The sequence below is a fragment of the Plecotus auritus genome (genome assembly GCF_963455305.1).
Source record: "Plecotus auritus genome assembly, chromosome: 1".
Lineage (NCBI taxonomy): Eukaryota > Metazoa > Chordata > Mammalia > Chiroptera > Vespertilionidae > Plecotus > Plecotus auritus.
This window is the reverse complement of record NC_137770.1, coordinates 55,632,381-56,149,739: the sequence shown is the minus strand read 5'-3', so window position 1 is coordinate 56,149,739 and position 517,359 is coordinate 55,632,381. Positions and strand designations below refer to the sequence as shown.

At 43.0% G+C, this 517,359-nt stretch overlaps 6 protein-coding genes and 1 pseudogene across 19 annotated transcripts; 3 read left to right on the top strand and 4 right to left on the bottom strand.

The window, feature by feature from the left end:
• Window positions 1-19,317: 19,317 nt before the first annotated feature.
• LOC308243382 (cytochrome b-c1 complex subunit 8) lies at window positions 19,318-20,007 on the bottom strand. The gene has a single exon (XM_080658747.1). The coding sequence runs from the start codon at window positions 19,944-19,946 to the stop codon at window positions 19,698-19,700; it is 249 nt and encodes an 82-aa protein (XP_080514873.1). The 5' UTR covers window positions 19,947-20,007; the 3' UTR covers window positions 19,318-19,697.
• Window positions 20,008-22,590: 2,583 nt separating this feature from the next.
• On the top strand, window positions 22,591-137,712 carry RNF111 (ring finger protein 111). Of its 9 annotated transcripts, XM_080686561.1 has the most exons (15): window positions 22,625-23,012; window positions 25,938-26,078; window positions 82,483-83,375; window positions 91,598-91,724; window positions 96,604-96,767; window positions 99,448-99,642; window positions 110,915-111,234; window positions 115,268-115,526; window positions 119,951-120,299; window positions 122,203-122,355; window positions 123,250-123,376; window positions 128,227-128,319; window positions 132,084-132,179; window positions 133,233-133,360; window positions 135,154-137,712. In XM_080686561.1, the coding sequence occupies exons 3-15, from the start codon at window positions 82,502-82,504 to the stop codon at window positions 135,269-135,271; spliced, it is 3,003 nt and encodes a 1,000-aa protein (XP_080542687.1). In that variant the 5' UTR covers window positions 22,625-23,012; window positions 25,938-26,078; window positions 82,483-82,501; the 3' UTR covers window positions 135,272-137,712. The 9 variants fall into 9 exon arrangements, with proteins under 9 accessions (XP_080542694.1, XP_080542693.1, XP_080542689.1 ...); XM_080686568.1 differs by lacking the exon at window positions 25,938-26,078 and having other exon boundaries at window positions 22,591-22,725; window positions 115,271-115,526; window positions 122,230-122,355; window positions 133,257-133,360; XM_080686567.1 differs by lacking the exon at window positions 25,938-26,078 and having other exon boundaries at window positions 22,602-23,012; window positions 115,271-115,526; window positions 122,230-122,355; window positions 133,257-133,360.
• On the bottom strand, window positions 42,460-42,987 carry LOC308253854 (ferritin light chain-like; the record flags this gene model as incomplete). The annotated part of the gene is made up of 1 exon (XM_080679626.1): window positions 42,460-42,987. The coding sequence occupies one exon, from the start codon at window positions 42,985-42,987 to the stop codon at window positions 42,460-42,462; it is 528 nt and encodes a 175-aa protein (XP_080535752.1).
• On the bottom strand, window positions 93,736-93,973 carry LOC308247988 (small ribosomal subunit protein eS27-like; annotated as a pseudogene). Its single transcript has one exon. The product of its transcript is annotated as a small ribosomal subunit protein eS27-like (transcript).
• A 10,116-nt stretch (window positions 137,713-147,828) lies between the features above and the next one.
• CCNB2 (cyclin B2) lies at window positions 147,829-170,238 on the top strand. Its single transcript, XM_080686657.1, has 9 exons — window positions 147,829-148,048; window positions 152,092-152,220; window positions 152,302-152,415; window positions 159,617-159,787; window positions 159,888-160,046; window positions 161,997-162,233; window positions 162,523-162,663; window positions 168,584-168,694; window positions 169,966-170,238. The coding sequence occupies exons 1-9, from the start codon at window positions 148,025-148,027 to the stop codon at window positions 170,074-170,076; spliced, it is 1,197 nt and encodes a 398-aa protein (XP_080542783.1). The 5' UTR covers window positions 147,829-148,024; the 3' UTR covers window positions 170,077-170,238.
• A 3,476-nt stretch (window positions 170,239-173,714) lies between these two features.
• Window positions 173,715-374,552, bottom strand: MYO1E (myosin IE). 2 transcript variants are annotated; one of them, XM_080645678.1, is made up of 28 exons: window positions 374,177-374,552; window positions 294,615-294,758; window positions 285,880-285,969; window positions 282,727-282,821; window positions 264,591-264,678; window positions 261,873-261,962; window positions 258,082-258,213; window positions 252,320-252,454; window positions 250,403-250,535; window positions 244,391-244,587; window positions 240,796-240,876; window positions 240,403-240,489; window positions 238,078-238,164; window positions 236,736-236,903; window positions 235,651-235,736; window positions 233,579-233,660; window positions 228,016-228,122; window positions 220,330-220,428; window positions 213,358-213,502; window positions 209,579-209,693; window positions 209,203-209,372; window positions 207,034-207,179; window positions 199,128-199,274; window positions 197,437-197,594; window positions 195,283-195,375; window positions 191,812-192,013; window positions 180,191-180,360; window positions 173,715-174,784 (listed from the first exon to the last, which is right to left on the bottom strand). In XM_080645678.1, exons 1-28 carry the CDS (start codon window positions 374,177-374,179, stop codon window positions 174,708-174,710), a joined length of 3,327 nt encoding a protein of 1,108 aa, XP_080501804.1. In that variant the 5' UTR covers window positions 374,180-374,552; the 3' UTR covers window positions 173,715-174,707. The 2 variants fall into 2 exon arrangements, 1 of the variants encoding a protein (XP_080501804.1); XR_013959252.1 differs by lacking the exons at window positions 173,715-174,784; window positions 180,191-180,360 and having other exon boundaries at window positions 191,881-192,013; window positions 197,471-197,594.
• Window positions 374,553-427,502: 52,950 nt separating this feature from the next.
• FAM81A (family with sequence similarity 81 member A) lies at window positions 427,503-496,506 on the top strand. 4 transcript variants are annotated; one of them, XM_080671444.1, is made up of 9 exons: window positions 427,503-427,635; window positions 442,829-442,927; window positions 444,151-444,421; window positions 467,951-468,069; window positions 478,175-478,304; window positions 479,785-479,891; window positions 486,151-486,286; window positions 487,913-488,108; window positions 493,738-496,506. In XM_080671444.1, the coding sequence occupies exons 2-9, from the start codon at window positions 442,908-442,910 to the stop codon at window positions 493,860-493,862; spliced, it is 1,104 nt and encodes a 367-aa protein (XP_080527570.1). In that variant the 5' UTR covers window positions 427,503-427,635; window positions 442,829-442,907; the 3' UTR covers window positions 493,863-496,506. The 4 variants fall into 4 exon arrangements, with proteins under 4 accessions (XP_080527570.1, XP_080527568.1, XP_080527567.1 ...); XM_080671442.1 differs by having other exon boundaries at window positions 427,505-427,635; window positions 442,829-442,898; XM_080671441.1 differs by having other exon boundaries at window positions 427,505-427,635; window positions 442,829-442,898; window positions 479,773-479,891.
• Window positions 496,507-517,359: the final 20,853 nt, after the last annotated feature.

The following is a 517,359-nucleotide window of genomic DNA, read 5'->3' as shown; positions in this document are numbered from 1 at the left end:
AAGAGATAAAAACATCAATGATGAGAATCATTGATTGGCTTCCTCCTACACACCTTCTACTGGGATTGATGCACAACCTGGGCACGTGCCTGACCAGGAATCAAACCGGGAACCTCTTGGTCCATGGGTGGAGGCTCACCCACTGAACCACTCCAGCTGGGCAAGGGTTTTTTAATCTATGTTTATAGGGTATTAATTTTTCTTTTTTTTTTAATGTATTTTTATTGATTTCAGAGAGGAAGGGAGAGAGAGAGAGATAGAAACATCATGCCCCCTACTGGGGATCAAGCCTGAAACCCAGGCATGTGCCCTTGATGGGAATCGAACCTGGCACCCTTCAGTCTGCAGGCCATCGCTCTATCCACTGAGCCAAATGGGCTAGGGCTAATTTTTCTTTGCTTGTAATATTTTTATCTGATTTTGGTGTCAGAGTAATGCTGCCCCTATAAAAGGATTTGGGAAGTGTTCCTTTCGCTTCTGTTTTTGTTAATATATATAGAATATCATTTTTTTCCTTGTATGATAGGCAGAGTTCATCATTGAAGCCTTCAAAATTTAGAATATTCGTTGTGGGAAGTTTTTGAGTCAAATCAATTTCTTCACTGAATGTATGGCTCCTTAGGTAGCTTATTTCTAATTGAATGAGCTTTGGTAATTTGTTTTTCAAGGAATTTGTCCCTTTCATCTAAGTTATCAAAAATATTGGCATAAGGTTGTTCCAGGTAGAAATAAATTTTTTGTTCTTCTAAAAGACAAATTAACAGTTATAATGAAGTGCCTTTTTCCCCCCTTAACATTTTAGGTTGGCATGAAGCTAAAAGTTTGTTCACTTGCATTTCCAAAAGTGTGTTGTCAATATATCCTCATACATTGCTGATTGGAGTATAAACTAACCACTATAGAGATCAATTTGAAAATATGTAACAAAATTACAATGCACAGACCCTTTGGCCCAGAAATTCTACTCATAAGTAATAACATACTAGTATTCTTGTAGGTAATAATATACTTATGGGAAATAGCATATGTACCAAGATATTTATTGCAACATTAACCCCAAAATTCATCAACGGTACAGTAACATAGCAGAATGTTCTGCACATATTAATAAGACTGATGATCAATATATATACTGCTATAGAAAGTTCTATAAGATCTATTTAAAAAATGAAACAGAGCTAGACACCAGAGGATTGTGTGAATGGCATGCTGTTATTTGCAAGGGAAAAATAATATGTGTGATTGCATATCTAAATATATAAACACTAGAGGCCCGGTGCACAAAATTCGTGCATGGGAGGGGGGTCGTCCCTCAGCCCAGCCTACACCCTCTCACAATCCGGTACCCCTCAGGGGATGTCCAACTGCTGTTTTAGGCCTGATCCCTGCAGAATAGGGCCTAAACCGGCAGTCAGACATCCCTCTTGCAATCTGGGACCGCTGGCTCTTAACCTCTCACCTGCCTGCCTGCCTGATCGCCCCTAACCACTTTGCCTGCCTGCCTGATAGCCCTAATCCCTTGCCTGCTTGCCTGATTGCCCCTAACTGCCTGATCGCCCCTAACCACTTTGCCTGCCTGCCTGATTGCCCCTAACCGCCTCTGCCTTGACCCACGCTGCCATGGCTTCATCCAGAAGGTTATCCAGAAGGATGTCTGGAATGATGTCCGGAAGGTCATTTGGCTGTCTGGTCTAATTAGCATATTACGCTTTTATTATTATAGATATCTGGAAGAATGCACAAAAACTTAATACTGGTTGTTTCATTGAGATATAATTTAGTCTTAGTCTGTTCAGGCTGCTATAACAAAACACCATATACTAAGTGTTTTATAGACAACAAAACTTTTGCTCACAGTTTTGGAGACTCAGAAGTCCAAGATCAGGGCACCAGCAGATTCGGTGTTTTTTGAGAGTGGAAGGAACTGGGAGCTCTCTGGAGCCTCTTTTATAATGGCATCAATCCCATTCTTTTTTTTTTTTTTTTTTTTTTTTTTTTAAATATATTTTATTGATATTTTTTACAGAGAGGAAGGGAGAGGGACAGAGAGTTAGAAACATCGATGAGAGAGAAACATCGATCAGCTGCCTCCTGCACAACCCCCACTGGGGATTTGCCTGCAACCCAGGTACATGCCCTTGACCGGAACCGAACCTGGGACCTTCCAGTCCGCAGGCCGACGCTCTATCCACTGAGCCAAACCGGTTTCGGCATCAATCCCATTCTTGAGGGCTCTGCCCTCATGAGCTAATCACTTCTCAAAGGCCATGTCTCCAAATACCTAGGGCAGTGGTCAGCAAACCATGGCTCATGAGCCACATGCGGCTCTTTGGCCCCTTAAGTGTGGCTCTTCCACAAAATACCATGGCCTGGGTAAGTCTATTTTGAAGAAGTGGCGTTAGAAGAAGTTTAAGTTTAAAAAATTTGGCTCTCAAAAGAAATTTCAGTCATTGTACTGTTGATATTTGGCTCTGTTGACTAATGAGTTTGCCGACCACTAACCTAGGGTTAGGTTTCAACATATGAATTTTGGGGGACATAAACATTCAATCTATGGCAAATTTACATAACATTTTAAATAAATTACCAAGTTTGTGGAACCATCCTCACACTCCAGTTTTAGAATATTTCTATCACACCAAAATGATTCCTTGTGCCCATTTAAATTAGCCCTTGTTCCCCACCTCCAACCCTTATTATCTCTAATAATTTTGTTTCTATAGATTTGCCTTTTCTGGATATCCTATATAATAAAAGGCTAATATGCAAATAGACCAAACAGCAGAACAACTGGTTGCTATGACATGCACTGACCACCAGCAGGCAGACAATCAACGCAGGAGCTGCCCCCAGCCCACAGGTCCCAGGCCGGTCAAGGCGCATACCAGCGGGGCCCCTCAATCATCCCACCAGTCGCCCCACAGATCGGCCCTGATCACTGGCCAGGCCTAGGGACCCTACCCATATACAAATTTCATGCATTGGGCCTCTAATCTATATATATAAAAGGTTAATATGCTAAGTGTCCCTCCTACTGTCCAAACGGTTGCTATGATGTGCACTAACGACCAGGGAGCAGGTGCTCAACGCAGGAGCTGCCGAGCTGCAGTGACTTGGCAGTGGCGGGTCTCGGGTGTTGCACCCCAAAACCAGAGAGGAGGGAGCCTGATTCCTCACTTCGGCCATGGGTTGTGTTGTTGCTGGGGCACTGTTGGCCCCGAATCTGATTTACTGCACTCTTGTGTTTGCTCTTCCACACCCTGTACAATAGCAACTTTGCAGAGTGCCCTCTCACACTCCGGGACCCCATTGGGGATGTCAGAGAGCTGGTTTCAGCCCGATCCCCACAGGCCAGGCCGAGGGTCCCCACCTGCCAGATGGGCCCCGCTCACTCTGCAGAAGCTGGGAAAGGACTGTGGGAGGTTGTTTCCAGGGGATGTCCAGCCCATCTTGCCCAGTCCCACCCCGCCAGCCACCTTCTAATTAATTTCCTTTCATTGTGCACGAATCCATGCACCGGGTCACTAGTTTTATATAAATGGAATTATACAATATGTGTTATACATCTGGCTTCTTTGAGGTTTATTTACTTTGTTGCCTGTATCAGTTGTTTCTTTATATGGCTGACAGTATTCCATTATATAGATACACCACATTGTGTTTGTCCCTTCACTAGTTGATAGACCTTTGGATTATTTCTTTCTAGCTATTATAAACAATACAGGTCTTTTGTGTGGCCATATGTTTTCATGTTCTTGGATAGATTGTATATTTATGTTTAACTTTTTTAGAGAAGTTCATCATTTTTATACTCAATGAATAATGAATTAACAGGGGTGGATTCAGACTAGCCAGGCCCAGCGACAACACACAGGGAAATGGGTGAGAGAGCGGGGAGGTGGGTGTGTGTGGGGGGGTGGTTAATAAAATTGAACTTGGGTGGGGTGGAAAAATGATGATCCTTAGGGCTTGGGATGAGGATCAGCAGGAAGAAAGCTGTCTGAGGGGGGCCTGGGTGGGCCCAAAGGGGCGGGCTGCTACCCCTGGGGCTCAAAGTTGAGAGGGAAGAAAAATGAGGCCCTTCCCCTGAGGACAAAGCACTTGGCTCAGTCTCCTCTTGCCCCACCCATCCATGGAAGAGATAGGGCACTCATCCCCTCGCTCCTCTCACTGGCCAGAGGCTGTTGCAGGTTGAGCCTCATTTATGCATTCATTCATTGATTCTCCTATGTGCCCTGACTGGAGATCAAACCCACAACCTTGGGGTATTGGACAGCTCTAACCAACTGAGCTACCAGCCAGTGAAGTGGGTTTTATTATAGTTTTAATTTTTATTTCTCTAATGACAAATAATGTTTATCTTCCCATGTGCTTATTCCAGCCATTCATATATCTTCTTTTGTAAAATATCTATTCAAATTTTTGCCCATTTATAAATGTATTGTTTTGGGGTTCCTTTTAAATTTCTATTACAGCTTTTCTATTTCTGGAATTTCTAATTGGTACATTTTATATCATCTACTTTTGTTTATTTCTGTCTGTTTTATAATTTCTAGTTATTTTTTGTATATGTATGTTACTTCATTGATCTCATTGAGGATCTTCAACACAATTATATATTTTTTAGTTTTTTTTTTTATTATAAAAAATTGCAGCAGCCAAAACCGGTTTGGCTCAGTGGATGGAGCGTTGGCCTGCGGACTGAAGGGTCCCGGGTTCGATTCCGGTCAAGGGCATGTACCTTGGTTGCGGGCACATCTCCAGTGGGAGGTGTGCAGGAGGCAGCTGATCGATGTTTCTCTCTCATCGATGTTTCTAGCTCTCTATCCCTCTCCCTTCCTCTCTGTAAAATATCAATAAAATATATTTTAAAAAAAAATAAATAAAAAAAAAATAAAAAATTGCAGCAGAGAATACTATGCAGCAGTAAAAAAAAAAAAAAAAAAAAAAAGGACCTCTTACACTTTGAGACAGCATGGAGGGACCGGGAGAGCATTATGCTAAGAGAAATAAGCCAGTCAGAGAAATACAAGTATTACATGATCTCATTCATATGTGGAATTTAATGAACAAAATAAACTGTTGAACAAAATAGATCCAGAGACATAGAAGCATGAACAGACTACCAAATCTCAGAGGGAAGGTGTGGGGTTGGAGGGGTGCAGGATCAACCACAGAACTTGTATGCATACATGAATAACCCAAGGACAAAAACAATAGGGTTGTGGAGGCCTAGGGTTGAGGGGCGGAGGCGGGCTATACGGGGTAAATGGGAGGAAAAAGGAGGACATATGTAATACATTCAACAATAAAGATGTAAAAAAAAGAAAAAGAAAATTGCACACATAGACAAAAGTGGTAAAAAGAGTATAGTGGCCGAGACCGGTTTGGCTCAGTGGATAGAGCGTTGGCCTGCGGACTGAAGGGTCCCAGGTTCGATTCCGGTCAGGGGCACGTGCCTTGGTTGCGGGCACATCCCCAGTGGGGAGTGTGCAGGAGGCAGCTGATCGATGTTTCTCTCTCATCGATGTTTGTAACTATCCCTCTCCCTTCCTGTCTGTAAAAAATCAATAAAATATATTTTAAAAAAAAAGATTAATGCTCTTGCCCTAGCTGGTTTGACTCAGTGGATAGAGTGTAGGCCTGAGGACTAGAGGGTCCCAGGTTTGATTCTGGTCAAGGGCACATGCTGGTGTTGTGGGCTTGATCCCCAGTAGGGGGTGTGTGGGAGGCAGCCAATCAATGATTCTCTCTCATCATTGATGTCTCTTTCTTTCTCTCTCTCTCTCTCTTTTCTCTCTCTCTTCCTCTCTGAAATAAACAAATAAATAAATATATGCTAGAGGCCTGGTGCACAAAATTCATGCATGTGGGGGTCCCCCTCAGCCCAGCCTGCACCCTCTCCAATCCAGGACCCCTTGGGGGACATCCCTCTCACAATCCTGGACTGCTGGCTCCTAATTGCATACCTGCCTGCCTGCCTGGTCGCCCCTAACTGCCCTGCCCTGCCAACCTGATCGCCCCTCACTGCCCCCCCGTCAGCCTGGTTGCCCCTAGCTGCCTCCCGCTGCCAGCCAGGTCGCTCCCAACTGCCCACCCTGCCAACCTGGTCACCCCTCACGGCTGGCCTGGTTGTCTCACGCAACTTGCTGTCCAGTCATTTGGTCGTCCCTCACTAACTCCCCTGCCAGCCTGATTGTAGGCAGTCATCTTGTGAGGGCATGAGGATTAATTTGCATATTACCTCTTTATTATATAGGATATTTTTATTTTTTTTAAATATATTTTATTGATTTTTTACAGAGAGGAAGGAAGAGGGATAGAGAGTTAGAAACATCAATGAGAGAGAAACATCGATCAGCTGCCTCTTGCACACCTCCTACTGGGGATGTGCCCGCAACCAAGTTACGTGCCCTTGACCGGAATCGAACCTGGGACCTTTCAGTCCGCAGGCTGATGCTCTACCCACTGAGCCAAACCGGTTTTGGCTAGGATATTTTTAAAAAGATTGATGCTCTTAAAAACCTTGTCCTAGGCTACTCAAGACATATCTATTGAAATCATTTCCACATATAACAAGTTTTTCCTTGTAGATGGCAATGTTGAAATACTAGTGCTTGTGTATATCATGCAACAACTGTTCTCTTTATACTAGTAGTACTATGTTCTAAAATCTTTGTCTTACCTAGCTTTTGGACTTCAGATAAACTATACATAAGAGCAGGAGATGATATGCAGGATATTTTGCCTATAGAAGGATACTCTTATAAAATTCTTGTTTCATTTTGGTGAGAAAGCAGAGGGCCTTAAACTTCCTAGACAGTTTTTGTAGGAAGAGATTATGAGAGAGTTTATTATCAGACTCACACTTTGGCTTCTATATCAGCCTCCCCTCATACTTTTAATTGGGCTTACCTCCTTTTTTAAAAAAAAATATATTTTTTTTATTTATTTCAGAGAGGAAGGAAGAGTGGGAGAGAGAGAGAGAGAGAAACATCAATGATGAGAATCATTGATCAGCTGCCTCCTGCACACCCACTACTGGGGATCAAGCCTGCAACCCAGGAATGTGCCCTTGCCTGGAAAAGAACCTGGGACCTTTCAGTCTATCCACTGAGCCAAACCAGCTAGGGCCTTATCTCATTTCTTTTCTTTTTTTAAATATATTTTTTTTATTGATTTCAGAGAGGAAGGGAGAGGGATAGAGAGGTAGAAACATCAATGATGAGAGAGAATCATTGATTGGCTGCCTCTTGCACACCCCCCACTGGGGATTGAGCCCACAACCCGGGCATGCGCCCCTGGCCGGAATCGAACCTGGGACCCTTCAGTCTGCAGGCCGACACTCTATCCATTGAGCCAAACCGGCTAGGGCCTTACCTCATTTCTTAAAGAGTTACAGAAAGATCTCACTGTGGTACAGGTCTCATCAGCTTCCTCCCCTTCATGAAACTCACCATGATAATTATTGTAGGGATATTGTTAAGAATGCCATTTACTGTTACACATTATCTCTTTAATAATAATATTTCTTTTAGATCTCAGTGTAATGAAATTTCTGTGACATAGTTCCTTATTGAGACTTGTGAATCTGATTGCATTTCTCTGTTGGCTTTGGCTGAAAGGAATCTAAAGCTAAATTTGTGGCTAATGTCTAGAAATTGTCCAGGATTCCATGGTATGTATTTCTGTATCATAATTACCTCTAACTGAATTCTGCTATTCTCACTTATTTTCTATTGTTTTTGTAAGTCTTAATCCAGTTAGGTTGTGATCATGTAAGCTATCACAAATAGTATTAGAGGATAGGTTGGGTATGCTTGCACACTGTAAGTAAATATAATAAAAGACCGTCTTGGCTCAGTGGATAGAACACTGGCCTGTGGACTGAGGGGTTGTGGGCTTGATTCCGGTAAAGGGCATATGCCTGGGTTGCGGGCTCGATCCCCAGTAGGGGGTGTGCAGGAAGCAGCTGATCAATGATTCTCTCTCATCATTGATGTTTCTATCTCTCTCTCTCCCTCTCCCTTCCTCTCTGAAATCAATAAAAATATATTTTAAAAAATAAGTAAATTTAATAAAAGATGCTTCACTTAAAGTGGCACTTGTAGCAAGGAATTGGTGAATACTTCACATTTTAAAGTGTAGTCATAGTTTCAGTTTTTTAGATTGTATCTCTAAGCTCATTTTCTCAATGCTTTGCTTTACATAAACCAAAAGTGAAGCCATGGGAAATATTCTTTCTTTAACAACAAAAATATTTTTAATGTGAAACTTCTTCGTTTTTGTACTCCTTCTTTTAATACTTACTAAGACCATATGCAAATATATTGAAACTTTTTCAGCTATAATTTTCTTATTTACAATGTAAATAAAGCCTACTTCACGTAACGATCAGTTCAAGGAGACAGTACCTCTTAGATGAAAATACATGGTTGATTATTTCTACTAACTTGCTATGAGATATTGAACAAGTTACTTGATCTCTCTAGAGTTTACTTTCCTCTAGTGGAAAATAGGATGGCTGAACTACATTCTTGAGACACTATACAATGCTTAACTGAGTTATTCAATAAGTATTCGTACAAAGATGAGTAAAGCAAAGGACTTGTCCTTTAGAAAATCACTGTAGAGTAAGAAACAGAAGGTTAAGTGGATTAACTAAATAAAATATGATATGTGCTCCAATAGAGGTTATAAACATAATTTTATTGATACAGAAGAAAGAAATGGGCTCTAGTTGCAAACCCAGGGGAAGATTCAGAGGTGAAGAAATTAACTTTCTTTGTTTCTTGTTTTAGGGGAAAAGGCATTTGTCTTTCACTAACTACTGGGAGGGGGGCAGAGGGGTGAGGGAGCAGGGGCAGACTAGAAGGGATAAATGGGGAATTAAACAGGACATATGTAATACTCTCAATAATAAAGATTTTTAAAAAACAGTATGATGTTAGCTGTAGGTGTTTTATAGATGCTTTTTTTTAGATTGAGGAAGGTGGGTTTTTTTTCCTCCATTCTTAGTTTACTGTGAGTTATCATGAGTGGATGCTGAATTTTGTCAAATGATTTCTGAATCTATTGAGATAATCTTATAATTTTTCTTTTTTAATATAATAATATGGTGAATTACATTGACTACTTGTTTGTTTTTGTTGCTCCTCATCTGAGGATATTTTTCCATTGCTTTTCAGAGAGTGAAAGGGAAGGAGGGAGGGGAAGAGAGAGAGAGGAAGAAACTTTAATGTGAGAGAGACACATCGATTGGTTGCCTCCCGCACTGGGGTTGGGGAGTGGAGGTGGGGAGTGAACCTACAACCCAGGTATGTGCCCTTGACCAGGAATTGAATCCAAGAGCCTTTGGTGCATAGTCTGATGCTCCAATCACTGAGCCACACCAGCCAGGGCAACTACTTTTGATTATTAGCTCAACCATGTATTCCTGTGATAAAACACACCTGGTCATACATCTTTATATATACTATATTTGATTTACTAAAATTTTGTTAAAGGTAGTTGCATCTATGTTCATGAGGGATATTGGTCCATATTTTCTTTTAATTTATTTGGTTTTGGTTTTACTGAGAGAAAGAGAGAGATAGAAACATCAATGATGAGAATCAATGATTAGCTGCCTCTTGCACACCTCCTACAGGGGATGAAGCTCGAAACCCAGGCATGTGCCTTTACCGGGAATCAAACCTGGGACCTCCTGGTTCATACGTCGATGTTCAACCCCTGAGCCACACAGGGCAAGAATTCCTTCTTTTTTTATAGTCGCATAGTATTCCATTGTGTAAATGTACCATGGCTTTTATTTTTTAAATATATTTTATTGATTTTTTACAGAGAGGAAGGGAGAGGGATAGAGAGTTAGAAACATCAATGAGAGGGAAACATTGATCAGCTGCCTCCTGCAACACCCTCTTCTGGCGATGTGCTCTCAACCAAGGCACATGCCCTTGACCGGAATCAAACCTGGGACCCTTCAGTCCGCAGGCCAAAGCTCTATCCACTGAGCCAAACCGGTTAGGGCTGTACTATGGCTTTTTTATCCACTCATCTGCTGATGGGTACTTGGACTGTTTCCAAATCTTTACTATTATAAACAATGCTACTGTAAGCATAGGAATGCATATGTTCTTTCTGATTAGTGTTTCTGAATTCTTAGGATATATCCCAGAAGTGGGATTACTGGGTCAAAAAGCAGTTCCATTGTTAATTTCTTGAGGAGACTCCATACTTTTTTCCACAGTGGCTGCACCAGTCTGCATTCCCACCAACAGTGCACAAAAATAAATTTATTGACTTTTAGAGAGAAAGAGACAGAGACAGAGAGAAGCATCGATTTGTTGTTCTAATTATTCATGCATTCATTGGTTGCTAACTTTATGTGCTCTAATTGGGGATTGAAACCACAACCTTGACCTAATATAATGATGCTCTAACCAGCTGAGCTCACCGGCCAAAGCCAGGAACACAATTTTTTAAATTGAGGTATAATTGACAAATAACATTATATTCGTTTCGGGAGTACTTTTGTCCTAGGTATGTATGTCAAATCTTTTAGCATATATATGCTTTTATTGATTTCAGAGAAGAAGGGAGAGGGAGAGAGAGACAGAAACATCAATGATGAGAGAGAATCATTGATCAGCTGTCTCATGCACACCCTCCACTGGGGATTGAGCCTGCAACCAAGGCATGTGCCCTTGACCGGAATTGAACCCGGACCCTTCAGTCCACAGAACAGCGCTCTATCCATTGAGCCAAACCAGCTAGGGCAAATCATCATTTTAATTTATAAGTATTCCTTTTTGCTTTTTTCATGGGTTTAAAATATTTTTTGTTTGTTAAATTATCTCTTTATAGTCATTTTAAAAATGTTCATCTTGGTCTCTTTCACATTACAGGTTTTCCTCAAATATCTGGCATATCTTTGTAGTCAATAAATATTTTTCTTTTTAAACAGACTGGCTTTTTAAAAATTGATTTCAGAGAGGTAGACAGAGGAATAGAGAGATAGAAACATCAATGATGAGAGAGAATTATTGATTGGCTGCCTCCTGCACACCCCACACTGGGAATCAAGCCCATAACCTGGGCACGTGCCTGACCCGGAATTGAACCGTGACCTCCTGGTTCATAGGCCAATGCTCAAACACTGAGCCACACCAGCCGGGCTCAATAAATATTTTTAAATGATAGAGTATAAAACTAAATGTAAAGTCTGTGTAAAAGTGTTTAGGCAGGTGGAGCCTATAAGGATTCAAATATGAAATACTAGAGGCCCGGTGCATGAAATTCGTGCATGGGCAGGGGGGTTCCCTCAGCCCAGCCTGCACCCTCTCCAATCCTCGGGCCTAAACGGGCAGTCAGACATCCCTCTCACAATCCAGGACTGCTGGCTCCCAACTGTTCACCTGCCTGCCTTCCTGATTGTCCCTAATCGCTTCTGCCTGCCAGCCTGATCACCCCCTAACCACTCCCCTGCCAGCCTGATTGATGTCTAACTGCTCCCCTGCCAGCCTGTTTGCCCCCAACTTCCCTCCTCTGCCAGCCTGGTTGCCCCTAACTGCCCTCCCCTGCAGGCTTGATCACCCCCAACTGCCCTCCCTTGCAGGCCTGGTCCCTCCAAACTGCCCTCCCCTGCTGGCCATCTTGTGGTGGCCATGTTGTGTCCATATGGGGGCAGGATCTTTGACCACATGGGGGCAGCCACCTTGTGTGTTGGAGTGATGGTCAGTTTGCATATTATTCTTTTATTAGATAGGATAGAGGCCTGGTGCATGGGTGGGGGCCAGCTGGTTTGCCCTGAAGGGTGCCCGGAAGGGTGGGGGTTCCCTTGGGGTGTGGGGCACCCTGGGCGAGGGACCTGTGGTGGTTTGCAGGCTGGCCACGCCCCCCAACGACCCAAGTGGAGGCCCTGGTATCTGGGATTTATTTATCTTCTACAATTGAAACTTTGTAGCCTGGAGTGGAGCCAAGCTTTCTGTTCGCTCCGTGGCAGCAGCCATTTCTGTTGGGATTTATTTTTCTTCTATAATTGAAACTTTGTAGCCTTAAGCGGAGGCCAAGCAGGCCAGGGTGTGTGGAAAGCTTGGTTTCCTCCATCGCCGGGGTCAACCCTAGCCTCCTGCTCTCTCCATGGCCGCAGCCATCTTGGTTCGGTTAATTTGCATACTTGCTCCTGATTGGGTGGTGGGCGTGCCTTGTGGGCGTGGCTTGTGGGTGTATCAGATTGATGGTTAATTTGCATATTGCTCTTTTATTAGATAGGATTTAGTGTAGGTTGTCACACCAGCTGCTCTAGTCTGGAAAAGTAGTTCAATGTTTCTTTTCAGAACTCCCTGGCCTTGTTTGTAGCCTAGGACTTCAAAGCCTATATGTCATATATTCTTTATGTGCTAAAGACAGGTATGCAAAGGTTTGACCATGCCATATATAGATTTCCAGTTGCACGAATCTCTTCCTTTTTTATTTCTACACTAGTGGCCCAGTGCATGAAATTTGTGCATGGGGGGGTGTCCCCTCAGCCCAGCCTGCACCCTCTCCAATCCAGGACATCCCTCTCACAATCCTGGACCGCTGGCTCCTAATCGCTCACCTGCCTGCCTGCCTGGGCACCCCTAACTGCCCCCCCTGCCAGCCTGATTGCCCCTCACTGCCTCTGCGTGCTAATATGATCGCCCCCAACTGCCCCCCTCTGCCGGCCTCTTCACCCCTAACTGCCCCCCCCTGCCGGCCTGGTTGCCCCCAACTGCCCCCCCCACCAGCCTAGTCACCCCTCACTGCCCCCCCGCCAGCCTAATCACCCCCAACTGCCCCCCTGCCAGCCTGGTTGCCCCCAATGCACCCACCCCTGCCAGCCTGATCATCCCTAACTGCCCCCCTCTGCTGGCCTGGTTGTCCCTAACTGCCACCCACTGCCGGCCTGATTGCCCCCAACTGCTCCCCCACCAGCCTGGTTGCCCTCATGGCCCCCCCATTGGCCTGGTCGCCCCATGTAACCTGCTGTTCAGTCATTTGGTTGTCCCTCACTAACCCCCCTGCCAGCCTGGTTGTAGTCAGCCATCTTGTGAGGGCGTGATGGTCAATTTGCATATTACCTCTTTATTATATAGGATTTTTTTCTTGGTCTCCCTTGTCTTTGGTCCAAGTTCCTAGACTTTGGGGTGTATTCCATAAGGCCTATGGGCTCCTTCATTGGTGCAACCCTTTTGGTAGTATTTTATGGTGAGCTTTTTTTTTTTTTTTACTCTGCAACAACAATCACTAGTTCTCTATCTGATTTCTATCTTTCAGATATTTGGTGGAATAACTCTCTTGTTGATGACATCCCATTTTCTTGTTGTTTTGGGTTTGTAACTTTTTGATTCTTTTATCATTTGTTGGGGTGACTTTGGGGATGCTAAACACATATGACCAGACTGTTATCTTCTACCGGATGGGAACATTTAGTTGAATACTTTTTAAAGAATATTAAGTGTACATCTTTGAAAAAATAATGCTAGAACTTTAGATGTTCTGAAACACTAACCTAATGTTGAGAGGTTAAAGTAATTTTGATTCAGTAGGTGGCACTCTTTCCTAGTTTAACTCAAGTCATAAATTAGTGTTTAATCTGTTCACAGTAGAAATATTTTATTTAATCATATAATCCAAATAAATAAGGTTTCAGAGTTGGTCATCATCAGCTTTGACCTATTTATATTTTTAGTACTTAAAAATTTGCCCTGGTTGGTTAGAGCATCATCCCGAGACATCAAGTTGCGGGTTTGATCTCCAGTTAGGGCACATATGAAAAGCAACCAATTACTGCATCTACCAGTGGCACAACAAATCAATGTTTCCCTCTCTCTCTCTTCCTCTCTCTCTCTCTCATTCTCTTTGTCTCTCTCACTTCCTCTCTCTCTCAAATCAATAAATAGAAAATTAAAAAAAAATTTGAGCATATTTTAAAATAAAGATATTAAATTAAAATCTCTAAATAATCTCTACAAACTTCTGAAACAGTAATACAATAGTGACTTATGCTCTCTCAAAATTTAAAAATAATTAAAGTTTTACCAGAAGCCCTGAGTACAAAAAACATTCATAGTCGAGTTATTAAATATTTTTAAAATCTCCCTTTATCACATGGGCAATTTCATTACATTCCTTTCTTACATCTAAATATTCCCCAAATATATCAGTATTTTATTTATTAAAATATTTTTATTGATTTCAGAGAGAGGAAGGGAGAAGCGAGAGATAGAAACACCAATGATGAGAGAGAATCATTGATCAGCTGCCTCCTGCACGCCCCCTACTGGGGATCGAGCCCACAACCCAGGCATGTGCCCTTGACTGGAATCGAACCTGGAACCCTTCAGTCCACAGGCCAATGCTCTATCCATTGAGCCAAACCAGGTAGGGCTTAGTATTTTATTTATTTTTTTTTTTTAAATATATTTTATTGATTTTTTTACAGAGAGGAAGGGAGAGGGATAGAGAGTTAGAAACATCGATGAGAAAGAAACATCGATCAGCTGCCTTCTGCACACCCCCTACTGGGGATGTGCCCGCAACCAAGGTACATGCCCTTGACCGGAATCGAACCTGGGACCTTTCAGTCCACAGGCCGACGCTCTATCCACTGAGCCAAACCGGTTAGGGCTAGGGCTTAGTATTTGAAGTATACTTTAAAATCTATAAACTAAACAAAGCACAGTATCTGTTTGCAACTCTGTAACCCAAAATTATAATCAAGATACACTTTAGGCAATTAGAGAAATACTAATATAATTTAGAGAAATAATTAATGTTTTGGGAAACTTTACATGATTTATAAATAACAAACAAGTACATAAAAATCCCTCTACTGCCCTGACTGGTTTGGCTCAGTGGATAGAGCATCGGCCTGCGGACTGAAGGGTCCCAGGTTCGATTCCCATCAAGGGCATGTACCTTGGTTGCGGGCACATCCCAGTGGGAGTTGTGCAGGAGGCAGCTGATTGATGTTTCTCTCTCATCAATGTTTCTGACTCTCTATCCCTCTCCCTTCCTCTCTGTAAAAAATCAATAAAATATATTTTAAAAAAAGTTATAAAAATCCCTCTACTTCGTGTTATGAATTTGCAAATAATTTACCAATATGTAAATCACACTTAAAATGGTAATATTCACAAGGTTTGAGTATAAATCTTATTAGGTCTGAGGCAAACCATGAAATGTTAGAGATCTAAGGGACTTTGGAGATTATATAGCCCAACTTTTTAATGATCAGAAACTTGTGAATTTTTTATTGCTAACAGAAGTGAACCCTTTAGAAATCATGGATCTTAAAAACACCATTGCAAAAGCATTCCAAAAAGAGTCAAAATAACTTACTGTAAAAGTTCAGTGGTAAGCCTATGACCAACTTTGAGCAAGTGTATAAAAATACTGGTAATTAACAGATTAAACTATTTCTGAGAATATTTTTCAATCAATCCAGACACCTCAGTTGTGACACTAGACTTACATTAACATAATGGATGGTGGCTTTCTCTTTAATTTTTCTCCAGTTTTATTTTAAAAACTAGAAGCCCAGTGCATGAATTCATGCATGGGTGGGGTCCAGCCAGCCTGCCCCTATGGGGCCCTATCAGGGCCAGGGTGGCTGGGGGGAGGGGCCATGGGCAATTGGCTGGTGGGCCTCTCCCCTGATTGGGGTGGGGGGGCAATCAGGGGCGGGGCTGGCTGGGAGGAGGGACTTCAGGAAGTTAGCCAGATGGCTCCGCACACTATTGGGATGGGGGGTGATCAGGGGTGGGGCTGGGTGGGGGGAGGGGCTGCAGGAGGTTGCCCGGCCAGTCCTGTCCCCTATTGGGGTGGGGGGACAATCAGGGGTGGACTGGCCAGGGGTGGGGGCAGGGGGGTTGGCCTGCCATCCTGCCCTCGATCAGGGTGGGAGAGGCCAATCAGGTAGTTTGCTGGCCGCAGTGGGCGTCATAGCGACCAGTTGTTCTGGTCATTATGGCGTTCTAGTTGCTGGCTTTTTATATATATAGATAGATAGACTTTCACAAGACCAGATGGTCTCAAACATGCCCAGAATTTGGCCAGATAGTTAGAAATATTTCAGGATATTTCTGAATGCTTGTCTACAAAATTCAAAGCATTCTATGTCTCCTTGTTAGTCCATAATTTGTTACCTTAGTTTTTTCAGAAATTTGAGCTATACTGGTAGTATTAGTCCATGTGCCCTGACCAGGAATGGAACTGTGACTTCTTGGTTCCTGGTTTGATGGGCAACCACTGAACTACACCAGCTGGGCTATTGAAGGATTTTAAGCAATTTAGTGTCTCCATCAGTTTCCGCTATATTCTTCTTTTTTTATTTATTTTTTATTTTTTGTAATATATATATTATTGATTTTTTACAGAGAGGAAGAGAGAGGGATAGAGAGTTAGGAACATCGATGAGAGAGAAGCATGATGAGAGGGAAACATTGATCAGCTGCCTCCTACACACCCCAGACTGGGGCTGTGCCCGCAACCAAGGTACATGCCCTTGACCAGAATCGAACCTGGCACCCTTCAGTCCGCAGGCCGACGCTCTATCCACTGAGCCAAACCGGTTAGGGCTATTCTTCTTTTTTAAAAAAATGTATATTTTATTGATTTCAGAGAAGAAGGGAGAGGGGGAGAGAGTGAGAGAAATATCAACAATGAGAGAGAATCAATGAGCTGCCTCCTGCACGTCTCATACTGGGGATTGAGCCTGCAACCCAGGCATGTACCATGACCAGGAATTAAACCTTGACCTCTCAGTTCATAGGCACAACCGCTGAGCCACACCAGTCAGGCTTCTGCTATATTCTGATAGTGGTTTAAGGTTGGTTTGGGGGTGGTATGGTGATAGTGTTGGGAGCAGAAGCATAGAAATCAGGAAACTATTGTATGTAATTCAGGTGAAAGGCATCTCCCAGCTGAATAATCTATCGTTGTTCCCCTAAATGCAACCTTGTGGCACCTGTTCTCTCAGTCTCATGCCTTTTCTGCTCTGGGCTTCCTGCCTTTGATTTGTTGCCCATCTAGTATCCACCCTGCCATCATGTTAGTGACTGTTCCGATTTTTTTCAATCCCTCTCTTCTAATTACTCTCCAACCAGCCATGTCAAAAACCAATATCTTAGTCGATGGCCTTACCTCATGCTTCACAGAGAAATCAAGGTCATTGATTTAGCAAGGCCTCAATATTCCCTCTGAAGCTAATAAACTTAATTCATTTGTACAATCACTTCCAACTCAGTATCACCTGTTTCAGTGAAAGGACTATTCCTTCTAACCAAGGCTAATTCTTCCATCTGAGCGTTGAATCCCATTCCCTCTGCCTCCATTGAGCACCCCTTTATTTCCACTATCTTTCACCTCTTTCTTTTTCTGCTAGCTCTTTCCCCTCCAGCATAACTTGTTTGACTCCATAGCCTTCTAGATATGTGTCTATCTTTCTTTTTACATTTACTACCAGTTTCATGAAAAAAAAATACTTTTTTTTTAATCTAATTTCACTGTTCATTCCTTTCTAAACCAGATTCCTCAACTGGAATGTTATTGGCATTTTGGGCTTGACTATTCTTTCTTGTGGGGGCTGTTCTGTTCACTATAGGATGGTTAGCAGCATCTCTGGCCTTTATCCACTAGATGCCAGTAGCATCTTCCCAGTTGTAACAACACAAAATACCTCCAGACATTGTCAAATAACCCCTGTGGGTCAAAATCGACCCCAGATAAGAGCCTCTGTCCTAAAATATAGGGCAGTTGCTAACTGCTCTTACAGATCTTATTGCCAAACTAAGGGACATTTCATATTCTTGATTACCCACTTTGATACTGAAACTTTTTCTTACTAGTCCTGTTATCTACCTCTCTAGTTTCCTTTTCCCCTTTGCTCTGGCCCATCAGTATCTTTTTGGAACTTTGTTTCATTCTTCAACTCTTAAAATATCAGACATCTCCAGTTGTCTGTCTCTTCTCACTTATACTCTGGGTGAACTCATTCAAAATTTTTGTGTCAGCTATCACATATAAGTTAATGAGTCCAAATCTCTGCCTTCAGTCCAGACCTCTCTTCTGAGCTCCAGACCCATATATCCAACAGTTTACTGGAATCTCCACTTTGGGTAAATGCTAGACATCTCAAATGCAACCTGCCCAATAAAGAAGTAATCATTTCCTTTCTTTCAACTTCCTCCCTCATGCTGCCCTAACCAAAAGTCCCAAACCCAAACTATGTGGGTTTTGTAAACTACGTTTCTTTCTTGAATGGCACCAACACCCCCTATATCCAGTTAGTTATTCAATTTTCTTATCTCTGGATTCCATCCCTTCTCATTCTCATTTCTGCTCTTGCTCCTCTCCATTCCACCCTCCGTTTTGCTCATATAATGGGATCTCTAATAATCAAATCTGATTGTTAGTCCTCTGATTGGTTTCCTTTAATGGCTTCAGTATAAAATAGGCCAAATTCCTTATCCTAGCAAAAGCAACCTTACTTAATGATTTCTGTCTACTTTTCTTCCCTTGTGTCTTGATAATTTCCCTGCACGACACATTCAGTAGCTTCCAGTAGAGAGTTTGCTTCATGCTGTTTTAAGTACAGGATTCTGTACCTTAGCATGTGCTGATATTTCTGCCTGGAATGCCCTCTCCTTTTGCTTTATTTAACTGTGTTTGTTAATGTTGCTAAATTTAGTTTAAATATCACCTACTCTTGGCTTGACTACAGTGTTCCATCTTTGTGTTCTCAGCACACTAGTACACCATCCTATCCCTTCCACATTATAGAATAAATAATGAATCTGCTTTCTTCGTCTCGTAAAGCACTGCCAGTAAGGCAATGATTATGTTTTTAGTGCTCACAGTGCCCAACACAACATCTAGCCCATTGTAACTATTTGATAAGTGTTTGTTAAACAAATGAATACTAAAGGCACTTGAGATATTTGAGATTTTCAATATTTTAGATATTTCAGAGACTTATAGATTGATTAGAGGTAGGGAATGAGGAAGAGGGAGTAGTCAAAGATGACCTTTAGGTTTCTAGTTAGATAACTTGGTCCTATTGACTGAGGCTGGAAAGACTGAGATGAATTGGCTGTAAATACAATCCTTCCTTCCTGCTGGACATTATGGGTTAGAGATGCCTGGCGGGATTAAAGTGGAAGTGACATATCCAGTACAGTTGGCCAATAGGTCTGGATTAGTAAGTGGTCCAATAGATATATAATGTGAGCTACAGATGTAATTTCTAGTAGCCATATATAAGTATATATATATATATATTTTTGTAATTACAATATAGTTAGATTTTATTATTGTTATAGAATCAGAGGGAGGGGAACCAACACTCCGCACAGTCCATGCCACCCACAACAGGCCAGCCTGCAAGAGTAGCTGCAGCTACTTTCTTGTAGATTATACTGTAGAACAAGGGGTGAGCCCCACTCCTTCACCAAATTCCTAGACTAGCCAAAATTGTTCAGGGCTCATCTGGGGAAGGGAGTTCATTAACTTGAAGATTAGCAAGTCACACCAATGACTCTGCTCACAAAAATGCAAAATCACAACATTGCAGCCCATAAGAAGTTTATTGTGTCTTGAAGACACTATACAATGTAGACTCCTCTCCCAGACAAGGGTCTTTCAGAGATGGAACCATCCTCCAGATGAGTTGCTCATTGGTCGTTTTCATAGGTGGCTGGATTCTTCCTCCTGGATTTCTCAAACTCCTCAGTCCCCCAGGTGTAGACAAGATAAAATCCGACAAATGGCGGCACGACGCGCAGGATGGATGCCTGAATGCGGCGCAGCACGTTGGGGATGCCCTTGCTGAAGTAGTGCGGGAAGGCGCGCTGCTCGAAGGGCGACAAGCTGTAGGTGATCACATGCCGCACCCGGGTCAGCTTCCCAAACTGGCGGCCCATGGTGGCGGCAGCGCCTCGCCCTCCACAGTAGCGTGATCCACCGGCCTCCGTCCGCCACTTCCGGTAGGACCGGAAGCCGGTCTATATAAGTATATTTTTTATTTATTTACTTTTTTATTTTTGTTAATCCTCACATGAGGATTTTTTTTTCTATTGCTTTTCAGAGATAGTGGAAGGGAGGGAGGAGAGAGAGAAACATCATGTGAGAGAGACACATGTGGTTGCCTCCCTCACACACCCCGACTCAGGGGAGGGAGCAAACCTGAAACTTGGAATAGAACTGTGTGTGTGTGTGTGTGTGTGTGGGGGGGGGGGCACTAACCACTGAGATACTGGCTAAGGCTCTACTGGCCATATTTTATTTATTTATTTATTTATTTTATTTTTTAAAAAATACATTTTTATTTATTTTTTTACAGAGAGGAAGGGAGAGGGATAGAGAGTTAGAAACATCGATCAGCTGCCTCCTGCACACCCCCCACTGGGGATGTGCCTGCAACCAAGGTACATGCCCTTGAGCGGAATCGAACCTGGGACCCTTCAGTCCGCAGGCCGACGCTCTATCCACTGAGCCAAACCAGTCAGAGCTCTACTGGCCATATTTTAAAACGTAAAAGAAATAGTTGAAATTAATTTTAATAGTATATTTTATTTAACATTTAACCTCGAGCTTTCTCAACTGTATTATTAATATTTGGGGCTGGGCAATATTTTGTTGTGTTGTCGAGGGCTATCATGTGCATTGTAAGATGTTTAGCAACATCCTTGGCTTCTTTGTTAGTAAATGCCACACACACCCTGACCCAAATTGTGACAACCAAAATGTCTCTAGATATTGCTGAATGTCCTGAGGCAGGGAGATGGGGGAGCAAAATCATCCCTGCTTGAGAACCACTGATTTAACTCAATATAGCCAAGATATTATTTCCACATCTAATCAATATTCAAAATTATTGAGATTTTTGACAATTTTTTGTATTGTATCTTTGAAATTGAGTGTATATTTTTCACTTATAGTATTTTTGTTTTTCTTTTTTTTAAGAATTTTAAATTTATTTTTGAGAGAGAGCAGAAGGGAGTGTGAGAGAAACATCAATTGACTGTATCCTGCATGTCCCCCACTGGGGATGGAGCCTGCAACCAGGGCATGTGCTCTGACCAGAATCGAACTTGTTTCCTTTAGGTGCATGGGACAATGTTCAACCAACTGAGCCACAGTGGCCAGGGCTTCAGTTACAGTATTTTTCATTTTACTAGATACATTTCAAGCACTCAACAGCTACATGTAGCTAGTGCCTACCCAATTAAGGAGGACTGGTCAAGAGCTTTTGAAGAAAGGTTAGGTCTAGAAATATAGAAAATGTAAGTCTGGAAATACATGACTTAGAAAATTATGAGCAGATAACAGTTAAACCATGGCAGTAAATAAGACAGTCCAGGCAGAACTTTATATTCAGAGGGAGAAAGGAGAATTGAGGAAAAATCCTAGTCCAATGCTCTTCCTGTTTCCCCATATGATCTGATACTCATTTTATTATTTTTATTTATTTATTTTATAAAATATATCTTTATTGATTTCGGAGAGGAAGGGAGAGGGAGAGAGAGATAGAAACATCAATGATGAGACTCATTGATCAGCTGCCTCCTGCACGCCCCGTAATGGGGATCAAGCCTGTAATCTGGGCATGTGCCCTTGACTGGAATCCAACCTGGGACCCTTCAGTCCGCAGGCCAAAGGCCTCTCTACTGAGGCAAACTTCATCTTATTATTTTTAAATATTTTCTTTACTGAACAAAAAGGAGAGTATGAGTGAACAAAAGAAAGGGAATTGAGGAAAATTTGATGACAAAGGGAAGGAATTAATGTTTATTGAACACTTCATTGGTAAATAATGTCAAAGCATTATATAAACTGTCTTATTTAATCTCACAAGAACCTTTTGAGATAAATAATGTTATGTCTATTTATTGGGAAGGACACAAATTTTTTTTTGTTCTAGATATGCTTTTATTTTTATTTTAAAAACTGAGGTATAATCGACATTTTATTTATTTTAAACAGATTTATAAAAGTCTAATACATCAGACATCTAGTTGGCATCACTAGAAGTTTGATTCTGAAGCCTACATCCTAATATACATAGCGAAGCATTTGCTATCTACTGATTTTTAGAAAATAACTATAAAGGCGTTTGTGACTGTACAGCCAGCTCCCAGGATATCTATGACTACTTCTGATCTGATCTGGAAGCAAATTCGTCTTAATAGTGAGGTGCCACGATCTTTGTCATTAGCGAGTGTAACTTGGGTATCATTTGTTGTGAAAGACACTAAACCCTATTTTTTAATTGTGCCGTAAATATGGTCAATAATTCCGTGGTCAGTTGTAATTTTTAGTTACGAAAAATTAGCTAAGATGTAGTCAGTATTTTGCTTAAATATTGCACAAGCACCAAGGAAAATGAAATACTGTAAGGAGCTTCCTGACACTGTTCGGCTTTAGGGACAGACTGGTAAAGCGAGTACAAAGGGGAGGGCCGGGGAAGCAGGGGCGGGACAATGAGAACCAAGACTCTGAGCAAGCGCAGAAACAAACAGATGTTAATAGAGGCGTGAAGGCTACAGCGGTCTCACTTTCCGAACTGTCGTAAAGCCGCGGAGTGTCGTGCTCGTTGGGTAGAGGAGGGATTGGTAAGGCGGCGGCGGCGGCAGCGGCGGCAGCAGCGGCAGCAGCAGCAGCAGAACAGTAGCAGTGGCGGCGTCGGTGGCGAGGTGTTAGGTCGGTGCAGCATAGAAACGCCCACAGCTTGTGAGAAGGAGTTCCTGTGGGACCAAATTAGGCATTCTGAACCCAAACCGGGAGAGCTGGGCCGAACCAGGCGCTGCCGCTCGTACAGTTTTGGTGGCGGTGACAGACGCTGCTCCTGACTATAGGGGCCTATTAGGCCGAGATCTGAATCACAGATCACTGGCTCTCTACATAGCCTCTTCCACCCTTGTATCTCCTGTCTTCCTTCCTGGGCCGGCGATTCCAGGACCCTGGGAAGAGGGTGGCTAATGACTAAGGTGAGGGGGCCAGGGGGGAGGGGATCGACTGGAGGCCGCGCGTGCGCGCAACGGGGGAGGGGCCGGCCTGGAGGGGAGAAAGAGGAAGGGCTGCGGCCGCGGAAGGCTGGGGTCGGCGACCGGCCGGCTGTGGCTGGCTGCGTCGTGACTTAGGGTCTGGGTCTCCGTAGATTTGTGTTTGAGCGAAGCGTTCGTCTGCAGACACACCCACACCCCGCACAGTAAGGAAGTGTGGGTGAGGGGGTTTCTTTTTTGACTCTCCCTAGAGTCTTAGGATGGGGGCTTGAGGACCGAGGCGTGGGAGTGCGATTTGACAATGGAGTGATGAAGGTAACCCGCACCCGGGGTGTTGGAGGGCGCGGAGTCGGCCCTGACGGTTGGGGAGTTGCCTTCTTCTGGATCAAGGAAACGTCGTCCGCGGAACTGCAGAAATACAGACGCGTCCGATTTTGTATAGAGTTGGCTTGTTCATGAAAAAAGAAGCTTGATATTTTTGTTGTCCTTAGATAATTTGTCAGTGGCAGTGCCGTAGTGGAAATAGCTGTTCTCTGCTGCAGAAATGGAGGGTTTTCACAATAGTCGTTAAGTAGGTTACAGTAAATCTTTACGGATACTTTTTAACGCAAGTCTAAGTTTTAACGTTTAAAAAAATACCAGGAAATGTAGGGTATTCATTTAATGTGTTCATGTTCGTAGTGTGGAGTGACTTCATTGTATTTCATGCTTTCCTGTTTCTTGATTTATATGCAGTATGAATTTAGGACCCTGAAGGGGTAAGATGCCAGCTGACATAGACTTTATAGTTCCTATCCTTTATGAACCTGTCAATCCAAACTTTATTCCATTTGGTATTTTATGTTTAATTTTCTTGTGTTAGGGACCTCTGGAACCAAAAAGAACTGACTGGGGAAAATAGTTTCATTTCCTTTCCCATTTTTGTTTGTCATTGCTTTCAAATAATAGAAGGTAATGTCATTATTACATAGAAGTCCTATAATAATGGTTTTACTTAGCTTTATTAGGGTGAAGATCTACATTTTGGTAGTTTGTTACTTATTTTTTAGAAAAAATTTTCATATAATTATAAACCATGTTGTTTTTCATACTAAACAGTAGTCGTTGGTTGTTTTTGTTGGACAAAACAGATAGGATGAGAAAGGAGCCCTTTTACTCTAAAAATAATTTTAAATTGTTTTTTTTAAGCCTTGAATTATTTTACTTTAGTCTGTCTCTTGTCATTTAACCTTGGATAAATGACATCTCTCTACTGCTTGTTTTGTTTGTTGCCTAAGCTTTAATAGTTTTTAAAGAACTAGTGAGGGTACTTATGAATTGGTCTGATAAGTATTGTATGAAAAACTAGTAGAGTCTCTCCCTGTTCATCAGAGCTGCTATATCTTATGTGTGTGGATTCTCCTATCACTTTTTTCCTTTTGTTTGGTGTCTTTTGGTCACTTTCATATTAGCTCTTTCACTAGAGCTGGTTTTTAAAGAAAGATATAATCAAAATTCCATTTTGGTGAATAATACATTATAGTGGAGCTTACATCTTGACAGATTTCACTTCAGTACTTTATTTCCACGGGTAATTGAAAAATACCTATACAGGTGTTTAAAATAAGAGAACAGCAATTTTACATGTCTAAAACAAGGAATAGTCAATAAATATTCCTAAATAGTTATTTTTACTTTAAAGTGTGGAGTAAAAAATCATTGAATTAAACCAGTTGGATTTATTTATTTAATTTATTTTTTTATTTTTTTAAAAATATATTTTATTGCTTTTTTACAGAGAGGAAGGGAGAGGGATAGAGAGTTAGAAACATCGATCAGCTGCCTCCTGCACACCCCCTACTGGGGATGTGCCCACAATCAAGGTACATGCCCTTGCCCGGAATCGAACCTGGGACCTTTCAGTCCGCAGGCTGACGTTGTATCCACTGAGCCAAACCGGTTTCGGCTTTATTTTATTTAAAAAAATATATATTTTATTGATTTTTTTACAGAGAGGAAGGGAGAGAGATAGAGAGTTACAAACATCGATGAGAGAGAAACATCGATGAGCTGCCTCCTGCACACCCCTTACTTGGGATGTGCCCGCAACCAAGGTACATGCCCTTGACCGGAATCGAACCTGGGACCCTTCAGTCCGCAGGCTGACGCTCTATCCACTGAGCCAAACCGGTCAGGGCCCAGTTGGATTTTTTTAGATGTTCCTTTTGTTATTTTGCCAAAGAAGGGTTTCTGTAACATGCTTCACTTAGAAAATAATTGTATGTGCCCATGACATTTTCCCCCCTATAAGCCAGGACTTCAGTAGGGGGGGAAATGACAATACTAAAAATGATAGTAATTAAAGTATGTTATAACACAACATTAAGATTCTATGCGGGAACATTATCTTATGAAAGAATGCTGGGCTAAAGACAGGAGATCTGGATTTAAGATCTAACTTTGCTTGCTGTTCATTAGATCTGTGACTTTATTGATAACCACCCTGGACTTCAGATCTCTCAACTGTTAAAGGACTAGTGTGGGATAAATAACTCTAGTTTTGTCTAGGTCCCAAATTTAATGGTTTTTGGTATTCATTGTTATATTCATTATGATCCAGTCTCTAGAAAGAATGCTATACTGAGACTATGAATTCATTCATGATACATACTGGTACTGTATATTAGGAAAAAAACCGGTGATGAAGCCATGTTTATTTTTCTAGGTAATGCTTCTGTCACTTTGTAGCTATTTCTCATGATTTAATAGCTCTCATGTGATACTAAAAAATGAAACTTTGTTTTAAATCCTGGTAATGCTTTTGAAATCATCCTGAATAATTTTTCTTTCAGGAAACTGTGATCACAGTTCAGTAAAAGTCCAGTATTAAAATGGCATACACCTCTGTTCTTTCTTTCCTGTATGCCACAGATTCTTGGTAACAGCTGGCCCAGGTTTCTACAGATACTCAATTTAAACCATTACACGAGGAGTGAGCGACAAATGTTTAAAAACAAATACTACTGAGCTTACATTTTAAATAGAGGTACTGCCTTATTACTTAGTCATTTGGTAAGTATTTATTGAATGCCTCATGTTTTTGGCATTGTTCTTGGTCTTCAGTGAAGAAGGCACTTTGCTCTCATGGGGTTGACAATCTATGGGGGAAACATCTAATAAACAGAATAGTTTTAGGTAGTGGTGAGTGCCGTGAAAAAAATAAGACCATGTAATGGAGAATGAATGGAAGTGGAGCTCTACTATGGGTTGAGTGTTTAGAGAGGGCCTCTTTTTTTTTTTTAAATATATTTTATTGACATTTTACAGAGAGGAAGGGAGAGGGATAGAGAGCTAGAAACATCGATGAGAGAGAAACACTGATCAGCTGCCTCCTGCACACCTCCCACTGGGGATGTGCCCGCAACCAAGGTACATGCCCTTGACCGGAATCGAACCTGGGACCCTTCAGTCCGCAGGCCGACGCTCTATCCACTGAGCCAAACCGGTTTCGGCGAGAGGGCCTCTTTTTATTTGATTTGTGATCAATGACTGGAAAGAATCAGTCATAGTGACAATCTGGAGGAAGAGTACTGTAGAGAAAGGGAACAGCAAATGCATTAAATTGGGTTTGATTCTGGAGTATCTACAGTGAAAACTGGTTTGTCTGTTAGGCTTTTTCATAATTGCTGATAGACAATCTAAAAAAGGTTGGAAATATTTTATGTGTAGGCAACTAAATGTAATGTGTTGACCTTGTTTAAATCCTGGCTCAAATCAATAAAAGTATTTTTAAAACACTTTGAAAGAAACCTGAATGGGAATGAGTATTAGATGATATCAAGGAATTGTTAATTTTGTTAGGGATGATAATGGCATTATGTTTATGTAAGAATATGCCCATATTTTTCAGAGATGGAAACTGAAGAATGAGGAGGAGAAATAAGATGTCTGGTATTTGTTTAAAAATATTACCAAGCTCAACTGGCGTTGCTCAGTGGTTGAGCTTAGATATATGAACCAGGAGGTCAGGGTTCCATTCCCGGTCAGGGCACATGCCTGGGTTGTTGGCTTGATCCCCAGTAGGGGACATGCAGGAGGCAGCCCATCCATGATTCTCTCTCAACATTGATGTTTCTATCTCTCTCTTCCATTCCCTTCCTCTCTGAAATCAATAAAAATATATTTTAAAAAATACTTCCAAGCAGAAAAGGGGAGACAAGGGGAAGAGAAGAGCTAAATGAAGCAAGTGTAGTGTAATCTTGACAATTGTTGGGTTGGAGTGTGATAGGTATTTGGGTATTAATAGTATCCTCTGCTTTTGTGAGTTTTGAAAATGTCCATGTTTAGCAATGTATTTAAAATAATTTATACCAGCATTTATTCAACAAATATGACTGCTATATTTTAGACACTGTGTCAGTGCTTGAGTTAAAACAAAGAGCCAGGACCTTTAGGCCTGCCTATGAGGAGCTTCTGGTTTGCTGGAGGAAGGAAGAACCCCTCAGTGTGTACTGTGTTAGCATGAAATAGATTTTTGTGGAGGTATACAGGATCAGCATCTTAGTGTTTTGTTTTGTTTTTAAAAAAATATTTTATTGATTTTCTTACAAAGCGGAAGGGAGAGGGATAGAGAGTTTGAAACATCAATGAGAGAGAAACATTGATCAGCTGCTTCCTGCACACTCCCTCCTGGGGATGTGCCTGCAACCAAGGTACATGCCCTTGGCTGGAATCGAACCTGAGACCCTTGAGTCTGCAGGCCGATGCTCTATCCACTGAGCCAAACCAGTTAGGGCAGCATCTTAGTGTTTATGGGGTTCCTTGAAAAGTCTTTCTCTTTATTTAGAGAATTAAAAATTTAAGAAATTCTATATGGATCTAGCTATATGCCAGTCTGAGTCACTGTTGTAGTCATTTCCCTTATTCGTATGTACTATATAGGACATCAGAATAAATTACTTCCTTTCACCATCTCTTCATATCCCAATTTGCCTTTATTAAAATTTTTTATTTTGAAATAATTTCAAAAGTACACAAAAATATAAAATAGTACTGAAAACTCTTAAATACCCTATACTCAGATTTACCAGTTTTTAACACTTGTCACATTTGCTTTCTAATTCTCTTTTCTGCCCATTTATCTCTAAACTAGAGGCCCGGTGCATGAAAATTCATGCACTCGAAGGGGGGGTCCCTCAGCCTGGCCTGCCCCCTCTCACAGTCTGGGAGCCCTCAGGGGCAGGAGGCGACCCAGCAATCAGGGGAAGGTGATACCCCATCACACCTCTGCTGCTGCCACTGCCGGCTGCGCAAGCCTCGGCGGGCCCTGGTTACCTGAGCCTTGGGTGGCCCTGGGGGGCTGGGCAGCCGCCATCTGAGGCTTGCCTGCACCTTGGGCTGGCCCTGGGTGGCTGGGGGGCTTAGGAGATTGGGGGGCTCCGGAGGTAGGCCTTGCCACGCGTCTGCCACCTCGGCGGGGCTGAGGGGACTGGGCGTTGCCATCTTGTGGCTGTGGGCTCTGCCATCTTTGAGGGCGGGGCAGTCACTTAGCATATTCCCTCTTTATTAGATAGGACTAGTGGCCCAATGCACAAAATTAGTGCACTTGGGGGTTGGTTCCCTCAGCCCAGCCTGCGCCCTCTTGCAGTATGGGAGCCCTTGGGGGATGTTTGACTGACGGCTAGTGGGCCTAAGTCGTCAGTCAGACATCCTAGGTGCTGCCGCAGAAACGTGAGTTGCGCTCGCCTGCTGTGAGCCTGGCTTCTGGTGCACTGACCACCAGGGGGCAGTTCCTGTGGTGAGCATTGGCCCCCTGATGGTCAGTGCATGTCATAGCCACCAGTCATTCTATGGTTTGGTCGATTTGCATATTAGCCTTTTATTATATAGGAATAATCACTGTATGTTGCATCCTCTTGCATTATCACAGTACAGTTACTAAATTCAGGAAATTAACATTGATAATATAAAATCTTTATCTAATATATAGACCCTATTCCAGTTTTGTCAATTTGTCCCAATAATAGAATTTGTTTCTTTATAGCATTTTCCCCATAGGATCCAGTGTGGATCGCAAATTGCATTTAGTTGTTATAACTTAGGTGCCTTTAATCTGAAATAGTGCTTTAGCTTTTCTCTTTCATTACATTAACATTTTTGAAGAATATAGGCTATATATTTTATAGAATATTCTTCAATTTGGATTTGTCTGATGTTTCCTCATAATTAGATTCAGCTTAAACATCCTCAAGGGTTTTGTATCCTTTTCAGGTATGATACAGAAGCACATGTCATTGGTGTGCTGATATTAATTTTTATTTACCTGGTGATGATATCTCGTTTCTTTATAGTATAGTTATATTCATTCTTCTTGCACCTAATAAACAATCTGTGGGAATAACTTTGAGATAGTACAGGTTCCCTGCTTCTAATTAGACCTTCTATATCCTTACGAATTTGCCTCCTGGATTTAGCATATATTAATGATTATTGCCTGTACTTCTCTTTGATGGTTGCAAAATGGTTATTTTTCTAATCCCTCCATCTTCTCTACCTTATCAGTAGTCATGCTTTTGTAGGAAGAAGCATCCTTTTATCTATTATCAATATGGACATGTGGGTTACAGTCCATTATTGCCTTTATTTTTATTTTTTTATGCTCAAGTTGTCCCAGATCTGTACAGTGGGAACCTCTTTGTTCTGGTTCCTGTGTCTGTTTGACATAATCTCTTAATTTTTCTTTAGTATTTCCTTTCTTTTTGGCACATCAAAATGTTTGAAGCTTATCTTGATCCTTTCTGTCTCAATCCTGGAATCAGCCATTTTCCAAGGAGCCTGGGTGCCATTTTGTGGGGAATCCAACTTGCTTTTGAGTTACCTATTTATTCATAGTAATAATCTATTCTTTCCTGGATCAGGACATCCTCTGAGAAAAAATTAAAATTACATTTTGATAGTGGGTTTATATTTCTATAAAGATTTTGTTTATGAAGTAGTAATTACATAAGAGTTAGCAGTTTATTATATTTACCCCCCCAAAAACACCCCAACTTTTTTTTTAAACTTTTTAATTGAATTTGTTGGGTGACGTTGGTTAATAAAATTACATAGGTTTCAGGTATACAATTCTATAATACATCATCTGTATATTGTATTGTGTGTTCACCACCCCAAGTCAGGTCTCTTTCAGAAAGCAACTATTTTATCATTCTTTTTAAGTAAATGATTGATTTGATCTTAATTGTGATAAAATGAAATAGAAGGAATAAAATAAAAGGTTATCTTTACTTTGTGTATGTGTGTAGGTGTGTGTATAGGGGAGAGTTTAAACACTTAAAAAAAGACTTAAGATTTATATACTTAAAACTTTTTAAGTTATAAGACCTTATGGTCTGATGGCAATTGTTGCTTTTTAATGAAAATGTTTATTGTAATTCTATATAATAAAAGGCTAATATGCAAATTGTCCCCTCCACCGGGATTTTGACCAGGGGGCGGGGCCGGCTGGCCAACAGCTTGTGGCCCCTCCCCCAGCCGGCCCTTCCCCCTGTTGGTCCCCCACTCCAATTGGGAGTGGGGTCGGCCGGCCAACCACCTGCAGCCCCTCACCCCGGCCAGCCCTGCCCCCGATTGGCCCCCACCACCCTGATCCAGGGGTGGGCCAGCTGGCCAACCACCTGTGGCCCCTCCTGGCTGGCCCCACCTCTAATAGGCCCCCATACCCTGATTGGGGGTGGGGCCAGCCTGCCAAACACCTGCGGCCCCTCCCTCAGGCCTGCCTGGTCCAATTGGCCCCAATTGGGGCAGGCTGGTCAGACCCCACCTGTGCACGAATTAGTGCACTGGGCCTCTAGTATAGAATAATCCTATGTAATAAAAGCCTTATATGCTAAGTGTCCGGTCGTCCGTTCAACCAATCAAAGCGTAATATGCTAATGATACGCTAAGGCCACTCAACCGTTTTCTATGACGTACACTGACCACCAGGGGGCAGACGGTTGACTGGTCGCTATGACGTGCATTGACCACCACGGGGCAGACACTCAATGCAGGAGCTGCCCCCTGGTGGTCAGTGTGCTCAAAAAAGGGTGCGCCGCTCAGCCAGAAGCCGGGCTCACAGCTGGTGAGCACAGTGGCAGTGGCAGGAGTCTCTCCTGCCTCTGGCAGTGCTAAGGACCCCTCGGTGGATGTCTGACTGCTGGCTTAGACCCATGGGGAGCGGGCCTAAGCCGGCAGTCGGACATCCCCCGAGGGGTCCTGGAATGCAAGAGGGCACAGGCCAGGCTGAGGCACCCTCCCCTCCTCCTTCAGTGCACTAATGTCATGCACTGGGCCTTTAGTATTTCTATATTAGTGAAATCTCACAAGCACATTATTTCCTGCAGTTATTTTTACACTAGAGGCCCAGTGCAGGAATTTGTGCACAGGTGGGATCTGGCCGGCCTGCCCCGATTGGGGCCAATTGGGCCAGGCCAGCCTGGGGGAGGGGCCACAGGTGGTTGGGCAGCTGGCCCGCCCCTGGATCAGGGTGGTGGGGGTCAATTGGGGACAGGGCTGGCCAGGGTGAGGGGGTACAGGTGATTGACCAGCTGGCCCTGCCCCCCGGTCAAAATCCTGGTTGAGGGGACAATTTCCATATTAGCCTTTTATTATATAGGATTTTATCATATTTCACAGACATTCTCTCCTCTATGCATGAGTATGTCCTTGGTTTATTTATCTTTTAAACCTAACATGTATTTTTCCAGATAATATTTTGAATGATTTTTATTTTTGAACCAGTTAATCTGCACATGGTTTAAAAAGTTGATTCCAAAAGGCTTATACTGAAAAACAGCAGTCCTACTTCATTATCCCCTAGTTCCACTTCCTAAGCAGAAACATTCAGCTCTTAAAAATTTTTTTCTGGTATTTACTTCCATATTTCTGAGTAGTATGTTTATATGTCTATGTAGCCACTTTTGATGTTTTTGTTTTTTAAAAATTATTTACTTTTTTTAAAGACAAAAGTAATACGTGCAAATATTACCAAGTTCAGAAGGTATGAAGGGTGTACAAGGAAAAATAAGTAATCTTGCTATTCCTGTCTTCCTACTATCCAGTCCTTTTTCTTGGAGATATATCTTCTTTTACTATTTTATATGTACAGCAGTTTTCAGTGTGTTGTCTGGATTCTTTTTTTTTTTTTTAAATATATTTTATTGATATTTTACAGAGAGGAAGGGAGAGGGATAGAGAGCTAGAAACATCGATGAGAGAGAAACATCGATCAGCTGCCTCTTGCACACCTCCCACTGGGGATGTGCCCGCAACCAATGTACATGCCCTTGACTGGAATCGAACCCGGGACCCTTGAGTCCGCAGGCCGACGCTCTATCCACTGAGCCAAACCGGTTTCGGCATGTTGTCTGGATTCTTAAGGGGGTCTTCAAATGTTTCAGAAGGTCTGCTAGGTTGAAACTACTTAGTAATACAGTAATACTAAGTTCTTCTTTGCTACTTAACTATGTTGACATTTGCATTGATGGTGCAAATACAGTGGTGGGTAAAACTTCTGGTCTGCAGTGCATATCAGGACAGTGGTAAAATTGTACTAATAATCATTATATTCTTCACCTCCACACATTTACAGGGGGAAAAAAGGTTTCATTTAAGAATGACCTTTACGAAGCAGTAAAACTTGTTAATTTTGTTAATCTTGGCACTTTAATACATGTCTTTTTAATATTTCATGTGACAAAATAGGAAGAATGTTATAAAGTGCTACGGCTGCATACCAAAGTATGATGCTTGTCTCGAAGAAAAATACTTGTGTGATTGACTTGTGAGCTGGGCTAGCAAACTAGTTGGTTTTTCATGAAACACTATTTTTACTTGAAAGAATGATAACTATAGTTATTTAAACGTGTGTTTGTACATATTTTCTCAAAAACAAATGAAGTGAGCCTGTCACTTCAGGGAAAACAACTGACAATTTATTGCCAAGATAAAATTCAGGCTTTCAAGCAAAAATTAGAATTTTGGAAAACATATCTGCCACTACGAGCTTGGCAGCTTCTCGGGACCTTTCTGATGATAATGATGGTGATATTAACAAATGAGATTTTTCTTTTTTTGCTATTGTATAATGAAATGTGTCCGTGTTTGGAAAGATGTGTATAAGTTGATGGGCCCACTTTTTTCAAATGACCAATGTATGATATTACAAAATTATGCTGTGGGTGAAAGGAAGATCTACTTAAGTAAATAGATTTTTAATGAATGGTATGAAAAGTTTCATTGATATGGTTTCCGATTCCACATTTACAAAATTACATTTGTTAAGATTTGACATAGTGTCAAAGAAGAGTAATATCCACACTTATCTGAAAAGGTTATTAAAAATATTCCTTCCTTTTTCAACTACATATTTGTATGGAGCTGGGTTTCCTTATTAGATTGAATACAGAAGCAGATATAAGAATTCAGTTTTCTTTTTGCCGAAACCGGTTTGGCTCAGTGGATAGAGCGTCGGCCTGTGGACTGAAGGGTCCCGGGTTCGATTCTGGTCAAGGGCATGTACCTTGGTTGCGGGCACATCCCCAGTGGGAAGTGTGCAGGAGGCAGCTGATCGATGTTTCTCTCTCATCGATGTTTTTAGCTCTCTATCCCTCTCCCTTCCTCTCTGTAAAATATCAATAAAATATATTTAAAAAAAAAAAAGGAATCCAGTTTCCTTATAGTAAGCCAGACAATAAAGAGTAAAAATTTATAGCAGTGCCATGTTCTCATTTTTGGGGAAAATATATTCATAAATGTTACTTATATTAACATGTTTGGTTTACTGTTGCTGTTTTTAAATAATAAATTTTTAAACACTTATCAACTTTTTTCTAATATTGTATCCATAGCTATAACCTATATAATAAAAGCTGTTTAGGTTTCTCAATTAATCTCAATTTTAAAGCGTATAAAGAGGTTCACAAGTCAAAAAGTTTGAGACTGTATTATGTTTTGACTGCTTATGGAAAAGGAGATCACATTTCTCCCTTCACCCTTTCTCCCAGTATAGTTATATCACAATTTTAGAATATTTTAAGTAGTAATTCAGCATATATTTATTGAATGCCAACTATGTGTTCTAAGTTCTGGGACCACATAGTAGTGATTAAAACAAAGGCTTGGCTCTAGTGAGAAAACAAGTAAATTTTACAAATGGTGATTATGAACTAAGCTGGAAAAAAGTTACGGGATGTGATAGCTTTTTAATTATATGTAAGGTGGTCAGGAATGGTCTCATGAGCATTTGAGCATAGACCTAAAGGAAGTGAGTGTGTCTTATGGATATCTGGGAGACAAGCATTCTGGGCAGATTGAATAGTAATAGCATATTTTGCCTGCTCAAGGAATAGCCAACAACTAGCTGGAGTGGAGTGGATGAGTAGTCAGTTTAGTGGAGATTGTAAGGAAATTTGAGATAAGGGTATGTGTATAATTTACCATGTTTAAACAAGAGACGACTTTTGCTTTTGATAAATATAAGTTTTACCAGGAACAAGTTATGTTATTGATATGGAACTGGGCTCTCTTCCTAATTTTTAATGGTAAAATCATATTTAAATATGTACACTTATATATGCGGTGAATAGGTTCACTTTATAAATTCTAAGTTATATTAAGAAAATCACATGATACGACATTTTTAGTACAGAACATCTACACAATATGATTTATAATCATGGATTAGATTGTATTTTCTATGAAGTCACATTTCTTTAAAGAACTACATATAGTACTGGATAAAACTTGCCATTTTATTTTCATAACCCTTGTCCTGCCCGTCATTCCTCTGATAGGCCTTTATTCTTTTTTTTTTAAATTCTTTATTGTTGAAAGTTTTACATATGTCTCCTTTTTCTGCCCGCTCCTGCCCTTGCCCCCCAGCACATGCCCCCCAAACCCCTACTGTCTGTGTCCATTGGTCATGCTGATATGCCTTCATTCTTTTTTTCTTTTTGCCTTTATTCTTAATCTCACTTTAAAGAAAAAATATTTTATTGATTTTTTTTCCAGAGAGGAAGGGAGAGGGATAGAGAGTTAGAAACATTGATGAGAGAGAAACATCGATCAGCTGCCTCCTGCACACCCCACACTGGGGATATGCCCGCAACCAAGGTACATGCCCTTGACCGGAATCGAACCTGGGACCCTTTAGTCCGCAGGCCGACGCTCTATCCACTGAGCCAAACCAGTTAGGGTTTAATCTCACTTTTAAGCACTAAAAACTTCTGTGAGGTTTCTTCTCCATAATCAATAGTTCTTCTGTTTTCTCATAGTATTTGGTTCTTATATTGTTGTAGTTATTACATTTTATTAGAACTTGAGCATTCTCCCACTGTGGAGGTTAAGTTCTGAAAATTTCCATGGTAAATAGAATAAATTGTTTTTTGAATAATGTAGAAATTTTATGTAAAAATAAGATCATGGGAACTGAAGTCATGACTGAACAGATGAACAGTCTTTTCATTTAGTTTTAAAAAAAGAGAGATCAAAACCAACAATTTATATGGGAATGAAGATTTAGATGTTTGTGCCAGACCTTAGGCAAGGCACTAAACTTCTATAAACCTCAGTTTTGTGGAGATAATAGATTTGGTGAGGATAAAATGAAATATAAACATGGCACATAGGTCCTCCCTTACAGGCCTTGCCTGATCTGGCCCTTGACCACCTTTTCTCCCACTCTCCTTTTTCTGTTCTTTGCACATGTTAGGCCTATTCCTGTTACACGATCTTTCCTCACTGCTTCCTTTGCCAGAAATTCTCTTCCTCTTAGAACTGTGTGGCTTGGCTGACTGGTGACTGGTTCCTTCTTATGATTCAGGACTTTAGTTTCTTAGCAAGTAACTGTTGATGGTCAGCCTTTACCATTTGCTTTACTTCCTTGATAGCACATATTTCCCTCTAAAATTAACTTCATTGTTTGTCTGTGTATGCCTTGTTTGTCCTCATTTACATGTAATTTCCATGAGAGCAAGGACTTTCTGTTTCCTGTTCATGGCTGATCCCAGTGCCTACAACAGTGTCCAGCTTATCATAGGCTCACAGTAAATATTGAATGAAAATAATAAGCAAGTAATAAATGTTAGCTAATATATTATCAGTGATATTGTATTTTCTAAAATATTAATAAGCTGCCCTGGCTGGTGTGGCTTGGTTGGAGCATCGTCCTGTGCACCTTTTGGTTTGCAGGTTTGATTTTGGTCAGGGCACATATGTAGGTTGCGGGTTCAATCCCGAGTCGGGGTGCAATTCCGGGTTGGGGTGCATGCGGGAGGCAACTGATAGGTGTATTTCTCTCACTTCAATGTTTCTCTCTTGCTTCCTTTCCCCCTTCCTCCCTCTTTAAAATAAATAACAATAAATAACTAAAAATAAAATATTAATAAGCTACTATAAAATTAATTTCTGCTACCTGGGTGACATTTTCAGATTCTGGTCTGATTCCAGATGCTTGGGATAGAGGACGTTTGAATAACATAATTTGGCTTTATTCTGTTTGCCATAACTGAGTTGATCTTTCTCTTGGATTTACCCATTTTATTCTAGTGTGAATGAATGTTTTTCTTCATAGATAGCAGTTCTGAGTAGCAGTTCTAAGGCCTGGACTTATTTTTCACTAGTCTTCCTTGGTCTTGAACAAGCTTCAGTTTAAAATATTTTTTCTTTTTCTCTCATCATCTTTACTAACCCTGAGTTGCCTCTTTTTCTGATTATTCGGAAGAACTCACCGTTTATGTATACCAAAACCAAAATTCTGAAGATTGCCCAAAAAAGTATTTGAGTAAATGCATGTATCACATTATTAGGGTTGGGATTGCAGTCATTTTCTGGACTATGACATTTTTGGGGGCAGTATAGCATATTACCTACCTTGATTATCACCATGAGCAGTGACTGGTAGCAAAAAACAACACCACCACCCCAAAAAAAAGGTTTGAATAAAGTGATGACAGCATACAGGATAATAAATCCTTGACTTCCCCAAACCAGTATCCTAGAATTGTTTAATAACTTTGCTGTTTTTGTTTCTTGCCACAAAGATTTTAACTTTGCTGTCTGAATACACAGATCTACAGAAGATAAAAATATTATCATTTAGTCAGAATAATCTTGGAAGTCTCTAAAGTTGCCCATAAAATATAAAATATAGACATACTATCTCTCAAAGTCCAACACACTGTTGTTCCTTTAGTATTGTAAGAAATCACATTTTATTGTTAAACACCAGATGAAGTAGTAGTCTTATGTTTATGGCCCATGTTGTGGGAAAAATAAATGGCTCTAACCATTTGAATCTGACAGCACAGCAAGAGCTCATATCATGAGAGGCACATGGGAAGTGAGACCAACTACAGAACAGTAAAATTTTATCATTTTGTATTCATTCTGGGCATATAATCATTGAGCAGAATAGCAAGCATAATCTGTCTGGTTTAACTTTTTCTTTTTTTTCTTTTTTTTATTATTTTTTAAATTATTTTTTATTTTTTATTTTTTATTTTTTTTAAATAAATAAATCTTTATTCAGATTATTACAATTATTTCTCCTTTTTCCCCCCATAGCTCCCCTCCACCCATTTCCCACCCCACCTTCTGCCCTTACCTCCCCCCCACTGTCCTCATCCATAGGTGTATGATTTTTGTCCAGTCACTTCATGAACCCCCCATACCCCTTTCCCCCTGAGAATTATCAGTCCACTCCCTTTCTATGCCCCTGATTCTATTATATTCACCAGATTATTCTGTTCCTCAGGTTTTTAATTCACTTGATTTTTAGGTTCACTTGTTGATAGATATGTATTTGTTGTTCATAATTTTTCTCTTTACTTTTTTCTTCTTCCTCTTCTTTAAGAATAACTTTCAGCATTTCATATAATACTGGTTTGGTGGTGATGAACTCCTTTAGCTTTTTCTTATCTGTGAAGCTCTTTATCTTCCCTTAAATTCTGAATGATAGCTTTGCTGGGTAGAGTAATCTTGGTTGTAGGTTCTTGCTCTTCATCACATTGAAAATTTCTTGCCACTCCCGTCAGGCCTGCATAGTTTCTGTTGAGAAATCAGCTGACAATCGTATGGGTGCTCCCTTGTAGGTAATTAACTGTTTTTCTCTTGCTGCTTTTAATATTCTCTCTATGTCTTTTGCTCTTGGCATTTTAATTATAATGTGTCTTGGTGTGGTCCTCTTTGGATTCCTTTTGTTTGGGGTTCTGTGCGCTTCCTGGACTTGTAAGTCTATTTCTTTCACCAGGTGGGGGAAGTTTTCGGTCATTATTTCTTCAAATAGGTTTTCAGTATCTTGCTCTCTGTCTTCTTCTGGCACCCCCATAATTCTGATGTTGGTACGCTTGAAGTTGTCCCAGAGTCTTCTTACACTATCTTCAACTTTTTGGATTTTTTTTTTTGCTTTTTGCTTTTTCGGTTGAGTGTTTTTTGCTTCTTTGTGTTTCAATTCTTTGACTTGATTTTTGTGTTCCTCTTGTCTGTTTTTGGGTCTCTGTATAATATTTTTTATTTCAGTCAGTGTATGTTTAATTTCTAGTTGGTCCTTTTTCATATCTTCGAGGGTCTTGTTATATTTATCGGCCTTTTCTAGGATATTCTTAAAAAGCCTTATAACCGTGGTTTTGAATTCTATATCCAGTCGTTTGTTTTCCTCCATTTCTTTCGTTTGTGATCTGATTCTTTGACGCCGCATTTTCACTGCTTCCCTGAGTTGGTAAGGTAGATTTGTGTGCTAGGTTTCCAATATGGCCCAGTGGGCCTGCCTCCCCAGTTAACCTGAGGTGGACACTCTTGGTGCACCCCTTTGTGGACTGTGTGTATAGCCTTGTTGTAATTAAGTTTTGATTGTTGTTGGTATCACTGGGAAGAATTGACCTCCAGGCCAGTTGGCTGTAAGGATCAGCTGTGTCTATGCTGGGAGAAGTTCGGTGCTGGAGACAGCCTTATAGGATTAGACTTGCCAAATTGCAATAGTCTCTGTGCTCAGCTTGGATGGGGTGGAGTCTCAGTCTTGGCTTCCTGTCAGCCTTACCCTTGCTCACACGTGCGCGCCTTCAGACCTCCACCCTCCCTGGCTCCTGAGTCTCTGCCCGAGAGTCCAGACTCCCCCCACAAGAGCGTGGGTCCCCAGGGGCTCGCCTGGAACAAGGGTTCAGTGCAGTCAGGAACCTCCGACTCCCTTCCACTAGGGAAAGCCTGTGGCAACCTCCGCAGCCTTTTTGCGCACTGGCACGCGCGTGCGCGCTTTCAGTCCTCCGCCTTCCCCGGCTCCCGAGTCTCCACCCGAGAGTCCAGACTGCCCCCACAAGAGCGTGGGTCCCCAGGGGCTCGCCTGGAACCGGGGTTCAGTGCAGTCAGAACTGGGGCCCAGTGGAGTCAGGAACCTCCGACTCCCTTCCACTAGGGAAAGCCTGTGGCAACCTCCGCAGCCTTTGTGCGCACTGGCACGCGCGTGCGCGCTTTCAGTCCTCCGCCTTCCCCGGCTCCGGAGTCTCCGTCCGAGAGTCCAGATTCCCCCCACAAGAACGTGGGTCCCCAGGGTCTCGCCTGGAACTGGGGTTCAGTGCAGTCAGAACTGGGGCTCAGTGCATTTAGGAGCCTCTGACTCCCACTAGGGAAAGCCTGTGGCAACCTCCGCAGCCTTTGTGCGCACTGGCGCGTGCGCGCTTTCAGTCCTCCGCCTTCCCCGGCTCCCGAGTCTCCGCCCGAGAGTCCAGACTCCCCCCGTAAGAGCGTGGGTCCCCAGGGGCTCGCCTGGAACTGGGGTTCAGTGCAGTCAGAACTGGGGTTCATTGCGGTCGGGGGCTTCCTTCCCCCTTCCTCCAGAGAAAGTCAGCCAGGCTCTCAGCCGCCCTTCCTCTCTGCGCGCACAAAGACCCTTTGCCGTACCTCCAATTCTCTGTGAGCTTTTCTCTTCCCTTCTATTTGTAGAATTTCCACTCAGCCAGCTTTCCTGTGGTTCTGGATGGTGTCCGTTATGTCTTTTAGTTGTAGTTTTGAAATTGTTGTGCGAGGCAGCAGTTTAGGTGCTTACCTATGCCGCCATCTTGGTTTCTCCCCTAACTTTTTTTTTTTTTTTAAATATATTTTATTGATTTTTTTTTTTTTTTTTACAGAGAGGAAGGGAGAGGGATAGAGTTAGAAACATCGATGAGAGAGAAACATCGATTCATCTGCCTCCTGCACACTCCCTATTGGGGATGTGCCCGCAACCTAGGTACATGCCCTTGACCGGAATCGAACCTGGGACCCTTTAGTCCCCAGGCTGACTATCTATCCACTGAGCCAAATCGGTTAGGGCTGGTTTAACTTTTTTTCTTGTCTTCATATAGTTAAATTCACATTGTGGGTGTGCTCTCTATCCAGAAGTGTTTTATTTAATTCAGTTTTCAGTATGCCTTTGCCTTCAGTCTTTAAAATTTCAGTCAGTCTTCCTGGCTTTTCTCTTACGACTCTTATTCTCATTCTTTAGAACAGACTCTTTAGCTAATGCTCTTAGGTCACATATTTTGACCTAAATCACATAGGCTGAGCAAAAACAACTTTTGTCTAAAACTTGTTGGACTTCGTTCAAGGAGAAATTGTTTCCTTGGGCTCTTTGGCTCACCATATTAGATCCTCCATTCTCAGGGCAGCTGCCAGCTTTCCAAACTAGTTTTATGTTTCATTTTTATTTATTTTGTTACCTCAATCTTTGCTTTGGGTCTTTTACAATTCAGGGTCAAGAGGTTCACTCAAATAAGATAGACTAGCTTGAGGTGCATGTACCTAGAGAATTGAAGGCCTGTTTTAAAAAAAATAAATTCAAAGGAGAGCCAGTGGGCTTTTTTTTTTTTTTTTTTTGCCAGGATGATTTTTAAAAGCTAGTTGACACTTCAGTTTTTCTTTTTTTTAAAATATATATATTTTTATTGATGTTTTACAGAGAGTAAGGGAGAGGGATAGAGAGCTAGAAACATCGATGAGAGAGAAACATCGATCAGCTGCCTCCTGCACACCTCCCACTGGGGATGTGCCCCCAACCCAGGTACATGCCCTTAACCGGAATCGAACCCGGGACCCTTCAGTCTGCAGGCCGACGCTCTATCCACTGAGCCAAACCGGTTTCGGCGACACTTCAGTTTTAAAAATAATAAAAGCCAGAATGTACATACATTATTTTTGCTTAAAATATTTTACAACCCTTTGAGGTACTAAAGATTTTTCAGATGAGGATATTTAGGTACATAATGGTTAGTAACTTGCTAAAGACTCAGAGCAGTGATAGGGTCAAAGGGATTTACATTAGTAGGCTTTGAGTCACCTGAGAAAGGAAGTCCAAAATTCAGGGACTTAACCAGTATTTCTTCACTGCCTTTAAGAAAAAACTGTAAGGTGTAGTTTTTTTAAAAAATATATTTTTATTGATTTCAGTAAGGAAGAGAGAGAGATAGAAACATCAATGATGAGAATCATTGATCAGATCAACTGCCTCCTGCATGCCCCCTACTGGGGATTGAGCCTGCCATCTGGGCATGTGCACTCACCTGGAATTGAACTGTGACCTCCTGGTTCATAGGTCAGTGCTCAATCACTGAGCCACATGTGTTTATCTCCAGTAGGCATGGCCTTTGTCAAAAGAGTGGAAAGGATGGTGATGTTTTATTTGGATGGCGTGATTAGGGGGAGAGGGTTATAATTTCTCTGTGTATTCCAGATTTTCTATAGTGAACATATTTTAAAAAGCAATTTAATTGAGGTATAATTTATATACAATTGAAGCCACACATTTTACTGTACAGTTAAATGAGTTTGGGCAAAAGTATATATCCACGTAGCTAATACCCCAATCAGGACATGAAAATTCCACATCCTAGAAAGTTCTTTCTTGCTCCTTTGCTGCAAGTTGCCCCATCTCTTGCCTCAGGCAAACACTGATCTGATTTTTAACATTATGGATTAGTTTTGTTTGTTCTAGAACTTCATATAAATAGAATTATATAGCATCATTCTTTTGTGTACAGCTTCTTCTGGTCTGCAAATGTTTTCCCTCTAGCATTTTAATTTTTATTTAGTATTAAAGTATTGTTGGAAGCTGCCCATTGCCTTCACTAGCAGAAAGGGGTGGACAAGGAGTCCGAAAGGCTGGTCAATCTTGAGGCTCTGGCAAGGGTCAGAGTCATACACCCACTGTCGAGTTGAGACAAAGGTAGCTGAAGCAACTTCCACCTTTTAGTCTTTTTTTTTTCTTTTTGCTGCAAAAAGCTTTAGTGTTTCATTTGGTCCAATGCATGGGAGAGGGCTCTAGGGTGGTTAAAAGAATGGCTAGTAGTTTCGGGAAGAGGCTCAGGTAAAAGCCAGAGACACCAGGGGGATGCAGCTGGGGGGTGGGGCAGGGCGCCTCTGAAAGGTTTCTGGGCTCCAAAGGCTCCTAGTTGTGCTTGAGGGTGAGCCTTTTGTAGAGATACTCGCCCAGCCCAGCCTGGGGGCCGGCCAGCCTGCGGATGTTAGTCAGGTGGTTGCCCATCTTCTTGATCAGTTTCACCTCCTCATCCAGGAAGTGGTTCTCCAGGAAGTCGCAGACCTGAGGGTCTGCACGGGTAGAAGCCAGGGCATGCAGCTCCAGAAGGGCCTGTTTCAGGCTCTTCTCCAAGGCCAGGGTGGCTTCCATGGCGTCCTGAGTTTTGGCCCAGTCATCCTGGGAAGGTTTCTGCACATCCTGGAAGAGAATGCGGCCACCTCGCTTGTTTTGCAACTTTAAGAAATGCTCCACGCCCTTGTGCTTCTTCTCCGCCAACTCGCTGAAGAAGTGGCCCACACCCTCCAGAGCCACTTTGTGGAGATCGAAATAGTTGCCCAGAGAGAGGTAGGTGTAGGAGGCCCGCAGATGCAGGTTGGCCAGGCGGTTGACTGCAGCCTCCACCTCGGTGGAATAATTCTGACGAATTTGGGAGCTCATGGTTGTTCAGCAATGAGGAGTTAAGGTAGAAAAAAAAACACCGGTGTGTTGGCTGGTCCCAGAGGTGGTTCTGAAGGTGGTGACTGGATGAGATGCAGGAGAGTGGCCAGAGGCTGGAGGAATGGGTGTCCCTGGGTCTGTTCCATCCAAACACTGTTGAAGCAAGAGACAGATCCCGGACCTCCTTGAGTGCCGTGCGCTACTCCACCTTTTAGTCTTATGTAAATCCTTGCTGATAGGCTATCACCAAGCTATTACTGGAATTGCCTGCCTAAGGGCTATGGGTGTATTCCAAACCTGAATAAAAGGGATGGCAACTCCAGAGCAAAGCAGCGTCCTCCCTTGGGCTACCTCCTGGCCTCCAATTCCCAAATTAGCATTTCTCGTCCTGCCTCCTTCATTTGTGTGTGGCCTCCTCCAGACCCGAACCCTGAACCCTGAACCACGCGGGATCTGGGGACACTCGAAAAGTATAGTTGGCATACAATAGTATATTAGTTTCAGGTGTAAGACATAGTGATTCTAAATTTATATATCTTATGATGTGATCTCTAGCATTTTACTGTGAAAAAAATCTCAAACATATAAGTTAAAGGAATTGCACAGTGAACACCCATCTCCCTAGCACCTAGATTCTTCAATTAACAATTTGCTATTTTTGCTTGATCACATGTCTCTTCATATATTTGTCCCTTTAATGATCCATCAGTCAAGCTTATTGGTGTTTTTGTTTGCATTTTATTTATTTTTAATTATTTATTGTTTAAAGTATTACATATGTCTCCTTTCCCCCCATTGACCTCTCCCTGGCGACCCCACCCTCCAGCACATGCCATCACCCCCCTAGTGTCTTTGTCTTGGTTATGCTTATATGCACGCATACAGGTAATTTGGTTGATCTCTTATCCTCCCCCCACCTTCCCCTGTCTTCCCACTGAAGTTTGACAGTCTGTTTGATGCTTCTCTGTCTCTATATCTATTTTTGTTCATCAGTTTATGTTGTTCATTATATTCCACAAATGAGTGAGGTCATGTGATATTTATCTTTCTCAGACTGGCTTATTTCACCTAGCATAATGCTCTCCAGGTCCATCCATGCTGTTGTGAATGGTAAGAGTTCTTTCGTTTTTACAGCAGCGTAGTATTCCATTGTGTAGATGTACCACAGTTTTCTAATCCACTCATCTGCTATGGGCATTTAGGCTGTTTCCAAATCTTAGCTATTGTAAATTGTGCTGCTGTAAACATAGGGGTGCATATATCCTTTCTGATTGGTGTTTCCGGTTTCTTGGGATATAGTCCTAGAAGTGGGATTACTGGGTCAAATGAGAGTTCCATTTTTAGTTTTTTGAGGAAACTCCATACTGTTTTCCACAGTGGCTGCACCAGTCTGCATTCCCACCAGCAGTGCATGAGGATTCCTTTACTCCACATCCTCCTCAGCACTTGTTGTTTGTCGATTTGTTTTTTATTTTTTTTATTTTTTTATTTTTTTATTTTTTTATTTTTTATTAAGGTATTATATGTGTACATATCTTACCATTGTGTCGATTTGTTGATGATAGCAATTCTGACAAGTGTGAGAAGGTATCTCACTGTCGTTTTGATTTGCATCTCTCAGATGATTAGTGACTTTGAGCATGGTCTCTTGGCCTTCTGTACGTCCACTTTCGAAAACTGTAAGTCCTTTGCCCATTTTTTGATTGGATTTTTTATCTTTTTGTTAAGATGTATGAGTTCTTTATCCATTTTGACTTTATTTTATTTTATTTATTTTTTTTTTTAAAATATCTTTTATTGACCTTTTACAGAGAGGAAGGGAGAGGGAGAGAGAGTTAGAAACGTCGATGAGAGAGAAACACCAATCAGCTGCCTCCTGCACATCCCCTACTGGGGATGTGCCCGCAACCAAGGCACATGCCCTCGACTGGAATCGAACCCGGGACCCTTGAGCCCGTAGGCAGACGCTCTATCCACTGAGCCAAACCAGCCAGGGCGGTTTTATTTTATTTTTTAAAAATAAATCTTTATTGTTCAGATTATTACAGTTGCTCCTCTTTTTTTTTCCCATAGCTCCCCTCCACCCAGTTCCCACCCCCCCATGTCCTTATCCACCCCCATTGTCCTTGTCCATAGGTGTTCGATTTTTGTCCAGTCTCTTCCCGCACCCCCCACACCCCCTTACCCCGAGAATTGTCAGTCCACTCCCTTTCTATGCCCCTGATTCTGTTATATTCACCAGTTTATTCTGTTCATCAGAATTTTTATTCACTTATTGATAGATATGTATTTGTTGTTGCTTTGTTGTTCATAATTTTTATCTTTACCTTTTTCTTCTTCTTCCTCTTCTTAAAGAATACCCTTCAGCATTTCATATAATACTGGTTTGGCGGTGATGAACTCCTTTAGCTTTTTCTTATCTGTGAAGCTCTTTATCTGACCTTCCATTCTGAATGATAGCTTTGCTGGGTAGAGTAATCTTGGCTGTAGGTTCTTGCTATTCATCACTTTGAATATTTCTTGCCACTCCCGTCTGACCTACATAGTTTCTGTTGAGATATCAGCTGACAGTTGTATGGGTGCTCCCTTGTAGGTAACTAACTGTTTTTCTTTTGCTGCTTTTAATATTCTCTCTTTGTCTTTTGCTCTTGGCAATATAATTATGATGTGCCTTGGTGTGGTCCTCTTTGGATTCCTTTTGTTTGGGATTCTCTGCACTTCCTGAAATTGTAAGTCTATTTCTTTCACCAGGTAGGGGAAGTTTTCTGTCATTATTTCTTCAAATAGGTTTTCAGTATCTTGCTCTCTGTCTTCTTCTGGCACCCCCATAATTCTGATGTTGGTACGCTTGAAGTTGTCCCAGAGGCTCCTTACACAATCTTCATATTTTTGGATTCATTTTTCTTTTTGCTTTTCCGGTTGGTTGTTTTTTGCTTCTTTGTATTTCAAATCTTTGACTTGATTTTTGGGATCCTCTAGTCTGCTGTTGTATCTCTGTATATTATTCTTTATTGCAGTCAGTGTATGCTTAATTTCTAATTGGTCCTTTTTCATATGCTTGAAGGTCTCACTAAGTTCCTCAGAGGTTTCTAGAAGATTCTTGAGTAACCTTATAATCGTGGTTTTGAACTCTATCCAGTAGCTTGCTTTCTTCCATTTCTTTTGTTTGTGACCTGTTTCTTTGTTTCCGAATTTTGGCTGCTTCCCAGAGTTGATAGAGTGGCTTTGTGTGCTAGGTGTCCTATAGGGCCCAGTGGCTCAGCCTCCCTAATTACCTGAGGTGGACACTTTTCGTGCACCCCTTTGTGGGCTGTGTGCACAGTCTTGTTGTAGTTAAGCCTTGATTGCTGTTGGTATCAGTGGGAGGAATTGACCTCCAGACCGAATGGCTGTGAGGACCAATTGTGTCTACAATGGGAGAACCTCAGTGCTGGAAACACCCTTATAGGGCAGGACTTGCTTCAGTGGGGCTTTGGTGCTCACTGAGTCTGCCCCCTCAGTGTGTCTCTTATGGATCTGAAGAGTTGTAATCTGGATGGTCTCACTCTGACCACTGGGTACACTGGCTCTTGGATCTCCAAGGAGGTGCAAAGTCAACTACTGCCTGAGGCCACACAGCAGGAGCTATGGAGAGATCTGCAGATTCCTCTTCTTTGTTTGGGGTTTGGAGGTGCCCAGATGAGGCCCAGCTGTGAAGCAATGCAGGCTGCTTATGAGCCTTAGGCCTTCTTTTGGAAGCTCTGGGACTCTTTGACCCAGCTGCAGTTTGTTAGGTTTTAGATAGCAAAAGGCCAGGCCATTCATAGGCAAAAGCCTCTTGTAAATTGGGTGGGGCAGGGTCTCAGGGAATCACGGGGCGGAACAAACAGCAATGGTTGCCTGTCAGCCCTGCCCTGGAGAGGTCCCTGGGTCTCTGTGTCCCGTGGCCCCGTGCAGGAACAATGATTGCTGTGAGCAACTCTGAGAGAAGGCGCCCTGGTGTGTTGGCCCGATGCCAGACAGTCTAGTTTCTCCCCGTATGAGTCTGGATCCCCAGAGTCTTGCCTGGAATTGGAGTTCAGAGCAGTCAGGAGCTTGTATCTCCCTCCCAATTGGAAAAGACCACAGCATACCCAGTTGCCAGCCCATTTCGTGTGCCTCTGTACCTCCGCTCTTCCGCACCTCCTACCATTCTCAATGCGCTTTTCTCTTTCCCTTTTGTTGTCAAACTTTCACTCAGCCAGCCTTCCTGTGGTTCTGGATGATAGCCATTTTGTCTTTTAGTTGTAGTTTTGATGTGGTTGAGTGAGGCAGCAAGTTCAGGTGTTTACCTATGCCGTCATCTTGTTTCCTCCTCTTGAGTTTATTTTTGTGTATGGTGTAAGTTGGTGGTCTAGTTTCATATTTGTGCATGTATCTGTCCAATTTTCCCAACACCATTTATTGAAGAGACTGCCTTGACTCCATTGTATGCTTTTGCCTCCTTTGTCAAATATTAATTGAGTATTAATAAAGCTTGATATATGGTATTGTGATCCTTCCAACTTTGTTCTTCTTTCTTAAGATTGCTATTGTGGCTATTCGGGGTCTTTTTTTATTCCATGTGAATTTTTGGAGAGTTTGTTCTAGGTCTGTGTAATATGCCGTTGATATTTTAATGGGGATTGCATTAAATCTATAGATTGCTTTGGGTAGTATTGATATTTTAATGATGTTGATTTTACCGATCCATGAACACGGTATATTCTTCCATTTATATTTTCCTCTATCTCTTTTTTCAATGTTCTGTAGTTTTCCGAGTGTAGGTCTTTTACCTCCTTAGTTAAATTTATTTCTAGGTATCTTAATTTTTAAAAAAATATATTTTACTGATTTTTTACAGAGAGGAAAGGAGAGGGATAGAGAATTAGAAACTTGGATAAGAGAGAAACATTGATCAGTTGCCTCCTGCACACTCCCCACTGGGTATGTGCCTGCAACCAAGGTACATGCCCTTGACCAGAATCGAACCTCGACCCTTGAGTCTGCAGGCTGACGCTCTATCCACTGAGCCAATCCGGTTAGGGCGGTATCTTAATTTTTTTGGTGCAATGGTAAATGGGATATTTTTGTTTGTTTCTCTTTCTGTGAGTGTTTTTGCATTTTAAAGTAGTTTGCAAACATCAATGCATTTACCCCTAAACAAATTTAGATTCCACATCATTAAGTAGAGTTGAATATTAGCTAAGAGTTCTTAGATACTTTTTAAAAATATTCAGCCTATCATTCAAATAAAATTTTTAAAGTAGAATTTACATTATAATGAAATGCACAAATCTTATATCTGCTACGTAAGTTTTGCCAAACGTATGCATTTGTGCATCCAAATCCTTCTGAAGAAATAGAACATTACCATCAGCTCAGAAAGCTCCCACTGGTACCTCCTATTCAGTATTTTCTCCTATTCTTTGTACAACACAACTACTGTTTCTATTTTCTTTTTCACTTTAGGTTAGGTTTGCCTGTTCTAGAACTTCATATCAATGGAATCATAGATACTTTGTATTGAATTTCTTTCCTTTAGCAGGATGTTTTTGAGATTCATCCATAATGTTGCAGTACTTGTACAAGTAGTTCCTTCTTTGTTGTTGCTGTTTGGTGTGTTGTTATATTTTTGTATCATAATATCTGTTTGTTGGAGATTTTTCTCATATTTTGGTTATTATAAGTAAAGCTCTGAGTGTTCACATACAGATCTTTTTGTTTACCTATGTTTTCAAACCTAGGAATGGTTTGAAATTCCTAACATGGAATTACTGGATCATAGGTTATATGTATGTATGACTTTTTTAGAAACTGTTAAAGAGTTGTGTGTGGAGTTCGGCTACATCCTTATAACATTTGGTGTTTTGGTCTTTTAAGTTTTAGCTTTTGATTGGGTATGTAGTTGTATCTCATTGTGGTTTTAATTGGCATTTCCCCATGACTAAAGATATTGAGTATTTGACATGTACTTATTGGCCATTTATATATGTTTTGAGATCATTTGCTTATAATTTGAGTTCTATGTTTGTATTTATATAGACATATAAATTACGTACATATATAATTTTGTCTTTAGCTTGTTAGCTTACCTCTTTGTTTTCTTAGTGGTACTTCTGAAGAGCAGATTTTCATTTTGATAAAGACCAGCTCATCACATTTTTAAAAATGGTTAGTAATTTCTGTTTTACAAAATCTTTGCCCATGGTATGATCACATAAATTCTGTGCTACATTTAAAAAAATATTTTTTGATTTTTAGAGAGAGAGGAAAAGAAAGGGAGCAAGAGAAATATCAATGTGAGAGTTAAATGTCCATTGGCTGCTTCCTGCATGCCCCCCCACCAGGGATCGAGCCTACAACCTAGACATGTGCCATGACCTGGAATAGAACCAGCAACCCTTTGGTGCACAGGATGCCATCCACCTATGAAGCCACACTGGTCAGGGTTGTGCTACATTTCTCTTAGAAGTTTAATAGTTTTTAGGCTTAAGTCTGTGATGTTTTTAATTAATTAATATTATTGATTTTAGAGAGAGAGGAAGGACAAAGGGGAGAGGGAAGGAAGGGGGGAGGAGGGGAGAGAGAGAGAGAGAGAGAGAGGATGTGTGCGAGAAATATCAATCAGTTGCCTCCCATTTGGGATCAAACTCAAAACCTGGGTATGCCTTGACCGGTAACCAAACCAGTGACCTTTTGGTGCACAGGACGGTGCTTAACTAACTTAGTCACATGGGCCAGGGCTGTGATCCTTGAGTTAATTTTTGTGTCTGGTGGGAGACAGGTGTTGAGATTTTTCTTTTTTTTTTAAAATATATTTTATTGATATTTTACGGAGAGGAAGGGAGAGGGATAGAGAGTCAGAAACATCGATGAGAGAGAAACATCGATCAGCTGCCTCCTGCACACCCCCTACTGGCGATGTGCCCACAACCAAGGTACATGCCCTTGACTGGAATCGAACCTGGGACCCTTCAGTCGGCAGGCTGATGCACTATCCACTGAGCCAAATTGGTTAGGGCGATATGGTTGAGTTTTAATCTGTCACCTTGCTGTTTGCTTTCTATTTGTCCCATCTGTTCCATCTGTTCTGTTCCTTTTTTGTTTTGTTTTTTTTTTGTTTTCTTCTGCTCTCTTCAGGCTTGCTTTTGTTTTTTTATTTTTTTGGTGGGGAGGGGGTTGCATTGCATTTTATTTCTACTGTTGGCTTATTAACTATACTTACATGTTTTACTTATTATTTTTTGTGCTTATTCTAGGGTTTACAGTATGCAGCTTTAACTTTTCACAGTCTGCCTTCATGGAAATAATAAATTATACCTATTCATGTATAAAAAACTTAAAATAATCTACTTTTGATTGTTCCCCTCCTGTGCTTTGTGTCATTTTTTTTGTTATTTATTTATTTTTAGATTTTTATTTATATACTAGAAGCCCGATGCACGAAGAATCGTGCTAGAATGGGCTTTCCTTTCCCTGGCTGCCAGCACCACCTTTCCGCTCCGGCCCAGCCCCTTTCCACTCAGGCCCCGGAGCTGCCTCTTTCCACTCTGGCCCCACCTTTCCACGCTGCCCAGAGGCCCTGAGAGACCGGGGGTGGGGCAGAACGCCCCTGTCACTCGGTGCCTGTGTATGCAAATTAACCACCATATTTGTTGGGTTAATTTGCATATCACTCCTGATTGGCTGGTGGCGTAGTGGAGGTACGGTCAATTTACATGTTTGTCTATTATTAGGTAAGATTTATTTAAACATTTTTTATTGTTGATAGTATTACTGCTTTGTGTTATCATTGTCATACATGTTAGTTTTCATGTTACTAATTTGGGAGGGATTTCTTTGTTCAAATTTTAGGTTTATAGCTAGAGAATAATCCTTGTAAGGCTGAGATCTCTGTGAGGGAAGATGCTAGTAGAAAATTTATTCCATTCTACTTTTACCCAAGTGACCAGATAAGTGATGATTTATGAAAAAGTCTTTCAATTTTTATAAATTCAGACCAAAAAAAGAAAACTTTGATATTTGGATCTGAAAAAAAAAGATGGTTATATTTATTATATACTTTCTTATAGAATTAAATCAGAATTATAACTTGAAACATTTGTGAGTGAATGTTTATAAATATTTCCCAGATATGGACTTTAGGCAAATTATTTAATGAAAACCATTTTTAAAAATTCCTCCCCAATGTCTTTATCTGGATATAAGGTAAACTTAATTGTAGTGCTTTATATAAATCAAAGTTTTTATTTTTAAAAGATTTTGTTAATCATTCTAAGCTTTTATATTTAGGTCCTAATTTTGTTATTCAGTTTATATGTAATCCCTTTTCAGCTTTGGGTCATTTGAGAATGTGGTGAACATTCTGTATACACCTTCTAACAATTTCATATCTTTTACAAATTCTATAGCTCACCCTTTGTCCTACTTTTATTTAGCCTTACGTTTTGGATTTGGGAACCACTAGGGACCAAAGTTTTTAAATAACAAACTGAAACCTTTTTTTCCTGTTTCATTATTTTACTTTATAAGTTTCTCAAAAAGAAAATAAAGGATAAAAATAAATTAAACATTAAAGAGCTCTGGCCGGGTAGCTCAGTTGGTTGGAATGTCATCCTGATCAGGGTTGCGTGTTTGATCCCTGGTCAGGTCACATGCAAGTATTAACCAATAAATGCATAAAAAAATGGAACCCCAAATCCATCTCCTCTCTCTCCCCCTCCCTCCCTCCCTCTCTCTCTCCCTTCCTCTCTCTCTCTCAAATCAATTTAGAAAAACATAGATAAGATAGATCTCACCTATGTTTTCCTCCCCATCAGTTTGAAGAAGATCTTGGTAGATTAGGAACATCCTATCTAATAAAGTGGGAATATGCTAATTGACCATCACTCCATCACAAAGATGGCTGCACCCACAGCTGAGGCCAAGTTCCCATAAGGAGCCTTAACGAACAATCAGCAGGGACCTGAGGCTACGCCCTCCTCCGCCCCCGTGGGGCTTGACAGGGGACCTCAGGCCGTGTCCCCCACCCAGCAGGGCTTGACAGGGCACCTCAGGCCGGGCCCCCACCCAGCAGGACTTGACAGGGGACCTCAAGGTGCGCTTCCTGTCCTGGTGCTGGGCTAGGGGACCTCAGGCCGCGCCCCCCACCTGGTGGGGCATGACGGGGACCTCAGGGTGCGCTTCCCGTCCTGGTGCTGGCTTGGGGACCTCAGGCTGCTCCCCCCACCCCGCCAGGCCGGGGGACCTCAGGCCACGACCCCCACCAGGTGGGGCTTGACAGGGGACTTCAGCCCGCGCCCCCGACCCCAGCACCAGGCCGGAGGACCTCAGACCACACACCCCCCCACCTGGGTAGGGCTTGACGGGGACCTCAGGCCGAGACCCCCGCCCTGGCGCCAGGCCAGGGGACCTGAGGCCATGCCCCCTGCCCAGCGGGGCTTAATGGGGGATCTCAAGGTGCACTTCCCATCCTGGTGCTGGGCTAGGGGACCTCAGGCTGCTCCCCCCACCCAGCACCGGGCCAGGGGACCTGAGTCTGTGCCCCCCTGCCTGGCTGGGCTTGACAGGGCACCTCAGGCCGTGACCCCCCACCCAGCGGGCCTTGACAGGGGACCTCAAGGTGCACCCCCCAGTGCTGGGTTGGGGGAACTCAGGCTGCACTCCCGCCCATTGGGGCTTGACGGGGAACCTGAGGCTGTGCCCCCGTCCCTGCCAGTGGGGCTTGACGGGGGACCTGAGGCTGCCCCCCCCCCTTCCTGGTGGGGCTTGACAGGGATTCTCAGAGCATGCCCCCCCGCCCCTGGTCTGGGCTGGTGGACCTCAGGCCATGCCTCCCGTCCTGGCGCCAGGCCAGGGGACCTGAGGCTACGCCCACTGCCTGGCAGGGCTTGACAAGGATGGGACTGGCTGGGTCTAGATCTAGCCCAATGGGGGGGACCGGCCGGGTCTGGGTCTCACGCGATTTTGAGGTGCATGTGGGTGGGCGGGGGTTCTTGACTCTGGGTCCCGTGGTGAGCCCCAGACTCTGACAGGAGGAAGGTTTTCATATACATTTTAATAATTTTCTTTCATCTCTGACACTTCTATTATAGAGAAAGAGCAAATAACAATATTAAATTATTTCCTCTAATTAATCCCCTTTTAATGTGCACAAATTTTGTGCACCGGGTAACTAGTAGATTCATATTTTGCAAGATCTGTATAGTATTTTAAATTTTTTTCTTTTACAGTTCTTTAAGAATTTAAATTCAGTTTTCTTGTACTATTGAAATTTTTGTTTTGTACATTTTCAATGAAAACATAATATTGTTTGTCACAACTGGCATGTTACCATTTTAAGCTGGTAAGCAACTAAAAATTATTAACCATATGTTACATGCTTAAACATGCTATATTCATGTTTTTGTTGTGGTGGTTTTGTTTTGTTTTTTTCCTGAGAACAGTCTGTTTTCTGGATGTCTCAGAATTATGATTCTGAACATAAGCTTTAATTCTGTGCTATATTACAGTGTTGCCCTTAGAATCTGTTCATGTAAATTATGGTATTTAATCTAGATAAATTGTTGAATTTTTAGTTATTGGGACAAGTGCCTTAGTTCTTCTGTCTCTTAATTGTTAAATGCTGTCTGTTGTGCCTAGAATCCAGACAACTAAACTTACTAGAATTATATATAAAATAAAATAGCCTCTGAGTATTGAACTGCATGTGGCCTCTCTTTTTTAAAAAATATATTTTATTGATTTTCTACAGAGAGGAAGGGAGAGGGATAGAGAGCTAGAAACATCGATGAGGGAGAAACATCGATCAGCTGCCTCCTGCACACCTCCCACTGGGGATGTGCCCGCAACCAAGGTACATGCCCTTGACTGGAATTGAACCTGGGACCTTTCAGTCCGCAGGCCGAGGCTCTATCCACTGAGCCAAACCGGTTAGGGCTGCATGTGGCTTTTCTGACAATTATTTTGACCTTAAGAGAATCATTTTCCTTTAGGCTGTGTTCCCAAGAGTTGAAGTTGCTGGAAATCTGACTTCCAAATAAATGGAGTATTTATTACTGCCTTACAGAAAGAGAAAATGGGAGTTATTTGAACATGATAAGACCAAAGAGTACTTTATGCAAGGAAATTAGAAGTAACCGAATTATGAAAGATACCATATTTTAACATGAATATTTGCTTGGGTGGGAGTATTGATGTTTAAGTCCAAGGATGGTAACAGCAAAAAAAACAGCATTTGTTCCAAAATAACATAATTCTGTAATGTCCTGAAGTTTGTAGTTCTAGCTTACTTGTTGAGGGTTGCTCTGAAAAATGTTGAAGACTTCAAGGTCATATTTTGGTATTTTGGCTTGTTTGGTCAGTTCTAGGGATGCAGACCTTGATTTAGTAAATCAGCCTGCTTCCCCTCCCTCCTTCCCTCTCATGTTGGAAGACTATGAAATTTATGTCAATCTACTTAATAGCAGATTGTTGTTGGTTTTGGTTTGGCTGCTTTCACAGTTTAAAGTTGCCAGTTTGAGTTCTTTTTTGAGTAGAGGGATGCTTTTATCTAACATCTTATTCAGAGTGGCATATTTGATAAGGGTGAATCCTGGTATAAATTGAAAAGTTGCCGAAACCGGTTTGGCTCAGTGGATAGAGCGTTGGCCTGTGGACTGAAAGGTCCCGGGTTCGATTCCGGTCAAGGGCATGTACCTTGGTTGCGGGCACATCCCCAGTGGGAGGTGTGTAGGAGGCACTGATTGATGTTACTCTCTCATCGATGTTTCTGACTCTCTATCCCTCTTCCTTCCTCTCTGTAAAAAAAAAAAAAATCAAAATATATTTAAAAAAATCAATAAAATATATTTAAGAAAAAAGTTAGTGATTGGGTAAAGAGAAGGAAGATGTTGGGGTTTATTCTTGATAGCCTGTATTTTCTTTGACATAAGAGGCAGAGTTAGTCATTTACTTAAAATGAGGGGATGTAAAAAGATGTAGAGGGCTTGAAGAAATAAAAAAATATTTGGGTCCTGTACTATGAAGAATGGGCAAATAGATATAAGAAAGAATTGCCAGGTAGTTATTATTGGCCTAGTTGAGGTTAAAGAAAAAAATCTTTCAATAAGAAATATTTGGCACTGGTCAGATGATTTAAAGAGCATAGCAGTGGCCTAAAAGCAAAGGCAGGTGGTTTGATTGGTATAAAGTTATTTATTGTTTGAAAGAGTACAGAAGAAAGTGATGAGTAATTGAGAGCAGAACTGTTCAGCTAGTGTACCTTGATTGGGTTGCAGGTATGTGGAGATACTGTTCCCCTCATTACCGCAGGATCAAGGGAGAGTTCTGGGGTAGCTAGAGCAGCCCCAGGGCTATGCCATCTTATAGAGAGCCACTTTACCCTAAATGCACAACAAATATAATATTCTATGTGTATCATGATACCAAAATTGTTGGGAAGCACTTATTCATAGAGCTGGTAAGAGTAATACTGAAGGGTTTTACTGTTTAGTCAAACTGTGAAAAAAGGAGGGAGAATGGCTTCCAGGACTTTGCCTTCTCAGATTTTCTCCTCTCTCAGACTTCGTTACTGTTTCCTAGTGTTTTGTTTTTCCTATTTTTTCTTATTGTGTTACGTATGGTCAGTATCCTCCAATATGCTTTTAGCTATTTATTCTCTATATTCAGAACTTCACTTTGATGAAAGTAGATAATTTATTGACTCTAGTGATTTTATTTTCCTCTAAGTAGATAACACTAAAATCTATTGTTTAAAACCTGATATTAGAGGCATATTTCCATCTGTTTGTCTTCATATTATTTCAAAATCAAAATATCCAAAACTGAAAGTCTGCATTCTCTTTTTGATTAACCTTATTTCTGACAAGTGACTTCGTTTTTTTTCCAGATACCCAATCAACAGGCCTCAGAATAGTCATTGGCTTTTTTCTTCATTCCTGTTTTTGTCTTATTTCTTTCTCTTAAATGACTCACACATTTGCTTATCCTGCCTCATACTTTGCTCCACCCTTCATCCTTAAAACTGCCCTTTGCCTCCACCCCATCCCCCATCACTGCAAAGCTTTCTTGGTTTCTCTGACTGTCCCTCCAGTCTATTCCTGTCAACAGCTGCTCAGTTAAATCTTTCTAAACTGTGTTAAGCAGAAACATGTAACTCCTCACTTGTTTATTTGACTCCAGCTTATTTTCTTTCACTAAAAAAATAAAAACAAAAACTCCATACTCAAAACATAAGTCTGCCATTTCTTTTTTTTTCTCCTTTGAAAATATGTTTTTACTGAATTTTTTAGAGAGGGGAAGAGAGAGAGATAGAAACATCACCATTGTTTGGGTGCCTCCTGCATGCCCCCTGCTGGGGATTGAGCCTGAAACCTGTGCGTGTGCTCTGATTGGGAATCCATCTGGCGACCTCCTGGTGCCTGGGTCAGTGCTCAAACATGAACCACACCAGCTAAGCAAGTCTGCCATTTCTTGCTGTTTCGTCATTGAAGTGAAGGGTGGTTTTTTGCCTTCCATCATGTGCATCCTTCTTGATTTGACTTGAATGTTCACCTTCTCTATGAAGCCTTTACCAGAGACAACAATTGCTTTATCCTGTCATTATAATGATTAGCTTCTTGTAGAATAGGATCCTATATCTTATTTGTCTCTGCTCACAGATCCAGCATACAAATAGTTATTTTGTAATTATTTGAATAACTGGGCATATACCATATCAATCAAAATTTTTCATCTTGACTTTGCCCATCATAATTTGATTCCACTCTACTTATTTCAAATAGTATTTCCTGCTTTATATGCTCATTAAAGTGATTCTCTTCAACAAGTCTTGTGTAAGCCACAATATTTTTTATTTTTGTATTTTTTATTTTGATTTCTCCTTTAGCATCATTCAAATATCTTGAGTGCTTATTCAGAAGAAAAGGACCAAGTTATTTAAAATTATTGACAAAAATTAGTTCAAAATGTGAATTGTGCTGCTGTAAAGATTTAAGATGCTTTAATTAAGCTTGTGCAGATTATTAAATTTTGTTAACATAATGGACATGTTAAAGCAGATACCTTTCCCAATTTAAAAATATTAATCATGTTTAAGTTGGCTTCTATCACTTTAAAAAAAAAGAGAATTCATGGAGTTCCAATTTCCAAGGAAACCTGGAGATTTCTTGAAGCTCAGTTTTGGAAACTGGATGTTTAAACAACAATCTCTAAGACTAATTTGTAAACTTGAAGCCTTGAAATTTGGCAGATTAAGTGCTTGAAGGAGTATCAACAGTGAAAGATTGTGGAGGTTTGTTTACCTTGCACATTATTTTTTTGCTTATTGACACTTTTTAGTTAACCCAACAATACTTACTATACTTTTTAAAAATCATTAAAATTTTTTATTTATAGTTGTCATACATTATTAATTTCAGATGTACACCCCAGTGATTAGACATTACATAACTTACTAAGTGATCATCTCTATAAATCCCACACTCATTTGATATCATATAAAGTTACTCAGATATTATTGACTGTATTTCCAATGCTGTACTTTACATCCCATGACTATTCTATAAAATATTTGTACTACTTAATCCTGTCACCTTTTTCACCCATTCCTTAACCTCCCTTCCATCTGTGTCTGTTTCTGTTCTGCTTGTTAGTAACAAGTACACTCTCCTGTTGTAGTCGAGCCTTAATTGCTGTTGGCACATCAAAGGGAGGGATTTACCCCCAGGCTGATCAGCTGGGACCATGGACCTCCAGACCTCTGACAACTGTGGAGGATCAGCTGTGCAGGGGCCTATCGCACAGAGCAGGACTTACTTCAATGGGGCTCTGTTACCTGTTGAATCCACTCCTTGAATGTGTTGCCTGTGTAGTGGTGCTTCGACATGGTCTGACGCTGTCCACTGGTTGCGCTGGCTCTGGGGCCTCCCAGGAGGTTTAGGCAAAGTTCAGCCACTGCCTGCTGTTCCACCCAGCATGAACTACAAAGCAGTCTGCAGTGACTGCTACTTGTGCTGGGCTTGGAGGTGCCCAGGAGAGGCCAAGCTGCAAAGCAAGTCTGACTGCTGCTAGTGGGGGCCCTGGGACCACTTAGTGAGAGGTACAGGGCCTAGCAAAGGTCAGATGCTGCTTGTTTGAGAGATTTTAGGAAAATCTGAAGCATGAGCTAAGACAGGCCATTCGTATGGAAAAACCAGTGGAAATCACTTGGTTGGGCCCCAATGTTGGGTGGGGGTCGGGGGGGGGGGGGCCTCAGAATCACCAGGGTGGGGCAAACAGTGTAAACCTGGTTGATGGAATCTCAGATATGTGCCTGCTTGTCGGCTCTGTGGGGGAAGGGCTCATCTTTTATTAATTCTGTCTGGGGGAAAGCTGCTCCCTCTAGCTCTCTCCCTGATGTCAAGTAACTTAGTCCTTCCCATATGTCTCTGGTGCCTTTCAAACTGCTGCCCCAGTTCTGGAGAACAGAGCAAGTGAGCCCAAGTAAATTTGTGTGTGGGCCCTTTAAGATGAATACCTGGGACTCTAGCAGGCCTCCACCTCACTCAGCCACAATCCCTGCTGGTTTTTACAGCCAGAAATTAAGGGGACTTCTCTTCTTGGCACAGGAACCCTGGGCTTGTGTGGGGCTGGGACCATTCTTTCCTCAGGGGTGATGTCTGCAACAGAGATATCCCTCCCTATATTCATCTGCCACCGGTGGGTGTGGAATCAGCCCAAGGGTCTCCACACCTCCTACCAGCCTCCATGTGGCTTCTTTAATTCCCTAGTTGTAGGACTTCCATTCAGTCAGATTTTTGGATGATGGTTGTTCTATAGTTGTAATTGTGATGTCCAATTACTATACTTTAATGATGAAAGATTTTGTGAAATAGTTTGATGATAAATTATTACTTTTCAAGCATTACAATTTTTTCATAAAAGTTCAGAAACTACGTGCCTAGGTCTATAGACTAGAATCAATAACTAAAAAACATAATCAACTTTCACCTTTGACAACTCCATTCAAATTTGATAACAATCAGATGCCATTTTTCAGTTCTGTCCTATCATTAAGCTTTCCAGGATTGGTGGTCATTTCTGGTTACTAAGGAGGAACTTTATCCCTAGTCAAGATTCCCATAAAAATCATAGGCATATATTTGATTTTTTTTTTTGTTATTGTTAATTCTCACTGGATGACATTTTCTCCATTGATTTATTTATTTATTTATTTATTTATTTATTTTTTTTTTAGAGAGAATGGAAGGCAGGGAGGGAGGGAGGAAAGGAGAGAAGGGAAGGAGAGAGAGAAACACTGATGTGTCTAGAGACACATCATTTGGTTGCCTTCCGCATGGGTCTCAACCAGGGCCAGGAATCAAACCTGCAATTCAGGTACATGCCCTTGACTGGAAATTTAACCTATGACCCTTCAGTGTACGGGCCAGCACTCTTAACTACTGAGCCAGGGCCATGAATTTGCTTTTTATTGCAATCTGCTTTTAACAAAGTTATGTCCTCCTCCAGTGAAAAGAAAATATATTATCTTCTAATTATTTATTCCTTTAAAAATCCTTGTACTTTGATTTCAGAAGTGGTAAATAATTAGTTTATAAAATACTCAAACCATACAGAAATTTTTAATACAAAGAAAGCTGCTAATCCAGTGCTATAAATCTCCACACATATACTAGTGGCCCGGTGCACTAAATTTGTGCACAGTAAAAGGGAATTAATTAGAGGAAATATTTTAATCTTGCTATTTGCCGTTTCTCTGTTTTTAAATATTTTATTGATTTTTTTACAGAGAGGAAGGGAGAGGGATATAGAGTTAGAAACATTAATGAGAGAGAAACATCGATCAGCTGCCTCCTGCACACTCCCTACTGGGTATGTGCCTGCAACCGAGGTACATGCCCTTGACTGGAATCAAACCTGGGACCCTTGAGTCTGCAGGCCATCGCTCTATCCACTGAGCCAAACCAGTTAGGTCTGCCCTTTCTCTATAATAGAAGTGTCAGAGATAAAAGAAAATTAGTAAAATGTATATGAAAATCTTCTGTCAGAGTCTGGGTCGTGCTGTGGGACCTAGAGTCAAATCCCCAACCACCACCCACAGGAGCTTTGAAAACGCAGGAGACCCAGACCCGGCTGTCCCCACTCCCGTCAAGCCCCGCCGGGTAGGGGGTGCGGCCTGAGGTCTCCGTCAAGCCCTGCTGGGGTGGGGGGGGTGCGGGGGGGTGCGGTCTGAGGTCCCTCGCCCTGGCCAGGTGCCACGCAGCCTCAGGTCCCTGCTGTTTGGTTGTGATGTTATGGCGTCCTGGCTAATTTGCATATTCCTCTATTTTTTTATATATATTTTAAATTTTTTATTGATTTCAGAGAGGAAGGGAGAGGGGGGAGAGATAGAAACATCAATGATGAGAGAGAATCATTGATCGGCTACCTCCTGCACAGTCCCTACTGGGAATCGAGCCTGTAACCTGGGCATATGCCCTTGACTGGAATCGAACTCAGGACCATTCAGTCCTCAGGCTGATGCTCTATCCACTGAGCCAAACCGGCTAGGGCCTAAGTGTGTATTTTTCTGTATTTTCCCCATGCATATATAAACATGTTGTTTTAGACTGGCTGGCATGGCTCAGTGGTTGAGGGTCGACGTGCGAACCAAGTCACCATTCTATTCCCAGTTAGGGTGCATGCCCAGGGTTTGGGCTCAATCCCCAGTGGGAGCATCCCTGAGGCAGCCAATTGGTTTTCTCTCATCATTGATGTTTCTTTCTCTCTCTCTTTCTCTCCCTCTCTCCTTCCCTCCCTCCCTCCCCCGCTCTGACATCAATAAAAATATATTAAAAACAAAACATAAGTTGTTTTATAAAAAAGGATCATTATACAACCTTATTTGCAACCTACTTAGAAAAACAATTATCGAGCCCTGGCCGGTTTTCTCAGTGGGTAGAGTGTTGGCCCATTGACCAAAGGGTCTCGGGTTTGATTCTCCGTCAAGGGCATGTACCTCGGTTGCAGGTTCAATCCCCAGCTGGGCACTAGTGGGAGGCAACCAATCAGTGTGTCTCTGAGCACATCAATATTCTCTCTCTCTCTCTCTCTCTCTCTCTCTCTCGCTCTCTCTCTCTCTCTCTCCTTCTACCCCATCCCTTCCACTCCCTCTAAACACCAGTGGAAAAATTCTCTCTCTCTCTCTCTCTCTCTCTCTCTCTTTCTCTCTCTCTCCTCCTTCTACCCCATCCCTTCCACTCCCTCTAAACACCAGTGGAAAAATATCCTCACTCCTTGGGTAAGTTTAAAAACAAACAAAAAACAATTATCTGTACTTTATATATCAGTTTGTGCAGAGCCTACCTTATTTTAAAAGGCTGCTTAAAACTGTTTACTTTATGGATATACCCTAATTTTATCTTTGTTGTCAAAATTGAAGCTTGATGAAGAAATGGAATAAAAACACTTGAGTTCCATTTTAGTTATATATATAACTGTACAGTTGTTATTTTTTAATTAAATGTTCACTCTGAAAGTTCCAATGGACAAAATGATGAGAAACTAAGTGCAATCAATATGAATTTATTTTTAGGTTTATGTATTTTGACTATTAAAAATAAATACAATGTTTTTAAAGACCTAACATGTCCATGGTGGTGTTATTTATGTTTATATTTTTAAAAAGGATGGATTTCTTCTAATTTTTAATCAGAGCCAATTTGGAGTCTTTGCTCATTCAGAAATTAGGTGTCTTTCTCTCTCTCTTTTTAAAAATTTCTCACCTGAGGATATGTTTTCACTGATTTTAGAGGAAGGGAGAGAGAGACAGAGTTACATTGTCGGTTGCCTCTCATATGTGCCCCAACTGGGGATCAAACCCACCTGTGCTTTGACTGGGAATTGAATCCACCACCCTTTGGTGTATGGGTCGATGCTCCAATCAATTGAGCACTCGGCCAGGGCACAAATGAAGTGTCTTTTAATGTATGAGGATTGTACAGTTTTATAGTTTTTGCATGTGGGTCTTTTTTTGTTGATTCTTTTATATTTTCTTTTTTTTTTTAATTTTAAAGAAAAATGTTTAATCTTAAAAAAGTTTAAGCTTTTTAGGTGTATTTCTTTTTTTTTTTTTTAATAAATCTTTATTCAGATTATTACAATTGTTTCTCCTTTTCCCCCCCATAGCTCCCCTCCACCCGGTTCCCACCTCACCTTCTGCCCTTACCTCCCCCACACTGTCCTCATCCATAGGTGTATGATTTTTGTCCAGTCTCTTCCTGAACCCCCCATACCCCTTTCCCCCTGAGAATTATCAGTCCACTCCCTTTCTATGCCCCTGATTCTATTATATTCACCAGATTATTCTGTTCCTCAGGTTTTTAATTCACTTGATTTTTAGGTTCACTTGTTGATAGATATGTATTTGTTGTTCATAATTTTTCTCTTTACTTTTTTCTTCTTCCTCTTCTTTAAGAATAACTTTCAGCATTTCATATAATACTGGTTTGGTGGTGATGAACTCCTTTAGCTTTTTCTTATCTGTGAAGCTCTTTATCTGCCCTTCAATTCTGAATGATAGCTTTGCTGGGTAGAGTAATCTTGGTTGTAGGTTCTTGCTATTCATCACATTGAAAATTTCTTGCCACTCCTGTCTGGCCTGCATAGTTTCTGTTGAGAAATCAGCTGACAGTCGTATGGGTGCTCCCTTGTAGGTAATTAACTGTTTTTCTCTTGCTGCTTTTAATATTCTCTCTTTGTCTTTTGCTCTTGGCATTTTAATTATGATGTGTCTTGGTGTGGTCCTCTTTGGGTTCCTTTTGTTTGGGGTTCTGTGTGCTTCCTGGACTTGTAAGTCTATTTCTTTCACCAGGTGGGGGAAGTTTTCGGTCATTATTTCTTCAAATAGGTTTTCAGTATCTTGCTCTCTGTCTTCTTCTGGCACCCCCATAATTCTGATGTTGGTACACTTGAAGTTGTCCCAGAGTCTTCTTACACTATCTTCAACTTTTTGGATTTTTTTTTTTGCTTTTTGCTTTTTCGGTTGAGTGTTTTTTGCTTCTTTGTGTTTCAATTCTTTGACTTGATTTTTGTGTTCCTCTTGTCTGTTTTTGGGTCTCTGTATAATATTTTTTATTTCAGTCAGTGTATGTTTAATTTCTAGTTGGTCCTTTTTCATATCTTCGAGGGTCTTGTTATATTTATCGGCCTTTTCTAGGATATTCTTAAAAAGCCTTATAACCGTGGTTTTGAATTCTATATCCAGTCGTTTGTTTTCCTCCATTTCTTTCGTTTGTGATCTGATTCTTTGACGCCGCATTTTCACTGCTTCCCTGTGTTGGTAAGGTAGATTTGTGTGCTAGGTTTCCAATATGGCCCAGTGGGCCTGACTTCCCAGTTAACCTGAAGTGGACACTCTTGGTGCACCCCTTTGTGGACTGTGTGTACAGCATTGTTGTAATTAAGTCTTTATTGTTGTTGGTATCTCTGGGAAGAATTGACCTCCAGGCCAGTTGGCTGTAAGGATCAGCTGTGTCTATGCTGGGAGAAGTTCGGTGCTGGAGACAGCCTTATAGGATTAGACTTGCCAAATTGCAATAGCCTCTGTGCTCAGCTTGGATGGGGTGGAGTCTCAGTCTTGGCTTCCTGTCAGCCTTGCCCTTGCGCGCACATGCGCGCCTTCAGACCTCTGCCTTCCCCGGCTCCCGAGTCTCCGCCTGAGAGTCCAGATTCTCCCCATAAGAGCGTGGGTCCCCAGGGGTTCGCCTGGAACTGGGGTTCAGTGCAGTCAGAACTGGGGCTCAGTGCAGTCAGGAGCTTCCGACTCCCTTCCACTAGGGAAAGCCTGTGGCAACCTCCGCAGCCTTTGTGCGCACTGGCACGCGCGTGCCTTCAGACCTCTGCCTTCCCCGGCTCCCGAGTCTCCGCCCGAGAGTCCAGATTCCCCCCGTAAGAGCGTGGGTCCCCAGGGGCTCGCCTAGAACTGGGGTTCAGTGCAGTCAGAACTGGGGTTCAGTGCTGTCAGGGGCTTCCTTCCCCCTTCCGCCAGAGAAAGTCAGCCAGGCTCTCAGCCGCCCTTCCTCTCTGCGCGCACAAAGACCCTTTGCCGTACCTCCAATTCTCTGTGAGCTTTTCTCTTTCCTTCTAGTTGTAGAATTTTCACTCAGCAAGCTTTCCTGTGGTTCTGGATGGTGTCCGTTCTGTCTTTTAGTTGTAGTTTTGAAATTGTTGTGTGAGGCAGCAGTTTAGGTGCTTACCTATGCTGCCATCTTGGTTTCTCCTCCTTTTATATTTTCTTGATAGACTATATTTTATATGATTGATAATTAGCAATATCTTTATATCTCATATTTCACATTGTAGTATACATTTCAGAGTCCAGGTTTTCATACCAGAAATATTAGACATTTTTAGGACTGTCTTCCTAACTAGTTGAAACTGACTCCCAGTTACTCTTCAGGTTTGCCAGGATAGATACACCCTTCATTTTGCTACTGGCCCTGGTAATAACAAACATGGCCAGAGCAGTACACCGTGTAATAAATTGAACTCCACCCAGTTTGTACTGATAGGAGACCTAAATAGATGTTAGATATGCTTTTCTTTGATGACTAATACTTAGTAGGAACTTTAAAATACTTTAAACAAGATAATAATTAAGTTCATTGAGCAATAAAACCTGTTATTTGAGATATATTTATCTTTTTCCGAAAGTAGACTGTCTAGTATTAGAAATTAAGTAGCTGAAACATCTACCTCCTCAAACTTGAATCCTCCATAGTAGAAGAGAATCTGTAAGAATGATTTGCTTTCACGGGTTTTATGCCAAAGAAACTTAGCCCTTTATTTCTGTAATTTAAAGTTTGGTAGGAGCAGTGGATTTTATGCCCTTCTTTGACTATAAGGATTTCATTTATTACTAGCTATAAGGGAAGATCTTAAACATTGTATGTTTTACATATGTAACTGCTCCTCTAGAAAAGACATTAATAATAGCCATTTTGCTAGGTACTCTCATTTATCCCTTTAAGCAATTGTGCAAGGTAGATACTATTATTATCCCAATTTTATAGATGAGGAATAGTTATTAGAGACTTTAAGTACTCTGCCCAAGGTTATACAGCTAGTCAGGGGCAGAGTTAAAACTTGAACCCAGATCTTTTTAGTGTACGAATGAATGGCACTTATCTTTGCTTGACTATTTTTATTCCTTTTTGTCAGTGATCCTACTTGAACATGGAAAATCACCTTCCCTGTTTATGATGCAATATCCTTTGACTGTTTCATTTTCCATAATGTTTTCCCATAGTTCTTAGATTTGCTCTAGCCATTTTTGGTTCATTTCTTCTAGCTTCCTAGAATATTTTGAAATTATCTTAAAAGATTTCTTGGGCTTTAAATCTCCCTCTTGGTTTGGTTAATCAGCTAGTTTTCTACCCTGAGTCATTTGAGGTGAAATTTGTACGCAGCCCAGACAAAAATGCTTCATTTGCAGAGTACCAGGTATACCGGTTAATAATGTGGATTTTTTTCAATAGATCGAGTTACACATTTGTTGATATACATGCGATTTGATATGTATGCTATTTTGTTGTATTGACAGCAAGCTTCAAAACTTCATATGTCAAATTTGCTGAAGGTGTTACCATAGATTTTTTTTTACGCTTAAAAATGTCGAATTTCATGCCAAAAAAAGAGCATTTGCGGGAAGTTTTAATTCATTACTTTATTTTGAAGAAAAGTGCTGCTGAAAGTTATCGTTTACTTTGGGAAGCTTATGGTGAACATGTTCCATCTCCAGATACTTGTGAACGCTGGTTTAAATGCTTCAAAAGTGATTATTTTAATGTGAAAGACAAAGAACATCCAGGTCAACCGAAAAAGTTTGAAGACCAACAATTACAAGTATTATTGGATGAAGATGCATGTCAAACTCAAAAACAACTTGTAGAAAGATTAAACGTTGCTCAGCAAACAATTTCCAATTGTTTACAAGCAATTGGGAAATATTTTAAAGGAAGGAAAATGGGTGCCACATCAACTGAAAGAAAGACGAATGGAAAACCAAAAAGTCATCAGTAAAATGTTGCTTCAATGGCACGAAAGAAAGTCTTTTTTGCATCGAATTGTGACTGGCGTTGAAAAGTAGATTTATTTTGAGAATGCCAAATGCACAAAATCATGGGTTGATCCATGTCAACCATCAACATTGACTGCAAGGCCAAATCGATTTGGAAAGAAGACAATACTCTGCATTTGGTGGGATCAGGAAGGTGTGGTGTATTACGAGCGTCTAAAACCAGGTGAAACGGTTAATACTGATCACTACTGACAACAAATAATCAATTTGAACCACACTTTGATCGTAAAACGACCAGAATGTGACAGAAGACACGGCAAAGTAATTTTGCTTCATGATGATGTACCATCACACACTTTAAAACCAGTTAAAGACATGTTAAAAGATCTTGCCTCGGAAGTATTAACCCACCTGCAGTATTCATTCACCAGATCTTGCTCCTTCAGATTACCACTTGATTTTTGATCTGATCGATGGCACACGCACTTTCTGAGCAGCAATTCAAAATGTACGAAGTGAAAAATTGGGTCTCTGAATGGTTTGTCTGAAAACAAGGAAAGTTCTATTGGGATGTTATCCACAAATTATCTGAAAGATGGGGGAAATGTGTAGCTAGCGATGGACATTACTTTGAATAAAGCACTTTTGATGTTTCTCTTGAAATTACTGTGTTTTCTTTGATTACAAAATCTGCATTATTACCTGGTATACCTGGTAAGCCTTAGCTGAGGATAGTCAACCCATGTGAAAGTCTCAGAATGTAAACATGGTCCTCTCTATGCTCTTCAGTTCTCCTTTATCTTCTCAGAGAAGATAATGATCCTGGCCAGACCTCTGGTAAGGCAACTTTTAGAGTCTGATAGTTTTAAGCTCTATTGAACTATATACCATTATTCCTTTTAATACTATAAGCAGTAATATCCAGAGCAATGTGGAATAGAGGATGTCCCCCAAAATGTGGATATCTCATGTCTACTTGATCTCAAGTCATTGTCTTTTTGGATATCTGTTTAGGTTAAGGAGTAGAATGAACATCTTTGGGTTTAGGTCTCTTAATTTCTTTGCTCTCCATATAAATCATTCTTCATTCAGTAACTTTTATTTATTTATTTCAATATATATTTTTATTGTTGACAGTATTACAGATGTCCCCCATTTCTCATTCCCCTCCCCCAACCCTGCCTCCACCCAGCCCCTACTTTCACCTCCGTAACTTTTTTTTTTTTAGCATATGTGTTGCTAAAGCAAGCACACCACCTCAGTAACTTAAAGGCAACCATAAGACTGACCTCATGACTAGCAAATAATAGGATATTCACCATTATATCAGCATAGAGCCCTCCAGTGAGACTCCCTGTCCTTCCTCCTTTCTATGCAAAAGGGTATCAAGATTTTATCTTGGTTCTAAGAAAAGTAAAGGAAATTCTGAGCTATTTAATATAGAAAGAACTATAGTGTTCTGGAGGACTGTGGATGACAGAGAATCTTTGAAGGTGAAGAGAACTAGAATGCTAGTTTCTTATTTTATAATAGAAAAATTTTCTGGTATTTTGGGGTCCCATTAAATTTATCACTAATTTTTGCATAATTGAGATAATGTTTTTAAGTCTGTACATCTTGTTAAATTTGATATGCAATCGATGTTTCACTCTCACATCAATGCTTTACTTTTTCTTTCTCTCCCTGCCTCTCTCTCTCTAAAAATTAATCTTTTCACCGCTATTATGAGTGGTGTGTTTTTGTTATTCCGTAATATTTTCTAACTAGTTACTGTTTATTTAAAGGAAAATCATTGATTTTGGAGTATGATCGTGGTACACGTCTATATAACTGGCATGTTTTACTGTTTCCATTGGTTTTCTTGTTGATCTCATCTGCGAATAATAACAAAAATATTACCTTCTTTTTTTTTCTTTTAATAATTGTGATTTTCCAGATATTTTTGTTAATCATCGGAGGATATTTTTTCCATTGATTTTTAAAAAAATACTTTATTGATTTTTTTTACAGAGATGAAGGGAGAGGGATAGAGAGTCAGAAACAATGAGAGAGAAACATTGATCAGCTGCCTCCTGCACACCCCCTACTGGGGATGTGCCCGCAACCATGGTACATGCCCTTGACTGGAATCGAGCCTGGGACCCTTCGGTCCGCAGGCCGACACTCTATCCACCAAGCCAAACTGGTTAGGACTCCCATTGATTTTTAAAAAGAATGAAAGAAAGGAGGGACAGGAGAAGGAGGGAAGGCGAGAGAGAGAGACAGAGAAAGAGACAGACATTGATGTGAGAGAGATCCAGATGTGAGAGAGAGACACTGATTGGTTGCCTCCCGCATGCGTCTGGACTGGCGCTGGGGTCAAACCTGTAACCCAGGTATGTGCCCTTGACTGGTAATCGAACCTGTGACCCTTCGGTGCATGGACCGACGTTCTAACCATTGAGCACACTGGCCAGGGTGATATCATCTTCTTAATATTTATGTTTATCCTCTTGTTTGAATGACTCGACTAGTCTTCCCAAAACAACTTTATTAATTTTTGCATAATTGATATAATGTTGTTTATAAGTCTGTATATCTCATTAAATTTGATATGCAATCGATGTTTCACTCTCATATCAATGTTTTTCTTTTCCTCTTTCTCTCCCTCCCCTCTCTCTCTAAAAATTAATCTTTTCACCCCTATTGTGAGTGGCATGTTTTTTTTTTATTCTGTAATATTTTCTAACTAGGTATTGTTTTAATATTTGTGATTTTCCAGATATTTTTGTTAATCCTCATCCGAGAATATTTTTCCCATTATACGTTGATAAAATTTTTTGGTGTTGATTTTAATGAGGATGCCTAAAGTGTTTCACCATTAACCATCAGTTTTTTTTGAGGGGTAAGATTTTTGGTTGTTTTTTTCCCTGAATTGTTCAGTACAAACAAAATGTGTATATGAGCAAGAATCCAGTCAATGTTTTTTATTTGAAGATTTATTTTTAACCTTGGACCTTGATGTATTCAGAGACATGAAAAGTGGTCTCTGTAGATTTTCTATATAACAGCTATGTATCAAGAAGTGGCCTGTAGCCCTGGCTGGTGGGGGGCATGCAGGAGGCAGCCAGTTGATGTTTCACACTCACATTGATATTTTTTTCCTCTCTCCCTTTTCCTTCCTCTTTCTCTAAAAATTAATAAATGATGTAAGAAGAAATCAAGTGATTATTGGGGGAAAAGAAGAAGAAGAAAAAAAGTAGTCTGTAGATCAGGTTCCAGTTTTATAGAGGAGAAAATCTCTTGGTTTCCTGCTGTTCTCTTTTTGATTAGTTTTTCTATTTTAAGAGCTTGTTGAATCCCCAAATATAAGATACAAGTCTTCTGTGATTCTACAGCTCCTGCAATAGAAAATTGGGCCATGGTAAATGTTCAAGAAGTCTTAGACATTATTATTACACTAGAGGCCTGGTGCACGAAATTCTAGGCTTGGCCGGTGATCAAGGCTGATCTGGGCCTTTCAGCTGCTGGCCAAGGCCTCCCTTCCCCGGCTGCCGGCTGGGGCCTTCCTTCATTCCATGCCGCCCTCTGGTGGTCAGCGCACATCATAGCAAGTGATCAAACTCCCGGTCTCCCAGTTGAACTCCTAAGGGGACACTTTGCATATTAGCTTTTTATATATATAGACTAGAGGCCTGGTGCACAAAATTAGTGCACTGGAGTGTGTGGGGTGGGAGGAAGCGCTCAGCCCGGCCTGTGCCCTCTTGCAATCTGGGACCCCCCAGGGGATTGGGCCTAAGCCTGCAGTCAGACATCCTTCTCACAGTCCAGGGCTCTCACAGTCAGGGACCCCTCACTCCTTACCACCAGGCTGCAGCGGAGACGGGAGAGGCTCCTGCCATCGCTGCTGCACTTGCCAGCCATGAACTCGGCTTCTGGCTGCTCCTTAGTGCTGCCGAGGAGGGGCTTCTGGCTGCCGAGGAGGGGCTCTGTGGGAGCGCCAGGCTCACTGCTCCTTAGCGCTGCTGCAGAGGTGGGAGAGGCTCCCACCACCATCGCTGCGCTCGCCAGCTGTGAGCCCGGCTTCTGGCTGAGTGGAGCTCTCCCTGTGGGAGTGCACTGACCACCAGGGGGCAGCTCCTGCATTGAGTGTCTGCCCCCTGGTTGTCAGCACGCATTATAGAGACCAGTCGTTCTGCTGGTCGTTCCACCATTGGGTCGATTTGCATATTAGTATATTATATAGTATAATTTTGTTACAACTATTCTCATTCTTCATATTCTCCTCTTTCCTTTCTTAGTGATTGGTGTCACCATATTTTTAGTTACCTAAGCTAGAAATACAGCAGTCAGTTTTTACTTTTATCCATTCATTCTTTTACTGATTAATGCAATTAAAAATACTCATTCTGTGCCTACTCTGTGCCAACTAACTGTTTTAGTTGCTGGAGATGAGGCAGTGAATAAGGGAAACTGCTTTCTTGGAACTTGCATTCTAATGAGGGGAACTGTACAATATACAATATATAGGCTAACAAGATCATTATAGTTATTGGCAAATTAAGTACTTAAAAAAATCAAGTTGTAATATTGACTGATGGGGGAAAATGGTTGATTTTTTAAATGGAGTGTGTGTTAGTACATGTCCTTTGAGAAACAGATTAAATGTACAAAAATTTTGGGGTGGAGGTGGTAAAATATATACAACATATAAAATTTACTATTATAACCATGTTAAGTTTTCAATTTGGCATTAAATAACACATTGTTATGCAAACCATCTATGTCCAGAATTTTTTCATTTTTACTAACCGAAACTTAATACCCATTTAATACTATCTGCCATTTCCCTACTCCCCTCGCCTTTGGCAACCACCATTCTACTTTCTGTCTTTGAATTCAACAATTTTAGGTACCTTATATAAGTGGAATCATACAGTATTTGTTCTTTGTCACTGGCTTAGTTCACTTTGTCATCAAGGTTCATTCATGTAGTAGAATGTGTCAAAATTTCCTTCCTTTTTTTTCTCTTTTAAGACTTTTTTAGAGCAGTTTTAGGTTTACAACAAAATTGAGAGGAAGGGCCTTGGTCAGTGTGTTCAATGGTTAGAGCTTTGACCTGCATACTGAAGGGTTGTGGTTCGATTCCCAGTTAAGGGCACTTACCTGGGTTGCAGGTTTGATTCCAGCCCACATCTGGCCATGCAGGAGGCAACCAATCGATGGGTCTCTCTCACATTGATGTTACTCTCATTCTCTCCCCCTCCCTCCCTTTCTCTCTAAAAATCAATGGAAAAAAAATATCCTTGGGTGAGGATTAACAAAAAATAAATAAAACAAAATTGAGAGGAAGGTATAGAGACTTCTCATATGCTTTCTGCCCCCACACATGTATACCTTATAATTTTTAACATCAATCACCAGAATATTACATTATACCTACATTGACCCATCATAATCACTCAAAGGCCCATAGTTTACCTTAGGGGTTCACGCTTAGTGTTGCATATTCTATGGGTTTGGACAAATGTATAATGGTACATATCCATCACTATAACATCAAAAAGAGTATTTTCACTGCCCTAGAAATCTCTGTGCTCTACCTACTCATCATCCCTCCATCCCCTGAATTGCAACAGTTGATCTTTTTTTGTCTCCATAGTTTTGCCTTTTCTAGAATATCATATAGTTGGAATAATGCAGTATTGTAGCCTTTACAGATTGGCTTCTTTCACTTAATATGCATTGAAGGTTCCTTCACACCTTTTCATGGCTTGATAGCTCCTTTCTTTTTAGCACTGAATATTCCACTGTCTGGATGTACCAGTTTATTTAGCTTCTGAAGGACATCTTGGTTCTTTCCAAGTTTTGCCAATTGTTAGTAAAGCTCCTATAAAAACCTGTCTTAAGGTTTTAGTGTGGATTCTTTTTGTTTTAAGGTTGACTTTCATTTTATGTATATCACATTTTACCTATTCATCCATCGATGGAGTTGGAATGCTTTCACTAAAAAATATTTTATTGATTTCAGAGAGGAAGGGAGAGGGAGAGATAGAAACATCAATGATGAGAGAGAATCATTGATCAGCTGCCTCCTGCACGCTCCCTACTGGGGATTGAGCCAGCAACCCGAACACGTGCCCTTGACTGGAATGGAACCTGGGACCCTTCAGTCCACAGGCCAACGTTCTGTCCACCGAGCCAAACCAGCTAGGGCGCTTTCACCTTTTGACTGCTGTAAATAAGGCTGCTATGAACATATGTGTACAAATAATATGTTTGAGTCCCTGCTTTCTCTTATATATATACCAAGAAATAGAATTGCTGAATCATGTGGTACTTCTGTGTTAATATTTTGAGGAATTGCCATATCCTTTTCCACAGCTGCTGCACCATTTTATATTCCCATCAGCAGTTCACAAGGGTTCCAGTTTCTCAACATCCTTACCAATGCTTATCTTTTTTCTTTTTTTAAATTTTTATTTTTATTGATTTTTTAGAGAGAGAGGAAGGGAGAAGGAGAGAGAGGAACATCGATGTGAAAACAGAACATTGATTGGCTGCCCCCTACATACCCCTTTCCAGGGATAGAGCCTGCATTTGGGCCATGTGCCCTGACCAGGAATCCAGCTAGCATCCTTTTGGTGAAGGGATGATGCCCATCCAACTGAGCCACACCAGCTGGGCCATACCACTTATAATTGGCAATAAAGTATTTTTTAAATGAATTTATGTACAATGTTTTTTTAGACCTAATGTGCACAATTAATAGAATACAGTATAGTGTAAAATACCTTTTTTTAAAAAAAATATATTTTATTGATTTTTTTACAGAGAGGAAGGGAGAAGGATAGAGAGTTAGAATCATCAATGAAAGAGAAACATCGATCAGCTGCCTCCTGCACACCCCCTACTGGGGATGTGCCCGCAGCCAAAGTACATGCCCTTGACTGGAATCGAACCTGGGACCCTTCAGTCTGCAGGCTGACGCTCTATCCACTGAGCCAAACCAGCCAGGGCTAAAATACCTTTTTAAAAAATATATGTTTTTTGATTTCAGAGAGAGGGAGGGGGAGGGAAAGAGAGAAACATTGATCAGTTGTGCACCAGGACCAGGGATCGAATCCCACAATCTGGTTATGTGCCCTGACTATGAATCGAACCAGCGACCCCTCAGTGCATGGGACGACCCTCAACCAACTGAGCCACATGGGTTGGGGCTAAACATAACTTTTATATGCATTGAGAAACCAGAAAATTTGTGTGGCTTTTTTTATTGCAATGCTCTGTTTATTGTGGGGTCTGGAACCAAACCTGCAATATCTTCGAGGTTTGTCTGTATTGTCCTTGGATGCACAATGTGCAAAGATTTTATTAGGGGATGTGTCTGAGAGAAAGTGAGGGGGCTGTACAAAACAGAGTCATCAGACTGTGATTCAGATCTGACCCATAGAGAATGAGAGGAAAGAAAGTTTGGGTGAAGTCTGAGGAAGTTTCAAGGTTATCGGAGTCCTAGATCCAAAGTCAGTCATTGAAGGAGTCCTGTGTCTCCAAGTATAGGCCTAACTTAGTATCCTTGACATCCTCAGTCATTGGCTAGGTGCAGCCTGTGAGAAGTATGACTTTGAGCAAATGTAATGGATTTCAGAGCATAGCAGATAGGGCTCTTGATCAATTAAGCTCTCTGTATTTGGAAGTCTATAAGCCACATTCCCATGGCTGCCACAGAGCAGTCAGAGAAGATCTCTCCAGAGAGGTAGCATAAGACCTGAATGGTGAGCAGAGGTTAGTTAGCCTTTCAAAAATCTTTGAAAACTGCATTCTAGGCACGGGGAACACAAGTGCAAAGGCTCTGAGGCTGAGAAGTCTTGCCATGTTCAAGAATGGAATGAAGGCCAATTTGACTGCAATCTAGTGAATAAAGAGGTGAGGAGTTAAGAGACAGATGAGCATGAGACCATAAACAGTGTTACAAGCTATGGTAAAGAGTTTGGATTTTATTTTTGAGACATTTGGAGACTACTGGAAAATTTTTAGCAAGATTGTACTCTCTGGTTGTACTAGTCTTAGGGTATACCCAAGTTACTGAATAGCATTGAATTGTTGGTAAAAATAAGAAAATTAGGAACCTGTTCTAGTAGTACAAGTAAAAGATTATGGTAGTTTGGACTAGGATGGTAGCTGTAGGTATTTCCTATCCAAAGTTTAATACATACCTAGTAATTCTATCTTTAATTATCTCTGGATTTTGTGCTTTCCCTGTTCCAGTCACTAGTCTGTTATTGTCTATTCTTATATTTTCTTATCTTATATGGCAATAACATCTTAACTGGTCTTTGTTCTGCGTACTATTTTGGCCCACCTCAGTTCATTTTCACACAGTATTATCAGATGATCCAACTAAAGTGCAACTAGAATGATGCAACTTTCTAGCTTAAGAGTTTTTCAAGGTGTGATCATTGTTTGATATTTCAGAATGTCTTGCCTCTTTGTTTCATCTATCCCCCACCTGTACTGTTATCCTATTGTCTGACTCTTATTTATCCCACAAATTATGAATTCCTTCTTGAAACATCCCCCATTCACCATCCCTGATATTTAAGTGTCCTTGTAATATCTTTCCTTTGGCGCTTTGTAATATGTACTTGTCTCTTTCCTCAATCTATGAATTCTCTGAGGGTTAGCACTGTGAGGATCTTTTGTGATTTTGCTTTTAGAATGTTAGTGTGCTGATCCAATATCTTATGCAGTCCCTGATAATGCACCATAGACCTGTTGGAACTCTTGGTTCAGTAAGTATAGCTTTTAGTGTTCTGTGATTTTTATCCTGAAGTCTTATTTTCTCTGGTGCTCTGATAACATATCTATACTTTTCTCTTTTAGAACTTATAGTGAATTATCTGTAATTATTTATTTCATTTTGATTTCCTTGATCAACAAGAATTCAAATATATCTTTTGGTAATAGCTAATAGTCTATATCTTCTGAATTTTATTGTCTACTCAGGGTAGGTTGCCCTGACTGTTGGTCTTTTTTCACAGTTTTATTTTACATCTAGCCTCCTAAAAGAAGTTGAGTTTAAGTCTTGGCAGTTTCACAATAGTTATTCTAAGTATAACTTCCTCCTTTCTACCAGGTATCAGTCTGCAAATTAATTAATATCTGCTAATAAGTTTTATCAAATTATCTCCTTCCTTTTTATTAGAGTATGTGCTCCTATACCTATAGGAGAAAAATAAACTCTCTAACAAATTTAGTTTACTTTGGATACTTTACTAATATAGTTAGAGCCCAGAATAATGCTTTTTTTGGGGAAATATCTTTCTTGCTAATGAAATTTTGACTATTTGGAATATGTAATAAAGTATATTGTCCATTTGTCTACCTATAAGCAGTGGTGGTTATAAAGCCTTTAGGTAGCAGGAGAGAGTATTCTGTCAGGCACTTAAACTGGCACATAGTAAAATAAATACCAGTAAAAGGTAATTAAAATTTTAAAATGTGCCCTAAGTAAGATTCCTGTAGTACAAATACTATTATTTTCCACTTAATTATATAAAAAAACCAAAACAGTGGACATATGTTCAGTTCATTTTCTGATAATCTCAAACTTTTGTAGAAAAATGCAAAGCTAGCTTACGGATTTCTTTTAAAAGCTTTTTCCTTTAGAGTTCTATAAAAGTAATCATCAAATTTTTATTAAGTATTTATATTTATCATTGTTAGTGAAGGTTCAATAATGACTGTTTTAAACCAGTTTAGGAGTGAGTTTATCAAAGTTGTATTGGTAATCTTAGTGGGATTTTACCCAGCTAATGCTAACATAAATTTAATTTATAATGTAATTTGCCAAATCCTAACCCTAATTTTTAGTTCTGAAAGTTAGCATGTTTATTGTGCTTTTTTCATGCAAGGTTTACTAGTGGTTATCCTACACTAATATCAGGAGTAATTAGTATGCTGCCATCATACTAATAGCAAAAAACAATTGACTCAAACTAGTACCAAGAGGGACTAGTATTAGGGCTCCAGTATTGAACCAATGTATAATAGAAACTAGTCATACTATGGCCAAGGAGATACATATATCTAGTATACACTTGCCTCCTTTGTAAATTACATCAGCCAATAATTTTTTTAGAAATCAAAGACTAGATTATGATTTTATCAAATAGCCAATAGTTCAGAATGTTCTTTATTGATTCTTTATGTTAGTTTTGCTGCCTTTTTAGTTAAAAAATGTAGTAATGGTATTTTTCTTCTTTTTTTCTCTCATGAACATATTTTCTTTTTCTCAATTCAAAATAGAGCATGAAGTTGTACTCCCTTGGTGGGAACATCTCAAATAATATGGGATGTTAATTTTGCATTTAATGACTGTGTAACATAACTCAGAGAACAGTTACTGTTGTATAGACAAGCACACCACACCATACACCACCTATCTCCCTTACTCCTTCTCTAACCCTCCAAATGAGCAGGGTTGGGAAAAGAAACTCACCAAAAAGCAGAGCAGAGTTAACCATAAAGAGTTCATTATTTTGGCTTTGGGGCACAAACTGATGGAAAAGAAATTGAATTTAGTAAATTATGCTATGAATCACTTCTTTGTAAATTCACTTATGGATTCCTGTTCTCAGAATTTATCTGTCCTTTTGGCAAGATACTCTCAGAATCTCCATTACCAAGACCCAGAGGGTGACTTAGTAATTAATTAAGGATGAGGAGTCTAAAACAATTTTTTTTTTCTTCAGCATGTAAAGACTTTTCTCAAGAGATCCAACTCAACACAATTCCTGGGAGTGATGGACTTCTGGAAGAATCCCAGTTCTTTCAGAATGACATGACTCTTTTGATGCTGATCAAAAGAAGGGTTCATCATTATATGATGCCCAGAAGAACACTTGATATTTGCCCTCTTGATTTTTTGGCAACTGTTTTCTTGAGATATAATGCACATACCATACAATTCTCCCCTTTTCAGGGTACAATTCAGTGGTTTTTACAGTAACAGAGTTGAACAACCATCACCACAATCAATTTTATTTATTTATTTTTATTGATTTCAGAGAGGAAGGGAGAGGGAGAAAGAAAGGAACATCGATGATGAGAGATTGATGGGCTGCTTCCTTCACACCCCCTACTGGGGATCGAGCCCACAACCCAGGCATGTGCCCTTGACTAGATTCGAACCCGGGACTCCTCAGTCCCCAGGTTGACGTTCTGTCCACTAAGCCAAACTGGCTAGGGCACCACAATCAATTTTAAAACATTTTCAGGGAACCAAGATATTGGTGTAGGTAAACGCAGGTACTTGCCGCTTCCCACAACCACATTAAGATTACAATTAAAATACAGAACAACAGCCGAAGCCGGTTTGGCTCAGTGGATGGAGCATCGGCCTGCGGACTGAAGGGTCCCGGGTTTGATTCCGGTCAAGGGCATGTACCTTGGTTGCGGGCACATCCCCAGTGGGAGGTGTGCCTGAGGCAGCTGATCGATGTTTCTCTCTCATCGATGTTTCTAGCTCTCTATCCCTCTCCCTTCCTCTCTGTAAAATATCAATAAAATATATTTAAAAAAAAAATACAGAACAACAGAACCACCTGAAATCTGGCTGAATGGAAGTCCTACATTTAGAGAGTTAAAGAAGAAAGCACATTGATACTGGTAGGCGGGGTGGAGGCACAGAACAGGCTGGTCTAACACTTGATGTGTGGTGTTATTATTTATTTATTTTTTTAATTGTGAGGGATATTACTGCTGCCAAGGCCTCCTGTGAGAAGCAAGGGACCCAAGTCCCACACCAGACCCCCAGCCCGAGGGTCTCCATTAACTTTGGGCTGTAAAAGCCAGTGGGGATTGTGGCTGAGTGACGAGGCTGCTGGAGTCCCAGAGGCCTAGTGCACGAACTTACACGATCCCGCTCCCTCTTAGCTCCATTGGGGGAACCAGGGACATACGGGGAGGAACTGGATTATCTGGCATTGGGGCAAGAACTCGGGGGTAGCTTTCTCCCAGATGGGGGTGCTTGCAAGGATCATTGTTCCTGTGCTGGGACCTCCCCAGTCGCAGAGCTGACTGGCAGCCATATCTGAAGTTTCTATCAGCATGGTTCACACTGTTCGCTTCACTCTGGTGATTTCCTGAGACCCCGCCCCATCCAACTTGCAGCCTCACCCAAGCTGTTTGCAGTGGCTTCTCCATATAAATGGCTTGTCCTGGCTCAGGCTTAAGACTCCTAAAATCTCTAAAACAAGCAATTGGCCTCAGCGTGCCCCATACCTATAAGTAAGAGGTCCAAGACCTGGCATAGCACCAGCCTGCCTTGCTTCACAGCTTGGCCTCACCTGGGTACTTCCAAGCCAACACAAATAGAAGCCATCTGAAGATCACTGTAGCTCCTGCTGGGTGGCCCCAGGCAGTGGCTGACTTTGCACCTCCAGGGAGGCCCCAGAGCCAGTGCACCTGGTGAACAGCTTCAGACCATACCAGATTACAACTCTACACATCCACAAGTGACACACTCAAGGGGCAGACTAGGCACCAAAGCCCCACTGAAGCAAGTTCTGCTCCATAGGGGTATCTCTTGCACAGCAGCTCTTCCACTGTAGTCATAGCAGGTCCTCATTAACCAGTTGGACTAGTGGTCACTTCCTCCCAGTGACACCAACAGCGATCAAGGCTCAACTACAACAAGCCTGTGCACACAGCCCGCACACGGGTGCACCTAGAGTGCCCAGCTCAGGTGACTGGTAAGGCTGAGCTACTGGGCCCTACAGGACACCTACTATACAAGGCCACTCTACCAGTTCCAGGACACATAACAGCTCTACCTAATACATAGAAACAGACACAGGGAAGCAGCCAAAATACAGAGACAAAGAAACATGTCACAAATGAAAGAACTGAAGAAATCTCCAGAAAAAGAATTTAATGAAATCCTGGAAGCAAGCAAACTACTGGATATAGAGTTCAAAACAATGGTATAAAGTTACTCAAGGATCTTAATGAGAGCTTTAAGGGACTTCACTAAGTCTCATACTTTCAAGGTTCTTAGTGAGAATGTAAAAGACATGAAAAAGGACCAGTCAAAATTAAGCGTACATTAACTGAAATAAAGAATAATTTATGGGGAATCAACAGTAGAGTAGAGGATGCTGATAATCAAATCAGTGTTTTGGAATATGAGGAAGTAGAAAAACACCCAATCAGGAGAGCAAAAAGAAAAAAAAAAAAAGAATCCAAAAATATGAAGAGAGTGTAAGGAGCCTCTGGGACAACTTCTGGAGTACCAATATTTGCATTATGGGGGTGCCAGGAGGAGGAGAGAGAGAGAGCAAGAAATGGAAAACCTATTAGAAGAAATAATGACTGAAAACTTCCCTTACCTGGTGAAAGAAATAGACTTACAAGTCCAAGAAGTCCAGAGAGTTCCAAATAAGAGGAACCTAAAGAGGCTCACACCAAGATACATCATAATTAAAATGCCAATGGTTAAAGACAAAGAGACAATCTTAAAAGCAGCAAGAGAAAAACAGTTAGTTACTTACAAGGGAATACCCATGTGACTATCAGCTGATTTCTCAACAGAAACTATGCAGGCCAGAGGGAGTGGCAAGAAATATTCAAAGTGATGAAATAGCCAGGACCTGCAACGAAGATTACTCTACACAGCAAAGCTATTATTTAGAATTGAAGGTCAGATAAAGAAAAAGCTAAAGGAGTTCATCACCACCAAACCTGTATTAGATGAACTGTTGAAGGGTATTCTTAAGAAGAGGAAGGGGAAAAAAAGATAAAAAATATGAACAATAAAATGGCAGTAAGTACATATCTATCAACAATTGAATCTAAAAATAAAATTTAATGAATAAGGAAGCTAATGAACAACAACAACAAAAACACCTGATAAATAAAATAGAACCAGAGGCATGGAAACATGGAACAGACTGACGAATCCTAGAAGGAAGTGGGTGTTGGGAAGAGATTAACCAAAGATCTTAATAGGCATATATGCAGTACCTATGGATACAGACAATAGGGTGTTGAAGGCCTGGGGTGGGGCAGGAACTGGGTGGAGGGGACCATTGGGGGCAGGGATGATGTCATTTGTAATACTCACAAAGATTTAAAAAAACATTTTCAGTGTACCAAAAATGAATCTTATGCTCTTTGGCCTTCATACCTCATTCCTTCTAATATCCCTAACCCTAGGCAATCAATAATCTATTTTCTATCTTAATACAGTTGTATATTCTGGACATTTCTTATAAAAGGAATCTTACCTTATGCAGTCTTTTGTGACTGGTTTCTTTTACTTAGATTGGTGTTTTTGAGGTTCTGGTCATATTGCAGCATGCATCAGTACTTCATTTCTTTTGATTATCTATAATAATAAAAGTGTAATATGCAAATCAACCTAATAACTAAACAGCAGAACGACTGTCCAGATGATCTTCTAGACGACCACGCTATGACACGCACTGGCGCCAGGCCAGCCAAGGCAGGTGTGATGCGATTGGTCAGGGGGCCTGCCATTGCCCCATGATCATCCCACAGAGGGAGGCCCAGGCCACTGGCCAGTGGGGCAATCAATCGGGGGGCTCTGTGATCGCCCCAAAAAGGGAGGCCCAGGCCACCGTCTGCGGGGCAATGGATGGGGGGCTGTGTGGCGGTGGATGCGGGCAGTGCCAGGCCAAAGCGGGTGCAGGCGACGGGGGTGGGGGAGGGGGGCACCAGTAGGCAGCCGGGGCTGTGAGGGCCCCAACAGCTGGGGCTGTGAGGGCCCCAACAGCTGGGGCTGTGAGGGCCCCAACAGCTGGGGCTGTGAGGGCCCCAACAGCTGGGGCTGCGAGGCCAGCTGGGGCGGCGAAGGCCTATCCTTACACAAGTTTCGTGCATAGGGCCTCTAGTTGAGGAGTAATCCATTATATCCATCATTTGATGGATATTTGTATTGTTTACACTTTTTAGCTGTTATGACTAATGGTGCTATGAATATTTGTGTGTACATTTTTTTGTGGATGTATGTTTTCATTTCTCTTGGGTGTACACTTAGGAGTGGAATTGCTGGATTAGATGGTAACTCTGTTTAATCTTTTGAGGAACTTGCAAAGTGCTTTCCAAAGTGCCTATACCATTTTACATTCCTACCAGCCATGTATGAGGGTTCCTTGCCAATACTTGTTATCTGTATTTTTTGTTATAGCCATTCTAGTGGGCCCCTTGAATCGTAAATCACATATATTTGTGCCTTATCATTGCAACTTGTGTTTTCTTGCATTTAATTATGGTGATTCCTCTCTAACTGACTGCCTTTTCAATTTGTGCATTGCTATGCCCATATGTTCACATTAAAAAAAATACTTAATTTTATTGATTTCAGAGAGGAAAGGAGAGGGGAAGAGAGATAGAAACATTAACAATGAGATAAAAACCCCACACTGGGGATTGAGCCCACTACCCGGGCATATGTGCTGACTGGGAATTGAACTGTGACCTCCTGGTTCATAGGTTGATGCTCAACCACTGAGGCTCACCGAAAGGGCTAGTAAAGCTTTCTCTTTGCCACATTAACTACCTTACTAATGAATTTGTTCCATTTTGAGTCAGGATATTTACAGCTTTTACAGTATCACCATTCTTGTATATACATTGCATTAATGTAGATGTTTTAATTTCAAGTCACTTTGTTCAACAGCTCATCATTTCAATGATTAAATTATTTAGATACACTTAGATTAACTGTAGGAAGTTTGATTTTATGTTCTGCTCTGCTGCTTTAAATGAATAATCTTCAGCAACTCACTGTCTTGGCTTGAGTCTTCCTGTTAGTAAGTAAAACTTTCTCAAATGCAGTTGTACCTACTGTCTATTGGTAAGTTCAGACTGTCATTAGATAATAGACTAGTATGAAGGAAGAAAGACCCATGGGAAAGAAAATCTATATTCATACTGGTTCATTATTTATAGTAATCCATCTAACATAGCAACCACCTAGGTGTTCAGAAATATTTAATATCAGTATCACTTTAAAATGTGATACCAGGAGAAAAGCATTGCTGAGTAGTCAAAGTCTTTTGAATTCTAATTTTTTAAATCCATTTTTACTATATTAGGTTTTGAAAAAATTGTTTGATTTTAACAAAATGTGTTACGTTCCTAAAGGTAGGAAGAGATACAGTAAGATCAGTTTTTAGTTAACAGAAGTTTTCAAGTGGGCTTATGTTCTGTGATTTTTATTTCTAAAAATTGGGTATATGGGTAGAGGTAACAGAGGAAAATGTTTTATAAGAATAGTAAAATGACGTATTACAACTATTTTATATCTTGATGAGGAAAAGGCAATCCTGCCCTGTTACAGGGCTGTTTTCAGTAGAATCTGAGTACTCTTTAATTAAATAGTATAATATAACACGTTAACAATCTTTTTAATATCTGATTTTGTCTTCTAGGCCTTCCTTATAGTTTCCCATGTCTCAATGGACTCCTGAATATAGCAAGCTCTATACCTTAGAAGTGGATATGAAGAGTGAGATTCCTTCTGATGCACCAAAGACACAGGAGAGTCTGAAAGGGATCCTCTTGCATCCAGAGCCCATTGGGGCAGCCAAAAGTTTTCCTGCAGGAGTTGAGATGATTAATAGTAAAGTGGGGAATGAATTCTCTCATTTGTGTGATGATTCTCAAAAACAAGAGAAGGACATGAATGGTAACCAACAAGAGCAAGAAAAAAGTGTTGTGAGAAAAAAACGCAAAAGCCAGCAGGCTGGCCCTTCATACATGCAAAATTGTGTTAAAGAAAACCAGGGAGTATTAGGATTGAGGCAACACCTAGAAGCACCAAGTGATAAAGACAATGATTCCTCTTTTAGTGATTGTCTTTCTTCTCCTTCATCTAGTCTGCATTTTGGAGATTCTGATACTGTGACTTCAGATGAGGATAAAGGACTCTCTGTAAGACATTCCCAGTCAATTTTGAATGCTAAAAGTAGAACTCATAGCGCACGGTCCCAAAAGTGGCCTCCCACTGAGACAGAGTCTGTTTCAGGATTGTTAATGAAAAGACCCTGTTTTCATAGCAGTTCATTAAGGAGACTTCCATGCAGAAAGAGATTTGTAAAAAACAATTCCTCACAGAGGACACAGAAACAAAAAGAGAGGATATTGATGCAGAGGAAAAAACGAGAAGTGTTAGCCCGAAGAAAGTATGCATTGCTCCCCAGTTCTAGTAGTTCCAGTGAAAATGACCTCAGCAGTGAATCCTCTTCAAGCTCATCAACTGAAGGAGATGATTTGTTTGTTTCTACCAGTGAAAACCACCAAAACAATGCAGCTGTCCCCTCAGGTAAAAATGTTTCTTAAATTGAGTAAAACATGGAAGCTATTACATTGTATTTGTGCTTATTTTCTTCTACATTTTAGTGATTTCATTGTATTTAAATGTAGTATGAGGCTCTATTAACTTTTATTTTTAAGCCATATAAGTAAATTATCAACTATAGGATTAAACCATGACTCCAATTCTAAGTACAAAGTATGATTTTTTTAAAAATTGATTTTAGAGAGAAAGGTAGAGAAGGAGGGGGGGGGGGGGGAGAGAGAAGCATCAGTGTGAGAGTGAAACACCGATCAGTTGCTTCCCATACGCACCCTGACCAGAGATTGAACATGAGACCTGAGTATGTGCCCTGACCAGGAACTAAACCCTCGATTTTTCAGTGTACAGGTCCACTCTCCAACCAACTGAGGCACACTAGCCAGGGCTAGTATGTTTAACTTTTGTGAATACTTTTTCAGATAGCTGTGTGATGGATTCCTTTCACATTTAACCACAGTAAAAGCAATTCTAGTCACTAAAAAAGACAAGTTATTTTTCTTTTAAGTACTCTGTTCTTATTGGTTACTATTAACTTGTCATGTTCTTTATAACTGAAAAATAATTTCAGGTATTTGAGAGGTAACTTTTATTCTAATATTGGAACACAAACATTAATCCTGACATGCTCAGTAGAGCATATGACCAATCAGTTAAAATGGAATTTATAGAGGTTTAGCTCGAGTGTGCTCTCTCCCTCCCCTCAGTAATGTTATATTTAACTAGAATAAGTTTATGTACAGTCTCTGAAGTATGTGTTCCATGTATATCATTTTTACAGTTTGTTGTAATTTAAAAGAAGTTGATGAAAAGATCTTTAGGAGTAAAGTCTGAGCTGAGGGAAAAGGTTAATTTCTTGTGAACGTATAAGAAAATGGGGGGTAGGGAGAGCTTTTTAACGGGCTAAGATTATGGGTTTTGTTTGTTTGTATTTTTAAATTATAAGAGAAAGTTTATTTAGAAAGTTACAGAGCTAGTAGAAGTGAGCCGGCTGGGCTTGTGCAGCCTCAGGAAACAAGTTAAAGAGGCAGAAGAAGGGTCCTTGGAGCTCAGGAGAAAGGCAAAGGCATTGCACCTGGGGGGGAAGTAAAGGGAAATTCGACGTGTGCTCATAAGAGGGAGAGCACACCAGGTTATGGTTTTTAATACTGGCACAAAGTTTTCTCAGTCTTTGCCTGATGTCCTGCTTTTTAAAGGTAGAACCTGTTTTAATACTTTGCAAATATGCCATTACTCCCTCTTTTCTCTTTCATTGGTTCCTTCCTTTTCAAAGACTCCCTTTCCATACCCTGACCAGTAATTTTGTTTTTAATTTTACTCTTAGCCATGTTCAGTTCATTTTTTTTTAACCTACTCAAATACTTATTTTAAAAAGTTTATTGAGATCACACTACAGCTGGGAAAAGGTAACAGCAACCATTAAGAAAGAAAGAGGGAATTGAGAATGGGAATTGTCTTGCTTAATTGTCACATTTCAGATTTTTCTCATTTGGGTAGAATGTGAAGAGTGTGGGGAGAGGGAGCAGCAGAGCCCAGTTTCTACTTGAAATTAGTGAGGCAGGATGGTTGGTGATGTGATGTGAAGTTCCAAGGAGTTGATGTTTATAGGAGACATGAGAGTAGAGTAAATCTAGGTCAGTATCATTGTCTGTTTCTAGGGAGAAAGTAGTTCGTATATTCTCAGATATTCAAGATAAATAAAAACTCTGTTATTTATTTTTAAATCTTGTTTAATACTTATAGCATGTGGTGTTTTAATTACTTACTTGGAAGTATTACATTACTTAAATTACATTATTTTCAGACATTATCCTTAAATGCTTATCTCTGGAAATCCAAATCCAAAAGTTGAAACCAAGAACTCCTGATATTTTCTGGTTTCTAGATCAGTGTTTTGTATTAAAAAAAAAAATTATTTAATGACATTCAAATGGTGTAGAATTTTTAAAGTACCAAGAAATGATAAAATGAGAAAACTTTACCTCTTTTTCTTAGGTTCCAGTCTTATTACCCAGAAGTAAAGTTAGTTTCTTTTTGTTAATCCTCACCTGAGGATATTTTTCCATTTATTTTTAGAGAGAGTAGAAGGGAGAGAGAGAGAGAGAAACGTGGATGTGAGAGAGACACATTTAGTGGTTGCTTTGCACACACCCCGATCAGGGCCAGGGATTGAGCCTGCAACTGAGGTACATTTCTTGGCCAGAATCGAACCCAGGACCTTTCAGGCCGCAGGCTTGATGCTCTTTCCACTGAGCCAAACCGGAGAGGGCATACTAGCAGTTTATCTCCTGAAGTTATGCTTATAAATATCGGTATTAGAAAAACAGTGATTATTTAAGCAATAGAACAAAGAGTGTCTTAAGTGAGTTACTTATATAATCTTTAGTTACACAATCTCTCTGTTCATAAAAAATTATATAAATTGAGTTTTAATGCATTAGCTAGCTTTGTATCATTTATCATTGGAACTTCAAAACATTACATTTGTAGTTGACTTTGCTTAACTATATAAATGGTGTTTAATAATGTTAGGCTATTTTTTATAGGCTTTTAAAGAAACTTCATGTACACACATGCAGAAAAATCACTAATAGAGCTGATATATAAATGTAGATTTTTCTCCATTGTAGAATGGTAATGTCCTGTTGGTGAGTTAAAATAAGGGAAGTTTTTAAAAAAATTCATAGTGTTTTATTTATAAATATATGATTCCCTTTGTACTCCTTCCTTAAGCTGCATCGTGTACATGATTATGAAGCAAGAATTGAGAAGGTAATTTGGAGATTGAATCTAGAATATTATTTTAAATAGCCACTTGAGTGCTGCTATTTTGTTTTCTCTGCTTATAAGATATATTTATGCTGTTAAAAATATATCCTACCTCAGTACTAGTATGTTTCAGTATGTCTATGTGTGTAATCTTTAGAACTTTGAAACTACTTCAAAAATGTGCATATCTCATAATTGTTAAATCTTAATTATCCTATTTAATTGATAGTGATTTGCAAATATTTCAAAATATAAATATGATATTCTGAGATATTAAAAATTAACTTTCTCCAAATCAGAATATCTTCCATTACCTCTATGATTTATCATTGCCTGCTTTGTTCTTCTCTTTGGAGTACCAGAGAATATGTTGTAGAACCTTGTCATGCACTTGTACCTCCTCCAGGTACTGGCCAGCTTTTGTAGTAGTACAGATGTCTAATGATGTAGAGATGTATTAGAGATGAAATTCCAGGTTGCCAAGGAATAGTACCTTTGGTGAAGAAATGTAGACTGCATAAATTTCAGTGACAAGAGTATTGAACCATTTGTTGTCATTGTGGTAAGCAAGAGTCCAATGAGTTGAATAAAGAGGAATATAAAATATCAATGGATTACATACTAGTAGAAAATATAAAAAAGAGAGCTTGTTTACAAAAGCAGCAAGGAGAATAAAGTATATGAATAATCTTAATAGTATATTTGGCCTCTGAATAAAATTATTTAGCTTTATAAAGAGTTACCTTTATAATCAAACCAAACCCTACAGGTTTTCTAGAGATTTATAAAAGATGACTTTCGTAGATGACAAGAAATATTCTTGGATGAGAAAAATAAATATATATATTTTGTATATTTATATAGCATATATACATATATGTTTATATAAATGAATAAAGGAATGAATGTTAGACATGTCAGGACTTCATTATTGTTGCTTAATGCCACTCTAGTCCAAACCTCAGAATTTTTTCTATTCCCCTTGATTTTCTAATTGTGTATAATAATTAGGAAAACCTGAGTCTACCAGGTATCAAAGTAGAATTATTCTAGTCTTTTCAACTAATGGTGTTGGAACAATTGTACATTCATATGCAAGAAAGATGAATTTAGACCTTTTACAGTCATGTAAGACACAAAAGTTATGGATCATGGCCCACCGGTTTGGCTCAGTGGATAGAGCATTAGCCTTCTGACTGAAGGGTCCCAGGTTCAATTCCAGTCAAGGGCACATGCCCGGGGTTGTGGGCTCGATCCACAGTAGGGAGTGTGCAGGAGGCAGCCAATCCATGATTCTCTCTCGTCATTGATGTTTCTATCTCTCTCTCACTTTTTCTTCCACTCTCTTCCTCTCCCTATCTGAAACCAATAAAAATAGTTAAAATAATAAATAAATAAAAGAAACAGGAGTGACCTTCAGTTGGGTAGAAATTTTTTTAAATATGTTTTATTGATTTTTTACAGAGAGGAAGGGAGAGGGATACAGAGTTAGAAACATCGATGAGAGAGAAACATCAATCAGCTGCCTCCTGCACACCTCCCACCGGGGATGTGCCCGCAACCAAGGTACATGCCCTTGACCAGAATCAAACCTGGGACCTTTCAGTCTGCAGGCTGACGCTCCATCCACTGAGCCAAACCGGCTAGGGCTGGGTAGAAATTTTTTATTTTTATTTTTAAATATATTTCTGTATTGATTTCAGAGAGGAAGGGAGAGGTAGAGAGAGATAGAAACATCAATGATGAGAGAGAATCATTAATCAGCTGCCTCTTGCACGCCCCCTACTGGGGATTGAGCCTGCAACCCGGGCATGTGCCCTTGGCCAGAATCGAACCTGGGACCCATCAGTCCACAGGCTGATGCTTTATCCACTGAGCCAAACCCGCCAGGGCAGGGTAGAAATTTTTAAAATATGTCACCAAAAGCATGATTCATAAAAGGAATTGCTAATTCGGACTTCATCAAAATTAAAGACTGCTTTAACAATGCCATTAAGAAATAAAAAGACATGCTACTGATTGGGAAAAAATATAACTAGAATATCTGATAAAGGACTTGTATTTTTAATATATAAAGAACTCTAACAAATCAACAATAAAACCAAAGTCCAAATTAAACATAGGCAAAAGATTTGAATAGATATCATCAAAGTGGCTCTTAAGCACTTGAAGAAAAAATACTCAACATCATTAGTTATAGAAATCAAAGCCACAATGAGGTACCACTATATATTCACTAGAACAACTATAAATGTTGTGGAGAAACTTGGGCCCATATTTTCCTGGTGGCAATGTAAAATTGTATAGCCTCCTAGGAAAATAATTTGGCATTTCTTTAAAATGTTAAACATAAATTTACCATAGTATCTAGAAATTATATTTCTCAATAGTTACCCAAGAAAAATGAAAATACATGTATGTACTAAGATTTATAGACAAATGTTTACAGAAGCTTTTTTTGTAAAATAGCCAAAAGTGAAAGAAATCCAAGTGTCCAACAGAAGAATGGATAAATAAATTGTATATTCATGATAGAATAGTACTCTGTAATAAAAAAGAATGCACTATTGATACAACGTGAATAAATCTCAAAGTAAATAAACTGAGTATACATACAAAAGTGTATATAATGTGTGACTCCATTTCTATAGAACTCTTGAAGATACCAATCCATAATGACAGAAAATAGGTCAGTTATAGGGATATAGGGAGGGATGATGATTGATTGAAACAGGGCATGCAGGATTTTTTTAGCGTGTTGGAAATATTCTAAAACTGGAATGAGGTGGTTATGCTCTAAAAGTTTACTAAGATCAGTGAAATGTACACTTAAAATGTGTGTAGTTTTTAGCTTTCAATATTCATATAATGAGAAAATTCTTAATACAAACATGATTTGTAGTTTACAAGTTTACACTTTCTTAGTTGACCTTAACATTGACAGGTGATAGTAATGAATGAAGAGAGGAGAATCTCTAAATGAAGAGAGGAGAATCTCTATATATAAAAGCCTAAGCAACCATTAATGACCGAACAGCCGGTCGACCAGTCGCTATGACACACACTGACCACCAGGGGGTAGACACTCAATGCAGGAGCTGCCCCCTGGTAGTCAGTGCACTCCCACAGCCCCTCCCCCCGGCTGGCCAACCTCCCGTGGCCCCTTCCCTTGGCCAGCCGGCTCCCCCGATGGCCCCAATCAGGGGGCCAGCCAGCCAACCTCCCACAGTCCCTCCCCCTGGCTGGCCGGCCCCCCAACCGGCTGGCCAACCTCCTGGGGACCCTCCCCCCAGGTGGCCCCCCATAGGCCTCCGTTGCCGGCCAGGCCGAGGGACCTCCCTACCTGTGCACAAATTCATGCATCAGGCTTCTAGTGTTTAAATAAAGACATTCAGTACCAGATTTGTGAAAAATTAGAGCAAGAGAAGTAATGGAGCATAATTTTTTTTTTTACTGTTTTAATAATTTTTAAGTATACAGTTTAGTAGTGTTAAATGTATTCATTTTGTCATGAAACAGATCTCCAGAACTTTTTCATCTTGCAATCTGAAACTTAATACCCATTAAACAACTTTCTTTTCTCTCTTTCCCCCTCAGCTCTGGTAACCCATTCTACTTTCTTTCTCTATGGGTCTGTGGAATCATGCAGTTTTTTTGTGTTATTTTACTTAGCATAATGCGTTCACTTAGCATAATGTCCTGAAGGTTCATTCATGTTGCAGTATGTGATAGTATTTACTTCCTTTAAAAGAAAATATTTTTAATAGTTTATTGATGTTCAGAAAGCGAGGTAAGGAGAGAGAGAAACATTGATGTGAGAACATAACATCCATCGGTTGCCTACTTCATGCCCCCCTGCTGAGTATCGAGCCTGCAACTTGGGCATGTTCTCTGATGGGCATCGAACTGGCAACTTCTCTTTTTTTTCTTTTCTTTTTTTTTTTTTTTTATATATTTTACTGATTTTTTTTACAGAGAGGAAGGGAGAGGGATAGAGAGATGGAAACATCAATGAGAGAGAAGCATTGATCAGCTGCCTCCTGCACACCCCCTACTGGGGATGTGCCCGCAACCAAGGTACATGCCCTTGACCGGAATCGAACCCGGGACCCTTCAGTCCCCAGGCCGACGCTCTATCCACTGAGCCAAACCGGCTAGGGCGAACCGGCAACTTTTCAATGCAAGTATGATGCCCAGGATGATGCCCAACCAACTGAGCCATACCTGCCAGGGCATATTTCCTTCCTTTTTAAGGTCAGATGATATTCTATTCTATGTCTGTACCACATTTTGTTTATCCATTCATCCACCGATGGACATTTGGGTTGCTTTCACCTCTTGGTTATGGGATTTTTAAATTATGAAACTAATGCCTCACAAAAGCTGTTTTAAAAATATTGTATTAGCCCTGACCGGTTTGGCTCAGAGGATAGAGCGTCGGCCTGCGGTCTGAAAGGTCCCAGGTTCGATTCCGATCAAGGGCATGTACCTTGGTTGCGGGCACATCCCCGGTGGAAGGTGTGCAGGAGGCAGCTGATTGATGTTTCTAACTCTATCCCTCTCCCTTCCTCTCTGTAAAAAATCAATAAAATATATTAAAAAAAAATATTGTATTACCCTAACACAAGAATCTAGGTCAAAGGGGATTAATAGATGGCTTCAAAATGTAACCTAAAACATATAAGAATATTTATGAGAGGTATCAAAATTTAATGGGGGAAAGGAAGGATTTTTTTTTAAGAAATGGTTTGGTAATGGCGGGGAGGGTCAGGGCCAGTTGTATTTGTAATCTTATACTATAAACAAAAATTAGTTCTAGATGAAATAATTAAGGAAACACCTTGAACCAAATATAGTATGTATCCATCCTCCAAATAAGGAAGCACTTTCCAAACAGAATAATTTAGAAAAAAAAAACCAAGAAAAAAACAAGTACAAAAATGATACATTTCATATCATATAAGACTCAAACTAATATGTGTTTTTCTTAAAAGAATGCTATATCACAGAAAATTACACCTTGGAGAAAATGTATAGCAAATGTATTTTTATTTTAGGGAGTAAAGGATAAATATAGAATGTGAATACCTTTTATAATATCTTAAAATCAGTTCTTTAGATATAACAGTGTTGATATCTCTATGTAATATACAAATTCATATGGAGACCACTAAAATTTTGTAGAGAACAAACAAAAGTTATAAAAGAGGAAATAAATGTGAAGACATACAGATCAAGAGAATATGTACTACTGTTTTTATGAGTGTTTAGCTGTTTTTAAAAAGCCTTTCATTTTGACAGATAAGATTTTTACTTTTGTAATGAATTTTATAGTCAAAGTCAAAATAAAAGTTTTTGTACATCAATTAGCAAGATGGCAGATGCCCTTTAAATGTTTTTTTTTCTTTTCGTTTTGTTTCCAGGAAGTATTGATGAAGATGTTGTGGTGATAGAAGCTTCCTCCACTCCCCAAGTTGCTGCCAATGAAGAAATTAATGTTACCTCAACTGATAGTGAAGTGGAGATTGTAACAGTTGGAGAAAGCTATCGGTAAGATTTTAATTGCTAGTTTGTATATTTGAAATTTTAAGTAGAAGTATTTAAACATTTATACTGCAGATATTTGTATCTTTTACCATTTTTTTTAGAGACCTAGTTTGAGTATGTATATACCAGATTAGTGCTTTTCTTTTTTTTTAAATATGTTTTTATTTATTTTTTAGAGAGAGAGGAAGGGAGAGGGATAGAGAGAAAGAAACATTGATGAGAGAGAAACATCATCAATCGGCTACCTCTTGCACGCCCCTGACGGGATTGAGCCCACAACCCGGGCATGTGCCCTAACCAGGAATCGAACTGTTTACCTCTTGGTTCCTGGGTCAACGCTCAACCACTGAGCTACATTGGCGGGACAGATTAGTGGTTTTCACACCAGGCTACATTAGGCTCACCTGGGAGGTTATAGAATAAAGATATGTTGTTGCCTGGATTGTGTCCCAGACTAACTGAACCAGAATATTAGGGGTCAGTATTTTTGAAGCATCCCAAGTATACAGTGAAAGTTAAGAGTCAGTACTCTAGAAAAACAGTAATTTTACTTAGTGTTTTAGAAAATAGAGTTTGTTTTATGATTCAAAGAGTTCATGAACTCCTTTGAAATCTAGATGTTAATAATAAGTATTGGGGATGATACTAAAATTAAAAGTGAAGAAAAATATTAAGGAATATTGATAAAATATTTCTTTTTGATATTAACCTACTTGTTTCAAGATCTCATTGATACCAATAAAATTTGTGCTGTTCTATTAGGTCAACCTAGTATAAAATATTTTATGACCCTGGCTGGTGTGGGTCAGTGGTTAGAGTGTCGACCTGCCCACCTTAGGGTCGCAGATTTCAATTCCCAGTCAAGGGCATGTACCTGTGGTTGCAGGTTTGGTCTCCAGCCCTGGTCAGGACTCATGCGGGAAGCAACCAATCGATGTCTCCCTCACTTCGATTTTCTCTCCCTCTCTCTGTCTCTTTCCCCCTCTCCCTCTCTCTCCCTCTCACCTACCTTCCTTCTCTCACTCTCCCTGCCTCTCTCCCTCCCTTCTGTTCTATCTAAAATCAATGGCAAAATATCCTCAGGTGAAGATTAACAAAAAAAACACAACACATTTTTTTGTCCTCCACTCAGTGATTTTATCTACGCTCTACTAATAAGTGAATGAAAAATTCTTACTTGTTTTGATAAATAACTGGAAATGACATTGCCCTTTTGAGAATCGCTCCCCTCCAAAATAAAAAAAAAAAGGAGGAAAACCCTAATACTATATTATACACTGTATTCATCTTGTGCTTTTTAGGTGATTACAAATATTGGTAAGAGAAGCGGTGAAGTGTTTCTGTCTTCCATTTGATACACCAAATTTATGGATGAATCTTAATTTTTGTGTTAGAATGATTTTAGAAATACATTTGCTCATTGTATTTTAATTCATGTTATTATTGATTAAAAAGAAAATATTCTTATTTTGAAAGCTTGTTAAAAGCATACTTAGGTCCTAGACAGTTTGGCTTAGTGGATAGGGCGTCAGCCCGTGGATTGAAGGGTCTCAGGTTTGATTCCAGTCAAGGGCACATACCTTGGTTGCAGGCTCTATCCTGGCCCCGGTCAGGGCCCGTGCGGGAGTTAACCAATCAATGTTCTCTTTCAAATCAATGTTTCTCTCTCTCTCTGTCTCTCCCTTTCCCTTCCACTCACTCTAAAATATTAATGGGAAAATATCCTCGGGTAAGGATTAACAACAACAATAACAAAAGCATACTTAGAATGTGCTTTTTCACTAGCCACTTTCCCATTGGAGTGTCACTTCTAATGGCATGGAAGAGACCACTGTATAATATATATCCCTGTTTGTTTTAAGTTCTAAATGATTTCCCAGACTCTGAGGAAAGTTGATACTCCATGGTATATGCCATTGTTATCCTGTTGACTGTGCATAGCGCTTTTTTTTTTTTTTTAATCCAAAATGTGTTTATTGGGATGGTTTTCCACTCATCTTGATTTGAGGTGCTTTTAGTGCTGCTTCCTTCTGAAGGAGCATCCTTCTGTAAGCCTTGCTTTTCCTCCTGTTGGCTGACAGAGAACAGTGGAGCAACCAACACACATGACTAAAGACGGTGGTGATTTTATAGCATCCTGGGCATTTTACATCCATGAAGTAGGAATTGGGGCTCTGCACCAGGCACTTCTTCTTGTGTTTCCTCTTCTCCTCTTCCAGAGAGGGATGGAGGAGATCCTTAGCGAGAGGCATATTGTCGTGGGGAGGTCGTCACACGCCGGAAAAAAGCCATAGCGCTTATTATAACACTGAGTTTTTATGAACAACAAGGATTGCTAAAATTACAGACCTGTTTTTCCTTTTTTTAAATATATTTTATTGATTTTACAGAGAGAGAGAGAGAGAACCATTGATGAGAGAGAAACATCAATCAGCTGCCTCCTGCACACCCCCTACTGGGGATGTGCCCGCAACCAAGGTACATGCCCTTGACCGGAATCAAACCTAGGACCTTTCATTCCGCAGGCCGACGCTCTATCCAGTGAGCCAAACCGGTCAGGGCTGCCCTTTCTCTTTAAGATAATGCATCTGTGTTTCAGATTTTTTTGTGTCAGGATTTAATAGTTGCCACACGCATCAACTGTCCATATATCAATTTTTTTGTTGATGCTCCACTCAGCATAATATTTGAGTTAAGGCATCCTATGTAGCTTTCACAAGAGTATTGCAAAGTGGACCTGGAACTTTCTACAGCTGTTAACAGCTTCCCAGAAATAAACTTCACAGTCTCATTAGAATCTTGGTTTTTTATGAGTTTTGAATGGTAATCTCTCCTCATCCAAAACCATTTCATCCTGAGACAGTTGTTTACTGTCATGTTTCAGTCCATATAGTTCTTGGAATGTGCTTTCCTATTTATTTATTTTATTTTTACTTTTACTGGTTTCAGAGAGGAAGGGAGAGGGAGAGAGAGATAGAAACATCAATGATGAGGGCGGATCATTCAGTTGCTGCCTCCTGCACGCCCCACACTAGGGATCAAGCCCATAACCAGGGCATGTGCCCTGATTGGGATTTGAACCTTGATCTCCTGGTTCATAGGATAGCATTCAACCACTGAGCCACGCTGGCTGGGCTTCTTTTTGTTAATCCTCGTTCGAGGATATTTTTCCATTGATTTTTAGAGAGTGGAAGGGAGAGAGAGACAGAGAGAGAGAAACACCGTTATGAAAGAGACACACCCATTGGTTGCCTCCCAAACAAGCCACAACCAGGGCCAGGGCCCTGGAGCTTGCAGTCGAGGTATGTGCCCTTGACTGGAATTGAACCCAGGACCCTTCAGTCTGCAGACTGATTCTCTATCCACTGAGCCAAACTGGCTAGGGCTGTGCTGTCCTTTTTTCACTGTGTCTCAGGAATTAATCTTCATACTCCTGTTACTGCATTTGAACCTTTTCTAAACTCTTGAATTCTTTTCTGAATGGTTGATTTTTCACCCCTGATGAACTGAATATTAATGAATCTGGCTCACTCTTTGCATGCATGGTGACAATAAGCCTATAAGCAGTTTTACATGCAGCTTGGGCAGAAGAAAACACCAACTGCATAAGCCCCACCTTCCTAAAACATGTACTGTTTTATCCCTCTGTACCCTCAGTCATTCAGATCATTACAATGAATCCTTAAAAATATTTTTAATGAAATGTATACAGGTAAGAAATTTAGGTACACATTTACAGCACCGTACATATGATTAAAAGATGATAAAAGTTAGGTGTTGAGGGTTTGTGGATTATATACTTTAAAAGCACAAAGCAGTTGAAACAAGTGATGTTTCTTAAGGCTACAAATTGCAGATCTTCCTCCAGTTACAGTGGGGGGTTGCATCCCAATAAACCCATTGAATGTTGAAAATACCGTAAGTTGAAAATGCATTTAAATAATATTAAATACCAATTCTATCTCAAAACCAATCAAGAAAAGAAAAAAAAGAAAGTGCATTTAATGCAGCTAACCTACTAAACATTATAAGTTAGCCTGGCCTACCTTAAATGTACTTAGAACACATTGCCTAAACTTGGGCAAAATCATCAATGAATACACGCTGAATACACTGTAGAGTATCCGTTGTTTATCCTCATAGTCAAGTGGCTAATTAGGAGCTGCGGCTTGCTGCCATTGCCCAGCATCACAAGAGAGTATCATACCACATATTGCTAGCCCAGGAAAAGATAAAAATTCAGTGTATGTAGTACAGTTTCTACTGAAAGCATCTTGCTTTCAAACCATTGCAAAGTCGAAAAATCCTAAATCGAACCATTAAGTCAAGGACTATCTGTAGTAAACTAGCTGCAACTATCCTTACCCTTTCTGATCCCAGGAAATTTCTCTAGTGTCTTGAATCTCTTTTAGATCAGTACCAGAAACTTACTGGTAGCTTGGTTTATGACTCCCCAACTGTTCTGGTGTTGATATTTTTGTTACTTTACCTATTGTGAATAAATTTAGGTATTTACATAAAATGTAAATAATTGATTGTAACCTGGGTGAATATTCACACTAACTATTGAAAAGAGCATTATTCTTGAAACTGTATCCTATATTTTACACCAGTGATTGGTGTAAAATGATAACATATCATTTCTCATATTCTTAGGTAGTTGGTTGGTGAATATTTCATTCAGAAAATATTTATTGAGTGCCAGACAGACATTGTGCTAGTCATAACTTTGAATTCTGTGACCATTATTTCTTTGGAAAAGTCTTATATGAAGTATTTCCCAACTTACTCTGTAAAGAAAGGCTTATTATTTCTTGGTAACTAAAGTTTTGTGTGGGTTTTTTTTTTTATGTTTACTAATTTAATATTGATATCATTTAAGGTCTCGTTCAACCCTTGGACACTCCAGATCTCATTGGAGCCAAGGTTCAAGTTCTCATACAAGTCGACCACAGGAGCCACGGAACCGCAGTAGGATTTCTACTGTGATACAGCCCTTGAGGCAGAATGCAGCAGAAGTTGTGGACCTTACTGTTGATGAAGATGGTAAGGTGGAGTAGTAACAGTGTAGAATTATGAAGAAAATTTGATAAAATGAAATATCTTACTGTGCTATTAAACTACAGAGAAGTTTTCAGATTTTTCAATCTTATTTTTCAATTTGCAGTAATAACCTTGGTTATAATATAGTAATTGTGTCTAAAATTTTTTCTGGTTATTGTTTTATTGCTTGGTAGTTATTTTCTTAGACAAAAATATTTATTTTACAAGTGATAGGGAGAGGGAGAGGGAGATAGATGTTATTGAGAAGCTTCAATTGGCAGAGTGAGAGAGAGAGAGAGAGAGGAAGGGAGCGAGGGAGGGAGAGAGAAACATAGATATGATTGAGAAGCTTCAGTTGGCTGCCGCCTATATGCGCTCGACTGGGAATGTAAACTCGCAACCTAGGCATGTGCCCTGATCAGGAATCAGACCTGCAACCTTTCAGTGTATGGGATGACATTCAACCTAGCCACTTTGGACTGACAAGGGCAGAAATGACACTTTTTAATTATGGATAACAGTAAAGCGCTATAACTGAATTCAAGTGGTTAATACTGGTTATTTATAATGTCATTTTCTTTTAAAAGTATGTTATTCTTTAATGTAATATAGTATGTGCCTTTTGTGCTACTTAGTTTTAGTGTTTAGTTTTGGTTTATAACTGCTCCGAGGAAGCAAAGCTAGAATTGGTAAACAGGGATTAGGGAAAGTGGTAGCATGTTTGAATATATGACTACATATATGAATTTTCCTACATGTTAAGAATTATCTTCAGATATTACTGGTTTCATCTTACAAGGAAGTGGTCAGTCATAATTTTTTTAGTTAAATTTTTTTTAACTTTGGGGGTTAGCTATAAATTGGAAAAAAGACACATTAAATAGGTAGAAATAGAGGCCTTGGGCAATCAATCAGTTCTTAGATGGGCTGTTTGCAGTTTGGGTGATCATAGTTTATAGATTGCTAGTACTTTGGAATTAAGATGCTTATGAAGAGATAATTTATTTCTATAGCCTGCATTCATTCAACAGTGCCTTGGTTTTTATTTTGAAGCATTATAAATTACCTGTAAGTCAGAGTTAATATAATAGGGATTAATTAAAGGTTAATTGGAGTTAGTTAAATATAGGATGACTAGTATGTTTAGTATTATGTGACACCTATTATCCAGTAAGTAGGAAAAGGTGACAGAGAAGCCTTTTAACCCATTAGAATTAGTCTAACCAGACTACTTCAACTACGTTAATAGTATTTCAGTGATCAGTAGATGCCCTCTTCTCCCAACTAGTTTCTTTTAGTGGAAAGCCTCTCTCTTATTAAAAATAAACCAAAAACTTAACTATATCAATTAGACCAGTGATTCTTAACTGGCTGTCATTTTGTGTCCCTGGAGACATTTTTCAATATCTACAGACGTTTTTGGTTCTCACGGTTGGGAGGAGAGTGCTAATGACATGTAATGTTTAGAGGCCAGGGGTGCTGCTAAACATACTGTACAGGACAGCCACCCTCATCCCCAATCCCACACCCAACAAAGAATTGTCCAGCTCAAAATGTCAGTACTGCCAAGGTTGAGAAACTGTTAAAAAGCATTTGCAAATAAACATAGGTTCCTCCCTTCACTTTTTAGTTACAAGCAAATGCATTTGTTTAAGCAACCAGAGTGCAATGTTCCATATAGACCAAGCAGGTACTATTTGTGTTTCAGGAATCTGCATTCCACACTGCATTATATAAAATAGTTGTCTTCTCATTCTACATCACATTAAGAGAGTCCCTCTTTTTAAGATCTAATTGTTACTGTATAGTCATAACAATTAGATTCTCTATTTTTAAACAACCATTTTATAATCAGTTTAAAATATAAATCATTCATAAGTTAAAATCTGCTTGAAATTTCTTTTATATTCCACTACAAAAATTTTAAATTTTTTAAAAAAGTACTGCTGAATATTTACAAAAATGTTTTGAAAAACATACAAAAATACATGTAAGAAGAGATTAAAATATATTAAACATCATAGATAATGTTAATTATGTGATTCCTATATGTAAAACATACAAGATGATGTTTAGTAAATTATTGGTATATGTAAAGCATCCTACAAGGTGCTTTATATGTGTGATCTCAGTTCATCCTAGCATTAGTTCTATGAAGAAAGTTCTGTGAAGAATACTTTCCTAATTCTATAGGTGAGAAAATGAAAAGTGGTTATGTAACTTATCCAGGATCATACTGTCAGTGGTGAAATCAGACTTACTTTCCAAGCATCTGATTCTGGAATCAATACTGTAAAGGGGAAAGTACTCTACACCTTCTGACAGCTTATAATAATTATGTATGAACACAGCAGAGAGATTTTTACTTTCATTATCCTCTTTTTTTATGATAGATCAGAAAACTTATATAGTCATTATTTAAAAAAACTGTTAATCATCTGAATTATTGGAATATGTATTTGTTGGATTTTTACAAATGCAGTGATCATATGTTTGTAACAACATTTTAATGTTAACAGTTTAACTTCATGAAAGCTTTTTTTACTATATATTGTACTTCCTACAGAGTTCATATTATTAAAGTTTGCTTTAACGTTTATCATAAAAATGTTAGCTTGGATTAAAATATAGCCCATTACCTAATTTGTATTGAAATGCTGACTAAACATTTTATATTTTGTAGAACCTACTGTAGTACCAACCACTTCTGCGAGAATGGAATCACAAACCACAAGCGCTTCCACTAACAATTCCAATCCATCTACCTCTGAGCAGGCCTCTGATACTGCTTCAGCTGTCACTAGTAGCCAATCCTCCACAGTGTCAGAGACTTCAGCTACTCTTACAAGCAATAGTATGACTGGTACTTCTATAGGAGGTATGTAAAAATCAGGGGGAGGAGGGACTCTTTTTTTATTCCATTTGTTAGAAAAATGATTATTTTCAGATTTTAGCTGTATTTGCAAGAACATAGTCTTAGAGTCAACATCATATGTGAGCTAAGTAGTCTCAATTAGAATTAGACTATGATTTCATATTTGAGTTTGGTTGCTATATGTTGCCAAAGTATCATGGCTCAACTGAAAGAAATTGGGGAGAATTAAATGTCTGACACCAAAAATGTGAGCAACAAAAGAAAAAATAGGTAAGTTAAACTTCATCAAAATTGAAAATTTGTATACATCAAAGGACATCAAGAAAGTGAAAAGACAACTTACAGATGGGAGAAAAAAAACTTGAAAATCATACATTTGATAAGGGTCTAATATACAGAATATATAAAGAACTCACACAACTCACCAATAAAAAGAAAAACAACACTGTTTAAAATTGGGTGAAGGATAGCCCTAGCTTTTTGGCTTAGTGGATAGAGCATCAGCCTGTGGACTAAAGGGCCCTGGGTTCCATTCTGGTCAATGGCACATGCCTGGGTTGGGGGTTCTATCCCCAGTAGAAGGCGTGCAGGAGGCAGCCAATGAATGATTCTCTCTCATCATTGATGTTTCTCATTGATGTTTCTCTCTCTCCCTTTCTCTCTGAAGCCAAGAAAAATACATACATACATACATACATACATCTATACTAATAAAAGGGTAATATGCTAATTAGACCGGGAGACCTTCCGGACGTCCTTCTGGACAAAGCCATGGTGGCAGGGCTGAGGCAGAGGCAGTTAGGGGTGATCAGGCCAGCAGGGGGGGCAGTTTGGGGTGATCAGGCTGGAAGGGGGATCAGTTGGGGGCCATCAGGCTGGCAGGCAGGTTAGCAGTTAGGAGCCAGCAGTCCTGGATTGTGAGAGGAATGTCCAACTGCCATTTTAGGCCAGATCCCACAGGGGAGTCAGACATACCCCGAGGGGTCCCAGATTGGAGAGGGTGCAGGCCGGACTGAGGGACACCCCCCTCCCCTCCTCCCCGCAGTGCACGAATTTCGTGCACTGGGCCACTAGTAAATAAATAAATAGGTGAAGGATTTGTATAGATATTTTTCCATAGAAGATATACAAATGACCAAGAACTACATGAAAACATCATTAGCTAGTAGAGAAATACAAATCAAAATCACAGTGAATTACCACTTTACACCCAATAGGATGTCTATACTTAAAGAAACAAAACAATAAATCATACAATAACGAGTGTGGAGTAGAATGTGGAGAAATTGGAACCCTTATGAATAATCTGGTGGGAATGTAAAATGGCACAGCCATTGTGAAAATACTTTGATAGTTCCTCAAAAAGTTAAATATAGCTTCCGATCAAGATGGTGGAGTAGATAAATGTGGTACTTATATCCTTCCACAACCACGTTAAAATGACATCTAAACTGCAGAACAACCACCATTCAGAACTGTCTGAAATCTAGCTGAACAGAAGTCCTATAACTGAGAGAAAGCCATATCAAGACTGGTAGGAAGGACAGAGACATGGAATGAGGTAGTCCCATATTCACAGGTGATGGTTAAAAATTGGGAGGGATATGTCAGCTATAGAGGTCCTTCGTAGGAGTGAAGGGCCCCAACCCAGGCCTCTCAGCCCAGGGTTTCAGTCTTGGGAAGAGAAGTCCCCAAACTTGTGGCTGTGAAAACCGCCAGGGATAGTGCCTGAGTACCATGGGAGAGTTGCTGGAGACTGAGGTGTTCCTCTTTTAAGGGCATGCACAGGGCCTTACTCAGACTCACTAGCTATAACCTCCAGCATTGGGGCAGCAGCTCAAAAGGCACCAGGGACATGGGGAGGAACTGAATTGTCTGGCTTTGAGGCAAGGGTTGGAGGGACAGCTTTCTCCCAGATAGAAGTGCTGGCTGATTCCGTCATTCCTTTGCTGAGCCCTATCCCCACAGAACCAGATTGTGGATGCTATATCTGAGTTTATCAACCTGACTCACACTATTCACCCTACGCTGGTGATTCCCTGAGATCCCCTCCCACCCAAGAGAATGCCCAACCCAAATTTTGGGTACACTCAAGCCCTTTTCAGTGACTTTTCCATAAACCTAACCTAACCTGGTGAAGGAAATAGACATACAAGTCCAAGAAGCACAGAGAATTCCAAACGATGAACCCAAAGAGGCCACACCAAGACATATAATTAAAATGGCAAAGATTAAATTCAAAGAGAATTTTAAGAGCAGCAAGAGGAAAGCACTTTGTTACCTACAAGTGAGATCCCATAAAACTCAGCTGATTTCTCAACACAAACTTTGCAGGCCTGAGGGGATTTGTAAGAAATATTAAAAGTGATGAAAAACAAGGACCTACAACCAAGATTACCAGCAAAGCTATCATTTAGAACAATAAAAGGTAATATGCTAATTAGACCAGACATCCTTTCGCAGCAGGCGGGGGGGGTGGGGGGGGAGGGACCTAGGCAGAGGTGGGGCCTGGGGCCAAGGCCCTTGCACGAATTTCAGGCCTCTAGTTTAGAATAGAAAACTTCCCAGACAAGATAAAGCTAAAGAAGTTCATCCGCACCAAAATAAGACCCTTACATATGCTGTGTATGGGAGATTTACTTCAGATTGAAAGACACACACAGAGACTAACAGTAAGGGATGGAAAAAGGTAGTCTTCATTAAAAAAAAAAAAAGGTAGTCTAATAACACTTATACTAGACAAAATATATTCTAAAACAAAGGCTATATAACAAGAGAGAAAGAAGGACCCAGCAATTCCACTTCTGGGTATTTCTCTGAAGAAATCCAAAACATTAAATTGAAAGGCATGTACATCCTTATGTTCATTGCAGCATTTGTTACAATAATCAAGATACGGAAGCAACCTAAGAGTTCATGTATAGTTGAGTGGGTAAAGAAGAAGTGTGTGTGTGTGTGTGTGTAAAATGGAATATGACTCAGCTGTAAAAAAAAAAAAAAGAAATCTTGCTATCTGCAACAAATTGGATGGACCTAGGATGGGCATAATATCTGAGTGAAATAAGTCAGGAAGACAAATTTCAGGTGATTTCATTTATATGTACAATCTAAAAATTAAATGAACAAGCAGAATAGAAACTGACTCATAGATATAGAACATTTTGACAGTTGCCAGATGGGAGAGGCTTGGGGTATGATGAAAGAGATGAAAGGATTAAGAAGTACTAAGTGGTAGTTACAGAATAGTCATGAGGATGTAAAATATAGCATAGGGAATATAGTCAGTAATATTGTCGTAACTATGTATGGTGTCAGATGGGTACTAGATTTATTTAGGTTATTATTTTGTAAGTTATATAAATGTCTAATCAATGGGTTGTACATCTGAAACTAATATAATGTACAATAACTGTAATTGAAAAATAAAAAGTTACTATTTTTAAAATATTGTTCAGATTATTACAGATGTTCCTCTTTTTTCCCCCATAGCTCCCCTCCACCCGGTTCCCACTCCACCCCATGCCCTCACTCCCCCTCCCCCACTGTCCACGTCCATAGGTGTAAGATTTTTGTCCAATCTTTTTCCGCACCCCCCCCACACCCCCTTCCACCCAAGAATTGTCTGTCTGCTCCCTTTCTATGCTCCTGATTCTATTACATTCATCAGTTTATTCTGTTCATCAGATTTTTTTTTTTTTTTTTTTAAAGAATATGTTTTTATTGATTTCAGGGAGGAAGGTAGAGGAAGAGAGAGATAGAAACATCAATGATGAGAAAGAATCACCGATCAGTGGCCTCCTGCACGCCTCCTCCTGGGGTAGAGCCTGCGACCGAGGCATATGCCCTTGACCGGAATCGAACCTGGGACCCTTCAGTCCGCAGGCTGATGCTCTCTATACACTGAGCCAAACCGGCCAGGACCAGATTTTTTATTCATTTGATTTTTAGATTCACTTGTTGATAGATATTTGTTGTCACTTGGTTGTTCATAATTTTTTATCTTTACCTTTTTCTTCTTCCTCTTCTTAAAGAATACACTTCAGCATTTCATTTAATACTGGTTTGGTGGTAATGAACTCCTTTAGCTTTTTCTTGTCTGTGAAGCTCTTTATCTAACCTTCAATTCTAAATGATAGCTTTACTGGGTAGAGTAATCTTGGTTGTAGGTTCTTGGCTATTCATCACTTTGAATATTTCTTGCCACTCCCTTCTGGCCTGCATAGTTTCTGTTGAGAAATCAGCTGACAGTCATATGGGTACTCCCTTGTAGGTAACTGTTTTTCTTTTGCTGCTTTTAATATTCTCTGTCTTTTGCCCTTAGTATTTTAATTATGATGTGTCTTGATGTGGTCCTCTTTGGATTTCTCTTGTTTGGAGTTTTCTGCGCTTCCTGGACTTGTAAGTCTATTTCTTTCCCCAGGTAGGGGAAGTTTTCAGTCATTATTTCTTCAAATAGGTTTTCAGTATCTTGCTCTCTCTCTTCTTCTGGCACCCCCATAATTTGGATGTTGGTATGCTTGAAGTTGTCCCAGAGGCTCCTTATACTATCTTCATATTTTTGGATTCATTTTTCTTTTTGCTTTTCCGGTTGGGTGTATTTTGCTTCTTCGTATTTCAACTCTTTGACTTGATTCTTGGGATCCTCTAGTCTGCTGTTGGATCTCTGTATATTATTCTTTATTTCAGAAGGTGTATGCTTAATTTCTGACTGGTCCTTTTTCTTTTTCTTTTTTTTTTTTTTTTTTTGGCATTCTCACTAAGATCCTTGAAGGTCTCACTAAGTTCCTCGGAAGTTTCTAGAAGATTCTTGAGTAACCTTATAACTGTGGTTTTGAACTCTATATCCAGTAGTTTGCTTCCCTCCATTTCTTCCCATCAGAAATGAAGAAATCTGGAATGTTAAATACTTTCAAGGTTAATAATCTTTGAGGCAAAGATTTGAACTCTATTCCTTTACTCCTCTCTCCTGATAGCTTTATGTACCCTTATTCTTATCTGGATTTTATGTGACAGAGTCCCAACTTTATTTCAAGATAGTCACAAATCTTTCATTTATTTATTCATTCATTCAAGACCTTTGTTCACCCAGGATTCACATTTAATCTCCTAAGTAGCAGCATTACAACCTGAATGGCCTTCTCATGATACCACTCTAATGATATTGATGACCACTTTTTGGATAGACTTCATGTTGTATTTCTCTGGACTAGGAGGACCTTGTTCTGGGCCAGATTGTTCCTCTGTTTAAATCTGATAGAAGCACATACAGATATTCAGGCTACTTTAGGGGACACTCAGTTCTTATGGCTTCAATTTATTCCATGACGCTATTGAACATCAGTCACCTATTTTCTTCACATCTTGTCCTAATTTTGCATTTTTAAAAAAATAATTCTTTACTGTTTAAAGTATTACATATGTTGCCTTTTTCCTCCATTGACCACTCCCTGGCCACTCTCAGCCCCCAGTATATGTCCTCACCCCCCCCCCCAGTATCTATGTCCATTGGTAATGTTTATATGCATGCATACAAGTCCTTTGGCTGATCTTACGCTTTTATAACTTCACATTTTATTGCATAGTTCCAACCTTGGAAAACTTAAGCCAGCTTTGCTCTATCCATGTTTCTAAATTGGGCTAACAAAAAGCATAGAACCAAGCAGATTGAATTATGATATCTAATCTCAGGCTTTTGGTAGTAAGTTGCCATAGTATCATGTATCTTAATCAGTCACCTTTTCTTCCCCTCAATGGCTATTCCAAAATTCTCTCATTCTCCTTTAGAACTTTTATTCCTTCAGGGGAAAGTATATAAAAAATAAATGGAGGTTAAAGCTCTGGCCAGGTAGCTCAGTTGTTTAGAGCGTCGTCCGGATTCTCCAAAGTTGCAGATTTGATCTTCATTTAGGGCACATACAAGAAGCAAGCAATTAATACATAAATAAAAAGTGGAACAACAAATCCATTTTCTCTCTCCTATACTCAACTTAGTGCTTCAGTTATAATACTAATTAGTTTATATCTCAGATTGACTTTATGCTTGATGATGAGCTACTTGAAGATCAAAGATCAGGTCTGCTTTTCCTTCTTTTTTTGTTAATCCTCACCCAAGGATATTTTTTCATTGCTTTTTCAGCGAGAGACTGGAAGGGAGGGAGGGGGAGAGAGACAAACATGGATGTGAGAGAGACATATCAATTGGTTATCTCCTGCACACTCCCAGACAAGGGGAGCAAACCCAAAACCCAGTTATCCATGCCCTTGAATAGTAATCAAACCCGTGACCCTTTGGTGTGCAGGCCGAGATTCTAACCACTGAGCAATTCCAGCCAGGGCTCCAGTGCCTTTTGTAAGTCCTTTACCATATCATTATTTGTATAAGTCTTGCCAAGTGAATGAATAAATGCATGAGCACATCTCAGTAATTTTCCTAGAATTACGGTGAAAGGATTTTAACCAGCTTGATGTCACTGGTCTGTAGTGTTAATTTCCCTGTAGGTTTGTGATTGTATCATTTTTGGTGGATACTCTGGGCTAATTTTAATAAAAAATGTTTTATTTACTTGATCAGATATCTTTGTATTTCACTCCTAATTTATGGCAGTTTCGTTAGTGACTCTCTTTTAAATTTTTATTTCTTGATTTTAGAGAGAAAGAGGAATGAGGGTGGTGGGAGGGAGAGAAATATCTATTTGTTGTAGCATTTACTTATGCATTCATTGATTGTTTCTTGTTTGTGCCCTGACGGGGGATCAAATCTGCAACCTTGGCATTATCAGGATGGCACTCTACCCAGCTAGGGCTAGACAGTAACTTTTTTTTTTTAATAAATATTTATTGTTCAGATTATTATAGTTGTTCCTCTTTTCTCCCCCCATAGCTCCCCTCCACCCGGCTCCCACCCCACCCCATGCCCTTACCTCCCCCACACTGTCCTCATCCATAGGTGTACGATTTTTGTCCAGTCTCCAATACACCCCCCCACACCCCTTTCCCCCCGAGAATTGTCAGTCCACTCCCTTTCTATGCCCCTGATTCTATTATATTCACCAGTTTATTCTGTTCATCAGATTTTTTATTCACTTAATTTTTAGATTCATTTGTTTATAGATATGTATTTGTTGTTCATAATTTTTATCTTTACCTTTTTCTTCTTCTTCCTCTTCTTAAAGAATACCTTTCCGCATTTCATATAATACTGGTTTGGTGTTGATGAACTCCTTTAGCTTTTTCTTATCTGTGAAGCTCTTTATCTGCCCTTCAATTCTGAATGATAGCTTTGCTGGGTAGAGTAATCTTGGTTGTAGGTTCTTGCTATTCATCACTTTGAATATTTCTTGCCACTCCCTTCTGGCCTGCATCGTTTCTGTTAAGAAATCAGCTGACAATCGCAGGCGTCCTCAAACTATGGCCCGTGGGCCACATGGGGCCCGCCGAGGACATTTATCCAGCCCGCTGGTTGCCGCTGCCTGTCCTGCTTAGCCGCCGACTCTTCCGGGGCCTGCAGTGCGCATAGGAATTTGTTCATAGTTTGTTTGTTTTTTAAACTATAGTCTAGCCCTCCAACGGTCTGAGGGACAGTGAACTGGCCCCCTGTTTAAAAAGTTTGAGGACCCCTGGACAATCATATGGGTGCTCCCTTGTAGGTAACTAACTGTTTTTCTCTTGCTGCTTTTAATAGTCTCTCTTTGTCTTTTGCTCTTGGCATTGTAATTATGATGTGTCTTGGTGTGGTCCTCTTTGGATTCCTTTTGTTTGGGGTTCTGTGCGCTTCCTGGACTTGTAAGTCTATTTCTATCACCAGGTAGGGGAAATTTTCTGTCATTATTTCTTCAAATAGGTTTTCAGTATCTTGCTCTCTCTCTTCTTCTGGCACCCCCATAATTTGGATGTTGGCACGCTTGAAGTTGTCCCAGAGGCTCCTTACACTACCTTCAAATTTTTAGATTCTTTATTCTTTTTGCTTTTCCAGTTGAGTGTTTTCTGCTTCTTTGTATTTCAAATCTTTGACTTAATTCTTGCGGTCCCCTAGTCTGCTGTTGGGTCTCTGTATAATATTTTTTATTTCAGTCAGTGTATGTTTAATTTCTAGTTGGTCCTTTTTCATATCCTTGAGGGTCTTGCTAAATTTATCGGCCTTTTCTAGAAAATTCTTGAAAAACCTTATAACCGTGGTTTTGAACTCTATATCCAGTTGTTTGCTTTCCTCCATTTCTTTCATTTGTGATCTGTTTCTTTGTCTCCGCATTTTTGTTGCTTCCCTGAGTTGATAGAGTAGCTTTGTGTGGTAGGTGTCCTATAGGGCCCAGTGGCTCAGCCTCCCCAGTTACCTGAGGTAGACACTCTTGGTGCACACCTTTGTGGGCTGTGTGCACAGTCTTGTTGTAGTTAAGCCTTGATTGTTGTTGGTATCACTGGGAGGAATTGACCTCCAGGCCAATTTGCTCTGAGGATCAGCTGTGTCTACGCTGGGAGAACTTCTGTGCTGGAGACACCCTTATGAGACAGGACTTGCAAAATTGCAAAAGCCTCTGTGCTCAGCTTGGATGGGGTGGAGTCTCAGGGCGGAGCAGACAGCCTTGGCTTCCCGTCAGGCCTGCCCTATGAGGCCCCTGGGTCTCAGTGTCCCTCGGTAATCGCTTCAAGCACCTCTGAGAGAAAGCCGCCCTCGAGTTTTGCCTGCTGCCAGACAGTCCAATTTTTCCTTGAATGAGTCTGGGTTCCCAGAGTCTCACCCGGAACTGGAGTTTAGCACAGTCGGGGGCTTTCATCTCCCGCAGGCTTGAGAAAGCCAGCCGCACACTCAACCGTCAGTCATCTCTGCACGCGTGCGCCCCTCTGGACCTCTACCTTCCGCAGTTCCCCTGAGTCTCAGTGTGCTTTTTTCTTTTCCTGACAGTCCAGATTCCCCCCGAATGAGTCTGGGATCCCAGAGTCTTGCCCGGAACTGGAGTTCTGCGCAGTCGGGAGCTCCTATCTTCCTCCCGCTTGAGAAAGCCAGCCACGCATTCTGCCACCAGTCCTCTCCGCGTGTGCACGCCTCCATACCTCAGCCTTTTGCAGCTCCTCTGAGTCTCAATGTGCTTTTCTCTTTCCTTCTAGTTGTAGAATTTCCACTCAGCCAGCTTTCCTGTGGTTCTGGATGTGTCTGTCTTTTAGTTGTACTTTTGAAGTTGTTGTGCGAGGCAGCAGTTTAGGTGTTTACCTATGCCTCCATCTTGGTTTCTCCTAGACAGTAACTCTTGAACAAGAGGAGAATCAGTTGTCTGTACTTTGCTAACCTGTTTGAGCAACAAAGATGTTTTGAACTGTAGGAAAATAGACAATTTAATTGGAGGCCAAAACTGTACCCTAAGAAGTAGAACTATAAGGTTAGTCTTCTTTTTGAGGCAACGCTTTTAATATATTTTTATTTCAGAGAGGAAGGGACAGGGAGAGAGAGATCGAAACATCAATGATGAGAGAGAATCATTGGCCGGCTGCCTCCTGCACACCCCCCACTGGGGATCCAGCCCACAACCCAAGCATATGCCCTTGACTGGAATCGAACCTGCGACCCTTCAGTCCGCAGGCTGACGCTCCATCCACTGAGCCAAGCCGGCTAGGGCGAGGTCACACTTTTAATGATCTGACCCCTTAAATATGTGCTCAGTCTTAAATATATTCTAGTCATTATGCTTCCTTTTCTTTCACTCTGAGTTTTGTATTTGAAATATTTGAAGACATAGAAGGTGTATATTCTTTCTGAATAAGGTGTCATATCTGTCACTTCAGTCACAGTTCTTACAATCCATAGATTTGCTCTTGTTACAAACTCATCTCTTGAGTCATACAAAATCCTCAAATAATTGGATTTGTAAAATTAAAGTATCCCAGAATTGTAAGGTACCAGGAAGGTCATTTAGGTTATCCATTGAATGGATTTAGTGTCCCAGAGGTTTTCAATCTTTTTTGTTTTTTTCTGAAGTAACACAATAAATGACATTCACTTGTATAACATTTGGATGTGGGGGCTGAGATAAAAACCTGAAAATGTTGCAAGAAGTACTGCTCCTGTAATAATGAGTGTATTGCTACAAATATTGCAGCATGTAGAAAATACATTCTTCATGTTTGATTTAGCGTAGCTAAGATAGGCTGTTGATCATAATCAGTTCCTGATATGCTGGTTGTAACTCTGTCCAGGTTATTCAAGAAATTTGAAATCCAAATGAATGAAAGTGATAACAGTTATAGAACTGATTTTAAAGTACTATAATTTATGTTTTAAAAGTAAACACCTTGTCCACTTTCATAGTTTTTTGTTACAAATTACTTGTAATATTTAACCTCTCATCTAATGCTAACAAGATAGTACTAATCCAGTAGGCAGTTAGAGATTAGTAAAAATTACTTTTTTTTTTTCTTTTCTATCCAATTTTACAGACTCCTGAATTCTAGTCTCCAGCTTAAGAACCTTTACAAAAGGGTTGAGGAAATTTGCCCAAACTGGCCAGACTAGGAGCTTGGAAAGGAAACAGTGCACAGATACTACAGAACAGGGGTTAGATCATAGACCTCCCCTAGAAGGGAACCAATGAAGGCAGGGTAGGACATGGATGGGAGGGCAGATCCAGGAGAATTACAGGGAGGTTTGCAGCAGTCAAACCTATCAACCACCACCCAGATTCATTTATGTGAGCTCATAAATTACCACCACCCAGATTCATTTATGTGAGCTCATAAATTCCCTTACTTGTTTCGGCCAGTTTTTGTTGTATTTTTGTACTATTTGTTAGTAATCAGAAGATTCCTAATTGGTACATTGACCCAGAAGAAATCAGCTATGTATTGTGAGCCAAATGGGAGGAGAATATTCCTGGTATCAGTTACTCTAGAAATAAGGTTAGAACAATGGTACTCCAGAATCCTAAGGGTTCTGAGGAATGCCTCATGGGTCATGTGGGTGATGTGGTAGGAAGAGACACGGCTCGATTCTCCACTCTTCTGATTTATACATTTTAAGTAAAAAATTTTATTTCCATATTTATCTGTTTTATATCGTTTCCACATAATATGTAGTTTGAGGAGAGGCTGTATATTAATATGTATGTTATAACTTCTTTTATAGAAGTTATATGTAAGTTAAAACTGTGGCACTATCATATCCTTTTTTACAGAGATTTGAACTTACTAAACTTTTCTTAATTATTTGCTTATTAATACACAGTACCTGTTTATTACACAGTGATATTTGATCATTTGGTGTTTCTATGCATTTTTTTTCTGTTACAAGATGACTTGAGGAGAGCTGCATCTAGTGCTGTAACGGAAAATGGCCCTCCTGCAATGCCAAGGTTACCTTCCTGCTGTCCCCAGCACTCGCCATGTGGAGGGTCGTCACAGAATCACCATGCATTAGGACATCCACACACAAGTTGTTTTCAGCAGCATGGCCACCATTTTCAACATCACCACCATCACCATCATACTCCCCACCCAGCTGTCCCAGTTTCTCCCTCCTATAGTGATCCTACGTGCCCTGTGGAAAGACCTCCACAAGTACAAGCACCTTGTGGAGCAAATAGTAGTTCTGGTACCAGCTACCATGACCAGGTATGTGGAATTTATGACCTTTTCTTTCTTTTCTAAAATTTTAAAATAGTGGGTGTTTTGTTTGTTTGTTTTTCAGGAAGAAAACATACCTAATAATAAATTTTATATGCTAAATAAGTCATTATTCTATTGACCATGCAAAAGTGGCCTAATTTAGTGGTCTGTAATTTTTTCTTTTACTTAAGTCTGCAGGATTTTTTGATGGTCTAAATCAGGGGTGGGGCACGTCTGGCCCATGGGCCAAATAAGGCCCAAGACATAATTTGGTCTGGCTCTGCCAAGGCATTAGGGGTGAGTTTGACCAAATATAGCAGCCTAATTCTGTATGGCCCTCGAATGATGTTATAAATATACAAAGGGCCCTTGGCAGAAAAGAGGTTCTCCACCCCTGTTCTAAATTATTGCAGTTAATTGAGGGGGCCCGGGATGTAGAAAATCAGAAATGACATTATTTTTTATTCTAGAATGGTTTTGATTTTTTAGTTAAATACGGGTAAATCTGATCTTTGGGATTGTATTTCGGACAAAGTTTTAAAACTGCATTGTCAATCTCCTTAATGAGAAATTGGGAAATTCTCCTAGTTTTTATTCCTCTACCTCCTATTCTGGAGCTCCCTATAATCTCCATGAATCTCTAGAGATAACCTCTCAGATGCAAACCTGTGACATAGTTTCTCAGGAGCAGATGAGATTTTTAGTTTATGGGGAATTGAAATATCAACAAAAAATTATAATTCAGTAAATTATTAGTTGCTTATAGTGAATGCTCAGAATGTCAGATAATATTGCATTAGTATTGATGGTCACATGTAGTTAATGAAGTCAATTTTTATGTGCTATTTTAACTTTTACTATGATATAAACTTGGGTGGTGTATACTTTAGAAAACAAAACATGTTATTTCAAAGTAAAGTGGTAGCTGACCTATATCTTAGAAAAAAGACTGGGAAAAAAAAACAGTTAAAAAAAGAAAAAGATGAGGGGTTTAAGCACAAAAAGAAAAGAAAAGAAAAAAGCACCTCATAGACACAGACAACAGTATGGTGATTACCAGAGGGAAAGGACGTTGGGGAGAGGTAGAAGAGGGTAAAGGAGAGATCAATGGTGATGGAAGGAGACTTGATTTGGGATGTTGGACACAATATAGTATACAGATGATGTGTTACAGAATTGTACACCTGAAACCTATATGATTTTATTAACCAGTGTCACCCCAATAAATCCAATTTAAAAAATAAAGAAAATTTAGAGCAACTGTTGTTTTTTGTATCCCTTGACCTTTCCTAAAGTACTTGTTTCATCTTTAAATTTTAATGGTTATCTCTTCTGCATCTGACAAATTAAAATATAATTAAGAAAGAGGGGTGTTCCCTTAAAAAATAAAACAAACAACTAGGTGCTGTTATCCAGAAGAAATGTTAAAATGTTTCATGGAAATTTTTATTTTAAAGATTATAGGTGATGTTTTGGTAACAGTTCTAAGTATTAATATCTACTAATCATCTAGACCTGTTTACTTCTTGGGAGTGAAGACGCAAAAGGAAAACTTTCAGTGAACTGAATGAAATGCCCTGCTTAAAAGCAAAATTTTCTTTTATTAGAAATTTGGGCTGAAGAGGGGTTTATAATTATAGTAGGAAAATGGTGAAGAAGTAAATCTACCAATTTTTTTCACATTCATTCAAGAGCTGCCAAAAGGTGGGCCTTTTGTTCATAGAATATTATTGAAGTAATAAAATAATACAGCTGGTTTGAGAGATCAGTTGTGTATGGCACATTTTCTTTCAACCTGACTGACTTAATTATAGGTAGAGTCTCTTACACTTCTGTTCAGTGTAAAATAAATATAACCTATACTGTCTCTTAAGTAGAAGTATTTGGACTACATACAAAACTTGAGGAAAATCAGCAAGATCAGGCATTCAGTGGTGACAGCAGATATGAAGGAGACTAGAGTGAGGTTTTGGAGATATGAAGAGTTGAGACTCATACAGACATTTGGAGTACTCTCTAATTAGGCACATGCTCATGAGATAACCTCCAGTTGAGACCTGTGTGGCCACAAAAGAAAGTGAAGAGTGAGAGACATAAACTGATCTGAGGATTTGTGACAGTGTAAGTCTTATGATTGAGTGCCAGATGGTGGATAGGCAGAGAAAGATTGGGGAGTATTAGGCCTGTTAGCAAAGAAGTTGCGGTAGTCACTTGACTCTCTGTAGCCCTTACCTACTCCTTTGTGTAAAGCTGCTTTCTCTTTTGAAAGAGTAGTTCAGTATTATGCATTGCTTATAATCTATATAAAGTAATATTTGCCATTTTTTGTACCAATCTTGATTATCCTTTCTTCCCTCTAGAATAGAATTGAATGAACTGTTGGAATTGTGAAAAATTGGTTTTCCCCTTTGTTGGTTTTTTCCCCCTTTCTTTTTATTCTTTACTTGTAACTTTCCCTTCGGTTCCTTCCAGGAGGACCTTCACCCTACTTTACTCACTCTCTGGGAGTGTTCTTAATCAGTGACTGGAGAAAGAAGATAGGAAATTTGCTCACCTTCATAGTATGTTGATACTCCAGTGCATTTGCCAAATTTTAGCCTAAATAGGAAAATAGGGAAAGGATTTGAACCATAAATAAAAACTCATGACCTCACAATGTTATTCTTGAACCTTATTTACTCAATTTGAGGGCATACGTTATATTTTCCAACTAAAAAGAAAGAGGCCAGCCATTAATTTAATTAGTTGTAGACACATAACATAGAGGAAGAAAGGATTTACTGTATTCCTTTTCACCTTCCCACAGCTTGTCCTGTACCATCCTCTTCCTTTCCTTTTAGCATCCAGTTTCCTTTGTTTCTGGTGTCCCTTGAGCCTGGAGCCCACTGAAAGCACAGAGACCACTATTTTTCCTCACTGGGTCCTTGGATGGCCTGGGCCTCTCATATTACCCGAGCTTTCTTTATCTTCAGCCCTCAGCTTCCAGTGTTGAATAGTTCCTATATATAATTCCATATATAACACCAAATCTTTACTAGTATATTCTTTAATCACATTTTAAAAATTACAGCTATGGCGAACACTAAGCAAAAGATTTTGTATTTAAATTAAGAATACAAATAAGCAATTCTATTTCTGTAATCTGCTTTAAATTAGAAGATAAAGTGTTTTACATAGGAGTTTTCAGTGCTTTGGGGGGGAAACTTAATTACTGATGAGTAGACTCTTGGGTTTATTTTCCAACTTAGTATATGGACCTTCCCCTAAGTCAGTGGTCGGCAAACTCATTAGTCAACAGAGCCAAATATCAACAGTACAACGATTGAAATTTCTTTGAGAGCCAAATTTTTTAAATTTAAACTTTTTCTAATGCCACTTCTTCAAAATAGACTCGCCCAGGCCGTGGTATTTTGTGGAAGAGCCACACTCAAGGGGCCAAAGAGACGCATGTGGCTTGCGAGCCGCAGTTTGCCGACCACGGCCCTAAGTCATGTTTCTAATAAAAGGAATCTTATGCCCTTTGTTATCTTGGGTAGTGTTTGCACTATTTAAGATTCATTTGAATACGTGCTATATACAGTTTAGAAATAGAACAAATTTTTACCTAGAACCTAATGTTTTCAGTAATGTGATTATATGTTGTTCAAAGAAGTCCTAAGTTACTAATCAGAATTTTGGGATAAAGGAGAATATGGAAGTATGATTGAAAAGTTTTCTTTTTTTCTAAGATGTAGGTAATGGAAGAGAAATAGACCTTAAAGTAATAATTAACTTTGTTCATCTGGTAGCATGATCTTATACTTGATTTTCAAAAATTGATTATAGATTTTAAGTATATAATTACTACAATTTTTACAATCCAAGATACAGAGTATTTTCTTGGTGTTCAGTAGGTTTCACACTAAAAGTTTTATCATTTTCAAATTCTTAATTCAACGATTCTGTTTTCTAGATTACATTAGAAGTACTTTTATAACATAACATGAAACAATGTTTTGATAAACTTTAGAAAGATAAAATACGATTCCTCTTTATGCAGCAGGCGTTGCCAGTGGACCTGAGCAGCAATGCTATCAGAAGTCATGGAAGTGCTGGCTTTCACGGAGCATCTGCATTTGACCCCTGCTGCCCTGTTTCTTCTTCCCGAGCTGCAATCTTTGGCCATCAGGCTGCTGCTGCTGTCCCGAGCCAGCCATTATCACTAGATGGTTATGGGTCAAGCATGGTTGCACAGCCCCAGCCCCAGCCCCCTGCACAAGCCTCACTCTCATCATGTCGACATTATATGCCACCTCCTTGTAAGTATAAATGTAACAGGTAGAAACCTTAGGGGCGTATAAATGAAGCTTTTACATTCCTCTATGAAATTACCTTTCAATCATCTTAATTTATAGATTTTTAGTATTTCCTTGCTCTAAGGAAATACTAAATGGGGTATATTTTTCCCATTTCATCTTCCCTTCACCCCATATCCTCAAAACAGTCTTCCAAGGCAAAAAGGTCAGATGTTATTTAAAAGGGTCAGAATAATAAAAAGTATATTTTATTTTACATTTTAACATTTTAATGTCTATGAAATTGAAATACATTTAATGGCATACTAGATTCCTGTAAAAGGAAGTTTTAGGGAACTTAGATTTATCCTTTAAGATTAATGGAAAATTTGGAAGTTCAGTAGTTGTTTCTAGACACAGGAAAGTAAATTTTGAATAAGAATTCTGAAGCTTAACTGAGTCATTAGAATTCCTTGACAAAAGCTTTACCAATTGCAAAAAGGTTTCCATATTCAGTAATGCAGGTAGTTAAAATAGAATCAAACATGACTTTTTAAAAGAAATGGAAATATATAAGATATCATAAGAAATTAGAAATAACCTAAGGCTATGTAACATATATTTACTACTTCGTTAAATCATAAGCTAGTAATCATGGAAACGTAATAAGTACTTTGATTTAAAAACTAAATATTCATGCCAGGAATAAACCAGGATTTTGTTCTGATTACTTGGAAAGGATCATTTTCAGTTATGTATCTCCTTAGATTTCTCCTTTCATTTCTCTAATTTTTTAAGTTTGTATTCTACAGATATAACTAGAGTCAAACCAGAATTTGTACAGTGAAACCTGGTGACATGACTTATTTTTACAATAATGCAACTTAACATTTAAAATGTAAGCTAGGAAACAGGTTTTGAAACAGTTTTTGCAAAGCATTGACAAATGGACAGATTCTATATAAGAACACTGGTATGAAATTAAGCAGGCTGATGTGTAATATTTGTTGATATTCATCTTCAACTGATCATCTTTTATTAAATACTCAAAATGTGTGGTTTTCAACCCATCTCCTTTAAATAATATAGTGAGGCAATTTATAGTGAATTCATTCCTTTTTAATGTCCTAATGAAGAAATAAATGTTTTAGACCAACTTGATTTATTACAAAAGTAACATGTACATCCTAAGAAGTTCAAACTGCAGAATGATATAAAATGAGAAGTTAAAAGCCCTTCTCCCCACATCCTACTAATCTTAACACCTTAGAGGTAACAACTGTTTATAGCCTATTATAAAACCTTTTAGAAATTTTATTTGAACATACAAGTATATATATTTAAAATGAGGTCATATTAAACATTTGCCTCTTGCTTTTGGATTCCTGATGTTTTTTTAAATTTAACAGTGCCTTGATTTTTTTTTTTCCACATTAGCACATAAAAATCTAGTTCATTGCCCTAACCAGTTTGGCTCAGTGGATAGAGCGTCGGCCTGCGGACTGAAGGGTCCCAGGTTCGATTCTGGTCAAGGGCATGTACCTTGGTTGCGGGCACATCCCCAGTGGGGAGTGTGCAGGAGGCAGCTGATTGATGTTTCTCTCTCATCGATGTTTCTAACTCTCTATCCCTCTCCCTTCCTCTCTGTAAAAAAAAAAACTCAATAAAATATATTAAAAAAAAAATCTAGTTCATTGTTGTTAATACCTTTATAATATTCCATTTTCAGTTCCTCTGTTGATGGACATTTAAATTGCTTATAGTTTTTTAATTTATCTGTAGGATAACTTCCCAAGAGTGAGATTGCTGAGTCAGAGTGACATATTAAACTTTTAGGATTGAAAAAACGTTGAATATTAGTACCTTTTTTTTTTTTAACTGGCAAGAACACATAAAATAGAGAAGGAAGAGAAATAATCTGTGGAAATGCAGAATGGTATTTTTCCACAGTGGTTAGCTGTCTGTTTTGTTTAGATATTTAGTGATTATAATGATGGCTTATATTCTCACTACACACAAAAAGATGGTAACTATGTGAGGTGATTGGATGTGTTAATTAACCTGATTGTTATAATTATTTCATATATGCCAAATAATATTGTACACCTTAAATATATACAGTTGTATTTGTTAACTAGAGGCCTGGTGCATGAATTTGTGCACCATTGGGGTCCCTTGACCTGGCCTGTGGGATCGGGTCGAAACCAGCTCTCTGACGTCCCCTGAGGGGTCCCAGATTGCAAGAGGGCACAGGCCAGGCCGAGGGACCCCATCGGTGCATGATCAGGGCTGGGGCGGTTGGCCAGCCAGAGAGGGACCGTGGGAGGGTTCCAGGGCGTGTCCGGTCCTCTGGCTCAGTCCTGATCGGCTGGACCCCAGCAGCAAGCTAACCTACCAATTGGAGCGTCTGCCCCCTGGTGGTTAGTGCACGTCATAGTGAACAGTTGAGCAGCCTTAGCAAATTATTAACATACTACGCTTTGATTGGTTGAAAAGCTGACCGGTCAACCAGACACTTAGCATATTAGGCATTTATTGTATAGGATTATACCTCAATATAGCTGAAAAGTAAAATGATTGTTGAAGAGTTTAACTTAAATAAATTCATTCTGAAGCAAAACTTTAAAATTTTGTAATATTTGTGAATATTATTTTTTTGCATAATGATTATAGAAATAGAAAACTTTGAGATGAAACTGGAAAAATGTTCTAAAACCGAGAAAAGATAGTTAACTATGATAAAACAGTGACTTCTTTTTTTTTATGATCAAGAAGTACTGAGTTTTGTGACTTCCTAAAGCATTAATTTGAAAACATAACTTTTTAAAAATATCAGTATAAAAATTTGTCTTACAACCCTGTTGAGCTACTGAAAGTTTCTTTTAAATACATGCTAACAAGGTTTCATTTGAAAATATAGCTGAAAGTTCATGGTTACCTGCTGACTGAATCAAAAGAATTAAAAATTGAAGCAAGTTCTTCTGGAATGAAACTAGAGAATGGCCATAGCTTCATACCAGACTACTGAGAAAATCTTCCAGATTCAAACTGAAATTCATGGAGGAGGCAAGCATACTTTTAGACCTCAAACGGATGTATATCTCTAAGAGTAAGAGAGATATAAACTCTTCAGAGGGACCTTTTACCAGTCACTTTGAAACACAAAGATTCAGAATAAAGATATAGGGGAAATTATCTGTATGAAGGGCTGATTTTCATGGCATGTTGTCTCCTTCATTTTCTTAATGTAGCACAGGAAAAATGGCATGGGGTGGGGAAAGAGAAGAGCAGCAATTAAAGAATGTCTTTGCCGTCTTGCCTAGAGGACTCCTGTGTTTCTTGCCTTTCTCTAGTGCTCTATAAACAGTAAATCCTAAAGCAAAATAAGGTTCATGTGTTTAGAAATATATAACTTATACATTTGACTTCACAAAATAAAAAACTTGTGAATGGCAAAATTTAATTAACAAAAGACAATTCAGAAAAATGTTTTACCTTATGAGAAAGTTTCCATGTATATAAAGAATATTTACAGATCAAGAAAAGGTGAACAGTAGGCTAAGAATATGAATAGATATTTCTGTGAAGAAATACAAGTGGCTAATAAATAGAAGCTTTTTCTCAGATTGGCATCTTAAAGATTTAGAGATAGTATAGGGATAATCAGGCACACGCATGTACTGTTAATGGAAATATTAATTTCGGTAACCTTTTGGGAAGGGTATTTTGTCAACTGGTATCTGTATTATTCACTTAGACTCAGACATGCTTATAGGAATTTATGCTACAATAATTGTCCATGAGCAATGTCTCTGTGTGTGTGCGCACGCGCGCGCGCACACACACACACACACACACACACATATTTACGTATATGTACATATGAAAGAGTGAGCAACACAGGAGGACCATACACACAGATGTTTATTACAGCATTTGGGTTGCTTTCAATTTTTTAAAAAATATTAGACTTTATATTTTAGAACAGTTTTAGATTCACAGAAAAATTGAGACAATAACTCAGAGAGTTTGTATATACCCCATGTCTAGTTCCCCTATTACTAATATCATACATTATTAAACAATTGTTAAAATTAATTAAACAATATTGATACATTAATTTTTTATACATTATTATTAACTACAGTCCATGGTTTACTCGGACTTGTTTTAGCTAGCTTTTAATTTTTATCAGTGGCGATTTCTTTACTAAATCTTGGCACATTCCTATAATAGAATGCTGTGAGACTGTGAATAAAGTGAAGATATATGTATTGACATGAGAAGATATCTAAGATTATTCCAAGAAAGGATGCAGAGTGAAATTGAACAGACTTGATAAAGTATTCATTAAAATTAAGTATGTGCCAGTATGTTTGTAAAATCCAGTAGGGATGTGTAATTGCAGTATATGCTTAACTGCATGGTGCCTGTGTGTTTCTTTACAGATGCTTCTTTAACAAGACCACTTCATCATCAAGCTTCTGCCTGCCCCCACTCTCATGGAAACCCTCCTCCTCAGACGCAGCCTCCACCTCAAGTGGATTACGTTATTCCTCATCCTGTACATGCTTTCCATTCTCAGATGTCTTCTCATACAACATCTCACCCAGTGGCACCCCCACCCCCAACTCATTTAGCCAGTACAGCTGCACCAATCCCTCAACATCTTCCTCCCTCACACCAGCCGATTTCACACCATATTCCAGCCACTGCGCCTCCAGCACAGAGACTGCATCCTCATGAAGTAATGCAGAGGATGGAAGTTCAAAGGAGGAGGATGATGCAGCATCCAACGTAGGTTTTATGCTTTTAAAAAGATAATCACACTTTATTCCATTCCCTTCTGTCTCCACTGGTCTTTAAAACTATAAAACCTGTGTAAGTGCTAGAACCGTATTAAATCCTCAGTTTAAAAGGAAATTAATTCTTTACTAACTAGTATCTTCCTTTTACCCTGAGTTGTAGGGGTTGACAAAAGAATTTTATATCAGGTTATCTAACAAATCAAACCATTTTCAGGATAGTGTCCAGGTCATTTACTTTTGCAAACGAATCCCTTCTTCGCCTGTTTCTTCAGTATTCCATAGTAAAGATAAATGTTAGAATTGAAGGTCCAGGGAAACAAGACATAATGTTATCATAGATATAATTTGACTTATTTATTATATCAACCAGAGGGAAGAAGAGTATTAGCACTATCAACTGGTATTGAAAAAATAGTCTTCTTTAGTTTTTATTTACAAATTTAAATGTTAAAATATTATACCCCACATACATACAAAAACTATAATTGAACCTTTTGTTTCCTTTTGGAAATTCAGGATCTAATTTTCTAATTCAGTGCAGTAAACTTTGTTGGTCTCATTCTGCCTACCTGTTTTTGTGAATAAAGTTTTTTTTTTTTTTTTAAATATATTTTATTGATATTTCACAGAGAGGAAGGGAGAGGGATAGAGAGCTAGAAACATCGATGAGAGAGAGACATCGATCAGCTGCCTCCTGCACACCCCCCACTGGGGATGTGCCCGCAACCAAGGTACATGCCCTTGACTGGAATCGAACCCGGGACCCTTCAGTCCACAGGCCGACGCTCTATCCACTGAGCCAAACCGGTTTTGGCATGAATAAAGTTTTATAGGAAAACATCTATACCTGTTCATTTATGTATTTATTGTCAGTGGCTTTTTTTCACACTACAAAGACTAAGTTGAGTAGTTGAGACAGAGACCAGGTGGCCTAATGAGCCAACAATATGTTTTTCTTCACCCTTACAGAATGTGTTTGCAAACTGTTGATCTAATTAATGACTTAGCGCTTGTGTAACTTCTTGCTTTAGTTACATAATTTAAGATTATATATCCAGAACCTCTGGCTGCTATTGCCATTCTAATATAGTAACCTTTTATATAGAAATTTGCCAATTTAACATTCAAATCATCTAGTATTTAGAAAATTACTTTTTGTAATAATTAAAGATTCAAAATCTGTAATTATGTTAGAAACTAATAGAAAATAAGAATTAGAATAAAAATTACTCCCTGGCACTGTTTTTTTAAGTATTTAGAACTTTGTGGCCATTTACAATTGTACATTTGACTGACTTAAGACTAGAAAGAGAAAATATAATAAGCTGGGATGCAGAAAAAAGAGTGTGAATGGAGTAGTAACACTTTTTCAGATGTTAATTCAGATGATGCTAACATGTATTTGGCATGTGTTAGACAAAAATGAACAAGGTCAAAATGTTTTTCTCTTAAAAGTTTTATCCTTAAAATGAATGTTGTTATAATATAAAAGTGAAGCAAACAAATAGCTTCTATTTTCTTGCCCTATATGTTTACATAAAATAGCCTCTTTGTGCCTGCAGCATTTGCTGGAGTATTTAATTTTTTAAATTATATTTTTATTCCATTTCTACTATTCTGCTTAAAATATCTACTGTAAAGAAGGTATAGCAGATAATGTTAAAATTGCCGTTTTTTTGGGGATGATATTTGAATTGGAGGCATTATAATAAATGGGCAGTAAGAATTTTGTGGGTTAGGGCTTCTTGGTTTATTATGAATCATTAATTTTCTGTTATATTTCTATAATTTATTGTTATAGTTAATTTTATGACTAATCTATTGATGTTTGTACTATTAATACCAGATTGTTTTCTACATTAAGAAATAACCAATTATTCACTTATTTCCAGTGGTCTTTTTGTGTTCTGTGTTTCCAGGCGGGCACATGAACGCCCCCCACCCCATCCACATAGGATGCACCCAAACTATGGTCATGGGCATCATATTCATGTGCCTCAGACTATGTCCTCACATCCTCGACAGGCTCCAGAGAGATCCGCCTGGTCAGTATCTTGTTTATTTTAAAGTTCTGCTCAGCATCTTGTGGTAAAACTGCTGGAAGAGGTGCTTTGTAGTGGAATGCCATACAAAAGGATGATGTGGAAAAACTGAATTGCAGCTTAGCTTTGAGGCACTGACTATGGGTGAGTTAAAGAGACCTGGAGATGAAAGAGTAGGAGCTTGAGTTCTGGATCAGGGAACCATGTTAAACAAGAGTAGAGCTTTTTTGATTGTTGTTTTTCAGGGGTGTCTATCATCAAAGTTAACTCCATAAGTGAATCCTACTTTTCACAACATTTTTATCTACCTTTGTGCTCAAATTTGCTTTATCACCCTTAACCCCTGCTGTTGACAAGGGAAATCCAGCCTCCTAGGTTTCTGGTCTTTTCCTGGAGAAATGAAAGCAGATTTGCTTTAATTTTCTTTGTGAAACAATTATCTGTAGGCAGTTGATGCCAACAAACAAAAGCCATGGGAGCATCGTAACATTCATGTAAACAAAAAAAGTTAACTCTGCTTTGCATGCTTCTCAAGTAGAATCAGACTTTTAGTTTGGAAGGAATCTTAGGGACCATTCATTATACAGTTGACCCTTGAACAAGACAGGTGTGGATTCATGCAGTTCAAACCCATGTTGTTCAAGTGTCATCTGTATTGCTTTCCTTTGTAAGATGTGAAACTATGTCCAAATTGCTTTGGGCCTGATGGTCATAAAATTGGATTTTTGAGTTTTAATTTCTGCAATGAATTTGAAATTATGAGTTAAATCTTTTGGGCTAAATTATCTTTTTCTCATCTTATGTACATTAAAACTTAGATTACTTTCTCCCTCATTTCCGTTGATAATAAAGCCACTAAGGATGTCTAAAAGTTAAACTCTTCTCATCCTTTGCCAGGGAACTGGGAATTGAAGCTGGAGTGACTGCAACTACTTACACACCTGGAGCATTGCATCCTCACTTGGCCCATTACCATGCACCACCTCGACTTCATCACTTACAATTAGGAGCACTTCCTTTAATGGTAAAATAGAAAATTTCCAAAGTTCTGATACATTCTCCTAAAAGTATTCTTTTGTTTCTAAGTTAAATATTTTTTTGGAAATGTGTTTTAATGTATTAGTTGTTGTGGGTGTCTTAATCGAATTTGAGAATTGTTAGAGAAAATTTGCTATAAAAAGATATTGGATACATTTAAATCTGTATTTGTATCGTAAAATGAACTCTTAATGTAAAAATGACTACATTTTTTCTTGTATACAAAGATGACAATCTTGATCCATTGTCATTAAACGTGATTTATTTTTCATAATAGTAATTTGTTCTGATGTATTTGTACTTTATTCTCTTATCTGTAGGACTATTAATTCTCTATATCTGATTTGAACAGATTCAGATTTTGTTGATACCAGTTAGAGTTCCAAAGAACAAGTTCAGCAAAAATTTATTGAGTTTGCTATTTATAATACATACTAGTTATAAAAGTGGTACAGAGAAGGGAGTAGTTTGGTTTTGTGTAGGTAAAGACACTGCAGAGAAGGGTTTCCAAGATGCTTTATTATGAATGTGACTTCTGATCAGGCTTTGGAATTGAAAATGGTGCTCTTACAGAGGCCACAGCATATAAAGAACTGTCAAATAGCATAAGTACAAACAACTCCAAGTAAATTGCAATTTCTGGATCTTAAAGGTGAGGGAAACTTAGCAATACAAAATAATGTTGCCATGCCAAGAAACTTGGACTCAATGAACCATTGGAAAAGGGAACATCTTGATTGTATTTATGTTTTAGAGTGATTAAATCAGCTTGTAATTAGAAAGACCACCTCCTCAGTTGTGTGGAAAATATATTTCAGGGTAGACGGAACTAGTTAAGACTTACAGTACAAGAGGTAAAGTGATGAATCCCTGAACAAAGGCAATAGCAGTTGCCATAAACATGATGGGATACATTTGAGTAATATTTAGGATGATTTCTAGCTTGGATTATTAGGTGTATAGCGGTGCCATTCACTGAGTTGGAGAATATTAGATGAGGGTTTCAGAAAAAGGTTAGGTGTGTTAGGTTTTGGACATATTGAATCTGAAATAACTGTGTGTATCAAGATGGAATGTCCAGTAGGGAGTTAGGTTTATGGTCTGAACTGCCAAACCATAAACATACCTGAGTTAGAAATATTGTGCTCTGCCAATATCTATATATATAAAAAGCTTGTGGCCGGAACGCCAGAACGACTGGTCGCTATGATGCCCGCGGTAGCCGGCCAGCCAGCCCAATCAGGGGCGGGACAAGCTGGCCAACCTCCTGCCATCTCCTCCCCCCAGCAGCTGGCCGGCCGGACCCCACCCATGCACGAATTCATGCACCGGGCCTCTAGTATAATAATACTAGTAGCCCGGCGCACGAATCCTTGCACCAGTAGATCTCTGCAGGGCCTGGTTGCTCCGCGCTCGCTCCCCAGAGGCCCTTCGTGGCCTAGAGGCTCATCCGTGGCCTCCAGGCTGCTCACGCTGCCTGCTCTTAGCGGCCACCCCCCCCGGACTGGGGGACTCCAGCGGGGCTGAGAGGACTGGGTGCCACCATCTTGTGGCTATGGGCGCCACCATCTTTGTGATGGAGTGATGGTTAATTTGCATATTACCCTTTTATTAGATAGGATATATGTGTCACATATTTGTCATAATATGTGAATCCATGGAAGAGGTTTAAATTTCCAGGAAAAATGTGAAGAATGATAATATTGTACCTGAAATAGGATTTGGAGAACTGGCTAGAGAATCAGAGGAGAAACAAAGTTAGAATGATGTCAGCCCTAGCCAGTTTGACTCAGTGGATAGAGCGTTGGCCTGTGAACATAAGCATCCCGGGTTCAATTCCAGTCAAAGCACATACCTCGGTTGCAGCTCCTCCTCGACCTGGGCCCTGGTTAGGGCACATGCAGGAGGCAACCAATCAGTATGTTTCTCTCACGTTGATATTTCTCTCTGTCTTTCCATCTCTCTTCCACGCTCTCTAAAAATCAGTGGGAAAACATCCTCAAGTGAGGATTTTAAAAAGAAAAAAAGAATAATGTAAAAATATGGTCAGTAGTGTCTCACCCCCAAAAAATAAAGTTTGAAAAATATGTAATGCATTTATATGGCATTGGAGTAGTTATTGGTGACTTTTGTCAGAGTGATTTTAGCAATGGTGAAAAATGGAGAACCAGGTGCTTCTTAAATTACAGTAAAGAAGGTGAAAATGTGATGACAGTGAATATAAAGTACAGACAGTCCTCAGATTACGTTGGACTTGACGTACGTTGTTTCGTGGTTACGTCTCCATCTCCATTTATTTATAAAAAAGAAAAGTTCTGTCATTTCAACATATGTACATATGTGCTTTATGTTTTTTATTATTTACTTACCACAAGTAAAGGTCAGGAATTGTTATCTTACTTTAAAATTTTTTTTTACTGTTTCACTTCATTACTGCTGTGTATGTGCTCCATGTGAGTGACGCAGGTGCTTACATAGGTGGGTTCTGACTTATGGCAAAAATCGTGTTATGTCTTGCTGAAGGAACGGATCTCCAACGTAACCCGAGGACCTGTACTTTAACAGCTTGGTATGGATGTGGCTTAGTGGTTTAGCATAGACCTATGAATGAGGTTATCCTGTTTGATTCCCAGTCAGGGCGGGTTTCAAGCTCCATCCCCAGTGGGCAGAATGCAGAAGGCAGCTGATGAGTGATTCTCTTTCATCATTGATGTTTCTATCTTTCTCTCCCTCTCCTTTCCTCTCTGAAATCAACAAGAATATTTTAAAAAATATGAAAAATATATAAACTACTTGAATATAAGCTTGGCTGTGAAGGGAAATAGGATTGAAAATTATTCCAGGTTTAAGAAGATAACTTCACTTTAGAGAAACTTGAATTATTTTAGGTTTAAGATAACAACATTAAAGAGAACTTGTTTGAAGTTATAGAAGAGAGGGGTGACATACCCAGGGTGGGGAAACAAGAGAAGATGGGAACAGATGATAGAGATGAACTTTGAGAGGAGAAAGAGGAAGCTAATCCATAAAAGGCTAGAGAGAGGAGACTAGGGAGGTTTACAGGGAAGTGCAGATTTAAATAATTTGGGGGCAGGAGTTCCTGTCTGATTTTTCATTTTCTTGGAGATGTGTAGGGGGTTGGGTTATTTGCTAAGAGCTGGACAATATTGATCATTCTTTAAAAAATTTTTTATTTATGATTTGAGAGAGAAACATTGATTTGTTTTTACACTTATGATGCATTCATTGGATCCTTGTATGTGCCCTGATTGGAGATAGAGCCCACCTCAATATTGATCTTGATTATAAGGAAGTTGGAGATATTTAAGTAATTTGAAGGTTAAAAGTTATTATTTTAAAATTTTTACCTCATATGAATTATCTTACTGTTAGAAGTATGTTGTGATTCAATGGAAACTGATTGAAAATCATTTTGGAGAATCTATACTAATAAAAGCGTAATATGCTAATTAGACCAGACAGCCAAATGACCTTCTGGATATCTTCCCGGATGAAGCCACGGCAGCGGGGCTGAGGCAGAGGCGGTTAGGGGCGATCAGGCAGGCAGGTAGAGTGGTTAGGGGCGATCAGGCAGGCAGGCAAGCAGTTAGGAGCATCAGGCAGGCAGGCAGGCAGGCCTGTGGATAGGAGCTAGCATTCCCAGATTGCGAGAGGGATGTCGACTGCCAGTTTAGGTCCGATCCCGTGCGGATCCCTGGGGGGGCCCGGATTGCGAGAGGGTGCAGGCCAGGCTGAGGCGCCCTCTCCCCGCCCCACCGCCCCTCCCCCGCCCCGGGCCTCATGCACTGGGCCTCTAGTCTATATTGCGCACTACTACATCTCCCGAGGGGTCCTGGATTGCGAGAGGGCGTAGGCCAGGCTGAGGGACCCTACCAGTGCACGAATCCGTGCCCTGGGCCTCTACTAGTATATATAAGAGCTGAAAAAAAGGCCTTGTTTCTACCTGTGCTGTGACACAGGTCAGGCATCTTATATTTTTTGTGCATGCTTTGTGCATGTCCATGAAAGATCATGAGAGCACAAGTACTGATTTTGGAGTTAGAAATAAATTTTATCAAGTAGGCAAATTCACAAATAAAGGATCTGTGAATAATGAGGATTGGCTACACTTAACAAAAAATTAGAAAACGCTGTTACAACTTCACTACCAGAACCAAACAAAAAAAAGGAGTGGAACCCTGGCCTGGTGGTTCAGTTGGTTGGAGCGTCATCTTGTGCACCAAAAGGTTGCAGGTTTGATCCCCCAGGAAGGCAACTGATTGATGTTTATCTTTCTCTCTCTCTCCCTTCCCTTCTCTCAAAAATCAATAAGCATGTCCTTGGGTGAGGATTAATAATAATAATAACAACAACAACAAAGGAATGGTATACTTTAGAATACTGGAAATAAAGTTTTGTTTGAAAATTTGCTGCATTTTTGTTCCTTAATACTGTTTAATAAAGCTCTTGGAAACTGATAAATCTTATGAAAATATTACTTTATATGTTTAGGCTATTATCAGTCTTAAGTTTGGGTATTTTCTACTTAGGATTCCTTATGCAAAATAAATCAAATATAAGAAACCTGTTATTTTATGGGACAGCTATTTCTTCTTTTTCATCTAATTACATTTTAAAAGCTATTATATACAAGATTGTATTTGAAGAGGAACCTAACCCTGTTACAGAATGTTTAGTTGGAATTATATAGACTTACTGAAGGTGAATTTTGTGAGTAGCTGAATGGAGAGAATTGAGTGTCCAAATTATTCATTGTTAATAATAGAATTCAAGTCTGTGCTTAATTGGTTTAACTTATCTCTTCTGTTAAAATAGGTTCCTGACATGGCAGGCTACCCTCACATCCGTTACATTTCATCAGGATTGGATGGAACGTCATTTAGAGGTCCTTTCAGGGGCAATTTTGAGGTATTCAATAAAATTAATGAATTTGTTTGCCACAGTATCTTTAATGCAGGGAGAAAATATATGTATTATTAGTATTCACAGTTGTATAGGATTGCCTCTTTGACTGGGCAATAAGGCAGAAGGCAGTAAAATGTCTGAATTTCTGATATTGCTTCTAGGGATTGTGGTTTATAAACAGTATTAATTTTAGTTTAAAAATTACTCAAGGAGCCCTAGCCAGTTTGGCTCAATGGATAGAGTGTCAGCCCAAGCCCTGATCAGGGCCCGTGCAGGGGGCAACCAATCGATGTGCTTCTCTCATGTTGATGTTTCTCTCTGTCTTTCCCTCTATCTTCCATTCTCCCTAAAAATCAATGGAAAAATATCCTCCAGTGAGGATTAACAAAACAAAAATTACCCAAGGATTTAAAGAAGAGTAAATGAAAATAACCTAATATAAAGAAATATAGAAATGTATAAAATCATTATGAATATCAGATAAAGAACCAAACTATGAAATGTTGGAGATGGGGGGCTTAATGCTTTTGAGTAAGCTTAATTTTTATAAAAATATTGCGGGAGGAAAAGAAACTTAAGTAATTTAGTTTATAACTAAATATCTCCTTGTTTGAATTTTCAGAAGAACAAATCATTTAAATATGGTTTAAAGTTTTATTTTGTTTCTTCATGTCACTTTGTAAGTTAGAGGCAGTGGGACTTAGAAATATTGCTTGATTTGTTTCCCTCTTTTACTACAATGATTTCATCCTCTACATCAGGGGTGGGGAACATCTGGCCCTTGGGGTGTATAAGGCCCACAAAATCATTTGGTATGGCCCTGCCAAGACATTAGGGATGAGTTAATTAAATGTTTGACCAAATACAGCAGGCTAATTTTTTTAAAATAAATCTTTATTCAGATTATTACAGTTGTTCCTCTTCCCCCCACCCGCCCCCCCCCCCCAGCTCCCCTCCACCTGGTTCCCATCACACTCTCTGCTCTTACCACCCCCGCCACTGTCCTCATCCATAGGTGTACAATTTTGGTCCAGTCTCTTCCCGCACCCCCCACACCCCTTTCCCTCCGAGAATTGTCAGTTCACTCCCTTTCTATGCCCCTGATTCTATTATATTCACCAGTTTATTCTGTTCCTCAGGTTTTTAATTCACTTGATTTTTAGATTCACTTGTTGATAGACATGTATTTGTTGTTCATAATTTTTATCTTTACCTTTTTCTTCTTCCTCTTCTTAAAGAATACCCTTCAGCATTTCATATAATACTGGTTTGGCGGTGATGAACTCTTTTAGCTTTTTCTTATCTGTGAAGCTCTTTATCTGCCCTTCAATTCTGAATGATAGCTTTGCTGGGTAGAGTAATCTTGGTTGTAGGTTCTTGCTATTCATCACTTTGAATATTTCTTGCCACTCTCATCTGGCTTGCATAGTTTCTGTTGAGAAATCAGCTGACAGTTGTATGGGTGCTCCCTTGTAGGTAACTGTTTTTCTCTTGCTGCTTTTAATAGTCTCTCTTTGTCTTTTGCTCTTGGCATTTTCATTATGATGTGTCTTGTTGTGGTCCTCTTTGGATTCCTTTTGTTTGGGGTTCTGTGCGCTTCCTGGACTTGTAAGTCTATTTCTTTCACCAGGTGGGGAAAGTTTTTAGTCATTATTTCTTCAAATAGGTTTTCAATATCTTGCTGTCTCTCTTCTTCTGGCAACCCCATAATTCGGATGTTGGTACGCTTGAGGTTGTCCCAGAGGCTCCTTACACAATCTTCATATTTTTGGATTCTTTTTTCTTTTTGTTTTTCCAATTGGGTGTTTTTTGCTTCTTCATATTTCAAATCTTTGACTTGATTCTTGCGATCCTCTAGTCTGCTGTTGGATCTCTGTATATTATTCTTTATTTCAGTCAGTGTATGCTTAATTTCTAGTTGGTCCTTTTTCATATCCTCGAGGGTCTCACTAAATTTATCGGCGGTTTCTAGAAAATTCTTGAAAAACCTTATAACCGTGGTTTTGAACTCTATATCCAATAGTTTGCTTTCCTCCATTTCTGTCATTTGTGACCTGTTTCTTTGTCTCCACATTTTGGCTGCTTCCCTGTGTTGACAGAGTGGCTTTGTGTGGTTGCTGTCCTATAGGGCCCAGTGGCTCAGCCTCCCCAGTTACCTGAGGTGGACACTCTTGGTGCACACCTTTGTGGGCTGTGTGCACAGTCTTGTTGTAGTTAAGCCTTGATTGTTGTTGGTGTCACTGGGAGGAATTGACCTCCAGGCCACTTGGCTGTGAGGATCAGTTGTGTCTTTGATAGGATAACTTCTATGCTGGAGACACCCTTATAGGGCAAGACTTGCTTCATTGGGGCTTTGGTGCTCACTGAGTCTGCCCCTTGAGTGTGTCCCTTATGGATCTGAGGAGTTGTAATCTGGATGGTCCCACTCTGACCCCTGGGTACACTGGCTCTTGGATCTCCAAGGAGGTGCTAATTTAGTCTCTGCCTGAGGCCACCCAGCAGGAGCTACAGAGAGATCTGCAGATTCCTCTTCTTTGTTTGGAGTTTGGAGGTGCACAGATGAGGCCCAGCTGTGAAGCGATGCCAGCTGCTGTGGGGCCTTGGGCCTTCTTTTGGAAGTTCTGGGGCTCTCTCTCCCAGCTGCGGTTTGTTAGGTAATTTTAGTTTGCAAAGGGCCAGGCCATTCATATGCAAAAGCCTCTGTGCACATCTTGGGTGGAGCGGGGTCTCAGGGAATCAACAGGGTGGAGCAAATAGCAATGGCTGACCTTCAGCCCTGCCCTAAGAGGCGCCTGGGTCTCAGTGTCCCACGGTAATCGCTGCTTGCACCTCTGAGAGAAGGCTGCCTTCATGTTCCAGCACAATGCCAGACAGTCCAGTTTCTCCCCGTATGAGTCTGGGTCCCCTAGTCTCACCCGGAACTGGAGTTCAGAGCAGTCAGGAGCTTGTGTCTCCCTCACGATTGAAAAAGGCAACCACGAACTCAGTTGCCAGCCCTTTTCGTGCGCGCGCCTCCATACCTCTGCACTTTACTTCCGCATCTCCTCTGAGTCTCAGTGTGCTTTTCTCTTTCCTTCTCGTTGTCGAATTTCCACTCAGCCAGCCTTCCTGTGGTTCTGGATGATGTCCGTTTTGTCTTTTAGTTGTAGTTTTGAAGTGGTTGTGCGAGGCAGCAATTTCAGTTGTTTACCTATGCCGCCATCTTGGTTTCTCTCTTAGCAGGCTAATTTTTAAGTTGGTAATTTTGTATGGCCCGAAAATTGTGTTATAAATATCCAAATGGCCCTTGGCAGTAAAAAGGTTCCCCACCCCTGCTGTACATGAATACATACTTACTGACTTACATAATACTATTTGGGAATATGTTGCCCTAATTTGTAACAATAACTTTTCCATACCACTTCTTTTTTTTTTTTTTTTAGTATGTATTTTTATTTCAGAGAGGAAGGGAGAGGGTGAGAGGTATAGAAACATCAATGATGAAAGAGAATCACTGATTGGCTGCTTCCTGCATGCCCCCTACTGGGGATTGAACCCACAACCCAGGCATGTGCCCTGACTAGGTATGAAACCATGACCACCTGGTTCATGTGTCGATGTTCAATCACTAGGTCACACTGCTCAGGTACTATCTATAGCTTTTTGAACACTATTTGCATTGTATTGCAGGTTTATAAATATGGAACTTTATTTATTTTACAATATTGACAGTGCTGTTTAAGAAATAACCATCCTGGTTTTTAATACTAATTATTCTTCACCTTCAGGAACTGATTCATTTGGAAGAAAGATTAGGAAATGTCAATCGTGGAGCATCCCAGGGAACAATTGAAAGATGTACATATCCACATAAATACAAAAAGGTAAGAATTTACTTTGTGAAACACCTACATTATTATTAAAATGGATAAAATTTAATATGGACCTTTTTTTAGTTTGTGCATTGTAACAACTACATTATTTATTATTAAAACAATATATACATATAGTTAAAAATATTCAAAATATAAAAAAATATATACTCTGAAGTTTACTGCCCTGCTAACTGTTCCCAGTCTTCCTTTTTAGAAGAAAAATAATGGTTAAGGATTTCTTAGGTAATCTTCCAAATATTTTTATACATTTATAATAAAGTGCATATGTATATATTTTTTTTCCACTTTGAAAAATAACACAAAGGGTTTGCTGTGCACAGTTTGACACATTCTCTTTTCATTCTGTATCTTCACTCACAGATCATCCATATTTTTTATTTAATAGCATATACAGAATTCCATCATATGGCAGTACCATACTTTAACCAGCCACTTATTTTGATGGACATTTAGTTAATGTACATTTCTTGTATTCTATCCCCAATTCCTTATGTAGTAGTATATCAAGAAGTTGTGAAATAGACATGTTAAATAAGTTTCTTTCAACAAACAACAATGTTCTGTGCTGTACAGAGAGTAATAAATTGTGAAAATTACTATTCGCATTTTTCATCTGTTTTCTAAGTGTATTAATGGGGTGTATTACTATTAAATTTAAGTCCTTTCAACTGTCTAAGCTAAGTACTGTAATTAGCATTAATTAATTTGAATGTTTTTTTGAAACATTAGTAAAATAAAGTTTATTTAGCTATGCTCATGATATGACAGAGATAGTTTATATTGTGTATCATCATTTTTGTGGATTAAAAATAATAGATTTCAAACTAATGAATTTCTGTTAAATTTGATTTTGCTTTTGATGCTGATTATTTAAGGGTCATAAGAAACATTTAGTTGGTGATAGTCACTTAAGTCATCCACTAATGATAGTTGAACCTGGGAAGTAAGTTGTGGGTGAATATGTGGTTTTGTTTTATTTTTGTATTTCAAATAAACACAGACTTTACTCAGTTGTTCAATAATGTCATCTCTACTAACAAGGTAACAACTGATTGGTTCTCACAGAGGAAACTGCACTGCAAACAAGATGGGGAAGAAGGGACTGAGGAGGACACAGAGGAAAAATGTACTATCTGTTTGTCTATTTTAGAGGAAGGTGAAGATGTGAGGTAACTAGATGCTAATTATCTAAAATCTGTTGTCAAAACTGTACAAGAGATTATATTTATTTAAAAGTAGATTAGAAAGTAAATAAAGATTATTCCTGGCATACCCTATTACCAATCTCTGATATATAGAATTGGCTTCTTATAGTGAGTGAAAGAGTGCAAAAGATTAAAGCCTCCATCTTGCTAACAAAGGGATGGGAAATATACTGCCTATTTTTGGCCACACCATGAGTCGGCCATGGAAATTTTGTGGTCAAAATTGTCTTCTACAAATCTTGGGGAAAAGAGAATTTGAGAGGCTTTTGAGGTTGAGACAGGGGAGATCCAGTTTAGCTCCATACAATTTGTTTTACAGCATCTTTTTTAAAAGTACATTTTTATTGATTTCAAAAAGGAAGGGAGAGGAAAAGGGAAACATCAGTGATTGTCTGCCTCTTGCACGCCCCACACTGGGGATTGAGCCCACAAGCTGGGCATGTGCCCTGACCAGGAATTGAACTGTGACCTCCTGGTTCATAGGTGGACGCTCAACACCGGTTGGGCTATAGCATCTTTTATAAATGAATTTTATCTTAAAATTTCCTCTCAACTTGTAGGACTACTCTCTTCTTGCAACTCTACGATTTAGAAAATGTTATTATATTAATATTAATTTTAGACATTTTCTTATAATCTCTTCAGTAATTGTTTTGTTTCTAGTCCTTTTATTCTAATGTAACCTAATCCTATGTGAAACAGGTTCTATATATATGTAACAGAACCATATGGTAATTTTGTTGCCCTAATTTATAAGGATAACTTTGTCATATTTCTTCAATTGGCCGAGAGAGAAAAATATAAACAGTTTTCTTTCATATCACATGTAAGGTTTTTTGAACATTGTTTTTTCAATGAAGATTTATAAATATGGAAGATAATTGTTTTTACATTGTTGATAATACTGTCAATAATGAGTAATTGCAACACTTCTTTTTAGCTACTATTTTTGCAAACTATTAGGAAGTCTGAAAATGTATGACAACTCTTAACAGTAGGTGGAAGTAGAAGTGGGTACTTAAGTCAGTAACTTACATCCCACTGTTACACTTAGATTTAATGTTACCCTGGATTTCCTAGAAGGTTTTTTTATTTCTCAATTTCTAATTGATAACTTAGTTTAGTGTACTTAAGTAAACATCTCCTTTTAACCTACTTTTAAAAAAGTAGTATAGTATTAAGTAAATGTAACAATGAATGCAACAGTTATGTTGTAAACAATATAATATTAACCTTTAATCAATCATGTACTTAAGTTTAATGTATAAAGATCCTCTAGATAGAAAATAATATTGATATTAAATTCCTTAATTAGTATGACATGGCTGCTAAATATTTATAATATGAATTCTGATGTTTTTGAGAGAGAAATTATATATATTTAAAGCACTTCAATAATGTAATGATTACATAACAGAGAAGGTACTGCCAACTCCAGTGTAATGGCAGCTCACATATAGAAACAAAAATAGCATTAATTACCAGTGTAATTGTTCTTAAAATTCTTGAGATATCACATGATTTGGTTTCATTGCTGTGACAATTATTTTGTTCATTTATACATTGTATTACTCAGAGTGTTAATTTAATATAGGTGTAACTCTTATTAGAGAGGTGTTTTATTGTTTTGAATGGAAGAGGAAGATGTCTAATAACTTAAAAACATTACAGTTACATGTATCATTTGTTTAAAAGTAAATGCCACATGCAGTAATCATAAAATTAATTTTGCTTTTTGTTTTGTTTGCCTATAATAGACGCCTTCCCTGTATGCACCTTTTCCACCAAGTGTGTGTTGACCAGTGGTTGATTACCAATAAGAAGTGCCCCATATGCAGAGTGGACATTGAGGCCCAGCTGCCAAGTGAAAGTTGACACCATGTTTCAGAACTCTTGCCCTCCCTCTCATTCCCATCCTCCCGGTACTGCAGTTCAACCAAAGATGGCATGACTTACCTGCGCAGATTTGGAAGCCTTGAACTTAGAGTGCTGGCTCTGCTATATGGTACAACTAATGCTAGACCTACAGTTTATGTATACAGTTGATTTTGATGTATTTATAAAAGCTTTTTTTCTAGATTTGACATTTTTCCTGTATCATTTTACTGTATTTTTGCATGGTTCCCTGTATTGCATTTCTTTGCACATATTATGGGCTTGTGACCCTAAACTTGCAGGCAAGATTAGCTGCTTTAGTAAGTAGAATTTTGTGGTCTTTTTGTTTTTTACATAGTATCAGGTCTTAAGAATTATGAATTTTTTTTTATCCATTACTAACCTTTAATTTAATCAATCATGTACTTTAGTTTGATGTATAAAGATCCTCTAGAAAATGATAATATTGTGTATTAAGACATTCCTTAATTAGGACAAAAATGGCTGCTGTATATTTACAATATGGAGTTCTGAGTTAAATACCATCCTTAATACTGGGAACAGAATACAAACCATATTCAATCAGATGCAGGTGGTATTCACATCACCAGTGATCAATAGAAATTGTCTTGGTGTATCCTTTTCCTTTCAACACAATGCAGAGAGTTGATATTGATATTATACATTTAGACTGCTGTTCTGATTATATTTATCTTTTTCCTACTTCGTTTAAAATTTTATTTCCCTGGTTCAGTTTTTGCTGCTGTGAAACAGCTCTGATAAACACTAAATATTAATTTCAATTAGCTGGATTGTACATACATGCAGATTTAACAAAATTTTGGGGAAATTGAAGAAGACATGTAGAATTCGTTTAGTCTTCTGCTAAGCACGTATAGTAAAGATATCTGCTTACACTGATTTTTTTACACACAGTCAGTCAGGATTTAGAATTGCAGTCATTAGCAGGTATCTATGCATTCATACTAAAGGTCCCAGAATCACTTTTAAGGGATTTTTATTAGTTTAAAGATAAATAAAGTTAGCTGAATCTACATGTCTCTTGTTTTATTTCTCTTTAAACTTGAAAACGGTAAATCTGCAGATACTGTGAGGCACAAATTATACTGTCAACCTACTGTTGCTCTGATTTTAAACTCCCACTTCATACATTAACCAAGAGTCGATCACTGATTTAAAAATTTTAATTTCAATAGTTAAGATTTACTGCATAATATAGAATATAAAGTTAAGTTAACATACTAACATTTCTCCTTTGGAGAAAGTTTTAATCCACTTCAAATGCATATTATCAAGATGCTTTCATATACAGGATAGCCTAATTTTATTTGTTTAAATATGCTTACTATGTCCCAGATTGCAAATGCATCAGTCAGTAGCATCACTGTCTGTATGTGGAAGACATGTTCCCATGGATCATATGTGAAGATGTCATTAAGCTTGCATTAAGCCACCTGCTTTGTAAGTGGATTGATTAATAAATAACTTATATTTCTATTGTCTTTGTGTTTTATAATTAGTTTTTGTAAAACAGTTTACATTAAACATCTTGGAATTCAAAAATAGTGATCTCTCTGAAGTTGACATTTGCATAATTGACAAGTGCAAATTTGCATTTGGTGTTTGTATTCATTTAGTTATGGCTATTTGTCTTTTTTTGTATTATTAAGTGTTACACTGTAGTAATTGTCAATATCAAACATGCTTCAACATAGTATGAGTAGAGATGGAAGATGGACTGTGGTAAAGAAATTTGGATATAAAATAACATTTAAAAAAATACTTGATTAAGCTGCAGATGTAGAGGTTGGAGGGCAGGGGCAGGGAGGCCAGAGAATGAAAGAGTGGTTCATGTCTGCCATCTTACTGGGGAAAAAGCAAGTAGCCTGTCTTCAAGGAGCCTGTGGTGGATGTAGGACTTTGCCACTGGAAAACCCAGGGTCTGTGCCAAGGGATAAGATGGGGAGAATTCTACCTAAAGGACTCCTCTTAATGTTCCCAAAACACAAAAAGTACAGATAGATTTCTCTATTTTTAAGATTACATCATATTTAGATGCACAACTACCTGTTGACCTGTTCAATTATTGCTACTGAATTTTTATTAGATAAAGCCTTATTATTTTTAAATTTATTTAATGCAAGTATTTGTGGCATAAACCTGAATTGTTAATGCAGGAGCTTATAAGGTACTGTAGTTAGTTACAGGAAAATGTGATTAGTAATGAACAAGTAAGGAAGAAAATTTTTAATATTTTAACTTTTTGTGCTTTGTTTTGGTGTTTTACATATTTTGCTGCATCTTTTGTCAAAATGAAAATTTCAGTGATAGTTGTCCAGATACTTTAAAATTCTTTTGTCAGCAAATCCTTATTTTTACTGTTGTTAATATGCAAGTGATAAACTGATATTTGAAACATTTTTCTTACTCTGGTGACTTTATTTTAGCTGCAAGCACACTTCATCATTTGAACCATAACACTTTGAAATACAGAAAACTAGTTCTTTTAAAAAATGGTATTTGTAACACTGAAATTAAAATATAAACTCTGTGGACATTTTATTATTAGTGTTTCATAAGTGGGAATAGTTTAATTCCATAGAAAATGCATCCTGATTTTTCACTTATAAAACCTCTGGAAACATAGTAAATTTTCTTGTTTATTCAAGACTTATCCAATATGTGTCATGATATTGGATATATCAAGATTGAAATATCCTCTCAGTTATAGATTTCAGTAATTTTCTTCAATTAAGACTTATATCCAAAACAAATATTTCTTACCAAGAAAGTTAAATGTTACCAATTTTGTGGTTGGGTCTACTAGGGACAGTCTCCTCTCTCCTGTGTATCCTGTCATGGCCACACAAATGATTTTTGGGATGCTTTAGTGTCAGACAGATTTGGGCTTTGAATTGTGCAGTTTTGAACAACTGAAGCTTTCTGAGCCTAATTTTTCAATTTTTATAAAACATAAGTTGGGTTATTAGAATTAAATGAGATAGTGAGTGTGAAGAGTACATAGTGCATACTTATGAATATAAGTTCACTCGATGCTTGCTTCATCCCACCTCACCACCCAAATACTCTTGCCTTTGGTTACAAATTGTAGCCTACCAAGGTGCTGAACTGTAGATCAGGGTTTGTGCTAATCTTTCTCTTATATACAAGCAGCTAATTACTAAAAAAGCAGGAACAATCCTCTTCAGCCCTTCTCTGACGAGTTGGAGCTTTTCTTCTACCAGAGGGTCAGGAGAGTCCCAGCACACGTGCTTTCTTCCCTCGCCTTGCAGTCACAGCAGGAGCATCACCCACCAGAACCAGCCAGTGCTGTGTGTTAGGCAGCTACTGCTAGTGGATCAGAATTGGTGCAGGAGAGGAAACCATTTATTCTCTCTGACCTAAAAGAAAATTTTATGGAGAAACTAACAACTAGAATTTTTCATACTCTCCTAATTGTGTTAGGCAGCCCAGTTGGTGTGGCTCAGTAGTTGAGCATTGGCCTACGGTATGAACTAGGAGGTCACAGTTCAATTCCAGTCAAGGGCACATGCCCAGGGTGTGGGCTTGATTCCCAGCGTGGGGCTTGCAGGAGGCAGCCGATCAATGATTCTCATCATTGATGTTTCTATCTCTCCCTCTCCCTTCCTCTCTGAAATCAATAAAAAAAATTTTTTTAATATATATTTTTCAATAAATTAACCTTAGCTTCATAGATTTGCTTGTAGGCAGATACGCACCATGAACATTCCTCTTTATTAATGAAAACCTTTCAATGTTGTGGTCCATGTTTTCACAACTTTTAAAATATATTTTTGTTGATTTCAGAAAGGGAGAGACATTTTCACACTTTTTAATGAGTTTTCTGAGGTCTGCAAAAGCTTCTGCTACACCCTTCACTGAATTTTCTTGCGGGGGGGGGGGGGGGGGCGGAGGGGGCGGAGATGTCTTCTATTTCTTCTAGTTTTTTTTTTTTCTTGCCTCTTCTTCAGCTATGTGTTGCTGTTCCATTTCCCACAACCCCTCATTAGTCATTTCCTCAGGAACCACCTTTAAGGAGCTTCTCAAAGTCATCCTCATCCACACCCAGGTTAAAGTTGTTGGCCATCTCACCCTCAGCGTTGCTGACTTTTGCAACCTTTGTGCTATGATGTTATGACAGCTACTATATCACTAGGCACTAGGAATTTTTCATCTCCACCTTCATGTATGTGGCCTGTCAATGACCACATAACTGCAGTTAAAACAAAACATCACAGTTAATAACTCCTATGTCAAGACCTAGTCTATAGACATCTGGACTTCTGTGGCCAAAATTCTACCAAAGACTATTCCAGCAAACAAAAAGGCTTACTTGGTGTAAAGATTTCGGATGCCCCAAATAAGTGTATCTCTTTCCTGTAACAAACCACCCCAAATCTTAGTGGCTTAAAACACAACATTTGCTGGTAGTTGGACAGGGCAAGGCAGGAGTAGCTCATCTCTCAGTGTGGTATGACTGGTGTTCCTCACATGGCTGCATTCAGCTGGGAGCTCCACTGCGGTAGAATGTCCACCATGGCCCCCTTTAGATGTCTGATGCTTCCGTTGTGGTGGCTGGGACAGCAGAAAACTCACAGGGCATTTCTCTCAATGTGACCTCTGAGGGATAGCTTGGTAGACCTGTTTACATGCTGGCTCAGAGCTCTAAGAAAGAAGAAACTGCCAGGCCTGGAACAGGCACAGTATCATTTTATCACCTTCTGTTGGTCAAAGCAAGTAATGAGACTAGCCCAGATTCAAGGGGAGGGGAAATAGACTACACCTGTTAATAGAAACGGTAGCAAAAAATTGTGTCCATCCTTAATCTATCACAGCAAAGTAAAACAAGCCCCATTGCTGTGTTAGAATTCCTACTACAAACTTCCTGAATGTATTTAGTCCTCCACCCCTAAAACAAAGTCTAGAATTGGAGAAGCCATATGTGCAAAATGGTCTCTGTTCTTAAGTATAATAATCAGAGGAATCGCTTTCCTATGCTGGTATTTGAGAAAAACTTATGGGATGGAGATGGCTAGGGTTTCTGGTCCTTTGACTACAATATCTTTGTATAATTTAGAAATTCTTCCTGTGGTGTTCTTGATAGATGATTATTGTAATGGTTAATTTTGTATCAACTTGACTGCACCATGAAGTGCCCAGGCATTTGCTCAAGTGTTATTCTGGGTGTGTCTGTGGGAGTGTTTCTAGATGAGATTAACATTCGAATCTGTAGACTATGTAAAGCAGATTGCCCTCCCTAATGTGGGTGGGCCCCATCCAATCAGTTGAAGGCCTGAATAGAACAAAAAGATTTGCTTCCCCAGCCCCTCACCTGTAAATGAGGGAGAATACCTCCTGCCTGACTGCCTTGGACCTGGGACATAGTTTTTCTCCTGCTTTTGGACTCAAAGTGAGGCTCTTCTCGTGTCTCCAGCCTGCCACCTTTGGACTGGAACTCCACCATAGACTCTCCCTGGTCTCCAGAATGCCGACTGGATTATGGGATTTATCAGCTTCCATAATCTGTCAGCTACCTCTAGAGAACCCTCACTAATGCAATTATCATGCCTCTGGTTATGTTCTTCCAGAGATGATGGGTCACTACTTTAAGAAAAATGTTTTAATTGATTTCAGAGAGAGGAAAGGAGGAGAGAGAAATAGAAATATCAATGATGAGAGAGAATCATTGATTGGCTGCCTCCTGCATGCTCCCTACTCAGGATCGAACCTGCAATGCAACCCAGGCATGTGCTCTGACTGAAATCGAACCATGACCTCCTGGTTCATGGATCGACACTCAACCATTGAGCTGGCTGGGCAGAGGTCACTACTTATTGAAGAAGCACATTTCTTTTGTAAACAGTTGCAATCATTCTTTTCCTTTGATAGATATTCCTATAAGCTCACATAGGGTCCTATTCTATATTCTAGAGCATAAATCTAATTTCTTGCTATTTGCTAGCTCCTCAGATATTTATTGTAGGACTGCTATCTTGAATTATTTAGGTCTACAAGTAAAAGATCCTTAGAATCCTTGTTTTTGTTTAAACTGAATCTTAAGCCTCTTAGCTGTTCTTATCACCATTTTCTGGATACTTCTAGTTTATTAATGTTCTTCAAAGTACAACACTTATTAATGAGCATTATTCCAGAGGTGGTCTGAACATTAATAAGTATGGAATTACATAATTCCATATTAGATATGAGTTAGGTCTTGGAATGGTGGTATTTTCTAAGGGAGCATGGGTTTCCAAAAGAACAGGTGTGGAAATCGAAGGAATAAGAATGGGTTGGAAAAGGATTACAAACTGAAGAGAAATGAGACACTATCTTCTATGTGATGGTGGGACTGGTGCTCATGTCCCAACGGACCTGCACACCTCACAGGCACAGCATAGCCTAGAATTGGGGCTGCGACGGAAAAAGTCAATTTGATATGCCAGTTGGGACATTCTTTGCATTCTTTAGCTCCTTAATATCCCACTAAAGCTGACTAGGATATGATACAAAACTTAAGAGTGTCTCACAATGTTTATCTGTTGTAATAGAGAACTAGACATGCATGAATAATCGAACAGCATAATGTAAAAACTCCTGAGTCAATGGTTTCTTATCCTCAACAGACCTTTTACCTTTCTACTCACTTTCTAAGCATGAGTGAATTATGGTGGTGTTCTTTCATGTACCTTACTCTATATTTTAAGCACCATGAGGGTAGAGACGTAGTTTTTTTTGCTTTTGTTTTTTGCCCTAAGTAGTATGCACAGTACCTTGCTAATAGAAGGCATTTGGTTGATTAAAAAGCAACAACAAAAACAAGACAGATAATCCACAAGCTTGAGGTCCAGATTTTAAGAAATCATTTTGAGTGAAGGCTCATAAAGGCACTAGAGAGGTGTTTCTTTCCACCTCTCAGGGTCTCCCTATTTCTGGGCAAATGTACAGGCCCTAGACTAGGACATACCCATGAACCCTGCCTAGCCAGCAATACTGGAAAAGACAATGTTGAGCTAGTATTGGTCAAGGTGAAAGCAGTAGGTCAAGATGGACACAAGCAAGGCAGAAGAAAAGGCTTTATTTTTGTAAGAAGGAAATTATCATGAAAATTACTATATTTATAACTTCTTTTTAAAAAATATATCTTTATTGATTTCAGAGAGGAAGGGAGAGGGAAAGAGAGAGAGAAACATCAATGATGAGAGAGAATCTTTGATCGGCTGCCTAATGGGGATCAAGCCTGCAACCCAGGCATGTGCCCTTGACCGGGGACCCTTCAGTCTGCAGGCTGACACTCTATCCACTGAGACAAACCAGCAAGGGCAGTTTGTATAACTCTTGACAAACTTTTAACCAAAGCCCTGAAAACTTTTTTCAAAAATTTTTTATTGATTTCAGAGTGGGAGGGAGCGGGACAGATAGGAACATCAGTCATGAGAGAATCATGCCCCACACTGGGGATTGAGCCCACAACCTGGTTGTGTGCCCTAACCGGAAATCAAACCATGACCTCCTGGTTCATGGGTTGTTACTCAACTATTGAGTCACACTGGCAGGCAAAACTTTATTTATTTATTTTTAAAAATATATTTTATTGATATTTTACAGAGAGGAAGGGAGAGGGATAGAGAGCTAGAAACATCGATGAGAGAGAAACATCGATCAGCTGCCTCCTGCACACCTCCCACTGGGGATGTGCCAGCAACCAAGGTACATGCCCTTGACCAGAATCGAACCCGGGACCCTTCAGTCCGCAGGCCGACGCTGTATCCACTGAGCCAAACCGGTTTCGGCAAAAACTTTATTTTTTTAATCCTCACCCAAGGATATGTTTATTGATTCCCTGACTGGGAATGGAACTGCAACCTTTTAGTGCATGTGTATGACACTGAATGATGCTCCAACCAAGGGTCTGTCATTTCTCCTAAAATGCCTCTCAAACCTTTTTTCCCCCATTCTCCAAACTCGTCCAAGTTTCACCTGGGAAACCCTTAGCTTTCCCACCCATTCTAATCCACCCTCCATGCCTCTCAGGGGTCAGATTTCTAAAGCAAAATTTTAACAAAGTCATTATCCTTCTTAAAACCTGTCTTTGATTCCTCATTTTCTGGACTTTTGCAGCTTTATCTTTAATATTCTTATCATCCAAATGCCCAAGACTACATAAATTGTTTTTTTTTTTGACTTGTATATTCTTATTGTTCCCACTTCTTAAATTCCTTTGCCATCGCTGCCTGCTAAAATATAACCCTCCATCAAAGCTCAGCTCAAATGTCTCCTTTCTAGTAAGCCTTCCGTCATCTCTCCTCATTTTGAATTAATCTCTCCTTTGTGCTCAGTATTTTATAGGTTCTGCCTGTTAGAATAATTTTGTTTCTATGTATCCCCTTCTTGTTTTGAACTTCAAGGCATGGCTCATACTATATTCTTCTCTGTGTTCCCTGCAGTGCCTGGCACGCAGACATGTTAATTTTAATATATCAAATATAGTTTAGTTTATCTCCTAGCTAGTTGAAAGGAGAGAAGAAATCAAACTGGTAGCAGAAATGGGTGGTGGTGGGAAACAGAAATGGGATAAGGGCAACTGAGGGAGAGAACTTAGTATTACATTAGGAAGATAGCTGGGTTCTGATCAAAATCAGCTGATGAAAATCATCATTTGTCAATTATGTCATTCACAAATTAATGGTATATTAATTACACCGGGCCCTTGATGTCCTCACTGTGATCTGGAACAATGGCTACTGAAGGTCACCAAGGGGAAAGTATTATTCAAGGAAACCATGAACATGAGGTAAGCTTTTGGACTTGTCCTATGTGATACACTTGCATGTAACCCAAGTGAATCGGCGTTAAAATGCAACAATAAACAAGCACCTTGTTGTGTTGTGGAGCGAGCGCGAGTGAACGACCACTGGAGTCCAGACCAAATTAAAATTTAGGGAGCCTTTATTAGCTGGCCGGCCGGCCGGCCAGCCAGCCGGCGACTGCTCTGCCTTTCTCCACGCAGGGAGTCCAGAGAGCAGCCCCTACCCTTTGTGTGGGACCACTTTTATGCACATTAACCACATCCTGTTTTTGCACAGCAAGTAACCCAAGACAAAACAGTTTTTCCTAAGCAACGTCAGGATCATGCCATTGACGACCATGTTATTCACAGGGTCATCCTGTTCTTCAGAAAGCTGAGAGTGTTCTATGAAAGAAGGCCTACGTGCTGGGAAGGGGCCATGAGACCGTATCTCAAGGCCTGGCCTGGTGTCAGCACTGACAACTCTATCTGGGGCATAGTCCATGGCCTCTCTGGAATGGTAGTAGTGAGCATGCTCAAAAATTCCCACTCTCCAACAGTTGTAGGCACTGGAGATGAAATGGTGCAAAAAACCAACACCCCTGCCCACCTGGAGCACATGCAGTGCATCTGCTGAAATTAAGCAGCACCTGGAGCTGAGTTTGAGAGGGTCCTATTGGGACTTCTAGGAGGGCTATGATGTTTTCAGCCTTGACTTAACCTGGGCAATTTTTGCCTCCTAAAATTTTAAATTCTCCATCAACAGTGGCTATCTGACTGTGAAGTAGTCTGTGGGAACCTCTTTCACGTCCCGCGTGTTCAGGGTTCAGGTTCAGGGTTTGGGTTCTGGGGAAGGCCGCACACAAATGAAAGAGACTAGAAAAATATTAATTTGGGAAATGGGGGCCAGGCGGGAGCCCAACTCTAGTGGGAGGACTATGCTTTGCTTTGGCCTTGCCATCCCTTTTATTCAGGTTTGGGATACACCCATTGCCCTTAGGCAGGCAATTCCAGTAACAGGCAGATTATCTTTTTTTTTTTTAAATATATATTTTATTGATTTTTTTTACAGAGAGGAAGGGAGAGGGATAGAGAGCTAGAAACATCTATTAGCTGCCTCCTGCACACCCCCAACTGGGGATGTGCCCGCAACCAAGGTACATGCCCTGGACTGGAATCGAACCTGGGACCCTTCAGTCCACAGGCCTACGCTCTATCCACTGAGCCAAACCAGTTAGGGCAGGCAGATTATCTTATCAGTAAGGATTTACATGATTATTTGGCGGGGAAGTTCAGCTACCATTGTCTCAACTGGATAGGGAGTGGTTGGCTCTGACCTTTCAGAGCTTCAAGGTTGACCAGCCTTCTGGGTTCCTTGTCCACACCTTTCTAATGAGTGAGACAATGATCAGTTTCAGGCAGTAGTCTTAATGGGGGAAAGTCCTGCATCAAAAGAATCCCAAGACTGGGAGAAAGAAGTGGGTATCTGAATAAGAAATAGAAAATAAGGAGGGTCTGTCAAACAGCAAGCAAATCTTTGGTGATTCAGAAGGATAATCCTCATAGCCAAGACTGCAAGCCTGTACCCCAGCTGGGGGATTTAGGTGTCAGAACAGAATTCCCATTTGGCACTCTAGGGCCTGGACATTTGTGTAGGAATCTCAGAATCTCTGTCTCTGACTACTTTTCATGGGGTTGGAAGACACTCAGCAACAGCTACCTTGAAGCCCAATAGGCCCTGCCAAAGCAAGCCGCTCACTTTGTTTCCTACCATACCAGTCCAGTACTGGTGCTCTGTGCTTTTCTTGGGGTGCTCCTTCTGCCTGCAATATTCTTCTTTCACCCCATATTCACTGAAGTTCACATGCATATCTTTTTGAAGCAGTGCTTGACCAAGAAATGAAAATAAAGTGATTGATCATGTAGAATTTTACATGATCAATTGGTTAATTTTCTATTCAATTTCCTTTGATGACTGTTCCAAACTTTCCCCAATCTTCACTCTTCCTGCCAAATGTAAATAGAGTGAACAAATGGTAACTGTAGTGGAAGGAGCACAGGCTTTGGAATTAGACCCATTACAAATCCTAGCTCTGAAACGCAAGTGATATGACTGCAGCCAAGACATTTAACTTCTCTGAGCCTTAGTTTTTTCACATTGAGATAATATGTGACAGATGTTAACTAGAATTATATCGATGATCATTTTGCAATATATACAAATATAGAATCATGTTGTATACCTAAAATTAATATGTCAATTATACCTCAATAAAAAATGACAAAATATTGGGATACTACCTGCTTTATAAGGATTGTTATGAGGCTTCAACAAGAAAGTTTATGTAAATTAGTATATAGGAGGAGTGATCAATGTTGTCTAAGGCAGGAGGGAACAGGACATAAAAACATAGGACTATAATGCATTAAACAAGAGGTTGAATCACAGTTAATTTGTAAGGTTCTAGGTTAGTTGCAGTGAGAGATACAAAAGAAATTACTTCCATTTATAATGAAAATACAATCTGTCTAATATGGATTAAAGTAATTTATTGTGACAATGTCAATTCTACCATTCATTGCATTTTTGTTTACAAAGCCCTGTAAAACGGTGAAGATTACTTTTATAGTTGTAGCTCTTAACACCATATTATAATAATAAAGCAGAAATATAGTTTTACTCACAACCCCAGTGCACTAAACATCTATTTTCCTTCCCAAGACTTTTTCTTATAGGATGATGGATACACTAACATCTTGCTATGCTGCTTAGTATCTGCAGTTATTCCTGTTTTATGAAAGAGGAAGCTGGTTTAGAAATGTCAGATGCAAGGGCAAGGGAAGGAATTTAATCCAGATCATTTAACTTCATTTAAGGCTTATTGTTACCCCAATAATAGAGAGGTAAACCATTTTTTAAAGCGTAGACCAGGTGTGTAGGAATTCTGGCTCAAATGCTTAGATGAAGCCTGTTTTCAGGAGTCATTCCACTACCTTTATTGTGGGCATTGGGCCTTTCTTTACCTCTTCCTTCTCCCCTTTCCAGTTCTCACTTTTTTCTTTCCTGTTTTCCTGTCTTGACCTGATCCTCCTAGCCTTCTGCCCAAGGCTGGATCACACCTTCTTTTTCATTTTAAAGCATTCTGCACATCATAGGATCACTTATTCAACGAAAATTTATTGAGCACCGACCATAACACATACCAAGCAATGGTAGTAGGTGCCGGCAATACAATGAAGATCTTACATGAATCACAAATCACACCAATGGCATTTACATTTTCTTTTTTGCCTCTCCTGGGAATCTTAGCTTTTAGATAAACGCCACAATTCCCACTCCCTTAGCACACGTTTGAGTATCAACTACGTTATACAATGCAACTCTGAGCCACCCCAAGGGCGCCAGTTCACGACCCAAACCAACCCAACCTGAACTCCCAACTCGAAATTTCCGGAAGAGGAATAAAGATCAGAAATGGCATTTTCAGGGTGTTTCCTAGAGCCAACTTCCGCCCACCCAGTACAAACGTAGAGAAACATCCGTAGCTGAGGCCTTATTAAAATTCAGAGAAAACATCCTACGTCTGACTTCTCAATGAGACATTTAATTTTTTTGTTTATCTTGGAGGCCAAGATTTTTGTAAAAGACAGGAAGAAAAACAACCGGTTGTTATGACAATCAAACGTCTGGAAAGTTCAGCCAATCAGAATGCGGGAATGCCTCCCGCTTAGCCAATGGGAAGAGCGCACGGCCGCCCAATGGGGCGCGAGCGGCGCGGTATTTGAATCCTGGAACTAGGCGACCTCGAAAATCCCAGCGGTGCGGGCTCGGAGTGCGGACCTAACGGCGCCGCGGACCCCCGTGCCCTCCCATTCCCGCCGCGTCCCTCCTCGGGCGGCTGGCACGCCTGCCTGCCCGGTCCCTCATGGCGCTGCTCCGACGCCCGACGGTGAGTGAGCCCGGCCACACCAGCTTGGGCCGCGCAGGCCCCTTGGCCGCCTCTCGCTTTTCTCTCCAACTCCGAGCTTCTGAGGAATAGGACGTCCCAACCGACCCCCTGCTTTCCTCTTCTTCCGTCCCCCTCTTCCCCGTCCCCCCCCCCCCCCCAACCCCCCGTTCCCCTTCTTCTAACCCCCAGCTTTCCCCTTCTTCCGGAGGCCCGCTTCCCCTGCGGCCTGTCCTGTTTGGCCGGCCTCTCCGAGCCTGGGTTCCGCTGGCGGGTTCCCCGCCCCTGCCGGTCTCTGAGCTGGGAAGTGCAGGCAAACCTGGGAGGTGGCACCTGTAAAGCGAGCCTCCCGAGCTGGGCCTGGTACCCTGGGAGCGATCCGAGTGCTCTTTGTTGTTAGAGAGCTATCGGAACACCCGCCTCTTGGGATTTCCTTCCTCTGTTCGCAGACTCCTTACCAGCTAAGGGATCCGTGGTAGGGGATGGGGAGAAGGACCGGAAGAAATTCCGTAGTCACTAAAGTGTTGTGAATGTTTGATCAAGCTTGACCTCATTTATTTCATCTTTGCAAAAATCAAAGTGTTAAATGGTGTTTTGTATATTTTTCCTGCGGGCTTGAATTGTACTTGGATCTACTTTTCCTTTGCTGCCGAGTTCCAACCTCCTGGCTGTAAGGCTGGTTTTAAAAGCTGGTAAAAATTTAGTGACATTACCAGGCTTCCACCTATAAGCATTAAACTTTCAAACACTTTAAAAAGTTGGCTATTAGCCCTAGCTGGTTTGGCTCAGTGGCTAGGGCGTCCGTCAGCCTGTGGACTGAAGGGTCCCAGGTTCGATTCCAGTCAAGGGCTCAAGCCCGGGTTGCAGGCTCGATCCCCGGGAGGGGGCATACAAGAGGCAGCCAGTCAATGATTCTCTCTCATCATTGATGTTTCTCTCTCACTTCCTCTCTGAAATCAATAAAAATATATTAAAAAAAAAAGTTGGCTATTACTGTTAGGAAAATTGAACAGTATGAATTTTTTTTTTAAAGGCTGACAGTTAAGTTCAAAGTACTCATTTATTTTGGAAAGAAGATAAGCCACTTATTTTTTTTACATATATTTTATTGATTTTTTACAGAGAGGAAGGGAGAGGGATAGAGAGCTAGAAACATCGATGAGAGAGAAACATCGATTAGCTGCCTCTTGCACACCTCCTACTGGGGATGTGCCCACAACCAAGGTACATGCCCTTGCCCTTTCAGTCCACAGGCCAATGCTCTATCCCAGGGGTCCTCAAACTTTTTAAACAGGGGGCCAGTTCACTGTCCCTCAGACCGTTGGAGGGCCGGACTATAGTTTAAAAAAAAAACTATGAACAAATTCCTATATGCACTGTGGGCCCGGGACGAGTCGCCTGCTAAGCAGGACAGGCAGTGGCACCTGGCGGGCCGGAAAAATGTCCTCAGCGGGCTGCATGTGGCCCGTGGGCCGTAGTTTGAGGACGCCTGCGTCTATCCACTGAGCCAAACCGGTTAGGGCAATATGACTTTTTTAAAAAACATGTTTTTATTGATTTCAGAGAGGAAGGGAGAGGGATAGAAACCTCAATGATAAGAATCATTGATCGGCTGGCTGCCTTCTGCACGCCCCCTACTGAGGATGGAGCTGGAAACCCCAGCTTGTGCCCTGACTGGAATCGAACCGTGACCTCCTGGTTCATGGGTCAATGCTCAACCACTGAGCCACACTGGTGGGCTAAACAGTATGACTTTTGAGAATCCTGTTAAGTTGATACATTCTGTTTTTACTTCCTACCCTTTTGTGATCGAAGTCGAACTGACGAGTAATTTTTGTCTAATCTACCCCATAAAGTTCTTTTATAATCAAACTAGAGGCTCGGTGCACGAAATTCGTGCACAGGAGCGGGGGTTCCCCTCAGCCCAGCCTGCACCCTCTCCAATCTAGGACCTCTCAGGGGATGTCCGACTGCCGGTCTAGACCAGCAGTCGGACATCCCTCTCACAATCCTGGACTGTTGGCTCCTAATTGCTCACCTGACTGCCTGCCTGCCTGGTCGCCCCAACTGCCCCCCACCCCCGCACCAGCCTAGTCACCCATCACTGCCCCCCCTGCCAGCCTAATCACCCCCAACTGCCCCCCTCCCACTGGCCTGGTTGCCCCCAACTGCCCCGCCCCCCCCGTCAGCCTGGTCGCCCCCAACTGCCCCCCCTCCCCCGCACCAGTCTGGTCGCCCCTTACGGCCCCCCACGCAGCCTGCTTGTTCAGTTGTTTGGTTGTCCCTAGGGCTGGCCCTGGGTGGCTGGGCAGCTGACATCCGAGGCTTGCCTGCACCTTGGTCCGGCCCTGGGGAGCTGGGGGGCTGAGGGGACTGGGTGCTGCCACCTTGTGGCTCTGGGCGCCACCATCTTTGAGGGCTTGACAATTAATTAGCATATTCCCTCATTGGCTGTGGGCACTGCCATCTTTGTGAGAGTGTGATGGTCAGTTAGCATATTCCCTCTTTATTAGATAGGATTCTTTTTATCTAGCTGGGCTTGAGTTTTCCCTTGCTCCCTCTGTTCTGGTAGGTCCATTCAAACCCCCTGTTGGGAGATTCTTTAAGATTAGCACTCCCAATTTCTGGGGAGTAGGATGTGTTGTCCTTTTCTTGTGACATGCTTTTTACCTCTATAATAAAATTAAGTTTTTTGGATATGAGTTGCTTTTTCCAGCAGGTTTTGTTTCTAAGCACATTTTGTCTAAAACAGGATAAGGTCAACTAACAATTGTTATTACATGTAATTCCAACTTTATCTGAATTTCAGAGTAAAACTATTTTACCCATAAAAAATACTTCCTTTCTAAGTAACTTTAACATAAGAGAAAGTCCATGCTATGGTAACCTCATTTTAAAAGGCTGTGTCTCTACAATATCATGTCTACACAAGCACTTCTTATTTCTAGAGTGGTATTCAAATCAAAGCTAGTTTAGGTTTTAAACAGCCTATTATAACTTAAAAAAAAAATCCTCACTGGAGGATGTGTTTTTATTGATTTTAGACAGAGAGAGAGAGAGAGAGAGAGAGAGAAAGAGGAACATCGATTGGTTGCCTCCCGTATGTATTCTAACTGGTGATTGAACCTGCAGCCTTTGATGTACAGGACAATGCTCCAACTGAGCCACCCAGCCAGGGCTTGCTATAACTTTTTAATATTGTGTCTTAATTGCATTTGTTACTTATCTGTGTAAAGGAAGGTTTTCAAATACTGCAGGTAACCTTTTATATATAGGGTTCTATAACAAGTGACATGGGTGCTATATGAGAAATAGTCACTGATCTGTTAAGCTCCTAATGGCATTATCCTATCTAATAAAGAGGGAATATGCTAATTGATCCCTCATGCCATCGCAAAGATGGCAGCGCCCACAGCCAATAAGGAGGGAATATGCTAATTGACTGCCCCGCCCTCAAAGATGGCGGCGCCCACAGCCACAAGATGGTGGCGTCTAGTCCCCTCAACCCCACCGGGGTGGCAGGCATGCAGCAAGGCCTGCCTCCAGAGTCCCCCAGTCCTCTTAGTCCCCCATCCGCCCAGGGCCGGCCTGAGACACAGGCAAGCCTTAGATGGTAGCTGCCCAGCCGCCCAGGGCTGCCAAGGCTCAGGTAACCAGGGCCAGCCGAAGCTTGTGCTGCCGGCAGGGGCAGCAGCAGAGGTGTGATGGGGCATCGCCTTCCTCTGATCGCCAGGTCGCCTCCTGCCCCTGAGGGCTCCTGGACTGTGAGAGGGGGCAGGCCGGGCTGAGGGACCGCCCCCCCCCCACTCCAGTGCATGAATTTTCATGCACCGGGCCTCTAGTTATAGATAAATTAGATGAGTGATCTGCCTAATTTAGAGTGATGTTATCAAACACAAGTAGTATTTTTAGATTTCCTGAAATGTACTTTTTTCTCTTGCCAATAGATCTCAGCATATTAACCTTTCCTAAAGCAATTCTGAATTTAGTTATCTGACATTAGCCAAGTGCTTTCAATTGTCCCAACTCTTTTTAAATTTTTTTAGGTCTCCACTGATTTGGAGAACGTTGACACAGAAGTTAATTCTAAAGTGAAGAGTCATGTGACACTCCGGAGAGCAGTTTTAGAAGAAATTGGGAATAGAGTTACAACCAGAGCCACACAAGTAGCTAAGGTAACAACCTTGAGGACTGTATGGGCACCCACTGGAGCAACATTGTCTGTCCTGCCCTATTCACGTTTCTTTTCCTTGTAGAAAGCTCCGAACACCAAAGCACCTGTTCAGCCCAACAAAACAACAGATGTCAACAAACAGCCAAAACCTGTTGCTTCTGTGAAACCAGTACAGATGAAAATGTTGCCTCCAAAGGTAGGAAGTTCTGAATTTATAAACGTACTTCATGAAGTGGCCTATTTTTGGCTAGGCTGCAGGGTGCCTTTTCTGCACTGCAACTTTTGAAGAACATTCACAGTGAGAGCTCTACTTTGAAATAACATTGTAAGAAATGAATATATATGCATTTTAGTGATGATACCATAATTTAACTTATGACCTTGAATAATAGCTAATTACATTAATTCCCAAATAAATTTAGTGATCTCAGAGTGAAATTTGGTATTTTTTGTTCAAATAATCCATCGCAAGAATGAACTTGCCCATGAAGACTATGGTAGCTCACAATTCTGTGACTGGTTAGCTCAGCCTGTTCCCCTTCTACCACGTTCAAGTTCATGCATGCTGTTATTCCTAGATTATATACATTCATGTGATTACCATGAGACTGGCTCTGTTGTAGGTGCTGAGAATACAACAATAACTACTTGGCTCTTTCCAGTTCATATATATATATATACATATATATATATATTATTGAATGAAGTTTTTCAAAATAAAACATTGGTTATATGAGAAATATATACATCGAACACTTACTATATGCATCCAGTTATGTTAAGGCTGACAAAGGGGCATCTTGCCTTCACAAAGCTTGTCTAGAAGGGGCATATGTACCTGAAAATTAAATTAGTAATCCTAGGAAACAATCCTAGATGCACTTCATAGAATAAGTGGCATTTGTAAGTATAGGGAGAAGCTGACAGGAAAAAGCACCTTTGGGGTGGGGGTGGGGGAGAAACAAAGCAGTAGCAAGAATCAAGGCACCAAATGTGTTTTGGGTAAGGAGTCTACAAGTCTAATTTGGGTCAGGAGATTTGTGTGAAGAAGCAGAAGATAAAGTTGGGAGAAGGTTACAGTTGTATTTGAAGGCCTTGGAATTTGGATTTTTTTCCTGAAGGCAGTGATTTTTAACCTTTTTTATCTCATGGCACACATAAACTAATTACTAAAATTCTGCAGCACACCAAAAAGTATTTTTTTTTCTGATCTGACAAAAATAGGTATGATTTTGATTTACTCACACCGAATGGATATTGTTTTGTTGACTGTTGTCATTTTTTATTTGGCTATCAGGGAAAAGTGATCAGTGTCCCCGACTAGTCAGGAATTGCATGTTTTAAAAATTCCTGTGGCACACTGGTTGAAAATCGCTGCTCTAAGGCAATAAGGAATCTGAAAAGTTTTGAGGAGAAGGGAAGTGATGAAAGCTGGGTAGGGTGGGAGAAAGGGCCATAAATTAGGAGGAATTGCAATTGTCTAAGCTGGAGCTGATGAGGGTCTTGAAGCAGCCTATACAGGTGCTCACAGACAACATCAAATGTGTCAGGATGTACCAGAACTCCTTTCCCAGACACATCCTGTATGTGGAAGGAAGTCTTTGGATATGTTGCTTGGAATGGAGGAGTGAGACCCTTAAGCACTGAGTAAGAAACAATTTAGGAAAAAATTAATAAAAAATGGGGCAGTCAGGAGAGAGAGATAGCTTAGGGGAAGGTGTCTTGTTTGGCTTTAGATGTGTTGAGGCAACAGAAAGACATCCTCTGGGAAATATAGTTAGAAATGGACCAGCGACATCTGAAGGAGGGACAGACTTGGGAAGCTTCTACCTGGAAGAAATGGTGGCAAGATGTTGCTGTACATAAAACAAAAAAAAGCTTCAAATCAAGAACTATAAAGCTCAGAACAAATACTCAAGATCAGACTTCCTTTAATGGGCCTTTCCTGGGAGGTTGCCAGTGGCCTCCTAAATGCCAGACCCAAAGCAGCTTTTTAGACCTTGAGCTCTTGACTATTACTAAGCATTTATATGGATGACTGTTTATGTGGTTCCTCCTGCACTACAGGAGGGCCACTTGTCAGTATATTTCAGATGGTTATTCTCCATGCCTAGTAAATCTGTTTTTAAAAATTTATCCTAAGAAAATGATCACAGAGACAATAGAGGACTTTTAAATAGTGTTGTTATGAATTTTTCATAATAGAGATATATTCTCTATTAAGAGACCAGTTAAATCCATTCAATGAAATGCTGTGAATACCATGTTTGTTTGTTTGTTTTTTAAAAAATATATTTTATTGATTTTTTTACAGAGAGGAAGGGAGAGGGATAGAGTTAGAAACATTGATGAGAGAGAAACATCGAACAGCTGCCTCCTGCATACCTCCTACTGGGGATGTGCCTGCAACCCAGGTACATGCCCTTGACTGGAACTGAACCTGGGACCTTTCAGTCCGCAGGCCGACGCTGTATCCACTGAGCCAAACCGGTCAGGGCTGAATACCATGTTTTAATGGAATACTTAAAAGATGTCAAAATGCATGTTACAGCCCTGGCTTGTGTGGCTCAGTTGGTTAGGCATCATCCTGTGCACAAAGGGTTGCCAGTTCAATTCCTGGTCAGGGCACATGCCCATTGTGCACTTGATTTTCAGTGGGGGGCGTGCACAAGGCAGCAAATCGATGTTGCATTCTCACATTGATGTTTCTCTCCCTTCCTCTCTCTCTAAAAGTCAATAAACTATTCTTTTTAAAAAAATGCATGTTACATTAGAAAACATTCAAATTATTACATGATATGATGCAATGAAACCCCAAATTTGCTTTTAAAAATGTTTTCATAGGCAAAATATCGATGATACTTTTACTTTTTAGTATTATGTTGGGCTTAAGATTGATTTTTATTTTCTTCCTTAAAATTGTCAGACTTTTCACCATAGGTACATATTATTTATTTGAATTGAAGAAGTAAAAAAGACCAAAACAAAAACCCAAAAACAAAAACCCAAAAAAACCCCAAAGAACCAAAAATATTATGAACAAAACAAAGGAGAAATTTCCTTCAGAACTCCACTCTCTGAGTTCCCTTTTCTCCACATCTTGGCTGACTCCTTTTTCTCTAGCTTCTTGACAAAATTGAGGCCACTGTGTTTCAGATAAAGAATTATGGACCAGTGCCGAAACCAGTTTGGCTCAGTGGATAGAGCATCGGCCTGCGGACTGAAGGGTCCCGGGTTCGATTCCGGTCAAGGGCATGTACCTTGGTTGCGGGCACATCCCCAGTAGGGGGTGTGCAGGAGGCAGCTGATCGATGTTTCTCTCTCATCGATGTTTCTGGCTCTCTATCCCTCTCCCTTCCTCTCTGTAAAAAATCAATAAAATATTAAAAAAAAAAAAAAAGAATTATGGACCAGTAGCTCAGTTTATCTAAAAATCATTTCTGTGATTGAAACATGCTTGCTTCTAGCTTCAGAATACATTGGGGATTAATGAACAAGAATTGTTTCCAATTCAAAGGCACTTTTCTCTGAAAAAGAGTACAGAAGTGACCATGACATCTGCAATGTAGGGGAAGCCCCACCTGGCCGGTTAGCCCCTCTGCTCGCCTGTCTCTCGTCAGCCCTCTAGCTTTTGCTCTGTCCTCTGCTCCATCTGCAGAGTCATTGTTGCTCCGTACAGGTGTTTAAAATTCCTGTCCCTATAGCTGCTTAAAATGCCAGTGAAGCACAGGGTGTCTAACAGCAGTGAGCCCTTCCATTCCATTCCACAGCATATTACATTCCCTAAAGCTGATCAGGGTAACCGATTTCACCTTTCTACAGTTGTGTGTGCCTATGTATTCACGAATACACAGTCTCTGCTACAAATTAGGAACTGATCAGAATTAAGTTTTACTTGGAGTCTTTCCTTGTTGCACTTAACTGACATTGATTTATGGTGTTTGGCATCATAAATTTAATATATAAAGAAACTCTGGCCCTCACTGTTTTGGCTCAGTGGATAGAGCATCGGCCTGTGGACTGAAGCGTCCCAGGTTCAATTCCAGTCAAGGGCATGTACCTTGGTTGTGGGCACATCCCCATTTGGGGGGTGTGCAGGAGGCAGCTAATCGATATTTCTCATCGATGTTTCTAACTCTCTATCCTTCTCCTTTCCTCTCTGTAAAAAATCAGTAAAATATATTTTTAAAAAAAGGAGAAAAAGAAAGAAACTCTGGCCTGGCCAGTGTAGTTCAGTGGTTGAGTGTCAACCTATGAACCTGGAGGTCACAGTTTGATTCCTGGTCCGGGCACATGCCCAGGTTGTGGGCTTGATCCTCATTGTTGGGTGTGCAGGAGGCAGCCTCTCAATGATTCTCTCTCATCATTGATGTTTCTATCCCTCCCTCCCTCTGAAACCAATAAAAACATATTTTTTAAAAAAAGAAGAAACTCTGTGTTTTACTAAGATTTGTGTAAATACCTATATACTTGCCTATCAGTATTAATCGTTCTCTCAACAGACCCAACTCACTCAGTGTTGGTACTTGGAGAACTTCAGTAGCCTTGACTCACACTTCACCCATCTCTTGATCAAACAGAAGTTCAAGTTCAGCAAAATCTCTTATCTTTATTGTTTCTGATAGGACTTTTCAGTTGTCTCTGACAGTTCACATAACTCATTTGTTCATCTAACTTGAAGGCTTTAATTCTTTAGGTTGATTTTGTCATTCAGAGGTTTGTGCCGCATAATTAGCTGATACAGTTTTTTATTTTACATGCAGCAGCCCTGGGCAGAAGGCCCCACAGTTGGTTTATAGGGCTTAGGCTACTACTTGCATGATGAGTGGGATCTTAAGGATTTTAGAATAATTAAGCTGGAGTCCAAAAGAAATGCTTTTAGAAAATTATGCTGGGGGTTTTGGGATATAGCTAAACTCAGGTGTACTTCTGAACAGACATGAGTAAACATTTCAAGCTGCTAAGGCAGCACATAACGATAATCTTGGCTTCCTTAAACCAGCTTCCTGGAACTGACTGCCCTTCCTGGGGAGAGTGAAAATGCTTATCCTTGAAAAAGGTGACCTTACACTAAGCTGCATGTGCTTATTAAAATGTGCATTCGATTCCAGTCACTCTTGCTCAGTTCCTTCTGTGAGTTCAGTTGCTTTAGGAAAAATCTAAACTCCTTAGGGAGATACTTGCTCACCTTTCCAGCATATCTTTTCATACCTCATGTGCTATCTCCCGCCATCCCAAATCAGTGTATAGTCCCCACACTTACCTTTATCTCTTGGCTTCCGCTGGGACTTTGTACTGGTGTACCTTTCCCCTACTCATTTTCCTGAAGGTCTTCCCCTCTCTGGTAACTGTCCCTAGGTTTCTTCCCAGTACCCCAAGTAGCATTTCTTATTTATTCTAGCCCCTTGAAATTCTTAATATTCTTGAATAAATGTCATGCCTACCAGCATACCTCTTATTCTCCTGGCCCTTCCTTAGTTTAATAACTTTAAGAGGGAAGGGCCTGTTTTGAATTGCTATGTATATTTTGTTGTTAATGTTTTATCCTTTTCTAAGATTGGAAACTATAATCATTGAGCTTTAATGTAAATCAAAATTGTTTATTTTACAGCATTCTCTTTCTATATTTATTACTTTAATACGTATTCTTTACAGCATAGCAATTCTGTTAGGTTTTACTTTGAGAAGTACCTCTCATTCTTTTAAAAAAGTAATGGTTATTTATACTTAATTACTAAACACTTGCTTTAACTTAATATATTTTTAATGTGTGATTTTAAAAAAATCACCCCATCAACATAAGAAAATAATTAGTGGGTGTATACTAGCTCGGTCTTTGCTTCCTCCTCCTATTTTATTCATAGGCTGGAATGTGCTTTTCTGCTTTTTAGTTGTCAAACATTTTCTCAGTTTAGAATAAATTAGTTGGCAAGAAGAAAACATTACACTGGCAGAAGAGGCTACTGCTAAAGTGAACTGTCAGCTCCAGGAATCTCTGAACCCAGGTGTCTAAGCTTTCAATAAATATTCATCAAGCACCTACTGTATGTTAGGGATGACATAAGTATTTGAGATACCTTAGTGAACAAATCAATTTAAATAAATGTAGGGATATAGAGCTCACATTCCAGGAGAGGTAGATAGAAAATAATACATACCATATATAAGTAAACTCTATAATATATCAGAAAGTTATAGGTTATATGGGAAAACCACACTAAGAGAAAGGAAACACATGTAATAGGAATAAGAAGCAGATGGCCATTTTAAGTAGGAGTCAGGAGAGACCTCAATGAGAAGGTACCATTTAAACAAAACTTGAAGAAGGTGAGGGAATTACCCATTGAATACAGGAACAAGAGCATTCTGGGAAGTGGGAGCCTGTTTGCAGCGGGGGAGGCTAGTAGGCTGGAGTGAAGCAAATCAAGGGAGAGGAGCAGGAGACGGGGTCAGCAGGGAACAGGGAAGATATGGTCCTGCAGAGCCGGTAAGCCATTATGAAGACTTAAGGTTTCACTTTGAGTAAATTAGAGAATTTTAAAGAGGAGGATATCTCTAGAGACTTCATCTACTACATCATGAGTTATTCACCTTGTTGTAGAGCGAACGCGAGTAAAGACCACTGGAGTCCAGACCAAATTAAAATTTAGGGAGCCTTTATTGCCGGCTGGCGACTGTCCCCTCTCCACTCAGGGAGATCAGAGAGCAGCCCCGACCCTTTGTGTCCGACTGTATTTAAACCTACTCACTACATCCTGTTTTTTTGCAGAGCAAACAGTCTAAAACAATTTAAAACAAAGCAGTTTTCCTTAATTAAAGAGCCAGCCCTATGTGTGCTTAGTGGTTATCTCGCTGCTGGCCTTGAAAACAACACAGTTCTGTCCAATTAAAAAAATGCACCTGGCATGGCATTGAGAGTATGGGCATCTCTAGTCTCTGGCCTACAAGGTCAGACAGCTAAGTTTATCTTCCTCATTATTCAAGCAGGCTAGAAAGCAAAGTTATTTTTTAGAATAAGAGTTCGTCTAAAAAAAACAGCAGAGAATTCCAAACAGTAGTTTTACAAAATAGGCGTTAGCCTTCTCACTAGGAGGAAGCATGCTCAAAAATTCCCACTCCCCAACAACCTGAAATTTGTTGTTTTGGCTTTAACATATTTTATTGATTGATTGCTTGATTTTAGAGATAGAGTGACAGAGACAGAGAGAAACATCGATTTGTTGTTCCACGTATTTATGCATTTATTGGTTGCTCCTTGTATGTGCCCTGCCCGGGGATAGAAACTGCTATCTACCCGGCCAGGGTTATATGATACTTTTAAACCAGTTGGCTCTGCATGTATTTGATGAAGGCTGCTCCTAAAGTGGTAATACATGAACTTTACTTTGTCGATGTAGGAGCCTTATCCTGCACCTGAGGATATCTCCATGAAGGAAGAGAACCTCTGTCAAGCTTTCTCTGATGCTTTGCTCTGCAAGATCGAAGATATTGATAATGAAGATTGGGAGAACCCTCAGCTCTGCAGCGACTACGTTAAGGATATCTACCAGTATCTGAGACAGCTTGAGGTGAGTGGTCCTTTGTGTTTTGGTTGTGTAAATGGTGAATGCACCACACAGCTGGGAAGGAAACGAGGTCAGCTCTTTAAACTTTTAATTATCCCAACAGGTTCTGCAAACCATAAATCCACGTTTCTTAGATGGAAGAGATATAAACGGACGCATGCGTGCCATCCTGGTGGATTGGCTGGTACAGGTCCATTCCAAGTTTAGGCTGCTACAGGAGACCCTTTACATGTGCGTCGCCATTATGGATCGGTTTTTACAGGTAAGTGTGGCTGCGGGGACTTCGTACCAGGGCTCACAGAACATTGTGTTTAAGGGATGCCAAGGTGTGGTAGCTCTGAAGAAAAGACCAAAAGCCAATTTATGAGAAGCCAGAGAACTTCAGAGGCTAGGATGGGAAGCTCTCCAAGTGTATCAAACCTCTGGTGGTTCTGAGCAGTGGGGAGCATTTTAGTTAGGCCAGCCTGCTGAACAGTGCTTGGGGAAATCCGGCATTGCCACAGTCACTCCCGAAGGAAGTGTGCCAGCAGATGGTCTACAGCCAGTCTGAAGCCTGTGGGGCTTGTGATGCTGGCTTTCCTGGCCTGCTTGCAGTTTCCATAGTACGGTATTCTTTGGTGAGCTTCCTCTGAAAAGTGAGGAGTTTGGTTAGAGAACTTAACTTTTTTTTTTTTTTTTAATGTATTTTATTGTTTTTTTACAGACAGGAAGGGAGAGGGAGAGAGAGTTAGAAACATCGATGAGAGAGAAACATCAATCACCTGCCTCCTGCACACTCCCTACTGGGGATATGCCCGCAACCAAAGTACATGCCCTTGACTGGAATGGAACCTGGGACCCTTGAGTCCGCAGGCTGACACTCTATCCACTGAGCCAAACCGGTTAGGGCAAGGTTAGAGAACTTTTAAGTTTCCAACCAGGTGTGGCATTGAATCATGGTAGAAACGGAGGAGGCAGAATTTTTTATAAAAGGGTTGGGGTGTGTGGGGGAGTGTATTAGAATGTGAAATCTCAACTGAGGAATGTAAGAAATTAAGGTGAGAGGCAGAGTGATCATCAAAATACTTATCAATTGGTAACTCAAAAACACCAACTACTTAGAAGAAATTCCAGACATAAACCATTAGTGTGTAATCTACCAAATAGTAGCCTTGCAGATATGATTTATTTATGTAAAGTCAACATTTATGATACAGGTTTAGGTCACGTATAAACAATACAACAATAACTGTGTTTATAATTAATGACCCTAAGATACTACAAAATTCTAAGAAACCATAGTGGTTTTCATTATACAAGTGATTTACATTATACAGTCATATTTTTGGTAGTTTCTCAATAATTAGAGTGGAAGCAAGAAAAGCAAAGTCCCATTTTTATTTGTTTTTGTTTTTCTAAGGAAATTAAGGGGGACACTTATATCCTAGACTGAGGTTTTCATTGACTATGAAACATCTTAGAAAGATTCTTCAGACTGAATAATGAGTATACTTTTGGTGAGGATTACAGAAACATTTAAGAAGCTCCTTCCTGCCCTAACCGGTTTGGCTCAGTGGATAGAATGTTGGCCTGCGGACTGAAAGGTCCCAGGTTTGATTCCGGTCAAGGGCATGTACCTTGGTTGCGGGCACATCCCAGTAGGAGGTGTGCAGGAGGCAGCTGATCGATGTTTCTCTCTCATCGATGTTTCTAACTCTCTATTCCTCTCTCTTCCTCTCTGTAAAAAAATCAATAAAATATATTAAAAGAAAAAAGAATCTCCTTCCTTGGCCCTAGGCAGCCATTAAATTCCTGCTTTTTGGCTTGGCCTTATGCTGATTCAGACCATGTTGAGTGCCACGTTGGGGCTTCCCTAGACACTCAAGCCAGGACAGTGGACTTGGAGCAGTGACTGGGAGCTTCGTTGTCATGCATAATTCTTCTCCACTCAGCAATTGAGTCCTCTTGGACTGGTGTCTGAATCTCTTATCAGGCCATCTGTTTTTACGTTGGGGAAAATACATATTTCCTAGGGTTTTTGATTCGATGAGGTGATTGTTAGAATCTTAGCATTGTGCCTGGCATGTCGTGAGTACTGACTGTTAACATTTAGGCTTCTGATGTGGGAGAGTCGATGTGCACATCTCCAGGCCTCGGTTCCCTCTCACTCTCTTCCACCCAGATTACCAGTCTTCTTGTTAGGTCTGACTTGGACACATTCTTCTCCAATTAGGTTCAGCCAGTCTCTCGTAAGAAGCTTCAACTGGTTGGGATTACAGCTTTGCTTTTGGCCTCCAAGTATGAGGAAATGTTTTCTCCAAATATAGAAGACTTCGTTTACATCACAGACAATGCGTATACTAGTTTCCAAATCCGAGAAATGGAAGCTCTAATTTTGAAAGAACTGAAATTTGAGTTGGGTCGGCCTTTACCACTACATTTTTTAAGGCGGGCATCAAAAGCTGGGGAGGTAAGTGCCTCCAATTCTGTAGGAGACTTTATTTTGCCACTTGTTTCAGCCCAGAAACATTGATCCAATTAAAGTGAAACTTATAGGAAACATCTTTTAGGTAAGTCCTAATACTTATTGCATCAGCTCTTAAGAGAAATGACCTCACATTCTGTGTTTGTGACATACTGTGGAGCGGAACGGTTCCTAGGAAGGAAAAGTGAGTTTAGTGGATTTGTGTTCTTAGGCCTCCACCCTAAATTTTGCAAGATAATAACTGCTCCTTCCTGTCCTGGATGTTCTTTCGTAGGTTGATGTTGAACAGCACACTTTAGCCAAATATTTGATGGAACTGACTCTCATTGACTATGACATGGTGCATTATCACCCTTCTAGAGTGGCAGCAGCTGCTTCCTGCCTGTCTCAGAAGGTTCTAGGCCAAGGAAAATGGGTGAGTGTTGGATTTAAGAAGGAATTTGTCAAGTCATATTTTAGGACCTCTTGACAGGAAAAGCATTAGCATTTTTATAACTATCATTAAGCTATTGTCCAAAGGCATAAAAAAGCTGCTTGGAGTGATCCAGATGGAGAGTAGGTGAGGACACCGTGGTACACAATGCGTTACAGAGTTATAAAGAATGACGAAGGCCCTGGCCAGTTTGTTCAGGTTACAGTGTCAACTCTAGGACTGAAAGGTCTTAGGTTTGATTCCTGGTCAAGGGCACATACCTCAGTTGCAGATTCAATCCCCAGCCCTTGTCGGGGTGCGAGTAGGAGGCAACCAATTGATATGTCTCTCTCACATGGATGTTTCTCTATCTCTCTCTCTCTGCCTCCCTCCCTCCCAACCTTCCCCTCCACATTCTCTAAAAATCAGTGGAAAAAATATCTTCACTCCTTGGGTGAGGATTAAGAAAACAAATAAGGAAGGCCACCAAGAACTAATAGGCTAAGATTTCTTGGATATTTTGTTAAGTGAAACAAGCAAATTGTGAAGCACACAAGACAAAGCAAGGCCAAAGCCCAATTGATTCGCCAGTACAGATAAAATGAGCCACTTTTAGATTCATACAAGGAGCCAAAGATGCTAGCCTTGGGTCCTTGTCTCGTTCGCCAAAGAGAACAACATGGAAACAAAAGGGACTGGGTGACTGCAGTGCAGGGCATGGGATGCCCTTTTGTGCTGGAGCCTATTCTAGATTGCCACCAAGCAGTTGTATAGTCTGTAGCTGAACCTGAAAGCAGCAGAGCAAGAGCCTCCTCAGAACGCAGGAGGGTATGAGAAATGGTCTCCTAACAGCCTCCCAGGGGAGATAAGGAGGTGAGTGGGAGCTGGCTTAGAGGCAGCTCCTCCCAAGCTGGCCATCCCCTCGTTCCGGGAGGGTCACAAGACAGATAAGCTGTGGCTCAGGCCTCTGCTTGCATGGCCTATGTGGACACATGCAAGATACCAAGGCATCATGGCAGAGCTGTTTCCTCCATACAAGTGTGTATAGTTAACATTTTATGTAAGAAAGAAGGGAAATAAGAGAGTATATGTATGTGTGTTTATATATTTTCTAAGTTTAAAAAAAATAAAGGCAGTAGACCAAAAAGGAGTGTAAATGGATACCCATAGGTTTAGGTGGGAACAGGGGAGAAGGTCAAGGATGGGAGCAGGACTTCAGGCTATAATTTTTATTAACTTGTATACAATATAATGTAACTTTTTAACTTTTGAACAATGCAAATGTTTTATGCAAATCATAAAATGGAATTAAGCCGAAACAATGTCACTATCAAATTGGTAACAGAACATAGGGAAGAATTAATTCAAATGACTTTTGAATACAGCATTCTGACTATACATCCTTAGTGGGATTCGAAGTTAGACAAAACAAAGGACCAAAAAAGGCAACATACTTACAGTTTACTTAGGAAGATTGTTAATAATCTGTTATTATAATTCTGAAACTATTTATGTATTGTAGGATAAATAAACATTTACGTTATTAAGGATTTAAAATGTTCACTATAAGAAGAAAGAGAAAATATTGTTCCAGGGGTCCTCAAACTACGGCCCGTGGGCCACATGTGGCCCGCCGAGGACATTTATCCGGCCTGCCGGGTGCCACTGCCTGTCCTGCTTAGCAGCCGACTCGTCCCGGGCCCTCAGTGCGCATAGGAATTTGTTCATAGTTTTTTTTTTTAAACTATAGTCCGGCCCTCCAACGGTCTGAGGGACAGTGAACTGGCCCCCTGTTTAAAAAGTTTGAGGACCCCTGTAATGTTAGCAATTAAAAACAAAAGGGGAAACCCTGTAATATTAAATCTGTTTTGGAAATGTCAATAAATGCATAATGAAAGGGTCGAGAAACAATGGCCACCCAGTAGCAGTCAACATACCTAGTAGCCACATCTTGAATACAACTAGGGCTCCTTTAAGAAGGCTGATTTCAGGGCTATGGCAGGAGAAGTACAAGATGAGCCAGATAGCAAGCAAAGATCAATGCAGTGCGTTACATCAAAAGGAAATGGGAACTGGCTTAAAAAGGCTTTTACTCCGTATTGTCTTTGGAACTCCCATTTGACCCAGTAATCCTACTTCTAGGACTATATCCCAAGAAACCAGAAACACGAATCAGAAAGGATATATGCACCCCTATGTTCATAGCAGCACAATTCACCATAGCTAAGATTTGGAAACAGCCTAAGTGCCCATCAGCAGATGAGTGGATTAAAAAACGGTGGTACATCTACACAATGGAATACTATGATGCAGTAAAAAAGAAGGAACTTTTACCATTTGCAATAGCATGGATGGAACTGGAGAGCATTATACTAAGCGAAATAAGCCAGTCTGAGAAAGATAAATATCACATGATCTCACTCATATGTGGGATATAATGATCAACATAGTTTGATGAACAAGAATAGATCTTGAGACAAATGGTAGGGGAGGGGGTGTTTAGAGAGCAACCAAAGGACTTGTATGCATGCATATTAGCATATAATCAATGTACACAGACACTGGGGCAGTGGGGCCTTGCCTGGGGTGGGGGTGGGGGTCAATTGGGGGAAAAGGAGACATATGTAAAACTTTAGACAATAAAAAAAGGCTTTTACTGACTAAATTGAGCATGACAAAGAATAGTGAAAGTAATCCTATATAATAAAGAGGTAATATGCAAATTGACCATCACGCCCTCGCGCAAGATGGCCGCCCCCATGTGGTCACAAGATGGCTGTCACAAGATAGCCGGCAGGGGAGGGCAGTTGTGGGCTATCAGGCCATCAGGGGAGGCCAGTTGTGGGTGATCAGGCCAGCAGGGGAGGCCAGTTAGGGGTGACCAGGCCAGCAGGGGAGGACAGTTGGGGGGGACCAGGCCTGCAGAAGAGGGCAGTTGGGGGTGGCCAGGCCAGCAGGGGAGGGCAGTTGTGGGTGACCGGGCCAGCAGGGGAGGGCAGTTGGGGGCAATCGGGCTGGTATGGGAGCAGTGAGGCCTAGATCAGGCTGGCAGGGGAGTGGTTAGGGGGTGATCAGGCTGGCAGGCAGAAGCAGTTAGGGGTAATCAGACAGGCAGGCAGGTGAGCAGTTGGGAGCCAGCAGTCCCGGGATGTGAGAGGGATGTCCGATTGCTGGTTTAGGCCCGACCCCAGGGATCGGGCCTAAACTGGCAGTTGGACATCCCTCGAGGAGTCCCAGATTGGAGAGGGTGCAGGCTGGGCTCTGGGGACCGCCCCCCCCCACCCCGCCCCAGTGCATGAATTTCATGCACTGGGCCTGTAGTAGATTATAATGCATTTTAAAAATCCACAAGTCCATAATGATAAGAAGAAAAGGAAAACGGAAAGGAAAAGAAAATAGGCCCTGGCCAGATAGCTCAGTTGGTTAGAGCATTGCCCCAATATGCCAAGATTGCAGGTTCAGTCCCTAGTCAGGGCACCTACCAGAATCAACCAAGGAACGCATAAGTAAGTGAAACAACAAATCAATGTTTCTCTCCCTCCCTCCCTCTGCCGCTCTAAGACCAATCAGTAAGTAAAAAATTTTAAAAATAAAGAAAGGGAGGAAGAAGATAGGAAAAGAGACAGAAAGAAAGAGGTGGCTTTTTTCTAATCAGTCAAAGGCCAGCTAATTACAGTAGAAAGAATGGTAGAGTTAGAAATGAACCAATGTAATTCATCAATTGATGCTTGTGTCATTAGGTGAAATAATTTTTGGGTATGAGATCCATATGGTTTCAAAATATCACCTCACAGATACGTAGTAATACTGAAGAAAAACTGTACCTTTACAATGGAGAGGTTTTATATATATACTAGAGTCCCGATGCATGAAATTCGTGCAACAGTAGGCCTTCCTTCCCCCTGCTGCCGGCACCGGCTTCCCTCAGGCACCTGGTGGCCTGGGCCTCCCTCTGCTGGGTGATCATGGGGTGAAGGCCGGTCCCCGACCAATCGCATCACACCTGCCTTGGCTGGCCTGGCGCCAGTGGGTGTCATAGCGAGGTCCCGGATGGTCATCCAGATGGTCATTTCATTGTTTGGCTGTTCGGTCGATTTGCATATTATGCTTTTATTATATAGGATACACACACACACACACACACCTACACATATAGATATGTGTATATACACTGAGTGGCCAGATTATTATGATCTCTGAACGCATAATAATCTGGCCACTCAGTGTATTTGTATCTCAAATGGGACCAAAAGTATTCTAGACTTTTGCTGGAGCTGGAGATCAACCACCTATTTGCCCTGGGTTTTCTATCAGCCAATGCAAAGGGGAAAACTGATAGGTGCACGATTTATAGTATCTTTGATATCAAATAAATGAGGTACTCAAGAGAAGTACACTGAGTGGCCAGATTATTATGTGTTCAGAGACCATAATAATCTGGCCACTCAGTGTATATACACACACACACACACACACAATTTTTATACAATATACATGGTGAGGCAAAAGGTTTACAGTTATGAGTATGCAAAACAGTTTATTCTTGTATTAGTATTTATTATTGTATTATTTTCCACACAAACAATACAATTGCATACATACAAAATGCATGCATACTTTAACCCAAAATGCATACATACTTTAACAGCTGGTAGCTGTTAAATGAAAATGAAATGTATTTTAATAAACACTGCCTTTAAATTATTCAAAGTCTGTGATTACATTTTTTTGGCACACCCTGAATATACTTTTTGCTGCACTATTTAAAGGTGAGTTGCAGTCACCGTGATAAATGAGTTGCAGGCACCATGATAAAGTGGCAAAATGTTAATTGACGAATCTACACAAAGGATATAAGATGTTTATTATATTATTATTTTAGTTTTTCTGTAGATTTGAGATTTTTTGAAATAAAAAGCTTAAGGTAAAAAGGCCACTGGTATATGAATGGTACATGGTTCTGGTACCAATGGCTCATTTTAGCCAAATTACATTACTCTCAGACACATTTTCTTGGGTTCTAAATCTACTAACTACAGGGTCTCCCTGTTTTCTGGGAATTGATTTCATAGTACCAATAGTTGTGTGTTATTTTAGGATTTGCTCCTGCTTAGTTCTTTTTTTCTTTAATCATTTTTAGTAGTAAGATTAAATTGTAGTTTATTTTCCCAATTACATTGTACATGTGAAAGAGATGTACTTCAGCTTTTAGTATTTATCACAGAACTGAAGTAAAGTCAGGTTACATATCTTCATACATGAAGTCTTATTATCAACCAACAACTGTCTTTTGCTTGAATTTTGTTCTCTGGAAGGCTGGGTATGGAGGCTTCTCTGAGTGCTCTCTGTTCTCCAGGGCTTGTGAGAGTCCTGGGTGGCCTTCGCTCTTCCCGATTCAGTAAATTAGATTGCTGCCTATGGCCTAGCTGTTGTCATAATTCTGGACCTCTGACTGACAATATGGCTCTTGAGCTCCCCACCAGCCACTGCCATTCTGGGCTTTGATGGGGGGCATGTGACATGTCCTAGTCCCAGGTCTCTGCCATAATTGTGACAGGCGTCCTTTGTGAGTTTTGTTTTTACTCTGCCCCACTTGCCATCCCCTTTCAGTGTGGTGAGGGGTAAGCATGAAGCTTTGTTACACGAAGTATCCTACTTAACCTGTGGAACCTTGTTTGAAAAAATGATAGGGGAACTTAGACTTGATTTAGCTGAGAGCCGCACAACACCTTGGCTTAGTCCTGCGCAGTCAGTCATTCTCGGTGTACTGGCTGCTTTGCTGGGACCACGGTAGTGATTAGGGCTGTGAAGGAATTTCCAGGAGGGAAGATTGTTCTTTTACACAGAAATGTCAGCATGTGTAAGACGGGCTCTTCTAAAGAAGTGGAGGCTTTATCGTGCCCTTCTCTTGGTTGTGTTCCAGAACTTAAAGCAGCAGTATTACACTGGGTACACCGAGAACGAGGTGTTGGAAGTCATGCAGCACATGGCCAAAAACGTAGTGAGAGTCAACGAAAACCTGACGAAGTTCATCGTAAGTACTCCTTGCTAAGCTGTGAAAGGTATTCGACTGTGGACTTTGCATATGAGAGTATGTGTATCTCTTTGTTTGTGTTTTCATGTAAATATATTGGCATATGTGTGAGAGTTTGTTTTAGCACAAGCTCTATATTTTCCTAGTACACAGTGGATGGAGCATACTGACAAACGCTGAAAGCAGTTCCTTTAACTGCCACGCGTCCAAAACGGAAACCATCCCCATTTCTTCCATGTGTGCTGGAATATTTACGAATTTAAGTTACCATAATTTTTACTACAAACCTAGAGATTTCACTAACAAGTCTGATTTAAAATTGGGCGATCAGAGTTGATATGCGAGGTTTGCGGCTACAGAAGCACTTGGTGTGTGGGAAAGGTCCGCCGCTTGCATCTATAGACGCTTATGGCGTACAAAGGGTTAAAACAGGCCAACGATGTCCAGGTCCAGATTAGCCAGCCAGGCAGCTAGCTGTTCAACCGATGGATCCACGCCTTTCCCAGCGCCCCGGTAGGCTCAGCCAGCAGGGAGGGCTGGTCGGCATGTGGTCCGGAACAGCAGGGGCCCACCTCAAATGGCCCAGAGGAAGGCTTGGGTATCTGGGTGATACTGCTCAGAGCCTTTGTCCAGGATCCTTTGGGACAGTGACTGAAAGGCACCTGCATGGCAAGCAGCCCATTCAGGAAGCGTCCCGTGTAGCCCACCTGGGAGAAGGAACTGGGGAGATTGGGCACTGTCCTGTGCTTGTATGACACAGAATATCAGCTCAACAGAGTAAGGCATTTGTACACCACACCCTGGTTTGCTTTCTTACGGGTAGCTTCAGCATGATTAGCTCACAGTGGAAGCATAATGTTTAAGTCCTGAGGGTATTGTCTTGGGCTCTGCTAAGCACAATCGCCACTCACATTTATTGCCAGGTATTGCTGCCAGGCCTGGCCATCCTGTTATATCCTGATGGTACTCAGGTACAATAAGCACCACCTCCCACCCCTCTGGTAGCTTATGGGAGAGCACCTGCTGCGCCTTGGAGCTGGAAGTCATTTGGTACCACCAGCTGGGCCTGCTCCATTACTTGGCATGGAAGGAAGTGGTCAGGCACAGCACAGTATGGCCTCGGAGCACTTGCTGGCCTCCGTGATTCGGCATCACCCTACCATCTGAGATTGTGGGTCTGGTCCTTCAGTACTTGTAAATTAGATAGGAACAAATGTAAGGGGGACGGAAGGGGGTCCTAACGTGTGCTTAACCGCAGATGACTTCTGCAGGCCATCAAGAATAAGTATGCAAGCAACCGACTCCTGAAGATCAGCACGATTCCTCAGCTGAACTCAAAAGCCATTAAAGAGCTCGCCCTCCCTCTGATGGGGCGGCCCTAGGCCCTGGTCCTCGGGAAGGTGCTTCGTCTGGCACTTTCTCTTGCTCATTTGGAACTCTTGACTTTGTATGTAGTTCTTTGGTCTATTCCATGAAACCTCTTCTCAGACCTATTTTCTAACTATATATTGAGGAAAAATAAAGCTATTGATTTTTCTTAAGGTATCCTGTGTGTATTTGTGCATTCTATACTGAAGAAGTCAGTAGACACTTGCTTTGACTAATTTCTCTTTGAGCTATATGCATATAAATTATTGCCTTTATGGCTTTGGGAAAGACCTTCCTGACCTTCCTACCATTTTCTCAAATAGAAAAATCTAGAACTTGGCTTTAGTGATTGCCAACTGATTCCTAAGCTTCTTGAATATGAAAAGATCGATTCATTATGAAAATTTAAAAGGAGAGGCTAATCATGGCATTCCCTTTCTAGAACCTTCTCAATTATTCTCTTAATTCCCATACAGGAACACCTGGCCCATGGGATTGTGGCTACCACAAGTAACCATCACAATGGGTCTCAATCTCACAGGCTCACTGAGACTGGGAACAGCAACCCTAAGGGGCCTGTGACATCCTGTTAAAGTAGAAACTTGGAATGCAGCTTCCTGTTGTGCTGTTTCAACTATGTTATGGGTTACTTTTTTTTTCAGTAGGCATGTGATCACATTTAACATTGTTTTCTAAGGGAGAATGCATTCTCAGTTTCCAACCACTAACTTAAAAAACAAAACCCTCCTAAAATAAATGAGTCTCTTATAGCAACAACTTCCCAAACTATTAGTTCAACAAGATGTTAATTGGACTTTTGAGAAAAAGGAGTTAGTCATACATTTGGGAAACATCACAAATGCATGTGAGATTCTTAAAGGTTCTGAGGTGCTTCAGTAAACTAAACCCATTTCACTCAGCGTTTTGGAACCTGGATGTCGCTACAAGCTGCCTTCTACACAACAGCAAAGCCCCCAGGTGCCTGGTTCTGTGAATGGCTCTGACTGCGCCTGAGGAGAACCCACTCCGGCCAGGGCTGGCTTCTCAGCCCTTCCCCTGGGCAGGCCCGCAGTGAAGCATTTAGATAGAGACACTGGGTGTCTTTATATGTTGAAGTCCTAGTGTAAAGTTTTATAAATCCCCTTGTTGAGATAGTGGGACTTGTTCCCATGCCATCCTCAGATGCTGACAGCTCACAAGTGTGAATGGTAACAGACCACGAAAGGGGGCTTTCCTGGCTCCTGACTTCTCATCAGGAAAGGGTTTTGTAGGCATACTCCAAAGACATTTATAGCTTCTTTATGACATACTTTGCTTAAATATTAAATACTCTGACTCAGGAAATTCCTACTTCTGGGATGTCATAAAAAGACCTTTAAGATACTTCCTTATGTGCCACAGCAGGCACTCACACTCAAGTGTTATAAATGTGCAGTAAGCTATAAAGGTAGAAGTCGTAATATAAAAACACTGGAATTAGAAAACGTGATGATGTAACCACAGTATTTGAAGAGCACACACCCTGACGCTGGGTTGTTGGGCCTGAGTCTGGGATCGGTGTGGCCTGTGGGAGCTGGGGTAAGAGTGTCGACCTCAGATGTTGTGCTAAAGTGTGTCAGGCCTGGAGCACAGCGTCTGGAGGCGCTCGAATGTGAGTGGCTATGATTTTAATGAGGTTGCTGGTCTGGGATGGACTCTAGTATTCAAAGGTATGTTAGATACAGCTCTTGCCTATCAAAGGAGTTACAGATTTATAGCTGTTGACTCATATTTGTGAGTTTTTCTTTCTAGGTTTTTGATTTTTGAGAGAAAGATATTAGATGCTTAAAGGTTGACAAATTAGACTGTCAAACTCCTTAATATTTGTTGAAGACAGAGATTAAAAGCGTGGGCCTTGGGGTCAGATCAGGGTTCAAATGACGGTACCTCTACTTCAGAGCTATGTGATCTTGGGCATAGTAGTGAACTGTGCTGAGCCTGCTCACTTGCAAAGTGGAGATTTTAAACTAGGACATCCCTTCCTTTCTGAAATCCTAGCGTAAAGTTTTATAAATCTTATACTGTAGTGTCAATAGGACCACCTTTCCTCATGTCATCACATTATGGCTTTATTTTCCTCTCAAATGGTCACAAAAGAGGAAGTGAAATACACTTTAAATGTTATGTTATTGCCCTGACTGGTTTGGCTCAGTGGATAAAGCGTCGGCCTGCGGACTCAAGGGTCCCAGGTTTGACTCCAGTCAAGAGCATGTACCTTGGTTGCAGGCACATACCCGGTAGGGAGTGTGCAGGATGCAGCTGATCTATGTTTCTCTCTCATCGATGTTTCTAACTCTCTATCCCTCTCCCTTCCTCTCTGTAAAATATTAATAAAATATATTTTTAAAAAATGTTATGTTATTGTTACTGAATAGGGTTTGCTCCCTGTTCTTGATAAAACACAGAATTCAGTGGTTTACTTTGTACCGAATTCAGATACATTTTGCTCTTTATATGTAACCCCTGATAATTTTCCCCCACAGGACTTGGGGATCCTGAAATGACAAAAAGGTGTGTGCTGGTCAAACCCTACTTTCCCAATAGCTTACGAATGACTGTGGCAAAATAATCCCAGGGTCACCTTGTGTACTGATAAACGCCTTTTTGCCCTAGATTTCAGCGAAAATGCTGAAATTGAATAAAGTGGGTCGTTGTTCTTGGGTTCATCAATTAAGGAGTCTTATGCTGTGAGTGTAGGGATTTCATGCTGTATTGTGCCAAAAAAAAAAGCTGCGACCATGTGCAATGTATTAGTTGCACCAACAGCTCCTGATACACGCCCAAGGACAAGGCCATTAAGTTCGTCAAAACAGTACAGGCCACAACCTTTAGGGACATTTCCGAAGCCAGTGTAGTCCATACCTCTGTGCTTCCCAAACTGCATGTGAAACTACAGTGTGAGCTGTGCCCTTCACAGCAAAGTGGTCAGGAACCCTTCTGAGCACAGAGGGACCCCCACCCCCACCCCCACCCTGATTTACACCTGTCGGTGCTGTCCCACGACCTCCACCAAAGCTCATGTAAGGAGCTAAGTAAGTCCTAAGGACTGAAGGAAAGTTTTCTGGGGAAAAAATAAATGGAAATTGTACTTAAAAAAAGAAAGAAAGAAAGAAGAATGACTGGCAACTGGGAGTGGAGGTAGAGAAGTGAGTCTCCCCTATAACCTTTTCCTTATTGTGCACATGCCATTTCCCCCAACTTTTCACTATTACTGCAGTAACACTGAAGGCGTTGGCTGGGCTGCCTTAGCAAAGTACATCAGCCTGGGTGGCTTAGCGATGGATTTGTGGTCTTCCCATTGTGGAGGCTGAAGTCTGAGACCAGGTGCTGGTCTTCTGAGGGAAGATCTGTTCCAGACCCCTCTCCTTGGCCTGTAGCTGACTGACTCCACATCGTCTGCCCTCTCTGTGTGTCAATCTGAGTCCAAATTTTCCTTTTATCAGGATGCCAGGTATATTGGATTAAGGTGCTTCCTAATTCTAACTTGATTACCTCTGTAAAGAACCTATTTCCAAATAAGGTCATATGCGAAGGTACTGGGAATTAGGACTTCAAAGTATCTTTTTGGGGGATATGGACACAATTTAACCCATAATAAATGTTGAGAAAGAACAAGGGGGTTCACTGATTCCTTTATTTATTAGGAGGTAAGGGGGAGCCACAGAGTGGGGCAGGGGAAAATTAGCTGTAGGGGAAGGGTTGGGAGGGGCTGCGGGGCGGAGCTAGAAAGCAGTAACACTGATTCTATAGTTGGAAGGAGTAGTGCACATCTGTAAGTACCTGGTGCGAATTTTGTAATAAAACCTACTTTATGAATAAGCACAGTGGAATACTACTTAGTACATTCATACATGTTTCTACCATCTCGAGATTTTTTATATATACAGTATATGATCTATTTTTATAAATGTACAGCTTGAAAAAAAGAGACCCTTCTAGTAATAGGTACAGCAATAAACACAAAACCAACATGGGCCAGCCACATTCCCACTGAAGACCCAGGAAAGCAAGGCCAACAGCCCAGCCCCCAGCCCCACTCAACCCCGCAGCCCGATGGTCCCAGCAAGTGTAAACCAGCGCCCCTCTGCTCCCATGGGCTCAGCAGGCCATGCGGGCCCTTGGCATTTGCACTGGAAGTGCCCACTCACGCCTGCAGAGAGGGGTCCTCCCTGAGGGGAGGGGGCAGAGGGAATGTGTATCAGGTAAGGAAAAGAGGGAGAAATGTGCTCTTCAACTAAAGGCACTTGTCAGTGGCCGCCCACAGCCATTCCCTGGCCCTGGTGAGCCAGCGGGGTGCTGTTCTGATAGAGCCAACAAGGTCTGAGTGGACCCCGCCTGTCCTCTCACCAGGTTTAAATAGAATAAATAAATCTTAGTAGGTGGTTGTTTTGCCCTCCTGGGTTCCCATGAATAGGCTATCTTGTAGGATCATTTATGGAGTGACGACCCTCTCTCCGACCCAGCCTTTCAACGTCCTGGGGAAGGTGCCAGAATAACTCCAGGCCTTGGAGAAGCATTACTCATTATAGATCAGAAGGAGAGCCCCAAATGTCCCCTCCCCGTCTGTGCCTGGAGCTCCTTCGCCCTGTGCCAGTCTCTGTGCAACTCAGATCTTGGTCACGTAGTTGTTGGGGAACAGGCCCTGCTTGCCTCGGAGCCGGCCCGTCCACCAGCCAGAAGGATCTGTAGGAAGACAAATGGCAGAAGTGAAGAGGGGTAGGCTGTTCTACTCTGGCCAAGTGCCCCCTCCCATGGTGCAGCCCAGGGCAAGTGTGACTTGTCTCCAGCCACATTCTTTTTCCTTCTTTATTTTCTTTAATGTTTTTCTTTTCTTTTTTTCCATCACCATGAATCCCCTCTATGCCCTCTTCCACTTCCACCCATCCCTTTAACCTGTCCCTTAGAGCAGACACACAGATGGGCCACTCAGGGCCCTCTTCAGGGAAGGACCTGCTGCCCAGATGTGAGGTTCTGGTGACAGTGTCCAGCTGTTGGCCCTTTAGGACTGAGATGAGGCCATGGCTCTTCTTTGGGGCAGCTGGGGCCCATTGGAGCCAGGGCCTAGGCATTCGGTCTCTGCAATAAGCAGTCTAACTCTGGAGTAGCTGTGGGGCTGGCAGAGATTGGCTGTGTGCTGGTCTGATGGCCCCAGTCCTGCTTCCTCCCCCTTCACTTCCAACCCTTACCTCCCACCACCCACCTTAACCCCAGGCTCTTCACTAGTAATAGGTATTTGGTATATATTCTTCCCGACCTTTTTCTGTGATTATAAGTACACTAGTAGTCCTGCGCACCAATCCGTGCACAGTAGCTCTCTGTGGGGCCTGGCTGTTCCGTGCCCGCTGCCCAGAGGCTCTCTGCAGCTGGGTGCTGAATGCATTTCGCCAGGCTGCTCACTCTGCCCGCTCTCAGTGGCCTCCCCCCTCTGGGACTGGGGGACTCCAGCGGGGCTGAGAGGACTGGGCGCTGCCATCTTTGTGACAGAGTGATGGTTAATTTGCATATTACCCTTTTATTTATTAGGATATTCATTTTAAACAGAAATGAGCCATTCTGTATCTTACTACTCTGCATCTTGCTTTTCTTTTTTTTCCTTTCTTTATTGATTAAGATATTACATATGTGTCCTTATCTCCCATTGCCCTCCCCCCCACCTTCATGTCCTCACCCCCCTGGTGTCTGTGTCCATTGGTTATGCTTATATGTATGCGTACAAGTCCTTTGGTTGACTTCTCCCAAATATATGTATTTTTTTATTGCTTTTAAGAGGAAGGGAGAGGGAAGCTTTTCTTTTTTCTTTTTTGTTAATCCTCACCCAAGGATATTTTTCCATTGATTTTTAGGGAGTAGAAGGGGAGAGACACACAGAGAGAAACATCGATGGGAGAGAGACACACTGATTGGCTGCCTCCCCCACGTGCCCTGCAACTGAGGTACCTGCCCTTGACCAGAATCAAACCTGAGACCCTTCAGTCCACAGGCTGATGCTCTATCCATTAAGCCAAACCAGCTAGGGGTGCATCTTTCTTTTCAATACTTCAGAGATATAACCTTTCCATGTCTGAATCTCATTTTTTAACGAGATGGACAAAATTTATGTAGTCAAGTCCGTATTGATGGACATGTGTTGCCAATTTTTTACTATTATTGCAATAAACATCCATACATATATTTTTATGCCTATGTACAAATGGTTCTATACAAGAGATTCCTGGGTCAAAGAATATGGACCTTCTATTATCCTTTGTAAGAAAAATGTTACTTTTTGTAATAGGTAAAACTTTCATACATACTTTCAAAAGTACAAAAGGATGAACAGTGGGAGGGTCCACCCAGATCCCTTATTTGAGGGTGAGCAATGTTACCTATTTCTTATACTTTCTTCCAGAGATATTTCATGTACATGAAGACAAGTATTTATAAAAATGACCCCCTTTTCTACACAAATGATAGCATACTATGCATAAGACTTGTTCTGCACTTTTTAAAACCTTAATAATATATGCTAATGATCATATCGTATCTGTATATAAAGAGTTTCTATAGTCTCACCTATAGCTGCATGGACACCTCTGTTCCTATCATTTCCCTATTTTCCTATCAGTTGTCAGTCTATATCTTGTTGACTATGAGTTCTTGATATATTTCTGAATTTGTCATTTGAGTTGCAAATATCCTTCCTCCAATTTTTTATTATATTTTACTATATTAACTTTTTATGATATTTTAATACTTAAGTAGTTGAATCAAATAATCTATTATTTTACGGCTTCTTGGTTTTCTATAACATTTCCAAATCCTTTCTCACATTGATGATATTAAAGAAAAATCTCCTATACTTACTTATAGGACTTTTATGTTTATTTGACACATTTAAATATTTATTTACTTGAGATTTATCTTGGTTGAAGAGGTTAAATATAAATCCATGACATGGAGATTTAAAAATGGTGACAAATATTATTAAGTTTCCTCCCAAAAGTCTATTTCAGCAAGAAATAGTGGAAAAAGGTTACCTATTTCTCTCACTAACCACAGATATTGGAGTCTACACTTTATTTTGCAATGACAAAATCCAGAATATTCTGAAAATTAAAAGTTTTCTGCAGCTCATTTAATGGCAAAACTTGACCTGAATTGACATAAATTTGTGATGTCTCTTCCCACAGAGTATGAATGCTCATGTTATTTAATAGCAGAAACAATGACACTGATCTAGGGTGCTGGCCTGGGACTCTCAAGAGGAGATATATATATATATATATATATATATATATATATACACACACACATACATACATACATATATATATATATATATGTATATATGTATATATATATATATATACACACCATTATTAACTTCCTGAAAGCTCCCATCTCTGATTTCTGAAGCTCTAAGGATTTGGTTAAGGCCGTGGTCAGCAAACTGCAGCTCGCGAGCCATATGCGGCTCTTTGGGCCCTTGAGTGTGGGTCTTCCACAAAATACCACGGCCTGGGCGAGTCTATTTTGAAGAAGTGGCGTTAGAAGAAGTTTAAGTTTAAAAAATTTGGCTCTCAAAAGAAATTTCAATCGTACTGTTGATATTTGGCTCTGTTGACTAATGAGTTTGCCGACCACTGGGTTAAGGGAATGTGGACTGTGTTCCCATTTTAATCTTTGCCGGCGTTGCAGGTGAAATGTTTTGCGTTGCATTTCATTGATGACTTGGGAGGCTCTGCTGCTCATTGCCTCACTAGCCCTTGTCCACTGTTGGACTCAATTGTGGAGGAGCTATTTATATGTGTAAAACGTTTTTTCCTAGTCTGTTTCTATAATTTAACTTTCCCCTGGTGCTATTCCCCATACAGAAGGTTTTAACTTAGTCTTTTTATGAGGTTAAATCCTTTATGGTTTCGGGGCTTGATGTCTTCCATAGGAAGGCTTTTTCCACCCAAAGACTAATATAATATTCTAGGTTTCCTTCTAACACTTTTATAATTTAGTTACATATGTTTAGATGTTTAATTCACCTGATTTTTTTCTGTGTATGAGGTAGATATCTACTTTTATTTTCAAAATAGAAAGGAATTGTCTATCCTTTCTCCTGACTTCAAAGCCACATTATCATACAATAAATACATATATACACAGGGGTCTTTTTCTGGTTTCTATTCTACCCCATTTATCTACATGTCTATTCCTGCACTCACACCACACTGTAAATTATAGTGAAAACTTATGGCATGTTTTGATAACTTCTAAAACTCTACATTTTCTGTAAATATAAATATGCAGTTGTTTTAAATATAACCAATACATGTTATTTCTAGAAAAATTTGAAAGTATTGAGAAAAGAAAAAGTAATATTCATTTAAAATTCAATACTTTAGGAGACATTTTCTATAACACATATATGATATAGATTCACACACACATATAGCCATATACATTTTATATTTTTACAAAAATGAGACTATAATCCACAGTCGATAACTTAACTTTTTTTTCCCATGACCATTTTTCTATTTCAATACTGTTTTTGTATCATTATCTTTAGTAAAAATAATTTGGCATCAAAGTTCACTGAATGGATACAGCAAAGCTCTCTTTGATCAACTGCTTTATTGGACATTAGGTTATTTCCAGAATTTTTGCTGAACAAAGCTGATAATAAAAATCCTGTTTGTGTTTACTAGACTTTATTTCAACACTTATTTTCACTTGGACACTTTTGAAGGATACTAAATGGCTTAAACTATTAAAACCTGTGGAAAACGAGATGATTAAAAAAGATTAAAAACAAAACAAAACACCAAAAAGCCCAGGGACCAATTAGAAGGAGTTTGGTCCAGGGACTAGAATCCTCCTGAGGGAGCCCATGCAGTGAAGGAGCCTGTTAAAGACACGATTCCTGGCCACCTCTTCCTGAAAGCGGAACGTGCCGAGGACCACTGTTCACTCCAAAGCCTTGCTCGGCTCCAAAGCCTTGGGTGGCTCTACAGTGTCTTCCCCGAGCCTGACACTCAGGGCCTTCGATGACCAGGCCATCCCCAGTGTCATCTCGTCTCCCAGGTCATCTCCTTGGGGATTCTGCACCAAGGTCAGGCATCAGCTATCTTTTCTAAAAACCTGCTCTTTCTAGCCTCTGCTTCTCTCTGTCCGTCTCCCCAGCCCTCCCCACAAATGCTAGTTCCTTCATGGCGTGTCTTCTGTCACCCTAAACCAGAAGTTATCTTTGTTTTTTATGCTTCCATAGGCACTCACGTTTGATTTTATGTATATTATATTCTGACTTATCTTCTCTACCAAACTAATAAAACATTCAGCCACTTTTAAAATGGATGTTACAGGCTGCCTCCCTGGTTTCCATTCCATCACCTTCATTAGGGGGAACCATGAAGTTTGTGGGGGAGAGACCTAGCTCCTGTTTCTAGTGCAGTCCCTGCATGTCTAACCCACTCCGGTAAGCCTTTGTCTGGCTTTGGAGATTGGATCAGGGATGAGCACATGACCAATTTGGTCCAATCCCAGTGAAACCGAGCACTGTGTCCAATGGCCAAGAGAAGACGTCTTGGAGACAGAGCAGCTTTCAGATCTGGTTTGGCCTGTTGGCCTGGCACTGAGGCAGCCATTCTGCTCCCAGGAGGAAAACCAGTCTGAGAAGGGAAGGGAGCAGCTGAAAGAAGATCTGAAAGAAGCATTAAAAAATGAATCTGGCCCGGCTGGCGTGGCTCAGTGTTTGAGCACCGGCCTATGAACCAGGAAGTCACGGTTCAATCCCCAGTAGGGGCAAATGCTCAGGTTTCGGGCTTGATCTCCAATGTGGCGTGTGCAGGAGGCAGCCAATCAATGATTCTATCTCATCACTGATGTTTTTATCTTTCCCTCTTTATTTTATATTCTCTCCTCCTTCCTCTCTGAAATAAAAATTAAAAAATAGAATCTGGAGTCTTGATCAAACTGAGGCTGGAATATGGTTTACCTCTGCAAGTTCCAGTTAGAGGGGCCTACAAGTTCCCTTCAGGTTTAAACTAGTTTTTATAGCAGTGTAACTGCATGCTCTCTGGGAGGCTGTTCCAGCCAGCCAGCCATGCACTTACTTACCTTCTTTGATAATGTCGATAATGTCATTGGCATTGAAGCTGAGTTCATCTGTGTCCTGAGCGTCGTAGGCATACAGAGCCTTGCACTGTGGCACCTGAGGTTTGGGCTTGGGCTGGGGCTTGGGTCTGCCCCCTGCTGGGTTGGGCCTGCTGGTCGTCTGTCTCCGGACCCTGTGGAGAGAGTGGAGGCAGGTGAGAGATGGTACCCGACAGGGGGAAGCAGCAGCTTCGTGTAGTGGTCTAGACCAGCGGTCACCAACCGGTGGTCCATGAAGTCCGAAAGGTTGGCGACCGCTGGTCTAGGCCATGGGCCAGCACTGGCCTGTTCAAGTTCCAATCCAGCTCCATCCTTAGAAGGATGTCACTCCCTAAACTTTTTCTGATAATGAAACAGCCTTCCTGACAAGGTCATTGTAAAAGCCCATAGATAGCTCTCAATAAACATTAGCTGCTGTTACTGCGTCCCCAGCATATTGTGGAAAAGATATATTCATATATATGATAATGAAACAGTCGCGAATCTACCCCCTCCCCAACTTTGGACACAGAGTTTTTGCGGGTGCCATAGAAGCCTCTCCTCAGCTGCCATCCCTCCCAGAACGCCCCCCCCACCCCGCACTTTGTATTAATAATTCTGGTTTCCTTGTAGTTTTACAGCACACGTCTCCCTAAACAACCCACGCAGTGTGTTTGTTTTAACTGTACGAAGGAATCCCATTCTACTACCCCTCGCTCCATTTCTGAGATGTAGCCCGTTGATGTACGGAATTTTAGTTCATTCATTCTCACTGCTCTATACCACTCCACTCCGTGCACATGTCCCAATTTCCTGACCCACTCACACGGATGATTCCAGCTTTATCATAGAAATGCTGCTGTACATGTGCTTGTGCAAGAGCTCACCCAGAGCCGCCTCTCACCTTAGCACTGCTGACATTTTGGGCCACTTTGCTTTGCTGTGGGGCTGTCCTCTGCACTGTGGGGTGTTTAGCAACATCCCTGGCCTTTCCCCTCTGGTTGCCAGTGGCACCTCCTCCCCTTGGTCAAGATCATCAAAAATATTGCCAGTACCAGGACCCTAATCCAGCTTTCAGTGTACGCTTCCAACACACCGCTGCCTCCTGTCACCATTCACACACTGTCTCAGGCATATAACTATCGCTTCTTCCTGTTAAGGGAGATCTTTAAACTTATACCTGAAACAACTATTTATTAAGTATGTTCATGAAAGCATTTAGAGAGAAAGGAAAAGGAAATAGAAATATAGACCCTCCCCCCTGCCCCTTTGCTTAAGGAAAAACCAAAGGGAAGTTAAGCTTATGATTTCCTCTAAGAGGGTTGGGCTGAACTCAACATAGCAGGGCTGGGGCTGTTCTGTCCTGTCTGGCCGGGACTGTGAGCACCTGCTCACACCTGGGGGAGGGAGGAGGAAAGGAGGGTCTCTCCTGGGGCCTGAGTTCTGGAAGGAAAAAGCACACCCGGTTCGGAGCTGTGCTCTCAGGAGGTCAGAGCCCCAGTGTCCTCACTGAGGTCCTGTGATGCCAGGTGCTCACTGGGTGCCATGAGTAAGTTGGATCATGAGGAGGTGGCATAGGGGGAGGGGCACTGGATGTCAGCAGGGTGCTAGGGCTGCTCCCAGCAGGGGTGGGGTTCCTTGGGTGCTGCCTGGGGCTCCCTTCCTTTGTGGGAGGGAGCAACCCCAAGGTTACATAGGCTTCATTCAGCCTCCTCAGGTCAACCATGTCCCCACCTCCCACCCCAGCAAGCACTTCTATCACAGAGGAAAGGCGCCTTGGAGATCATCAGCATACACCATTTCCTCCCTGGTCCCCTTGAAATCCCCAGTCCCTGCTGGCTTCCCCAAGAGCTGGCCGGCACACAGGCCTTTAATTAAGAGACCTGTATATTAGGGATGTCAGCATTTGGTTAATAAGAGCCACTAGCCTGCATACCAGCAGTCAGCTGATTTCCCAGCAACAGGGAGTGGGGTGGAGGGCGGGGTGTCAGAACACCCTGCGAGGGAGGAGAGCTCCAGCCTGTAGTTCCAGGGAGCAGGGTGGGGAGGAACGAGCACACACACACACACACACACACACACACACACACACACTCCCCAGAGGCCCTTAGATAAGGGAAACCTACCATCAGGGCAGGTTGATGAGGTGTCTGGAGCCAAGAGTGTTGGGACTTAGGTGTGGTCCCCGGACAGGGGGCCTCTCAGTGGAGCTGGGTGACCCTGGGAGGTAGGACTATCCTTGCAACCATCTGGGCAGTCACCCCTCCCTGGCTCCGCTGCCCATCCGCCTCCAGCTTTGACTAAGCCCTCAGTTCCTCCTCCTTCATTTCTCCCCTGCCAGATGCTTCCTTCCTGAGCCCCCCGAATATCGCCCCAGCTCAGCGTTTATTAGTTCACCTCATCCCCTACTAAAAATCCTCCTAACAGCTTCTCTCTGCTCTTGATGTGGTAGGCAGTTAGACAGACATGAGCAGAGCAAGGGCGATGGGCCAGGTACAGAAGGTCACCAGGGTGGAAAGCCCCAGGTGCCTAGCAATGGACAATCAATTGTGGGGTGGGACCTCGCCCCCAGGGTCAGGAGGTTTGGACCCTTTGACCCTTCCTCCCTAGAGATAACATCTACGCCTCAGTTGTATTTCAGCTCCAGGCCCAGATAAGCAATAAAACCAGATTAGGCTGCTGTCAGGACCAGCTGCATTGAATAATGACCCCCTGCCCTGGTGCCTCCAATCAATCAGTGGAGAACACAACCCTGAATGGACACACCTGGAAAGCTATGAGATTCTATTGAGACCTTCCCCTGGGATCTCCCCTAAAACCGAGGTCCTTAAAACCCGTAGGATGGAGGACTCAGTGCCTTCTCCCTCCAGGGAGTATGCCTGTGCCTTCCCCCTCTCTCCTCCCTTCCTGGACCCAGGCACATTACCATTAGCTTCCTCACACCCAAGCTCCAAGGGCCCTTCCTTTACCACTATAACTTGTTTCCTAAGCCCATTTCTTCTAGGAATTACATTTTCTACCTCTGTGATTTACTCAATACATGTTCTCTTACAGTTTGGGTCTGGACTCTGAATTCTTTCCTAGCCAGAACCCAAGTACCGAGGTTGCTGAACCCAGGTTTGGTCTGACCCCGCTGGTTAGACAACTGGTGCCATTCCCATCGCTTACAACACTGGGAAATGGACCGAAAAGGTCCCTGCCAGGTGTGGCCCCTGCACTCACGTCCTGCCACAGGGCACACCGGTGCCTCCCCACCTTTTGTCATGGAAGCCCTGAGCCCTGGCAGGGGTTAGAAGCCCCGTCCACATATTCCCAGCTCACGTCACACTTGCTGGTGAAAGACAATGCTCTCTTCCGAAGACCAGGAGCATAACAGGGCATCAGCTCACACCATGTCTGCCCAGCATGCACTGGAAACTCCAGCCAGAGCAATTGGTCAAGAAGAATAAAAGGCACTCAGATTAGAAAAGCGAAAATACCACTATTTGCACATGCGATGATTTGCACGTAGAAAATCCTAAGGAATACACTAAAATAAATAAATAAACAAACAGAATTTAACAAAAGAAGGATGATTTTCTTTATGTGAAATGTCCAGGAAAGGCTAATTTATATGGACAAAAAGTAGATTAGTGTGGTTGTCTAGGGCTGGGGCTGGAGGCTGGAGGAATGATGGCTAATGGCAGAAAACTTTGTTTTTGGGGATGATGAAAATGTTCTAAAAGTAGATTATGATGACAGTTGCACAACTCTGTGACTATACAAAAAACTGTTGAATTGTACTTTAAAACAGTTGATCTTTTTTTATCCCCAAAAAAGCTGGTTAAAAAACACACACAGAGTAAATTGCATGAGCCCCTTGGGGCATTGCAGTGCACTGCTGATGCCCAGAGTGAGCTGAGCCAGATGTAGGCAAGCAGCCGCTGGCATCCCAGGAATCGGGCAGAGTGGAGGAGGGGCTGGAGGTGTGAACACAGCCACTGCATGGTCTTTGATCCCAAGGCACCAGAGGCCACTTCCTCAGAAAAATCAAAGTAAAACCTCAGGGATTACTGGGGAATTTGGGTTCCTGTGTAGACCCCGGGCAAGTTGTTTGTCCCAGGCCCTGGACAACTCTACCATCTTGGCAATGTAAACTGGCCACTCCTCAGCTGGCCGATGGGGCTCCCAGCACTCCGCAGTTGGGAGGGGGAGTCTGGGTGGCTCCGAGATGGGTGCGGTTGCAGGGAAGAGAGTGTTCTGTTCGATGTGGATGTGGAGAACAGCTCTGCTTTCTGCACTGGGAAAAGAAGGCATCCCTGAGGTCACCATGCTGAGCTCTTTCCTGTTGAAATGTCCTTTGTGCCCAGGAGGGGGCGCCATTGCTGTTGCAAGGCAGCGTCTTCACAAAGAGAGCGGGATACGCAAAGCCCTCCTCCTCACCAGTACTCTCCCAGCACTGACACATCTGGGCACATCTCCACTCTTCTTGCAAGTGTCAGCAGATGGTGTGCCATCTGGGAACCCCTGCCTGTAGCTGCGTGAGATGCAGATAAACTTGCCGGGCTCTGCCTGCTCTGGGCGAGGCACCGTGCTAGGCATTTTCAGACGTTGCTTCATCTAACCTCACAACACTCCTGGGTTTCCTGCTGGTCTCATCACCGCTGACTTGACTGACGAGACGGCAGAGGCACAAGGCTCCCACAGCTCTAGCCACACGACCTTTCTGGTCCCTCCGTCTGGCCATGTCCCCCTGGCTGCCTCCACCCTCTGCCCGGTGCTGCTGATGCCTGCTCAGCCTTCCAAGCTCATTTCAAGCCCCTGCCACATGCTCTGGCACCCAACCTGCTCAGAGTAGGGGACTAACAGGGTGAGACAGAGGCTTGTGTTACTATTAGGATAGGAGGCTCCCTGGGGAGGGGCCTGGCCTGTTGGTGCTCACCCGGCCCAGGAACGCCATGTGGCCCCAGCCCGCATGTTCTGACAGAGTGACAGGGGGCGCAGAAGGGACACTGGCTTAGAGTCGGTGCCCCGGGTGGGCGGCCCGGCTCTGCCACTGGCTGGCACATAAGGTGGGTGCGCCACTTCACCTCTTCAGGCGTCTTCACCTGTTATTAAGGGGGATCCAGACCAGGGCCCAGGTCCTTTCTCTAATTCTGACAGAGCCTCACAGAGCTCTCCCAACAACATTCCTACTGTCAGCTGTGGCCGGAACACAGGACGTCTGTGCCCAGCAGGTGGTCACTGTCTCTGGTCCACTGCACGGCAGACTTGGAAACCACCACAGAAAACAGTCAGCAAGAACAGCCATTTTCCAGGCTCCTCTCCACCGGCTCAGCCTTAAACAGACCATCTCCTTTGCATCACTAGGGGGCGATCCTGTGTAATCAATAATGAGGAGAGAAGGACTTTTTGTGAGCTGCCAGCGCTGAGTAATGAAGTCTTAGGAGCCTGGAGCCCTCCACTGGCAGCCAGGAGCCGACTGGCCAACGCAGGGAAGAAGTGATTCAGACTTTCTTCCACAGCAAACACGGCCTGGTGCCCGGGAGCTGGAACCTGCCCCGTCCAGCCTGCGGGGGCAGGCGGTCACGCTGTCAGGATTTTTGTGGGTCAGTTGTGAAACAGTCATTATTAAAGATGAAATCGAACACAGTTATGATCGAATAAGTTATAATAAAGCAAAGGCAATAAATACTCGTAGCAACCCTTCCTAATTCTTTTCCTACATCTTCTATCTATGCTCTGAAGTTATTGCCTGCTGCTTATGCATGATGGCAACCCTATGCACCGACAGTGGTGTGCGCCTGGGCTCTCTCCCCACCTCCGAGACCAATGGTGGTCATGCTGGCAGCCTGACATTGGCCACGGCGAGCGTAGAACGGGCTAGCTCCAGACAGCCAGCTGCTCACCAGCACCCCTGTCCCCACGCCACCCTCGTGATAACTCACACTCACTCGTCCAAAAGCGATAGAAAGTGACAAAGCCTGGATTTGTTTAGCAATGGATGTGCAGGGTTTAGATAATTTTGTTATGTCTGGAACTTTATGAGATTTGCATTCCTAATAAACCTGACATGACTGAAAACTGTGTTATTGGGATCATGAGGGTTGGAGCAAGAATTTCAGACAGATAACAAAATTATTTTTCCCGTTGCCATTTCAATAATGACGGTTCACTTTCTACACATAATAGTTTATAGTTATAAAACTCCACATCACTGAGCAAACCCCACGTTTCACTGTATGTAACTGGCACAATGCAATTTAGTGTTCCTATCACTCCCCGACCCATGTTTCAGGCTAATTTGTACACACTTACCACTTTACTGTGTCTGTTTCCCAGTAAGAAAACAAACACAGGAAGGAGCTGGCCGACAGCCACTTGCTTGTACAGCAGGTGTTTTTTCTGAGTCGGGCATTGGACCTCTAATGCAACCACATTATAACCAACATGGCAGTCACCTGAGCGCTCGAGCACGTTACATCGGTCTGCTCAGTGAGGACCTGCGCTGCTGGAGAAGCCCTGTGGCAGGGACGGGGAGGCCCGAGGGTGCCTTTGCCCTGAAACATCAGGATGCCAACTGACATTTGAACCCCTGTGCACAGCTGCCCAGCCTCACAAGATGCCAAAGGCCCGCAGGAAACAAAACCCCTAATAACATCAGGGACAACAAAGCTCTCTAAAGCGAGGGTTCATGCACTCTCTCGTGGGAATGCCGGTTACTTTCCCGGGGATGTGAGTTCTTACAGTGATTGGAGCAAAGATTGGGGAAGAGTCGAGCGGGAGGAGTTTTGGGCTTTATTGACATTGTCCAAATGCAGCGGTGTCTGTTGCAATATTACCTCAGCACCCCCTGTTCTGCTGTTGCTCTGAGCCTACAGAGTGGCATAGCTATTGTGTGTGTGTGTGTGTGTGGGCGGAGGGTGGTGATGAAGGGGTCTCCCTGACTGGTCCCTTGTCTTGCTTCCCTAGGCTGCGTATTCCCCATTAAAGCCAGCAATGCTGAAAGCTTAGACCCTCCCAGAGGCCCTCTGTGCAGGCCAGAGATTAAAGTTCTTGCGAGAAAAGCCAGTGGCCAGGGGACACCCAGTTTTCAATCCTGGTAGGACATGACTATTTCCCTAAGAGAGCAAAGCACATGAGTAACAGTCATAAAACCAATACAATTAAATGTTCAAGCTGCATAGTGCTTTACCATTTACAAAGCCCTTATTCATCTCCAAGAAACCCTGAGGAGAAGCTTTTCAAATTATATTCTTACTAGAGACCCAGTGCATGAAATCGTGCACAGGTAGGGTCCCTAGTGGCTGCTTGCTGCTGGCAGGGGCCTTCTTTTGTTCCGCACCACCCCCTGGTAGGTCGAACTCCCGAGGGGACACTTTGCGTATTAGGCTTTTATGTATGTAGATTATCCCTCTTATGCAGGTGAGGTCACCAAGTTGTAGAAAGAGCAAGTGATAGACGAGAGGCAGCGCAGCAGGTTATTGGCAAAACGATCCATGTGCCCAGCATGTGGCACATGGAAGGCACGTGGCCCCGTCAATATTCAATGAATGAATCCATGAAGAACCAAACCCGTAAGCTGGGACTCACACTGTCCCTGCAGCTGCGAGTCGTGCGCTCACTGCACTCCGCCAGGCCACCTTGTGAACTCTGCAGCCGCCATGCCTCTGGGGCAGCGGGTGCACTAGTTCACGCCAGGGTTAGCTGGGCTTAAGCTTTCAGCTATCACTTCTTTGTTCTGCAGATGTGAAATTTATGTCTTGAAATTCCAGGAAGGAAAATAATGGCATTTTATTTCACTGGCTCTTTAAAATAGGGTCTGTTCCAAAAGGTTGAATCTATAAACATTACTGGAAATGAGGGAATGGATGCCAGGAATTCCTCAGCTTCGTGTCGGCTTGGGCCAGGATATGGCTGCCGCTCCTGTAGCTTACGGGTTGAGAAATATTGCTATTGGACACTTGTTGGAAATTTTAAGCCCCTTGAAAATATGACTCCATTAGGAGAACCTTGTCAAGAGACACACAGGCAGCATTTCAGTTTTTCTATCGATCCCTCCTTTGTGCCGGGGCCAGAAGCCCTACCGCTGAGCACTCCCAGTATTTTCCTGGTTCTCCAACCGCTAGTTGGAGTAATCTCTGGGGTATCTAGAAATTTCCTGAAATTGTCCTCACATGAAATGGATCACGGGATTAAAAAGGCCAACAGAAAAGATATCCAGGTCTGGGTTTTGATACTTCCAGCAATGAAGTGCAGGTAGATTTTGTCATCTCAGTTACGCGGGAAGGTATAAAGCACCCTTGATTGGCACATCATGTGTTCCTATGAGGTCAGAGCGAAGGCTGGTGAATGAGCTGCTTGTCTGGTTCTTTCTTCACCTGCCCTCTTTCCCTGAGAATCAGCAAGAAGCTTTTCACCTGAATCGGACTTTTCAGAAGGTATGCTAAAGGACTGCAAGATGATGGCCCCTCTACATCTTGCTTAGTTTCCTTGTATGACAATAACAGTGACGATGACAAGAACAATGACTATGTCACACACGTGGCAAGGCAAGGGTAAAGAAACCTGTGGGGGCGGTAATTAATTTAGTAAAAGCTTCATGCATGTTCCCCCCCCCCCAAAATAACGTGACGGAACATAAAATAAACTGACAAAGACTATCCTGAATTAACTCGAGGTGCTAATTACACCATTTGATTTTATCCACACTCCATGATCCAAAAGAAATGATTGCGTATGCTTAATATGTCTGGAAGGAAGAGTGCACTGGGGGCGGGAGAGGGAAAGGAAAGATAAACCGAGGGTGTGAAAGACTGTGCTAATCTTGTTTTTCTAGATTGTCAAGTTCTAGGTCACTGCTTGGGACTGTGATGTCTAATCGAATTTTCGTGTTTAAGGAACGGTACAAGCGTGGGATCCCAGAGCTCCCTGCTGGCTCCAACAACTTCCTGTGGAATAAAGCAATTCATGTTTTCTTTTCAAAGGGGAGCTATTAAGTGCACAGAACCACGAGGCTCCTGAAATGCACATCTAAGGTCTCTGGCCACATTAGAAATTATTTTCAATTTCACTTTTATATGTTTTAGAAAATGAATTCTAAGAAAAAGCTCAGTCCTTTGACCAGAGTACAGGTTCTTAAGAAATGTGTACCCAGAGCAGATTTAATGTCCAGTGGAGACTGTCTGAGATGCTCGCAGCTACCGGACTCAGTGCCTGATGACGATCGTGACTTTTACACACAGCTGGGAACATTGTATTGGCCGGCAGGCAGCTGTGAGGGTGCCCTCTCCTTCCAGCCTCACAGCCATTGCCACGGCAACACCACGTATGCCTGATCTTTAGGCCTGAATGTGGAGAAGGGTGTGATCGGCTTGAACAGAGAACCACGGAGCTGAGGGCTGGAAGGGAGCAGCCTCGGTGAAGACACAACGTTCCTAAATTGCCTGCTCTTGGCTGACAGATGCTCCCGGCTGGCTGGTGTGCAAGTCTGGAACTTGCAGATGCAGGCTGGAAAGATGGTTTTGCTTGCCAAAACCAAAGCAAGTAGGAAGCTAGCAGGCAGAGCTAAGGGATGGGGTGCATTTCGTTCACTGACTTCAATCCCCTGCCTCCTTTGGGACAACCAACTGGGCCCGGGAAGGGTTGCTTGATTGCTTCAGTGATGTCCACCCCTCTGAATAGTGTGGGTCTGGATTACAGAGCAATCCTGTTGCCTCAACAGCACCCTTTCAACTCACCTTTACACAGACCCTTCCCTGGCTTTAACAATCAGACTAGACCGGTGGTTTTCAAAATGTGGTCCCTGGTTCAGCAGCAGCGCTGGGAACTTGGAAGAAATGTAAATTCTTAGGTCCCACCCCGACCTACTGAATCCAAACCTCTGGAGTGGGCCAGTAAGTTCTCCAGGGACTCTGGTGCTCAGTAAAGTCTGAGCGCGACTGCTTTAGACCAAGCCCACCAGGTGAGCCATGGTCACTAGAACAGATGCCACAGAGCTAGTTCCACAAGAGTGGGGGGGGGGGGGAGAGATCTAATGAAGGGGTGGCATCCACTCTACTGATGGCCACCTGTATGCAACCAAGGTGCTTCTATCTGTAGCCCAAATGGGGTAAGACTCGCGAGGGAAAAAGAAACAGCAGGAGCGAACGTGGTCAAGTTCCTAATAGCTTTGTGGTCTTTAGAAAGAAGCTGACAAGGCAGGAAAAACATCTCATAATGGGGCAGGGAGGTGAGTGGTGGCTGCCCACCCAGAGGGAGGAGCTGCTGTTCCGCTCTGTTTCGTACATGTCTCCTGATCCCATTAGAAACTTCATCATCATTCCAGAGGCTTAGAGAGAATGGAAAATGGAGGAGGGCATGAGAGAGGAGAGCAGGGGGCTGAAGGAGGCCCATCACTGGGTTCAGCAGAGAGAACTATTCCACCACTGAGAATCATGCAGAGTTGGAAGGTTCCTAACAGTCATGACCACCATGAGATAATGGTTGTATCACCATCACCATCACCATCACCACCATCACCATCAATCACAATCACCATCAATCACAATCACCACCATCACCACCACCATCACCACCATCACCATCACCATCACCATCACCATCACCATCACCATCACCATCACCATCACCATCACCATCACCATCACCATCACATCAAGCTACAGTTGGCTGAGCAGCTTCCCACATGCCTCGTATCAGGCTAGGCATTTTGTGTATAATTTCTAGTCCTCTCAACAACTCTGCAAGCTCGGTGGTATTACATCCGTGTACAGATGAGGAAAATAAAGCTCAGAGAGGGGAAGCAGCAGGTCCAATATTAGATAAACAATAGGGGCTGAAATAGGATTCTCATCCTTCTCTGGTATTTGACAATATCACTCTACAATATTTCCGCCTGGTGATTTCCATCCATCCTGTGCTCCTTACATCCTAGGGCAGTTCATCTTCGGGCTCCTAGAACGTTTTTGGTTTACTGGTTCCACTATCTACCTCCTGGCAGAGTTCACTCACTTGTCCTGCAATTGGCCTAACCCCCTTTCCACACCGATAACTCTTTGAATATCTACACCAAGCCTATCAAACTCAAAGGCTAACACGGGCGAGTTTGACATGCTTAATCTACACAGTTTCAGGAATCTTCCCTTCCTCAGGTACAAAGCCTGGCTTCTTTTTACCACTCTTCATTTTTTGTTCTAGAAAGGCAGGAAGGCTCTCATTTTAAAACCCTAAAGAGCTGATTCACAAACAAACTTCTACTTCTCATAGAATTCTGGGGTGTTATTCTCAACATTCCTGATGACTCTTTGAGCTATTGTATTTATGCAACTGCAGGCACAGACATAAACCAAAACCCCACTGTTCCCCAACCTTGCCAGAGAGCAGAAACGGTTATGAAGTAATTGAATCTCGGGGCCGATAGGGACCCCTCTTCTGATGTTTCTAAGATGCACCCTCTCTGCAGAATGACTTGTGTGCCATCAAGTTGGTCGTACTTTTAGAAATGCAAACCAAGGGCTGCACGGTGTTGGGTTCTGGAGTCCAACGTGTGGCTGGAAACCTGTGAACCCTGGTGTGACTGATGGAGAGGAGGTGCTGGCCTCACCCACAAAGGGCGGGAATCTTACCCTGCGACACCCTGGTCCGGGACCTTGAGGAAATCCAAGCTCTCCGGCATCTGAGACATGCGGTCTGAGCCCGTGGACTGCTGTCGTGGCAGGGGTGGTCGGGCCATAGAAGTGTACAGGCTTTTCTGATTTGACCGCTGGTTTCCAGGAGCATGCGGGTGTGGCACAAACTGGTTTTTGATGACTCCATTCTGATGGTATCCTAGAAAGAGGACAAAATACACCTTCAATTTTACGATCCTTTGCCAAAAGTCTCTCCAAATTCCTTCCATTTATTAACCAAGAGCAACTTAACATCGCCAGGCCTCAGTTTCCCCATCTGAAAAGATGGAGGGCATAACCGCTAACGTAGTGTGAGGAACAATGCTGATACATTGCAAACTGCCCAGCAAGCGCCCGGGACATGGCAGACACTCACACATGCTTGTGAAATTTGACAGCAGAATCACCAGACGTTCAGGGTTTCAAAGCTCACAGTCAAGAAAAGGTAAGCTTGAAACTACCTCTTGAGGGAGGCAGGCACATTCTTGGGTCTGAGAAGAATTATGAGGTTATTATTCAAGCCGGCTGGCAGGCAACTATTTAAACATTAGAAACCCATTTTCAAAGGCTCAGTCTTGGGTGTCCTTGCAGGAGCCCGTTGGGAGAGGTGGAGGCAGCACCCCACTCAGGCAGGGGAAATGTGGCTGCTGCTGGGGTCGATCTGGATAGAGCAAGCTCCCTTAGCCACACACCTGCTCCTAGTCAAGATCACATTATCTGATGAGTAAGGGATGACGGCGATGGGCATTATCAATCCATGCGAGGTGTGAAGAAATCCTCAGTTCCTCTCCATTTGCAGATCGGGCAACAGCGAAGAAGAACAAGACTCCTCAAGGCACACTTTATGAACCCACCATGAAGCCCTTCCCACTGCACTAAGGGAGAGACACTTTGGAACGAGCAGGATGATCTCGTTTATAAGAGGGACTCGGGGTTCAGATTTGGCTCTGCCTCTCATAGCTGTGCTGACCGTGAGCAAGATAAATGCGCCTTTAGAGTGTCAATTTCTTCATGAAAGAAACAAGGAGCTTGGTGAGAGCCAACTGCTGCCAAGGTTGCCAAGGATAGGAGAGGGGTACGCAGAGCGGGGTGAGCTCTAGGCCTCGATGCTCACCAGGGGCGGGGGCAGGGGTGGGGCTCTCCATGCTGCTTATAACCCACTCACCTGCCATAAATTCAGAAATCAGAAATAAGCGTTTAGAAATGTTCATAGCAGTTTCATGGGCATATTTCACATCTGTTAAATCTAATAAGAAATTTTGGTGTATCATGTTGAATGCTTTTAAAATCCCATTCTTCTAGTAATCTTTATTTTACCTTAAAGAAGTATGGTTTGTGGTGGAATTGAAATTAAGAAAAGAGCAATAACAACCCAGGTCCTTTACTGCAGATCATGTGAGAAGCTGAACTAAGAGATTCAAGCCCAACTGCCTCATTTTATTGATGAAGAAACTGTCACGGAGAGAGGTTGGGTGCCATGCTCAAGGTCAGATACTTGGCCTGAGGTGACTTGGGCCAACCTCGCTGAGGTCAGTCCTAGTTTCTAGGTGGACTGGCCAGGATTTTGCACAGGGACTAGCCCATTCTATCTAATAAAGAGGGAATATGCAAATCGACTGTCATGCCATCACAAAGATGGCTGCGCCTACAGCAGAGGCGGGGTTTCTGTAACACAAGATGGCTGTACCCACAGTGGAGGCTGAGTTCCTGCAACGAGCCTTAACAAGCAATCAGCAGGAACCTGAGGCTGCATGGCACTGGGCCGGGGCAGGGAACCTGAGGCTGTGCCCCCCATCCCGGCGGGGCTTGACGGGAGTGGGGCTGGTCGGGTCTGGATCTCGCCCAATGGGGGCGGGGCTGGGTTTCGCACGATTTCAAGGTGTGTGCGGGTGGGTGGGGACTTGACTCTGGGTCCCGTGGCACACCCCAGACTCTGACAGGAGGAAGATTTTCATATACATTTTACTAATTTTCTTTCATTTCTGACGTTTCTATTATAGAGAAAGGGCAAATAGAAATATTAAAATATTTCCTCTAATTAATTCCCTTTTAATGTGCACGAATTTCGTGACCGGACCACAAGTTTAGTAATACAACACCACATTCGTTCTCTTAGATTGCTTTGTGCTTGGATTTTCTTCAAGGATAAAGGCAGAGGGGAGGAGAGACAGCTGGGCCAGGCAGGATGGGACTCCAAGAGATGAGAATCAGTTTCTCAGTGACAGGCACAGTGTCCATATTTTTAGCACAGGCAACAAAAGAAATGCTTTCTACTGCTCATCTCAGACACTGGGCCAATAGATAACCCGTTCAGGCCTAGAAACCCAAACTTATTCACATCAAACATTCTAGGGGCAGTTTTTTTATTAATTGAATTTTGTGAGTGAGGGAAAGACATTTTTGTCAATTTTGAGAGTGCTCTTCAAACACTAAACAGATTATGAAGGGCAAAAAGTCTTACGTGTATTTGGGTTTGGATTTCATTGACCTGCATATTATATTTTTACCATAAAAATGAGAAATATGAAACACTAGGGGCCCGATACACGAAGATTCATGCAAGAATGGGCCTTCCTTCCCCTGGCTGCCGGCACTGCCTTCGCTCCGGCCCGAGCATCCTTTTCGCTCCGGCCCGGAGCCGCCTTTCTGCCTTCCCACGCTGCCCAGAGGCCCAGAGCGGCTGGGGTGATGCAGAACGCCTGCGTCATCACCATGATGATGCAAGCATCCCGCACAGCCCCCAGCTGCTCGGTGCCTGTGTATGCAAATTAACCCGCCATCTTTGTTGGGTTAATTTGCATACTCCTGATTGGCTGGTGGGCATCGTGAAGGTACGGTCAATTTGCATCTTACTCTTTTATTAGTGTAGATATGGTCTAAACATTTTCTTTGTATTAAAAATTTTTTTTCCTATCAATTTTGTATCTCAGATATTACTTTATTTTTGGGAGCCATTCTCCTAGAGCCTATCTGACTAAGAATAAACATTTTCAAGTTGTCATTAAGCTGTAAACTTGTTGCAAAATATTGTCGTGGGTGATGATGGTGAGGTTATATCTGGCAAAATCCTGTTTCTATAAAGGCAGCATCCTGCACCTTCGAGGCTGACAGCATCCTGGTTGCCAGGGACAAGGAACCCCTTCTCTCTTACGGAAGGAGGGAGCCTTTCCTAAGGGAGTGACTAGCGCCGGGCAATGGGCAATGCAATCCAGGCCGTTCACTCAGCACAGTTCAGTCTGAGCAGCTCACACTTCCCTGCATTTCAGGGTCACAAGCAGCGCTGCTGTGTTGGGAGTACACCTGGCACTGAAATGGCTCAGGGCTGTCTAATTATGTGCATTTATCTGCTAATGGGTTTCTTCCCAATTATGTTTTGCAAGTTATGGGTTCAGGTTAATGGTCCCAGTCCATGGCACTTGCTTGGCTTACCTGGCGGGGGCGGGGCAGCTCTCATTGGGTAGTTGGCATTGTGAGTCTGACTGGAATAACCTCTGCTTTGGGTCATGTTCCTCCTGGTGGGGCCTGAAATAAACAAGCAAGACAACGTCACAATCAGTACAACTCATTGGTTTTATGGCTCCTGGTGGCTTCTTGCTTGTGCAAAACTTGAGAGACCCTGGAATGCAGATCTCGGTCGGATCTGCAGGAGGCTGGCCACAGTGGAGAAGAGATATTTGGGGGAAATACTGTCCTGGTAGCTGCTGGCTGGGCGGGGCTGGAGGATATGTGGATGGAGGAACGGTTTTGAAATGCTAGCTAGAGACAATAACTGTACAAAGAGTATTAATAATCTTACAAAGGTGTTTCAATTTGTGTAGATTTTTCAAGAGACAGGAGGGACATTTTTATGTTTGCACTCATGTCCTGAATATAGCACAGGAGCTGAACACGCAAATGCTACACGTCAAGGTCATGGGCATGAAGCACATTTCAGCACTAACTGCACATCTGCTTATGTCGAGCCTTTCATGCAAGAGTTTGTGTTCCACAGTCTTCCAGGGAAACAGAGGTCCTGGAGGGTGGGAGCAGACTTGGACCCTGGACAGAGACCTGAAGAGTCAGAAAGGAGCTGGTGCTAACGGAACACCACTGCCGGCCAGAATCAGGGCTGGGACGGCAGGGCCCCGGGTGGCCGGCTGGGACACATGTGCCAGAAAGGAAAACGATAAAGAGGGTCTCAAGTGGGGCAGCTGGAGAGGGTGCAGAGGGAAGTCCCTGCAGGGAGGAGGCAGGCAGTGACGAGGCGTGAGTAGCACAAAGGAGTGATCCTGGGGTCCTGGGGCAAAGTCGCCCTTTTAGACAATGTTCCACTCTGAGCCTCCGGAACACTGCGCACACATCCTGCTGGCGTCGGCAGCCCTCCTTTGCCATGCCCCGTGCCTGGCATCTGAGCCCAGTGGACCCTTCACCTGGGCTGTCAGGCCTCTGCTTCCAGTTGGGTTGGGCAGGGGAGGCACTGGCAGGAAGCTGCAGCGCCAGGGGAGAGGAAAGTTGGGGTATCTATCCTGCGGCTTCCTGCCTGCAGCCTTCAGCCCAGCTCTTTCCTCCTCCGTCCCACAGGCTCCGGGTAATGCTAGTGTCCTCAGTTCTTTGTCCCAGGTCCCCACTTTGTTCCCTCAACCTGCCCACCTCTCTGTAAAGTATCCTTTTACTCAAAAGGATCTTCATGGTGGAAGGGGAAGGACAGAGGTTTATGGGGGGAAAAGGAGGACCTATGTAATACTTTCAACAATGAAGATTTAAAAAAAAAGTGTCTTCAATAATCCCCCCTAAATATGTGGTCCGTTTTCTGCAAGTACTGAGTAATACACAGACATTCACCAACAATTTCTGATTGGCTGTTTATCTATATTGATCTGTCCTGCATTATTGAGTCATAGTGCATGCCAGAGCCTGTCTGTTAGATGGATTTCATAAAGGCCTATCTTATATCTGGCATACTCTTCATTGACCATATATACGGACTAAATTTTATAGAGATATCTCTGTCTACAAATATGTAGCATATATGACTATGTTATGCTGTGTATTATAATGTTATAAATATCACTTATAAATAGAAAAGGACTCAAAGGCCAGTGAAGGGGTGAGACCGGGGTGTGTTGGCGCATGAGTGTCACCTAATGCCGAGCTCTAAATGAAGGTGGGAGGTGCTAGATGTGATGCACAGGACAGCGAGTCCACGTGGGGAGTGGTGAATGTGGCCAATTTCTTTAAAACTGACAGAAAGGACACATTTTGCATTGTTGACACGATCTGACTAGAAAGGGCTGGGAAATTTTAAGCCAACAAACTTATTTGTTTTAAACACAATATTGTGGTGCCAGGAATACCAGACATAACTACTGGACCGTTCAGAAAGGTCGAACTGCATTTGCCTTGATGTTGGTTTAGTTTGAAATGCCTGAGTCAGAAGAAAACCAGGCCCAGGAGGCAGGAGAGGTGCTGGGTCACTGCCCCGCAGATCTGCGCACCTATCATGAGCGCTGGGTGAGAAGAAAGACGGTGCGGGGCAGAGGAGGGGAGGGCCTGGCGGGGGAGCCGGGAGCCCAGCCCAGGTCCCTGGGGCCCGCAGACACTTACGGGAGTTCTTGGGCAGCCCGGGTCCGATGCTGACCTGCAGCACTTTGTTGCTGGGCTTGAGGATGGCCAGGTCCCCGAAGCCTTGGTGGAACTGCACCTGCCGGGAGCCCCCGGCACTCCAGGGGCCCCAGTTCTCTTTTTTCAACTTGAGTTCAAGCCTGCGACAAGCATATTGGTTGGAGTTAAGCCAGAATGAAGCAGAGAGAAAATGCAGCTCACCCACCCCAGCATGGCGTTCGACTGCTGGGCGAACCTGCTGTCAAACAAGGCAAGACCAGGACTGTAACCAGCACAGGGCCCGGGGGATGCGTCTGACAGCCACGGTTTGGCACAAGAGTGAGCCCAGCGACCAGAGGCAGAGCATGTAGGGCCCAGCACCTGTGAGAACCAGGTGGTGAGGGAGGTGCCAGTGTCACTCTGCAGTGGACCCGGGTGGGACTGCCTGGGGGACAGGAGGAAGGGGACAACTTCCAGGCCACACCTGCCGTGGTGCGTCCTCGTGCCTCTCTCCGATTTCCCTGGTCTGTTGATGGAGGACTGGGAGCTGCCAGACACACGTTAGCCCATGTCTTCCTGAGCACAGAATGCGGTTATTACTTCCCTAAGTTCTAGTCCTTCACCGTTACCCCACCCCAGGCAGAGGAAAAGATAGCACTCAGCAACCAAAATCCAAACAGCAGGGAGGTTTCCTCACAACTCCAAACCCCCAGCCAGTTTTATTTTTCATATTGCCTCTATGCTTACACAATTCCATTCCATATTCTGCTTTCTAAAAATCCTCCTTTTCACGTTGTTGGACCAAAAAAATCATAATTTTAAGTAGCTGCCTATTATTCTATTGAGTGGCTTGGCTCTTCAGAGTCTCCCTTTCTTGTTATTCCCTTATTACAAATTCCCAGAAAAAATAACTGCCCTGGTCTGAATAGCCAAATGGTTCCTTGGAAGAGCTGCAAAGAATCCATACAATTACCAGTATCTATTTCAATGCAACCACAGCAGCATCAATCACGGTAAGTTTCCCTCATCAAGGAATTAAGGCTTTACTTTGGAATTCTTGTGGGTAGTAAGAGAGATCGCCATGTGATAGATGGAAATTTAAGGAGAAAAAAAATCACTCTCACCTGACAAATAGGATTAGAAGCTTGACAGACAGTATTCCAGGATCTGGTCCACGAGACCATGTTGTTACAGCAAAGGCAGGTGACCCCAGACCCAAGACACGGGCCATCTGCAGCCCACTAGTCCCCAGGTCCCCCACCCCCCATAGGCATTATGTATTGATTTTGGGAACTTAAGCCCCCACTCTGTTCACTTTCTCTTTCTTCCCGTGTTACTCTGCTCTGGCTGCTCTGCTAAATAAAAGTATTCTTTTATTGATAATATTAAAAAAATCTGCCTTTTCCTGCAGATTTTTGTCCAAATGACAAAACATACACCCTTTGGTGAAGTCATTGTTTCACAGAAACATAAAAGTGACCTTTTCAAAGTCCATGACAGCCATCGGACTGTAATATGCAGCCCTGCGATTCTGGGGAGTGGGGGGTGGGGGGTGGGGGTGGGGGTGGGGAAGAAGCTAAGGCAGCCAGGGCGGAAGCCACCAGAGCTGGCAGGCCCTAGGACCTACCCACAGCCCTCCCCTCCTCTCAGCCTGGCCCTGGGCAGTGAGCTCAGGGCCCCAGGTCCCAACTTACGTGTTGCTAAATTTCAGAGGTAGTTGTTTCTGGGTTTTTTCCTCATAACGCTTTGCTAAGAGGCTTAAGAATTCAGTTTTGAAGACGGATTCAAGCAAACTGTCATACTCTTGCTCGTGAAGAATAAAAATGTCATCTTGCATAGTACTGCAGGGATTAGAAAGAAAAGTTGCACTTTCGTTTACCCATCCTTTTTTCACTCAATTTTTAGTTCTGTAAGACAGCACTAGGTTTCTAGCCTTTCTTCCTGTAAGCGATAATCTTTAAAAGAAAACACAACAATTACATAATGGAGCCACTGAAAGCTGCTTTGGGAGGAAGTTTACAGCCCACCCACAGCATCCACAGAAGCACTTCTCCCACGCCACGGCTAAAAGCAGAACTTTAAGAACGATTTAGTCTTAAAAAAAAATCCATTTAGTCTTTTTAAAAAATCCATTTTCAAACTCCATTTCTATGTTCTTAAGATCATGTAAATCCAGAATGCGACTGAGTAGAATGGGCTGAAAATGAACCGTTCCACATAAGTCCTAAGTTAGTAGAACTGATGACATGGTTGCAGCCACAGTAATAAATCCTAATTTGAAGAATTGTAAGCTCAGTTATCAAAAGGGAAGCCGACATCCTGGGCTTCGAATGCACTCATTATTAGGAGCCTTTGGGTACTCGGTGCTCAGCTCAGAACGCGTGCCAGGTGCTGCTGAAGGTGCGCCCACACCGCAGGGCAGACACACCAGCCAGGTGTGCGACAGCAGCAAGCGCGAGCATCGTGTGCCACCTGGTGCATTTCGTGGCTCAGGGAAAGCACATCTTTGTGGGAAACGCACATTTGGAAAGGGTACGGCTGGGGGCAAACATGCCTGGAGCGGGGATGGAAAGAAGAGGCTGAGGGAAACCCAGTACTGGGGAAAACACCTAGTGGCAGCGGGGAATCACTTATACATATAGTGCCATCACCAAGCCCAGCTGGACTTTGTGGAAATTACAACGCACATACCATTGAGGGTTTCCCCCCCTGCTGTTAGGTGTCCAGCCCAGTTGAAGGAGGGTACCACCCCAAAGGCTTCAGAATGTATAGGTTTACAATGACCTCCAAGCACCACTGTCAACTAGCTAAGTCAACCCTCTTACATGACATTTTATTGGCCATGGTAAGCGTTTTTCTAGGCATTAAAAGCAAAGTAAGCGAACCCTCTTGATGAATTGACCACACGCATATTTTAATCCCTTTACATGCAAGAAATGCCAACGACATGGCTTTTTAGGAAGCAGAGCCAAGGGGTGTCACTCAGGAGCTGTGCCCTGCTCTCAGGGCCCCTGGTACCACTGTACAGTAGGATTGTGGTCTGTGACAAAGCCAGAGGGCAGGGCCAGTAAGGAGGACTGGAGTGTGGAGAATCTTTGAGATGAGGGATCCTTCTTTCATGTAGAATCTGATCCACTTAAACTGCAACTCATGAGGTCTCTCTGTTCAATCCCATGAATACCAGGTCAGGGTGGGCAGTCCGTGGGACCAGGGGTCTTCCTTGGGCAGAGAGAGCCTTGTCGGGCTATCCCAGGCTTGTCAGGAACTTTCTCTTTCTGGGCTGAGGCAGGAAGCTCAGGACCCGAACTGATCAGGCCAGAGACTGTAGCCATAGCCTCTCTCCCGGACACCTCAGCCCCAGCCTCCCTACAGGAAGGAGCTTGGTAATCCACAGGAGAAGAGGTCCAGGGCAGGACCACAACACAGCTGGAATCCAAAGGCACAGAATGGCAGCGTAAACCAACCACAGGGGGGTGGGACACACGAGCAGCAAGATACCATCACCTGGGGAAGGAGCTGGCCCCTCACAGCCTGTTCATTGAAGACAACTACCCCAAGGAGTTATCCCTGGATGTGAAGTCAGAATACTTACAGGCATTTTTTGGACATGTAATGGCCACCTGGTAGAGCACCTGGTCATCATCATTTCCTCAGGAGTTTGTTTTCAAACATCCCCACATAACAACCAGACTTCCTCACACTCTTGTGAGAGTTGGGATATAGGTTTTTCTGTTGTGATGAGGACCCTGACAACCAGTGGTTTCAACAACAGGTACAGCTTTTTCATCTGTCACTCAACAGCATGTGTAAAATCAACACCAGGGCCAACATGACAGTTCTACAGTGTCAGGGAGCCAGGCATCTTCCCACTCCTTCCCTTCACAGAAATGACTAAGCAGTGATATAAGTCACTTCTTCTCACACCGCCCTGGCCAGCACTGTCACATGGCTACACCTAGCTGCAAGGGAGCCTGGGAAATGTAGTCCTGGGGCAGGTTGCTGGCCATTAATAGGTAGAGGAGAGAATGGATATTATAGGACAGTGGACAATCTCCACTCTACCTTCTTGTTCCCAAACTAGGAATTAGAAACTTTTCTTAAAGTTTGAGAATAATATACCTCAGAGGGTTGAGGCCACAACGCTACTATCATCTTTCTATTTTTATATTTTTTAAATATATTTCATTGATTTTTTTACAGAGAGGAAGGGAGAGGGATAGAGAGCTAGAAACATCGATGAGAGAGAAACATTAATCAGCTGCCTCTTGCACACCTCCTACTGGGGATGTGCCCGCAACCAAGGTACATGCCCTTGACCAGAATCAAACCTGGGACCTTTCAGTCCGCAGGCCGACGCTCTATCCACTCTGAGCCAAACCAGTTAGGGCCATCTTCCTATTTTTAGAAAAATTCTGGAATTGTCTTAATTCAAAACTCCAAAGGACGCTTAGATAAAAGTTGCTCAAAACAGCTCTCCAAGTCCCTTGGAATTAATGAAATGAAGTCCGAGCATCCTAGCACAAGAGTGAGAGACTGCTGCGTTAGGAAGGGAGTGCACCCAATGGGGAAAGAGTGAAAACAGGAAGCACCACTTTCTGGCGTGTGGGGTGAGGTATGACACTCCTGTTGAGGTGACTGGACTCAAAGCATTCTTTGACATGTCCAGACGTGTCTGTTTGTCTGGCTGTACTGCAGGCGGGACTGATTATTCAGCGGGGCTAAATGAGCCCAACATAAGTAATCCTGAGGAGTTTAATGTGCTTAGATTTATTACCATAAAGAAAAAAAAAAGCAAGCAGGCCAAAACTTTAAGGTCAATTATCAGCATGAGTCTGGAAACAAAAAGAGATGGTTTGGACACTTTGACTTCAACCATCAAATTCAAAACCCCTCCCTTTCATGACCCAGGCTTGGGAGTCGGTGAATCCATCCTTGTCCAGGCCAGAGTTCCAGCCCATTCCTTTCTCCTCAGCCCATGCTCCTAGATCTGGAAACAAAGTTTTTACATTTATTTATTCTTTAAAAAAAATCAGACTTATGTTTGGATTTCGCCCTTGTCTTATTCATGTGCTCAAGCTGCAATTCCTTGCAGATGTCTGCACCCCGTGCTGAAAGCTCCCGCCCCGGTCTAGTTCCTGCTTTGGCTTTCTGCTTGTTTTTATCCCCTCATCTTTGTGGCTTATTGTGGTATTGCTGAGAACACTAGAAAATCTTGTTTTACTCCCTGAACCAGTATCTTCTTCAAAAAATGTTACAAAACACTGAGTAAAGTCTTAAAGGCATTCCCCCCCTGCTTAAAGCCGGAAAGGTAATTTGCTGAGATGACCCTGCCTTTATAAAAATTGTTCCTGATTATGAAATAAATGCTCCTTTTAGCAACCTGGAAAGTACTGAGGTAAATCCAGAAGAAAATAGACCTTCTCCAGAGCTCCACCCTCAGGGAAACCAGTGGCACCAGGCTGGGAATCTATGAGTTTCTCTGAGAAAGTGCAGGGATAGGTTGTATGAGGCCTCATCACAGACCTCCCAGGAGAACGCCACCGGCCACCTGGCTGCAGGTGCAAAGGCTCCTTCCCGTCTTTGAACACCAGGCCTGCCCTATGCATCCCTCTCCAAACACTTCTAACTTGGGGCACATGTTTACTCAGGTGTCTGCTCCCTCTTCTGGAGTGGGAGGGGCTCCTTGAGGTGGTGACTATGTCTCATTCACCTTCGAATCCAGGGCTGAACACAAGGTAGGTGGTCAGTTCCAAAAGCCAATGACTTCTAGGTTCCCAATGCTCCAAGGCCATGACGAGTCACAACAAGATTTCAGTATGGCTTCAGGTCAGCTGAGCAGGTGGTGAAGCGGGCTGCTCTGATCACCAGATGCTTAGGTCAATTGGGCAATGAAACATCTGGGCAAGAATGTTGTGACCAAAGAAGCTGGCGCCTCTGTCTAAAGCCCCTCTTACAGGTTGCTTTGCCCATCACATACAAAGATGGGCAGCCACATAGCTTTTTGGTCTTAGGCATGATCAGCTATGGGAATGAGAAGGGCTCCTAGAAGCTTCATCAGACAGTCCCCAAATATGAGACTTTATGATACCAATTTCATTGCCTAAAAACAGGAAAGCAAAGAGCATAGGCTATGACACCTTGTGGCCACCCTTTCAGCAAATTGAGCTTTTCAAATAGGAGCCAGGTCAGTACTTGGACAGGAAGCAGCTCTGGAAGGGTTCTTCCAAAACTGATGCTTGGCCTGTCAGCAGACTCTGGGCCTCGAAAATCCAATGTCTCAACTAAATATATATATTTTTAAAATATATTTTATTGATTTTTTACAGAGAGGAAGGGAGAGGGATAGAGAGTTAGAAACATCGATGAGAGAGAAACATCGATCAGCTGCCTCCTGCACACTCCCTACTGGGGACGTGCCCGCAACCAAGGTACATGCCCTTGACCGGAATCAAACCTGGGACCTTTCAGTCCGCAGGCTGACGCTCTATCCACTGAGCCAAACCGGTTTCGGCTCAACTAAATATTGATGTGTCACCTCCCCACACTCTCCCCAGGTCTCCAGGGAAGGTGGAAGCCAGCATCAGTGGTCCCATCTAACGAATCTTAGATGAGGATTTTCCTGTTCACATTACCCTAGAGTCCCTTGGACAGCTGTAGTCTTCGTCTCTCCAAGCTACTGGGCCGATCCTATTTTTTCTTGTTAAGTTAAAAAATTTCAATTAGCCCTAGCCGGTTTGGCTCAGTGGATAGAGCGTCGACCTGCGAACTGAAAGGTCCTGGGTTCGATTTTGGTCAAGGGCACATGCCCGGGTTGTGGGCTTGATCCCCAGTGGGGGATTTGCAGGAGGCAGCTGATCCATGATTCTCTCTCATCATGGATATTTCTATCTCACTCTTCCTTCCTCTCTGAAATCAATAAAAATTTATATTAAAAAATTTCAATTCTAATTCAACCAGGTATATTTCAGCATATTTATAAAAGGTAAAGAAAAGAACTTATAAAATATGATGTCTATTGGAGGATTAGAAAAAAAATCTTGACTATGAAAAATTTTAAATATATAGAGTAGAATGAACCTCCACATGTCAAGTGTAAACAATTACCAATCCACAATCATATCTGCACTCCCACTCCACACACAAGCCAGGCTATTCTGGAGCAAAGTGTAAACATCATATTACTTTATCCTTAAATATTTCAGTGTGAGTCTCTAAAAGACAAAGCCTCTCTAAATAAAAATAATCACAATACCATTATCACGCCTAAAGAAATGAACAATAAATCCTTCCTCTCAAATATTTAGTCATGTTCACATTTCCCAAACGGTCTCATAATTGTTTTTGAATGGTGGTTTGTTTGGACAGGGAGCTGAGGGCCCATTTTGCTTTGACAGTGATTATGTTATAACAGACAGAGAGGGGCTGAAAGACCAAATGTGTGGGACACTTTGATGGTCTTAACTAGAAGTCGTTAGATGGTCCTTCCAGCCAGTAGTCACGCAGTCAGCCTCATAAAGTCTTTAAAACACACATACACGTTATGACATGTTTTTTTCTGAAGTGCAAGACAACTGTTAAAATCTTTCTCTATATTGAAATATTTTGAACACACCACACACACACACACATTTGGTGGTCTGGTAACCACAATCAGTTTCTACTCTGGGTTTGATTCTATACACACCATCCCCCATCTGTTCATTGTACTCCTAACTTGGTTTAGGTGGCTGGTTAGCCCAATGAATGACGGAAACAAGGGGACAGTATTAATCTTGGTGAACGTGAGGTTCAGTGACTACAACATGCAGAAATCACAAGCTAAAATGACTCAAGCTCTTTCTTTTCCCTATCATGTCAGGACAACTATCAGGCTAAATACCTCATTTTATTACCGCTTCTAGAAAGGGAAGGCCACAAGGAAGCACGTGTCCAGACCATGACTGCTAAAGAGGAAGCAGAAAAAGAAGCTGGTGTTACCAGGAGACACTGTATTCCCAGATGCTGTCAGAAAGACAACAAAAGACAGAAGGAAAACATTTGAGTGTGAATATCCGACACCTTGATAAGCCTCAAGGAATTGATCCAAGATGATGTCAAAGTGTGTGATACAAATGTAGGCCTGATTCTTTACCATCAAGTCCCCCTCGAATGCTCTGAAGACAGAGTTGGGTGATAATAATGGGAAGAACAGCAATCACTATCCGCCTAATGAGCACATGCTCCGGAGCCGGCCTCGCTGCAGCTAACCCAGCTTCGTTCTGGGATGGCTGGTCCCCACGCTAGAAAAGGGAGAAGCTTCCGTTGGGTTCCTTCGAACACCAAGGGCAGCTCAGCCTCAGGGCCCAGCGAGCCAGGAAGAGTGTGGCTCAGGTTGTGACCCAGCCAACGAGCCCAACGCTCAGGAAGACCTGAAAGCCAGACAGCGTCTGCAGCTCTTCCTTGAAATTCATGGCACCGAGACCCATCCGAGGTGGGGCTTCCAAAAGGCTGCTGAGGGACTCCTGCTTAGAAGGGTTACCACATCCCGAGTCGAAATGCTTTACACGCTTAACCTCACAGCACCGCCCGGTCCTTTATCGGGAACATTGGGAGCAGCTAGAATCAGGAACCACAGGGACACAGGCAAGACTGGACACGGCTTGCAATCTGCTTTGGATTATCTCCCTGGAGCCAGGACCTCCAGCCTGGCCGGTCAGACGCCCGAGCATGCAAACCCCTGCTGTCTCCCGAGAGCAGCAGTTTTGTTCTGTGTGGACTAAGAGTTCAGAGATGTGCCAATTCCAGAAAGACATGTTCGCAAGCAACTGGAACATGGCCGCCCCCAAAAGTCGGCCTGGCAGAGGCACCGGGATCCTCAGAAGGGCTCCCGGATGCAACTCCAGGAGGAAGCTACTGGGCTCCAAGGGGCCCTTCTTCTTAGCCTCTATGGACGTCGAGGGCCTCCTCTTGCCAGCGGGAGCTGGGTCAGGGAGTTCTTAGCCTGGGATTTGGGAAGTCTCCCTCTGTCAAACAAAGGCAGAGTGCTGACAGCAGGAGCCAGGGCCCTGCCTGTGAACGTGGAGGTGAAGGCCATGACTAGCAATGACCCCAGGCTACAGCTCATGGCGGCCAATCTGCATTCCCTCCCTTGCAAGTACAGGCGGGAAGGGCCTCAAGGAGCCCAAAGAAGTTTCCCTTCCTGGCCAATCAGAGGGCACAGCAAGCTATAAACCAATGCTGATGGCCACCTCTGCCTGGGCCTTGCTGGTGTTCCACATGGGTGCGGTGGGCTTGGGGACGGGCTCTGGGCCCGTGCCCCACTTCAGTAAGAGCAATTATACCACTGCACATACGAGGTTTATTTCTCAGGTTTGATGGGAACAAAGGATCTGAGTGTCTCCTGACGAGAGAAGCTAACAGTGCTCGACCTTTTCTTGGTGTCGCATCCTGTCACATCAGGATCCCTGGGACCAAGGAAGGCCAGGTTCCCTGAGGGAAGACGAGGAGACTGTTCTTTTCATCACGATGGCGACACCGGGGGACCTGACAGGCCTTTCATCGGCCGTATTTGGAACAGCAATGGCAATAGTGAGGAGGCACGGGGCACCCCCCGCCACTCACCTGAGGGACACGGACAAGATCCTCTCCATCTCGATTCTCCGCTTCAGCACTTCCTTCACTTGCCCTTTGTCTGGGCCCTGTTTGACCTTTTCTCGGCCAATTAGGTACAAGCACTTTGGAGTAAGAATCAAGTCGCGCTTTATGCCCTGGAAGGAGAGGCGCTTTCAGAAGGGGGATAGGCACGCCGGAGGGACAGCTGTCCGGAGAGTGGGCACCTGCTACCCCATGAGGGGAAGCTGCCTTGGGTAGCGAATGGGAACACTATCAATAATTATTAGGCTGACAGATATGACATTAATGGTATCTGACTCTCTCTGACTCTCAAAAATGGCAAACTCATCTGGATCCACCTAAGGCAGTGGTCGGCAAACTCATTAGTCAACAGAGCCAAATATCAACAGTACAACGATTGAAATTTCTTTTGAGAGCCAAATTTTTAAAACTTAAACTTCTTCTAACGCCACTTCTTCAAAATAGACCCGCCCAGGCCGTGGTATTTTGTGGAAGAGCCACACTCAAGGGGCCAAAGAGCCGCATGTGGCTCGCGAGCTGCAGTTTGCTGACCACGGACCTAAGGTATCGGATAACAGGTATAAAGGGACAGTTGTGGACAAACCAACACATAAGGTGACCCTGCCAGTTATCTGCTACAGAACATTTCTCAAACAGGGATCCCTCAAGTGTCTACATATGTATTTTTTGAGTCCATGACATTTTTACTTTTGAAAATGGATAATTTTGCCCTAATCGGTTTGGCTCAGTGGATAGAGCGTCGGCCTGTGGACTGAAGGGTCCCAGGTTCAATTCCAGTCAAGGGCACATGCCTGGGTTGTGAGCTCAATCCCCAGTAGGGGACGTGCAGGAGGCAGTCAGTCAGTGATTCTCTCTCATCATTGATGTGTGTCTCTCTCTCCCTTCCCCTCTGAAATAAATAAAAATATATAAAAAAGAAAATGGATAAATTTTCATTTCAATGATAATCTTTAAAAATCGAATATGAGGCCCTGGCTGGGTAGCTCAGTTGGTTAGAGCATCGTCCTGATACGCTAAGGTTGATGGTCAATCTCCAGCCATGGCACAAACAAGAAGCAATCAATGAATGCATCAATAAGTGGAACAACAAATTAATGGTCTTTTCCTCTTTCTCTCTCTCTCTCCCTCTAAAGAGGCAATAAAAACATTTTTTAAAATCAGATATGAACAGATTTTGGAATATGTGGGCCACTGACCACCTTATACCCACACACCGCTGAGAGACACGCATACTCAAGCTTGCTCTCATGTTGGCTGCCGGAACAGCTGGCACCCCATTGGGGGTGTAAGAAATGATTTGGTTTCAGCAAAACAACATCATTCTTCTTATTAATACTGTTATTTATTTCATTTTTTTCCTGGCCGAAAACCAAATAAATAAATAAATAAAAGCTCTTAATGGATCATGAACTACAGTGGCTTCAGATTTCACTTTTAGGGCCAAGATTTTACTAGGCAAAAGGAAATGCTTAAGGGAATAGGTTAAAACGTCAGCTGTCCCTCCAGTGGCCCTGAGAAAACCTTGTTAAGTCATTTCCTGGGGGAAGATGAGTAAGAGTACTGCAATACTGCCTGATATTCGGAACCTTTGGGCCCAACGATTCCATTCCTATCAATTTTCTCTGAAAGCATCAGCAGATAGATGCACAAAGATATGCATGAAAGGATGTTCACTGCACCTTTTTTTAATGATAGTAAAAAAAAAAGAATAGATTAATGAGAAATTGGTTAAAAATGTAGTATCTGCTGAATGAAATATTATGCAGCTAAACAAAATAATCTATGCAGTTTTGATATGTCTATAAAATGGAAAGTTCTCCCTGGCATATTTAAAAAAACAAACAAAACAACAAAAAAATAACCCAGAAAAATAAACCAGCATGTAATGTAGATCTCATTTTTATAAAATGAAATATACAGAAATATGTCTATATAAAAAAGTTCTAAAGGATACACACAAAAAGTTAACACTGTTTCTGGATATAGGTAGCTATTTTTCTTTTGGCTTCTCTGTATTTTCTAAATTTTTCTACAACGAGCATGTTCTGTTTTGGTAATAAGAAAAGCAAAATGGTGAGTTAGTTTTACAACTAAGGAATCTGCTTGGTGACTCTGGGGTGGGCAGCCAGCGTGTACCTTGAACCTCCTGTCGTACTTGGTCACTGTGTCTGCAAAATCGATCTTCTCCCTCTTGCCCACGAACTGCTGGAGTTCTGGGTGCTCCTCCATCCCGATGTAATCCCCGATGAAGTTCCTGTTGATGCTGTTTCTCCTCCTCTCTTTCTTGTTCAGCAGGAGGTCTGAGGCTGCAAGTCCATGAAGGCAGAGAAGGGAGGAGGGTCAGGCCCCCGGAAAAAGGAGGGAAATACTCACACAGAGAAACTCTGAAGGGATGCAAGAGTTTTCACACACGACATATGACATGCAAAGGATAATAAACTTGTAACTTTCATCTAAGCTCAAACTTATTCTTGAGGTTTGTCAAACGCACGAAACAAAATGACGGAAATACCTTCTTCCCTCATTTGGACGTATTTCTTTCGGGCCGCGAACTTCCTCCAGGATTTCTGTATCACTCGAGCATACCCATCATACTTCCTCTCTCTCATTTCCTCCAGAAGAAATAGCTGTGAACGTAAAGAAGATAAATGGGAGCCAGTTCAGAAGACCTGAGCATCACTTCTGTTTGGTTATTTCAGGGACACTTGGTTTAGTCCACGCCACACGTGGCAAGCAGCTCCTCACACTCAGGCACAAAGGCGAAGAAATGACTGGTATCAAGCACTGTACTACCCACTTCAATCTGTAATTTCATTTACTGCCCCTGAACAATCATGTCCTCTGTTTAATATTAGTTTCCACTTCACAGATAAGAAAACTAATACTCAGAAAGACTAACTTGTTCAAAGTCCCCAACCTAGCAAGTAGAAAGATCAGAATTTAAATCCAGATCTCCCTCAAAGTCCACTATTCTTATTTTCCTCTCAAATAAACGTAACTTCAATCACACACACACACACATACACACACACACACACACACACACACATACACACACACACAAAAGAAAAAAAGAAAGAAAGAAAAAAAAGAAATGACTGGTAGGGGATGTTGTTTAACTTTTATCTACACATATATATATATTTTTACAACAACCAAAAAGGAAAATAGTTGAATTTGAGTGTATCCAGTGGGACCTTAATAATGGTATCTGCTCATAATCTCTGTGAGAGTCAAATGAATGTTTCAGAATCTCTCCACTTATTCCCCACCTTGATCCAAAGAGGATCGAATGAGTCGGTGGAGACTGCTGGTTAGTGTTGCAGCCTCTTAACAGAACGTCCCGGCTTTACCAGAAGCCGAGTTTGTGCGGCTGTGGAAGGAGGACTGCCCTGCGCTCAGTTCCATGGAAGTGTAGGGAGTTCTCCCAGGAGCCCAGGGGCAGAGGACAGTCGCCATGGTGATGAGAGCAGGACTGATGATGTGCTGGCTGGGACCTGGATTCACCAGGAGGAACCGAGGCTGTGTTGTTTAAGGGCCCATATCAGAAAATGGCAGGTCTTGAGACTCAGGCCATGTTAACAATGAATACTGATTGTTGCACCCCACTCAGTGGAGCTCTGGAATAATGAAGACGATAACAATGAGCTATGATGTACGCGTGCCTGCTGTAGGTCAGGGATCATTCTAGACGCTTTTTACGCTTTTTTTTTTTTTCATTCAACCCCTCAACAACTGTACGAGCCACCTATTTCTATGATACCATTTTACAGATGAGGACACTGGAACTCAGGCTGGGTCGGGCTGGAAAGTGCACCGAAGGCCCTCAGGCTCTGCCAGGCTCTTCCTCCCTTTAACACAGAAGCCCTTCTCTACGAATCCGCATTTGTTCCACTCACAAAATGGTGGGGGAACTTCTGCATTCACCTAGAAAGTGGCTCATGTGACTCTCTAGGAAAAATAATAAAATGCACCAATAAAAACCCAAGGTAAAAGAGGATGCATGATCATTGCAAAAGTGTTCCAGAAGTAAACAGGCCTACTTGGTTTGAAGGCAGCTGGGCTTGATTTATTGTCTGTTTATCTGGGTCTATAACGCAGGAGCCACATCTACGCGCTCCTGTCACTCAACCTCTCCTCCCCACCGTCCCAGCTGTGCAACAATAACATCTCAGAGGAAAACTACCAAGGGCGGGGCTGCTTCATCCGCAGCTTACAGGGCCACGTACAGCAGGCAGAGAAGCATATTCTAAAAACAAAAGGGACTACATGGTTTCGCATGGACAGAATGTTTACAACACTGGCCTGCGGTTGCCTGTTGTAAGAATATTCGTTGGTGTTTCTTATCTTGTGTGTTGGGTTTTTGTGTAAGTCTTGATTTCTTCTTTCCCAGAACTATTCTGGGAGCGCCAGAGAAAATACACTGTGACTCAGAAAGGATGGGGCGGCAACCAATTCCCAACTTCCAATAGACTATTTCAACGATGAGCTGGGTTGTAGGTTCTTTTCAAAGGCCGTGTGGGTTCGAAGTCAGGGAAGTTGAAGAAAAAGAGAGACAGAAAACAAAAACAGAAACCCCCAATCGCAGACACATGTAACAAATAAGCGAAACCAAGCCCTGTGGTGCCTAATGGCTCATGTGGGTTCTTAAAACAAATGGGTTATTTCGTACATTCAGCACATTCACTGTACAAGGCAAGGCAAAAAGATCACAACGTGGATTTTTAAAAACCAATATTTTGTACAAGCATTTGCAATGTTAGGGCTAACTGTGGGCAGATGAGTGGTGGGGAGGAGAGTGGTGGTGATGGAATATGTGTGTGTGTGTGTGTGTGTGTGTGTGTGTGTGCGCGTGCGCGCGCGCATGCGTGAAAATATGGGAAAAGAAGAGTCAAAGCTCCGCTGAATCAGAAAAAAAAAGTATGCAAAATATTGAGGCTGTTTTAATTATATGTGGAAATTTAACAATTCTATGTGGAAAAAGTACAAGCGGGCGCGAGCCAACAGAGGGGTTCTGCACTGTGCTGATCAATCACCCCGTCCTGTTTTAGAAAGAACAGGAACTGCTCTGTGGGTTGCTTAATGGTGCGTGACACAACATTTTCATTTTATATTTGGAGATGAAGTCGCTGTGAAGCTACAAATAACTCTGAGCGGAAAATGCTACCACAAACTTTTCATAAAAGGGCTCTATTGATGTGTGCCATTTATTTATTTAATACCTTTATGGTTCATAAAGCCATTCACTCACAGCTCTTATCATTTGTGGGTGTCAGGCGGGTCCTCTGGGGCAAGCAGAATAGCAGCCGTGGCCCCTCTTCCAAAGAGGAAGAAAACGCACCGCCAGACCAGGATTTGACTGAAGTCAAGTGTTTCCATTATTACCACACTGCAAGTTCTCGTGTTCTCAACACTGCAAGTTTCCCTTCGACTCAATGATTAATTTTGCCAACTTCACCACAGCGTCCTGAAATGCAGTCTTGTGACTGTTATAGGAACCTTGAGAAATGTTGATGCCAAACCTGGTTAGTTCCAGCAGGTTCTCCAATGTAAAAAGCAATGCTCCATTCCACAGCCCAGAGCTCACTGGGCAGAACGGAGGGGCTCTGCTCAACTGAGAATCTCTTATGGATACTCAATGGGCTCCCAGTGACCACACCCTCACCAGGAAAGATAAGAAGTTTGTGAACGGCAAATTGTTTGAATTCCTTACAGGCAAATACTGATTTTCTATAGACCCGGAGATTTCTCCTCCTACCTATTCGTCTCCTCACCATCCTGTCCAGGCTCCCTCCTAGTCTTCAAGAGGCAGTCTGGGAATTCTCATCCCCAAGCCCTGCTCCGCCTTCTAGGAGGAAGCCTGGGCCTGTTTGCTGTCAACCCAGGTGAGGAGGTGGGTTTAGCTAAGCCTCCGTGGTGGGACAAAGAAGCCCTTTTTAGCTCAGACACTGTTGGACACGATAAACCACGAGTGGGCACCTGCCATGAGCTGCTTTCTATGCGAGGCCCTGAGGACACAACGGCATACAGAGCAGGCAGGAGTCCTGGCCTCAAGGAGATGCCCATCTAGGACGAGAGAGAGACACTGAGTAGGAAAAGAAACTGTGACGTGATGGTAAGTTTCCGTACATGTTGAGTGCTCTGAAGGCTACGAGGGAGCAGGGTTGTGGGAATGACCCATGCTTAGGTTGGGAGCGGAGGAAAACCTTGGAGGAGACTATGTTAAGGCATGAGCCCAAGGACGAGAAAAGGAAGCCAGCCGTGCTGTGGGAGGGGTCGGCGCGCACTCACAGACTCGGGCGCTTTGATGAACACTTTGCTCCTCCCGAGCTGGAACTGGTCGCTGTCCATGTTGACGGACTGCAGCAGGTGGAGGACACCTTGCTTCTCATCTCCTCTCCACGAGGGCCAGGTGGCTTTGGTCAGAATGGCATACCTGTGAGGATAATCGGGAGAGAAGGATCAGGCCCGGACTGCATGGCCCCCCAAAGGCACCTGGTGTTGCTGGGTCCAGGCGATCCATTCACCACCGTTTAAGGCTTAGGGATGGATCTCAACAGCTGCGAAGTCCACTGGGTCTGGGATGCGTCCTCCTCCCTCCCTATCTGGCCATTTTCATGATAATACCCTGCTGAAAATCTACTTTTCCCTTCCTTCCTTCCTTCCTTCCTTCCTTCCTTCCTTCCTTCCTTCCTTCCTTCCTTCCTTCCTTCCTTCCTTCCCTATCTCTCCTTCCTTCCCTTCCTTCCTCCCTTCCTTCCATATTTCTTTATTGATTTCAGAGAGGGAGAGATAGAAACATCGATGATAAGAGAGAATCATTGATTGGCTGCCTCTTGCACGACCCCCACTGGGGATCCAGCCTCGCCACCTGGGCATGTGCCCTTGGCCAGAATCAAACCCAGGACCCTTCAGTCTGCAGGCCGACGCTGTATCCACTGAGCCATACTGGCTAGGGCTACTTTGCCTTTCTATCATTATCTCAAGACAGCATTGCTGAAGGTCACCAAAGGTACTCCTCAGGGAAAATCAAATGGTCTCTTCTCAATATTGATTTCCCCTGATTTCTCCAGAGCACCTAACAGTTGCTGCAGTTTTATAAAGTGCCCTCTAAGCAGCTGCTATTGTTATGATGTACTAACTTCCATCTTTGGAGTTCTGTGCATCTTGAGTCTCCAGTCTCCTTTCTGCTCTTCCTTTGGCTCACATGTTCCTGGGAGGATGGCCTCTTCTTGGTGCACACGCAGCCATCTCCCTCCTCAGAGCCTCTGCCCTTGCTGCTCCCTCCACCAGCCGTGCTGTGCTCCAAACTCCTCCCATGGCCGCTCCTGCTCAGGGCGACTTCCCTTCAGCGACACTTCCAGAGAGGCCTTTTTGGATGACCACACAAAAGCACCGCCTTGCTATTTTCTCTCAGATAAAACCTTTTGCTTTCAGACCATGCATCATCATTTGCAATTTCATTCATGCTTGTGCTTATCTGGTTAATGTATGCCTCCTCCGTGAGGACCAGAGCTCCGTGAGTGGGTGGCCCCGTGTGTGGCTCAGGCTGCACATCCAGCACCTCCCAGCGTGCCTGGCCCTCAGCAGTGATACTAACGTGAATGGCTCACAGGGCGCACTCTGTGGACCAGGTGCTGTTCTTGGTACTTAATTGTATGAGCTCATTTTATTCTTACAGCAACCTGATCAGGTCGGTCTTTCCACTTTGCAGAGTAGGAAACCGGTAAATAGAGACTCGTCAAGGCTACTTAGTAGTAAGTGTCAGAGCTGGGATTTGAACCCCAACCCGTTTCTTTACTCAAGGCACTACATATAAACCACACATTGGTCGATGTGTAAGTATTTCTTTTAAAGAGTTATATACCCTTCTACATGTGTCTACGTTAGAAACATTAGACAGCCATACATGAGAGGCTGCCACAATAGAGGAGAGAGAAGCACATTGCAGGATGCCAAATACAGAAGGTACCAAAGACTTGAGGTGGAGAGAAGGAGGATGGGAGGAGAAATCAGGAGCACACAGGTGAGAAGGGGGAGGTGTGGTCGATAGGCAGGCATATCTAGAGTACAGCCAATGGACAGCCCCAGGCCTCTAGAAGCCAGTCCTTCCTTTGTCCCGAGAAGCGGCTCCAGCATCATACTGATTTGTGGCATCCAAGGGAGAAGGGAATCTTAGTAAGAGGAGTGCCTGCCTTCAGGATCCAGGGCTCCCTAAGAGGACAGACCAGGCATTATCACACCCTTAGAACCAGCTGATTGGGAAGAAGGTGACTCTAGGGACCCTCTCTGCTCCTCCCAAATATTCACATCTTGCCTGAGAGTGTCATAAATTTCCTGAGAAGCAAATCCTCCTATTCCATAATTAAAGACAAAAAGCTTAAAAATGAGAATGCCTTGTTAAAGCCACGCATGAGCACAAATACATTTCACATGTGGTGTAATGAAGTCAATTAAACAAACGAAGCCACATATAAATGACTGACAGCAGAGCCTTTCTAGATGCCATGGGGGGACCTGGTAGAAAAGAGGCAAAGTACCCCAAATCTAAATGGCTGAGGGAGTGAAGTCCATGCTGAGGACAGGTGAGAAAGAAAAAACCAGACCTCCAGGACGACAGTTTTTTAAGTGCAATTTTGCCTGGATTGTCAAATAAAAACTATAAACGAAAGTGTCTTTATTGTACAATTGCAAATAGATAGCTCCTTGCAATTCACATACCCTCTCCGCGCCCACCCCATTAAAATGATGCTATATTTCTCACTTGATTTTTTATAGTAAGGAGCTCGTTTTGCAGAGACTTTCCTTTTTCCCAGCAAGGCCTCCTAACAGTTTGGGTCTGGGTAAGACATGACTATACCCTGAACCACTGTGCCGGTCCCCTTTGCTTTTATGATGCAGCCTCCCCATTTCCTTTTCTTTCCACTGGAGAGACCAGGGCATGCAATTCTGGTACAACTGTTCTTACTAAGTAAGTACACCCAGCTCAATTGTTTATTCCAGGATACACCATGGGAAGGGGTTGTACGTGGCAATGGTGCACGCACTGCCGAATTGGTGCCTGTGATAATATTGGGAGAGATGAGCATAATAGCTTATACGCCTCTTATCAAATATTTTCAGTTTAAGATGCAAATATGCCAACATTTCATTTCAAGGCCTTTGCACCAGCTGTTCTATCCACCTGGAATTCTCATCCTGCCCTTAGAGACGGCAGGCTCCTTGTTATTTCTCAGATGACCAGCCCAATGTTTCCTCCATAGAGGAAATGCGGCCCATACCCCAGGGACCTCTAGCTGCTGGCATTTGGGGTTAAGAGAGTTTCCGGCTCCCCAAGGACACAAAAATCCTGGCAGCCAGTGGGAGGCTTTCTACACTTCATGCTTTTCTGAGCTTCCTCTTCTTTCTTCTCTCTTGCCCATGACATGGAATGCCACTGCTCATAAACATCCTTTTTCCAAACCCACATTCCGAGGGTCTGGGTCAAGGTCATGGGTAGTATGTATGTGGTGCTGTAAGGTAAATTTTGCAGATCTCTTACGTTTCTATCACATTTTTCTTCCTAAGAATCAGAATGCACATTTAGGCTTATTTCTTCCAAAGTGTTTTCTGAGGATTTATAAATACTTTCCGAAACTGAGACTCAAATTGTCATTTCTCACAGCTTTTAAAAAAAAAAAAGTTTTTATTGATTTCTGAGAGGAAGGGAGAGGGAGAGAGATAGAAACATCAACGATGAGAGAGTCATTGATTCGCTGTCTCCTGCACACCCCACATGGGGGATCAAGCTCACAACCTGGGCATGTGCCCTGACTTAGGAATAAAACCATGAACTGTGACCTCCTGGTTCCTAAGTTGACGCTCAACCACTGAGCCACACTGGCCAGGCTTTTTTTTTTTTTTAACATATTTTTTGTTGTTGATAGTATTACAGCTTTTTGACACTTTCTAAAGTGTTGTATTAGACAAGTGGTAAATAGGAATCTTCCCTCTACTGCTTAAAACAGAGAAGGACTTATTTCAAGAGCACATGGCCCAGTGGTGGGAAAATTAAGGCATTACTAGCCTCCAATTCTCAGTCAAGAGGGCTATATTCGATCAATATAAAGGATTTTTTCCCCCAGCAAGATAATGAACACACACAAAGCCCCTGTTTCCTATTGAGTTTTTGGAGAAATTGTATAAGAGTTTATTTGAGCCAAACTGATGACATATGCCGGGGAGCAAGATCTCAAATGCTCCCTGTTTCCTCTTTTTTAAGCTCTAGGTAGTGTCTGAACCACTGGTCTGTTTAGACCTGTGGGCTTCCTTCCCAGGTTGTATCATGCATGCACATGTGGATAGTTGTGCTGGGTATTAACACTTCCTTTCCCTTTAGTTACTTTGTTTCTCAGTGGGCAGCCTTTCTGTGGACACCTAGAAAATAACTCTATACACAAAGCCTTTTCTCTCAGCCACGGAGAGAGAGACGGTATGAGATGGTTCACAGAAGATCACTTGTTGAGACAGTCACTGGCAGACTCTGTTATGACCAGAATCCCAGACTCACACATCTAATGGAAAACTGCATTGTCTCTGCCCATTGACATATATGGCCTTCTTTTTTGAGTGGGAGACTAAGAATGTACTTTTAAAATATATATATATTTTATTGATTTTTTTATGGAGAGGAAGGGAGAGGGATAGAGAGTTAGAAACATCGATGAGAGAGAAACATCGATGAGAGAGAAACATCGATCAGTTGCCTCCTGCACACTCCCTACTGGGTATGTGCCCGCAACCAAGGTACATGCCCTTGACCGGAATTGAACCTGGGACCTTTGAGTCCGCAGGCTGATGCTCTATCCACTGAGCCAAACCGGTTAGGGCAAGAATGTACTTTTTATTGAAAAATAAATTTCCTTCCAAATTTTATTATCCTCCTAGTCTTCTCAAATCACATGAAGTATGACATCAAAAAAGCCTGCTTTTCACAAGTCAGGGCTGTCCATTTGTCTCTTCTAATGGAAAAGCCCACAGCAGAAGAGCTAAGAAGGGAGGCACCTAGGATAGGATCATCGCAATGTCTACTCTGTGTGAGGTGCAGAGGAACGTGCCAGGCAGGGATTCACAAAGCTAGCACGGCACCTGAGAGAGGTCGGGATCTTATAACCGAGGAGGTCATGTCACAGCTCGCTTCAGGAGCTGCTGCAAACAGTAACACGGCCTGCTCAGGGCCTCCAGGCTTTCCTGTGAGGACAGCGTGGATTTCCTGCTCGTCCCAGTGCTGTGAGCTCACAGCATAGCTTATGGAAGCAGGTTCGCTGGCTTGTTTGTTTGTTTTTAAGTATTATGTAAGAAAGGAGGTCTTTCAGAATTGATTTCTCAAAAAAAAAAAAAAATCAAGGTTAGATGCTTAAAATATTTGATCATTTTGCAACAGTAATGCCAATCAGAGAGAATTTGCAAGGATCGAAGTACAGGAAAAATATTGGGGAATAAAATTATAAATTTTTTGGAATTATTGTGGCAGGCTTTTCTGAATTAGGGAAAGATGGAGGAAACACTTTTCATTCACTATTTTCTGCATTGAATTGTTTCCTCTTAATTGGAAAAGTATTTTGTAAAAATGCAGTTTTGCAAAAATGTAAATGATTATATAAGCTATGGTTCTTAACTGGCTTTGCCCCACCCCCACCCCCCACCTTGGGACATTAGGTAATTGTCTGAATATATTTTTGGTTGTCACAACTCGAGGAAAGGGGTACGGGGGCGGGGGGGGAGGGGGGAGTGGCGGGCCACTACTGGCATCTAGTGGGTAGAGGCCAAGGAGGTTGCTAAACATCCTACAATGCACAGGATGGCCCTCACAATGAAGACTCCTCCAGCCCAAATGTCCATAGCTGAGGTTGAGAAACTTCGGCCAAAGCTAGTGTTACCGATCTGGTTAAAAAGTCTTTCATAATCAACATCTCAGCTGTTTGCCAGCAAAGGGATGCTGCTATAACAGTGCAAGAGCTCTACAAATTTATTTTCTCAGCTTCCTACATACTCCCTTTCATTCAGCTCTGCTTACACAATAGGTGGAGTGGCCCCTTTAATTTATAGAGACGTGAGGGTGAATTTATTCCTAGTCTAATCCACCACCAAAATTATAAAAAAACTTGAGTGTGAGAGGACAGAGTCAATGAGGCTTTATTGCAGTGGTTCTCACCCTTTCTAATGCCGCGACCTTTAATACAGTTCCTCAGGTTGTGGTGACCCCCAACCATAAAATCATTTCATTGCTACTTCGTAACTGTAATTTTGCTACTGTGAATGAATCGTAATGTAAATATCTGTGTTTTCCGATGGTTTTAGGCAACCCTGCTAGCGACCCACAGGTTGAGAGCCGCTGCTGTAGAGCCTAAGACCATCGGAAAACACAGATATTTACATTACGATTCATAACAGTAGCAAAATTACAGTTACGAAGTAGCAATGAAAATAATTTTATGGTCGGGGGTCACCATAACATGAGGAACTGTATTAAAGGGCTGCGGCATTAGAAAGGGTGAGAACCACTGCTTTATTGTATGAAATGATCTGCCTTTTAGGTAAGTCTCTCCTGGCCTTCCACACCAATGACCTGTACAGATGACTGGTAGGGCAGCCATCCCAACCTCACAGCCCAGGAAACAGCAGCCCCGAAGGAAAATTACTTTGCTAGATGTGCTGGATTTCAAAGACAACTAAGCTCTACTTCAGCCTGATACCCTTTGTTACATGAAGTTTGAATTAAAAAATGTCTTTCACCCAGCCAGTGTTGCTCAGTGGTTGAGCATCGACCTATGAACCAGGAGGTCACATTCCCGTTCAGGGCACATGCCCGGGATTCGGGTGGATTCTCCCTCATCACTGATGTTTCTATCTCTCTCTCCCTCTCCCTTCTTCTCTGAAATTAAAAAATATATGTATTTTAAAAACAAAACAGAAAACCCACATTACGCTAACTGAAAGACGCCAGACACAAAGGACACAGGTTGTATGACTCTATTTATATGCAATGCCCAGAATAGACAAATCTACAGGGACAGAAAGCAGTGTCTCCTAATTGGGGGTGGACGACTAGGGAAGTGGGACTTCTTTTTGGGGTGATGAAAATGTTCTAAAGTTAATTGTGGTGACGAAGGCACAACTCTGTATAGTAAAAGCCAGTGAACTGTATACTTTTGGTGGGTGAATTGCACGATATGTGAATTATATCTCAATAAACCTATTTAAAACAAAGTCGCAGTTCATTACCTTTGCAGGAATTTTTTGAAGATGCGCCGATAGGCATAACCAGCTCTTCTCACTCGAATGTTTTCTTTCAGACCCAGGTATTCTACTTGGTGCTTTACCCTGTAAAGGAGACAATAGAGGCAGGGCATCACTGAATAATTCTTTCACCCGCTCTCCTACCCACCAGCCCCACAACCCCCATGTCTAAGATGCAGGGAAACATATTAAAAAGACTACAGCTTACAGTGTTCAAGTCTGAGCTGACCCTCAGGCTATACTATATTAATTTCAAAATATTTTGTTATGAAATACAGCAATTACAGAGGAGACATTACATATCTATTTTAAAAGATAGTAAGACAAAAAGCCATATACCTATCACCCAGATTGTGAACAAAAATATCTGTTTTTCAAAAGACTAAAGTAAAGAACTTGAATTAAATGACACTAGAGCTGTCTTTGTTATCAACCTTAAGTTTGATAGTGACTCTACAGGTAATGAGATTACCCTTCTAGGTTTTTAAAATATGAGTCAAGATAGGGCATATAAAACTATTAATTTTAAATGTCTAAGTGAAAAATGTTCTAAAAAGTATGTAAATTATACTTTCAGTGCAGTTTTGTAATAGTCAAGCGCTGGCAGTGTATTTTGGGAAACGGGTGCAGGGTAGGACTAGATGGATGCTCTGACACAGGGGTCCTCATACCAGAGAGAGGCCCCGTGCCCGTCTCTGCACCTGGAGTCTGCTTCCGTGGGCCTGGTGTGTCTGGGTGGTGCTCGAGCATGGGAATTGTGACCCCCTCCCACCCCAAACAGCAAAGTGTCCTAGAAGCCGAGGGACAGATCCTGGACACTAGCTTCTTCTTCTTCTTCTTCTTTTTTTAAAATATATTTTATTGATTTTTTACAGAGAGGAAGGGAGAGGGATAGAGAGTTAGAAACATCAATGAGAGAGACACCGATTTAGCTGCCTTCTGCACACCTCCTACTGGGGATGTGCCCGCAACCAAAGTACATGCCCTTGACCGGAATCCAACCTGGGACCTTTCAGTCCACAGGCCGATGCTCTATCCACTGTGCCAAACCAGTTAGGGCCTGGACATTAGCTTCTGATGGTCCCCTCTGGGGAGATAAATAGGGCCTTTGCTGAATAGTGTGCAGAATGGTTTAATACAGACACTTGGAAATGTGAAAACGAGAACTAAAAAGTAAATTTCCTCTTTCTTTTGAGATGAATGACAGAATTGTGCTGTGGCATGGAGGCAACTCCCCATTCGCCCCATTTAGTACATTTGGGGACCACTGTACTGAGGTGAAGGCAACGGGCCCCTCACGATCTGCTGTGCAGGAAGGGCGGCGAGCAGCATGCTCCTTGCGACTTCACATCGGTCCCTTACAGCTGTCTCCCCAGCAAGGCTCTCATGAAACCCACCATTTCCAACAAAGCCTCACACCCACTATGTGCCACTATGCCCCATGCTATGCAAGGTGCTAGCGATGGTGCCTGCTGGAGACCTCACAGATGACACAGTGGTCAAGAGCCAGGCACACCCCTGCCGCTGTGCAAGTCCTCCGTGCCTCAGTTTCCACTTCTGTAAGATGGGAATAGTGATGTTGGTTCTTGCTTCCTACTGGGTACATTCCATGAGCACTTAGCTCCTGGCATGAGCCATAAAAGCTGTTATTATTTTAATGTAGTCACAGCTACCACACATAAACCAGGACAGGAGAATCGAGGAAGAAATGAAGTTTTCATAGTGAGTGGATTCTCAGAAGTGGTGACATGTGCCGGGGCCTGGAAGGCTGAGCTGAATTTATCAGGCAGAGGAGGGAAAGGCAGTGAAAACAAAGACACAAAGATGTCAAGACCTGGGTCCTGGAGTGGGGAGAGAGGGGGTGGGAGAATTAAGCTGGAAGAGGGTGGAGCCTTGGTTGCCCTGGGAAGGATGAGGCCACACAGTGAGGGATGTTTCAAATGTTTCTTGTCTTACTTAAACCAGCATCCAGAAATGTCAGCCCCTTCAAGATAATTAACTTTACTAAATCCCTTCATATAAAGAATTAATATCCACACTTGATTGGTGACACATATCTGCTTAAGTAAAGGGGAAGGAATCTGACTCAGGAAAGTAATTTTCCTTTTTCCCATGCTCCGAATCTGAAAGTCACCACTGGCCTTTCCTATTCCGAGTAAAACACACAAGAGGCTGCCGGTTAGAGACAGTTGCTCATTTTAAGTACCTTTCATAATTATTGGTGTCATGCCCAGTTGGTCTGGCTCAGTGGTTGGGTGTTGACCCATGCGCGCAGGCTGGTTCGATTCCCAGTCAGGGCATATGCCCAGGTTTGCAGGCTCGATCCCCAGTAGGGGGCGTGCAGGGGGCAGCCAATCCATGTTTCTCTCTCTCCCTCTCCCATCCTCTCTCTGAAATCAATAAAAACATATTAAAAAAAATATACTGGCATCACCCCAAGCTTCTGAGGCAGGGAATGCATTGCCCATTGATTCAAGTAGAAACATGGATCACTGCATGTTAAACTTCGTTTACTTCCATCATCAGGAAATTTCTCAGAGACATTTTCTTTAACAGGACAAGCAGTTTAGCAAATTTTGTAATGTTTAAAATGTCATCATGTTAAAACCTTGTTTCCTTCATTTTAACTTCCATCACCAGGAAATTTCTCATAGAAATTTTCTCCAACAACACAATCAGTTTAGGAAATTTTGTAATGCTTAAGATTTCATGTAATCAAAGCATCCGACTTCATTTTTGCATATCCTTGGACGCTGTCGCCTCCCCAGTAAACACCAGCCCGGCTGCCAATGCCTGCTTGTCCCTGCGTTGTGCCACTCCTCCCTCAGGGAGGTAGGGCAGTCCACTTCCTGAATGTCTTTGGCCTTTAACACAAGTAGGTCAAGGCCTGAGAACCCTGCTCGGGCAGCAATTCAGAATCCAGGGCAGGCAACTTTGCAAGAGCCAAACAAAAACACATTTTCAACAGGAGAAGAAAAATAAACCACACCCCATAAACTTGTGGACTGAGTAATCCTGTGCACCAAGGGCTTCAGCTGACCGTGTCTCTCCGCCAGTGAAGCACACTGCCCTTTCCTGGACCCCCGCACGCCCCACTCACGGATGAAGTGGAACCATCCGTCACACGCTAAACCTGAACCGGGATGGGGGGACCCCAGGAGCAGCCCTAGTGAACATGTAAATCAGCACCTGACCAACAAATACTTCCGAGTCCTTAAAACCAGTTTGCATGAATGTATGTCATGAAATTCTTTGTGGCAAGTTGAATAAGGGGTGTGATTTAAAAAAACCCAGCATGAGGAAGTTCTATGAGGATTTACTGAGTAAATATACCACTGTCTTAACTTCTCCATTTTCTGATATTCCAATGAATCAGTTTGGATTTCACAAGACAGTAGCATCAGGGTTGGGGAACCTCCAACCAGTAGCTATTGCAAAATCTATATTAGAGGGACTTTCAGCAGAGGATCTTAAAGCTCTATGACTTTTATGTGTGGGGTAAGGGGTGGTGTGCTGGGAGGTATTGCATTTACAGGGAGAGCAAGATTATGATTATGTTTGTTTAAAATTATGTTTGGCCCTAACCGGTTTGGCTCAGTGGATAGAGCGTCGGCCTGCAGACTCAAGGGTCCCAGGTTCGATTCTGGCCAAGGGCACGTACTGTGGTTGCAGGCACATACCCAGTAGGGAGTGTGCAGGAGGCAGCTGATCGATGTTTCTCTCTCATCGATGTTTCTAACTCTCTATCCCTCTCCCTTCCTCTCTGTAAAAAATCAATAAAATATATTTAAAAAAAAATAAAATTATGTTTGTTGGGAAGGGCTGGAGAAGGGAAGCCGGATGAAATCTGAAGTGGGAGGGGGGGATGGGTGGACTAAAGCACCCATTAGTCTTACCTCTAGACTCGAATAATTTACTCCTGAGGTTGCCTATGACACTACACTTCTACCGTGTGTACATGTGCATAAATGTGGTATGTATGTGGGTGAACATGACGGGGAGCATAGGAGTGACACAGGGACAGGCAGAGGCAGGTGGACAGACCCGGGGAACAGACCTGGGAATGTTCACCTGTCAGACTAAAGGAGATCCCATTCTGATCGACCCTTAGTTTAAAGAGGAAGAAACTGAGGACTGAGATTAAGTGTCTCACTAAGGCGGCAGGCCAGCACCAGGGCACAGTTCTTTGAAATCCCAATCCGGTCCTTGGCTCTCGACCAGCTGTCCTCAAAGTATAATGCCTGGCCCATCATCACCAGCATCACCTGGGAGCTTCTTAAAAATGCACATTCTTGGACTCCATAAAGGAAGCCAGTCAGGAGTCTCCCAGAGCTGAGCAGGGCTGTTGAGGACAGGACACTGTGGGCATCACTCATTCACAGGGTCACCAGGAGTCAGAGCCCACTCAATGGCATGTAAAGTACACAAAGGATTAGGTATTATCTGTCTGCCATGGGCTAGAAAGGATCTTGCTGGCAGGGTGGGAAATGGACATACACCGACTCTCAGAGGAAGTAATTAGCAGCTGTGACTTTTTAAAAAAAAAAAAAATCTTTATTGTTCGGATTATTACAATTGTTCCTCTTTTTCCCCCCATAGTTCCCCTCCACCCGCTTCCCTCCCCACCCTCTGACCTTACCTCCCCCGCACTGTCCTCATCCATAGGTGTACGCTTTTTGTCCAGTCTCTTCCCGCACCCGCCTGTCCCCCCGAGAATTGTCAGTCCACTCCCTTTCTATGCCCCTCATTCTATTATATTCACCAGTTTATTCTGTTCATCAGATTTTTTATTCACTTGATTTTTAGATTCACTTGTTGATAGACATGTATTTGTTGTTCATAATTTTTATCTGTACCTTTTTCTTCTTCTTCCTCCTCTTAAAGAATACCTTTCAGCATTTTGTATAATACTGGTTTGGTGATGATGAACTCCTTTAGCTTTTTCTTATCTGTGAAGCTCTTTATCTGCCCTTCAATTCTGAATGATAGCTTTGCTGGGTAGAGTAGTCTTGGTTGTAGGTTCTTGCTATTCATCACTTTGAATATTTCTTGCCACTCCCATCTGGCCTGCATAGTTTCTGTTGAGAAATCAGCTGACAATCATATGGGTGCTCCCTTGTAGGTAACTAACTGTTTTTCTCTTGCTGCTTTTAATAGTCTCTCTTTGTCTTTTGCTCTTGGCATTTTAATTATGAAGTGTCTTGGTGTGGTCCTCTTTGGATTCCTTTTGTTTGGGGTTCTGTGCACTTCCTGGACTTGTAAGTCTATTTCTTTCACCAGGTGGGGGAAGTTTTCTGTTATTATTTCTTCAAATAGGTTTTCAATATCTTGCTCTCTCTCTTCTTCTGGCACCCCCATAATTCTGATGTTGGTACACTTGAAGTTGTCCCAGAGACTCCTTACACTATCTTCATATTTTTGGATTCTTTTTTCTTTTTGCTTTTCCGGTTGTTTTTTTTTTTTGCTTATTTGTATTTCAAAACTTTGACTTGATTCTTGAGATCCTCTAGTCTGCTGTTGGATCTCTGTATAATATTTTTTATTTCAGTCAGTGTATGCTTAATTTCTAGTTGGTCCTTTTTCATATCCTTGAGGGTCTCACTAAATTTATCGGCCTTTTCTAGGAAATTCTTGAAAAACCTTATAACCATGGTTTTGAACTCTATAGCCAGTCATTTGCTTTCCTCCATTTTTTTCATTTGTTATCTGTTTCTTTGTCTCCGCATTTTCGCTGCTTCCCTGAGTTGGCAGAGTGGCTTTGTGTGCTAGGTGTCCTCTAGGGCACAGTGGCTCAGCCTCCCCAGTAACCTGAGGTGGGCACTCTTGGTGCACCCCTTTGTGGACTGTGTGTATAGCCTTGTTGTAGTTAAGTCTTGATTGTTGTTGGTATCACTGGGAGGAATTGACCTCCAGACCAATTGGCTGTGAGGATCAGCTGTGTCTACGCTTGGAGAACTTCTGTGCTGGAGACAGCCTTATGAGACAAGACTTTCAAAATTGCAAAAGCCTCTGTGCACAGCTTGGATGGGGCGGAGTCTCAGGGCGGAGCAGACAGCCTTGGCTTCCCTTCAGGCCTGCCCTATGAGGCCCCTGGGTCTCAGTGTCCCTCGGTAATCGCTGCAAGCACCTCTGAGAAAGCTGCCCTCAAGTTTCACCCACTGCCAGACAGTCCAGTTTCTCCCTGAATAAGTCTGGGTTCCCAGAAATTCGCCTGGGACTGGAGTTCAGCGCAGTCGGGAGCTTCCTTCTCCCTCCCGCTTTAGAAAGCCAGCCACGCACTCAGCTGTCCGTGCACTGAGCATTCAGTCCTCTCTGCGCACGTGCCTCCGGACCTCTGCCTTCCACAGCTCCCAAGTCTCAGTGTGTTTTCTCTTTTCCTGACAGTCCAGATTCCCCCCGAATGAGTCTGGTTTCCCAGAGTCTCGCCCAGGACTGGAGTTCAGTGCAGTCAGGAGCTTCCATCTCCTTCCCACTTTAGAAAGCCAGCCGCGCACTCAGCTGCCCGTGCATTTAGCCGCCCATCCTCTCCGCGCATGCGTCTCCATACCTCAGCCTTTTGCAGCTCCTCTGAGTCTCAATGTGCTTTCCTCTTTCCTTCTAGTTGTAGAATTTCCACTCAGCCAGCTTTCCTGTGGTTCTGGATGGTGTTTGTTTTGTCTTTTAGTTGTAGTTTTGATATTGTTGTGCGAGGCAGCAGTTTAGGTGTTTACCTATGCCGCCATCTTGGTTTTCTCCAGCAGCTGTGACTTTTAATCCTGGTCTTCCTGTTCACGTTTAACTTTAAGTCACTTGATACCTAAGAGTCTATCTACTTTTTTCCAAGAGAGTAAAGAAAAAAGGTATGTCCTAGTCCAGAGGACAATGGTGGGGTCCTCTGTAGTCCAAGCCACCCCCAAGGTCTCTCCCCAGTTCTGCCTCTCATGTTCCTATGAACATGGGGTCAGGCCTCTTGGGAATGTGTGCCTGGGTCCTCCAGCTGGATGCAAAAACTATTCTCTAGTTATTTTCCTACTCAACACCCTGATTCCACGCCCCCAAATGCCAGTTGTGGGCTGGTTAGTGAGTAGCTTTCTCAGAAGTCAGGCAGGACTGGGCTCACCGCATCCTTGTGCTCCACTCATCTCCTTCGGGCGTGCTCTCTCCCAGGGTTACTCTGCCCATCAACACAGTCGGGGGGAATGACAGGAGCTGGAGGGTATCCCCAGCATCCTCATGAGCAACAGTAAATGAGAGGTGGCTTTTTAACCAGCTGTTTGGACCTTCACTTTCAACCCCGAGCTAAGCATTCTAGGCCACATCCTGTGGGTGCCGATGAGGAGCTGAGTGTACTAGGAATGTCTACACAGAGCCTCAGACTAATTTTAAAACCATCCTGACTCTGCGGTATGAAGGGTGTTTTTTTTTTTTTTTTTTTTTCCATCTGCCCCCAGACTAGCCAAGATAAACATTATAAATGGCTAATTCTGAACCAAATGGCACTGCTAACATTTTAGGAAAAGGCAAGGAGGGGAAAATATATATATAGTATTTGTTCTGAAAAGTTAAAGACACAAGGGCATGAAACACATCTGATGGTAATTCAAACGGCTCTGCCTTTGGCGGAGGACAAGAGGGAATGTGCCGGGGCCCCGGAAGCTGGCTGGGCCCTCTGCGTCCACTGCCTTCACATACCTGCTTTCCTCCCAGTCCTTGGGCTTCTTGGTTTCGTTTGGTTTTATGCAACGAATGTAGTGAGGTGTACATTTCATCAGGGTGCTCACAAGGTCATTGGCTTGTTTCTAGAAAGGAAGAATAACATCAGTTAGAAACATGGGACTTTCTCTGAAGCAGACCAGCTTTCAAAGGAGACCCGTGAAACTGGAGCGTGGAAATATATAGCTAGAAATTAATCTTCATGACAATCTGTTCATTAGGCTTAACTCAGGTCCACCACATGTTCTTAAAGCTCTACTGACTTTTATGATGATTTTAACTCTCAAATGGGTTTGAAATTAGAATTTTGAAAGCAACTAGGCCTTTTTAGTACAGTCAATAAAACCAACCAAACAAACAAAAATCTTCACATACAATTTTAAAAATGAGAAACAAAGAAGCATGCCAGTTATTAACAAATTAAGTTAATTTTACAAGTATATTGTCTTCAATTTTTTGGGGGGAGGGGTGGAGAGGCAAGTTATTTGCAAGGATTAATCAACAAAACCCCCGGTATTTTCTTTTCTGGCAACACAACCAAGAAAGCATCACCTAGTAAGGTGATGGAAATTCATAGTGAACGGTGTGAGATCCACCAAATCCCGGAATTTAGAAACCTTTTATATGCCATTCCACTCCCTTCCTCCTCAGCATGTCCCTTTACAGCCCTGCAGCCTCCGAGCCCTTTCAGTCTGCGCGGTAACTTCCACCTTCACAAAGCTCAGAGAGTCAACATGAAGTCGGCTCTCACCGCCCACGCGTTGGGGTACCCAGTGGAACTGGGTTTAAGCAGAAAAAGCCACATAAAGCTGACATTGCTGATTTCAAGTCATAAGTATCATGGATGTAGTTTGAAGACATAGGAGCAGAGCCCACATCAGCATCCACACCACCGCCCGACACCACCACAGGCTGAGCTCACCCTGAGGGTCCCAGAACGGGGGCAGGCATGTAAATTCCCCCTCCAGGCAAATCAGTGTGAAGAGAGAAAAACCTTTGAAGGGAAGTAGAGAAAAGGGGTCTTCGAAGCCAGAAAACCATTAAAGTCAGAAGGGATGTGCCTGCAGTCGACAACCCTCTCTCAATTAGGGCTTTTCTGTTTTCATGGGTTCGGGAAGTCTGAAACCCCTGAGAAAAACCCTTGGGTGTATTCAAAGCAAGATGTTCGCTCCTGAATCAAGCTGTCTGTTTAGATGTGCGGAATACAGCATTCTGTGCAGTGCTGGGAGCCAAGGGCAAAGCTGCCGAGGTGACAGGACCAAAGTCAAGCCCTATGAGGAAAAGATGAACGGCCTCTGACCTTCTTTGTTGACATAGATAGTGCTTGAGAACAGAGCTGATGGTCTTTGCAACACATAAGGTGAAGCTGGGGAGGGACTGTTTATAACAAAGCCTTTTTTAAGTCCCCAAACTCTTCAATTTTGATTTTTTAAAAAAATTTTACTTAATTAAAATTTTTTAATTTCCAAAAATAGCTTGGCTGACTCTTTAGTCCTAAGCGTGTAATGGCCTCTCTTCTTTTCACCGTAGTGTAAGAAAACACAGGGACAAGTGGGTCTAAGTTTCTGTCATAGTTCTCTCTAGCTCAAAATAGCAACGGATAACAATACTGAATATGCATCATGGGCTAGACACACGGATTTTCTCATTCATGCCTCACCATTCTAAGAGGCAGCCTCTATTATTATTATTCCCATTTTTCAGATGAGAAAGCGGGGCCTTAAATAAAGTATTGCTCAAAATGACACAATTAGTAAGCAACAGAGTTGAGGCTTGAACCCAAGTCTGTGAGCTACCAAGTCTGATTCTTAACCACAATGCTACCCTGCCTTCCTGAGGAAGATATGGGGGAACTTAGTGTGATGTGAAAGGAATTAAGCCAGGATTAATTAGACAGAGCGTTTAGGCTGTGGGAGAATGCATTTTAGCAAACAGAAATACATCGTACTTTAACCATTAAAAATTATACTGAATCTAGCTGTGAGTCAACCTTAGATGCTCCCTGAAGTGGTTAAGGGGAAGCAGGAACTGGATTTACCCTGACTCCAGGCAAGAAGAGTCCATGAATCCATGAACTACCAAGGGCACTTGCCCAATAAAAACTCGAGTCAAAATCTGCAGACAGGACAGTGAGAAAAGGCTTAGGGCAAAAGCACCTTGAGTACCCTCAGCCACAGACGGTTAGCAAGCCTAGTTGGGGTCCTTGCTTTGAGATTTGCAAGCTACAGAACAAATCCCTAAATTTCTCTGGGCCTCAGTTTCCCCATCTATACACTAAGTAGGCTGCACTAGAAGACTTCTGATATCTTAAAGGAAAGGTTGGAATAGGTGGTAAAAGTCAACCAGTCCAATCACCACATGGTGCTTGCATTCGTCACATTGATGCCTTTAGAGGTCAAGTGTCAGATGCAGCTGCGGTCCAGTCCACTCTGCAGCTCTGAGCTCAAGTCCATTTCCCTATGGTATCAATCTTTGGCTCTCATTTCAAAGTTGGTCACTTCCAGCCATGATATAGAATTTAGTGAAGCCTCAGTGCCGTGTTATTAAATATAGAATACTCTTACTTATAAACAAGATAATGGGAGTGCTTACCAAACACATATTCTGTTAATTAAATCCGATAGATCAGTTTTAAATTTTAAAGAATTAGAATACAACAAAATGCCCAACACTGAAACTACCTTAAATTTTTCTTCCAAGGAACTCAGGATCCCTTTAAATGCTTACATTTCAGAGATATCATTAAGACAATAGTTAACAGCAGCAAAATATGGTGGATATTTAAGGTATAAGAAATAGAGCCACGGCTGTCTCAGAGGGGATATGGAAAACATGGAGAATGTGGAGGCAGAGCATCAGACAATCATAGGTCCCATAGTCCACCCAGGAGAGTACCACTGGGGGTGACAATATGCATAGTACTAGTAAGTTCCCCCCAGATAAGCTCACTGACTTCATGTTGACCACCCCAGACAATAGCAATCCTTGCAAGCCTTGATATCCTGAACATTGTGAGTGCAGCCAGAAGGTGGCAATTTTGAGCGTTCAACTAGACAAGAACATGAAGGAAAAGGAGTCAAGTCTTCCAAGAAGAAAAAAAAGCCCTTAACCCCACCCTCCTTTTTGTAGGAAATAAGCTCCACTGAGAATCCAGATCGCTTGAAAGTGAGTCACTGCAACCTTGATGATCCCGGCCCCTTGGATCTGAATGTGATAGTCTTGTGACTAGATTTTCCAGCTCAGAACGAATCCTTATCCTTGAAGTGAAGGCATGAGTCAGAGGCTTCACGAGACATTAATATCTGGGGCCTCTGGGGAATTGCATCTGCTCTCTGCCCTCAATGCTCTGCTCCAGGGAACTCAGTCCAGAGATTTCAATTTCTCCAGTTCTTTGAACAGGATTGTCCCTAATCCCAGAGGTCTGTACCCTTGACTGGAATCTTCCCATGGGCGATGGGTTCCTTTGTTTTAGGCAGTGCGCTAAATACCCTACATGGATTATTGAATTTAATGAACACAGTGCCCCATGAGATAAGTACTAAGATCTCCAATTTACAGATAAGGCAACAGAACTAATGTTCTTGCCGGTGTCCATGAGGCTGGGGTCAATCCCGGAGGACATTGTGAGGAGGACATGTAGGACTTGGACACACAAAGACACTGACGGGAAATGGACAGTCTAGGTAGGACCCAGCATATATATAGAAGTGCCCATAAAATTAAGCAGAGAAGAATAAGCATGGCCTATAACGAGGGGGCCGACAGAGCAGAATGTAATAGGAAAGAACACACATTTTGCGTTTATTGTTTCAGGCAGTGTGCTAAATGCCCTACATGGATTATTGAATTTAATGAACACAGTACCCCTCCCCTTGAGATAAGTACTAAGAGCTCCATCTTACAGATAAGGCAACAGAGGCAGTGAGAGTCTAGGTAACTTTCTGCACTCACACAGCAAATAAAAGCCAAAGCTGGGATGTGAACACAGCGATGGAACCGTGGAACCGTGCTGTTCATCACTTGGTGATCCCATCACTTTTAAAAATGGGGTGGCCTTCACTGGTATGATTTTTTATTTTTTAAAAAATATATTTTTATTGCTTTCCGAGAGGAAGGAAGAGGGAGAGTGAGAGAGAAATATCAATGATGAGAGTCACTGATCGGCTGCCTCCTGCACACCCCCCACCAGGGACCCAGCCCGCAACCCAGGCATGTGCCCTTGATTGGAATTGAACCTGGGACCCTTCAGTCCACAGGCCAATGCTCTATCCACTGAGCCAAACCGGCTAGGGCCCTGGTATGATTTTTTTTAAAAAATGATTTTAATTGATGTGAGAGTAAACAAGTAATCTTTTCTGTCAAAGAAGGGAGTTTAGGTAACCGCCATTTTGAAATGGCAAAGGTCAACGCCTCCCTTTTTCCTTTAAATTAGTCAATCGAGTAAGAATGTGAGCCTAAGCTCTGACCAATCAAGAGTGAGGGACAGATGGCGTCCATCAGGAATAAAGCCCTGAGTGGACTGCCTGCTCAGAGTTGCCAGACCCTGTGTGCTGCGCACCCTCCTGCAGGAGTAAAGATATTTGCCTTGCTGCCTGGCTCCCAAGCACGTTTTGTGTTCTACCAGGACCCCTTGTTTTGGGGCTTGCCTTATTTCTAACAACTGATATGATTTAAAAAAACAGCTTAGTGAATATTTCTCAAAGAATCACATGATTAAGTGATTAAGTTTGACACAACCTTTAAATTTGTCACACATTGGCTCAGATAACAAAGGGCTCCCAAGAAACACAGTAAGAATTCCTTCTGACCCTGCCCGTGTGGCTGTTGGTGGGTGATGACCTGTGCACCTAAAGGTTATGGATTTGGTTCCTGGTTAGGATACATGCCCGGGGTTATGGGTTCTATGCCCTATAGGGGGTGTGCAGCAGGCAGCTGATTGCTGTTTCACTCTCACACAGATGTTTCTCCCTTTCTTCCTCTCCCTTCCTTTTCACTAAAAATCAATTAAAAACACACACAAAAAAAGAATTCCTTCTGACTTGGAGATACCACAGGGCCAGATGTGCCTGTAATTTGCTGAAAGAAGGGGCCCTCAAGATCCAGGGAGGTGGATGAATTGCCCCTATTAGATCCAGCAGAATTTCAAGTACATAAAGTTCCATAATTGGTAAGTTTTGGGCTCTGGTCTGGAAAATGGTCATCAAAATTCATAATGTGGCTCTGAATCATAAAATTTCTCTGATAGTTTAATGTGAATTCTTCCAGGTTCAGTTTAAGGCCGTTTCCTCTTAGAAAGTAGCTGATTATCATCTGCTGACTGTTAAGCTCTGAGGTACTTAATATCCATTGGGGGTTTCAGTGCAGCCAAGTCAAACTCAGCTTGCATCCTGCGACCTCTGCTCAGGCAGCGACACTACTTCTGGGCATCTGTAACCAGCCCGTTAATCACACTGACCTCATCCTGGCTCAGGGGTGCTGTTCACAACCCCTAGAAAACCCTGCCTCTTATAGGAATCTATAAACTTCCCCGAATAGAACAAACCTTTATTTTGCTTCCGGCAGTAGTTGGGCGCCCTTTCTTGTCAGCTTGCAGATTTTCCGGAAATAAAGACTTTATAAAAGGTCTGGAAAAGGAGAAGAGAATGGATTAGCAATCAGAGGGGGCTGAAAGCCTGCTTCCGCAGGGAATGGAGAGGAGCATGTGACCTTGGCTACAGAAAGGCTATCTGACTCAAAGCACAAGCCATCAAGATGTGACCCGGGGAAATAAGCAGCAGACAAAAAACAAAAAGAACACAAAAGATAGAAAAAAATTCTAAGATATAAGCATTTTGGAGTTCAAACGTGAAAGATAAACCATAAAACTCTGTCTTTTGAATCCCCCTACTTACTGGCATCGAGGTGCACCTTGACAGCAGGACACGGCACAGTGTGGGTTTGCTGAGTTAGGATGAGACAGACAGACCAGGGCTCAGGGACTTGTACACATTTTCTGGATGCAATGCAGGTCTGCTTGGCTCTAAAGCAGGGGTTCTCAACCTTGGCACTATCGATATTTGGGATTCAGGGTTGGATAATTTTTTGTTAGGGGTCATCGGGGGGCTGTCCCACACCTTGCAGTCTATTTCACAGCATCAGTGGCCTTTGCTTATTAGATGCCAGCATGTCCTAGACACCTTAGTGCCCCTTCTGTCTGGCACATAGCCTGGTACACAGTAGGTGCTCAATAAATAGTCACTGACTCAGTGAATAAAGTGATTCACGTAAATGAGCAATGGGACAACTCAAATTCAATTCCTTCTAAATGGCTCTTTGGCATCTTGAATTTTCTAGAAATCCTATAATCTATTTTTAAATTGATCAGACACAATTATAGATTTTTGTAGGAAATGTGCTTAATAAACAATGGACCATGTCTACAGGATAAGAGTGTACATGGAAGCATTGATAGCTCTCAGACTTGGCAGTAATTTTAGTACTTTAGACAAAACAAAACAACAACAACCCTCTAGAAGCTTGTCCGCACCTGGCTGTTATAAAGCCTACCAACAGGGCTCGTGGCTCCCCTGCCCTATTAAGAGATTTTATGTGTTTTCAAATGAAAAGAAATTCAGAATCTCCAAAGTGGGGAGGTGTGAGTGCAAGGAAGTGCAGGCATGTGGAGATGAGGGCCGGGGAGGAGTGGGAGGCTGGGGGAAGGGGAAGAGAGTTAAATGGAGCAGAACACAGCTGGCCAGGGCCCGAAAAGGATACTGGTTTTTGCTTTCATTGTAGTGGGGCCTTCCTTAGAAAAATTTCAGGCTTGCTGCTATGGAGTAAGGAAGTTAACCTTGATACTATTACAGGTTAAGTAACAGAGACTAACAGTGCAGCTATGACTTGGAGGCAGCTCTAAAATGGTGAATTTGGAAGACTGTGCGATACTGTACTTGCCTGGCATGTGCAGCCCTGATCATGTACATTATGTCCCATATCTGTTACCCAGGATTTTGGGACCCTTCACAGAGGAGAGTGGAGGAAAGGATTCAGCAGGGCTGGTCCTGAAAGCTCTAGCAGCTTGCAAGGAGCAAGCCTCTACTGCTTCTGACTCTATAGCTTAGACAGGGTCTTGGGTGAAATTGATTTCTAAGGCAATCCCTCTTGACTTGTCCCTCTCAGAATTCTGGAGCCATTTCCCATGACCTTCAGGGACTCAGGTTAACTTGGGTCTTTTTAAGCCATTAAAAATACGGAGTGACCACAAAAAATTCTTGGGATGATGTTCCAAGAGCAAAGTATCAGAACCAGACTATTCCACTCTTAGGTGGTCAGACATGGCCATCCCAACCCAACCCCAGGAGGGCCACCTCTCCCTGATAATAGTGTTGAAACTGATGAAGCTAGGGGTCCTGAAAGGCATGCAGATTGCACATGGAATTTGGGGGTGGGAAGTGTTAGGGCTACAAGGGTGGGGCTGAGATTGGATAAAGAAAAGCTATTTTGAGAAACCAAATTGTCCATTGATAACCCAGACCCACCAGCTCAAAGAAATGAAATGCTGACCACTCCACAAGTTTCATATTGAAAATTTGATCAAACCCATATCCCATGTCAGATAAGCAGAAACACACTTACAGCTCACTGCTCTGCATAAGCTCTATCAGATCCATAAAAAGCACATCACGGTTCCTTTCACAAAAGCCATCCATGTCATAGGATACCTGTTCAAGAATGGAAGGAAATCCAATTTTATTCTTTAAGTATTTTATTGAAGAAAAAAAATAGCCAAGTAGCCATGGCTATTCTTACCAAAATGTGTCTAGTTCCAGATTTCATCATGAACCGTCACACTAAAGCTGTGCATATCTTACTTGTTAGCTTCTTAGTTGGTGATGGCCTGTGGATGCTGATGAATGGTGTTTGGTTGTCTATATGGCCCAGGGGATCTATGTCTCACACACCCTTTCTTCAATGGATTCATAGGCATGTCTAAGTAATAAATGTAACTCTTTCCCCTAAATTTTAGCTAAGACAGAATAAAATAAAAAACTTCTTACACTCATTAATCCATTGCAATGGGCCCTGTCATCCAAGGCTTTGCAATTTCTCTTACAAATGGTGTCAGAGTTGGATCAATTCAGCTAAAAAAACATGCTCAGGGACTCGGGCTAACAAAAGATTAGTTGGGATGAAAGGTGAGACCAGTGGATTTCCATAGGACTGGGAACTCCCTAACTATCAGGACCCTGACTTACTTATCTTTGTATCACTAGCACTCACAGAAAGCTGGTACCTAGCAGGCACCCCATAATCATGTATTTTATGAGAACAAACACCAAATGTGAGCGTTTGTCCTTATTTCTCTTCCCAGTGGACATGGGCAGGTAAGGAATGAAGGCCTGTGAGGGCAGCAAGAAGCAAGACAAAAGTCCATTCCTTCAGCAGTTAATATATGTACCAGGGTGATTTCATGATTAATAAGGACACAGTAGTGTATACTGTCTTTTGTATTAACTCCCCAAATACTTCATGGGTCCCCTGTTGTTGAATGAATGAATCCATGTTGAATGAATAAAACACAGTGAGGCAGATGAAACTATATGGACACTATTTTCAGTTGCCTCATGAGAAAACAGATGACAGACTCAGAGGCTTAAAACAGGTAGATATTGGAAAGGATAACCTCCCTTCTCCTGTTGACCCCGGCTTGCTAGCCATACCTTCCCAGCATAATGGTGAATAATGAAGCCTTGGTTCCAGCTGTTGAAGTGCTCATGATTCCCGATCTGCATCTGGAGTTTTTGCAGCAGCGTCTGGTCTGCCCCCTCACCCACCGCGTGCATCGTGGCGCACACGTCATCCAGGATGCTCATGATCCCAGGAGGGTTCTGATGGGACCAAAAGCCAAAGCCCCAATTCAGTGATTGTTCCCAAATACATACAATGCTTATCGGGTCTTTCCTTAAGGAAAGAAACAGCAGCTCCCTAGATTCCAGATACCATCTTGAAAGTTATTCTTTCCCTTTGAGCAAGAATACCATTAATAACCCCAAATGGGAGTCATCACTTAGATCTAAGATGGCAGAAAAGCCCATTTTTCAAAAAATGGTTTAACTCCCTGGAATTCTATTCAAAGTCACACACAGATCATTATCTGCACAATCTTATTTGTACTAAGTTGATATAAAAAAAAACCAAAAGAAAAATTAAAACATTTTCCTTTGACTCTAATTCATTTCTTTTTTTAAAACTTTTAAAAATATATTTCTTTATTGATTTCAGAGAGGAAGGGAGAGATAGAAACATCAATGATGAGAGAGAATCATTGATTGGCTGTCTCCTGCACGCCCCCTAATGGGGATCAAGCCGCAACCCGGGCATGTGCCCTTGGCCGGAATTGGAACCAGGACCCCTCAGTCTGCAGGCCAACGCTCTATCCACTGAGCCAAACGGCTAGGGCTCTAATTCATTTCTTAATGTTCACTTTCAGCCTATTATCCTGATAGGCATGGTTTACAACAGTTCTGCAGTGTACACATTTTATCATGCTTTATTTTTTTTCCACACAGCACCATTTTATAAACAATGCTCTGATATGCTGTAGTTTACTTAATGACTGAACTGTCTATGGACTTTCTCAGTTTCCAGCTTTATAAAAAACAAAAATGGTACTGTAGAGATCTCTGTCTACATTCTTTTTGTTTTCTTTTGAATAATTTCTAGGTCTCAAGTCCTAGATGGTATATGAGTGCTCTAGAGGTGGGCCAATTTTATGTCTTTTTATGCACTAAGCCATCAACACAAATGATATAATTAATTCAGTAATAACTCCTGTTTGTAAATTAACATTTTACTCATGTTCACATGTTCATATTTACAAGAATAAAACCCTATTGCTCTATTTGCTAACATACATATATACACAAAATAAATGTAATTTTTAAAATTCTGTGCAAACCAGAGTTGTCACCTTGCCTATTCTAAAATAATGACACAGAGGAGAAAAAAATCACTTAATGCAAATCTGTGAGCAGTGAGGATATACACCAGGCCGATACTTACAACTTTGTTCTCTATGAGGTCACACACGATTTTGTTATTAAAGTACTCTATGGGTGTCCATCTTATTCCCTCTTGAACATATTCTTCCTGTAGGACAGAAAGCGGGAACTCACGTGATTACCCAGTGAAGACTAGCTGAACTCCACATATATGGATATCAAAGGCACGTAAATCACCATGAAAGAAAAACGTGAATGCCCTTTGACAACAACTTGGAACTTTAATTTTTTTTTCCTAAGGAGGTTAGAAAAGCAACATTTTATTGCTTGGTAATGTAATTTTTATTGAGTTTGAACCATATGAAATCATTACCATACAATCATTTCTGACATTCAAAAAATGGCCATTTAATATGGTTAAACCTACAGGTCTGTTTCACAATAATCTCTGAGTTTAACACAGGACAGCAGTATGGATCAGCATCGAGGCACTTAAGGGGAAGGCCCCTCACTCGGGTCAGGGGCTCATCTAACTGGATGAACACCAGCACGCTCTCCTGGTTCCTCTCCTTCCTCCCAAGCTTGCTTTGTTAGCATCTCTCCAGATCTTTATAGGAGGCAGACTCTCAGGGCTCAATCTTCCAGCCTTCTTGCTTCCTCAACCCTCCTTCTCTAGGTGATTCCAATCAATCCCATGGCTTTAAATAGCACCTATAGGCTAGTGACCTCTGTATTAAATTCTTTAGTTTAGACCTCCCCACTGAGTTCCAGTCCCATATGTATTTGATTTTGGAATATGCACTTGGATGTACAATAGGCCTCTCAAATGTAACTTGTTTAGCCGAGTTCTGACTTTACATTCCCCACGGTCTCCGACCACCTGCTCCCCTAACCATATCCTTCAGTAAATGGTCTCACCATTGGCTCTGTTATTCAAGCTACAAAGGCAGAAATCATCTTTGATCCTCTTTCCTTCTTGGCTTATTGCTAATTATTTTGAGTAATCATGGTGACTCAGTCTCTAACATGTATACTAACTCTGACCACCTCTCACTGTGTCACCACCTCTACTAACAGCACCATGGTCTAAGCTCCTACCCTGCCTTGCACAGTCTCCTGCATAGTCTCCTAACTGGTTTCTAAACTTCCATTCCTGTTTTCTTTTCCCGTCTCACTCCACTCTGTAAGTCTGTAAAGCTAGAGTGGTGACCTTTTCAAAAACACAGAACATAAATCAGACCATGTCACTTTCTGCTCAAAATGCTGCAATGGTTTCCTATTCTATTTGCTTTAAAATCTGAACTTTCTGTCATGCCCTACAAAGTTCCTATATGATCTAAACGCTGCCCACTTTTTCCCATCTCAGTCCACCCCCACGCTTTCCCTAGCTGTTCTGAGATGGTGGAACGCTAGACCTCCAGGCCAGAGGTTTATGTGGATGCCTCTGGTCACTGGGGTTCCTAAGCAGAGGCATGAACGCTCCATGACGAAACATCCCCAAAACAGCCTTTCATATGTCGAGTGGGTTGAACATGTCCCCTAAAATCTCAAAATGTGAGGTTTGGAAATAGGATCGTTGTAGATATAATTAGCTAAGGATCTCACAAGTGAAATCATCTTGGATTTAGGGGTGGCCCCTAATCCAACCACCTGTGCCTTTACAAGGGAAAGGAGAGACACTTGGACACAGACTGGAAAAGGCCATGTGAAGACCGAGGCAGAGACTGAAGTCATGTTGCCACCAAACAAAGACAGGAGCCACCAGAAGCTGGAGAGTCGAGGAAGGCTTCTCCCCCAGAACCTCTGAAAGGAGTGCGGCTCTGGTGACACTTTGATACCGGACTCTGCGAGGAGAAATCTCTGTTGTTTTGAGCCACTGGTTTGTGGTACTTTGTTACAGAGACCCTAGAATCGAGACACAATGCGGAATTCACAATACAGGGACCTGCGCTGGCCTTTCAGAAGAAACGATAAGCAAGACAGGTTTCCTCAAGCCAGAATGAAAACACCAGCTTTTGCTAAAGACACATTAATTTCTAGGGAGAATTGGGAGTAAGGCAACTCTGAGAAAGCCAAGCCTTTCCTCGGGCACACAGGAGATGCCACAGACAATGGGGTTGGAACGAGGTCTCCATTTGGCACTTGCTCAGTGAGTCAGAGAGCAGTAGAAGCAGCCATTCCCAGGTCCAACTTCACAGCATCCTTTGCTCAAAGGAGGAAGAAATTGTAGCAGATGGTCCCAGTGGCATGCAGTTTGCCTGACACTGTTAAGGACATTTCCTAAGACAAGACTCACATCTGAAGCTGTTATCCAGAGAGAAATCTACACCCTTTAAAAGAAAACAAATTAGAAGGAGAACACGATGAAGGAAGAGGGAATGCTTACCTGTTCAGCCTTTAATGTCAGTTCAATAAAAATCTGCTGTAATTTTTCATTAACAAAATTGATACAAAACTGTTCAAAGCCATTTTTCTGAAAAATAAAAAGTTACTTCCATTAATCGTTTCTGCAAAATCATTTCGAAGACATTTCTTGAGTGATTTAGTGAGATGCTTCCATGTGACAAGCCTTAGCAGAAATGTTGGAGGCATCAGGAGAAGGCTGCGTAGTTTATGTTTAGGAGAAACTAGTTTGGTGAGGGTGCACAAAGAACTCACAAAGGCAAAAACTGGGGCATAGTGGGGTGTTTTCTTTTTCACTGCCTAGAATTAATCATTTCTTCAAGCCAGAGGAAACGCATCACCCTCCCCAGCCCGCAATGACTTAAACTGGTCCTACCTGGAATATTTCAAAGCCGTAGATGTCCAGAACGCCGATGTTGTATTCTTCATGGTCCTTCTCCATCGCTTTGTTGATGGACTAGGAGAAAGTAAGCAGCATGGCAATTAACTCCTTTTCCTTCACATGCAGTGGGGAAGGGAAGCAATCCTGCACACAGCAAATAGACTACACACAGCAAACACTAGTGCCTGCTGGAAACAGAGACCAAGACAGGTGACTTACAGCTTTAAAAACGTCTCAGTGCCTCACAGATAGAGCAGGCAGATAGCTCTGGTGGGGGAAGGGGGAATGTTGGAGGGTGTGGAGGGATTGAGCAAAAAATAAAATAAAATAAAATAAAATAAAATAAAATAAAATAAAATAAAATAAAATAAAATAAAGAGAGATAACTCGTGGACATGGACAATAGTGTGGTGATTGCAGGGTGGAGTGGAAGAGGGAATAGAGGGGATAGGTGATGGAAAAAAAAGAATACTACGAATTTTTAAAAATAAAATAGTCTCAGTGCAATGTCAAGTACTTTGGGAAACGACCAGAATCCCAGAAAACTATTATGGTAGAAGAAAAAACAATGTTTGCTTAATGATGAAAACCATTAAATTCCAGCAGAGTTAGTTTTCTTCAGGAAGTCCTGAGAATTGGAAGAAAATGTCATCTTGGATGATGTTAAGTAAAACCTGTTTCACATAAAGAACCCCACTCAATAACCATTTAATGATCACCTAACGCAATATGCCAGGGATGTCAAGAAGACAATCTCTGTTCCCAGGAGCTTATAGAGAGGGTGAGCCAAATACGGTTAATAATGCCAGTAATTACCATCAAAGTGATGATAATAAAAGCAGCTTATGTATATTTAACATTCACCTGTTCCAGGCTTTGCTAAGTACCTTGTATGTGTCGGTTCCTTTAATTCTCACTGCAGTTCTCATACCAATAGTGGTCACAGTGCAATCCCTGAGATCACGCTGGGCAAGAGGGAGGGCCTGGGATTACATTTAAGTGGGACGATGCCTAAGTCTATGTTCTTTTTTAATTAAAAAACATTTATTTAGAAGTCTGTGTTCTTGATCACTGTGGGAAGAGATGTGCAATTCAATGGAACAGACTTAATGACAGGAGGGCAGTGTAGGTTAGAGGGGGTTAGTGAGGACTGCAGGGGAGGGAGGAACATAGGACAAAAATTCCTGGAGGTGGTGAATACCTGGATGAATCTTGAAGTACCAGAGTTGTTTTCCAGGCAAAAAAAGAGAGAGGGGGGGAAAAAAAAAAAGGAAGATAATCATCTTTTGCAAGCTAATGAGTAATAACATACAACACTTAGCCCAGTACCTGGTACACAGTCAGTGCTTGGTAACTGTCAGCTCTAATTAGTATCACTTACATGGAGCATGCACCCCCTTTACCACACACAAAATTGGAAAAAGATGGAAAGGAAATAAGGTGGGAAGTCCAGTGCTGGAAGATACATTGAACAGGGACAGGAGGTGTGGGTTCTAGTCCCGGCTCTGCTTGCTGAATGGCCCTGGGCAATTCTACCAGTACTGGGGCCAAAGATTCCCTTGTTAGTAAAATGAGGGTCTGAACAAGTTAAAAACATGGCTAATGCTTGGCATGACCTTGACCTTCCCAAGCAATCGTATCCATAAACTAGTCACAAGGAGTACACAGAATAATTACCCTATGCTGCCCTGCCCTGCCCAACCCTAACCACACCCCATCATACAGACTTCTAGGGTCTAATGACCATGTTGCTGCCCTTGACTTGGGCTTCCTGAGGGTTCTTCCTGCCTTGATCATATAAAAGGCAGAGGAGTAGAATCCTGGATCACTGCCCAATCACCTGGGTTTAATTCCCAGGTCTATTACCTAAGAGTGGTGTGTGTGGCCTTTGGTAAGTTCCTTAACCTCTCTGGGCCTCAGCGAGCTTATCTGAGTCACAGGGTTGTGGTAAGAATTAAATGAGTTTTTGTTTTTTTTTTCTCCCTAAAATACTTAGAACAGTACCTGGCACATAGTAAGTGCTATATAAGTGTTTGCTATTATTATTCTCCCACTCAGGCTGTGGTGATTAGCATAGACTGTCACCGGCAGTGCTACACTGCTCAAAGGCTAATTTTTAGGATCTATATGCGGTATACATAAATATGTATATATATGCAAATATTATGCAAACACACATATCAAGGGATGCCTGATAATATATATATATGTATATATATAAATATATATGTATATATATAAATATATTTATGTATGTATGTGTATATATATATATATATATATATATATATATATATATGATTATTCTATCATTAAAAAAATCTGTGGTAGTTTTAAAATACAGACATCCTTTGATATCCGTGGGGAAGTGGTTCCAGGACCCCTGCAAATACCAACATCCATGGATGCTCAAGTCCCGTATATAAAAGGACATATAGTATTTGCTTATAACCTATACACATCCTCTCATAAACTTCCAATCATCTCTATATTACTTAAAATATCTAATACAATGTAAATGCTATGTAAACGGTTGTTATGCTGTATTGCTTAGGGAATAATAACAAGAAAGTACATACAACCATCATAGGCCTAACTACATAGTTAGCAACAACATTTTTTAATTTTCTGAATATATTCTACCCACAGTAGGTTGAGTCCACAGATGTGGAGGGCCAACTGTACAAAAAGTCTCTGATACGCCTCCTTTCAGAAGGTGGAACCTAATTTATCTCCCCTTATGTGTGGGCTGCACTTAGTGACTTGCTTCTAAGGTACAGAATATTGCAGAGTGGCAATACTTGAGCCCAAGACGAGGACATTAAAAGCTCTGGGACTTCTGCCTCGCTCTCTCTTAGATCTCCCACTCGGGGAGAAACCAGCTGCCGTGCTGTGAGAATATTCAGGCCCCTGAAAAGAAAGGACCATGCAGCAAGGACCTGAGGAGGCCTGCGAAGAGCCGTGTGCATGTGTCAGCCTGGAATCAGATCCCCCAACTCCAATCAAGCCTTGGGATGACCATCACTCCCCTCAGCATCTTGACCACAATCTCGTCCCTGAATCAGAACCACCAAGCTAAGTCACTTCCAAATGACAGAATATATGTTTATTGTTTGAAGCTACTAAGTTTTGGACTAATCGGTAACACAGTAATAGATGACAAATACAACATCCCTAAATCTTTAGGCTCAAAGTCAAGACCCTTCATGATCCTGGGTCTCCTCCTTTCCTGGTCTTCGGTCCTGCCTCTATAAAATACAGGCTGGGGCAAAAGTAGGTTTATAGTTGTATGTGAATCACACCTTATTCTTATTTGTTAATTATTGTATTATTTTCCATACGAACAACTATAAACTTACCTTTGCCCCACCCTGTATTTTGTCCATAAGAAGCTGTTACTATATTGGTGTCTTGGTGGAGAATTCTAGAAGTAAAAGCAGGATTCAATGGCCCCAGGATGAGAGGGTGAAAAGTGGAGGAGGAAGGTGATGTTTAGAAGGAGTGAGCCACATGAACATGAAACTCTTAGTAATTTTCCTCTTGACAGCTACAATATGAAGCATCACCAACGTCAACTATGTTTACTTACATCTACTAAGAAATCAAAGACGCGGGCGTGCAGGGCCTTGGCGAGTGCGTCCCTGGTGTAGCAGGCCTGCTCCACGTTGAGCGTCACATGGATGGACTCCGACTTGCCTCCCCACTTGCTATCCATCTGCCGGCTCGTCAGCTTTTCTTTCAACCGGTCCTGGTTTATCCCCAGGAGATAGGCAGGAAAAGCCAAAACTATAGAAAACAAAATAAACCTCGGTTGTTTTTAAGGATGTTAACAATGCATCTCACAAACAGGGAGGCACTTGTGTGTGTGTGTGTATGCATATGTGTGCATGGGTGTGCACAGACACACATACACACACACACACACACGACACCATCTTTAGTCCCCAAGAACTTTCAGGCTAGTGAAGACCGCTTATGAGCAATCCCACACACATCCATCCACTTTGTTTTCCCCAGTTATTCTATTACATGAGTCAATTCCTATGATGACTGAGACTTCCAATAATACAAATCAGTTAACCAAGAAAGGTGGCATTAAACCAATCCCCCCTACTGAGATCACAGCTGGATGCCTAAAATGGACATCTCTTCAAGCTTGCAGCAAGACAGCCGGAAGGAACTAAATCAAGCAACATTTCTTTGGCTCTAAATATTGTTTTCTTCCTCTTTGGTACAGTGTTTTCATAGCATCATTCACAAAGAGCTGGAAGCAGCTGATATCATCAACCTAATAATTACAAACAACCACTCGTTTTTTGAGTAGTTACCATGTGTGGGGTTGTTAAAGAGAGAGGACAGGACACAAATTATTGAAGAAATTCTGATGACAATCTAGAGGAGGCAAAAGTAGTTTGCCAAATAAAAGCTAAATATGTGACACAGATAGATAATAAAGTCCTGGAGGAATTTAGAACAGAAAGATATTACTACTTGCTTGGGTGATTGAGGAAGATGGGTGGGGTCTACAGAATGAACAGGATTGGTATTGATGCAGAGGATGAGAGAGAGAGGAGGATGGAATGTGTAAAGGTGAGGAGGCAGGAATGCAAGAGACATGGTTGAGGTACAGTGAGTAGACCAACATTGGCTACAGCTGAAGGTTAAGGTAGATGATTAAAAGGTCAGGACCAATTCCAATAGTGGAGATCATTGAATGGTCTGAGATGGTCGGGCTGGAGTCAAGGGAACCTGGATGGCATCTGGAGAGGGGTGGTAGAAGAAGATTTTTCTGGGCATGGCGTATGGAATGAAATGCAGGGTGTTGGTGTTATTCACATCACAGTACACCATCCCACCCTGAGGACATGCAGTGATGTAGTGTGTGGCTTTGGGTAGAAAAGCTGAGGTTCCCAGGCTCAGCAACCTGTTTCCGGCTGTGAAACTCTGCAAGAGGAGGGCAGTGATAAAAATGGGATTCTTTTTTCTGGTAAAAACATTCTAATGTGAATAAGTGACACCAACCATCCTTGGGCATGAAAGGATGCTCAGATTTTTCCCAACATTAATGAAATATTTTTATGGACACAAATCAAAATTCTTAACTGGACTATGTGTCTTCTTTTTCTGCATAAAGCTTTACCAAAATTCTCTGATAAAAGGATTTTGTTAAAGACCTTATCATGATAATGCTCAAAATTACAAGCCTCCCAATAAAAAATGTTTGAATTTCACAGATGGTGTTAGAATGAACAGGCTGACATTTCTCAGTATACACCTTCCAACAAGATTAAGTCAGTGATTGCATTTAGGAAAAGTGTAATGCCAGAACAAGGTATATATGATCTATGTGAGTGTTCCACAGAAATGCTCCCACTAGCAGACAGCTTCCTTTTAAAAAGGGCATGTGAATAAATCAAGTGCAGTAATTTGCCAATGGCCATTTCCTTTAGTTTAGTTTTTACACTTGATCTTGGCGCAAAGGCCATGAAGCAATGATTTTAATTTAGTTTTTTAAAATTTAAATTTATTGGGGTGACATTGGTAATAACATTAGTTTCAAGTGTACGATTCCATAATACCTCACTTGTATACTACATTGTGTGCTCATCACTCAAAGTCTAGTCTCTCTCCATCACCATCGATATGATAATCTTTACCTTCTTTATCCTCCTCCCACCCTTTTTTAGTTTAGTTTTGATGTTCACATGTATGTTTAGGAACCTGCATGTGTCTTCCACTAAACAAAAACTTACCTTTGTACAGAGCAAAAACATCAGATCCCCGTAAATCAGATTAGACACAAGTAGGATTGTTGTGAGAATCAAGAGCCATTTACCAAAGAGTCTGACGTATAAAAGAGGTTCACTAAGGGAAGCTACAATGTTGATTGTCACCACTGTCACCAGGCAGATAGTCAGGTACATGTGTATTTCACTTGACATACTGGTAGTCAATGTTTTATAGTAAATTCACCAGGACCCTCACGCTTCATGGCAACGACACAGTGAGTAGTTTGATACAACAAACCATTAGCCTCACTTTGTTGGTTTTGTAAATATGAGCTCCTGCCAAGCCTATAACCATGCTAACATGGGGACACAGTTCAAATATTTGGTGAAAAAGTTTATCCCATTATCTTTATGACCATAGCTAAAGAAATGTCACAAAAGAGAAGTAGTTCTTGGTCCTTGAGATCAAACAGACAGACAAGATCGTAAAGGAAACATGCCCTACGTACTTCCATGGCTCACACCTCTTCTGTAGAGGAGGGCACAAGTGTTTGACCGCAGGCACTTGAAAAACAGGGCATGGAATCTGGCCAAGATTCAGAGCCAAAAGCTGAGGGAAACAGCTAAGAAGTCTAGAAAGGAAATCCAGTACTGGCCTTGAAAAAAATCCATGCCATGTTTTTCAAGTATAACCTTTTATGACCTCGCATTTTCTTCAGTGGCTGCCCTGGTGCTGAAATTACAGGGCTGCTCATACTGACTTCCTTCAGGCTGTGAATTTCCATGAGGTAGCTGGGAGGGTGGCTGCATCAGGGCTGCATAGGAGCAGCACCGAGGCTTGGGGAAGGAGAGGAGGGAGCGGGCATTGATTCATTTAAAAATGCTGATGTAACTCTGGTATAGTTAATCGGAATGATGTAGAACATAAAAGAACCTGCTAGAAAATAATGTTTCAGCACATTTTGATAATGAAGACAGATTTCTATTAGTGCATTAAAAAGTCATATTTAATTTTTTCTTTTACATATGAAGTGTAGAGAAGATAGAGAAACTGACAAGATGCAGCAAAACAAAATTCCATTTTACAAGTTTAAAAGAAACAGCAAGGTAAAAAAGTTTTGTTAAAATAAATATTAGTCCGGCCAGTGTGGCTCAGTTGTTGAGGGTCGACCTATGAACCAGGAGGTCATGGTTTGATTCCCAGTCAGGGCACATGCCCGGGTTGTTGGCTCAGTTCCCAATAGGGGGCATGCAGAAGGCTGCCGAACAATGATTCTCTCTTATCATTGATGTTTCTATCTTTCTCTCCCTCTCCCTTCCTCTCTGAAACCCATAAAATATAAAAAACAAACAGTTAACAGGGCCAAGGAGAGGCATGGTCACTTGTACTCCCCATTGTTGTTTATGTCATACTAGAGGCCCGATGCACAAAAACTCGTGCAAGCGAAGGCCTTCCTTCCCCCAGCTGCCAGCACTGGCTTCCCTTCGGCACCTGGGACCCGGGCTCCTTCCCTCCACTGGCCACCCCCACGCACCCAGGACCCTGGCTGGCTTCCCTCCGGCCCCGGCTTTGTCAGGAAGGATGTCCGGAATGATGTCCAGTCTAATTAGCATATTACCTTTTTATTATTATAGATTATTTTCCTTCAATAAAATTCTTAGGTTAATTTGGATTTAATATCTTTTGAGTAAGACCTGTTTCCACAACACCATCTTACGCTATTGATAACGACAGGTACACATGTGCCCAAGTTGAGGTTTGTTTGACTTCTCAGCAATGTAAAGGTTTGACTCAGGAAATTCTATAGCTCCCTTAGTCTAAGGTAACGTAACAATACAACTTGTTGTTATTAATGGCTATTTTGCTTTAGCTCTGATGGAAATCTTACCATTTCCCCCGCTACAATAGCTAGAGCAAGTCTGCTTTCTTCCCTTATCAAAACATGGGCTAAGCACTTCCCTCTACAAATTTATTCCACTGATATACTCAAATATCGGAAAGACACCACAAACCAGGTTATTCATTTTAGTAGTGTTCTTTCATTATTGTAAAAGCAGCAGATCCAAAACTACCCTAACGTCCATCAACAGATGACTAGTTCACTAAATTAAAATACAGCCAAGCAATGGAATGCTATGCAGCTACAGAAAAGGATGAAGCTCCTCAGTGAGTTGATATAAAATAACCTTCACAATATAATGTTAAGTGAAAAGGCAACTGCAGATTATGTTCTATGTTCCCACTGATGCACAAAGTGAGAAAAATGAGTGGGTGAGTGTAGTTGCTTTGGAACACATGTCCCCTGAATGGAATACGAGAGACTGGAAACCTCTGGGGAAGGGAACAAGTTGATTGCACGGGGGGGAGATGAGGGTGGTGGTGGTCTGGGAAGCTTTAACAGGGCACCCATCTGAACCATGCTAAGGTCTTGCCAACTGAACAGAAAACAAATTATTGGAAGGAGGGCACATTTCTTTGTTGGACTTCCTTGGTTTCCAACACAGCCTTTCCCGATCCCATCACTCCACCTCCACCAAACAGGGCATTCCACAGGCAGCTGCCAATCCTGGGCCTCACGAAGTTGGCTGAAGAGGCTACTTCTTGGCTCAGGCATATGGGGAAATGCTAGCTGTGCCGGAGTCATGACTTTGTTCTCCAGCATAAAGGGGCAGTCAAGGACTGTACTATCCACAAAGGGAAGACTTTCACAGACACCAAAACTGTCAATGTTAAGAGGCCAAGTGTTAATGAGCTCCCTGCACACTCCATGCATTTGTTAAATGTGAAGGGGCAATGTCCACAAAGTCTAGAAACATAGTTATTATTATTATTGTTAGGCTGTGTTTCTAGACTCTGTAGACACCCTATTTATTGTTTTCCACCCCGTTCCTTCCCCGGGTAAACATAATTCATCTTGCTCTTTATCAGACAGACATCAGAAGTTAGCAGAGCTTCCCTTTTTATCACAAAAGAAAACAAAAATATAAAAAGAACCTTATTTGGAATGGAAATAGCCTTGCTGCATTGTCAGCAATGAGTGGGATACTATTTATTACTAAGCATCTAAATTTATCACCCTTGAAGAATGCTGAGAAAGGGAGAAATGTCTTCCTGGGTGGTTAAAGGATGGAAAGTTGTCTGATGCCCAAGAGGCTACAGTTAGTCACATGCCCTAGTGACTGTAGGGGCCTGTGCCACGCAGGAAGGACTTGATTCCTTCTCAAAGAGTAAAAATGGCCATTCAGGTCCTCAGGCTCTCATTACTACAGAGGTGACCATTAAAAGTGACCATTACCAATATCAACACAATAGTCAATGTCCTTTTTTCTTTTTCTTTTCATTTTCAGACATCCAATCTAATCCAACCCATGGGGCAAACAGAACCTGTGACCTTTCCATATTTACATATATCCAATCACTTGCTCTTCGTGACCTTTAGGTGAATGTAGACCCTAAAGATCAGTGATAGAAAAGGTTTTTATGAGGGGACAAATCTTCTGAGTTATTCAGCTATTACCCTAATCCTCATTAAAGTATCGCTTTACTTTTAAACCTAGAGGTGAGATTCTGCCAGACTTCCCCAAGGTTAATGATAAAGTGAAACTAATTCACGAATGGTCTCTGGGTGTGACTCTGGTACAGTTAATGTGGGAGGCGGGAGGAGAAGGGCGGGAGGAGATGGGCAGGGGCGCAGAAGAGGCCTGGACACTCACAGGCCCTTTTGTTCTGCCACAGCAGGACGCGCGAGACTTCTCATCTCTTCCCAAAATACCCCAGTTGAGATCTAAGCAAAGGAAAGCGGTGGGTTACTTCTGATGGAGCTAAACAATGGCTTCCCCTTGTTCAACAACTGTGTGCCACGGCTACTCACACTCTTCACTCTCCACTGCGGCATAGTTGCCGACTTCTTTGAAGCTGATGTTTCCCAGGTGGAGCACGCCTGCCACGATCTGCAGCACCAGCGTCTGCTCCTCCGCGAAGATCCCGATCACGTTCATCGCATGCTGGAAGCGGGAAGAGAAATTACCCACATGGGCTGGTCACCAACCTTATAAGCACGCAACACAGGAGCCCACTCTTTGATTGGGGGGTGCAGTGATATGTGGCTTAGCTAGTGACGGCAGCTGGAAGTCCCAGTCAGACATTATCCCTGACCAATGCACTCTCTCACATCTCTCTCAAGTCTCGAACATCATGCTGGAGAGGCAGTTGTGTCCTTGAATAGAGCATGCAACCCTCCAGTAGCTGGGCACAGTCAACAAGTCTGTCTGCATCCCTTGGTGTGATCCTGGTGCCATGCCTCTCCCTCTAGGGCACTGGTGCCCGTGTCCAGCTACTCCAAATAGACGCAGAGGCCTTTCCGTCACTGGGAGGACTGAGAATAGATTGAATTTGCAAAAGATCTCGGTTAAAAATCTCCAGGAATTCAAATAATAACAGCATCAGAGAAGTCTTATTTCTGAGGTCTATACTATCGAATAAAAGCAGCTGAAAGGCTTGAGTCTTTGATAGCCATATCCCAAAGGAAATGTACTCTAGGACCAATTCAGGCCCCTTATCTGCATTGCTCCAGCCAGCTCCTTTGGAGCCTCAGGGCCTCTTGATGTCCCCTCATGTCCTGGCCCCTGGAAAAACATCCTGCCCTTCAAGAAACACCAGCTTTCTTCAAGCTGCACCTCCAAATGCCCTGCAGGGTCTCCCACTGGGCTCTGGCTCTGGGCTGAGGTTGGGCCAGGCTGGTAGCTGACGCAAAGGACAGTAGCGATGCATTTCTTTGAGGTTAAACAGGTGACCAGCCCAGAAAGGTCTAACGACTTGTTAAGTCGTTTCCCCGGAGGATGTGGCCCTTTGTACTATAACATGCACACCGTGTGAAGAGCTCTCTGACCTGTACGTACAGAGTGAGGAGAAAGTGGGTGGGGAAAAGCCTGAAGGTGTTCTAATAAACAGTCTAAACCCCTTGGTCGGCAAACTGCAGCTCGCGAGCCACATGCGGCTCTTTGGCCCCTTGAGTGTGGCTCTTCCACAAAATACCACGGCCTGGGCAAGTCTATTTTGAAGAAGTGGTGTTAGAAGAAGTTTAAGTTTAAAAAATATGGCTCTCAAATTTCAATCGTTGTACTGTTGATATTTGGCTCTGTTGACTAATGAGTTTGCCGACCACTGGGACTCTAACCTGATTGGGGTCCTAAGAGCGCTCTGCTTTGCCTTTCTAAGGAAGCAGCGCAATTGTGCGAGCTGTCAGTAAATAGGTGTGGTAAATGTATTATGCACAACAGTCCTTACCTGCTAATCAGAACTCCTGTGGGGATGCATGCACTATTTTTGTTTGTTTGCTTGTTAATCCTCACTGAGGATATTTTTTCCGTTGATTTTCAGAGAGAGTGAAAGGGAGACACACACACACACATCAATGTGAGAGACACATGGATTGGCTGCCTCCAACATGTGCCTGGACTGGGGATGGAACCTGCAACCCAGTTACATGTCCTTGAGCAGGAACTGAACCCCCCACCCTTCGGTGTGCGGGACAACGCTCTAACCACCGGCCAGGGCACATTCACTCTCCTTTTTTATTACCCATCTCAAATCATTAAGCGGTCCTCTGGCAGCTGGGCAGGTGGCTATTGAAGGGTGCTTAAACGTGTTTTACGAAATGGACTGCTTACAGCAGAAGGAGGTGGAAATTTCATGCTGCTCTTGGCTTTGCTAACCTTTACTGCCCTTTCTACCAGCGGCAACGCCCTGCCTGCGAGCAGATCCCGCCTGGCCCCGCACCAGCACTTACCAGAGTTTCCTGAAACTCCCGCTTGTCATCAATGTCATCCACCTTGTAGGACCCCGAGAGGCTCAGGTAGTAGTAATAGTCCATGCTGGTGATGCCCAGGCTCTGCTTCTGGTCGGCAGAGGCGCCCTCGATGAGCTGGAACAAGAGAAAGTAGAGCGGGTGTGATGTGGCCCTCAAAATAGTCCAAGGCACCTCACGGTTCCTGCTGCCTCCGCCCTGAACAAGGGCGATGGGACTCTCTAGCCCTGCTTTCTGAAATGACCGGTGGTCCTCACCTCCAAAATATGACGGGGCTTCAGGATTTCTGCTCTACTGGTGATAGCCCAAGGTCATCTCTGCACATACTGGTCCTTAACTGTCTGATCAGACCTGCAAGACCTGAGCAGCTCCCCTTGTCCAGTACCGGGAGTGGACTGCAGTGCTTCCAAGGTGAGATCCCGAGTGGAAACCAAGTCAGGTTATAATCACTCCACTCCATTCCTGCTCAACTGGCCTGTGGCTTTCTAGAACGCAGCTGGCCCCTCCATGCTTTCACTGCAGGGTGCATATTAAAAAGCCACCGAAGGACCACACTCTGGCATTCTGAAACCCCTGAAGCAAATGATTGTCCCAGGCTTTTTGTTCCACCTCTGGTATCTGCCTTAGGTCTGAGCAAGACCCTTTTAAAGGGCTCCCACCAGTGCTGTGCTACAAATATTTAACCATCAACTCTTGGGGAGAAAATGGATTTGTAGTGTCTGCCGGTTTCCATGGTGTAAATACTCCTCCCCTGACTGATGTCAAACTATTAAGAAAACGTCATGGAAGGAAGAGATGCACACAGCCCAGGCAAGCTCCCTGCTGGCTCCAACCCAATGGGACTTAGGAATATAGAGACAGTTCCTCTCCACACTTCTCCACTGCGGTCAAGTTCCTCATGTCAACTCAGCAGCACATCCCCAAAACAGGGAACCTCATCTCCATTGCTGAGAAGTCCTAGGTCACCCATGACATCAGCTTCCCTTAGTTTTCTTCCTAGTCTCTTCGAAATCTTTTTGTACCACCCTCTTCCTATCTTTCCCTTCTGTTTTTCCTTTTCTTTTGTCTGAGAAAAAACTTTCCTTACTCTTCCTGTCTTCTCCCCACCCACATGACCAGCCCCTCTCACTTGCATTTTCACCCCCGCCCCCGGACCCCAACTCTCTTCTATCTACAAACATGTGCTCTTTGCCTTCTTTAGAAGCATTTCATTGACTCTGTAAACTTCAAGCTGCAGACTCTACTTCTCATCACGACTTAACCACCTGCACTCTGGCCTCTCCCCTCGCCATTCTGATGAAATGACTCCTGACGCTACTTCCAGTGGCAAAGTCCAACAGCCCTTTCTTGGTCCCTAGACCCCTGCTCCATCCTTTATCCACAAGAGCTCTGGGCATTTGATCCTGAAGCTCACTCCCGAGCTTCCCCTGGCTTCCGTGACACTACAGGTTCCTGGCTTTCCTCCCCTGACTAACCCCCTGCTCCCCAGTGCCTGCTCAATCTGCAGACCGTCTCCTCTGCAGGCCCCCAGTCTTGTAGAGACAAGGTTTTTCTCTCCACACTCACTCCACGGGAGTCTCATCTATTCACAGCTTTAACTTCATGTCAGAATCTTTACCTCCATCTTCCCCTAAGCTCACCACTTCCACAGCCCCAAGTCTGCTGGTATCCAACCTGTGGGCAGAGGATTTCTGGGGGCGGGGGGGAAAAGGGGGGAGAGAGGCACGGGGAATGGGGCCAGCATTTATTGAAAGGGATCCTGAAAACAATTATGAACTTCGCTCTAGTGCTTAGTAAATAATATACTATGTGTGTGCTATACAAAATTATTTTTCAATCATCTGTACATGTTGCTTTGATTAATACAATTAAAAGCATTACTGAAGGCACAAAAGCTTTTGGTCATTTATGTATTCTTTTAACCAACAAACTAACTGGAAGAATTGCTTGCCACCGTCTAAGGCCGTGGTCGGCAAACTGCGGCTTGCGAGCCACATGCGGCTCTTTGGCCCCTAGAGTGTGGCTCTTCCACAAAATACCATGGCCTGGGCGAGTCTATTTTGAAGAAGTGGCGTTAGAAGAAGTTTAAGTTAAAAAAATTTGGCTCTCAAAAGAAATTTCAATCGTTGTACTGTTGATATTTGGCTCTGCTGACTAATGAGTTTGCCGACCACTGGTCTAAGGCAAGCATGTCAAACTCAAATGCTAACACAGGCCAAATAAACGAGGCATGTGGCCTGTGGGCTGTGAGTTTGACATGCTTGGTCTAAGACATCTATGTAATTGATAAGACTGAATTCGAGCTACCAACACAGTTTAACTTCCCTCCAATCCAGTGGTCTTTAAACTGGAGCAAAAAAACCAAAACAAAACAAAAAACAGTCGCAGGCCTTTCTTCAAAGAAAATCTAATGTGGAGGAAACCAAGATGGTGGCATAGGTAAACACCTGAACTTGCTGCCTCACAAGCACTTCAAAACTACAACTAAAAGACAAAACAGACGTCATCCAGAACCACAGGAAGGCTGGCTGAGTGGAAATTCTACAACTAGAAGGGAAGAGAATAGCACACTGAGACTCAGAGGAGCTGCGGAAGTAAAGGCAGAGGTACGGAGGCTCGCGCACGCCGAGAGGGCTGCCAACTGAGTACGCGGCTGACTTTTTCAAGCTGGAGGGAGACACAAGCTCCCGACTGCTCTGAACTCCAGGTCCGGGCGAGACTCTGGGGACCCAGACTCATACGGGGAGAAACTGGACTGTCTGGCAGTGGGTGGAACTCGAGGACAGCTTTCTCCCAGAGGTGCTTGCAGTGATTACCAAGGGACACTGAGACCCAGGGGCCTCTTAGGGCAGGGCTGACGGGAAGCCATTGCTGTTTGCTCCGCCCTGAGACTCCGCCCCATCCAAGCTGTGTGCAGAAGCTTTTGCATATGAATGGCCTGGTCCTTTGAAATCTAAACTTACCTAACAAACTGCAGCTGAATCAGAGAGACCCAGAATATCCAAAAGAAGGCCCAAGCCCCACAGCAGCTTGCATTGCTTCAGAGCTGGGACTCATCTGGGCACCTCCAAACCCCAAACAAAGAAGAGGAATCTGCAGATCTCTCCATAGCTCCTGCTGGGTGGCCTCAGGCAGAGGCTAAATTTGCACCTCCTTGGAGATCCAAGAGCCAGTGTACCCAGGGGTCAGAGTAGGACCATCCGGATTACAATTCCTCAGATCAATAAGGGACACACTCAGGGGGCAGACTCAGTGAGCACCAAAGCCCCATTGAAGCAAGTCTTGCCTCATAAGGGTGTCTCCAGCACAGAAGTTCTCCCAGCGTAGACACAGCTGATCCTCACAGCCAATTGGCCTGGAGGTCAATTCCTCCCAGTGATACCAACAACAATCAAGGCTTAACTACAACAAGACTGTGCACACAGCCCACAAAGGGGTGCACCAAGAGTGTCCACTTCAGGTAACTGGGGAGGCTGAGCCACTGGACCCTATAGGACACCTAGCACACAAAGCCACTCTATCAACTCAGGGAAGCAGCCAAACTGCGGAGACAAAGAAACAGGTCACAAATGAAAGAAATGAAGGAAAGCAAACTACTAGATATAGAGTTCAAAACCATGGTTATAAGGTTTTTCAAGAATTTCCTAGAAAAGGCCAATAAATTTAGTGAGACCCTTGAGGATATGAAAAAGGACCAACTAGAAATTAAGCATACACTGACTGAAATAAAAAATAATATACAGGGATCCAACAGCAGACTAGAGGATCTCAAGAATCAAGTCAAAGATATGAAATACAAAGGAGCAAAAAACACCCAACCGGAAAAGCAAAAAGAAAAAAGAATCCAAAAATATGAAGATAGTGTAAGGAGCCTCTGGGACAACTTCAGGTGTACCAACATCAGAATTATGGGGGTGCCAGAAGAGAGAGCAAGACACTGAAAACGTATTTGAAGAAAACTTCCCCCACCTGGTGAAAGAAATAGACTTACAAGTCCGGGAAGCACACAGAACCCCAAACAAAAGGAATCCAAAGAGGACCACACCAAGACACTTCATAATTAAAATGCCAAGAGCAAAAGACAAAGAGAGAATATTAAAAGCAGCAAGAGAAAAATAGTTAGTTACCTACAAGGGAGCATCCATACGATTGTCAGCTGATTTCTCAACAGGAACTATGCAGGCCAGACAGGAGTGGCAAGAAATATTCAAAGTGATGAATAGCAAGAACCTACAACCAAGATTACTCTACCCAGCAAAGTTATCATTCAGAATTAAAGGGCAGATAAAGAGCTTCACAGACAAGAAAAAGCTAAAGGAGTTCATCACTACCAAACCAGTATTATATGAAATGCTGAAAGGTATTCTTTAAGAGGAGGAAGAAGAAGAAAAAGGTACAGATAAAAATTATGAACAACAAATACATGTCTATCAACAAGTGAATCTAAAAATCAAGTGAAGCCAAAACCGGTTTGGCTCAGTGGAAGAGCGTCAGCCTGCGGACTGAGAGGTCCCAGGTTCGATTCCGGTCAAGGGCATGTAACTTGGTTGTGGGCACATCCCCAGTGGGAGGTGTGCAGGAGGCAGCTGATCGATGTTTCTCTCTCATCGATGTTTCTGACTATCTATCACTCTTCCTTCCTCTCTGTAAAAAATCAATAAAATATATTTAAAAAATAAATAAATAAAAATAAAAATCAAGTGAATAAAAAATCTGATGAACAGAATAAACTGGTGAATATAATAGAATGAGGGGCATAGAAAGGGAGTGGACTGACAATTCTCGGGGGGAAAGGGGTGTGGGGGGTGCAGTAAAGACTGGACAAAAATCGTACACCTATGGATGAGGACAGTAGGGGGTGGTAAGGGCAGAGGGTGGGGTGGGAACCGGGTGGAGGTGAGCTATGGGGGAAAAAAGAGGAACAATTGTAATAATCTGAACAATAAAGATTTATTAAAAAAGAAAAGAAAATCTAATGTGGATTCACAATAGATGAAATGTATATAAACTCACACATAACGAAATTGTCTATCATATCATTATATTTTTAAAATAGTTAAAAACATTTTTAAAACTAGCTGAGTCAGATGATTGCCGAAGACTGGAACACAATGTAAAAGCATCCTCCACCTGCTCTAGCCCCGAAGTCTCCACGGCTGCTGAGTGTCTAAGTCTAAACCTTTTGACCTGACATTAAAGATCCATAGCCAATGGGGGAAGTAGGAGAGGGTAAAGGGGGGACAAATGGTGATGGGAAAAAAAATATCCGTAGCCTATTTCAAGTCCTTCGTCCAACAGTTCACCTTTTGAAGACTCTGCCCTTGCATACTCGTTGAGGGCTTGCTCACACCTCTAGTGCCCTGTCCAGGCCACCAGACCTGCCTGCACAGCCTCCCATCCATGCCATCCTGCACCCCCTTCATAGACCTCCCCTTCCCATCCCAGTCAATTCTCCCCACACGAACTTCTATTTGGCAAAGAACCAAGCTTTTGTTTTGAAGTTTTATCAACACTTTCTTGATTATTTAACTTTGTCTTCTCACCCCGACTAGAACTTACTCTCCTGTGAGGTTAGGGACATTTGTCCTGACAATTCTCTGCATGCCGACTTACACATACTATTGTGATAAATGCTCTTTGGCTTGCAGACTAGATTGTCTAAACCTGATTACTGAGAGGAAACAAGCAAATCTAAATGTGGAGAAGAAATAAGGAAGTAGGAAAGAAACAATATAAAGGAAAACCTGGTAAAATATGTGAAAACTCCGCTCTCCAGGGTTCCTCATCACCACCCTAGATTTTTCCAGAAGGAAGTTGGAGATCTTTCCACCATCTGGTTCCCCACCTGGACTGAACTGGATTTCAAAGTATTTTCCCTGCAAGAGAGTTAGGAGTTTCCTTCAATGGTTAGTGAACAAAAACATGATGTTCCAAATAGGCGTTAGATACAGTATATAATTCAAGGAAATTCATTAATGCTAGATACATTCTGAATTATTCCCAGTCCTGGTCTAGATTTCCTGACTTTTTTTTTTTCTTTAATCAGACAATAGCCTATGCTCTTGTCCAATCATACAATTCTGTATTGAGAAAGAGAATCTGCCATTCTAGTCCAACTAAATAAGGACATGTTACACTCCTTGCCCGTTTTCCCGAGTAGGGGTTTGCTTGCTAAGCCAGAAGCTGTAAAGAATGGGACAGAAAATCCCAAGGTCCCTTTGATCTAAGGAGAGTGAACTCTATCAGCCGCTAAGAAGAAGGAAGTTTTCCCTCTGAAAGGCATCTTGTTGACTTTGAGCGAAAGCAATTCCTTTGACCCTTGGAGAATCTAAAATTCTTATATAAAATAAAAACACTTGATTATAAAGAAGGTCCTCTCCAGCTAGTGTGGGTGTGGAGACTTTTGTTACTGTTGTGGTTAATATTTCCTTTTAAATTACTGCTAAGAGGGAACAAAGGAGAATGAAACCTTGGCATTTTGCTGGAAAAGGTGCCCAGATTGTTAAGTAAATGACTCCCCCCCCCCCTCTTTCATTAGAATTTAGCGTCTCTCCAGTCCTCAGAAAGGTCTAGAAGAGTAAACTTAAATGAAGAAAGAGATGAGAATGTGGGTGTTAAGGAATGGTGTGGCCTAGGGTCACATGGGAAAGCATGCCCGGCCTGACTGTATTCACATGTAATATTTTAAAAATGTGTATGCTGATGAATTCCACCCATCTCAGGGCTGAATCCTGCCAGGCCGCAAGTGTGTGCTAGAACTGTAAACTCATTAAGGGCAAGAAAAGCACATGGCATATTTTTCCTCCTGCCCCTAGCACCCAGAACCCGCTGTGTCCCTGTGAAGTCACTTGTCGATTCCAGGTATCCGAAAGGCTACAAAAGGAGGCTACTCTCGAGTGGACTATTTGTCTTCATCTGATGACTCCTCTCACCCCCTCCCCAAAACAAGCACCCAGAAGCATCAGACACAGAGAGGGAGCACAGACCACTGCTATCCGAATTACAGTGGTTCCTGAGAAAAGCTGGCTGAGCAAGCTCCCCTGTGCGTCCCATTGTGGCCAATCTTCTCATCTTTTCCTTTCAGCTGGTTCTGGAGGGAAGGATGCAGTGCCCATCCATGTAACCTCCATCAAGTGGGGGTGGGAATGCAACCAAACAGGACATCACATCTAGGAAGGGTAGACATTGTAAATGGCAAACTCTCAAGTTCTCTAGAAGTGGTTCCAAACCTTGGTGGACTGTTAGAAAGACCTGGGGGAACCTTTAAGAAATGCTAATGTGGTTTCTTCTGTGTATCTTTAGCTATAAGACTGTTCAACTAAACTCGTCTTCAGATGGTTATCCAGGTTGATTGTTCTATAATTTAGTTGTAATTTTGATGTGGTGCTGGGAGGAGGTGAGTGCAACTCCCTCCTACTTTATGGCCATCTTGGATCTCCTGTTCTTAATTATACAATGTTTTATGTAACGTGCATTTTAAAATGAAAACTGGACCATATTGCAAACATTATTCTTTAACCTTTTTTAAAAATTTAACAATATACTATGGATATCTTTTTTAAAAAGTCATTATTAACAGAGAACTTAGATATTGTGCCCTAAAAGTATTGTTGGGTCACAGACAATGAACATTTTCAATTTTGATAAAGATAGTCAAGTTGCTCTCCAGCAGAAATGTGTCCACTTTCAACCAATAGTGTCTTTTCTCTGGTATCAATCTCCTTAATACTTGCCCACCTCAGAGACAGAAAATGATACATGGTTTTAATTTATATTTCTCTCATTATTCCTGGGAACCTCTTTTGATGCCCATTAGATGTTACTCTATGTGTAATGTGCCCATCCATACTCTTTCCCATCTTTTTTCCGGAGCCGTAAGACATTATTTTGTAATCAGAAAAATAAAAATTGCTGGATATTTTTGTCTTGTTCTACAAAAATTGACCAATGTATCATCCTTGTCTCAGGATAAAGAATAATTTTTATTGGGAAAAAAATCAAGAGGACTATTGATTTAATTATTTTCTGCTAAGTGAGCAAAAGAGGGGGGCTGGTAGCAAGAGAGTTAAGTTTGGTCAAATCCATTTTTACAAGGAAGATTGAGATTAAAAGGGAAAAAAAGGTCAAGTGGAAATGCATTCCCATCTTCTTTCCTATTGCATTACCTAGAAAGTTCTTCAAGATAACCCGACCCAGCCAATGAGGGGAAAAAAAAAAAAAAAAAAAGACAGATCAACACATAGTTTGAATAATATTGAACAGCAAGGAAAATAAGGGCAATTCTGACAGATTTAAATCACCAGGGAACCAAACAATTACTGCATGAGAGCTTATAAGAATTCTCTTGGAAAAATAGAAGCTTCCTTACAAAACAGAAGGGTGAAAAAGAGATCTTTCTCCTGAATTCCCACTTATTTATCTTAAAATGGTCCAGCATCCGCCTCAAAGATAGCTCCTTCATTGCTTTCCTGCCAGACATAGTCTGTGAGCTAAGATGCAAAATCTACATAAATCAAAGCTACTGGGCAAATACTCAGTTTTTTGGAAATGTGGCTTTTTGTCAAGGGGAATATATTTATTTTCATCCTTTCCAGCCTTCCAATTCTCAGGAGATATTCAGACAGAAAAGCGTTTTCATGGGCATTCATGATAATGCCCTCGGCTGACATTTTCATTACCTTGGGTAAGTGGGCTAGTCAGGAGGCAATCTATCAGGTTAAGTCCGATCATTTTGGGGTGTTGTTATGCTACGTGAAATACATAAAACTCACCAACCTATGAGGGGGGAGGCAGTCAACTCACTCTGCCTGACATAGAGAAGGAGGGTTCTCTACAAGGTGCCGGATCAAAGTGTGTGTTCCCTTCATTTTCCACAGACCCAGTCTATGAGCAAGAGCAAAGCAAGAAGGCTTTGGGCTCAACCAGCGTGGCTCAGTGGTTGAGCGTTGACCTATGAACCAGGAGGTCACGGTTCCATTCCTGGTAAGGGCACAAGCCCACCTTGTGGGCTCGATCCCCAGTAGGGGGTGTGCAGGAGACAGCTGATCAATGAGACTCTCTTATCATTGATGGCTCTCTCTCTCTCTCTCTCTCTCTCTCTCTCTCTCTCTCCTCCTCCTTCTTCTTCTTCTTTTCTGAAATCAATCTAAATGAATGAATGAATGAATGAATGAAAAGAAAAAGGCTTTGGGACCCAGCCTACTTATTACTTTGTCTGGGAAAGAAGGCCTCTTTCCTCAAGGGCACAAAGCAAACTCCTCCAGCACCAATTTCTATTTTCCTTAGGAAGGCAACTCAAGTTGAAAACTGTATTAAAAAATTACCTGATTTATATTCCCCGGGTTCAAAAATAACTTCAGCTAAAGGGCAAATTGAAGCCTGACAGCATGCCACTAGAGAAAATGAAGAAAAGATGCAAAAGGCAGCCTCCTGATGACATGTGAAAGCTCCCGTTTCCTTGGAGACACCGGACTTAAAGCAGGAGTATCCACACCACCAGCCAGGCAGCATTTCCCGAACCAGGGAAGAGACTTACAAATCGGCTGGAATTGTTGTTCCGGACAGTCTTGGCGTTGCCGAAGGCCTCCAGCAGCGGGTTGGATTGCAGGATGATGTCCTTGACGTGCTGTCACAGCAAACAGACCAGGGGTCAGGAAGGCACACACACCCACCACACGGAGCAATGCCAAATGCTCCCTAAGGACCTGGGTTCTGGATGCAGCAGGGAGCGGCCTCAAGTCCACATGTCCCTGCAGGTTCAGGAGGATTTACTCTTTCCTCTTGACAGATTTCAACCTGTTAGTGGGTTTGTGTCTTCCAAATCCCTGGATTCAGGCAGGAGTCCTGGAGCCAGGGTCCCACCAGTGAATCAGGATCTCCAAACATTCCTGGCTGGGGCTTCCACACCTGCTGTGCTTTACCCTGCACGCCCTGGGATGCCAGGACTCCCCGCAGGAAGGAGAGGAGAAGGAAGGGGCATCTCCTCGCTGCTCTGATCTGATTTTTGACTATCCCTATCCCTTCTCTACCCAACTGCTCTCCCTGCCTGTTGCACCCCCATCTCCACCCTCTTCACTGTGAGGGACAGGGACCTTAAGGAAAATGAAACAGTTTGTCCTATTCAAGCAAGGCTGTAGACACAGTTTTGTGCAAACTTTCATATGCAGCACTCACGTTCGGATCTTGTTAAAATGCAGATGGGGGTCTAGTAGGTGGGAGGCAGGACCTGAGAGCCTGCATTTCTAACCAGTGCCCTGGTGCCCCTGGTTCTGCCAACATGGAGCCACGTTTTGAGCAGCAAGGGCAGACGCTGGCTTGTACAGAACAATTCCTGGCCCACCAGAGGGCAAGAATTTGGGTTTCAAACACCCTCGTTCGGTACCAGACTGAAAAGTGTGCAAAACACCTCATGGGCAAGATAGAGAAGTAGACAGGAGTTGATGTTGGAGAGGTCTTTCAACAAGTGAGTCATTCCTTGTACTTCTAATTATTCACATGCTATGGTTAAACATGTTCCAGAAATAACAAGTCTTTGGTTTGTGCTCTGTAGCTACTGACTAATTTCAAGCCAAGAGCTCTGCCTCATTGTCCTCATAGGAAAACAGGAAGAGAAAAGTCAACATGAAATGTCTGCAGTCTGGCCACTAAGTCATGGTCTGGAGAAAACGGGGCTGGATTAAGGCACTAACTACTAACTGACTATGTAACAGCCCAAGTGCCCCCTTTGGTGCCCTCCTGAACATTCAGAAGAGGAAGACCTGGAATCACATCGACCAGGGACATGTCATTAGCGATGGCACCAGAGGCAAGTGCTGGGTGGTCCCTCTATGAGGTAAGTTTCAAAATTTAGAAATATCACTTCCAATCCAACTAGTCTTCTTTAAAAAACTGATGGACTTATGTAAACCTTGCTTTCCATTGTAAAATTAAATTTGACATGTGGATCTTCCTAATCCTTTATATCTGTTTGCTAGTCAGACACACCTACATTACTTATCAACACTCAGTTTCTCATAGGGATAGAACAAAAGAAAGGCTTTTCCTTGTCTCTTGTCTTCTTTAATTACTGACGTGTTAACTGAGAATCTTTATTCATGTTTCCATCCATTCACCTATCTATCCATCCATTCATCCACTCTCAAGATGTCCAGTAGAATTTTGTGGTAAGCACCCACAAACCAGCATCCTGGATTCCTGTCTCCATATCAGTCTTTTAGGGAGAGGGTGTGGCTACATGAATGGAAAAAGGCACGTGGACTGCACCATGCCAATCTAGGTTCTGGAGCTGCACTCACTGTCCAAGTTGGAAGCCATGAGCCACAGGTGGCTTTGATTTGCAACATGGCTAGTCCCAATTGAGATGTGCTGTAAATGTTGAATACAAATTGGATTCCAACGATTTAGCCCCCAAAAGAGTGTAAAATATATCATCAATATTTTAATATTGAAATGATAATGTTTTGGATATGTTGGGTTAAATAAAATAGATTTTAAAAATTAATTTCATAAGCCTCTTTTTACAAAATATGTCACATCAAATAACTTTATATAAGTATCATTTTGCATACATTTCAGCACATCCAAAGGATACATTCTCTTAAGCAGGATTAATGAATCAAAAGGTACATGCGTGTAGATTTGATAAAGTTTGCTGAAATGCCCTCCAGAAAAGTACATACACTGAGTGGCCAGATTATTATGATCTCTGAACGCATAATAATCTGGCCACTCAGTGTGTGTGTGTGTGTGTGTGTGTGTGTGTGTGTGTGTGTGTGTGTTTGTGTGCGCGCATGCATATATATATATATATATATATATATATATATATATATATATATGAGGCCCAGTGCATGAATTCGTGCATGGGTGGGGTCCGGCCAGCCTGGCCAGGGGGAGGGGACATGGGCAGTTGGCCAGCCTGCCTGCTGGTCAAACTCCTGGTTAAGGGGACAATTTGCATATTAGCCTTTTATAATATAGGATATATACTGAGTGGCCAGATAATTATGCCACAGTGTATAATATAGGATATACACTTAGTGGCCAGATAATTATGCCAGAGATCATAATAATCTGACCACTCAGTGTATACTAGTTCATGCTCCTACCAGGACTGTATGAGAGGGACTATGCCCCGCTGTTTTACCAATAGAATGTTTCAAACACTTCAAAATTTTTGCCATTCTGACAGTTATGGAGCCTCTTACATTTCATCTAGGACAGGGTCTCAAAATGGGCTACATCACAAACTTACCTGGACTTTGGGGCCTCCTCCAGACACTCTGGAGACATAACTCATGATGTATTTAGCCGCCACTGTCTTTCCAGCACCACTTTCACCACTGAGGAAAGAAAGACAAAAATGAAGTGGGTTACACCCATGAAGTAGCTTACAACCTGCTCCCCTCTCCTCTGACCCCCATCCCCAAACAAAAAAGAAAGAAATTCAGTAAAAAATGCACAACACTGATTGAGAAAGACAAATCATGCCAGGATCAGGTCACCTCAATGACTTACATAAGCAATATCAACATGGTGTGTGGACTAGGGTCTTAACAATTACCATCATGTACTTGATAGACAATTAAGCATTCTAAATGCCTAGTAATAGGGGACACACTTAGGAACATTATGGAATATCAGAAAGATGGAATGTTGTACAAAAATTACAACTGACATGAAGAGTGTAAACACAGGAAAAAAATATGAAGTAATGTTAAGTGAAATAAATCTGATTCAAATGATATATAAAACAATTACAAAAATGTAAATGTAAAAGTACGTAAGAAAAAAAGACTAGAATTAACACAAAACATTAGCAGGTTTTGGTAAAGAAAAAGATATCGCGGTAGACTTCTTTCAGTTCATTATTTACCAAATATTTAGTAACTAAAGAAAGAAAAAGTAGGCACCCTCAGTGGCTTGAACTGATGCAAGCAACTTTGAAATTGAAGTCCTAAAATTAAATGATGAGGCAATATTAATCATATCCTGAATAACAAAAGACTACCTCCTGTTTTGTGGTCTTACTGTATGGGGAAACTCTTTGGTTAACATAGTCTGTTTGACAAAATACCAGTTCCCTTCCTTCAAAATTCCCTTGAATTGATGATGACGTCAATTCAAGACATGCTTAAGTCAGTCAGATAGCTCATCTTCTATTGGTAACCCTCGTGCTACCATGATAGAATGAAAGGAATCCATATCATGTAAAGTGATAAAATTTAGTATAAAAAATTCAGACAATATTTTTGTTTGTAATTGGTGGTCAAGAATTTTAGGGTACAGAGCAAATGTTCTTATATGAACATCAACCTAATGAACTGTTATCAATCGCTTAGTTACTTCAGAAAAGAGGAAACATTTGTTTAGGGTACAAATCTAACCAGGAGACCTCAAAAGGAAACGGAAAAATTTAATATTTTAAAACAAAACAAATAATTAAAGTAGCCATCATAGCAAAACTCAGAACTTTGTTCCATTTCCTTGAACTAATTAGAGAGGTTATGGGGAAGAATGAGGAAACCATACTCTCTGAGAACCTCAAAGGTCTGAATCCACCTAAGCAAATCATTCACATCCCAGTATTCAGCTCCGGGCTTCTGGGCCACATGACTAGAGAAAACAAACTGAAATTTCATAAGGAAGATACGGTGCAAGTAGAAAGCCAGTGAATCTGGGATGACGTGCCATACCATTTACAAAGAACATGCTACCTCACAGCACAGATATGGTATGTATAGCAAATATTTTAGCTCCATGAAGAAGATATCTGTTTAAATGGCCCATATAATCAGATGATTTATATGCTAGATCCAGGGTCAAAACATACATTCTTGCTCATTTGAAGCACAGGTCTTGTCAGCAATGAAACTCCATTTTTTAACTTTGTAAATAATGTGAATGTTCAAGAATATTGGCAAGTCCTAGAGTACAATGGTATAACCACCCAATATAATATTACACAGACTTTTAAAACAATTAGAAAACTATGTGGCAACATGAAGACAATGCAACCAAAAAGCAGATGATAATATATCTATAGCATAACTACAACTATGGGCATTCATGATAATGCCCTCGGCTGATTGGAAGTGCAACAAGGAAAAAAATATTTGCCTTGGGGGCTGGTATTTGGATGACTGTATCTTTTAATATGATTTCTCTTAATGCTTACATTTTTTGAGATGGGCAATTATCCATGTAATTCAGATTTTTAAAAACACAATATCCAGAAAAAGTGGGATCACATATCACAATGATAACCAACAAGGATCAATTTCTTTAGATTATTATTCAACTTACTATACCATGATGAGTAAACATGTTTTCATTTTAGAATTCCTTATAGCAAACTCTGTGTGTGTGCGCATGTGCATGTGTGTGCACACATGTGAAAGACAGAAGGGAAAAAGAACAAATTTTACTAGAATTATGAAATAAAAGTATAGTAATCCCTCCCCTGTGTCTTTGGCTAATGATGTGGTCAGACATAAAATATTTCGTTTCTTTTGTTGGAAGCAAAAGAAAAGAATAATAATGGAAAGTAACTTGTTTTATATATTGAAATAAGTATGCCAGGTCCAATAATAGGACATCTACATTCTCAGGAATTCTGATATTTTTTTCAGAAGATTTAAAATAATTAGTTCTGGCTGAACATTGATCGGAACTTTCATTCTTTGGTTTCTATTTACAGACACTTAACACAAAGTTTTATTGATCAGAGGCCGGTAATTTGCCCAGAATATGGTACAAAAATGGAATGTTAGATATTTACGAAGCTTACAGTATATACAAACATGATTATACTGGCTTTTCTGGATGGGAAAATATTGTTTCTCCCCCTGGACTAAAACCCAAGTTAAAAGAATGCGAAGGTATCAGACAAATTATACAGCACACCCAAAACTATTTGCTTTGCATCTCAGAGCAGTTAGAGCAATTTGCTTGGCTTATGGTTATAGGCAGCCTTTCTTAATTTAATAGCCTTCCCTTGACTTCTAAAGAGAACAAAAAAATACTCTAGAAGCATATGTACCTTAAATTAGAACAATGTCCCCTGTTTGTCCCTATATCCAGCAGCTTGTCACAATCCTCAAAATACTTAATAAATGCCCACGTTTGGGTCCCCTTCTGACCTGCTGAATCCCAGTCTCTAGGGACAGGGCCTAGCAATAGGAATTTTAAACAAAATCCCATGATCTTGTATAGCTGGCTGGAAATTATCCAAGCAAATTTAAAACAAAATCAAGCCCTAGCCGGCTTGGCTCAGTGGACAGAGTGTCAGCCTGTGGACTCAAGGGTCACGGGTTCGATTCCGGCCAAGGGCAAATGCCTGGGTTGCAGGCTCAATCCCCAGTGGGGGGCATGCAAGAGGCAGCCGATCAATGATTCTCTCTCATCATTGACGTTTCTATCTCTCTCTCCTTCTCCCTTCCTCTCTGAAATCAATAAAGAAATATATTAAAAAAATAAAAAATTAAAACAAAGTCAAAACAGACTTCATAGGAAATATGAATTCAAATAGGAAACAATACATTTTCTCTGTGTGTTAGCTATAGAAATGAAAACATATGCTAAAACTTCAAAGAAATGGAAAGAATGTTCTGGGGAGGGGACCTATTTACAATGGTATATTAATAATTGAATTCAAGGACCATAATTGTTTTTCTTAGTCTGAAGGTTGTTCCTCACTTAAAAATCAATGATGTGTTCAATTCAGTTCAACTTTTTCTAGCAAATGTAAAATATTGCAGTCAAAATTTTTTCAGAGATATCCCATAGAATAAGTAGAGTCAACCATTTCGACTGTTGGAAGATTCATCAGTCTATTCCCATCTCCCCTTCCTAGTCTCAAAATATGTCTCATGGTTCTTAACCACAGTAGCTGTTGTTCCCTTATAATTGATCAAGTTAATGTAACTGAAATGTTGTTTTTCCAACTTTGTATTTGTTCACATGTTAGAAAGGATAAAAATGTAAAGCAAAAATTGTATGTGCATTTCTTTAAAAAAAAAATCTTTATTAATTTCAGAGAGGAAGGAAGAGGGAGAGATAGAAAAATCAATGAGAGAGAAATCATTGATCGGCTGCCTCCTACACACCCCTTATTGGGGATTAAGCCCAAAACCTGGGCATGTGCCCTGACTGGGAATTGAACCATGACCTCCTGGTTCATAGGTTGATGCTCAACCACTGAGCCCCACCGGCTGTGCGTATGCACATTTATTTACCCAACATGCATCGTCTAAGCCAGGGGTGGGCAAACTTTTTGACTCGAGGGCCACAATGGGTTCTTAAACTGGACCGGAGGGCCGGAACAAAAGCATGGATGGAGTGTTTGTGTGAACTAATATAAATTCAAAGTAAAGGAGCGGAGGGGAGAGCAAGAGAACCCTCCGCTCTTTCGGCTCCGCGGGCCGGATAGAACAGCCGAAGGGGCCGGATCCGGCCCTCAGGCCATAGTTTGCCCACGGCTAGAAACCCTGACATGAGCCAGGAGGATGGAGATGGAGATGTGGCTCTTGCCCTGGAGGAGCTCACGGCCTCCTGGGGAAGGCGAGTGCACAAATGCTATGATGATACCGAGGCAGTGGGGGCACTGTTGCAGGGACTCCTGGGGGCATCTATCCCTGATTAGAGTGTATGCAGATCAACGAGACAGTGAAGTTCTGAACATTCCACTGGGGCCTATTCACTTAGGCCCTACTGTGTTTACATAGGGACATTTTAGGATTGAACTGGACTCTTATTTCAAAAGGTAAAACCCAAGGATAAAAGAATACAAGGGTAGTTTTAACAAAATGACCTTTTGTAATTCTAGAGTTATAAAAAGTGAGCATGTTAGTGACTGAAAAGTAGTCCAGAAAATGAGAAACAACACCAATTCCAAAGGAGATTGATGGTTGACCACCACAGATTGGTGGTTGCTACAGGCAAGGAAGTAAGGGGTGGGTGAAATGGGTAAAGGAGATAAAAAAGTACAAGTTTCCCTGCCCAGCCAGCGTGGCTCAGAGGTTGAGCATCAACCAATGTACTAAGAGGTCATGGTTCGATTCCCAGTCAGGGTACATGCCCAGGTTACAGGCTCGATCCCCAGTGTGGGGCATGCCAGAGGCAGCCAATCAATGATTCTCTGTCATCATTGGTGTTTCTATCTCTCCCTCTCTGAAATCAATAAAAAAAATATGTATATTTTAAAAGTATAAATTTCCAGTTTTAAAATGAATAAGTCATGGGGATGTAATATATAGCATGTGACTACAGTCAATAATACAGTATTGCATATTAGGAAGCTGCTAATAAAATAGATCTTAAAAGTTCTCATCCCAAGAAAAAAATTTTTATAACTATGTGTGGTGATGGATATTAACTAGACTTATTGCGGTGATCATTTCACAATATACACATTTATCAAATCATCTTGTATACCTGAAACTTACATGTCAATTAGACCTCAATGAAAAGAAAGGAGCAAACTAACATATTCTGGTTGCAATAATTGTAGCACGTGCCCATCGAGTGTCTAAAGCAGGTCAGGAACTGTTAAGGGCTTTACATACATCAATCATTGGATCTGAATTAAGGCCCTGGAAGGTAGGTGCTATTCTTACCCCCATTCTTTGATAAGAAATGCTAATCAGCTTGCCCAGGAACACACAGCTAGTGATGACATTGCTAGGAAAGGATTTGAGACAGACTGACTCAGGAGTTAACACTGCCTCAGACCAGGGTATGTATTTAAAAACCACACGAGTTAGACAGTCAATTACAACCAGCAATATTTCCCAAAGTAACTCCATGAATAGCACAGTTTGTAGTATAATCAAACTTGTAACCAGCCACTCCTGAATCTTTTCTGATACACACCCCCTTAAGTAAGGCTTCTGCCAAAAACATTTATTATCTCACTCACAGTTGGAACTAACAAATAATAGCCTGCCTGCACCGCTGTGATCACAAGATGCGATCGAGAATGAGAATCACAGCAGAGAAGGTCCATCATCCCCTTCCTGGCAGCCCTGCTGCATCTGGGAAAGAAAGAAGTCTGAGGTGAAGCATCTCTTTGCCCGAAGAGAAAGGGTGACCTGTCAAGACCTTGTAAGGACACTGACAAATAATCCTCAAGGACATGCAAAGGCTAAATGGATAAAATGCAAAATCAAAGTCACACCAAAGCCACTGAGTAAATGATAAAAATTCAGACTTTAACATAATGAGCTAAGTGTGAACAAGTCAAAGCTGTTATTTCTTCTCAATCAATTAGTATTGTCAAACAGGCAAAATGTTCTCTCTAGGCTGCCAAGAAAATGGCCTATGGCAATGCTCACCTTGGCCCGGCCGCAGGCAATAGGAGGAATTCACTGTTTCCTATGGAGGCCAAGTTTCAGCCCAAGCTCAGCTAGTTATTATGTCTGAAATTCCTTTTAAGGCTACTAGCAGATACTTTACGTCACTCCTGAACAGTTTTTAAAAAGTTAATGTCTATTTCCTTATTCTGCTTTCCTTATATTCCTTTAAGGAATTAATACCCATTTTGCAGACGTGCCGAGGCATACAGAGGTCACACACTTTAGACAGAACAGTATAAAGAATCCACCCTGTGACTCAGCCCCAGAGATCTTTCCACTACACAACGTGACCGTGGGTGGTAGTGGATTAGCAAACAGATAACCTGACACCTGCTGACTCACAGCAGCAGAGAAGTGGAAAGAGGGTAACAATGGGCCAGGCAGCCTGAGCTTGGAGCATGGCTTTGCCCTATTTCAGATGCGAGAATCTTAACATATTTCCTATCTCTCTTAAGACTCAGTTTATTGGTCTGCAAAAAGGAGGGTAGTAATACCTAGTTTGCCAGGTTGTAAAGACAGGTAAGTAAAAGATGCCGAGACATAAAGCAACTATCCAAAAAAGGTTAACTATTATGATTACAGAGAGTATATTAATTAGCTAGTGAGTCAGGGCTCCTGAGTAACACTCTGACGGATGATAAAAGAGTTTCAGCCCGGCTGCGGTGGCTCAGTGGTTGAGCGTTGACCTGTGAACCAGGAGGTCACGGTTCCATTCCCAGTCAGGGCACATGCTCAGGTTTCAGGCTTGATCTCCACTGTGAGGCATGCAGGAGGCAGTCAATCAATGATTCTCTCTCATCATTGATGTTTCTCCCTCTCCCTTCCTCTCTGAAATCAGTAAAAATACATTTAAAAAAAAAAAAAAAGAATGTCAGCAATCACATAGGCCAGAAGGTAATATTTGCCAAGAGCTTGGGGAAAAGGTAGATTGAGTCCCTGCTCTTCAAGCCCCCAGCGAGAGGGTGGTGTTTCATACAGATTCCACAATCAGGGGTGTGAACTGACTGGACCTCCCAAAGCCAGGCCAGAGAGGGAGCCTCAAAGGCCAATCGGTGCTACTGGGATAAACAAGAAACTGGGTGGACCAACAGAACCAGAGGAGAGTTCCAATACTACTAATGAAAGATCCCTGAAGTACATCGAAGGCAGGAAGACAACCTGAGGATCCGTGAGGCACTTGTGGCTGCCTAGGTAGAGACGAGACACAAGGCAAATATTAGAGCTGCTCTGATTTTTAAAATCTTTTCATTCTGAATCTTCACTACTGTAAATATTAGGGATTCCAAATCCAAAATGTCTTTTGAAGCAGGTAGGTCAGAAATTTTAGGTCCAGTAGTGATGACTAGCTCCTTTTCCTCTTCCAAATTTCTCATATTCAGTGAGTCACCAAATCCTTTTGATGTACCTTCAAAGTATCTTTCGCGTCTTTATTTATTCTTTAAAAAAATATTTATTCAGCACGTATTCAGGATACAATCTACAAGACTTTGCAAACTGGTGTTGGACACATTGCAGGCAGAATGCCCTACTCTGCAGAAAAACCTGCTGCAGAATATTTCAAGCAAAAAAATTCGAAACTGCACTAAAGGCGATGCTTTCATATTGACAATACGTTTCTTGAAAAAGGCTAGGACAGCAGGAGCTGATGTAGGCCAAAAGTGACAGAAATTCGCTTTGATTTGCAATAAAACTGCCACATAAATGTTCTCCAAGGTCTCATAAGTCTCCATAGGGGTCAGTTGGTCAGGGCGTCAGAAATGCCTCTGGCTAAGATTTTGTCTGGTGACATAGAGATGGTAGAAAATTGAGAAAAATTTGCTATTTCTCCTTCCCCTTTGCCATACCGGATTCTTTTATTAAATAGATTTGCATAGATGTCTCTGATAGATCCAGTGATATAACATGTAATTCCAAAACACAAATCCAAATTCTGAATTTTGGAGCAAAAAAAAAGTGATGAGCGGAGCAGATATTGTTGCTCATTTACTGAGCTCACAAGTGTGTCTACCCATGTCTTCAGGTGCTCATCATTGTCAATGATACTAATGGAGCTATAGCTGTTGCATTTTTCTTTTGGCACTGCCTGGAGTCCGCATTCGCTTCCTGAACCTTTATTCCTGCATAGGCTTATGGAATGTCACACATCAGTTTCCTCTTTGACTTTCCAACTCAGGTCAGGCCTCCCATAACCTCACTAGATATTGGTCTTCTCCAAAGATCCCATCTCTTTTCTACCAATAGACTTATCTTTCTGAACCAGTCTTTTATGGTATCCTGTCTTTGCTCAGAGATCTGCAAACCTATCGTTCCAGGAGGTACCTGTCATTCAAACAATCTTATCTCCCCAAATCAACCTATCCTGCATTACTGCACAAATGCCATATGGCTGTAATACAGAAACAGAAGCGGAAGCCAAGTGCAGGCCTTTGAGTAACTGACAAGGACCATTTGTCAATGGGAGTCTTTTTTAACAACCATACTGATATCCTCTTTCCTCTCCATCACACAGTGTGGGTTCCAGAGGCTATCAAGCCATCCATGCTTTCTCCGCCCTAAAAGGAAGACCCAAATCAAGTCCCAATACCCCTATGACACCTTTGCTGACTGCTCCATTCTAACCTGATCTCCCCGTTTTCTAAATGCAGTAGCACTTACAGCTTACTTCAAGTACTTCAGCTTCAAAATTACCATTAAACGTTTATTGTGTGTTCCCAAGAAACAAAAAAGCATACACCAGTTTCCCATCATCAAAGATTGAAAAAAATGTGTACATGCAAATTAAAAAACAATAATATTAAGAAGATGCTGAAAATGAGGGTTATATGAGGTGCTACTGAAATTCAGAGAACGGAGACCACTGGGCTGAGTTAGATGAGAAAGGCGTAGGTGGGGGAAAAAACTCCAGACAGGGAGACCAACCTGGGCAAGAACATGACACATTCGAGGGCAAAGGGTAGCACAATTTGGTTAGAGTAGAAAAAATTATGTTGGATATGTCCCAAGCTAGGAACTTTGGACTCTACTGGGCAATGGAGAGCCAGTGCAATATTTTAGCAGAAGTGGGACATAGACTAAATGATATAATAGTTAAGGAGCATTCATCTGGCAACTGTGTTTGGAAGAGAGTCAGTGGTAGGATAAATTTTGGATAACATAAAAGAACCATCGTGAACTTGTTAAATTTGAGATGTTTTTATGTTACATAAATGGGGTTATCACAGGGAAAACTGGTGCTTAAGGCAGGAGTTGACTAAGTTTCAATAGAGGCTCTACCATTTTTTTATTTTTTTGTAAGTGTTGTTTACTGTTTAGTTTTTTTAAAATTTAATAAATCTTTATTGTTCAGATTATTACAATTGTTCCTCTTTTTTCCCCCCCATAGCTCCCCTCCACCCGGTTCCCACCCCACCCTCTGCCCTTACCTCGCCCACACGGCCCTCCTCCATAGGTGTACGATTTTTGTCCAGTCTCTTCCTGCACCTCCCACACCCCTTTCCCCCCAAGAATTGTCAGTCCACTCCCTTTCTATGCCCCTCATTCTATTATATTCACCAGTTTATTCTGTTCATCAGATTTTTTATTCACTTGATTTTTAGATTCACTTGTTGATAGACATGTATTTGTTGTTCATAATTTTTATCTGTACCTTTTTCTTCTTCTTCCTCTTCTTAAAGAATACCTTTCAGCATTTCATATAATACTGGTTTGGTGGTGATGAACTCCTTTAGCTTTTTCTTATCTGTGAAGCTCTTTATCTGACCTTCAATTCTGAATGATAGCTTTGCTGGGTTGAGTAATCTTGGTTGTAGGTTCTTGCTATTCATCACTTTGAATATTTCTTGCCACTCCGTCTGGCCTGCATAGTTTCTGTTGAGAAATCAGCTGACAATCGTATGGGTGCTCCCTTGTAGGTAACTAACTGTTTTTCTCTTGCTGCTTTTAAGATTCTCTCTTTGTCTTTTGCTCTTGGCATTTTAATTATGATGTGTCTTGGTGTGGTCCTCTTTGGATTCCTTTTGTTTGGGGTTCTGTGTGCTTCCTGGACTTGTAAGTCTATTTCTTTCACCAGGTGGGGGAAGTTTTCTGTCATTATTTCTTCAAATAGGTTTTCAGTAGCTCTCTCTCTTCTTCTGGCACCCCCATAATTCAGATGTTGGTATGCTTGAGGTTGTCCCAGAGGCTCCTTACACTATCTTCATATTTTTGGATTCTTTTTTCTTTTTGCTTTTCTGGTTGAGTGTTTTTTGCTTCTTTGTATTTCAAATCTTTGACTTGATTCTTGCAGTCCTCTAGTCTGCTATTAGGTCTCTGTATAATATTTTTTATTTCAGTCAGTGTATGTTTAATTTCTAGTTGGTCCTTTTTCATATCCTTGAGGGTCTCGCTAAATTTATCGGCCTTTTCTAGGAAATTCTTGAAAAACCTTATAACTGTGGTTTTGAACTCTATATCCAGTCGTTTGCTTTCCTCCATTTCTTTCATTTGTGACCTGTTTCTTTGTCTCTGCATTTTGGTTGCTTCCCTGAGTTGGTAGAGTAGTTTTGTGTAGTAGGTGTCCTATAGGGCCCAGTGGCTCAGCCTCCCCAGTTACCTGAGTAACTCTTGTGCACCCCTTTGTGGGCTGTGTGCACAGCCTTGTTGTAGTTAAGTTTTGGTTGTTGTTGGTATCACTGGGAGGAATTGACCTCCAGGCCAATTGGCTGTGAGGATCAGCTGTGTCTACGCTGGGAGAACTTCTGTGTTGGAGACACCCTTATGAGACAAGACTTGCAAAATTGCAAAAGCCTCTGTGCTCAGCTTGGATGGGGCGGAGTCTCAGGGCGGAGCAGACAGCCTTGGCTTCCCGTCAGCCCTGCCTTATGAGGCCCCCGGGTCTCAGTGCCCCTCGGTAATCGCTGCAAGCACCTCTGAGAGAAAGCCGCCCTCGAGTTTCGCCCGCTGCCAGACAGTCCAGTTTCTCCCCAAATGAGTCTGGGTTCCCAGAGTCTAGCCCGGACCTGTAGTCGTGAGCTTCCATCTCCCTCCCGTTTTAGAAAGCTAGCCGCTCACTCAGACACCCATGCACTCTGCAGTCAGTCCTCTCTGTGCGCGCGTGCCTCTGGACCTCTGCCTTCCACAACCCCCCTGAGTCTTAGTGTGCTTTCTCTTTTCCTGACAGTCCAGATTCTCCCCAAATGAGTCTGGTTTCCCAGAGTCTCACTGGGACTGGAGTTCAGCGCCATTGGGAGCTTCCATCTCCCTCCCGCTTTAGAAAGCCAACCGCGCACTCAGCCGCCTGTCCCCGCCGTGCGCGCGTCTCCGTACCTCAGCCTTTTGTAGCTCCTCTGAGTCTCAATGTGCCTTCCTCTTTCCTTGTAGTTGTAGAATTTCCACTCAGCTAGCTTTCCTGTGGTTCTGGATGGTGTCCATTTTGTCTTTCAGTTGTAGTTTTGATATTGTTGGGCAAGGCAGCAGTTTAGGTGTTTACTTATGCCGCCATCTTGGTTTCTCCCTCTCAGGCTTCTTTTAAACCTCATTTTCTGGATGGAACCTCTAGCAATAACAATACTGGCAGCCAGAGTGGTTGTGAGGATGAAAAGAGATGACCTACATGCAAAGCACCCAGCAGAGGGCAGGCACTCAGGAAGTATATCTTGCCTGGACCAGTTAATGGTAATAAAGATTAAGAGGTGACTGGGATATTAGGATTTCAGAAGCCTTAGTCTTGATTCTCAACTAGAATCAATTAGGGAACTTGAGAAATATATTGATGCTCTGGGCTCACCATAAATCAGTTGAAACAGAATCTCTAGATGTATAGCCCAGATATCTATACAGCCACTAAGTGAATAAGGCACCACAGGGATTGGAAACATCTATCCTTGGAAAGTTAGTGAACACAAGGCAGTGGATAAAATCAGCAGCTAAAGCAGCCACACTCCCTGCTCTGTCTGCCAGTGGACTGTTGGGGATAAACTAGGGAAACATCTAAGGCACATCCTGGGTGTTTATTTCTGGATCTTCACCTAATGGATGGCTGGGGTTGGCAGGAGAAAGTGGAGGCTAATAAAAAGGGGTTGACCTACAGGAAGTCAGGACAGGAGAAGAACACTAGAAGTGATGGATTTTCCCTAAGTGAATGGACTACTCTGAGGACTAGAGCAACAACACCCCGAGTTCCTGTCTCCAGATAGAGGTGGGGACCTGGATCTGATGATAATAGCTAGTATGATCATCCCTGTTCTGAATTCTACCCCCCTCATGATAATCTGGCTCCCCTCTGGACTGTGTTCCTGAGCTGTCCACAGGCAGAATTCTCCTCACAAACTCATGAATTGGGATCTATCATTTGTGAGTTTGGCTGGCCAAAGCCAATCTACCTGAAGCAGCTTAACTCTAACTATTTTGATGAGTCTGTAGACATGCAAAACTCAGGACCAAGCCCTTGGTGGAGGCCTATGCTTGGGAAAACACCCCATCCCCTCCCTTGATTTTTTTCTTTTTAAATTCAGTTTGTTACACTTATTTCTAGCCCAGAAATAGTCCACCCTGCCAGCATATCCACCATTTTAGAAAACATGAGCAAGATTGGGAGGAAACTGATGATATTGCCTCTCTGTCCTGTGTTATCCCATCTAAAGAGCATGCATTTCATCATGCAGACAAGGTCATACCAGGGAAATGGGGAAGTGAAGGTCTGAAAAGAACACCAGAGAGATAAGGTCATTAATTTTTAATTTTCTAATTAAATGATACTAAAAGTTCCTGGTCTTTCCAGCTATGGCAAAAGCCCATAACACAAGGAGCAAGTTTCTCTTCCAGCTCCAGAAGAATGGGTTTTGTTTGCTTCCTGTTCACAAACGCACGCAGGCAGTCTGCATTTGACTCAGCCCCTGGCTGGACAGCCACCCAACTCTCCCAGTGTCACTGGCCGCAAACTTGGGCCTCTCTATCCACAGGAGCATTTTCCTGTCTTCCCTTCCCTCTGGCATTATTTGGAAGAAAGAGCTCCAAAACCAGGAGAGACCTCAGAGGTCATTTGGTTAATCAGTTCTCTCACAAATGAAGAGATCCAGGCCCGGACAAGTGCTAAGTTTGCTGCCCAGGATCACAGAGCCACTAGAAAGAACCATGGCCGGCCAGAGGTAGCAAATCTGTTTTCTCAGTGCAGAAACCGCAGCTCTTGGGTAATAAGTAACACGAAGAGAGGTTGGGCTTTTGCCCTGGGCTACTGGGGGGTAGTCTCTAGAGCCCTGGAATGTCCGGCCTGACTGGAGTCTCTCTGTTTGCCTGGAGGCTTTGTGATATCTAACAATACGATTTAGGATGGAGGCTTTAAAAAACACCATATAACTTCTCACCCTGCCCACCCCTTCCCCCCACCTGGAGGAACAAGAGATTAAGGTCAGCCATGTAGCGACAGAGCCCAATAAAAACTCTGGACACCAAAGGCTTGGGTGAACTTCTCTGGTTGGCAATACTGTTGCCATAACCGGAAGGAAATAACACCATTCATGACTTCATGTGGAGTGGACAACCAGAAGCCTCACATCTGGACCCCTCCCAGGCACTGCCCTATGCGGCTCTACTTTTTTCTGTTTTTGATTTGTATCCTTTAGCTAGAACAAAATGGTAATCCCAAGTTCAGAGCTTTCATGAGTTCTGTGAGCCATTCTAGTAAATTATTGGAACTGAGAGGGTGGTAGGGACCCCTGAATTTGTAGCTAGCTGTTCAGAATTGAGGGTGGTCTGCAGAACCCCCTGGTGTCTGAAGTGAGGATGGTCTTGAGCAGGACGGAGCCCTTCACTTGTGAGGTGTAGCCTGACTCTGGGTAGTTAGTGTCGGAAGTCAAAGCAATTCCTTGTTCTACCAGCTTCTAAATGACAGAAATCCTGGGAGCAGAGCCCTCAGGCCCTGGCCAACTGAACACTTGGAAAGAAGGCTCCCACCAGTGGGGACGGGTCCTGCTTCAGTGCAGTGTGTCCTACAGGGACACATTCAGGGGGATCTGAGAGTGGGAGAGATGTGGGCTGGGCAAGACGGCAGCTCCCAGACTTGTGAAGCTCATGCAACAAGACCATTTTCTTCTTTCTCATCTCACTAGAAGCTCAGGAGGAAGGAGAATAGGCAAAGGAATGAATTAGAAAACTTATGCTGTACCCTCATTCGATCTAGTTACGAAAACGCCCTCCTCCTCTCTATTGGCCAACAACCTCCACTTGGGGTCAAACGGAAGCATTTCCTGTTAAGCAACCCAACTCATCATCACTCAAGTATTCCGTCCAAAAGGACTTAACCTGCATCTAATTAAGTATTTAGATCTACCTTGCAACTCACCGAGAATCCAGTTGGAGGAATTAGTGTAATGAGATTAGGAGGAAGCAGTTAGATATATCTAAAACAGTGGTTCTCAACCTTTCTAATGCGCAACCCTTTAATACAGTTCCTCATGTTGTGGTGACCCCCAACCATAAAATTATTTTCATTGCTACTTCATAACTGTAATTTTGCTACTGCTAATGAATCATAATGTAAATATCTGTGTTTTCCGATGGTCTTAGGCTCTACAGCAGTGGTTCTCAACCTGTGGGTTGAGAACTGCTAGCAGGGTCACCACAACATGAGGAACTGTATTAAATGGTCGCGGCATTAGAAAGGTTGAGAACCACTGATCTAAAAGGTGTCCATAGGAAAATTGGGTTGGTGTCTTCACCAAGTCAATGTCATTACAAAAAAAAGCAAACAAAAAAAAGCCATGATGGTATTAAGGGAACTGGTAGAATAAAAATAAAAAAGTGAAAGACTCATATGCAAATGAAACACTGTTCCTTGATTTACATAAACCAGCAGGAAAGGCGTGTTTGCAAAAATTAGTGAAATCTGAACGTGCACTGCTTATTTTTAGATGATACTAAGTTTTTATTAATTATTTAGTTGTGATACTGGTCCTGGGGCTAAGGGAAAAAAAGGTTATTTTCCAGAAATGTATATGAAAATATTTAGAGGTAAAATATCATGAAGTCTATATTTACCTTGAAAACACTTCAGCTTTCTTTGTTTTATAGTTTTGACTTTGGAACCATGTAAATATTTTATACAATTTAAAATTTTTAAATGTTAAACCTCTAAAAATCAAAATGAAATTAAATGGACTTAACTGTAGGGCAAGTTGGAATGTTAATGACACAGAAAAGTGTTATTTTAAGTGTCCCTTACAAACCAATATTTTGATTGTACATGCCAAGAAAAAAAGAACAACAAAGAAATTTTAGAGTTAATTCAGTATTGCTATTAATAACATTGGTACTGTTATTTTAAATCATTAACAAAATCACTCATTTGCTTTATCTCCTTATATATGTTTATCTATACTAATAAAAGGGTAATATGCAAATTGGTCACAACATCCTCACAGTAACAACCAAACAGCAGGCTGCGTGGGGCAACCAGGCCGGCAGGGGGGTTAGCGAGGGATAACTAAACAATTGACCAGCAGGCTGCGTGGGGCGACCAGGCTGGCGGGGGGGGGGGGGAGTTAGGGATGACAAGGCTGGCGGGGGGGGGGGAGTTAGGGACAACCAGGCCGGCAGAGGGGGGCAGGGAGGGGCAACCAGGCTGGCGGCGGGGGGGGGGGGGCAGTTGGGGGTGACCAGGCTGGTGGGGGGGCAGTTGGGGGCAACCAGGCCGGCAGTTGGGGGCGACCAGCTCAGCAGAGGGGGGTATTAGGGGCAATCAGGTAGGCAGGCAAGCAGTTAGGAGCCAGTGGTCCCGGATTGTGAGAGGGATGTCTGACTGCCGAAACTGGCATTCGGACATCCCCCGAGGGGTCCCGGATTGGAGAGGGTCCAGGCTGGGCTGAGGGGAGCCCCCACTGTGCACAAATTTCGTGCACTGGGCCTCTAGTATATTTATATATAACTATATAGGCACATATTTATTTCTTCTTTTGTATATATATTTACATTTATACACACAGTATAAATCAAATAATTGTGATAATGTCATTAGGAACCAAATTAAGAGAAACAAGATAAAAATATAAAAATCCTATAATCTTAAAATGAACTGAAAATTACCAGTATGAACTTATGCTCCATCTCTTTTCCTTAAAAAATTTGTATTCCCTTGTCCTTTGAAAATAACTAGTAGCACCGACAACATCTGTCAGTGAGCACTCAGTGACTGGCTTTACACAGCATTGTACATGTAGGAAATGTACAAGATGAGTCTGGAACATCTTAAATAAGAAAGCTACCAAAGACTACCGGGGTCATATCAAGAGGACATGGGAGCCAATATAAAGGGCTCTCAAGGTCAAAGTTAGGACCTTTTGAGCCTGACAGGAAAACAGCAATGGTTAAACAGATAATATATTTAAAATCCACTGGTTTGGAATGATACTGAAAACCAAAACATATTACCTTGGGAGGATGCTAGGGCATCAACTCATTGCTTTGAAAAATTGGTCAAGACAACAAATCAAACTCTTTATCTAGTTCTCCCAAACAGATTGTATTTTAAGTTCCTAATAAAATAATTCCACCTAATAAATGTGAAAGAAAGAATAGAATTAGAAAATAATGATTTCTTTTGGAAAATAACAATTTTTAAATTATTAATTAAAGAATGACTGTATAATGAGAATTTCTAATAGATGGACCCACCGGCAATCCAACAGGCATTATTCACCAGTAAAAGCCCTGAGTGCAGAGCATCACTGATGAAGCATTTTTTTGCCAAAGAATTGAATCCGAAAAAAAAAAAAAGAATTGAATCCGAACCTGATCAAGCTTTTAGCTATAGACACCAATTTACAGGAGATAGAGGGGACCATATACAATCAGCTAACCCCACACTACAGAAAATTCTGCAGGACAAAAGAGCTTTTTCTTTAACAAATAAATGCCAAAAAAAAAAAAGCAAAAAAAAAAAAAAAAAAAAAAAGAGGAGACTTAAGAGGCATAGCAATCAAGGGCAATGTGTGAGCTTTGTTTGGAACCCAAATAAAAACAAACTATTAACAAAATTTACAACACAGTCATGGAATAGAACTGATAATATAGGATGATGTTAAAAGAATTATTCATTTTTTTAGGTGTGACATAAATTATCTTTGAGGGGTGCATAATAAATTATTGACAAATAATGATTTGCTACCCAGGATTTGCTTTAAATGACCAAGTGGAAGCAGGATGGAAGGATTAGGTAAAACAGGATTGGCCGTATGCTAATGAAAGTACAAGCTGGATGAGCGACACACAGGTGCTTATTATAACACTCCTTTTAAATTTTGTATATGTCTGCAAATATCCCTAATAAAAAAATTTCAGAAGTGCTTCAGATAAAAAAATTAAAGAACTGAAAAAGGTGAATGCAAATATGACAAAATGTTAACACCTGTCAAGTTCTAAGCGATGGGAATATGGATGCTTACTTTTTCTCCGTGTTTGCAAATGTTCATAATAGTAAACAAAATTGTAAAGGCACTTAAACCCAGCAAAGACCCAGAGTTAGGTCAGGTTAAAAGGATTTTGACATGTAGCTGCAGACAGATAGGCAATGCAGGCATTTACCACTAATGCCCACAGAAAATCAAAAGCAAATGACAAAAAGTTATAACTTGAGCTAAATTACTGGGAAAAGAAAAAAGAGGGGCCTGGCGAAAAGGACTCTAGCTGACAGAACAGCGAAGCTGATGACATAAAGGGTCTTCAGCTTAGAGTCAAGCCACGGCATGATCCCACGGGAGGGAAGGGGTTTTACAAGGGTTAGTCCAGGGCCCCAGTGGTGATCAATAAAAGATCTGGCTACCCCTTGTGCCCTAAAGCCTTAATGCCATAAGTGACGGGGTATAACAATTTAAAAAAAGCAGCCCAACCCCACAGAAGCGCAAAAGCTTTTATGATTTGGAATTAGAAAATGAACCAAGACAAAGCAGGCAGCGTGACTGTTACTCAGCTACGCCAGCAGCTGTTGCGAAAGCACTGCTTCTCGGGAGAAGCTCTAACTACAGCACAACCTCACGTCCTCTACCCCGAAGAAGGCTCTGTCCGTACCTGATAATGACACACTGGTTCTCTCTGTCAATGATCATGTTTCTGTACATATTATCTGCAAGAGCATAGATGTGGGGTGGGTTTTCGTACTGTGCCTAGAAAAGCAAAACAAAACGAAACCAAACCATGGTCAGATAAAGCAACACATTAGATTTTTTTTTTTTTCTTGGCCTTGGCTTATACCACTATATAGTTCCAATGCTTATAGTTATATCTTATAGGTTACGTAACACAGGATTTCATAAACTTGTCTAGGTCACAAGGAGTTACACCTAACAAAATAAAGGTGGAATCTGGAGGTACTTTTCTGTAGGTATTTGAGTGATTCAGCCTTCAGACATGCCCCATGCCTTCAGATACTCCAACACACGCCCTTCCACCCCAGCACGCCTCTGCAGGTTGACGTTCCACTGCGAAACATTTCTAAAGGCCCTGGGGTGACAGGCCTACTAAAAACCTGGGTCTGATTTTACTAGAATTCTAAATTCCTACACAATTTTTTTTTTCTAAGAGGCAAGTTGGAGATGGCTATGAATGAGGAGAAAACCAAAATTTTCCATTAAGAAGAGAACAAGAGGTGTGGTTCTTTAAAGTGATCAACTGGTTTGGTCAGTTTGTTTCATCTCAGTAGGGGAAAAAAAATCCTGGCACACTAAGAGATTCCCCTGGGTTTTAGTTTCATGGGGGATCTTAGCTCTGCATAAATATAAATTCACCAATACACTCACTGTGTCAGGACAACTGCAGCCCTGCTTTCTTCAATTTCTTGGCACCCACCTCCACCATTTGCTCAAAAGAAAAATGCTAAAAAGAAAAGTACTTCGTGTGGTGTAAAGCGGGAGAAAGAGCACTCCTTCAGTTTAAGGCTATCTAACATAAAAAAGTGAAAACAATACCAGACCCAGTGAGAAGGTGTTAGATTGTGTCGTTCCCTTCCCTGGTGCCCATCGCTAAAGTGGGGACCCTAATGCTGATGCTACAAATGTCACGGGGTAACTGAGGTGATGGATGGGGATGGAATTTGAAAAAGTAGAGTCTTATGCAAAGGTGCAGGATCACTTACCAATCCGGCTTCAGGCCTTATTACACAATGACGTACTAATAGGAAAGGGGGCCTGGCCCACACATGGCCATTCATTGCAAGCTCTGGTAGGTCAGGACTGAGTGATGCGAGGGGATGAAAAGAGGGCGCTTGCTGCCTGCACACATGTTTAGAACTGGTGTTTCCAGTGTCCACGCCTTCCCTCAGATTGTGGGCAGGAGGCTCCCAAGGGGCACTGCCCAGTGAGGGTCGGAGGCTATTCCTGGGACTTGTCGACTGGACCACTCCAAACAGGAACAAGAATACGTCCCTGCCGTCACCTTACAGTCAGAAGGGGATGCATGGATGGACCGCAGGATATTGTCTTAAAATGGCCTTCAAGCCTAGATTGCTTATGCAGGATTATTTTGAATACCTCTTTGAAAACAGGGAAATTGATTATAAGAAAGAAAAGAGGAAAATAGAAGGAAATGGAGTGGAGAGAAAGCTGTGGGCCTGCAGGGAAAGGTGTGGGCAAGTCATTGTCCAATAAGGCTTTAAAGCTGATTAACTAGTTATACTTGACCTTAGCAAGCGATTGTTTTCCAAGATGGTTTCCAATCTATGGTCTCACGGAACCTCTCAGCTACCTATGAGAATTATCAGGTAGGTATTTCCTCAACCTGACTCTTCCCTCTCCAGAAGCCCCTGAAAGTCATTAGGATCTGACTTCAGCTCCAACAGTCAACAGATTTGAGTACTTAACCTCTCTGAGCCTCAGTTTCCTCATCTGTGAAATGGGGACAGAGAGCAATACAGAGCCAGCATCCAGGGCTGTTGTATTATTTGTCACAAGTGTAAGATAACACCTGGCACTCAGTAAATACCGACTTTACAACACTCGGTTATCATTAGCAGTTAAAAATGAATATGTATTTTTAAAATTCTAGGGCATTCCTTTAAAGAGAACTCTTCAAAAGATGAATGGTCTAAAGGGACTCGTAGCAACGCTTCTCAGAGAACTTGAAAGAAACACCACCAAGGCACAGCACTTGCACCCACCCCGCCCCGGCCGTCATTGAGAATGCCAGGCCAGCCCGCGCCTGCTGCTCCCGGGCCCGCAGACCAGGGCGCCAGGGCAGGGCCCAGCCTCTGTTGACAGTGTGCCCCTTGTGCTGGGCTCCCATAAAGGCAGCATTATCAAAGGTCTTTCGCGTGGCAGCCTCCTTCGGCTCTAGCGACCAGCACCATTCATCTGGCAACAATGGGGTGAGCTCTTGCTCTGGGTAAATTGCCTTCCACTTCAACTGATGAATTTGTGTGGGCTTTCTTTTGTTTGTTTTCCAGGGGTCAGGATTAATGAATGCTCTTGTGCTTCTGCTGCAAAGGAAAGAGCAAAGGGGGAAAGATGCAGAGATGGGGAGGCCTGGGGAAGTGATGAACCACGTAATGAAACACATTGACGAGGATTACAGTTTCCATTTTAGTCACACAACTGAATTGGCTATGGAGCTGTGTCTGAGCTGGGACTGAAGACATGTTAATAAATGAAGTAATAAAAGACTCATTTTTCATGTTCCAGTCATAGCCACAGTTTAAGGGTCTGATTCAGACAGAATGATTCCCATCGCCCAATTTATTTTTTACCCATTACTGGCTGTTTAGTCTTAGAATTTTGTGGCATGTGTGGAAAGAGGAAGATCCCCCAACCTGTAGGTCTTACATCCATGTAACTAATTTCATATAATGCTCCAATGTTCAATAGTCCTGTGCTTTCTTGAGCTGCACTTGAAAGAGCAGCAAAACATTAAAAATCAAACAACGGCCCTGGCTGGGATGGCTCAATGGATTGAGTTGTCAACCCATGCACCAAGAGGTTTTGGGCTTGCTTGATTCCCAGTGGGGGGTGCACAGGAGGCAGCCAATTGATGTTTCTCTCTCTCTCTCCCTTCTTTTCTCTCTAAAATCAATAAAAACATATTTTAAAAAAAATCAAACATGTCACCTACTTGAGCTTCCCCAATAATAACTCATACTAAGGAAATGCAAATGTATTACCAACATCAAGAAAAACTACCCATGCATCAAAGAAGCCAAAAACACTACAGTAAAATCCGTGGCATGTTACTTACCGCTCCTTGGTACATTTCAATTTCCTTATCTCCAAAATATGGCATCTGCTTGAAAGGGTTGACTGAGATTAAGACGGAGCCTATATATGTCTGAATTTATATCCAGTTAAGGTCCATTGTTAATCTTCATAGCTACACTTTTTTTTTTAATTAACGGATGTCATAAAAAATTCACGATTATTCAAGGAAGAGCTTGTGTAATTGTTTTCTAAAAGATTACAAAAAAAGACAAAGGCAGTTACCAGCTAGCTCAGATTTTGTTCCTCTCCAGGAAGAGGAATGAACTTAATTACCAAGATGCTACAAAAAGAAATATTAAATGAATTGGAGCTTATTCTTTTAAGACTGGTGACACACAACTAGAAAAAAAAACAAAACAGAAATGACCAAGGAGTGAAAGAGCAGTTATCATTCCTCTTTTCAAATGATATTATTTTTCCCTGGGACCTTTCTTACCTATTAGGTATAACAAGAATGTATTCATTTACTCATTTAATAGATAGAGGGATCCAAGATGAACTCGTTAGAAGCTTAGGGAACTGAGTTGTATCTATATTATTCAGAGCAGACAATTACAAACCCATACAGATCAGGCTGAGGGGAAGGAGGTGTTATTTCTGCATGGGGAATCCAGAAAGTCCTCTCAGCAGAGAACGTGTTCATACTAAGTCTTAATTCTTTTATACGACACATTCTTACGTGCCCAAATAAATCAAGTGTTATTGTAACGAAAAAACATTTTCATGTGTTCATTCAGCAATCAACTAGTTTGAACTGGGTGTCTACAACACGCCAGGCGCTGTTCTAGATGCTGGGGATACAGCAGTGAACGAAATACACACACTGGACAGAAGTCCCTGCCCTCACAGAGGAAAAAATCATTAAAAAAAGAAAACAATGAAAAATACACTAAACCACACACATACTCAAAATTGTTTCTTTTAATCAATGATTTCCCACTGTTCAGAAATTTTGCAGTTGAAGATGTAAAGCTATGCGATTTCCTCCCCCAAAGAGAGACATTTATAAATTTATATGTTAGGATCCAGGTGTCTAATAGAGCAGTGCGGTAACTCTGGTCAGACGGCCTCATTCCCCAAGTCCAGTTCTTCCTGACCTTGGGTAAGTCATATCTGTAAGCTGCAGTTAATGGATGATGGGGTAAAACAGGACCTACTCAATAGGGCTGTTATGAGAATTCGATGTTATAAAATGCTTAGCACCATGTCTGGCATAGTAGATGCAATTTCCTTAATTCAAATACTTCAAGATGCATGTTTTGTCACATGTTAACACCTCTGAGATGCAGCTTTGGTACTATTATTGAACACAAATAAGCCAAGTGCTGGATAAATCATACAATATTTAAAAATTAATATTTATACACAAAGGCAAGAATGCAGAATGACTCGGTTGCAATTTTGCTTCCTTTTTCACTGACCAGAAAGATTTCTGATTTGAAAGGGTTGAACTTGAAATGATAGTACAGAAGATGGGGTAGTTTTATTTATTTTTTATTTTTTTAAAAAATATATTTTATTGATTTTTTACAGAGAGGAAGGAAGAGGGATAGAGAGTTAGAAACATCGATGAGAGAGAAACATCGATCAGCTGCCTCTTGCACACCCGCTACTGGGGATGTGCCCGCAGCCAAGTTACGTGCCCTTGACCGGAATCGAACCTGGGACCTTTCAGTCCACAGGCTGACGCTCTATCCACTGAGCCAAACCGGTTTTGGCAGGATGGGGTAGTTTTAAAAGCACACCCAGATGGAACCAGTGGGGGCAGTCCATGGCACTAAGAGAAAATGAGAATGAGATAGCGAATCGGAACTGAAACTCGCCAGAGTCACAGAAGAAGGGGCACGAGCAAATGTAATTCCAAGTGCCAACGCCAGATGAGGCTGCCAATAGATGGATTAATGGCCTGCTTCTTTTTAGACAAAAATTTAGAACAGATAAATTTATTATTAAAATTATTACGCAGGTAAGAAATGTCTATAATGCTGTAGACTAAATGTTAATAATAACACTGATCAAACACATACACATTTACATGGTACTAATATAAGCTCCTAATCACAACTCTGTTACTACTTTAATCCCATTTTACTATGAAGAAACTGAGGCATAGAGAAACTTTAAAACTTGCTCAAAGTTACAAGCTAGTGAGTAGCAAAGCTATGCTCCAAACCCAGGCAGCCTGGTTCTAGAGCTTACACACTCTCTCTCTCTTTTATTTTTTTAATACATTTTTAAAAATTGATTTCAGAGAGGAAGGGAGAGGAAGAGAGAGATAGAAACATCAATGATGAGAATCATTGATTGGCTTCCCTCTGCACGTCCCCCACATGGGATCGAGCCCGCAACCTGGGCATGTGCCCTGACAGGGAATCAAACCGCAACCTCCTGGTTCACAGGTCAACACTCAACCACCAAGTCATGCTAGCTGGGGTAAAGTTCACAACCTTAATCAACAAGCTATATATTGCCTTTCTAGGATTAGCAGGTATCGTCACTATTATTGTTGTTGATATTATTATTGGTAGAGTTGCCAGATTTAGGAAATAAAATAAAAAATACCCAGGTAAATTTGAAGTTCAGATAAACAATAAATAATTTATGCATATATATCCCAATACGTATGCTCCAAGCAATATTTGGGACATACTTCTACTAAAAAGATACTTGTTGTTTATCTGAAATTCAAGCTTAATCAGGCATCCTGTATTTTACTGGCAACCCTAAATTGGCAGCACAAGCATCTCCTGCAGGACTGAGGGGTTTTCGATTAGAGAGCCTACAGTCTCTCATAAATTAGATTCTGTGATTCTTTGAGTACTAAAAACTCTATCTCTGTTGATTTTTTTAAAATATATTTTTATTGATTTCAAAGAGGAAGGGAGAGGGAGAGAGAGATAGAAACATCAATGATGAGAATCATTGATTGGCTGCCTCCTGCATGTCCCACACTGGGGATCAAGCCCACATCCTAGGCATGTGCCCTGACTGGGAACTGAACCATGAGCTCCTGGCTCATAGGTTGACGCTCAACCACTGAGCCACGTTGGCTGAGCCATTGATTTTTTTCTGTATTTTTACCACACGGTAGGGACCCAATCAAAACTGAATAAATGAGGCTTGGCCCTCATTCTGATTCTCATCATATAGTAATTCTTACAGTAAATCCAATTTTCAAGAAATAGAGCCCTGCTATGACCATCCTCGTTTCAGAAGATGGGGATGTCTGGCTACATTTATCTCCAGGTGAAAACGAACCTGGGCAGGTATGACGTTTCCACGGAGAAGGGTGCTCCTTCCCCTAGTTGTGAAGGGAATGCTGTGACTGCCAGCTGTCCTGGACAAACTGGTCACTGCATGTGGAGAAGAAAGAGCTACCCAAGGACATAAGCCAAAGGAAGCACCTGCTCAGCAATCCCTTCCTGCCCATCTGAGCCCTTGGTTATCAAATACATGTGGGTTGGGTTGCATAAGAGCTCCTATAGGAGCCAACATTTTTACTGTGAATAATCTGCTATGTAAAGAGATATATTGTAGTCTTGACTCAGTCGGCTATATAAATTCTGATTAAGGCCTGGGAAGGAGACACTCAGAGAAAAAAAACTTCTTTCAGACGACTCTAGGCCAAGCCTGAATCAATGACTGAGGTTGAAAGAGGGAAAATTGTAGCTGTTCCCTAAATTTCCCATAAATAATGGGGCTGCCATATTATTTAGGAGGAGTCCAGAAAAATAAAGTTTAGTTTGAAACAGAAGAATTGAGACAAGAGAATTTAACTTAGATTTAAAGGAAACAAACCTATTTTAGTTACTTTAGGTGAGAGTTTGGCCTCCTTGTTTATCTAACTGCCCACCTTTTTTCCACCTGGCTGGGTCTGCAGATACCTCAGCACTTCCCTGAGCACATGGGCCTCCTACTGAGTTGGGTCCCTTCTCTAGACCTCAAATACTCCCTCCCACTCCCTACTACATAATTCAGGTGTGCCTTTGGAAAAAGCTGTTTCCATCATTGTCTCTACTACATAATCTTTGGCAATGAAGGTGTGGCCCAAGGTTAATTTTGAAAATGTATTGAGCTATAAGGCTATGATAGAAAACCAAACCAAAACCAACCAAACAAACAAAAGCTCAGAAATATATAACATAAACACCATCTTATTTAATAGACTTTGCAAGATGAAAGGACCCAACAGATCTTGGTTCTCAAATGATTGTTGGGGATCTTTGAGTGTACAGTGATCTGCAGCAAGAATGACAAAGAGAGAAACAATTCCCTGGATTTTCCATAAAGCTCAATTGATTCAATGTAAAAGACTGTCCTTTATTCTTAGATTATTTCTTTTCTATTTGGGGAGTGTTAAAATATTTTTTCTTTTATGAAATGTGATGATAGTGAAGCTTCTGTAAGTTTGTTTTTAATGGTCTTATTAGACAAAGATAAAGTTTAACTTAAGAAAAAATTTCAATAACCAGTGAATTCCCCCAAACCACCCACACCAACCTAATGGATTTCCCTGTTTTTATCCCGAAATGGGGGGCAGGGGAAGCTGAGGCCGACTTGCCTGAAGACATATGTGGAGAAGGTCAAGCTGGAATTCAGCCCCTGGCTCCAGCCGCCAGACCAATCTTCCTCACTGCAGCATGGTGCCCCACCCCCACCGTGACTGACTGCCAAGGACCAAACCTCATTCAGAACAACTGCTCTGCCTTCAGCTCCGGTTGGTCTGGCACAAACATCTCAACCCCTAATTCAAGGGCCGAAGATGCCAAACACACTTGAGTGTGGTCTTTGAGTGAAAACAAGTTTGGAGAAGGCTGGACCAAATGGGCAGGGAGTGCTTTTGCACAGAACCGCTGTCGTCAGCCAAGTGGCTACAAATGATGCCAGGCATAAGAGCAAATACTGCAATGTTTTCCTCATAGATTTTCGAGTGGAATTGTAAGGAGTGTGGCAACATTCAGGGAAAATGGATGGTTAATCAAACCTTCCTTGTCTTAGGATAAATAGCAGAAAAATGTGTGTGTGTGTGTGTGTGTGTTTATTGGTAAACCATGTTAGCATTTTCTAAGCAGATATTTTTCTGATGTAGAAAAAGAAATGAGCATTCAGGCTGAATGCATTAATAACTGATTGTTCCAAATGCTGACCTTCAAAACAAGACAATGTGCTGGTATTAAATGTAGAAGAGGTCAAATGAGCAATTTTATAATTTTATGTGAAATCGAATCTCTTCTCTCCTTAACTACTAAGCTTAGGAGAGAGAGGGGGGGAAACACTTTTACTTAAAATAATGCTACTCTAAAAAAAAAATAATGCTACTCTATCATAATAATATTCCCTTAGCACTGAACTGATAAAGAAGGCTTTTATCACTTATCGGAGGAAAAGATTTGCAGCTCCACCCTTGGCATTATTTTCCTAAACATCCAACAGAGCCATCAAGCTTTCTCAAAGCTGAGAGCTGCCCTGTGCTATTGATAAAAGCACATTGATGCTGAGTTTCTCATCTATTGAGTGGGCAGATTTCTAAGACACGAAGTCATTAGTGGTCAACTAACTCATTTCCTTGGTAAAGTACACGATTAGTCAGTCATTGATTCAAAGGCATTAATTCAGAGGCAAGTAATCAGCCCCCTCTGTGTGAGTCACTTAAAAATTCTGCTGTCTGAATATAAAAAACAAGTCTTAATAGTCAACAAATTTTCAATGAAGACTTAATATGATGCACCATGCCAAGAATTATGCAGGAAACTAAAACACACAATGCAAGAGGATCCCATTTTTGTTAGAATTAACAAGAAAGCACACATATACGCATGCCTATATGTAGATAAGTTGAAAAATATAAAGCAAGAGGATATATAGGCACTAACCCTATATGGTGGGATTCTAGGTGATTTTAATATTCTCCTTTCTGCTGGACTCCATTTTACAAGTCATGTTAAATGAAAATGTTTTACTTTAAAGGGCTTTTTAAATGTTGTTTTTTAAAAGAAGACATATAAGACACAGTCCTTGTCCTCAACGAATCTTTGGTGTTTTAGGAATAAATGATCTTGGTGGGGAGAAATGAGTATGGCTGGGTTGCCTGCTGATAATCACTGGCACCACCTTTTTCTTTTCTTATCCAACTTATCAAAACCCTTGTTTCTATGTCAATAATGTAAGAAGTTGAGCCTGTATTCTAAGAACATTCCAATAAATAATTTGTTCAACTACATTCTGTAGAAGTTAGCCTTTTATGGGCTTGTCAATAAACCAATCCTCCATTTAAAAATTTTTCAGGATAACAAGCATTTGAATTTCCAATAAGCATCTTTACAATCGAATTTTTGGAATATAACTCAGAAATATGGGAGGAGCTTACACACTTGCCTTAGTGTATGATAATACTAACAAATGCTTATCGTGTACTTAACTGCATTCATCATTTCATTTAACCCTGCAACAGCTCGTGCGGGAGATTTTATTGTCATTCCCACTTTACAGGTGAGGAAATCAAAGCACACAGATGACAAAAAGTCCTACGGTCACCAGGCCCAAGCAGAGTTCAAAGTCAGGCAGCCCAGAGTTCAAAGTCAGGCAGCCCAGATCTGCTTCCTGCACCCAACTTTTTCTAGTCTACCCCCTGCCAGTTTCCATGGGTCATGGATCTTGCACATAAAAGTGATTTAAATATTTTGATGATGATAAGCCCAGAAAAAGTGAGCATATTTCATTTTTTTTGAGCAAATAAAATGAAATCTTACAGCTGAATACAACTGCTCCCATTCAATTAAATTAAAGGCATTTCTGCACAGGTGTCTAGGAGTCAGCAAAGATTGTTCTGTAAAGGGCCACAAAAGTAATGAATTTAGGCTCTGGGGGTCAGATGGTCTGTTGCAACCACTCAACTCTGCCATGGTAGCATGAAAGCAGCCACAGACAAGAATAAAACAACTGAGCCTGGCTGGGTTCCACTAAAACGTTTGTTATAAAATGCACGGTGAGCAGGATCTTGTCTGCAGGCGGCAGCCGCCACCCCTGATCAATACAGCTGACAAATCCAAATATAGCCGTTAACACTTAAAAGCAAGGGTTTAGGGATTTAACTACTCAGATATTTGGTAAGAAACAAAACCAAAAAAACACACAAAAAACTCCTAAGGTAAATAAGAAACAACACAGCATTGGGAAGAACCAAGTGCCTCAGAATAATGTATTGCTCGATACAGACCTGGTGCGCTGAACTCTCCTAATGATGAGACAGGCAGTCCCTGCGCAAGTATTGCTGTGTAAGGATGTGTGCTTCTAACCAACAGTCAATGAGCAGTGTAATAAGCAGAAGCTGCTGGTGTGAAAACTGCTCTTCCCGTGCTGTGGGGGTTAAAGTCTAAAAGGTGTATTACGAGGATCGCAAAGACTCCACCTGTAATGGTCCTCCACAACACCGTACCGATTTTACACAAATCTTCGCACGTCTGTGACCAACTCTGCAGTAATTCCACTGAGAGAACTTTCCCTAGTTGCACCAGACAAAACTCCTGAATCCTGTAAGAACTTAAGTATCATAGTTCAGTTCTCTGTTTATAATGTAGTCAACATGCATGTGAATCAAATTTCCATTCTAAATTTTTAAAAGTCCCATAAAAAATGGCATCTGGCAGCCCGGCTGGTGTAGCTCAGTGATTGAGCAATGATCTATGAACCAGGGGGTCAGGGTTCAATTCCCGGTCAGGGCACATGCCCAGGTTTCAGGCTCAATCCCCAGCGGGGGGAGGGGGGGGGTGAGCAGGAGGCAGCCGATCAACAATTCTCTCCGCGTATTGATGTTTCTATCTCTCCCTCTCCCTTCCTCTCTGAAATCAATTTTAAAAATATTTTTAAAACAGGCATCTGGCAAGCTAAAATTGAAACGTAAAGGACAACTCAGGAATGCCAGGCATTTCAATAGCTTATCCTCACTTCTCAGGTTTCCTTTAGTAAACATAAGAATGCAGAAAAACTGACCAAGTTGCACATTTTTTGCATGGGGCAATCTTTTTTAAACTTTTTAAGTTGAGACTTAACTGCTTTGCAATTAGGGAGTGCTATTGACAGAATTCTCTGCAGGTCAGGACTTTCTCTGAACCACCAGGGGTGGGAGACACCATGTGCATGGCTGGAGGACGTCAAAGATACAGTGCCATGGATTAAAATAGATGGATCCTGGCTGCATCTTGATTATGTGAAATGCCAGGAAAATAACCCAGCATCATCTTTGCCCTTCCCACAGCCTGAACCAAGGGACAAAAAAGTAACAACCACATTCTGAAAGGGTGAAAATGACGTGAGCACAGGCCTTCAGATGAATCTTCTTCTTCTTTTTTTGTTTTTTTTTTTTGTTAATCTTCACCCAAGGATATTTTTTCCATTGATTTTGTAAAGAGAGTGGAAGGGAGGGAGGGAGGCCGAGGGGTAGGTGGGGAGAGAGACACATTAATGCGAGAGAGACACATCCATTGGTTGCCACCCACAGGCATCCTGACCCAGGGCTAGGGATTGAACCTGCAACCCAGGTATGTGCCCTGGACCAGGAATTAAATCCTCGACCCTTCAGTGTGTGGGCCGACACTCTAACCACTGAGCAACACCGGCCAGGAACAGATGGATCTTCTTACACCAGGACTAAAGCCACATTTTATGTGGACACTGTCACCTCATTTAGAAATGTCCAAAGGAACCAATGAAGGATACAAAAATGTAGTCGTCCATGTATCTCTTCTTCAGATTCTCCACAATGGCGTTCTCTGTGATCTTGGAGAGAAGGACCATGTCGTCCACGCCGCTGTGCTTGACGTTGTGGCTCTGCCAGTGGTACCGGTAGGCACCTTTGCTTCCCTGCAGATGGAAAACACACAACTATTAGGATAGTTTGTTTTCTCCTGGAGTTAAAAAAAACCTGCCACTCATTTCCCATATATTCCTCATATCAAATGCAACAGAACAGAGTGAACAAAGATTTTGCTATCGATAGACCTGGATTCAAGTTTCAGCTTTGCCACCGACAGACTAAGCGGACTAAGCGGAGTGGGGAGAAGTTACCTAAGCTCACTGCACCACTTCTGCTTCTCTTTCCTCATTTGAAAAATGGGAGAAATGAGACCCACTTTATAGAATTGTTATAAGGATTAAATAAAATGACATATGTAAAGCGCCAAGCAGGGTCTAGATAGAGTACAGCACAATAAATGATTGACGGTCTCCCATAATTCTGTCAACTATATTATTTCATAATATTTATCAATAAAAATGAGCAGTGAAATAGAAACTTCCGAGACTGGCTCTGCAAATTCTATGACAGAACTCAGAAGTGGGAAGAATGTGTGTCACACACTGGCTAGGTCACATTACCATCATTTTCCCCCTGTAAGCTTACCACTGTCAATGGAACACTGGCTTTCTACATTCAAACATAAGCTATGTTTTGATGACCGGTCACTGCTATATTAACGAGGAAAGGGACAGGAGTTGAAACACGATCCACAACATGCTATGGGCAGAAGGACCTCATCTGGCCCCGTGGCATCCTTGGATGGAGAAAGCCATGGCCCTTATCTGCTTATCGGAGTTACAACTCAACACCAGGAGTGGCTTCTGAACACCTGTGGCCGGCAGGGGTTCCTTTAACTTGGCATTTGTGCTCCCATCCCCACTCAGGGTCAGGCCCTGGGTGAGGGGGGATGGGAGCACCGTGGTGGGCCTGGGTGAGGGGGGATGGGAGCACCGTGGTGGCCCTGGGTGAGGGGGGAATGGGAGCACCGTGGTGGGCCTGGGTGAGGGGGGAATGGGAGCACCGTGGTGGGCCTGGGTGAGGGGGAATGGGAGCACCGTGGTGGCGCTGGGTGAGGAGGGAATGGGAGCACCGTGGTGGGCCTGGGTGAGGGGGGATGGGAGCACCGTGGTGGGCCTGGGTGAGGGGGGATGGGAGCACCGTGGTGGGCCTGGGTGAGGGGGGAATGGGAGCACCGTGGTGGGCCTGGGTGAAGGGGAATGGGAGCACCGTGGTGGCGCTGGGTGAGGAGGGAATGGGAGCACCGTGGTGGGCCTGGGTGAGGGGGGATGGGAGTACCGTGGTGGGCCTGGGTGAGGGGGGATGGGAGCAACGTGGTGGGCCTGGGTGAGGGGGGATGGGAGCACCGTGGTGGGCCTGGGTGAGGGGGGATGGGAGCACCGTGGTGGGCCTGGGTGAGAGGGGAATGGGAGCACCGTGGTGGGCCTGGGTGAGGGGGGATGGGAGCACCGTGGTGGGCCTGGGTGAGGGGGGATGGGAGCACCATGGTGGGCCTGGGTGAGGGGGGATGGGATCACTGTGGTTGCCCTGGGTGAGGGGGGATGGGAGCACCGTGGTGGGCCTGGGTGAGGGGGGATGGGAGCACCGTGGTGGCTGCACTTGGGGAGGTCACCATCCACTGAAGGGCACCTAGATATGGATGGATATGTTCATGGGTCAGCAACAGTCAATCTGTAAACACAGGTAAAATGGGTGTTCCAGCAACGGGATACTCCTTTGTCCTGGGAGAGGCAGAAATAACTTCTTGGAGAAGGTGCCATTTGATGTGGATCTAAAATACTTTTAATTTTCCAGCAGAGTAGAGGAGGAAGGGTATTCTTTATAATTTACACACACACACACACACACACACACACACACCCTACGTAAGAAATAATGGCAGGTAACACAAGACTGGAGATTGGAGAATTCTCCCTTCCCTTTAAACCCTGCATGCATCCTGCTGGACAAGACTCAGGGCAAACTCAGCTCTTTCTCGGAGTTCACTTTTGGGGGGAGTTTGGACAAAGGAGAGAAGGATTCTGAGTAAGAGTTTCTAGAAAGGCCGCCCGACCAGACATCAAAAGGAGCATGAGGAAAGGTAATAGGAGGCTCCTCGAGAGAAGGGGGAGGTAAGGAAGGAAACAAGACGGACGCCATTCTACACTTCACTTTTAGAAATGTGTTCTCTTCAGGAGACATGGGCCCTTGGGTAGAAGCAAATTCTAAGAGGCTCCGGGGAAAGCCGTTTTAAAAATGCAGCCAGTGCCCTGGCTCGGGCGGCAGGCTGGGGCCCTGCCAGGCCTGCCACCCATGCTGCCTTGCACAGGGAAATGGTTTATACGATATATTTGGCTTTCTCAGAACCACATGTAGCATCAGTTCTACAAAATTACCTCGACCTCACCGCTCCTCCTTCCTCTTGCGGCAAAGCAGCCCGAGAAAAAGCACTGGCCACAGCATGACTCACTGGGCCTGCCGCCTGTCCACGGATGAAGATTCCCGGTGACGCCCCCTCCTCGGTTATTCTTTCTGGGCGCCCACAACAATTACTCTGCATGGAAAACTGAAGTTCCAGAGTAACTAACCAGTAGGTGTGTTTGTGTATTTGCTTTTAACCCCAATAAAATATTCACCTACTTCAAAGAGGCAAAAGGTGTTCCTTTCTCTTTGGATAACCTAAGTACAGTTGATCGAAACAGAAGAGCTATTTATAAGCTGTTATTCAATTGTGAGAATGTGAATTGTTTACAACCTTGACCCCTTCCCTTCCTCACACTCCTGATGGGGAAGGTGGGGGCAGAACTGGCTGCCCTGCGTGTGGGGGGAGGAAGGGCAATGACAAGGACCTCCCATCTGGGTGAGAGGAGGGTCACCTTCCTCGGGTGGCAAAGGCAGGCCGGGTTACCAGGCTGTCACCTCCGCATGGGCAGCTTCCTGCTCTGCAGTGGGCTTCGTACGGTTGGGACACTCCTTTTAGTTTTGGTCACTTTTTAAACAAGGAGGGGCTCGGCGGGTGTTGCACTTCCCAGCAGTCCCGGCTGAGCGAGGCGTCGCTCCCCGCAGGAAGGAGGGGAGCTGGCCTGATCAGGAAAGTAATAAATCATGAAAATTATGACGACGCTGATGAAAAGTTACTCTTCCCCCCGACAATGATTACAAATTACAAGGGAGATATTTCCCATTAGATGAAGTTTGAGTGCAGACAGACTTTCTCGGGTCCACATGTAACGACTAATGACTCCTTTATTAAAAAGCAATGGGCTCACACACACAAGTTCTAGAAACTGGGGTGCACCCACACTCACACAACGGCCTGGTTTGTTCCTCACGTCTAGGAGGTGGCACCGAGACGCAGGAGTCCTGCACATGGGGGAGGAGCCCGGCTCACACAGTCGCTGCCTGCTTTAGGGTGGGGACGGGGCAGAGCAAAGGTGAATGCGCACAGAGGCCAGGACTGTTCCCTCCTGAAAGCCACCTTCACTGCAGCGCCGCCCGCCCGGCACAGACCTGCGCAGGCTCTCAGGGCCTCAGCGAGCACTCTCTCTCAGGCTCACCCAGGAGGAGGAGGAGACCAGGCCCTAGGTAACCACCACGGCCTTCACAGGCCCAGAGAGGGAGGCTGTGTAAACACAGCAGGCCCAGTGCTGGGCAGGGCCTGGGACGGTGATCACACATCTGACACGCTTCAGGAGGAGCAGACTGCAAAGTGTTTCTAGACAACGGCGTGGAAATAGGCACCGAAACCTTAGTCCCACAGACGGATACGCATGCAGTTAACTAAATACAAATGAGATTCACACCCTCTTTGCTCCAGCAATTGCATTTTTAGGAATTTACCTCCAGATACATCAAGCTCTATGGACGAGGCTGTTCCCGCAGCAGAGTGTGCAATGGAGGGGAGGGGCTAGAGCTCCTGGATTGACTAGACTACGGCCGCCCTCCCCACAGAGGAGCACTGTGCAGTCCTTGGAAGGAACCCGCTGTGCTGACAGGGGAAGATCTTCAGGACACGCCGACTCATGAAAACAGCAGTCAACATGTGGATTAAGTAAAGAATCACCACATTTGTCTAAAACTTTTAAAAGAGACTTTATAATTGTTTTCTTGAAAGATGCACAAGGTTCCATTGGGGAAATGGGGTTTTGGGAGAAGGTGACTTTTACTCTACCTTTTAAACTTTTCTGCCCAGTTTACATTAAAAAAAAAAAAAACACACGCACATATGCATGTCTTAGTAAAATTTAAAAGTAAATGAAAACATTGAAAATGATGCCAGTAACAACAATCAAGCATTTTCTAGGGGTGGTGGCTGAGCTGTCCCAAAGCCTGGTTCCATGCAGGTTCAAGGTTTGAAAGGTAGGCTGGGAGATGTCTGCAGGAGAAGGTAGCATGTCTGGGGTGATTAGCTGGTTCACGAGCTAATAGGGCAGAAAACCTGGGGGTTACGTTATCAGCATATCACCTTGAGAAGCAGATGAACCATATTCCTACTGTGGAAAGTGGGCCACGGTCACCCTGGCCTGCCATACAACTGAGCTTGTTTATTTTTGACCCCAGTGAGTCATAACAGGAAAGGCACACAACGATCTGTTAGACTTTAATCTTTTAATTGACAGTCTGGGAATTCTACCTTTTGCAGTTCTGCTATTTGACTGGAACGAAACCCTTACTTCCATTGCAAATGATGGAGGAGGGAGCATCAACCATAAATATTTGTCTCCTATGTGTCAGGCTCAGCAAACCAGCATTGGGCTGGCAATGTATTTCAACTTTATGGAATTAGATCCATTCCTCACTATTATGGTGATGTAAAGATGTGTGTTAGAAGCAAGTGTGTGTGTGTGTGTGTGTGTGTGTGTGTGTGTGAGAGAGAGAGAGAGAGAGAGAGAGCTGAAGTACAGCAAACACAGTGTGAGGAAGAAGTGTTTCTGGAAGAGTGGGGCGCAGTCAATAGCCAATCAACACCCCTTCTCCCCTCAACCCTTGGGGTAATTGGAACTGATACTAAACCCAGAAATATGTGCAGATGCTTGACATGATCTAATCTAATTCACACAGCACCTGCAAGACACGAATATTACAGTCCCTCTGTTACTATTTTACAAAAGGGTGAGGCTGAGGTCTGGGAATATAATGTACCAAGTTGCCTCTGCTTGGAGGGGTTGGGGATGGGAGGTACTTTGTGGGGTGGTGCAGAGTGGGTGTGGGTGTGTGGGAGACCCAATGAATGCAGAAGATGCGCTCATTTGTTTCATTCATGTAAGTATATGTGACCCAAACAAAAGTTCAATATTTGTATGACATTTCCACACACATGTCTCAGTTAATCCCTGCAACAAAGGGACAGAGCTGAGATGCGTCATCGGGATTTCTGGCTTCCTTTTCTTTGCTCTTTCTGTTCCACCACATCTAACTTCCAATACCAACCCTCCAGGGGAGAGCTGGTTTTATATGATGACAAGACCAGAGGGCAAAGTGTGGAGGTACACGTCAGGCTGGCAACACTGTTTTGACTCATTGAGTGGGGAAGGGGGAAAAGGTTAGTAAAAAAATAACAAGAGTTAAGGTGCCCCAATTTTGTTTTAATTGCATAGATTATGCTATTTATGTAAAAAGATGTCTCTGTATGGAGATATGGTTTGTTTATATCTAAGTGTACTTTCTACATTTTTTTTCTACTGAGCATATGTTTACAAAAGGTGCACACATATATAGCTGCTTTCATGGGGAAAAAAAGATCAAATAAGATAAGGGATGTGAAAGTACTCAATAAAGTGAAATGAAATATATATGACACTGTTTGCCCTGTTGTTTGCTGTTCCACGTCAGCTCGGGCCTCCCATTCTTGTTGCTTATCCCAGCTTCCAGCTTCAGCAAACGCTTCTGAAGAGAATGTGGCTCCCTAAAGGAACATTTTCTATATCAATGAAAAGATATCTAAGATGTTCTAAATGAACAGTTAACATATTCCATCACTATTAAGATGCATAGTTTTCTTATTCTAACATTCTGAAATTAGAATGTGTCTTATCATCAACTAGAGGCCTGGTGCACGAATTCATGCACAGGTGGAGTCCCTTGGCCTGGCCAGTGATCAGGGCCGATGTGGGCTGGCCGGCAGGGGTGCGGGAGGTTGACTGGCTGCGGGGGGAGGGGCTGAGGGAGGTTGGCCAGCCAGGGGGAGGGGCCATCGGGGCCAGCCGGTTGGCGGGAGGGGCTGTAGGAGGTTGGCCGGCGGGGGTGGGGAAAAGGGACCGTGGGAGGTTGGCTGTGGGAGCGCACTGACCACCAGGAGACAGCTCCTGTGTTGAGCGCCTGCCCCCTGGTGATCAGTGCACATCATAGTTACCAGCCAGTCGTCCGGTCGTCCAGTTGTCCAGTTGCTTAGACTTTTATATATATAGATGCTTAAGTGGCAGTGGTTTTTTTGGTTGTTTTTTTTTTTAATTGAAAAAATAAAATAATGACATCGCTCTTACATCCTAGCACCTTAGGCTTGATGAATTATAGCACACAACACTTACGAGGACAGGCACTGTTCTATGCACTTTACAAATATTAAGTCAATGTTTAACATCATCGAAGACATAAACTATTAGAAAGATTTCGATTGCTCTGGGAGCATCATACCATGTATTCATGCCACTTCAGAAACTGGTGGTTTTGACTGGTGAGGTGATGATAGCTCAGTCTTGGAGGCTTTGCTGTGAAAAATTCTGTAGCTGGTGCCCCCACCCCATCCCAAATAGGAAGAGGGTGGGTATCCTGGCTGACAAGCTGCATATAACAGCTGCCCATCGCCAGACCACAAGTTCGCAGAGCAAGGTGATTTCCTCTTAGATTTGTAAAGGCACATTCAGACTTGTATCTCTTTCAACCTAAAAGTTCCTTCAGTGATAAGGCCACCTGGAGCAGGAAGGTGGGCCACCCCCACCCCTGGTGTAATATTCCCACCCCAGGAATGATGAATTCTCACCTTCATTTACACTATACTCCATGTTTCCTAAACCTTTGTCATTTAACTACTTTGAAAACTTTTATAATTTATCTATATCAACTAATTTTATAACTAACTTTTTATAACTTCATCCATAGGACAAATTCCACCAGTCCTATGCTTCAAATTTTTCTATAAACTGTCCTTTTTAATTTGGCTAAATCCTAAAACAATCATCCCTATAAAACCCCTAGTTTGGCATTAGTTTTATTTCTTTGAGATGTCTTAAAATAACAAGGAGGATACACGATTTAAAATACACACCATGGGGTTGTACATCCTGATCTTACCACCCACCTGGGTGCCGGGTCATTCTCTATTCGGCCTGTTCCCACTGACTTCAAGTCCGGCCACACGGAGTTTAAACGACCACTGTTGTATTTCCCAAACCTAGGTTTCCCTGCTGTGGACAAGCTCACCTGGCGAGACCAGAGCCCCCATCAGACAGTAGGTGGGAGCCTAGGTTTTGTTTTCACGAGCAGAAACTACTCTGTATCGTGTTCCGCGTCCCCTGTACGTTCCATCGGGGTCCCAAGACCCGTCCTGTCCTCTCTCCTCGGAAACCTTCCCGCCACATGTGGGACATGTGAGTGGCCCCGAGGGTGAGGGCCTGCCTCTCGGCTGAGGGGGAAATTCTCTCCTGGGCACCTGCAATTTATTCTTTCTCTCGGGAAGCACTTGCTGCAGTATTATCAGCACGCTGTGTCCTCCTCTCCCTCAGTCTCCAGGAAACCTAGAATCGTAACTCTGTCCCCTGTGGGTGCATATTCTCTTCTCACACAACGGCTACTTCGTGTCACATACCAGCACTGTTCTAACATTTTATTTTTTTTTATTTTTTTTTTAAATATATTTTATTGATTTTTTACAGAGCGGAAGGGAGAGGAGGGATAGAGAGTTAGAAACATCGATGAGAGAGAAACATCGATCAGCTGCCTCTTGCACGCCCCCTACTGGGGATGTGCCCGCAACCAAGGTACATGCCCTTGACCGGAATCGAACCTGGGACCCTTGAGTCCGCAGGCCGACGCTCTATCCACTGAGCCAAACCGGTTTTGGCTGTTCTAACATTTTATACACGATCATTTATTTAATCCTCACAGCCTTACTGGGCAGGAAACTGAAGCTCAGAGAAGTTAAGTAACTTGCCTGGCTCCAACAGCTGGGCTTCAAACCCAGGCTGTGCAGCTCTCGAATCTTTGGCCTTACCCACTATGCTCACTGCCTCTCGTAATAAGGCAAGTGCCACGGAAAACAGCAATAATTCTAAAGTTCACAGTAACTGCCTTATTGCGTGTTTACTGTGCACCATGTATCAACTTCATTCATCTACACACACCGTGAAGCAGGCACCCTCATTGTTGGTTTGGAGGGTACCTGGGCAAAGCTGGCAGCTGGAAGCTCACAGAGCAAGCAGCCTGACTCTACACGGCACTGCACACGACAGAGAAAACTCGGGGCCATGGCATCGGCCATGGGAGCAGGTCTGTTTCCTGCTGTGTGAAGAGCATGCAGGGCAGTGCCAGTCTGGTGAGTGAATTCCAGGTCGCTTGGGCTCATCTCAGAACGAGGGGTGTATCGTCCTGTGGCAGCGACGGTGGGAAATTGGGGGTTCTGGGCCCAGAGTCTGCCCAAGGAAGAAAGAAGTTTCGAAAGCTTTCCTATTGCCCACAGCCCAGGAAATCCAAGGGAGGAAATGTTGACCCTGAAGACAGCTCTTCCTTTAATTGTCCACTGTCGTCCAGGTTAGGGTAACAAGCTAATCTTGACCACAGGGAGAGGACATTTCAAGCTACAGAATAAAATGAAGCAAATGGTTGGAATCCCTTCATGTTGAAAAATGCGCATCCTACATTGGCCTCTACTTATGGTGCAATCAAATGATGAAGAGTCACTCCGATGTCAGTCTGTCCTTCCATCTGCGGCTGGACCCTCGGGACGTCCCTGTCATCACGCCTGTTTCCAAGTAGGAACGTTGGCGAAGGCAATTCCATTTGCTAAGCCAGCAGTTGATTAGAATCCATAGACTTTGGATCAAGCACAAGCCCTACCTCTGTGACCTGGGGCAAGGTCAGTTTCATGGAATTTTATTCTTTATAATTAAGGCAGTCTATTCAGTAAACACCTAAACGTGGTTCAGATTTTATAATAGGTTCATAAACCAAGAAAACAAAACCCTATCAGACTATGTGTCCTAATTTTTGTTTTGAAAATTATAGTCCCCGAAGCAATGATAGCTGTTCAGTAAATTGCTTTAATTGAATTAATAAGTCAAAGTAATGAGGCAGGCTGACTAGTTACAGAAATGTAACAACCAATACCTCGTGTTCGTATTATTGATTTAAATGGGGATAAAAACAGAGCGGCAACTGAACAATTCCTTGCAACATAAAATGAACGACTTGCTGCTCTGTACCATGGAAGAAAGAAATCCTAATTCTAATGCTGTTCTGAGGAAAAAGAAAAATCTGGAAAGACTTACCAGCAGAATTGATAGCAATCCCACTGGCAGAGAGGAAGGCTCTGTGGGTACATCTTAGGGGAGCACCACCAGCACAGCCACTAATCCACTCTGTGGATCATGGATCAGGGTCCCCTAGGGTCCTGCAAGCTCAGGAAAGCCTCAGGTGTGAAGATAAAACCCATCTTCTCACTCCCTTTCACCACCTGGCCGTTTCTTCTCACAACCCACACCTTGGACCTCAGGAATGGAATAAAAACAGGGCTGACCCGAAGGAATTCAGAGGGGGCAGGGAATCGTGTGTGCACTTGATGATTCAATGCAAAGCCCCAGGATAGACAGGAATGCTGGCCTTGGACTCCTGATGCCCCTCCCTGATATCAGCTAATCTCTCAGAAGCCACACCCCGGCTGCAGAAGGCCAGCACTGGACTTACGTGTCAAGGGCATGGGTGCCTGTGCAGCCGGGAGGGACATGGACAGGAGAATCTACCTTGTTTGTATGTGTCCTTGCTACAGAAATTCCAAGGGGTTCTTATCACCCACCTGCTGTGACCCCACACGCCCACGTTCAGTGAGCAAGATATAGGGATGAGTTGGCAATAAAACCAATTTGGGGCATCAGCAGGGCTTTTGTGTGAGCTTACGCTAAAGGCTCAATTGCAAGTGACTACAGATCTTTAAAAATACAGAAGTTGGAAAGGAAGGTAAAGAGAGGTTATGCAGAGGGAGAGAGTGACCCCCTCTCTCTCTGAGGGGAAGGGATTCTAATTGAATAAAGGTCTTAGTATCCCTACCACAACAAAAAAAGACCTTTAAGAAAGTTAAACGTTTCAAGGATTTTTAGTAAAAGTGGCATTGCAAGGATTCCAATCTCTAAACCTCAGTTTCTTTTTCTGCAAAATGGGGATAATAACAGTATCTGGGGCTTCTGAGGGTATCAAATCAGATAATCATGGGGAGTTCCTATTACACTTCCTGGCCCATTGTGAGTGAGAAGTAAAGCTGTTGTTAATCACAAGAAGTGAACTGGGAACACTGCTGGCTGAGAATAGTGCCCTGATGAGATACCTGAGGTTTCAAGAAAGAATCTGAGAACCATCATCTCATCTGGCCAATAAGAAGGTAATAGCAGAGACAGGATTCAATAAAGAAATATGAAACTTTTAATGATGCTCAATTGATGCATGTTTGCACAATATGATGCTCAATTGATGCATGTTTGCACAATTGATGCATGTTTGCACAATATGATGCTCAATTGATGCATGTGTGCACAATTGATGCATGTTTGCATAATATGTGAGACATTTGAGCACAGGATTCTCTGAGACTAGGGATCCACTACAGCAGAATAGAAGAAAGACCAGTGCTGCAGAAAAGGCAGGTAGGAAGTTAAGAGACTGACTAAAAAAGAAGCCAGAAATGAAGAAGTACAGTAAGGACCACCTTGAGTAACAGACCGATGCCTTTTAGGCAAAAAAAGTGAAGGTGTTTAAACAAACTACAAAGGAAGGGAGGTAGGGAAGGGGCAAGAATACTTTTATATTTATGCTCTGAATCCTAAAATTTTATAGCTGGAAGGAGCCTTGCCTATTGACTGATCAGGTCATAACTCTTACTTTATGGGTGAGGAACCTGAGGCCCAGAGAGGTGGTCCACGTCCATGGTGCCAGCTACTTGATAGAAGAACCAGGACTGGAACTCGGGTCTTCCAGCTCGGGGCCCAGCACTGTGTGGCTCCCACAGCCAACCCCTCCTGAGCAAACCTGGAGTGAAGGTTTTTATCACCCACAGAAGTTCTGGGAAGAACAATCAAATGAGTCTAAGTATTTAAATATTTTAATTTCTCAAATAATAAATATCATTATTTATGAACCTTGACCCTCTGCTAATCAGACTGCATGAGGGCACGGATGTCCATCCAAATATTAAATATTGGAAGAGCTTAATTTCTTCCTTTTCTTAAATATTAAGACAAATATAAGTAGAAGTTTTAATATTTGCTACCCCGTGGGTTATCTTGCATGCAAAGGTGCACAGACCCCACACTTTGGGGACCACTTTCCTAGAACCCCTGGCCTTGTACCCAAGATACAGGCCTCTGTGTATGGTGTTTGGGGGTTGGGGAATAAGGGTCAGGGCATTGGTTTAACAATCAGAAACAAGTAGGTGCCCTAGCTGGTTTGGCTCAGTGGATAAAGCGTCAGACTGTGGACTGAAGGGTCCCAGGTTCGATTCTGGTTAAGAGCATATGCCTGGGTTGCGGGCTCGATCCCGGGAACGGGGCGGGGGGGGGGGGGGGCGGGAACGGTAGGAGGGGGAACAGGAGGCAGCCAATCAATGATCTCTCTCATCACTGATGTTTCTAGTTCTCTCTCCCTCTCCCTTCCTCTCTGAAATCAATAAAAATATATTTTAAAAAAAGAAAGAAACAAGTAGGTAAAGGAGAAAGGCAATCTCCAGAAGATAAGGGGAAATGCCAGCAGAAATTAGAGAACCGTAACCTAACTAGAGATCTCTAGCTGGAGAATCCCATGGTGCCCCTTCCAGCAGTAACGGTTTTCTGCCGCAGTAACTAAACTGGAAAACAAAACACAAGCTAACCATGTCTGATGTGATTATGGGTCATGGGTGAGTCACACCAGCTTGAAGCTCAGAGCTCCATAGAAAATCCAAGACATTTTTGGTGATTGCTGCCCACTGCTGCTTATTATATTCTGTGAAATATAATACAGATCCCAAAGGCAACCCACATCATCAATAAGTGTGCTCCACAAAGTTTAGGGAACAGGGCATGGGCATTGCTTTTCTTGAGCACTTATTATGTGCCAAACGCTATGTTAGGTGCTTTGTTTCATTTGGTCTCAAAAGAATTGCAGGACCAAGGAGGTACTATGATCCCCATGTAACGGATGAAAAAAAATGGGCCAAAAAGTCATGGAGTCCAGATCTGTACCTGGGTTTGGTGGTTTTGAAGTCCACAGCAGGTTTTATTGAGGCTGTGGTGGAAGACAGAAGTGGATTCCTCACTCTGTGGAAATATCTCAAGGGAGACAGTCTCTGGTGGTGAAATTTCAAATAGAGCACCGGAAGCTGCCTTTAGGTGCCATGTGGCAAGTTGGATGGATCGCCGTGGCTACGGAAGAGATTGTGCTGTACACAGAGGGGCATTTTAGGCACAGTTACATGGTCTCCTTCAAAGCACTCCTCACAGCCCGTTTCAAAGACAGAGCCCCACACCCAGATCTCAGTAATTGCAGGCTTCTCCTTCAAAAAATTTTCTGGGAATAGATGATGATTCCCCTTTGTGGCAAAGGTGCCTCTTAGCACAATAAGGCCATTGAAATGTTTTAAAAATAACCTCACAGAAATTCTCACTTGGACAAAATAGGCAAGATAAACATCAAATGCCAACACAAGTCAAGGTAGGGGTCCGCTGTAGGAACCTATTTCATAGCTTCCAAAGTCAAACCAAAGGGGGCTCTCAGCCCTGCAGTCAAGAGCAGGCAGTGAATGCTGGTCTTCTTGCAGTAAGGACAGGAATGAGAGTCAAGGGGCTGGAACTGACACACAAATAATCGAAATAACTTTCTGTAAGGAACTGAGATAAGCTGTGACCTGTTCGCTGTGTTGGGTGGAAAGAGCGTCGTGCCCACCCAGCCCTGGAGAAAACAGCGTGCTCCATGTTGGGCAGGACAGTGAACAGAAATTAGCTGTCAGTGTCACCACTTCCCAAAGAAGGCTGTGCTCCAAAACTGCCAGCAGGACCGCAAGTGGATTAGCAAAAACATCTGCATGGTTTCTAGTTGCAAAAATGCTGAAAGGATTTGTACTTCATTCTGCTCCCAAGTGCACAAAAGTCCCTTTCTACCTGAGCCCCGAGACCCAAAACGTGAGGAAAGTAGTGCCAGCAGTCCCAATATCCTCCCTGGCTGTGACCCCTTCTCTTCCTGGGAGTTGGGCCAAAAGCACAGTACAACTTACTGATCAAATAACCAACACCCGAGATACCTGGGAGTGACCACGGTCACTGGAATCAAAAGCAAAAGGTTTCACCGCCATGTGTGAGGGCGTTTGGCTGGGTTTAAGGCACAGGCGTAGCTGCTAGCTTTGCACTTAGGAGAAAACTTCATTTCAAAAAAAAATTTTTTTTTTTTTAATTTAGTGGAGCAAGGAGAGTACAAAGGTTAGAAAAGAGAGAAATGGCATGAGATCCTGAGAAAGATAAAAGGCAAATGATTTAAATTAAACATGCGGGAAACATTAAAGAGGGAAAGGAAATAAAACAACTCTAGGGATCTAAATATACAACAAAGAAAAGTTTTTGATCGTAGGGCCAGCCGTGTGAATAAATAAAATACTGTAAATGCTCTAAAGGGAAAAAATTTAAAGAAGAAAAAGGTTTCCTTTCAACTTCCATTCTTAATGAAACCATGGTTCTTTGGTTATTAACTACAGTCCTGTGCTAAGTGGCCACTAAATTCAGCTTTGAAAAGCCCACAGAACATTCTCTAGTTTTAAAAAAATGTAAGTGACCTATTGTTTCCAATCAGTGGGCAAATTATGTTTGTTGGGTGGCTTTGTTTTGAGTGGCTGTGAATAAAGGCAAGGGTGATTTTACTTTATTTTTGTCATTAAAATTTTTCTCCATCAAAAAAATATATCCATGGTTGTTTTACAGGCCTTCAAGGACAATTTATCAGTTTTGAAGAGTGGTTCAAATGTTTTAAAACATACCCAATTGTTGTTTCCCTCGTCTCCAAACCAAAAATCTGCACCTCCTTTTCTTAAAGGTGTTTCTGTAGCACCTCCGGCTGTGAGTCGGTGCAGTGCTATAGAGCGATCATTATTTAAACTTCCACGAAATGCACTTTGACCGGCCGGCAAGTACATTGTGAAATTAAAGTGTGCTACGGCTACGGCAGAAACAAAATGAGAGTTGGGCACAAGGATGACTACAATGTGCAAGGCCACAGATGGCAATGGGAGGCCTGAAAACAATGTTTAGTTCCTTGCTATTCTGTTCTGCCCCATTGTGTTTTGAATGGACTGAATCACTGCCCAGCTCCGAGGCCAGCCTCTGAAAGGGCCCATTGTAAGGGGTATGCTTTCCAGAGCAGAGTTAAGGTTGCTGTAGTAACCTTCACTATGAATTTCCTGACCAGTGTGATGAAAATCACAACTGTATTGTGACATTACTATAGTTACAAACAAGACCACAAAATGAGCATGGGCCAACCCATTTAGGGGGTCTTTTCTTATAGGAACATAACCCACTATCTGCTGCCTAAATCATTCTCACAGCCAAAGAAGGAACTGACTTTCCAGGAGCCAGAGCTTGAGAAGTGAACCAGTACTGTGTGTGTGTGTGTGTGTGTGTGTGTGTGTGTGTGTCCCCTATGGCTTGCGGGTGGTGGGCAAATGGGAGTCTGCAGGCCAAGGAAAGGCCTCACAGCCCGTGAACTGTTTCAGCCACCACATTTGCAGGGTTAGGAAAGCCACTTTTATGGAGCTGAGCAGGGAGGCATAATAGCCATGTCCAAATGCCACAAACAAAGAATAAGCCTGCACTGCACTGGTAGAAGAGAGTTCAAGATCCAGCAGAGCGCCCCCTTTTTCCACCAGGAAATAAGGGGGCAGGCAATCACTCCAATTTACCAGAAGGATCACTAAGCTAGAATGAGACCCCCGTCCATTGAATTCTGCTGAGGGCTCATTATGTACCAAGCAACTCTCTTAGCTCCTTATATATATTAACTCATTCAATTGTCCTAACAAACCTCTATGATTGGTATTATTATTACTCCCCGCTGTACGGACAAGGAAGCCCAGAGAAGTTATAACACTTCCCTCAGATCCATCACCAGTAAGCAAATGCTCGGGTTCCAGAATCATTATTGAGCTTTCTTTAGCTTTTCCACATAGGCACTGGGTGTCTGGATCTGGAGCTCAGGACCTTGGGAGCCAGAACATCAATGTGGGAGTCCTCCATTGGCTACTAACAAGTTGTTGCCAGAGGCGTCTGAGTGAGACTGTGTAGAATAGGGACCAAATGGGAGGGAAGAAAACTAAGGATGGGAAGCATGTCATTCATTCATTCATTCCAATAGTTATGCCCCTACTAGAGCCAAACACTGTTCTAGGCGCGGGGGTAACAATTGCAGACCACAAAGACAAGGCTCTACTTTCATCGAGCTTACTTTCTCATGGGGAGGCAGGAAAAAAGCAGATGGAACAGATAGGTAGGAAAAATCGAGGGAGCCGGGAGAAGGCCAGGGGGGCAAGGCTGAGAGCACTTAGCAGTGGAGACAGGAAATCAGCAGCCAAAATGGAATCCCCATCTGAGTGCAGCCCAGGTCATGCAGAAAGACTGTCCTCTTTCCAAAGGGAACGGGCCCAAGTCCTTCAGTCAGATCCCTATCCAGTCAGAGAAATAACACCACCTCTTAGTGGGGCATGGCTTCCAGTGTCTCACCACTGAGCTGTTTAGCATCCCATGTGAGTCCTCAGGCAACTAACTCGGTGAGGCAGGCAGGGAGCAGGTATAATCATCTCTATTTTGTAGCTTGGGCAGGCCGGCAAAATTTCCTCAACAGTTTAGAGGACCCCCAAGGAATGGTGGAGATGGGGGGAGGATTGAAGAGCAAACTTCCTGTTGGGCTCTCCAGCGCTGGGGAATGTCCTCTGTTGACCCATCTAGCATCATAATGGCTATGCCACTTCTTGCGGGGTTACTATTAAGCTGGGCTGCGAGTCTCTGTGCTGGATCTCACCCACCTAGAAACCAGAGACGGAGCGAGATTGCTTTTAACCTAGAGACAGGGAAGAAACAAGCAGCTCTTTAAAAGCACCATTTCTAAGCACCCTGAAAGGTAGCAATTCCAGCCTGAAAGCCTCCCAGCGAGGCAATGCGCCGCCCTAAAGTAAAGAAAGGGCAAAATTACCCAGGCAGAGAGAAGCCGAGACGGCAGGCTGTGGATGGAGGCCCAAGGCCATGCCAGCTTCTAAGTACGATGAGGAATTACAGTAATTCAGCCCACAGCGATTTCCCATTTTAACTGATGTTTCCTGTTTTCTATGCTGGGCATCGTGAGGATATTCAGAACCAGGCCCGGAGTTCACAGGCTGTCCCTTCACTGAGGGACATTCTTTTCTGTCCACTCATGGCACTGTGTGTGCAACATTACAACCCAAGGCAGATCTGTTTTCCTACTGACCTCAATCTGTGGCCACCGTGACTGCAGCTGAGAGAATTCTTGGGCTCTGCGGGGCCGAGGCAGAGAGCAGCCTAGCGGTCCCGGGCCTGCTGCCCTGGAAAGAGCGGGGACCGGCTGGTGGGCTCTCTGCAGGCAGCATCCACACCCGCCCTGGGTTGCTCTGACTCCGGGGTAAGGCCGAGGGTCAGATAGGGGACAGATGTCTCTCTCCAGGCCTTTCGGCTGATTGCTGACCCATTCCGGGGAGAGGGACAACTGAGGGTTTTGTTCATCTTGTTTGTTTTTGATTGTAGGATGACCTTTTACTAAACCTTTCATTTGAAATAATTTCAACATCTCAGAGAAGTGACAAAAAGTATGCAAAGAATTCTTATACTTGCTACTAATTTGTAATACTTTGCTGCATTTCTCTGCCTCCCTCCCTCCATCTCTCTTTCTGGTGTTTTAGCTAAACCACTTGAAAATAGATTGTATACCTCATGCCCTTTTACTCCTGAATACATCAATGTGTACTTCCTAGGAAGGGAATTTTCTTATATAACCAGAATAAACAACTTCAGGAAATGTAACATTAATACTTTTTATCCAAATCAAATTCCAATTTCATCAATTATCCCAATAATGTCTTTTGAGAAGATTTTTTTCCTCGTGCAGGATCACCTACTGCATTTAGTTTTCGTATTTCTTTAGTCTCTTTTCATTTCTAACAACTCTTCAGCTTTCCTTTGTCTTTTATGATGTTGACATTTTAAAAAAGTCAGGCTAGTTATTTCACAAGATTTCCCTCAGTTCGGTTTTGTCTGATATTTCCTCGTAATTAGATTCAGCTTTTGCATTTCTTGGCTACAATTCTAGTCAAGAGGTTTTGTGTCCTTCTCAGGGTATCATCACATCCGGAGGTACATGGTGTTTGTTGTGATACTCATGTTTATCACTTGGTTAAGTACTGTCCCATTTCTCTACTGCATAATTTCTACGTTTTCCCCTGTTGTAAGTGCTAAGCAATTTGTGGGGAGATACGTTGGGACTATGTAAATATCTCGTTCCTCATCAAACTTTGACAGAATTAAAATGTAAAGTCCAGCCTGGCTGGTGTGACTCAGTGGTTGAGCATCGGCCTATGAACCAGGAGGTTAAGGTTCGATTCCCAGTCGGAGCACCTGCCAGGGTTTCAGGCTCGATCCCCAGTGGGGACCGTGCAGGAGGCAGCTGATCAATGTTTCTCTCTCATCATTGATGTTTCTACCTCTCCCTCCCTCTCCATTTCTCTCTGAAATAAATAAAAAATGCATTAAAAAATAAAAGAAAGTACACCTGTCGAGAATAAGTAAGTAAGTAAGTAAGTAAATAAATAAATAAATTTAATATGTAAAGCCCAGGTACTTGGCATCCAGGGAGAATGTGCTACTCTCAGAAGCTATGTATCAGACATGGGCTGTGGAACATCTCTGTGGGCCTCTCAGAGACCTGGTAGCTGGTTTCCACACCTGCGGGTTCCAGGCAGGCTGAGGTTGCTGGGTGGCTGCGCCCCTCATGTGACACCTACTTCCACCTCCACAGGGTGTGAAATAATGCATTCCTAGAAGCTGAACTGAAAACCAGAAGTGTGAGTCAGGGTGCTTGCTAACGGCCCAGTCAGCACCGTGGAAAGAGGTAGACAAGGGGATCAGGGCTGTCCATATGCAAAGCTGTTGTGTGTGGGACGTTCATCTCTGGTTCCCTCTGGCTATGTGCTATGAGCCTCGCCCCCACCCCCACCCCGTTCCTCACCTCTTCTTTAGTTCCAGTGCTGCTGAATGAGTGTCTGCTTACAAGGTGGACATGCTTTGGGGCCAGAGAGCTGAAGCCAGATGGGGACAAGAGTCTTGGGGGTTAAGAACAATGTGAATGAAAAGGATGAAGTCAGTTCAAAGAGTTTGCCAACAACTGTTCTGAGCCACAGAGAGGGAAGACCTCTTGTCCAACCTTAGACCCCAGCCATTCTTGTTCCCACAGCAGAGAGTTGTCCAACATTGTCTTTATGCTAAAAATTACTGCGTGGAAATATGACCTCAGAGACTTTCTTATACCAGTACAAGGACCACCAGTATGATGGCCACTTCCACACCCAGGGAGGTGGGGACAAAACTGTGGGAAGACCCCAAACTGTCTCTACACCACACATCACAGAACCGGAGACCAGTGAGCTGATCTACAGACCAGGCTCTCGGGCCCCACCAATATTACCCACATGTTACAAGCCCAGAGCCACTCCTGGAAGGTGTGTGGGGTAGTGATTTCAATAGCTATTGCTGGAAAAATGAAAGTTTTACACTTTTTAGGTAAAAAAGTTTACAGTTAAGATTCGTTTTCCCTCTTCTAGCTAGAGTAATGAGGCAGAAAGTATTGGCAGTGTACTCCAAAATTCCCAGGGATTCATAAACATAAGCAGGAGTTAGCATCAATAATAGTAATTTTGGGGATGGCATTCTTTTAATAACAACTGTGCTCTTGTGGTCTTTTCCTGACCACATCCTATGTTTTTCACGTATTCAGTCATTCCCTGATCCAATCGTTTAACCCAGTCAACAAAACCTGTGCAGGTACTGTGCCAGGCCCTGGTGATAGGATGATTTTTTTTTTTTAAAGATACAAAGGTTTACAAATTAATCACTTCAGTCTGCAGTTGTAGTCCCAGTGTGAAGAATGAATTCTGTGGACATAAGATTCAATTCTTTCATTTATAAAAATGCTGAATGGGCTGGTGACTTCTTGGACAAAGAATGCGATGCTGTTCACAGGAATGGTGAAATGTTACCCCTGGCTGCCAGGTAAGCTGAGAAGACCTGTGTTCACACAAGCATTGATCTTCACGGACCACTGAATTCTAACCCCCATGCCCCCATTTTAAGAATTCTGTAGTTAATTTCATTTTAGAAAGACCAGCCCAAGCTCTGGTAGGCAATGATCAGCTCTAATCATCATTCACTCCATTTAAATTAAGTTGGTTACATTTTTTTCCAAAAAAAATAAAAAAAGATTTTCCCCCACTTCAAATGTTGCCTTTTAAAAAATCTTGATGCCCAGCTGTGAGACTCAGAAATTTGGTGTGAGGCATATGACACCATCTCCCCCAGGTTTTACAGATCCTAACTGGAGCCCCTGAATCTTTAATGGGATGTTAGATCTTGATCAGATTCTGCTGCCACTGAGAAACTGCAAGGGCATCTGAGCAACTGTTTGCTATAGACCAGTTAGCTGCTCTATAATTTATCACCAGGTAAAGTGCTAAATGCCTGGGGTTGGGTCCTCCTGAATCGCTTCTAGATGAAAACCTAGGGCAGCTCTTCCCAGCCGGCAGGTCCAACAAAACCAGTCCTTGGCTAAAGGCTGAGGGTGGACTGGGCTTTCCTGTTCTCAAGGCTCTGCCTACGGGCCCACGCAGAAGGCCATCCCCTTCCCTAAGTCTTCATGGCAGAAGATACCACCAAAAGCACTGGAACAATTTAAGTCTCCACCACCGCTCTCAGCCACCCGCCTCCCACGCACCCCCTCGCTCTCAGACTGAATCATGGGAGGAAGTGAATCTACCACTGATGCTGTCACAACTTTTGAAATCTGGAAGTGGGTCACGTGATATAAAGGAACCCTGGTTGAAGACCATGAGCAGGAACGCAATCTAGAAACCTGTCATCGCCTTCTAGCTAGACATCTTTCAGGGTTCCAACGTAGAAAGACATGCCAGGAATACGTGCATTTCTGTGTGTTTTAAAAATGCAACTAAAAATAACTACTTAAACTATGTTAAAGAGAGAGAGAGAGAGAGAGAGAGAGAGAGAGAGAGAGAGAAAGAACATTCCCAAAATGACCCTCTTTGATTGGAGGTGTGGGTATGAAGAATTTTGGCAGGCTTTCCTGAAGGGATCGTAGTCTAGCTCTCAGAGAATATCCAAATGATAAAATCACAGTCATAACAAGAGTAATAGAAATAACAAACTCTTTGAGCAGGCTTACTTTATACCCCCGCCCCCTTTTAATTTTATTTTAGCAGTGACAGCCTATGAATCCTCAGGATTTGTTTGAAATGTCTCCCTAGTTAATGACCTGCATTACTTAATGTGCCCACAGCCCAGGAAATGTGGACTCGGAATCAGAATGTGTATTTATATTTAAGTACTTCAAAATAGATAAATCCCCCATTTCTATTATGGGAACTTGCAGTCACCAGAGTTCACCTTCTTTCCTTGGAAATGTCCTCACTGCTAGGAAATGTACCCCAGGGGGGGCCGCAATCCTGAGAGCTAGCTTCCCTTTGTGAGGCACTCACCCCCCTCACAGCCTGGTCAGCAGGAGCCCCATGTTCAGAGCAAGCATTGAGGACCCTCAGCAGTGTCTCTGGGCTAAGGCCAGAGTCTGTAATTTAAGACTGCGAAGATTCTCTTGGACACTGGGAGGGATAAAGTGAGTCACAGCCCCTCTCAGTACATGAGCTGACTTTATTGTCACCAAGCCCATGTCTGCCGTGACCTGGCAGAGAGCAAAGGCCCAGGAGTGGGACCTGAAGAACAGACCCCAGTGTCCTCTTCGGCCACTTACTGGCTGGGTGGCCTGGGGGATTTACAGCCACCCTGGTTTCCGGCCTCTCAGGGTTGTTAGTGAGGGACCAAAGAGATAAAGAATGAGAAAACCCTTTGTAACCCCCCTGGTGCTGTATCAATGAGGTGTTTTGATAATGTCAAGAGCGAGTCAGGAATGCTATCAATTTAGAAATTTATGCCCTCACACTAAGTATGATACACTTCACAGAACTTACCTTCCCCATCCTCAAATCTGTTTCCCCCACATTGCAAGGAGAATACCTACATAAAGGTGAACTTGTCTACCACCGGGCAGAGGCAAAACCCCTGTTGGAGGTAACGAGAGAGGATGGGATCTGGCTAAAACCCCAGTGAAGTCCCGGGCAGGCTGAGCATCAGGTGTGAGGAAAGGTGATGCAAGACAAGGTTAGAAACAGTACACCTCGAAGCTAACAGAAACCAGCATGGCAATGAGGAGATCAGTTAGCTACTGACGGAAGACTTGGGGACATGTACAGATCACCGAGGCACTTTCCTAAATGTCTGGAGAGAAAGTCAACCCAACATATAACTTCTTTATCATCAACAGAAATTAATCCATCATCTTGACATGGCAACCTGCTGTGAAAGAATGCTGAGAAGCAAGAGGGCGGGCAGTGTGCTGGGCTGGAAAAGGCCAGGGCTCCAAGTCAGACCCCCTTAGTGATGCCCACAGAAGCCACTGCAGGCCACTGGGTCTCCCTTCCACATCCAGGAAGAGAGTGTCATAGCCAAACTCACAGAAACGGTAAGAAAACTGTGCAGGGCCTGGGACCCATCCCACTCGCCGGGTTTGACTTACTGTCCTGACTTTAATTAGGCGTATTGGCAGCTGATTCTGACTACACCCAGAGTGCCACGTGGGCAGGGAAATCTACATTCTTTTCCCGGAACCCCCAGGAGTGGCGGCTGAGGTAGCTATAAGGCAGGCACCTCTACCTCCACTTTCTAAATGAGGAAAGGGACAGGCAGTTCCTTGGCCAAGGTCACTCATAAAGCAAAAGGCAGAGCTGGATTCTTACTCCACTTCCTCCTCTTCTGGCACAGCCTTTTGCATCTCGTCACAAAACTGGGGTGACAATGACACTGAGCAATAACTGGGGCTGAACTATGCCTGGGTCGTAGAGTTTTCCTTCAGGCTGAAGCCCACGGAGAAAGTTAAGGGGCTGTGAGGATAAAGGGCTGTCTTCTAACTTCAGGGAGGCACAAAGTAAGTTATGATATGACCTTTGCCTTCTTTGTTTTCTCTATTCACACGAATGTTGTATATTCTTTCCAAAAAACTACCCTGGTTTAGGTAGAAATGCCCAGGAATCCGGCTTTGCATTTAGAGTTCCTTCCAAGGACAGATAAGGGGAATTGGATTGGGGGGAGGCAATGGATGAAAAATTACGTACTGATGGCAATGAAGCTATAACTTGAGGTATTCACAGACCTCGGCTCAAATCAACCCTTAGAAAAATGGAATACCATTATTTTTCCTGTCACAGTCAAAACTAACGGCCTCAGCTGTGTCAAGGGCTTTGCAGTTCGTAAGAAGCACTCTCACACGCATGCTTTCATCCGATCTCCACATCGTTGTGAAGTGGATCTTACCATTCTTGATGTACAGATCAGGAAACCGAAGCTTTCAGCGGTGAAGACATTGGCCCAAGGTTGCAGTGAGGCCTCTCTGAAGTGAACCCAGCTTTCCTGAATTTAGAGGACCCCTTGTATACAGACACACACAGCATGTCTATGTCTTCCAGCCAAAGCCACAGGGAACACACTGGCAGTTGCGCAAGTTGGGTTCGTTATTCACTGCATGAGGGAGAGCGTGCACCCCAGGAACCATGGGGCCCCCACAGTACGAGGGTACGGGGACCTATTAGAGGATCTGGCTTTGGTTGGGTGGATTTGGGGAGGTGTCAGGCAGCAGGGGTTTGCTCTAGGTTGGGTAGTCCTATGATGGCTATTTCAATGAGTGTTCTCTCCGGAAGAGCCGATGAGCACAGAGGGAGTGGAGGATGGTAAAGAAGAGGTCACTCTAAGGGAGGGGATGTTTGCCAGGCGTTTGGGGGAGCTGTACAGGAGCCTTGTTTTTGTCTGCTTAGACAAGGTACACAGAGGCCCTGCCTGGTCTCACTGGATCATGGTTTCAGAGGGCCCTGGTCTGAGGCGGGTGTTGGCTGAGCGTGCACATGCCTAACAGGAGGACAGGACCTCGCTGTGAGCCAGGCCGGCTTCCAGCAACACGAAGGTCTCACTGTGTCAGCCCAGGAGGCCTGGGCTTGCTTCTTTCTTTCTCCAAAACTGCCTCTGAGCAGCCTTCCTCTGGAACAGAAAGTCAGGAAGACCATTCAATATAATTTAATTGAAATGAAACCTTTACTAAGTGAAACCAAAAATACAATCAGCTAAACTATCCCAAGAACTCCATAGCAGATGTGATAAGCTCTGAGTCACAACCTTCTTGCAAGGACTTGTCCCTTCCGCCTTCCCATTTCCTCCTGTCTGAAGATCGGCCGGCCTGTGGGCAGACGGGGAGGCTGAACTGAGACAGCACCTGTGAGGTGTTCCCCAAGGTCGTACTTCCTTCCTTTGAATAATGCAATCTCTGGCTTTCAGTGGGCACAGGGCTACTCCGAATAAAGACTTCATTCCTGGAGTCCTGTGCAGCTAGGAGTGGCCCCGTGATGTAGGTGGAAGGGGTGTGTGCCTGTTCTTGGACGTCATAAAGGGAGGGAGGGGGTGTGGTCCCACTTACTCAACCCTGGGTCAAAACTGGCAGGTGGTAGCCCGAGTGCTGCCGGGGCCCATGCGCACCAGGGCCACGCCCTGAGGGTAGCAGAGCAGAAAATGGGAAGCAGCATGCAGCCCCGGCCACTGCAGGAATCCACACCAGCCCTGCACTCTCTACAGCCACATGTTAAGTGGGAGAGAAATAAACACTCACACCACGGTAACAACCGATAAAACACACTCGTCATTGCAGCGTCATGTCCTCAGGTGGAAATTGTTTTTAAAGGGGATAAAATTAAAAGTAATCCCTGGAGTTGCTCTATGGCACCAAGCTCACACAAATCTATCCCGGCTTGAATCCCTTTGCTTTGCACTTGAGTCCTCCCCTCATCCCAGGAATGCACAGCACAGAGAGGAATCTGTTTACAACACTGTTGCATATTGCTATGCTCACTCACTGTTTTATGAGTGTATTTATGGTTTACCCAATTATAGAGTATACTTCTGATTTTTGCCTCACTCTTTCCCACCATGCCAGAGCCTCCTAATAGGGTCATAAAAGATACTGAACAAATGTCTGCTTTAATGAGCCTTTAAAGACTCTGTAATGTAATCACATTGCAACCTCTACCACCTCTTTTATTCACTTCTCATCCCATGTGAGATATTCATGTTCATGGATGGACGCAAAGATATATCTCAGCTAAACTGCAAATTGCTAAGGGGCTCCACAGGTTGGCAACAACTCAAATGCTAAATTTGCAAGTGCCAAGAGTTTAAATATAAAAATGCCTTTGTTTGTCAAAGGTCTGAAAGGGTTTTTTTCACCATTGACTCATCCTATCACTAGCATTTGTAAGGCCATTTGCAATTTGCCAAAGTGCTTTCATCATCATCATCATCATCATCATCATCATCATCATCATCATCATCGCAGGGTTCTCGTAGTCAGGCTGGCTGTCAGTAATTGACAAACAGGAGCTAGAAGTTCTGAGAGGGTGAGTCACTTGTTCATGCTGCCATTTATCTATAAAACCCTGTGAAAACGGCCCTTTGGGCTATATTCCTGGTTTCTGCCTTCCAGTAAGGTTGCAGTAAGCCTCCTGGGGCCTGTAATCTCTGCACCCCAGGCTAACATTTCTGTGGGAAGCCCTTGCAAGTGAAACTTTTGGCCAGGGGTTTGAGGACAGGAAATGAGTAGGTACAGGGGGGTCCGGGAAGGCCTTCCTGGCACAGGGACAGAAGGTCGAGGAGGCAGGCCTGACCGGATCCTCGGCCTAGTTTTAGTTAGCTGGAAATGTAGGCCGCTGCTCTCTAACTTCTGAGTGAAACCAAGTCCAAGTGGCCGTCACCCAGGGGAGCTGCTGGGCTGACCTGGGCGGTGGCCCCTCTCCAGCGTCTCAGGTGGCACCAGAGTACAGGTTCGCCAACCAGGTCAGCCAACCGCCGCATCAGCACCCCAGGTCCCAGAGGAGGCGGCTCAGCAGAGTTGGTCTTTATTGGAAAGACAGCTGGCAGGAGTGGGACTGGCCAGTTTGGGAAAGGGACGGAGCGAGAACCAGATTCTGCCTCTTAAACTTGATCTACATGAATCCAAATGATAATTCTGACACTTCCTCCTCATCTTCTCCCCATCTCACCCTGATCTAGCCCTTTGCGTGAGTAAGCAATTTATGATAGGCTCCGATGTGTTTAAAACAGATCCTCTATAGCAAGTTATACCTTATTTATTATTTTTTTAAATTTATGCTTCATTTCCAGAGGAATCAAACAGCAGAAAGAGTCCTACGAGTCAGAAAACCTGGAAGAAGAAAGAAAAAGAAAATTGAAGAGGTGGGGGGGTGGGGAAGAGAAGGGAATAAAATACAGGATGGGGACAAAAGTAGGTTTACAGTGGTGAGTGTGGGAAACAGAGTTTATTCATCTATTATTATTTATTGTATTATTTTCCATACAAACAACTGTAAAGCTCCTTTTGCCCCATCCCGTAGGTATCATGCACTAGCTCTGGGCCAGGCACTTTCCATACATTAACTGATGTTTAGCCTCACAATAATCCTATAAGCATGGTGTTAGTGGTCCCTTACTATTGACAAAGTGGAGCTTTGAGAAGTTAAGAATCTTGTCCAAACACTAACACCCATCCCTCTGAAAAACAACCAGAAAATAAAAACGGGACTTGAATTCAGTTCTTCTGACCTGTCAGGGGATTCCCCTTGTCCCAAGGTTGTGAAAGTGAGATCACAGATGCAAAAGCTTCGGAAGGGTAGAGAATATCATGCTGATAATGCCGAGGCCTGGCAATGTACGTTGGTGGTCGGCCAGAAGCACAGCCTCAGGTGGATGGTGGCCTGGAACTGACTGGCATCCAGGGCACGCAGCGTTACCTCAGAAATCCACCAACCAGGTTATTTACTGGTGGCCACTCCCTTAGACAAAGACACCCATTTAGAGGAACCTTGGAAGAAGACTGTGGGCCAAAATTTGTGGGAGTTTTTCCCCCCATTTTTCCTTTTAAAAAAATCTTTATTCCCAAGGCTGCTCCTCACTTTCTTCCATATAATTTCCACTTTATTACTCTCCTTTCTAACACAATACAGCATAATTCAAGGTAATTGGGGAAAGACAAAGAGAAGGCTGTCTAAAAGCTTTATGTTCACACACACAAAATATATAATACACTCATCGCTATTATATACTTGCACACACACACTCACATTTTCCCATAGGCTAAGAGACTACCCTTGTCGCCTTCCTCTCCCTCCATCCAATCCTATTGGTTCTACCTCAGACCCGTTCCTCAACTCCATTCCTCCCTCCTTCTCCTCCAGGCCACTGCCTCACTTAAGGGCCCATTCTTTCTCACCGGCACTAGCACCCTAACTGGTCTTTTTGGTGCTCCCCCTCCCACTGCTTCAGTCCTGTGTACCCTCCCTATATAATAAAAGCCTAGTATGCTAAGTGTCTGGTCGTCCGCTCAACCAATCAAAGGGTAATATGCTAATGATATGCTAAGGCCGCTCAACAGCTCGCTATGACACCAGGGGGCAGAAGCTCTGACCGGTAGGTTAGCTTGCTGCTGGGGTACGGCTGATTGCGACTGAGTGAGATGGGCCGGACATGCCCTCATCCCATGTGAGATCCTCCTGTGGTCCCTCCCCAGCTGGACAACCTCCCACATCCCTCCCCAGCCCCGATAGTGCACTGGTGGGGTCCCTCGGCCTGGCCTGTGCCCTCTCACAATCCCGGACCCCTCAGGGGATGTAGGAGAACCAGTTTCAGCCCAATCCCACGGGCCAGGCCAAGGGGCCCCAATGGTGCCCGAATTTGTGCACCAGGCCTCTAGTAATTACATAAGTGAGCTGCTAGTATTGCTGGCCGAGAAGGCAGCTTCCTAAACCTCCCCAACAGCACATCACACAGCTGAGTTGGCCAGCTGGGGTCTGACAGCCAGCTCCCTGCCTCCTTCAGCCCTAAAATAAGAAGGTGCAGCAAAGTAAGTATCTGTTAGGGCTTGGACTCTGTTCCCCTCCCAAAGAAGACATGTTGATGTGCTGGCGCCCCCATTACCTGTAAACGTGACCTTATTTGGAACTAGGGCCTTTTGTAGATGGAATCAGGTTAAGATGAGATCTTCAGGGCAGGCCTTACTCCAACATGTCTGGTGTTCTTACAAGGAAAGGAGAAGAGACAGAGGGACAAGGGAGAAAGCCAGGTGATGACAGAGACAGACACTGGAGTGGTGCGCCTACAAACAAGGGGCACCCAGGACTGCTGGCAACAGCAGAAACCAAGAGAAGTTCCCTCCCAGAGCCTTCGAGAGAGCATGGCCCACTGCACGCCGATTTTGGAGTCGAGCCTCCAGAACTGTGAGAGTGAACTTCTGTTGTTTTCAGCCAAGTTAGGGATGATTTGTTATGGCAGCCCCAGGCAACTAACATAGGAGCTGAAGAAAGAAGAGCTGACCATCAAGAAAGAAGGCTTCAAGGTGGAACTCTCTACAAGTTTGCCCCTGCTAGTTTTATACCTACTCCACAAGAAGCCAGTGGCCTCCAGTATTATGGTTCTAAAGAACAACCATCATGGCCCTTTTAAAAAACCCTCTATATTCTATAGAACAAAGTCCAAATCCCTAAGATGGCATGTAAGGCCTTCAGAGTCTGACCCAACCTACCTTTCCAGCCTAATCGCCATCCTCCCCCTCCACCTCCCTTCCCTCCTTGCACGCTGACCTCCAGCCATCACACTGCCCTGGAGCCCAGCGAGCAATTCTCGTTCACAGTGGACAACAGGCATGGTCATGGCAACCCTGAGACTGGGCCTGGGTGTCCACTGTACTGAGTAAGCCTATGATGTCCTTGCTCTGGAAGACAAAGTCCAGGCAATTCTGATGCAGGCAGGAGGATCTGTGGCCCTGGGCACAGAAATCCCAGGGGTTTCTGTATGAACAGCATAATCTGGAGTATCAGTTGGTGGTATACGCAGTGTTCTGTTTCCTCTCTGAATTCCCTTTGAATCTTCATCAGTCGGTAAATCATCGAGTTATTTACAAGGTGCTTAGCCCTGTGCAAGCTGCAGGGACACACAGAAGAGTATGTGAGGCATGCCAGGTTCACTCAGGAGACTCTGTTCAGTCTCTTTGGGGAAAGGACTGGCACGCAATGTGCACACTATAAAAAGCCGCAGATTCAGTTCAATGTGAAAACTGGAAGAGTTCAGAGAAGGGAAGCGACCCGAGTGCGCCGGAACAGTCTGGAAAAAGGTCGGTGGAGGAATGGGAACTTGGGCTGGGCCTGGAGACGCAAAAGACTGAGTGGGCCACCAGGAAGAGGAAGGTTTTCCAGGGTCACACAAAGGGAGGTACAGAAGCAGAAGGAGCAGTCCCCACCACTGCTGGGGACCCCGATGTTTAGAGCACCAGTCTTTAATGGTCTAGTGTTTGATTAGTCCAGGGGCCCCTAGACCAGCAACATCAGAAACTTGTTAGAAATGCAAAGTTGTGACTCCACCCAGACCTACTGAAGGAGATGCTCTGGGGGTGGGGATGGGATGGGACCAGCAATCTGTTCTCACAAATTCTCCAGGTGAATCTGAAGCAGGCTAACGTTTTTTTGAGAACCACAGCTCTAGGGAGAAGACATGTTATAAATAAGTTTATAATATCTATTCCTACAAGAAGAAACTTTAAAATCACCTCTAATTAGAAATCATTTCATTTAGTTCGAAATATAACTTAAATGGAGGTCCAGCGACATGTGCCAGCACCAGGGCAGAGACACAGTGTGCACACGGGAATATGTATGGTGTGCACATGGACCAGCTCAGCCCTCTGATTGCCAGGAAGTAACTGGTCGTATACATCTGAGGAAGAGCTGGAAAAATTAATCATTTAAGGCAGCAACAAGGTCTAATACACAGTTCTATGGGACAAGAAATTCTATATGCTGAAGATAAAGAAAGCGATTTAACTGTGGTTACCCAGGGCCCAGAAATAATAAGAGGAGTGTAGATCCAACAACTTCCTTAGTCACACCATCATCTTTTTTGTGATTTGGTGGCCAGTTCTCATATTTCCACCCTCCAGAGATAAGATCGGCACTCTTTGCATTTTCAATTTCTGTATCTGAGAACCTCCGACTTTTCCTACTTGCACCACTCCGGTGCCAAATGAAGGTTGGGTTTATTTTGATTCCGTGTTGGGTCTGCAGCTCCTCATTAAGTAAACCAGGACTCCGCGTCTGGCCAAGGCATTCAAGACGAGCAGAGCAGAAGGAATCAAAGTGAACTGTGGGGAGAGGAGCAGGGGGAAGTTTCCCTGGAAGTCTAAAAGTAGGAACCAAGGATGGTATTTTTGGCTCGGGACTTTCTGTACCACATGAAATTATGAGAATGACTTAATTGTTCCTGTGCATTCGTAACCCGAGAGAGCCCGTAATGGCTGGGTTACACCCAGACGGACTGGAGCAGGAGTTAGACAGGGTGGCCTCCTGCCAGTTAAACCTGCTCTGCAAACAGGAGTGACTGCGTAGTCCATGAGTTCAGGCGGCGGGTCTGATGCTGGCTGGCTTGGCTTTCTTTTCTCACAATCTCCCCAGAGTGTCCAGGGTGGTGTGTTACCGAGGGCTTCCATTTCAGGGGGTAACCAGTGGGGCAATATCGGCACCAGAGAGCGGGGTTCCAGTCCTTTCTCTAGTTGCTATGTTTAAACTTCTTTCTGTACTCCACTTCCCTCATCTACGGAATGACAAAGGCAACTCCGTGCCTCAACTGTTTCACAGAACGTGGGGAGAACAAAGCGAGGAAATAGACACAAAGACCATCCTTTGGAAAGTTAAGATGGTCATACTATTGAGCATGATTCTTGGACTCTCTGTTTTGTTGTCACATCGTATCTCTTGCATCCCTCTTTCTGATCTTATGCTGGATACCTTCTGAGTTTTCTGCCCTGCTTCCCTTTCTGAAGGAGGTGGCAGGCATGAGGGTCAATGACACCTTGCCCCCGGGCCACAGAAGACCACTGACCCAAGGCAGACCAGTCAGATTCTCGTGCCCAGAAAAATAATAGAGAGGCGGAGAGGGTGAGTTGTGGGTGGTTTAGGCTCATTAATTACACTACCCCTGTTCTCATGGGAAGGAGGGGTTACTACCCAGGGGGCATTTGGCAAAGTCTAGATTCATTTTGGTTTGTCACACTGAGGAGGGGGTACTATTGGCATCTACTGGGTAGAAACCTGGGATGTTGCTCAACATCCTTCACCACACAGGGTAACCCCTGACAACACAGAATTACCTGGCCCATGTCTGCAGGGTCAGGAAGATGATAAAGGAATGACTCAGGCACTGGGGAACCAGTGCTGCCTGGAGGGAGAGGGTCCCAGGAAGAGGAAGGTTAAAAGAAGGGGGAGGGCATGAGGAAGGGGGAGGGGATGAGGAAGGAGGAGGGCATGAGGAAGGGGGAGGGGATGAAGAAGGGAGCAGTCACTGCAGAGCTTCAGCCAATTGTTACCACAGGAAACAAAGACTCAGTGTGGCCAGGTCTGATGTTTTCAGATAAGTACCAATCAGATTTTCATGTGAAATCTTTTGTTTTTTAAATGCTGACTCAAATTTTTAAATGTTTGGGCCAAATGAATACATCTCCAGCCGTCATGAAGCCTAGGAGGTCACTAGTTAGCAACCTGTGATCTGGAGAGAAGGCCCAGTCAGTGTCTCCTTATTTGAACTTGCCTCCACTGCCTTGGATGCTGAGGCATCCTAGGACGTTACATGGCAGCCACAAAGTTCTCTTTTTTTAAGTTGGACTGAGCTTCATTTTTATTTATTTTTATTATCTTTAATTTTTAATTGAATTTGGTGGGGTGACATTGGTTAATAAAGTTATATAGGTTTAAAGTGTACAATTCTCTAAAAGGTGTCTTAACTACTCCACTCCTCTCACTCTGTCTCTCTGTCTCTTTCTCTCACCTTTAGGATCTCCATCCAAATAAGAATTTCAATCTGTAGGGGCTGGAAGGGACCTCAGAATAGGTCTAGTCCCGACCTCCCAAGAAAACCAGTTGACAAGCTAACTAACTGTGCCTCAGTTTCCTCATTTGTACGATGTGGGTGATAATTAATAGTTCATGGGCTGTTAGGAAGATTGAGTTCACACATCACATAACCTCCTTGAATCCGCTGCCTTTGGAAAGAACGCTCCTGTCGGCGCAACTGCTGCTGCTAATACCAGTAACAAAAGCAGCCCACTTAGATCAAGAGTGATGTTAATATTCGGTTGAGGCTTAACATAAAACTCAACACAGCGTGGAACTTGAACATTAAATCAGTCTTTCCCAGGGCAAATAAGCCATGTCTCATCAGTTACTTAGACACATTTTTGGAACACTTTGCGGACGCCAGAGAGTATTTTGTGTGTTGATGCACGGTGGGCCAACAAGCACCAGGGCGATTTGGCTTATGAAAATTCTGAGCGCGCGTGCACACACACACACACACACACACACACACACAAAGAAGAAAAAAAATGGTATGCAGTACAAGAAATTCTTAGGCCAGAGTGCAACAATCTCTCACCATTTTAAGAATTTAGTGAGTTCAGGTTTATGGGAAATCTAACCTGTCACAAGGGCTGTGGCATTCTTTCCGGCAACCAAGTCATTCTGGCCTTCATTCTTGCCAAGACTACTTGACCCTCATAAAAATCCTTGACAGTGGAGTGGGTGCCATTTTCCCCTCTGCTTTGAAAAGCTTCCCTGATGGCACCCATTACAAAGAGAACAGGGTCTGCTCTCCAGACTGGAGGCCAAAATGCTAATTAACTTATACCCACGTCTGCCAAAGAAATCTGTGGGCAGCATTCTCTTTCCAGCAGCATTATAGAGAGAAGAGAGAGAAATAAAAGGAAATGGAAATGAATAAAATCCAGAAAAAATTCTGACATTAAGACCAAATGATCACATCTGCTTTTTCACATTTGTCCTTCCTACTTTATTTCTGGTCACTTTTGGCCAATTTTAATTGGTCTTGCAATAACAAAATTCATTTCATCATGTATGGACTGGATACTGGTTTTCTTGCTTCCCCTAGCAGACTTCGCAGAGGATCTGTGGGAGGTTAGGTTAAGAGCAACTCTTTTTCACCATTTCTAGGAAAGCACTGTGCTATGTAAGGAAGACATACAAAACAAATAATGCACACTAAAAATTAAAACTACACTAGGGAAGTAAATCTGAATTAAGTCCAAGTACCTGTAAAAGTTGACATTATTAAGGTATCACTCATAAATGCTAATGACTAACTTCTCACAGCTTTATCAGCAACAGAGAAAAAACAAAACAAAACAAACAAACAACCTCAGTAGCCCAAGTATTATAAGCATTGATCTATATTCTTGCTGGAAGTGGTTCTCTCCCTAGGCAGAGAAGAAAGTACTTCCTTCCATCCATCCATCCATCCACCCACCCATCCACCCACCCACCCATCCACCCAACCACCCAATATATATCTACTGAGTGTCTATTATGTGTCAGACACCTGGCTATGAGTTGGGAGGCAGAGACAAACAAGACAGGTACTTTGCCTGCCCTCACAGAACTTACCGTTCAATGAGACAGGTCAATAGCAATTCCAAGAGTTTGATAAAAGTCACCTAGGGTAAGACATGCACCCCTCTCCTCCCCAGAGAAAGCTGGAACCAGAGGCTGAGAGGCTTTTAATCTGACATGAAGCATGGAAACAGTCAAGATTCTTAGGGGCAAACTCTAAATTCACAATCACCAAGGAAAGTTAACAGAGGAAATAACCTGGGAAGACAGCAGCAGTAGAGACCTCCATAAAGAAGGCTATTGGCACACACAATGACCACTTACGGGTTTCGCATCCCTAAATACCTCAGAATGACTACACAGTCTGTTTTCAGCAGGGCAGTTTTTGGTACCTGCTCCACACTGGTTGGGAAGCCTGGGTACAGGTGGAGAAGTTCCTATTCACCAAAGCAGGAAACCCTGTACAAGGGGAGACAGAAATGAGGGACAGGCCATGGCCAGGTAGGTCAGTTGGTTCTAGTATCGACCTGATTGTGGGTTCGATCTCTGGTCGGGACACATACAGGAATCAACCAATGAATGCATAAATAAGTGGAACAACAAGTCGATGTTTCTCTCTCTCTCTATTTCCCCCCTCCCTCCTCAAATCAATAACATTTTTTTAAAAAGAAGTGAGGGACAGATTTGGGAGAACAAACTGCTAGGCTCGCTGGGAATCTATGAGTACTAAAGAGGAGTAACGAGAGAAGTGCCAGTGTGACATCGGGGAGGGCATGGGCTAATTACAACCCTACAAGGTAGGTGCTCTTATTACCACTACCATTCTACAAATGAGGAAACTGAGGAAGAGAGGCTATGAAACTTGTCCCAGGTTAGTAGTGAGTATTGACGCACAGGCAGCCTGGCTCTAGAACCTTTGTTCCATGTTACATGTATGTCAGGAGACATGAGACACGCCTTAGTGGAAAATGGAGAGGGGGGTCACAGAGGATTTTAAAGCAAGATACCACATAATTATAACAGTGGTTTCAGGAATTCATGGGATCACCAAACAGAATGAACTGGAGGGGTGGGGGAAGGGATCTGGCATTTAATGAATGCCTCAGGTGCGCCCAATCTCCACAGACATTCTAATCCCACCTCATTATCCAACCATCACTTTGAGAAAGGCAGATTCCCATTTTACCAATACTGAAACTAAGCCTAAAATGGTTCAATAACTTGCCCACCTACTCCTGTAAGTGGTGGAATCAGAATGCGAACCCAAGTGAGGCTACCACTGAAGCGACTGCTTTTCCCGCCAGGCTGTCCTAGAAATGCTGGAGCCAAGACAACCAGGTGTAGGTTTTTATGATTGTCAAAACGAGTGGTTGTGAGAATTAGAGGAAGGGGTAGGTGGAAGATCTGATAACTGATTGGACATTGAAATCAAGGGAAAGGTTGAAGAAAAAGCATGATATCAGGATTTTAAAATTATGAGATTGGAACACTCATAGTGCCATTCACAGAAATTATGAAGTAAAAAGGGATTAAGACATTTTTGTTTTACTTGAGTTTGGGAGGCAGGGAGTAGTAAAAGAAGCCTACCAGCACAGTGACTAAGAAAACTAACATTTATTAAGCACTTATTATTCGCCTGGCATTGTACTCAGGGTATTACATGCACCAACTAATTAAATTTTAACAAAACTCTTTAAGATAAACTAATTTAATTAACACAGAACTCTTTTTTTCTTTTTTATTGAATTTATTGGGTGACATTGGTTAATAAAATTATGTAGGTTTCAGGTGTACAATTCTATAACACAATCATCCTTATATTGTATTGTGTGTTCAGCACCCTAAGTCAAGTCTCCTTCCATCACCATTTACACTCTCTATAACCTCTTTTACCTCCCCCCATCTCACAAAACTCTTTATTCTCCCTATTTTAAAGACGAGGAACATGAGTAAGTTACCCAAGGTCACACAGGGAGTAGACTGTAGTTCTATTTAACTTCCCATCTTACAGGTACTGGACATTTCCTACAAGTCTCAGAGGAACAGGATACAATAGGTGAGAAAGGCTTGCACGGCTGGAAAATTCTAGAGAAGCAAAACCAATATGAATTGATAAATGTCATAACAAAATAAATTAATCTGTGTTTATTCTAATTTCAAAAAAAAATAAACAAACGGATTGCATAATGTGTTTAAAAAGAAACATAAAAGGAACACAATAGCCCTGACATTTCAAAAATAAACAGGCTCCCTTCTGAGTTCTTCATCTCTGGAAATCGTCAGGAATTCTGTCAGAAACTGGCAGAAAGATCCTGGACAAGGCAAAGCTGCAAGATAAGAACCTGAGACAGTTACCTTTGAATTCCTGCCTTTTCCCTTCCCTGGCCACTTCTCCATGTTACTCTTCTTACTGAAGGATGTTCCTGAACGCTACAGAGAAAGGGTGTCCTTTGTGTCACCTTTATAACTTAAGAAACTGTCCGAATGAAGCTGTATCTATACCTACACATTGCGGTGACCATTTTGACCTTAAAAGCTATTTCTTAGTTTTGAAAAGAAAAAAGAAAGAAACCTACAGCATCTTCAGATATAAAAAGCCCAAACCTTTTGTGGTTAAACAATCCAGACTCCTTGAGAGTCTAGTCAAGTGTTTTTCAAGTTCAAAATGCTTATCTAGCAGGGATAAGAAGGAAGCTGAGAGCCGGCGATGGGCCGAAAGGAAATTGTCCTGCTTACCTGGCTATTTTAAAAAACGTAAGTAGCTCGGTCAGAGGGAGAGTGGACTCTAATCAAGTCCTGACCCAGACTGTATTGATTCTAAGAAGCACATTGGAGAGAAAGAAACCCCATTGTTTTGCTTTTTGCGTTTTAACATATCTGAAATCAGGATACATCTTACAATTGATGGCATGCCTTGATTTTGTTAACAGCATGTTCTTTCTTAAAGGTACATAAAGACAGTGCTTCTTAAAAATCCATGGCAACCGAAAATGGAAATAAAGTTGATGAAAAATGAACACCAGCTTCTTAAAAAAAAATAAGCCAACAGAGTCTTAGGTTTGATGGAATATCATAACTTCTGAAATGATGCAAAAAGAAGCAATCTCGACATGACAATTAACTACCAGACTTCAGAGTGAAGGACGATGTGGAGAATGGCTGTGTGTTTGTTCAATGACTGCATCCACGTTGCCATGAGCTGCAGGCCTCCATGCGGAAGGGAGGGCACCTCCAGGAGCAGGGAGAGCTGCAGGCTGGGGAACCTGGCTGGCCCAGGAGAGCACGGTGGCCGTCACCTTCTATTATCACTAAGGCTTTTGGGGCTCTGGTGTTCTGAGTTTGGAGCAAAAAAGACCCTTAAGTGCACCCACCGTGACTGCTCCAGCCCCTGGAGCCCGCTGGCTGTCGGGAGACAGAGGAAGCCCCCAAAGCAGGATGGAAGCAGACTCCTAGAGAAATCTTTGCCCCAGCTGCCTATTTGGATGAAGTGGACTTTCCATGTGCCCTCAATCCTAGAGGGCAGGACCCAATTTGGCCACAAGCCACACATAGGAAAAGAAGGCTTAGCTGGTAACTGGATTTTCTGAAGTCAAGGAGCATGGCCCAAAGTCAGAGCAGTACGGTTATCTGAACTGTTGAACCCAGACGTAACTCTGCTGTGCAGTGTCCTTACTGTGTAAACAGATGCCAGTGCAAGCGTAGGTCGAATCGGTTAAATGCCAAGTTATATAAAAGCGAACAAGGCCCTGGCCGGCTAGCTAGGTTGGCTAGAGCATCGTCTTGATACACCAAGGTTGTGGGTTTGCTCTCTCAGGGCACATACAAGAAGCAACCAAAAAATGCATAAATAAGTAGAATAAGAAATCGATGTTTCTCTCTCTTTCAAACTAAAAAAAATATACATTTTAAAAGAGAGAATAATTAGTTTTTTAACTAAAAAAAAAAAGTACATTAGAAAATCAGGCTGTTTTGGAACCTGGGAAGGTTGTGGGGCTGGCGGTCAGGGATGCTGGAGAATCGGGTTGAGGAAAGATGGGGAAGCAGCTGACGGATAGAGCTCCCGAGTCCAAGATGGACGTTCTGGAAGCCAAGTAGGAGAGAGCTGTGTCCTGCCTGTGTTTATTCCTACCCAAGCACCTCACACGGAAGGCAGCCCAGAGCAGAATCCAAAGGGTCTCAATTGCAAGTTGTGAATTTAAAGTAAGGGTTGGATTTGTTTTTATTTTTAGCATTCTAAGGCTTTTTGGAAAGAAATGACTGGTCTGGAGAACTATTTACCCTTTCTGTGGAGTTTCACGATCTAAACTAATTCAATTTTTCTTTTCTATGGGGAGGAGGGTGGAATCTTCAAATTACATAACCAGGGGTTTAGTGGAAATGATCACAGTTTGACTGAAGGCCCTGCATTCCTGCAGTGAATGCCAGTCAGCAGGTGTGAAATCAGCTGACGGGCAGATACTCCACACTAAATGGTTGGAAGAGATGACTGACACATTTTAACTCAGGATTCTCTCGAGTTTGCTAGTGCCGCCCAATAATATAGCCTCTTAAATATGAGCATTGAAGTGTACATGTCCAATCACTTTAAGGTTTTTGCATGAAAACATACCAAGTTATTTTTAAAGTTAATCTAACATTTCCTCCCTATTTTTTAAAAAAAGTTAATTAAATGAGTTAAAATTAAACCAGCATTTCCTTCTTAAGCTGACCTAGGCTGGGGAAAAGCTGCTGGGAGTAGAAGCAGGTGTCTATTTTCAGAGCATCCGTAGTGGCCCTATGTCAGCTTAGGCAAGACTAGACTCTCAATACCTGCTCTTGATTTTCTCACCTGACAAATGGGAGGTATGGATTGATCTCCACACCCTCTTCCAGCTCTGACCTCCGTGACCTATGACCTGGGCTTTCTGGTGAATCACATAGTGAAGACCGCAAGAATCTTCTCACAGCGCAAAAGGAGCTTTCAAAGTAATCAGAAAAGGAAACTCACACACATTCTTCAGGGCCTTTAATTCTTTAGAGACCAAACTCTAATCAGTTTCCCCTTCCATTGAGTACATTTTTTAATTATCAGATGCTTACGTGGGGGTTTGGGGGAAACCCAGAAGGCTATATATTACTCTCAATATACAAATAATTTTCACTTCCTCTGGAAAATTGCACAGTAGGATTAGTTTGGGTGGTCAGCCAGACACCACCTTCCAATTTTAAAAGTATATTTTATTGATTTTTACAGAGAGGAAGGGAGAGGGATAGAGAGTTAGAAACATTGATGAGAGAGAAACATCAATCAGCTGCCTCCTGCACACCCCCTACTGGGGATGTGCCCGCAACCAAGGTACATGCCCTTGACTGGAATCGAACCTGGGACCCTTCAGTCCGCAGGCTGATGCTCTATCCACTGAGCCAAACCAGTTAGGGCACCACCTTCCAATTTTAAATCACATGTTTTTCAATGGCACATCAATGAATGATCGCTGTTGGTTTTTAAAATATTCATTTGGGTCTAAATCACTCCAACACAATGGATTTATGATATTACCATTCTGTATTTGTCTATGGACCTTTCTTTTGTGTTAAAATATGCATTGCTACTTGTGTATTTTATAGCTATGCTTTAATTAAAGATGATGCAATGGATACATGAATTCCTCCCTCCCAAAATAGAATAGAATGGACACTGGAAAATGACTTAAAAGCATCCAGTTCAGAATCTACCTGCTATTGGCTGAGTGACCAAGATCCCGCCCACCTTCCATGTATGTAAAACTGCAAGTAAGGGAGCCTCCAAGGCTTAGAGGACAGTAGGGAGGTGCAAAGCCTAAAGTTCGAGCAATCAGCCACATGCCCCTTTAGGGACTGGAACCTGGGTGGGGTTTCAGTAAAAGAAGGCACGTGTTGACGATACCATCTCCCTTGATGGAGACGGTATTTTCTGACTTGCCTATTTCACTGAGCGCACAGCTCTACACAGGAGTCTCCGGTCAAGTGTTCCCCTTGTGGGAGACAAGACTATGCCTCTCAGACCCACTGCCAGGCTCCAGCGGCTCACCTTTCCGTGTGCCTACACCATTTTGTATTTTCAGGAAATCTAGTCCTAAATTTATATGCTGGCATGTAGTAAACATTATATAAATATTTGCATTTGTTTACTAAAAAAAAAAAGCAGCACTGTGTGGAGAATGCAGGAGGGCGAGTGTGGAGGCAGAGACCGGACAGGAATAGCCTATGCCACTCTAGGTGGGAAACGGTGGTCACTGGCTCAGGGGGCCACCTGGGGAGTGATAGGCAGCTGTCAGATTCCATGTATTCTCACAAGTAGAGATGTAAGACGTGCTCGTGGCGAGGGCATGATGGGTGAGGGAAAGAGTGAAGTCAAGGAAAGGCTAGGTTGGGTTGCCATTTTCAGACACATCCTGGGCCAGGCTGAGATGGCCCATAAGTGTGCAAGCGAGTGTTAGCCACATAGACACGCTCTCCCCTGCCCTGCACTGTGGGAGCTGTCTTAAGGGGGCAGGTGCTGGGCAGGGGTGCGGAGGCTCACCCTGCGAAAAGGAGGCAGAGAAGGCGAAGCCCCACAGAGGCTCCTACCTCTGCAGGAGCTGGGCTGGTGGTGGGATGGAGGGGGCGGGGATGGGGCGTTGGGGCTGGTGACAGTTCCTGATTCCACTGTGCTCTCCCAGCAGTCCCAGGGCCAGGGGATAGACACAGCGAGAGGGAGAGAAAGCGCATCCCTGAGCGTTACCTGGGCGGTTGAAAGAAAGCCTTGTGGAATTTGGCCTTTCTCAGAGACAGGAGTGGGGGCAGAGCAGGGCATTCTCTTGCACTGGGCAAGTGGCTTCTCCTTGGACCCATGCCACCTCCCAGGGAGTGTGGACTGGAAGCAACTGGACAGGAGGAAAGAACTCCATCTACTTCCAGACTCAAGCCGGCGAGGCTCTGCAAGCTCTGAAAAGGAACCGACTGCAGTGGGTGGGTGACCTACCAGACACTGAACCAAAGGGATGCTGGGGACAGAACGGGAGGGGGGCGTGTGTTAGAAAGTCAATTTTACAACCTCTATGAACCCCCAGGCATGCTGTTGCTGTTTCTGGTCTCTCTCCAATTCCTCTGACATCAAGTAGTAGTATTTTATGAAGACACATCATGGAGACTTAAAGGACATACACAATTTTAACTGTTCAGAGATAAGCCTGATCAAAACACAGCTGTTTCATCAATGTGGCGAGGAAACCCGGCCCTGGTGACAACCTCCTCAACATGGCTGTTCCTTTAGGAGGGCCTTCCCCAACCGGCACGTGTCAACCTGCACCTACCAGGCAATCTGCCCTGGGCTCCGGGTGCAGCACACAGCGCCGAGGGGGTTAAGCAGTCAGGGCAAGCGAAAACCCAAGAAATGAAAAAAGGAGTGGCTGCTGGCACTGCTTATATCTCCATTTTTCTCAAGAAAACGAAGGCAGAGACATGGTACCCACTTCAACTCTGTGAGGGGGCACTCCCAGCATCCAGATGATGAACTAGCTCAGAGAGGAAGCAGCTTTGCAAGGGGGCTAACCAGGGCGGCTCAGCATCGGAACCCAGCACTCTGCGGGCGTCACGGCTGCTTCGAACCTCACTGTCATCCGCAGAAGGCAAGGAGAGGGGCTCAAGGTGAGACCGAGCTCAGGGTAACATAAGTAATGATAAGTACGAGGATATTGACAATGGCAGTAATAACACTGACAGAGTTTTGGGGATTCATTTCTTTAACAAATATTGACTGAGCTCCTTCAGTGTGCCAGGCACGGCCAGAGGCCCCAGGAATACGCCTCCCCAGGGAGCTGACATTCTCGAGGAGCCCTCACGCCAGGCCCCAGGAGTTATTCCTTTTAATCCTCAAGCCGTGCAACGATGTCCATGCTGTTATACCCTGCGCTCAGCGAGGCAATCAGGGAGGTTAGGTGACTCACCTAAAATGTCATGGCTAGAAAGGGGTGTGGAGCCAGGGCCAGATGAGCCTTATGACCGGTCCAGAGCACCAGGCGCCTCCACAGTGACCCCAAATGTGCATTGTTGGAGGAAATGGACTAAAGACTCAGAACATAAACATTTGGGGGTAGCTCCAAACCAAAAGAGGTTTTGACATCTGCTCAAAAAGAACTGCAGGAACACTTTAGAGAGCATTCCAGGACCTCTGCAAATCAGAGGGGGGAGAAGCCCACCCAAACTTTCCCACAGTTCAGTGTTCCGTCCAAGTTCATGGCATCATATGACTGCGAGTGGAAACTGCCAGCTGTCAGCCACTGGGCAGGCCTACTTCCTGTGTAACGACAGCTTTTTGATTCTCTCCTCAGGTCTTCAAAAGAGCAAACCACAGCCATTCCCACTTCCCAGAACCCTCTGCTGAGCGCAGCGTGAGATCCAATCCCCCACGGACAGGAGGACTGGTGTTTCAAACATGAAGCACTGGAACGCAGATTAATAATTTACCAGTGACTCTAAACAAATATTGTTCATGGGGGAGGGGGGGAACCTCACTTTTAAATGGGAACTCAGTCAGGTTACCTCAGTCCTTTAAAAAGCAAACTGCAAAATAACCTTCTTAGGAGTTCAATACTTATTAATGCTGATGGTTCGTTTTTAAGAATTAATCATTCCCAGCTTCGACATTCAGCTTCAGCATAAAGTTCACTTTATTCTGCATGCGGAGTCCTACACTCTCTGCCCAGATAAATTAATACATATTCCAGAGTCTGGGGCCGCGATCAATGAAAAACCACAGTAAATTCCTAAGCAGTAATAGATATTCCACATGGCTGGACATGGTTGAAGGAGAATTTTTTTAAGGTTAAGAATCAAAGTACTGTAATTGAAGACCTTACAAACAGCAGCAATGGCTTCTCAAGGTATCTGATGTTGACTTCAAGGACCATTTAAGGTAAACCTGCCTCTCCCAGTCCTTCTTTGCTCTCCCTCTTACAGCGTTCCCAGCTCTGAGAGTGGTGTATTTTACATTAGGTCAGTGGCATTAATTTAAAATGCCAGTGCGATGTGAAAAATGGCTGGCAAAGTGTAAAGTAAATACTTGAGAAAAGTAAATATTCCCAAAGCCTGTTGGCAGGCCTTAGCCTGAGTTAATCTGTAGGTACCTAATGTAAAGGACTGAAAATTGTGATAACACAGTCTTTTGTAGGCATATTTCTAAGCAAACTTAAAAATATCTATCTTTGATTCAACTTTAAGGCGTTTACGAATTAACATCCTAAATTAACTAAATGCCTTTCATTTAATACTATAAATGCATCTGTCCTGTCTTTATGGGAATGATGCAACCTATAGCCTATGGGTCAAGTCTGGCCCTCTGCTTGTTTTTGTGAATAAAGTTTTATTTAGCTGCCATGCACATTGTCTATGGCTAATTTCACACTACTGTGGCAGAGTTGAGGAGTTTCAAAGAAACCATATGGTCCACTAAAATATTTACTAGCTCGACCTTCACAGAAGTTTGTTGACAAATTGAAGAAAATCCCCAAAGCTATGACAGGAGCCTCGCACAGCCCACTGTTGTGCTCATTATATTGTGGACTCACCATGGGGAGACCGAAATATCTGGAGAGGTGGAAAGCCTTTTTTTAAAAATTTTTTAAAATTTTATTTTAGAGAGGGAAGAAAGGAGAAGAAAGGAGTAGGAGGGAGAGAAAGATGTGAGAAAAAACATGATCAGTTGCCTCCTGCACTCAGAACCAGTCAGTGACCTTTCGGGTGCATGGAATGAAGGTCAACCACCTAAACCCTACCGGCTAGGGTGAGGTAAGCCTTTTAAATCACAACTACCTTTCTTTTCAAACCCTAATCTACAATTAAAAGAAGCATACCCTTGAACTAAGGAAAGAACCCTATATGGAAATAGAGGTCAGCAACATGTCAGAAGAGGAACGTTTTAGAACCCAGTAATTCCATATTGAGATGGAGGAGGTGAAACAATATATACAAATGGCAAGAAAAAGATGGGACAGACTTCCTCTTCTATGAATTGAATCAATTTGGTTGTCTACATCAGCCCCAAATTGTTTCTTCATGGGAAATTATGTACACATCTCACTCCTCTACCCCCAAAAACACTGAGCTAAAGGAAATGAGTCCCAAATTGTCAAACCTCATCTCTTACATAATTTGAAATTTACTTAGATTAACAGTCAGTAGTACATCTCTAAAAGTGAAAAAATAATCCTGCTAGAGCTATGCCTGTTGGTCAAATAACCTTGATGAGAGTTATTTTAATCAGACTGCTTTCTCTTGATCTGTAGTTAGTTCTGGCTTCACAACTGTAGTTTCACAGTTTGACTTCACTACTTGCAGACCTATGTTATTACTGAAGAATAGGGGTGATGTTCAAAAGAGATGAAAGGAAATAGACTAATTTTAAAGTAAGGATAAAGTGGGGCTAATTCAAGTACAATGAAACCCAAGAGCTCTCTTAGCCTAGAATCTAGACCCTAGATAAAAATTGACATATGAGTGCAAATTAATTTAAAAGAAAAAAGTACCCTACAATTTTGTAGTACTTTACCACCTTCCCCATTTTGAGCCCTCAAACAGCCCTGTGGTTGGAATTAGACATTTCCATTTTGCAGATTAGGATCTGTGTTTTCAGAGAGGCTAAATCACCTGCTCAAAGTCCTGGGTAAAGAATTCAAAGGCATCGAATTGCTGCTATTTCTTTTGTGATAGAAAGTGTGTGATAGGATTACAATGTCTTAGAATGCAGCCAATTTCACGGAAATGCATTCTCACAGCTCTTAGACATTTACCTTCTCAAAACTAAAAGTAAAGCTAACATTTCCAAATGACAGCTCACAGCTGGACAGGACTTAGTGGACACACTGGTCCAGGGTACTCATTATTTGATAGTCACTGGGGAGGTGAGGTTCATTCTTATTAGAATACTAGAGGCCCGGTTCACAAAATTCATGCACGGGGTGGGGGGGGGGTATGTCCCTCAGCCCAGCCTGCACCTTCTCCAATCTGGGACCCCTACCTGGATCGGGCCTAAAGGGGCAGTTGGACATCCCTCTCACAATCCAGGGCTGCTGGCTCCCAACTGCTTGCCTGCTTGCCTTCCTGATTGCCCCTAGCCACTTCTGCCTGCCAGCCTGATCACCCCCTAACCACTCTCCTGCCAGCCTTATTGATGCCTAACTGCTCCCCTGTCAGCCTGTTTGCCCCTAACTGCCCTCCCCTGCTGGCCTGGTCCCCCCTAACTGCCCTCCCCTGCAGGCCTGGTTGCCCCTAACTGCCCTCCGCTGCAGGCCTGGTCCCCCCCAACTGCTCTCCCCTGCAGGCCTGGGTCCCCCCCAACTGCCCTTCCCTGCAGGCCCAGTTGCCCCCAACTTCCCTCCTCTGCCGGCTTGGTCACCCCTAACTGCCCTCCCCTGCAGGCTTGATCACCCCCAACTGCCCTCCCTTGCAGACCTGGTCCCTCCCAACTGCCCTCTTCTGCTGGCCATATTGTGGTGGCCATCTTATGTCCACATGGGGGAAGCCATCTTGTGTGTTGGAGTGATGGTCAATCTGCATATTGTTCTTTTATTAGATAGAATTAGGTAGGATAGAGGCCTGGTGTACAGGTGGGGGCCGGCTGGTTTGCCCTGAAGGGTGTCCCAGATCAGGGTGGGGGTTCCCTTGGGGCGTGGGGCGGCCTGGGCAAGGGGCCTGTGGTGGTTTGCAGGCTGGCCATACCCCCCTGCAACCCAAGCAGAGGCCCTGGTATCTGGGATTTATTTATCTTCTATAATTGAAACTTTGTAGCCTTGAGTGGAGGCCAAGGCAGGCCAGGGCTGCAGAAACTTGGCTTCCTCTATCACCAGGGGCAACTCAAGCCTCCTGCTCTCTCCAGCTCCATGGCTGCCACCATTTTTGTTGGGATTTATTTATCTTCTATAATTGAAACTTTGTAGCCATGAGCAGAGCGGAAAGCTTGGCTTCCTCCATTGCCAGGGAAACCCAAGCCTCCTGCGCTCTCTATGGCCACAGCCATCTTGGTAGGGTTAATTTGCATACCTGGTCCTGATTGGCTGGTGGGCGTGGCTTGTGGTATGGCAGAGGTATGGTCAATTTGCATATTACTCTTTTATTAGATAGGATAAATTAGCCTGATAACAACAGCAGTCAAGTTACAGGTATTTCTATATAGTATTCCCTGTCCTATAAATCTATAGCAGGACTGTCATTGACCTGTCTAATGTTAAAGCCACATAAACTAAATTTCCCCCATCACTTAAGTCATACCTTTATGTCACCACTGAACAGAAGAGATTTAAGACATGGGCTTTGTTGGCTTTTATTGGATGCAGCCAATTAGATTGCCAAGACTGGCTCTATACTGTTTTTTCAATCGTGTTTCCCATTATGGAGACAAACCTAACAGTATTCCCTCCTCCCCTACCCCCAATTGTCCTCCCTATAAAAGGAGCTGAGCTAGGCAGAGATATGAATCCCACATTTTTTCCTTTCCATCAAGACTTGGTGGTCTTATTAGATTTGGCCATACACAGTCATCTCGCTAGGTGGTTGTTGCTTAGTAAACACAATCTAAGTATAATCTACGGAGAAATGTCGCATTTCTTTTAAATTCTGAAATCATACATTCCAATTCCACATCTTGCTCTTCAAGGTTCTGCTTTAATTCCCCAGTTTCGTCACTCTCTACTTTCAAAAAGAGTCCATCCACTTACCAACCTTCGCACACAGTATGAGAGGTGCTGCTACCACCCACTCTCCCCCACACCCACTACACCCATTTCCCATTGGTGGCCTTTCCTCTTCCTCTGAACAAACTGATTCCTCACTTCCTTCTAGACCTACTCTCTCTTCCTGCCTAGATTTCAGCCTCCGGGTCGTCTTCCTTTTTTTTCTTCCTTCGTATAACGTTTATAGTTGAAAGCTGAACCACAAGAGTGAGTTCAATAAATACATTTTGCACTTCCACCATGTATCCAGCATATCCTCATTGGAAAGAGCTACTTGTTCATCCTCTGAAACCCCCTGGAAATATGCCCAGGTAATGGGGGAGATATAAAAGGTAGAGACTTCCTGACTGAATAGGTCAATTACATTCATCAGTTAACTGTGTGGTGGTGGATAGAAGAGAAATATAAAGCATCTCTTGTCCTCAAATGTTTGAGCTTACAGGCAGTTAGCTTTTAGTTACTTGGAGTTACCCTCCACCTTATTTTCATAACTCCACTCATTTATGTCCTTGATGAATATGTAAATGAGCAAAACTTCTCCAGAAGCCAATGATGGAGTTCCTCTCAAAGTGTCTATGCATATGGCCCATGAATCAGCAATCCTGCTTCACAGGAACACCAACAGGAATGTTTAGCAAAAATGATAAGAATCTAAATGTCCCGCAATATTGAGTATCTCTAATTAGCAGAGGACCAGCAGCAACAAGGGGACTAAGTGGGGGTTGTTGGGGACACCCAACGACAGGAGAGCTGTGGTGCTAGGTTGGAAAAACCCAGCACCTTCATTCCACCATCACACCGTAAACAAACAACCTTTTCCAACCTAGCACCACAGCTCTCCATGGGTGTCCCCCTTGTGAAGACTGCAGTCTGGTGGCATTTTCCCTATCTTCTTGGCCTTCCAAAACCCACCAGCCAACCTGCACAAAATGCAACTGATCATGGGAACTGTTTACTTTTGCAGAGGTTCGCAGGATCTCCTTTTCTACTTGATTTTTCATTTGCTTAATTAATTCAACAAACTGAGCTTCTACTCTAGTACACTACGTACAGCACTAAGTCCTAGAGAAAAAGTGGTGAAGGAGGCAGACCCTCTGACTCCCTCGGGCCCATAGCCTGGTGAGAATATAAAACTTGGTCACCCCTAACTGCCCTCCCCTGCAGGCCTGGTCCCCCCTAACTGCCCTCCGCTGCAGGCCTGGTCCCCCCTAACTGCCCTCCGCTGCAGGCCTGGTTGCCCCTAACTGCCCTCCGCTGCAGGCCTGGTCCCCCCCCAACTGCTCTCCCCTGCAGGCCTGGGTCCAATTAAACCTCCACATAGCCCCATTGCTAGCTTCTGTTACTTCATGCTGCTCATGCTTATGACGGATACTATGGTTTAAAATCAGGAGAAGTAATCAATGTCTCAGAGCCTATCAGCATCAACAAAATGCTTTGCTCCTCAAAATATGACCATTTTAGATAATTTCTCCGATGACTATAGGAAAATGCTACCAAATGTCATCTTTTCCCACTATGGTGATGACATTTTTAAAGTGGCAGAAACTGCTACAGGCCCAGTGCAGAGTTAGAACATAGCAATAAAATTGCCACCGACTTCACCCAAATATTCTCAAAAGCCTGTACAATGATTATATAGAAATCAGTTGGCAGAGTTCAGCAGCCCCTTCCTGTCACACTGCCAGGTCTTTTAGGTCAGTCTGGAGGGTCAAAAATAGTGGGGAATCCTAGAGAAACTGGCCAGCTCTTTACCATGGACTTGTAAGTATTATTTATTTAAAATTTAGAGCAGCTTATTACTAATGCAAGAATATAAAGACATTGGAAAAATAGTCCCCAAATAGCCTCCCAGATAAGCACAAATGCAGTGATTTATAAAGGTAGCATTATATTATATTAGAAAAAGAAAAGGTTATCCAATAAACAGACCTAGGGCAACTGGTTAGTTGTTTACCCAATTTTACATAGTTATCTGCAGTCACCAAAACATCAATTACAGAGTTAAAATTTAATAAATAACTAAACTTTTTCTTTGATTTTTAAAAAATATAAAAATATTTTTTTCAATTACAGCTTATATTTAATATTATTTTACGATTATTTTCTTATCAAATTGGCACAGATGTCTCCATCATTTTGCTCCATCCACGGATAGGTGTCGTCTACGGGTGACACTTTCAGAAACCTAGAAGGAAATTACTAAGCAGACAAAAGCTTATTTGCAAAAAACATATCCCATAAACCCCTCCTTGCTGTTCATATTGCTGAGGAAGTTTCAACAAATTAGTATAAAGATTTAAGTCTTTGATAGCTTTTGTAAGAAAAATGTAATACAGTAAAAAACTTCCAAAAAGAATATTAACATCAAACTATGCAAGAGAAAAAACTAGGGCATTCATGTGGGACACAAGCCTACTCAGAATAATCTTTATTCACTCCTTGCATAGCTCATGGTTTTATACTTTTATTATCAGACAAAGTACAATTTTGATGTTAAAATAAAAAACAAACCACACAAGATTTGGCACAACTTGGTGGGCATATGCACTAGTCTCGGTATGTACTGAAAGGTGGGCTATCATCAAAGAGTTGGTTAAAATTACTTGAAACTACATTCAGACACTTCACTGGCAAGCGCAGGCCACTGTAGTATGAAATGTGATCCACCAAATGCCATCAGAATACAAGATTTGAAGGATATTGAAAGAAGCAAGTGACGATTCCGTGGCCACATCAGGAGAGCATGTTTTTTGCATCAACAGCTCTGTGCTGAATAGGAATAGTAAGAAAAGCCCACTTGGTTCTGTGTCAAGGGCTGCTTTTCGGGTGTCCCATGCACATGCCACATGATGCTCAGGGTGGAAAAGTGGAAGGGACCGGCCGGGCTCCCTCCCAGGTCTCTTTGAAGTGCAGCACCTGTTTTTCCTAGCTCCTTTTCCTAGGCTAGGATGGACTTGCACTTAAAATATATATACACTTCCTGCCTCAGAGAATAGCCACTGCTAAGCAGCCTGCGTATTTATTTATCGATAAACTTTGGCAGACATGATGGGGGGCGGGGGGACGACTAATAAATTCAAATGACTCCCACTGAGAACTGTGGGAAAGAACATTTATCTTTTGAAATTGTGCGTGGCCCTCACTGACATGAGGAATGTTATGCGTGTCACTTGGAGTGCAGTGCTGTTTGCTCACAGGCCTCTGATGCCTTTGCAGGTGAGAACCTCCTGGTTGCGTGGTGTGGGGACCTCTCTGGTCACGCAGAAGGACCAGTCCTGCAGTGACTCCTATTGCTTCTCCTCTCCTCTGCTTCATTCAGCAAATACCAAAAGCAAAAGACAATCTTAAAGCTTTTTCCTGGATTAAAAAAAATTTTGTTCAATGGTTATGTTCTTTTAAATCTAGAACTCAGAATGCCATGACAAGTATCTTTTATTTTTTAAAATATGTGTTTTTAACAGACTTGATTTTTGGATACCTGTTGTACCATCTGGAAAATTCTGTGGTACATCCAGTAATCCATGTGGCCCTAAGAACCCCCTAGGGTTTTTTTGTTTTGTTTTTTTATAAATATATTTTTATTGATTTCAAAAAGGAAGGGAGAGGAAGAGAGACAGTAATATCAATTATGAGAGAGAATCATTGATTAGCTGCCTCCTGCATGCTGCACACTGGGGTTCGAGCCGGCAACCCGGGCATGTGCCCTGACCAGGAATTGAACCATGAGCTTATGGTTCATAGGGTGACGTTCAACCACTGAGCCAAACCAGTTGGGCAAAACCCCCTTGTTTTAAAGCAAATCTGTTTATATAATACTTCCTTATGGTTATTAAATTATTTACAGTGTACAATACACTTCCAGGTACTTTATGTGATTTGATCCTCACAACAACTCCAGGAGGTGATTTATTATTATGAATATTGCAAGCATTTCCACTACATATGTGAAAACTGAGGAAACTGCTCTAAAATTGTAAGAGCCAGCATTCAGACCAGGCTCCATATTACAAATTTTCACTGAATAGTTTTAAAGTACAACCAAATTGAGTTTACTACAAATTCTATCTAATAAAGAAGGAATATGCTAATTGAGCCTCATGCTGTCGCAAAAAGATGGTGGCACCCACAGCCAATAAGGAGGGAATATGCTAATTGACTGTCCCATCCTCAAAAGATGGCAGCACCCACGACCAATAAGGGGGGAATATGCTAACTGACTGCCCCGCCCTCAAAGATGGTGGCGCCCACAGCCACAAGATGGCGGCACCCAGTCCCCTCAGTCCCGCCAGGGTGGCAGGCCTTGATGCACACCTGCCTTCGGAGTCCCCCAGTCCCCTCATCCCCCTAGGGCTGGCCCGAGGTGCAGACAAGCCTTGGATGGTGGCTGCCCAGCTGCCCAGGGTTGCCCAGGGCCGCCCGAGGCTCAGTTAACCAGGGCCGGCAGAGGCTTGTGCTGCCAGCAGTGACAGCAGCAGAGGTGTGATGAGGCGTCGCCTTCCCCTGATCGCCAGGTTGCCTCCCACCCCTGAGGCTCCTGGACTGTGAGAAGGGGTAGGCCGGGCTGAGGGACCCCCCCTCCAGTGCATGAATTTTCATGCACCAGGCCTCTAGTATGAGAATAAAACCCATAAAGGCAAGCAACTATGATGAAATGAACTTTGTAGAGTTGTGTTATCCATATCTACAAATGGTGAGCTTGATTCTGATCTTTCTAAACGTGAATGTCCATCAGATATAATTTTTGTCATATAAAGCACATGGTTTAATTCTGCTCTACTATTTCACATTTGGCAGAAAATAGAGCTTTAGCCTGCAGCATCAGACTTAAAAGATCATTGAAACTACCACAGATTAAAATATTTTGCTCAGAAAATTCCTATAGGACCAGGTAAAACCCAAGGTTGGAAACATCTTCAGGTAAGTACAAGACGAATAAATCACTTACACACAGTCCCTACATTTCCCCATCCATGATGTGGCTAATGTGGTTAAATTAAGCTAGTATTTCCCTCCTACGCAACTGGGAAATGTCACCCAAGAGTGTAAATTAATCAAACTAAATCCTCTGAAGGAAGTAAGCTTTGTGGTATTTGCAGATTCAGCTACTAGAGGTAACAAAAGTGGCCCCATAGCAACAATTGCTTTGAGGCAAAGCCGATGGAATTATGTTTTGAAAACTTAGAAATTTGGTAGCCTCTTCTAATTACATCTGAATTTCTATTTTCTTTAATAGGAAATTTAATATATATTTATAGGATAGCCACATAAGCTAGGTCAGTGTTGAAACCTTGCTTCTGCTTCAGGGAGAGGTTGAAATATTTTACTCAGCACACAGTACATTCCTGACTCCCAGATCTGTGCCAAGCCAATTTTCTTTTTCAACCTGTTGGTTAGGGAGAGAACTATATTATCAGTCCGTGAAGGCAAATTGTCTGCTGAATGATGAAGTGGGAAACAGACAATTGTTTCCTCTGTGGTTTCAGAACGCCTCCCCTGAGCCTGCTCCATACAACACCGAGCCAGCCCTGCTCCCCAAGTGCCACCCAGGACGGTTGCTATAGGATCTCAGGAGTGTGGGAGCTGGTAACCACCCAGCCTGCCGACCAGGGAAAGACAATAGGGGAGTTTCAAGCCTCTGCAACCTGTAACCACTTCCCCCTGGCAGGAGGAGCAGGTTTCCACAAACCGCTGTGGCTAGAAATTTAGTTTGCTGTGAGATAAACTGTGCAAGAGGACCAAAGCCAGGAGGGAAACTACAAACATTTCATCAGCATTTTTAAATACACACTTAGCCTTGGACAGTGTGCTAAGTGGTTAGAGTGTCCGCCCATGAACCAAAGGTTCTCGGGTTCAATTCCAAGTCAAAGGCACATACCTGGGTTGCGGTTCTATCCCTGGCCCCAGTAGGGGCAAGTTCAGGAGGCAACCAATCTTTTCTCCCTCTCTCTTCCCTCCTCCCTCCGTCCCTTCCCCTCCGTTAAAAATCAATGGAAAAAATAGCCTCGGGTGATGATTAACAAAAAATGAATAAATAAAATACACACGTAGTTAATAAAGACAGCACCCTATAAAGATGTCAGTAACACGTTTATCAGTGAAATTAGTGTTTAGCTTTCTTGTGCCATCCTTGTCCAGCGTTTTAAATTGAGGTTTAACTAACCTCATAGAAAGAAACTCAAAATCTTCTTTTCTCTGCTCTGAAACTACTTATTAGAAAAAAACTTTATCTCTTGAAAGTGTTGCAGAACTCAGCAGTAAAGCCATTTTGACATCTCCATTCACTTGAGTATAAACCCAGTAAAGAAATATATGTGAGTAATGAGCCCAAAGATCCTAAAGAAAATATCAGTTCCAGGAATTCCTAGTCGTTTCTATATTAAGAAGTCTCTGTTATTTTCTCCTCCCCTTATCCCTCCCAGTAATGACAAACAGGTATTTTAGTTCATGGACAGATTTTATTTTAATACCTTCATTGTTTTCCTAATGGTTTCTTTCCTAAACTTTTCTTTAAAAAGAAAGTCAACATTCAAAAAAATCTCACATCTACTTTTTTCATAGCAGCAGAATATAGAGTGAAAATATGATGAGAAAAGTAATGTAGTTTCTTGGGAATACAGAATACTTAATTCTTGTACATGAAACTCTTGACTCACTAGTTGTTACCTGATTAAGCATTTTGTCTTAATGACAGAAGACAGGATTGCCTAACTACTTTTTACATTTCTGGAGAAACAAAATGATTGAGGAAAGACAGGGAAATGCAAAGAGAGAAGTACCAGGAATGGGACATGATTAATTAGTTATTGATAATAGAGTATTATTCTCCCAAGCCCTCACCTGGAAATGGAGAGGTATTTAGCCTGTGGATGCTAACAATACACAGCTGATTCACCAATTACCAGAATCCCCAAGGCTTTCTATGTGTTATTTATGATTTAGACAAGTATTTGAATGAATGAGCTATCTTACAATTTCTTTTGCTTTCACATAAAACTTCCTTTAAAGCCATGACAAGAATCCTGGGGTAGATGGACCAGGTTTTATCCAACAATGACATCGTTTATTGTCTACAAGTCTCTCCAATGTAGCTAACACACATGGAATTGGTACTTCCTAATACTAATTTGAATATCCCTTTAAGTAGTCTGAAAAAACACTTTTATATAATTAGTTCTCATTTGATTCCTGGGGTAATTCTTTTTCCCTACTGAGATTCTAAGCAAAAGCCTGACTCCCTCCCACTTCTGAATCCCTCATTCTGCTAAACAAAATTAAAACACTTCTCTCCTCTTTTCACTTTAACTGTGCTTTCTTTAGGAAGAGGCAGCACGTCACTGAACATCTGGCCACTGTTCAGAAGCACAGGATGTGTCCTGCCACCAACACACTTAGTCCAGCTTCTGCCCCTTCTGCACCCGTGGGCCATAGAGGCGACATGAGTCTTCAGAATGATGACCCAATGGTTCAAGCCAATCTCTTAATAAAGAAACCGAACTAAGAATTCACTAGGTTATTTGGTGGGAAATGGTTTTGTGTGTGCTTTTGTTGTTGTTTATTTTTAATATATTTTTATTTATTTCAGAGAGGCAGAAATTGTTTTGTTTCATTTTTTTATTCAAGAAAAAAAAGTTCATTCATTACAAAATGGAGTGAACCAGAATGCCACAATCCCTTCATAGTCAGATCAATGAGATTCTTAATTTTAATTCTGTGGGTTGCAACATGATAGTTATTAAATTATAAGGAAAAGGTATAAAAATATTTTCAAAAGAAATGTTACTAAAAATAGGCCATTAGAAGTTGAATCAGAAGTTATAAAATGCAAGAAATAATAAACTTAATAAGACATGTTAAAGAACTGTGTAAGGAAAAGCATAATTAATTGTCTTGAAGGTCCTAGAAAGGAGAGCTGATGGGGATGGCATAAGAGGGACTCAGCTATAAAAATGTTCCCCTTCTCAAATGGCTCTACAGAGTCTGAAATTGTGTTGGAACTTCGACATCGATTCTAAATTTTTTCTGAAGGAGTAAAGGAATATGAGTTGCCAAGAATTCATTTTAAAAGGAATATAACTAGGGAGGTCTTGCCCAAACGAATATAAAAACATTCTAAAACTAGAATATTACACAGTATAGTATTGATAACTGGTCCAGGAATAGAGAAAAGAATCAATGGATTTGGGAGAGACCAGAAACATATTAGAGATGTGAATTTAGTGTAGGATAAAAGCAGCACTTTAAAACAGAAGATTATTTAATAAAATATTTTTAAGACCATTTGGAAAGTCTTGTGGTGTAGGTCTCTCGCACCAGAAAAATAAATTTCAGATGGTATAAGAAGCTAAATTTTAAAAATACATAAAAGTTGTAGAGAAAATAGGTATATGATTACAGTCACGTACCACTTAACAATGGGGATACATTCTGAGAAATGCATCATTAGGCAATTTTGTCGGTGTGCGAGCATCTCAGAGTACACTTACACAAACCTAGATGGTATGGCTTACACACCTAGCTACTCCCCTAGGCTGCATGGGATGGATGGCCTATGGTTCTTGGGCTACAAGCCTGTACAGCATGTAACTGCACAAAATATGAGATTAAATCAAGCTCAAGAGAAATGATGCAATCAAGAAATGCAATAAACATGAGAGGTATGAGGTTGCTGCTGGCATAACACAGCAAACTGCTTACAGCAATTTATTTATTTATTTTTTTTGTAAGGAGAAAGCGTATACTCTAAAACAGGAGTGGGGAATATCTGACCTACAGGCTGGGCCATACAAGGCCTGAGAAAACATTTGGTCTGGTCCTGCCAGGACATTAGGATTGAGTTAATTAAATGTTTGACCAAATATAGCAGGCTAATTTTTATTTTTAGGTAATCCTCACCGGAGGATTATTTTTCCATTGATTTTTAGAGAGAGTGGAAGGGAGGAGGAGAGACAGAGAGAGAGAAACATCGATGTGAGAGAGACATATTGACTGGTTGCCTCCCCACAGACACCCCGACCAGGGCCAGGGATTGAACCTGCAACGGAGGTACATGCCCTTGACTGGAATCAAACCTGGGACCCTTCAATCCAAAGACTGACGCTCTATCCGCTGAGCCAAACTGGCTAGGGCAGCAGGCTAATTTTTAAGTTGATAATTTTGTATGTCCAGCAAATGATGTATAAATATCCAAATGGCAGAAAAAAGGTTCCCCACCCCGGCTCTAAAATGACAATTAAAAAGTATAGTACAGTAGATACATAAACCAATAACACAAATCATTTATTATCATCAAGTATGATGAACTCTACGTAATTGTAGGTACTGTACGTACTTTTAAACGACTGGCAGCACAGTAGGTTTGTTTAAACCAGCTTCACACAAACACGGGAATACTGTGTTGGGTTAGGACATTAAGATGGATATGTCACTGAGTGATAGGAACTTTCCAGCTCCATTATAATCTTACTACAGGCCCAGTGCACGAAATTCGTACACTCAGGAGGGTCCCTAAGCCCAGCCTGTGCCCTCTTGCAGTCTGGGAGCCCTCGGGGGATGTCCAACTGATGGCTTAGGCCCGCTCCACACCAGTCAGACATCCTTCTTAGTGCTGCCGTGGAGGCAGGAGAGGCTCCCACCACTGCTGCTGTGCTCTCCAGCTGTGAGCCGCCTTCTGGCTGAGCGGCGCTCTCCCTGTGGGAGTGCACTGATCACCAGGGGGCAGCTCTTGAGTTGAGCGTCTGCCCCCTGGTGGTCAGTGCGCGTCATAGCGACTGGTTGTTCTGCTGTTCAGTCGATTTGCATATTAGCCTTTTATTATATAGGATGGGATCACCCTCATATATTTGGTCTGTGTTGATGGAAATGTTATGTGGCTCATGTCTGAACATGATTTGGGGGTTAAGAAAGACAACCTAGGAGAGACACACAAGAACCACTGCTTATGACACAAGACCTGTATCATTTTCATTTCCACAGCTCTGTAGTGCAGTGGCTCTCAGCTATCCATTTCCCCCCTGCAATCACCTGGAACCCATACAAAAAAAGAGATTCCTGAGCCTCATCCCAAACCTGCTGCCCAGGTGGACTGAGACCCGGCCATGCTGTGGAGGCCTCTGGTCCAGGGTACCCCACCAAAGTGGGGAGCGGGCAGGGGATTCAGGTTGCAAGCATTAGCCAGCCTGCTCCAGCCTTGTCATGACTGAAGACCCCCAGGAACAAGCATTCCTCTTTTGTAAAGTCCTCTGGGAGCTAGTCTCCTTTTTACACAGAAGTCTGATGTATTAAACAAATACCCTCCGCTATCCGTCTCTCCACGCCTGCCAAAAAAAACCCAAACTCCGAAGTTCAGCGGTTTGCTGTAGCTCGGCAAAATACATCCTGCTCAGCGCATGTGGTGTTACAGATATTATGACATAGTCAGCGGTCCTTAAATATCCACTAACACAGGCTCTCGGGCCTGGCTGCTTTTAGGAACCACCCAGGAACTCTGGTCTCAGCTGGTCTAGAATGGAGTCCAGGGATGGACTTTTTGAAAAAGCTCTCACAGGTGCTTCTAAATTAGATTGAGACCACTGGCTAATGTCCAGGAACAACCCCCGCTCTCTGGAGTCCCACATCTTAATGAGACACAGAATCCTGATAGTTCTACCACAAGGTAGACCACAATGTAAGAGGTAAGAGCATTTCAAACAAGGTGCTGAGGACATATGGAAGAGGAAGGCTTGTCTGACGGGATGGGGTTTTGTTGAGCCTAGATCTAAAATGCTATCTAAGACTTGCACATGGAGGGAGGGCACGCAGGCAGAGGAGGGGAAAAAAAAGGTATCATTAGAAACCTTAGTTTGGTTAGTAATTGATTATTTCATTTTCCTCCTGTAACTTCTCATGTGAGTAAACACATATATACATATACTAGTGTGTATGTATGTGTATATATATATATCTGGGATCCCTCTCACAATCTGGGACTGCTGGCTCCCAACTGCTTGCCTGCCTGCCTGCCTGCCTGATTGCCTCTAACCATTCCCCTGCCAGCCTAATTGACGCCTAACTGCTCCCCTGCCAGCCCAATCGCCCCCAGCTGCCCTCCCCTGCTGGTCATCTTGTGGTGGCCATCTTGTGACCACATGGGGCGGCCATCTTGTGCAAGGGTGTGACAGTCAATTTGCATATTACCTTTTTATTATATAGGACACACACACATACTATATATACATACATATACACACACACATATATATGCTTCCTTTTTATTTCTACTTGCCATTATAATTCTTTAAGTAATGGAATATTTTGTCCACTGCATGTGACACGGATATATAATCACATGTTCAGCATGCTTCTAGACAAGGCTGTATTTCCGCCAGCTCAGGGGAAGGCAGCAATGGCTGTCTTGCCACACCCCTGGGAATGCACTTCAAACAATCCACCATAAACAAAAGGGTAAACTGCACTTACTCTATTCAGAAAGTTCAAATGCCATAAGCCTACTTTAAATCACCCAGCCAATTAGGAGGAGGAGGAGAAATTTTGTCAAGAAGTTTTCAAATAGGCAAACTACCCTGCCCAAATTCTATGACTACATTGCTAATTCATTACATTCTGGGATTTCTCTTTGCCATTTGTTTCTCCCCAAACTAGGAGATGTGAAAGTTTGAAGCTGGGCAGGTCAAGCAGAGATGTGTCTGTTTTCTTGAAACATTTCTAACCTTACTCAATTGATTCCAATTTTGATGTATTTCTTTAACAGGCAACGTGCAACTCAAAGACAATGTGTTAAAAGACTGGAGATAAATAGTATGGTTTCCCTAAAGTTTAGTGAGCCAGGACTTGAACAAGTTTGTTAGAAAAATGCTAATGTAGCCCTGGATGGGTGGTTCAGATAGTTGGAGCATCATCCCCATACACCAAGGGGTTTCAGGTGGATTCCCAGGTAGGGGACATATGTAGATTGTGGTTGGGGCATGTACAGGAGGCAACTGATCAATGTTTCACTCTCACATCAATGTTTCTCTCTCTCTCTCTCTCTCTCTCTCTCTCTCTCCCCCCCCCTCCCTCCCTCCCTCCCTCCCTCCCTCCCCCAAATCAATAAAAACATATCCTATTGTGAGGATTATTTTTTTAAATGCTAATATAGCATCTGTATTGGGGATAGCTGCTTCCAACTTTGGGGCGAGACAGGAGAGCCAGAAAGAGCAGCCTCTAATACAAGCAGTGACAGGGTACTTATGGATCTCAATGATGGATTCAAAGCATCTATAATGTTCTGATTAATACTCAAGGCAGCACCCTAGAATGCAGAATGGAAACTATTCTTCCTTTTTTTAAAGAATGAAATTGGCCCTGGCATCGGCCCACAAAACTAAGGGTCTTAGATTGGATTCCAGTCAAGGGCATGTACCTCGGTTGCAGGTTCCCTGCTCTGGTTGGGGCGAGTGCGGGAGGCAACCAATTGATGTGGCTCTCTCACATCTATGTTTCTCTCTCTCTTTCTCTTCCTCCCCCCTCCCTTCCACACTCTAAAAAAAAAAAAAAAAAATCAATGGGAAAAATGTCCTCCAGTGAGGTTTAACCAAACAACAACAACAACAAAAAGAATGAAATTGAAGTACAGAGAGTTCAGTAATTTGTTCTACTCAGTTCCAGGAAACATGAGAGGGGGAAGCCTGTCCTGATCACCAGGCCCGCTCCCACCGGTTGGGAGGGATCCACTAGTGTGTCTGCGGTGGCTCCTGACTCATCTTCACACCCTCGCTGCAGGACACACTAAGTCACAGGCACTAACTTCTATTCACTATGATAGTACTTGTAGAAATCGACAAAGGGATTGAATAGAAGTCAAAGAAGGAAGATGAAATTCAAAAGGACAAAGTTTGTAGCATCCATCATTCAACAAACCATAGATGACCCAAAAAGAAACCAGAGGATACACTCCCTGCCCCCAGGGACCATACGCATACCTGGGGGGAGAAGGAACCTGGTCCATAACAACCACACAAGTGCTATGGAAGAGCTGCTGAATGAGCAGGAATGAGGAGGGTCTACAGGAATTTGGAAAGGCCAAAGGGAAAGATGGCAAATTCTGCACAGAGTATATAAAGAAATGTAAATCATTCCGGACCTCAAGGGGCTTACATTCTCTCTGGGCAGTATGACTCATACACAAGCAGATAACAATGCAAGATCACATATAATTAAGTACCAAATAAATAACTCCAGGACAAGGGCTGCGGATTTAAAGAAGGACTGATCTCAGTGAGCTAAATCAAAAGTTTCCAGGAAATGAGCTTCTTTTTTTACCTCAGAGGATCCTGATAAATGGCAAAAAAAAAAAAAAAAAAAAAAGGGAAGGGAAGTCCAGTCATGGAAAATGGCCTGACCAAGGAGTGTATTCGAGCCAGACATCAACATGAGAATCAGCTCATTCATTCATTCATTCATTCATTCAATATTTACTGAGAACCTATTGTGTGCAGGCACTATGCCAGGATCTGATGGTGAGGACAAGGCATTCAGGCTGCCCTCGTGGAGTTCACGTATTCCAGAAAGACTACTGGACAGAGGCAGCTGGAACAGGGTTAATTGAGACAGTGCAGCATTTTGGGTTTTAGTCTGTTCTTAGGAAAAGCTGAGTTTTTGAGTGATAGTGACAGGTACAAAGCTGTATTCTGGGGAAGATGATTCAGGCAACGCTGTTTCTGTGAATTACAGGGGAAGAGAGTGAAGATCACTTAAGAATCTCTTGTGATGGTCCCAGTGAAAAACAATGCAGATTCAAACTGGGGTGACAGCTGTGAAAGGGAAGGGAGACACTGTGAGGACATACTCATGGGGCTTGGGAGCCAACAGGAGTCTGGAGGAAGGAGAATGACAGACAGGACCCTGAAGCCCACAGCCTAGATGGCTGGGGGAATTCTAGAAGGAAAACCAGTTAGGAGGAGAAGGCAATGCACTTTCTCCAGTCCCGGGACTGGAATGTTGTGGAGGTTGGACCCTTTTCAATGCCCTTCTGTATTTCCAGGCTATTGATATGCTCCTGTCTGGACCACGTTCTTCCTTCTCCACCCAGACAAAATCTGCTCTCGGCTACCTGAAGAAGACTCAACAGAGGAGTTCACAGTGAGGTGTTATTCACTGAGAAGCAAGCAGCCTTTTATGAAGAACAGTGCAGTAGCTCAGAGGGATCAGTAACAGTAGAAGCTTGGCGTCAAGGCAGCCATGGAGGAGACATTCTGGGTCAGAGCTTTCCAAGCACGCTGCAGACAGCCACCTATCCTGCGCCTCTGTTTAAGGACAGCTGACCCCAGAATTGCCTGGGGAAAAACTTTCTCTCAATCCCACTCCTGGACTTCGTTTTTGTTTGGGCAGCATAATTAGAGATGATTGATTGGCTGCATCCCTGAAAGCACAGAATGCTTAGTTGCATCCCTGTCCTTGGAAGATGACATTCGGGAGGACAACCATCAGACTCAGGGGACATGTTTAGAGTCGTGTCACCTTGCTTGGACCACAGTGTTTCTGTGCACTAGTGCTTTGCAATCAATCACCTGGGGATCTTGTTCAAATGCAGATTTAGAATCAATAGGTCTGGGTGGAGCCTGAGTTCTGCAGCTGTAAAAACATCCCAGGTGATGTCCATGCCGCTAGCCCATGAACCCACACTTGAATATGGATGTGCCTGGGAACAGAGAGCTTCTCTCCAAAGCAGACTTTACATTCAGGTGACACTGAACTTAAATCCCTCCACTGCCACTATTCAGATGGATGACTTTGAGTAGGTTACCTAACTCATGTATTGTTTCTTCACCTGCAAACCAAGAAAAATGATACCTACCACTAAGTACAAATGCTGGATAATGCAGAGCGGGTGTTTGATCACTGGTTAATTCCAATAGCAGATTCTCTTCTCTTCAACAGGGCGGAAAACGGTTAAATTCACAGAAACATACATCCCTCCACCACAGGCTAAGGTTTCCAGAGCAAATTACTGAGAATGCAAAGCACAAAACACCTGTAGAAAGTGGAGAGGCTGCCTGGCTGCCGTAGCTCAGTTGGCTCAGTTGGTTGAGCATCATCCCAGGCACCAAAGGTCACCAGATTCCCAGTCAAGGCACATACCCGGTAGTGGGTCAGGTCATGTACGGGAGGCAATGAATGGATGTTTCTCTTCTCTCTCAAATCAATAAAAACATATTTTTAAAAGAAAAGAAAGTGGAGAAGCCATTGAAAACTCTTTACCATCATGTAACCCTGCTTAATTACAAACATGACCAAAAATAGCATCACCCTGTCTTTCTCTGAGCGATTTATAACATTAAGATCTACTACATGATTTCCCAGCTGTAAACTTCCCAAACTCCAGTTGGCAGGAAAAGGAGGGCAGTGTATCTAGATTTAACAAACATCAGTGTATTCAATCTGCTCCAACCTCCACATTTCCCCTTCCCAAATGTCAGATCTGCCCGCCCGCCCCCGCCCCCCGCATTGAGAATTACTGTCCTAGTGCGAGCTATTTGATCTAAAATGTGTCACTGACTGAACTTATAAAAATGCATTTACTACACAAACCAGAATAGTCTTATACTTGGATTCTTTGTCATAGGTGAAGAAACAAACCTTGCCTACATCTCTATATTTTCTAAAGCAAACCACAGCTCTGTAAATGCATAGTTTTTGTCAGACTACCTATCAACATTCTCTTGCATGCTTTAATCTTTTCACCCCGAAAGCTAAAGTATGTGAGCCAAATGAATGTAACTGCAGAAATACCAGGCTCCAAAATAATCGACAGTTTATTGTATAGAGTGTATATAATCTTTTTTTAAAAAATCCTCTCCCTTTCACTTTCTCCATCCCATGCCCAGAAAACTCCTGTTTAGAGAAAGCCACACTGCTCACTAAGGGCTAACAACCCTTTCAAAAAAAAAAGCATTAAGAGCCATTCAAAACCAAAAGAAATGCCCTGACAGTAGAAATAAATTCTGCTGTCAATGCAAATGAAGCGACTGAAACTGGTGAGGGGCAGAATCAACAAAACAATTAAGCTATTAGCAAGTCTCCTTGGAAATAATCTGGCCTTTGGAGAGCAAAACCAGACCTCACTTGGGCAGGTGAGGGGTGAGACGGCTGAAGGGAAAACACAGGCAGTAATTCTCCTCTTCAAAATAGAGCAGATATAAACTGTCAGGAAATGTTACATTCTGAAGGGCCACATAGCTGGAAAAGGAAAACCTTCTTATTGATCTTTCTATCTTCTTATCTATGGGGGTCCACAGTGAAAAAAGAAAGCCCTAAAGTTCACACCTGATTTGGAAGGGTTCCATTTGGTGTTGGGAACTTTCATTGGAAAGGTTCCGGGGAATTTTGTTTCCATTTAGCCTGGAGAGCTGCACCACCCCTTGAGGGGACAAACTGGGACGCGTTGTGTGGTCTCGGCCAGTGACTTGGCCTCCCCGGGTCTCCATGGCAGGAGGGTTGGGATAAAGGGAGCGAAAGTCGGCCGCGGAAGCCATTGCAGCCACCCAGCTTCCCTCGGCAGTGTCTGCCTTTGCAGGAGCTGAGCTGAGCTTGCTATTATCCGGTTCTATTAAAAGAAAACTCAAAAGGAAGCTCTCCTGGTTTTATGTGAGGGGGCTATTTTTATCTTTGAAAAACATTTCCAGTTTACAATTAGTTAACTGTCTGCTTTAATCCACCCCCTCTCATCAATCACTCATTCACTGGAGGCTGCATTGCTACAACCCAGTTGCATTGGGAGGTTTTCAGCCCTCCCAGGGGAAGTTTGGTTCAATTCAATGAAATCCCACATGGCAGACACTGCACTAGATGATGGAAACACACAAAAAAAAGGAGAATAACAAAGTGTCCCCTTAAGGAGTTTACGACCTACTAGGACAGAATAATAAGCACATATTTAATGACTTAACATCACTCAAAAACCTCCCATTGGCAGGAAGACCCCAACTTACCTTGCCTGTCCCAACTTCTCCATTTCTGGTCTGCAAGCCACTGAAAATTCCTCACTGAAATGTCCTAACTGATGCTTATCTTTCTGACCCCCACGGGTTACCTGGACTTCTCCCCTTCCCTGACATTGAAGGCCATTTGTTTTACACTTTGGAGAACTCAGAATCCTCACCCATCTGTTACAGAATAGTAAGCAGGAAAAGACCAGGACAAGCAGAATAGGGAAACTAAGACAGATAGTTAAACAGCAGTTTGCAGCCACCTGGTAAATTCATCTTCCCTAAACCAAGGAACTTAAAAGTAAATGGTTTGCACTTCTCCTCCCCAACCACAGGGTAAATAAATCACCTTACTCAGGGAGACAGATAGAAATCCAATTAAGTGCCATTTGCCAACCACACCCAAGGACAGACAAATTAAGAGAATAAATCTCATTATGGTACAACAGCATAAAGCTGATGAATATTTTATTGATTTGCCCCCAAGATCTCCCCCTAAATGCCCAGCCTTTAAAACTCCTGAAAATGAAGGTCCCAGCTCTCTCTCCTTCCAGGGAACATGCTCACGCTTTTCCCTTCCTCTGCCACTTCCCCCACAGGCACGTAGCCCCTAACTTCTAAGAGACCCATGAGACTTGCAACCAGGGGAGCAATGGGCAGTGGCAGCTCATCCCTGGCCAACCCCCGAACCTGTCTCCAAGACCCCTTTCTCTGACTTCCCAATGAGCGAAGACAGTGCAGCCGAGCTCTCCTGTTGCTTCTTCTCTCTCTTTCCTTGTTTCACTCTCCTAAGTATATTTTTGAGGCAGTCGATAAATTTTTGCTTGCTTTTCTACACTCCATCTCTTGATTGAAATCTTTCTTTCAAGAAGACAAGAACCGACGTCTCATCATCTTCCCGGTAACACATCCACCTGGAGCTGAGCTTGGAAAACTCTCCAAAAAGCTCCAAAAGTGCACATCTGCCCATTTGGTTAGTTGATGGGTTCCAGGACAAATATTTCCCGAGGACGGTTTGAATTTACCAGCATTTGGATTTCCTGTGAATTTTAAACATCTGAATTCAACCTGTCCTCCCAAACCACCTACAATTAAAAGAAACACACAAACCAATGGTCTGCTTTAAAAAATCCCGTTTCTCTCAATTCCTTCTTCCATCCATTATCTCTGCCTATTTCTTAAATATCCATACTTGTGAAAATATCCAGACTTGGGAGAGCTATCTTTCTCCACAGATTCTAAAAGAGTTGGGGTGCTGGTTAAAACAGAATTGCCGGCTGCTGAGTGAAAGAGGCACGATGGGCAGCCGGATGGACGCTCCTGCCTTACGTGAAAGAGCAGCCTGGCTTTCAGGCGCCCTTTTAGGTACCTTTATCCTTCTGTCCTCACCATTCCATCCCTCCAAAGGGCAGGCTGCCTGAAGTGAGGAGTGACACCCACATCAGAGGACTACATCATTCCCACTGAAATCAAAGGCTCCAGTGACATTTGAATCACAGGGCGCTTTGACTGATCGACTCCTTGCCTGTGTTTCACTCCCTGAGCCGAGGAACCAAGCACAGCAGGTTCCTGGAGTGGATTTTCAGAGCGCTTCTTTGTCACAGATGACAGAGTGCTTCTCTGTGCCCGCAGTTCCGCACTCTACTGTTGTTCCTCAAGATAGAGACCTGGGGGTGATTTAAAGAAGGTACACACACAGCAGAAAGCATTTCCCCCTCCAGGATGCTTAAAAAATAGTTCTAGGTACTTAATATGGCAAGTCACAGTACAGGCAGGTGAGATATAAAATGAATAAGAAAGGACTCTACCTGAAAAGTAACTGGTCCGAAGGTGAAATGGGCATGAACAATCCTAAAATCTTCCCACATAAAGAGCCAGGGGACTTCAGAATAATTTCCAACTATGAGACTCAAGCAGGTGCAATTGGGTCTGGCCTAAAAGGGCAATTAGAGCGTTGGAATAAGGGAGAGGAGGGAATTGAGGGCAGCCAGACATTAGCTAAAGGTGAGAACACCCAAGCCTGTAAGGGACACAACAGATAGTTGAACCTGGCCAGACGATCTAGGTGAGAGAAAAGCAAAAGGGTAGATTGAAGTCACGTTGCAGAGATGGAATCCACAGGATTCAGCGGGTGGTGGAATCCTGCAATTCACTGCATTTTATATCTAGAGTATACAAAGTACAACTTTGCCAACTGACACTGAAATACAACGGGTGCAAAAACTGAAGACTTTGATTTATAGCCCCTAGGAGGACACTGCCTTATTGTCTCTGTAGAACAGATAACATGTGACACACTGCCACCCCAAACTCACAGGAGAGGTGCTAAGCAGGGTTCCGCAGAGGAGGAGAAAGAGGACTCACCTTCTCTTGGCAGCCTTAATTCTACATCCTAACTTCTGAACAGGTGCAAACTATTTTTCCTGCATTCTCCCATCCTCCCACCCACCCCTCCTGCTTCTAGAAGGACATGAGTCCTGTGGGAAAGAACAGAATGCTAGATAGCTGGAGGATGTAGTTGGGGATTGGAGCAGGGGAGAGAAAGAGTTAGAGGGTGGAAATATAAAATGAACAAGAAACTATCCCAGTTCCATATTTTATTCTACATCCCAAGCCCTAGTCCTAGATAAGATAAACGGAGCACAGAAATCTGCTCCAGCACCCAGCAATTTCCTTCTTATTGTGTCTTCAATTAGTAAATACTAATTTTATACTTAAATAACAATAAGTCCTCACCAGGGAAATGAGATTTCAATTATTTAAAAAGTTAAAACCTTATGCACTTGATTTATATTTGAAGACTGTATTAGATGTATTCCTCTTTGTGATCAGAAGAGAATATAAAAATGTAATAAATCTAAGACCAATGCTGTGACTCTGTTTTTATGCTTTATTATTATTATTCTGAAAAATCAAGTTAGTTGTCAACAAATAATATCTATCATTATCTTATGGTAACTTATATTGGCTTAGTGACTCCGGGAATCTTAGAAAAAAATGATTTTAACTTACTGCTTTCAACCTCCCTTCTCTCTAATGCTTTATTGTATTTGATTTTCAAATATTTCCAGCAAAAGCAGATTGAGGACCAAGATCCCTGGACTGTGAGTCAAGAGACTTGTATTCTAGGGTCACCTCTTCTATTACTGTTCCAGGCGAGCTTAGTTAGGCTAGATTCTCTGGACCTCTGAGAGCCATTTGGGGAGGCCATGGACCACACTGGGGATTTCTGAATCTTCTCCCCAGGAAAAAATGCACACATGAAACAGACACAAACTTCAGTTTACAATTTCATAGAAACCCCCAAGTAATCTCTGGGGTATTCCTCATCTTGACATTCTGTGCTCAAGGTACTTGATCGCTGAAAGAAATAAGTATTATTTATATAGCTATCACCATGATACAGGTAGGCATGAGAAGAAATGAAGAGATCAATAACCACGAACTGGTTCTATCTATCATCCCTAAAGGCAGTGCCTGAGTAGAGCTGGGACTGTAGCGGGGCGGGGGGCATCCCTGTGCCAAACACCAAGACAACAGATGTTACGATATCAGTGCCAGAGACTCCTGTGGATGAGAATGGACCAAGCTTTAAGAAGTCCACCCAGTGACTAAAGATATCTACATTATTCTGTAAAACAAAGCCTTTACTGTTAAAAGTCAAAGGCAAGTTACTTGCTTTGATTCACCAAGACACACCCCTTTTTCCTGCCCAAGGAGTAGTTACAGCCAAGAGCTGAGTTTTGCTTTATTTAAAAGCCAATGTAATACGGACATAGGATGAAATGATATGATATCTAGGATTTGCTTCTAAATAAACCAAGGGAAAGTGAGAAGAGAGAAAACAAGATTGGAATGATTATATGCCAACAAATTAGACAACCCACAAGAAATGGATAAATTTCTAGAAATATACAATCTACCAAGACTGAATCATAAAGAAATAGAAAATATGAACAGATTAATTACTAGCAAGGAGATTGAGTCACTAATCAAAAACCTCCCAATAAAGTCCAGAAACAGATGGCTCCAATGGTGAATTTTCTACCAAATATTTAAAGAAATAATGCCAATCTTTCTCAGACCCTTCCAAAAAACAGAAGAGGAGGGAACACTTCCAAACTCATTTTACAAGGCCAGCATTACCCTGACACCAAAACCAGACAAGGACACTATAAGAAAATCATAGGCCAACATTCCTGATAAACATAGATGCAAAAATTCTCAACAAAACACTAGCAAACTGAATTCAATAAGACATTAAAAGGATCATAAACCATGATCAAGTGGGATTTATTCCAGGTATGCAAGGATGGCTCAACATCCACAAGTCAATCAATGTAATGCACCACATAACAAAATGGAGAAAATAAGATTGGCCATGAGTTTTCAATTGTCAAAGTTGGGGAATGAATTTTCTTCCCATTTGTCGAACGTTAGTCTTTTTTTTTTCCATTTAGAAAGTGAGGAGAAAGTCAAACTGAAATATCCATACGTTAATGGATTTTTTGAGACCTGTACACAAATTAATCCTATTCAATTTACATCTTGTTGAGAAGCCCACAGATAGCACAGAATATGGAATTGACACAGTGTTATTTTAAGAACCAACCATCTTATAGTCCAAAAGAGATGACTTTCAATCAAGACAAAAAAAAGTATTTTTGTGTGAGAAGAATGTCTTTCTCCACATAAACAGCTCAGTGCTGGCTGAAAAGGCGGAATTAAGCAACGGGCAGTATTGTCCCCACCTGTTCCAACAGTACTATTCCACCCTTATGTCCAACAGGCCATCTAGCCCAGTCTTGTTTGGCATGATTCACTGCTCTCCCAGTTTGGAGTTAATTATAAAATGTTTGTTATTTTCACAAAGCTCTCATTAACAGATAGAAATGAATTTTCTTCTTTTTGTTTGTTTCTGTTTTCACTTTTTTCCTCAACAAAAACAGCAATTTAAAAATCATATTGAGTCAACAATAAAAAATAAACTTAAAAAAATAAAATAAAAATCATACTGAGTCTCCATTTTGTAATTTTTAAAAAACCTGCAGTTCCTTCCAATTTCTCATTCTTTGGGAAAACAGCAGTGGACATATCAGGATCCATGGGGGCTTCCGTTATACACAGGGGTTCAGAGGGTCAGCCCAGAAAAACTGGTGCTGCCACTGAATCCATTCCTGCCTCAATGTATTCACCCAATTAAGGCAAACTGAAAGAGAAAGTTGTGGGTGGAGACCTGTATCTGAGCCCCCAGGTAGTCCTCTCCTGTGTGATTTGCTTTGGCCAATGGGACAACAGCAAGTATGATGCCAATGGGACAATAGCAAGCAGCGGTTTAAAAGATGTGTGTGCACTGGCATTTGCTTTCTCTTTTGCTATGCTTGGGAACCTGTGACCACTGCTAAGTAAACAAACCAGGACTAGCCCATTGTGACAAGAGATACATGGCCAAGTCACCTCTATTGCCCCAACTGAAATTGCGCCAACTATCAGACATGTGAGTGAAGTCATCCTAGATCCTCCATCCCCAGCCAAGCCACCAGTGACCATAGGGATCTGATGAGTCAGTCCAGCCCAGAACTGTCCAGCTGATGCACAAAATCATAAGAAATAATAAATGTGTATTAGTTAAGTTGCCAAGTTTGGGATGCATTTTTATACCAAAAGCTAACAGACACAGGGTAAGAAAAGATGACTAAAAGATGCTAAAATGTACTGAACCTCCCGGAGAGTAATCACTAATGACACTTGATGTAACACTCAGTGGAACGTGACTATTGGTTTGACTATTCTCAACTCCCAATACAATAATGTGACATAGATCCAAAATTGAACATATTCCCTAATATTCATCTCAAGACTATGTTTGCTACTTTTGGAAGAATATTGCATGGGCTTTGGAAGTGTATGAACCTCCTAAAATTATATGAAGAATTGTATGTTTATGTGTATTTTTTCTTAATTGGAAAAAGATATTAAAACTATGGAGAATATCGTAAATGTCTATTTTCACACTGCCCAGAATTAATGATACTATTTTATCACAGTTGTTTTGGAATTTTTATATATAAAGCAATTAAAACATTACTGATAACATTAAAGTTAGTCCACCGACTGGTCCTCTTGCTTTCCTCCTTCCCCTTTCAGCAGCTTGAACTGGGCACCTTTCTAGTCCACTGATTTATATTTTGTAAAGAATATATACATAAATATATATGTATACACATATATATCCCCAAACAATATCTACAGTCTTCTTTTGTGTTTTAAGTTGTTTTTAGTCTTTTATTTACAATTTGTGTTCTATTACAGTTTACATTCAATATTATTTTGTATTAGCTTCAGGTGTACAGCACAGTGGTTAGACAATCATGTAGTTCACAAAGTGATCCATCCCCCTTATATTTCCAGCACCCAACTGGCACCATACATAGTTATTACAATAATATTAACTATATTCACTATGCTGTACTTTACATCCCCGTGACTTTTTTTGTAACCAAAAAATCTGTACTTCTTAACCCCTTCACCTTTTTCACCCAGTTTCCCGACCCCCTCCCCTAAATTTTTTCTCAAATAGTTTTATGTTATATATATCTTTCTATAACTTGCTTCTCACCAACCACTCCCTTTGTGAGATCTACCCATATTGATACTCTATTATTAATAAGTCTTGTCTTTATGCATTTCTCTACTGGTGAACATTTAGATTGTTCCTTGTTGTTTGTTTTTGCTATTACAAACGTTGTCAAGGAACAGGTCAGGTCAATAGCTCCCAGCACCAGAGGACCTCAGGACTCTGACAATCTGATTGTATCACTTTGCAGAGGTATTTCTGCATTAGCACATTCCCAAGTCTTGGAGGAAGCTGTCTTTACTTACACCCTAAGACAGCTCAATCAATGCTACTACATTCAAATCCAAAATTTCCCATTACAAAGGTCTGCATCTCCTTGGGGACACGAAGAACAACCTTATATTTTTGTTGTTGTTGAAAAGTCCTTAGAATCAGACAATGATTCTGTCCAAAACATGGTGACCCATTTAAATTTTGGTTCTACCCATCACTGTTACCAGGTAATACTATGCTAAGTTGCTGTCAACATCAAATGCTGGTCACACCAATAAAATTACTAAGAGACTAATGATATGATATCCTATTTGTTTTCTTTGTTTTCTGTCATGTATATATGGACTAAAGAACTGAATTTCTTGTGGTTATTTCATTTCCCTTATTTTCTATCTTTTAAATCTAATTGAGATAAAAAATCTTTCTAGCATGACTTTTACTATCATGCTTGTTTCCAGTGTGATGTCATCTAGTCCCAAAACTGATATGCAAAGGTCCAAAACAAAGAAATTAAAATCTGGTCATAATAGACTATGTTCTTAGGTTTAAATTATTCCACCCTGGTATTAGTAAGTAAAATGAGCTAAAATAGATGATTTTTAAAATCAAGCTTGCCTTCCTGTGGGAGTATATGAAATGATGAAGTGTTATACAGATACTTGGACTCAGAAATTTCAACTTTAGAAATAACTAATTGCTTTTGAAAGAGCATAAAGTTAGCAGGCTTGGTTTATTATATACAAGTTGTATGGCCCAGAGCAATTCTCTTTACCTGGCCACACTTTGTTTTTGTTTTTTAACCTATAAAGGCAACAAAAACCATCACTGGTGCAAGAATGAAATGAAATCACATCTATGAAAACCTTCTGTTATCATTTCCCCACTAGACTATGAGCTCGTCATAAGTAGAGGCAGTACTTAAGTCATCTTGGATTCCCAGTAGTGCCATCATATTTGGTAAGAATGCTTACATGTCAAGCATGTATGCTAACTTCCTGTGCAACTGCTCTGTCTTCGCCACTTTAGGGATCAAAGCTCTCCACTTGGTGAGGGCTAATTCCAGCAGGTCATAAATGCAAGAAGTTCATCAAAAGGTTGGTGGACCTTGAGGCTTTAGCAGCGCTGAAGATACATATTATTGCCTGCTGGAATAGCTGAAAGCATTTCCCCAAACCTGAAAATTTGCATATATTATTGCCTGCTACTAGAACAGCTGAAGGCAGTTCCCTCAACTTGACAATGCCTACTGTATACCAAACCTTACCTTTGATATGTATATCTGCTTTGCTTTAGAGCAGTGGTCGGCAGAGCCAAATATCAACAGTACAACGATTGAAATTTCTTTTGAGAGCCAAATTTTTTAAACTTAAACTTCTTCTAACGCCACTTCTTCAAAATAGACTTGCCCAGGCCGTGGTATTTTGTGGAAGAGCCACACTCAAGGGGCCAAAGAGCTGCATGTGGCTCGCAAGCCGCAGTTTGCCAACCACAGCTTTAGGGCAATCCTATCTAATAAAAGAGTAATATGCAAATTAACCATCACTCTGCTACACCCACAGGCCACGCCCACCAGTCATGCCCACCAGCCAATCAGGAGCGAATATGCAAATAAACCCAACCAAGATGGCTACAGCCACAGAGAGCAGGAGGGAGGCTTGGGTTTCCCCAGCAATGGAGGAAGCCAAGCTTTCTGCCTGCCCTTGCTGGCCTAGGCCTCCACTCAAGACTACAAAGTTTCAATGATAGAAGATACATAAATCCAAACAGAAATGGCGGCAGCCATGGAGCTGGAAAGAGCAGGAGGCTAGGGTTGCCCCCGATGATGGAGGAAGCCAAGCTTTCCGCACACCCTGGCCGGCCCAGGCCTCTGCTTAAGGCCACAAAGTTTCAATTATAGAAAATACATAAATCCCAACAGAAATGGCTGCTGCCACGGAGCAAGCAGAAGGCTTGGCTCCACTCCAGGATACAAAGTTTCAATTGTAGAAGATAAATAAACCCCAGATACCAGGGCCTCCGCTTGGGTCGCCAGCGGGGCATGGCCAGCCTGCAAGCCACCACAGGCCCTTCGCCCAGTCTGCCTCACGCCCCAAGGGAACCCCACCCTTCAGGGCAAACCAGCTGGCCCCCACCCATGCACCAGGCCTCTATCCTATCTAATAAAAGAGTAATATGCAGACTGACCATCACTCCAACACACAAGATGGCTGCCCCCATCTGGTCAAAGATCCTGCCCCCATGTGGACACAAGATGGCCACCACAAGATGGCCAGCAGGGGAGGGCAGTTGGGAGGGACCAGGCCTGCAAGGGAGGGCAGTTGGGGGTGATCAAGCCTGCAGGGGAGGGCAGTTAGGGGTGACCAAGCCGGCAGAGGAGGGAAGTTGGGGGCAACCAGGCCTGCAGGGAAAGGCAGTTGGAAGGGACCCAGGCCTGCAGGGGAGAGCAGTTGGAGGTGACCAGGCCTGCAGGGGAGGGCAGTTAGGGGTGACCACGCCTGCAGGGGAGGGCAGTTGGGGGGGACCCAGGCCTGCAGGGGAGAGCAGTTGGGGGGACCAGGCTTGCAGGGGAGGGCAGTTAGGGGTGACCAGGCCTGCAGGGGAGGGCAGTTAGGGGCAAATAGGCTGGCAGGGGAGCAGTTAGGCATCAATCAGGCTGGCAGGGGAGTGGTTAGGGGGTGATCAGGCTGGCAGGCAGAAGTGGTTAGGGGCAATCAGGAAGGCAGGCAGGCGAGCAGTTGGGAGCCAGCAGTCCTGGATTGTGAGAGGGACGTCCCTCGAGGGGTCCCAGATTGGAGAGGGTGCAGGCTGGGCTGAGGGACACACACCCCTGTGCACAAATTTCGTGCACCGGGCCTCTAGTTTATGTTAATAAAAAGCTAGGGGTCCAGCCATAACCAGTTTGGCTCAGTGGATAGAGCATCAGCCTGCAGACTGAAGGGTCCCAGGTTCAATTCTGGTCAAGGGCGTGTTCCTTGGTTGCAGGCACATCCCCAGTAGGGGGTGTGCAGGAAGCAGCTGATCAATGTTTCTCTCTCATGGATGTTTCTAACTCTCTATCCCTCTCCCTTCCTCTCTGTAAAAAATCAACAAAATATATATTAAAAAAAAAAAAAAAAGCTAGGGGTCCAGAGATTTGGAGAACTTGGTTACTGAAGCTAGGTCTCTTCTGGCTCCTCAAAATGCTTTCCAAATTTATATTTCATGTCTAGTCTCTTTATTAATTTACTCGCAGCCCTTCTCCAGATTTCTGAACCCTTCTAGATGGTAAGAAACACCCCGGCATCCACCTCCAACCACTTGCGCTCTCTGACAAGACCACTCATAGTTGCCAAGCTGGAGCTAGAAGCTTGAGACCCACTGGTCACATTTGCATGCCATAATATAAGGGCAACACCAACAGTTTCCACCTTTGGGCCAGGACTTGGGAGTGTGTAGTGCACCCCAAGCCTGCCTGTCTTGCTCCAGACTCTACACCAAAGAAGGGCTCCATGTCTGAGGACTGACAGGAGCAGCACATTACAGACCAGAGCAGTTCTAGTGGGAGCAGGGGTAACTCTTCCCAGTGCACAGCATCACACAATGATACTGTCCCAACAGGAGAGGTCTCTGTACAGTTATGACTCAGGTTGGTTAATTGGGCAACATGGGATTATTATACTGCCACCAAAATATGATAAAAATATGCTTACCAAGAAAAAGGATTTATAAAATAAGTGCGGAAATACAGAGCACAAATTGTTTATTTGTGCCATAATTATAAGTACATAAAATGATGTGTTTTGGATAGACCAGAAGGAAACACAAAGACATGAAGATAAAACCATTAAGGTAGTGTTATTATGGGTGAATTATTCTGATTTACTTCTTATAATCTTTTAAAGTTAATATAGTAATGAATCAAAAATAGGTAGCAATCTTCCATTTCCAAGCAGGCATTTTTTTAATGGCCCCAGAAAGAAAATTACCTAGCCATGTTTAGACTCTAAGGAAATAGACTCTAATCCACCATCATGGTTTGGGGGCAACGCCTTTTTCGATTGCCATCAGAAAAACTGGATTCTGGCACCAGCCCAATCAAAACCTAGCTCTGAGACTTCAGAAGTCATCTAACTCTTCTAGATCTCTGTGAAGGCAAGCAAAAGATTTAGGACAGGATTCTTAAGCTTGCTTCTGGGCTTTCTGCAATGGAGTGTGTGTTTTACTTTCTACAATGTAGCATATGATTATAAAGTGCTGTGAAGGAATTTTTAACAAGCACATCAGAACTCAGAACACACAAGAGAGTGTGGTCCCCCTTCAGAGAAGTTCTTATACTTGATCCTGGAAAGAGCCACCTCCTCTCCGGCCTCCACAGCCTGTTCTACACGATATTGCACATCTTCAGTAGGGCCCATTTTTCCTCCATTGAGGCAGAATGTAACTTCTGGGAGCAGCTCAGAGGAACCTGGTGCTAATTCTGGTGAGTATGATGGGGGATCAGGCAGACACAACATTTTAGGTCACAAAGGAAGTAAAAAAAAAAAAATTTTTTTTTTAAAAGAGACCATTCTAAAGTGCTTTAAACAATGTTAATGACATTGTTCCCAGGTTGGCAACTCAGAAGGGCTGATGGATGTACAGTGTAAGTTCCACGGTTAGCCAAAGCCAATGTCACTATTTTAGGGGAGATTCTTAGAGTTCTACTTCTCTCCTCAAGTGTAGCTGTCCTAAAGATATGTAAAAAAAAAAAAAAAAAATACTTTGCTAGGATGCCCCAAAACCTCTTGTCTCTGCCAAAATAAATTCTGAATTTGAAACTCAAAACATAGTTTGTTTACCATTATTACAGAATGTGCTTATAAGGCTGAGATATTTATTTTTAATACCGTTGGCATTTAACCTTTAACCCCTAATTTACTCTGTAAATATCAAGTCTCAGCAAGATTAAAAAAAATTAAAAACTCACCAAGGAGAAACTCATTTTAATCACATATTTATTAATAAAGACATAAGTTGCTGCATCTTTGTAAAAACAAAATAGTAGATGGCTCAAACTTGGAAAATCACAACTGCACGTAATTTCTACATATCCCAATATGATGTTCATAATACCTTGCACGTGTATAGAGGTTTCAAAATATCTCTGCTTTTTGAAGCTGATGAAAAGAACCTTCATAAGTTCCTACTAAGTAATAAGACTCAACCCTCTCAGGAAATGAAAAGCAAAAGCACTCCATGTTCTCTTTCATTTAGTCTCACATGAGTTCATGACATTAACACTAAGGAGCAAAAAGTCATATCCCAAGTCATATCCACCAAAATGCTCATTATCTATTCCCAAGAATAACTCTTGAAACAGACCATGAATTCATGAGATTCAACTGGGAAAGGACTAATAAAAGAGGTGCATCATACAATATTGGGGTGGGGGGTAGACTGGTATTGTCACTGGAGGAGGGAATTGATGGGTTAAGAAAGAGAAGTTCAATTTATAGCCACCACTCACAGAACTATCTCACTGGTGTTTAGATAGCTCTGAATAGTAGCAGCTGGATGCTGATTTCCTGTTTCATAGCTAAGAGATTCCATAGGCCCAGGCACTAACTTGTTCTCAATGGAAACTCAGTGGGAAGGTGTGACTTTATCAATAAAAATCTAACACTATTTCTGGGTATGTGGCTAAAGTTTAGACGTTCCCGCTGGTGAGTGACAGGAAGGAAGCACTGTGGTTCACAGGCCTCCACTTTGAGATTTTCCGAATGGCTGCAAAGAGCTGACCTGCAGGTGTTTGTTTGGCCTCTCAGTGATGATCAGAACACTTAAAAAGTGGCCCGTCTGGCATTAAAATCTGGATTTCCAGCTTCTCTAAAAAAAAGATGATTTGATAATATGGTCGATGTAACTATGGCCTAGGATTAAGTAATGATGTCTCTTTAGGATGGGTATATGTTCCACAGGTACTCTCAGGAGGCCAATCTCACTTCATCAAACACTATCCTGGCCTCTATAGACAGCTGAGTTTGCAGCCACTGACAGAGCTGAAATCCTGGGCAAAATGGTGGAGGAGGTGGCTTTCAACTTCTGCAAATGTCTGCTTCCTCTACTTTTCCATCCCTCTCCCTCCTTGCCTCCATCAAAACTTTTCTGCACTTTATCCCATTTCTTTTGTGTTTTTGTTTTGTTATTGTTGTTGTTAATCCTCACCAGAGGATATTTTTCTCAATTGATTTTTAGCGTGCAAGGGAGGAAAAGAAAGCAGAAGGAAGAGAGAGAGAGACATCAATCTGAGAGATACACATCAATTGGTTGTCTCCCACACGTGCCCCAAATGCGGGGGGGAGTAGGGGGGGGAATCGAACCTGGTATGGTGGGAATTGAACCCAGGACCCTGCGGTGCACAGGCTTGTGCTCTAACCACTTAGCAACACCAGCCAGGGCACTTTATCCCATTTCTGTCTGGTTTTGTTTTGTCATATTGTGTTGTTTTGGCCAGGAAACTAATAGCAATCTGATAAACTAATCAGTGGGGATGGCCTAGGTTACATTCCCAAAAACATATTTGAAATGGATTCCAGACTTTCTAAATACATGTCATGCCTTCAAGGCCCAAGGGAACTTACCTACCTTATAGTCAGCTATCCATCAGATTTCTACTTTCATGGGTCTATTTCTGTGTGTAACATCTGCAGTTTACTCACAAGTAACATGCAAGTAAGGACAAGGAAACATATTTTGAACATATTCTGAGGAGATGGCCAATTCCGATTACTCAAATATTTCAGTCTACCTAAGTCACATAAGACCTATGAATCATCATTTCTGGGTCGAAAGTATACAGCAGAGTTATAGACACGGGCTCCAGTCTTCAGCAGGCCACACTGGTCATGGCCACGAAAGCAGAGCTTCCTTTGTGGATGATGATAAAGCGAGATACCAGGAAGGAAACCTTAAATTAAATTTAAAATTTTAATTTTTTTTTTTAGTTGATTTCAGAGAGAGAAAGGGAGGGGGAGAAAGGGATAGAAACATCAATGATGAGTGAGAATCACTGATTGGCTGCCTCCTGCATGCCCCACACTGGGGATGTAAATTGAACAGTGACCTCCTGGTTCATAGGTTGATGCTCAACCACTGAGCCACACCAGCTGGGCTACATTTAAAATTTTAAACCTTGACTTTAAGTAAAGTCAAAAGAGATTTTCATACCCTCCTAACTAATGTACACAAAATTATAAAGACATCAGATTTTTTTTTTCTCAGTTCTTCAAGTCTCCTAAAAATTTCTATTGCCTAGGAGTAGTATTCTTGGTTTTCCAAAGATGGAGATAGGTGTCCCAAAGTGAGTTTTCAGAAGGAAGATATCAGGTAAATATAAACTATATATTATGTTCATAAGTCAGAAAAATGACAGTCTTCCTTATGAGTCACAACTGCGTTTGAGTCTTGGTGGACAGCCTTCCTAATGGAGACCTGCCAGACTTCCTAAAAGACCATGGATACACACTCACACACACACACAGAGAGCAATCCACAGCACAGGTGCTCTCCTTACAGCCCAGCCAAGGGCCTGATGAATTATATTCTCCATGTTAACCCTCAGCCACACCCTCGGAAGGCAATGCCCTGGCTCTTCCTGTTCTAAGCAGCTGGGGGATGCAGCTGGGCAGACCCAGAAAGATGTGAAGCCTCCTTTGGCTTGAAGGGTCTTATATAAACATTAAACGTCATAACGGAGGTTTCTTCCTATTTGAGAGGCTGATCTCTGTTCTAAGGCAACCTCACCCATCTAATGAACAAATGTAATGTTTCAAGCCAGCAAAGAAATGATTTGTTGAATGTTTGCCAGATTACTCTAGATCCAGTAGATGAAGCCACGGCAAATCTCCTATTTCAGGACAGCCAGCTGTTTCAACTTTTCTGTCAGGGAATCGTGGCCTCGGCAACCGTATCTGATGCACCGATAGTCTCCAGGCGGCCCACAACATGGCCATCTGTGCTGCTGGCTGGGAAGCCATCCATAGGTAAGTCCCACCTGTCCTCCCATAGACACGCTACACGATTCTGGAAACCACTCTCTTGCTCAACATCCTCCTCTGTAACCCCATGACCAATCACCTCCTTCATGCAATGGGGCCGAACTGAGCACCAAGTTCATGAAGTCACCAAAAAGAGGATGCTAGACTCGATTTAGCCTGCCCAGCATGAAAAATAAGTTCACTAAGGGGAAGTTAATTTTCTCAGGGTACCACTTACTCAAGCATTTGAATTCAGTAAGATTCTTTAAGCTCTTTACAAAAACACATTGATTTCTTTCTTTCTTTCTTTCTTTTTACAAATATTGAGCCATGGAAAATAATTATAGCAATTCTAAAGTACTAGGACTATCATATTGCTTAAGGTTAAATGGCCAATTAGGCAGTGGCCCAGTTAGGTAGCTCCACCCAGACACACACTCAGCTTGAGTAAATGGTTCTTTATAGGTGTGCCCAAAACAAGGTGAGGTATATGTGCTTCTTAAACCCTAAGAATGAACGGGGAAATTTATTTGCAGATCAAGTGTATTCTTAGGTAGGGGCAAAGGTGCTATCATTTTGGACTATGTGAAAAAAAAAAATCTTTGGTCAAGGCTGTCCTTTTAAATATTTTGTTGGTTTTTAATTATACTTTTGAACAAACCCAGCACTGGGTCAAGGGCTCCTTTTCAGTTGTGTACGTCGGTTCCGAAGGGCCTGAGCTACACGCCCCCCAGGCTGGTCACGCGGGACAGATAGTTAAATGAGTGCTGTGCTGGTTATCACTCTGACGTAGCTGCACTTTCACAGTCATTAAAAACCAAACCAACCAGCAGAGGACCAGTCCATCCACCTAAGCAGGATGATTTCAGTGTGGAAACTAGGAAGCCTTGCAGTAGAACTTTATCGTCTTTCTTCGGATGGACCGCCAATCCCTTCAAAATAGAGCCCTTGCTTTTGTGCCTGGGAAAGTAAAGCACACCGAGGCCCCAGGGGTGCGGCTAAGGTTGTGGGGGCGGGGCGGCTGGGGCGGGGAGTTGGGGCAAAGGAGGAAAAGTCATAATAAGTTAGAGAAAAAGCCGGCCACTTCCAGGTATTCCCCAAGTGCCAACGGAAAAGGAACAAAAAAACTCGACTTCCTCCCGTGCAAGCCGTTCACGATACACCCGAAAAGGGCCGGTCACCTCGCACTGGGGAAGGGGAAGGGGTAGGGGTAAGGGTGGGGGTGTTTATTTCGCCTCCGGAGAGCAAAGACCCTCCTGGCCGGCTCCTCGCAAAGTCCAGGCCAGCGTAGCACGGAGCTGCACCCGGTCACTTTCGCTCTCAGGCGCCTGCCCTCCGCCAGGTGCTCGCCCTACCTGGAGCCCCCGGCGGCCTTTGTGCAGCCCGCGCCGGCCCTACCAGCATGCCGAGGCCGGCGGCTGGGCGGAGGGGGAGAGCAAGGCAGCCCGCGCCGGTGCCCGCAGGTGGGAGGGGCGCGCGGGGACCGAGGGGGCGCAGCCGGCCGGCTCCCGCGCCAACGTGCCGGCGATCCGCGCCCCGGCCAGTGGGACCAGAGGGGCACAGGCGACTGCCCCATCTTCCCAGCAGGAGGAAAGGGACCCCCCTCCAAGCGCCGTGACCCTGAACACACATCTCCCCACACCCTGGCTTCCGACAGCTGGCAGCCATCGCTACCCGGCCACAAAAAGTTTCGCGACGCCGAAAGCGACTTGAAAAAGTTTTCCTTGGCCTCTCGCTCCCTCTCCCCCGTCCCCGGGTAAAGGAAAGCAGTAGGAAATCAGAGATCACGACGTGCCGACTCCGGCGTCCACCTTCTCCACCCCTGGCCTGGGCAGCGCGCCCAAGGTGGGTGCTCCGCGCCGAGGCTTCCTGCCCCAGCCCGGGGTCAGGCGCCCTGGGACGCTGCGCGGCCAACTCACCATGGTGACTCGCACCGCGGTCGCGCCTCTGCTGGTCGGGCTGCCGGGGAGCTGGGACTGTTGGAATGAAGTCTCCTGGGCAAACTTCAAAAGTTGGTTCCCTTCGCCAAAACCGGGCTCTCGACACCCAAGCACTCACAGGAGCCAATGGGAACCTTAGGGAGACTCCATCCAGGAGGGATCCGCGGCGCTAGGTGAGGGCGACAGGGAGGCTACTTAGCAGGAGGGACGCATGCTGCCACGGGCAGGGGTCCACTCGGACCGGGCGCTCGCCGTCAGCCTAGATGAGTCCGATGCTCTCCGCGCGTCTGCCTGGCTGCCCTGCCTCGCTCCTCTTTCTTCGGCCACTTACTCCGTACTCCTCTGGCCGAGTCTCGGCTCGGGCAGGGCAATCTGTCCATAAATGGAGAATTCAGTTCAGGCCTGACCAATCAGGGTTTGTTTTCACAGCGTCACTCCTTAGGGAAACCGTAGTAGCCAACAAGCTTGGAGCTGTTGGAGTTTCCAAAGACCTCTGGATCCTGTAGTTCTCCGCGCCAGCCTCGCAGCAGCGCTGCAGACCCGGCTCGCTCCGGGTTGCCAGACGGAACTGTCAGGAAGAAAACTGTGAAAGAGAAGCAAACCTCTCGTTTTTTCTTTCTTTCTCTTCTTAACGCGAAAGTTAGAGTAGCTGTAGCTTCCAAGCTGAAGTGGTATGATGTTCCCATAACTTTTTTTTTTTTAAGAAGGAAATATGTTATCAGCATAAAAGATCAGAGTTATGGCAGCAACCCAAAGGAAATCCTTTTTCTTTCCAACGTCTGGATTGTGAGGAAAGTAAAAAATACCATTTCCCCCACCCCTCCTTTTACCTGAATTTCCTTGGAAAACAAAGGAAGGCTCCCTCCCACCCCCTCGCCACCGCTCCCCCTCCCCCCTCTTCGATTTTGTGAAGTTGCACGTGCAGCGAACAGGACAGGGGAGAGGTAAGTGGGGAGAAAGCACCATTCAACCTTGGTCTACCCATATCTGTTGAGAGCAATTAGCAGGACCATCAGAACTGTAAAAGTACATTATTCCAGAGTGAGGGGTTTCCAGAACTCACGTGGGCAGTAAGGAGAAGATCGGGTGGGGGAAAACAGAATCCTGAAATAAAGGTAAGGAATCGATTTTAGTGTTTTAAGGGTTCCGGAAGTAAACTTGATGAGTTACAACAGGATTGTGGGGTCTGTGGTAAGATTTGAAAACTTGAGGGCACAGAACAACTATGAAACATAACGATTTACTTTAAGAACCGAGGTGGTTGCCATTCACTAGCAACAACCTACTCAATCTTGGATTTATCTAAAACTACCTTTAAAAAAAAATAGTTTTTATTGGTTTTTAGAGAGGAAGGGAGAAGAGAGAAACATCTATGTGAGACCGTAACATCAATCAGCTGCCTCCTGCACGCCCCCACCAGGGATGGAACCCCAAACCCAGGCATGTGCCTTGACCAGAAATGAAACCAGTAACCTCTTCATGGGCAGGATGACACTCACCCAACCGATCCACAGTGGCCAGCGCTCTAAAACTACCTGGACACTATTGGTTGGTTGAGATTTTTTTTTTTAATGCTTACTTTTATTTGCCTTAATAATCTCTTTCCAGTTTCAAGACGTATTACTAACTCCAGGTAGGACTTTGATGAAGATCTATGCTTGTATTCGTTTTTGATGACTTTGTAATAAGATTCCTTTCCAGATTGAAATATAAATATATATTAATTTTTATGTCTAAGAAGTACTTAGATTGTGGGATTTAGTGACACATAATCCTGACTTTGAAGTTTGCCTTTCTATCTAACTAGCTGTGAGATCTCAATTTTCTGAACCTCAGTTCCCTTATCTATAAAATAGATGGCTGTGATTATGAAATGAAAGTTGTGTAAAGATGGTTAATAAATGTTGGTTCTTTTTTCCCTTCACCTGTACTATATCTAGGTTAGAGATTCAGACATGGGTCCCCGGGTGAGATCAGACCAACTGTGGCCTTCTGAAATGCATGCCAAGAGGGGGAGGGGCTGTTTGTGTGTGCCCTTTTCTTCAGGGAGAGTTAATAGCATTCATCAAATTCTCAAAGATTCCATAAATGCCAAAACATTAGGACCCACAGCTCTGGATCATATTCGTTATGCCTCTCTGGACCTTGTATCCATCACTGTGTTTTTCTTCAGATATAAGGATTAGAATTAAGTCTGATAGTATAAGGGCAGAAGTTCACCTTGACTTCTCAAAGCAGAACCCACTAATTCAGTCTGAACATGGAATATAGTGTGCGATCATTTGGTAGAGCCTATAATTTCATGGAGAATCCCTTTAAGCCTACCTTATTCCATTCCCATCTTAGGGAGGTACATTGTCAGATTTGGCAAGGGTGACGGTATGTTCTGGTTTATCTGGGAGAGTCCTGGTTTATGCCTTTATCTCAGTGAAATAATTAACTGTACCCTTCTTGCATCCCCCAAAAGGCCTAGTTTGAATAATAAATTATGGTCATCCTAGATTTTTTTTTTTTTTTACCAAATTCATTCCCAGCCCAAATCCTTACTTTAAAATTTTTTCCAGTTTTCTTGATTTACACTTATTTTTCAGAGGACTCTAAGACATTACCAGATATTTATTCTTATTCAAGATCATAGTAGCAATGAAGTGAAATCAGCTTTTAAAATTGTAAAACTCGTTCTAGACACATGATGGAGCTAGTCAGATGAGACTTTATACATCTGTTGGCATGATCAACTGCATTTATCTGGAGCTGAATGAAAAGGGAAATAGAAACAAATCAAGATGGATACAAAACCCAATTTCCCATATGAATCTGTTAGCAAAAAAAAAAAATCACTGTTTATACATTTTGGGAAACAAACAGTAAGAGGATTATGTAAAGCAATGAAACTAGTGTCCATGTCAGTGCCATAAAAGAACATCAGAATGCGTTCACAACACCCCAATTAAAGAAAAATTTGTTATTGAGAAAATGAGGCCAGAAATCTTTAACAAGACATTGAGGAAAGATAGATCTGTATCACATAAATGTGAAATGTCCCAGGTAAGAGGCCGGGGAAGGGATAAGAAATCAACCAAAGGACTTGTATGCATGCATATAAGCATAACCATTGGATACAGACACTAGGGGGAGTGGAGACATGTGCTGGAGGATGGGGGTGGCCAGGGAGAGGTCAATGGGGCGGAAAGGATACATATGTAATACTGTTAACAATAAAGAATTTAAATTTTAAAAAAATAGAGAAATATCCCAGGTAATCAGTTTCTACTAGAACAAGCATCGTGTATTAGGTTCAGTAGGTACCAGCTACTTAGCTAAGTGCTTACTGTACAATATCTTGCTTAATCTTCCATACAACCCTGTTAACTTTACTTGTAGTTAAGAAACTAAGTAGAGAGCTTAAAGTAACTTGCCCAAGCTATCACTCAGCTACCAGGCATCAAATCTATTTGCCTGACTCTGAAACCCAAACTCTTACCCTCTCAGCAGTGGCTCTCTAGTAGGAATGCATATCAGAAGAAATTTTCCTTCCTGCAGGCCCAGTATGAACAGGAACACACTTAGTTAAAACCCGGAAAGCCTTTCCAAACCAGGGCTCTTGGAAAAATTCTTCCTTTTTTTTGGGACATACGAATTACATTTGTGTAGAGAGTGTAACTCAACTTGAAACATCTTTGTTTTTCACCTAATATGTTTCTTTTTAAGACATGTTTTTACTGATTTTAGAGAAAGAGGAAGGGAGAGGGAGAGACGAACATTGATGAGAGAAACATTGATCGGCTGCCTCCTGCATGCCCCCTACTGGGGAACAAGCCCATGTGCCCTGACAGGAATCCAGCCAGCGACCTCTTGGTGCATGGAATGACCTTCAGCCCACTGAGCCACACTGGCCAGGGCCCTAATGTGTTCATGTTGATTTGAAAAAAAGGATATTACAGAGAATTTTTAAGGGTTAGGTAATGTCATATGATGCTCATTAATATAAAAATCTTTTGCTATACTGTAACACTTATTTTACTGAAATAAAGGAATTATTTTACCAAAAGAACAGAAAATATTCAGCTTGTTAAATGCATGTTTATATACATTTACTAATATATTTTCTCTTATTTAAGCCAATATTTTCTTCCAGTTTTAATTTGATTTTTTACATCCAGAAGATAAGCTCTGACTGTTCTCCAGTTTTAAAAATCTCTCTATATAAAAGCCTAAGCGACTGTTATGACGGAACGACTGGAATGACCGGTTGACCAGTCGCTATGACGCGCACTGACCACCAGGGTGCAGACGCTCAAAGCAGGAGCTGTACCCCCACAGCCAACCTCCTGTGGCCCCTCCCCCTGGCCGGCCCCCATCGGCCCCTGTTGCTAAACCATTCTTAGAGGCCTGCTTCTGGGTCAGGGTTTCCTAGGTAGCAGAGCAGCTCCCTCACTGTAATCTATTGAAAGTCAGCCCTTGACACAAGGGTTTATCTTGCTCCCTTGCCCGGGGCCCGCCTGCCCACCACAGTGGCAGTGTGGCGGCGAGCGAAGGAGGAGGGGGGGAGGCAGGGAACTGCGTGGTGGCACTGGCGTCCATTCCTTCTGCGCCTGGCCCAGCGAACTGACCCTTGCCTCCTCTCCTGACCCCACCTGGGCCTTCGGGCCCCGGGCTGGGACGGGAAACCAGGGGTGGGTGGTGGTGGATGCAGCCCCTTTTTCTGGGGGGCTGAGGGCCAGCTCCCTCCTTGGGTTGGTGGCCAACCTCCCATGGTCCCTCTCCCCTCACCCCCCCCCCCCCGCCCGGTGCACGAATTAATGCACTGGGCCTCTAGTGATGAAATAATGCCCAGCTGGTGTGGCTAATGATTGAGCATCAACCTATGAACCAGGAGGTCATGGTTCAATTCCAGGTCAGGGCACATGCCCAGGTTGCAGGCTTGTTCCCCAGTAGCAGATGTGTGGGAAGCAGCCAATCAATGATTCTCTGTCATCATTGATGTTTCTTCTCTCTTTCTCTCTTCCTCTCTGAAATCAATAAAAAAAAATATTTTGAAAAATGATTAAATCCAGAGTAATGCTAGTTAGTGTTCTCTGATGTATCCAGGAGTGAAGTTTTCCACAGAAGTGAGCTTTGCGGACATCTGAATCTCCTGGTTCATTTCTATGTCCACACCCTGGATTTCTTCTTCTTCTGTCAGTATGCTAGCTGATTGGATTTTGTGTGTTCTTGAAAGTCATCCTTAATCTTTACTGGAACAAGGCAAGGCATGCATAAATAAATATTTGCATTTAAAAAAAACTAGAAAATAGCAAATAACTGCATGAGCCTTACCTTATTAAAGAACCAAAACTTTTTTAACTTAAAGGAAAATTTTTCGGAAGTAAACTACATGCTTCATTGCCTTTTGAAAATAGGCTGAACCTCATGCAAGCTTGTGCCTGAAGGCTCAAGGTCATCTGTATAAATATTGATTATCTCACTGGGTTGTCCTGAGCTGAGGTCCTGGGGACTATTGAATGGAACATCTGTCTGCCACTATACTTCATGGCCCTGAATAGTTCTGTCTTTTTTTGTGTTTTTGGTAGGGTGTTTTTGTTTGTTTTGTTTTAATTTATATCCTCCACTGTCAGAGGCTTTTTTTTCTCCTGCTATCTGCTGTTGCAATTTAGTCTCTTTTAGTATCGAGAAACAACAACAACAAAAAGGCACCTGGGTTGCTTCATGAGAAAATATTTTAAAAGGATATATGCCCAGGGGCCCAGGGAAGACAACACAAAGGAAGGTAGGATTGTGCAAGCTCTCGTCCTTTTCTGCTTCCTGGCTTCTCCGCATGGATGGATGTTGTCTGTCTCTTCCAGCTTCTCCCACGTGCTCATAGGGGACCCTCTTCCCATAATTTCAGTTTACAGAGTGTCTTTAGTTTGTCATGATCCTGACTCGGGCCCCTAAACTACCTTTCAGCAATGCTGCTCACAGCTCACTGGAAACTTGCCTCTGAGTTTCTTGATTCAAGTTTAAGAGAGAAAGAAAGAGAATCTGACTCATCCAGCTCAAGCTTTCAAACCACGCCAGGTCACAAGTTGCTAGCAAGCCTATAGAAGGCTCTGCCTGAACAAGGTGTATGTACAGTTGCATTCCAAGCAAATGTTGTCACAGGGTTGGTGTCTTAAAGCTACCGCCCCCTTGAAAAGAGATGGTGAATAGGACCCTGGAGTGTCATCCAAGGTTGTGAGTCAGGGCACATACAAGAATCAATCAATGAGTGCATAAATCAGTGGAACAACAAATTGATGTCTCCCTTTCTCTCCCTTTCTCTCTCTCTCAAATCAATCAATAATTTGTTTCTTTTTTCAAAGAGAGAGGGTGAATAGGGACAGACTCTCTGAGGAAGGACCATGGTAGGCATTCCAAATTGGGGCACTCAGCAGTTTGCCAGCTGCATCTGTGTAGTGCCTTCCTTTATGCATAATTTCTTGGCCAGACCTTGAGGGCAGTTCTATTCACCTCTTCAACAGAAAAAAACGTATGGGCTTTGCAACAATCATTGTCATTTCAACTTTATCATCATACATGTATACATGTATATATTTAAGATCTGACATGTTTTGCCTTCATTATCATGCACTTATAAATGTGTGTTTATCTATGTCTGTAAATATTTGTATATACACATAGGTGTGTGTTTTTTTAAGATGACATCTTTTTTAAGATACTGTAACAAACACTTGGGGAGATTTAATTTTTTAATAGACTTTATTTTTTAGAGCAATTTCAGATTCGCAGCAAAACTGATGGAAAAGTACAGAGATTTCCCATGTATCTCCTGCCCTCACACATGCATAGCTTCCCCCATTATCAACAGAGGGACTTGCTTGAATAGAGTGTTTCTTGGTGGTGGTGCCCTGCATGTTGGCAGCATGGTTTTCAGAACATTACTGTTTCACTCACCACCACAAACATTCGTAGGGCACTGTAGTAGATTCTCACATCTTCCCATGCATGTCAAAAGCATACCCAACACAAGGGCTTCCTACTCTCATTCACATGTTCCTGAAAATACACACCAAGGTCAGATACATTAAATTCGAAAACTGATTTGTGTGTTTTTTAAAATACGTTTTTGTTGATTTTTAGAGAGAGAGGAAGGGAGAGGGGTAGAGAGCTGGAAACATCGATGATAGAGAAATACCAGCAATTGGCTACCTCCTACAAGCCCCCTATGGGGATCGAGCCCACAACCCGGGCTTGTCCCCTAACCAGGAATCGAATCGGCGACCTCTTGGTTCCTGGGTCAGTGCTCAACCACTGAGCCACCCCAGCCAGGCTTTAAGGAGAAATTTTTATTTTCAGAGAGCTAAAATATAAAATTCCTCTAAAAATATAGTATAAAAAGTGCCTTTGTCTCTTAGATACAGTCTTAAGTTATAATTCCAGAATTTAGTAGATGTTCTTTAAATTTGGGCTTCTCCATCCCAGCTGAGCAGAGGTGACCATCTAACATCTAAAAGGCAGCCTTCTGATTTGGCTCAGTCTATGAATTGCGAATCGTTTTCCTTATCTGTAAAAACAGAGATAATGATATACCTCCAGTGTTTGTTTCTCACATAGCATTGTGAGGATTTGTTAAATTAAGTCCTATAATGTGATTAGAATAGTGACTGCTGCAGTTCTCAGAATGAGTTCTCCTCCTGAATTTCACCACCTTCTGCACATCTAATGACCTTCTTAGTCTCTATTGTTCTAAGTTTATGAGAACTACACTTCCGTTTCCTGGTGTTTGCATTTATATTTTTTCCCATATTTCACTAATTTTGATAAAACAACAAGGCTAAATGCAACTTAGTTGGAACATAGTTGAGTAAATGCTGGTAGGTTGACAAAGATGGAATGGAACTGTGAGCTGAGCTGGCAGGAAGCATGTCCATGAGGTCAATGGAATGTTTGCCTGGCTTTTGGCCTGCTGCTGAATCAGAAAGATGGCTCAGGTGCATTAATGTGTAATGTGGTTATCTGCACAAAGTGAATGGACAAAGGTCAAGGGCACTAAGAGATGGCCCCTCCCTTTTACTATGTGAAGTTTCTGGAAATCCCAAAATTCAGCCAAATGGGACAAAGTTGTGATATTTCCCCACAGGAGGGTACTTTGATAAGGCATTGGTGACAAAGCAATTCTATATTTGACCAAGAATGTGATTCTAAAAGCGGCTATGCCATTTATAAGCTTCTATAACTTAAGTACAATTTCTCTCCAAATGGAATGAAATGGATATAAATGTGCATTTAAATAAGGGACAATGGTGGATTGAAAAGTGCATTATAGCACATAAAAATACCACCACACAGCTATCACAAGTCCTCGGTATATAAATTTGCCCTAAAATATTATTTCAGCTCCAATAACTATTTTTTCAATTACTATTACTTAAATATTTTAAGAGATTTTTTTCTTAATTTCTATTAAGTTTAAAAACTGGTAATGGGTATGAGAGTGGTAGCTGGGGGAAGGCATGATGCTTAGGAATCCTATCTAATAAAAGAGTGATATGCAAATTAACCATCACTCTGCTACACACACAAGCAATGCCCACCAGCCAATCAGGAGTGAGTATGCAAATTAACCCAACCAAGATGGCTACGGCCACAGAGTGAGCAGGAGGCTTGGGTTTCCCCAGGCAATGGAGGAAGCCAAGCTTTCCGCACACCCTGGCCGGCCCAGGCCTCCACTCAAGGCTACAAAGTTTCAATGATAGAAGATACATAAATCCCAGATACCAGGGCCTCCACTTTGGTTGCCAGGTGGCGTGGCCGGCCTGCAAACCACCACAGGCCCCTCGCCAGGCCGCCCCATGCCCCAAGGGAACCCCCACCCTGATCCGGGACACCCTTCAAGGCAAACCACTTGGCCCCCACCCATGCACCAGGCCTCTATCCTATCTAATAAAAGAGTAATATGCAAATTGACCATCACTCCAACACACAAGATGGTTGCCCCCATGTAGTCAAAGATGGCTGCCCCCATGTGGACACAAGATGGCCACCACAAGATGGCCAGCAGGGGAGGGCAATTGGGAGGTATCAGGCCTGCAGGGGAGGGCAGTTGTGGGTGATCAGGCCAGCAGGGAGGGCAGTTGGGAGGGACCAGGCCTGCAAGGGAGGGCAGTTGTGGGTGATCAGGCCAGCAGGGGAAGGCTGTTGGGAGGGACCAGGCCTGCAGAGGAGGGAAGTTGGAGGCGACCGGGCCTGCAGGGAAGGGAAGTTGGAGGGGACCCAGACCTGCAGGGGAGGGCAGTTAGGGGTGACTAGACCTTCAGGGGAGGGCAGTTAGGGGTGACCAGGGAGCAGGGGAGGGCAGTTAGGGGTAAACAGGCTGGCAGGGGAGCAGTTAGGCATCAATCAGGCTGGCAGGGGAGTGGTTAGGGGGTGATCAGGCAGGCAGGCAGAAGTGGTTAGGGGCAATCAGGAAGGCAGGCAAGCGAGCAGTTGGGAGCCTGCAGTCTTGAATTGTGAGAGGGATGTCCGACTGCCCGTTTAGGCCCGATCCTACCGGGATCGGGCCTAAACAGGTAGTCGGACATCCCTCGAGGGGTCCCAGATTGGAGAGGGTACAGGCTGGGCTGAGGGACACACACCCCCTGCACAAATTTCGTGCACCAGGCCTCTAGTCTATATATATATAAAAGCCTAAGCAACTGAATGACCCTTCGACTGTTTGACCGTTCGACCAGTAGCTATGATGCGCACTGACCACCAGGGGGCAGATGCTCAATGCGCAGGCATGGAAACCTAGAACAGACTAATAAATCTCAGAAGGAAGTGTGTAGGAGGGAGGGTGGGAAGAGATTAACCAAAGATATATGCATACTAGAGGCCTGGTGCATGGATTTGTGCACTGGTGGGATCCCTTGGCCTGGCCTGTGGGGATCAGGCCAAAACCAGCAGTCTGACACCCCCCGAGGAGTCCCGGGTTGCGAGAGAGCGCAGGCCAGGCCGAGGGACCCCACTGGTGCACGAATCTGTGTACCGGGCCTCTAGTAATTTATAAAGAAACCAGTGGCCTGGTGCATGAAATTTGTGCACATTAAAAGGGGATTAATTAGAGGAAATATTTTAATATTGCTATTTGCCCTTTCTCTATAGTAAAATGTATATGAAAATCATCCTCATGTCAGAGTTTGGGGTGCACCACAGGACCCAGAGTCAAGTCCTCGCCCACCCACGTGTGCCTCAAAATCACGCGAAACCCAGGCCCAGCTGCCCCCCACCCCATTGGGCTAGATCCAGACCTGGCCGGTCCTACCCTTGTCAAGCCCTGCCGGGTGGGGAGCATGCCTTGAGGTCCCCCGTCAAGCCCCGCCAGCAGCCTCAGGTCCACATTAAGCCCCGCTGGGTGGGGGCGTGGCCTGAGGTCCCCCGGCCCAGAGTGAGGGGAGCAGCCTGAGCAGTACTGGGCCGGGGGGGCGGGGGCACACCTTGAGGTCCCCTGTCAAGCCCCACCAGGCTAGGGGCATGGTCTCAGGTTCCCTTGGCCTGGCACTGGGATGGGGAGTGTGGTCTCAGGTCCCCTGGCCTGGCGCTGGAGCGGGGGGTGCGGCCTGAGGTCCACTGTCAAGCCCCAGGGGGGTGGAGGGGGACACAGCCTCAGGTCCCTGCTGATTGCTTGTTAAGGCTCCTTATGGGAACTCGGCCTCTGCTGTGGGCACAGCCATCTTGTGTTACAGAAACCCCCACCGCTGCTGTGGGCGCTGCCATCTTTGTGGTGGAGTGATGGTCAATTTGCATATTCCTTCTTTATTATATAAGATACAATTTTTTTCCTTGATAAATTTTCCTACACACTTAAGTAATTTAAAACCATTTCCCTAGGCATCTGGCAGAAAAACACACACACACACAAAAACTATCAGAATAAAAAGTGGTTCAATGGATAAATAAAAACCCAAAGAAAAGTAATTAGAGGTTTTTTTTTTAAGTGGATTACCATTGGTTTACAATCACTAAAGAAATATGAACTCATTGTTATAAAATAAAGCATACAAATTTAGAGTTTGTAAAATAAAAAGTGAAAGTCTATGTGCAAGATTTTATTATATATATTATTGATTTTTCACAGAGAAGAAGGGAGAGGGAGAGAGAGCCAGAAACATTGATGAGAGAGAAACATCAATCAGCCGCCTTCTGCACACCCCCACTGGGGATGTGCCCGCACCCAAGGTACATGCCCCTGACCGGAATTGAACCTGGGACCGTTGAGTCCACAGGTCGACACTCTACCCACTGAGCCAAACCGGCCAGGGCTACCTTCAAGATTTTAAACATGAGGAGATGGTGATTTCCATTGGCAGAAAATGAGAAACCAATTGGAGGCTCCCGGTGTAGTGAGTTCGGTGCTGAAGCTAGCAGGCGTTCTCAGCCATCGCTGCGAGACTGGTTGAACCTCAGGGGAGATGTCAGGTTGACTGATATTGTCTGTGCCTTTGGCAGTTTTCATCTAGTTGTCCTGTTGTTGCTTTTGATGCCAGATGTCTCCTTCCTAAATTTCCCTCCTTATCGCTCTGTCAGCAGGACTGTGGGGAAACAGGTTTCTTCCATATCTTTGGTGGGAGTATAAATAGGTAAAAGCTCTATGGAAAGGAATTTGACACCTTCTAGCAACATTGCAGCATTGTGCTGTCTCTGGCCCAGCTATTCCGCCCCTGGGAATTTATCCAAAGATGTACACGCACAAGGTGAATTGGCATATGTTTACAAAGCGTCATTGGCGTAGCAAAAGATTGGCAACAACCCAAATGTTTATCATTAGTGGAACTGGTTAAATATATTAGGAGACAACATGAAATGGTTTGATTTTAAATTTTAAAGAGCTTTTAATACAGAATGAGGGATTTCTCTCTGAATTGATGTGGAAAGATTTTTGTGATGTTTGATAAGTTAAAATTAAACGTACAGCCCTGGTCAGTTTGACTCAGTTGGTTGGAGCATCGTCACCTGTACACCAAAAGATTGTGGGTTCAATTCCTGGTTGGGGTGAGTACAGAAGGCAACCAACTGATGTTTGTCTCTCACATCAATGTTTCTCTCTCTCCCTTTTTCTCTCCCTTCCTCTCTTTAAAATCAATTTTAAAAAACTACAGATGTTCTGGCAGCATATATACTAAAACTGGACAATTCAAAATAGATTAGCATGACTCCTGTGCAAGGTTGACATGAAAACTTATGAAGGTTCCATATTAAAAAAATAAAAAAGCAAAGTACATACTAGTATATAGATCAAACAGTGGCATGTATGAGAGGCAATAGTATGTAGATCAAGCTACCTGTATAGGAAAATAGGGCCAGGGGAAGAATAGGTTAGTGTTTATGTTTACATGAAGACATTTTGGAAAAGACACAAAGAAACTGAAACACAAGTAGTGTTTGTGAGATGTGGGAACAGGGGCTGGATATGTTTTATCCAGCTAGATTTTTGAACCATTGTAACATGTTACTCAGAACATTAAAAAATATTGTTACCAAGCAGAATACATTGTTACATATGGCAGAATAATAAAGACCAAATAGGGATCATGTAAGCAAAGGTTTTGAAAGCACAAGGAGGGCTTTTTGGAGTGGCGGCATGAGAGCAGGCTGGCCTTAAAGATCACGTTAGAGAAGCACAGAATTAGCATGGACATTAGGGTCTGCAGAAGCAAAGGCCCAGGGGTGTGAGGGCTTATTGAGTTGACTGGAAATGCCTTTCCCCAGGACACTTTCTCAGACTCATTGAAAAAAGAATGAGCTCAGATTCCACTTTTGTGTCTTTGGGACTACAGCAAAGTGAATTTGATTCCTCAGTCTTTGCTCAATGTAAAATATAATTTACCATGCATCGGATATACTGTTGATATTCCATCCTTAGATATGTCAGAGTTCATCCATGGCTCATCTTTGAGAAAAGACACCAAGTAAATGTGAAGGTTCCTATTCCAGAAAAATGGAATCCTAATTCATTTTAGGGCAGGACTTACCAGAAAATTCATACGACTAAACCTGATTTTGTTAATCTTTTTTAAAAAATATTTTTTAATTGATTTCAGAGAGGAGGGGAGAGGGAGAGAGATAGAGAAACATCAATGATGAGTGAGAATCATTGATTGGCTGCCTACTGCACACCCACCACTGGGGATCAAGCCTGCAACCTGGGCATGTGTCTTAGAGTGGAATTGAACCCAGGACCCTTCAGTCCGCAGGGCAACACTCTGTCTACTGAGCCAAACCAGCTAGGGCTGATTTTTACCTCTTTAACCTGTCAGAAATAGGTCTATTGTGACTAAGGACTCAGGTTTGTGAAATAGTTTATTTAAGCATTGAAGTCATCATAGTATATGCCTTAGTTACATTTCTTATCTTTATGTGTCTAGATTTATATCTTGCAATCCTTTCCACTGAACAGGAGAAGAGCAGCTGAATATTGGGTGATTCCTGATGACAGGATAAAGAAAAGTCAATTTGGTTTTTACAAAATCCCATGAAGTTGCTCAATAATCCTAAAATGACTCATTTTAGCACTTAAAAAAAATCACATTAATCCTATTATCTTGAAAAGAGTGCTTCAGGGAAGTGGATCCAATTATGTTAAAATCAATTTCTCGCTTTCTCTCTGACACACACACACACACACACACACACACACACACACACACATACACTCACCCCTCATCTATGCAAAGAACAAAAAAAGCCTTGAGGGAAATGTAACAAATGTTTACTATGGTAGGGCAGTGAGTGATTTTTCTTTTCCTTTCCTTTTTCCTTTATTTCCCAAGTTCTGCTTAATGAGCATGAACTACTTCTGTAGTAAAAACAGAAAAGCAAAATAACCAAAGCCGAGCTGGCGAACCAAGGCCAAGCGTGCAGCTCATCTCAGTTCATCGTCCAGGAAGCCTTGCGCGAGCTGCTGCCCCGCCCCTGTCTCCGTCTCAGATGTGTGGTCATCTGTTTTGAAGCCTTTGCACAGTCAGCTCTGGCAAAGAGAAACCGATGCCCCATAGTCCTTTCACTTTAGTTAACCCACATGCACCTGGGCCCTTTGCAGCTCTTGCTGTCACTCCAAGGTCCTCTTCCGGCCAGACGCAGCACTTGGTCCCATCCCTCAGTCACCCTCCTCCAAAACAAATGAACAGATCTAAATCTATAAGCAGTCTCAAATAATGTCAACTCTTCTTTGAGAAAGTTAGGCAAGTTCTGCCCCGCCTGTGTCTGTGTGGCTCGATGGTTTGAGTGTCGACCTGTGAACTAGGAGGTCACAGTTTGATTCCCGTTCAAGGCACATACCCGGGTTGTGGGTTCAATCCCCAGTGGGGGCATGCAATGATTCTCATCATTGATGTTTCTATCTCTCTCTCTCTCTCTCCCTTCCTCTCTGAAATCAATTATATATATATGTGTGTGTGTGTGTGTGTGTGTGTGTGTGTGTGTATATATATATATATATACATATACATATATACATATATATATATATATATATATATATATATATATTTAGGCAAGTTCCTCACAAGACATAGTGAAACTTCTCCCACCATACCTGTATACTAGTATGCTTTGCTTTTTTCAAAATCCCTCTCCTAGCAGCTGCTTCATCCCCTTTTTTGCCCAAATTGCCTCCTGGGAACTCGCGTGCCTGACACTGTTCCCTTCTCCCTCACTGGCTCACGCCACCCAGTGAAAAGAAGTCGTTTGTCAACCAAATGTGAACCACCCCATCTTTTTGAGCCATGTCGCCAAGGCCTCTTGTTCAGTTGAATTAAGTTTAATGGCTCCCGGAAGCTAGATAAAACTTACGTTCTGTTTGATACCCGAAGCAATACGGACGGGAAAACTAGTATGGGGTTTGTGCAAAACATGGCCAGAAGGATGAATTCTTTACTCAGTGCCCGGTAAGATAGAACCACTCTCGCCAAAGTAGGGCGGTCTGGAGAGTTGCAGGAATGCGAGGCTGTTCAGCGTGTGGGCTCACGGGGACCCCTGAGCCAGGGAGCTTGAAGCCTTCTCTCCCAGGAGGTGGCAGGCTCGGGTGTGGAGTGTCACTGGCCCCAAGACAAGAGCACAAATGGAGACCCTGTATGTCTCTATATTATAAAGTTATAAATCAGGCTGACAGATACTTAAATAAAATATGTTCTGTCCTCCTACCTTGACAAAAATCCCTTCAGGACAACCTGGAAGTCCAGGTTTAAATGGGGGATTCTTGGATTCCTTGGAGTTTCTTGCCAAAAGGTGGCAGCATGGGGAGAGCCAGCCCATGCTTGGGCCCTCCTACTCCTCCCCTTTCTCTTCCCCCTTCAGCAGGGATCCCCTGCATATCCATATGGAACCCTCAGCTCATACATCCAAGTCCTTCCCTGCCCCCCAACACCTACCCCTGGTTGACTTGTTAAGCCTGGGGTGCAACATACCAGCACCAGAGTCACCCTTGGAAGGCATGACCTGGACAAGGCCTGCTCTGGGCCTGGGAGCAAGCGTGGGGATGTCTGGGCAGAGAATTCTGAGGTCCCATGCATTGTTCAAAAAAAGGGATGCCATGTTGTTTGCTTCTAACTCATAATCTTTGAAGGTCCTCCCCCAGATGCTTTAGTCAAGGTCACTGTTTATTAACTGCCAGCACTGCTGGGAGGCAGGGGAAAGGGTGGAGTTCATGACTTCTAAAGGTTGTCATGCCACCTCAGTCTCCCCTCTGAACAGGGTGATGGGGGAGCTCAGTGGTCCATGGTCCACCTCTCACCCCTCGGTGCCCTTAGGCCAGATGTGGACATGAAGCAGAGGGTCCCTCTGCTCCTCACAGCTTCTTGCACCATCGGGGTGAGGACCAAAGGGGAGATCTTTAAAGGCAGAGCATGTTAGCAGAAAACTTTAGTTTCTCTGATTAGATAACCTTTCCTGATACCTAGGCGAGCATGAGGAGGGTCGCTGAAGATGGCTAAGGACTGGAGAAGGGCCACCATGCATTCCATCTCCGCATCTGTAGTCAGGTGCAGTCAGTTAGTTTGGGAGGCAGGGAGACGACCTGTATCACCCCAAAATCTTTTGACCCTCATCAGATGGTGTGAGCCCAACCCAAAAGCAGGCAGGGCAGTTCTGCAGCCATAGTTCAGAACTTCAGAACCGCAAGGAACGTGGGTGGGGCTCAGAAGCTGGGCAGATGCCCTGGGTCCATGTGCTCCTGCATCTCTTCTCTCCCCTGCCTCAGGCTGGGGGAAGCCGGTGCCAAGCCTCTCACCACCCCATCTCAGCTCCCAGGGTCAGAAAGTCTCTGCCTTGCCCTAACTGGTTTGGCTCAGTGGATAGAGCGTCGACCTGCGGACTGAAGGGTCCCAGGTTCGATTCCGGTCAAGGGCATGTACCTTGGTTGCGGGCACATACCCAGTTGAGGGTGTGCAGGAGGCAGCTGATCGATGTTTCTCTCTCATCGATGTTTCTAACTCTCTATCCCTCTCCCTTTCTCTCTGTAAAAAATCATTAAAATATATTTAAAAAAAAAAAAAAAAAAGAAAGTCTCTGCCTTGAAGGCTGCTAGTTCCACATGATCTCAGCCAGGAATGGCGTAAGGACCGGACACGAACATTCCAGAATGGGGTTCATACACACATAGGGCTTTACCTCAGGCCTGCCTTGCAGGAGATGATGTTTTAGGGTAGGGCAGTTGGTGAGAAGTCACGGAGAATCCATAACATCTGACCTTTCTGTGAAGCATATTCCTTTTATCCCCATAAAAAAAAAAATGCACTTAGAAGGAAGCTCACTTGGTTTTGAGCTAAATGTTATTAACTTGATACTTGCTCTGCTATTTGCATTTTCACTTCAAAAGTTAAAGTCCCTGGGAAATGCCACTGGAGTTTGGGAAGAGAAATGGCGAACTCCTGAATAGTTTGGGTTGAACAAAGTGGAGGCCAGGAGCGAGGCTTGCAATGGGTTGTCATAATATCATCCTTAGGAAGCCAGGGTTCACCTATCACTTCCCCTGTGGAACCCCTACTGGGTTTCCATTAGTGAGAGACAGGACCCCACAGGGCTAGGGAAGGGGGGAGGAGGGTATAGGCAGCATTCCCTTGACAGTGACAGGAAGTGATGATGTAGAGAGGCCTTGAAGAAGCTATTCTAGGGCCTTTATGCCGGAGTCTAACCTTCAAGATGCGTTGCTTCTGTGTGTGTCCAACTCGACTCATGGGAGGAGATCTTCTGGGTAACAGGCTACCCCGAGGAATCAAAGGCAAGTGCTGAAGCATCTTTCTGAGATGGTCTCAAACTTGAGTTCTGTGACGTCACAGAAAGTCACAAAACACAAGTCGGCCCCTAACTTGGAACTTACAAGAGGATAAGTTGACATCACGAAGGATTGCCAGATAAATTACAGGACACTTTTGTTTTTATTTGCTAAATCTGGCAACCATGGGTTCCCAAATTGTCAGTCTTCTCTGATTTCTTAAAAAATAAAAGCTCCTTAGAATGTAGGACATCTGAGGTCTTAGAGAGATGTCACATGGGCTACACAGAAAATGAAAAGACAAACTCCCATGGAAAACTAGAGTGTCTCTTCCTATAGATGTTTCTCATTGGGCGGACTTTGGTGTCTTCCTCCATAGTCATGTATATCTGTGTCAGAATCCTGCTGTGACTACGCATCAGAAAAGGAAAGCTCTTAAAACTAACAGGTAATAACACCCCCTCAATGAGCACCTACTATTTGCTAAGCATTGTGTTAGGTGTTTATATGTATCATCTTGTTTCATCTTCACTATATCCTTGAAGACAACTATTTTTTTTTATCTTAAATGTAAAGAGGTATCTGAAACTTAGAGATATTAAAAAACTTGTTCTAGGTCACATGCATGGTAAGTGGAAGAGCCAGGACGATGATGGTGGTGGTAATGATGAAGAAAGCTAGCATTTATCAAGAATAGATAATGTGTTGCCTTGGCCAGTGTTGCTCAGTTGGTTGGGTGTTGTCCTGGACATCAAAAGGTTGCCAGTTCAATTCCTGGTCAGGACACAGGCTTGGGTTTCAGGCTCAATTCCCAGTAGGGGGCGTGCAGGAGGCAGCCAATCAACGTTTTACTCTCACATCGATGTTTCTCTCTCCCTCTCCCTTCCTCTCTCTCTCAAAAATAAAAATATAATAATTATTTTAAGAATATGTTATGTGCCAGTAAATGTGCAGTGTGCTATACTTATTAACTCATTTGGTTATTATCACAGCCGTATTTTCTGGTTGGTGCTCTCAGTAACTCCATTTTAAAGAGAAGGAAACTCATTCATTCTTTAAAAAAAATATATATATATATATATATATATATATATATATATATATTTTATTGATTTTTTTTAAATATATTTTATTGATTTTTTACAGAGAGGAAGAGAGAGGGATAGAGAGCTAGAAACATCGATGAGAGAGAAACATCAACCAGCTGCCTCCTGCACACCCCCCACTGGGGATGTGCCCGCAACCAAGGTACATGCCCTTGACCGGAATCGAACCTGGGACCTTTCAGTCCGCAGGCCGAAGCTCTATCCACTGAGCCAAACCTGTCAGGGCTATATTTTATTGATTTTTTTACAGAGAGGAAGGGAGAGGGATAGAGGGTTAGAAACATCGATGAGAGAGAAACATCGCTCAGCTGCCTCCTGCACACCCCCTACTGGGGATGTGCCTGCAACCAAGGTACATGCCCTTGACTGGAATCGAAACTGGGACCCTTGAGTCCGCAGGCCAATGCTCTATCCACTGAGCCAAACCAGTCAAGGTAACTCATCCATTCTTGGTTTGCTGACTCAAAGCACTGACTCTACTGTTAGCCAGTGCTGCTTTAGCTCTTGCCTCTCCTCCTACTGGGTCCTGACATCCCACTTCCACGCCCCCTATGGTGGGTTGCGGAACACATTTGTAGGCCCATCCACTTCATAAAATGTTAACCTTGGACCTCACTTATTGGTTCTTGGAAGGTGATGCAGGGTAAACTCTTAGCTGACAAATGCTGTTCAACCAGAGTCCCTGCTTTAAATCTGGCAAGTTTTATGTTTCCAGGCCTTGAAAAGTAACATTTCTTCTTACTCCCAGGAGCTGACACATAGCCAGAAAAACAGCTTCAGCAAAAACTTTCTCAATCTTACCTCCAGGAAGCACTTGGTTTTTGCTGACCTCAATCTTAGAGAAACTTCCAGCCAGTCAAATAGACACGTCTGGCCTCACACCAATATGACAAGTCTGGCTTCTGTCCAATAGTAGCTGCTGCTGATGCCACGGATACTATTTAGAGCTGGGGTGGGGGATGTCCAGCCCTCGGGCCTTCTAAAGCCCAAGAAATCATTTGGTCTGGCCCTGCCAAGGCATTAGGGGATGAGTTAATTAAATGTTTTTCCAAATATAACAGGCTAATTTTTAAGTTGATAATTTTGAATGATGCCCACGAATGATGTTATAAATATCCAAATGGCCCTTGGCAGTAAAAAGGTTCCCCACTTCTGGTTTAGAGGCTGTGCTTGCCCCATTGCCTCAGATGCAAGATCAAGGATGAAAAGAAAAATGGAGGAATGAGCATAAAACTTCCACCCTCCTATGCTCTCTTTAGACTATGCAATATCATTTCCCCCCAAAAAAGGGAATAAAATTTCAAACACCCCCTTTTGACTTCTTCTCCTAGAACAGTGGTCAGCAAACTCATTAGTCAACAGAGCCAAATATCAACAGTACAACAATTGAAATTTCTTTTGAGAGCCAAATTTTTTAAACTTAAACTTCTTTTAACGCCACTTCTTCAAAATAGACTTGCCCAGGCTGTGGTATTTTGTGGAAGAGCCACACTCAAGGGGCCAAAGAGCCGCATGTGGCTCGCAAGCTGCGGTTTGCCGACCACTGTCCTAGAAGGACATTTCTCTCACCTCATTCTTGTAGATGGTTCTGCTTTGCCTGAGCTACCCCACACCCTCTGCCCCACTGCTTCCAGAGCGGGCACATTGGAAGGTAGTGGAGAGGAGCCTGACCATAATAGTTAGTAGTGCAGGCTCCAGACTCGGGCTGCCTGGGATCCATCCCAGCTCTAATATGTCTTTGCATGAAAACTTTGGCACTTAGCTCTTTCTCTGCCTCAACTTCCTCTTCTGTAAAATGGGATGATAGTCGCCTTCTGCCTTATAGGGCTGAAGGTTAAGTGAGGTAATGCATATCACACGGATAGCAGCTGGTCAATAGGCATTAGCTGTTGTCATCTGGTGGGCTTTAACTTCCTGACAGCAGGGACCACATTTCTAAATATCTCATTTATCCCTAGTACCCACCACAGAGTCTAGCACATAATAAGCACCCCCAAAATATCTGGTCAGTGTTAACTGAATATGTGAGCAGGACCTTGAGTGCCAAGAGTCTTTGCTGGGGTCCTCCCACAGGTACCACCCTCCCCTGCCTGGAGGCTGTGTGAAAGGACAGCCCTGCCACAGTGGACACAATGTGACCCGGAGCCAGGTGGGTCGAAGGCTGCTAACCAGAGCGATGTGTGCACAAGCAGTGGCCAGGGGACTAGAGGCTTCACAGACCATAAGGGAGAGAAGCCATTTTTACTTGGGCTCCTGCGGCAGCATAGTTTTGACATTCGTTTATTCTTCATGAATTCTCCGGTGACTGCGCATAAACAGACGTTGCCAAGTTGGATTTTCTGGCCCCCGTGGTAGAAACTAGACATGCATAAACCCTCGTGGGCATCCTTTGAGGAGTGAAGCTACTTTGTGGAGTCCTTTGGCAGGAGCCCTAGACAAGGGATTCTTTTCTTGTTCCAAGTTGTGGCATGTGACTGTGGTTTTGGAGCCGGAAAAGAAGACTCCAATGGAATATTACATAGTAAATTAACGAGTCATTTTAGTGAGTAAACATTCTGCATCGAATAAGAGTTGTTGTTGTAGCTCCTGCTGGCTTAAGACAGCGAAGGTCTAAAAAGCCAGCATAACTGGGACCTCCACCCTGGAAGAGGATCAGGTTTGTCCAGACATTTGGACATTATTCTGTTCCCATTGTGTCGTTCTTTTTATTTCAGATTGCACAGACACTGCCCAGTCTTTGTGCTTCTATCTAGCTCTTGGCCACTGTGATTTTCACTTACACTTTGAAATCTTTATCAATTGCAGGTGAACCAATTAAAGCAGAAACCCTTGGTGTAAGCATATGAAACACCATCACACTGTATTTGACCTCTGAAAGGCTCTGGGGCCAAAAAGGTGAGTTAAACTCTAGCTGGTTTGGCTCAGTGGATAGAGCATCGGCCTGAGGACTGAAGGGTCCCAGCTTCGATTCCAGCCAAGGGCACATGCCTGGGTTGTGGGCTTGATCCCCAGTAGGGGGCATGCAGGAGGCAGCCAATCAATGATTCTCTCTCATCATTGATGTTTCTATCCCTCTTTCCCTCTCCCTTCCTCTCTGAAATAAGTAAATAAATAAATAAATATATATTTATTTATATATAGACACATACTTCTATATATCTATCTATCTATCTATCTATCTATCTATCTATCTATCTATATATATATAGAAGTATGTGTCTACCATTAAAAAAAAAAGGGTGAGTTAATCAGCATAGATTCACTGCCGGAGTCTGCTAAAGAGTGTGTCTCCAAAACTGATTAATGCCGCTGCAGACGAGTGAATCTCCCCAGATATGCTCACTCTGGTCTTCCTGCAATCCATCCTGACAATCTGTCTCTGCAGCGAGTGGCGGAGGTACAAATGCCGGGCGTCCGGACTTTCCAGATTGCTTTCAACATTCCAAATGCCAGTTTTTAAAATTACTTTTGATTTGCCAAATACCACCACATCAGAACATGTAGACTGGAGGATGCCAGTTGAAGACATTTTTGTGTGTGCTTTTTTGCCTTGTTGTTTTCTGTGGGTCGATTGGTGGTTTTACTTGACTGTTCAGTCCAAGAGAGAAATTGCACTAGAGGGGAAATGGACACAGTCTTTTTCCCTTTCACTCTATTTCGGGCACTCTGGGGCACGTTCTAGGTGATGTGGATACGAGAGTGAGCAAGATGGTCCTTTGACCATGGAACATACATCTTAAACGCCCCCGCCCCCTGCCTCTGTACAATGTAATTTCATTTATTTATTTTTATTTGTCAATTACCGTTGACATTCGGTGTTATTTTATATTAGTTTTAGGGGTACAGCATAGTGTATAGACATTAATATAATTTACAAGGTGATCCCCATAATAAGTCTAGTACCCACCTGGCTCCATTCATAGTTATTACAATACTAGAGGCCTGGTGCCTGAAAATTCATGCACTGGAGGGCAGGTCCCTCAGCCCGGCCTGCCCCCTCTCACAGTCCAGAAGCCCTCAGGGGTGGGAGGTGACTCGGCGATCAGGGGAGGGCGATGCCCCCATCACACCTCTGCTGTTGCCACTGCCGGCAGCGCAAGCATCAGCTGGCCCTGGTTACCTGAGCCTCGGGAGGCCCTGGGCAGCTGGGCAGCTGCCATCCGAGGCTTGCCTGTGCCTCGGGCTGGCCCTGGGCAGCTGGAGGGCTGAGGGTGGGTCCAGCTGCACCGTGCGCCTGCCACCCCCTGGCTGGGCTGAAAGAACTGTGGACTCCGGCAGGGCTGAGGGGACTGGGCATCCCCATCTTGTGGCTATGGGCGCTGCCATCTTTGTGATGGTGTGACAGTCAATTTGCATATTCCCTCTTTATTAGATAGGATTACTGATATTGAAGTGGACAGAGTCATAACCGTGGCATCACTTAGAGCTTGAAACCTTGAGGCAGAAAAGCAGCATTTGAAGTGGCTCCACAGCATGGCCTTTGCATGATTGGGCCTGGCTTTGCAGTTACTTCCTGGACACCTGCAGATACATGAGTGATGGGTTCTGTTGGGTGGGGGCAACTTATGTCACCATTTGCATCTGAAAAAGAGTGTCGACTCGAGCAGGGCAGATTTTGTTTCACTCACATGAGTAACTGTGCAATGATAATCTAGGATGTAAATGTTTGCATGGGGAAAAAGACACATGGGTGGGAGGGGAATGGGATATGTTAGGATTAAGCTTGGCTTCATGTTTCCAAAACTCCAAAATGACAGTGCTTTACACAGGATGCAAGTTTATGTCTCTCTTATGTAAATAAAATTAGGAGGTAGGCAGTGCCGAATGCAGCTTTATGAAGTCATTAGGAAACGAACCAAGTCTCTCCAGTTCAAAGCTCTCCCATCCCTGGAATGTTGCCTGTGCTTGATGGTCCAACTTGGTGGCTAGAGAATCAGCCATCATATTCAAGTTAAGGAAGGAGAGGAAAAGCATGCCCCCTCCATAAAAATCATCTCCTAGAAGTTGCAAACTTTTCATATCATTGGCCAGAACTTAGCCAAATGGCCACATCTAGCTACAAAAGATGCTATGAAATGTGGTCTTTATGCTCAGCTTAAAAATTAGGGGTTCTGGCCCAATTGGCATAGCCCAGTGGTTGAGTATCGACCTGTGAACCATGAGGTCGTGGTTCGATCCCTGGTCAGGGCACATGCCTGGGTTGCGGACTCGATCCCCAGTGGGGGCGTGCAAGAGGCAGTCAATTAATGATTCTATCTCATCATTGATGTTTCTATCTCTCTCTCCCTCTCCCTTCCTCTCTGAAATCAATGGGAAAAAAAATCAGGGGTTCTGGTACAAGGGGAAAAAAGAAGAGGATGGGTATTGGGTGTCTGCTGTTAGCAGTCTCTGCTGTAAACACCGAACATCATTGGCGGTGGACATCAGAAAAGGCCTTCTGAAGGAGATGCTGTCTGGGCACAGAATAAAGTATGACTAGGGACTGGTCCAGATGAAAGGGACACAGGAGAGAAGGAAGGGGAGGGAGCAGCCTGTGTGAAGACATAAGGGAGAGAAGGCATGACACTGGAGGAACTGGAAGAGGCTCCTTGTGGCTGGATTATAGCGTGGTGGCAGGAGAATTCACTCCCCAGACCAGGCTTGGGCCAGTCCTCATTCTCCAGTGACATTCCCAGCACTGGCTCTCTCCCTTGTCCTCTGCTCCATCTGATTCTCCATGCCTAAGGTGAGTGGCCAGACCCTCCAGGGCAGGAAGGGGACGAGCAGATAGAACACCATAGCCATGTGAGGAAGGCCTCTACTTTATTCTCAAAATAGGAGAATTGAGTTGCTTGTTCAACCAGAATGAAAAACAAAGCATCTTAAGTGGACTTCTTGGGGAGGCTCCAGGGCGGGGGAGGTGGAGAGAGAGCATCTCCAAGTGGCTCCTTGTGTCTAAACTTCTTCCATTACTATGGCAACAGTTACAGGTGGGGATCTGTGGCCTGGGCTATCCATGTCAACGTGCCCAAGACTAACGCATGCTCTCACCCTCCCCTCGGACCCCAGATTTTTTCCTCCCTAGTGTCCCCTGCCCCCATGGATGCACCTCCATACATCCCAGTGTCAAGTGAGAAAACGAAGTTAGCTGAGCATCTCCTCCTCCCTCCCCCATCATATCCAACTCCTCACATGCCTCAGAAGCTCTCACATCTGCCTCCTCCTCTCCATCTCCATCCCCATGATAGTCTAAGTTTCCGCCTCCTCTCTGACTTGCAGCAGTGGTTGTTCATCTGCCCTGCACCCGCTCAGACCCCTCTGCTATCTACTCATGCCACAGCCAGTGCCATCATTTCATAGCATACGATGATTGTGGTCCCCCTCACTTGCCACGTACAATCCTGCAGGGGTTTCTCACTGTGGCCTGCACAGCGCTGAGCCATCAGGTCCACACCACCCCTGCTTCATCAGGGGTCATCCCTCCCGGCCTCCCTGCAGTCCAGCACTGCGGTCAGCTTTCAGCTTCACCAACACTGCACTCCCTTCTGCGAGGGCTTTCCCCGTGAGCCACCCTGCTCCTCCCTTCTCCCCTCTCTGTTCTCAGCTCCCTTTGCTTTCGTGGAGAAGTCGTTCCTAAACTCCTGTCTGCTAAGAATCCTCCTCTCACATGCCCCCTGTTTCTTTTCTTTAGTACCCATGCTGCCTTGGGATTGCACATCCACGGGCTGTCCGGTTAGCTTCTCCCTTGCTGGGTCACCACTGGGGCCCCGTGGCCCCGTGCTCTAGACCAGAAGCATGAGCATAAACTCAGGACAAGGACAGGGGGACTCAGAACTGTGCTCCATATTCCTGGTCAAATATAATGTGATAAAACATCCGATTCCTTTTAGTATGGGACCCTAGAACGGGGAAAACTTTCTCTAAATTTACCTTTTCATGAAATAATTTACTATGTCTCCCAATTTGTAGTCACAATGAAAAATGAAAATACTTGGGGAGGCACCAGTGGGAATTTAATATTTTAAAGAGAGATAAACCTCTAAAACCTAAAGAAGGCCAGCCAGCATGGCTCAGTGGTTGAACGTCGAGCTATGAACCAGGCACGGTTTGATTCCCAGTCAGGGCACATGCCTGGGTTGCCGGCTCGATCCCCAGTGTGGGGCGTTCAGGAGGAAGCCAATCAATGATTCTCTCTCATCATCGATGTTTCTATCCCTTTCTCCCTCTCCTTTCTTCTCTGAAATAAATAAAAATATATTAAAAATAAAACCTAAATAAGTCTGCTGCTTTTAAGGAAGACACACAAGCAAGGCCTTTGGGCCTGGTTTCCATCTCGATCCTTCTTGCTAACCGGACATGCAGGCTTCTGTGCTGGGGTCTCTTGGGCCACTGAATGCTGCTATCAGGGGTGGGCTCAGATACTGGCCCGCTTTTGGCTGGTCTCTAGCCTCCAGTTCTGGGTTTAAGGTCCACAATGGTAAAACGTAGCAAAGGAATTTTTACTAGGTGATCCTTCCAGCCAAAGGCTACAAAGGTTTCAGGTTAATTCTGGAAACATTTCCTCTTTGCTATATAGAGGGAAAGTGATCTTCTAAGCTGGGATCCAAAAGGGCCATTATTTTATATTAACTTTGCTATTGCTTTATATGATATAAAGTAATAACCCCACATTTCTCTCCATGAGTGGAAAATAGGGTGATGTTATCTTCATGTCCCTGCCTGTTTTGGGACTCATGGAGAGGCACCTGTGGGGAGAAGGGGCTGCTTGCTTGCTTCTGTGTCCCGTGCTCCCACCCTTAGAAACAAACGTCACACCCACTACACTCGCCAGAGTGTCGGCCTGAAGGCCAAAATGAGTCCTTTAGCTGGATTTTGCTTAGCTAGATGGGTGCTTAGATTTGTTTTTTACCATATGAAACTGAAATGTACTTAACTGCCTTTTGGCAGACAATGTCTGCTTCTGTTGAAATGCATATTATCTGCCTGGTTGAAGGAGAACATTAAGGTGAAGACCCCCGCATGGCTGTGCCTTATGGAGGGGCACGGACTACCTGGAGGCTTCTCAAGTGTGGGGCACTGAGTTAATGGATCTTGGATTAAATGAATGCATGGATGAAAATTAGAGGTCACAGACACAGGGCCCCCAGGTGAGACACCAGAGCTCTGTTTCTTTTAAAAAAAAAATTATATGGTTGATTTCAGAGAGAAAGGGAGAAGGAGAGAGAGATCGAAAAATCAATGATGAGAGAGAATCTCTGATCGGCTGCCTCCCGCATGCCCCACACCAGGGATCGAGCCCACAATCCGGGCATGTGCCCTGACTGGGAATCAAACTGTGACCTCCTGAGCCATGGCTGGGCCAGAGCTCTGTTTCCATGCACACTGTTTCCATGGGAGACAGAGGAGAGAGGAAAGGCCCTGTGGGGACACAGCAGAGATCTAAGCAAAGGAGAGAGGCCTTGCCAGAAGCCAACCTTGCTGGCACCTTGATCTTGGACTTCAGCCTCCAGAACTGTGAGAAATAAAGGTCTGTTGTTTAAGCCCCCCCGTCTGTGGCATTTTGTTATGGCAGCCTGAGCAGACTGATACTACCTTTCTCCATCCTGGTGTCTCTGGGTTATTTTATGAAAAGATTTCTCTGGCTAGGAATCCTCATTTGGGGTCGTCTTTCAGTCCAGGCCATGGAGACCTGGCTAGAGCTGCAGAGATGTGTCAAAAAAGAAAGAATGAGCATGGGAGGCACACAGGGAGGTAATTAACACTTTTCATGTATAAACATTTTATGTAGTAAATTTCCTTAAGATCTTAATAAACGTTTTCTTCACTGTCTTGAAGAATCAATGTCAGAGAATTAATGCGGATTGAATGATTTATAAAGGTAAACCTCCACAAATAAACAAGCAAACTCATTTATTCTTGGGCTGTAGCGGAAAGAGAGACAGAGGGCCCACTGGGGAGAGAAAAGAGAGGAGAGACCCTCTCCTCGTGCTGGTAGTGTGAGGTCCCCTGTCCTTATTTCTTCTTGCCTGAGGGTTGCTCGGGTGGAAGGGGCTGTTAGCTTTGATATGAAATTCTGTACTACTAGTTTGATGAGAAAGTTTCTATACCCAGAAGTCTCTTCTCCAAACAGCCAAAATAATCATTCTGATTCCTTGCCCCAAATGCTCCAAATAGCTTCCCATCACACCTACAATGAAATCCATGTTTCCCGTGGCCAGGGGGCCAACAGGTATGGGCCCTGACCACCACCTTGGACCACTCTCCTTCAGCCATGCCTGCCTCCCACACTGCTCCAGCGACCTTGGTTTCTTTCTGCCCTTTGAAAAGACAGGACTCACACCTGGCCCAGAGCCTTCGCAAATTCTCGTCCCTCTGCCAGAATGTCCTTCTTCCAGACCTTTGCTGCTTTTGATCCCTCAAATATCTGCGAAATTGTCACTTTCTCAGAGAGGTCTCCCCTGACCACCCGATCTAAACTGGCCACCTGTATAACCTGTCCTTGTTAGCATTTATGTTAGCATAGCTTTACTTGATTCCTTGTTCACTGTGTGTGTTTCTTGCTAGAATATAAGGTCTGTGAGGGCAAGGACCTTGTCTAGAACAGCCTCAGGCATATAGCAGAAGTTCAGTATATATATAACTAGAGGCCTGGTGCAGGAAATTTGTGCATTGGGTTGGGGTTTGTCCCTCAGCCCAGCCTGCACCCTCTCCTATCTGGGACACCTTGAGGGATGTCCAACCTCCCGTTTAGGCCCAATCCCACTGGGATCGGGCCTAAACGGGAGGTTGGACATCCCTCTCATAATCCAGGACTGCTGGCTCCAAACCGCTCACCTGCCTCTGCCTGATTGCCCCGAACCGCTTCTTCCTGTCAGCCTGATCACCCCCTAACCACTCCCCTGCCAGCCTGATCAACGCCTAACTGCTCCCTGGCCAGCCCGATTGCCCCTAACTGCCCTCCCCTGCAGGCCTGGGTCCCCCCCAACTGTACTCCACTGCAGCTCTGGTCCGCCCCCCAACTGCCCTCCACTGTAGGCCTGGTCCCACCACAACTTCCCTCCCCTCCAGGCCTGGTCCCCACAACTGCCCTCCCCTCCTGGCCTGGTCTCCCCTGCCCCAACTGCCCTCCCCTGTAGGCCTGGTCCCCACAACTGCCCTCCCCTGCTGGCCTGGTCCCCCCCAACTGCCCTCCCCTGCAGACCTGGTCCCTCCCAACTGTCCTCCCCTGCAGGCCTGGGTCCCCCCCAACTGTCCTCCCCTGCTGTCCTGGTCACCCCCAACTGCCCTCCCCTGCTGGCCTGATCGCCCACAACTGCCCTCCCCTGCAAGCCTGGTCCCTCCCAACTGCCCTCCCCTGCAAGCCTGGTCCCCGCAAACTGCCCTTTCCTGCAGGCCTGGGTCCCCCCCAACTGCCCTCCCTTGCAGGCCTGGTCATCCTTAACTGCCCACAACTGCCCTGCCCTTCAGGCCATCTTGTGGTGGCCATCTTGTGTCCACATGGGGGCAGCTGTCTTTGACCACATGGGGGCGGCCATCTTGTGTCTTGGAGTGACGGTCAATTTGCATATTACTCTTTTATTAGATAGGATGAATGAATGAATGAGCAGGGAAGCCTGCCAAGGACAGACAGGGAATGGGGTATGTAAGGGTAAGGATGAGGGTGTATGCTTTTTTCCTCCAAGAATGACTGATACTTCATTCTGTCCATCCATGGTCCCTAAAAACTTCAGAATAAAGTGTCCTCCACATAAAAGAAGAGAACAAGCTGTCCCAACTGGCCTTAGGACCAGCCCCTCCCTCCCACACTGCCTCTTTCTAGAGACAAGCGCCAGTGATCCCGTTTGGTTCCTAACAGTCAGACTTGACATTTCTGAGCTCTTCCGGGTGTCTCTCAGGAGACAGGGACCCGTGTCCTCATCCAGTTGCCCAAATCCTATCTCCCTTAGAGCATCCCCCAGGGCAGCCAGCCGGGACCGTCACCAAGAGGCACGGAGCGCCTGCAGCCCTCTGCTCTCGCCACGTGCTTCATCACACATCTCACTTCCTTTATCCTCGCAACTTCACCAAGGAGGAGGTGAAAGTCAATATCCAGGGACCCCTGAAAGGGAAAGTGGAATTTCATACCTCTAGTCACAGGGCATTGGTGGGCCTGGAAGGCTGGACACAGTGCCACCATGTGATCTTTCCAGAGCCTTCTCAGTGAAAAATCCAGAATGAACTTCCCTTCCCTTCCTGTTGTCAGGAAATGATCAACACCCAGCCTTCCCTGCAGGGCATCCCCACATCGCTGGGTCCAGGATGAAGTGTAATACATCAGAAGCAGTGGCTTCATGCCCACTGCTGAGCTAAGTGCTTTCCACAAGTTGTCTCATTTAATTGTCATTCTGCTTGGAGATGTGCATTATCACCTCCCACTTGACACACCAGGAGATTGAGGCTGAGAGCTGGGAACTCACTTTCTCCAACTCACATAGTTTGCAAGTGGTCAGGACTATAATGTAGATACTAACACTGTATTATTTGGCCAATTGAAACCAATTTGGCCAATTGAAATCAGTTACCTATATAACTTAAACACACACACACAGCTTTATTGAGGCAAAATTGACAGATCATAAAATTCACCCACCATAAGTGTGCAACTCAACGACTTCGGTAAACTTGCGCAATTGTGTACCCATCACCACAGTCCCGTTTTAGAGCACATCCGCTACCCCAAAATGCTTCTTCGTGCCCACTCCTACGCTGGGTCTGAGGCAACTCTGATCTGTTCCTGTCTCTGAAGTGGTCATCCTGCACCACCTTGCATTATATGAAAAGCTGCATTTGTTTTGTGAAGACCGGTAAGTCAGTTCTTAACTCTCCGTTCTGCGGTGTGCTTTGGGTGAACACAAGAAGAAAGGCATTGTACCTCCACTTCTCAGGAGGCCTGCAGGGAAAGGTTTTGTTTGTTGGTTTATTTGTTAACTGGTCCAGGCTTCTGAGGACACACACCTGAGGGCTGCAGGCTGGAAGTGGAGAATGGGGCGGGGGGGGCGGGGGGGAGAAGAAAGGCGGGGGGAGGAATCGTACATGTTGATTGTTCTGTTCTTTTGCCTCTTAAAACATGTAAAATAATGGATCTTAATTTATGGGCTTCCAGTCCAATTAGTTTCAGGAATGGCTCCGTTTAAAATAAAACAGAAAGTAAAAGAAAGCCCTGCATATCCAACTGAAAAACGAACTCCAAAGGGCCAACCTGAGGCTGCATCGTCCTGTGAGCCTGCTCCTACCCAGTGAAGGGGATCCTACCCAGTAAAGGGGCTCCCCCTGCAAGGCGAAGTGAGGAAGGCAGTAGCAAAAAGTCCACTTTCATTCCCTTCCCTAAATACCACCCATTAGGGCATGACAATGTGATATTCCTTTCTGCCCCAGACCCAGGTCTCCCTAAGGACCTGTTGTCCTGCCTCTGGACACGCCCCTCCCTGCTCCCTCCCCCCCCCCCATCACTTCTGTGATTCCTTTCTCTGGGGCAAGGTCCAAGTTAGCTCCTCATGGTGGAGGGAACCGAACCCCTTCCTTCCTCCTGCATCCCTGTTCCTCTGAATGAAATCCCTCTTCCACCCAGAGTGAGAACAAAAGCCCCTACTTCACCACCAGCTGCCTGTTCCCACCCTTCTCATACCTTCTCATACCTGCTCCTCTTCTCACCACAGGTGGAAGGAGGGTCCCAGGGCAGGTGATGGCTCCCTCCGCACAGTCACTCTCAGGGGCCATCTTTTCTTTACCCAGACAGACCTGAAAACAAGCAATTTTAAGTTTTTTGTTTTTGTTTATATTTTAATTGATTTTAGAGAGGAAGGGAGAGAGAGAGAAACATCCATAATGAGAAAGAATCATGGATCAGCTGCCTCCTGCATGCCCCCTACTGGGGATCGAGCCTGCAACCCAGGCATGTGCCCTGACCAGGAATTGAACCCGGGACCCTTCAGTCTGCAGGCCGATGCTCTACCCACTGAGCCAAACTGGCTAGGGCAAGCAGTTTTAAGTTTTATTCATAAGTTTCCCTGGTGCAAGAACTGGGAGGGAGACTGACTAGAAGCCCAACAACAATAGTAATAATAATAGCTAATATTTATTAAATACCTGCTATGGGTCATGCTATGTGTGTTTTATCTATTTTTTTCCTCTTATAATGCTCAGGATAACTATAAAATCAGTGATATTATTAGCCTCATTTTACAGAAAACTATTAGTATTATTAGTGCAGATATTCTTAGCATAGATATTATATAGAATTATTGTCATTATTAAATTGTTACTAGTATAAATATTTTATACCTATATTATTAGCACAGAAATTATTGAAGTGTAGAAATTATTAGTAAAGGAAAGAGTATCAGTATTATTATTATTATAGTGCAGAAATTATTAATACAGAAAATAGTATTAGTACCATTAATATAGTGTATACATTATTATTATGATACAGAAATTATTAGTGTGAAATGATATCCATATTATTATTATAGTATAGAAATTGTTAGTACAGAAAATCGTATCACAATATTATTACTGGTCCCATTTTTTCAGAAAACTGAGTCTTAGAGAGGTTAAGCAAAGTTACCCAAGGCTAGAGTTAGCAGTGGAGCTAGCTGAGTTCACTCAGACATTAACCATTAAGCAATACTCATTCTCTGCCCCCACCCTCCCTATCCCCCAGGGCAGGGGAGGAATGGGGGGAGGAGGAGGAGGAACTATGAGAAAATCACAGTGACAGAACGAGAAAGAACTCCAGGTACTTTCTGGTAACTTCGGTCCAACAGGAAAATGGGTAACCAATTAACCTGGGAAATATTCCCACATCCTGTTTTTGAAAGAAAGAAACCATTTTAAAAGTTAGAAATGAGTTGGAACAATGTTGCGTTTAAGCTGAGCTCACGCAACAGGTGTTTGTTGAGTGTAGATTTTACACTAGGCTACTCATTTTGCTTTAGAATAATAGTCATGTTGAATTACATTAGCTTTGCGGTTACTTTATCCTAGCGTTTTGCTCAATGAATGAGCACAAATCTCGGCCCCAGAGGTCAAGGGACATGGACAGAGCACAGGCTAGGATTTGCTCTGGGAACAGTCCCTGGGGCAGAGGACATACTGAGGGGAGGGTCTCCTTCCGTGATGCTGCGGGGAGCCCAGAGCTGGACTGAAAGGACTGGAAGAACCTGGATCTGCAGCGGAAGCAAAGGGGTAAGTGTGCGTCTCCCAGGAGAGACCGCCGGAGTCCTTCCTAAGAAAAGCTTACCAGCAGTTCAGCCAGAGTCTGACTAGGGGCGTGATGGTACTCAGAGCATTAATGGGAATTTCTCCAGCAGTTCTCAAACTCAGCACAACTGCACCACTTCCGCAGAGCGGAGGAGAGACAGCGCATTGGAACCGGCTTCCTCCTCTCACCCTCCGAGGAATGGATTCACCTCCCTGCACCCGAGGAGCAAGATGCTCTGCCTGTATCTCTCCCAGGTCCACACCTCTGGGTGGAATCTCCTGCAGCCCTTGCTTGAGTGGGCACGAGGTGAAAGGGGAGAAGAGAGGCAATCCCAGTGATGAGAAAAGGGAGACTGGGACAGAGGGTGAGGGGGTGGCTGGGCAAGGGGAGGAGAGGGCTCCCAGTGCAGGGGCTGGTCCAGATCTACCCTGGGAGCCAGCTTGGCCGCTCCTCCCGGGGGTGGGGTTATGCTGGAGAGGGCCCGGCTCCTGAGTGGAAAGGGCACTAGGATCCATAAGATGAGAGGTAAGGTTGGAGTTTGGGGCAGATGGTGAAGTGTTGTGTTGGTAACGGAGATTGCAGAACTTGCTGGGGCACTGTGGGTCTGAGAAACAGTTTCCAGTCACTTGTGAGGCTGTTTCTTACCTTCAGAATTCATGTTTCTACCCTGGGGGCTGGTTTCCTGACCTATCAAAAGCCTCCAAGAAGCAGCGGTAGAGTTGGTCCCCTCCCTGCACTTCCTGTGCTCCCGTCTGCTCTGGGGGGCCCAGGGCGGCTCTGGGCATCAGGTGGGAAGGCAGAGGGGCCTTCTGGACTTTCTGCTGTTGGCATTCAAATTAGTCTCGAAGCGTTGAGAAAGGTCTCCCCTGAGCATTTTGCGGAGAAGAAAATCAATCAAAAATGTAAAAGTGAGAAAAATTCATTAAACACACTTATAACCATATCACCTTAGGGGAGGTAGGGAGAGAGCACCCGGAAAGTGTGTCACAGTGTGTTGTTCACACTCACAGCTCCCTGGGGAGAGACAGCAGCCACCGGGACCCGGAGGGGAAGCCCCAAGTCAGCCAAGAGGCAGGAGGAAGGGGAACTGTGGGCACCCACCTTGTTGTGGTGTCTGCCGGAAGGAGCAGGGGAGCAGGGTGAGAGGCTTAGAGTTGACTAATTTGAATCATTTCAGAGGTCCCTGGGACACAGGGGCTGTCCCGGCTGTCTGGTACTGCCCTGTGGTGGGTACAGTTTGTCTCCAGTGGCCCAGATGTGAGAGCTGATAAGGCAGGTGGTGGGGTGTGCACTTAACTGGCTGCTCAAGCAAGGGGAACTGACTGGCCTCTGGCCAGGCCCTCCACACGCAGTCAGGACGGCATGAAAATAAACTATGTTACACCTGGGAACATAGGGATGAATACCTCATTTTCATATTTTCGGGGTCATAAACCTGGGGACATATAAACGTCTCCCTACTTAAGCCTAAATTTGCAGAGTTGGAGCCATTACCTCCTGTCTTATTTGCATGAGAGAGTTCTTAGTTAAGCCATTGGTAGATGGCTGTCTCCATCCTCAGGAAAGGGCCTGGCAGCCTCTTAGCTTGGAAGCCTAGCTTCCTCCCTGGTGTTCCTAGCATCCTGAGAGAAGGTGCAGGTCAAGCTGCCGTGAGGCTCTGGCCGGTAGAATGATGGCTCTCCTGAAGATGGCGCATCCTGACCCCTGACCTTGGGAATGTTATCTTCCATGGCAAAAGGGAATTAAGGTGGCAGATGCAACCAAGGTTGCTAATCAGCTGATATTGAGATGGGGTGCCTGAAAAGGGGAAGAGGGAGGCCCGGCTGGCGTGGCTCAGTGGTTGAACATCGACCTATGAACCAGGAGGTCATGATTCAATTCCCAGTCAAGGCACATGCCCAGATTGCAGGCTCCTTCCCCAGTGTGGGGCGTGCAGGAGGCAGCTGATCAATGATTCTCTCTCATTATTGATGTTTCTATCTCTCTCTCCCTCTCCCTTCCTCTCTGAAATAATTAAATATATATATATATATATAAGACCGACTGCTAACATCTTGCCATCACTTTCCATTCTGTCTCCATACCCGCCCACCCAGCAAATACGTAGCAGTTACACTGTGCACCTATGAAGTCCTTGAGTCTTAAAAGGACCTTTTTGGGTAGGTTTCAAAGAGCTGTGGCACTTGGATATTGGATTTATTCCAAAATGTGTTGGAACAATTCAATTTTAAAAATATATTACGGCAGAAAATACATCTTTTACAATTATTTGAACTTATGGGGGGAAATTTTAGATGTCAACCTTAAAGTGTTCATGGGAGTGCATAGTTTTGCAGAACTCTTTCTGCGGGTAAGTAGTAAAGGACCATTCTAGCCTCTCGCAGGTGTGTCTTCCCTAGGTGATGTGCCCGGGATCACTAAAGAGGTTGGAGGGGGTGGTGGGCTGGGGACAGATGTGATGAATCAGTTAGAGGAGGGCCTGTCATTATCCTGAAAGGATCCTAGGAAATAACTTAAAGGAAAATCAAAACGAGAGACTGGATAGAAAGGAGTTCAGCTCAGGGAAGGTCCAGATGGACGGGCACTGAATAACCAGGCTGTGCTCTCCAGCATCCCAGGCGGTCCCTCCCTCAAACGCCATCCCAACCTGTCATCTTCCCTTTCATATTTACTTGATGTTACTAATGATGCCTCCTCCTTACATCAGACACTAAGTGTTAAACGTACTCTGTGATCTATATAGCAATGTGGGGAGGGTGGGGGAAGACTCATTCTATTTTACCAGGAATGCATTAAGCAAGCAGACACTTCTTTTCCTCTTTTGGGAACCAAATGAACGTCATAGCAGAAGTTTCATGGTGTATTGGGGCCCAAAATAAGCGGAGATGTAGTTCTAAGATTGACTAATAGACTAGTGCAGCGGTAAGGCCGAAAGCAGTGGCAATGGGAAATCTACCATATGTAGAAAAGAGATGCCCTGGATGTAATTTATTCAAACTGATTATTGCCACCAGTCAAATTCATCAGCTGTAACCTCACCTTTCACCTTTCAGAAAACAGCATTCTCTAACTCACAGGAATAAGTAGGTTGGTTCTATGGTGTCTCTTGAATCTATCCTCCCCAAGAGTAAATACAGAAAGCGTAGAAATGTTAGAATTTGCTCTGATCAATAGCTCAACTGAAGTTGCAGAAGCGCTTCTTAAGGGTGGTACAGTGCTCACTCAGTTCACTTATTTGGCTATTTTTCCTTCCAAATGTTCATGCTAATACTTGGCATGGTAGAAAAAATCCTTAGTGAATGATTTTTCTTGCTCTGGTTCCTTTTCAAACCTGGTGACACAGGGATTAGAGCTTGGGCTTTGAAGCCAGAGGGGCATGCGGTTAAGGTGATCTTTAGTAACTGGCCGTGAAGCTTGGCTGGTGCAGAGTGATGTGCCCTCCTCACAGGACGGCTGGGAGGAATCAGAGGCCATGGTGCAGGGAGCCCAGGTCCCTGGTCTGCAATACATGGTGGCCAATATTATCCTTTTGATCTGTAAGTTGGTTTCTGAATAGACTGACTGCTGGCAAAAATCTTATGCAGCCAAATCTCTTGATACAAATCTCTTGGCTGTTCTTTTTTCAGTTGTACAATCATAAATTGATGTTCTGGCTTTAAACCATTACTGGTAGTTTGGTTGCTGAAACCATTTCACCCATTTGATTAACTATTTAGATAATAAAACATTTACAAACACCATCTCATTTAATTCTCATGAGATCTTATGAGTCAACCAAAACAAAGAATATTATCCTTCTTCCCATTTAGGGAAGTGAAAAGTGAGTTTAAAGGGTATTAAATAACTCTAACCTTTTCCTCCCTCATCCCTCATCCCTCATCCCTCTTCTAAGCACTAAAATCACACATTCTTATCAGGGCCCATTATAAACCTTCCTCTTCTCTTTTCAGAGGAAAATAACTCATTCTTCTGAGACCTTCTATAGCACTTGAAGTGTGAACCATATAATTTAGCACCTAATTACTGTGTCTTTCATTTCTTTCCCATGAAGTGTGTGTGTGTGTGTGTGTGCAATATATAAAAAATATATAAATGTAATTTAACTCTGCCTAGCAAGACAAGAAACCTCTCAAGGTTAAGGATTGTACAAATTAAATAGATTTTGGGTCTTACTACCCAGCCCCTTCCCCCCTTCACACTCCCTAGCCCAGAACTGGACTCAGAGCAAGTGCCTGGTGTAAACGGGATTGATTCCCAGAAGGTTTACCTGAAACAATGACCTAGAAAATCCATAGCAGGATAAAAATGGAGACTCGCTCCTTAGGGACTATCATCTAAGAAGCAGAATAAAATGTTCCTGGGAAACTGAAATACAAAAAAGCAAACATGGGCAAGAAACACATCACTTCTATGCAGCTTGTAGCACTGACTCTGGCAATGCCCACCATGCCCCTGTAACTGTGACCAGGACATACCTTCAGTCACAATGTCCCCCAGTCATGCCACTGCGGCCCTGTGTAGGTGGGCACATCCTTCTGTGGCTTTATGACACTCTGTTCTCCCTCCTGAAGTGACGAGAATGGTCTAAAAAATTAAATAACTCTTAACTGAGGGAAGCTAAATATCAACTGATATTTTTGGAGGCTCTCTTAAATTAGGACAGCTGAGTTTAATGGAAAAATAAACATGTTTCGTTCTGAATATCAGTTGCATATTGCTGCATACTGAATATCAACCTACAGAGAATTTTCCCTTTTATCACTTTTCTCCCTGTTTTTATATGGTTTATTATATAACCAAATAGATACTCCTTGTAAATTCCAAATGGCAAGGCATTACTGGGGTTCTTTGATAACATAAAATTCCAGATTTTTTCCAGTGATTTTAGTGACCAGGATTCCTATCTCCTAGACCACGGTTCCTCATACAGTGGAGATGACAAGGCCCTTGAGGATTGTCTAGTTCTGGGGCGGGGGGAGGGGTCCTGTTCTCCAGGGGAACGCTCCTCAATCTTTGAGGTGCATAGGAATCAACTAGGAATTCGGTTTTATAGATCTGCATTTTAGCAGAGAAGTGGTGCTTGTACTCCTGGTCCACACACCACATTTTGGGTAGCAATGTTCGAGAATTAGGGCTCAGTGGAAAGATAGGTCCCTGAAAGTTTGGCCAAAGATTCTTATGTGGATGCAAATGTGATCCCCATCACTGGAGGTCAGGAAAGTCTTTAAATTCTAGATGTCCCTGCTTTAAAGGGAAGACAAGCTAGGGAAGACCTGAGTTTTTGGAGAGAAAAAAATGAGTAGCAGCTATTCCTCCTCCTCCCTCTTCCCCTACTCCTCCTCTTCCTTCTTTTTCATGCCTGATAGAGACCAGGGGATCAATGTGTTAATACTCGTCCCTTCTGCCATTAATATTATTTCTGTGACTAAGTAGCTGTGGGGCCTTAGGTAAACCACTGGAAATGCTGCAATAACCAATGAACATATACTCCACGCGATCTGCATGGCATCTGGTCTGGTGCACCTCACTGCCTTTAGCCCCAGCAGTCCTTATAAACCATGTCATTGTGAGGCAGAGCTTCTTTGACCCCCCAGAATACTTTAGTGTGGGACCACCTTCCTGTCCAAGAACTTGTCATTCATTTTATCATGTGGACACTGATAGATCATGTAATACAAGCTGCCACTGTAGACCTTGGCAACCGTTTAGAATAGGAGCTTTAGGTTCCAAGAGGAGGAGCCCCAGGACCTCAGAGTTGGAAGGGAGGCAGCTTCTTCTTGGGGTATATGTATTAGGAAATGACTAGTGCCTGGGAGCTCTCCCTGGTGCTGCTTAAGGCTTCTCCCAAGTCTGCTCTCCACAAAACCCTCGCTTGAATTTCTGCTCTTTTGTCTAAAGCATCCATCTAATTCCTTGCTTGTAAATGTGCCCTACTTGGACTTTTCTGCTTGATTATATTTCATATTTATTTCTGGCCAATACTTGGAGCCTTTTGTCTTGCTTGGGAAAAAGTAGTGAGGTCTTTAAGCTCTTTCTTTGGGGACAGATCTTCTAAACCATTAAACCCTGTCTGTTTATCTATCATCTATCTATCTATCTATCTATCTATCTATCTATCTATCTATCTATCTATCATCTCTCTGTCATCTCTGCTTTAATTTTTTTTTTAAATTATATTTTATTGATTTTTTACAGAGAGGAAGGGAGAGGGATAGAGAGTTAGAAACATCGATGAGAGAGAAACATCGATCAGCTGCCTCCTGCACACCTCCTACTGGGGATGTGCCCGCAACCAAGGTACGTGCCCTTGACCGGAATCGAACCTGGGACCCTTCAGTCCGCAGGCCGACGCTCTATCCACTGAGCCAAACCGGTTTCGGCATCTGCTTTAATTTGATGTTCTTGACAAGGAAAGGAAAAGAAAGTTCATTGTGGCCATATCTTCATAAACAAAATAAGGCAGAGGCACATAGGAGGTGTTAATGCTCTTTAAAAATCTGCATAAGACTTACATAAAATAAAATCAACTGTTTAGAAGTGTACAGTTCAGTGGCATCTAGTAAAGTCACACTGCTGTATAACCAACACCTCTACCTAGTTCCACAAAACAAAACCCACCACACTTAATGCATACCTTTTGAAAGCTGAATGAAAGCAAAGATTGCTTGGGTGACTCAGAAGAAATTTCTGTCACTTATTGGATTCACTGGGAAATTTATTGACTCTAACAATTGTAAATCTCTTAACTATATGAATACTTTTTGTCTTTGTTTTGTATTTGCCTATGTAGCAATGAAAATAATGATAATACCAGTTATTATTCATGGAATATTATTCTACTATATGCCAGACACTTTAAATATATATTCCTATTTAAGCCTCAGGACAATCTAAGGAAATAAGTACTATTATTAACTTTTGACAGAAAAGAACACCATCGCCGAGAATTTAATTAACTTGCCCCAAGGCCACACCGCTATGGAGTGGCAGAGCTGAGGCTTAACCCAGGACCTGATCTCTTAATCACAGCAAAATAATGCTTCGTATGGACACGTACTTGTTATCTGTGACAAGCGTGAATTTTGTTAAACTCTCAGCAAGCAAAATATTGGCTACATGTACACTCAAGATTGGAAACATGGAAACAAGGAATGAGAAGCTAACAAAACACCAGAAATCTTCCCAGAACTTTTAAAATCATCATGATTTATAACTATTACCTCCTTCCTCTTGCATAACCGATTTCTCTTCCTTTAGTGGATCACTGCCGGCAAAAAAGAAACCTGCTCTAATGTCCATTTTAAAAACAAATATCAAAACCTCTCTTGCCCTAACCGGTTTGGCTCAGTGGATAGAGCATCGGCCTGCGGACTGTAGGGTCCCAGGTTCGATTCCAGTCAAGGGCATGTACCTTGGTTGCAGGCACATCCCCAGTGAGGGGTGTGCAGGAGGCTGATTGATGTTTTTCTCTCATTGATGTTTCTGACTCTCTATCCCTCTCCCTTCCTCTCTGTAAAAAATCAATAAAATATATTTAAAAAAACAACAACACAAAAAAACCTCTCTTGATTCCACATCATGCCTTTCTGGCTACCTTCCTATTTTTCTGCTCCCCTTCACTACATTATGCTCACTGCTTCTTCATTCATCTCCCTTCTTTCCCCAACCTACTCGAATAGAGATTGTGTCCCCACCGCTCCCCTGATACAGCCCTCGTGAAGGTCACAAATGACCTCCATGTTATTAAATCCATCACTTACTTTTTAGGCCTTAACTTGTGAAACTTTTCATCAGCCTTTGACTCAGTTGGCCATTGGGTCAGCACTTGTTGAAACTCTTCTTTTGCCTTCTGTCATCATCCTCTCCTGGTTCTCTTTCAACTACACAGTCGCCTCCTTCTCACTCTCTTTCCCTGGTTCTTGGTTCTGATTCTAGGCACCTGGTTCCCCCTCCTCCGCCCAGGGCTTAGTTCTGGGACCCAGGCCATTCCCCATCCGCATGTCTTCCCCCGGTGACCTCATCCAGTCCCATGGCTCCCAGTGCTCCTCCTATAGCTCATGCTGTGACATGACATCTGTTCAGACTCCCCCAAAACTTTACACGCATAGTTTTGGCTGCCACCTTGATATTTCTTCTTAAGGTTTAATAGGCATTTCATACTTAACACATCGAAGACTGAGTTCTTGATTTGAGCCCCTAAGCTTGTTCTTTCCACAGATTCTCCATCTCATAAATGACATCATAGTTTACCCAGCTGCTCAGATTAAAGCAACAGTAATAACCACCACCTTGATTTCTCTTTCCTCCATTCCTAACTAATTCATGACAAGCTGGCTTAACTAACTCTACCTTTACATTATATCAGAAATCAGTTGATCTCTATGTATTCCCATCTTCCCTGTAACCATGGTAACCCAAGCCATCATCATCCCTCACTACTACAATAGCCTTACATCTGGTTTGTCTGCTTGTTCTTACTATTCATTCATTCTGAAAACTGCCACCAGAGCAAATCAGATCAGGTGACCCCCCCTGCTTAAAACTGTCCTTCGGTTCTTATCTCAAAATAAACTGTAACGCTTTTCTGCAGCTTTCAAGCTCCTGCATACACTGCCCTCTAACTTCACCTAATTCCCTACTCTCCCTTTCCTTCTAAGCTCTACCACACCAGCTTTCTTTCTAGTTCCACATATGCCAAGCCCCTTCTTTCCTGGCTGGTTCTTTGGCCTGTGATTCATTTCTTCTAGATTTTAAAAAATTATATATTTTTATTGATTTCAGAGAGGAAGGGAGAGGGAGAGAGAGAGATAAAAACATCAATGATAAGAGAGACTCATTGATCGGCTGCCTCCTGCACACCCCACACTGAGGATTGAACTTGAAACCCAGGCATGTGCCCTGACTGGGAATCAAACTGTGACCTCCTGGTTCATAGATCGATACTCAACCACTGAGCCACGCTGGCTGGGCTCTCTTAGATGTTTACATAGCTGAGTTTAGATCATTCATGTGTCAAATATCACCTTCCTGGAGAAGGCCATGCTAACTATCCTTTCTGAACTAGTCACCAAGCTCCATACCGGTCACTATCATATGGCTTCTTTGGTTTCCTCCATGATCCTCATCACTATCTAAAAATGCTTTGCTTGCTTGTTTATTATCTCTTAGGATATAAGCTCCATGAGTGCGTAGACCACACTAACAACGGCACCCCTCACGCCCAGAACAGTGCCTGACACAGTCTAAGTGCTCAGGAGATGAGGGAATTGAGGCTCAAAAAATAACTTGCCCCAAACCATCCAGTTAGTAAGGGATGAATCCAAAATTTGAACCCAAGTCTTTTTACTATAAATCCTGGAGTTCTTTTTTTACATGATAATTCATGTAATATATATTTTATGTAAACGGGTCACCTGGCTTTTTATTATTCATAATTATGAAATAATAGAAAATACATATTGGTTTCTGCCCTGGGTTCCTGGCACTGAGCTCCTAAAACCTGTGTCTCTTAACATACCCTTTTTATAATAAACTAATATACATAAGTAAACTGTTTTCTTGAGTTCTGTGAGCTGCTGTAGGAAGTTAATTGAACCCCAGGAGGGGGTCATGGAACCTCTGATTTATATGGTGGATTGGCCAGAAGCACAGGGACAACCTGGACTTGTGATTGGAATCTGAAGTGGGGTGGGACCAGTCTCGTGGGGCTGAGCCCTTATCCTGTGGGATCTGACACTGTCCCCAGGTAGGTAGTGTCAGAGTTGAGTTAAAATATACAACACGCAGCTGGTGTCATGGGGAATTGCTTATGTGGGGAAAAACCTCCACACGTTTGGTGACAGGAAGTGTCAGAAGTGAGTGTTCCCTGTGAGTAAAAAAGGAAAGATTCACATGAAAGAAAAACACAGGTGGAGGGGAAACCAGGTAGTTTTTCCTTATTCAATAATGTTTATAAAAAAACTAACATGCAAGTTTTTTCCTTTTTTCTTGCTCTAAAACGTTATTATAGTTGCATACACACATCACACTTTAAATTAATATGCTATATATCTGGAAAATATTTTTGTAGTAATACACTTTTTGTTGTTGTTGTTGTTGTCGAGCCTCACCCGAAAATATTTTTCCATTTATTTTTTTATTATTATTATTATTTTTTTTAGAGAGAGTGGAAGAGAGGGGGAGAGACAGAGAGAAAGAAACATTGATGTGAGAGAGACACATGGATTGGTTGCCTTCTGCACTCACCCCTACCTGGGGCCTGGGATTGAGCCTGCAACCGAGGTACATGCCCTTGACCGGAATCAAACCAGGACCCTTCAGTCTGCGGGCCCACGCTCTATCCACTGAGCCAAACCAGCTAGGGCACACTTTCTATTTTTTTAAAAAAATATTTTTTATTGATTTTAGAGAGGGAGAGAGAGATAGAAGCATCAATGATGAGAGAGAATCATTGATCGACTGCCTTCTGCATGCCGCTCCCCGACTACTGGGGATAGAGTCCACAACTGGGCATGTGCCCTTGACTGGAATTGAACCTAGAGCCCTTCAGTCCATATGCTGATGCTCTATCCACTGAGCCAAACTGACTAGGGCGCACTTTCTATTTTTAATGAGGTAAACTGACAGAAAAAGCCATTTACTGGTTTAAAAAACTATATTTAGAGAGAGAGAGAGAGAGAGAGAAAGTGAGAGAGAGAGAGAGAGAGAGAGAGAGAGAGAGAGAGAGAGAGAGATTTGTTGTTAATGCATTCATTGGTTGAGTCTTGTGCCCTGACTGGGGATCGAAACTGCAACCTTGGTTTATCAGCAAGATGCTCTGACCAATTGCACTACTAGGCCAGGGCTATATACTGATTTATTTTTTATTTTTGGTCAGAAAGTTATTAAAATATATTTGGAACAATTTATTTTGTAGTCAATCCTTTTACATTCTCTTGAACAAAATTGGTTTTTAAATGAGTGTCTTAAATTCTCTAAAAAAAAGGTTTCATAATGCCATTCTCAAATGGAGGAATTGTGGTTTGCTAAGCACACATTTTGAATGTGCCCGAAATAGAAATACAGAAATATGTGTGTTCTAGGAGGAAAAGCAATAATAAGACTCTTAAATAAATAACCTGAGGATTTTCAAAATAATAGATACATGTACTTAAAAACCACTCTATGATTTCCCCCTCATAGCTCTAGGTTTTTCTTTTAACTTTTTGCATCTAAGAAAGACATGTACGTAGTTTATAAAGTCCAGTGGGCTGGTGCCGATGTTCCTTGGCCTTTCGCGGTTAGGTTTTATCTGTTGTCTTCACCCGGGAGCACGAGTTCTCATTCAGCTTTCTAGATGCTTCGGTCTACCTTCTGCCACATACACCTCTTCTCCCCCAGTCTTCTCAATATAGTGACGTAACACTTTCTGATTAAACTAATAATGTTTACATAATGTCTGTTGTTCACAGCTGAGCCAAGTATGATTGTACAACTGTTTTTTTTTTTTTTTTACTCTTGGCATGAATAATTGCCTCTTTTGGCCATTGCTTTGTTCTTTCTGTGCTTTTCCCTAATTCACCTACAAACTTCCTGAATGAACTGTCATTCCCCTCACTGTGGTCAGACACATGGGTAGTCTGTCTGTCTGTCTCTCTCTCTCTCTCGTGGTCCTGGGACAGCCTCCCTGTGTGCTCCTCTTGTGTCCGTCTCCTCTGGTTGCTCTCCATGAGGCCCGTGGACATCAGTCCTGGGGTTCCTTAGATTAGATTCCTAAGAATGCCTTTTGCTATTACCTTGGAGTGGATCTTTCACTTTCTGGGCCCGTGTTTATTTCTTTTTGGTTTATATTATCATACTAGAGGCCTGGTGCATGAAAATTCATGCACTGGAGGGGGCGTCCCTCAGCCCGGCCTGCCCCTCTCACAGTCCGGGAGCTCTCAGGGGCAGGAGATGACCCAGTGATCAGGGGAAGGCGACGCCCCATCACACCTCTGCTGCTGCAACTGCCGGCAGCGCAAGCCTCGGCTGGCCCTGGTTACCTGAGCCTCGGGCGGCCATGGGTGGCTGGGCAGCTGCTATCTGAGGCTTGCCTGCACCTTGGGCTGCCATGGGCGGCTGGGGGTTGAGGGGACTGGAGGACTTGGGTGGCAGGTGTGCAGAGAGGCTGGGCCCTCCTGGGGGCGGGCCCGGCCATGCCATGCACCTGCTGCCCCAGCGGGACTGAGGGGACTGGGCGCAGCCATCTTGTGGCCATGGGCGTCACCATCTTTGAGGGCGGAGCAGTCAATTAGCATATTCCCTCCTTATTGGCTGTGGGTGCTGTCATCTTTGCGACAGTGTGAGGGTCAATTAGCATATTCCCTCTTTATTAGATAGTATGGTTTACATTTTGCAGTAAATTCCTCAAAAGGGTACATATAGGGAACATTTTTTGAATTAGCACATATGAATATGTCCTTATTTTGCCCTCAGATTTAATGGGTAGTTTAACTGGGTGTGGAGTTCTGGGATCGAAATAAGTTTCTCTCAGAATTTTAAATGTACTGATCTTTCTTCCAGTGTTACTATTGAGAAATCTGACATCATTCTGACTCCTACCTCTTTGTATGTGATATATAGGGTATCCCAAAATTGCACAGACACTTGAACAGCTGATAACTCACTTAATTTTGAAAATGAACTGTATGTTAGTTAATAAACACTGACTTTATAATAATTCAAAATGTGTGTACATTTTTGGGGGGAGATTTTAGGATCTTCTCTTTATCTTTAGTGTTCTGAAATTTTAAAATGACTTGCCTTGGTAAGGGTCTTTTTTCATTTACTATGCCAGGTACTTGGTGGTTCTGTTCAATCTAGATACACATGTTTCCTCAGTTAAAATGAGTTATACTCATTTTTTTTGTATAATTTCTGCAACTTTAGGGACTTACTATGGGCCATTTTATTAGTTGTCCTGCCCTTCAATATTGCTCACAAGAAATGCCTATGTTGAAGATTTTTAAAAAGCTTTATTTATAATTTTCTCTCTTTAAACTTCAAAAAAGCTGATAGATTTTGTGGAAATTTTTCTACTAATACCATTATTATTTTCTCACCTTGGAAAAAAGGTAGACTCTTCTTTGGAAAAATATTACTATTATTATTTTATTGATTTCAGAGAGGAAGGGAGAAGGAGAGGAAGAGGAAGAGGGAGATAGAAACATCAATGATGAGAGAGAATCATTGATTGGCTGCCTCCTGCATGCCCCCTACTGGGGATCGAGCCGGGCAACCGAGGCACGTGCCTTTCATCAGAATCAAACCTGGGATCCTTCAGTCCGCAGGCCGATGCTCTACCTACTGAGCAAAACCAGCTAGGGCTCTTCCTTGGAAAAATAAATGTCTAATTGATTATGTTAAGGTTTTAAACTTAAAATGAATTAGCAATAGTTTTGTATTTGTCACTGAGACCTCCCCAAAAAAGATGTTCTGACTTTTAAAGTGTATCTCCATGTATAAAATAAAATAGTTGAACGAATATTGATTGGTTGCTCACTGTTCTCTCTAGATTTGGGAGAAAGTACTCCCTAACTTCTGATGTAAAAGAGGCGGAGATACTCATCAGGAGCAGGGCCACATCCACTCTTGATGCTGAGATCAGGGTAGATGGGTGGAGGAAAGAATATTAGGGAGAACCCAGGTCAGGGGTAGTGGGGCTAGGGAGGTGGAAGTCTTCCTTATTCTGGCAATGCTTTGAAATCTTACTTTATGGTTCATGACAATGAACTAAACAACTAACAGCAAGGGCCAGATCATTGTCTGGTGATGGTGGAGATGGTGGTGGTCATTAATTCCTGGCATTGCTGGCTACAAAATAAGCTTGCTGTCTCAAAATAAGAGAAGTTCATTGTGAGAAGAATGACTTCAACTGGCAGTGGGAGGAAGAAGGATGGGCCAGTGATGTCATTTCTACCTCTCCCAGAGCACCAAATACATAAGCCTTTCCCCTTTTAAGGGCCTGGTGGATACTTATTTGGTTGAATCATATAGGTGGGGCAGGAAGGATTCAGATAAATAAGGCAGCGGCCAACCTGTGACAATCTCACTCATTCTTCTTGGAGAAGAGAGACCTTGTCATTTGTGTTAGGTGCAGCCAAAAATGATCCAGGATATTAGGAGCTGGATACATACATTGACTAGGACATTGATAACTACATGCAAAGGAAAGAGATGGTTATGGGGTGTGGCTGACACCAGAAGGATACTTAGAATTGTTCCAAGATAAACAACATCAGTAATAGTGTGAGGAATGAGTCAACCAAATTTATTATGTAATTTTGTTCCATAAGTACTAGGAAGATAGTTGAGCCAATATTAATTTTGGGTTTCAGGAAAATAATAAAATTTATATGATATTAGATAATAAATGACATTAAAATAATAACTAAAATAGTATTCTAAGCTTTTTACATGAACTGGTGCTTTTGATCTTTATTAGAACCCAGTGAGGTACATGCTACATTAGCCTCATTTTTACAGATAAAACTGAGTCAAAGAGAGGTTAGGTGACTTGCCTAAGCACATACCAATGGTTTCCAGCAACTTTACAGCATGGATCCTTCTAAGGGAAAAAATGTGTTAAATTTATGACTTGTACGGGGAAGAGAAGGCTATTTCCTGAGTATGTAGTAATGATAACCTACGAAATGACAATGTGGGGCTCCAGGTCCTGAGAGAAAATCCTACAACCCATTCATATTGCCTTGGGAAGTCTGTTATATGTGCATGAAAATAGTGAATGTATCCAAATGCTGGAGGGGAAACAAGATAAATTCTTGCTATCATGTAAGAGCAACTGCATAATATTAATTTATTTTAAGTGCAGGATATGTATTGTCTATTAATTAGGACTTAAATATATATATCACTCTATATACCTTTGGCTGGCAAGCATGCACTAATAAAGAACTTGCTTTAGTTTCATTATTTCAGGAGATGCTCAAATCCCCAAACAGTTTTAGCTCTGTATATTGCAAAATAAAGATTCTTTTATCAGATTCATTTGGGAGATTACAATAAATCCTCACTCTTTTGTTTGAGATAAAGGTTTAGAAATCAGATAGCATGTTAAAATTAGCTTGCTGTCTCAAAATAATTTTTAAATATGTTTCTATTCTTATTCTTTGACATATGCTATCCTTGGGGAAGGAAAGGGAAAAGGAAACAACATTTATTTAGGTCTCACTATGCCATGCATTCTACATATTGAAGTTTGTGAATGAACTTCAGTCTCATGTGGTCGCTGGTTAAAGCACAGGCTGTGGCATCAGAAGTGCCCAGGTTCAAATTCAAGCTCTAGCACTTAACAGCTTTGGGATCTTGAACAAGCCTCAGTTTTACTCATAGATTGTTGCAATAAAGGAATAAAATACTGCAGGTAAAGCATTTAGCACAGGGCCTGACACATACACATTGGCCATTATGACAACAGGTCAAGGTGAGGTGAGTGAGTGAGGCACTTGTCTTCAAGTGCAAAATTTAAGGGGATTCCCCAAAAGCTCAGTCATGAAGGTAATATTTTAATGCAGTATTTTAAAAATCAAAATCAATGATAAAGAATTTTTAAAGAACAGGACTGATAGTTCTGATTTTTCCTTCTCCCAGCTTCCATGTGGCTTGGCATGGCATTGTACACTGTAGCATGTATGTTGCATGTATCATTGTGCAGTGGGTATTATCATTTATTTTGTTGTTGAATAGAAGTAAAAGTTGTCTTTTAATATTCTTACCTGTGAGGGTCACTGTTCAATAATGTACGACTTGGCTGAGAAGCTGAAACAAGAGCATCCATTTATGTGTGGCTTCTTTGTCTAAACTGGTGTCATAACAAGGTAAATAAACACAAATGTTTGCGGAACTGTCTTGAACTGGGCCATTGTGGCATGAAATTTCAGAATAGCTTAAAGACATATATGTATGTAGAGTTCATATGAATAATACAATAATTAATAAATAATACAAGAATAAACTCTGTGTTTCACATACTCACAACTGTTAACTACATTTGCCCCACCCTTTATAGATCTTATTTTTCTGAAAATTGTTGGAAAGAAATGTTTTCCAAAATCAATGTGCAATGGAATTTTCCATAATGCTCCCCCTGCACTAAACTGGGTTTTGGATGAATCCATTTTATTATAAGGTTAGTCTAGAATTTCTGCCCATAAACTCTTTGGAAAAATCTTGCTTTATTCCAGATTTCACCCTCTGGAGAGTAGTGTTATGTTCTTGTATGCCAGTGGTCGGCAAACTCATTAGTCAACAGAGCCAAATATCAACAGTACAACGATTGAAATTTCTTTTGAGAGCCAAATTTTTTAAACTTAAACTTCTTCTAATGCCACTTCTTCAAAATAGACTGGCCCAGGCTGTGGTATTTTGTGGAAGAGCCACACTAAAGGAGCCAAAGAGCCGCATGTGGCTCGCGAGCCGCAGTTTGCCGACCAGGGCTGTATGCTATTTCAACACAACCCAGGCTGACTCTGCCTTCTTGTGTTCACCAGGAATTATGTAAGTTAAGACACAAGTAACACTTCCCAAATCAACACTACTAGGAAGAATCTTTTTATTTAAAAATATTTTTATTGATTTCAGAGAGGAAGGGAGAGAGAGAGAGAAAGAGATAGAAACATCAATGATGAGAGAGAATCATTGATCGGCTGCCTCCTGCATGCCCCACACTGGGGATGGAGCCCACAACCTGGGCATGTGCCCTGACCTGGAATCGAACTGCGACCTCCTGGTTCATAGGTCAAAGCTCAACCACTGAGCCACACTGATTGGGCAGGGAAGAATCTTTTAATATTTTATGCTTTCCCTCCTGGTTGTGCCTTAATTATAGTTTTTTTTAAACATCTTTGTGAGATAGATAAGACACCAACATGTTCATAAGCAAAACATAGTATTTGAGAGAATTAGCCAGCACATGAAGGGAAATTATTAGTAAAAACAAATAAGTCAAATACAGTTTACTCAAAACATATGAAAAATCCATTCTTTCTACATCAAAAAAAAAAAAAAAGGAAAAAGTGGGCTTTCCTTCTAAATTCTAAGATGTTACTACTATCAACAAAGAAAAGCCATAAAAAATAACATGTATTGTATTAACTGATTGTTAACCCAAGGTTTTAGTTGGTTATTAAGAGAATAATGTCCCAGGTCTGAACCCCACCTTTGCTCAATGTAAGATTTCTCTTATTTGATGAATTTTTTTTAAAAGGAAATGGATATCGTGATGATGAAATTAATGGCAGGATTTAGATTGAGTTAATGCAAAATGATATGTTGTGCTCTCCATTTTTTTTAAAAAAATATGTTTTCATTGATTTTTAGAGAGAGAGGAAGTGGGAGAGATAGAAACATTGGCTGCCTCCTGCATGTCCCCTACTGGGAATTGAGCCCACAACCCAGGCATGTGCCCTGACTAGGAATCGAACCAGTAACCTCTTGGTTCCTGGGTCAATGCTCAAGCGCTTAGCCACACCAGCCAGGTAATGTTCTCCATTTCTTCACGACTGCGACAGTACATGTAGACGCAGAGACTATTTGCTCCTATCTTGAAAATGTCCATTGGCATTAGAAACCTCTCTATGGGTCTTATTTTTCACCTTCCCTACACTGACAAACTTCTCTACAGAGTGACCTACACTTGCTCTTGCATTTATCCAGTTGCCAATCTTTTTTTTTTTAAACCCCCACCAATCTTATAGCTGGAGAATACTTTTCCTGACTGTTGGTAGGACCTGTCACCTTGAACCTTTCCCTCTGGAGCGTCTCTGACATTGTGCTTATTCTTACGTCTCTGGTTCTTCCTCATTGTTCCCTTTGTAGGATCCCTCTTCCTCTTTTTGGACTCTATATATGACCATTCTTTGTAGGTCAATCCTTTGGCACCTTATTACTAGAGAGGAACACTGTGTGACACCAGGTGACAGGCCTCACCATGGATCTTGACACCCCACGGAGGTATAAGCCTTGGTTGAGAATTGCTGACTCTAAGGTAAAGTGCTCACTCGTATCCAGCCTGCAGGGCTCACCACTTGCTTGGCCTGCTTCCCAGCCCTTTTGCAAAGACCACTTTTGACCTATACAAGCCCTTGGCCTTTAGCTAAAGAGCCTGCTTGCTGGCCTCACAGATGCCCTGTACATCATGTCTTCATGACTAGCAGTGGTGCTGAGACACAGGGAAGACCAGAACTCAGTTATGCAATCAATAAATAACTTAAAAAAATCTCCACACTATCTAGCACCATATACTGCACAGGGTATTTGTATTTAATGACTGGTTAGTGAATTGTATGACAGCTAACACGTTTATAAAATTGCTCTCTTTAATGAACTATTTTTGGTAACCTTTGCCAGTATAAAATAATTTGTGAGAAATCATAGCTTTTAAATTTAAAGTAACACAGAAAAATCTATTTCCTGTAATGAGTCATTAGCAAACGATTCTGGAAAAACAGTTCTTTGAAATTTATTCTACAGAAATAGTGTAAGAGTTGGAGAAACGAGGGTAGGTTTAAATGATTGTGCACTAAATTTCATCCCCTCACATTCAAAACAATCACCTGGAAAGGAAAAAAAAAAGTCAGAAGTGGGAAGTCATGGGTCTGGTTTAAGGCTGCTGTGAAACTTCAGGATTCCTACTGAGGAATTCAGTTTAAAAGAGCTACAATTTTGTCTTCTTGTTAATGAATTCTTTTTAATGTTAGCTTTTACTTACGTAAACAATACTTACGTTAATTGGTATGGTTTTTGAGAAAGAAATTAGTCAACCTACCAGTAAACAGAAGGGTGTATATAGGTGACAAGGCCCCCTCACCTCCCAGCCCCTCTCCTTCTCTACCCTTGAGAGTGATGGAGTCTTGTGGCAAGTAATGCAACAAAGCTATGCTCTGAAGGCCAGCGGAGTAGCAGGAAGGAGTTTCCTGTTTAACTGATGTAACTCTGAGAACTAGAAGGATCCACTGTTACCCTCCTAGGAATCCAGGAGTGGGTGTCCGGAGGTTCTGACTCCAGGAGGAGTGGCAGGATGGAGCTGGGACTTGGGGAGAGAGTGAAATAGTAAGCAGAGCGAGGACATGAGGCAGAGGGGTCTCTCACGTGCCCATCTGAGTTGCACACCCTTCACACTGGAAGGCAACCTGAGTGGGGACAGGCAAGAAACATCTGATCGTTTCTCAGGACTGGGTAATGGGCTGTGTTTGAATGGGCACTTTCCAGTAACACCTGCACACCCTTCCAGACATAGTGACAAGTTACATATGTTTCAACTATATTGCCATTGGCAAAAAGTTACTGGGGATACTGTTATCACTATGCCATAGGATTCAATTCAATACATATATTTACTGAGTGCATATACCATGTGACAGGCAGTGGGAAGCTAAGGGAGAAAAGGAAAGAATAATTATTGTAGCAGCTAAAGGGATGCATCACAAGTCTCAGGTCATGAACTCTCCTTAGCACAATGGCAGTTGCACACGTGTCTGTGATTATTTGATTACTGTGTCTCAGGCTGTAGCCTCGATGAGAGCAGAGAGCAGGTGTCTTTTTCTTCACCACCACTGTGTCTTAGCTCAGAGTGAGGCAGTTTCTAGCATTTGGCAGGCATCCAATAAATATTGCTGGCTGAAAGAATGTTAGGGATGCATGAACCTTTTGTAGGGGAAGTATTATCCTGTTTTATAGGTTTTGAAACAGCCACAGAACACCCAAGACCACACAGAAATAAGTGCTGGAGAGAGGACTCCAAAATAGCTCAGTTTAGCTTCACAACCCAGGGTCTTTCTACCACGTCACGCTCCTTCCCCTGGGTGGAGGGGCTCAGGCTGGTGGGGAAGACAGACAGGAAAACCTAGCCTGGGTGAATACTAGCAACAAGAAAGAGGTACGAACGGGAGGCGGCGAGGCAGGCAAAGGTGGGGGTCCCCAACTCTGCTTAAATTAAATCCCGCTCGCAGAGAGGAAGCAAAATTATGAGTGGATTGGCTTGTGCAACCTGCTTAGAATGCAAATAGAAAGGAAGGTGCAAAGAGTTAGGACGCCCTGGGAGTTGGGGATGAGGCGGAAGGGAGAAGGAAAGGAGGTGAGAAAGGGGTGGTAGCAGGGTCTGTCTGTTGCGGGGAGTCACAATCCTTGGTCCCTGCGGCGGGTATCAAGGTGTTTCATCAAATGACACCTGGCAGGCGCGAGGGTAAGTTCACCTGCACAGATGGGGCGTCAACGCCGAGCTGTTTCCCAGACAGTGGCCTAAGAAAATAACGCGTCCCAATGTGCAAGGGTGGGTGGAAATAATGCTTTTTTGTGGGAAAGAGGTTTCGTAAATAAGGATATTAGAGCTCCGAAGAGAATTACAGTGCAACCGCCACGGCTATTATCCTAATCAGGCACCATTTCAACACCTCTCCGTTCAAGTCCACCAGCCCTACGACAGGGTTTATTTTCCTATAAGCGAAATCCCCGCCCGCCCAGTCCGGGCGCGGGGCTGGGAGCTCGGTGGCCACCGGCGGCGAGAGGAGAGGCTATTTTGGGTGTGGGAACGCGGCGGGCGGAGGGCGGCGCCGGGCTGGGCGCGGGCGCGCGGGGAAAGCCTCCAGCTCGGGCTGCCACGGCAACCGCGTCCAGGCAACGCGCCCGGAAGCCGCTCGGGCGGCGCGCGGCGGCTCGCGTCCCCCGGGAGCCGCGAACCCGGCCGGGTCGCGCGCCGGGCCAGGCGGCAGGCGCGGGCTGATTGGACGGCGCTCCCCGCGGCGCGGGCCCGCAGCCGGGCTCCCCGCACAGCCCGCGCTGGCGGCCACCGCACCCAGCCGCGCCCGCGAGGACAAGGGGAGCCGCGGCGCGCCCGCCCCCCGCGAGGGTGAGTGCCGTGTCCCGGGCCCCCGACTGAGCATCCTGCGGTCCGGGGCGGCCGGTGACCTTGGGGCAGCTCCCGGGGAGATATACTTGGGGGACACGGAGAGACGCGCGTGGCCCTTGCGACCCGCTGCCGGCGAGAGGGTTAACTGCTTGCTGACGCGCAGGAATGAAGTTGGGCACAGAGCGCAACCGACATTGCATTTTTGCGGGGGCTGGGGAGAGGCTGCATGCAAGCAAACCCATAGAAGCCCCGAGGGATTGTTTGGAGGAGCTAGGGTGGTGCACACATTGCCAGGGCGCTGAGTGACCTTGGACGGGTCAACTAACCCCCACCCCTTGGTTAAAAGGAGAGGCTTGGGTTTTCGCAGTTCCTCAGTGCTGTATTGCCATTGCACTGTGGGACGACAAAGGGCCCCAAAGTACTGGCTCTGCAGGTACAGGATATACAGGGCTTAACTATGTATATTGTACAAGGGTGTCCATTAATTGGTTCTCAAGTGGCAAGAAATGTTATAGTTTTATAGACGATTATGGAGAGAAAGCGGTAGGTGGTCCAGAGAGTGACTTCTCAAGATGCCCAGGTTAAAACCTCTTGGGTGCTCTAAAGTCATGAACGAAATCAGGGTTAATACTCCTGAGTTCTTTCCTGTAGTTAATCTAATAGGAAACTTTGTATTTGAATAGGTAGAATCAAGACCCAATAGTGGCAGGCAGCAGCAAATTAAATGAGTCATTTCTTCAATATGCATGAGGGTGTGTGTGTGTGTGTGTGTGTGTGTGTGTGTGTGTGGTGCACGGGAGTGCCTGGCTGGGATCACGCCTTCATCTTATTGTCTGTGTATGTCAGTATTAGAAATTATTTCATAGGAGTCACCAGAAATAATGCTAGCATGACTTGAATCCACAGAAGTGCAGCTCTCTATGAAGCAGAGGCAGCTTGCTCTTAAATAAGAGTTGGGTTTGTGAAAGTAAATATATTCTTTACTGAGAACCATCCCTAGGATTTGCACATGTCTCAGCCGTCAGGACCCTGGCATGGAGTGTGTGTGTGTGTGTGTGTGTGTGTGTGTGTGTGTGTGTGTGGTGCTCCTGAGACCCAGTAGGCTGTGACACCTCTTCTATTTTTAGCATTGGCTAGTGCTAAAAAGACCCGCAGGCCCCTTTCTGCATCCTCAGCATATACACTGAGGGAAGGGAGGGAATCCCTGGTCCTCACAACCTCTGGGGTTGACCCTTCTCGCTTTCTGCTCTGAGGCTGTCCTTGGTATTCATTCCAGTCTTGTTTCATCTGTATGAAAAGGTGGGTGGGGAAGACAGCATTCTCGGTGTTAATGAATAAGCTCCTGCAAGCTTGTTTACCTGAGGGTTTAATAATCTTTAATGGCTTACATGTTAGAAATCTGAGAGCATCCAAACAGAAAATTTTTTTCTCCCCAGGAATTCAGCCACTAAGCCTATAAACCCTTAACGAATCACAGCTCACACACCAGGAACCCTCATGAACTTCAGCCACCTCCCTCTGTAGGCCACTAACCTGTGTGTCTCCAACCCACCTTTCAGTCTCGTTTCTTACATCCTACAGCCATACTCCTGTGTGTTCACTTTTCTGAGGCGGAGCCCATCTCCTGTCTCCGCCCCCCCACCCCTCCACCCCATCCTCCCTCCCCATCCTTCCCCCTCCCCCACCCCAGCCCTCTCCCATCTCACCAAAACATGGATTGGCCTTCCCCTGGCTTCTCAGAGCCACCTCCAAACCGTGAACCCACCACTGACAAAGTCTTTAGAGAGCATGCTGCCTGCTTGTGCCCCACACCGTCCTTCTCACCTCTCATCAGTGCTTGCCAAACCTGCTGGCTCCTCAGGATCACCTGGAGCATTTTGAAAAAAAAATGTGGCTCTTTAGACTCTCCCAAACATTCCACATTAGAATCATCAAGGTAGCAAGACGTATGAATCCTTATTTTAAGAACACCCCCCCCAAAAAAAAGGAAGGGGGGAGAAAGGAAGATGGGGAGAGAAAACAGCTCCCCCTGTGAATCTGATGTTCACACAGGTTTGGGAATCACTTCACTTGATGCTACAAAAAAAATAACGGCCCTGCCGGCTGGCTTAGTGCTTGAGCATCGACCTGTGAACCCGGAGGTCATGGTTTGATTCCCGGTCAGGACACATGCCTGTGAGCTTGATGCCCAGTGGGGGGTGTGCAGGAGGCAGCCGATCAATGATTCTCATCATTGATGTTTCTATCTCTCTCTCCCACTCCCTTCCTCTCTGAAATCAATAAAAATTATTTATTTTTGAAAAGTAACAAACAGGCACAAGCAACTGGCTTGGTTCTCTTTTCTACCTTGTCTCTTGCCAGTGACTTGGGGAATTATGCTGAGGCTCTATTAATTCAATGACCTTGAAGTTCCTCAAGGTCCTCAACATCAACTCCCATGGCTTGTTTAGTCTTGGGAATTTTTTCCACCTTTAAGATCTGGACTTCACCTTGGACTTCAGCCTGGTTATCTGACTTCCTCCCCCTCCCCGCCCCAGCACCCACCCCCGGCACCCCCCCTCGCACCCCCCACCCCGCACACACACACATACTGCACCAAGTTTCAGCCATCACTGAGGACTCTGGTCCTTTCATTGCTAGCTGTTCACTCCCTTTATGGCTCCATTTCTCCACTTGGACCTTATATGTTGCCAGCCATTTCAGTTCTGTCTGGAATCCCAGAACCTTTGTCTTAACAAGTTGGACTTCTCATATGGCAGTCCTCAATCCAAAATCACCCTCATTATCTGCTTACTTCTCCAGCCTGCCAAGTTATCTAGGAGAAAGTCACAAAGACGGGAAGACTGATTCCATTCAACATTTATGCTGGCTCTACTCTAATTTCACCGAGGTCTAGCTTTTCTGTGGAAAAAAAAATTTAAAAAAAATCCTTGGTTAATTAGCTCTGGACTGCATTCTTTTAGAGTTCATGCCAGACTTTTCCATTCCTTAAACTTCCAGTCAGTTTCCTCCCGGGGGTTAGCCTTTCTTCATCGATAAGATCAAGGACTAGAGGCCCCGTGCATGAAAATTCATGCACTGGAGGGGGTTCCCTCAGCCCAACCTGCCCCCTCTCACAGTCTGGGAGCCCTCAGGGGCTTGAGGCGACCTGGCAATCAGGGGAAGGCGATGCCCCATCACACCTCTGCTGCTGCCACTGCCGGCAGCACAAGACTCGGCCTGCCCTGGTTACCTGAGCCTCAGGCGGCCCCTCCGAGGCTTGTCTGTGCCTTGGGCCAGCCCTGGGTGGCTGGGGGCTGAGGGGACTGGGCACCACCATCTTGTGGCTGTGGGCACCGCCATCTTTGAGGGTGAGACAGTCAATTAGAATATTCCCTCCTTATTGGTGGCGGGCACCACCATCTTTGAGGGTGGGGTAGTCAATTAGCATATTCCCTCCTTATTGGCTGTAGGTGCTGCCATCTTTTCGACAGCGTGAGGGTCAATTAGCATATTCCCTCTTTATTAGATAGGATATCCATGTCCCAGTTGAGTGCCCTCTCCCTCAGTATAAGCTCCCAAACTACCCTCCTCACTTAAGCCTTTGTCTTTACCCATTTTTGTCCTCCTTTGTTTTCTTTCTCCAGGGAAGAAAATATTTCTCATTCCCCTCCCCAAATTAACCCACATGCACTCCACACTCTCCTGTCTCTGGATTTCTTCCCTTCCTCCTCGCCTCTTTTGGAAACTTGCTCCATTTGTTACTCTCTTTCTTCAGTTTCTTCCATCCCTCCTTACCCTGCCCCAACCTTCCCCTCACCATATAGTAAAGTAAGTCATCATTCTCATAATAGAAGGCACTGTGCTGGCATCCCAGCTCTGTCCAGTAGGTCTTTCTTCGATGATGCAAATATTTGATATCTGCGCTGTCCAACATGGGAATCCCTAGCCATGTGCAACTACTGCGTGTGTGAAATGTGGCCAGTATCACTGAGGAATTGAATCTCTAATTTTTGTCAATTTTAAATTAATTCAAATCCTATTTAAGTAGTCCCGTGGGCTCCTGTATGAGGCAGCAGTTCTGTGTTGTATGAGGCCCCTGTGTTGACTGCCCCAGCCTCCTTCCGCTGACTGCCCACTTCTTCTCTGGCCTCGCCCTCACCTTTCTGTTGAAACTGCTTTCTTGTCCGGCTCCTGGGGAGGGGTCCTGGTTGCAGAGCTGAGGCCCTTCCCCACCTTGGTTTCTGCCCCTGTGTCTGCCTCCGGCAGCCACTGTCCTCCTGAGCCTCTCTCTATTCTTGTCTCTTGTTCTCCAGGTGCGACTCAGACCTCATTTCTCTCCTTCACCCTCCTGATGTAGGATTATGTGGGATCCCGGGTGACCTTTTCTCTTCCTTTCCTCTCAGCCAGCATTAGTTGTTAATGGACAGTTAGTTATCTGGTGCCATATTGAGCACCGTGCTTCACTTGTATTATGTCCTGGAACCCTCGATCCAACTCTGTGAAGCAGATAGTCTTATCATTCCTGCTGTGTAGGTGAGGAAATTGAGGCAGGGAGAAATGAAAACAGCTTAAGGAAGGCACAGTTAGGGAACAGAGTGGCAATATGACCTCAGAGCCCTGCTTTTAACCAGGTTGTACTCAGGCCTACCAGATACCTTCAAAGCTACATACATGTGTGGCTCTGCCCTCCCCAAATTCCATTCAGAATCTGATACCCACAAGCTTATTTGTCTCGAAACAGCTCTTCATCCTAGCTTCCTTAATCATTTTTCCCAGATACCTTTTGCTCCAGTTCTACAATATTAACTATTTACTTTACTTGCTTTATCCTTCCCACTCTATCACAGTCTCTCTCTCTCCACACACGTGTTTAGACGTATGCATACCTGCGTATGCTCTTGTTATTTTTCTTGTAATTTTTCTTGAACCGTTTTCAGAGTTACTTGTAGACACGGTCCTCTTTACTTCCCCACTTCTAACACTTCAGTGTATATGTCCTAAACAACAACAAGAAGGACATTTTCTTGCATAACAAGTATCCAAAATCAAGAAATTAACATGGATTCTGTACAGTTGTCTAATCTACAGATTTATTCAGATGTTACCAATAGTCAGAAGAATATCTTTTATAGCAAAAAGGGGGTATTTTTTAAGAAGTCTCTTCCTGGCTCAGGATCCAATCCAGGATCTTGTCCTGTGTTAGTTGTCGTGCCTCCTTAGTTTCCCGTCCTTTGTCTTTCACGACCTTGACACTCTAGGAGGGTACAGGCGGGTTCTTTTGTGGAGTACCCCTCAGCTTGGGTTCTTTGGGTGTTTTCTCACGATAGATCCAGGTTATCCATTATTAGGGAGGTGGCCTATAGGGGAGATACTGTGTCCTCAGTACCTCCTTAATGGTTTTTGTGCTATCATTCTTCTCTCTGTAACATGCTCCGATCACTTGGGTTATTCTGACTTTTCTCTTCTTCACACTCCCACATCCAGTTGGTCATTGAGTGTTGAGGTGTTGTGGCCCTTGCACCGTCTCCCTCAAAATGTCCCTTCCTGCCTGGCCAGTGTGGCTCAGTGGTTGAGCATCGACCTGTAAACCAGGAGGTCACGGTTGGATTCCTGGTCAGGGAACATGCCCGGTTGTGGGCGTGGTCCCCAGTAGGGATCATGCAAAAGGCAGCCGATCAATGATTCTCTCTCATCATTGATGTTTCTCTCTCTCTCTCCCTCTCTCTGAAATTAAAAAAAAAAACACAAAAAAACATATAAAAATATTTTTTAAAAATGTCCCTTCCTTTCTGGTTCTACTGTGTCTCTCCTGTTCCAGACTGTTGTGGAGTCCAGGCCTCTGAGCACTGTCCCAGTCCCAGTCTCAGCCTTATCTTTCACTGCTTACCAACAGGAACCCGTGTACGTGGTCATTTGCACTAGTCAATACTTCCTCTACTTTGTCCTCCCTGCACCCTTTCTCATCTGCTTGCATTTACCTAACCCACCCCTTTAAATATCCAGCTCAAACACCTGCTGCTCAAATGCTTTTCTTGATGGCTAAGTTCAAACTGAGCCTGCCTTCCGTTCAGAGGCAAGGCCTGGTGTGTAGTGCTCACGTGGCCTGTCCCAGCCTCTCCAGCTTGCATTGTGGTCTGTTTTATTTCCCTGTTGAACTGAAGCTCCTGAGTGCGGGGGCTGTGTCTTGTTCAGCACTGTAGAGCTCTGTGAGTATTTGTTGAGTGCACTGAATTACTTGATTAAAATCATTGAGCGCATGCACAGAATGACCATAGAGGGGTCTGCTAGCACCGGGTACGTGACGGTGGGTGAGACCTATGCCTTCCTCCAAAAGAAGGAGGAGGAGAGAATGGTGATTCAAAAATAGGGCCTTTTTAGCCAAACAATGGGTGATTCAAAAAGGTATTTCCACATTGTAGGTGGAATAAACGATTTTCTCCTGGTGACACCTTAATTTTGTGTACTTGTGTCAAAACAAAGAAGCCACATATTTGATTTTAAAAAAAGAGAGTAGAGAAATCTAACATAGTATATTAAAAATGGCCCATCTATTTCTTCACATCTGAAACGAGCAGCTGAATGTGTGAGGAGCCGTGTCTCAGGCTCACGTCCTCCCTTCGGAGCCCCCAGACACCTGTCTCTCTCCTCTCATTGTCTGGCCCACTTTCTGCTCTGCCAGCAGCCACCTTCCTTCCCCCATCCTCCTTCACGCTTTCTCCTCTTCTTTATTTCACTCTTTCTGCCTTTTCCTTTCTCTCAATGCCTCTTCTCCTTATATTGATGACTTTATTATTATTTTTACTTTTTAGCTGTGGTTATGTGCCATGGGTGTTTTTTTTCTTTTCTCTTCTGATTTTTGATCCTCACCCAAGGACATGCTTAGAGAGAGACGGAGGAAGGGAGGGAGAGAGAGAGAGAGAGAGAAAGAGAGAAACACAGATGTGAGAAACATTGATTGGTTGCCGACTGGTGATCAACCCTGCAATGTAGGCTTATGCCCTGATGGGAATCGAACTGGCAACCTCTCGGGTGCACGGGCGTCACTCAACCAACTGAGCCACTGCAGCCAGGGGTTTCTAACATAAAAGCAGGTGAAAGAAGAGAAAACAGTTGCTTTTCATTACTCCGTGGTCTTTTGTTGACCCCCCTCTCCCCCTGCCCAGGGGTCAATGATTCTTGGTAAGTTAAAAACGTAGTTGTCGGTGACAATAAAATGGTGTATTTGATTAGCTTGCGGGCACACCAGGAGAGTTACTGGGAATGTGCTGGCTGACAAACATCAAAATGTGCTGGCGTGAATTTTTCAGTCTGTGTTCAGGCACAATTGGCATTTGCGATCGGAAATCAGGTTTGAGGGTGGCGAGTTGTGGAGGTTATTGGAACGACAGTTCTCCTCCTGAAGACGTGCCTGTCCTTGCTGGTTGGTGGTCAGCTTTTCCCTCTTAAGAATGCTTTTGTGCCGATAACATCTCTGGATAGAGTAGCTCCAGAAGTGAAGGCAAGAGAATCTGCTGCTTAGCTGAGTGAGGCTTAAATAAAAAGCCTGTTTATGTGGGCGAGAATGTGTGGGGGCTGCTGTCGCATTATGGAATTCTTAAAATTGTTATTAACCGGGAAGATGTTATTCAGAAACCCCTCGTGCCTTCAGCTTGTTTTTGTTTATTTCAGGTTTCTTTGCTCCCCATTTTTAATTATCTCTCGGAGGACTCAGGAGGCCTCCCCTGTTCTCTCTAAAATTGTTATAAAATTAATGCATTGGACTCAAGCTGTTATTACGAATAAAAGAGTCTCTCATGGACTCCCGGTTTTTCAGCAGAGAAGTCCGACCCCTCCCACTGTGTATGAGAAAACCTAACCGGTTTGGCTCAGTGGATAGAGCATGGCCTGTGGACTGAAAGGTCCCAGGTTCGATTCCGGTCAAGGGCATGTACCTTGGTTGCGGGCATACCCCAGTAGGAGGTGTGCAGGAGGCAGCTGATCGGTGTTTCTCTATCATCGATGTTTCTGACTCTCTATCCCTCTCCCTTCCTATCTGTAAAATCAATGAAATATATATTTAAAAAAAGAAAAGAAAAAGGGCAGAGGCTGGAGGCTGGGTCTTTGTTCCAAGCCCAAATCCTGAGATTTTCAGGTAGAAAGTCATATAGGGAGAACCCCAGAGTCACAATTAGCAGTCTACCTGCATGAGTATACGAAGTCAGCCTCCCTCCTGGATGATCCTTGGTGCATCTGGGGGTGTTGGTAGTTTAGGAGGTAGTTTGCACCAGCGTTTAATAATATTTCTTCTGTTCTAGCTGTTGCATTTGGCAGATTCCCTTTTCAACATTTGGTCATGTGTCTTCTCTAATGCTGGAAAGAAAAGTTGCCAAATATAGCCGTTGATCATAATAAAACACCCTAACAGTAGTATTAAGACACTTCTCTTTTGGTGCGCGTGCACGCATGTGTGAGCGCCTGTGCAGGGCAACCTGAAGCCGTCTGCCAAGCTCACAGCTGGGGGGGACCTTGAGTCAGCCATCGATATGTCATTTGGGCAGAGCAACTCAGTAATTAAAACAACAGGCCTTACCAAATTAGAAAAACAAGCCAATGAACAAACATTTAGGGGTGTCTGTGAAGAGATGCTGTGCTGGGTTACATAGGGGTTACAGATTCATATGGTATGCAGCCCCTGCTGTCCCCTGCAGCTCAGTTGGGAGGCAAAATCCATGAAAACTTCAAGTAACAATAGAAGACTTAAATAGCATTTCAAAATAGCTGTTATTAATAGATGGGAACAAAAACCAATCTGTTTTTTTTTTTTTTTTTGCAGGGGTTCTCTTAAAAACATTAACACTATTCTAAGCTGTAGAATAGATTAAAACAACATCAGTTGCCCTGGCCAGTGTTTCTCAGTGGTTAGAGCATTGGTCCGAGCACCGAAGGGTTGCAGGTTCAATTCCTGGTCAAGGGCACATACCTGGGTTGCAGGTTCAAGTCCTGGTCCTGGTCCAGATGCATGTGGGAGGCAACCAATCAATGTATCTCTCTCACATGGATATCTGTCTGTCTGTCTCTCTCTCTTTCTCTCTCTCTTCCCCCCCGCCTCCCTCCATCCCTTCCACTCTCTCTAAACATCTATGGAAAAAATATCCTCTGGTGAGGATTAACAACAACAACAACCAAAAAACACACCACAAAACAACAACAACATCAGTGGCCAATGGGTTCTAGGAGTCTGGATGCTTCCAGCCCATTTGTGACCCCATCTGGACCTGACGTGTCTGTTGCAGGTTGACTAGATCCCATCAGTCATGCAGCAATCTCTGCACTGGCTGGAAGCAGAGAGAGAGTGAGAGAGAGAAACATGGATGTGAGAGAGACACATCACTTCCCACATGCACCCCAACATCTGGGCCAGGGATGGAAACTGCAACTGAGGTACACGCCCTTGACTGAGAATTGAACCCGAGACCCTTTGGTCCGAGGGCCGACATTCTAACCACTGAGCAAAACTGGCCAAGGCTTTGACTTTCTTATCAGTCTAGATACTTTGATTTTGGAATTAGTCCCTGGCCTCAGTTACACAGCCTTCCTCCTCCTCCTTGTTCTGAAAACTTATGATTTACCCAGACACCAGCTATTCACACGGCAGAATAATCCCACCAATTTGGCACAGGGTGTGGTGGGGGAGCAGAGTTAAAGAGAGCCACAAACCCAAGGAAGCATCCATTCATGGAGAGAGGGGTCTGGGTCAGATAGGAGAGGAAGGGTAGCTGTGCATACAGAGGTGCAGGGTCGTCTTGACCTTGACCTTGACCGCACCATCTATCTCTGCTGGCTCAGGTTCCTGTGCTCCTTACTTTGGGAAGGAGGAAGAGGAGAGCACATGACAAGGATGGAACTTAAAATTTTGCCGGGTTCTTTCAAATGCATTAAGTTAAAATGTTTGCACTACCTAAATTGTGCTGCCATGGCACAAAGTTCTGGTTTCCAGGCTCTGATTATGGTTCTATCTAGTACTGTAGATCTCTGTTCCGATCTTGTTCTTTTTAACAAACCTTAACGTTAAGCTAGCATGTAAATATTTTCTGTGCAACTTCATAGCCTCTGTAACCATTATTTCAAATAGCCATTCTTCTGAGTGGATGTGCCATGTTTTATTAACTACTCTTTCATTGTTGGACATTTAACCAATAGCCATTTGTGAACATATCATGGTTTACTCATCCGTTTGCCTGATGACGGTGTTTGGTCCTCCCTAGCCCACTTTTTCGCTCTTGGAAACAATGCTGCCTTAAGTATTCTTGTGTTTCTTTGTGAACATGTTTGAGAAATTTGGGGGGGAAATTATTGAGTCACGGGGTTTGGGCCCCTTCAGTTTTTCTAGATATTGAAGATTGCTTCCCAACGTGGTGGTTCTGGTTCCCATTCCCACCTGGTCTTCCCGTTGTTCCATACAGTTCCTGTCAATTCATGGAATTGCCACTCCGCATTTTGGCCAGCCTGATGGGATGAAATGGTATCTTGTGACAAATTAGATTTATTTTATAATTTGCTTCCCCTGGCTAGAACAGAGCCACTGTTATTAGGAAAAAAATAGTTCTTACTCTGTCTTCAGTATTCTTTTGACATCTGTATTACTTTCAACAATAAAGGTAAATTAAAAAATTCTTTTGAGCCCTAGCCAGTTTGGCTCAGTGGATAGAGTGCCAGCCCATGGATTGAAGGGTGCCGGGTTCAATTCTGGTCAAGGGCACATACCTCGGTTGCAGGTTCCCTGGCCCTGGTTGGGGTGTGTGCAGGAGGCAATCAATCGATGTGGATGTTTCTCTCTGTCTCTCCCTCTCCCTTATACTCTCTCTAAAAATCAATGGAAAAAATATCCTTGGGTGAGGATTAACCAAAGAAAAATTCTTTTGAGATGTTTTCTAAGCAAGACAATTATTTAGAAGTCTATTAAATGACTTAGAAGTTAGATTATAAAATAAATAATTAAAAATTTTAAAATAAATTAAAAATATTTCTAGTAAGCTGCACTATATATATGCTATATAACTTGGTGTCAGAATCCCAGCTGACAACAACTGACACCTGGCTGGTCGCTACTGTGTTCTGTTGGTTAAGAATAAGTCACAGGTCACATCTAACTCAAGCGGAGAGGATCACACAAGGTGTGAAGTCCGAAACAAGGGGATTATGGGGGCCACTTTATGTAAGAGTCTGTCCCCCACAGTGGAAACCATGTTGTGATCATCACATTTCAGTGACATGGGTTTAGATATTCATCTCTGTTAGGGCCCTTAGAGATGATCAGATTTCCGGAGACTGACTTAGGCAAGCTCGGTTCCCATTGAGGTGTAATTCCAGTTGTTAATTCACGATGAGAATAGTAGCTGCAGGTAGACTGGGTCTTGAGTTTGCTGATTGCCTCATGTTCCCTTTTTATGCACAGCCACATGGGAAGCTAAATGATGTGCTTGATGAGTGTGGGTTCAGGGCAAGAGTTGTGGGTCGGATTATCTTAGTGGGTAGTGTCTTTGGACCATGAGAGCTTACTCATCTCTCTCCATTAGAGTTGACTGGAGAAGGGGAATTGGTAAGAGTGGCCCAGGATGAGGCTGGAAGAGTGGGTTAGGTCAGAGTGTGTTGAGGGTAAAGCAAGTAGAGATAGTGTTGGAGTGTGGAGGAGAAAAGGCATGGAACTATCTTTCTGTTCTCTACTTTGGAACATCTTACCCATTCTCATCAGTGCTTCTCTGACCTAGCTGCTAACCAAGAAAAAGGAGGCCCTCTCTTTTTTCCTCCCCATGTAGCTTTTTATGTTTGAAAACACTCTAATTTGAGGTATAATTGACATATAACATTATATTAATTTCAGGTGTACAGCATAATGAATTGATAGTTGTATGTATTGCAAAATCACCATAATAAATCTAGTTGACATCTGGCATTATTATGAAAATATTTTCTGGGTGATGAGAACTTTTAAGATTGACTTTCTTAGCAACTTTCAGGAAGCAATATAGTATTGTTAACTATAGGGATCATGCTGTACATTATATCCCCAGGACTTATTTTATAACTGGAAGTCGGTACCTTTTGACCACCTTCACCAATTTTGCACCCACCAAACCCCCCTCTGGCAACCACCAACCTGTTCTCTGTATCTATGAGCTTGGGTTTTTTTTTTGTTTGTTTTAATTTTTGTTTTTAGATGCCATATATAAGTGAGATTGTATGGTAAGTGTCTTTCTCTGCCTGACTTATTTCACTTAGCATAATGCTCTTGAGGTCCATCCATGTTGTCACACAAGTGGTAGGATTTTTTGTTTTGTTTTGTCAATTCTCACCTGAGGATATTTTTCCATTGCTTTTTCAGAGAGAGTGGAAGGAAAGAAGGGGGAGGGAAGGAAGAAGGGAGGGAGGGGGGAGAGAGAGAGAGGGAGAGAGAGAGAGAGAGAGAGAGAGAGAGAGAGAGAGAGAGAGAGATCAATTGGTTGCCTCCTGCATGCACCTGAACTGGGCTGGGGATCTACACTCAACCTGCAACCCAGGTATGTGCCCTTGACAGGGAATCAAACCCATGACCCTTTGGTATGTGGACAATACTCTAACCACTGAGCAATGCCAGCCAGGGTGCAAATGGCAAGATTTCATTCTTTTTTATGGCTGAGTAAAATTTTATTCTGTGTATATAGCACATTTTCTTTATCCATTCTTCAGTCAATGGCCACTTAGGTTGCGACCATATTTTGGATATTGTAAATAACACTGCACTAAACATGGGTTGCACATATGTTTTCATTAGTGTTTTCTTCCCATGTGCTTTTGTTCACATGGTTCCGAAGCCACTACCCCACGGTGAAGCCCCTGAGGCAGGGAATGTGTTGGATAGTGTTGGGGTGTGGAGGAGAAAAGGTGTGGAACTATCTCTCTGTTCCCTACTTTGGAAAATCTTACCCATTCTCATCAGCGCCTCCCCTACCTATCTGCTACCCAAGAAAAATGATTAGATTATTGGCTACATAATAGATACCAAATAACTATTTCTTAGGTTGGTTATTCTGTGGATTAATATCTCAACTAAAGTATTTTACAGCTTTAAAATGATAAAGATTATACGAACAGCTTCTACACTGTCCTAATTTTAAGTAGTAAATGGCAGAAATTATTTATCTTTTTTTTTTAATATATTTTATTGATTTTTTACAGAGAGGAAGGGAGAGAAGGATAAAGAGTTAGAAACATCGATGAGAGAGAAACATCAATCAGCCGCCTCCTGCACACCCCCCACTGGGGATGTGCCCGCAACCAAGGTACATGCCCCTGACCGGAATCGAACCTGGGACCCTTCAGTCCACAGGCCGACGCTCTATCCACTGAGCCAAACCGGTTTCGGCTATTTATCTTTTTAAAAATATTTTTATTAATTGTAAAGAGAGAGGAAAGGAGAGAGAGAGAGAAACATTGATGAGAGAGAAACATCGATTGGCTGCCTCCTGCATGCCCCTTACTGAGGATCGAGCCTGCAACCCCAGCATGTGCCCTGACCGGGAGTTGAACCAGCACCCTCTTGGTGTATGGGATGATGCTCAACCAACTGAGACACATGGGCAGGGCAGAAATTATTTATCTTTACTGAAGAACTTCTTTGGCATCATAGTTTATTTATTATGAATCACTTTTTTTTCTTAAATGTAATTTGTTTAAATTTGAAGTTCTGTATCTAGGAAAGTGAAATGTTCACATTCCAAAACTAAAAATAACATACTGGAGAGATGATGCCAAAACAATGGTTTCAATCAAAAATGCTTTCTGAATCCAGCATCTAATGAGAACTCATTACTGAATCAGATCATGGTTAGTAGGCATTCATTGTTTTAAGCCAATTAATAACCGTTTTGAGAAACCTAAGTAATGGAATATTTTTAAAACCCTCCAGTTTTGCTCAGATTTCTAATGCGTTGTGATGATCAAATGTTCCTTATATGCAAGATGTAATATGAATGATTATATCTTACAACAAAGTTTTAATGAATATTATCCTCACTAGAGACCCAGTGTATGAAATTCATGTGCGGGGTGGGGGAGTCCCTCAGCCCGGCCTGCACCCTCTCCAATCCAGGACCCCTTGGGGGATGTCCAACTGCCTCTTGCAATCTGGGACTGCTGGCTTCTAACCGCTCGCCTGCTTGCCTACCTGCCTGATCACCTCTAACCACCTCTGCCTGCCTGCCTGATTGCCCCTAACTGCTTCCCTACCCTACCAGCCTGATCGCCCCTAACGGCTCCCCTGCTGGCCTGATCGCCCTTAACTGCCTCTGCCTCACCCTGCACCTGGGACCCAGGATTCCCTCCTCCAGCTGGTCGCAGGCATCTGGGATCCAGGCTTCCCTCCCTCTGGCCAGCCGCAGGCACCCAGAACCCAGGCCGGCTTCGCCCGGGCTGGCCGCAATTGCAGGGGACCGTGGGTGGGCGGCTTTGCCTGGGCTGCAGCCGCAGCCGCAGGCGCCCGGGACAGCAGGGCAGGTGACTTGTCCCTCTCCTGGGCCTCAGCCTGGCTGGTCCCCATTGCTCTCTCGTGAGCACATTTGGGCCTGGCTGGTCCCCATTCTTCTCTCCCCAGTGTTGAGTGTCTGAACAGTTACTGCGTGAAGGTTTGAGGGTGTGATGACCATTTGCATATTAGCTCTTTATTATATAGGATTCTCTTAGTGGACAGACAGGTTTCCTCAAATCAGATCCCACTGCTCATAAATTATTAGATTCATTTTAGAAACAAGTGCTTTTATTTTGCTGTATAATTTACTAAATTTGCTGAGATCAAATTTACTAAGGAAGCCTCCTGTAATTTCTAGGGAGAAGTACAAGCTTGAATAAGCCTGGTACAGAAACTGTCTTATTTCTATAAAAGTGATTTCTGAAGCTTGAAATACAGATATGGGATGAGGAAACTTCAGGAAACTACATTTAACATTCCTTGTTAGTCTATCTCACCAGGCTTAGTGATGTTAATTTCAGGAACATTTGACTTTGCTTGATTCTTTTCCCCTTATTTGGAAACATCTTCTGTTTATTGCACACATAAGTCATAAGGTTTTTAATAATATAACTGATCAGTGTGTCAGCATAATTTATGGTCCACTTAGCAACTTAATAGTATGCTTTAGAGATCATTTAAGCTCTAGATATAAACTGTTAAATAATTTAATGCTTATTTTTTCAACAGATGTGAATTATTAAAAAAGAAAAATGGCCCAACGGAGCACTGTATTTCCTTCTCTTGTCACCAAGGAAAGGTATAATATATGGAAAATATGCATCTAAGGTATACTTTTTCTTTTTACCAATCCCATAGAGGCTGCTAGTGGGAGTGATGGCCTTTGTAAATGAAACTTTATGATAGCTGTTACATTATCCAAGAAGGATTTTGTTCAAGGGCAAGGGCAGTAGTGTCGTGTAGCCTCTCCAGCTTTCAATTTGTCGGATACTGTGGGCCACTCCGTGACCATGAGAGGTGAAGGCTTCACACTAGCCCTGCAGTACCGATGTACTTTGGGTCAACAGTAAAATATAATTCTGGAGACGTGGGGGACTGAGGTCCCTGTGAGCCCTTTTAAATCAGAAGTTGCAAATTGGGTGTCCGTAGGCCAATATTGGCTCGTGGACATACATTGTTTGATCTACTACATCACCTTAAATACTTTTTAAATTAGTTGTTATCACTTAAGAATCAGGTAATTTGTCAGACAAGGCTGGATTTCTGGCTCTTCTTGAATATCGGATGATTTGGAAAAGTGGACCTGGCCTTCCCAGATGGTCACTCAGAGGTGGAGCAGAATTGTGGCTCCTTTTAGTTGAGGAATGCCCTTTCCAATCCTCCAAAGGTCCCCCCCACTCCTATTGCATCATCTGGTGTGCTTCACTCATTTATGTTACCTGCCTGACCTTTGTAGGCATTTGGGTTTGTAACCACTGCTTTATGAGGACAAAGGAGATTTTATTAATAAGCATGTCAGGAGATTTTATTAATAATCTTGATCTTTTTTTAAAAGATTTTAAAAATTAATTTTTAGAGAGAGGGGAAATGAAAGGGAGAGAGAAACATCGATCGACTGCCTCCTGCATATCCCCCTATCAGGGATTGAGCCCACAATCGGGCATGTGTCCTGATCAGGAATTGAACCCGAACCTTTTGGTGCACAGGAATGATGCCCAACCAACTGAGCCACACTGGCCAGGGCAATAAGCTTGATCTTGATAACACAGCTTATACTGGGAAGACATGTCAGTGTGCCCAGTTCCGACAGCCTCTTGCTTTTAGAGGTAATGGAACCTGCTACCAGCACACTTTACTCTCTGAGTACGACTGATGAAAGATGCTGCCCAGTTCACGAAGGAAAGTCTTTGGGGCAGAAACCCTGCCTCTAACTTCACTGAGCTTGTAGGGACAGATAATGTGCATTTTCTGCTCTGGGAAGTCTTGAATCTGGCTTTAACCGTGACCTCTTCCCTGATTAACAACCCCAGTAACATGGCTCCTTCCCACAGACGCGTCAGAACCATGCCCCGACACAACCAGTCCCTGACCATGGCACCCTACTCTGTAAACCTCATGGAGCAACTGGAAGACAGGATCCTGTGCCACGAGAAAACAACCGCAGCCCTCGTAGAGCACGCCTTCCGAATTAAAGACGACATCGTCAACAGTTTGCAGAAAATGCAAAACAAAGGGGGAGGCGACCGCTTGGCCAGGCTCTTCTTGGAGGAGCACATCAGAAACATAACTGCCATCGTGAAGCAGCTGAATCGGGACATCGAGGTAAGGTGTGTGCATCAGGCGGGCTGTGTTCCACTCCACAGACTCATTCCCCCGCCGGGAGGTGGGCAAGTCCAGTGCCCCCTGCCAGGCAGGAATGCCTTCAGACCAACGCTGTCTGTCCTGTCCTGTCTGTTCTTACCGATTGCCCAGGAAACAGCTTGAACAAATATCCTCGTTAAATTTATTCCAGTATTCGATAGCAGTTACTGCCAGTGTTATTTTGTTTAATCTAAATTTACTTTGCTGATTATTAAATCACTTTGTTTTTTTTTTTTGTGTGTGTGTGTGGTTTTGTTTTTTGGGGGTTTTTTTTTTGGCTCTCAATGGAGAGGATAACTAGTCAAATAGTTTCCCTGTAAAAATTCTTCATATCCCTGAAGACAGCTATTAGGCCAATTACTATGTCAGCCTTTGCTCTTCTGATTAAATATTTTTAGGTCATGATGATTATATATAATATAGTTTATTACTCAAACAACCTAGAGATTGGAATTGTTACTCAGACTCCTCTTTTATTGTTTTATTTTTCTCTGCAATGAGCCCAATAAAAGGCCAATGTTGTCTATTTTTGGAGTTTGTAAATTTACTGCTATTTATTCAACCACAGGATCACATAATTTATTTCAGAAACCTTAAGATCATTTAGGGCCTGTGTTCCATCGCTGAACAATATTAATATCCTCCACATGTAATTTTTAACTATATGAATAAAAAGTATATTGACTAGATTAAGGAAAACCTTTGTTGCAAGTCATAGAGCTGGTGTCTTAATTATACTTAGGAAATTAAACCTCATTTTTTTGATGTCAGATTTGTATGTATGTATGTATGTATGTATTTAACAGCCTTATTGAGGAATAATTTAAAAGCCACAAAGATTCACCCATTATAAGTGTACAACTCAATGATTTTTAGTAAATTTATAAAAATCACACCCCAAAATTTATATAAGTGCATTTGCAATCAATTCCTACCTCTAACCTAGCCCCAGGTGAGCACCAATCTGCTTTCTGTCTCTATAAACTTTGTCTTTTCCAGACATTCCATGTAAATGGAATCTTATGAAGTCATCTGCGTCTGGCTTCTTTCACTTAGCATAATCTCTTTGAGAGTCAGCCATGTTCTAGAATGTTCTTTTTATGTCTGAGTAGTATCCTATTGTATGGTAATACCACATTCTGTTTGTCCCTTCATTATTTGATGGACATTTGGATTGTTTCCATTTTTTTAGCTATTATGAATAAAGTTGCTGTGAACACTTGTGTACAAGTCTTTGTATGGTTGTATGTTTTCATTTCTCTTGGGTAAATTACTAGAAATGGAATTGCTAGGTCTTATAGTAAGCTTTTGCTTAACTTTTTAAAACACAGCCAAACAATTTTGCAAAGTGGTTATATCATTTTACAACTCACCAGTAATATATGACGTTTCCAGTTTTTCCACATCCTCACCAACATTTGGTTTTATCTGTCTTTTTGTAGTCATTACAGGGCATGTGTAGTGGTACTTCATGGTAGTTTTAATTTGAGTTTTCCTGATGACTAATGATGTTGAGCAACTTTTCATATGCTTACTGATCATTTGTGTGTTTTATTTGGTGAAATGTATACTCAAGTCTGCTGACTATTTTTAAAAAGTTGATTTTTTATTGTTACCATTGTATCCATTTTCAGTACACAATTCAGTGACATTAGTTACATTCACAGTGTTGTATGCAATCATCACCACTATCCATTTCCAAAACGTTTTGGTCATCCCAAATAGAAACGCTGTACCCATTAAACAATAAATTGCCATTCCACTCTTCCCTCAGCCCCTGCTAACCTCTGAGTTACTTTCCGTCTCTGTGAATTTGCCTATTCTAGTACGTCATGTAAATGGAATCATTTTGTCCTTTTGTATCTGGTTAATTTCACTTAGCATGTGTTCAAGTTTCATCCATGTTGTGGCATGTGTTAGAACCCATTTTTAAATTGCATTATTTGTCTTATTATTGAGTTGTAAAAGTTTCATATATAGTCTAGATCAGGGGTGGGCAAACTTTTTGACTCGAGGGCCACAATGGGTTCTTAAACTGGACCGGAGGGCCGGAACAAAAGCATGGATGGAGTGTTTGTGTGAACTAATATAAATTCAAAGTAAAGGAGTGGAGGGGAGAGCAAGAGAACCCTCCACTCTTTCTGCTCCGTGGGCTGGATAGAACAGCCAAACAGGCCAGATCCGGCCCGCGGGCCGTAGTTTGCCCACGGCTGGTCTAGATACAGGTCCCTTATCAGATATGTGATTTGTAAATATTTTCTCCCATTCTGTGGCTTATATTTTCATTTTCTAATGGTGGTTTTTGAAGTGCAAAATTTTTAAATTTTAATAAATTTCAACTTACAGTTTTTTTCTTTTATAGTTTACTAGAGGCCCAGTGCATGAAAACTCATGCACTGGAGGCGGGGGGGTCCCCTCAGCCTGGTCTGTCCACTCTCACAGTCTGGGAGCCCTCAGGGGCGGGAGGCGACCCAGGCAATCAGGGGAAGGCGATGCCCCCGTCACACCTCTGCTGCTGCCACTGCCGGCAGTGCAAGCCTCGGCTGGCCCTGGTTACCTGAGCCTTGGGCGGCCCTGGGCGGCTGGGCAGCCAACATCTGAGGCTTGCCTGTGCCTCGGGCCGGTCCTGGGTGGCTGTGCACCTGCCATCTGAGGCTTGCCTGTGCCTTGGGCCAGCCCTGGGTGGCTGGGCAGCTGCCATCCGAGGCTTGCCTGCGCCTCGGGCCGGTCCTGGGTGGCTGGGGGGCTAAAGGGACCGGGGACTTCGGAGGCAGGCATGTGGAGTGGCCGGACCCGCCTGGGGGCTGTGACGCGCGCCTGCCGCCCATGCAGGGCTGAGGGGACGGGGTGCCACCATCTTGTGGCTGTGGGTGCCACCATCTTTGAGGGCATGGCAGTCAATTAGCATATTCCCTCTTTATTAGACGGGACTAGAGGCCCAGTGCATAAAATTTGTGCATTGCGGGGGTCCCCTCAGCCCAGCCTTCACCCTCTTTCAATCTGGGACCCCTCAGGGGATGTCTGACTAAACCGGCAGTCAGACATCCCTCTCACAATCCAGGACCACTGGCTCCCAACTGCTCACCTGCCTGTCTTCCTGATCACCTCTAACTGCCCCCCCTGCTGGCCTGCTCCCCCCCAACTGCCCCTCCCCCCCTGCTGACCTGGTCGCCCCTTACTGCCCCCCTTGTCGGCTTGGTTGCCCCTCACTGCCCCCCACCGCTGGCCTGGTCGCCTCTAACTGCCCCTCCTGTGGGCCTGGTTGCCCCATGCAGCCTGCTGTTTGGTCATTTGGTCGCCCCTCACTAACCCCCCTGCTGGCCTGGTTGCCCCATGCAGCCTGTTCGGTTGTCCGTTCGGTTGCGATGGTCGCTTAGGCTTTTATTATTATAGATACTTTTTGTTCTAAGTCTTAAGAACTGCTTAACCCAAGGTCACAAAGATATTCTCTTATTTTCTTCTACAATTTTAGTTTTAGTTCTTTACCTTCAGTGACCCAGTTTGAGTTAATTTTTATGTATGAAGTAGGGTAAAGGTCTAAGTTAATTTTTTTTGCACATGGGTAGCCCAGCAAAATCTATCACTTTCCCGTTTGGCCTTTGTCGAAAGCCAATTGAGCATCTATATATATATATATAAAGAGCCAGGAGCCGTCACATCCTAAACAACCGAACAGACGACCGAACAGGCTGAGTGGGGCGACTAGGCTGGCAAGGGGGTTAGTGAGGGATGACCAAACGACTGAACACCAGGCTATGTGGGACAACCAGGCTGGCAGGGGGGTTAGTGAGGGACGACCAGGCTGGCAGGGGGGTTAGTGAAGGACGACGACTGAGCAGCAGGCTGCGTGGAGCAACCAGGCCGGCAGGGGGGGCTGTGAGGGGTGATCTAGTTGGCAGGCAAAGGTGGTTAGGGGTTATCAGGCTGGCAGGGGGCCAGTTAGGGCTGATCAGGCAGGCAGGCAGGTGAGCAGTTAGGAGCCAGCGGTCCTGGATTGTGAGAGGGATATCTGACTGCCGGTTTAGGCCCGATCCCTAAGAGGGATCCATCCCCCGAAGGTCTTGGATTGGAGAGGGTGCAGGCTGGGCTGAGGGGACCTCCCCTATGCATGAATTTCATGCACTGGCCTCTAGTCCTATATAATAAAAATCTAATATGCTAAGTGTCCGACTGTTTGTTCGACTGTTTGACCAGTTGCTGTGACGCACTGACCGCCAGGGGACAGATGCTCTGACTGGTAGGTTAGCTTGCTGCTGGGGTCCGGCCAATCGGAACTGGGCAAGATGGGCTGGACACGCCCTGGAGCCCTCCCACAATCCCTCCCTGGCCCCGATGGTGCACCGGTGGGGTCCCTCAGCCTGGCCTGCGCCCTCTTGCAATCTGGAATCCTTCGGGGGATGTTGGAGAGCCCGTTTTGGCCCAATCCCTGCAGGCCAGGCCAAGGGACCCCATAGGTGCATGAATCCATGCACTGGTCCTCTAGTAAAATATAAGGGCTTAATTCTGTATTCCATTTATCTGCATGGTTTTCCTATGCCAATACCACATTGCCTTAATTTCTAGCTTTAGAGTACTTTTGAAATCAGGTAGTGTAAGTCCTTCAACTTTGTTCTTCTTGTCAATATTGTTTGGCCATGTTAAGTCCTTTGCATTTTCATATAAATTTTAGGATTAGCTTGTCAGTTTTAGTATGCTGTGTTTTGTTTTCATTAATTTAAAAATATTCTAAAACTTTCCTTTTGAGTTTGTTCTTGGCTTATGTGTTACTTAGAAATCTGTTGTTTAATTTCCAAATATTTGGGGTTTATTTCTGTTGTGGATCTGTAATTTAATTCCATGTGAACAGATAATATACTTTGTATATTTTTAATACCTTTAAATTTATTAAGATTCTTGTTCTATAAAATATCAAAATCTCTAACTCTCATTGTTGAATTGTCTATTTCTCCTTTCAGTTCTCTCAATATTTTGGGCTTCTGTTGTTAGGTGCCCAACAGTTGTTCATAGAAAATAATACAATAATTAATAAATAATAATACAAGAATAAATTCTGTGTTTTGCCTACTCACAACTGTAAACCTTTTGCCCCTCTCTTACATTTATAGTTGTATTTAATTCCTGATATATTGACCCTTTTATCATTATAAAATGTCTCTCTTTGTCTTAGTAATATTTCTTAAAGTCTATTTTGAGAGATATTAATATAGCTATCCAGCTCTTCTATGGCTTCTGCTTGCATAGTTAATTTCCTTTTTGAAAATTTTCACTTAGCTTATGCCTGCATGAGGTCCTAGTCTACCACACGGTTACCAATTTTCACTCTTCTTTGAGATTCTCATGTATCTTTAGTAAGGACTGAGATTCACTCAGAATTGCACCTTAATTGAAGTTCATTGGCCTTTAGGATCCTAAAATTTCTGGTCTCTACTTCTTATGATGTTTAAAGGGCTGTGTGTTATGAAGGAGATCTAGCCGATCTTTGTTGCTTCCAAGACTGGTGGCATCCATTCCAATTTCTTTTGGTCTCAGCAGTTTGATTTTCTTGTGGGATGTGTTTTTCTTTCATTGATTACAAACTGGATGGCTATTATTAGTCAGGGTGCCTTATCACCTGTTTAGGCAAAGAGGCTTGGAGTTCCTACCTTAGACCAGATCGAGATTCACTTCCTAGACCTTGAAACCTGAGCAGAACCATCCAGGGACTGGAAAGGGCTGGCGCATCTTCCCTGCAGCAGCTGTGCCTGCGTGCGGGATACTGGCCAGTGGTTTTTGCTGCCTGGATCCTAGGAAGTGTCTTTGTGTCTTTTTCTCAGTCGGGATCCCCAGCTGCCCTGTTGATTGTGTCTACTTTCCCCCTATATCCTTCCAATAAATTCTGTTTCCCCCTCCCCCAAAGTTAGGCAAAGTCAGGTCCGATTGCCTGAAACAAAGAACTCTAATGACATCCAAGGGGGCATAGAACATTTAAGAAATTGGCAGAGATAATTTACTTGTTTTTGGAAGATGTGTGTCTGTATTTACGATGATCTTTCCAGTTTTATATTGGGGTGCTAAAGCAGTTTTATCTCAGAGGCTGAATCACTTGTCAACCCTAATTTGGCCCCTTCACAAAAGTGAAGAACCCCAAGTTAAACGTTTCAATTTTGAAAGGGGTTAGAGATAGTTTAGGGAGCTGATAGCCCTCCACACCCAAATCTAAAGAGGGAAATATATAAAATCAAAGTAATTAGGGATAAATGATTCTCAGGTTCCCATCCTCAACCAATGGCAAAGAAGTGTGTCATTAAAAAATACGAACACCCTATGTTGCACCTAGAGAATAGCACGACCTCCCCATTCTCTCCATGCCCAGCAATTCCTGTGAGTACTCAGCTGGGTTCCTTTTGCTGATGTGGGTGGTAGACAGATGAGAGATGGGAGCCAATTTATTCCTGCATTATTGCCCTCAGGTAAAAGCAGAGTGTGACTCTACCCTTCTACCCTTAGAAAAGCCTGGACTTGATTTTTTCCTGTCAACGTAAGAGGTGATAGTGTTTTAGCTGCAACTATGGGATCTGGGGAATAATTACTCTTTTGGCAACTACTATGTACTAATCCAACAGTCAGAACTATTTTATTTTTTTTCTAAAATTTTTTTTAATTATTGATTTTAGAGAGGAAGGGAGAGGGAGAGATAGAAACATCAGTGGTGAGAGAGAACCATTGATTGGCTGCCTTCTGCACGCCCCTACTGGAGATCGAGCCCGCAACCTGGGCATGTGCCCTTGACCGGAATCAAACCTGGGACCCTTCAGTCCTCAGACCAACACTCTATCCACTGAGTCAAACCAGCCTGGGCTTTTTTTTTTTTAATTTCAGAGAGGAAGGGAGAGGGAGAGAGAGAAACATCAATGACGAGAGAGAGTCATTGATTGAGAACTATATTAAATATATAATTTCTATCTTCAACTGAGCCCTCAATGCTGTTTAATAGTTTCTTCCTTCTAGGAAGCCCTCCCTGCCAGGTCCTCCCCTGCTCACTTCCTTTCCCTTAGTGTACTTGCCCCTGTAACGATAGCCCTTACTGAAGAGGATTGACACTGGGGTTTTTTACGAGTCTGTTTCCCTCTATAGATCGTGAGCTCTTTAAAATGAAAGGGACCTTGTCTTACCTTTGCATTGTCCAGCACAATGTAAATGCCATGAATGCTTTTATTTATTTTTTTTAGCACTTTTTGATGTATTTATTTATTTATTTTAATTTTAATTCCTTATTGTTTAAAGCAGTGTTTCTCAACCTTCCTAATGCCGTGACCCTTCAATACAGTTCCTCATGTTGTGGTGACCCCCAACCATAAAATTATTTTCATTGCTACTTCATAACTGTAATTTTGCTACTGTTAATGAATCGTAATGTAAATATCTGTGTTTTCCGATGGTCTTAGGCTTTACAGTCGCGACCCACAGGTTGAGAACCGCTGCCCAATTCAGAGTGAGGCCAGTTGCAGATTTGTTGGGAGTAAAAAAGACTAGAAGAGACATTATTTTTATTACTGGTTTACACATATTTTTCAGTTAACTCAGTAAAATTTTACAGAGTATTTGTTTTATAAAAATGTGTCTATGCAGGTGATTTTGTATAACAAAACTAAAACTGAAACCAGTCTTAACATATAGAGCTCACTCCAGGCTCCTGATAGAGCTAGTCAAATTAAGTTAATGTGAATACTACATCTTGGTAAATTTACCTAGAAAAGTCTTTCTAAATCTCTACCATATGGCTCTGAAAACAGTATACACAGGAAGAAAAGTAAAATATTGTCAAACCACTAGTCTGTGTGATCCTCAGAAACTAGAACTAAGTCTTCATTTTTCTATTTTTTAGCACCTACCAGTGTCTAGCACATAGTAGGAGCTGAATAAATGTTGCATAATCAATGTCTCCAGGGTCCTTGGGCCTACCAGAACCCTGTAATTATTGCCCATGTTCTATCAGCAGATTCCGTTGTCAAAGCAGATCACTCTTGTGTACTGTTACACAGAAGCTGCTTGGTAAATGTTGAATGAAAAAATACATTGTTTAAATACATTCCCACCCATTGTCTTCACTGGCAGTTTGCCTTGCAACGTGGAGTATGTCATCAATTATTCAAACTTTACACAAATTATCATCATTATAAATTTAGAAGAGGTAACATAGTCAACTATGAATTTTGCATGTCTGGATTACCCATACTGTCTTTTACTTAAGCTCTTATCAATCCCTGGAAGCCATATCCTGGTGAGCAGTCCATAGCCCTTTGTTGGTGGTAAGCCTTCCTTTCCATGCCAATTGGATGGTTTGAGGAAGGGGTTGGGACTTCACGTCCCCTTAGAGCTTTTACGGTGTCTTTGGAGAGGTAGGCAGTGGGGTCTGCTACCTGCTGGCTAGAATCTGCAGCTGCTCCTGGTTCCCATGCTTCATAAGGTCCCACTGGTTGGGGTGTTGGCTTTGACCTAGTTGGATTATGGGAAACCATATCAAGCCTTTATCTAATTGATTTGATTATACACAGTTTGATAGTTTAATAAACTTACAAATGGGCATTCTGAACTCAAGTGATGAATGCTGAGTTGGGCTTTATGAACATGTCAAGGCAGAGACGTGGACAAGGATGGATAGATGGGAACTTGTACATCTTGCACTGTCCGTGAGGAGAGAGTCTTGGCTCCTGGACTTCATGTATTTTTCCTAAAAAAGGAATTTTGGCCTGCAGCTCAGCGATCATGTCGCTTTGGAACAGGTATACCAGCAGAGGGACTTTGGTGATTATCATCTGTGTTAGCAGGGTTTTTCCAGAGAAACAGAGCCAATAGGCTATATATAATCTTTATTTATTATAAGGCATTCGCTCACATGATCATGGAGACTGAGAAGTTCTGCTGTCTGCAAGCAGGAGACCTGGGAAGCTGGTGATGTAGTTTGAAGGCCTGAGAACTGGAAAGCTGATAGTGTAGATTCCAGTCCAGGTCTGAAGGCTTGGGAGCCAGAAGCGCTGAGGGCAGGAGAAAATCCATGTCCCAGCCCAGTCAGGCAGAAATCAAATTCCAGCTTCATCTCAAAGGATTGGATGGTGCCCATTCACTTTGAGGAAGGCCCTCTACTTTACTCAGCTCACCTTTTCAAATGCTAATCTCTTCCAGAAACATCCTCACAGACACACCCAGAACTACTGTTTACCCAGCTACCTGGGCATGCCACGGCTCAGCCACGTTGACATATAATTAACCATCACATTATCCAAGTTCATTTTGTTTTAACTCTACCCACTCGACTTGGTTTGTCATGTGGCGTGGCTCCCGAGCATGAAGACAGCGAATTGAATGGAATTTGAGTATTTGTTCAGTTCTGTTGATAGTTGTTTCAGTGTACATTAACTAATTGGTGTTCTGGTGTCGGCCTTTGTCTCCGTACATTTTCACTAGTCTAAGTTCATTTTTGAGGACCTGATCACCTCCAGCACCAGCTAGCTATAGTCTCTGAGCCTTTAATGTAGAAAACCAAACCCTAGAACATGGAGTTAAATGAACTGATGAATTACTCAGCTACTCACTGGGAGCCAGGCATTGTTACAGGCCCTGCGGCTACAGTAGGGACCCACACCTTCAAGGCTGCTGCTCTTAGGCCTGCTGTACACCCTAGCAGTGTTTATAGGAGTAACCAAGGTGATTTCAGCCTAGGTCAGGGCTCTGATAATATTATGGAGAGTGATTGTGCAACAATTTTAGGAAGGGTAGTGAGGATGTAAGGTGATTGAACTGAGGCTAGAAGGACAGAAGGGGCCAGCCATGGGGGAGGAGACACATGGGGATGAGAACATTCCAGAAAGAGGGGACTGCAGGTTCCAAGGCCATAAACAGGAAGAAGCTTGGCATGTTTGAGGAGCGGAAAGGGAACCAGTGGAACTGTTTGTCATGAGCCAGGAATATGACCAGATCGTTAGCCTCACAGGCCGTGATGGGGAGTTAGGCAGTTGGAAATACTAGTAGGAAGCCATGATTTATTTTTAAGCAAAGGAATTGAATGCATTCACACTCTTGGTGCTGGGGATATAGTTGTGGGTAAAACAGATAAAATCTCTTGCTGTTTCATTGCTTACAGACTGATTTATGTTTCAAAAAGATCATCTAGCTACAGCATGGGAGGGAATTGTAGGGGAGCAAGAATGGAGGCCGGGGGTTGGGTTGGGGGCCGTTCAGGGTGAGGGGACTGCAGCTTGGATGGAGGGAGTCACCTTGGAGAGGGAGAGAGGTGGATGGTCTGGATCTGTCTTGGAGATAGAGCTGACTGGACTTGCCCATGTTGGAGGTAGGACTGGGCAAGTTCTAGGGGCCCATTGAAGGTCCCAGTAAAAATGCCAGGAAGGCAGTTTGGTAGATGGGCTGGAACACCATGGGGTTTTAAGTCCTGGTGGGAAGATTAAGCACCCAAGGGAGATACTGTTGTATGAGGCCCTTCCCTGCGAGCGTTGGGCCGTTCTCCAGGTAACATTGGAGTTAGACTTTCATTTCTAAATCCTGGAGAAGGAGAAACACAGAGCTGTGTCTTTCCTGGTCATTCCCAGGCAACACTCGCCTGGGGCCTGGGCCTTTTGCATGAGCAGGATGTAGTGCTGTGGGGCTCAGGAGGTGTTGTTCTTTACTACCGTTGGGAAGGGAGCTTCTTTGAAGACAGGCCATGTCTCAGAGAAAATAAATGAAGACTTGGGACTTTGCTTTTTTTGAGGTGGCTGGTCTCTTCTCCCTGCCTGTGTGAAATGCTGTTGTATGGGTGTAGGCCACCCACTTACCATCCTGAGTCTTTCTTGCTGCAAGGGAGCTCCCTGAGGGCAAGCCTGGTGCACAGCAAGGTAGGCATGCAGGAAACAGATTCTTGAATTGAATTGAAAATGATGGAGAGTTGAGGAGGAGGGCTGTAACCTTTTTTAAGTAAACATCATGATTATACATTGTTCCAAATTGACAAGTTAGGGATCTTACTGGCTTTACAGAGGGTTGCTTTCTAAGACTTCGTCATAGAATTTCTTTAAATAGTAAACTCTCGAATGCCTTCTATTTCCAGTTTTCAGTAATGTGAATATTGTGCTAAGGCCAGATATAATTCTTTTTTGAATTATTCAAAGAAAGCACTTCTAATACAATATGTTATTCATCAGAAAGTTAAATAGGCTTTTCTTATTTCTAAGCATTAAAACACACACACACACACTTTTTTATCTGGTTATAAAAGTAATGTAAGCTCTTTATAGAAAATACAAAAAGGAGGAATTAACCATAATCCCACTCTAGAGATAAGCAAAATGTTAATATGCTAGTATTATTTTCTATACATCTTATAACAGCTAGAACATGCTGTATATTTGTTTTGTATCCTTTCTTTTTCATTATATATATATATATATATATATATATATATATATACACACACACACACACACACTAGAGGCCTGGTGCATGAAATTCGTGCACAGGGGGGTGTCCCTCAGACCAGCTTGCACCCTCTCCAATCTGGGACCCCTCGAGGGATGTTTGACTGCCCGTTTAGGCCTGATCCCAGTAGGATCGGGCCTAAACGGGCAGTCGGACATGCCTCTCACAATCCAGGACTGCTGGCTCCCAACTGCTCGCCTGCCTGCCTGCCTTCCTGATTGCCCCTAACCGCTTCTGCCTGCCAGCCTGATAACCCCCTAACCCAGGGGTCCTCAAACTGCGGCCCGCGGGCCACATGCGGCCCGCCGAGGACATTTATCTGGCCCGCCAGGTGCCGCTGCCTGTCCTGCTTAGCAGCCGACTCATCCCAGGCCCACAGTGCGCATAGGAATTTGTTCATAGTTGTTTTTTTTTAACTATAGTCCGGCCCTCCAGTGGTCTGAGGGACAGTGAACTGGCCCCCTGTTTAAAAAGTTTGAGGACCCCTGCCCTAACCACTCCCCTGCCAGCCTGATTGATGCCTAATTGCTCCCCTGCCAGCCTGATTGCCCCTAACTGCCCTCCCCTGCAGGCCTGGTCGCCCCCAACTTCCCTCCTCTGCCGGCCTGGTCACCCTTAACTGCCCTCCCCTGCAGGCTTGATCGCCCCCAACTGCCCTCCCTTGCAGGCCTGGTCCCTCCCAACTGCCCTCCCTTGCTGGCCATCTTGTGGTGGCCATCTTGTGTCCACATGGGGGCAGCCATCTTTGACCACATGGGGGCAGCCATCTTGTGTGTTGGAGTGATGGTTAATTTGCATATTACTCTTTTATTAGATAGGATAGAGAGAGAGAGAGAGTGTTAATCCTCACCTGAGGATATTTTCCCATTGACTTTTAAAGAGAGTGGAAAGGAGGGGGAAGCATCAATGACCGGAATTGAACCCAGGACCTTTCAGTCCAAGGGGCAACGCTCTATCCAGTGAGCCAAACGGTTGGGGAGTCTTTTTGCTTAATATTAAATGACACATATTTCCCTTGTTTTCAAAAGCCCTCCATGGACCAATTGCAGAATAATGTGCTGTGTAGATAACCTTGTAAAATGCATAATATGTGGATCACACTCTGCAGGCATTTTTGTGCCTATATTTTGTCATTTTTATTATTCCCTTTAAAATTAATTCCAAGAACTAGTATTGCTGGGTCAAAGGTTATGAACATTGTGAATATATTTTGATGGGTCATGCTGTGGAAAAGTTGTATCAAGAAGTGCATTTTTAATTTTTGATAGACATTTTGGTATTATAGATTAAAAATATTTACTTCTTTAATAGATGAAAATGGTATGATTTTAAAATTTTAGACTTTATTTTTAGAGCAGTTTTAGGTTCACAGAAGAACTGAGCAGAAAGCAGAGTTCGCACAGTGCCCCTCCCCCCCCCCACACACACACACGTGCAGCCAGCCCCCAGCAACATCACACCTCAGGGGTGCATTACGTGGCATGGTTTTCATTTCCTGTTTCTTTGCTTATTAAAAAGGTAGAACTTTAAAATATGTGATGTTTCGTGTTTTGGTTTTTTTTGCTTCTGTTTTGGAAAGTGCTGTTTATTTTCTTTGCTTAGTGATTTTTTGATTGAGAAACAACTCAGGTGAAATGATTGGTTCGAGCCTTTGCCATCTCTACAGTGTCGAATGCAGTGTTTCTCCAGAAATGGACCATGGACCCTGGGCCCATTTCCCACTTTGGTTCTCTGGGAGCGGGGCCTGGGAACTTTGGTTCTCTGGGAGTGGGGCCTGGGAATTTGTGTCTAACAAGCCACCTAGGGATCCTTCTGAGAACCACTAGTCTGAAGCCTTAATATAAACAAAGGTTGGAAGCATTACAAACAAAAAAATAAGGATTCCTTTTTATCAACTGTAGTTAATGAGTGTTGCTTCCTATTAAAAGAGAGTGCACAACAGCGCCTTTTCCTCAGTGGGAGAGTGTCAGAACCAGATTAGTCACATCTGAAGGTTTTTTTGCAAGAATATGTTGGGATGACTAACGTTTAGTCATTCACAGGTGATTGTAACTGGCTTGCATTCTTCTTAATAGAGCAGGTTCATTCAGAAAAAGCTGGAAACTACAGCAAATAGGTCTAGCAGTTCCAAATATTTCTTTTCAGTGAAATATTTTCTTTATTGTCACTATCACTGTCATTCCATCTAAAGTGGCTCAGCCCAGGTTTCCAATAAGGAAAACACAGGATCCTCACATTCCTAATTTCTGCTTGTTACCAGGAAGTTTGAAAACTCTAAAAATGTAGGTACGGTATGTGCATTTTCCTGCATATATGTTATACTTAAAAGGGAGCACAAACACAATTTAAACAAGCATAATTATATTGTCTAACAGGGCCTTCCTGATCATTTGCAAATTGGACTGCCAGTGTATGAGAAATCATCAAATTTCTAGAAATAAATAGTAACAAGTATATACACATGAATGTAGCCTTAAGAAACCCCTGGGCTGGTGTAGGAGGTAATGGGAAGGTGGTGACTTAGTGTGCCTTCCTCCACTGTTCTCAGGGCCACCTTCCCCAACAGCTGGGCTAAACAGGTGGGACGGCCCGGGGGAGCCAGCAGAGACCTGGCCTGGGAAAGCCTGGAACTGAGGTCCTGGACACTGGGGTGTAGGAGTCAGAGAGGTAGGCCAGTCTTCTGCACTTCACTGGAGGTGGAGGTGAGGATGAGGAGGGATGCAGAGGTGGCTGTGTCCCCCACTGCCTCCAGGCTGGGAGGGTTGTGGAGGGCCGGACACTGAGAGGCTTCCTCCTGGCGCCTCACCTGGAGCAGGTTCTGTGCCCTCACCGCTGGCTACACCTCTAGTTCATAAGTTCCTTCCACCACACGGAGGACCACCTACTTGATCTCACTCCAATGACTGTAGAACAAAAAGAAACATCACACCTAAGGGAACCCAGCAGCCAGAGGGAGGAAGCGTAAGCACAGCCCTCAGAACAAGCCCGAATAAAATAGGAAACAGGTGGGCCTTGAATGAGAGATAATTAGGGCATGTTATGGACTGAATGTGTCCGTCCCCCAATTTATATGTTGAAACCCTAACCCCCAATGCGATGGCATTTGGAGGTGGGGCCTTTAGGTGGTAATTAGGTTTAGATGAGGTCATAAGGGTGGGGCTCCTGTGATGAGATTAGTGCTCTTATAAGAAGAGGAAGAGAGACCAGAGTTTCAATCTCTACCAGGTAAGGACACAGCAAACAAGCAGCTGTCTACAAGTCAGGAAGAGGACCCTTTTTAGAAGGCGACCATGCCGGCTTCCTGATCTCCGCCTCCCAGCCTTCAGAACTACAAGAAGTAAATGTGTGTTGTTTATAAACACCCATTCTGGTTTTTTGCTCAAACATCTCCAGGTGACTAAGGCAAGTACATCTGGGTACAGAATTAAATTTCTTCCTCGAGCTCAAACTTTTGAAAGTCAGTAGATGAACTAGAAACAAGGATAGTTGCTTCTAAGAATTGAATTGCCCATGAAACAAAATAGGAAAAATGGTGAAACATCAGAGCCTAATACCAAGAGAGAGAAACCAGAAGGAAAAGTTACAAGACTTGGAGGACAGATCTAGGATACCCAGCATATGAATAAGGGGAGCTTCAGAAGGAGACAAAGAAACAGATGGAGAAGAAGCAATAGTTATATAGAAGAAAATTTACTAGAATTGGAAAAAATACCTGTGACTACAGATTGAAAAGTTCACTGAATTCCGGGTAGAATTGATTAAAGAGAAAAAAAAAGGGGGGGGGCCACAATTAGGTACATTCTGATAAAACTCCCGAACTCCGAAGATGAAGAAAAAAATCTTACAAACTTCTAGCTATAAGGAGGTTGAAGCATCAGATTTCCTGTAGCTTTGACATTCCCTGGGAGGAAAGGCCTTTGAGTCAAGAATTCCATACCCTTTCAACTTATCATTCATTCTTTAGGGTGAGAGAAGGATGATTCTTTTTTTTTTTTTTTTAATATATTTTATTGATTTCTTACAGAGAGGAAAGGGAGAGGATAGATAATTAGAAGCATCCATGAGAGAGAAACATCGATCAGCTGCCTCCTACACACTCCCACTGGGGATGTGCCCGCAACCCAGGCACATGCCCTTGACCGGAATCAAACCCGGGACCCTTCAGTCCGCAGGCCGACATTCTATCCACTGAGCCAAACCGATCAGAGCGAGAGAAGGATGATTCTTGACATGGCAGGGATTCAGAATCTTTTGTCCGAGTGTCTGATCTGAGGAAAATGCTGGAGAAAGGACTCTAACCCAAACACTGTGAGTCTGCACAGAGACCCTAAGGTGGGAAAACGGAAAGGAGAAGCACAAAGGTAACCAGTGATCCCTACATCATTTCATGTAAATGGATATGGAGAAATGCCTGGGACTGGGTAACAGAAGTGCTAAGATTTTTTCGAAATAGAAGAGATACTCTATAGGCAAAATCCTAATGATAGCCCAACTAGAAGTATTGGGTTATTCTAGCAAAGCCTGGTTGGGGTGGGGGAAGGGCAAGAGGGAAAACAAGCAAAAATCCTTCCAAATAAGCCAGCGGGGATAGTAGGGTGAAAGAGGCTGAAGGATGGTGGACGTGAAGGTGTGCCAAGTGTCTCATGTTGGAATCACAGTGTCCAGGGGTATTTCCTAGTTAACAGGGAGGAAAGGCCATCAATGGTGACCTGATGAAACCAATCAAAGTAAGGAAAAGGAGAAAGGCCACAAGAACTAAAAGCAACATAAATTGTAAACAAAGTGAGATGAAGGGACGAATGAAAATACAAAGCAGCCTGGGTCATTGAGAGCATAGTCCATGAAGCCAGACTTCTTCGTTCAAATCCCAGATCTGTCACTTAAAAAAAAAAAGAATATTTATTGTTTTAGTAATAGGGAAGAAAACAAGTTCTTTTTAAAAAAATCTCTTTTAAAAAATCTTCATTCTTTTTTTTTTTAAAATATATTTTATTGATATTTCACAGAGAGGAAAGGAGAGGGATAGAGAGCTAGAAACATCGATCAGCTGCCTCCTGCACACCTCCCACAGGATGTGCCCGCAACCAAGGTACATGCCCTTGACCGGAATCGAACCCGGGACCTTTCAGTCCGCAGGCCGATGCTCTATCCAATGAGCCAAACCGGTTTCGGCAAAAATCTTCATTCTTGAAAGTATTACATATGTCTCTTTTTTTTCTCCCATTGACCCCTTATAGCCTGCCCCTGTCTGCCACCCCAGGCCTTCACCACCCTATTGTCTGTGTCCATGGGTTATGCATGTATGCATACAAGGTCTTTGGTTGATCTTTTCCCACCCACCCACCTCCACCTTCCCTCTGAGATTTGACAGTCTGTTCTATGCTTCTATGTCTCTGGATCTATTTTACTCATCAGTTTATTTTGTTCAGTATATTCCATGTATGAGTGAGATCATGTGATACTTGTTTTTCTCTGACTGGCTTATTTTGCTTAGCATAATACTCTCCAGGTCCCTCCATGCTGTTTCAAAGGGTAAGAGATCCTTCTTTTTTACTGCTGCATAGTATTTCCATACCACCGCTTTTTTATCAACTCATCTACTGATGGGCACTTGGGCTGTTTCCAGATCTTAACTATTGTAAATTGTGCTACTGTTAACATAGGGGTGCACACCTTCCTTCTGATTGGTGTTTCAGGTCTCTTAGGATATATTCCTAGAAATGGGATCACTGGGTCAAATGGCAGTTCCATATTTACTTTTTTGAGGAAATTCCATACTGTTTTCCATAATGGCTTCACCAGTCTAGATTCCCACCAGCAGTGTACTAGAGTTCCCTTTTCTCCACATCTTGTCACTTGATTTGTTGATGGTAGCCATTCTCACAGGTGTGAGGTGATACTTCATTGTTGTTTTAATTTGCATCTCTCTGATGATCAGTGACTTTAAGCACTTTTCATATATCTCTTGGTCATCTGTATGTCCACTTTGGAGAAGTGTCTATTTAGGTCCTTTGCCCACTTTTAAAATTGGATTGTTTGTCTTCCTTTTGTTAAGTTGTATGAGTTTCTTATATTTTTTGGATATTAACCCTTTATCAGATGTGTCATTGCCAAATATGTTCTTCCATACAGTGGGCTCCCTTTTCATTTTGTTGATGGTTTCATTTGCTGTGCAGAAGTGTTTTATTTTCATATAATCCCATTTATTTATTTTCTCCTTAGTTTCCTTTGCCCTAGGAGAGGTATCTGTAAACAGATTGCTATGAGAGATGTCTGAGATTTTGCTCCCTATGGTTTCTTCTAGGATTTTTATGACTTACATTTAAGTCTTTTATCCATTTTGAGTTTATTCCTGTGTATGGTGTAAGTTGGTGGTCTAGTTTCATTTTTTGCATATATCTGTTCAATTTTCCCAACACCATTTATTAAAGAGACTCCATTGCATGCTCTTGCCTCCTTTGTCAAATATTAATTGAGCATAATGGCTTGGGTTGATTTTTGGGGTCTCTGTTCTGTTCCATTGATCTATATGTCTGTTCTTGTGCCAGTACCAGGCTGTTTTGATTACAGTGGCTTTGTAGTATAACTTAATATCTGATACTGTGATTCCTCCAACTTTGTTCTTCTTTCTCAAGATTACTGCAGCTATTTGGGATCTTTTTTTAATTTCATATAAATTTTTGGAATATTTGTTCTAGATCTGTGAAATATAAAATTGGTAATTTAATAGGGATTACATTGAATCTATAGATTGCTTTGGGTAATATGGACATTTTAATGATGTTAATTCTACCAATCCATGAACACGGTATGTTCTTCCACTTGTTTATATCTTCCTCTATCTGTTTTTTTCAATGTCCTGTAGTTTTCTGAGTACAAGTCTTTTACCTCCTTGATTAAGTTTATTCCTAGGTATCTTACACTTTTTGTTGCAGTGGTAAATAGGATTGTTTGTTTAGTTTCTCTTAATGAGAATTCATTATTGGTATATAAAGATGCCATTGATTTCTGGGTGTTAATTTTGTATTCTGCTATATTGCTGAATTCCTTTTTTAACTCTAGTAGTTTTTTGGTGGAGTCTTTAGGGTTTTCTATGTACAATATCATGTCAAAACAGTAGATACTCAATAAATATTTGTTTGGATGAATGAATAATGAAAGTTTTTCTTCTTCCTTTCCAATTTGGATGCCTTTTTTTTCTTCTTCTTATCTGGTTGCTGTGGCTAGGACTTCCAGTACTGTGTTGAATAAGAGTGTTGAAAACAGACATCCTTATCTTGTTCCTGTACTTAGGGGAAATGGTTTTCATTTTTTCCCACTGAGTATGATGTTGGCTGTAGGTTTGTCATATATGGCCTTCATTATGTTGAAGTATGATCTCTCTATTTCCACTCTGCTCAGAGTTTTTATCAAAAAAAGGGTATTGGATTTTGTTGAATGCTTTTTTCTGCATCTACTGATATGATCGTGTGATTTTTATCTTTCAGTTTGTTTATATGATGTATCACATTTATTGATTTGCAAACATTGTACCAGCCTTGCATCCCTGAAATAAATCCTATTTGGTCCTGGTGTATGATCTATAATAATAAAAGCCTAAGCGACCATCGCAACCGAATGGACGACCAAACAGTCTGCATGGGGCAACCAGGCCGGCAGGGGGGTTAGTGAGGGACGACCAAACTACTGAGCAGCAGGCTGTGTGGGGCAACCAGGCCAGCAGGGGGGTTAGTGAGGGGCGACCAAATGATCGAGCAGCAGGCTGCATGGGGCTACCAGGCCCGCGGTGGGGGGAGCACTTGGGGACGACCAGGCCAGCAGGGTGGGGCAGTGAAGGGCAACCAGGCTGGTGGGGGGGCAGTTGAGGGTGACCAGGTCGGCAGGGGGGCAGTTAGGGGCAATCAGGCAGGCAGGCAGGTGAGCAGTTAGGAGCCAGTGGTCCCAGATTGTGAGAGGGTGCAGGCTGGGCTGAGGGGACCCCCCACTCCATGCATGAATTTCATGCACCGGGCCTCTAGTCTTTTTAATATATTGCTGGATGCGATTTGCTAATATTTTGTTGAGGATTTTTAGCATCTGTGTTCATCAGGGATATGGGCCTGTAATCCTCTTTGTTTGTAGTGCCTTTATCTGGTTTTGGAATTAGGATAATGCTGGCCTCATAAAAAGTGTTCCTTCCTCTTGGATTTTTGGGAATAGTTTGAGGAGGATAGGTGTTCGTTCTTCTTTGAATATTTACTGAAACTTTCCTGTGAAGCCGTCTGAACCAGGGTTTTTGTTTGCTGTGAGTTTTTTATTACTGCTTCAATTTCCTCAATTTTTATTGGCCTATTCAGCGTTTTTGATTCTTTCTTATTCAGTTTTGGAAGATTGTATTTTTCTAGGAATTTGTCCATTTTATCCACATTGTCCAGCTTGTTGGCATGTAGTTTCTCATTGCATTTTCTTACACTGCTTTGTATTTCTGTGATGTCAGTTGTTACTTCACTGCTTTCATTTCTGATTTGAATTATTTAGGTCCTCTCTCTTTGTTTCTTGATGAGTCTGGCTAAAGGTTCATCAATCTTGTTTATTTTTTCAAAGAACTAGATCTTGGTTTCATTGATCTTTTATATATATATATTTTTAAAAATCTCTATGTAAGTTATTTTTGCTCTAATCTTCATTATTTCCTTCCTTCTACTTACTCTGGGCTTTTCTTGTTGTTCTCTTTCTAATTCTTTAAGTTGTAGGGTTAAATAGTTTATTATTAATTTTTCTTTTTTTTTGAGGTAGGCCTGTAATGCTATGAACTTCCCTCTCAGGACTGCTTTTGCTTGTCCCAGAGATTTTGGGTTGTTGTGCATTCATTTTCATTTGTTTCCAGGAAGTTTTTTACTTCTTCTTCTTTTTTTTCCCTCATTGGTAACCCATTCATTGTTTAATAATATGCTATTTAGCCTCCATGTGTTTGAATGTTTTTGGGTGTTTTTACTGTAGTTGACTTCTAATTTCATTCTATTAATGATCTGAGAATATGCTTGATATGATTTCAATCTTCTTAAATTTGTAGAGACTTGTTTTGTATCCTAACATGGTTTATCTTTGAAAATGACCCATGTGTACTTGAGAAGAATGTATATTCTGCAGCTTTGGGGTGAAATGTTCTATAAATGTCAATTAAATCTATCTTTTCGAGTGTGTCATTTAGAGTCACTGTTTCCTTGTTAATTTTTTGTTTGGAAGATCTATCCAGTGAAGTCAGTGGGGTGTTAAAGTCCCCTACTATGACTGTATTGCTGTCAATCTCTTCCTTAAAATCCTCCAGAAGTTTTTTTTATATATATTTAGGTGCTCCTATATTGGGTGCATATATGTTTACCAGGTTATATCCTCTTGTTGGATCCATCTCTTTAGTATTATGTAATGACCTTTATTGTCTCTTGTGATGGCTTTCATTTTGAAGTCTATCTTATCAGATATGAGTATTGCCACCCCAGCTTTCTTTTCACCCAGCTCTGTCACTTTTTGACTGTGGCTTTGAACAAGTTACTTAACAGCACCTGGGAAGTGGGGATGATGACAGTGCCTCCTTCATAGGGTGTGGTGAGGGTTAAGTGAGTTAACATACCAAAGCACTTAGATCAGTGTCTGGTGAACAGTTAGATCAAGCAAGTGTTTGCCTTATTATTTATAAATCATAGTAGCAATGTTAATACTTAGTAAGATGAAACTTATTAGTAAAAGTACTAAATCATATAAAAACGGTTATTATATGATGGTTATGGCCACTTTTTGTAAATCTATATGTGCCTGATGGCAGCTAAATATACTAGTATATTAAAAAGTATTAAAAGTGTGAGGACTTGATGAAAATACTTTACAGCAGGATAATTCATCATATCTCTTTTAAGCTGAGAGATCTAATAGACAAAAATAAATAAAATCTAGAAAAAATGAATAATAGAATCAGCAAACTCAATCTAATAGACAATTTTGAACCTTTTGTTCCTCAAATAGTTTTTTTGCATGGAACATTTGGTTCTAGCTGGTTTGGCTCAGTGGATAGAGTGTTGGCTTGCGGACCAAAGGGTCCTGGGTTCAATTTCAGTCAAGGGCACATGCCTGGGTTGCGGGCTCGATCCCCAGTAGGGGGCATGCAGGAGGCAGCCAATCAATGATTCTCTCTCATCATTGATGTTTTTTTTTCTCTCTCTCTCTCCCTTCCTCTCTAAAACCAATAAAAATATATTTTTAAAAAATCAATCATGTGCCACAAAACAAGCCATAATACCTTCAAAACATTAAACATATTACAGACCACATTTTAATCATAATCCAATACAATTAGAAATAAATAATAAAAATGATGAAAACCACTTGGCTTGAAAATGAAGAAATACAATTTTAAGTAATCCTTAGATCAAAGAGGAATTCAAAACTGAAATTAAAACAGTGAAAAAGTAAACACGTCACACCCAACTTATGGACACAGAAAATATGGTACTGAAAAAAGTCTTCATTATTAAGAAAGAAATAATAAAAATAAAGGAACGGTGTATTCATCCTTTAAAATTACCAAAAAAGGAATAAAACAAAAGAAAGAATTAACAGATACTTAAGCTGACATCAAGCAAATAGAAAATTCTTTTAAAAAGTGGTTGAAAGGGAAAGGATCCAAGAAACCAAAAGCTTTCTCTTTGAAAAGGAGCGAGAAGATGGTGTGGTGAGGGGGAGTGTGAAGAACAGAATATAGTAGAGGAAGGCGGGTGGGAGGAAAGATGTGCCAAAGAATGAGGAAATGCTCAAAAGAAACATCTGATGTAACCTTTTGCTCCCACTACTTAGCACTCAGGTTTTCTAGTCTGTCTGTCTGTCTGTCTCTGTCAGAGTGCTTTAGCCTCAGCTTCTTTCCTGCCTGTTTGTGGCAGGCAGCATGGCAGTCCTGCTGAGCCACTGGCTACCCGGGCGACTTTGGCGGTATCATTTCAGCTGTCTGTGCCTCAGGTCCTAGAGGGGAACATGGGCATCCCGAGTGTCCCCCCTCACAGAGGACCTGTGTGGATTTGGTGCATGTCAGCACTTCCCAGTACACGCTCAGATGATGTTCTCACCGCCTCCATCATTTCTTTGAAGGATCCCCAGATGGATGTGCCACGAGGCCATGCTCTTAGGTCGGGACACTTACCCTTCAAGCAGTTCTGCTTTCATTTCATGTCTTTCCTATGGGACACCATTCGGCCGTTCCAGTAGAAGTATTGTCATCGAATACTCAAAAGAATATTGGCTGTATTTACCATGTACCAGGCATTGGGCTAAGTGCTTTATATGTATCTTATGTAATATTCACAGTGGCCTTAAAAGTCTAGTCACCAGCCTGGCTGGTGTGGCTCAATGGTTGAGCCTTGGCTTATGAACCAGGAGGTCATGGTTAGATTCCTGGTCAGGGCACATGCTCAGGTTGTAGGCTCGATCCCCAGTAGGGGGCGTGCAAGAGACAGCCAGTCAATGATTCCCATCATTGATATTTCTCTCTCTCCCTCTCTCTTCCTCTCTGAAATCAATAAAAATACATATTTTAAAAAAGTATAGTCACCACTCCTGTTAACAGACGAGGGAAAGGAAGCTCAGAGAACTTGACACACTTGCCCAGAATTTAGAGGAACCAGAATTTGGAGCTGTTGTCCGATGCCCTGTTCCCCTCCTTGCTCCCGATTTATTACTTTTTAATAAATATAAGGATTGTTCACCTAAAACAGTGACTATCAAAAAACATCATGGAGTGATAGAAATACACACCAAGAGGCCAGGGTCCCGGTCTGGATCTCTATCAAGTCACTTGACACCAGAGTCTCGGTGTTTTTATTGGTAAATTAAGGGACTTGGTGTGGGTGTGATCCCTAAAGTCTCTCTCTTTCTCTCTGTCTAAGCCCCTGGCTCTCTGTACATACCAGGTGGCTGTTAAAAAGGAGCCTCTTATGAAAAGAGTTCCTTGCCTAAACTGGTTTTGTGGAATCATGCAAATTCTCAAATGACTCTCCTGTGGTCTTTTGTGTTGCCCAGGTACTCCAGGAGCAGATCCGTGCCCGGGACAACATTAGCTACGGAACTAATTCTGCCTTAAAGACTCTGGAGATGCGTCAGCTGTCCGGTTTGGGGGATCTTCGAGGGAGAGTGGCAAGGTAGGTCGTCAAATGTTTGGGACTCCACTCCTCAAAAGCTATTTTTCATACACTTCATTTTAGTGGGGAATATATTCATGAAGTCCCAAAGCAAATCATTGGCATTCTTCTCGTACATCACCTCCTTTGCCCATAAAATTTAACAGTGGACATTAGACCTGGATATGAGCATGCCATGACTTCTTGTGTGTCTGCAACTGGAATTGTGTGCGTGGGAGGGCGAGCTCAGCTGACCGGTGCCATCTGGCAGATGAAGATTATTATGTTTATTGAATCCAATAATGTACAAAGTTGGGACTTACATTTTTGCATATCTTATTTATTTGTTTATTTATAAACTATAATTCTATTTTCTTTCATTTTTATTAGAATTCTAAACAAATACTTCTCCGCCTTTTTTGAAAATGATCTATGTTTAACATGGAAAAGTATTTTTAATTATTATAGCATAACATTTTGCCAACTCTTACACCATTTGGTCGATGTCTAGCATTAAAATTAACTTCTTCAGAATATTTTTTCAATCTTTATTTTTGAAAGTATTACAGATATCTCCTTTTTCCCCCCATTGTCCTCTTATAGCCAGCCCCCTTCCTTCCCCCCTACTCGCCCCCCGACCCCCGCAGGCCTTCACCACACTATGGTCTGTGTCCATGGGTTATGCATATATGCATACAAGTTCTTTGGTTAATCTCTTCCCACCCCTCCCACCCCCCAATTCCCTCAGAGATTCGACAGTCTTCCATGTCTTTTTTTAATTTCATTTTTTCTTATAATTCAATTATTAGTAAATTATTTTTCAATTACAGTCAACATACAATATTATATTAAGTTTCATCTGTACAATATAGTGATTAGACATTTATATACCCCAATATGTTTAGTACCCACCTGACAATATGCACAGTTATTACAATATTATTGACTATATTTTTATTTTATTTTCTGAAAGTATTGGTCTATCGTAGGTTGAAAATTTTAAAAAGAGCTCTTTTATTTCAGATAGTTGGAAAGTGTTGTTCTAGCCCTTCACTACTTGCTGGACCCGCAGCATCATATCACCTGGGACCCTGTTAGAAATACCAATAGTCCCTAAAGTATTCACGGGCCTCTTCCGCCCTCTGCTGCTGTTAAGAGTCAAGCACAGGAGTTGTGGCGCTCACAGGCAATTTGAGTCAGCCTGAGGTGAAGCTGAGAGTGGTCTGCAAAGGGCAGAAGTGGAAAAAAGGGACTCAGGAACCAAGGACTCTTTGGAGCAGAGAACACTAGTGTCGGGAGGTGTTTTTGCAGACAACACCTGAAGGGCCTTGCATGCTGGGCCTGTGAATTTGCATCTGTTGGGTGAACAGTAGTCCAAGAGCAGAGATTGAATGGAGGACTCGTTGACTGCTCTTGTGTGGTTTTCTATCCTCATCTGAGTGAACTCCAGTCTCCTTAATATGACCCTGACTTCCTCACCTCTCTTTATCTTAGCACTGTACCTTTCAGCAGTGATCAACTAACTGCTTGTTATTTCCTGAATGGGCCATGCTTCCTATTTCAGTGCCTTTGCATATGCTGTTCTTATACCCAGCATGCCTTTCCTCCTTTTATAGCTTCTTGTCAGCCTTTAAAATACTGATGTCAAATGTCACCTCCTCCAGGAAGTCTTCCCAGATAGCCCATGCTCCTGAGCTCTCCTAGCATTCTTTGTTCTATTGAGTATTTCTGTTGTCTTCACTGTCTTGGAGTGGAGTACCATCTTTTATTTTTGTAGCTCAAGTGTCTGGGAATAGTCCCTGGAAAATAGTAGATCTAGAAAATCACTGTAATAGGATAGAAAACTTGAATTCTTTCTGTGGAGATTGGCTTAAAGGAAACCACAGCTCTGTTATAACTCAGGACAGTGAGAAGTTAGAAGAACTTCAGAGCTGCAGGGCAGAGTAGAGACCTCAGGAGAACTTTGAGGATCTTCTTGGTCACTTTTTTTTTTTTTTTTGCAGATGAAGATTAAGCGAAGCAATATATGTAAGAGGCCTAGTGCAGTGCATGGGATGGCATGTGAAATTATCCTGGTTCTAATTACAAAACAGAGAAGTTATTTTGAAATACTTTCAGAAATTTTACGTTTTTCCCCCTGCAATTTCTTATTAGCTGCTCTACCCAGCTTGTTCCTTCTCTGTAACAAATACTTTTATTCTGCAACAATTAAAAGTGTATTAGGAGCACCACATGTCTTTGCTTTGTTTTTATATTTGTCTTTCTCCTATAATGTTAATGAGCCTTTAATTGTTGAAATAAACTCATGTGAAGTAAAAATTCTTTGGCAAAATTTTGGCTTTCTTGAATTGGTTATGTTATTGTATTGAAGGAATCTGAATGAACTTTTTAAGTGATATTCTTAAATTACTGGGCTGCTATATATATTTTTAAAATATATTTTTATTGATTTCAGGGAGGAAGGGAGGGAGAGGGAAAGTGAGAAAGAGAGAGAGAGAGAGAGAGAGAGAGAGAGAGAGAGAGAGAGAGAGAGAGAGAATGGATGATGAGAGAATGATTGATCGGCTGCCTTCTGCACGCCCACACTCTGGGGATTGAGCCCGAAACCCAGGCATGTGCCCTGAACGGGAATTGAACCGTGACCTCCTGCTTCATAGGTCGATGCTCAACCACTGGGCCACACCAGTTGGGCTGGGCTGCTATATTATTTCAGATTTATTTCATAGTGTTTTGGATCCATTGGTGATGTAATTGATAGGAAACAGACCCTGATACCTCCCATGTAGATCCAGCTGGGAGGGACAAAGGCAAGTTTGCCATGGAGGTGAGAGACACTTACCCCCACTAAGCATAGCACACCCTAAAAAAGACTTTCTCAGAGGTTCCCATTTCTCTCTAAAGCAGGGCTCAGGGCTTTCCTGTTCTTACTGGAATATTTGGTCCATTTTTGCCCTGTCTTCTTCATTTTTCCAAGACTCAGTGACCATATCCACTTTCCTCTATGAAGTCTGTTTGCATGGTGTCAGAGCCCTAGAGAATTACCGGTATACTAAGGCAGATGTGCAAATTCCCGCAAGGGACACAAGCCCAGGTGCAAAGAAAAAAACAGATAAATTGGACATCATCAGATTAAAGACTTTTGGAGATGATGTGTAATGCTGCTCTGAACATTCACATAGTTTTTGTGTGGTTATATGTTTTCATTTCTCTTGCATATATATATACCTAGGAGTGTAATTGTTGAGTAATGTGGTAGCTCTCTAACCTTTTGAAGAACAGAACAGTCAGATTGTTTTCCAGAGTGGCTGCACCATTTTACTGCCAGCAGCAGTGTATGAGGGCTCCCATTTCTCTGCATTCAACACTTGTCTGTCTTTTTTATTACAGCCAACCTAGGGGGTGTGAAGTGGCATTATGTGGTTTTGATTTGCATTTCCCTTAATGACTAATGGTGTTGAACATAATTTAATGTGCTTATTGGTGATTTCTCTGCTTTGTAGAACTCACTCAGGTCCTGTGCCCATTTTTAAATTGGGTTATTTGTCTCTTTATTATTGCAGGAGTTCTTTGTATGTTCCAGATGCAATTCTCTGATCGAATATTTGAAAAAAGTTTCCCCATTCTGTTTTCATTTCCTTAATTGGGTCAATTTGGTTCTATTTTTTAAAAATTTTATCTCTTTATTGCTATTCTCTATTTAATGAGACATTGTCATTATACTTTACTTTTTAAAGCATGTTTCTTTGACTACATTTATAATGGCTGCCTTGAGCTTTGTCTTTTAAATTTGACATCTGCTCTTTCACAGGCAGCTTCTGTCTGCTCCTTCCCGCGTATAGCTCACATTTTCCTGTTTCTTCGCATGCCTCGGGCTTTTTGTTAACAACTGGGCATTTCAGGTGATATAGTGCTGCAGTCTGGTATGCTGACACCCTTGGGTTTGTTGTTGTTGTTTGTTCAGTGACTTGGCTGGACTGTTCTAGTGATGTCTATTTCCCCTGCAGTAACTGGCCTCAGATGTCACTCCTCAGAAGGTACAGAGTCACCTTGCAATTACAGTGGTTTCAGCAAGGCTCGCTGTCTCTTTCCCTGATCGTTATTAAGCCATCTGCCTCTGTAGGAACCACACCCAAATCTTAGCCTCTACTAATTGCTGGCATATTGCTCTACTGTTTTTGAAGGGCCCTAGAACATACATTGCTCTGTGATCTGATTCAATTAAATTATTGCCAGCACTTATGGGTTTAATGATGTATATATACACTAGTTACTAGTACATACGTGTGTGTATACGTACACACACGTATGTATATATTAATTATTACACATACATACATATGTATTAATTATTATAATATGGAAGATGAGAAAGGTTTTTTTATATATATTTTATTGATTTTTTACAGAGAGGAAGGGAGAAGGATAGAGAGTCAGAAACATCGATGAGAGAGAAACATCGATCAGCTGTCTCCTGCACACCCTCTACTGGGGATGTGCCTGCAACCAAGGTCCATGCCCTTGACCAGAATCAAACCTGGGACCCTTCAGTCCACAGGCCGATGCTCTATCTATTGAGCCAAACCGGTTAGGGCGAGAAAATGTTTTAAATGTCATTGCTTTTGGTTACTATGCCACCATGTCACAAGCAGTAAGAAAAGTTCTGCGTAACCATGTTGCCTGTCATACCTGTTGCTAGACTTTGGGACCCTGTTGGCCAAGTGGTAGAGTCATTCTGCCACCTGATGGCCAGAACTGGGAAGTGTAGCCGGGAGATAGCTGCCAAAAGACAAAAAGGGAAAAAATTTGGAATCTGTAATATAAAACATCAAGGATGAAATAGGACAACTGATCAGATTCATTGCAAATTCTTGTTTAGCTAAAGTTATTGAGCATGCACGCAGCTATGTTAGAGTGCTGAGGCTGTCTTTTATGAGTGTTTTTTTGAAAAGACAAGAATGAGGTCTTTGATTCAATATCAGCTGAAATAGCAATATTGCTTTTATATATATATAGTGTATATATATTATGTAATAATATATAGCAATATTATGTAATTTGTAATGTAATTTTTATATATGTAAATACATATTTATGTATATAATTTCACACTTATGCAAGGTTCACCATTTGTTAACATTTTGTCCCATTTGCTCTATTATTCTTTCATATATAAAATTTATTTCTGAAATATTTGAGAGTAAGAATAACATTGTTTTTGACATTAGAAACACAAGTCGGTTTCACTGTGTATGTTTTCTGATGAGAGGCTGTGGTATCACTCACTGTGTGTCTCTCTACTTTCCCTGCCCACCCTACCCCTTTATGTATAAAAGTTCATAAGTGATATATGCTGGCAATAAACAACCAGGCACACTATGAAATATATAAAATGGAAAATGAAGGCTCACCAGCTCCATCTGTTTTACTCCTTAGTGATAACTAATGTTAACAATCTGGTGTCTGTCCTCTTAAGACTTTTCCTATACATCGTTGTAAAATAATTATCACTGTAGTAATATAATGATGTGCAGCAAAACAACTACCTAACTGCGATTTTAATTTTACTGAAGTACATTTTTAGAGACTCCTTCCATATGGGCTGTGGGCGATACATTTCTTAATCTTCGTATGCCTGACACTATCTTATCTTTATTTTGCACTTATTCTTGGATGATACGTTATTTTCCCTAAGTAAAATACATTTCTCCATCATATTGTGATATCTGTTGTCTTCTCATATGTGTTGTGTGCTCTTACAGTCAGTTTTTGGCAGATTACCAGTCTTTAGTCTCTGGTAGCTTTTAAGATTTTACCTTTACTATGGGCTATCTGAATCTCACCATGCTCCATTTATTTTTACTTATCCTACTTTGTATTCATTAAATACTTTAAAATTCATGTCTGTCTTCATTGTAATGAAATTGCCAACACTCAGACCTCAAATATTGCATCTCTGTCATTCTCTACATCTCCTCCTCCTCCTCTTTTGTTTTTGTTAAATGTGTTATTTTTTATTTTATTTTAGAGAGAAAGGAAGGGAGATGGAGAGAGAGAGAAACATCATCGGCTGCCTCCTGAACTCCCCCTACTGGGGACAGAGCCTGCAACCTGCACGTGCCCTGACGGAATTGAACTGGTGACCTCTCCATGCATGGAACAATGCTCAGCCAGCTGAGCCACACTGACCAGGGCCATTTCCTTCTTTTGAAACCCCTCAACTCCTCCTTGACTTATGTTAACATTTCTTTATCTGTCCTCCTTGTTTTATAACTATTTTTCATGTTTTGAATCTCTGTCTACCTTTACTGCATTCTGGGTGAGCTCCTTGCTACTATCTTCTAATTCACTGACTTTATCTTCAGTCATGTTTAATCTGGAGTTTGACTGGTCTATTAAGATAACTATGTAGTTTGTTCCCAGGATTTTTAATTTTTTCTCTTACATACTCATTCTTCTTTCATCTCTGCCTATTTTTGTTTACTAATTTAGCATCCTCTTGATGGATGTTAATCTATCTTTGTTGTTTTGTAATATCTTAAATATATTTATTTTAAACTTGTTTGATCCCAGTTGTGCTTTCCATAGCTGGTGGAGCCCCACTCAAGTCTCTGGTTCAGTTACCCTGATCATAAGTGCAGCCAGTTCATGCCTTCTTGCCCTGTGGGAACTAAAATTTCTTCTTACTACTATTGGTTCTCAGATACAGAGCCCCAGCAAGCCTCTGACACCAGCAAAGCATTTGCTCTGCTCTATCTTCTGTGCCATCTCTCTGCTTTCCACTTTCTCCCATTCCTTTTCACCCTTGGGCTTTATACCTTTTTTTTATAAAACTCATTTGGTGTCATCTTGATAGATATTCAGGAGGGAGCCAAGATGAGGGCATGTGTGTCGTCCACCATGTTGAACTGAAATACCAGGTAGTAGTTCCTATTTGCAACATTTTTTTAAAACTGTATTTCTTTATTCAAAGAAAGAAATAACCTTAAGAGAATAAAAAATAAAATTCTATCACATTCCCCAAAATACATTGATCCATATGGTGCTTAACACATTTTTATTGCTAATTTTTCCTAAGGCTCTTTTTATTTTTTATTTTTTTATTATTACATTTAAAGCAGCCTTTATTAAGATGATTAGCTCATGGGTACAGCTGTGATGACAGTCTGCAGGGTAAGGGATCTTGGAAGCAGTGCTAGATTTTGACATTGATGAGTTTAGCACTTAACATAATTTCTCTTTCATTCTTTGCCAGTAAATTTTTTTTTTTTTTGTGGTAAAAAAGAAGGAATTCTTACCATTTGCAACAGCATGGATGGAACTGGAGAGCATTATGCTAAGCGAAATGAGCCAGTCAGTGAAAGATAAATATCACATGATCTCACTCATTTATGGAATATAATGAATAACATATTTGCAACATTTTAATACAAAGTGATTGGTAGATTGGTTAAATATTATGGCTTATTAGAAAGCCTACCAAGCACTGGCATGCTCTCTAATTTTTATTTATGGCTTATAAAGCATAACCCTGTGATATTTTATTTTCTCCAGCTACTGGAGGGATATAATTTAACTTTTGTTAGTTTATTGCAAATAGTCAATGTGATTTAGAAAGTGAGCCCTTTTTAATATCTACATCTTTTAGGGGATAGCCCATAAACCTTGTTCAGGCCTCAGTGCAGATGTGCATCTTAAAGAACACATCCTCAGTGCTTTTCGGATGATTGTAGACTGCTGATTCACTGAAAGTGTGACTGGTCATAGGTTGTTCTTCGTGAGTATTTATGACTTGTTCAGCAAGTTCCCAAACAATCTTCTGAGCGTATTTGTCTAGATCAGGGGGATAGTGAACAGATGTCAAATGTAATCCCCATCAATAATAGGAAAATATAGGTATAGAATGAATCACATTTGGTAGTAATGGCATAATAGTTTAAAAATCTAGACTGCTATAGTGTATGTACTGGAGAGATAAAGTTCTCACCATACTGTATTTGGTATATTTGGTATAGTAGACATTCTACAAATACTTCCTGAGTGAATGAATGGATTGTGGCTGGGGGTTCCAACCACAGCCTCTTCACTTTACTGTATGTTGCCTTGAACCTGACCTGCCTTTCATGACAGTGACCTAAGCCCACTTGTCTCTAGCTCTGGCTTCCTTATACTCCAGCCCCATTTCTGCTTCATGGGGGCCCAGGCAAAGATGGCGGGATAGTGCTTATTCCATAAAAGTATAACGTATTCTTTGTACATGGCTATTGATCAAAACACTTTCGTTGTGGAATTGTTTTTTCTGATTATAAAAATTATTTGTATGTATTGCAGGAAAGTTGTGCATGTCAGAAAAGAATGAAAAATAAAATAATCACACGTGATCCAGAGATAGTTGGTTAATATTTTGTAAGCTTTCGTGTGATATTTTAATGATTATATGCATCAAGGTTCACTCAGGCAAACAGAAAACACTCTATTTTAGCAGGCAGGGATTTCATATAGAAAATCACAGCTTGCAAAAGCATTGGAAGCTTTGGGGAAGCGAAGTGCAGGAAACTGACTGGCTTTCAGGAAAATAGGCAGTACGAGAATCACAGCAAGGGACTCAGCTGGCTGCGGCACGGAAGTAAGGGGTTTTCAGGAGTGTGCCTGGAAGTGGCTGCACACCTCCCCGGCAGTCCCCCAGGCGTCTGCCTGCCCACTGCTGCAGAGCAGAATAGGGCTTCCCCTTCTCTTCCACCTTCCACAACCTGCATACGTGCCTCCACTGGTGGGATCTAAATCAGACCACGCTAGTGAGGGAATCCGGGAAGTGCACTTGGGGGCTCCTGCCCTGAGGAGATACAGAGAGCATTCCCAAGGAGCAAAAAGGCCCAGTCGGCTCTGAGTGGCCCGCTCGTGTGATTGCTTACTCTTGTCACTAGTCTTCCAATATCTTTTCTCTAAGTCTCTCACCGTGAGTTATTTCCATAAATGTCTGGCCACCTCTTATTCTAGGCAAAGTGAACCCCCAGATATACTGTTTGAAGTTTTGCCCACTGTGCGGGTTTCCCTTCTGTAACACCCTTAGGACCACTCCTGAGCAGGCTTTTAAGTGTCAGCAGCCTTCTAGAAGGTGCCAGCCTATTGGGCGTGGCCATCTGTAAATCAGGCCTGACTTTTTCCCCCGTCAGTCCACTTGGGCATCAGAAAACTCCTCAAGAGGCCGCAGGTGTGAGTTGAAGGAAGTTGGTACAGTAGCAGGGCTGGATGCCATGGGCGTCGGGCCTCATGCAGTTTGTGTAGCCTTTACGATCTGTTCGGGCTTGGGGTCTGTCCTTACCCCTCCCCTCAAGGATGGAGTGCTGCTCAGTGCCCACCTGTATGCAGTCTCCACCAGCGCCCAGTAGCAAGCCAGCAGCTACTTCTCCAGGCAGGACCGAGAGTGTTAGAACAGGGATGACTTTGCTCTAAAACCCTCGGGATCTATCCTGTGATCCTCCTATTAGGTCTTTCACCCATGAACAGAGGCTGGTGCACAGCTTATTTGCCACCGATACTTGGAGCACCACTGGAACTGCCAATGGGTGTAAGGCCCAAGGGGCAGAGCCACTTCCCTGGCAGCGTGGACCAGCTGCAGAGCCTTCCCCGGCCCTGGACCCCCTCAAAGCAGACAGCCTTCCAGCCTTCTAGGTGGTTTGGTAAGAGGTTAAGAGGAGCATTTCAAATGTGGTAGAAATTGCCTCCAAAATGCAAAGCCTCCCTGCCTACACACACACACACACACACACACACACACACACACACACACACAGACGGAGGTGGTTCTGAAGATGACAGACCACATCCGCACACTCCATAGTGTTTTGTAATTGGGCCCTCACTGCAGATACGGTTTTGTAGTCATGATCATTGTAAGCCTGAGGCCCTTTGATGGTTACATCTCGAGTCTTTTTAAGCACACCCCTGTGGTTTAAGGTAAAAAACCATAGTGAGGGCAGCTCTCTGAATTCATTTGAGCCTCTGTGAAAAAGAGTGGCTCATCGCGCAGTTTCTTTGAGTGGGGTCATGCATTATAGAGCATGCAAGGGAGCCCGAGCACTTGTTTTGAAACTTGAATGAGAATGAGCTTTGTTGTTTGCCTGGATAGATGTGATGCCAGCATAGCCAGACTCTCCGCGGAGCACAAATCAACCTATGAGGGCCTTCAGCACTTGAACAAAGAACAGCAAGCTGCCAAACTTATCTTGGAAACAAAGATCAAGGACGCAGAGGGACAGGTATGACCTGTTTCAGGTAGCCGTTTAAAAGTGGTCATTGTTCTTAGCTAAGAGTACCATGGTGCGGCCTATCTTTTACCGGGGAAACTAGCTCGGGCACCTGGCATAAGCATTATCTCTTTTCTCTGCTTCTTTCTTCCTTCTCCGTCACTGGAGTGGCGCTTCATGAGTAGGGCAAACAAATCACCGGGATTTTTCGGTGCAGTCCTAATTCCAAAGATTCTTTCCCTTTATTCTGAAAACAATTACTACATTCCAAATTATAACTCCAAAACTGCCTCTCCCACAGGTAAGTGATCAGCATTCTTTTACATGCCAGTCGTCCCAGTTTGGGGTTTGGGAAAAGGTTGCTATATTCACCGGGACTCATCGCATGTGCTGGTACATCCATAGTCTGTATGTGGGAAGAAATTAGGGCAAAGCTGGAGGATAGGCCAGCTAGTGGATTTTCAGTATTCACAGGTTAATTTCAAAGAGCAAAATGCTTGGCATTTAACAGTTTGCTTTTTGGCCATTTACAACTTTCCCTTTGCCATAATGGGGCCTGTCTTTCTGGGACTTCCCCACAGTGTGTGCTTTGCTTACTCTTCTTCACTTAAAGGGGGACTATGCCAGGAAAGTGGGGCATCTGGTCAGCTTATTGGACTAAAAAGACTTGTGTCCTAACTACATCCAATAAGTAGGTATATCTGCGTATGTGAAAAGCACAGACATTATAAAACGATGAAAAGAAGAATAAAATGACAAGTCCAATCCTTTTATCACAGAATGAGTGAGGATAAAATTATTACATCAGAAAATAAATGCTAAGGAAATATTAAGCTTTCTGATAGCCAAGCCAAGTGTAATGCATATAGAAATCCATAAAAGGAGATATATTTTTTCTTTGTTCTGGATCTGAAAAATACTTGTTTCATGAATTTTTAAGGACCATTGCAGAAAATTAAGACATTTCATATAGCACTCGTTTTATGTTAAATGGTAGTGAAAAGACAGGGGAAATGGGTAGGCAGTAGGAGAAAGGAGTAGGAGGGATGCATAGTTACAAATTATGTTTTCTGATAACTAAACAATACAGAGGTAAATCTGGGACCTTAATGGATTTTGTAAGTGATAAGAATTCCATTCTTTGTGAATAGCAGCTACGTTCCTGGTAGAAATTTCAGGATAAAAGTCACTATATTTTGTGCCAGCAGGTGGCAGTGGTGTTCCTGGGCAGAAACTGGGCTTGCTCATCAGAGATCTGTAGTTCAGTGCTAAGCGCATAGGGAACTAGGGAACGTTTTGGCAGTGCTGCTGGTCTTGCTTTTTGATGGGGCACATGAAGGAAAACGCAAGTGGAAAGATGAAGTGAAGTCCTAAACGACTGTATTAAATTAGACTGAATCTTCACGCCATTAGAATATAGCTTACGAAATGTTTTCTGACATGACCTCTGAAAAGGCTCGATGTGATATTCCACGCAAAGTCTCTTTTCCAGATTTCTCAGCTTTTGAACAGAGTGGACTTGTCAATATCCGAGCAAAGCACCAAACTGAAGATGTCCCACAGAGATAGTAACCACCAGCTTCAGCTCTTGGATACTAAGTAAGTAATCAACTTATAAACAGTTTATTTCTAATGGAAGGGGTTCTTTATGAACTTATTCAATACTACAGTTTCCCCCTCTTATTTATTTATTGCATAAACAAAGTGACAACAGTACTGGAAGTTGAAAGGAAAAGTATCTGTGCAGCATGCTGTTGCTTCACCTGCCTCATTTTTGTTTTCTTGGTTGGATAATCATCCATCCATTCATTCGATAAATAGTTGAGCACTGGCCAAGGTGCTGAGGATCAGTAATGAAGAGAAACAGATGATTCTTGTCCTTGTGTAGCTGATAGTCTAGGGCAGTGGTTGGCAAACTCATTAGTCAACAGAGCCAAATATCAACAGTATAAGGATTGAAATTTCTTTTGAGAGCCAAATTTTTTAAACTTAAACTTCTTCTAATGCCACTTCTTCAAAATCGACTTGCCCAGGCCGTGGTATTTTGTGGAAGAGCCACACTCAAGGGGCCAAAGAGCCACATGTGGCTCGCAAGCCGCAGTTTGCCGACCACGGGTCTAGGGTGTTGATGAGCATGGATTAAATAATGACCGCAACACGCACTTGCTATATCATTGCTAACAGTGATAAGTGCTTTGGAGGAAAGGGACACGGTGTGGTAGGCTGAATAATGGTCCCCCAAAGGTCACCATGTAACCCTTGTGAATAGGGCACCTTGAATGGCAAAAAGGGACTTTGATATGTGATTAAGATTTTAAAAGGGAAAATTATTTGGGTGAACCCAATGTCACCCTTAGAGTCCCTATGAGAGGGGGAGGAATTTCAGAGTCAGAGAGAAGACCATGTGACCTGGAAGCCAAGATTGGAGTCATGGGCCTTGATGGTGGAGGAAGGGGCCACACGCAATGGAAGCTGAAAAAGGCAAGAAAATGATTCTCCCCTCAGAGCCCCCGGAAGGAACCACCTCTGCTCACACCTCGACTTTAGTCTAGTGAATCTGATTTCAGACCTCTGGCCCTCAGAACTATAAGAAAATGAACATGTTGTTTTTAGCCACCAAGTTTGTGGGCACTTGTCACAGCAGCCGCCAGAAGCTAATACAGTGGTGCTATGAGAGTGAGTGACAGAGGCCTGGGTGTGGGCCTTCCTGAGGAGGTGATGTTTGGAGTAAGAGAGGAAGAATGAGTGGAATTCACTGGGTAAAGAGAGAGGTGAGAACATGCAGGATGGAAGAGCCTGTCTTGGGAGACATGTGGCATAAAGAGACTGCCAGATGGCCAAGGTGGCTGGAACAGAGACGCGAGGCTGGAGAGGAGGCGGGCCGGCTGACCGGGCCTTGTAGACCACAGCCGGGACTTTCCATCACTGAGCAATAAGGAGCCACTGGAAGATTTTAAGCAGATAAAGTGATATATTCATAATTATTTTCAGTGGCCTTGATTGCAGTTGGAAATGGGTCACAAGGGGCCAAAGCAGAGATGGAGACATCAGTTAGGGGCACCGTTTCAGCAGTGTAGGTGGGAGAGGCCTGCACTAGGGTGATCCTGAGCTATCTAGTTGGTGCCCTATAATTTGTTACACTTCCACATTTTGTTATAGTGACCCTTTCGACTATACTTGCCTGCAGTGAAGCTCATCTTCTGCTCAATCACAAAACCATACACCTTTTCCCATCGTGAAGCTTCATGACTTCACATTTTCCTGCCAAAGCAGAGCCAGCATTGACTATATACACTGAGTGGCCAGATTATTATGATCTCTGAACACATAATAATCTGGCCACTCAGTGTGTGTGTGTGTGTGTGTGTGTGTGTGTGTGTGTGTGTATTAGAGGCCCGGTGCATGAATTCGTGCATGGGTGGGGTCCGGCCAGCCTGGCCAGGGGGAGGGGACATGGGCGGTTGGCCGGCCTGCCTGCTGGTCACACTCCTGGTCAAGGGGACAATTTGCATATTGGCCTTTTATTATATAGGATATACACTGAGTGGCCAGATTATTATGCGTTTAGAGATCATAATAATCTGGCCATTCAGTGTATGTATGTGTGTGCGTCCTTGTGTGTGTGTATATATGTATGTGTGTGTATACATATGTGTATATTTGACAGTACATTTTTAAAAGATGACTACAGTATGGAACTTTGTTAGAGGCTTGTGGAAACTTAAACATTCTTTGGATTTTTAGATCTCACTGCCTCCCTGTTTAATGCTATTTCAGGATTGTTGCCAAATTAACAGGAATTTACCTGTGAAAACCACATTTTCTTTCCTCTCATTGCCTGTATTTAAATAATTGTTGAGTTATGTCACCATTTTCTCATAGATTCTATAAGCTGGCCAAGCACAGAAAGATCTCCCCAATCCTCTTTTCTTTGATCACACAGGAACAAAAGAAACCTGTTAGTATTTTACTAGTCAGCAGACATGAACATCTTTATTTTCCTTCCTACAACTTGCAGTCTAGAAGTGTACACACAAGGCTGTTCACGGAGGCAAGCAGGCACAGCCTGGGGCCTCTGTGGAGTAGGGGACATATTGGAGACCCAAAAAGTGAACCCCTGCTGGATGAACTAGGAAAGATCCACAGAGATCACAAGGAAACTTCCTGTCTAATCTTGCCTCTGGGTAGAGGAGTAAAAGCTAGTCTTGAGTATCAGGATCATAACACAAGCTTTATATAGATTTAGAATGGTAGTTCCCATTACCCAGAGGGCTAGAAAACCACAGGAACTATGGTATCATCACATAGGCCTCTGTAACTGTCTTAGAATGACCCTGAGATTCCTGGCAGAAGCAAATGCAAATCTTCAGTCTTCAAATCTTCCCACAGACAAAGGAAGCCCCAAGAAACATGAATTTACAATCAAATATTGTAAAACAACACAAGGGAAAAGCCACACAACTGATTGAGTCAGAAGAAACAACAACAACAACCAAAAAAACAGAATCAGGCTTCTGAATACTGCATGTATAGGAATTACTGGATAAAATAAGAATTCATGTGTGTATGTATGTATGAGTATTCACACGCATATTTTGAAAGTATGATTAAGGGATAAGAGATGATCAAAACTAACCAATCAGAATTTAAACAACCAATTAGAACTTCTACAAAATATAATAATTGCTATAACCTCTGACCACACCTAACCAGGGAGCCTGAACAGTGACCCTAGGCAGCTTTGGAGCCCAGCTTATGGCCCCACCTGATTGTTGAGCACAGCCTTGCCCAGGCCCGGAACCCAGCCAACAACCCTGCCCAAAAGCAGAACATGGCCTGCAGCTCTCCCTGACTGGGGAGCCCAGAAAACAACTCCTCCTGACCCCAGAGCACAGTTTCCAGCTCCACACAACTGCTAGGTACTGGTGGCCATGCCCGACCAGGGAGCCTGGCTAGGGACCTCAGTCAACTGTGGGGCACAGCCAGCGCCTGCTAAATTGTGGAGCATAGCCTGAGGCCCGGTCTGATCATGTATCCCAGCCTGTAGCCCTGCCTGAACATGGAGCTGGGGAACACAACTTGGGGCCCCACCTGATCAGGTACAGTTGTGGAGCCCAGACTACAGCTCTGCCCAATCATAGAGTCCAGCCAGTAGCACCACCCTGTCAGGGAACACAGCCTGCAACCCCACCCAACCAGAGGTAGTTGCAGAGCTCAGTTAGGACTATGCAGCCCATCAAGTAGCCCTACATGGACAGGGAGCCCAGCCGGTGGTCCCCACTCCTTCAGAGCGTGGACAGCAGTTCTGCCCAACTAGAGACCTAACAGACATACAGAACATTCTGTCCAACAGCTGCAGAATACACGTTCTTCTTAAGTGCACGCAACATTCTCTAGGATAGAGCATATATTATTAGGCCACAAAGAAGTCTTAACAAATTAAAGATTGAAATAAAACCAAGTATCCTTTTTTTACCATAATAGTGTAAAATTAGACATCAATAACAGGAGGAACATTGGAAGTTAAACAACCCATTCCTGAAAAACCAATATGTCAAAGAAGATCAAAAGGGAAATTTTAAAATCTTGAAAAAAAATAAAAATGGAAACACAACATATTAAAAGGTATGGGGTGCGGCAAAAGCAGTTCTGTGAGGAAAATTTACAGAGGTAAATGTCTGCATTATGAGAAAGGAAAGATCTCGAATAAACAACCAAACTTTATACTTCAAGGAATTAGAAAAAGAATAACAAACTAATCTCAAAGATAGTAGAAGGGAAAAAATAATAAAGCTTAAACTAGAAATAAATGAAATACAGAATAGAAAAACAATGGGAAAAATAAGCAAAATTAATAGTTGGTTTGTTTGAAAGGTAAACCAAATAGATAAAACTTTAGCTAGGCTAACTAAGAAAAAAAAGAAAGAGGACTCAAATAAAATTATAAATGAAAGAGGAGGCATTATAGCTGATACCACAGAAATGCAAAGGATCATAAGAAACAACTATGAAATATCATATGCCAACAAACTGGATATCCTAGGGGGGAAAAATCTATGAATTTCTAGAAGCATACAACCTACCAAGACTGAATTATGAAGAAATAGAAAATCTGAACAGACCAGTAATAAGGAAGAAAATTGAACCAGTAATCAAAAACCTCCTTACAAATAAAAGCCTAGAACCAAATGGCTTCATGGGTGAAGTCTGCCAAATATTTAAAGAATAATTAATGGCAATCATTTTCAAACTCATTCAGAAAATTGAAGAGGAGGGAACACTTCCAAACTCACTTTATGAGGCCAGCATTACCCTGATGCCAAAGCCACATATAAAATATCCCTGATAAACATAAATGCAAAAATTCTCAACAAAATACTAGCAAACCAAATTAAAGAGTACATAAAAAGGATCATATACTATGATTAAATAGGATGTATCCCTGGTATGCAAGGATGGTTCAATATATACTAATCAATCAACATGATATACCACATTATGTTGGATAAAAATCATGATCATCTCAATAGATGCAGAAGAAGCATTTCAACATCTTTTCATAATAAAGACTTTTAACAGATGGGGGATAGAAGGAATGTACTTCAACATAATAAAGGCCATATATCCCAAGCCCACAGCTAACATCATACTCAATGATGAAAATCTAAAAGTGCTTCCTCTAAGATAAAAAACAAGACAAGGGTGCCCACTCTCACCACTTCTATTTATCATGGTACTGGAAGTCCTAGGCAGAGAAATTAGGCAAGAAAAAGAAACAAAAGACATTCAAATCAGAGAAAAAGAAGAAAAATTATCCCTATTTGCAGATGACATGATCTTATATATAGAAAACTCTAAAGACTGCACCAAAAAACTGTTAGAATAAATAAATTTTGTAAAGCTGCTGTGTTCTGTGGTCAGTCTTCCTGGTCAGATAGGTGGAGCTGCTGGCTTGGCTTCCTGCCCAGATAAGGCCAAAGAGCTTTGTTTTTAATGACCAGGAAGTTGTACTTATCACTTCTACATGTGTCCAATTATCCACCTTAGTCATATGACCACACCTAACTGCAAAGAAGGCTGGGAAATGTAATCTCTGGCTAGGCAGCCATGTAACCAGTTTACATTTGAGGGTTTCTTAATAGGGAAGAAGAGGCAAACAGACTGCATATAATTAGGGTGTGTTTTTTTTTTTTATCACAGTGGGTATTTATTTTGTTATCATTTAGATTCTTTTGTCACATATATTCCTTTGTGTTTTCATTACATTTCATAATAAAAATAATAATAAAGTAATTAAGGAAAGTATGAAGTGTTATTTTAAGGTATTTGGAAAGGGAGAGGACTAGAGGACCAGAGGATTGGGTTATGTTTTTTATTTCAGTTTTCTTTTTTATTTAAATTAGAAAATATCTGTGTGGGGGCGAGAGAAATTTGGAGACTATTAAAGAAAAAGGGAGCCAGGCTCCAGTTCTGGGAGATAAAAGGGAGAATGAGGAAGAGCCCAGAGAAATAGGGGAGCTAGGAGGGGTTCCAGGACAGTGTCCTCTGAGCCGGGAGCCCTGGGGGACCCTCTGAACTGCAATGATTAGCACCCGGTGTGGCTTTGTGTGACTCTGACACCTCCGTGCCCACACTGTCAGCTCTTCAAGAGTAGGAAGTATTGTCAGGTGCTTTTCTGTTATATCATCTTCCTCAAACCCCTTCCCAAAATAGTGCTAAATGCAAGTCTAAGAAAAGGTAAGCATGTAATTCTGAGTGGGCTCAGTTTAATGCTGACATATTTATGAGAAATTTGATAATTGGAGACTGAGATTGTTTGAATTGTTTTACATCTAACTTGCTGATTCTTTTATTTTAGATTTAAAGGTACAGTTGAGGAACTCAGTAACCAGATTTTATCTGCTCGGAATTGGTTGCAGCAGGAACAGGAACGGATAGAAAAAGAACTTTTACAGAAAATCGATCAGCTCTCCTTGGTTGTTAAGGAAAACAGTGTAGGTATTGATGTTTAGCATTAACATGGTCATTTGGTGAGGGTCTGCAATGTTTGAGTAATACCTAGTAATTTATCATCACTTTATTTAGCACCACATTAAGCTGTTCCAATGCTTGCCTTAGAATCCATTTCATGGTTCATATTGGTTCTTTGTCATAAAAAGATGGAGCACTCTGATTTGTTTTGGTTAACAAAGGCGAAGTAGAAAACTTTAATAACTTCAGCTAAGATGAATTTAAGTGAAGACCTTAATGAACCAAATTGTCCATCTGCTTTTCTAAATCAAACAATTACAGACTTCAACCTACCTTGTTTTAATTTCAGACCGGGTATAACCAGTCTTGACTAGATTTCTCCCTCCAGGCCCCTCTGTCACACTGTAACCGCAGTATGAGATGTCATGGTGCAACATGTAAAGAGAATCCACTGTTTTCTTTTCCAGCTTCCTTGTCCTTTTGCCCCACTCTTCCAGAGGACTAAGGTGTGCAGAACTGCTCAAACACCATATTGAGAAAGCCTTGCATAGATAGGATTCAAAATCAGTAAACTCTGAAACCGGTACTTGGCAGGCAGCTTTTTTGGTTTGGTCATTTAGCCTAAGCATCTCCCTCTCCCTTCTCTTTTCTTGCGCTGCTTCCCTCCTGTCGAACTTTGATGGAGCAGAAGTGACTCGTGCAGTTTGCATCTCTAGCTCTGCTCTCTGAAAGCCCAGGTGTTGAATTGCAGTCTGCATTGAACAGCATTGTGAGAGCTTTGTCATGCCATAGCCCACCCACTTTCAGCTTGGAGTTTGTGGTCCCGGCCTTCAGAGCTCGCCTGCAGACACAGATTCCCATAAAAATGAAGCATGGTGGGAAGGGAAGGGAAGGGGAAGGAGGGGAGGGGAGGGGAGGGGAGAGGAGGGGAGGGAAGGAAAGGGAAGGGAAGAAGGGAAGGGAATATTTACCATATCACATACTTCTTTAGTTGTCCTCCATATTTTTATCAGATCTACTGATTTGTTTACTTAGACTCATGCTAATACATGTGTAGGCTCTGGGTCTTTGGATCACTTATTTTTACATGAGGATTGGTCTAATAACTAACAGTAAACCCCAGGATAATGGGGTTTAATAAGATAGATGTTTATTTCTCTTTCACATAGAAGATGTCTGGGCTGGTGTGGTAGCTTGTCAGTCCTCAGAGTCTCAGGATCCTCCTGGCATAATTGCCAATCCTAGAGAGTGACCCCTGTCCTTGTAGTTCAGGAAGGTTGCTGGAGCTCCAGTCATTGTCTGAATTCCAGGAAGAGGGGAAAGAAGGACATGCCTTAGCTATCTTTTAACTTTTCCTGGAAACTGCCATATACACTTGAACTTGCATCTCATCGGCCACAACTTAATCATATGGCTACCCCAAACTCAGGAGACAGTAGAAAATGTCATCTGTATTCTGGGTGACCTTATACCCAGCTGTAAATTGGGGATCTGTTAAAAAGGAAAGGATCATGGGTACTAGGGTGACCAATGAGCAACCTTTGCAATTCCATTCCCTGCAGACTGTTAAAAGACATTATAGCTGATGCCAATGCCATACAGACTTTCTTTTTGGAGTAATTAGGTGCAATTCTTATCATGGATCTCAGGGAGCCAGTGAAAGGGACATGGAGAAGAAGCTCAGCCAGATGTCAGCCAGACTCGACAAAATAGAAGAGAGTCAGAAGAAGCATATGGAAGGGCAGAGAACAAAACAAGAAGAAGAGAAGGTGCATGGGCGAATCAGCAAGCTGGAGTTGCAGATGACGGAGGACATGAAGGAAATGAAAGCAGAAGTTGATGCTGGTAGGCTGAAAAGAAAACAGCTCCTATGGTTTATTTTCTATTTGATCTAGAAACCAATTAATTAGGATTCCCTACAACTGCCCATGACCCTGGCTAATGGCAAGAATAGTGAAATGGCCTTCGGTGATTTTCCAAGTAGCTATGCTGTATTCAACTAAAACATCATTTTAATTCCAAGTACACGAAGAGCCAGCATGAGGGACAAGCAAACAAAATGAAGATTGCTTAGCTTGCAATTGATGTGTACTTTCTTTAGTGCTGTGTACAGATTCCTTTCTGTTCATAGCCAAGGTCACTAGGTCTCATAAATAATCACATATCTTTGAGGGGCTTTTGAAGGCTTTATTGTATACTGCTAGTAGGACCATCATGGTAATGAGTGGTTTTCCTCTACTCAGAAGTCAACAGGGCCCATTAATTCACATTTGTTTAGGAGAAAATATTATAGCTGATTTCAAGTTCTAAGGGCTGACATAAAAGGAAGAATTAGATTTACACGCTGAGTCAGGAATACAGAACTGGAACCAGTAAGTGGAAGTGACCCGAAGACAGATTTTATTTATTTATTTATTTATTTATTTATTTATTTATTTTTAAAAATCTTTATTGTTGAGAGCATTACAGATGTCCCTCTTCCGCCCGCCCCCCACCATTGCCTCCCTCCACTCAGTTCCCGCCCTGTCCCAGGCCTTCACCACTCTATTGTCTGTGTCCTTAGGTATTGGATACATGCATATAAGATCTTTGGTTAATCTCTTCCCATACCCCCACTGCCCTTCCCTCTGAGAATCATCAGTCTGTTCCATTTCCATGCCTCTGATTCTATTTTATTCACCAGTTTATTGTATTCATTAGATTTCTTATTCATTTATTTTGATTTTTAGGTTCAATTGTTGATAGATATGTATTTATTGCCTTTTTATTGTTTATATATTTTATATATTTTTTCTTCTTCTTCCTCTTCTTAAAGAATACCCTTAAGCATTTCATGTAATACTGGTTTGGTGGTGATGAACTCCTTTAGCTTTTTTTTTTTGGTCTTTTTTTTTGGGTCTGTGAAGCTCTTTATATGACATTCAATTCTAAATGATGGCTTTGCTGGATAGAGTAATCTTGGTTGTAGGTCCTTGCTATTTATCATGTTGAATATTTCTTGCCATTCCCTTCTGACCTGCATAGTTTCTGTTGAGAAATCAGCTGACAGTTGTATTGGCACTCCCTTGTATGTAACTAACTGCTTTTCTCTTGCTGCTTTTAAGATTCTCTCTTTGTCTTTAGCCCTTGGAATTTTAATTATGATGTTTCTTGGTGTGGTCCTCTTTGGGTTCCTCTTGTTTGGGACTTTGTGCTTCCTGGACTTGTCTATTTCTTTCACCAGGTAGGGGAAGTTTTCTGTCATTTTTTCAAATAGGTTTTTAGTATCTTTCTCTCTCTCTTCTTCTATCAACCCCATAATGAGAATGTTGGAAGGCTTGAAGTTGTCCCAGAGGCTCCTTACACTATCTTCATATTTTTTTATTCTTTTTGCTCTTCTGATTGGGTATTTTTTGCTTCCTCATATTTCAAATACTTAATTTGATTCTCAGGATTTCTACTCGACTCTCGAATCCCTGTATATTATTCTTTATTTCATCAGTGTATGCTTAATTTCTGACTGGTCCTTTTCCATTATTTTGGCATTCTCACTAAGATCCTTGGATGTCTCACTAAATGCCTTGGAGACCTCAAGAAGATTCTTGAGTAACCTATAACCGTGGTTTTGAACTCTATATCTAGGAGCTTGCTTTCTTCCATTTCTTTCATTTGTGGCATGTTTCTTTGTCTCTGCATTTTGACTACTTCCCTGTGTTTGTTTCTATGTATTGGGTAGAGCTTCTATGTATCCTTGAGTTGGTAGAGTGGACTTGTGTTGTAGGTATCCTATAGGGCCCAGTGGGTTAGCCTCCCTAGTCACCTGACCTGGGCACTTTAGGTGCACCCTTTTGTGGGCTGTGTGCACAGTTGTGTTGTAGTTGAGACTTGATTGCTGTTGGTATCATTGGGAGGAATTGATCTCCAGGCCAAATTGGCTGTGGGGACCAGCTGCAACTACAGGGGGAGAGCTGCTATGCAAGAGACACCCCTATGGAGCAGGGCTTGCTTCAGTGGGGCTTTGGTGCTCACCGATTCTGCCCCTTGAGTGTGTCACTCATGGATGTGTAGAGTTGTAATCTAGTATGATCTGACACTGACCAATGGGTATACTGGCTCTTGGGTCTCCAGGAAGGTGCAAAGTCAGCCACTGCCTGGGGCCACCCAGCAGGAGCTACAGAGAGATCTGCAGATTCCTCCTATTTGTATCGGGTTTAGAAGTGTCCAAGCAAGACCCAGCTATGAAGCAAGGCAGGCTGGTGCTAGTGCTGGGTCTTGGGCCTCTTATTGATAGGTTTGGGGCCCCTGACCCAGCTGCAGCTTGTTTGAGAAATTTTAGCAAAGTCTGAAGCCTGAGCAAGGACAGCAAAAGCCACTGCTCACAGGTTGAATGAGGCTGTAAATTGGATGGGGCAGGGTCTCAGGGAATCACCTGGGCGGAGCAAACAGAAATGGCTGCCAGTCAGCCCTGCCACCGGGGAGGTCCCATTATAGGAACAATGACCCTTGCAAACACCTCCGTCTGGGAGAAAGCTGCCCTGAGTTCCAGCTCCAATGCCAGACAATCCAGTTTCTCCTTGTATGTGTCTGTGTCCCCCAGAGCCTCACCCTGGAGCTCAGAGAAAGTGGACTTTGTAAGTTCCTTCATGTGGCCAGCCCTTTAAGAGGAACACCTGGGTCTCCAGCAGCCTCCATGCCACTGAGCCACAATCCCCACTGGTTTTTACAGCCCATAGTTATGGAGACCTCATTTCCCACCTCTGGGAGCCTAGGCTGTGGGTCTGGTGTGGGGCTGGGACCCCTTACTCCTCACGGGTGGCCTCTGCAGAGACGATCTCCCTCCCAATTAAAAACACACGTGGTACTGGTCCAGCCAGTTTGGCGCCTCTGCCCCCCTCCTGACAGTCTCAATGTGCTTTCTTCTTTACTTCTCTAGTTGTAGGACTTCCATTCAGCCAGCTTTTAGGTGGTTCTGGATGATGGTTGTTCTGTATTTTAGTTGTGATTTTGATGCGGTTGTGGGAGGTGGTGAATATAGGCTGCCATCTTGGTTCTCCCTGAAGACAGATTTTAACTCAATCTGAGGCAGAAGTACAGCAGGTCCTGGAATAAGACCATTTTGTTAAAATGTTCATGAGATACCCTAGGAACTTAACTCCTGTTTATGTCAATTAGCCTATGGAAAAGTCAGTTTCATTATTGTCATTTTGTTTAAAGTCACAGAACCTATTGTTAAGTGAAGACCAATTATACCCTCAGTTAACGGGTCCTAAAACGACATGGGTGGCTTGGTGAGCTTGAAGGCTCTTTGTCACTGAAGGTATTCAAGTGGAAGGTGCTGATCTGGTCAGAAAAGAGAAAACAGCCTTGTAATGTGAGAAGGTGGACTAAGTTTTCTCCTAGCTCCTTCCAATTCCATGATTCTATAATTTCCTTCTATGGAATTGTTGTATTTTGGCCACATGGAGATAAAAGTACTTAGATACCCCAAGAAAAAGTTTGTTGTTACCACCAAAGTATATTGTTTTATTTAAGTAGAAGCCACAATTAAATTTATGAGCTGAGGAACTTATAAACATGAAGTTTCTTTCTTGGTCTTTTGGACTATTAGAATATGGTATTTGACTATTTCACCTGTGTTTAACTTTGCATCATTTCCTGAGTAAATTTATTATGATTTAATCAACATACCATTGAGGTTTTTAATATTTAGTACCTAGTAAGAAATGCATATGAACCTTTTTAAGATTAAAAATATTTAAATGTTTTCTTACAAAGTCAATACATTTCTTAATGGAAAATCATAAAGCACAAAACATTTTAAAAAATACTTGTACCTTCTTTTACACAGAGGTCATTTTATGAATATCTTTCTATACATATAGTTATACATAAATGTACTGTTTCATATGAAAGCTCATGCTATGCATGCTGATTTATAACCTACTCTTTTAATTTGTAATATATTCTCTCCATTCAATAAGAACAGAATTTTTAATATGTAATATTTTTACCTGTCTTTCATGAATTGCTATATAAAGAAAATTTTCTGAGAGAAAATTCTAAATTTAGTAATGAAGACAAGACCTTTAAAACATTTATTTTAAAAACCAATAGGAATACATAATAATATGAAATGCTCTTTCAACTGGAAAAGTTTTCATTTTCTATCTTTTTGTTTTGAACTAATTTCAAATTTTCAAATGTAAGAACAGTTAAAAAACCTCTATATACCTTTCATCTGGATTAACCAATTGTTAATATTTTCGAAATTTGCTTAATCTCTTTCTGTGTGTGTGTGTGTGTGTGTATTAATATAAATTTTTCTAAATTATTTGGGAGTACATTGCAGAAGTTATGATGTTTTGTTATTTCTTTATTATGTTACTAGAGGCCCGGTGCATGAAATTCGTGCACGGGGATGTGTGTCCCTCAGCCCAGCCTGCACCCTCTCCAATCTGGGACCCCTCGAGGGATGTCCGACTGCCCGTTTAGGCCCTGCTCTCTCCGTGGCTACAGCCGTCTTGGTTGGGTTAATTTGCATACTCGCTTCTGATTGGCTGGTGGGCATGGCTTGTGGGTGTAGCAGAGTTATGGTTAATTTGAATACTGCTCTTTTATTAGATAGGAAGCTATATACTATAAGAACAAAGACATTCTCTTAAATAACTATAGTACAACATAATATTGATGAAATATGTTTTAATATTCAATTTTCAACTTTAACCATTGTTGGCTTTATAGCATACCTTCCCTGGTCTTGGTTCTAATTCAGAATCACATTTAATTATCATTCTTCTTTATTTACTCTCATTTGTTATGGATCAGTTCCTTAGTGATGCTGACATCATTAAAGAGCACAGGCTAATATTTTGTGGAATGTCCCACAGTTTGGGTCTGTTTTCTTCCTCTCAATTATATTCAGGTTGTAGGTTTTGGACAGAAATGTCACATAAGGGATGTGTTCTTCCCAGGGTATCTTATCAGGGGGTACATGATGTTGGTTTCTCCCAGTATCGGTGCAGTTAGCTTTGATCACTTGGTTAAAGTCTAGCTGCCAGATTTCTCCATTTTAATAATTCCTTTCCCCTTGATAATTAAAAAATAATTTGGCCTGGCTGGTGTGGCTCAGTAGTTGAGTGTCGACCTATGAACCAGGAGGATATGATTTGATTCCAGTCAGGTCACATGATCTTGTTGCGGGCTCGATCCCTGGTGTGGGGTGTGCAAGAGGCAGCCAATCAGTGATTCTCTCTCATCATTGATGTTTCTATTTCTCCCGCTCTAAAATCAATAAAAGTATTTTTTTAAAAAGTAATCTGTAGGGAGATACTGTGAAACTATGTAACTATCCTGTTTCCCATCAAAGTTTTACTCCAGTAGTTTTATCATCTACTGATAATTTTTGCCCAAATCAACTATGACTATACTAGTATGCTGTAGAATTTAATACAGCATTGTTTTTTAATATTAACTCTTGTGAATTTACCTCTTAAAGGGTTTACAGCCATCTATGAAAGCATAGGATCCCTCAGGCAAGTTCTTGAAGCCAAGATGAAACTGGACAAAGACCAGCTACAGAAACAAATCCAACAGATGCAGAAGCCGGAAGCTCCCATGTGAAGGGAGTTGGGACAAGGACCTCAAAGGTGGTTTTGCCAGTGGGTCTGGGAGCTCAAGACCTCCGTAGCCAGGGTGTTGTGGCATTTGGGATTGTTCTATTCATGGCGTGCATGTGCCAAGAAATGTGTTTTCATGGGTCTAAATGTTTACCTTGAGTCTTGAAAACACTCTATCTTTAAAAATCTATACTAATAATAGAGGAATATGCAAATTGTCCAGAACTCTGTCACAGTAATGACAGAACAGCAGGCTGCGTGGGGCGACCAGACTGGCAGGGGTGTTAGTGAGGGAAAACCAAACAACTGAACAGTAGCCTGTGTGGGGTGACCAGGCCAGCAGGGGCGGGGGGGCAGTAAGGGGCGACCAGGCTGATGGGGGGCATTTAGGGGTGACCAGGCTGGCAGGGGGGGCAGTTAGGGGTGATCAGGCAGGCAGGCAGGCAGGCAGGTGAGCAGTTAGGAGCCAGCAGTCCCAGATTGTGAGAGGGATGTCCCAGATTGGAGAGGGTGCATGCTGGGCTGAGGGGACCCCCTCCCCCCCATGCACAAATTTCATGCACTGGGCCTCTAGTATTAAATATAATTTTAACCACTTTATTCCACTTCTCTAAATTCAATGGGATATCCTTCCCTCCCTCCCTGATTTGGAAAGGCTTATCCCCTTCATTTTATGAATGAAAAGACTTAATTTTCCTTCAATTCTTGATGCTCTGGCTAAGACCTTGCTATTTTGAAAATGTCATGGTGATTTTTTTTAAATTAAAAACTAATGAATTGTCACAGAAATGTGTTGCTCCTCACCCTAGGGTGAGGAGCAACACATTTCTGTGACATAGATTAGAATTTAACCTTGGAGTCCATATTTGGATTTTATTATTGTCTATGCATTTCTTTTTTAAAAATTTATCCTTATTGTTGAAAGTATTACAGATATCCCCTTCCCCAACCCCATAGTTGATCCCCTCCATCCCACACCCCCGCTCAAGCCTTCACCACACTTCTTGTAAATCTTCTGTCTTTTGTAGGGGGAAGGGACTTAACATTTGGGGGAAAAAAACACCACTTATATAATGAGAACAGTTTAAAAATTGATAACTGCCATATAGATTGCAAATTAAAATGGAAACTTGAGACAATTATGTAGATAATGCAAGACACAATATCTACGTTGACCACACAGTTATACCAGGTTTTAATATTGAAAAATGTTTTTCAATTATCCACAGTCTGTATAGTGATAGCCATATATTTAATAATGAAATGGTGGTTAATAGTCTGTTTATTGCACAATTAATTGTTCATTAATTATAATAGGATGTGAGCATTTTTCAGGCTTTATGATCTACTCTCTAACTGTTTCTAAAATGGGCACAAAGTGCTTCTGTTTATAAACACTTACTGTATTCTGTGCCTTGGTTTCATCATGTCAATGCACTGTACCCCACAAAAGTTTTGCAGACAAAGTAGAAGGCATGATAATATATCAGAATTATGATGTAAAAATGGGATCCTATGTATTTTTTAAATTCTAAATTTAATCACTGTCAAGACATTAACCAATCAATATTATTAATGAAATAGAAATTCATACTTTTGTATGAACAGAGAATCAAATTGATATTGCATTTATAACACTGTCAAGAAACTTTAAGTTTGAGCAACTTTATAGACAATGGGTATTTCTTTTCAGTCGCCATATTGGCTCAGTTGTTGAATATTGGCTCAGTGCTGTCTGTTCACCTGTGGATGTAAAAATTGGTCATAAGACACACACCGTTCTAAACTGTGAGGGTGCCCAGGAGAAAGGAAACAGGAATACTTCTAAAAATGGTAAAAACCTTTAAACCTTTTTTTTTTTTTTTTTTTGCCAAGGACTCAGGAAAATCAAAGTGTTTTCAATTTTTAGGATAAATTATAAATGAAACATCTATTACTGTTTATTCATATAAAATATGCTGCTAAAGTATATAATATTCTACCCTCAATGGCTTGACAAAAAAAAAATTTTTATTTCGGACCAGAGAAGTCATATAAGGAATATGTCATCCAACACATATTTCCTTATTTTGTCACGAATTTCTGCCTCTCAGTATAGGCAGACCATTTCCATGTAACAATGAAAACATTTAATGCTCTTTTGCAATCAGAAAGCAGATTTCTTTTTGTGGCAGAGTAACCCTGTTTATTTCAGTTCTCTGAGTCTTAAGCCCAAGCCACAGCACAGAGAGTCACAGCCCCTCCTCATCTGTCTCCTCTGGGGTCTCTGAAAAGGAAGATCAGCCCAGTGACCCCTGGGGAGAGGGGCACAGGATTCCAGCTGGAGGCAGGGAGAAGGGAGCGGTGAGCGGGTGATGCTTGGCCGTCCTCTGAGTTGCTCAGGTGCTTCTGATGCTGCCGTTACGTGTCCTGAGCTCTGGCAGTGGTTCTTGTCCGTGGCTGCATGTTGCGATCACCTGGGGAGTCCGCAAAGCTACTGATGGCTGGGCTGCCCCGGACCCATGACGTCAGAGCCTCTGGGAGGTGGGCATGGGCATCAGTCTGTATCAAAGGCCCCCAGTGACTTGTGCGCTGGGGAGGTTGTGAGCCTACTCTTATCACCAAAGTTTAAATGAGAATCAGCTTATGTGTTCTTTCCTTTACCAGGAATTTGCAATAAAAAAATCCAAATAAATGTGGTGTATGATTTTTAAGTCTTTCAGTGGGAGTTAAACATTTAATTCGGTCAAAATGCCATAGAAGTGTTCCTTCTAGCCTGGTTGGTGTGGCTCAGTGATTGAGCATTGACCCAGAAACCAAGAGGTCGCAGGTTCTTTTGCTGGTCAGGGCACATTCCCAGGTTGTGGGCTCGATCCCCAGTAAGGGGCATGCAGGAGGCAGCTGGTCTATGATGTTCCTCTCTCATTGAGGTTTCTATCCCTCTAATCCCTTTCCCATCCTTGCTCTCTAAAAATCAATAAAAAACATTTTTTTTTTTTTAAAAAAAAGGAAGTGCTCCTCCTTCCTTTCTGTGAAAACCATGTGGTGGTGGATATAAAGCGCTGTGAGTCCTGGCAGACCTGTTGGGAGCTGGAAAGTCACAGGAGCTGCTCCATCTGTGGGTCTTGCAGGCGCCGCGCCTCTGGAATAAGGCCAGCCGACAGGTCCCTGTGCGAGCTGTGTGCTCATGCTGCACCTTGGTGTGCGTTAACTCACTTTGTGATAATAACAGTGAGATGGGTCCTATTCAATCCCCATTTTACAGATGAGAAAACTGGGTCACCTAAAGGTTAAGCAACTTGTCCTGAATCCTGCAGCTAGTAAGTGGGAGCCAGGATTCAACCAGGCAGCCTGCTTCCCAAGCCTGGGCTCTTAACCAGGACATACTCTACCTCTAAGATGCATCCTTGCTTCCCACATAACTGACATGCCAGGCCACTGACTCTATCTGTATGACCTTACCGTTCCACCATCTGAATCCCTTTGTTTTTTTTTTTTCTTTAAATCTTTATTGTTGAGAGTATTACAGATGCCCCATTTTCTCCCCCCATTGTCCCCCTCTATCCAGTTCCTGCCCTGCCCTAGGCCTTCACCACCCTATTGTCTGTGTCCATAGGTAATACATATCTATATATATAAAAGCCCAGCAAACAGAATGGTGGAACGACCAGAATGACCGGTGGCTATGACGCACACTGTGGCAGCCAACCAGCCTGATCTGGGCCCTGATCAGGCCCCCTCTCCCCTGCTGGCCCAGCCTGATGGGCAACCATCAGGGCAGGCTGGCTGGACCCCACCCATGCATGAATTCATGCACTGGGCCTCTAGTGTGCTTATAAGTTCTTTGGTTAATCTCTTCCCACCCCCCCATCTCCACCCCCTTCCCTCTGATATTTATCAGTCTGTTCCATGTTTCTATGCCTCTGGTTCTATTTTATTCATCAGTGTAATTTGATCATTAGACTCCTTGTTCATTTACTTTGATTTTTAGATTCAGTTGATAGATATGCACTTACCTGGTTATGATAGGCAGTCTTAACAGTGTTTCCCAACCCTCCCCATCTCCTGGTATTCACCCCACTGTGCACTCCCCTCCCTGGAGTGTGGGCTGGGTTTAATAATAAGCTTCTCATTAACAGAATGACAGGAGTAATGGCTTGTCACTTCTGAGATTATGTATAAAAGGACTGTGGCTTCCTTCTAGGTCTTGCGCGCGCGCGCTCTCTCTCTCTCTGTCGTGCTGGGGAGGCAAGCTGCCATGAAAGCAGTGTTATGGAGGGACCATGTGGTGTGGAAAGGAATTGAGACCCTCAGTCCAGTAGCCTGAAACGAACTGACGCACACAGTCGTATACCCGTGTTCATTACAACTGCCAAAGGTGGAAGCCTGTCAATGTCCATTGGTGGAAGCACAGATAAGAAATGTGGCACATGCCTACAGTGGAATACTCTTCGGCCATAAAAACGAAGGAAGCTCTGACACATGCTATAGCATGAACATTATGCTAAGTGAAATAAGCCGATCACCAAAGGACAAATACTGTATGATTCCACTTGCGTGAGGTACCGAGAATAATCAAATCCACAGAGACAGAGAGGAGCATGATAGCTGCCTGGGGCTGGGGGAGGGGGAGGAAGGGGTAGGGGGAGGATAGGGGGTAGGGGGAGGATAGGGGGGACGGGGAGGACAGGAATTAGTGTTTAACGGGTATGGTTGCAGCTGGGAAGATGAAAGCTTTCTGGTGGTGGTTGCACAACAAGGGGAATGTACGTAATGCCACTGAAGTGTACACTTAGAAATGGTTACGATGGTAGATTTTATGTATATCTTACCACACACACAAAAAAGGAACAAAAGAAGTGGATTCCCCGACCACAAAGTCAAGCTTTTGTAGGAGACTGCAGCCTGGCGCTTCACTGTAACTTCACGAGAGAGTCAGAGACACCAGCTCAGGCACGCCCACACCTGATCCACAGAAACTGAGATCATGGATATGTGTGGTTTCAAATCACTGCATTTTGGATTGGTTTGTTATGTGCAGCAGTAGATAACCAATACACTGGCCCTGGGGAATCTTGACAGAATTCTTTTGTGGAAATGCTTATTTTTTGTTATGTTACAAATTACATGTTCACACATCTCTATATATAAAAGCTTAAGCGACCATTATGACCGGACTGGAACAACCAGTCAACCCGTCGCTATGATGTGCACTGACCACCAGGGGGAAGACACACAATGCAGGAGCTCCCCCCTTGTGGTCAGTGGACTCCCACAGCCAATCTCTCATGGCCCCTCCCCCCAGCCAGCCCCACCAGGTCGGCCAACCTCCCATGGCGCCTCCCACCCCCCCCAGCCAGCCAACCTCCTACAGCTCCTCTCCCCAGCAGGCCAACCAACCTCCCAGGGTCCCTCCCCCTGGCTGGCCAGCCCCCTCATAGGCCTCAATCACAGGCCAGGCTGAGGGACCCCACCCATGCAAAAATTTGTGCACCAGGCCTCTAGTCTATATATATATATATAAAAGCCTAAGCAACCATTACTACTGGACAACCGGCTGGCAGCTATGATGTGCACTGACCACCAGAGGGCAGATGCTCAATGCAGGAGCTACCCCCTGATGGTTAGTGCACTCCTACAGCCAACCTCCCATAGCTGGCCAACCTCCCGCGGTCCCTCCCCCCCGGCCGGCCGGCCCCAATCGGCCCCAGTCGGGACTGGGCAAGATGGCCCTGGTCAGCCCCGATTGCTGGCCAGGCTGAGGGACCCCACCCATGCACGAATTCGTGCACCGGGCCTCTAGCCTATATATATATATAAAAGGCTAATATGCTAAGTGTCCATCCAACTGGTAGCTATGATGTGCAATGACCACCAGGGGGCAGACGCTCAAAGCAGGAGCTGCCGAGCTGTAGTGACTTGGCAGCAGCGGTTCTTGGATGACACACCCCGAAACCAGAGAGGAGGGAGCCTGATTCCTCGAGGGGCCACATGATTCTACCTTTGGCTGTAGGTTATATTATTGCTGGGGCACTGTCAGCCCCAAATCTGGTTTACAGCAAACTTGTGTTTGTGATCCACACCCTGTACAACAGCAACATTGCAGAATTCCCTCTCGCACTCCAGGACCCCTCGGGGGATGTTGGAGAGCCGATTTTGGTCAGATCACCACAGGCCAGGCCAAGGGACCCCACCTGCTGGAGGGACCCTGCTCACTCCGCAGACACCCTTTGAACCACAGTGCCACCCCAGGTGTGGCTGGCCGGTGAGGGATTGCTGGAGGTTGGCTCCAGAGTGGGTCCAACCCCTTTCAACCAGCCCCGCCCTGCCGGCCACCTTCTAATTAATTTCCTTTCAATGTGCATGAATCCGTGCACCAGGTCATTAGTGTGTGTATGTATGTATGAGACCCTCAGTCCAGTAGCCTGAAACGAACTGACGCACACAGTCGTATACCCGTGTTCATTACAACTGCCAAAGGTGGAAGCCTGTCAATGTCCATTGGTGGAAGCACAGATAAGAAATGTGGCACATGCCAACAGTGGAATACTCTTTGGCCATAAAAACGAAGGAAGCTCTGACACATGCTATAGCATGAACATTATGCTAAGTGAAATAAGCCGATCACCAAAGGACAAATACTGTATGATTCCACTTGCATGAGGTACCGAGAATAATCAAATCCACAGAGACAGAGAGGAGCATGATAGCTGCCTGGGGCTGGGGGAGGGGGAGAAAGGGGTAGGGGGAGGACAGGGGGTAGGGGGAGTATAGGGAGTAGGGGGAGTACAGGAGTTAGTGTTTAACGGGTATGGTTGTAGTTATATATATATACACACTAGAGGCCCGGTGCACGAAATTCATGCACGGGGGAGGGGAGTGTCCCTCAGCCCAGCCTGTACCCTCTCCAATCTGGGACCCCTCGAGGGATGTCCGACTGCCCGTTTAGACATTCCTCTCACAATCCAGGACTGCTGGCTCCCAACTGCTCGCTTGCCTGCCTTCCTGATTGCCCCTAACCGCTTCTGCCTGCCAGCCTGATCACCCCCTAACCACTCCCCTGCCAGCCTGATTGCCCCTAACTTCCCTCCCCTGCTGGCCTGGTCACCCCTAACTGCCCTCCCCTGAAGGCATGGTCACCTCTAACTGCCCTCCCCTGCAGGCCTGGTCCCCCCCAACTGCTCTCCCTTGCAGGCCTGCCCCCCTCCCCCAACTGCTCTCCCCTCCTGGCCTGATCGCCCACAACTGCCCTCCCTTGCAGGCCTGGTCCCTCCCAACTGCCCTCCCCTGCTGGCCTTCTTGTGGCGACCATCTTGTGTCCTCATGGGGGCAGCCATCTTTGACCACATGGGGGCAGCCATCTTGTGTGTTGGAGTGATGGTCAATTTGCATATTACTCTTTTATTAGATAGGATAATCTCATTTAATATACATATTTTCTGAGGAGCAGGAAATGATCTTAAAATGTATACTGAGGGGGTGCTGGGTGGTGTGGGGTGGCAGGGGTGCAGGTGAAGGCAAGATGAGAAGGCAGCAGTGGGGTGAAGAGCTTGAGTAGGGGCAACTGAAAATCTCCCTGGCTTGGCAAGATCACATGGGTGTGTGCAGATTTCTCTCTCAAGGTTTTCATAAGAGGAGGAGGAAGAATTCTATCTCAAGAAAACCGGGGGTCCTAAGAGTCATAAACGGTGGTGAGGGAGAGGCAGAGAGAAGTCCAGAAGTCAGATTTCACCTACCTGGTTCACCTGCCGTGACTGCCCGGGCACAGCGCCTGCACAGGGAAGGCTGAGGAAATGTTATGACTGGATCACTAAAGCCAAGCCAAACAAACCCCTTAAGGACCCACTGCAGAGGGATTAAAAAGGAAATAAGAAAGATCCGGGGGGGCCAAGGACAAGGTAATGACACCAGCATCCAGAGGGGACAGTTACTGTAACACAGGTTCTCGCTGCCTTGGCACTGCTGACATTGGGGTCGGGTCATTCTCTGTGGGGGCCATCCTGGACACTGTGGGTGCTGAGTAGCATCCCTGGCTCCACCCACTCAATGTGAGGACCACCCCTGAGCCGTAGCAACCATAGATGTCTCCAGACATTGCCCAGTGTCCTCTGGGGAGGCAACTGCTGCAATGTAAGTTATTGTTGAAGCCATATCATGTATGGCACATAGTAGGTCCTCATTAAATTTTGTTGCATGAATAAATAATGACCAACACATTGAGAATGGCAATTGTATACTTTATCACATTTTACCTTCGTAATTACCCTGCTTAGTATGTACTATTATTTCCATTTTGTGATGGAGCAGATTATGGATGGTCATGTCGCTAAGCAATGGAGGAGCAGGGATTGAATCCATATCTGTCTCCAAAGCCCAGGCTGCTGCTTTGCTTCCAGCAGCCAACGCCCGAGACAGTGATGTGTTCAATATCCCACAGCTGTTCGGAATCAGGACACCGTCTGGATCAATGGCTCTCAGTGTCCCCAGCAGCAGCAGCCTCACCTGGGAAGTTGTTAGAAATGTGGATCCTCGGGTCCCAGCCCAGACCCACTGAGCCAGAAGCTGAGGTGAGCTCAGCATTCTGCTTTAGCACACCCTGCACATGATTCTAATGCAAGTTAAATCCGAGAACCGCTGACCTAGAGCTGCACTGTCATACAGTGGCCAGTACTCACAGGTGGCCATTTAAATTTAAATATACATTAACCTGAATTAAATAAATTTAAAAATTCAGTTCCTCAGGCACATTTCAAGTGCCCAAGAGCCCCATGTGTTGGTGGCTACATATGGGCAAACGTAGAGCTTTTCTGTGATCGCAGGAAGTCCTGTTGGCCAGGAGCAGCAGTGTCCTCACCCTTCCAGCTCTGTCCACCGCTCTGTGCTTCCATCTGTCGGCCTAGACTGAGCTTTGGGCCTGTAACTTTCCTCAGCCTCATCTCTACAACGTTATGCCAGTTGTTCCTATTCGAGATGATTTCCCAGGTCTTTGTTTATAAGATTTTGTCTCATCTGCCAGCTCTGATCAGAAGATACTGCTGCCTGGAGCACTAGGTTGAGAAGGCTGGGGAGGCGGGTACCCGACGAGGGAGAAGTGTGTCAGCCAAAGTTGGGGAGGGGGGCTGCCCATGTGCTGTGTGTCTGTCAGGTTCGCATGAGGACATTCAGGGCTGTTGGCTGCCTGGCAAGGGGTTGGCCAGGGGACTCTTGAGTGAATCTGATGTTCCCTGGTGAGAGGGACCTGGCAGGCCTGGGACTAGGATGGGGTGAAGGGAGACACTCACCTTGGAAAACTGAAATCTCTGTAATTAAGATAAATAATATTTGAATGCAATAATGCAATTTTTAAGAAGCAATAAAACACGATGAACAAAATACCAAACCCTAAATAAGACCAGACCCAAATGTGCTGTGCGTAGCCATATTAATACTGAAACAAACAAACAAAAAATATGTGTCCCTATATATAATTTTTAATGTAATTTCATTCAAATTTTTGACATTTCATTCATCATATATATATATATATATATATATATATATATTGTTATTAATTTGGATTTTGGGAAATATTGCAGTAAAATATTATTTTACCTTGATGACAGGATCGGGGCTGTTCCCCATCTTACATTCATATTTGAGCAATGCCTCACTCACCTCACCCTGATGCTGGCCCTGCTCAATGTCCAGGAATTTGGAACTAAATTCAGTGCTCAGCTATTGTAGTAATTAGCCTATCTCAGGCATGTCTGATTGCTTTGGTCTCTGGTCTGTTTTTAGCCCCAGTTGCCATGCCTTGTTTAATTTTCAAACTTGTGACTTAGTGCTTGGAACTGGGCTGGCACACACAGAAAGCAGAGCTCAGACTCCTCTCTGAGACTGGAGGGAGGGCGGTGGGGGGAGGGGGGAATGGAGGCAGTGAAGACCTTGGCAAGGTCCCCTCACTTGTCAACACGGAAGTGTGAGCTGCGTGCTACCTGCCAGCCCTCTGCCATTCATTGTCCCTTGCTGCCCCCACGTGGAGGGAATCCAAACTCCTAGGGCAGAGGTGGGCAAACTCAGTCAACAGAGCCAAATATCAACAGTACAACGATTGAAATTTGAGAGTCAAATTTTTTAAACTTAAACTATATAGGTAGGTACATTGTTATTAACTTAATTAGGGTACTCCTAAGCTGGCCTTTGCTAAAAACTCAAGGGGCCAAAGAGCCGCATGAGGCTCGCGAGCCGCAGTTTGCCGACCACTGTCCTAGGGAATCTGTTTCCCAGAACCCAGGAATGGAAGGTCCCTTGGAGATCACTGAACCCAACTTTATCATTTTTCTAGAACAGGAAACGGAGTCCCAGAGAAGTTCGAGGGGGGCTTTGCAGGTGAGTACCATAGACAAGTTGTAACCATAATACTGAGTTAGCCCCAACCCTTGCACTGGCTGGGATGTGGCAGTGAACAAAACAGACCAAAATGTCTGCCTTGTTCTAGCCAGTTTGGCTGAGTGGATAGAGCGTTGGCCTGCGGACTGAAGGGTCCCGGGTTTGATTTCGGTCAAGGGCACATGGCCGGGATGCAGGCTCAATTTCCAGTAGAGAGTGTGCAAGAGGCAGCCAATCTATGGTTCTCTCTCATCATTGATGTTTCTATCGCTCTCTCCCTCTTCCTTCCTCTCTGAAATCAATCAAAATATATATATTTTTTAAAGTCTAAAAAAAAAAGTCTGCCTTTATGGAGTTTAAATTCTAGCATGACAGAAAAGAAACAAGCAAGTAAATACCACGATGTTAGTTGATGGTCAGGGCTTTCAAGGAAAGTAAAGCAGGGGCAGAGGGTGGGCATCTCTGTATCGGCCCAGAAGTCCAGGACAGAGCAGTCCCCTGTCCTCACCCCAGGCCCCTGCGGGTGCACCGGCCCCAGGCTCTCCAACCTGGCCAGGAACTCACATGTCTGACAGAGCTGTGCCGCTGCCCAGAGCATGCTGGGCAGGCCCACATGCTAAGTTTCATAAGGAAGACAGCAGCCCTCTCCCTCTGCCCACTATGTCCTCAGCTTCCTCAAACCGTCCTGTGCATTTTCACCAGTTTTCATCCCAAGAGGAAGGAAAGGGAGGACCTGCCTGTCAGCTTTCCTCTCTCCTCCTCACACTCCCCTGGGGTGAAAGAGAGACCTGGGCTCCTTCTCTGGAATGGCCTTCCCCGCAGTCACACCCTCCTCATTCCTGGGGTGGGGAGCCTTGGCCCCTGGTGTGGAAGGGGTGTTCTCAGCACCAGGGAGGCAGGTTTGCTTTAGGACTTGGCCTGGAGTCCATGGCCCTTGCCGGTACTAGGAGTTGAAGGAATTTAGAAAATTTGGTCTCTCAGGACAAAACCTGGCTTTTAAAATGTGTCTTCCTGTGCTTTCAAGTGATCTCTTCTGAGTTTCAAAACTGAATGTGAACTCTTTGCATTCCTGCTGTCACCCTCCGTGTTCTCTCTGGGACAAATGGATGCTTCTGCAGAAAGGGCAGGTGGAGGGGAGGGCAAGGAAATGCAAACAGCTCGAGTAAATTAGCATATTTCAGTAACACTATCTCGTTACATAAACGTGCATGGATAGTACCCAGTTCCCCAAATATTTCAAAGCTAACAGAAGTGAGATGTTCATCATGGAGAGACTTGCAGATGAACTCAAGTTTCTGGTTTCCCTACGTGGACCCGTGGAGAATAGCTCCTGGTAGGGCAGCTTCCTGCCACATACTAATGAGAAGCTCCAATCCGTCATTCCAGATGGGTGGCGGCCTGGGTTAATGAACAGTAAAATGAATTAGCTGTTGTTTAGTTAATGCATTTTAAAAAACGAATCTTTCTAAAGGACCTGTGTTTGGGGGAAATTCCAAAAGGAAGGGGACTAAAAATATTGGGACTATCCATGCAAGGTGCTTTTATGCACATTGTCTCATTTACATGTTATTTCTGGACAGTGTGAGAAATAAATTTTATTGAAGACCTCTCTTAAACAAGTGTTCTGAGAGCTAGGCAATGTAGATTTCTCTGGCTTCGTAAGATTCAGCAAGAAGAAATCATTTCAGCTTAACCTCATTTTGTCTTTTTCTAAACTATAGAAACTATGGGACTATCAAGTCTATCCCTAGATGGAGCAATAAGCTAGATTTGTTCAGAAACAATGAAGAAAATCCTACACCCCACCTCACCCCAACTTTCAACTTTCTTAAATAATGATGACCTGATACATGTATAGCACTTTGCCATTCACAAATCACTTTTACCCAAAACATTAATACCTCTAGATGTCTGTTTCTCATACTTGAGTGCATGTAAGAATCCTTAAGGAGCTTGTTCCAAATGTAGGCTTTTCAGGATCCACCCTCCGGAGATTCTGCTTTAGTAGTTCTGGGGTTTTAACCACCACCCACTTCCCACCCACCCCCCTCCCCAGGGTGAATCTGGCTCAGGCAGTCTGTGGACCACATCTTGAAAATCCCTGCTCTGGATGAAGGAGCTAAAAACAGGAGAGAAATCCACCCTGGTTAATAGGCCTCCTTCTGGATGCTCAGTCAGACCATGGCCACACTACAGGGTGCTGGAGACTATATATTTGGGAACCCAGGCTACTTAAGGAGCAAACACCAGACTGGAGTCAGGATGGGTCTTCTCACTTTCCTGAGCATTGTACGTCAGTGGGAAGAATGAACCTAGGAAGGAATAAACCAACCAAACAGAAGGGAGGTGTTGGGTATTTTTGAGAAACCAGACATGGTTTCTGCTCCATGGGTGTGTGTGGGGCGAGGCTACAGTGTTTTGGACAGGTTCAAGCCTTGGACTGATGAGAGGGCACAGTCCTCTCGTGGCCACGTGCAAGTCCCAGCTTGGAGGGCAGAGTTCTCCCAGCACAATTATAGCCAACAGCTATAGTTGTAAGCTTGAACCTATGGTCCGAACACGTGGCCCCACATGCCTATAGGCTGTAAGTAAACAAAGCTTGATCAGGTGCATGTAATTAAGTAGGATTGAAACCCACGAGAATGTTGTAAACATCTTGACCACACCCTTACTTTGCCTCGTGGCATCCTATCTAATAAAGAGGGAATATGCTAATTGACCATCACTCCGTCACAAAGATGGCTGCACCCACAGCTGAGGCCAAGTTCCCTTAAGGAGTCTTAATGAGCAATCAGCAGGGACCTGAGGCTACGCCCTCCCCCGCCCCCGTGGGGCTTGACAGGGGACCTCAGGCCTTGCCCTCTGCCCTGGCGCCAGTCTGGGGGACCTCAGGCTGTGACCCCCGCCCTGGCCAGAGGACCCGAGGCCACGCCTCCCCACCCAGCGGAGCTTGATGGGGGACCTCAAGGTGCGCTTCCCGTCCTGGTGCTGGGCTAGGGGACCTCAGGCTGATCCCCCCGCCCCAGCACCAGGCCGGGGGACCTCAGGCTGTGCCCCCCACCAGGTGGGGCTTGACTGAGGACTTCAGGCCGTGCCCCCCACCCTGGCACCATGCTGGGGGACCTCAGGCCGCAACACCCACCCCAGCACTGGGCCAGGGGACCTCAGGCCGCGCTCCCCACCAGGTGGGGCTTGACAGGGGACCTCAGGCCATGCTCCCCACCCAGCGGGGCTTGATGGGGGACCTCAAGGTGCACCCCCAGTGCTGGGTCGGGGGAACTCAGGCTATGCCCCCTCCCCAGCGGGGCTTGACAGGGGACCTGAGGCTGCGCCCCTCTGCCAGTGGGGCTTGATGGGGGCCTGAGGCTGCACCCCCTGCTCAGCGGGGCTTGACAAGGATGGGACTGGCTGGGTCTGGATTTAGCCCAATGTGGGGGGTGGCTGGATCTGGGTCTCACACGATTTTGAGGCGCATGTGGGTGGGCGGGGACTTGACTCTGGGTCCCCTTTTAATGTGCACGAATTTCGTGCACCGGGCCACTAGTGTGGTTATAAAATAAAGACACGGCTTGTAGTCCATGGTGCTGCTGGCTCCCCATCAGGGAAGCAGCGTCCCACCGAGTCCCAGCTTTCATTCTCTTGTCTATCTTTTCTAATCCTTCATCACCCCCACTCGGGTTCACTGAACCTGGCTGAGCTGGTGCGGCACATAAGGCGCCCTGGGGCTGAGTATGCCATGGCCGTGCCGGCTCCCTACAGATGTGGTCTGATATTTGCAGTTGACCATGAACTGAAAGAATTGTAAAGATAAGAGCAGGGTCCAAATGTGTGAGTACTACATTCTTTGTCCCTTTGTCTTGTCAATCATTAGTACCTGAATTCTATGAAGCAAGTGCTATAACAGCCCTAGCCGGTTTGGCTCAGTGGATAGAGCATTGGCTCACAGACTGAAGAGTCCCAGGTTCGATTCCCGTTGAGGACACATGCATGAGTTGCGGGCTCGATCCCCAGTAGGGGGCATGCAGGAGGCAGCCAATCAATGATTCTCTCTCATCATTGATGTTTCTCTCTCTCCCTTTCCTTTTCTCTCTGAAATCAATAAAAAAATATATATTTTAAAATGTCCTAGTATTAGATGATAGTGATATTCAGTAAATATGTTAAAACCCACTGAATTATTTTAAAAAGGTGAATTTTATTGGTATGTGCATTATATCTCAAAGCTGTCATTAAAAGAAACACTTGAGGCTGGCCAATGTGGCTCAGGATTGAGCGTTGACTCATGAACCAAGAGGTTGCAAGTTTGATTCCCAGTTAGGGCATGTGCCAGGGTTGTTGGCTCGATCCCCACTAGGGTGTGCAGGAGGCAGTGATTGATGTTTCTAGCTCTTTATCCCTTTCCCTTCCTCTCTCTCTAAAAATCAATAAAAACATATTTTAAAAAATAACACTCGAAAAAATAACAACCTCCATTAAAAAATTAGTAAGAATAAACGCATGCTCCTGCCTTTTCTGTGTGTGTGTGTGTGTGTGTTTGTGTTTGTGTGTGTGTGCCTTTGAGTTCAAATACAATTAGGTGGAGGTAGACATCGCCTTTTGCCTGGTCAGCCTCCACCTTTTTCTAGGTGACAGCCTCTGGTTTCTCTGGAGAACTAGCTTCCTTCCAGTGGTCCTGTTGGGAGCATTATTCCTGAGACCCCTTCCCACTCCACAAAGGGGGTGAATGACCCTAGCTCAGTGGTCAGCAAACTCATTAGTCAACAGAGCCAAATATCAACAGTACAATGATTGAAATTTCTTTTGAGAGCTGAAAACCGACTTCTGCACATGGGCCACGAAGTTTCATTCGCACTGTATGTGCGCACCTGCATGTGGTATTTTGTGGAAGAGCCACACTCAAGGGGCCAAAGAGCTGTATGTGACTCGCGAGCCGCAGTTTGCTGACCACGGCCGTAGCTGAGCAATGTCAGACTCTGCTTGGAAATTTGAATGCTAAGCTAAGTGGAAGCTATTAGGAGTGCACTCCCAGGATAGCACTCGAAAGTTTCCAGCTGACTGAGATCACTGGAGCTGGCCCCATTCCTGCGCTAAGTTTTGGGCACAGTCTTCTAATACACTTCTTTTCTGCATAGGTTAGTAAGAATTGGTTAAACAGGAGTTGCTTGCAAAGGGAAGCCTCAACTGACACAATGACTTAATTGTATGAGCACTTGCAAAACATCCAGGAATTTTAGCATCAACGTTCCTAACAGCAACCAGTCAATATTAAGCATTTCTGCGGGGCTGGTGCAAAGAACTGTATCTGCTTTTCTCATTCAATTCAACCCTCAATGTGACTGTAAGAGGTAGGCACTATCTTGGTTGTATTTTACACACGAGGGAATGAACACAGGGAAATTAGGTAAATTTTCTGAGGTCATGCAGCCAATAAATGCTGGAATCAGGATGCAAATCTAGGTCTACCTGACTTTGGGAGAGAGCTCCTAACCACAGCTCTATACTGCCTCAAAAGTCGGCATTGTGGATGGCTGCTGGGAGCTAATGGGACCTCAAGCTGTGACCTGAGAAGTTCAAGGTAACTCGGCATGTCCTGCCCTTCCTGGGCTGTGGCCTCAGAGGTAGGGCATGCACGTTAAGATGCTTGTGGCCGAGTTCCCAGCCCTGCACATTGGAATCACCGGGGAGCTTTAAAACCACTGATGCCTGCATCCCACCCTCTGATGTAATGGGTCTGGGCCATGGGATTGTTGTCCACTTTCCCAGGTGATTCTAATAAGCAGCCGTGGTTGTCAACCTCTGTTTTCTCACATTTTAAAGGGCATGCTATGTATGCACCTGTGGATCTCCTTAAACTACAGATTCTGATTCAGGAGATTTGGATGGGGCCCCAGAGTCACTTTCTAACAAAATCCAGGTGATTCCGAATAGAAAGGACACCCTGAGTGGAAGTCCTAGTACTCAAAGTGGTGACCAGTGGCCTGGAGCTTGTGGGAAACTCCGAGTCCCTGTCCCCACCTAGACCTGGAACCCATAGGGAATGGCGATAGAAGAGCCCAGGTAATTTTTATGCGCATTAAGGTGAGAGAAGCCCTTATGGTGAGCCCAGAGCATATTTAAAGAAGAGCAGTTGGGCTGGTGAGGAAATGCAGAACAGAAGCGTCTGGGCAGGCACAGAAGGAATAGAAGATGTTTAGCCAGAAGAAAAGAAAAAACAAAAGAAGGGAAGTCAGTGCGTTGGCCTGCAAGGAGGAAGGGGATTTTGTGTGCACTAGGAGGTCAGGAGGGCTATCTGTCCAGCAGGGGTGGCTGGTTCCCTGGGGCTGTGAGGATGACAGTTCTTATCTCATCAAGGAGGACACGCCCCACTAATCAGGGCAGAAGGGATTTAAGCATTGTAAGGATGCGATGAGTTTTAAGCTACCTGGCTACTCTGAAATTCTGAGTCTATACGGTTGAAGTGGCAAGATTGTCCCATCACCTGGGAACAGTCCATGCCTATGGAACTGAGGTGAGATGTGTGGAAACTTGGGTTGGAAATAGGATGAGTGGAGTGTCTTGGCTTGAGGCCGATAAAAACCAACCTCCCATGGAAAGGTGCCCACAAAGGGAGACAGGTATCTTACACGAGGATGTGCGAGAGGAAATCTGGAAGTCCCCAAATCTGGCCAGAGAAGAGGGGCTGGGATTCGGGTGGCCTAGTGCCGTTAGACGGAAGAAACTCTAGGAAGGGCAGGGAGCAGTAGCACCGTGGCTTCCTTGGGTGGAAGGACTGGAGGTAAGTTATTTTGAGCGCTGTGAGTCATCGTGAGGACACGTGCCTGTGGACGAGAAGAAGCTGAGCATCCTCTCCCAGGGAAGGGCTGTGATGGAGAGTCTGGGACTCCAGTGGCTCCAGATGTTGGCAGCGTGACTTTTGACATCTACCTTCTCGGGCTTCATCTTTTGCACGACTCAGTCCCCCTCTTTGCCTCTGTGTATCTCTTGTGTCTGCCACTTGGCTCCCAGCCTCTTTGCAGCTTCCACAGTCCCAGGCCGTGGCTGGGACAGAGGCTGGGGAGCCGGCAAAGACACCTGGACACAGAAGGTTGGATCCTCTGTGGCCTAATCCCTGGTTCTCCTAGACTAGAAGGAGATCCTAGGCAGGTCATGTTCTTTCTACCTGAACAGAGTTTGCTTACACATTAAAACCCAGAAAAAGCCCAGTTTGGCTCAGTGGATAGAGTGCCGGCCTGCGGACTCAAGGGTCCCAGGTTCGATTCCAGTCAAGGGCATGTACCTTGGTTGTGGGCACATACCCAGTGGGGAGTGTGCAGGAGGCAGCTGATTGATGTTTCTAACTCTCTATCCCTCTCCTTTCCTCTCTGTAAAAAAAAATCAATAAAATATATTTAAAAAATAATAAAACCCAGAAAAATTCTTCTCTTCCACAAAGGAGCGTCCTCTTTTCTGTCTGCCTTGAAACATGAAGTCCTTTTTAGCAACCTTGCATTGTCTTTATTTGGTAGAAAGAGAAATTCAGGGAAATATGCACCAAGTTTGCAGGAGCCTGAGTCCTCACGGGAGCTCACGGGGCCTCTCTGGAACTTTTCCTGCTTCCCTCATGGAGCCTTCCCCAGGGCGGGTGTGCACGGGCAAGGGCAGTGCATGGAGGGTGTGGGGTCTGAGAGAGCGGGAAGAATGTGCCAGGGACTTGCTGGCTTTCCTTAGGAACAAACTGCTCAAGTCTCAGGGTAGGTTTCACGGGCCTTCCTCGCGGACAGGGAGCTTCAGACTTCCTTCGCCTGCACCCGGGAAAGGCCAGGGGGATGGAAAAGCAGTCAGATGTGCTGGAGCAATGGAGGGGGACTTGCTTGAGGTCTGGCCCAGACTCTCCATCACAGGCCTTGCTTGGTCAGCCTGTATGGGGGCAGGGGGAAGGCAGAGGGAAGCAATATGAATGGAACAAGTCCCTATTATGAACTGTGCTGTGTTCTTATGTTTATAATCCCATTTAACCCTCACAAAACTCTCAGCTCCAGATGAGAAACTGGCTCACAGAGGAGGCATGACTTGCTCTAGGTTACCACTCAGTGAGCTGCAGAGGTGGGGTGCCCAAGGCCCTCTCCCACTCCACGGTGGCTGCTGTCACAGAGGCTTGGGCCACCTGTGGAGAGCACTTCCTGCTCAGGTGCCTTAACTGCTAGGACTGATGGAAACACTGACCTTCAGACCAGAAGAAAGGGCTATTGTTCTCTAGAACAAGGCCATCAGCCAGGATCAGGGTCCCCTGGCTTTTAATTACTTTTCAGCTGATTATTATAATCCCAGGAAGCCAGTCTTTGATTTCAGTTACCTTTCTGTTTGTTTTGCCATTGGTTTGACTTAAAGGCCTCACAAAGGGACTTTCTCAAAACAAAGCGTTCCATGGGCCCCCTTTCCTTTAGTGGCTGAGATGAAAGTCCTGTTGTTCCTGCTGCTTGACTGTTTTCCAGGCCGCAGGTACAGCCCTGCTCCGGGGGTGAGAGCCGCCTGTGCCTTAAAGCGGAAGAAGATGGACGTCTGAGGACTCTCTCAGCCACCTCTGCAAAGGGGAGGAGGGGCTGTCTCCTCAGGTGCTGGTCTTAGTCTCGCTCTTTGGTTCATGCTCTCAACTCTGCTGACAGTTAAAACCGATAGCCCTCCCTCGAATGGGCTACATGCCTGCTTCTTGCCAGGGACACCACTGAAAGTCTGCAAGAAACCATACCTATGGGGAACTTGAAGAATATACAATCACTCCATTTTTCTAAATCGGGATGATTGGAATAATCTGTCAGCTGATCTCCTACTGCATTCCTCAATCAGAGCAGTCCTTCTAATCCTAAATCAGATGACGTCAATTCCCCACTCAAAACCCTCCAATGGCTTCCCTGAGTGCCTACAATGATCTACTAGGTCTTTTGCTACCTTCCCTGCCCTTCTAGTATTTCTTCTTTCCTTTAATGGTTTATTGGCTCACCCTGGCTGTTTGATCTGATCGCAGTAGCTTGTGGGCTGTTCCTCCAACAGCGCAAGCCCCTTCCTACCTCAGGGACTTTGCATTTGCTACTCCTCCTGATAGCCACATAGGTGCCATAGGTGCCTCACTTTTTTTTTTCTATAATATATTTTATTTTTATTTATTTTTTTTACAGAGAGGAAGGGAGAGGGACAGAGAGCTAGAAACATCAATGAGAGAGAAACATCGATTAGCTGCCTCCTGCACACCTCCCACTGGGGATGTGCCCGCAACCAAGGTACATGCCCTTGACCGGAATCGAACCCGGGACCCTTCAGTCCGCAGGCTGACGCTCTATCCACTGAGCCAAACCGGTTTTGGCTAGAGACATTAACTTTAAAACAACAGCAGTGACAATCACAAGACAGTCCCACCTATGCAAGACCATCTGTGGGCCGCAGTTTGGGACTGGGTGTGGCAGACCAGCAGATGTCTGTGGCCTGGACCTCCCTAGAATTGCTTTCACTAAGTGGCGCTACGCAGAGATGCCCAAGATTTTCCTTGAGGGGTTGTCTAAGAACTACATCTATGACACTGTCACTTTGCCCATTCTAAAGACATTGTTGAGTCATCATTGTTGCCCGTCTTCCCCACTGTCAAGTTTGAAGAAACTTCTCTGTCCTGTTGGTATTGGGTCAGGTGTGTGTTTCTCAAACCATTTTATTTATTTTTGAATCAGATAGACCCTAGGATTCATGTTACTGATGTACTTTTCCCAGCTAGAAAATTTAGAATTGAATTTGTAGCCCTTTGTAATTAAAGGCATAAGACTTGCTGGCATGCATTTTATATTAGCCGTGTTCCGTTCCTAATTCCATTTTATGTCTTGTCCCTTTGCCTTATCTTTCTGATTCCTAAATTTTCATTTCATCATATATTTTAATTAAATCATTTTTTAAGGATAAGCATGGGTGTAAGGAAATAAGTGAACCAGATACTAACTTGCCCAGACTTCCAGGAATGAAAAACATCCAGAAGAAATAGTGTGTTCTGCCCCCCTCTCCCCCACAATAACACCCTTTAACTCAAAGGTGTCATGCACTGTGATAGTCGCTGGAAATGGTGAGAGAAATAGAAGGGGGATCTAAGAGGGACAGACAGAAGGAAAGGAGAGGGACAAGGCTGAAGAGGAAGGTGGAAATAGTTGGTGAGAGAGGAGCAGAGCTTTCCCCAAAGCAGAATGACATTGCTCTTCTTCAAGAATTAGATACCCCCTCTAATTGTGGAAGATCAGACCTCAGGCAATTCAAAGAACATGCTCCAGTGGCCTGGCTAGCCATCGGAGCTATGGATAGGTGTGTTGAAGGAAATAAGAGTACCTCTCATTGGGTGGACCGGGAGTGTCTACATAGGCCTTTCTCACGAATAGGTTCTGGCCCCTCTGGTTTCCTGATGATGCACAGACAAGAATGGGAATCCACCCAGAAGACTGCTGAGTAGGACAGTCACTCATTGTTTGTTCTTATAAGCCCTCCCATGATTCATTCTCAAGGACTTCAGATTTGTGATAGAGTCAGCCACATGCCTGAGACATACAAGTTGGGGAAGCACAACTGGAAAACTGACAGCAGCCCCACCACCAGGGTTTCAGCCCCAGTGGGGTCACGGGATTATGGGAGGAGGAAATCGTTCCTCTGATCTGACTCCATCTGCCCAGGAAATGCCCCGTGCTCCCCAGGCTCCAGGATCGGCTAATTTGTTTATCCCAAGCACGAAGTAAATATTTAATCTGCCTGCTTTATCACCATTAATATCTGTATTTATTCTAATCGCTGTATTGATTCTGTGTTCCCTTGTTGCAAGAATGTTCCCCCTGTGCTCCGGAAGGCTTTAGCGTGAACATTGCCTGGCAGCTGGAAGCCCTTTATGACAATTGGCAGCTGCATGACTCATGTCTACGTGTAACTCTTGTCAGTTTAAGAAAAATGGTCTCTTTGCTCTGGTTTCTTTCCTGCTTTCATCATACACACACACACATCCCTCCCATTTTAACACCGCACCCCCAAAAGGTGGGTGGTCCACCTATCTACTCAAGTTTTTCTTGTCTTTTCTTTTGCCAGGTAGCTAAGTAAACTAATTCAACTTGTTAGTCCATCTCCCTATGAAATTCAGTCAAAACCATATGGGTCAAGCGCCTGCTATCATGCTCCATCCTAGGGACTGGGGATGCAGTAATCAACAAAACCAACTCTCCCCACTCTCATGAGCAAACTTGACAGTGGGGAAGACGGGCAACAAACAGAATCAATGAGAAAAAACGTGGTGATAAGTGCTATGGAGGTAAATAAACCAGGAAAAGGGCACAGGGCGAGCATATGTGTCGAGGGCTATAATTTGAACGTAGGTGATCAGCCCTGGCTGGATGACGCTATAGTTTGGAGCATTGTCCAGTACACCAAAAGGTTGTGGGTTCGATTCCAGGTCAGGGTACATATCTAGGTTGAGGGTTCCGTCTCTGGTTGGGACACGTATGGGAGGCAACCAATTGATGTTTCTCTCATATTGATGTTTTTCTCTCTCTCAAATCAATAAAAACATATCCTCAGGAAAGGGGGGAAAAGATGATCAGAGAAGGTTCTTCTGAGTAGGTGACATTTGAGTAATGAACATGGGGGAGTACAGAGGCCCTGAGGAAGAAGGAGCTGGTGTGCCAGGAACAGCCAAGAGACCCATGGCAGGAGCCACGGAGAGGGGGAAGGAGGAGTGGTTGAGGATTGGCAGGGGCAAAGATTAGCTAGGGCCTTATAAGGAATTTCACTTTGGCTGAGTTGAGAGCCATTGGAAGGTCATGAGCAGTGACATAATCTGGCTTATATTTTCACCTGTTCCCTGTAACTACTGTGTAGAGAACTTCCAGGGACAAGGCCAGAAAGGAGCAGGGAGCACAGTTAGATGGTGGCATGGCCTCACACCAGTGACGTGGAGGGGTGGGCAAAGCTCTCGGGGGCCTGCACAGCATCCTCAGATGATCACTGGTCTCGTGTTTCAAACCATTAAGAATATTAAAGATGCAAGTTTTCAACTGGGTGATTCGTAGCTGTTTTAGAACAGAGTTCAATAAATAGATATTTGATTCTGTTTAGGAAGATGAAGTAATATTGGTGAACTGTATTACCCTTTACAGAGATGCTTCTTATGCAGAATGCTTCACTTAGTCTTTTCAATCTGTCCGTGAGGTAGACAGCATTATCCATTTTTATTTAAATTATGTTTTAAGAAAAGGAATACACACAAGATAAACCAAATGGTACAAAAACGAAAGCTAGAGGACTCCTTGCTCATCTCATGCTTATCTCACTCTGAGACCGTTTAGGTTTCTCAAGAGCCCAGGGATGAATCATCTAGCACCTAAAACCTGTAAGTTCTAGGCCCACTCAGACGAGATCACTCAGTACATTCTGTTCTGTGCCCGGTGTTTTCACACTTACTAATCCATGTTGGTGCTCTTTCCCCTTCATGCAGAGACCCTATCCCCAGTCCTTTTCATATCTGCATATAATTCCAAGGCATGGCTGTATAATAGTCTAAACCAGTGGTCGGCAAACCGCAGCTCGCGAGCCACATGCGGCTCTTTGGCCCCTTGAGTGTGGCTCTTCCACAAAATACCATGGCCTGGGCAAGTCTATTTTGAAGAAGTGGCATTAGAAGAAGTTTAAGTTTAAAAAATTTGGCTCTCAAAAGAAATTTCAATCGTTGTACTGTTGATATTTGGCTCTGTTGACTAATGAGTTTGCCGACCACTGGTCTAAACAAGGCATGAAAATCTTGGGAGATAGGCTGAGTTAGTGTCATTTTATAGATGGTTCAGAGAGGAAGTTACTGGCCCCATGTTTTGCTATTGGTGAAGGAGCTACAGCCCAGGTCTTTGGACTCCTGGTTCCTTATAATTTCTGTCATAACCAAGAATGCATTAGGAGGGACAGGGACAGTAAGCAGACCACCTGTGTAAAGTGGTGTGGGAGGTGCCCTCAGACCATCCAGGGGCCAGGCAGGAAAGTCTCATCTGGTTTCTGTTAAGTAAACAATGTCTTATCTTAAGCACTTGCTCAAGGTCTAATCCTGGAAAATCTTAAACCAGGGAAGCAAATAAGTTGTCAGGTCTGATACCACCCAGTGTCGTGACTGCAGCAGTCACACC

Excerpts from the sequence above, each read along its gene's own strand:
- RNF111 (XM_080686560.1), top strand. The coding sequence starts at position 82,502 with ATGTCTCAATGGACTCCTGAATATAGCAAGCTCTATACCTTAGAAGTG. Across the intron at positions 83,376-91,597 it reads CAATGCAGCTGTCCCCTCAG|GAAGTATTGATGAAGATGTT; the intron begins GTAAAAATGTTT and ends TTTTGTTTCCAG. Across the intron at positions 128,320-132,083 it reads CTTTCAGGGGCAATTTTGAG|GAACTGATTCATTTGGAAGA; the intron begins GTATTCAATAAA and ends CTTCACCTTCAG.
- MYO1E (XM_080645678.1), bottom strand. Across the intron at positions 261,963-264,590 it reads GAGGAGGCCCCAAAGTCCAG|CACGTCAAGGACATCATCCT; the intron begins GTAAGTTTGTGA and ends TTGCTGTGACAG. Across the intron at positions 250,536-252,319 it reads GGGAGTTTCAGGAAACTCTG|CATGCGATGAACGTGATCGG; the intron begins GTAAGTGCTGGT and ends TCCCGCTTCCAG.
- CCNB2 (XM_080686657.1), top strand. The coding sequence starts at position 148,025 with ATGGCGCTGCTCCGACGCCCGACG. Across the intron at positions 152,416-159,616 it reads TGAAAATGTTGCCTCCAAAG|GAGCCTTATCCTGCACCTGA; the intron begins GTAGGAAGTTCT and ends TTGTCGATGTAG. Across the intron at positions 160,047-161,996 it reads TTATGGATCGGTTTTTACAG|GTTCAGCCAGTCTCTCGTAA; the intron begins GTAAGTGTGGCT and ends TTCTCCAATTAG.
- LOC308243382 (XM_080658747.1), bottom strand. The coding sequence starts at position 19,946 with ATGGGCCGCCAGTTTGGGAAGCTGACCCGGGTGCGGCATGTGATCACC.
- FAM81A (XM_080671441.1), top strand. The coding sequence starts at position 442,852 with ATGGCCCAACGGAGCACTGTATTTCCTTCTCTTGTCACCAAGGAAAG. Across the intron at positions 444,422-467,950 it reads AGCTGAATCGGGACATCGAG|GTACTCCAGGAGCAGATCCG; the intron begins GTAAGGTGTGTG and ends TGTGTTGCCCAG. Across the intron at positions 479,892-486,150 it reads CTTCAGCTCTTGGATACTAA|ATTTAAAGGTACAGTTGAGG; the intron begins GTAAGTAATCAA and ends CTTTTATTTTAG.